This window comes from Choloepus didactylus, chromosome 9, assembly GCF_015220235.1.
Source record: "Choloepus didactylus isolate mChoDid1 chromosome 9, mChoDid1.pri, whole genome shotgun sequence".
Taxonomy (NCBI): domain Eukaryota; kingdom Metazoa; phylum Chordata; class Mammalia; order Pilosa; family Megalonychidae; genus Choloepus; species Choloepus didactylus.
This window is the reverse complement of record NC_051315.1, coordinates 40,048,595-40,539,660: the sequence shown is the minus strand read 5'-3', so window position 1 is coordinate 40,539,660 and position 491,066 is coordinate 40,048,595. Positions and strand designations below refer to the sequence as shown.

The following is a 491,066-nucleotide window of genomic DNA, read 5'->3' as shown; positions in this document are numbered from 1 at the left end:
ATTTCATTCAGCTTTATGAATCCCAAGATGCCTTGTGCATAGTAGATACTTAATGACTATTGAATTGACAAGTGATTTTCACCAAAAGCTTATGAAGATTTTCCCTAAGAAGCAGCTGGTCTGCACAAGACTTAGAAAGAAAAGTGCTGCTTTCCTCTGGAGGCTGCCTCAAAATCTTGTTGGCCTCACTATCTCTTAAAATTTCGGGTTTCTGGTCTGATTGAAAGCTCTTTCCTCTATGATGCAGTGCCTCAGAGAAGAAAACAGTGTCCATACCAGTTATCACCCCCCAAACCACCCAAAGTAACTCTCCAGTTCCTCAGACCCCTCAACTCACCTAGAAGGCAAAAGACCAAAACCTTTATCATAAGCCACTTACACAATGGGTACAAATCAGAGCTCAGTAATCAATCTTGGCACCACCTGTCTGTGATGCTGAAGATATTCTTCTCGTGCATTCCAGAGAGGATTTGAATTTCCAGAGTTTGTAAGCTTTGGAAGATGTTCATGGAGGAGTATGGATCTGACATCAATGGTGATAGAAGCCCCTTTTGCAAGGCTTCTCTTCCAGAGATATGTGGTGTCAGGGCTCCAATCATTGAGTTTTGAAGGCTACCTGATCTCTGGCATGACTGGTGCTAAATACATTCCAGCTTTGATTAAGAAAATTGGGAACAGGTGCCCCCAACTGACCAAACTGGAAGTACATTTTGCACACCTGAGGAAACATCCAATCACTAAACAGCTCCAGTCCATGAGGAGTCTGGAACGGCAGAACTGTGAAATTTCCAAGTCATGGCTTCTCAAGGAAAGCAACTTCTCGCTACTATAATTCTTGCAGCACCTTGTCCCGAACTGTGTCCCTGAGTTTGATGACAGACAGCTAAAGGCCTTGTCCAGGCTGAAGGCACTGTGTTCCCTGGAGCTGGTGGACCTTCCTCCAGTGTCTGATGAGGAGCTCATGATGGCCCTCTCTGAAGTTGAAGGCCTCTACAACCTAAAACTGGTGAACTGCTCCTTCTCAGCAGATGGGCTCCTGCAAGCAGTGGGCCAAGATCTTCAGAAGCTACACAAGCTCATTAACAGTGTGAAAGGGCTCACAACCAAAGGACTGTCTCAACCAGAAAGCATGGATTCACTGCAGCATTTGGAACTACATGGTCCTTCCACAAGTGAAGACTATCCCTCTACTATTCACATCCTTTCGGTTTGCCTAAGATGCCCAGACTCCAACCCCTCAACTTCCTTGACGTCTACACCCCAGACCAGGGGAACAAGGATACCAAGGCTCATCTGTGGGAGACGATGCTCCACTGGGTTCAATGAAAAGTCATCCACTGGCTACCCTTGGTTCCAGCCCAAAGTCATCCACTGACTGGTGGGAATCACGATTTCAACTCAGACCCATCTTCCCTATACATCCCATGCCATTTTATTTATTCTCTTTCCTACCAAATGGTTATCCCTCTCAGGTTCCTATTTCCAGAGGTATTTTGAGCACTGAGAGGACATAACTTACTGAAAACGGTGGTCAGGGCCCAGGCTTTTGGGACAGACAAATAGGAACGTCAAACACAGTTCCATCAGTTATATGTTTTGTGGTTTCTGTCAAGACATATGCACCCTAAGCAAGCTGGTTTCATAATAGGAAAAGTTAAGATCATAGCAATCTCATAGGTATTTTGAATACCTGTCAATAATATAAGTAAATGCTCCTGTCACCTACTACGTAAACAATAGTGTTGATATTCTTGGGTAGATGACCTCCTAGATTTTCCATAGTTTGTATCCATGTCCTTTTGGACAGGGAAGGGTAGATGGGTGTGACCGAGGTCAAGAGAATCCTCAGGTTTTCCATCTTGGAACAGGGACCTCTCTCAGAGGATTCAAGTGTGGGGTTGTATAATTAATTCTATGATTTGAAAAATTTTTATATTTGTCTTTTAATATTTAGCACTTTTCTACAAATATATATGTTTTTGAAGCCATAAACATGTTATCTTAAATTCATGTTCTCTATTTAAAATAACCTATTTTTTTTTTTCATATGCTAGATTCAGTATGATATTAATGGATGGTGGTGATTAGTTATCATCTCAAGACAATGCTGATGGCTGGTAAGAAACCATATTTTGTGGTCTTTTGGAGTGGGGGTGTTCTAGTTTGCTAATGCTGCCATTAAGCAAAATACCAGAAATGGATTGGCTTTTATAAAAGGGTGTTTATTTCGTTACACAGTTACAGTCTTAAGGCCATAAAGTGTCCATCAACAATGGGTACCTTCACTGGAGGAAGGCTTTTGGCATCTGGAAAACCTCTGTTAGCTGGGAAGGCACATGGCTGGTGTCTGCTTGTTTCTAGGTTGCATTTCAAAATGGCCTTCTCCAAAATGTCTGCATCAGCTTCCAACAGCCATCTTCAAAATGTCTGTCTCAGCTCCAGCTCGCAAAAATTCTGTTGGCTTCACATGAAGCACACAGGGGTCAAAGCCATCAGACAATAGGACTTTCCACAAATCCTTTCTGCTTAACTCCTTCTCCAATCTTGGCTTGTACTGAAATGGTGGCTGGGTTCCATGTTTGGTTACATCCTCACATTGGGCTGTAGCTTCTGGAGTTTCACCCCCTGGAAGTCCAGAGTTTTTCAGGCCATCAGTTTCTGGTTTCCTTGAAACCAAGAGTTCATTTCTCAGCTTATCTCTGTCCTCTCGCATTTTACTATAAGCTGCAAGTAAAAGCCAGGCTACTTCTGTATTTGCTTGGAGAGCTCCTCAGTTAAGTATTCCAGGTCATTGCTTTCAAATTCTGCCTTCCATCCAATACCAGGACTCAATTTTGCCAAATTCTCTGCCACTTTAAAACAAAGATTGCCTCCCTTCCAGTTTGCAACAACACATTCATCATTTCTGCTCAAGGCCTCAACAGAAGTATCTTTAGAGTCCATATTTCCACAGTCTCTTCAAAGCAATTTAGGCCTTTGCTATCAAGCTCCTCACAATTCTTCCAGAACAAATTGAAGGAAAAATTTCTTCAAAGACAGAACCATGGAGGTTGAGGTCTGGAGATAAGAGATCTCAGGCTGGGAGAGCGGAGTGGCCCACACACATGGAAAAGGTGATTTTGCCCCAGAGGTCGAGGGTGGGCCTTCCACCTCTATGTTCAGGAAAGGTGTTGCCACCTCAAGCCTCAAAGAGGGTGGAGCACATTCCCAGGGGACTGGGGAGAGCCTGGCTGCCACCACACTGTTCTGAAGGTGTTGAGCATGTGCCCCGAAGATGGAAGAGAATCCAGGTGCTCCCCCAATATTTGAGGAGGGTGGGGCCAAGAAGGTGGTCTCCCCAATGTGTGGATAAGTTGGAATACTCACCCAGCGTTTGGAGAGAAAAGGGCTGCCACAAAGGCCCTCAGGAAGGGTTAGACTCCTGCTCTCTCAAGCCCCAAGGATGCAACATCATTCTGTAAATGACTCTCAGACTTTGAAATCTAGTGGAGTTTGCCCTGTGGGTTTTAGGAACTGTTTTCGTCCTGTTAACCCTGTTTTCCTTTCAGTTTCTCCTTATGGCAATGGGAATGATTACCCTATGACTGTCCCTCCTTTGTATACTGGAAGCACATAACTTGTTCTAAGTTTACAGGTACACAGTCAAAGGGGAATTTTGCTTTTGGACAGACTACGCCTGTAATTGATTTTGATGGGATCTTGTACTTAACTATTGTTACTGAAATGATTTAAGTTTCCGTGATATTGTGATGGGATGAACGTATTTTGTATACGAAAAGATCATGTTTTTCTGGGGTCCAGGGGGTAGAATGTGCTGGTTTGTGTGTATTGTGTCCTCCAGAAAAAGCTGTGTTCTTTGATGCAACCTTGTGGGGGCAGACATTAGTGAGGATTAAGTTGGAACATTTGGATTTGGTTGTTTCCATGGAGATGTACCCCAACCAACTGTGGGTGATAACTCTGATTGGATAGTTTCCATGGAGGCATGGCCCTTCTCATTCAGCCTGGGCCTTGGTTAGTTTGCTGGAGCACCATATAAGCTCAGACAGAAGAAGCAAGCTTGCTACGGCCAAGAAGGACACTTTGAAGAATGCACAGGAGCTGAGAGAGGAACTGCAGTTTACAGAGACATTTTGGAGACAGCCTTTGAAAGCAGACTTTTGCTCTGGAGAAGCTGAGAGAGGGCAAATGCCCCAAGAGCAACTAAGAGTGACATTTTTGAGGAACTGCAGCTAAGAGAGGAACATCCTGGGAGAAAGCCATTTTGAAACCAGAACTTTGGAGCAGACACCAGCCACATGCCTTCCCAGCTAACAGAGGTTTTCTGGACACCATTGGCCATCGTCCAGTGAAAGTACCAATTGTTGATGACTTAACTTGGACACTTTATGGCCTTAAGACTAACTTTGTAAGTAAATAAACCCCCTTTTATAAAAGCCAACCCATTTCTGGTGTTTTGCATTCCAGCAGCATTCGCAAACTAGAACAGGGGGGAGATGATCTTGGAGTTCAAAGGCCTATGGCAGTGGTGTGATAGTAACCCAGATCTCTGAACAAAAAATTCCATATTTTAATTGTGCCCAGTAAACTGCATCATAGAATGCTTAGCCCATTTTTCAGTATAATATATATTTTGAAAAGCCTATGGAGCAAGTACACATACAAATACATCCTGTGTATGTTCTATTAAACAAACTGCCTCTAATCATGTAAAGATGGTAGAGAGTATGAATAAATTCAGTTTAAAATTCTGAATAAATGCTGTCTGCATTTCTAAAATTACACTGTATCAAAATGAATGGTGTGTTACTGATCTAAGAGAGAAAAACAGGATATATAGATACACACAGAGCAAACTAATACAAATGAGTAAGAAAAAACGTTCAGATCAGGCAAGACATTTCTGACCCAAAAATGTATTTTAATTTCTTTGTAACCTCTAGGTTTATACTCTGGGTCCAATTGACACACAAAATCAACCCACCTAGAAGGTTGCCCTCTGGGCAGAAAGGCTGAAATTCTTTTCCACAGTTGAGAAATCCGTTTTTCTTTTTATCACATTTATGGCTCCCTTTGGCCATATTTCATCAGTTACCAGTAACTTTTTCTTCCCCTAAGTCTTATCAAATCCAGTCTGTCTCATATTGAAAGGAAACAAGGACAAAGTGTACAAATCCATGAACCAATAGACCTTCTCTAACTTCTCTACCATCAAGATTTGTAATCTCTAATATTTGGTTATTATTTATAAACTATTATTAAGCACAAAATAAATAAAACATGGTGAAATCTAGCATGATTAACCTTAAGTCATCTCTGTAGGAATGTCTATCAAAATCTCAGAAGAATTTTTGATTTTGGAAGAACATGGAGAGGAAGGATAAAGAAGTCATATCTATTACATTGATTTAATTGTAGCACTCCCTCCCTCCTGACAAAATTAAAATCAGGCCACCATTTTAAAATACATATTTCATTTTCCTATCACTAATATATATGGTTTATTATAGTTGATTTTACAAAATATTATCCAAAAAGAAAGCATCTATTAAAACTGTCTATTCACCTTTTCCTACTTTGCTTTAAAATTCCATGGAAACTGAAATGTTACAATATTTATCTTCCATGTGCCAGGCATTTGCTGGCTATGCCAGCGATGGCTTGGTCAGGGATTCCCCCATAATAGTGTGGTTGTTTTCAAAGAAGCTTTTCCATCATTCATAAGAAATTCTCCCCCACAAGATCAGTCTTTTGGTGGATTGGAGCCGAGTTTTACTGGTATCTCCTCAGGTTTTAAGTGTAAGGAAGGGCTCTGTAGCTAAGTTCACTTAGCATCCTAGAAGGGCAATGGTGTAACTCTAAGATTCTCTTTGTGTATATAACTATGTATCAATGAAGTAAGCACCTTGTGATGATAGCCCTGAAAAAAATTGTGAAGTAGTAGTGGCTGCCTATTTACATTTACAACAGTCCTGTAAGATTCATACATACATACACTTTCCATGTTCCAGACACTGTTCTTGAATTAAAACAAAGTTTAGACATAGTTTATTAAATTTCTGCTTCATATAGACTTCTTCAAACAGTTAACTTACAGACAAAGATATATCTCAACATACCAGTTCCGCTTCTTCTCCTGAATCAGTTAGGAATGCTTTGGCACCAAGTGAAAGAGAACTCAACTTACCATGGAAAATTACATACATTTTTTTATCCAGCAAGAAGCTGGAGAAAGGTTACTGCTGGCATTGATTCAGAAATTTGATAATGTAAGGGCAGATATCTATGTGATAGCTTAGACTTTGGGTTTTTCCCACATGCTTGCAAAATACCTGCCAGAAGAAAAAGAACAGAAGCTCAGACCTTAAGTGAGCTTTTTCTAGTTTATTCAACAGGTGACAGAGTTATAACAGGTATTTTGATTCCCAAACCAGTACCCTACACTGACTTAAAAAAAAAAATAGTTCTCTGAAATCATTATCCTTTGGAGGTACAAGCATAATGAGACTCCTACTTTCAGTCAAAATGGAGTAATAGGGACCAGATTTACCCTTCCACCTGAAACTAATATAAAGCTGAACAAAATGCATGAACAATGACATGCAAGACATTAATGTCAGGCAGTGAAGAACAGTGATCCCTGAAAGGTGGGAAACAAATTGAATGAGTCCTACAATCACCCCTGCTTACTGCCTAGAGAAGGCCAAGGGCAAGGAGAGGGAAACACAAGGTAAGCCTCATCAACTCCCTTGGATTGAGGAGACAGAGCTGGAGTCCAGTGAATCCAAGGCAACTAGTGTACTCAGGACAGACTGCCAGAAAGAGAGGCCTTGCAAAGAGAGAGAAAGCCAGAGATCCATGCTGGTTCTCATTGCAGTATTCAGCTGCGTACTGATCAGTCCATGCATGTGAAGAAAAAACCCAAGACTGGGAGGAGAAACACACAAAAATATTGGCGAGAACAGTGCCTGGAACTCACAGAGGGTCAAGAATAGTGTCGTTTCCCAAAATCAGAATAGAAAACCTCAAAATTCAGGGGCCATTGGTTAAAGTACGAAGAAGAGGCTTGTTTCAGAAGTGGGAAAAAAAATTATCCTAGACTAAACATATCTCTGATCCTGCATAACAAAGCTTACAAGCAAGACCATTGCAGATCAAGTTGTTTCTAAACAACTCAAGAGTATCCCATAACAAAGCTCTATAAAATTTATAGGCATAAAAAAAAATCCAGCATCCAGCAAGGCAAGATTTATAGTGCTTGACATCTAACCAAAAATTACCAGGCAGGCAAAGAAGAGGAAAAACACAAACCATATTGAGGAGAAAATTTAATCAAACTGACTCAGAAATAAGAAAAATGATAGAATTAGTAGACCAGGACTTCAAAACATTCAATACAACTAGAGTCCATATGTTCAAGAAGCTAGAAGAAAGACTGAATGTATTAAGTACAGAAAGGAACACTGAAAAAGAACCCAAATCGAACTTCTAGAGATAAAAATCAAAATGTCTGAGATGAAAAATATATTGGGTAGGATTTATGGCAGACGAGATATTGCAAAAGAAGAGATTAGCAAACTTGAAAACAGCAAAAGAAACTATCCAAAATAAAACACAGGAACAAGACTGAAAAAAAAAAAAAAAAAAGAGAGCATCAATGAACAGTAGGATGAGTCCATGAAGCAAAATATATGTGTAATTAGAGTCCTTCAGGAAAGGAGAAACGAAATCACGGCTGAAATTTTTCCAAATCTGATGAAAAAATATAAGCCAACAGATCCAAGAAGCTCAAGGAACCCCAAACACAAGAAACATTCAGAAAATGTCACTAAAGCACATCATAATCACATTTCTTAAAACCACTAGAAGAGAAAATCTCAAAAGCAGCCATAGCAAAAAGACACATTATGTACAGAGGAAGAAAAATAAGAATGAAAGCAATTTTTTTTTCAGAAACAATGCAAGCTAAAGGCAGAGCAGAAAACAAGAGCGTTAATCTACTGAAAGAAAAACTGTCAACCTAGAATTCTTTAGCCAGAAAAATACTGTGAAAGAATGTAAGCAAAATAAAGACTTTTTCAGACACACAAAAACTGAAAGTCTTCATCATCAGCACGGTGGCCCTATGAGGAAGGTTAAAGGGAGTCCATCAAGCAGAAGGAGAATGCTAGCAGATTGAAACCTGGATCTACACAAAGAAATTTATAACAGCACAAATGGTATCTACACTAGTATATATAGAGACTCTTTTCTCATTACTTAAATCTCTTTAAGGCAAAAAGAATGTCTATATATTGTGGTTTATAACATATACAGAAGTAAGTCAATGACTACAATAGCACAAAGGCCAAGAAGCGAGAAATGCAAGTAACCTGCTGTATTGTTCTTACACTAAACATAAATTAGTACAATATGACTAGAAGGTAGATAGTGATAAGCTAAAGATAAATACTATAAATGCTAAAGCATCCACTAAAATTATATAATAGAGTTACTAATAAGCAAACAAAAGAGATGAAATAAATTCATTTACAACACTCAATCCAAAAGAAGACAGAAAATGTAGAAAACAGGAACAAAGAATAGATGGGACAAAGAGAAAACAAATAACACAATGGCAGGATTAAACTTCATAATATCAAAAAGCACATTAAAGGACCTAGCTAAACACCCCAATTAAGGGCAAAGATCGTCATATTAGATAAAAATAAGAACAACTATAGGCTACCTATAATAAACTCATTTTACAAATAAACACACAAATAAGTTAAAAAATAAAAGAATGGTAAAAGATATTCCATTTTAATGCCAATCAAAAGAAAGCTGAAGTGGTTATATCAAAGAAAGTAGATTGCAGAGCAAAGAGTATGACCAGGGATAAAGTGTGTCATGTCATAATAGTAAAGGGATCAAAAGAATAAAACACCCAATAACAGTGCTTCAAAATACATGAACGGCAAGGAGAAGTAGACAAATCCACAAGAATAGTCAGGGATTTCAATCACCCTCTCAATATTTTATAGAATCAGTAGACAGAAAATGAGTAAGGATTTAGAAAACTTCAACAATACTATCAAATACTTGATCTAATTGACCTTTATAGGATACCTCACTCAAGAACACTAGGAACATTTACCTCAATAGACTATATTCTGGGCTTTAAAATAACTCTCAATACAATGTGAAGGAGTCAATTATACAAAGTATGTTCTCTGACCACAGCAGAATTAAATTAGAAATAAAAAACAGGAAGATATATAAAAAAATCCTCACATATTTGGAAACTAAATACCATACTTCCCAAAGCCAAAGATCAATTTAAAAAAGTCAAAATAGAAATTATAATTATATTTGAATTACAATTGAATGAATTATAATTGAATAAATTATAATTGAATGAAAATGAAAACACAACATATTAACATCTTTAGGGTGGGAAGATTATGGGAAGATGGTGGAGTAGATAGCTCCAGGATTCAGTATTTCCACCAGAACAACTATTGAACAGGCAGAAACTGTCTGAAACAACTATTTTGAAATTCCAGACCAGTAGAACACTGTAGAGCCTCCAAGGAAGAGCAGTAGGAAGAGGCTGGTAAATTATTGCAAAGACCAGTAAATTGCTCTCTCAATGCTGTGGTTACCAGTGCCCATCTCACACTCTCGCTGCAGGCTGCCATGGGGTCCAGTTCCTGGCTAGCTCACTGGTGAAAGAAAAGAATGTAAGAATCCTCTTCCCAAGACCAGGAGTGGGCATGGTAGATTGGTGATCAGCTTTCCATTAGTGACTTCAGGTGGCTGGGGGCCTGGCTCTGAAGATGGCCATTGTTCCAGGCTGCCCTGAACAGGGGTGGCAGCAGAAGAGACATAAAGACAAGAGCTGCATCTGTTGGGAAGGTCAAGAGGATTCAGTTTTGGGGAGCCATGGAGGAGGCTCCTGGTGCCCTTCCTGGTCCCTTCCAAAGGGCACTTTGTAGCTGGTCTGTGCCCCTTTTGTTGGACCTCACCTTGTTTGGGCTGGGAAAGACTGACTTGGGAAATTCCTCTCTAACATGAACCCCTTCCCAGAATTTGCTCTCCAGGCTAAAGCAGCTTGAGAAAGCCAAAGAGCTTATAGAGGCTAACAGCCTGGAGCAAAGGATTGCCTGCTTTAAATATATCCGATAGGGAGATCTGTCTCCTGGAAAATAAAGGGTTTATTCAAACTACTATAAACAGGGGAACTAAAAAACAACTAATAAGCAACAGCCCAGGACAAGACACAAGCCCAGAAAAGACAGTGAGGACCCTGCACACTGCATTTGCCTTGGGCAGTCCTTCCTGATAGGAAAACTGAAGCTCAAGAAAGTCTCTATCCTATCAACAGCTGGACAAAAAATTGGAAAACAGACATCTCAGGGACTAAATCCCAGGGTTAACATTCTAAAACATTAAAATGTACAGTGTGCAAAGAGTACAAGACAAAGAAAGAAACAGGAAATGATGGTCTATCCAAAGGAAGACGATAAAAATACAGAAAACACCAATGAAGAAGACCACAATGTGGACATACCAAACAAAAAGTTTATAAAAGTGATCTTAAAAATGCTCAAGAAGGGGGCAGAGCAAGATGGCAGCACAGAGAGGTGTGGAATTTAGTCCTCTAGAGCAACTAGTAAATAACCAGAAACAACCAGTAAATAATCTGGAACAACTGCTGGGAGACCTCTGTGAATGGACACACATTGTACACCAGCCTGGAATGGGTGGAACACCTGAATGGCAGCACAGAATTTTAAGTAAAACTCCACAAACCCGGAGCTGGCGCCCCTCTACCCTTGGGCATGGCAGGCTGAGCGGAAACACTTCCATATAGTAAAAAGAAACAGGTTACAGGGAAAATAAATCAGCCAAGCTCCAAATGCAGTTTTAGTTAACAAATTTGGACTACTGAATATAAGCTACAAGCACAGATAACCTCAGACAAAGCAGGAAAGGAAACAGGTTTCTTCCAGCAAAGAGGAGGCAAGGCTGATGGAAAAATAATACATAAATAAATAAAAGCAGAGGCTTTTGGAGATGGCTGAGCTCAGAATACTAAGATGGCTGTGTCCCAAGAAAAGGGGCACAGAGAACTGGCTACCAACTCCGGTAGACTGGTTGTGCTGGTTTAAATGTATTATGTCCCCCAGAAAAAGCCATATTCTTTGATGCAATCTTGTGGGGCAGACATATTAGTGGGGATTAAGTTGGAATGTTTGGATTAGGTTGTTTGCATGGAAATGTGCCCCACCCAACTGTAGGTGATAACTCTGATGAGATATTTCCATGGAGGCGTGGCCCCACCCATTCAGGGTGGGCCTTGATCAGTGGAGCCATATAAATGGGCTGACAAACAGAAAGAACTCAGTGCAGCTGCAGCTGTGAGTGATGTTTTGAAGAGGAGCTACAGCCAAGAGGGACACTTTGAAGAAAGCACAGGAGCTGCAGACGAGAGACAGTTTGAAGATGGCCATTGAAAGCAGACTCTTGCTCTAGAGAAGCTGAGAGGACAAATATCCCAAGTGCAACTAAGACTGATATTTTTGAGGAACTGCAGCCTAGAGAGGAATGTCCTGGGAGAAAGCCATTTTGAAACAAGAACTTTGGAGCAGACGCCAGCCACGTGACTCCCCAGCTAACAGAGGTTTTCCGGACACCACTGGCCATCATCCAGTGAAGGTACCCGATTGCTGATGTGTTACCTTGGACACTTTATGGCCTTAAGACTGCAACTGTGTAACCAAATAAACTCCCTTTTATAAAAGCTAATCCATCTCTGGTGTTTTGCATTCTGGCAGCATTGGCAAACTAAAACAGATTTTGGTACCAGAGAAGGGGGTGCTTTTGCTGCTGAGTTTGCAAATACCAAACATGTTGGAGCAGCTTTTTAAATGGATAAGGGGAAGATTCTGGAAGAATTGTGAGGAGCTTGATAGAAAAGGCCTAAACTGCTTTGAAGAGACTGTTTGTGGAAATATGGACTCTAAAGATACTTCTGACGAGGCCTTCAACAGAAATGATGAATGTGTTGTTGAGAACTGGAAGAAAGGCGATCCTTGTTTTAAAGTGGCAGAGAATTTGGCAAAATTGAGTCCTGGTGTCAGACAGAAGGGAGAATTTGAAAGCGACAACCTGGAATACTTCGGTGAGGAGATCTCCAGACTATGTGTGGAGTATGTACCTTGGCTTCTCCTTGCAGCTTATAGTACAATGCAAACAGAGAGAGAGAAACTTAGAACTGAACTCTTGGGTTCAAAGAAACCAGAAGCTGATGGCTTGGAAAATTACGGGCTTCCAGGTGGTGGATCCCTAGAAGCTACAGCCCAATGTGAGGATGTAACCAAACATGGAATCCAACTGCCATTTCAGTATAAGCCAAGATTGGAGAAGAAGTTGAGCAGAAAGGATTTGTGGAAAGTCCTATTGTCTGACAGCTTTGACCCCTGTGTGCTTCATGCAAAGCTAACAGAATTTTTCTGCGATCTTGATAGACAGAGATGCTGCCGGTCTGGACTGGAGGAGACAGACAAGGAACAAATTGAAGGAAAAATTTCTTCAAAGGCAGAGCCATGAAGGTTGAGGTCTAGAGTCAAGAGGCCTTGGGCTGGGAGAGCAGAGTGGCCCACACACGTGGAAAGGGTGAGTTTGCCCCAGAGGTCGAGGGTGGGCATTCTGCCTCGATGCTCTGGAAGAGTTTTACCACCCTAGGACCCAAAGGGGGTGGAGCACATTCCCAGGGGAATGGGGAGAGCCTGGCAGTCACCCCACTGTTCTGAAGGGGTTGAGTGTGTGCCCCGGAGATGGAAGAGAATCTGGGTGCTGCCCTGATGTTTGAGGAGGGTGGGGCCAAGATGGTGGTCTCCCCAATGTGTATATATGTCGGAGAACTCACCTGAGCATTTGGAGAGGAAAGGGCTGTCGAAAAGGCCCTTAGGAAGGGTTAGACTCCCACTCTCTCAAGCCCCAAGGATGCAACGTCATTCTGTTAATGACTCTCAGACTTTGAAATCTAATGGAGTTTGTCCTGCAGGTTTTAGGAACTGTTTTAGTCCTGTGAACCCTGTTTTCCTTACTGTTTCTCCTTATGGCAATGGGAATGTTTATCCTATGAATGTCCCTCCTTTGTATACTGGAAGCACATAACTTGTTCTAAGTTCACAGATCCTCAGCTAAAGGAAAATTATACCTTAGGACTTACCATGCCTATAATTGATTTTGATAGAATCTTGTACTTAAGTATTGTTACCGAAATGATTTAAGTTTCCCTGATATTGTTGTGGGATGAATGTATTTTGTATATGGAAAGATAACGTCATTTTGGGGTCCAGGGGGTGGAATGTGCCAGTTTGAATATATTGTGTCCCCCAAATGCCATTATCTTTGATGTAATCTTGTGTGGGCAGATGTTATCAGTGTTGATTAGATTGTAATTCTTTGTGTCCCACCCATCTGTTGGTGATGACTCTGACTGGATAATTTCCATGGAGGTGTTGGCCCACCCATTCAGGGTTGGTCTAAATTAAATCACTGGAGCCATATAAATGAGATGACAACCAGAAGGAACTTGGCGCAGCTGTGAGTGACATTTTGAAGAGGAGCTACAGCCAAGAGGGATACTTTGAACAAAGCACAGGAGCTGCAGGTGAGAGACAGTTTGAAGACGGCCATTGAAGGCAGACGTTGAAGGCAGACTCCGGCCCAGAGAAGCTAAGAGAGGACAAATACCTCAAGTGCAATTAAGAGTGACATTTTTGAGGAGCTGAAGCCTAGAGAGGAACGTCCTGGGAGAAAGCCATTTTGAAACCAGAACTTTGGAGCAGATGCCAGCCATGTGCCTTCCCAGCTAACAGAGGGTTTCTGGATGCCATTGGCCATCATCCAGTGAAGGTACCCAATTGCTGATGTGTTACCTTGGACATTTTATGGCCTTAGACTGTAACTCTGTAACCAAATAAACTCCCTTTATAAAAGCCAATCCAATTCTGGTGTTTTGCATTCCGGCAGCATTAGCAAACTAGAACACTGGTGAAACCAAGAGGCTGGGGACTGGCTCTAAAAAAAGGGCTTTTGCTGCTTTTCCCTTTTTTTTTTCCCCCTCTTATGCTAAGTAGCCCATTAGAGAAAGCCTCAGGAATTTTCAATTGTCAGCTCTGACCCAGACAAGGGTGTAGTTAACAGAGTCAGAAAGACAAAGGAAGAATTCAAGTGGAGAAGATAACTCCCTAGGGGGTGTATCTTCCCTAAGAAAAGGGGGTGAAACCAGCTCAAGTGACTGCCCTCCCTCAGAGAATTCAGACCCCAGAGCCTGGAGGAAAAAAACAAACCAGAAACAAATTAAGCTTGTCTTCTGACACCTTCAGCCCCTGACCAGGACAGGGCCATTTGAGAATTAAAGGACCACACCTCTTAACACCAGTGGGGAGCTGTGGGCTGACAAGTGCCACCTGCTGGGCATGATAGGAAAAGCACAGAGTCTAGAGGCCTTATGGGAAAGTCTGTCAATCTTCTAGGACGCACCCTCAGAGAAACCTAATACTGAATACAGCCTCCTCCTGAGACCTGAGCCCCTCTGGTCTGGGAAAATCTAATTGGGGTAATCAAGGAAACCAGATGCCTAGACAACAGAAAATGAAAAATCACCTTAGGAAAATGAAGATATGGCCCAGTCAAAGGAAAAAACTTGCACTTCAACTGAGATATAGAAATTGAAACAACTAATTACTAATCAAACAAATCTCCTAAATCAAATCAATGAGGTGAGGGAAGATATGGCAAAAGAGATAAACTGTATTATGAAAACACTGGGCGAATATAAGGTAGAAAAGAAAAGTTTGAAAAAACAACTGGCAGAACTTATGGGAATAAAAGGCACAATACAAGAGATGAAGGACACAATGGAGATATAGAGCAGCAGATTTGAAGAGGCAAAAGAAAAGATTCATGAACTGGATAACAGGACATCTGAAATACTACACACAAAAGAACAGATGGGGAAAAGAATGGAGAAATATGAGCAATGTCTAAGGGAACTGAGTGACAACATGAAGTGCATGAATGTACGTGTCATGGGTGTCCCAGAAGGGAAAGAGAAGGGAAAAGGGGCAGAGGCAATAATAGAGGAAATAGTCAATGAAAATTTCCTGTCACTTATAAAAGACATAAAATTACAGATCCAAGAGGTGCAGCATACCCCGAACAAAATAGATCTGAATAGACTTATGCCAAGACACTTAATAAGCAGATTATCAAATGTCAAAGACAAAGAGAGAATTTTGGAACTAGCAAGAGAAAAGCGATCCATCACATACAAGGGAAGATCAATAAGACTTTGTGCAGATTTCTCAGTAGAAACCATGGTGGTGAAAAGGCAGTGATATATTTAAGACACTGAAAGGTATGATATATTTAAGATACTGAAAAAGATACTGAAAGAGAAAAACCACCAACCAGAATTTTATATCTGGCAAAACTGTCCTTCAAATATGAGGGAGAATTTAAAATATTCTCAAACAGACCCCATAAGAGAGTTCATGAACATGATACCTGCTCTGTGGGAAGTACTGGAGGGAGCACTACAGACAGATAGGAAAAGACAGGAGTGAGAGGTTTGGAGCACAACTTTGCGAGATGGTAGCATAATAATGTAAGTACACTGAACAAAGATGACTGTGAGTATGGTTGAACAAGGAAGGTTAGGGGCAATAGGACACCAGAAGGAAAGATAGAAGATAAAGACTGGGACTGTATAGCTTAGTGAAACCTAGAGTGGTCAATGATTATGATAAAATGTACAAATATGTTTTTATATGAGGGAGAACAAACGAATGTCATCTTTGCAAGGTGTTAAAAAGGGGGTGGTATTGGGGGAAAAATACAATCAATGCAAACTAGAGTCTATAATTAACAGTAACATTGCAATATGCTTTCTTTAATTGTAACTAAGGCAATACATCAAAGCTAAATGCCTATGAGAGGGGGATATAAGGCAGTGGTATGGGATCCTTGGCATTAGTGTTGTTGTCCTTTTATCCTTTGTATTATTCTTTTGTTTCAGTTCTTTTATTGAGTAATGAGTAAGTGTAAGTGCTAATTATGGTGATGAATGTACAACTATATGATGATACTGTAAATAATTGTACACTGTCTTGATTGTATGGTATTTGAATATATCCCTATAAAATTGCAGGGGAAAAAATAAACAGAGGGACACAAGTACTGGAGAGAATTTGGAGACAGAGATGTACGTATTCACTGCTGGAGGGGAACTAGAATGGTGTAGCCTATCTGAAGGATAGTGTGGTGGTCCCACAAGAAGCTAGGTATGTGGGTGTCACAAGGTCCTGCAACCTCATTATGGGGTATATACTTGGAAGACTGGAGAGCAGGGACACTAATGAACACTTACAAACTGGTATGCACGGTTTGTAATGAATGGAGGTAGCCTAAGAGTACATTGACTGATGAACAGAATGGTGAACTGTAGTGTATGCATACAATAGAATATTGAGCAGCTACAAGAAGGAATGAAGCTATGAGACATGCAACTACGTGAATGGATCTTGAGTACAGTGTTTTGAGTGAATCACTCCAGAAACAAGGGGACAAACATTATAATGCTTCACTAATATGGACTAACTATAATGTGTAAACTCTGAGAACGGAATCTTAGGGCACAGCTTATCAGAGGAATGCTTATTGTAATGGACCGTAGATTGTAAACTCTTACAGCAGTCACATCTATTCCTGAGTTGTAATGAATATCTCTAAATCCTGAGATTCTGAGTTCCTTGTATAATTGTTGGTCTCTGGGATCTTGGGTATCTGTGTGACACCCGAGACTCAGAGCTAGAGCTTGGCAGCTATGAATGTCAGTATTACCCCATATGGCAACTGTTGAAAGAGGTGAAAAAGAGTTCAGACTTCAATTGAGACATGAACGAAGTGGATTTGGTTAGGACTAAGGCAAATCAGGCCCCAAAAGTAAAGGACAATACTGACTGTAGCTGTGAAACTACAACTTTTTTGTGCAAGACCAAGGGAGGAGATGTTTATTTGGTGCAGGATTTATATTTTCTGCAGCACACTAGATAATTTAATCTGTACAATCAGTTTGTTTGAACACTATAGGTGCATGGAGCTGTGAATGGGAAGTGGGATTTGGTAAGTTTGTACAGGCTGGGGTATAAATCCTGATACATCCCAGAGTGATATGGGCAGAAAGTAAAAGTGTATTTGTGCCCCACCCCCCCCCAGGAGCTGGGGAGAAATGTGGAAATGGTGAAGATTCATGTGTCAACTTGGGCTGGTGATGGTGTCCAGCTGTTTGGTTAAGCAAGAATTGGCCTGATTGTTACTATGAGGACATTTCATGGACTTAAATCATCAGTAAGTTGATTGAATCTATGGCTGATTACATCTACAATAAACTGAGGACATTGCCTTCAACTATGAGAGACATATCATCCAATCAATTGAAATATTTAAAAGGAGAAGTGATGATTTCAGCAATTGGAAGAGAGAATTTCCATCTCTCCTTCAGCCAGTCAATTTTCCTGGGGAATTCATTGAAAATCTTCATCAGAGTTCCCAGATTGAATTTGGACTTGTGCATCCCCACAAGTTGAATGAGAAAATTTGTATAAAAATCTCATAATATTTACGAATATCTCCTGTTGGCTCTGTTTCCCTAATGGATAGAACATCTAGTCAGAAGATCAATAGGGAAATACAAGATTTGAATGACACTCTAAACTAACTAGACCTAACAGACATAAATAAAACACTTCACCCAATAACAGAATACACACATTTTTCAAGTGCACGTGGATCATTCTCCAGGATAGACAATATCTTATGTCACAAAACAAGTAGCAGTAAATTTTTAAATACTGGAATCATACACTGTATCTTCTCTGACCACAACAGAATGAAGCTAGAGATCAACAATGGGGAGAAATGGAAAATTCAAAAGTATGTGGAAATTTTAAACTGTACTCTTAAACAACCAGTGGGTTAAAGAGGAAATCACAAGTGAAGTTAGGAAACATCTTGAGGCAAATAAAAATGAAAATACAACATACTAAAACTTATGGGAGGCAATAAAGGCAGTACTGAGAGGCAAATTTATAGCTCTAAATGCTTACATTGAAAAAGAAGAAAGACTTCAAATCAGAGACCTAGTTTCAAAACTAGAAGAACTAGAAAAAGAAGACCAACTAAACCCAAAACCAGCAGGAGGAAGGAAATAACAAAGATTAGAGTGGAGATAAATGAAATAGAGAACAAAAACAATAGAGAGAATCAACAAAACACAAAGTTAATTCTTTGAAAAGATCAATGCAATTGACAAACATTTAGCTAGACTGACAGAATAAAAGATAGAGGACACAAATAACTAAAATCAGAAATGAAAAGGGGGACATTACTATGGACCCCACTAAACAAAAAGGAATATAAAGGATACCATAAACAACTATATGCCAACAAGTTAGGTAACCTAGATGAAATGTAAAAATTCTTAAGAACACTCAAACTACCTACAATGACTCAGCAGAGGAGGAAATAGACGATCACTACAAACCAATTACTACTAAAGGGATTGAATTAGTAATCAAAAACCTCCCAACAAAGCAAAGCCTAGGACCTGATGGCTTCTCAGGGGAATTTTACCAAACATTCCAAGAAGACTTAAACTCCACTTCTGCTAAAACTCTTCCAAAAATTGCAGAAGAGGGAAACTCCCTAATTCTTTCTATGAGGTCAACATCACCCTCATACCAAAGGCAGATAAAGATACCACAAGAAAAGAAAATTACAGATGAATATATCTTATGAATATAGATGCAAAAATCTTCAGCAAAATACTGGCAAACCGAATCCTACAACTCATTAAAAAAATAATTATACACTATGGTCTAGTGGGATTTATCCCTGGTATGCAATGTTGGTTCAACATAAGAAATTCAATTAATGTAATATACCACATTAACAGAATAAAGGAAAAAACCACTTGATCATCTCAATTTATGCAGAAAAGGCATTTGACAAAATCCAGCACCACTCCTTCACAAAAACACTTTGATCACTAGGAATAGAAGAAAAGTTCTTCAACATGATAAAAGGCATATATGAAAAGCACACAGCTAACATCCTACTTAATGTTGAAATGCTGACAGCTTTCCCCCTAAGATCTGGAAAGAGACAAGGATGGCCCATTGCCACCACTTTTATTCAACATTGTACTGAAAGTTCTTCCTAGAGCAATTAGGCAAGACAAGAAATAAAAAGCATACACATTGGAAAGGAAAAAGTAAAACTTTCCCTATTTGCAGATGGTATGATCCTGTAAATCCTGAAAAATCCAAACCAAGCTCCTAGCACCAATAAATGAATTCAGCAATATGGCAGGTACAAGATCAACACATGGATGAACCTTGAAGACATCATGTTGAGTGAAATAAGCCAGACACAAAAGGACAAATATTGTCTGATATCACTGATATGAAATAATTAGAATTAGCAAACTCATGGAATCAGAATCTAGAATATGAGTTACAAGAGGACAGGTTAGGGATAGGGAATGGGAAGTTGGGCTTAAAATGTACAGGGATCCTATCTGGAATGATGAAAATGTTTTGGTAATGGATGATGGTGATGGCAGCACAATGTTGTGAACATAATTAACAGCGCTGAAATATATGTCTGAATGTGGAGAAATTTTAGGTTTAGTCTTTAGTAACAGAATAAAAAATTTTTAAAAATCCATGGAACTGTACTACACAAACAGTGAAACTTAAAGTAAACCATTGATTATAGTGAATAGTACAATTATATAAACATGCTATCATGAATTGTAACAAATGTTCCACAACAATGCAAGGTGTTAATAATAGGGTGGTAGATGGGAATCTTGTATTTTATCCATGATTGTTCTGTAAATCCACAACTTCTCTAATAAAAATAAAATAAAAATCTCTGGGGTGCAATGAAAACTGTACTTAGAAGTTTATACCTACATCGGAAAAGAAGAAATGACTCAAATCAATGACCTCATTTTCTACATTAAGAAGCTAGAAAAAAAAGGAACAAGTGAAAAAAATTAAACAGAAGATAGGAAATAAAGATCATCTGATATGAATTAAATAGAAAATAGCAAAACAATGGAGAAATTGATGAAACCAAAAGCTAGTTCCTTGAGAAGATCAATAAAATTGATAAACTTCTAGCCAGACTGATCATGCAAAAGACAGAAAATGCTTAAATAACAAATATCAGAAATAATAGAATTGACAGCACTAGAATTTCTATAGATATCAGAAAGATAAATATGGAACATTTTATTCAACTTTATGCCAGTAAATTCAACAATGTGAAGGAAATGGACAAATTCCTTGAAAGATGCAAGGTACCAAAACTCATTCAAGAAGAAAGATACAGCTGGAATAAGATCTAAATCTGTATTAAAAAAAAATTAAAGAATTTGAATCTGTAGTTAAAATCTTCCCTCAAAGAAAACTATAGTCCAATACCCTCATGAACATAGTTGTCGAAAATCTTAACAAAACTTTAGCACACAGAATTCAACAACATATAACATGTAACAAGGATACTACACCATGACCAAGTAAGGTTTATCCCAGGAAGACAAGGTTCAAAACCCAATCAATGTAATTCACCTTATCAATACCTAAAAAATGAAAACTGTATAATCAGTTCAATAGATGCAAAACAAATATTTGACAACATTTAATATCCATTCCCAGTTCTCAACAGACTAGGAAAACGGAACTTTATCAACTTGATAAAATGCATCTTCAAAAAACCTACAGCCAATATCATACTTAATGGAAAGAACTAAATGCTTTCTCTGTGAGATAAGGAATAAGGCAAGAATATCCGCTCTCACCATTTTTATTCAACATTGTACTGGAGTGTCCAGCCAGTGTAACAGGGAAAGAAAAGAAAATACAAAGCAGACAGTTTGGACAGGAAGAACTAAAACTGTCTTTATTTGCATATGACATATTTGTCTATGTAAAAAATCCTATGAAATCTGCCAAGTAACTACAAGATCTTATATGTGAGTTTAGCAACGATGCAGGACATAAGATCAATATACAAATTTCTAATGTATTACTATTAGGAAAAATAAGTTTTTGCAAATTAAAATTTTAAAGATAATATCATCTTAATAGAATAAAAAATATGAAATACTTAGGGACAGCTCTGACAACAGATGTGCAAGATCTGTAAACAGAAACCTGCTGTATATTGTGCTTTGGAAGTATAAATGGGTTGGAAGACTCAATATTGTTGATGTCAGTTGTCCGCAAATTGATGCATAGATTTCATGCAATCCCAAACAAAATCTTAGTAGGCTTTTTCTTAGAAATTTACAAGCCAATTCTAAAATTGATATGGAAATGCAAAAGGCCTAGAATAGCCAAAACTTTGAAAAAGAAGAACAAATGGAAGAACTAACTCTACCTGATTTCAAGACTTATTATAAACCTACAATCATCAAAACAGTATAATATTGGCATCAAGATATGCAGATAGATCAGTGGAACAGAATGAGAAGCCCAGAAATAGGCTCAGCAAAATATGGAAAATGAGTTTTTGACAAAAGTGCAACAGCAATTCAGTGTAGACAGGACAGCCTTTAAAACAAATGATATTACAATAATTGGTATAGCCTGTACCACTTATAAAACGAACTCAAAATGGATCATAAACCTAAATGCAAAACCTAAAACTTCTGGAAGAAAATACAGAAAATCTTTTTTTACCTTGGGTTAAGCAAATACTTGTTAGATACGACTGCAAGAAAAAGATTGATAAATTGGACTTCATCAAATTTTAAAACTTCTGCTCTTCAAAAGGTATGGTTAGCAGAATGAAAAGATACTTCAGACTAAGAAAAAATATTAGCAAATTATATATCTGACAAAAAAGAAAAGACCTGTAGCCAGAATACATAAAGAATTCTTAAAACTCCGTGAGAAAAAAAACAGGCAAAAGATTTGAACAGACAATTCATCCAAAGAATTATACGCATGGCTAACAAACACATGAAGGAGGCTTAGCATTATACTTTGTTCTAGTTTGCTAATGATGCCTTATCACAAAAAAACAGAAATGGATTGGCTTTTATAAAGGGGGTTTATTTGGTTACAGTCTTAAGGCCATAAAGTGTCCAAGGTAAGGGGGTACCTTCACTGGTGGATGGCCAATGGTGTCCGGAAAACCTCTGTTAGCTGGGAAGACACGTAGTGTCTGGAGTCTGCTCCAAGTTCTGGTTTCAAAATGGCTTTCTCCCAGGATGCTCCTCTCTAGACTTCAGCTTCTCTCCATAATGTCACTCTCAGTTGCTCTTGGGGCGTTTGTCCTCTCTTAGCTTTTCCAGAGCAAAAGTCTGCTTTCAACAGCCCGCCTTTAAACGGTCTCTCATACACAGCTCCTCTCCTATCTCCTGTGCGTTCTTCAAAGTACTCTTGGCTGTAGCAAGCTCGCTCCTTCCGTCTGAGTGTATATAGTGCTCCTGTAAACTAATTAAGGCCCGTACTGAATGGGCAGGGCCACGCCTCCATGGAAATCATCCAATCAGAGTTATCACCTACAGTTGGGCAGGTCACATCTCCTTGGAAACACTCAAAGAATTACAATCTAATCAACACTAACATGTCTGCCCCCACAAGATTGCATCAAAGAATATGACTTTTTCTGGGGGACATAATACATTCAAACCGGCACATACTTCATGAGGGAAATGCAAATTAAAACAATCAGATACCACTACCCACCTATGAGAAAATTGAAGACACCAAGCGCTGGAGAGGATGTGGAGGAAACAGAATGCTCATATATGCTGGTGGGATTGGAAAATGACACAACCACTTTGGAAAACAATTTGGTGTTTCTTAAAATATCAAGTATATACATACCATTTGAACCAGCCATTCTATTCTTGAATATTTACCCAAAAAATAAGAAAGCATATGTCCATACAAAGACTTTTGTGAATGTTCCTAGCAACTGTATTGGTAACAATCAAAAAGTGTCCACTAACAGTTGAAGGAATAAGCAAATTGCAGTATATCCATATACTACATGCAATACTACTAAGCAATTAATATGGAATTAATATATGGAATACTACTCAGCAATAAAAAGGTATGAACTATTGATACATGCAACAATGTGGCTAAATCTCAAAATAATTATGCTGAATGAAAAAAGCCAGAGAAAAAGACTACATGCTGAAGGATTCCATTTATATAAAATTCTAAAAAAATGCTAACTAATCTATGACAGAAAGCAAATCAACGGTTATTTGGGAAGAGGGAAAGGGCAGGAGGCAGGAATTTGAGGAATCTTTTGGGCATGGTAGATATGTTCCCTAACAATTACAGTGATGATTGTATGGGTATATAACTATGTCTTTAGCTGCACTGTTACCATAGTGAGTCTATGTATCTAGTGGATGTGTTTATCCTGCTTAGAACTTAATTTGAAGACTCATGTTTCTCTTTAATTCTGGAAAATTTTCAGACATTATCTTTTAAAACATTGTCTCTCCCTCATTCTCTTCGTCTTCTCTTTCTGAAACTTCTATTATACATATATGGGTCTTTATTCTAATTCTGTCTATAGTCTCTTAACTATTCTTTCATATTTTTCCTATCTTTATCTCCCTCGGCTGCATTCTACCTGATATCCTTAGACCTTCTGGAACAGACGTTCGTTAGTCTTGTCTAATCTCCTTTTTCCCTTTTCATTGAGATTAAAATCTCACTTATGGTATTTTGGTAGAAGTTCCAGTTCTTTGTCAAGTCTGCCTGCTCCCATTCCATGGTGTTCTATTCTTTAATTATGGCTTATATTTCTTCTTTCTATAGTTCTTCTTTTTCATCATTTCAGGAGATTTTTGGAATAGAGAAAATGTAGACGTCTATTTTGTCCACCATATTGATAGACACTTACTACCTGCTTTTTTGTCTATTTGTCCTAATAGGCATTAGGAATTTTTTTTTTAGTTAAAATATCTTAACCAAATAATGCCACTTTTAAAATTTAAAAATATGGTGGATTATTCAACTTCTCCAAAATTTTTCCAGAGAATTATTAACTATTATTAATTAAATCAATTCCAGTTCTTACCTTGCCTCCTTCTCTGCGACACTACCTCCCTTAGGCCCCAAAGGTTACCAAGTCACTTAAGCATACCCTCCAAATTTGAAAAAATCCATCTGGACCATTTTTAATGATACAGAAATAGTAAAACAGAATCTTAATTTTATTTACGTAATTTATTTAGGTAAGCAATTTCACTTCTTGCTATTTACCCAGAGGACCTTAAAGCAGTAACACAAACAGATATTTGCACACTGATGTTCATAGTGGCATTGTTCATAATTGCCAAGAGATGGAAACAACCTAAATGTCCTGCGTCAGATGAGTGGATAAGCAAAATGCGGTACATATATACGGTGGAATACTATGCAGCAGTGAGAAGGAACAAGGTCATAAAGCCTATGAGAACATGGATGAAACTTGAGGACATAATGCTGAGTGAAATAAGTCAGACACAAAAGGAGAGACATTGTATGTTACCACTAATGTGAACTCTTATTGTAGAATATAGGGACCTAGAGATAGACAGCAGCTAGTGAAGGGGGAATGATAATCTAATAAAAACAGATAAGATATTGAGGGTAATCTTGATATGGGAATGCTCAGGAATGACTATGGTTCATTAATTTTCTTATGCATGGTAGGAGTATACTGGAAGCAATGATGTTATTTCAGGTTATTTGTTTTTCTTATTTCTTTGTTATGTTTTATTTGGAAATGTTTTTTTTATTTTTTTGATATGTAAAGTTAATAAGAAAGTTTGATATACATTTGTAAAAAAACATGTAATATGGCATATAAAGAATATATACTGAACACACTGAAGATCCTTTCAAAATTGCTGATATAATAAACAGGAACCCAAGTATATTAAAAATTACAAGTCAATGGTAAAGGAGGGGAAAACAGGTAAAAAAAAAAATGAGGCCTTTTGATAAGCTCTCAGATATTAGTCACCCCACTTGCTCCACCAATTGTTGTTTAAAGATAGCTGAATTTGTTGAAGACTGATTAATTATCTTCTGGAAGTAATCCAAGGTGTTCTGGGTGCAACTCTTTTGAAAAAAATAAAAATGACATCGCAAAATGCAAACAGCCCCGTCTGAAAAGTCAAGTTCAAGCAATGTCTAACCATCCTCTCCTCTTTGTCAAGTGCTCTCTCCTGCATTCTTGCACTGTATTGCCTCCTCCCAAATCCTTAACAGCCTACCTTAAAAATAATTGATGGGAGGATCTTAGCCTGTGACATCAACAACAAGGGCAACAACAAAGGAATGTGCTGCTGATCACAGCTGGTGTCTGCTTTTATTTCATGGGAGTCCTCTTAACTTCCTAACCCAATATTAATTGTCATCCAGAAGGGCAAGACTTCCTAAACTGGGCTGTGTGGGAAGCCCAGGATGCCCCATTCATCCCTACCCTCCCCTGCAGATAAACAGAGAACTCACTGGTTCCAAGGCTATCCATCTGGCACCTTTAAACAGCCTCCAAGTCTAAGAAAACAAACCTTTTGGAAAAAAAAAAAAAAAAAAGTTTTTTTTAAATAAGAAAGCCCAAAGGGGGCATTTTTGTTTCTGATTGCAACCACTTCAACCAGAATAAACAGCATGGGAGTTAAAAAAGAAGAGGAGTGGTGGAATGAATTAGCGGAATAAAATGCAATTAAACTGATAATATATTACAGGTATTACATATCTGTATTTACAATTTTATTTACTTTTCCTCATCACGGAAGTATATGTTGTCCTAAAATGTTCTTTGGGAAAGTTAATTTTTAGAAGAAAACCATAGATTTCTTTCTGATCACAAGAAGAAAAGAGGCTTCTCATCCGGTACGAATCAATCGGACTTTCCAAAATCTCGTCCTTTTTCCCCTCTTTGCAAAGGCAACACCATTCAATCAAAATTATGAGAATTTGCCTTCTTTTTTGCCTCCAGAGAGGGAACTTTCACAAACTCATGGTTATTCTGTATGGTGAATTTGAGTTTCTTGATTTGAGATTCCTTAACCTCTTCAAGTCTTGGTTTCTTCATCTACAAAACAGAAACAAATATTTATCCAACCAGTTATTTGCTAGGTTTATGGGAAATAACTAATGTAAACCACCTAGGATCATGCCTGATATATAGTAGATGTTCAGTACGAGATATTTTCCTCTTTATGTTCGTTTTTCAAGGTGGTAATGAATTTAATCTCAGGCTTATTATTGAAGGAGTAAAATTTTCTGCAGTATCTAATTTGTAAAGGAGAATATATAAAGACAAGATTCGTACTTCAGGTAACGGGATGATGTATTTACACAAAAGAGAACAAGCATTGATTTGCAGTTCAATGCAGGAAGCACTACTCACACCGCTTAGTATAATAGTAAGTCAGGAAGTAACCGCCACAGTTAAAGGAATCCAAAGGTATTTCCCAAACCTGCCTGATAATAAGGTCCACTTGCAGTACTTCTTAAACATACAGATTTCCAAATGCCTTCCCTGGAAATTCTAATTCAATAGGTCTGGGTGGGACCCAGGAATCTGTATGGCTAACAAAAACCCCAGGTGGTTCCTATTTCAAGCAAGTTTAGGAAACAATGACTGGGGATTGGGGAAATGACTCATCTGTAATTAAGCAATAATGCTTCTACTTAAGGAACAATGCCAAGTTATTTTAAAGCCATTGAATAATTATAGTATATACACTCTCTAAACATTGAATTAGTTATTTCAATCAGTGGAATTTTTCCTTTTAAAATATATTTACACAAATTTTCAAAATTAAAAAAATTGTTACCAGTTCTTCATATTTGCATTTGTTATGCTTTTTAGGTTTTGGAGGGGGAGAATAAAGCACCATTGGTTTCATTGTGTAGGTTGCCACAATTGATTACAGCTAGGAGGCAGATTTGTCAGGTGTCCAAATTTTGAGATGAAATTTTGGTTTTGCAGCCTCCTTCCAGCCCCCAAACTCACATTTCTATGCAAAAAAAAAGACTGAATAGATGCCAAATACTACATTATACATAGAAGAAATCAAATTGTCCAGAGCTACTAAGTGCTGCTTAGACCATTATGATTTTATGAAATTAATTTTAGTAACAAATGTTTATTGCATCGTATCATTCTAGCTGCAGTCATCTTCCATACACAATTAAGATCAAAGAAAAGTTCATTGGTACAAGGAGGGGGAGAGGGCTAGGCAGCTAATTAGTAGAACTAAAAGATCTCCCTCAAAAGATCAAGCCCTTTGCCTGCACTGTAATCACTTGTTACAAACACCTGCAGAGCTCACCCTCCTTCAAGAGAGCTGAACTCCGCAAACCTTAGCCAACTATACTCGAAAAGTGCTTACAACGGGAGCAGACAGACCTGTCTCAGGTCCAATTCTTATTGCCTGGTTGCATTGTTCTGTTGATTTTAGAGAGTGGGAGGTATTTGTTAAGATTCTAAAAGAAACAATTCGAAATACTGAATTTGAAATCTATTCCCCTTAAATCTCTATTGAATGACAATGATTAAAAATGGGAGTTCCTACACAAGGGGATCGTGAGGAATGCATAGCCCAGACTGAAGATTTCTCTGGTGATAACTATTTTTTTGTTTGTCCAGTACCCCTTCTTCTTAGAAGTACAGTCCCCCTTTTCTAGAAAGTGCCCTTCTTTCCTTTCCATCCTATTTTTAGCAAAGGAGCTGCCATATTTCCTTAGCTCTCTTGGCCACAGATGATCTGTTGAAGGATGCGATTCTAACTTAGGCTTGGCAATGATCCTTTCGCCTCTGATTTTTAGACTTTAGACTAAAAACATTAGGTTACATTTTCTCAAGTGGCTGAAACTATATGGTATAAACGCCAAATGTAGTTGATGGCAGTAGGCCCTGATATGCAGAAAGAGAAAGAGGCAGATGTAAAATGAGGCACAGAGATGGGAGATGGAGAGAAAGATCTCCCTGCGTTTCAGTCTCTAGACTGGGAAGGTGGAATTCGTTTTTATGCAAGAACAAAGCACTTGTTAAGTAGGGAAGTTTCTAAAACTAAGTCCAGTTTCCTTATCTGTAAACTAGAAGCAATAATAGTATTTACTTCAAATTATTTTTGTGAGGAATAATGGTGATAATTCATATAAATCACCAAATGGAAAGCACTCAATGAATGTCCATTTTTAGGCACTCTAAGGCATGGTGCTAAGAAACCACAAGCTGTGAGAGTGGGACCCAATATCAAAGGGCATAATGTGACAAATTTCTGGCACTGTTTACTGGCAAAATATCTCAAAATTAAAATGATACACAGCTGACTAAAATTTTAAGAAAAGTATCAGAAAAACCCCAACATGGTAAATAGAGGCCTATGATTGTTCAATCCCTTAAGAAACCCCCAGGTCAAGGTTCAAAATTAAAATAATAAATAATTTATCCTGAGTGCTAACAGAAGGTCAGGCAGGAAGCTAAGTGGTTAACATAGAATATTTTTAATACTCACAGGACCACATGAGTTTGATTCTATTCTTATTCTTATTTTATAGAAGAGGAAACTGCCGAGGGTTTGAGTGACTTGCCTACAAAGAGTTTTTAACACATCCCCAAGGGAAATCTGCCCCTCTGCTCCTGAAGGATGCAGGGTGAGAGATATACTCCCAGCAGGCAGAACTGAGGAACCCAGTCTAGGGGACCAAGGAATTCACTCCAAGACCAGGGGATTGCATTACTAAAGAGATTGTGGGGTTCTATGAACTCGCCTTCAAGTACTTGCCCAGCAAGGTACTGTTTTTCCTCTGAATGGGTGACTACTCTGTGATGCTTCTGGTTTCTCTCCTTACTGAGTGGGATTTAGCAATCTTCATCCATTAAATATAAGGTATATATGGGTGTGGTGGGGAGGGAGAGGTATTTAAAATTACCTTTTACCTCCCAGATGGTAGGGTCATGAAGCACCACACCCAGACCTAGCTGATGTGGAACTCGTGGACGAGTGGGCATTAGTGAGAAAGACTCACTAGGTGATCCAATCTCCAAACCCTACCTTACCACTTACCATCTTGGACCGCTCCTGGTACTAATTGTGTTGATTGGTCTCCCAGGAAGCAGATGTCAAGATTGAATTTGAAATGTAAGATAGTGATTGGGGGTAACATCTGTGAAAGGTAAAGGGCAGAGGGTTCAGGAATAGGGAGGTAGAACCTTTACAGTGAGATACAGGCCCGACAGTTTTGAAAGGAGAGAACAGTGGCTTTGGACATCATCTTCTAGGCCCTGGAAAGTTAGCTGGGCATGACCACGGGTGGTCATTGTTTGTAGAGGGGTGGGAGAGGTGAGGTGTTGACAGATATATGTGGGACACATATCCTTAAGAGGAGATACTCTGAGATAGTGATTATTACCAGAATAGTGTGTGTGTGCTAGGAAGCTGAGAGATGGGCTGTAGTAGATATTTATTGCTTTGCCCAGTATTTCTCTACTTCTTCTGGGAGCTGGCCTTCCTCCCTATTCCATCAATATACTATAATTCATGCAATATGTTCTTGCACAACCCAATACCACTGGACAGTTGGTTAGTTCAAGGATGGACATCCATCCCAAGGTGACCCAACTTTATATTAACCTTATATTACTGTTGCTCTGGCCATGGTCTTTGGGGTCCACAGTTGGGAACCTAACATGAGCTGAGCCGCTAAGTTCAGAGGAACTCAACTGAGGCAAGAGGAAACAGGCCACCACTTTTTCTACCCTAACAGCAATTTTGCTGCATATCATGGGGTCCTGCCAGGGTGTTAAATCCCATATCCAAGGAGAGTGCTTCAAATAAATAAACTCTTGCTTGTCTTGTCTTATATTCTAGTCCTGTTGATCAAGAACCTTCAAAATACAATCCCCAGAATCTACCCTGACTCTGGCAGTAGATGCCACTAATTCTCACAACTCCTTTGAGTGTAGTTTTCCCCTCCCTAGGCCCAGCACACCCCCAGCTTAGTTGTTCTGGGATTGAACTCTAGTTACAGGCCTCACAGTCAAGAAAGGAGAGGGACAGCCCCTGAGGGAGCACCTGTTGTCCTGTGGGAAAGAGGCCTCTGCAGTCCTTCCAACGTGAGGGACGGACGTGCTAACACTTAATAGGAAGGGGTGGGGCACCTCAGCAGGTGCTAATGTTCTCATCCTATTTTGGGAGATTTTCCATGACCAGGCCCTGATCTAGGTACAACAGACTACCTGGCTGAGAATTCCATCATCTTTGAAGGTCTGCAACCTACCTATCATATGCTGAGCTATGTTTGTTCTTCCACTGCAGGGCATAAAGACCTCTTTTTTGAGGTACCGAAGAGGCCTTCTGGATCTAACACTCATTTTGTAACTGTTCATTAACCCCTCTCAGTTTCTCATTATCCCACTATAGGGTACCAGTGCAACTTAGTAATAACCAGATAATTGTATTATCCTTGTATGCATTGTTGCTCCCGTACTTTTCAAAAGCCTGGATCATCACCAGGGCATTCCTCTCCACTAGGACATTTCCCTTAAAGTCACCAGTTTTAGCAATCGGGCTGCCACCTTGTGGCAGGGACTGTCACTCAGGATGGGATCCTCTTTGCTAATGAGATGGTAGGTGATCCAATCTCCAAACCCTACCTTACCACCTACCATGTTGGACCACTCCTGATACTAATTGTGTTGATTGGTATCCCAGGAAGTAGATGTCAAGATTGAATTTGAAATGTAAGTTAGTGATTGGGGGTAATGTCTGTGAAAGGTAAAGGGCAGAGGGTTCGGGAATAGAGAGGTAGAACCTTCACACTGAGATGCAGGCCTGACAGTTTTGAAAGGAGAGAAGGAAGGAAGGAAGATTGGGTAGGAATGGCCTCAGACTAAGAAGCAGCTCTGAAAAGTCTCAATCAGTCCAAGGAGAACGCTAGTGCCAAGATTGCCTGGGTGCTGATAGCCAGGCACTGGTACTTTCCTCAGTCATTGGCTAGGGCTGCCCAGGAAAAGGGTGGCCTAGGTTCAGACACCATGGCTGACCTGGAAGTTACTGAAGCTGGAGGCTGTCAGCTCACTGTACATCTTGCTGCTGATTGGAAAGCTCTTTCTTCAAGGGAGAGCTGAGTGACACAAATCCATAGCTTCCACAAGGCCCCTTGGGACTAAGGAGAGAGAAGGTTAGTATCTCAGGGGCAAAAGAGCAGAGGAGCCAAAATCAGGTTCTGGAGCCCAAAAGTCTAGGTTTGAATCCCACACCAGCCACGTGGCCATGAATAAGTCAACTTTCTGTGCTTCATTTTCCTTATTTGTGAAAGATTAAATGAGCTAATACATGTAAGTTTTCATTAACAGTGTGAAGCTTGAAAGCTGATGTGTGATACGTTTAGCATCTCCTACCTGACAGGATTGACCTCGCTCCTGCCCACCCCTACCCCTACCCTACATCCCTCCTGGTAACTCCTTGGAAGCTGCTGAGCTTTGGCTGCTATAACCTTGAACACTGCCTCCCCTGAATGCATCTTGTTTTGAAAAAAAGCATGCACACACAAGGTGTTTCCCCAAGACTTACAAACAAGCCACTTTTGTTCCCCAGCCATTTATAATCTATAGAGCAGTTGCCATGGGTGTGGACATACACGAGTGAGCTTCTTGCAGTCTTGCTGACTGCTGTGAGGTAGCTGCAGCTCTCTGTAAGTTAAGGTCCCCTAATAAATGCTTTTAGATTGATCACCATGGCATTTACTGCCTCTTTCTTCAGAATCTCCACTGGCCCCGTTGTAAGGTGGTTTGGGCCCATCCAAGCTGGGTCTGCCCCTATTTCTTCTTTTGGGGAGAGTCCTGCTGCTGGTTCAGCAGGATGCAACAGCTGGAGGTTCCCAGGTTTCCTGCCATATGAGCCAGAGAAGCAGAGAAAGAAGGCTGTAAGAGTTGGCACAGAAGAGGAGAAATGGCACATGCAGAGAACACTGAAAGCACTCCATTTCTGTGTCTCTTAAGGACGAGACGTACTCTTTTTCTTGATTCTGCTAGGCCTCCTAGTCCCCCAACATCCTTAAAAAAAGGTCTTCTCTTTTTGTTAAAGGTAATTTGAGTTGGGTTTTTGTGATTTGCAACAAAAGACTCCTGCCCAGTAGAGGATGTGACTATCTTAAAAAAAAAAAAAAAAAAGAAAGAAAATCTTTACCATAACTTGTATTTCCAAGCAAGTTATCTGTTTGAGAAGTTGCATTCTTATTTGAATGTTGTATTCATTACTTAGAATATTTTTGAAATTGCCTTCAGAACCTGCAACACATCTATCCCAATGTCCACCATCTGACAATGTTTTGCCCTTTGGAGGAAATCTAGTTTGATCTTTGGAAATAGCCGAATGTTATTTGAATCTGAACAATAAGGTTTACGATCTGACTGAATAAGGCTACTTTGCAACAAGATCAAGAACTTAATTGACTCAATAAAAGAGACTGTGTGAAAGTGGTTTTAGTTCAAAACCTGGTTGGAGGTGCAATTCAGAACCCCACATGCCTTCCCATAGGAAACAAAAAAAAACAGTTTCCAACAAAGGGAAAATTATGGAAGCAAATATGCACTTCTCAAGGTGATTATTTGAAGGAATAACACTCATTTAGGTAATTACACTCTTGTATGAATTGTTAATTTTTTAATTACAAAACATAACATCCACACAGCAACATTTTTAAACATATGTGCATTATAATGAGTAATTTTAAAGGAAATACCTCTGTGGTCATCATCCAAGTCAAGACATAGAACATTGGCCACCACCCTAGAAGACCCCCTTAAATCTTCCCAGTCATTATTCCATCTCTCTATCATGATTTTGTGATACTCATCTCCTTACTTTTCTGTATAATTTTACTATCTAGTTAAGTTTAGTTTGCCTATTTTTGAAATTTTTGTAAGTATAATCACACCTTAAATATTCGTTTGTGTCTTGCTTCTTCTACTCAACATTACATTGTCCTATGTAGCTGTAATTTGTATTCACTTTCATTGCTACATTGTTATTCGATGGCGGTAATATTCCACAATTTATCTGTTCTTCAGCTGAAGGACAGGTGGGTGGTTTCTAGTTAGGTGCTGTTATAACTATTGGTGCTGGAATCATTCTGTTACAATGTGCCCAGTGCCATGTTAACTGGAATCTTTTGGGTAGACTTACTGCTGGGAGCACACTGGTGGGTCACAGATCTATTTACACTCCCTCCCACAGTGTGTGGACATTCTCATTGCTCCCCATGCCTGCTGGCTCCTGGGATTGTCCAATGGATCAGACGTTGCCACTCTGATGGGTGTGTGATAGTATCTCCTGGTTTCAATTTACGTTTTCCTGATTGTAATGGGGTTGAACACCTTTAAAGTGGTGTAGGTTTTAAAGAAAATTATTCTACTACTTTTTAAGGACATACTTTAAAAATACAAGCCAAGGCAATCTAATTAGCTTTCTGGCTTTTTAAAGAATAGATGACCAAGAATATGGCTCATTGTAAGTAGGGATTGCTAAATTTGAGTTATTTTGATTACAAGTGTTCCTCCTATAATTTGAATACTCTGTGTCCTTAAAAATAAAATAAAATACGAGATAATTCACCTTTAGGCTCAGTTTTTAGAGTCACCTATGAGACTCCTAGACAGTTTTGAGAGCATTTAGAGTAGTGATTTCCAACCTGACTGATCAGAATCATCCAGACATATATTTTTAAAGTACAGATTCCTGGGTCCCAGTTCTGAATAAAAACATGAGAGTTCAGCTTATTTCAGAAGGTAGGAATTTCAGATGTGGACTTCAAGAGAGCAAGACTTCAATTATGTTCAAACCCATAATGCTGAAATATGCTTCAAGAAGTCTCTTCACCAAGAGCCCAATGTTCCCAATGCCTCTGGGGTTACTGGTCTGCATAGAATCATCTTGATCCATCAGCCTGCTTTGGTTACTTGCCAATTGTTGTCGGTGAGATGGCCACTATCATGCTGAAGGAGTTTAAAATCAGGCCAAGAAGCATATTTCCCTTCCACAGGTAGTTTTCCTTCTTCTTGCCCTCAGAATGTGGGTATGCTCCATGGTTCCATTTCAATGCTCCACTACCTTCTCTGCAGTACCCTCTTGCTTCTGCTTGCAGCCAAGTCCTGGAACTGCTTTCTGTCCCAATGGGAAGCATGTAAAGAGCTTTGGAATAGGATAGAATTACATAAAAATCAAGGTCTCCTTATTTCTAGTAATTTTGTTTTAACTTTTTATTTTGAAATCATTTCAAATTTACAGGACAGTTGCAAAAATAATACAAAACCCATACAGAGAACTCCAGATCCACCGCCACCTAGAGCCACCAACTGTAAACATTTTGCCACATATGCCATATCATTCTACCTTTCTGTCTATTGTCTATTATTTTCTACACTTAATACTTCTATGTACATTTCCCAAGAACAAGGATAATCACTTATGTAACCACTTTAAGTATGGTTTTCAAGCGCAAAAAATTTAACTTTGATATAAAGCTTACAGTCTGTATTCCAATTTTTTCATATGTTCCAATAATGTCCTTTTGCACCTTTCTTCCTCCATTATTTGATCCCCTCCAGGATCACATATTGCATTTAATTGCCATCTAGTCATTTTTTTATCTGTAATTCTTGACTGTCCTTGTTTTCTCTTGCCTTCTGCTTATTTTCAATCATTGCTTTGCCTTGACTTTTGGAAATAATATATGTTCTAACTGGGACTGTTTATTTGTCTAGCTCTAGTTACCCTTGATCACAGTCTCCCAAGAAACACTATGTTCATTCGCCCTTGAAGCCAGCATCTTCTGTTTTCCTGCCTCTGCCTTAGCCTCCTCCACTTGATCTATCATCCTGTAACCTTCATCTGCTGCTGCTTGTCATCCTGACATCAACTGCCTCATCACTTTCCTCAAGGCAGCAAATAGCGTCACTCTCCTCCCAGTTATCAAAGTTTACTCCTTGGAATTCCGCTTGACTCATCTCTCATTTTTTGTTCGCTTGACCTTTCTTTCTTGTTTTCACATATATTAGAACATCCTGCATTAGTCTAGATTACAGCTACAGCTTCCTGCTTTGAATGTCTTCTCACTCCAGAACATCCCAATAGAGAGGGACAGGAAACTTCAGCTCACATTGTAATCATGCCAATTGCCTTCTTAAGCTCCTGTTGGATCAAAGCTAAATTATTCAGCATTCATGGAACTGCAGTTTTACTGGTTTCCCACAACCTTATCCAACTCCTCCTCCCAGGTGGGGCAGTCTCCTGACCCTCCCTTAGCACGTTTCCAGGCTTCTGATCATTGCAGAGCTCACAAATGACTACTCCAAAAAAGTTTTTCCTTTTTCATCCAAAATGGATGAACCTTGAAAACATATGTTAAAGTGAGATAAAACACAAAAGGGGAAATATTGTATGATTCAACTTACATGAAATATCTGGAATAAGCAAATTCATAGAGACAGAAAGTGGATTAGACACTAACGGGGGCTGAGAGGGGAGACAGATAGAAAGTAATTGGTACCGAGTTTCTGTCTGGGGCGATGAAAAAGTTTTGGTAATGGATGGTGGTGATGGTATCACAACATTGTAAATGTAATTAATGCCACTGAATTGCACACTTAAAATAGAAAATCGTATTTTATATATTATATATATATATATATATGTCCATATAATATATATATTATATATATATCCATCCACAATAAAAATTTTTAAAAAGATTTCCTGATTAAACTTATTTCTAAGTACCACATCTTAAAAAGCAAACAAATACATGTTATTGCATTATCTTGAATATGCTCGTGTTATCCATATACTATTTATATATATTTTTTCATCTTCCCAACTTGCTTATAGGTTCTAGCTCTAGAATAAGTGCTTCACAGTGTTATTCTCAGTCCAGTTGCACTGCAATCATCTAGAGGGCCTCATGAAAATGTAGATTTTTGGCCTGATCCCCAGAATCAGAATTTCAATGAGAAGGCCTAGAAATATGCATTTTTAACATGCTACTCAGGTGATTCTTATGCCTACAGAGTTGCATAAGAATTTTAATTGCACTGGGAGAACAGATACAAGAATCATAGATTATTTTCTATAGCCCAGATACTCTCAGTTCTGTGCTTGGCACATGGAAGGTTATTACTAATTGATTGTTGAATTAAGGAATGAATACATTTAACTTTAGAAGGAATTCTAGTCACAGAATGACTAGAATGCTATGAAAGGATTTGCAGTTTTCACTAAACATGCCCATAATACCAACTTCAATTAGTATAATCCCGATACCCTCATGAGTTAAACTGCTTAAATTGCCTTTGGATTTTGCTTCTTCTGAAGATAATTTTAATTTACTTTGGTTGTGATGAAATATCATGTCAAATTTGTTCAAAACTCTAAAAGTGTTCTTAAATTCAGTCTAGCTTTTCCTCCTGGGTAGAAGCTAGAAAAGTTTCTTCCAATTATAACTGGAAAAAATGCCAAAATGATTTTATAAGCCAGGTAAATATTGTTATAGGCACTATTAAAAAGGTTTTAATGTCCTAATATATTACTAATTCAACAAATATTTACTGTACTTTAAACATTCTAGTTGTTATCACAAGAAGTACATACAAGGAACCAATGATTCCTTATTGCTCCCTGAGAATATTAATATTTTGATATTTTTACGCAATTAGATTTGGAGGCGCTTTTTGATCCCTAGACTCAGCCCAATTAAGAAGGGGTGATTCAAGGTACATACTTTGGGTTGTTGACTTTAAAAGGTGTCCAGTTCACAAAACTTCCATCAGCAAAACTCATTAACACCCAAATTTCCTCAAGTCGATGACTTTCTAAAGGATGCTGCTTTGATCTAAACTTTACTAATCTTACCTTGACTTTGAGCATATGAAAAGGGAAATAGGACAAAGGTGAAATAATTGTGAGTTTACAATACGTTATTATTTTAATCTTTACAATGACCTTGTGAGGTAGACAATGTTTCATCCCATATTATAGAAAAAGCAGTTAAGGTTACTAGATAGTTGAATAATTAGAGGGTCATTCAGCTAATAAATGGCAGGGCCACGACTCAAAATCATATTTGTTTGACTCCCCAGGCTCATGTGCTTTCTACTAAAACATCTTGCTTCCTGCTTTATTTTGCCTACTTCTTGAACATCTTTCAGTCTTCTTCCTGGGATATGGGCCTTGCCCTTGGCTGTATGTTGGTCTCCTTACTCAGAACTGGTTTCACCCAGAAGTTTCCTAATAATCAGATGCTCTATTGATTCTCTGCCACTTACCCATCCACCCTTCCACCCTCTACCTGCTTCCACTTCCTGGCCAGTCTTGCCCAGGCTTAGGTAACACAAGCCATTTGCACAACCAAAGCAATTATGTGTTCTCTGATGATTTCCCTGAGTCTTGTTATGGAAACGACATAGGTATCAGTTGGAAGCAGACTTGGCAGATTGTATTAGTTAGGGTTCTCTAAGGAAACAGAACCAACAGGAGATATCTGTAAATATAAGATTTTATAAAAGCTTCTCATGCAACTGTGGGGATGCCCAAGTCCAAATTCCATAGGGCAGGCAGCGAGCTGACAACTCCAATGAAGATCTTCAATGAACTCCCCAGGAGAGGCTGCCTAGCTGAAGAAGAAGTGAAGTTTCTCTCTCTTCTCCCTTAAAAGTCTTCAACTGATTGGATTAAACCCAGCTGATTGAATTCTCTCATTGTGAAAGACGCATCTTTCATTGACATAATCAGCCACAGATGCAATCAATTGACTGATGATTTAATAAACCAGCCTTCTGGTTTATTAACCTGCCACAAATGTCCTTGCAGTAATGGTTAGGCCAGTGCTTGCTTGACCAGACACCTGGGCACCATCACCTGGCCAAGTTGACACATGAACCTAACCATCAAACCAGCTAAATTCAAGCATATTTTATCATCTTTGTGTACTTCATAATGCTAAGCACTGTGCCACCTGTTCTGACCCAGTCTCTCTCTGCTTCTCTCTCTCGTGAGTCAAGTGTTCTAGTTTGCAAAATGGATAACCAGGGCTCAAGGTGAAACCTGTGATTGTGGTACTGCAGCCGTAGGTTAGAGTTGTGGGTGGGGAGAGTTCATTGCCCTTAATAACTGAGGCATAAAACCTGGTTTTTAACTATAAAATCTTTGTTTGAATGAAAACTTGTAAGGAAATATAAACAAATAAATCCAATGCCATCAGAGCTGCTTGCCTGAATCTAGGAAGAGGGATGGAGCAGCACCCCCAAACTCTTCCAGAACAGTTAAAATCCCTGGCCACTGCCCTCCCCCCTACGTGGGATCAGACACCCAGGGAAGTGAATCTCCCTGGCAACGTGGAATATGACTCCCGGGGAGGAATGTAGACCCGGCATCGTGGGATGGAGAACATCTTCTTGACCAAAAGGGGGATGTGAAAAGAAATGAAATAAGCTTCAGTGGCAGAGAGATTCCAAAACGAGCCGAGAGATCACTCTGGTGGGCACTCTTACGCACACTTTAGACAACCTTTTTTAGGTTCTAAAGAATTGGGGTAGCTGGTGGTGGATACCTGAAACTATTAAACTACAACCCAGAACCCATGAATCTCGAAGACAGTTGTATAAAAATGTAGCTTATGAGGGGTGACAGTGGGATTGGGAATGCCATAAGGACCAAACTCCACTTTGTCTAGTTTATGGATCGATGTGTAGAAAAGTAGGGGAAGCAAACAGACAAAGGTACCTAGTGTTCTTTTTTACTTCAATTGCTCTTTTTCACTCTAATTATTATTCTTGTTATTTTTGTGTGTGTGCTAATGAAGGTGTCAGGGATTGATTTAGGTGATGAATGTACAACTATGTAATGGTACTGTAAACAATCGAAAGTACAATTTGTTTTGTATGACTGCGTGGTATGTGAATATATCTCAATAAAATGATGATTTAAAAAAAAAAAAAAAAAAAAAAAAAAAAAAATCCCTGGCCAGTACTGACGGCCTGCCAGAGCTGACTTTTAGTAAATGCTGTTCTTGTGGCATAAGAAAGCTAAGACAGACATTATTGCTTTCCTCTGGCAGTTATAGAATGACAAGAAATAATGTTGGAGATAGACTTACGTATGATGGTTATATTAAGATGTTCATGTACATGAATTACTTTTGACTGAAGTCAGAACTTGAGCCAATATCCTTTAAAAGGAAAGAACTGTATTGCACTAATTAATTAGTTTATATCTACCCTTTTATTATAACAAAGCTTGACTGCTTGTCTAAACCAAAGTCTTTTAAGTTTATTACAGCAATCATGGTAATGTGTTGGAATTTCATGCGTGTGTATGTGCATGAAGAACACAAGTCATAACATTCTTTAATGGAGTCCTGCTCTTTGGTAGTATTTTTACTGAATGGCAGTTTTCAAAAAGGCACAGAATTTTCTCTTTCAATAAAGAAATCCAATCAGAACTGTAATCAATGTATACCTATTATCCCTTCTTAATTTGACATTACCCTAACTTTAATCTTTAACTCATATATTTTGACAATGTTCAAACCAACACATTACTAAAATTGTCTTCCTCCTCTTCAGGGCAGATAATGAACTGTTGCAAAAGCAAACTGTAACTAGATCGCTATATTTTCTATATGTCCCACTTCTGTTTCCCATTTTCTTAGTGTCTTCATTTCTTCATGTCTTAAAAAAAGTTCCAAATAGAATTAAAGCCATGTAAGAAATTTCCTCTTCGGTGGTATTTTCTAAATAGGATTTTTTTCTGGATATAAATATGCTTCCTTATGATGTTGCTGTAATCCCTATTGTATTTATTTCTAATAAAAGTATATTTTTAAAACAGAGTATATATGTGCTGCTGTCAGAGGAGTTCTTGCAGTACTAGAGTTCATTTTTCCCACAGGCACAATTGAATGCTTATTATGTCCCATACAGTCTCTGGGGGCTGAACTCTTATGCTTAGAAATCCACAAGGCAGCAGAAGAAATAAACCTGTAAATGAAATATTATGACAGCATACCTGCCATGATAGAGATATATATATAACACAATATATAAACCCTGAGGCAGGGCAGACTATGCTCCCCCAGGAAATGCTATTTTACTGAATTTTGAGGGCTGGTTAGCAAAGCCCTATCTCCTTGCTGGGATCTGGTTCCCAGGTGGTAGAAAGAGCTCACTTGAGTTCCAGTTCTAGAGGGAAGCTGAGATGCCAAACCTATCAGAGAGACAAGAACTTAGAATGGGGAAAAGGTGGTAGCTCCATATACTACAACACTACTTAGCCATCCAAAAAAAAATCCATGTCCTCTAACCATATACTCATTCAACAAATATTTACTGAGTTCCTATCATGTTTGCAGCAGTGTTCTATGTGCTGGGAATATAGCATTGAGTAGAACATATATAAATCCTCACCCTGGTGGAACTTATAACCAGGAGGGAAGTAATATTCAAAGACTTGAGAAAATGTCATGTGTAAAAAGCTACTTATAGATCACCCCAAAATTTAGTGGCTTAAACCATAACTATCTATTTAGCTTGGAATTCAGTGGGTTTGTACTCTGGGCTGGGCTTAGCTGGTGGTTCTTCTGCTGGTCTCAACTGGGTTCACTCATGTGCCTGTGTCAGCTGCCAATCAGCCATGCAGTTCTGCTTCTGGAGATTTGCTGAATGTTGAGTGATGTGACAGGGAAACCAGGCCATGTGTCGCTCATCATTCAGCAGCTAGCACAGGCTTGTTTACGTGGTGGCAGTACATTCCAAGAGCAGCAAGAGGGGACTGGCACAATCATAAGCATTTTTCAAATCTCTGCCTGTGACAAATTTCTACTGTCCCATTGGTCAAGTCCAGTTCAGTCGTGAGAGACGAACACCTAAGAGTGTGGCTACAGGGAGGATGAAAAAATTGGAGGCCCTTACTGCAACAATTTGCCACAAACTTACACAAAAAGCTTGAGGGTGACTGCCTGAGTAGTGAGATGATCATTTATAGCTTCTTCTCTATTTCTCATTTAACTTTCAAATTTCCTTTGATAATCATGTGGAACATTTATAATAAGAAAATGGAACAATAAATACAGGATGGACTGAGACCTGGTGGTTTGGCCTAGGGCAGAGAGGAGGAGTAAGGAGAAGGAACTCAGGGGCCTCTTATCAGGGCATGGAACACTGAGGGACTTGCAATGGGGCACAGCGCAAGTGCCCAGTGGTTAACACCAGAAGCCACATCCTTGTCCTAGAAGTACAGCATACTACACTAAGCCTGGCTGAACTGGGAAAGAGGGGCTTCAGCAACTTGCTTCTTGCCTCTGAGATACACTAGAGTATGATACCACCTGCCATATAAGACACTTGAAGATCAGTTTGGGATGCAGGAGCCAGCACAGACAGGAGGTATAAAGATGAAGGAAGACCCCTTATAGAAATCTGAACCTCCTAGTGGAATAGGATGAACTAGGGAAAGAGAGAAGGAATTCTAAGTCTCTTTGACAATCCTGGAATTAGATATTAGAATATTATAAGCTAGGAGAAACTTGAACATCACTTGATTCAAAGTCTTCATTACATCAAACAGAATCCCACAGAAGTGACAGCACTTGACACGATCCTGGAGATCTTGTGGCAGAGGCAGGTCTCCCGAGAGCAAGTCTGGGGCTCTTTCCCCTGGCCACGCCGCTGCTGTGAAGGCAGCTGCTCCATTCCTGAACCGTGGAATGTCCACTCTCTCTCTCTCTCTCTCTCTCTCTCTCTCTCTCTCTCTCTATCCATCTATCTCTCACTCCCTCCCTCCCTCCTTCTCTTTCTCTCTCTGACACACACACACACAGACACACACACAGACCTCGGGTACTAAGATGGTCCAAGTGTTACCATGGAAGATGATACCTTTTCTCTTGCTGTGCTCTTAAGCCAATACCTAGAGGTGATGAGCTAATACACTTAGGCAAGCAATTTTTAAAGACACGTATTTAATGAGCACTTGAAAAATAAGGGCTGATTTGCCAAGTCAACACTGGTCTCAGTCCTGGGATTTTGCCAGGGGGATAATTATCTGCTACACTGATGGAAACTTCTTGGCTTTGCTTGGCTTGAGCCTATTAGTATGCCCAAGGCTGTTACCTTGAAAGAGATATTGAGAATAAATGTTATTGTTTCTTGCAATGGATGTTTTATTATTTATCAGGTCCAATGACATTTCTTTTTATGATAGTCAGAACCAGATATTTTGTCATTAAAGGAATAAATACAATTACTTCACAAAAATGAACCTGGGATATTGCATCTATCTAAATATATTTAGATTAAGGGTGTGGATGCAACAATGAGATTGAAGGGAATGAAAAAAAGAGGGAGATGAAAGAGCCACTGTTCACATGTACTATGGGCTACAGTTCCAAGAACACGTTATGATTTGTTCCTATTGCCTCTGTGCCACATGAAAATAGGAACACGCAAGAATCAGAGACAACTCTCTACAAAATGAGAGGCTTTGCTATTTCTACCACATCTAGATGGGGGAATGAGTTAGTTATTTCTATGTGGGTTAAGGGTTGAATTCTGTCCCCCAGAAAGATATGTTGAAATCCTAATCCTTCAAAGTGTGACTTTATTTGGAAATAGGGTCATTGCGGATGTAATCAGTTAGGGTGGGCCCTTAATCCAATATGACTAATGCCCTGTAAGAAGGGGCGGGGAGAGGCAAGACATGCAGGGAGAAGGTCAAGTGAGATGGAGGCAGAGACTGCAGTGATGCAGCTACAAGCCATGGAACGGGAGGATGGCCAGTGGCCACCGGAAGCCAGGAAGAGCCATGGAAGGATTCCTTCCAAGAGCTGAGCTGTCAGAGAGAGCATGGCCCTGCCAACACCTTGATTTCCAATATCTTGCCCCAGAACTGTGGGAGAATAAATTTCTGTTGTTTTAAGCACCAAATTTGTTGTAATTTGTTACAGTACCCCCAGGAAATGAATACAATGTCAAGCCAAAAAATGATTTTAGCCTTAATTTGGTTTTTTAATGGACTGATAATAACTCAATGTCTTCACTCTATCTTGCTATTCTTCTTCTTCTTTTTTTTTGATTTTTTAAATTAAATTCAGTTTTATTATTGAATAAATAATAATTATTGAAAACATACCATACAATCATACATGGTGTACAATCAACTGTTCACAGTATGATCATATGGTTATACATTCATCACCACAATCTATTTCTGAACATTTTCCTTACATCAGAAAGAATCAGAATAAGAATAAAAAATAAAAGTAAAAAGAACACCCGAACCATCCCCCCCATCTCACCCTATTTGTCATTTAGTTTTTGTCCCTATTTTTCTACTCATCCATCCATACACTGGATAAAGGGAGTGTGATCCACAAGGTTTTCACAATCACACTGTCACCCCTTGTAATTTACATTGTCATACAATCATCTTCAGGAGTCCAGACTGCTGGGTTGGAGTTTGGTTGTTTCAGGTATTTACTTCTAGCTATTCCAATACCTTAAAAACCTAAGAGGTGTTATCTATATAGTGCATAAGAATGTCCACCAGAGTGACCTCTCTCTTGCTAGTCTTCTTGATCCCATCCCTTCCCTACCGTTCTCATTGAAGAGCTCATGCAGCTCTTGTTCCTGCCACTTTCCTGCTAACAGGAAAGTGTATCCTGTTATGGAAAGTTATGGGTTGACAAGATGCTAAAAAAAAATCTTCTCAACCATTAAGTTTTAAATCCAAGAGCCCTGAAATCTCCCTAAAATGTAGGCCTGCATGACTTACTGCAGCTCCTGGGATTGTTCTGAGTTGGCTTTGTCTCCATTGCTATTTACATTTTCCCACATAGGTGATGCTATGTGCACAATTCACCTACATATCTGGCAGCTAAAGGGTCTTTGATAAATGAGCCGTCTATTCCAAACACAGGACATTTGGTTGAAATAGGTTTGGCTCTCAACTCCTGGTTGCAGGGGTTTTCAAGGTTTCTAAATGACCCTCTGTTTTTTCATACAGTGTAGCCTTGAAAACAGATGATGCTAGTCTCTGGGTCTCTTGCACCTATGGGCCCCCGAGACATACCGAAAGCTCTAATAAATGGGTAGAATAAAAACCCACAAGCCCCTGCTTTTCCAGTCAGCTCTCCTGATGCCAATAGCACCATATAGTGAGGAGAGCACAGGTTTTGAGAGAGACAGACACACCAGGATTCAAATCCCAACTCCAACACTTCCTTTGGAATTGTGTCTATCTAGAGCTCTTCAGAAGCAAATGGCCAGAGAATTCAGGGGGAAAATAATCTACCCTTGGGGTATTTCTAAATCTATTCTATACCTGCATAATTTAAAAATAATGTGAATGATTTATTTAAACACATTTATTGAATGTCTACTCTGAGCCAGGTTTCTGGGGATATAGAGATAGGTAAATTAAGCCTCTTTCCTCAAGAAGCCCACATCATAAAAGGGGAGATACACATATAAACAGATTAGTTATAACAAGTTGTGCTAAGCACATCAGAAAAATAGCATGTAGGACTCAGTGGCAAGACAGAGGGGTAGTGATTATCTTGGGACAGAGATGTTCAGGGAAGGCCTCTGACGTCTCATTCAGTAGCACAGGCCTAGCAGATCTTTCAAGGATCCATAGGATTTATCTAAGTTATGTGGAATTGGAGAACATTTGGGCTGAAAGGTATCTTCAGAAACTGCACAAGGCTATCTTTCTATATTGGGCCAGATTGCATTTATAAACCATTCTTTGCAAACAGGGCAGTCTACATAATTTGTTTGAAAAGCAGGGAAACAAGTGCCGTTAAAGGTTGTAAAATATACAGCTTTTTCCTTTCTTCTGTGGTCTCTCTCTTTTCTTATCATGGTGTTTTTCATTTGCTATTTAATGTCATTCTGAGTAAAGAAAAATTAGAATTTTAAATTATTAGGATGACTTTCACCATTCATCTTTATATTGCACGTTTAACTCGGACGTGGAGGCACTGAAATTAATTAATGTCTTCATTTAAAGCTCATACATGCACATGCATTTTATTCTTAGCAGATCAGTGGAAATACTGCACAAAAAGAACTCAACTGTTTTTATTTCACTTCTTGATATGCACACAGTATACCAACACTCTCTACTTCGGCCTTACTGAGAAGTGAGGAAGAACAGAAAGGAAGAGGAACTATGGGTTTCCCTATCTATCCCTTTTCTTCTATGTCATCATTTTCAGTATAAGTGTTTGCCTAATACAGGGACATAATAAGAGTATGAAAGTATAGGGTTCCTTGGTTTCTGTGTTCCTAAGAACACGGTGCCTTCTTTCCACATTTGAGACAGGTTCTGGTCAGAACAGAAAGCATAGCCTCTCAGGGGCTGTCCATGACCCCACTTACTCTGTCATAGACAAAACATGCTTATCATGTGCTTGCTTTGAGTATCTCTATGGGTCAACCAGTATTCTGTGCTCCCCTGGTGAAGGCAATACGCAAACAAGGAGGCAAGAAACGGTGGAGGTTGGCATGCATATTGTGTGCTTCTCCTCTACTCATGAGCACCACTGTCCCTTTGGACTTCACTTACAAAGCAAACATTCAAAGACAAAATCATTAAGAGTTTCAAGATGGTGCCAGCAGAACATTAAATCAACAACAGGGCCCTGTGCAACTGCACAGGTCACACATCCAGGAAGCCAGTCATACCTGCAAATAAAGCCTAAGTCTGTATTCAGGCTCAACAGATATTACCATTCATGATTTTATGATTTGCCCCCAGGGCAGCTTCCAGATAAACTTCCCGTGATTAACCATCTTTATATATTCATGATCCTGGTTCACAATCATTCTTCAAAAATACCACATTATCATTACAATCATTATTTACACCATATTTTGCTCAACAACAAAAAAAAGGCAACTTAATCATCTTAGTCTTCACCCCTAGAGTCCAAGGAGGCAACATCAACAGGAAAAAGTGTATAAAGTACACAAGACAATACTACAATACTAAACAAAAACATTCATTAATAAATTACTTATGTGACCTGAGAGTGATACGTAAGTTTCCAATTGTGCAGTAAAAAGAACCATTATAACTGCATATCCAGAGACATAAAAGCCTATGTCTTGTCACCATTCATATACCTCTTTGCAGTACACAAGTGTGGTTGTTATTACATTTTGGGGGCCTAGAACATAAAATGCTTCACTATTCTTTTTTATTAATTATTTTTCACAGCATCCTTAGAAAAAGACCAGCCTCTTAACCCCTCTAATACTTTTAGAGGGCACAAAATTATACTAAGACCAAAAGAATCTTAAAGATCCAGGTGGTGTTTCCTAAACTTCAGTCCTTTGGTCAGCCTCATAGATTTGATGATAAACCTGTTATGCCTACTTTATCAATTTAGGGTTCTTCTTTAAACTTATTCATCTTTTTTTACTTAAATACATCCATTTTAAAAAGAAATCTGTCTATTACAAAATTATAAAAGCAATTGTAAAAATAAATGCAAAACTATTACAATTTTTTAAAAAACTGTGACCATGTATACTGAATGCCTCAAATTAATTCTCTGAAGTATGCCTCTCATAGATCAATGATTTGGCTCTGCATTTCCAGCAGTCTCTTAATACCACCGATAGATGGTGTTCACAAGCATGGCACATTCACAGCTATTTTGAAAGCTTTGCATAGGTCAGGCAGACCATGGGTTATGCCTGATTCCTACATCTACTACTTGTTACTTTACCTCTTTCCTCCCACTGGCCATAGACAAAGTCGCTTAGGGAAATCAGGGATCTGTTCAATTTTGTGTCCTGAAGGAGAGCCAAGAGTGCCCCCTTCAAGCCCAGCACTTTTTGTGGTTTACCATTTTACTTCTCCAGCACTCAAGCTGAGCTAATCAAATAAAAGGGTAACAGACATTAAAGAGAACAGGAGATTAAAACTTAGAATTTTCTTTCAGAAATGAGAACCAACATACAAAAACTGGTCAGGACGCTCCTGCCTGGGGCCGGGCCCGCAGCCCAGAGTAGTGCCGGGAACCCCAGTGTGACGGGGAGTCTTTCCTGCAGCACCGCCCACACACGCCACAGTGTCAGCCGTGGACAGTGGCCTTTAAAAGACCCACGGCTGATTGTCCTGGAGCTGGGAGGGCGGTGCTGTGTGGAAAGGGGGAATTTAACATGCCCCACTCAACCATCTTTGAAGCGGGCTGGGAACGCCCCTGCATGGCTCAGCGTCCAAGGGCTTCCCTAGAGGCCAGCATATGCTTGTGACATGGCGCAGCCCTCCCTCAGCAGAGGTCCTGGAAGAGCACAGCAGGGAAGGGGGAACCACTCGGAAATTCCAGGGAACCTACACCAATACCAAGGACTTGTGGGTCAGTGGCAGAGAACAGCCTTAAATCTCTGGGAACACCTGGGAGGTTTGATTATTAAAGCTGCCCTTCCTCCCTAACTGCTCAGACACACGCCCCTCATTGAGGGCAGACAGCACTGACAACACACCCAAATTAAGTGCACCAATTGGATCCCACAAGAGTCAGATCCCCACATACCACAAAGACAAAGTTGGAGACAACTGACTTGAAGGGAATAGGTGACTCACGGACGCCATATGCTGGTTAGATAGAGAAAGTGTACACCACCAAGCTGCAGTTCTGACATATTAGAGATAAAGTAAAGCAAATGCCAAGAGGCCAAAAACAACAGAAAATCTTAAAGCATATGATAAAACCGGACGATATGGAGAACCCAAACCCAAACACCCTAATCAAAAGATCAGAAGACATACAGTACTTGGCGCAATTAATCAAAGAACTACAGACAGGCAACAAGAGCATGGCACAGGATATAAAGGACATGAAGAAGAGCATGGCACGGGATATAAAAGACATAAAGAAGACCCTAGAAGAGCATAAAGAAGACATTGCAAGAGTAAATAAAAAATAGAAGATCTTATGGAAATTAAAGAAACTGTAGGCCAAATTAAAAAGACTCTGGATACTCATAATACAAGATTAGAGGAAATTTAACAACAACTCAGCCTCCTCGAGGACCACAGAACAGAAAATGAAAGAACAAAAGAAAAAATGGGGAAAAAATCGAAAAAATTGAAATGGATCTCAGGGATATGATAGATAAAATAAAACGTCCAAATTTAAGACTCATTGGTGTCCCAGAAGGGGAAGAGAAGGGTAAAGGTCTAGAAAGAGTATTCAAAGAAATTGTTGGGGAAAACTTCCCAAACCTTCTACACAATATAAACACACAAAGCATAAATGCCCAGTGAACTCCAAATAGAATAAATCCAAATAAACACACTCCGAGACATATTCTGATCAGACTCTCAAATACTGAAGAGAAGGAGCAAGTTCTGAAAGCAGGAAGACAAAAGCGATTCACCACGTACAAAGGAAACAACATAAAACTAAGTAGTGACTACTCAGCAGCCACCATGGAGGCGAGAAGGCAGTGGCATAACATATTTAAAATTCTGAGAGAGAAAAATTTCCAACCAAGAATACTTTATCCAGCAAAACTCGCCTTCAAATTTGAGGGGGAACTTAAATTTTTCACAGACAAACAAATGCTGAGAGATTTTGCTAATAAAAGACCTGCCCTACTTCAGATACTAAAGGGAGCCCTACCAACAGAGAAACAAAGAAAGGAGAGAGAGAGATAGAAAATTTTAACAGACATATATAGAATATTACATCCCAGGTCACCGGGACACACATTCTTCTCTAGTGATCACAGATCTTCTCCAGAATGGACCGTGTGCTGGGACATAAAACAAGCCTCAAAAAATTAAAAAAAAAAAATGAATTTGTTCAAAGCACATTCTCTGACCACAGTGGAATACAAATAGAAGTCAATAACCATCAGAGACTTGGAGAATTCACAAACACCTGGAGGATAAAAATGAGGGGGAGATAAAAACATTCCCGGATAATCAAAAGCTGAGGGACTTCATCACCAGTAATCAGTCCTATAAGAAATGCTAAAGGGTGTTGTGCAGGCTGAAAGGAAGGGACACTAAACAATTGACTGAAACCACATGAAGAAATAACAATTTCCAGTAAAGATCACATGGTAAATATAAATACCAATACTACTGTATTTTTGATTTATAACTCCACTATTTACTTCCTACAGGATCTAAAATACATAAACTGTAATGATAAATTGGTGGTTTTGGACTCAATGTAAAATATGTAATTTTTGACAAGAACTACATAAAGGTGGGGGAATGATGGAGTATAGGAACATAGTTTATGTGTCATATTGAACTTAAGTTGGTGTCAAAGAAAAACAAGATTGTTATATATTTAAGATGTTAAATTTAAGTCCCACGGTAAACACAAAGAAAGTTTCAGAGAATATAACCATAGAGATGAAAAGTAGAGTAGGGGTTCCAAGAAGTGGGGGAAGGGGCAATGGGGAGTTAAGAAATGAGAGTAGGGTTTCTTTTTGGGGTGAAGGGAAACTTCTAGAAATGGATGGTGGGAAGGTGATAGCATTGCAATATTCTAAATGTGATTAATCCCACTAATGGAACGCTAGGGATGGGTTGGAATGGGAAGATTTAGGCTGTATATGTGTTTCCACAAGTGAAAAAAAAAAAAAGTCTAAATAGATGACAATTAAATGCCAAGGATGATCCTGGATGGGATCTGAGGATGGGAGAGGAGGCTCAAAGGGACACAGATGGGACACACACACACAAAAAGGAAATATAGAATGTAAGCTTTGTATCAATGTTGAATTTCTTGAACTTCTTAGCTGCGCTTAATGAGATTGCATAAAAGAATGTTCTTGTCCATGGGAAAGGTATATGTAAATTATATTGTTTGTTCAAAGATATGTGCAGCTTGCTCTCATATGTTCAGAGGACAGAGCAATAGATGCTGGATGATAGATAGGGAGGGAGGGAGGGAGGGAGGGAAAGAAAGAAATGGTAGTGTGACAGGATGTTACACCACCTGTTAAAGGTGGTGGATCAGGGTATTGGGTGAGGGGGGTCGGGGTATGATGGAGTTCTGTGTATGGGGTTTGTACTGTTTTTGCAACTCTTCCTGTAAGATTGAATTTATTTCAAAATAAAATTTATTAAATTAAAAAAAAAGACAAAATTAAAACAAAAAAAAAAAAAAAAAGAGAAAGGGAGGGAAAGAGAAAGATACAGAAAATTTTAAGCCAATATGCATATTTACTTCTTGCGTTGAAATACAGTTGTATTATTAAGACCTAATAACGTTTAACTTGCATAATCTTTATAGTGAATTTGTAGTAAATTACTTTTTTTGTGGTTATAATATTTTAATCTATTCTTATTGCTTCATTTTGAAAATAGTAACTCAAGGACTATATATATTACTTGTTCTAGAAATGGGGATTTATATATTTTTATAAATACATTTGACGAGATTATTATATTACTTCACCTATTCCTATGTCTAGTTGTTAATCCCATGTAAAGATTGGAATCCCATGTAGGGATATGTAACAGTTCAAGTATCAATCTGGAATTACTCCGTCTTGCTGAAGAGGGTTTATGCCACAGTAGACAAATTAAAAGTCACAATTTACAAACAAACAAACAAACAAAAACTGGTCAGGGCCTTCTCAAATATCCACTCCCTATGGACGTCAAGGATGTAGGTCAGAGTTGCCCAAAGTCTAGGACACACATACAAGATGATTTGGGGGAGTAACCAGATTCAACTTTTAAAAGCACTCACAACCATAGTGAAGAAATCATTCCCTTTTTAATTCTATTTTAATCCTTCTGACTATGTCAGGGAGAAAAATCTCTTCAAGGCTTATGTTTTGTAAAAAATTTCTAACACTTGCTAATCTACTTTTTTAACAAAGCAAGAGCAGGTGTCACACTCAAAGCATTTATTGGGTATTTATCAAGCTAGTAGTTAAACTGAATTGATTTTCATTGCATAAATTTTTATGGTTGTTTTCTATTTATAACAGGGGATTCAAAAAGTTCTATTTGTGGTAGGGATATTAACTTACCATTTAAGTCAACTTATTTAAATTAAAAAGTGAAGTAAAAAGAAAACTCCCAAGTAAATACCTCTGGTGGTACACAGATATGTCAAAAATATGAAGGTTGTATGGGAGTGGCTGAAGTTTGGGAAACAACGGGCAAAGGTAAATGGAATTATTGATATTTATTAGACTCTTCTATGTGTTGAGTTCTCTCTCAGGCATTAGACATTTGTGATGAGATGGGAAAAACTGACAATTAAACCCAAACTAACCCATAGGTCTTTTTCCTTCTAGAGGAGGCATCATAATTCTCGTTGCGGGTGGGGGTGGGGTGGGGGAGGAAATAAACCTCCATGTTGTTCATTTTCACAAGCAGAGACTGATAGAAGAGAAGGAAAATGGAAAGAAGGGAATTTTAATCTCTGCTTCTAAAGAGAGGGACTGGAAATAAATCCATCATTCGTGGGCAGAGCATGTTAATGGGTCTTTGGATATGGAACTGTGGGGGAGGAGCCAACCGGGAAAGAAAGATTAATTGCTTTCCAGAACCAGGGTAGGAGCCCCAGAAAATGGACAGAGAAGGGAAAATGAGATGATTACAGCTTTCCATAACCCCCAAACTTTAGTATTGTTTATTTCATACAAATTCTTTGTGTTCTGCTTTTGTTTATCAGAGTTGAGAGTAGTTGGAGGAGGGAGAGGAAGGTTGGAGAGGGATTGAAGAATATCTGTCATCTTTTATTCAGTCAACAAATTTATTGATCACCTATTATGTGAAAGATGCGAGTGCCAGATATTGGGACAGTAGGGGACAAAGAGACACAGTCCTGACATCACAGAGCTTGCCGTTTAGTAGAGGAATAAGCATTTTAAAAATACTATACAAATGAATGTGTAATTACAAACTGTGATAAGTGTCACTTAAAAAAGTAGAAGAGAGAGTGTAGGAAGGCTTTAGCAGGTAATGCCTGCATGCCACTTCAAATCTACTTGGCCTCATTTCCTCCTCTAGTAATGGCTACAGTAACCAGTTCCAATGCAGGCTTTGGCTAGTTTCATGCAATTGCAACCTGCCTGCACCTCCATGAGGCCCTTGTTGCTGGTGTCCCATCTCCTGCCTCCAGAGTTTCTCTGACTTCACCATGTGGTGTGACTTTGAGAATCCACTCAATAGTCACACATGTGTAACCCAGAGTGACATATCATTCTTGGCAGTGGTCAACTCAGTAATATATTATTATATTGTCTCTCCCTCATTCTATGATTCACTTCCCCTCAGTGGTGTGCTAGAGCTGGCTTGTACAGGCTTGTGAAAGCTGATTAAGTTTCAGGAATTTTGCCATTTGGTTGTTAAACACAGGCATTATTTAAAATTAAATTATAGTGCAGGTGTCAATATTACCCAACGCAATTTACAGATTTAATGCAATTTCAGTCAAAATTCAACAGACTTCTTTGCATAAATGGAAAACCTAATCATTAAGTTTATACGGAAAGGCAAGGGACCCTGAATCCAAAACTGTCTAGGAAAAGAACAAGTTGGAGGACACACACTTCCAAATTTCAAAACTTATTACAAAGCTACAGTAATCAAAACAGTGTGTTACCAGCAAAAGGACAGACATATAGCCCAATGGAAGAGAATTGAGAGTTCAGAAATAAACCCTCACATCTATGGCCAACTGATTTTTGACAAGTGAGCCAAGTCCACTCAATGGGGAAAGAACAGCCTCTTTAACAAATACTGAGAACCTGGATATACACATTCAAAGAATGAAAGAGGACCCCTACTTCACAACATATAAAAAAATTAACTCAAAATGTCTCAACAACCAAAAAATAAGTGCTAAAACTATAAAACTCTTAGAGGAAAACATAGGGAAATATCTGCAGGACCTTGTATTAGGCAATGGAATCTTACACTTTGCACCAAAAGCACGAGCAACAAAAAATAGATAAATTGAACTTTATCAAAATTAAAAACTTTTGTGCATCAAAGGACATTATCAAGAAAGTGAAAAGACAACCTCTAGAATGGGAGCAAATATTTGGAAACCATATATCTGATCAGGGTTTAGTATCAAGAATATATATAGAGAGATAGATGGATAGATAGATAGATATCCCTACAACTCAACAACAAAAAGATAAACAACCCAATTTAAAAATGAGCAAAGAACTTGAATAGATATTTTTCCAAGGAAGATATACAAATGGTTAATAAGCACATGAAAAGAAGCTTAACATCATTAGCCATTAGGGAAGTGCACATCAAAACCATAATGAGATACCACCTTATACCCACTAGAATGACTACTATTTAAACAACAAAAAAAATCAAGTACTGGTGTGAATGTAGAGCAAAGGAACCCTCAGACATTGTTGGTGGGAATGTAAAATAGTGCAGCCATTGTGGAAAACAGTTTGGTGGTTCTCAAAAAGTTAAACATAGATCTACCATATGACTTGGCAATCCTACTCCTGGGTAGATACTAAATTGAAAGCAGGAACTCACAGATATTGTATACCAATGTTCATAACAACATTATCTATAATAACCAAAAGATGGAAGCAACCCAAGTGTCCATCAGTAGATGGATAAACAAATAGATAAGCAAAATGTGGTATATACATACAATGGAATATTACCCTGCTATAAAAAGGAATGAAGTTCTTGCATATGCTACAATATGGATGAACCTTGAAGACATCATATTGAGGGAAATAAGTCAGAAGCAATGGGACAGATATTGTCCGATTCTGATTACATGAAATAACTAAAATATACAAACTCACAGGGATAGAAAATAGAGTACAGTTTAGCAGGGTGGAGTGAAGGGGAATAGGGAGTTAATGCATAATGGGTACAGGGTTTCTTTTGGGGGTGATGGGGAAGTTCTTGTAATGACGGTGGTGCTGGTAGCACAACATTGTGAATGTGATTAATTCTACTGAATTGTATGCTTGGGAACTGCTGAGAGGGGAAATTTTATGTTCTATATATGTTCCCACAATTAAAAAATAAAAAGAGCAACTAAAGAGACAATGATAAGTAAATGTAATACATGATCCTGGACTGGATCTAATAATGGAGGAGAAAAGGCTCAAAAGGACATTATTGAGGTGTATGAAAAAATTTGGAATATAGACTGTACGTTTTATGTCAACGTTAAATTTCTTGAACTTGATAACTGTTCTTAAGCTGACTGCATAAGTAAATATCCTTGTTCTTAAGAAATATACATGGAAGTATTACATGTTCAAGGAGCTTGATGTATACAACCTACTCTCAAATGTTCAGAAAATAGACAGATAGATGGTAGGACAGATAGAATGATAAGGCAAATGTGGCAAAATGTTAAAAGTTGGTGGATCTGGGTATCTGAGGTAGGTATGTGGGAGTTCTCTGTAGAAGTCTTGTATTATTTTTGCAGCTTTCCTATAAGTTTGAAATTATTTCAAACTAAAAAGTTCAAGAAAAAATAAATTATGTAAACCTACAATTAAATTATTTTAAAAACAGAGGTAATACTCAAGATTTATAATTTCTATTTTATTCCCTTTTACTATTATCAGCAGTCTCGAGGTTATTTACATCTATAGTACCTATATACAATGTTGTGCTACAGTACATCTCTTCTCCACGGTGGAAGTATTAAATCACAGAAATTGGCAAACACTACAAATTAGAATTTGATTAATTGGCTTGCTGATTGTCCAGACTTAAGAAAATGGTAAAGAAAAATGTTAATAACACAGATTATATTTATAAGTTTGTCGTATCTGTAGCCGTCACATTGTGAACAGAACAAAACACTGTGCTCTAAACTATAATTCAATGAAGCAAAAAAAAGTCATTCACATATGGATGAATGAGGAAAGGTGACACACATCTTCCTAGTTTCATTTTCATCTTACCCATTAGTATAAATGAAAATATCAGTCAATATGCATAATGTAACTGTAATTGCTTGTCAATTGTAAGCATAGGTTGGCTACAGATACAAGACTTCAGCAAAAATCAATGAAAACATTCTTTGAAAATCAGTCACCTATATGGAATTTACCATAAAGAACATTGTATATTTGATTATAATTTGGAAACTGTGCTATATATATAATAGTCAAATTTTTAATAAACTGTGTGTGTGTGTGTGTGTGTGTGTGTGTGTATATGAATACATTTTTCTTGGAGAGTCCATTTAAACACTCATCAGCACAACACTATCTGAACCTCACTGCTGCTTCCTACCCATTTAAAAGCCTTTATATCAGATTCTGCTTCGAGAGTAACTTAAGATAAGAGAGTTGGAATTAGATGTGGCTATAGAAAGCTGACCCTTGGATGGGAATTTGAAACAAGCTCATTCACCAATCAGATGACAATTAGCACCCTATTGCTGGTAGGGTCTTGATAAAACTTGACATGTAGTAGCAGCACCATTACTACTTGTGGTAGACTGGGATGAAAGCCAGGTGAAAGATGAAGCATTGTGTTATGTGATGGCTGTAATATTGAGCAGTGTGAAGCTATGGTGATTTTGAAGATTGTGGAACTTGCAGATCTTGGTTATACCCATTTGTCTGAGCTTTAGTTCCGGCTCAGGGGCCCAAAGGTGAAGAAACTCCCAGAGAACAGCAGCCTCATCTGCTCTCGAGGTTGCGCTGTATAAAAAATAGTGTCATTTAGAAATATTTAAAACTCATACAACACTGATTTAAGAGCCAAGTCTATTTCAGTGAAATACCCTACAGGAGCCAATGGATAAATGGCCAAAAGGTTCTGAGATGCATTTCATGAGATTCCAAGAAGGTCCTGTGTGATCCAGCAACTCGTTCCCCACAACAGCAGTCAACTTGAAAAAGCATCCTTGTATGGCTCGCCCTTCTTCCCTCTTTCACTCCCATGTTCTCCTGCTCCTTAAAAAAGCCTTTGTCTCAGGTTCTGCTTTTGGGGAAACCTGAGCTACATAAGATAAGGGCCTTATTTAGATTGAGAAGGAGAGACATGTAAATTAAACCTAAGAGATCAGGTGAGGGAGGCTGAGGCAGTAAAGGAGTGGTCCAAGTCAGTGAACAGTTTGTGTGAAAGTCCTGAAGAAGGAGAGAGCTTGATTGATTCCAGGTTTGGAAAGAAGATGTTTCAGTTGGAGTAGAGAAAGCAAGTGGGGAGAATGACATGAGATAAAGCTGGAGAATGGGTAGGATCTCTATTTCCTTCTTACCAGAAGTTTCTTTGTCACTAGGAAACATTGTACCTCAGTCTACTAAATTTGCCCCATTTTTCTCCCTTATCCTAATGGCAATGTCTTCAAAATTAGGATTGTGGTGGGAGCAAAACATTGAAATTGAAGAGACTCTAGCTCATACTTTGGTTCTGCCATTTGACTTTGGGCAAATTACAAAGTCTCATCTTTAAAGGGATGTGGGGACAATAAATATGTATATAAATGCTTTATGTAAAATACATTATATTATTATTATCATCACAAGCTATGAAGTATAAGAGGTCATGGACATAGTTCACTTGTTACAGATAAATGAAGTAAGACATGAAAGCACTGTCAAGGCAAAAATCAATGAAAACATTCTTTGAAAATCAGTCACCTATATGGAATTTACCATAAAGAACATTGTATATTTGATTATAATTTGGAAACTGTGCTATATATATAATAGTCAAGGCAAAAAAACAAAAAAAGAAAGAAAGAGAGAGAGAATAAGGCAGTTCCATGAAACCTCACCTTTGCTCACAGCACAAACATGGAATTAATGATGAGCTTTGGAAACAGCCATTCTTGTAAAGCATCTTCTTGGCGCTGAAGGAACCCGACGACAAAGCTACACAAAGGGCCACGGCTTCAACTTCTTCATATTGATAAAACCAGAACAACAGGTGACTGAACAAGAACTCCCCACCCTGGGAATTAAAGTAACTACTTGTGGTCATTTTTCATTTTTAAAAAGCCTGCTTTTCTGGCTCATAGTTCAATAGTAAAAATTAAGTGTGGCCTGAAACGTGATGTCAACTAGTGCTACCATGAGAAAAGTCTGTTTCAGAAGATATTGTCATGTGCACTGGGTCATGTAATGCTGCAATACCAGTAAGAATAGGCCATTAAGTGTCCAAGATAAGGCATCAACAATAGGGTACCTTCATCAAAAGAAGGCCAATGGCGTCCAGGAAAACCTTGGTAAGCTGGGAAGACACGTGGCTGGCATCTGCTGATCCCAGGTTGTGTTCTAGCTCCTCTCACAGTTCCTGTGAGTTCTTCAAAATGTTGCTCTTGGGGTGTTTGTCCTCTCTTAGCTTCTCCCGAACAAAAGTCTGCTTTCGACAGCCATCTTCAAAATGTCTCTCTAAGCTGCAGCAAGCAGTGAGCTCCTTCTGTCCGAGCTTTTATAGGGCTCCAGCGAACTAATCAAGGCCCATGCTAACCAAAGGTGTCACTCACAGTTGGGTGGGCCACATCTCCATGGAAACAACCTAATCCTAATATCCCATGAGATTGGATTAAAAGAGCATGGCTTTTTCTGGGGGACATAATATATCCAAACTGGTACATGTACATATCATGAAATAATTACCTTAACCAAGATAATGCACATATTCTTCACCCTCAAAAGTTTCCTGGTTGCCATTTTACAATCGCTCCCTCCAGGCCCTCCTCAGCCTCATCGCTATCCCAGGTAACCCTTGATTTGCTTTCTGTCACTATAGATTAATTTGAATTTCCTAGCATTTTATATGAACAGAATCACACAGAATGCAACTTTTTTGTCTGGCTTCTTTCACTCAGCACAATTTATCAATGTTGTTTTATATATAAATAATTCATTCTGTTTATGGCTGAGTGGTATTCCACTGTATGAACATACCACAATTTGTTTATCCATCTACTTGTTGATGAACTTTTGGGAAGTTTCCAGTTTTTATTTATTAAAATAAAACTTCTATGAGCAATCATCTACAAATCTTTTTATGGGCATATGCTTTCATTTCAGGGGTGAATACCTAGGAGTAGAATGGCTTTTAATTTCTTTATTTAATTTTTAATTTGAAATACCTATAGACTGACAGGAAGTTGCAAAGATAATACAAAGAAGTCCCATGTACCCTTCATCCAGTTTTTCCCAAAGATCACATCTTATGTAACTATAGTGCAACATCAAAACAAGGAAATATTATATTGCCTTAAATATTTCCTTTGTCCACATCAGTGTCATAATTTTTGTTTCAAATGTCAAAAATAATTTAGAAAACTCAAGAGAAGGAAATTTTATTGTGTTTATCCATTTTTTGTTTAGCATATTCTCTCTTCCTTCCTAAGTTCCAAGAACCTTTCTTCTATCATTTCCTTTCAGATTAGAGAAGTTCTTTTAGCTATCTGTTAGGGTGGATTTGGCAGCAAATTCTCTTGGTTTTCCTTTATCTGAGAATGTCTTGATTTCCACTTCATTTCCAAAGGGTATTTTCACTGGATATAAGATTCTGTGGATATATCAGTGTTCATAGCAGAATTATATTATTCACAGTAGCCCCACAGTGGAACCAACCCAAATATTCATCAACAGATGAATGGGTAAACAAAATGTGGTATATACACACAATGGAATGTTATTTGGCCATAAAAAGGGAGTGAAGTTCTGACACATGCTACAGCATGGATAAACCTTGAAGACATCATCTGAGATAAATAATTTACACACAGAAGAACAGATACTGTATAATTGCACTTCCATGAAATAACTAGAATATGCAAATTCAGAGAGACAGAAAGTAGAATTCAGGTTACCAGGGCCCAAGAGGAGGGGGAATGTGAAGTTTATGTATAATGGGAGCAAGATTTCTGTTAGGATGATGGAAAAAAAAGTACTGGTAATGGATGGTGGTGATGGTAGCACAACATTGTGAATGTGATTAATCCTATTGAATTGCATGCTTGAGGATGCTTGAGATGGGAAATTCTGTGTTGTATAAATGTTTCCACAATTTAAAAAGAGAGAGAGAGATTTAAGAAACAACGACAATTAAACGCAATGCATGATCCTAGACTAGATCTAATAATGAAGGAGAAAATGCCCAAAATGACATTATTGGGATATATGAAAAAAATGGACTATAGACTGTAAGCTTTATATTGATATTAAATTTTTGAACTTAATAGCTGTACTCAGTAGGCACTATATGTGATAAGTTTGTTCTTAGGAAGTATAGGTGGAAGTAGTAAGTGTTCAAGGAGCATGATGTGTGCAACATACTCACAAATGTTTAGAAATCAGATAGATAGATAGATACATAGATACATAGATAGATAAATGATAAATAGATAGAATGACATAACAAATGTGGCCAAATGTTAAAAGCTTGTAAATCTGGGTATCTGGGTAGGGGGTATATTGGAGTTCTCTGTATTGGTTTTGTATTATTTTTGCAATTTTCCTTTAAGTTTGAAATTATTTCCAAATAAAAATTAAAAAAAAAAAGATTGGGGGTTCACACTTCTTTTCTTTCAGCACTTGAAAATGTTGTGCCACTTCCTTCTGGCTTCCATGGTTTCTGATGAGAAATGTGCTGTAATTTGAATTGTATTCCCCTATAAGTAATGTGTTATTTCTCTCTCATGGCTTTCAAGATTTAAAAATTTCTCTTTAGTTATCAGAAATTTGAGTGTAATGCATTTTGATATGGATTTTATGGGGTTTCTCTGTTCAGGGTTCCATTCTTCATGAGTGGACATCTTCTTGACATCTTGAGTTTATGTCTTTTGCCAAATTTGGGACGTTTTCAACCATTATCTTTGACTACTGTTTCAGTCCTATGTTCCTCCTCCTCTCCAGAACTGTGAGAGAATACATTGCTGTTGTTTCAGTCCGCACCATTTGTGGTAATTTGTTAAGGCAGCACAAGGAAACTAATATGGCACCCACTGGCTTTTCTAGCATTCAATCTGGGATACAGAAGGCAATAGGAAAATCCAGGAAACTCACTGCCACATCAGGTCCCAAGGTCCCTACCTGGTCCGCCTTCTTTTTACCTTTCCGAGTCTTTTTATGCATGTTTTATATATAATGTCCAGAATTTTAGTGGGAGGAAAAGGAAATAATATGTCACTCCATCTCTCCAGACTCAAATGCCTTTTTTTTTGGCATAGCTTTATAAGAAACTGCCAAAGTGGTGGATGCACCATTTTACATTACCACCAGTAGTAACTGAGAGTTCTCACTGCTGTAAAACCTCCTAACACTTGTTATCATCAACTTTTTAATTGTAGCCATTCTAAAAGAATGTAGTATTATCTCATTGTAGTTTTAATATGCATTTCCCTAATGAAAAACAATGTCGGGCATTTTTTCATGTGCTTATTTGCCATCTCTAAATGTTTTTTGGTATAGTATCTGTTCAGAAATGTTAGCCATTTTAGAAATTGGGTTGTTCTCTTATTATTGTTCTGAGAGTTTTATGATTTCTATGTGACTTGTAAATATTTTCTCCTAGTCTGGGGTTTGTCTTTTCATTCTCTTAACAGTGTTCTTAAAAGAACAGAAATTCTTAATTTTGATAAAATCCCATTATCATTTTTTTCTTTATGGATCATGCTTTTGGTATTGTATCTAAAAAATTTTTGCTTAACCCAAGATCACAAAAATTTTCTTTTATGTATTTGTCTGGAAGTTTTATACTCTTAGGTTTTACATTTAGGCCTAATATCTATTTTGAGTTAATTTTTGTATATGCTGTAAAGTAGATTAAAATTCATTGTTTTGCATAAGGATATCCAATTGTTCCAGTACTATTTGTTGAAGAGTATCCTTTCACCTTTGAATTGCTTTTGCATCTTTTTCAAAAATCGATTGATCATATACATATTTCAGTTTAATTCTATACTCTATGTTCCTTTGATCTATTCTAGTATCTTTAGTTTAATACCATACTGCCTTGATTACTAAAGCTTTACAATCACACTTGCAGTCAGGTACTGTGAGTCCTCCAAATTTGTTTCTCTTTTTTTCAAAGTTTTTTTTGGAGGATGGCATTCATATGTATTTTCATATGAATTTTAGAATCAATTTATCAATTTCTACAAAAAACCCTGGAGGGATTTTATTGAGATTGCTTTGAATCTATAGATCAAACTGAGGAGAATTAATATTAGCTATACTTAAGGTAATATTGTCGTCTGCTCATGAGCATGGTATGTCTCTTCAGTTTTTTATACCTTCTTTAATTTCTCTCAGCAATGTTTTATAGATTGCACATCTTTGTCATATTAATCCTTACATATTTTATATTTCGATGCAATTGTAAGTGTTCTAAGTTTCAATTTCTGATTTTTTGTTGCTGGTATATAGAAATATAGTTAATTTTATATATTGATCTCATATTTTGTGAACTAGTTTGTTTTAGTTTCTTTGCTGCTAAAACAAGTACCATATAATGAGCTGGCTTAAACAATGGGAATTTATTGGCTCTCAGTTTTGAGGCTAGGAGAAGTTCAAAATTGAGGCATCAGCAAGGCAATGCTTTCTCCCTGAAGACTGTAAAATTCTGGGGTTGGCTGCAAGGCACATGGTGGCACTGTCTCCTTTCTCTTCCAGGTTCCGTTGACTTCCAGCTTCTGGTTGCTCCCTGTGGCTTCTCACCTGTGTCCAATTTCCTTTGCTTAGAAAAATTTCAGCCAAATTGGATTAAGGACCACTCTTTATTCAGTCTGGAGATACCTTAACTCATAACATCTTCAAAGATCCTATTTACAGATAGGTTCATGTCCACAGGACCAGGGGTTAGGACCTGAACTTGCCTTCTCTGGGGGTCATGTTTCATTTCTCAAAATTGCTAAACTCACCTATTAGTTCTGATAGTTTCATGTAGAGTCCATCAGATTTTATACATAGATCATATTGCTTGTGAATAAAGACAAATATATTTTCCCATCTGGGTATATTTTGCTTCTTTTGCTTTCCTTGTTGCACTAGTTAGAAGAACCTTCAGTATATGATGAATAGAAGTTGTGAGATCAGACATTCTTGACTTACTCCTGATCTTAGGGGAAAGAACTTAGTCTTTCACCATTAAATATAATGTGTGCTGAAGGTTTGCCCTTTATCAGTTTGAGGAAATTCCTCTCTTCCTAGTTTGCTGAGAGGCTTTATCATGAAAGTGTGTTGGATTTTGTCAAATGCTTTTTATTCATCTATTGGGATAATATAATTTTTCTTTTTTGTTTGTTAATATGGTGAATAACATTGATTGATTTTTTTTGAATGCTAAACCAACCTTGTATTAATAACACTCTGATCAAATATTTATGATATCTCTATGGTAGAAAAGTGCTTATCACATTTTATTAAAAATATTCCAACCATGCTCTTCAGAACACGGGCTCTGTGGCATGTAATTGAATGTTATTCAAGAAGAACAGAAAAGGTTTTGTGGTCATATAAGTTTGGCACATGTTAGGCTAAACAGATTTCATTACTATAGGACTTGTCAAGGCTTTTAATATCCTTGAATTGCAAATCCATAAGAGAAGGCAGATGTTACATATGACTTTCCACACACTTACTTGACCTTGACTTATCTTTTTCTTAGATAATCTCTCAAGACCATGGAATCCACTTTGGGAAATGCAGTTTTAAATTAGGTGGGGTATATGCCATCTGATTCTCTGGTTATATTGTGAATTCATCAATGACTGCAATCATATTGCACCCAGGTTTGTATCTGTAACATTTAGCACCTGCCTGTGATTCTTTCACTTAATCATTCATTTTTCCAACAAATGTTATTTGAACTTCTTTGTATTCTGCATGCCATGTTTGGGGAGGAAGAGATCAAAGAAATGGTCCTTACCCTCAAGGAGCTCAAATTCAAAGAAAGCCCTCAATAAATGTTAGTTGAAGCAATGTACACCCAAAAGAACACCTAGTGGTTTGATTATCAAACATAACCATAACCTATACAGTGCTTTAAGCTATAGATCACTTTTGGGGAATAATAAAGAGACAATTCCTAAAAGAAACCTCATTTTTTGAGTCCCAATTTCCTGTGAGTTGCCATACTCCATTCTCCTTCTTCAGTATTTAACAGAGATATTGAAACATTCAGTCACAAGAGAATTATTGGGCAGTGCAATTTTTATGCATCATATATCTATATGAGGGAAATTTAATGAGGTGCTGTTTGGGGTATACTCTTCTATACTTCATGGTGTCACTGTAGTCAGTTTCCCAACTCACTTTCAAATAAGAGTTGTAACCTCTGCCTACTCATATTGACCCTTTGTTAATTGTTGGGAATGCCTGAGGAAGGTTTTTCTGACATCAACATTGGATATGTACTTTATCATAGTACTTGTCACAATTTCTTAGAGTTGTCTGTTTACCCTCTGCATTCCCAAATGGATATTGAGCTCTATGAGGATAAGACCATGTTGTGTTCGCTCTGTATTCCCAACTTAGTCATGTTGTGCCTGATGTGTAGTAGGTGTTTAATGAATATTTGTTGAACAAATCAGCCCTTTTGACCCAAACGTCAACTGCCTTTCCAGCCTCATCTCCTACCACTCCTTGCCTAATAGTTTTCTTTCCAGCAGCAAAGTGTATAAATAATATACATATGCTGCTTCTTTGCCTTGAAAACCATTCTCCTTCCATCTTCACCCCTCACCTCTTTTCTCGACTTACCTCTACTGAGACTTCAAGAACCAGTTAAGGATTCACCTCCATCAGGAAGCCCTTGGCAAAATGCTCTGCCCTTGTGCTCCCTCCACCATTCATCATATTGAACTGACATTATTTGTTTATTATTTCTCTTCAGCTAATTCATGGGTTTCTCCAAAACATAGTCCGTCTTCATGAATATATCCCCATCTATCACAGTCTGGCACTTAGTAAGTGGCCAATCTCGTTAACTGTACAGGAATCCTTATTGCTCATACCAAGTTCCTGAGAAAATTCAGAAAAATAAGCAACACAATAGCTCAGCATTCTCTGCACAAAATATTAATCTGTATTAAGTTGTGTTGTTGGTAGAATGCTTGGGCATTCCTGGGAGCCACACATAGCTGTTTCAATTTAAACTTAAATTAATTAAACTTGAATGAAATTTAAAATTCAGTTCCTCAATCACCCTAACCACATTTCAGGTGCTCAGGAGTCACATGTGCCTAGTGGATATTGTTTAGAGAGCTCAGAACAAACATTTCTATCAGTGCAGGAAGTTCTTTTGGACAGCACTGGTTTAGACCACAAGATCTGAGGGAAATGAAAACCACAACCCTTCAGTAATTGTTTAGGAAACAATCCAAGGTTGTTTTATAAACTTAAGACCCAGGGTTGCTTTTCAAAGGATGTCTTAGAAAGTCAGTTTCTGGCTTCATTTACAGCCCAGGTGCTGAAGCATGTTTTGGAAAATAAAAATCCTAAACACTGAACCACTGAACCAAGATGATTGTGGGGCAAATTAAATGTTCCCAGAGACCCAGAGACTTGGTTATCTAGGTTTATTCCACCAACTAAGTGTCATTAAAGATATCCATCCGTGTCTTTGTTTCTAAGTCTCAAATTTAAAAACGCATAAATTCACTTAAAAATTTTTCCCCCAAATTCTATGAACTTAACGTTGACACTCAATAAGTGTTGATTGAATGGAAAACGTTTTTTGGGGAACAACCTTGAGTTTTTTTATTTTTATTTTTATTTTTTATTATTTATTTATTTATTTATTTATTTTTAAATCATCATTTTATTGAGATATATTCACATACCACGCAGTCATACAAAACAAATCGTACTTTCGATTGTTCACAGTACCATTACATAGTTGTACATTCATCACCTAAATCAATCCCTGACACCTTCATTAGCACACACACAAAAATAACAAGAATAATAATTAGAGTGAAAAAGAGCAATTGAAATAAAAAAGAACACTGGGTACCTTTGTCTGTTTGTTTCTTCCCCTATTTTTCTACTCATCCATCCATAAACTAGACAGAGTGGAGTGTGGTCCTTATGGTTTTCCCAATCCCATTGTCACCCCTCATAAGCTACATTTTTATACAACTGTCTTCGAGATTCATGGGTTCTGGGTTGTAGTTTGATAGTTTCAGGTATCCACCACCAGCTACCCCAATTCTTTAGAACCTAAAAAGGGTTGTCTAAAGTGTGCGTAAGAGTGCCCACCAGAGTGACCTCTTGGCTCGTTTTGGAATCTCTCTGCCACTGAAGCTTATTTCATTTCCTTTCACATCCCCCTTTTGGTCAAGAAGATGTTCTCCGTCCCACGATGCCGGGTCTACATTCCTCCCCGGGAGTCATATTCCACGTTGCCAGGGAGATTCACTCCCCTGGGTGTCTGATCCCACGTAGGGGGGAGGGCAGTGATTTCACCTTTCAAGTTGGCTTAGCCAGAGAGAGAGGGCCACATCTGAGCAACAAAGAGGCATTCAGGAGGAGACTCTTAGGCACAAATATAGGGAGGCCTAGCCTCTCCTTTGCAGCAACCGTCTTCCCAAGGGCAAAACTCATGGTAGAGGGCTCAACCCATCAAACCACCAGTCCCCCACGTCCGTGGTCATGCCAGCAACCATGGAGGCGGGGTAGGCGAACACCCCTGCATTCTCCACAGGCTCCCCAAGGGGGCACTACATCTTTTTTTTTTTTTTTCCTTGTTTTTCTTTCTTTCTTTCTTTTTTTTTTTTAACTTTCCCTTCTTTTTTAAATCAACTGTATGAAAAAAAAAGTTAAAAAGAAAACAAACATACAATAAAAGAACATTTCAAAGAGACCATAACAAGGGAGTAAGAAAAAGACAACTAACCTAAGATAACTGCTTAACTTCCAACATGTTCCTACTTTACCCCAAGAAAGTTACATAATATAGCAACATTTCTGTGAACTTGCTCCTACTATATCCATCAGAAATTAACAGACCATAGTCATTCCTGGGCATCCCCAGAACGTTAAATAGCTTATCTGTTCTTCTTGGATTATTGTTCCCCCTTCCTTAATTGCTCTCTACTGCTAGTTCCCCTACATTCTACATTATAAACCATTTGTTTTACATTTTTCAAAGTTCACATTAGTGGTAGCATATAATATTTCTCTTTTTGTGCCTGGCTTATTTCGCTCAGCATTATGTCTTCAAGGTTCATCCATGTTGTCATATGTTTCACGAGATCGTTCCTTCTTACTGCCGCGTAGTATTCCATCGTGTGTATATACCACATTTTATTTATCCACTCATCTGTTGAAGGACATTTGGGTTGTTTCCATCTCTTGGCAATTGTGAATAATGCTGCTATGAACATTGGCGTGCAGATATCTGTTCGTGTCACTGCTTTCCAATCTTCTGGGTATATACCGAGAAGTGCAATCGCTGGATCGAATGGTAGCTCTATATCTAGTTTTCTAAGGAACTGCCAGACTGACTTCCAGAGTGGCTGAACCATTATACAGTCCCACCAACAATGAATAAGAGTTCCAATTTCTCCACATCCCCTCCAGCATTTGTAGTTTCCTGTTTGTTTAATGGCAGCCATGCTAACCGGTGTTAGATGGTATCTCATTGTGGTTTTAATTTGCATCTCTCTAATAGCTAGTGAAGCTGAACATTTTTTCATGTGTTTCTTGGCCATTTGTATTTCCTCTTCAGAGAACTGTCTTTTCATATCTTTTGCCCATTTTATAATTGGGCTGTCTGTACTATTGTCATTGAGTTGTAGGATTTCTTTGTATATGCAAGATATCAGTCTTTTGTCAGATACATGGTTTCCAAAAATTTTTTCCCATTGAGTTGGCTGCCTCTTTACCTTTTTGAGAAATTCCTTTGAGGTGCAGAAACTTCTAAGCTTGAGGAGTTCCCATTTATCTATTTTCTCTTTTGTTGCTTGTGCTTTGGGTGTAAAGTCTAGGAAGTGGCCGCCTAATACAAGGTCTTGAAGATGTTTTCCTACATTATCTTCTAGGAGTTTTATGGTACTTTCTTTTATATTGAGATCTTTGGTCCATTTTGAGTTAATTTTTGTGTAGGGGGTGAGGTAGGGGTCCTCTTTCATTCTTTTGGATATGGATATCCAACTCTCCCAGCCCCATTTGTTGAAAAGACCATTATGACTCAGTTCAGTGACTTTGGGGGCCTTATCAAAGATCAGTCGGCCATAGATCTGAGGGTCTATCTCCGAATTCTCAATTCGATTCCATTGATCTATATGTCTATCTTTGTGCCAGTACCATGCTGTTTTGGCAACTGTGGCTTTATAATAAGCTTCAAAGTCAGGGAGTGTAAGTCCTCCCACTTCGTTTTTCTTTTTTAGAGTGTCTTTAGCAATTCGAGGCATCTTCCCTTTCCAAATAAATTTGATAACTAGCTTTTCCAAGTCTGCAAAGTAGGTTGTTGGAATTTTGATTGGGGTTGCATTGAATCTGTAGATGAGTTTGGGTAGAATTGACATCTTAATGACATTTAGCCTTCCTATCCATGAACATGGAATATTTTTCCATCTTTTAAGGTCCCCTTCTATTTCTTTTAGTAGAGTTCTGTAGTTTTCTTTGTATAGGTCTTTTACATCTTTGGTTAAGTTTATTCCTAGGTACTTGATTTTTTTAGTTGCTATTGAAAATGGTATCTTTTTCTTGAGTGTCTCTTCAGTTTGTTCATTTCTAGCATATAGAAACATTACTGACTTATGTGCATTAATCTTGTATCCCGCTACTTTGCTAAATTTGTTTATTAGCTCTAGTAGCTGTATCGTCGATTTCTCAGGGTTTTCTAGATACAAGATCATATCATCTGCAAACAATGACAGTTTTACTTCTTCTTTTCCAATTTGGATGCCTTTTATTTCTTTGTCTTGCCGGATTGCCCTGGCTAGCACTTCCAGCACAATGTTGAATAACAGTGGTGACAGCGGGCATCCTTGTCTTGTTCCTGATCTTAGAGGGAAGGCTTTCAGTCTCTCACCATTGAGTACTATGCTGGCTGTGGGTTTTTCATATATGCTCTTTATCATGTTGAGGAAGTTTCCTTCAATTCCTACCTTTTGAAGTGTTTTTATCGAAAAGGGATGTTGGATTTTGTCAAATGCTTTTTCAGCATCTATTGAGATGATCAATTGATTTTTCCCTTTCGAGTTTTTAATGTGTTGTAGTACATTGATTGTTTTTCTTATGTTGAACCATCCTTGCATGCCTGGAATGAACCCCACTTGGTCATGGTGTATGATTTTTTTAATGTGTCTTTGGATTCGATTTGCAAGTATTTTGTTGAGGATTTTTGCATCTATATTCATTAGGGAGATTGGACGGTAGTTTTCCTTTTTTGTAGCATCTTTGCCTGGTTTTGGTATTAGATTGATGTTAGCTTCATAAAATGAGTTAGGTAGTGTTCCATTTTCTTCAATGTTTTGAAAGAGTTTGAGTAAGATTGGTGTCAGTTCTTTCTGGAAAGTTTGGTAGAATTCCCCTGTGAAGCCATCTGGCCCTGGGCATTTATTTGTGGGAAGATTTTTGATGACTGATTGGATCTCTTCAACCTTGAGTTTTATATCCAGATGTCCCTTGGAATTAAACAGAAGGATGTTTGACGTTTGATGACTCTTTGATTGTCTTTGGACATTCTTTCCTGCTCAACTAGTTTGTGAGACCAGAGCATTATTGAATTTGGCAAAGCAAAAACTGAAAGCGGAGTCAAACTCCTGGTCTACCTGGAAGCAGTGAGGGGAGGCCTGGGTCACAAGCTGTCCCTGCTATTTCAACGATCCAAATCAAATATTTTTATGAATACCTTTACATTCAAGGCACTGACTTAGGAGGTGAGGATCAAAGAAAATATGACCTGCACTCTGCTGTCAGAAAATAGAAAGTTTGAGACAGAACATAAGGATTTAAAAGGTTTAGTGGTTTAGAGTTTTCTCAGAGTGAATATACCGCGAACCTCCTTCCTGCTCAGCCTGCCTGTGTCTGTCTTTGAATGCTCCAGCTCCGTTGCTCTCATGTCCAGCTGGTTTTCAAGTTTCATCAAGTCTTTCTATGTTGACATCTGCACTCAAACTATCCTTTCCACGCTTAATGCCTCCAACCTAGTTCAAGTCCTCCAGCCCTCCGCTCACACCACTTGACAGAGACTCCTAACTGATCACTCTGCCTCCAAGTTCCTCTACTCCTGCATTCCCTGCCTACTGCCCATTGCTCTATTTTGCTATCAACCCTGCTCAAAAATCTTCAAGAGCTCCCTCTTTCTTAGGGAACAGAATGCATATTCATCAGCCTGATTTTTCAGGGTCTTATAAAACAGAATTATAACCTATTTTTCCTATTTTTCTCATGTTGTCTTTCTTGTATCTGATACTCCAGCCATGTTGGAATATTTACTGTTCTTTGGGCACGTACTATACCTTTGTGTTCAATATTCCCTGCCTGAGGACATGCTCTTCTCTTGCCCTCTCCCACCTCACGCTTGTTCCTTCCAAGCAAACTAGAAAGTCTACCTTCCATGATTTCTTCCATCCTGATGTTCTTCTCTCTGTTTAACCCTACGGAATTTTACTTATAATCATTTTATGGCACTTCTCACATTTGCCTTGTGCTCATCTTTTATTTTTCCCTGAAGATCTAAGTTTTCTTTTGTTTAGTAAAGAGTCATAATGATATGTAACATAATACAAATCATAAGTGCATAGCCTGGTGATTTTTTACAAATTGAACACACCTATTTAACAACTAAGAAGATCAAGAAATTGAAAATTACTAGCACCCCACAGCTTCCTTTAATTCTCCTCTTTGTTGTTACTTCCAAAAGTAACCATTATTCTGACTTTTATCACTATGGCTTACTTTTGCCTACTTTTATACTTTATATAAATTGAAGACGGTTTGGATTCTTTCATTTTCGGCTTCATTCACTCAATATTACATTTGTGAAAACCATCCACATTTCTGTGTGTAGCAATAGATTGTTAGTTTTCACTCTATATAGTATTTTATTATACGAATGTATCACAATTTACTTCTCCAGTTTTCTGCTGATGGATATTTGGTTTCTAATTTGGAGATATTTATGAATGATGCTGCTATGAACATTCTTGTATTTATGTTTTTGCATATATCTACCCATTTTTTGTTGACAATATACCTGACATGGAATTGATGAGTTATAGGTATTTGTTTGCTCATATGTAGTAGATATTGCCAAACAGTTTCCCCAAATGGTCGTACCAATTTATTCCAATAGCCCCATGGCCTCATTAAACCTTGGAATGATGTATTAAAAAAAAAAATAGCATTCTGTTGGATATGAAGAGGTAGCTCATTAAGATTTTAATTTAAATTACCATGATGCCTAATGACATGAAACACACTTTATTGGGCATATCCTCTTTTGTGAAGTGCCTACTCAAGTCTTTATTCGCCAAAATGATTTGTAGGAACTCTATATATTCTGGATACAAATTCTGTCAGATATATATATAAAAGAAAACTTTTCCCCAGTTTGTGACTTGACTTTTTTCCACCCTTTTTTCATCTTTTGACAGACATTCTTAATTTTAATGAAGTCCAATTATGTATATTTTTTTATTTCACTAATTATATTGGAAATTTGTTGAAGACAGATTCTGTGTCTTCATTATTCTTCATTGTATCTCTTAAAATTCTGACTACAGCCTTGTAAATGGTAAAAATTTGATATTTATTAAATTGAATTGCTAAGAGTGTGGTTTGGATGGTAAGTTATTAGAAGGGAGGAATTAATATGGGTTAACACATTCAAATAAATCATTAGTGGGAGTTAAGAATAAGCTGGACCACAATGGGGAAGGGCAGTCCAGGCCAAAAAAAAAAGTGGCTCTGTAATAATTACAATAGTAAACAAAGGGGGAAGTTAACTGGCTATTTTTCTTTAAAGTACTCTTTATTGCACTCCTTCTATGTGTCAGTAGCTTACATAAATGGTCTCACTTGATCCCAATAGCAATCCTGGACAGTAGGGACTATTATTTCCTCCATTTTGAAGATGAAGAAACTAAGGCATATAAAGGTCCAATAATTGGCCCTCCTAATGTTCTTGGGAGTAACTGTAGAATTACTGACTGCTTGAGACTAGTGATCTACTCTTTAGTATGCCTGCACAATTCTGTCCCCACTAATTGAATTATAATGCTTAATAAGTCTTTGTGTTTATTCCTAAACCTGTTTATGATGGTTGTATTGTTATTGTAATTAGTTAACTTAATTGAAGAGATGAAAATGCATGCAAAACTTATAAAAATCAAGTTGAATGCTTTTGACAAACCTCAGGAAAGGCAAATAATTATTGTGTGGATTAGAGGAGTCTAAAAGATTGGGAGAACAATCTTTAAACTCTAGAAGGATCCTGAAATCAAGATGTTTCTCAAGTATATTTCAGTCTCTGCTGCTTTTCTAAGAACTAAATGTAGAAATTATAGACTATTAATTACAGAGGTGGTTTATGAAAGAAAAAAACATAACTCCATTCAGCAGAATGACATTACAGGAAAAGGCCTTGGCAAACACCAAAAGATTGACAGAATAATATAAATTTATGTTTTAAGTTGAAACAAAATGTTTTTAGGTATATATTTATTTCTCTTTTTAATCAACTCTTCCTGATTAGCTGATCCACAACCAGTCCCAACTCAGCTATAGTTGAAAACTACCATTCATTTACATGAGGAGAAATAAAAATTATGTGACTGGCACATAATAAGAGTTAGCCAGTATTATTAGCTAGTATTATTATTCATTAAATATGATGTAAACTAGAACTAGTTATTGCTGGGACTGGAGTTTGACAAATAAGAGTCAAATGACAATTATTAACTACCCCAATAAGTTCAAACCAGATGCAGAGCTCAGATTCTTGCCAAAATAGGATGATGCTGATTGGTTCATTAACTTTTCCCTCATCCAATATCAAAGTGTAGTTGTGCTGGTTTGAATCTATTGCGTCCCCCACAAAAGCCATGTTCTTTAATGCATTCTTCTGGGGCAGACTTATTAGCATTTTGAGAAGAATGCATATCCTTCTGTTTTGCGGTACATCACAAACCTCTTTAATACCTATGAGTCAGAATACAATTGAATATTTCTTGATAATAATGGACATGTGAAATTTTAAAAGGTAATGTGGGACAAAAACAACACAAAGAGGGGGAACAGGGAGAGGTGGGAGCAGAGAATGTGTATGCTATTGAAGCTAGGTTGGTATTTTTTCAAATTAGTAGCTTATAGATGTAGTTTGTTTAATGAAAACCCCAGGGTAACCACAAAGAAAGTATGTAAAAGTATATACAGAAAAAAATGACAAAGGGATCAGTCAGATACATCACGAAAAATAAACTATACAGAAAAGGAGGTTGCAATAAAGGAAAAGAGAGAGAGATAAAAGGTTATGACATATAAAAACCAAAGGACAAAATGTTGGAAGTAAGTACTGCCTTTACAGTAATAACACTGAATGTTAATGGATTAAACTCCCTAATCAAAAGACTAAGATTAGAAAAGCATGATCAAACTATATGATGTTTACAAGAGACTCACTTTAGACAAAGCCACAAATAGATTTAAAATGAAAGAAAGAAAAAATATATTCTATGTAAATAGTAAGCAAAAAAACAGCTGGGGTAGTTATAACAATAGCGGACAAAATAGACATTAAGTCAGAAGTGTTACAAGAGACAAAGAAGGACACCATATATTAATAAAAGGGGCAATCCACTAGGAAGAAAAAACAATAATAACTATTTACAAACCTAACCAGGGTGCCCCAAAATACATGAGGCAAACACTAACAAAATTGAAGGGAAAATCACATACCTCTACAATAATAGTTGGAGACTTCAATACACCACTTTCAACAATATTTAGAATATTGAGACAGAAGATCAATAATGAAACAGAGAACTTAAATAATATGATACATGAACTAGACCTGACAGACGTATACAGAACACTGCACCCCAAAATAGAAGGATATACATTCTTCTCAAGTTCCCATGGATCATTCTCCAGGATAAGCCATGTGTTGAGTCACAAAACATGTTTCAATAAATTAAAAAAGATTGAAATTATACAAAGCACTTTCTCTGACCATAATGGAGTGAAGCTGGAAAGCAATAACACATGGAGAAGTGGAAAATTCACAAATATATGGAAGTTAAACAACACACTCTTAAACAACCAGTGGGTTAAAGAAGAAATTGCAGGAGGAATCAGTAAATAACTCAAGATGAATGAAATTGAGAACACAACATCTCAAAACCTATGGGATGTAATGAAGGCAGTGCTGAGAGGGAAATTTATAGCCCTAAACACCTCCATTAAAAAGGAAGAAAAAGCTAAAATCAAAGACCTAACTGCACAACTGGAGGAGCTAGAAAAAAGAACATAAAACTAATCCCAAAGTAAGCAGAAGGGAAAAAATAACAAAAATTAGAGCAGAAATAAATGAAAATGAAAATAAAAAACAATAGAGAGAATTAATAAAACCAAAAGTTGGTTCTTTGAGAGGATCAAAAATTGACAACCCCTTAGTTAGATGGACCAAAAAAAAAAAAAAAAAAAAAAGAGAGAGAGAATAAAATCAGAAATGAGAGGGGGGCCATTACTGCTGACCCCACAGAAATAAAAGGATCATAAGAGGATACTATGAATAATTGTATGCCAACTAATTAGACAACCTAGATGAAATGAACAAATTCCTAGAAACACACAACCAACCTATACTGACTCTAGAAGAAATAGAAGACCTCAGTAGACCAATTGCAAGTCAAGAGATTGAATCAGTCATCAAAAACCTCTCAGAAAGAAAAGTTCAGGATCAGATGGCTTCACAGGTGAATTCTACCAATCATTCAAGAAGAATTAATACTGCATAAACTCATTCAAAAAATTGAAGAGGAGGGAACACTACTTAACTCATTCTATGAAGCCAACATCATCCTAATACCAAACCAATATAAAGATACTACATGAAAAGAAAACTACAGACTAATCTCTCTAATGAATATAGATGAAAATTTTTCAACAAAATACTTCTAAATCAAATCCAACAGCACATTAAAAGACTTGTACTCTATAATCAAGTGGGTTTATCTGAGGTATGCAAGGGAGGTTCAACATAATACAATCCATTAACGTAATATGCCACATCAACAAACTGAAGAAAAACCACATAATCATCTCAATTGATGCAGAAAAGGCAATTGACAAAATCCAGCATCCTTTCTTTATAAAACCACATCGAAAGACAGAAATAGAAGGAAACTTCCTCAACATGATAAAAGGTATACATGAAAAAACCCACAGCTAGCATCATAGTCAATGGGGAAAGACAAGGATGTCCACTGTCTACACTGTTATTCAACATTGTGCTAGAAATTCTATTTAGAGCAATAGACAAGAAAAAGAAATAAAAGGCATGCAAATCAGAAAGGAAGAAGTAAAACTTTCACAATTTGTAGATGACATGACCCTGTATTTAGAAAGTCCCAAAAAATCTACAACAAAGCTACTAGAGTTAATAAACAAGTTCAGCACAGGGGCAGGATACAAGAACAACAGGCAGAAATGAGTAGTGTTTCTAAACGCTAGTAATGAGCAATCAAGAAAAAAATTCCATTTACAATAGTGTGCTGGTTTGAATGTATTATGTCCCCCAGAAAAAGCCATATTCTTTGATGCAGTCTTGTGGGCAGACATTTTGGTGCTGATTAGATTTGCATTGAAATGTGCCCCACACAACTGTAGGTGATAACTCTGATGAGATATTTCCATGGAGGCGTGGCCTCACCCATTTAGGGTGGGACTTGATCAGTGGAGCCATAGAAATGAACTGACGGGCAGAGGAAACTTAGTGCTGCTGTGAGCGACATTTTGAAGAGGAGCTACAGCCAACAGCAACACTTTGAAGAATGCACAGGAACTGAGAGAAGAGCTGCAGATGATGAGACAGTTTGAAGACAGCCATCGAAAGCAGACTTTTGCTCCGGAGGAGCTGAGAGAGGAAAAACGCCCCAAGCGCAACTAAGAGTGACATTTTTGAGGAACTGCGGCCTAGAGAGGAACGTCCTGGGAGAAAGCCATTTTGAAACCAGAACTTTGGAGCAGACGCCAGCCACATGTCTTCCCAGCTAACAGAGGTTTTCTGGACACCAAGGTACCCAATTGCTGATGTGTTACCTTGGACACTTTATGGCCTTAAGACTGTAACTGTGTAACCAAATAAACCCCCTTTATAAAAGCCAATCCATTTCTGGTGTTTTGTATTCCAGCAGCATTAGCAAACTAGAACAAATAGCAACTAAAATAATCAAATATCTAGGAATAAATTTAACCAAAAATAAAGGACCTGGACACAGAAAACTGGAAAACATTGCTAAAAGAAATCAAAGAAGGCCTAAAAATAAATGGAAGGACAATCCGTGATCATGGATTGGAGGACTAAATATCATTAAGATGCCATTCTACTCAAATTGATTTACTGAGCCTATGAAATCCCAATCAAAATCCCAATAACGAATTTTGCAGAAATGGAAAAGACAATCATCAAATTTACTTGGAAGGGTAAGGGGCACTGAACAGCCAAAAACATCTTGAAAAAGCAGAACAAAGTTGGAGGAGTCACACTTCCTGACCTTAAAGCATATTACAAAGCTACAGTGGTCAAAACAGCATTGCATTGGCATAAAGATAGATATTGACTAATGGAATTGAACTGAGAGTTCAGAAATAGACTCTCACATCTATGGTCAATTGACTTTTGACAAGGCTGCCAAGTCCACTCTGGTACTGAACAGTCTCTTCAACAAATGGTGCCAGGAGAACTGGATATCCATATACAAAAGCATGAAAGAGGATCCCCATCTCACACCTTATACAAAAATTAACTCAAAATGGATCAAAGACCTAAATGTAAGAGCCAGTATCATAAATAAAACTCATAGATGAAAATGTAGGAGTGTCTTCAAGATCTTGCGGTAGGCAATGATTTCTTAGACCCAAAGCATAAGCAATGAAAGAAAAAATAGATAAATGGTACCTCCTCAAAATTAAATATTTTTGTGCATCAAAGGATTTTGTCAAGGAAGTGAAAAGGCAGCCAACTCAATGGGAGAAAATATCTGGAAATCATATATCCAATAAGGGTTTAATATCCGGAATATATAAAGAAATAAAACTCAACAATAAAAAGACAAACAACACAATTTAAAAATGGGCAAAGGACTTGAATAGACATTTTTCGAAAGAGGAAATACAAATAACTAAAAATTACATGAAAAGATGCTCAACATCACTATTAGGGAAATACAAATGAAAACCACAATGAAATATCATTTCGCACTACTTGAATTGTCACTATTTAAAAAACCCAGAAAACTACACTGTTAAAAAAAAGCAGAAAACTGCAAGTGTTGGAAGGATGTGGAAAAATAGGAAAACTCATTCACTGCTGGTGGAAATGTAAAAAGGGTCAGCCACTGTGGAAGACAGTTTGGCAGAAGGAAAAGCTGGAGGATAAAACATGGGACTTGATATCAGCTAGGAGGAAAGCTAGAGGATACAATATGGGACTTTATATCATAGTCAACCTTGTGGATGAGGACTGTGGTTAATAGTACAAATATAAGAATGTTCTTTCATGAACTAGAACAAATGTACATCACTATTACAAGGTGTTAGCAATAGGGTGGTATGTGGGAAAAAATACACTGTTCTAGTTTGCTAATGCTGCAGAATGCAAAACACCAGAGATGGATTGGCTTTTATAAAAAGGGGGGTTATTTGGCTACACAGTTACAGTCTTAAGGCCATAAAGTGTCCAAGGTAACACAACAGTAATCGGGTACCTTCACTGGAGGATGGCCAATGGCATCCGGAAAACCTCTGTTAGCTGGGAAGGCATGTGGCTGGCGTCTGCTCCAAAGTTCTGGTTTCAAAATGGCTTTCTCCCAGGATGTTCCTCTCTAGCAAGCTTGCTCCTCTTCAAAACATCACTCACAGCTGCACTCAGTTCCATCTCTTTAAGTCAGCACATTTATATGGCTCCGCTGATCAAGGCCCACTGTGAATGGGTGGGGCCACGCCTCCATGGAAATATCCCATCAGTTATCATCTACAGTTGGGTGGGGCGCATCTCCATGCAAACAACCTAATCCAAATGTTCCAACTTAATCCCCACTATTATGTCTGCCCCACAAGATTGCATCAAAGAATATGGCTTTTTCTGGGGGACATAGTACATTCAAACAGGCACATATACCTAATGCAAACTATGGACCATAATTAGCAATATTTTAATATTATTTAATTTGTTGTAACAAAGGTACCACACCAATGCTGTGTCAATGATAAGGGGATATAAGAAATATGGGGTTTTCTTTTTGAAGTAATGAAAATGTTCTAAAATTGATTGTGGTGATGAATACACAACTCCATGAATATAGTGTGAGCCATAAATTGTATACTTTGGATAGATTGTATGGTGTGTGAATATATATCAACAAAACTGCTTTAAAAAAAAACAGGAAACTACAAGTGTTGGAGAGGATGTAGAGAAATAGGAACACTTATATACTGTTGGTGGGAATGTAAAATGGTGCAGCCGCTATGGAAGACAGTTTGGCAGTTCCTCAGGAAGCGAAGTATAGAACAGCCATATGACCTGACAATCCAGCTAGTAGGTATATATACATATATACCCAGAATAATTGAAAGCAGGGACTCAAACAGATATTTGCACACCAATGTTCAAAGCAGCATTATTCATAATTGCTAAAGGATGGAAGCAGCCCAAGTGTCCATCAACTGATGAATGGATAAACAAAATGTGATATATACATACGATGGAATATTATTCAGCCATAAAATGGAATGAAGTCCTGATGTATATGACAACATGGATCAACCTTGAGGACATTTGACTGCGTGAAATAAGTCAGACACAAAAGGACAAAGCACTGTATGATTTCAGTGATATGAACTAATTATAATAAGCAAACTTACAGAGTTGGAATCTAGAATACAGGTTACCAGGGGATAGATTTGGGGTAGAAAATGGGGTAGCTGATGCTTAATTTGTACAGAATTTCTATTTAGGATGATTGCAAAGGTTTGGAAATGGATGGTGGTAATGGTGGCACAACATTGTGAGTGTAATTAACAGTGCTAAATTATATATGTGAACGTTAATATGTGAATGTTAAAAGGGGAAATTTTACGTTGTATATATGTTACTAGAATAAAAATTTTAAAATAACACATAAAAAGAAAAGGAAGAAACAAAAGGCACAGAATATAAATATGAAAGACATTTTATTTCATAGCTTTCCAGGCTCTTGGGGAACACAGACAAGTAAAAAGCTAATAATAATATAATGTGACTAGTCTTACGATGCAGTAAACATAGGGCACAAATGGGAAGTCAGGAAAAAGACATGCCATTAATATCTGAGCCAAGTTTTGAAATTCCAGGACCACAGTTATTTACCCAGCTACAAAGTGACAGAGTGGGTTCTGTTCAGAGGGAGCAGCACATGCAAGACTCAAATGATAGAGTAAGAGACCCTCAGGTAGTTCAGCATCTTGGAGCACTAAGTGGGGAACATGAAAGAGTTGAAGCAGGAGTGATTATATAAAAGGTGTATGTGCTCTGTAATCCAGTGGATGCAATGAGGAGCCACTGATAAAACTTAAGCCAAGGAAAGACACTTCCATTCTTGACCTAGAAAGATCATTCCTGCCGTAAGGTAGAGGATTGGGACAAGGGAATTAGTTGAGACTTTTTCGGTAATCCAGGTGAGAAATGACAGAAATGGGGATGCAGAGAAGCAAACAAATTCCACAATCATTTAGGAAGTAGAGTCCATGAGGGTGGGTGACTCATTATATAACTAATGGAGAAAAAGAACTGAGTAACTTTTTCTTCTTTCTAAGAGATCAAAGATCTCATTGGGATGTCAAAGCCAATTTATTCTTAAAACAGGTTACTCTGTGTGAAATTGAAGCAAAACGTTGAGTGAGGTCCCCTGGGTTTTGAGCTATTCAGTTTATAGTCTACAGAACCAAGTTTGGACAGATTTTTTTTTATTTTAAAAATCTAAATTTATTTGTTAAAGCTATCCTTTTTATGATAGTTAAAAATAAATTTCTAGTGATCTTAGGTAGTCATAAACTGAAGCTTATTGGCTTTCCGTCTGTCAGTTCTTTAGAATGCTATGTGGTCAGAACTCCTCCCAGCTTCCGTAATACCTTCTTTATCTGATTAGTGTGATGCAGAAGGTAGCTCTGCTGTCTTTGTCAGCTTTAGCAGGATGAGGAAATTGGAATGAGCAGAGCCTTCCAACATGTGTTTAATGTGATGAAATCATGTTTGTCCTCAAAGCAGGGAACACTGTTGCCATGTTTATGGTTTGTTGTTTTTTTTTTGTTAAACTAAAAATTCATCCATATGTGCTCAGATTCCAAATGACAAAAGCCATTCATTTTAATGACTTCAAGTGAAATGGAGTCATTGTTTGAAGAAAAGATTATAGGATTATAGCTGTCAAGTCTTTTCCGCTGGGAACTGAGTAGCAGCTTGGTAGCAACTATGGCCCAGCACACGGCTGCCCGGGTCTCCCCGGCCCAGCCTCAAACCGAGGGTGGGGCTCACACAGAGTATACGGGCAGAAAAGACAGAGACAAAAGAAAAGAGAAATCTGTCATCTAAAAAAAGAAAAGAAAAGAAAGCTCCTAACATTCCAAGTTTAAAGAGCCAATGTAAGATGTGCAGCTGTGAGAAAAGCTGCTTCATGTCACACTTCTCTCGTCGCAGTTGCCAGATTTCTTTCGACTCAGCATCTTTGTCTGGCTTGTCTTTGCTAATTCCAGGCAAGATGCTGCACTGCACGACTGGGAGAGTGACCTCAATCCCATGCCAAATGGATGACTAAAATGAACCCAGAAAACCAAATCATTGTCTTTGGACTGAAAAACCCATTTTGTCCATTTGAGGCTTCTGGCTTCCTTTTGGAACCACTTTCCTGAAATGTCCAGATGTGGCCTTCAAAGTTTCTTTCTTTAGTGAGTTTGTTTTTCAGAAATATCTGCCATATATTCAAGTGTCTAATAGCGCCACTTTTTTTAAAAATTCAGTTTTATTGCGATAATAGCGGCACTTGTTATTGACTGCAGGATGGAGGAGGAATAGAAGTACAGTCTAGGAAAATAAGATAAAGAATACACTTAACTGCATCTCTTGTTGAGGAATTGAAGCTGCTTGTAAGTCCTTGCCTGATCTTTGGGAGGAGTGATTTGAAAGTTTCAGTATTGTGGTCATCATTTTTTCTGATGTGGAAAATAAATAGACTGGTTAAATAAGCGAGGCATGGAATTAAAAATATATTAGTGTCCATGGAGAGGTTTTTTTTTTTTTTTAAACCATCACTGACCATTTAATTTTTCCATGCAGTTCTCCCTTGAAGTCCAGCATTACTGCCTTTGCCTCATCCCACTATATTAGGCTAAGAATTGTGGTACTTAAGCCTCCTCCAACTGTTGGGAGAATATACAAGCCTGCTAAGATCCTGCAGTATCAGTTTGAACTATTTTGATTACACATAACAGAAACCCATCTCAAATTGGATAAGCAAAAACTTATAAGTCCAGGAGTATATCTGGCTTCAGACGTGGCTCGATCAAGATACTTAAACAATGATGTATGGAATCAGTCTCTCTCTCCAAGTCACAGATCTGCTTTTCCTTTAGTTGGCTTCATTTTCAGATAGGCCCGCCTTTTGTGGTGGCAAGACTCTCGGCAGCTCCAGGCTTAGCACTACTAGTGGAAAGAGATTCAATTTCTATATAATCCTTTTAGCAACTTCATGCAAGTCCTCATTGACTGGACCGGGATCATTTGCCCATTCTTGAACCAACCCTATAGCCAAGGGCTTGCAATATGGTTAACCTGTCCTCACAGCAGCCAAGGGTGGGTCTGGTCTCATGCAAACTATAAGGATGGTTTGAAAAGATGCATGATTGCTCAAAGGAAATTCAGATTACTGACACTAAAATTGCAACAGATACTGTAGCAGGTACTGTTGGCTGCTTATCCAAAATCCACTTTCCCCTTCTTCTCTAACTAAACCTTGATTATGTTTAGTTATCCACTCTCCTCCATATGGCTATGGGTGTCAGGAAAGGGAGAGGAAGTGGTCAGGCTCAAAATGTCAGAGTCTAAGCATGACGAGGGAGGTGCCCTGTTCACAAGACAACTGTGACACAGCATATCACTGCCAAGTGCAGTGAGGAGAGCATCCACGCAAGGAAGGGGATGGTGATGGCTTATGGGAGATTGATTAAATGCAGGGGGATGGATCAAATAAGTAATATCTTAATAATAAGAAGAACCAAGTTTCTCACTGTTGTAGAAGGGAGCTATAGATTCAGAAAGGGACAAATCTGTGGCTGGAATTGAAGGTATCACTGTGAAATCATAGTTTTCAACTTACATAAATACATATAGAAGTAAAGAGAGATGTAAATATGTGTGTATGTTTATACATACATATATTACCTACCTGTTCAAAGAGATGGCCTGTGAAAAGTAATATCTCATGGCAATGAGCACACCTGATGCTCAAATGTTAACTTCTAAATGCCATTCTCCACTAAAAGGAACTAGGGTTCCTTTTTTTTTTTTTTTTTTTTTTTTCCCTATCCATTTTTTTTATTCATTTTTATCGAGATATATTCACATACCATGCAGTCATACCAAGCGTACATTCAGCTGTTCACAGTACCATTATATAGTTGTGCATTCATCACCAAAATTAATTTTTGAACATTTTCATTACCACACACACAAAAGTAATAAGAATAAAAACTAAATTGAAAAAGAACAATTAAAGTAAAAAAGAACAATGGGTGCTTTTTTTTTTTTTTTTTGCCCCCATTTTTCTACTCATTCATCCATACACTGGACAAAGGGGAGTGTGGTCCATATGGCTTTCCCAATCACATTGTCACCCCCATAAGCTACATTTTTATACAATCGTCTTCAAGATTCATGGGTTCTGGGTTGCCCTATCCATTTTTTTTTTTTCATTTTTATTGAGATTGTTCAGATACCATACAATTATCCAAAGATCCAAAGTGTACAATCACTTGCCCCTGGGTACCCTCATACAGCTGTGTATCCATCACACTTAATTTTTGTTCAATTTTTAGAAACTTTTCATTACTCCAGACAAGAAATAAAGTGAAAGATGAAAAAAGAAAAAAAGAAAAGGAAACTCTAAACCTCCCCTATCCCTAACCAACCCCCCTCAATTGTTGACTCCTAGTATTGATATAGTACGTTTGTTACTGTTTATGAAAAAATGTTGAAATACTACTAACTGTAGTATATAGTTTGTAATAGGTATATAGTTCTTCCCTATATGCCCCTCTATTATTAACTTCTAATTGTATTGTCATACATTTGTTCTGGTTCATGAAGTGATTTCTAGTATTTGTACAGTTGATCATGGACATTGCCCACCATAGGATTCAGTTTTATACATTTCCATCTTTTGACCTCCAACTTTCCTTCTGGTGACATATATGACGCTGAGCTTCCCCTTTCTACCTCATTCACACACCATTCGGCGCTGTTAGTTATTCTCACATCTTGCTACCAACACCCCTGTTCATTTCCAAACATTTAAGTTCATCCTAATTGAACATTCTGCTCATACTAAGCAAGAGCATCTACATTTCTTCCACAAGGCAGGAGGGAGAGTCAAAGAAGGTAGAGAGGCAAAAGAAAGAGGAAACAAAAAAATGACAGCTAGGAAGCAGCAAAAGGAAAAATAACCTTAAATCAAAGTAGAATAAAGAATCAGACATATCACCAATGTCAAGTGTCTAACATGCCTCCCTTATCCCCCCCTCTTATCTGCATTCACCTTGGTATATCACCTTTGTTACATTAAAGGAAGCATAATACAATGATTCTATTAGTTACAGTCTCTAGTTTATGCTGATTGCATCCCTCCCCCAATGCCTCCCCATTTTTAACACCTTGCAAGGTTGACATTTGCTTGCTCTCCCTTGTAAAAGAACATATTTGTACATTTTATCACAATTGTTGAATACTCTAGATTTCACCAAGTTACACAGTCCCAGTCGTTATCTTTCCTCCTTTCTTGTGGTGTCTCACATGCTCCCCATCTTCCTCTCTCAACCGTATTCATAGTTACCTTTGTTCAGTGTACTTACATTGTTGTGCTACCATCTCCCAAAATTGTGTTCCAAACCACACACTCCTGTCTTCTATCATCCTGTAGTGCTCCCCTTAGTATTTCCTGTAGGACAGGTGTCTTGTTCAGAAAGTCTCTCATTGTCTGTTTGTCAGAAAATATTTTGAGCTCTCCCTCATATTTGAAGGACAGCTTTGCTGGATACAGGATTCTTGGTTGGTGGTTTTTCTCTTTCAGTATCTTAAATATATCACACCACTTCCTTCTTGCCTCCATGGTTTCTGCTGAGAGATCCGCACAAAGTCTTATTAAGCTTCCTTTGTATGTAATGGATTGCTTTTCTCTTGCTGCTTTCAGGATTCTCTCTTTGTCTTTGACATTTGATAATCTGATTATTAAGTGTCTTGGCATAGGCCTCTTCATATCTCTTCTGTTTGGAGTATGCTGCGCTTCTTGGATCCGTAATTTTATGTCTTTCATAAGACATGGGAAATTTTCATTAATTATTTCCTCTATTATTGCTTCTGCCCCCTTTCTCTTCTCTTCTCCTTCTGGGACACCAATGATACATACGTTATTGTACTTTGTTTCATCCTTGATTTCCCGGAGACGTTGCTCATATTTTTTCATTCTTTTCTCCATCTGCTCCTTTGCGTGTAGGCTTTCAGGTGTTTTGTTCTCCAGTTCCTGAGTGTTTTCTTCTGCCTCTTGAGATCTGCTGTTGTATGTTTCCATTGTGTCTTTCATCTCTTGTGTTGTGCCTTTCATTTCCATAGATTCTACTAGCAGGTTTTTTGAACTTTTGATTTCTGCTGTATACATGTCCAGTGCTTCCTTTACAGCCTCTATCTCTTTTGCAATATCTTCTCTAAACTTTTTGAATTGATTTAGCATTAGTTGTTTAAATTCCTGTATCTCAGTTGAAGTGTACGTTTGTTCCTTTGACTGGGCCGTAACTTTGTTTTTCTTAGTGTAGGTTGTAATTTTCTGTTGTCTAGGCATGGTTTCCTTGGTTATCCAGATCAGGTTTTCCCAGACCAGAACAGGCTCAGGTCCCAGAGGGAAGAAATCTAGGGTTCCTTTTGAGTGGCTGATTCCAGGGCATCATCTTGTTAGAAATCTCTGTGCCAAGAAAGCCAAGTGCAGGAAGAAGCAGATGCACAGGCTGAAGCACAAATGAAGAAAGATGATGCAGAGGTCCAAGTAACTGCTAGTGTGTGCACCCATGGAGGCTACTGGAGCAGGAATATGGAGTGTCAGAGTCCGGGGGTGCCGGTACAAGCTGCTGACTGCATTCTACAGTCTAGACCTTCTCTCTCAATGGCTCTAGAGCCTCCAATGCCCTCTAGTCTCTGAGAACACCTCTGAGAGGCCCATCTTGCTCATACCAAAACAGTCCCTTTCAGTCTTTTGCCCTGGACCTATGACATTCTGGACTAGTTCTGTTCTCAGTTGTGGCTGAATATAATACATGTATAATAAATAATCTCTTCAGCTGTCTTAGCTGAATAATAATAATTTAAAAAAAAAGGATGTGGGAACCTTGAAAGGAAACAGGAGCCAACTTTAAGGGGTTCCCAATGGCCAGCGTAGGACAAACTGAGCAACAAAACAAATAATCATAGTAATGAATTATAATCCATTGAATAAAATAAGAATTCAACAGTCTATATAAAGAAATGAATAAATAAATGAGAATAAAGAGAAAGTTTCCCCTTACAGTAGAATAGCAACTAATAAATATATAAGGAATGGTGAAAATAGAAAATCACCTTTGGACAAACACAATAGTAATAGGTGTTTCAAGTAACAATCATTAATGGATGCTAAAATTAAATGGCAAAAGTAAATAAACCATTTGCTTACACAGTCTGAAAGTATCTCTCCAAGGTAGCTGTTAATTACAAAGGGAAAAACCGTAACTTTGTGGCAAAGAAACCTGACAGAACAATATGAATCAAATGATTAAAGTTAAAATCACCAGCAACAGGAAAAAATCAATATCATGTGCTTTGATATGATGAACAAAGAAGGACACGACATCACTTCCATAGTATTTTGGCCCAAAATGCATAATTTCAATCTAAGCATCAGAAAACATCACACAAACCCAAATTAAGGGTTACACACAAAATAATTGGCCAGGACTCTTCAGAAACATCAAGGTCAAGAAAGTCAAAGAAAGACTGGAAACTGTTCCAGATTAAAGGATACTCAACCAAATCTTGGACAAGAAGAAGTTCATTAGTGGGACAATTGGTGAAATTTGTATAAGATTTATAGATTATTTTAGGTCTACTGAGTTAAATAAAATCTATTATTAAAATTAATTTCACCTGTTTCTTTTCCTTTTTTAATGTGGTTACCAGACAATTTTAAATGACATATGTGGCTCACATTATCCCACTACTCTGGGTTATTCACTCTGAACAGCCTCCTAGTTAACCTACTAACTGGAATTTCCTAGAATCAGCACTTGTGAATATACCTGGTGGCGAGGAGGTGCTTTACTTGGGCCTCACAGCCAGTGAATCCTCAGCCAGGTCAGCAGGGTGAATTCCTCAGAGGAATGAATCTTGCTTAGTGGTCCATGGAGTGACCTATCTTCTTTGCTATGGTCATTCTCATTGCCCTCATCTAGAAGTAACACGGAGCATTAGTGGGATTTGCCACCCTACAACTGCAGTCAGCTGACCAGGACTTTTGCTCAGTTAGTTGTCTGACCTTTTTGCCCCAGCCAGTACCACCACTGTAGAGTAAGGAGTCTTGGACAACTATTAAAACACTGTTACAGCTCAGCCTTAGGGGTGTGAGTTCCACAGAGATGGAGCAAGGGGGTGTTTGGAGCTGTTTTCCCCAGAAAAGGAAAGCACTGCCAGTACGTCAAACAACATATTAGCACTTACTGGGTTAACATTTATTTCCGTGCTGTAGTTGAACACACTCTTCATGATATGTCTGAAAGCCAAATCGTTGTGCTCTTCAGGGGAAGTAAAAGCTTTCTAGATTTTATCATTTTGACAGGTGAAGCACATCTGCTACAATAAAAAATTTTTTTAGGATGTTAGTCTCACCACACAGCTCTAGAAACACATCTCTCTTTTCTTTTACTTAATTTATGGGGGCTCTTATGCCAGTGTGCAGAACAAAAGTTTCCCATGACTTTTATGATATGCTATGAAATTCTTATATGAAGAGGTAGTTTTGGGAGGCAAAAAAATACTGGTCAAGCTGCTTAGTTGCCAAGACTTTCAGAAGGATGCCTTTATACTATATTCATATTACCTTTTATACCTAGGAATTAATGGAGCAACAAAAGTAAAAAAGTAAATTCTTGTATTGCTAACTAGGTCAAACTTAATGTGTTCATTCATACAGATCAAAGACAAGACATCTATTACAATGACTTCTGTCCAACACGGTATAAATAAGAAAACATATTTTAGAAGAATCTCAAAGTGACTGCATTCATCACAGATCTTAGTTAGCGTGAGCCTTTCTGTGATCAGCAGCAGAAATGTCAGCATGCCAGGGTGTTAGGAGCTAAACTAAGGTACAATCCTTCTTTCTTGAGTTTCTGAGTTGCTATAGGGATGGATGGACTCTGTATGGGGAAAGAGCTGATAAATTCACTGAAGCATAAAGAGACCAGCCAAATAAATTAAAAAGAAAAATGGGGATTTCGGTTTAGGGAAAATATTTGGAAATTCTTTTGATGTTTATATCATTACCCCTGGAGGGTTCCATTTTCATCATCACAAAGTGGTCATGAGTATTTGGCCTTATGGGCCTTTGAATCATGTTTGCAAGCATTTGATCACCTGGATTAAAGAAAAACAAATAACAATCAATTACAAACTGGAAAGTTTCTGATCATTAATATGATGTGTATCTTCAAATTTTTTTCTGTGTAATCTGAACATGATGGTTGAATTGAATGAACATATGTTCAGTTTTATCATTTGATCAAAGGCTTCTGCCTGTTTTAAAGTATTGCACCATGGGCTACCTATTATCCATCTTCTGAAGACTAGAAGAACTCTTCTGGAGAGAGGGAGAAAACCGTTTGTAGTTTACATTTGGAAATTTTCAGAAATCAAATTATACAGATTTCAAAGCTAATGATGACCAGTTAAAGGCATAGTCTCTGAACCCATTAGGTATTTACTTTTATACTTCCATCTAAATCCACACCATACATCCCTATTGGTCAAAAACTGGAGCAGAATTTCCCCAGGGAAATTTCTCCCATTTTGTCCTCAGGTGAAAATCTATCCTCTCATAATTTCACTGCTGCTAATAAGGGAAAGTTGCATGTGATGGAAATAGCAGCAGTTGAGAGTCTTTCCTCTGTTTATCCTAAACCCAGAGAGTCCTGCTCCTGTCCTTTCTGTCCTTGTTAATTTGGCACGGTGGGCACAGAATGCCCTAGAACCATGACTGCCAGACGTTCCTAGGAGGGGAGCAAGTCCGCAGCTGGGTTTGGCAGTAGAAACAGCTCTCGGCAGAACTAAGCCTCAGGATCAGGGCTCCCCTGGCAAAGTTAGGGGCTCCTGAGGCCATTGTCTATACACAATCTCATTGCGGCCAGAGAGCAAGGGGCAGACTGGTTTCTTTTGTGTGTGGTTTTCTATAGCAAAGATGTATATAATCTGAAAAAACCCAAGGGAAAATTTTGCCTAGTGGGTTTCTGGGAGGTATGCCAGACTGAAGTCCTTTCTTCCAGACTGGATTCAGTTCAGGCAGCAGCTCGCTGACCTTTCCCACCCTTTCCATCTGCACAGTTCTAAGGGGAGAACCTACTTTTGTTCTCGGTGCCCATTCAGCCCTCAGCGTCTCTGCTGAGCCTACTAATTAGTGTTCATTGCAGCCAGAGTGTAAGGTCTGGACACAGGAACACAACTGAGAAGATCACTGGTTTCAGGAGCTGGACTACTAAATGGGCCTCTGATAGAACATGGAGGAAGCATTTCAGAAGGTTATGTAATAGTTTGGAGGAATTAGAGCGTCATGTTTGAAAACTTGTGTTGATCAACTCCTCATTCGATTTGCCTCAAATCTTATTGGCTGCATTTGGAATAGCATAAGAAGGCCAGGCATTTTTGTTTATAAATTTTCAATTGATAAATTTACCTTAAAATACTCAGAAATACTTGCAGATATTTGAATTTCTATACTGAATTGATGTAAAAACTCTGAGAAGCTGGTAATCCATTTCATTTGTTCTCACCGTACCACCAGGATGTATGTAGGTAAGAATAGCTACGAATCAATCATCTTTTAAAGAGCGTGCCTTTAAGGCCCAGCAAAGTGAAATAATTTACTTAAGGTTAAGTGAGCAGTGGGATGACTAGTGCTAGAAGGCGAGTGGGCACCTCAAATCGGGGCCAGCAAGAGCAGGGCACACAAGTGTCAGTGCCAGCTTGCCCAGGTTCAAATCTCAGCAGCTGACCTCAGGCAAACTGTTTCATTTCTTTATGCCTCAGTGTCCCCTCTCTAAATTAGGGCTATTAGGAGTTTCTACCTTACAGGTTTGCTGTGAAGACTAGATGAGCTATTATTTGACAAAGGCCTAGAATAACACCTGACAATTCTATGTAACTGTTTATTAAATATAAAATGCAATGGTAGCACAACATTGTGATTGTAATTAACAGCACCAAATTATATATGTGAATGTGGTTAAAAAGGGGAAATTTTTAGATCATATAGATATATATATATATATTACTAGACTAAAAATTAAAAGAAAAAACATAGGACTATACAACACAATGAACCCTATTGTAAACGATGAACTATAGTTAAAAGCACAATTATAAAATGTTCTTTCATGAATTATAACAAATGTACTTCATTAATGCCAGGTATTAATAACAGGGTGGCTTATGGGAACTCTATATTTTACATATTTTATGCATGATATTTCTGTAATGCCACAACTTCTCTACCAAAAACAGTATTAATAAAATTTCTTTAATGCATTGGGGTGGTAAAGGCTTTATATTTTGCTCCTTATCTACTCACATGATCTTAAAAAAATGTTTCTCAGAAATTAATTTGCACAGCATTCTTGGGATGTTAGGTAACCACAAGGAGACCGAGGGTGGGGTCTGGCTGATTGTCAGACAGAGGCTGTGGTGGAGTTATTACTTGCAAAGCCCATTGCGAAGTTCCATATGCTCACCACCAGAACTTACTGCTCACCATAATTACAATAGGCTTTTCATCACCCGGTGTTAATGAGTATCTTATTGTGTCCTTTGATCAGTGTTTTTGCTTCTAAAGATGGATCAGTAATTTTGAAATTTTAATTCAAAAGGAAAATAAGCTCTTTGTCTATTCAGCACATATATTATGTAGATATGACAATTATAGGGCTATAAAAAAGCAAGCATACATGTTTAATGTGCAAATTACATGTGAGACATAGCTCAAAGGCAGCACACAGGGGTCCAAACCTCCAGTTTCAAGCCTCATAATAGAAAGCAATGAAATGTTTATGTTAGGAAGGCATGGTAAAACATTTACATATGCATATTCTGACATGATTGTGTACTTTTACATGCACACTCACACACATGTTCACATATCTACATGTAAAACATACAATACCTAGTCCTGCTTCATTGGTATGACACAATGACAAATCCTTCCTCAAATGAAACATAATAGAAAACAATTGTGGAATTGCTAGGTCATAGCTGAAGGGTATAATCAAGCTCTGGATCATATCCCTAAATTCCAAGTTGTGTTTATCCCTATCTTCCTACCTCATTTATGTAGATGTGTTTTGTTTGTTAATTACAATGGTATTTTGGAGACAGTATAAAAAAGGTTCATGAGTGGGTGGGGGTGGGCATATATGTGCCCAGTTCAGGAACCCTGGCATGCCAGTGCAGGCCGCCAACAGCCCCCCTTCCAGCAGAGGTGGAACGCTGGGAATTTGAAAGTGTCGTGTTCATCCTCCCCAGCATCTGTGAGGAGGAGGAAGAGAAGTTGTCCTAGTACCCAAAAAGGAGAAACACATATTTCCCTTTCTTTGCACTTCCCACGGAAAGGTAAGAGGAAAGCTTTCGGCCTCTCTCCACCTCCTCACTTACCCTACCCCATGAGAGAAACAATTTGTGTGATTGGCTGTTTTGAAGAAGGAACTGACATGCTTGGCTGGGTTTGGCTCACCCACTTGACAGTTCTCTGGAGGAGTCACCCACCGTGGCCACATGACTCCTGCATTCTGGTTTGCTCTCAATGATATGATCACCTTAGCAAGCAGGCTTCTGTAGAGGGGTGTCGACCTCTGGGAAGAGGTGGGGAGTGGAGGGGACTTGTTAGCAAACTCTTCTGGCCACAAAGCTAAAGCTACAACTGCAAATCCCCTGTATGAGTAGCAAACCTGACATTTTAATCTTCATCTGTTTATCTGTGCCTAATTCTTCCAAGGTTTGAATTCAGGGATCCAAGTTTGGACCCCTACAACACCCAACATTGCAGAATAATGATTAAGGTCATTAACAGTTGCACATTTGCAGTCTCCTTCACCCCCCAATAACTCTGTCACATAGCTACTCTGAACAAAGAACTCTTGGACTTAAGCAGTGAAAGGAATGTAGAACCAATAGAGAAATATCAGAAAACAGAAGGCCACTGATTTGTGGTGGGGAGTAAAAAATAATTTGGGGTGTATCTTTGAGTGATACCACTCAAATTCTCTTTGACCTGGAGGAAACTGATCAAAATACAATGATGGAAAAAACCATAATATTCCGAGGGAGCTAAACTATTCTTTTAGGGGCCTAACTGAAGAGCTGTGACACCGATGGAGATGGAACAACACCCCAGGTAAATCAGATGTCTATCAGCAGCTTTAAGAGAAACAATAAGGTTCACACCATTGCAACAGTGAGGTCAAACTCCCACAATAATGTCAAGGTCATAGTCTGAGATTAGGGAAGCAGAATCAGTTGCTAATAAAAGTTACCAGATGGTAGAAAGCACATTAATCGAAGCAGGAAAATTTGGAACATTCTTCTGGGAACCTGTCAAAGTATGGTAAAAAACTTGGAAACTATATCCTTGATAGTCTTTTTCTTGAAGTGGGTGGCATGAAGGAAAACACTGATAGATTTAGTTTGTGTGGTAGCTATTCTCCAAAGATAGCCTCCCAATGAACCCCACCTCCCAGTAATCATGTCCTTGGGCACTCCCTGTCATTGAACCCACTGGTTTACCAGAGAACCAATAGAACACAGTGAAAGCCATGTGCAGGCTTTCCAAGGCTAGGTCAGAAGAAGTCTTGCAGCTTCCTCTTTGGAATCTTGGAACGTTCACTCTGGGGAAAGACAGCTCCCATGTAAGAACTCTGACTACTCTGAGACTTCCTTGCTGTAAGGAGGCCCAAGTTAGTCACAGAGAGGAGCCATTTGGAGAGGTATGACCAAGCCGCACACCTGCTATTCAGGCCATCTCAGCTCAGGACCAGACCTGGGTAAAGAAACTCTCTTAGACATTCAGTTGAGTCCTCAGGTGACTTTAGGCCCAGTCAACATCTAACTGCAACTGCATGAAAGACCCCGAATGAGAATTACCCAGCTGAGCCCTATAAACCCATAGAATTCGGAAAGATAAAAACACATTGATTTTTAAGTAATTATTTTTAAAGATAAAAAAAATTATTTTGGGTAGTTTGTTATACTGCAGCAGTTAATCAGAACAGCATCTACATCAAGGGGTATGAAACTGTTCATAGTAATGCCACTTGATAACAGCACAGTCAGGAAAGATTTCAGATGGGAATGCAATCTTCAATTAGTCAATGTCTGGCCATGAACCTACAGATACATTGCACCAAAGTTTGATAGGCACTTAAGACTGAAAAACAAAGCAGTCCACTACCACAATAACAATTTATTAGGGAACTTACAGCCTGGGAAGCTAGTTCTAGCTAGCTGCAGGATGTTCAGAATAGCATTCTGCACCACCCAGAAGGTTATAGAGGCTTATACAGGGCAAAAACAAGGAAGGCACAAAGCCAAGTCAGGATTTGCAAGACTGTAATCATGTTTCTTTGAAGTTACTGATATGGAGCAGGAATGATTCTAGTACAGATAGCTATCAGGCTTAGGGATATGCACACTGTGCTTTAACATGCACTTACGAGGAGGGAGGCAGTTGTCTTATATAGGAATTGATGGCTTCCCTAGTTTATGGCCTCACACTCTTTCCACCAGAAAGAGCAACAAACAAGTGGTAAAACACCATTTGGTCAGAAACAGAACACCCTCATTATTGACAGCAAACAGAGCCATTTCTGGGAAAGTGAGTGACTTGTGGAAGGTATCTGCAGAGCATCCTTAAAGCTTTAAACTGTTTCTTTTTTAAAACAAAATCTTTAAATCCAATACATAAAATGAATTCTGCACAGTTGCACAAGGAAACTGAATAAAAAATCTTGCAAAAAAGTAGTAAGTCTGCAGCATAAGAAAAGAACACCATAGTGCAGACCACACTGGATTAAAAAGGAAGCAAAAGAGAGATCCAAGGTGTAAAATAAAGTTTAAGAGCTTAGGCTTTGGAATCACAGATCTGGGTTCGAATCTTATCACTATGATCTTGGATAGTAATTTAATCTCTCTGAGTTTATAATAGGGAATATTAGTAATAAAATATAGAAACATAACAAATAATAAATGAGATGATAAATGCAAAATGCTCATTACCATGCCTAGGACGGAGTAGATCCTTGATAATAGGTATCAATTGTATTATACTCCACTGATTTGAGTTGTTTTGTATATTTTTGCTTGGATAACATAAGAGTCTACTCATCACACTAAGGGTTTTTGCCAATTTCTTACTAAGAAACTGGAAGTTTACATCAGCTTCACAATATTTGCAGACTGTTCTATGAAATTATAAGTAAGGTATGTTAGTTAATGCTGCTGAAATAAGAAAATCCTGAAATCTCAGTAACTTAATATAACAGTCAATTCTCACTCATTTATGTCCAAAATGGGTGCTTCTCAGTGGTGGGTAAACTCTTCCCCGAGTGGTGATTCAGAGACCCAGACCTCGTCATTTTGTCATCTTCAACATGTGGCTTCCAAGGTCACCATATTCACCTAGGTCAAACTAGACAGGGAAAGAATATGGAACATTATTACATAGTGGAAGTTTCTAGAAACAAGGCCTAGAAGTGGCTTACACCACCTCCACTCACATTCTGTTGACTAGAAATTAGTCACATGTCCAAATCTAACTGTGGGGGAGTTGTTAGTCTAGCTAAATGCCCTGGTAATTTGACAGTCAGCAGTCTCTGCTATATAAAATGACAAATAAACAAAAAAATGTATAATACATTCTATGGCAAAATGTATATGCCTTTCTTTCCATAGTGGGTGTTCAGCCACTCTTGACTAATTCTGACCTTTTTCTTCCCAAGGGAAAGAACCCTCTAGATCAAGATGTAGATTTACAGTCCTTTCCTGCCTATCATTATCAATATTCTGGTGACGAGCTCAGAAAAAAACAATAGATGGTTTTTTAAACAAAGATTATTTCTGTTTGGGTGTCCTACACATTATACAAATATCCATGTTAAGAACTACCCAAGTTTTAATGGGAAAACATCTCCATTATATTTCTCTTATTGTTTTACTCATTAGTATGTTTCCTTAGTATCTAATTTATTGGAATTGGAACTCCATGAATAGTTCAGTAGACCGTTTATCCATCCATCCATTCATTCTCTACATCCAGAGACGTAAAAGACGTAAAAGGGGTATAGAAAGAGAGTAAAGACATGTTGCCTTGAAATCTGTTGAAGAGAGAAAAGCTGCCTAGCCCAGAATATCTGGAGGACAATTCTAAGAAAACCCAAAGTTGAACATCCTGGTATAAATATGACGACTATATTTTCCAGGTGCAAAAAATCAAAACACATGACCTGACAAAGGATTTTTTATTGATTTGTGGATTTGTTCATACGAAGTTTTTCAAAAGTGTATTTCGTTTGATATTTCACTGCCTTCAAGCCACAGCAACTTCCAGTTTGAAACTTGGTGTCTCTTGTCTGAAAACACTCAGGCAAACTTAGGGTTCCTCCAAATCCCTTTTCATCTCCTTGGGGATGCATCAACCTTAGAGGTGTATATAATAGCCAAGCATGGAAGAGGGGGTTTGCCTGTGTTTGTTGCCCTCCCTGGAGTTGTTACGTTTTCCTTTTCTGTTCACTGGCCTCAGTAGCTGAAGAGTCCTAGTGACCCTTTCCTCTTGGCTTCTGGCTCCAGCAAGGGGACTCTGATCCTTGCCTCAACTCTCCAAGTTGCTGGCTGCCCTCAGGCCCATCCACTTAGTTACTCTGTCATTCATACGGCACAGGGGGCATTGCTATGAAGTTTGTAAACTCCCAGGCTATGTCCTAGGAAGCCATGGAATGGTCCTTCTGCTCTGAGATTTGCCTCTTGCCCAGTTCATTCAGTGTTTCTCGTTCCTAGCCAACCATCCTGTTCCACAATCCAGGACTTTCCCCAGTGGGGTGGAACACTGGGCTCTTCCTCAAGGACCATCCGTGGCAAAACTTAGTCATACCCACACACTCTTTCTCCCAACTAGCTGGAAAAATATTCTTCCTGTTTTATTTTTGAAAAGATTGCTCTTACCATCATGGTACCTTCTTCCCTACTCTGTTTTGTTGTTGTTGTTGTTATATAAACTCTGCTCTGACTCTCTCAAGTCTTGGCCCTTGATATTCAAGAACATAGAATTAAAAACAACCCACAAAAACAACATTTTTTTCTGATTCTGTTTCATGCAAATCAAAAGTGTTTTGGCTTTCAGACCATTTGCTCTGTTACATATTTCTTACAAATTCTTCTTAAAAACTTTAAGCCAGGAGTTTCACTAATGGCTCTGGGTCACCTCTATCTGGAGGAGAGTGAATAGAGGACGTTCTTGGCGCTGTTTGAGTGTTGTCAGAAGGGCATGGGTAACAAAGATTTTAAATTTAATTTAACATCAAAATATTTCTCTGCTGCAGAAGTACCAAAGAATAATTCATTTAGATAGGTGACTTTTATCGAAAAGAATGAAATAACATGAAATTGAAACTCTCCTGGAAAATTCCAATTGTACAGATTCCACAGGTTGGATGATACATGTATAATTATTAAGGGAAATCACTATTTGAGAAAGACCACCAGAGGCCAGAGGAAGCTCTAAAGCTATGTAGCTGTGCAATGAACAGATGGGCCTTTGTGCTCTCTTTCAATTCCATAAAGTGATGTTTCTGCATATGGATCATCCCACTAATATCAAATCAATGGTTTCAAATTTAATGTTCAGAAGAATCATCCAGACAATTTGTTTTAAAAGTGCATCTTGTTTAAAAATGCAGACACCTGAGCTCTATCTCCAGATATTGATAAGTCTGCGGTAGGACCCACTAGGCATCTTTATCAGGCACCCAGGTAATCCTGATTCAGGTGGCCCTCAGACCACACCTCGAGAAACATTATCTCAGGGAAGGGAAGGGAAATGGCCTTGTTCCATACCCATGGCTCCCCTAACTCAGCTTCATCAATCATCACCCACACATGGGTGGCAATGGTTCTTTGGCTTGCTAGGGCTCACGTAGAGAACCTACCTGCTAGGGCAGGTGGGTGCCCACCCACAATCTCCCATGCAGAATCAGCATCTCAACACCACCAGTCACTCAAGGATTTGCTTGGCATTTTGGCCATCTGGACACAAACACACACAGCAAGTAGTGCTAGAACTGCCAACTAAATTGCTTATACAGGAGGGTGCTTTTGTTCAGCAATTGGCCAGCCTTTGTGCCATGACAATGAGTTACTATTTTTATAGATCTGATTTTTTTCTCTGTGGGAAAATATTGTATCTCAATTCTCTATTTAAAAATTAGCTATTATATTTGTAATACTCTTCTTGCTGTTAAAATATCCTGAAAATTACATGGGCTTCATTTGAATGGAAATTATGATAGGGGCATTATATTTTCTTTTATTAACAAAAAGCAGGACAGTGAATCCATTAGGGATTCATTATTAAGATTTGTTGTTGTTATTATCGTTGCTGAATTCTGCTAGCATTTTTTAAAGGGTCAAAATTCACTTGAACTATCTCATTTCTGAAAGTGTATAAAAACACATGAAACACAGATTTTTCTCCTCATTTCTAACACCAATAATTCCAAAAATATTCAAAGCACTTTTTATTCTATTCTCAAGGAACTACATTTAAAAACAACCATCCTGGAGGGACAGACAGTGAGTGCTCAAGTGCATTGTGCTGCCTCAGGTCAGTGGATTAATTGGAACCCGGAGAGCTCAGAGGTAAAATACCGGCCTGGAACACAATAGAAAATCTTACAGACCTTTTGTCAAAATACAATAGTGCCTATTTCCAAGTGCCATACTAGGAGAGGAATTATTTACTATCATGAGTTACAAGTAATGAGGTGAAACCAAATGGGAAAATGCAGGAAGTCCAGCTGATTTCCTAGCAGTGAGGCTTATTTAATAGTGAGGTATATTCTGCCAAGAAAAAAAAATCCGTATCAAATGAGGCATTGAAAACCAGCTTGGACAATTCACTAGATAATGTTCAGTGAAATCCTTAGCAAACAAAGGAGAAATGAATGGACTGACCAAACTTAATACACTTTCAGTGCTCCATCACAGCCACCCCATTTCAGTAATCTAGAACCTAATATTTCTAAATAAATCATTTTTTCCCTATACATATCAGCACAGGAAAATATTTAATCTAAAAACCTGCACAAATTAAGTAGAAAATTGCTACATACCATAGTAACAATGTACAGAGGTTCATAGTGAAGGTGGAGGAGATGGAAAGCATCTAAGTAATTAGGTTGAATAGGGAGCATATAACAAATCACTGGGTTTTGCCACTCTCATACCTCATTTCCCATCTCATTTCCCTCTGCCTTCTTCCCCCAGCTTTCCATAGCTTGGTCCACAAATTGCTTCAACCTTGTCTTAGTGGTTAGGCCAATTCAAATGCCCTGCCTTTATATGTCTTCTCCCACCCCTGATACGATGGCACTTAACTATCAAGCCCATTATCAGGCTGGGTCTCTAGAGATCCACTGACTACTGCTGCATCCATGGGTTCCCTTCCCAGAAACTGCTCACTCTTCCTTATGGTCGTAAGTGAACAACCATGATCATGCATGGCCTATGCCCAAGGCCCAAGTAAGGACAACTACCCTAGCTGGCACTCCCTGCTATCATCACCCATAGCCCCAAAGTCTCAGACTTGTGAGCTAAGGTGCTAAAAACTCCCAATGTCCCCCAAAGCCCTTCCTAAAACACAATGTAGTCCTTCTTTGCAAGAATACCACCTTACTACAAGAGTGAGGATCTTTCAGAGTACATTTACAAACATCTAGGTCCATTTTTGTCCAAATGGGTAAGATCTTAGTGATCCTTGGTTTCAGATATATCTGTTTCAATCCCTCAATCGAACTTTCTTTCTGATTTGGACCCTCTTCTGTCTTCCTATTCAACAAATTTGTCTTCTCTTTCTAATTTCATGTATGTACCTGCTCTAAGCTTACCTGGCCACAGAAGAAAAAGTGGCTCTACCAAGTCCTTAAGGCCCTATCAAGGCCTTGAATATATTTTGCCCAAGATCTTTTACACATTCTGATCCTACCTGGTCTCCAGTCTTACCAAATACTGCTCATTTCTAACTCTGGCTGATTCCTTTCTCTGATTCTCCTGATAATTCATTATCTCTTCTCATCTGGAGGCCCAGGGCCCACCTGTCTTTCAGTGGTAACCAATCCTTCTTGCTGTGTAGATTATGACTGCCAAAAATTGCATATGTAAGCATGGAAATTTCCAAACATGAAGTATGAGATATAAAATACGTCATGAAAACTGGAGAGTTAGACAGGGGAATAAGGCATTCCCCAAAAAAGCCAACTGAATTTAGATCTAAAATTACTGGTATGGACCTAACCTTAGTTTAAATGAATTTTTCTAACATGGAGGTGCTCAAGAAGAAGAACGCAAATGGTTGGTTACTAGAGTGGTGAAATTAAGCAGAATGCTAACATACAGGACACATGGGGAAGAGGGAAAATGAGTGCTTTCATATATGATTAATGGAAATGTAGAGCAGTACACATTTTGGGGAAAGTAATTTGGCAATATCTATTGAAATTTAAAAAGTGCATGCCTTTGACCCAACAATCCCACTTCAGCAAATATTTATCAAGTGCCTCATCTGCATTAGCCATAGGAAAACCATACTGAGAAAAAACAGACAGGTCTTGACCCTCATGGAGGAAGTACTCATGAAGAACACAAACAAATTAATCAAATCACCAAGGAGATTAATGTTACTATACTATACAACTGTGATCCATGTTATGAAGGAAAGGTGCAGGATGCATGTACACTGGGAAGCTGATCAAGTCTGCAGGGTCAGGAAAGACCTTCCCGAGGAAGTGAGAACAAAGAATGAGTAGGGTAAACTGGGTGAAAGGAGGGTGAGAGGAAGATGAGGGGAACATTCCAGGCAGAGAGGACAGCATGCACAAGCACTGTCTGAATCTGCCCATTTCTCACCGTACTCACCTCTACCACCCAAGCCCAAATACTTTTTCAAATCTGTATAATTCACTAAGATTCCATCCTTTTTTACATGATATTTATACTTTGGATGTAAATATAATTTATAGTCATAATGTAGGAAACACTATAGAAATACACACACAAAGAGTAATTGTATTAAAAAAAACCCACACACACAAAATATTAATTTCTGATAGTACATGAAAACTAAGAATTAACTTGAACAAGTGAATATGCTTCTTTTTTTGCTTAGGTCTCCTTATACGGTATCTCTCACAAGCTAAACTACTATTTCAAGTACAAAATCTCCATTCCCTCTTTTTTAAAAAATCAAAAGAAACAAACCAAAAAACCGAGATATTCGGTTAGGGAATTTCACCTTCCTAAATTGATTAAATCCGTGTTTAAGCAGGAAGATCAAAGTCGCATAGGATTATTCCTCAGAGACAGTGCTTTCCTCTGTTATTGCAAACTCCAGGTGGAGTGGCTCTCAAGCCTGGCCCAAAGAGCTCCACTGGACAGAATCCCAAGGACAGAATCCCAAGGAAACTTGCTTCAAGTTTTTATTATGTCTCCCTTGGCTAGCTTACAGCACTGCAACCTGTCCTCTCAGCTTTTTCCTGTCTGTTTTGGTCTGTCCTGTCCTCGCTATGAACACTGAGATCTTACTACTAAAAGAAATAAACAAGGGAAAGCATTCTGAATGTTGTATGCATTATAGAAATTTACAGTCTTTCCTGTTTATTATGGTCCCCATGTATTTCAGACCTTTCATTTCTCTTCTCTGCCCAGCCCCCTCCACTACCCTCTTATTTCCAAACTCTGGGAGTTGTTTCTAGGGTTCCCTGTTCTAAACCAATCAAATAAACAAATCTCATAAAACCCAATAATCATTAATTATCATGTTAATGTATCACTACTATTTTATATTTGCATTTTAAAAGGAACTTTCCTGAGATGAAATCTGATAAAAGCACCTTGGTAAGCCAAAAGGGAAATAATTTTTATTCAGAAAGGTGGGTCTCATTAATATTTTACTCACAGCAATGAGAAACTAAGGAAATAAACTATTATCTTTGTAAAAAGCACGTAACTATCCAATATGTTAATATAATATGCTGTGCATGCTAAAGAGAGCTTAGAGTGAATTTTATTCATATTTTACTTCTGGTTTAATGTTCCTGTTAGTTATTTATTTTTTAAAGAAAGTGAAGTTAGCTATATAGCTTTAAGTGCTATAAAATCTGAACTTAAGTTCAGATGCTGAAAAGCTGACAAAGAAAGCAGGTGGTCCTCCAAAGACCCATCAAAACCCTCTGTCTGCAGCCAGGCCTTGTTTCCTGGATCTAATAAATTTTCTTGTTTGATGTAAATGGCAACCTAAACCATGGATGCAATAGAAAAGCCAGACTGATTCTTTCTGGAAGAAAAACTTAGGACATCCTCTTACACTCATGTTATGTGTTCATTATAATTCAGGGTAGTCAGAAGACAGAATTCTGAGCTAGTAGGTAGAATATCTGAGTTCTAGTCCCAGGTTTATCACTAAAAAACCTGAAGACAAACTACTGGATATTTCTCAACACAGATTCTGTTTCAGTAGATCTGAGGTATGCCTGGGGTTCTGCATTTCTAACGAACACCCCTGCTGAGGCTGCTGGTTCTTAGAAAACACATAGAGCAACAAGGTCTAAAAGTGTCTATCTCCTGTATAGATAATGACAGCAGTTGTGCTTATTGCACAGTACAACTGTGTGAGTAAAACAACAGATGAGAAAATATTTGGAAGGTAAAGAACTATGTAAATGGATGTAATGGTTAGGCTCGTGTCAACTTGGCCAGGTAATGGCGCCCAGCTGTGGAGGCATTTCACAGATTAGTGCCACTCTTAAGGACTTGAAGGATGCATGGGTGGTGGTTTCCACCACATCCCCATTCAACTCTCCTATTTGGCCTGTGTAGAAAACAGATGGGTCTTGGAGGAAGACAGTGGATTATCATAAAACTAACCAGGTGGTCACTTCAATTGTAGCTGCTGACCCAGATGTAGTATCATTGCTTGAGCAAATCAGTATAACCCCTGGTACCTGGTATGCAGCTATTGAGCTGGCAAATGTTTTTTTTTCTCAATAACTGTTAGTAAGGACCACAAGAAACCATTTGCTTTCAGCTAGCAAGACCAGCAGTATACCTTCACTGTCCTACCTCAGGGGTATATCAACTCTCCAGCTCTATGTCATAATATTGTCAGCAGGGAACTTGATCATTTCTCCCTCCCACAAGACATCACACTGGTCCAGTATATTGATGATATCATGTTGATTGGACCTAGTGATCAAGAAGTAGCAACTACTCTAGACTAATTGGTAAGGCATTTGTGTGTCAAGAGGATGGGAGATAAATCCAACAAAAATACAGGGGCCTTCCACCTCAGTAAATTTCTAGGTGTCCAGTGGTGTGGGACATGTTGAGATATACCTTCTAAGGTGAAGGATAAGTTGTTGCATCTGTCCCCTCCCACAACCAAAAAAGAGGTACAACGCTAAGTTGACCTCCTTGGGTTTTGGAGGCAATATATTCTTCATCTGGATGTGCTACTCTGGCCCATTTAAGAAGTAACCAGAAAAGTTGCTAGTTTTGAGTGGGGACCAGAACAAGAGGGAATTAGCTGCTGATTTGTGCACCTTTTGTCCTACCCACCATGTGGCTGCTGTGCTGTGTCTGTGTATTTGTGTTTAAAAGTCTCTTTATTTCATACAGTGATTTCTATTGTACTGTGAATTCTTCCTTTTAGCCACAAAGTCCTCCTTAAAACTATGGAAAATCTAATTCAATTAGAGGTTTGGCTATTCTGAAGTTTATGTGTATACTTTTTTTTAAATGTAATTTTATCATGTATACATTTTGTATGAAAAAAAAAAAAAAGGAGGCTCTGTGACAGGCCCAGGCTGCTGTGCAAACAAGCTGCTCTGTCACTTGTGCCATTTGATCCAGCAGATCCAACGGTGCTGAAAGTATCAGTGGCAAGTAGAGATACCATCTGGAGCCTTTAGCAAGCCCCTATAGAATAATAATGCAGGCCCTTGGGATTTTGGAGCAAAGCCTTGCCATCTTCTGCAGATAACTATCTTTGAGAAACAGCGTTTGGCCTGCTACTAGGCCTTAGTATAGACAGAATGCTTAACCATGGGCTACCAAGTTACCATGAGACCTGAATGCCTATCATGAGCTGGGTGCATCTGACTCACCAAGCCAGAAAGCTGGGCATGCACAACAGCACTTCATCATAAAATGGAAGTGGTACATACAAGATAGGGCTCATGCAGGTCCTGAAGACACAAGTAAGTTATGTGAAGAAGGGGCCCAAATTCCCATGGCCCCCACTCCTAAAACATTGCCTTCTCTTTACCAGCTCATAGCTATGGCCTCTTGGGCAGTTCCTTACAACTGGTTGGCTGAGGAAGAGAAAACTTGGACCTGGTTGACAGATGGTTCTGCACGATATACAGGTACCACCCGAAAGTGGACAGCTCCAGCAATGCAGCCCTTCTTTGGGATGGCCCTGAAGGACAATGGTGAGGGGAAATCATCTCAGTGGGCAGAACTTCGAGCAGTGTACCTGGTTGTTAATTTTGCTTAGAAGGAGAACTGGCCAGAGGTTGGTCTGTATACTGATTCATAAGCTGTTGCTAATGGTTTGGCTAGATGGTCAGGGACTTGGAAGGAACATGATTGGAAAATTGGTGACAAAGAGGTCTAGGGAAGAGGTATGTAGACAGATCTTTCTGAGTAGGCAAACCAGATGAAAATATTTGTGTCCCATGTGAACGCTCACCAGAGGATGACTTGAACAGAGTAAGCTTTTAATAATCAAGTGGATAAGATGACCTGTTCTGTGGATACCAGTCAGCCATTTTTCCCAGTCACTCCTGTCATTGCCCAATGAGCTCATGAACAAGGTGGTCATAGTGATAGGGATGGAGATTATGCATGTACTCAGCAACATGGACTTCCACTCACCAAGGCTGACCTGGCCACAGCCACTGCTGAGTGCCCAATCTGCCAGCAGCAGAGATCCACACTCAGTCCCCAATATGGCACCATTCCCTGAAGTGAACTGGTGGCAGGTTGATTACATTGGACCACTTCTATCATGGAAGGGGCAACAATTTGTTCTAACTGGAATAGACACATACTCTGGATATGGGTTTGTCCTCCCTGTGTGCAATGCTTCTACCAAGACTACCTTCCATAGACTTACAGAATGTCTTATCCATTGTCATGGTATTCCACACAGCATTGCTTCTGATGAAGGAACCCACTTCACAGAAAATGAAGTGTGGGATTGGGCACATGCTTATGGAATTCTCTGGTCTTACCATGTTCCCCATCAACCTGAAGCAGCTGTATCGATAAAACAGTGAAATGGCCTTTTGAAAACTCAATTATGGTGGCAAAACCTTGCAGGGCTGGGGCAATGTCTTCCAGGAGGCTGTGTATGCTCTAAATCAGCATCCACTCTATGGTGCTGTTTCTCTCATAGCCAGGATTCATGGGTCCAGGGAATCAGGGGGTGGAAATGGGAATAGCACCACTCACTAGGAACATTGTTGATTCCTGTCCCTGCAACCTTAAGTTGTGCTGGTCTACAGGTATTAGTTCCAAAAGGAAGAGTGCTTCCACCAGGAGTCACAACAATGATTCCTCTGAACTGGAAGTTAAGACTGCCACCTGGACGCTTTGGGCTTCTCATGTATCTGAATCAACAAGCAAAGAAGGGTATTAACTTACTGGCTGGGGTGATTGATCCCTGCCTATCGAGGGGAAACAGGACTGCCACTGCACAATGTAGGTAAAGAGAGTTTTCCTGGAAAAAGGAGATCCCCTAGGGCATGTCTTAATACTACCAAGCCCTGTGATTAAAGTCAATGGAAAACTGCAACAACCCAATCCAGGCAGGACTACCAATGACCTAGAAACTTCAGGAATGAAGGTTTGGGTCACCCCACAAGGCAAAGAACCATGGCCAGCTGAAGTTCTTGCTGATGGTAAAGGGAACATGGAATGGGTAGTCGAAGAAAGAAGGTAGTGATAAACATGAATTACTACCACATAACCAGTTACAGAAATGAGGGCTGTAATGGTATGAATATTTTTTCCTTGTTTTGTTATGAGTATGATTGTATATGTACATAAAGCAAATATCTTTGTTTCTTTCCCTATCTTATCCCCTTATCATGTGACATAAGCTGTGTTGTTCATGTCATAGTATTTAAGTTACAGAATATCAAGTTTAACAGTGACTATTACCCAAGAACTTGTAATCTATCCTAGAGAGATTTAGTACACTTCCAATTGTATGCAGGACAGTTGAGTATTGTTAGGCAAAAAGTTTGTCTGTTGCTATTTTTTATTTGGAGATTAAGGATGGTTTCAGGTGATGTGCATAGGAAGGTGGACTGCGATGGTTAGGCTCATGTGTCACCTTGGCCAGGTAATGATGCCCAGTTGTCTGGTCAAGCAAGCACTGGCCTAACTGTTACTGCGAGGACATTTCATGTACTCAAATCATCAGTAAGTTGATTGCATTTATGGCTGATTACATATGTAATCAAGTAAGGGGAGTGTCTTAAACAATGAGAGACATAATCCAACCAGTTGCAGGCTTTAAAAGAAGAGGTGATGACTTCAGCAGTTAGAAGAAAGAAAAATATCCAGAGAACTTAGAGAGAAAAGCCCAGAGATGCTAAGAGAAGACCCAAAGAAGCTCAGAGAGGAGGCCACCAGATTAGAAATGGAGAGCAATGAAACCTGGGGGCGAAGAATCAGCAGACACCAGCCATGAGCCTTCTCATGTGACAGAGGAACCCTAGACGCCAGCAGCCTGTCTTCAGAATCCAAGTATCATCTGTTGATGCCTTAACTGAGACATTTTCATGGCCTTAGAACTGTAAATTTGTAAACTAATAAGTCCCCATTGTAAAAGCCAACCCATTTTAGGTACATTGAATTCTGACAGCTTTAGCAGACCAAAACAATGGGCAATATTATGACTTAAGATATACCTTGCCTGTAAACAAATGCAGTATGCAAATCCTTTCTTGCAAAATAGATTAATTAAGAAATAATTTACCTTTCCTAATGATACTTTGCTTTATAAGAGGTGTCAAGATGATATTTCTTCAAATTATTGAGATCCCCTATTGGATTTAGGGTGATTCCACATTAAAATATATATATTTAATTCATGGCTTCTTATTGAAGATTGAATCATGTCCCCCAGAGAAGGCATGTTCAGGTCCCAAACCCTGGTCTGTGGGTGTGAATCCATTTAAAAATAGGACCTTTAATGATGTTATTAGTTAAGCTGTGCCCAAACTAAAATGAGGGTGGGCCTTAATCCAATATGGCTAAAGTCCTTATAAGCAAAGGATATTGGACACAGAAAGAGAAGCCATAGGAGAAGCAAGAAGCTGGAAGTCAATGGAACCTGAGAGAGAAAGAAGATGCTGTCATGTGTACTGCCATGTGGAAAAGTCAAGGAATCCCAAAGAGGGTTGGCCAGCCAGAACATACTAAGCCAGGAGAAAGCAAGCCTTCTAGCTTCTGAAACTGTGAGCCAGTAAGCTCCTGTTGTTAAGCTAGCCCATTGTATGGTATTTGTTTGAGCTGCTGAGAAACTAAAACACTCCTCATGAGCACAAATATTGCATAGAGTCCTGAATGCCAGTAATTTAAAGTAAGCTTGTAGTGAGATATGCAGTCAGATTCTATTTCATACCGAAGCAATCATTCAATTTCTAACTGATGGAAGTCTTAACTGAACTCTATTCAAAGAACTAATTCGACTGTTTTTCCCCCACTGAGTGTGTAATGGCAGCTGTAGCACTTTGTATATGGAAAGGGGAGCACACATTTGGTATGGGCCTGAGAGAATTAACACTTCCCAAAGCAGTGACTGCACCATATTAGAAATAATGAAGTCTGTTATTTTAGCAAATAGAAAGATTTTAGTGACCCACAAAGGCAATATCTCTTTGTCAGTTTGCAACATTTATTTATATCATTTTTAAGCCTGTACTTAATCCATGCCAGAACTTATTTAGAGATAAGTTATTCAAATAAATGGTTCTAAATTGTTGGACCATGTGAAGCCAAATCTTTAGGTTAATGGGGAGAACAAGAAAAAGAGCACTGAGAGTGTGTGTGTGTGTGTAATGTGAGAACTATTTTTGCCAACTACTGTAGTTCTTTCTTACAAATTTACACTGAGCCAAGGAACACAAGAAAGGAAGCAGTAAACCAATCAGTAAAGATGGGTTAAGCAGAGAAACTGGAATAATCACACATGTGTTAGAAATAGAGGACCAGGAATGGGCATGAAGTATGTTTTCTTGAAGCTTTTAAAAAATTTTTGTCATAAGATATATCCAGCATAAAATTTTCCTTTTTAGTCACTTGTAAGCATACAGTTCACTGGTATTAATTACATTCACAGTGTTTTGGTACTATCACCACCATCCATTATGAAAACTTTTCTCTCACCTCAAACAGAATGGCATGAAGTACTTATTGAACTGTATCTAAAAGCTCTCAGTTTGAGTGACTTTGCAATTTGGCTGCTGGGCAGAAAAACAAAACAAAAAATAAGAGTTTAAAATCCCAGTTCCTATTAAATTATTATACAGTGAATAAAAGGCTCCCACACATTGCAATTTAAAGAAGAAAAGTATATACATTTTTAGCTGCCCTAATTGATCAGAATAGCAATCGCCTTGCACTTTTCATCCAACTCACCTTCCCAGTAAGTAATTGATCAATTGGAAACATTTTGTAAAACATTGTCTTTTCTCTCTCTGATGTTAATGGTTGCTTCTTTATATGACTGTATGTGGCACTGATTATGAAGACATTCGTTGGATTCTAGTTTTATGCTTGTACATTTATGGAAACACAGTAAGGATCAGGAGATTTTCTATATACTTTCTCATCTTATTCAGTAGTAAAACCAGAAACAAAGAAACTAGAGAAGTCAGAGATTAAATGACATCGTAGTGGCTTTGACTGAATCCTGTTCAAAAAGATGGTTAACTGCTCCAGAAGTATTCATAAGAGTCTTGGCCCTACACTGTATCTCTGAACAATATTTGACTTTATATTATAAACAGTTTGAGAATGAGTAACAGTAAGTGTAATTTAATTCTCAGTGACTAGCTAGCATAGTGCCTGGACCATAGTAGGTGTTTGAAAAATATTCATTGAGCAATAACACTAGCATTCCTCGCTATGAGTGTCTTTTTAGAAAGACATCTTACAGATGTTTGGAGTCCACCCTCCATCCCCCAAAAAAGCAGCATTAAAATTATAGAGTTTACAATGGGAAGAGGTATTAGATGACACATAGTCTAACTTGCTCATTTTACAGCTGAGAAAACTGAGGCCCACAGATGAGAATGGCCTTAATTAGATGCCACAGTCAGGAAGTCTCTTCAGTAGACCAAAATGTGAGGCTCCTGATTTCCAGTACTCTCTTCGCTACTCCTTACTGCTTCTGCCGTGACCCAAGATCCCTCGGAAGGGTGGAGTTTGGTGGAGGAAGAAAGAGTTGGCCAAACAACCGCTGGCTGTAATAAAGTTAGTTTACTAGTGTGGATCAGGACTCAAGCCATATTTGGGTGTGGAGGGAACACAGCTGTATTCAGAGAAGCAAAAACAAAGTGGGTGGTAAATAAACTATCAAAAGTATAAAATACAAATATCCCAACAGTAGATGAGATTGTATTCCCAGGTGGTAAATATCTAGAAATGTAACCCTTTTTCATAAGGGAGTTTATTTATTAAATGGAGAAAGATGGAGGCAGGTCCCATTTAAAGTCAATACATGCACACTCCATATAAATTTATTAAAATTATTTGTAATTTGATAGTATCTTTGGATAAAGATCCATTTCAGAGGAAATCTGGCTAACAGTAGTATTTACAGTCTGACATTTTGTAATAACACAATTGCCTTGAAGGTGAATTCTTTTTGATTCCTTACAAAGATATTACTTTAGAATTTCAGTTTTTAAAAATCCATCATAAGAGCTCGTTACCACAAAGGAGAGTCTAAACTTGCATGTAGCTGTGCCTAAGAGTCTCCCCCGAGTACCTCTTTGTTGCTCAGATGTGGCCCTCTCTCTCTCTAACTGAGCCATCTCGACAGGTGAACTCGCTGCCCTCCCCTCTACGTGTGACCCAACTCCCAGGGTTGTAAATCTCCCTGGCAATGCAGAATATGACTCCCGGAGACGAATGTGGACCCGGCATTGTGGGACGAGAGTATCTTCTTGACCAAAAGGGGGATGCAAAATGAGACGAAATAGTTTCAGTGGCTGAGAGATTTCAAATGGAGTCGAGAGGTCACTCTGGTGGACATTCTTATGCACTATATAGATAACACCTCTTAGGTTTTGATGTATTGGAATAGCTAGAAGTAAATACCTGAAACTATCAAACTCGAACCCAGTATTCAGGACTCCTGAAGATGACTGTATAACAATGTAGCTTACAAGGGGTGACAATGTGACTGTGAAAACCTTGTGGATCACACTCCCTTTATCTAGTGTATGGATGGATGAGTAGAAAAATGAGGACAAAAACTAAATGAAAAATAGGGTGAGATGGGGGGATGATTTGGGTGTTCTTTTTTACTTTTATTTTTTATTCTTATTCTGATTCTTTCTGATGTAAGGAAAATGTTAGAAATAGATTGTGGTGATGAATGCACAACTATATGATGGTACTGTGAACAGTCAGTTGTACACCATGGATGATTTTATGGTGTGTGAATGTATTTCAATAAAACTGAATTTAATTTAAAAAAAAATCCATCATGAGGCTTTTCCTTTAAGACAGTTCTATGGTAAGAGATTGAAGTTATTAAAAGAAATACTAGAGGATTTCTTCTTTTTTTCAAAGCTAAAAAAATGTGAACAAACGTTTAAATTTCCTGTGTTAGGCTGTGTGTGTGTGTGTGTGTGTGTGTGTGTGTGTGTTTTAGAGTTCAGTGCTGATGGAAATGTGCCAAGGACTGTAATACTAAGGACTGGATTACATCCAAGTGCCTTTGGTTTTAGAGAAGACAAGCACGAGCCAGAGAATGCTCTCAGTATTGTTGGGAGGTTATTTGAAGTGGAGGGAGGTCAGCCAAATTGATGCCCAGGAGCAGAAAGAAACAACGGTTCTCTGATAATTAGGATAGTCATCCCAGCAGGGGAGCCCCTCATCTTTGTGTCTCCCGGCTATGGCTTAATCTTGCAAGGACTTTAACTTTGAGGAATCATGGTATCTTTGTTAGCATGCTTCAAGCAGACCCAGCCTGCTTACTTAGCAAACTCTTTCCATAAACAGACATTGTAATAGGAGGTGAAATTCTAGGACTTGATCATTGTTCAAGGCATCTTGTAAACCAGATCACTGGTGCACTTCTCTCATCAGTTTGCTTATGTACACTTAATTCTTTTCTGTCCTTCCATTCTCTTTTGATATCTTTATTTCTCTTTTTATATACAATCGAGTCTATTTCCAAAAACCCTCTCTTCCTGTCTATTTTCACTATTAGAATACTTTTCCAGAGCTGGTCATTTAATTGTGCATATGGTATGGATTATCCTGGCACTTTCAGACCTTAAACATCAAAATTGAAGCTGATGCCAAGAGATGGAAACAACCCAAATGTCCTTCAACAGATGAGTGGATAAATAAAATGTGTTATATACACATGATGGAATACTATGCGGCTGTAAGAAGGAATGATATCGTGAAACATATGACAACATGGATGAACCTTGAAGACATAATGCTGAGCGAAATAAGCCAGGCACAAAAAGAGAAATATTATATGCTACCACTAATGTGAACTTTGAAAAATGTAAAACAAATGGTTTGTAATGTAGAATGTAGGGGAACTAGCGATAGAGAGCAATTAAGGAAGGGGGAACGATAATCCAATAAGAACAGATAAGCTATTGTGGGTAAATTTAACGTTCTGGGAATGCCCAGGAATGACTATGATCTGTTAATTTCTGATGGATATAGTAGGAACAAGTTCACAGAAATGTTGCTATATTAGGTTACTTTCTTAGGGTAGAGTAGGAACATGTTGGAAGTAAAGTAGTTATCTTAGGTTAGTTGTCTTTTTCTTACTCCCTTGTTATGGTCTGTTTGAAATGTTCTTTTATTGTATGTTTTTTTGAATTAAAAAAAATTTTTTTAATTTTTTTATACAGTTGATTTAAAAAAGAAAGAGTTAATTAAAAAAAAACAAACAAACAAAAAAACAAGGAAAAAAATACGCAGAGCCCCCTTGAGGAGCTGGTGGAGAATGCAGGGGTATTGGGCTGCCCCACCTCGATGGTTGCTAATGTGCTCACAGACATAGGGGACTGGTGGTTTGATGGGCTGAGCCCTCTACCACAGGTTTTACCCTTGGGAAGACGGTTGCTGCAAAGGAGAGGCTAGGCCTCCCTATAATTGTGCCTAAGAGCCTCCTCCTGAATGCCTCTTTGTTGCTCAGATGTGGCCCTCTTTCTCTAGCTAAGCCAACTTGGCAGGTGAAAGCACTGCCCTCCCCACTACATGGAATCTGACACCCAGGGGAGTGAATCTCCCTGGCAACATGGAATCTGACTCCCGGGGAGGAATCTAGACCCAGCATTGTGGGATGGAGAACATCTTCTTGACCAAAAGGGGGAAATGAAAGGAAATGAAATAAGCTTCAGTGGCAGAGAGATTCCAAAAGGAGCCGAGAGGTCACTCTGATGGGCACTCTTAAGCACAATATAGACAACCCTTCTTAGGTTCTAATGAATTGGGTTAGCTAGCAGTAAATACCTGAAACTATCAAACTACAACCCAGAACCCATGAATCTTGAAGATGATTGTATAAAAATGTAGCTTATGAGGGCTGACAATGGGATTGGGGAAGTCATAAGGACCACATTCCCCTTTGTCTAGTTTATGGATGGATGAGTAGAAAAATGGGGGAAGGAAAAAAAAAAAAAAACAAACAGACAGACAAAGGCACCCAGTGTTCTTTTTTACTTTAATTGCTCTTTTTCACTTTAATTATTACTCTTGTTATTTTTCTGTGTGTGGTAACGAAGGTGTCAGGGATTGATTTTGGTGATGAATGCACAACTATGTAATGGTACTGTGAACAATCGAATGTATGATTTGTTTTGTATGACTGCATGGTATGTGAATACATCTCAATAAAATGAATTAAAAAAAATCAAAGCTGAAGTCTCTCCCTTTGGAATTCTTTTACTTTCAAGCATTTTCCCTCACAGGGCACAGATATTTTTTTCTTTATTTCTATCACCTTTAGTGGTCTCAGTGACCTGACCTTCTTTATTGATCTGACACGCCAATATCCTCTTTTTCACCAAGAACAATTCAACAGTTTATTATTGAAGATTCTTGAATGTAAATACTTGCATTTTTGTGATTGAAGTATATTCCTAATTTAGTGGCTTTATTGAATTTTTTAAACATTTAGACTATAACTTCCTATTTCTGTAAGATTAGCTGCTTGAACAGATCCTGACTCATTCAGTGCTCAGCAGGCAGTCACCTGATTGCTTCGTCTTCTTCATTGACATCTTCTAGCAGTTACTACTGCCTGGACTTTGCTCATTACTGAATTTTCTTGGTACTGTAGCTGGGCCTGAAGTCTCTAGTGGGATAAGTTGCAACTTCTCTATTATCAATGCTTTTCTGACTCACAAAAAGCAACAAAATGTTGGGTGGAAAGATTTCATGACAGCAGAAACAAGTTAGTGGGGAATACTGGAACAGTAGCCTCTTACAGACAAGTTAAGGATACAATGAACAATAAGGTGACTAACACCACAGATTCGTCCTACTTACTTGGAGAGGCTGCTGGGTTCTGTACATGCTTCACATTTAGGCCTGGATGAATGGGGAGGCCCAAGTTCAGGGAAGCATTTGGGTTTTTTCAGCTAAAACCTTTAATTACAGGAGTTCCAATAAAAGATGACAAAAATACTTTCGGTTTGCAGAAACAATTTTTGACGAAGAGATCAAACTACTCTAATATGCATTATAGACAAGAACAGGTTAAGGCAGTGCCATCATCAAGAGGGCAGAATGAGTCACTCCAGGCTTTCATTCCCCCAAAAGCCTTAAGCAACAAACAAGAGTTGGCAAAATCATTTTTCTCAAAGCTCCAGAAAACAGTTAAAAGGTTGCAGTAGCAGAGCAAGTACGAATTTTTTTTAAAGGCAAGTTAAAAACAGTTGGATCTTGTGGCATCCCAACAGACCACTCCCCATTAGCCTAGCTGGCTTGGCGTAGAGCCGACCAGCACTCCCAGTGCAGGTCCCTGAGATATAAGGAGCAGATTAAACCTTGTGCACATTGATGCATATTAATCTGCACCAGTTGGCCTGGTGGTGGCAAACAGACTAAATCAGATACATGTTGCAGGCTTTCCATCTCAAAATATGCCCTGTGTGTAAGGCAGAACATAAAGCTCTCACACAGAAAGCAGTAAGAGAACTGTCAAATCAAAGAAGCCTGGGGCAAAGTTTACTTCCTGTGAGACATATAATACAGTGCCCAGGACCATGAGAAAATACTATTTTCTAGGAAAAAGAAGATATTTGGATCTGTATAAACAAGGGAATTCCTAGGGCCTGTGTGCCTGCCCAGGAAAAGATACATGTTCAGAAAAGCCCAGGGTGGACTCTACATCTTTGAGTCAGGCAATTCTCTAAACTTAATGTTATGACAGCTAAGCTCTGAAGGAGAACACTTGCACAGGCAAATCTGCAAAGACTGGAAAAGGTGTTTGTTGTTGTTTTTAATCTTTTTCTTTTTCTAAGCTCCTGGAATTCAGTGAAATACCTGTCAAGTATCAGCTGGATTACAGCTTTAAGGATAGACACCTGAGTGTCTAGATTTCAGAGATAACTTATTAAAATGTCAAAATGTCCATGTTTAAACAAAAAATTGTGAAACATACAAAGAAACAGGAAATGATGGCTTGAGCAAAGGAACGGTATAAAGAATTAGCAACTATTGATGAGGAAGACCAAAGCTTGGACATATCAGACAACGATGTTTTTAAAATGGTCCTAAATTTGCCCAAAGATCTAAAGGAAAACATAGACAAAGGATGAAACGAAATCAGGAAAATGATAGATGAGCACAAAGAGAATGACAATAAAGAGATAGAAATTATGAGATGGAATCAAACAGAACTGAAGACCACAGTAATAGAAATTAAAAATTCCATAGAAGGATTCAGCAGCAGATTGAAGCTGGCAGAAGAATCAGTGAACTTGAAGATAAGACAAATGAAATTATTCAGTCTGAGGAGCAGAAAGAAAAAAAGAATAAATAAAAGTGAACAGAGCTGAGTGACTGGTGGTACACCATCAAGAGTGCCAAAGTATGCATTGTGGAAGTCCCAGAAGGAGAAGAAAGAGAGAAAGGGGCAGAAAAGATAGTTGTAGAAATAATGGCTGAAGCCTTCTCAAATTTAATGAAATACAACCAAGAAACTCAACAAACTCCATACAGGATAAACCCCAATAGCCATATCATAATCAAACTCTTAAATGCCAAAGACGAAGGCAGATTTCTGAAAGCCACATGAGAAAAACAATATGTTATATACAAGGGAGCTGCAATAAGATTAAGTACTGATTTCTCACAGGAAACCATGGAGGCAAGAAGGCGGTGGTTCAAAGTATTTAAAGTGCTAAAAGAAAACAATTGCCAAAACCAAGAATTTTGTATTAGGTGAGACTGTCTTTCAAAAATGAGGGAGAGATTAAGACATTACCAGATAAACAAAAGCTGAGGGAATTCACCACTATTAGACTGGCCCTACAAGAAATATTAAAGCAAATTCTTCAGGTTGAAAGGGAAGGACACTAGACAATAGATCAAAGTTGTGTGAATAAATAAAGATCTCTGGTAAAGGTAAATACATGGGTAAATATAAATGTCAGTACTGCTGTATTTTTGTTTTGTAACCCCACTTGTAACTTTCTATAAGATCTAAACAGCAGTGATAAATCAATGTTTTTGGACTTACAATGTATCAATATGCAATCTGCAACAAGATATCTAAAGGTGGGGGACAGAAAGGTATAGGAACATAGTATATGTACTACTTGAGTTAAGATGGAATTAAATCAAATAAGATTGTTATAGATTTGTGAAATTTAAGCCCCATGGGAGTCATAAAGAAAATATTGGAAAAATATGCACAGAATGAAATGAGAAAGGATTCTAATGGGTTCACTATAAAAACAGACAAAGGGCATAAACAGATATTCTTCCAAATACAAATGGTGAGAATCCACATGACAAGATGTTTAACATCACTAGTCATTAGGGAAATGCAAATCAAAACCACAAGTAGATACCACTTCATGCCCACTAGCATGGTTACTATTTAAAAAAACAAACAGAAAATAACAAGTTCTTGCAAGGATGCAGAGAAAAGGGAACCTTAGTATATGGTTGGAGGGAATGTAAAGTGGTGCAGCAAATGTGGAAAACAGTTTTACATTTCTATCATATGACCCAGCAATCCCATTTCCAGGTATAGAGGCAAAAGAATTGAAATCAGGGACTCAGACACAAATTTGTACACCAATGTACACATCAGCATTATCCACAATAGCCAAAAGGTGAAGGAAACCCAAATATCCATCAGCAGATGAATGGATAAACAAAATGTGTTATATTCATACAATGAAATATTATTCAACCATAAAAAGGAATCAAGTTCTGGTACATGGTACTATGTAATTGAACCCTGAAGACATCAAGATGAGTGAAATAAGTCAGACAGAAAGGGACGGATAGTCTATGATTCCACTTGTTTGAAGCAGCAGGAGTGTGCAAATTCATAGAGACAGAAAGGAGAGTTCAGGTTACCAGGGGTAGGGGAGGAGGAGGATTGGGAAGTTAATGTATGAGATGTACAGGGCTTCTAGTTGGGTGATGTGAAAGTTCTGGTAATGGTTGGTGATAAGGATAGCATGATATTGTGTGTGATTAATACCACTGAGTTGTAAGCTTGGTAGTGATTGAGATGGGAAAGTTCATGTTGTACATGTGTTTTCACAATTTTAAAAAAGGACAAAGATTAAAGAGAAAATAACAACTAATGGGAATAGGTGATTCTGTACTAGATCTAATAATGGAGAAAATTCCCAAAAGGTCACTATTAGGAAATATGAAAAAATTGGAGTATTGATTGTAAGCTTTATATCAATGTAAAATTTCTTGACCTTTGATAACTGTACTTAAAGTGGTTACATAAGTGACTATCCTTGTTTTTAGGAAATATACATGGAAATATTAAGTGTTCAAAGAGCATGATGTATGAACATTCTCCAATGTTTAGAAAACAGATAAATATATAGAAAGATAGATAGATATTTAGATGATGATAGGTGGATAGATGGTAATAGGTAGGAAAGAAGGAAGGAAGGAAGGAAAGAAAGAAGGAAGGAAGGAAGGGACTGATTTGGCAAATATGGCAAAACATTAAAAGATGGTGGATCAGGGTGGAGGATTGTGGGAAGATGACAGAAAAGAAAAGTCCAGGAATTTGTCCCTTCACCAAAATAACTACTGAACTGGCAAGAACTGTCTGAATCAAATATTCTGAAACTCTGGTGTATAGTGGAACTTAGTGCAGAATTCATGAAGAGCTGGAGGAAGAGGCTGGTAAGTTGTGATAAATACCAGTGAATTTCACCCTCCATGCAGTGATTGCCACCCTGCATCCCTCAGCTATGTGGCAGGCAGCAGTGGGGACTGGAGCCCAGGCTCCTGGTGCAGCATGCTGCACCAGAGGTTGACTACAAGGATCTAGCCTTTCAGAATCCAGAGGGTGAGTGTGGTCGTATTGCTCATTTCTGTTTTTGATCAGCTCCTTCAGATTGCTGGAAAGTGTGCTCTGAGGGCTGTCATTGTTCCAACCCTTCCTCATGCAAAAATAGAACAGGATTGTTAAAGAATCAGCACCTATTTTTTTTTTTTCTCTTTTCTCTTTCCATTCCCCAGTTGGGAGCAAAAGATAATTTGGAAAAGTCACAAATTGATGGTTCTAAACAACAAAAACGACAACAACAACAACAACAACTAGCAATCCCAGAAGACTGAGAGAACTAGATTTCCAGAGCTATAACAATATAATATTCAGAATGTCCAGTTCTCAACAAAAAGTTGAAAAACAAAGAAACAGGGCAGTGTAGCCCATTCATAGGAAAAAAAAAGAATTTTCCAGAAACCATCCCTGAGGAAACTGATACATTGCAACTATTAGTCAAAGACTAATAGGATGGACCTTGAGGAAATCACACTGAGTGAAATAAGTCAGACACAAAAGGACAAATATTGTATGGTTTCTCTTAAATGAAATACTTAGAATAAGCAAATTCATAGAGACATAAAGCAGAATAATGGTCACCGGGGGGAAGGAGGGAGTAGATGGGGAGTTACTGTTAAATGAGTATGAGTTTTGGTTTGGGATGACGAAAATAGTCTGGAAATAGATAGTGGTAAAAGTTACATACTATTGCCAATGTACTTAATGTCAAAGCATTTTCCATTTAAAAGGTTAAAATGATTTTTATGTTATGTATATTTTACCACAATTAAAGTGAAAAAATTAATATAAAAAGCATTGGTGGACCTGGGTATCTGAAGGGGGGGGTATGTTGGAATTCTTTGTATGGGGGTGTATTATTTTTGCAACTATTTTGTAAGTTTGAAAATTTCTTAAAAGTAAAAAATAAATAAACCAAAAAAGAACAGGTTACAGGGTCAAGATGGCAGCATAAAGAGGTGTAGAATTTAGTTAGTTCTCTGGAACAACTGGTACATAGCCAAGAACAACTAGTAAATAGTATAGAACAACTGTTGGGGACATCCATGACTGGACACACATTGTACACCAGTCTGGAATGGGTGGAACAGCTGAGATCACAGCATAAGAACTGTAAGTAAAGCTCCTCAAACTGCAGAGCTGGTGCCCCTCTCCCACTGGCACAGCAGGCTGAGTTGGAACACTTTCCTGAGTTGGAACACTTCTTTTTTCCTTGAAAAAATAAGTACTCTAATAGGAGAAAGGGAAAGTAACTCAACCAAGCTCCAACTGTGGTTTTAATTAACAAATTTGGACTACTAAATACAAGATATGAGCACAGATAAACCTAGAGCAAGCAGAAAAGGAAGCCTGAGGTCTCTCCCAGAAGAGAGGAAGTGGGGCTGATGAAAATAATAATAATAATAAATAAATAAATAAATAAATAAATAAATAAATAAATAAATAAAAACAGAGACTTTTGGAGATGGCTGAAGTCAGAATGCTGGAAAATGGCTGTGTCCCAAGAAAAGGGGCACACAGAACTGGGCACCAACTCCAGTCGACCAGTGAATTGGGGGGCTGGGGACTGGCTCTGAAAAAAAGATTTCTTTCTTTTTCTTTTTTTCTATCATTCTAAGTAGCTCATTAGAGAAAGCCTCATGCATTTTCAATTGTCAGCACTGACCCAGGCAGGGTGGAGTTAAGAGAGTTAGAGAGACAAAGGAAGAAGTCAAGTGTAGGAGATATTTCCCTAAAGGGCGTATCTTCCCTAAGAAAAGGGGGTGGGTGGGTGGGGCCCAGCTCAAGTGGCTGCCCTCTCTCAGAGTATTCAGATCCCAGGGCTTGGCTTCTGACACCCTCGTTCCCTGGCCTGGACAGGGCCCCCTGAGAATTAAAGGCACCACACCTCTTTATACCAATGGGGAGCTGTGGGCTGACAAACACCACCTGCTGGGGATGATAGGAAAAGCACAGAGTCTAGAGGCCTTATAGGAAAGTCTGACAACCTGCTAGGTCTCATCCTCAGGGAAAGTTGATACTGATTACACCCTCTTCCTGAGGCCTGGTCTGGTCTGGTCAGGGAAAACCTGACTGGGGTAATCAAGGGAACCAGATGCCTAGACAACAAAAAATTACAGATCACACTAGGAAAAATGAAGATATGGCATAGTCAAAGAAACACACTTACACTTCAAATGAGATACAGGAGTTGAAATAACTAATGAAAGATGTTCAAACAAATCTTCTAAATCAAATCAATGAGCTGAAGGAAAATGTGGCAAAAGAGATGAAGAATATAAAGAAGGCACTTGGTGACCATAAAGAAGAATTTGTAAGCTTGAAAAACACAAACAGCAGACCTTATGGCAATGAAAGTCACAATAGAAGAGATGAAAAAAACAATGGAGACATACAATAGTAGATTTGAAGAGGCAGAAGAAAGGATTCATGAACTGGAGGACGGGACATCTGAAATCCTACACACAAAAGAACACATAGGGAAAAGAATGGGAAAATACGAGCAGCATCTTGGGGAACTGAATGACAACATGAAATGCATGAATGTACAAGTCATGGGTGTCCCAAAAGGAGAAGAGAAGGGAAAGAGGGCAGAAAGAATACTGGAGGAAATAATCACTGAAAATTTCCCATCTTGTGAAAGAAGCAAAATTTCAGATCCAAGAAGTACAGCATACCCCAAACAGAACAGATCTTAATAGAACTACTCCAAGACTCTTAATAATTAGATTATCAAATGTCAAAGACAAAGAGAATCCTGAAAGCAGCAAGAGAAAAGTGATCCACCACATACAAGGGAAGCTCAATAAGACTATGTGCAGATTTCTCAGTAGGAACCATGGAGGAAAGAGGGCAGTAGTATGATATATTTAAGATACTGAAAGATAAAAACTGCCAACCAAGAATTCTATATCCAACAAAATTGTCCTTCAAAAATGAGGTGAAGTTTAAAATATTTTCAGACAAACAGACACTGAGAGAGTATGTGAACAAGACAACTGCTCTATGACCAATACTAAAGGGAGCACTACAGGCAGATAGGAAAAGAAAGGAGAGAGAGATCTAGAGAAGAGTGGAGAAATTAAGACTATCAATAAGAGTAAAAAAAGAGAGAGAGAATATAAAAATAAAGTAAGATATGACATATAAAATTTAAAAGACAAAATGATAGACAGTACACATTACATAGAGTGAAATTAGCCAGAAACAAAAGGACAAATGCTGTATGGTCTCCTTAATATGAACTAACATTAATGAGTGAAACGTGAAAGTTAAAGTTGAGAACACAGGTTATCAGAATAGAAAAAGTGTAGAGATCAGGCATCTGATGTTGAAGGAGTACAGAATGTTTAAAAGGATTATATAGATCCAGAAATAGCACAATACTGTACGATGGTAGCACAATATTGTAAGTACTCATTACAATACTGTAAGTACTCATTACAATATCACACTCATCTGAACAAAGATGAGTGTGAGTATGGGTGAAAGAGGAAGGCTAGGGGCGTGTACGATACCAGAAAGAAAGACAAAGAATAAAGACTGGGACTGTATAACTTAGTGAAGCCTAGAGTGGTCAGTGACAGTGATTAAGTGTACTAACATAAGAATGTTTTTACATGAGGGAGAACAAATGAATGTCAACATTGCAAGGTATTGAAAACTGGAGGGCATAGGGGAAAAAACACAATCAATGCAAACTAGAGTCTATTGTTAACAGTAACATTGTGTGATGCTTCCATTAATTTTAACAAAGGCAATATACCAAAGCTAATGTCTATAAGCAAGTGGTATGGGTTTCTTAGTGTCATTGTTGTATGACTGTTTCATTGTATTTTATTTTTTTCTTCTATCTATTTATCCTTCATTTTTTTCCTCCTCTGCCTCTTTCATTACAGAAGAAATGGAAATGTCCTCATATAGATTGTGGTGGTAAATGCATAACTATGTGATTATACTGGGAATCATTGATGTAGGATGGATTATATGGTGTGTGAATAAAACTGTTTAAAAAAATAAACAGAGGGATATAAGTGCTGGAGACAATATGGAGAGAGGGATGTGCCTATTCACTGTTGGTAGGGAAGTATCTCATCTGGAGGGCAGCGTGGTGGTTCCACAGGAAGCTAAGTATAGGGTTGCCATATGTTATTGGTTGTATACTTGGAAGAACTGAAAAAAGGGACACGAGTGAACATTTGTACACTGGTATTTGTGGCAGCAGTATTCACAATCTGTAAAGGATGGAGGTGGCCTAAGGGTACATAGATTGATAAATGGAATGGTGAACTGTGATGTATACATACAATGGAATATTGAGCAGTGGCGAGAAGGAATGAAGTTGTGAGGTATGCAACTTGGTGAATGGAACTTGAGGACAGAAGGTTCAGTGAAACAAGCCAGAAATGAAAAGACAAACATTACAATGCCTCACTACTATGGACTAAGAATAATGTGCAAACTCTGAGAATTGAATCCGGGAGCATGTGTTATCAGGGGAAGGCTTATGCAAAGGTTCCCAGATTGTAAGCTCTTACAACAGTCACATTAATTCATGAGTTGTAACAGTTAGTTTTAAATTCTGAGATGCTGAGCTGTTTGTGCGTGACCTGGTCAGTCCCTGGAGCTTTAGGTGTTTGCATGGTGCCTGGGACTTGGAGCCACAGTTCAGCAGCTGTGGTGATGGCATTGCCTCATGCAGCAATGGTTAAGGAAGCTGAAAAGAAGATCAGATTTCGATTGGAGATATGAACAAAATGGACTTGGTTGTAGATCAGACTAAAGGGTAGAGGATGATATTAACCGGGTTTCAAAACTTTGGCTTCAGTGTGGGACCAAAGGAAGAGATGTTTATTTAGTGCAAAAAATCTATATTTTCTGTAACACACTAAATAATTTAACTTGTATGATCAGTTTATTAAAACACCATAATTACATGGAACCTTGGATAGGGAGTGAAATCTGGTTGGTGTGTACAGGATAGCATGAAGCCCCAATACATCCCAGAATAATTTGGGCAGAGAATAAAAAGTATTTGCAAAGCCCCCTTGTGGGACTGGGGGACAATGTGGAAATATTAAACTTCCCCAGGTGGGGAATTCCAGATATTCTTGCAAGCATTAGGGACTACCAGTTTAGTAGGCTGAGCCCTCAATCTTGGGGCTTGCCCTTATGAAAATTGTTAGTGCAAAGGAGAGGCTAGGCCTATTTATAATTGTGCCTGAGAGTCACCCCCAGAGAACCTCTTTTGTTGCTCAGATGTGGCCTCTCTCTCTAAGCCAACTCAGCAGGTAAACTCACTGCCCTCCTTCCAAATGGGACATGACTCCCAGGGGTGTAAATCTCCCTAGCAACATGGGAGGTGACTCCCAGGGATGAGCCTAGATCTGGCTTCGCAGGATTGAGAAAGCCTTCTGGACCAAAAGTGGGTGGAGAAATGAAACAAAATAAAGTGGCTGAGAGATTTCAAATTGAGTTGAGGCGTCAGTCTGGAGGTAACTCGTATACATTATATTGATATCCCTTTTTAGTTTTTAGTTTATTGAATAGCTAGAAGGAAATATCTGAAACTGTTGAACTGCGATCCAGTATCTCTGATTCTTGAAGATGCTGTATAATTATATAGTTTACAGAGTTTGACTGTGTGATTGTGAAAACCTTATGGTTCATATTCCCTTTACCCAGTTTTACTCATTTCTACAAATTAGTAAGAAAATGGGACAAAAGGTAAATGAATAATGGGGGGAAGGAGGGGTATGGGATGTTTTGGGTGTTCTTTTTTACTTTTATTTTTATTTTTATCTTTGTTTTTGTTTTTTGGAGTAATGAAAATGTTCAAAAATTGTGGTGATGAATGCACAACTATATGATGATACTGTGAACAATTATTGTACACTTTGGATGATTGTATGGTATGTGAATATATTTCAATAAAATTGCATTAAAAATTAAAATAAAAAAAAGAACAGTTTACAAAGAGGAAAACTGAAGCCTAGAGAAGTAAAGTGAGTTGACAAATCAAGTCAGTTGCCAAGATAAAATTCAGGTATATATTTATCAGAGAGTTGATGAATACTTAGGGAATATATGAAATATAAACACCCAATAAAATGTCCCATTTCCCAGATCATCTTGACCAATGATTGGGGTCTTAAACTATGCACATAAAATCAAACTGGCTACATAAAGATTCAGAACAAATCCATAAAATTAAGCCAATGTTTATTTTCTTCAATAGAGGAAAAAAGAATGAAACCTATTTCATAAATATTATAAAAGCTTTTAAAGCAAAAGAGTGTATTTATATTTCAAAAATAAATATATCATAGCAGTTGTCTAACCTTTAATATATCATTGTATGTAGAATATCACACAGCTTGTTGAAGCCAGGGGAATCCTCTGTGTTAGTGATACTTATTTAACTTTATTCTTCCAATTACAGTGCCAGCAAAGGTATACTGAAAATGACTACCTCACATGGAACTATTCAAAGAGGCTATTAGTAGAAAAGAACTGCAACTTGAGATAATGACATTTACACAGAAGAGAATTACACATTTATGCCATTATATAAATATATAATATAAGATAATCTTTCTTTAATTAACATAAATTGCAGACTGTTGGAGCAAATTACTAATTCAGTGTAAATGAGCTGGCTGTATAACTGGTTACTTGACACTCAGTTACTTTGCACACGTTGAATTCCATTTTATTTCTGGATAAGAGTAAAATGCATGAAATTTAATATTTTAAAATATTATTTGGTAAATAAATGGCTTCTTATTAATTTTAGTGAAAAGGTTAAATAGCCATAAATAAAAGCTAGAATCCTAAATAAGTGACACATTCAATATTTTGATTTTCTAAAATGGGGTCACATCTTCTGAAGTACATCTTTTTCATCAAAATTTCTCCTACTCAGATTTCCAGTTATTAAATGAACTCAAGATCCCTATCCTTGATCTGTGAACTATTAAGCAATGTTTTGCTCCTTTATAGTTTCTTCTTCTCAATATCAATAAAGCACTGTTCAAATATTAAGCTTTCCCAACAGCTTAGAGTCAGATGAGTTTTCAGAGTATTGCTTCTGCCAACACTCCTCCATTAACTGGGAAATTATTTACTATTTTATTAGTCTTTTAGTGATTACTATAGTTATTAGAATGTATTACTATAGTTATTAGAATGCACATTATGCATTCTAAATTAATCAAAATCTGATGTTTGCTGGTACTTTTACTGTCTTTCCAGAATATAGTAGAATCTTATAACACTTAAACAATATTTATCTCCCTCCTAACTAATACATTATTGTGTATTTTCTCTGTATTTTAAACCCCACAAGTCATTATTGTTTATGCAGTAAGTAGCCATTTAGAGTTACCAAATATTATAGTTTCATTGCTTTCACTCCTTCCCACATCTCCAATTGGGTTCCTTTTCTAGCTGCCTGAAGAATGCCATGCATTGTCTGTTGAATCTACTAATAAATAATTTGGACTTGTAAAAAAAGAGAATACCATGTAGCATTAACTTCCTTCTCCCAAGTTCTGGGATACTAGTAATCCTGAATAAAGTTAATCAAATTCTGGGGATTGAGATGATGTAAATCTATTGTAAATTGTATGAAAACTGATCTATTTCCCATTCACCGATACTACCAGGGCATAGCCCTTTGTGGTTCCAATCCAAACACAGAGAATGGTTTACCAGGACCATCCCTGTCCCCGTGCAGATCTTGGACTCCAGATTTTATCACCACAGCTCCATGGGTGTATCAAAAATATTGCTCATCCTCTGGGTCTCTCTTCCTGAACTGGTAAAAGGTTTAAGGGAAGTCATTATAAATGAGAAGCTCACTTTCTGGATTTTCAATTTCTCCCAGATATTGACCTAAAAGTCTTCATTTTCTTTGTTCTTTGATGTCTTCAGGCAAAATATTTGGATTTTGGTTTTATTTTGTTTGGTTTGGTTTAGTTTTGGCATTGGTCCAGCTTTTAGGTTGTTCTCATCAGGATAATTGGTTCAAATTATTTATTTTCTCATTATTTGAGGTAAAGGTTGTTCTAGTAGTTAGGCATTTTAGACACTCTCTTAATTTGCCAGAGCTGCTATGACAAATAGCATAAAACAGGTTGGCTTAAACAACAAGCATTTATTTTCTCATTGTTTGCGAGACTAGAAGTCCAAAATCAAGTTGTCAGCAAGACCATGCTTTCTGTAGCGTTCCAGTGCTAGAATGCCACAATCTTTGGGTTTCCTTGGCTTGCATCTCTGCCTCCTGTCACATGGCAATGTCCTTGGTCTTCTCCTGTGGCTTTCTCTGACTGACTGCATCCAAATTTCTTCTGCTTTTGAAGGACTCCATTAATACAGATTAAGGCTCACTCTGATTCAGTTGGGCCACACCTATGTTAGGATATTAGTTGATCCTTTGTACAAATGGGTCCACACCTTCATTGATAATACATCTTCAAAGGGTTCTGTTTACAAATGTGTTTGCACCCACAGGAACATAGATTAAGATTAAGAACATGTCTTTTGTTGGGGTACATACTTTAATCTGCCACAGATATAGTCATCTAAAGAGAAATGCAGAAGCTTTGGAGATTGCTTACCATCACCTCATAATCAAAATTGCACATTTCCCTAACGACTCATAATTACCTAAGAGTGCAAGTAGATTTAGCCAATATAGGATTATAGTGCTGCTCTAAAATGGACACATTAGAAATTAGAAAGTCAGTTCTGCTCATGATCACTGTGGAGTTGGCTATTATGCAGTACTGATTAAGTCTTGATTGATATCGTCAGGGCTAAAAGGGAATAAAACTGGTTTCCAGAGATGGATGGACTTTGCATAGGTGTTTGCATCATAAAATTAAAGCCTAGGTTGATTGTTGACTGGCTGTAGGGTTTCTCTGAAACCAGTAGCATACCATATAGTCTAAAGAGAAAATGAAAAAAGCAACTTTTATGGAAGAAGAAAAACAGCCACTAATCTAAAGATAGAACAAACAATGTTCTCTGGATATAAAAACACAGATTTACTTTAGAGGTAAAGAGGAAATGTTGTTCAGTAGGGGTAAGGAAACATTGGCATTGGTTACTAAGTTTATGGTATCTTCATCTCTAAACTGCCTTAAATAGGAAATATTCTCACTTACGTAAATGGTTTTAGGAGGAGTCTTGCTTTGGGATTTATAGAAAATGAAAAGAGTTTTTCAGATCCTTTCCTGAAGAATATGACTTTTAAAATTATAAAGGTGTCAGGGATTGATTTAGGTGATGAATGTACAACTATGTAATGGTACCGTGAACAATCGAATGTACGATTTGTTTTGTATGACTGCGTGGTATGTGAATATATCTCAATAAAATGAAGATTAAAAAAAAAAAAAGCCATTCCAACATGTTTGGTATTTGCAAACTCAGCAGCACGAGCGCCCTACTTCTGGTACCAAAATCTGTTCTAGTTTGCTAATGCTGCTGGAATATAAAACACCAGAGATGGATTGGCTTTTATAGAAGGGGGTTTATTTCGCTGCACAGTTACAGTCTTAAGGCCATAAAGTGTCCAAGGTAACACATCAGCAATCAGGTACCTTCACTGGAGGATGGCCAATGGTGTCTGGAAAACTTCTGTTAGCTGGGAAAGCACGTGGTTCACATCTGCTCCAAAGTTCTGGTTTCAAACTGGCTTACTCCCAGGACATTACTCTCTAGGCTGAAGTTCCTCAAAAATGTCACTCAATTGCACTTGGGGTATTTGTCCTCTCTTAGCTTCTCTAGAACAAGAGTCTGCTTTCAATGGCCATCTTCAAACTGTCTCTCATCTGCAGCTCCTGTGCTTTCTTCAAAGTGTCCCTCTTGGATGAATCGCCTCTTCAAAATGTCACTCTCAGCTGCACTGATTTCCTTGTTTGTCAGCTCATTTATATGGCATCACTGATTTAATTTAGACCCACCCTGAATGGGTGGGGTAACACCTCCATGGAAATTATCCAGAGTCATCACCCACAGCTGGGTGGGGCACATCTCCATGGGAACACTCAAAGAATTCCAATCTAATCAGCACTGATACCTCTGCCCACACAAGATTACATCAAAGATAATGGAGTTTGGGGGACATAATACATTCAAAGTGGCACAAATTCCTTTATCAGTTTCTAAATATGTGGTCAGATTCAAGCCTAACAAATTTTAGCATTTTGCTTTTTCAAGATCAAGCCCTAAAAAATTTGTTTTTATTCCCAACAGTTGCAAAGGGTTTGCTCTTTCACCTTGAAAAGAAAAATGAAGTGCTAAAAATGGTTTGTATTTTATAAATTGCATAAGTAATGTTTAGACAATGCTATAAAAATTAAAAATTTTCTAAACTCCTTTGGTTACTGATCTGCATAATATTACACAATAATATGGAAGCAAGTTATTTTTTTAAATGTTTTATGTCACAGAAACAGCAAAATTCCCTTGTTAGTTACATTGCTTTACTCTGAGGCTTCTCTGAAGGTGCTTGCTGTTCGCTTCAAGTCAAAGCTTCATCTTCAACAACAAAGAAAGACTAAAAAAGAAGCAAGGCAAGTATATAAACTATGTTCTACACATTATCTAATATAACCCCAGTAAAAATGTAAAGAAAAAAACTGTACCTCTGTTTTAATTGAAGTGCTTGCATATTTAAACCAGGCTTATAGTACTGTGCCTGCATGCTCTCTCCCCATTGGAGATATTGGTGAGACCCATTTCTGTGGTCCCTAGAACTATAAAGGTGTCTACCGCATAACGTGGATATGCTCTTTCTGCTTTCTTCTGGATTCTGACCATTTCTTTCTCTGTTTTGGGTTATAAAAGCCCAAACAACTCTTCTCACTCTGAAGTGTTCTTGGAAAGATTTATTTTTCCTCCAGTTCCTTATTGATGCATCTTCAATAAACTCACCATCTCGCCAAAGCAAAGAGACTTGTTTCTCTATTTGATATGGGATCAGGCAGGCCTCACTATTTAGAACCATGTTTCCTAGTGTTATCAAGATCATGCAATCTAAATATGATTGATACTTTGCACTTGAAGATTTCTGTTCAAAGTAAAAATTAAGACATCATAGATTTAGAGATATGTGCAATGTGTAAAATTTATATATGTGAAATGACATCCTTAGGCCTAACATTAACAGCAGTGTTTGTATTTTACTATAAAATAAACTCAAGTCTTTATTTGGAAAAAAAAATATATATATATGTAAGAGTTTTTAAAAACGGAATGAAATATAATTCTCCTGAATTGAAGGCTAAATATTTATTGTGAAAATGAAGATTCTGAATAATATATAGGTTTAGTACAATTAAAGTGATTTTTTAAAATGTTTAATTATACTACCATAAGTGAAAGAAGGATTCACTTAAAGAAATACTCAAGGTAATATATGACAAAGGAAGATAGAATTAATATATCACCATTGTACATCTCTCATGAGCTAACATATCTAGGCTTTGAGCATCAGTGGCTGCTCATATCACAAAAAGAGAAACAACTTGACACTGGTTTTCTCCTTATGGAAGTATACAACACTACTGGTGAAAAAGCCTAGCAAAAAAAAATTGAACCCAAATCTGATAAAGCCTCCAGCTCAAACTACTACTTTATAGGAAATACAAATGATACTGTTCAAGTTAGCAATCCCAAAGTAAGTATTTAGAGCTATAAATTTCCCTCTCAGCACTGCCTCTGCTGCATGCCATAAGTTTGGTATGCCGTATTTTATTTTTTGCCTTAAGATATTTCCTAATTTCATTTCTGATTTCCTTTTTAACCCACTGGTGGTTTAAGAATATGTTTTTTTACTTCCACATATTCTTTTTTAATTTTCCTTTTCTCATTCTGTTACAGATTTCTTGCTTCATTCTCTTCTCTCTAGACTGTGAACTCTGCAGAAAGAGGGTCTAATTTTTTTTTAAATTTAATTTTATTGAGATTGTTCACATACCATACAATTATCCAAATATCCAAAGTATACAATCAATTGCCCATGGTACCATCATACAGCTGTGCATCCATCACCACAATTTTTTTTCAATTTTTAGAACATTTTCATCACTCCAGAAAAGAGAGAAAGACAAAAAAAAGAAACTGAACTCCTCCCATACTCCTAAACACGCCCCTCCATCACTGACTCATAGTATTGGTATAGTACATTTGTTACTGTTGATGAAGGAATGCTAAAATACTGTTACCTATAGTACATAGTTTGCAATAGTTATATTTTCCCCCTATATACCTCTGTTATTACCTTCTAGTTATAGTGTCATACATTTGTTCTAGTTCATGAAAGAGATTTCTAATATTTGTACCGTTAATCACAGACTTGTCCACCACAAGATTCACTGTTTTATACATTCCCATCTTTTAACCTCCAACTTTCCTTCTGGTGACACACATGACTCTAAGCTTCCCCTTCCCACCACATTCACACACCATTCAGCACTCTTAGGTATTCTCACAGTAATGTGCTACTGTCTCCTCTGTCCATTTCCAAACACTTAAGCTCAACCTAGTGGAACATTCTGTTCATAATAAGCAACTGCTCTGCATTCTTTAGCCTCGTTCTATATCCTGTTAACTTATATTTCATGTTATGAGTTTACATATTATAGTTAGTTCATATCAGTGAGACCATGCAATATTTATCCTTATGTGTCTGCCTCAATATAGTGCCCTCAAGGTTTCATCATCAACCTGTTTTTTTTTAAGATGGTTTTGTTCACCCACTATACATTCTGTCCTAAGTAAACAATTGATGGTTCCCTGTATAGTCACATATTTATGAATTCACCACCATCACCACTATCTGTATAAGGACATCTCCTTTTCTTCTACAAAGAAGGAGGAAGAGTCAAAGAAGGTAGAGAGACAAAAGAAAAAGAAAGAAAAAAAAAAAAGAAACATGAGAGCTAAAAAGCAACAAAAGGAAAGACAGAATTAAACTAAAGTAGAATCAAAGAGTCAGACAACATCACCAGTGCCAAGAGTCCTGTATCCCTCCCTTATGTCCCCCTCTTATAGGCATTTAGCTTTGGTATATTGCCTTTGTTACATTAAAAGAAGCATAATACAATGTTTCTGTTAATTATAGTCTCTAGTTTGCATTGATTGCATTTTTCCCCAATACCACCCTATTTTTAACACCTTGCAAGGTTAACATTCATTTGTTCTACCTCATGTAAAAATGTATTTGTACAGTTTATCACAATGGTTGAGCACTTTAGGTTTCAGTCGGTTATACAGTCCCAGTCTTAATCTTTTCTATTTCCTTCTGGTGTCCCACATTCTCCTAACCTTCCTCTTTCAACCCTACTCACAGTCATCTTTGTTCAGTGTACTTACATTGCTTTGCTACCATCACCCAAAATTGTGTTCCAAACCTCTCACTCCTGTCTTTTCCTATCTGTCTGTAGTGCTCCCTTTAGTATTTCCTGTAGCACAGGTATCTTGTTCACAAACTCTCTTATTGTCTGTCTGTCTGTCTGTCAAAGAATATTTTAAACTCTCCCTCATATTTGAATGACAGTTTTGCCAGATACAGGAGTCTTGGTTGGTGGTTTTTCTCCTTCAGTATCTTAAATATATCACACCACTTCCTTCTTGCCTCCATGGTTTCTACTGAGAAATCCGCACATAGTCTTATCGAGCTTCCTTTGTATGTGATGGATCATTCTTCTCTTGCTGCTTTCAGGATTCTCTCTTTGTCTTTGACGTTTGATAATCTTCAACGTTTGATAATCTTTAACATTTGATAAGTTTCTTGGCATAGGTCTATTCAGATCTATTCTGTTTGGGATATGTTGCGCTTCTTGGATCTGTAATTTTATGTCTTTCATAAGATATGGGAAATTTTCATTGATTATTTCCTCTATTTTTGCTTCTGACCCTTTTCCCTTCTCTTCTCCTTCTGGGACACCCATGACATGTGCATTCATGCACTTCATGTTGTCATTTAATTCCCCGAGACGTTGCTCATATTTTTCCATTCTTTTCCCTATCTGTTCTTTTGTGTATAGGATTTCTGGTGTCTTGTTCTCCAGTTCCTGAGTGTTTTCTTCTGCCTCTTGAGATCTGCTGTCGTATGTCTCCATTATGTCTTTCATCTCTTGTGTTGTGCCTTTCATTTCCACAGATTCTACCAGTTGTTTTTTCAAACTTTCGCTTTTTACCTTATGTTCTCCCGGTGTTTTCTTTATAACTTTCATCTCTTTTGCTGTATCTTCCCTGAACTCAGTGATTTGGTTTTTATTTGATTTAGCATATTTCTTCGAAAGTCTTTAATAGATTGTTTCATTAAAGTGAAACAATATCTCAACTGTATCTTGATTGGGGTGTAAGTTTGTTCCTTTGACTGGGCCATATCTTCATTTTTCCTAGTGTAGATTGTTGTTTTCTGTTGTCTAGGCATCTGGTTTCCTTGGTTACCCAAATCAGATTTTCTCAGACCAGAACGGGTTCAGATCTCACAATGGGTTTATGTTCAATTTCAAGTCTCCCTGAGGGTGTTTTAGAGATTGACAGTCTTTCCTGTGAGGTCTCTAGCTGCTGTGCTTTTTCTAACCTGCCCAGCAGGTGGCGCCTGTCAGCCTGTCACTCCCAACTGGTGTAAGGAGGTGTGGCCTTTCAGTTTCTGTTTTGGCTGTTTTCCCCCAGGCTCTGGGGTCTGGTTCTGAAGGGAAGGTGGGTAGTAGAGCTGGATCCCACCTCCTTTCTCTTAAGGAAACGACATCCCCTAGGGAGTTATCATCTGCATTTGAATAGTTTCTTTTGTCTCTCTAACTCTGCTATCTCCACCCCTGTCTGGGTCAGAGCACTGCTAACTAAAGACTGCTGAGGCTTTCTCCACTGAGCCCCCCAGGTTGAGAGAGAGAAAAAGGGACAGAAAGCCCCCTTTCAGAACCAGTCTATGCCCCCCCCCCCAGTTTCACCCATCAGCCAAAGGTAACACCTGGTCTTCTGGGCTCCCCCTCCTGGGACAGAGGAGTCCTCTGGCTCTTTAAGGTCAATCATCACTAAAAGCCTCTGTCTGCTTGTTGGGGGTTTGTAGCTTGAATTCAGCAATCCATATTTATTAATTAAAACCCCAGGTGGAGCTGGACTGAGCTATATTATCTTGCTCAGAGAGTGCTACTTTCTACACTCAGCCTACTGTGGGAGGAGGGTCTCCCAGCACAGTTCTGCAGTTTTTGCTTACAGATTCTATGCTGAAGTCTCAGGCAGTCTTCCCAATCCAGGTTGGTGTACAATGTGTGGACAGTCATGGTTGTCCCCCATTCCAGATTATTTACTAGTTGTTCCTGGTTGTTCACGATTTGCTCCAGGGGACTAACTGGATTCCACTCCTCTCCATGCCACCATCTTCTTCCCTCTCCTGATATATTTTTGTACCTTTGTATGACTGATACCTGGGACCAGTATTTTTTCCTGATCAACAGGGATTGAAGCAATGATGAAATGACAAGTCAGCTTATGAAAGCCTAGCATTTAGTTTCCCCTGTAGGTTCAGTTTTATCCCAGACCATAGAATATTGGTAGCAAAAGGTAGTGGTTAGCAACAGCTAAGATCCTTTTAATTCAGGGAAAATAGGAGAAAGCTGAACAGGTTGCCTGAGTTCTTTTAGATGAAAAGGCAGAAGAATCTCTCAGTTAAAGCCACAAGAGCTATTTTCATGGGCCTGTTGTGGCTCCTGTGAGTTTTATTGTGTTAGTCCTTTAACTTTGCCTACCCAATTTTGCTATTGCTTTACTAGTGATCCAGAAGAGAGATTTTGAATCTTTGTAACACCCTTGTAGTACCACCAGCCAGAGTACCCAGGAGCATCCACAAAGATTACAATCACAAAATTGTGATTAATAAAGATCCTCCTTTTCATTAGAGCTTAAAACACTCTCATATTATAATTGGCTCTTGTAATATCTCTGTGCAGTTAAGAGGAGCAAATGACTTCAACACATTTGACAGCATTATATCATGGGTGAGTAGCTACAAACTGCTATGAGTGGTTAAGAAGTGGTGGGATGCACCACATTCTAGTTTCCTAGGGCTGTCATAATGAACTACCACAAACTAGATGACTTAAAATAACAGAAATTTATCATCTTTAAGTTCTGGGGGCTAGAATTTGAAAACCAAGGTGTCAGAAGGGCCATGCTCCCTCTGAAGTCTATAGGAAAGAATCTGTATTAGTTTTCCACCACTAAAACAAATACCATACAATGGGTTGGCTTAACAAGAGGAATTTATTTGGCTCACAGTTTCAGAAAGTAGAAGGCTTGCTTCCTCCTGGCGTTGGTATCTTCTGGCTGGCCAGCAGTCTTTGGGGTTCCTTGGTTTTTCTGTCACATGGCAATGCACATGGTGGCATCTTCTTTCTTTTGCCTATAGCTTAAAAAAATAAGGTGGGTCAAGTGCTCCAACTTATTCCTTGGAGCACTTGACCAACCTTATTATTATTATTATTATTTTTAAGAAAGGTATTGGTTATTACTGACCTTTACTTTTCCACAGACATTTTTGGATTGGCTTGTATTGTGAAAATCCACAAAAAATACCCTAGGATTTTGGTTGCAACTCCATTAAACCTACAGACCAATTTGGGGAGGAATAGCATCTTTATACTATTGAGACTTTCAACCATGAAAATGACATATATTCCCATTAATTTAGGGTTTTTTAGGTATATCTTTCAAAACAATATTAAACTTTTATCTTAAAGCTCTTGCAACTCTAGTACTAGATTAACTCCTAGGTACTTGATATCTATATTCTGTTACAGATATTTTCTTTCAAGAATTTCATTTTTGAACTATATTTTGATGGTTTAGAGAAATGCAATGTATTAAATATTGATGTTTCTAGAAATCTTGCTATATTGTAAAAAAATTAATTCTAATAATCAACCTGTAGATTATTTTGAATTTTTTGTGGACTATCATATTACCTGCAAAATAATGGACTTTCTTTTTCTACTTTTCAATCTCCATTCCTTTTCTTTCTGCTTTCTGCTCATCTAGAATGTCCAGCAAATGTTGAATAGAAATGGTTTTTGTAGACATCCTTGACTTTTTCTTGATTTCAAGAGTAAGCTTTCAATGCTTCACCAATAAAATTTGATGTTTTGTTGGCTATATAATTCTGGGTTGACAACATTTTTTTCTTTCAGCATTTTAAGACAGTTTTCCTCTGTCTTCTGGCCTGTGTTGTTTCTGATGAGAGGTCAGTGGTCATTTCAGAGTGTTCTCCTATACATACTGTGGTATTTTTCCCGGGCTGTTTTTTGAGAATTCCTATTAGCTTTGGTTTTCAGCAGTTTGACTATGATATGCCTAGGTGTTGTTATTTTTTTTAAATATTTATCCCTGCTTGGGATACACTAGGATTCTTGAATCTGTAAGGGTATATCTTTCATCAGAATTTAGGGATTTGGGGGGTGGTATTATCTCTTCAAATATATTTCTGCCTCATTATTTACTTGTGGGACTCTAATTACACCCATGCTAGGCTATGTGATAAAAATTCGACAGATCCCTGTGGTTCTGTTCTTTTACTTTTCAATCCTTTTCTCTCAGCTTTTTAGACAGAATAATTTCAATTCATCTATCTACAAGTTTTCTGACTATTTCCTCTGTCATCTCCCTTCTGCTATTAAGCCAATCCAGTGAAATTTTTATTTCAGATATTGAAATTTCCAGTTCTAGAATCTCCATTTTACTTTTTATAGATTCTATTTCTCTGCTAAATTCCTATCATCTCATTACAAACACATTTTCTTTTACCTGAGCACAGTTATAACAGCTGCCATAAAGGCTTCATCTGATTTTTTTTTGTTTTGTTTATTAGAGAGGTTGTGGGTTTACAGAACAATCATGGAAAAAAATACAGCACTCCCACATACCACACCACCACCATCACACTACAATGGTGTGGATCATTTGTTACATGTGATGATAGCACATGTTTACAACTGTACTATTAATTAAAGTCCATAGTTAAACTTAGGGCTCACTGTGTAGTGTAGTTCTATGGATTCTTTTTAAAAATTTTATTCTCTCACCATATATACAATCTAACATTTACCCCTTTAATCATATTCAGATATATATTTCAGTGCTATTAATTGCATAATCACCATAAATTACCAAAATATTTCTCTCATTCTAAATAGGAACCTTGTACACTTTAAGCCCAACTTCCCACTCCCTATCTCTATCCCATCCCCTGGTAACTTATATTCTAGATTCTGACTCTATAATTTTGCTTATTATTATTGTTTCAAATCAGTGAGATCATACAATATTTGTCCTTTTGTGTCTGGATTATTTCACTCAGCATAATGCCTTCCAGGTTCATTTCTGTTGTCGCATGTATCAGGGCTTAATGCCTTTGCATGGCTGAACAATATTCCACTGTATATATTTATCACATTTTATTTGTCCATTTACTCATTGATGACACTTGGGTTGTTTCCATATTTTGGTAACTGTGAATAATGCTTCTATGAACATGGGTGTGCAAATATATCTGTTCATGTACCCACTTTCAATTCTTTGGGGTATATACCTCATATGAGTTTGCTGAGTCATATGGTAGTTCTATCCTTAGCTTTCTGTGGAACCACCAAGCTGTCTTCCACAGTAGCTGCTCCACTTTACATTGCCACCAGAAGTGAATGAGTGTTCCCATTTCTCCACATCCTCTGCAACACTTGTTATTTTCCTTTTTTTAAATAGCAGCCATTCTAACGGGTGTGAAATGATATTTCATTGTAGTTTTGATTTGCATTCCCCTGTTGGCTAATGATCTTGACATCTTTTCATGTGCCTTCTAGCTATTTGTTTATCTTCTTTGAAGAGATGTTTATTCAAGTCTTTTGCTTATTTTTAAATTGGGTTGTTTGTCTTTTTGTTGTTTAGTTGAAGGTTTTCTTTATATATTATGGATATTAAACTTTATTGGATATGTAGTTTCCAAATATTTTCTCCCATTGTGTAGGCTGTCATTTTACTTTCATAATAAAGTCCTTTGAGGCACAAAATTTTTCAATTCTGTTGACATTCCATTCATTTAATTTTACTTTTGTTGCTTGTGCTTTGAGTGTAAAGTCTAAAAAACTATTGCCTACCACAAAGTCCAGAAGATGCTTCCCTATGTTTTCTTCTAGGAATTTGATTGTTCTGGCTTTTATATTTAGGTATTTGATCCATTCAGAGTTGATTTGTGTATGAGGTGTGAGGTAGGGGTCCTCCTTTTTTTTTTTGCAAATGGAATTCGAGTTTTCCCAGGACACTTGTTGTTGACAAGACTATTCTTCCCAATTAACTGGTCTTTGCTCCCCACTCCGCCTTGTCAAAAATCAGTTGGCCATAAATGTAAGAATTGATTTCTAAGATCTCAATTCAAGTCCATTGGTCTGTATGTCAGTACCATGCTGTTTTAATTACTGTGGCTTTGGCTTTGTAATAAGTTTTAAGATTGGGAAGTGTGAGTCCCCCAACTTCATTCTTCTTTTTCAACATGGCTTGAGCTTTTCAAGGCTCCTTACTCTTCCATATAAAGTTGATAATTGGCTTTCCCATTTCTGCAAAGGAGGTTGTTGGTTTTGCCAAAAGGTCATCTGGGTTTGGCTTTTGTCGATTGTATTTTCTTTTCAGAGTATGTTACATTTTCCTCATTCTTAGAATATCAATAAATTTTGAATTGCATACTGGACATTGTAAATGATATGTTGTGATGACTAGAGTCTTTTATGTTCCTCCAAAAAATATTCAGAATTTTGTTTTAATAGGCAATGCATTAGTTAAATTTAAACAGCTAACCCTGTCTCGGATGTGAAGGGTGGCAGCTCAAATCTCCATTCAGTTTAGGTGGATGGCTTGCAGTCTGCCCTATGTATGTGTGCTTTAGAGGTCAGCCTTGGGCAAGGTTTATGTATAGGAATTTGGGATTCCCTCCTAGGGCTCTCTCCTTTCTGGGAATTACAATCTCAACCTGGCAGCTCTTGTCATCCCAGGTTCTTACCTTGCCTGCTCAGGCCAGAATGATGGCTGACCTTTTAGCAGAGTTTTAGCTGCCTACACAATACTGCAACAGCAGCCTGAACTGGGAGTCAACCTGCACAAAAATAGGAAACTCACTTTATGTTGGTCACTTCTTCCAAGTTTTAACTTCTTTCCAAAATTTGCCAAGTTTTGTTCACTCTCCAGAGCTCTCCATAGTTGTTTTTTGTATTTTATTATCTATTAGAAGTTTACTACTTCAATACCAAGATAGAATTTTTTCCATATTTTTCATGTTTTATGAAGAAACGTTAGCTATACAGACACTTAAAAATCTAGGAACAAATGACTCAAGTAAAATATGCTCAAGTAAACCTCTACACATTTATTAATGAGAGGGTAAATATGCTTTTCCCCATTATTATGGTTATGCCCTAGCTGGGCTAAGCTACTCACAGTCTTTTTAGGGTCATTCCTAATGGCAAGAAAGACTGTGGACAAACTGGGAATGATTGTTTCATAAGCCTTCAGATGTTCCTCACACTATCATTTATTCTAATCACTGACTTTCAGCATGGAGAACTCACTCATCTTTGACAGTTCAGAACCCCTTGTTTTTTCATGGTTGCCACTAGTCATGACGGATTTATAATGTTGCAGCAACAATTTCTCAGCACAGACATCACTTTAATAGTTCTTTCTAGGTGGCAGAAATCATTTACCTCAGAGACACTTCAAAAGCATTCCTTACCAGTCGCTGCCCTCTCCCCATGTGGGATCTGACTCCTAGGGTGTAAATCTCCCTGGAAACGTGGAATGTGACTCCCAGGGATGACTCTGGACCTGACATCGTGGGATTGAGAACATCTTCTTGACCAAAAGGGGGATGCGAAATGAAACAAAATAAAGTTTCAGTGGCTGAGAGATTCCAAATGGAGCCAAGAGGTCACTCTGGCGGGCAATCTTATGCATTATATAGATAACCATTTTTAGGTTTTAATGCATTGGAATAGCTAGAGGTAAATACCTGAAACTATCAAACTGCAACCCAGTAGCCTTGACTTTTGAAGACGATTATATAGCAATGTAGCTTACAAGAGGTGACAGCGTGATTGTGAAAGCCTTATGGGTCGCACTCCCTTTATCCAGTGTATAGATGGATGAGTAGAATAATGGGGACAAAAAGCTCAATGAAAAATAGGGTGGGGGGTGTTTTGGGTGTTCTTCTTTACTTTTATTTTTTATTCTTACTTTCACTTTTCTGGTACAAGGAAAATGTTCAAAAAATCGATTGGGGTGATGAATGCACAACAATATGATGGTACTGTGAAAAATTGATTGTATATTTGGATGACTGTATGGTATGTGAATATATCTTAATAAAATTGAATAAAAAAATAAAGCATTCCTCAATGTATTTTTGTTTTGCAGGATGAACAGGCAAATTGCCTGAGGTTGTACACTTCACAGTGGTTAAAGTGTGATGGGATACCAAGGCCCCTAGGAGCACTAATAGCCTGTTCTAAGACTTCAAATGTAGGATGTGCAACATATATTTAAATACCAAACTGGTCAAAAACATTAGTTTTTCAGTGTTCCCATGTTTATGAACAATGTAATCTTTATTAAACTTGGCAAGCCTGAAAATGTTCCAAGATCCTCAAATTGTCCCATATTTTTGTAATGATAGTTATGGGTAAGAGATAATGTGCATGAGTGTGAGAGGCTTTGCATGACAAATGTTTTTCATCTTTTTTTTTATGGGCAGCCTCATGTCATGTTTTATTTTAAAACAGTGTTTCTTAAAATGTGGTCCAATGACTTCCCGCATTAAAATCTCCAGTGTTGTTAAAATGCAAATTTATAACCCCACCTCAACCCTACAGAATCAAAATCATGGATGGGTAGGGTAAGAGGAATAGGAACCTTAGTTTGCATTTTTGCCAAGCTCCCACAGCTGAATCTCATGCACACTAAAGAAAATGACCATAACAGATTCTCAGCAAGAATTTTTCAGTATAAAGATCACAGAAAAATGATTCAATACAATTCTGAGGAACTTTTTCTTTTTATAATACATTCGCTGTACGTCACCTAACTGCAAAGCAGCGTCCCAGGTGCTGAGGATGGGGGTGATACAAAAGTGAGTAAAGCATGGAGGCTCCAGTCTTCAAGGTGATTCCATTCTGCTAAGGCAGGAATAGAGTGCCAAGAATGGGTTGATGAGAAAATAAGCTCTACAAGTCCTAATTGGAATTTCTATTAGGAATGAATTCAAGTCCTGTCTCAGGGCTTAATGTTAATAAGTTTTTTTAGATATATAGATGTTTAAAAAGTTGCATCAGTGAGGGACCATATTATTGGTCTATCTCAAAGACAGTTATAATAACTGAGTCCCACAACAAGAATGGAATTCCAAAGGGTATTTTAAAATGGATGCACTCACTGTCTCAGGTCAGGTTTCTTAAAGCAGAGCCTGAGACAGGATTCATGTGTAAATGATTTACTGAGATTGTGCTTTACTGAGATGCCCATCTCCCTCTCCTAGGAAAGGACTGAAGGAAGTAGGAGAGGGCAAAGGAGGAAGCTGGGCAAAGGTGTAGTTTCAATCGAGGGCCAGCCACAGCCTTGCTGGACCCCACCGGGAGCACTAGAGCATGGCTCAACTGTGCGGCAGTTACCATGGTGTTCCTGTCCAGAGTCAAGGGAGCTGCACTGCATTATACTCTCACCCAGTGAATTACTGGCCACGGGCCACCACCAGCAGTCTCCCAGCCTTCTAATCATCTCCTATCAGCTGAGGGCAATCTTCCCCCAAAAAGGTACAGCTGTGAGACAGTAGCAGCCAATACTCCCAGCATCTGGGGATGGATGCGCTGCCCAGTAAAGAGATCACAAAGGGCTGTCACTCCCTCCCAGGGCCTGAAATTCTTCTTCTTTATGCTGTACTGACTCTCTTATACAGTCTCTGCCAACAGACTACCTGGGTTCAATCAGCTTCATCCCTTATTTGCAGTCTTATATTAACCTCCTTGTGCTTCAGTTTCCTTATCTTCAAATGTATTTTATAAAAGTTAACTATTAGAAGACTGTTGAGCATATTAATGAGATAATCCACACCAAGCGCTATGCACAGTATCTCAGAACTAGTAAGCACTCAGTACATTTTAGCAAATACTAGCTTTTATTTTCATTCCCTTGCAACTCATTAATACCTTCATTACCTTGAGTCTAGGGTTTTTCATTAGCTTCTTCCTGATTTCTCTGCCTCAGACCCTGCCCCCTCCTGCACCAAAACACACTGAACAGACATTCACCTTTTTCAAACTGTCCTACACACATAAATATGTATAGTACATTTCTCTTCCCCCAAAACTTCCTTTCAACATATCTCTCTGCTCAAAACTCCATTACTGAGCTTCTGGGAAGATGGCACAATAGGGAGTTGCAGGGCTCACTTCTCTTCCAAAAATAGCTAGTGGAGAGACAGAAACTGTCTGAAACAACTGTTCTGGGGCTGCAGACACCAGGAAGTACTGTACAGCATCAAGGGAAGAGAGGGACAAAGATACTGAGAAATTTCTGTGAAAAACTGTGGGTAACTCGCTTGACCATGGCTCCTAGTGCCCACTCCCCACCCTCAAGGCAAGCAGGTTTAGGTCAGCCCCATCCCTGTCTGGAAGGCTGCTGGACTGGGAGAGTTGCAGAAGCCCTCCTCCCCAAGAACAGAGTGGGATATGACCCAGTACTGATCCAGCTATTGGCCAGCAAATTTAGACTGCTGGGCCGCATTACATTAGCCCAACCTGGATGAATACTGCTGTGCCACTGTTTTGACCATTGTCAGAGGCAGAGCTACCAGAGTGCTAAAAATACGCTGCCTTCTTAGGGCTGCCAGGAATAGGTTGTTGAAGTGTACCAGGAAAGCACAGCCTTGGGGAACTGAAAAAAAGCTTTTTGGTATCTTTCCTGACCCTCTCCTCAGGGCCTTTTGATACTGGTCTGTGCTCCCAGCATGGGTTCCTGGCCTTGTTTTGGCTGGGAAATACTGATAAACCAAGTGTCAAAGAAGAGCCTTAACCCAAACCCAATCAAAAACAAAATCCTAGACCAGAGAGAGACACTAACCTTCAGAATAACCTCATCAAGATAATCAGATGCTCAGATATCATCAAAAAGTTACAAGCCATACAAGAGAGTTAGGACTCAGTCAAAGGAACAAAAAAGAGGAGACACAGAATTTGGAACAACTAATCAAAGATGTTCAAACAAATCTCTTAAAACAATTCAAGGAGATGAAGGAAAATATGGCTAAAGAGATAAAGGGTATTAAGAAGACACTGGATGAGTAAAAAGAAGAATTTGAAAGCATGAAAAGAAAAATAACAGAACTAATGGGAATGAAAGTTACAATAGATGAGATTAAAAATACTCTAGAGATATACAACAGCAGGTTTGAGCAAGCAGAAGAAAGATTCAGCAACCTAGAAGACAGGACATCTGAAATCAAACAGACAAAAGAACAGAGAGAAAAAAATGGAAAAATTAGTCAGGGTCTCAAGAAATTAAATGACAGGAAAACGTGAACAACTCTACATGTCATGGGTGTCCCAGAAGGAGAAAAGAAAGGAAAGAGGGCAGAAAGAATATTTGAGGAAATAATGGCCCAAAACTTCTGAACTCTTATGAAAGACAGGAAGATTCATATATGTATCCAAGAAGTGCAAAATACTACAAACAGAATAAATCTGAATAGACCTACTCAAAGACACATAACAGTCATACTGTCAACTGTCAAAGATAAAGAAAGAATTCTGACAGCAGCTAGAGAAAGCAATCCATCACATACAGTGGACACTCAATAAGACTAAGTGTGAATTTCTCATCAGAAATTATGGAGGTGAGAAGGCAGTAGTATGATATATTTAAGAAACTGAAAGAGAAAAACTGCCAGCCAAGAATTCTTTATGCAACAAAACTGTCCTTCAAAAACAAGGATAAGTTTAAAATATTCACAGATAAGAGCTGAGAGAGTTTGTTAACAGGAGACTTGCCCTGCATGAAATACTAAAGGGAGTTTTGCAGGCTGAAAAGAAAATCTAGCAGAGAGAGGCTTAGAGGAGAGTGTAGAAGTGAAGTAAAGATAACTAAAAGGGTAAAAAGAGAGACAAAAACAAGATATGACATATAAAAGCAAAGGATAAAATGGTTGAAGTAAGCTGCCTTTAGAGTAATAACATTGAATGTTAATGTATTAAACTCCCCAATCAAAAGACACAGATTGAAAGAATGGATTTAAAAAATGTGATCCATCTATATACTGTCTACAAGAGACTAACCTTCATCTGAAGGATACAAATAAGATGAAAGTGAAAGGCTAGAAAAAGATATTCCATGCAAACAGTAACTAAAAAAGAGCTGGGGTAGCAATACTAATGTCAGATAAAATAGACTTTAAATGCAAAAAATACGAAGAAGTACATTATATATTAATAAAAGGGGCACTCCACCAAGAAGAAATAACAATCATAAATATTTATGTACCTAACCAGGGCACCCCAAAATACATGAGGCAAACACTGGCAAAACTGATGGCAGAAATAGACACCTATACAATAATAGTTGTAGGCTTCAATATACCACTTTACCAACAGATAGAACATCTAGCCAGAGAACTGATAAGGAAACAGAGAACTTGAATACATAGCAGACATGTACAGAATATTATACCCCAAAACTGAAGGATATAAATTCTTCTCAAGTGCCCATGGATCATTCTCAAGGATAGACTACATGGTGAGTCACAAAACAAGTCTCAATAAATTTAAAATGATTGAAATTACACAAAGCACTTTCTCCTATCATAATGGAATGAAGCTGGAAAGCAATAACAGGCAGAGAACTAGAAAATTCACAAATTTATGGAGGTTGAAGAAAACAATCAGTGGGTCAAAGAAATAACTGCAAATGAAATCAGTAAATGTCTTGAGTTGAATGAAAATGAGAACACAAGGTGAAAAGGCAGCCTACTCAATGGGAGAAAATATTTGGAAATCACATATATGATAAAGGTTTAATATCCAGAATATATATAGAAATCCTACTACTCAACAATAAAAAGGCAAATAACCCAATTTAAAAATGGGCAAAAGACTTGAATAGACATTTTTTCCGAAGAGGAAATACAAATGGCTGAAAAGCCCATGATGAAAAATACATAAATAAATAAATAGCATATGAAAAGATGCTCAACATTACTGGCTATTAGAGAAATGTAAATCTAAACCACAATGAGATATTATTTCATACCTACCAGAATGGACACTATTAAAGAAACAGAAAACTACAAGTGTTGGAGAGGATGTGGACAAATAGAAAAACTTATTTACTGCTAGTGGGACACTGTGGAAGACAGTCTGGAAGTTCCTCAGGAAGCTAAGTGTAGAACTACCATATGATCCAGCAATTCTGCTACTAGCTATATACTCAGAACTGAAAGCAGGGATGCAAACACACATTTGCACACTGTTATTCATAGCAGCATTATTCACAATTGCCAAAAGACGGAAACAACTTAAGTGTCCATCAACAGACAAATGGATAAACAAAATGTGATATATACGTACGATGAAATATTATTCATCTATAAGAAGAAATGAAGTCTCAATGTGTGCGATAACATGGATGAACCTTGAAGACATCAAGTTAAGTGAAGTAAGCCAGACATAAAAGGACAAATATTGTATGATCTCACTAACATGAACTAAACACAATGCACAAACTCATAGAGTTAATATCTAGAATACAGGTTACCAGAAGATAGAATGACGGTAGAGAATGGGAAGCTGATGCTTAATTTGCGCAGAATTTTTAATGAAGTTGATTGTAAATATTTGGAGATGCACAGTGGTGATGGTAGTGCATCACTGTGAGTGTAATTAACAGTGCTGAATTGTGTGCGTGACTGTGGTTGAAAGGGAAAGGGTAGGGTTGTGTATGTGACTAGAAACAAAGCTAGAGGATGAAACATGGGACTGTATAACATAATGAACCCTGTTGTGGATGATGAAGGTGGTTAATAGTACAAATAAAAGAATGTTCTTCCATGAACTAGAACAAATGTATACCACTATTACAAGGTGTTAATAGGATGGTATATGGGGAAAAAATAACCTAATGCAAGCTATGGACTATACTTAACAGTAATATAATATTCTTTCATTAACTGTAACAAAGATACCACACACTTATTGCTAAGTGTCAATAATAGGGTTTTTTTAGGGGTATGGAATTTTTGGGGGAGCAGCAGAAGTATTCTAAAATGGATTGTGGTGATGAAAGCACTACTCTGATTGTGCTGAAATCCATTGGTTGTACACGTTGGATGGACTGTATAGTGTGTGAATAAAACTGCTTTAATTATAATTAAAAAAAAAAAAGCTCCATTACATCCATGGTAAAAATCCCAGTTCTTAGTCCGTGATTTGAGTTGTTTCACAGCTTGGTTCCCAATTGCCTTTCCAGTTTTACCTACTAGTATTCTTTCATACCAGTGGTACTCAATATTTTGGTCTCAGGACCCCTTTTCAGTCTTAAAAATTATTGACACCCTCCTAAGAACTTTTGTTTATGTGAGTTGCATCTATTGATATTTACCATATTAGAAATTAAAACTGAGAAATGTGGAAATACTTTTAATTTAAAATCACATAAGCACATTACATGTTATCATGAATGATGCAGTTTTAATGAAAAATAAAAAATATTTTCCATATTAAACAAATTTAGTGAAAAGAATAGCATTCTTTTGCATTTTTTTCAAATCTCTGATATCTAACTTAATAGAAGACAGATGCATTCTCATATCTGCTTCTGCATTTGATATATTGCAAATAGGTTGTTTTGGTTCACGTATATGAAGAAAATCTGGTCTCATGCAGATACATAATTAGAAAAGGGAGGAATATTTTAATAGCTTTTCAGAGAAATGTAGATATTCTTCTATGATAAATAGCATCACTTGGCAAGTGGTAGTTTTTTAAAGGTTGGTTACCATGAGAAATTGGAAACAATATCAATGGTCTTTTCATACTGTTTCATTAAATTCATTGGGCTATGTTTCAATCTGGTTGATTTCTGACTTGTGTAAGATTTTTACCTCACACACTCCCTAAAGGGTCTCATGCACCATAGGGCTCCCCAAACTGCACTTTGGGAACTATTGTTCTATACAAACTCTCTGCACTTCTCAGGCTAGTTTCCTTATTTTCCCAAAGTATACCAGATATATTCCTGACCCCATCCTTTTTAATTCTTTTAGTCCCCATATTTGTTTTACACAAATCATTTGAACTCTTCTCAGCCATCAAAACTGAGCTCAACGCTTCTCTCTACTTCGAAGTCTTTCCTGACTAATAATTTGGTATTTAATCACACATTGCTTTGTGACACCACTTGAATTATTGTCCTATGTTGCTGTTTAACTTTCCATTAGTATAAGCTATACCTCTCCAACTAGACTGTCAATTTCTCGAGATCAGCAACCTCATTTTATATTAAACATTTGTATCTTCCAGAATGTCTATCTCAAAACTCTGTGTGTGACCTGCAGTCATCAACCAGGGAAAAGCTTCTAGCAGCATCCTTCCTTTGTCATTTCTCACATTACCTTCCCAGCCTGCTCTTTATCTCCTTGACTCCTGATTTCCTGTCCCATTTCCTTTCTGTAGTCTTTCCTCTTGGATTGGATGCATGTCTACATTGCTCCTTTCACTGCCCTTGACTTCACTTCTCGGCTAGAGTCTGCCTTGTTTTTCAGATCACATTTGCTCCTGCACATCTTTTTGGATCTTGAGTTTCCTTTGGGTTGTGAAAAGGACAAAACTTTCACAAGGCTCTGTTTATTGTAGACCTTGTGCAGATGTGTGTGAAACTATGACTTCCAGTCTCTTCAGTTACATTGTTTCCAGTGATTTGAAATCTCTTATATATGATTTATGTCATCAAATCAACCCTTTAAAAAGCTTCTTCTGAGTTCTCTCCTCGTGTCTTAAGAACTTTAAGACAAATCCACGAAAAATATCTAAACACTGTTTTTGTTGTCTCGCATGTCATCTAAAAATATTTGCTAGAAGAGCTGGAAAGTCATCTCAGCTGCCTTTGATTTGGCTATATGAGTCCCATGTGAAAACTTATTATGAAACAAATATTAATGCCTCATAAATGTCATCATAACTAAAAACAGTGTCAACCACTAGAGTATTTTAGGAACCATACTTTCTTTAGTTCTGACTCATTATCACATCCTTATCTGTACTACAGTTAGACTACATGTAGTTAATAGATGTTAAAAGAAGAAAGATTTAGAGACGAGCTAAAAAAAGATCTATTTTTTGTTAGTATTTTTTTAAACCTTCAGATTCCTCCATGAACAAAGGTCATAAACATTTCATTTTCTAATGGTGGGAAGGACAGGGAACACGTGTGTTAAGTGTTCCTGTGGTGAAGTAATTCATTTGCTACACTTAGGTTTTCATTTTGCCATTTCTCTAATAAGTGATAGGCCTGGATTCTGCTAATGAGCTGATCAGTTTGGGAAGAAAACCTTGTTTTCATTTTGATCAAGTGGTGTATGGAAGATGTTAGCCTTATAACTAAAGATTGGTCCTAAAAGTAATTTGGTAGTGCATTATGACTCCTACACAGGATATTTATTTAATTTCACATGACATTTGTTTTCAGCATTTAAGGTGCAGTACATGAATGTCTTTGACAAAGACCCTGGGGATGCTTTGTAGAAGAACACTGTCTTTTCTTTTCTCCTAACAAACTCATTATGGATATATCATCTACAAATTGACTGCAATCTTTGAAATAATTTAACTTCGAGGACTCTACCAGCCTGAGTTAAAAGAAAATGTGTCTAAAATGTATTGTTCACTGTATAACTTTTAATTGCCAAGTTGTTCTCATTGTTTCAAATGCATCTCTTGCAAACTACAAAGGACTGTCCCCCATTTATAATACATTAAGATTTAGTTAAGCGTAATCTCACTTTTATCTATTCCCTTCATGGCTTTATATGCTGCTTATTTAAACAATGAAAATTATTATGCTAAATTTTACTAAATTTCTTTGATAAGCAAATGAAATAATCTGTTAGTGTTTTGGAAAACTAATGCCATCCCTGTGTTCTAGTTTGTCAATGCTGCAGAACGCAAAACACCAGAGATGGACTGGCCCTCATAAAAAGGGGGTCTATTTGGCCACACAGCCACAGTCCCAAGGCCACAAAGTGTCCAAGGCAACACACCAGCAACCAGGCACCTTCACTGGAGGATGGCCAATGGCGTCTGGAAAACCTCTGTTAGCTGGGAAGGCACGTGGCCAGCGCCTGCTCCAAAGTTCTGGCTCCAAAATGGCTCTCTCCCAGGATGTTCCTCTCCAGCAAGCTTGCTCCTCTTCAAAACATGACTCACAGCCGCACTGAGTTCCTTCTCTTTGAGTCAGCTCATTTATATGGCTCCACTGCTCAAGGCCCACCCTGAATGGGTGGGGCCATGCTTCCATAGGAATATCTCATCAGAGTCATCACCCACAGCTGGGTGGGGCACATTGCAAGCAAATCTAATCAGCACCAAACGTCTGCCCCACAAGATTACATCAAAGATAATGGCATTTGGGGGACACAATACATTCAAACTGGCACACCCTGTGTGCACTACAATTTATAAATTCTGATCACAGTCCTTCTTAGCACCTACCTTTCTTAAGCTAGAGTCTTAACTTAAAATTCATATTTCCCACCAATCTTTTTAGTTTGTTTTCAGATAGAAGGGCCCAATATTGTTTATCACTCTGACAATACCTTCTGGAATTTTTTGAGAGTCATTACAAACTTCTTGAGGTACTATGTAACTAGAACTATAAAAAATATTTACACAGTTTTAGAGTATGGTTTTATAAAAAAGTAAGTAGACATTTTCTTCATTGTTTCAATACGTTCTCTATTAAAACAACTTCTTTAAAGTGAAGAGGGCAATCCACTCTACATTTGCTTGCCAGGTAGTTCAACCATGTCAAATGCTATTCATGGCACTTCTACTTTAGTGATCAATCATATTTAAATGTATTTATTACTCAATTTATTGAATTAGGTAGGCAGTTCTACCTAGTATACTGATAAATATAAATAGTAAAACATCCAAAAGAAAACTCCTTTCAATTCTTGCCTCTCATCTTTTCCTATGGTGATTGCACTGGTATCTCTAGGAGGGAGACATAGAGAAAGCTTTAATGTGCCTGCCTTTATTATATGGACCCTCTGATAATTATAGTCTCCTCTTTCATTATTCTGTTTTAAAAATTGGGCCCCTGATCTTTATAAATTTCCCTATCTATTTCTATTTCTAATCCTCCAACTGCTTCAGCTACTAAGTGGTTAATGATCTTCATTGTTTAAGACATGCTTGTTCGTTCTGTCATTAATACATTTTCCCCGAATTTCTCTCCCAGAGTAAGTGTGGGTTTGGTCAACCTGGTAAGGGTAAATGAGTGGAAGATCTGAAACACAGACCTGACAGCAAAGCAAGAAAAAGCCAGATCAAGAGGTGAAGTGAAGTGAAAGTTTGCTGCTAAGTAAAGTGGCAATCCTAAGGGCCGCATCAGAGAAGAGGATGCTGGGAATGGGGCACAGGCTGGGAGTCAGCCACTGAGTAAGAACAGGCAGGTTCATAAGGGAAAGCAGGAGGGAAATGCCTAGAAAGATTCCCCTTGGGGTTGAGGATAGTCATGGGGCTTCCAATAGGAACTGTTCCAGAATGGAACTGTTCAGAACACCAAGACTGTTCAGATGCATTTGTCTAACCAACAGTTTTTTACACATCCAATGTGCCAGGCAAGTTCATACAAAGAATACTAAGGTACAGTATTCTGAGAGATGTTATTTCAGGAGATATTATTTGATATTATATTTAACTTTTTTCTGGTGCACACACAATTTAAAGCCTTTTAAAGATATTTTACTGCATTGTTTAATCTGAGTTTTATAACCTATCCTGCTAAAAAATGTGAAGATACTTGTGAATGGTGAATGATTGCAACAAATATGTTTCTTGTTGTTCACATAAATCTTTGAAGTTTGTGGATTGACAATTGCCCTTGACTAGGAAAGAACAGATAAATTTCTGCTAAAGAAAGTCATAATAAATTTGGTTAAAAGCAACCTAAGTGTGTGTCTAATAAGCTGAATTAGAAGGTATTACTGTGATTATGTTCAAGAAAGGGATCTTAGAATTTTTAAGTTGGGTTTCTAAATTTATTGTTTTATGCTCAGTATCCTCAGGAAATTATTGAAAAGCCAAAAATAAGAATATAATCTTACCTTAGTATAAAACAATATTACATCTCTACTTTGAATGTTTCACTTCAAGTAAGACCACATTGATTCTGGAAAATGTTCAAAAAAGGGAACTTAAATTGGACAGTTATTTTTAAAGTGAATATTCTTTATTTTGAAAGAAGATTGAAAGCAGAAAGATTGAAAAGATTGAAGGATATAGCTACGATGAGCATAAATATTGAATAAATTTTAAATCTTAAAATTAGGCTGCACCTTTTAAAGCTTCAAGAGATAAATTGCAGGATAAATAACAGTACATAGAACGCATAACCATGGTTATACATTCCTTTAATGTGAAGCTTTTAATCTCAAATGCATGTTTTAGCCTCTCTCTGTACCTCCAAAAGATCCATGCTATTCTGGTCATAGTAGGCATAATAAATATTCATTGAATGACCAGCACACATGAAATTAAACATACACACTCATATTTATATTAAAATTTAAAAGAGAATAGTTTATTAAATTCTTATGATGAATATTAAATGAATATTAACTTATAAAGGAACACCTTGGTTCATTGACATTCATTGCAAAGTGAGTTATCAAATACTTTTAATTTAACTTTTAATGTAGAATATATTTAAAAATGGGCATATAATTTGCTCATCACAATATTAGGCAGTGGACTTTGTAAGGAAAACAGAGAGGGCAATGTTTTTAATTTTGACCAAATTAGCTCCCTGAAAATTGTTCCACAAGCCAGTCCAGTTGATTCTGGGAGTGAAACAACGTCGCCACCTCCTGGGCCAAACATGGTAATGATGAAATGATGACAAAGGAAAAAGGAAGGAAAATAATATTTCTCAATTTTTAAATAAATTATGAAGTAAAAATTAAGCTAATACACATTACACCATTCTTGAATTCTATTGCCAGAAAAAAATAATTACTGAATAGAATCAATCAATTCTGCTAGGAGTCCTATGAAGCTAGGTCTTTGGAGCCATATGCTTTTTTTTTTTTTTTTTTTTTTTTTTTAATCATCATTTTATTGAGATATATTCACATACCACGCAGTCATACAAAACAAATTGTACTTTCGATTGTTTACAGTACCATTACATAGTTGTACATTCATCACCTAAATCAATCCCTGACACCTTCATTAGCACACACACAAAAATAACAAGAATAATAATTAGAGTGAAAAAGAGCAATTGAAGTAAAAAAGAACACTAGGTACCTTTGTCTGTTTGTTTGCTTCCCCTACTTTTCTACACATCCATCCATAAACTAGACAAAGTGGAGTTTGGTCCTTATGGCATTCCCAATCCCACTGTCACCCCTCATAAGCTACATATTTATACAACTGTCTTCGAGATTCATGGGTTCTGGGTTGTAGTTTAATAGTTTCAGGTATCCACCACCAGCTACCCCAATTCTTTAGAACCTAAAAAAGGTTGTCTAAAGTGTGCGTAAGAGTGCCCACCAGAGTGATCTCTCGGCTCGTTTTGGAATCTCTCTGCCACTGAAGCTTATTTCATTTCCTTTCACATCCCCCTTTTGGTCAAGAAGATGTTCTCCATCCCACGATGCCGGGTCTACATTCCTCCCCGGGAGTCATATTCCACGTTGCCAGGGAGATTCACTTCCCTGGGTGTCTGATCCCACGTAGGGGGGAGGGCAGTGATTTCACCTTTCAAGTTGGCTTAGCCAGAGAGAGAGGGCCACATCTGAGCAACAAAGAGGCATTCAGGAGGAGACTCTTAGGCACAAATACAGGGAGGCCTAGCCTCTCCTTTGCAGCAACCATCTTCCCAAGGGTAAAACTTATGGTAGAGGGCTCAACCCATCAAACCACCAGTCCCCTATGTCTGTGGTCATGTTAGCAACCATGGAGGTGGGGTAGGCGAATACCCCTGCATTCTCCACAGGCTCCTCAAGGGGGCACTACATCTTTTTTTTTTTTTTTTCCTTGTTTGTCTTTTTTCTTTTTTTTTTTTTTTTTAACTTTCCCTTCTTTTATCAAATCAACTGTATGAAAAAAAAAGTTAAAAAGAAAACAAACATACAATAAAAGAACACTTCAAAGAGACCATAGCAAGGGAGTAAGAAAAAGACAACTAACCTAAGATAACTGCTTAACTTCCAACATGTTCCTACTTTACCCCAAGAAAGTTACATAATATAGCAACATTTCAGTGAACTTGTTCCTACTACATCCATCAGAAATTAACAGACCATAGTCATTTCTGGGCATCCCCAGAACGTTAAATAGCTTATCTGTTCTTCTTGGATTATTGTTCCCCCTTCCTTAATTGCTCTCTACTGCTAGTTCCCCTACATTCTACATTATAAACCATTTGTTTTACATTTTTCAAAGTTCACATTAGTGGTAGCATATAATATTTCTCTTTTTGTGCCTGGCTTATTTCGCTCAGCATTATGTCTTCAAGGTTCATCCATGTTGTCATATGTTTCACGAGATCGTTCCTTCTTACTGCCGCGTGGTATTCCATCGTGTGTATATACCACATTTTATTTATCCACTCATCTGTTGAAGGACATTTGGGTTGTTTCCATCTCTTGGCAATTGTGAATAATGCTGCTATGAACATTGGCGTGCAGATATCTGTTCGTGTCACTGCTTTCCGATCTTCCGGGTATATACCGAGAAGTGCAATCGCTGGATCGAATGGTAGCTCTATATCTAGTTTTCTAAGGAACTGCCAGACTGACTTCCAGAGTGGCTGAACCATTATACAGTCCCACCAACAATGAATAAGAGTTCCAATTTCTCCACATCCCCTCCAGCATTTGTAGTTTCCTGTTTGTTTAATGGCAGCCATTCTAACCGGTGTTAGATGGTATCTCATTGTGGTCTTAATTTGCATCTCTCTAATAGCTAGTGAAGCTGAACATTTTTTCATGTGTTTCTTGGCCATTTGTATTTCCTCTTCAGAGAACTGTCTTTTCATATCTTTTGCCCATTTTATAATTGGGCTGTCTGTACTATTGTCATTGAGTTGTAGGATTTCTTTGTATATGCAAGATATCAGTCTTTTGTCAGATACATGGTTTCCAAAAATTTTTTCCCATTGAGTTGGCTGCCTCTTTACCTTTTTGAGAAATTCCTTTGAGGTGCAGAAACTTCTAAGCTTGAGGAGTTCCCATTTATCTATTTTCTCTTTTGTTGCTTGTGCTTTGGGTGTAAAGTCTAGGAAGTGGCCTCCTAATACAAGGTCTTGAAGATGTTTTCCTACATTATCTTCTAGGAGTTTTATGGTACTTTCTTTTATATTGAGATCTTTGGTCCATTTTGAGTTAATTTTTGTGTAGGGGGTGAGGTAGGGGTCCTCTTTCATTCTTTTGGATATGGATATCCAACTCTCCCAGCCCCATTTGTTGAAAAGACCATTATGGCTCAGTTCGGTGACTTTGGGGGCCTTATCAAAGATCAGTCGGCCATAGATCTGAGGGTCTATCTCTGAATTCTCAATTCGATTCCATTGATCTATATGTCTATCTTTGTGCCAGTACCATGCTGTTTTGGCAACTGTGGCTTTATAATAAGCTTCAAAGTCAGGGAGTGTAAGTCCTCCCACTTCGTTTTTCTTTTTTAGAGTGTCTTTAGCAATTCGAGGCATCTTCCCTTTCCAAATAAATTTGATAACTAGCTTTTCCAAGTCTGCAAAGTAGGTTGTTGGAATTTTGATTGGGATTGCATTGAATCTGTAGATGAGTTTGGGTAGAATTGACATCTTAATGACATTTAGCCTTCCTATCCATGAACATGGAATATTTTTCCATCTTTTAAGGTCCCCTTCTATTTCTTTTAGTAGAGTTATGTAGTTTTCTTTGTATAGGTCTTTTACATCTTTGGTTAAGTTTATTCCTAGGTACTTGATTTTTTTAGTTGCTATTGAAAATGGTATCTTTTTCTTGAGTGTCTCTTCAGTTTGTTCATTTCTAGCATATAGAAACATTACTGACTTATGTGCATTAACCTTGTATCCCGCTACTTTGCTAAATTTGTTTATTAGCTCTAGTAGGTGTATCGTTGATTTCTCAGGGTTTTCTAGATATAAGATCATATCATCTGCAAACAATGACAGTTTTACTTCTTCTTTTCCAATTTGGATGCCTTTTATTTCTTTGTCTTGCCGGATTGCCCTGGCTAGCACTTCCAGCACAATGTTGAATAACAGTGGTGACAGCGGGCATCCTTGTCTTGTTCCTGATCTTAGAGGGAAGGCTTTCAGTCTCTCACCATTGAGTACTATGCTGGCTGTGGGTTTTTCATATATGCTCTTTATCATGTTGAGGAAGTTTCCTTCAATTCCTACCTTTTGAAGTGTTTTTATCAAAAAGGGATGTTGGATTTTGTCAAATGCTTTTTCAGCATCTATTGAGATGATCAATTGATTTTTCCCTTTCGAGTTTTTAATGTGTTGTAATACATTGATTGTTTTTCTGATGTTGAACCATCCTTGCATGCCTGGAATGAACCCCACTTGGTCATGGTGTATGATTTTTTTAATGTGTCTTTGGATTCGATTTGCAAGTATTTTGTTGAGGATTTTTGCATCTATATTCATTAGGGAGATTGGCCGGTAGTTTTCCTTTTTTGTAGCATCTTTGCCTGGTTTTGGTATTAGATTGATGTTAGCTTCATAAAATGAGTTAGGTAGTGTTCCATTTTTTTCAATGTTTTGAAAGAGTTTGAGTAAGATTGGTGTCAGTTCTTTCTGGAAAGTTTGGTAGAATTCCCCTGTGAAGCCATCTGGCCCTGGGCATTTATTTGTGGGAAGATTTTTGATGACTGATTGGATCTCTTTGCTTGTGATGGGTTGGTTGAGGTCTTCTATTTCTTCTCTGGTCAGTCTAGGTTGTTCATATGTTTCCAGGAAATTGTCCATTTCTTCTACATTATCCAGTTTGTTGCCATACAGTTGTTCATAATATCCTCTTATAATTTTTTTAATTTCTTCAGGATCTGCAGTTATGTCACCTTTTTCATTCATTATTTTGTTTATATGGGTCTTCTCTCTTTTTGATTTTGTCAGTCTAGCTAGGGGCTTGTCAATCTTGTTGATCTTCTCAAAGAACCAACTTTTGGTGATATTTATCCTTTCTATTGTTTTTTTGTTCTCTATGTCATTTATTTCTGCGTTAATCCTTGTTATTTCTTTTCTTGTACTTGGTTTAGGATTGGTTTGCTGTTCATTTTCTAGCTTCTTCAGTTGATCCATTAGTTCTTTGATTTTGGCTCTTTCTTCCTTTTTAATATATGCGTTTAGTGCTATAAATTTCCCCCTTAGCACTGCTTTTGCTGCATCCCATAGGTTTTGGTATGTTGTGTTCTCATTTTCATTCGTCTCTATATATTTAGCAATTTCTCTTGCTATTTCTTCTTTAACCCACTGATTGTTTAGGAGTGTGTTGTTTAACCTCCAGGTATTTGTGAATTTTCTAAGTCTCTGATGGTTATTGATTTCTAATTGTATTCCATTGTGGTCAGAGAATGTGCTTTGAATAATTTCAATCTTTTTAAATTTATTGAGGCTTGTTTTATGTCCCAGCATATGATCTATTCTGGAGAAAGTTCCGTGAGCACTAGAAAAGTATGTGTATCCTGGTGATTTGGGATGTAATGTCCTGTAGATGTCTGTTAAATCTAATTCATTTATCAGATTGTTTAGGTTTTCAATTTCTTTATTGGTCTTCTGTCTGGTTGATCTATCTATAGGAGAGAGTGATGTGTTGAAGTCTCCCACAATTATTGTGGAAACATCAATTGCTTCCTTTAGTTTTGCCAATGTTTCTCTCATGTATTTTGTGGCACCTTGATTGGGTGCATAGACATTTACGATTGTTATTTCTTCTTGCTGAATTGCCCCTTTTATTAGTATGTAGTGGCCTTCTTTGTCTCTCAAAACATCCCTGCATTTGAAGTCTATTTTATCTGAGATTAATGTTGCTACACCTGCTTTCTTTTGGCTGTAGCTTGCATGAAATATTTTTTTCCATCCTTTCACTTTCAGTTTCTTTGTGTCCCTGTGTCTAAGATGAGTCTCTTGTATGCAACATATTGATGGTTCATTTTTTTTGATCCATTCTGCGAATCTATATCTTTTAATTGGGGAGTTTAATCCATTTACATTCAACGTTAAAACCGTGAAGGCATTTCTTGAATCGGCCATCTTATCCTTTGGATTATGTTTGCCATATTTTTCCCTCTCTCTATTAATATCCTTTATTGTACCCATACCGAATCTCTTTAGTACTGAACCTTTCTCCAAGTCTCTCTGTCCTGTCTTTGTTTCTCTGTCTGTAGGGCTCCCTTTAGTATCTCCAGTAGGGCAGGTCTCTTGTTAGTAAATTCTCTCAGCATTTCTTTGTCTGTGAAAAATTTAAGCTCTCCCTCAAATTTGAAGGAGAGCTTTGCTGGATAAAGTATTCTTGGCTGGAAATTCCTCTCACTCAGAATTTTAAATATATCGTGCCACTGCCTTCTCGCCTCCATGGTGGCTGCTGAGTAGTCACTACTTAGTCTTATGCTGTTTCCTTTGTATGTGGTGAATTGCTTTTCTCTTGCTGCTTTCAGAACTTGCTCCTTCTCTTCTATGCTTGACAGTGTGATCAGTATATGTCTCGGAGTGGGTTTTTTTGGATTTATTCTATTTGGAGTTCGCTGAGCATTTATGATTTGTGTATTTATGTTGTTTAGAAGATTTGGGAAGTTTTCCCCAACAATTTCTTTGAATACTCTTCCTAGACCTTTACCCTTTTCTTCCCCTTCTGGGACACCAATGAGTCTTATATTCGGACGTTTCATATTATCTATCATATCCCTGAGGTCCATTTCGAGTTTTTCAATTTTTTTCCCCATTCTTTCTTTTATGCTTTCATTTTCCATTCTGTCATCTTCCAGGTCACTGATTCGTTGTTCAACTTCCTCTAGTCTTGTACTATGAGTGTCCAGAATCTTTTTAATTTGGTCAACAGTTTCTTTAATTTCCATAAGATCATCCATTTTTTTATTTAGTCTTGCAATGTCTTCTTTATGCTCTTCTAGGGTCTTCTTGATTTCCTTCATATCCCGTACTATGGTCTCATTGTTCATCTTTAGTTCTTTGAGTAGCTGCTCTAGGTGTGTCTCTTCTGGTCTTTTGATTTGGGTGCTTGGGCTTGGGTTATCCATATCGTCTGGTTTTTTCATATGCTTTATAATTTTCTGTTGTTTTTGGCCTCGTGGCATTTGCTGAACTTGATAGGGTTCTTTTAGGGTTTGTAGACCAGTTGAAGTCCTTATCTCTAATTTATCAGATCTACAGCTTCGTGGAGTACACTTTCTCTAACTAACCAGCAGGTGGCGTCCACGAGCCACCTGTTCTCCACAAGCCAGATCTCCCCTGCTTAGCCTTTTTGGTGAGTGGGGGAGTGAGTCTTGTGGGGCCCAATTGGTGTACCAAGCTTGCGTGTGTAGTTGGTGTTGCCTGCCCTGTATGTGGGGCGTGTTTCTGGGCAGTCGGGGAGGGGGGGTGGCCCTAACAATCAAATCTCCCTGATGATCCTAGAGTTTTAAAGCTACTGCAATAGTCTAATCCTTCAGTTCAGTCCTGCCACAGTTTGTCTCTGCCACTGACCCACAAGTCTTTGGTATTGGCGTTTGGCTCCTGAGACTTGCAAGTGGGCCCCTCTTCCAGGCTGTGCACCCCGGGTCCTCTGTTGAGGGATGACTGTGCTATGTCACAGGTGAGTGCCGTCCCCCCAGGGCAGTTCTGGGCTGCTGGGCTGTGTTGGGAGGCTCCCAGTCTGCTCAAATGATGGCTGAATGGGGCTCTGTTAATTCACACTGCTCCCCCTTCCCAGCTCTGGGACATTCAGCTGAGGTTGCAGGGAAGGCTAATGTCCACGCCCAGTTTTGTGGTGTGTGCCTGTTATTTGAAGCACTTCCGTCACACTGGGTTGTCTGGGGCAGCTCTGGGCTATGGGGCTGGCGATGGGCAGGAGTGTTTCCTGTCCACCAGGATGGTGGCTGTGAGCGGACACCCCCCTTTTCTTGGGAAGTTGTGTTGTTTAGTGAATTTTCTCAGCCACTGGATTATTGCCTTTTGTCTCAGAGCTCTCTTAGTTCTGCTCTTGACTTGACGTGCCCAAATTTCAATTCTTTGAAGCTTTCTGTATTGAGCTTCTTAGAGTAATTGTTTTAGAAAAAGCAAAAAGGATTTAAAAAAAAAAAAAAAAAAAAAAACGGCCCTCCTCAGAGATCTAATGGGTTATTGAAATGCTAATAGACAAAGCAACCAGGGCCATTAAGGAAAGGTGCACAGGGCAGAGAGATCAGCCTTGCTTCGGGATTTGCATATGCGCCTCAAGGCCTGATCTCCGCCCTTCCCCTTTCTGTGTTCACCAGAACTCCAAAAATCCTCTGCTTTTATTTTGGAGTTTTTCGTGTTGTTTTTTTTCTATGCCTGTCTCCTCTCTGTTGGGCTGGCTGCTCTCAGAGTCTCTGGTGTCTGGTCTCAGTCTATCTATGGTTGGAGTTTGAATCAGTAGAATGAGTTTCCGATAAGAGCAGCCACTGCAATTCTCCCTTCTCCTTCCTGGAGCTGACAGCCCCTCCTCCCCCGGGACTGAGCCTGGCAGGGAGGGGCGCGGGTCCCCTGGCCGCAAAAACTTACAGATTTCGCTGATCTCAGCAGTTCCACGTTTTCATGAGTGTTGTATGAAGTATGCCCAAAGACAGATTGCTCTGTGGTGTCCAGTCCACGCAGTTCCTGGCTTTTTACCTACTTTCCTGGAGGAGTAACTAAAACATACAGCTCACCAGTCTGCCATCTTGCCCCGCCTCTGGAGCCATATGCTTTTAAGAAAAACTTCCTTTCAGTATTTTTCTTTAAGACACACATGCGTGTGTGACCACACACAATTTCCTGAATTTATATGCCTTCTTTTCTTCTCCAATCCATTAACATGACCAATATATCCTCATTTGTTTACCCTTTACGTTTCCATATTAATTACCTTTTCATATGCTAATTTTCATGATCACTTTTTCTCCCAGAATTGTCCATACAGAGTTTCCATTTTACTTTGCTAAGGATTCAATTTATCCAATTTTTGAGCTACAATTACTCAATTACATTCAGAAGCATTCCCATCCTAAAATGTGTTGGGCTTACTACCCTCAACTAGACAAATTAAATTATCATTTTAAATGCGCATATCAAAATACTATTGGTCCATACCAAGCCAACACTTGGGATTTCCTGTCTTTTTTCTATATATTTTGTTCTATTAATCTATTATTTTCATAAATTGCTCTCTCCCCACCTGAACATATTTCATTTGAGGTCAGTGATTATATCATATTTACACCCTCATTATCAACCCCTGCCCCCACCACTAGTATTTTGTACATAGTAGACATCCAATGTTTACTAAGTAAAATATGAAAAGTGTAATCTACCTGAAAAATGCATTTGTTCATTGTGCAGGAGTGCAGAAGCTAAAGTAATTCAAACGTAGAAAAGAAAACGCTAAGTATTTTATTGGATATTTGATTGGGCACTTCTTTGTTCCTTTCGGCCAACTTCTGGAGAATGATGCAAGGGATTGGAAGGTGAGAGCGGTGAATCGGAGAGGAAAAGTACAGGTAATCATCTAACTTAGGGTTATTCATGTTTACTGTATTGTGAGCAATAGGCTTTGGAAGGAACACAGAATAAAACACTGCACAGATACTGATACTGCTTTAGTGAGTTATAACCATCACAAAAGAAAGGCTAGAGAACTGTTAAGTGCTAAATAGTGCAATGCTGGCCATATGTTCAAAAGAAGGTTCAGGGAAGAGGAAGACACGTAGAATGGAACCAACTGAGGAAAGCTTCTGGGGAAGACAGATGTTGAATTGGATCTTAAATTTTCAGACGTGAAAAATGAAAAGAGTTAAAAATGAAGATAGGTCAAAGAAGAAAGCATGCATTTTTTGGAATGTGAATATCATAAGATAAAAAAGCTCAAATAATACAGACAGAAGACACTTCTATTTTTCCTTCAACTGATTTCTCCTTCCACACAATGTTGTCTAGAGTTGTACTGTCCAATATGGTAGCCACTAGGCACAGGTGACTATTTAATTTTAAATTAATTAAAATGAAATAAAGTTTAAAATTCAGTTCCTCATTTGCACTAAACACATTTCAAGTGCTCAACAGCCACCTGTGTATTGAACAGCAGAAATGTAGAACATATCAATCATCACAGAAAGTTCTATTGTAAGTGCCATAGTTACCACTATCAGACACTCACTATATGAAAAATAGTTTGCTAAGACTTTAACATTCACGATCCCATTTAATCTTCACGGCAACTTTATGAAGCAGGTGTACAGATAAGGCAACTGGATTTCTTAGAGGTTAAGTATTTGCCCAAAATCATAATTACTAATGGCTGGACTGTGATTTGAAATTTCATCCAATTCTAAAAACTGATGCTTTAAGCCTTGGAAAACAAGGTTGTTAGGAAGAGAAAAATGAGCAATTTACCAGAGATAATAACATTCCAGCTTCAACTTTTGGGGGCAGGCAAAATCCAATGTATTCTCAAGTAAGGGAATGAAACTGTAAAGGTGGTGTTTAAGGATAATTAAGTTGATTGTGTGTGCAGGCTAGGCTAGACCATAAGACGCCTTTAGGTAACTGGAAAAAGGCTCCCTTTCTTGGAGGGATGGAGGCCTACAGACCAGTGACCCGGTTAACAGCGTGAAGTTGACCCCAGCCTCTTCTTGGTCCCTATATGAGGTGACTTGTTCAAGGGGAAGAAATGGAAGGCATGGAGGAAACAAGAACCTAAGATTTAATGGAGGCAATGTCAAAGGGAAGGGGAAAAAAAGAGCAATAAGAAAGTCTGAAGAAAGAGGTTTAAAAATTAAATTTAAAAATTTGGAAAAATAGGAGCAGAGACAGAGCTTATTCCAAGGTTTCCAGTACCTCTGTTCAAAACACTGTGGTGCCTCTGACAGAAAAGAAATAATTAGAAAAAGAGAGCCAACACTGGGGCAAAAATGAAAGTCAATAAATTAAATTTGACATCTGATGTTAATATGTTCAGAGTACTTTGCTATGCTGTACACTCATTGGTTCCAAGAGGTTGTATTGCCCTCACTAAGTGGCCCTAATAAATATTAATTAAACGAATGATTTATTAAAATGATGGAAGGCACTTATGATCTAATAAAAGACACAAGCATAAAAATAACTAACATGCTCTAGCAGTTTTAGAAAGGAGAAAATTGCTTGGGTCAGGAAGGTTTGCAGTAACAAGAGAATGGATATAATTTGTTGTGGGGGAGGGAGAGAGCTTGAAGAGGGCATTCCAGTAGTGGAAACTCTATAAAACAGGATACCTTGAATATTAGGTTAAAGAAGTCTCTTCCAAATATCTGTGTACCTAAAAAATATTATCATTTTCTTTGTGAGACACAACATAAAAACAGTTGGAAATCGAAAGAATTGAAAACAAGGACTTGAACAGATATTTGCATACCAATGTTTTGCTTTCAAAATAATTGAAAGCAGGGATTCAGACAAATATTTGCACACCGATGTTCACAGTGGCATTATTCACAATAGCCCAAAGATGGAAGCAACCTAAGTGTTTGTCAACAAATGGATAAACAAAATGTGGTATAAACATACAATGCAGTATTATTCAATGCGAAAAAGAATAAAGTTCTGATACATATAACATGGATGGACCTTGAAGACATCTTGTTGAGTGAAATAAGTCAGACATAAAAGTATAAATATCGTATGATCTCTCTGATATTTCCCTGGTGTCTTAAGACTTGTTATATCTCATTATTTTTTCCTTCTTATGATGCACTGACTGGGTGAGAGTTAAACCTTTAAAATGGATGAACATGGGTATATTCAGGGCACTAAGAGGTAGGTGAACTGGAAGATTTCCTTCCATGCCACAGCCAGGATAGGGATGAGGATGAGAGGACAAATCTCAAGGGAGGGAAAAAGTAGGTGATGACAACTACTGAGAAGAAAGGAAAGCAGTTTGGAGTCTCTACGGCCTGCTGCAAGGGAGAAAGGAGAACTGGCTGTGTGGGCCCTGGCAAGAGACCCTGGGGTTGTTGAGTAGAAAGGATGGTGAGGGGTTACACCGACTTGGCCCCGTAGCTACTGACATAGGTGTAGACCTGTCTCGGTGCTTAATCCTGACTCAAACACTTCATGTCAAAGCAGAATAAGCTGGATACTATAATTATTACTTCTGCAGAGATTACCGTCCAATAGTTGTTCCTCAAGGTTTTGCTGGGTAGACAGCCATCCAGAATTAGGACTCCATTTCTCAGGCTTCCATGGAATTTGGTATAACAGCTGTGGCTAGTGCCTGTACATATCTCCTCATTCTTACCACTTCTGGGCATGCTGACCTGACCCCTACTGCCAATAACTGTGTGTCTTTGCCTACGGGCTTTCTCTGACTTCTAAAGCCACTTTGCTACATGAAAAGGAGGTAATGCCCCCAGAGAGCAGCGTTCTACCAATGACTCCTGGAATTGTGTATAAATACCCCAGCACCCTCATTCTTTGGGGCTAATAATTCTGAGGCATGTGTTTATACTGGCTCCCAGTGGGATTACCTTCCATTTGCCCACACTGGTCTTGATAATGCATACTTCATTAGCTTTTCTTTCCTTCTCTCACTTCCCCTGCTCCCCTACACTGGTGTTTCTTGCACTTTCCAAATAAACTCCTTGCACTCAAATCCTTGTCTCAGGGTCTGTTTCTGGGGACCCCAAACTAACTAATTGTTATCAGAAGTTGCCCTAAGAAGGAGATCCTTAGGATGGAATTTGGAGTTAGATCCCTTACCAACCAGATAGCAACAAGGAATCCATTACTGTAAACAAGGTTGTGATAACCCCTGGCATGCTCTAGCACACTCATTCAAAGTGTAGTCCCTGGACTAGAAGCTTCATTATCAACTAGGTAACTGTTAGAAATGCATGTTCTTGGGCTTCACCCAAGACCTACTCTATTAGTTAGGGTTTTCTAGGGAAACAGAACCAACAAGAGATATCTGTAAATATAAGATTTTATAAAAGTGTCTCACGCAACTGTGGGGATGATGCACGAGTCCAAATTCTGTAGAGCAAGCAGAGAACTGGCAACTCCGATGAAGGTGTTCAATGAACTGCTCAGGAAATGCTTCGCTGGTTAGCTGAAGCAGCAGCGAAGGTACTCTTTCTTTCTCCCTTAAAAGTCTTCAACTGACTGGGATTAAATCCAGCTGACTGAATTCTCTCATTAAAGAAGACATGCACTTTGTTGATATAATCAGTCACAGGTGCAGTCAATTGACTGATGATTTAATAAACCAGCTTTCTGGTTTATTAAACAGCCACAAATGTCCTTGCAGTAATGGTTAGGCCAGTGCTTGCTTGACCAGACACCATCACTTGGCCAAGTTGACACATGAACCTAACCATCACACCTACTAAATTAGGAATTCTGGTACGGCACCATCACTTGGCCAAGTTGACACATGAACCTAACCATCACACCTACCAAATTAGGAACTCTGGTACAGCCAGAAATATGTGTTTTAACAAGCCTTCCAGGTGATTCTGATGCAAGATAAAGCTTGAGAATAATTCTGGAGCATCACAATTACTAAGACTCTTAACCATGGTAAATTGGGGGTAGAAGGGCATTCACTGGCTTCTGTGTTACCTCTAGCATTTGAGAGAGATGAAGACAAGGTAGTTATAAGGACTGTAGTGTTGGGTTATTGGTGTTTATTACTATCAATGTGCTGAAGGAAGAAAATGATAAGCTCAGGTTAGCCAACTACCCACTTAGAGTATATCAATAAAGCTGCAAGTCTTCTATGGCAGTTTTAAAAAGACTTCTAGAAGCAGGCTTCCTTTAAGAAATGGTCAATTCTAAGGCTGGTGTACGGAAAATACAAGATGAGTATGGAGCAACTTGTAGAAGAAGTGTTCAAAAACAAAAGGATGGAGACATGTAATAGGGACATAAAAACCAACTGGAAGAGCTCCCAGTGGCCAAAACAGGAACAATTTGAGCAAAAACAAGCAAACAACAAATGTATTAGACTACAGCCCAAAGTATAAAATAAATGTATGTGATCCACAAAATAAGCAAATCAACAGAGACTGAAAGTAGATTAAAGGTTATCAGGGGCTGGAGGGAGGGGGGAACAGGGTATTATTGCTTAATAGGTACAGGTTTTCTATTTGGAGTCATGAAAGAGTTTTGGTAATGGATGGTGTTGATGGGAGCACAATACTGTGATTGTAATTAATTCCACTGAAATGTATACTTAAGAATGGTTAAGTTGGGAAATTTTGTGTTATATATGTTACTATAATTATATATATCTAAACATCTATATAATATTTCATACTGATATAATTTAACAAATAAATAAATGGAAGAAAAGAGAAATCTTCCTTACAGAAGAATTACAAATAACATATTTTGATATGCCCCTTTACAGGAGGTTGTGCTTAATTTCCTCCCACCCCTTTGCAGGGGGCTAGATTTAGTGACACATCATAGGAATAAGTAGGGAAAGGGAAAAATATTAGCTTTAAAATGGAGAAACGACAAACACTACATTAGCCCAGTGATGAAAGTTAGTATCACCAGATATCATGCGGATATCATGTACCCCTAATTTGATGTGATGAGGAGGGCATTTTACCTCTGTGGTACTCTTCCCCCAAACCCATAACCCTAGTCTAATCATGAGAAAAACATCACAGAAGCCAGCTTTGGGAACATTCTACATAATATCTGGCTAGTACTCCTCAAGACTGTTGAGGCCACGAAAAACAAGGCAAGTCTAAGGAAGTCTCAAAAGTCAGCACCTCCTCCTCAGAAGTTTGAGTCATAGCCCCACAGGATCCCCTCCTCAAAGATAAGAGACCCCAGCACCAGCCAAGAAGCACTCCTTTCTCAAGTTGAGTTTCAGTCCCTGATGCTCTAAGATTTCAAGTTTTTCCTTTGTTTCCTCAACCTGAGGGGTGGGAGCCATTTTCTGTAGTTGCCACCTCTAAATTCTCCTTTTACTCTTTCAGTGGTTAATTTGTACATGGTTAACAATTAAATTATCTGCTCAATTTAGTATGGTTTCTGTCTCCTGTCTGGACACTGACTGTATAGACCTTAATCATCTTGACATTCCAAAGAATATCTTTCTATATCAATGTGAACATATCTCAATAAAATTGTGAGAAAAAAAAAAAAGATAGTGAGGAGTCTCTGACAAACCTCAATGATACAGAGAAGAGCAAATACCTGTAAGGATCAGCTGAATTTACTAATGTGGACTGTTAGTGCCCATAGTGTGCTCTGAAAGACAGCAATGAGGGGAAATCCTCACACTTGGCATAGCTTTGAACAATACATTCATCCATCAGCTTGGTATGGGTATGGGGGGAAAGTGGTCCAAGGTAAGGAGATCACAAATTTGTTGAAGTATAAACCCAAAATGATAAAGAAAGCCTTAAAGAGACTGATTTTATCTGAAATTGGTAAGATTATTTTGTATTTTGTCATCAGGGAGACAGGGGCTCAAAAGAGGTGGTATTACAGAAAGATGAAAAGTTGCATTTCTTTGCACACCAGAATTTGTGAGTTGACGCCAACATATCTTTTAATTCTACAGTTACTTCATTAGGTGTAGTAACAATGAACAATATTCGTTTCTTTGCGTTTTTAACACAGGGTCTGGCTTCTAGTGACTATTCAAAAACCTGTTTGAACTCATCAAAAGTCTGAGTACATACATAGAAAGTTAAATACCCATAAATTCTTAGGTATTCTTGCCATTACAGAGAAAGAAGAGCTAAAAGAGTCTTTTTAAAATGGGAATGCTTTCCAAAAGCTAATCCTCAAACCTCTGCTTTCATCTCAGTACAAACTCTTGGACAGTATGTCCTCTCAGGGCTTTCATGTGCTACAGTAACCTCCTAAATTGTTCTGTCTGGGTGTGTGTCTTCATATCCAGCATGAACACTGATGCCAGATTAATAGTCTGGAAACCGTTTTATTATACTAGTCTGCTTCTCAAATCCTTAATGCCTTATATGTTAAAATAGAAATTTCTTTAGTTTGCTCTTTAAGGCTCTTCCCAAACTACTTCCTCCTACCTTTATCTAGCCTGGTTTTCCTTTCCAACATTAAGCCTTAGCTCTAGACAAACCTATCCAGAAAGTCTCCAAACATATCTTGTACATCCTAGCTTTAATGTCTTTTGAAAACCAGCCTTCACCTGCAAATGTTCCCTTCTCATTTGGACACCTATCTTTATAATATAAAATGCTGTCATCTTTCTGAATTATTATATGTGTAAGGGTTCTCTGTTCTATAATATAAACTCTATACTAATAGTTACAAAATGGTTTTATCTGACCCATTGTTTAAAATGTCGAAGCAGTTCTCAACACTTAAAAATCATTGAAGTATTACAAGTGCTAATATAATGGGCCCACATTTCAACAAATGGCTGAAGGTTACCAATAGTTGTCATTTTAGTTATATGTGCTGTTCAGTTCAATAGCAGAAAAGTGTTTACTGAGCACCTGTTGCCAGACACTTTTAAATGCTAAGGATATATCAGTAAACAAAACTGATAACAGAGTTTATATTTTAACCAGGAAAGACGGACAGTAAGTAAATTACAAATAAGTAAATAAAGAAAATGAAGCAGGGTTGAGAGGAAAGGGGAGTGTATGGCTGGGAAGGGTTCTTGTACTTTCACGTTCATTTTAAGTAACTGGCTAGCTCCCATAGGAATTTGAGTTTATGATCTCTACTATATATCAGGATCTTCATATGTTGTCATGTACGTATAACTGCTCCTATAAAACTGTCAGTAATTCTCGAAGGCAGTGATTGGGCTTCATTCGTCCCTGTATTCCAAGAGCCAAGCAATGTTTTCATGGGAAGAACACTATGAAAAACGAAACTGGGAGTTCCTACAGAGCCATAGTTACTTCCACCACTGTCCTGGGCGCTTACTGCCGCCGGGTCAAAGTGCAGAGGAGGGTACAACACCGTAAGCGCCCGGGAGCAGAGCCAGGCCCTCCCCAGACTATCAAAGCCACCTCTGCGTCGGCGGCTCCGTTTCCAGGGCAACAAGACTGTGACGGGAACGTAGCCACCAGGCCACGACCGCTAGGGACTAGTTCCGCCGCCCAGGAACGAAGTGAACTAGAGAAAGGGACGCAGCCGTCAAAGCCGATTGCACCGCGCGGAAAACCGGGGGGGTGGGGGTGAGGGTGACCGGGACCCTACCGATCCGCCACCAACTTGGTAGCTTCCGGGCCTCCGGCGTCGCCCAGTTCTAGGAGCGACAACTTCCGGCTCCGAAGGTCCCCGCTCCGTGGCTCGCCGGGGTCCTAACGAAGGAAAGGTGGCCAGAACGATCGCCTGACCCCTGAGGGAACCTGGGACCCCGTCTGCCGCCTTGTTCCGGCGGCCGGCGGCGACAGGGGCACTGGAGGATGTCCGCGGCCGGCGAGACCTCGACGCGGGAGGCGATCTCGCGGCGGACCGGGAGTTTGCGGGTCAGGCGGGAGCCGGGCAGGTGCGATGGCGGAAGTGCTGGGACGGTGGCCGGAGCCTAGTGGATAGGAAGCCGCGGCCAGGGGTCACCGACTCGAGAGCAGCTGCGGACTCTCAATCAGACCCCAACTACTAGGGCTCGGATACCGGCGAGATGCCTCTTTTCACCCCCAACCCTTTTGAGCAGGACGTGGGTAAGTGGCGCCGGGCCAACGTTTGTCCCAAGTAGAAAGTGGGAGGCGGGGACTTGAGGGATTAGGAAGTCTAGCAAAAGGAGGAAAGGGGCGCGCCCGTACTTTTCGGGGGGCAACCTGGGCGCGTCGCCAGCGGTTTAGAGAAAGCCTCCTACCTGTTTGAGGTCGGGGACCGGGAAGACGGCGGTTTTCTTCGCCAAGCGCAGGAATAGAGAAGAGCGTGGGGCTCGTTGGAGACTGGACTAATTAAGCGATTGAGGAGCTGGTGATAACGAACTTCTTGCTCTCCCTATCCTGGCTATTGAGCCCCCCACCCTCCTTTTAGGGAGATGATGCAGTAGTGGAGACCCTGCTGTTTAGGGCAGCCCAACATTAGAGACCTTGATTCGCCCCCATTAAACAGGGGAAATTCACTTGACGTTGCTTATATACACATACGTCCAATTCCTGATAGTGCGGCTTCAGGATTTATTTATTCAAGGTGTTACTCTTGATCCTCGGATGGCGCAGGTGCTACGGGACTTGTTTTTCTGTCTTAAAAGTATGAAAAGGAAAATGTCAACCCTAGAATCTCAAAACAGTTCAAAACAACAAGCATAAAGTATTGTTAAAGTTTTAAGAGCGTTTGCCTCTCAATGACGGTAGAATGAGAAAAAGAGGGAAGGGACGTAAGCACTTATTTTGAGCACTGGAACAACAGTAACATAAACTAAGAAAACATTTTTTTAGCAATAGTTTACAACCCTAGGTAGAGTTTTAGGCCTTGGTGGAATGAAAAAAGCATGGCTAAAAATTGCCTCAGACCCACAGATAGAGCACATCCTAACAGCAATCTCCCTGTTTCCATGGTTAAAATTTTTCTGATTATGAGGAGACTCTAGAAAATTCCCTCTTTTGGTATATTATGTGATCCCATAGATGTATTCAAGTCAAATATGTGAAAGTCAAATAAGATGAATGTTGTAAGCCTCTTGTATTCCTGGAGTGCTAAAATATAATTACATCTTGACCTTCAGGTAGTATTCAGATCCGCATTTCCCTTATTTCATTCAACTCTTTTCTTGATAATAGAACACAGGTGTCGCTCATAAATCTGGAATGCAGCCTTTTGAGGTTCTGCTTTTGGAACACCCAATAATTTCTTCCTTTGTTTCAGTTTTTTACCTTTGTGAGAGTTGTACATTTTAATAAGAACGATTTTCATTTTGTCCCAGTGAAATAAAACAGAGAGGGCAAAATAGAATAAGAAAAATGATCTTAAAACTTAAAAACTGTGGAATTGTTTCTTCAAGAGCAATCATTCCCAGAAGCCCATTGTTTTGTGATTGAAAACTTCTCTTGTCTAAGTAGGCTAAGTAGTAGGCTGAGTTTTGCTATCTAAATCTTCCACTCTGCGGCTCCTGAGGCTCCTGCATGGTTTAGTGGAGCATAGTTTAGTAACAGAGGCACTGTTGTTCAGACCAAAAACTCTGTTGTATGTAAATTATTTCATAGGCAGTGCCATCAGCTGAAACTCAGGTATGACTGAATGAAAGAGCACGTTTGATTGAGGTCCACCTGGAACTTGTAGACAAATTAATGGAATTAATAGCAAAAGTGAAATGAAATACTGAGTTCAGGTTAGCTTTAACATAATCTGTATCATAGCAGAATAATTCTGTTTTACATTTTTCAGATCTTAAAGCTCTTTTTAATTTGAAATAGTTAAGTAACAAAGCTAGTCATTATTTGACTTGAGATGTCTACAGGAGTGTTCCTTTACAGTCTTTGCTGTTGTCTTTTTCACCTACTCTGATTCTTGCTGTACATTTGTTCACTGTTCATTCACCAAACATGCACAAAGATTACTGTGTGTCAAGCTTTTTGTTAAGTTCTGGGGACACAAAATTGAATAAATAGACTAGGAGTTCCTGCCCTCAAGGAACTTAGTCTAATGGAGGACATGTATTAAAAAAAAGAAAAAAAGATAACTGTATTATGGGTAGTAAATATAGTGCCAGAAATACACTGAGATGCTTTATTTAAAAGTCCTCATTGAAGGGAAGACAAGGACTTTCAGGTAGGAGCTTTCTCTATAAAGATGTTTGCCACTATCCCTGTTCCCTCCTTTCCTAACAGCACTTCCCCGGCAGGAAGCAACCACCTCTTACTGTATATATGATAATGGTCATTTTATAATTAAAGGCTTTATAGGTGAAACTACACTCCTTTGGTAGATGTGGAGCCTCACCTGGAGGTTGACATCATTCAAGTGGGGAAGAGACCCTTTCCTTAGACCCCGATCGGAAGCTCCTCTCTCTGTTTGAGCTGATGAATGTCTAGGAAGGCATTCATAAGTTGATGATGGTATGTAATTTGTCAAATGGAAACCAGCTAAGGGTTAGGAAGAATGGAATTCTGGCAAGTTCCTATCTTTTCTTGGGGTTGGAATCTACAAACCCTGAAGGGTAAGCTAAGTAGGGTAGCATTAGAGCTCTTTAATACTGTATTTATTGATTTCTTCAAATCTGGATTCATTTTTTGTTTTGTTTAATAAAATTCCTTTGAAGCTGTGCTAAGGGGGAAAAGAAGAAAACATTCCTCCACTTCCACCCCCTACTGAGGCCTGAGTCTTAAAGGGGAAAGAGCCTGGTTGAGGGCAGTGGTTCTTGGAGAACTCCAAGGAGAATTCCAAGAAGAAAGTGAAACATGGGGGACAGAACCTCAGTAGGAATGTTTAGTGGTTGGTGTTAAAAGGGAAGATGTCATTTATTTTATATTCGGTACCAATTTTTCCAGTCTCACTGCATTGGTTGCTAAGTTGTGACTTGTCTGTTCTATTCCCTGACTCCGTTTTTGTTTGTATATTTATTCCCTTTACTCAAGCCTGGCAATCTTTCTTGCTAATTTTTGTTTCTGTGCCATTTACTGTCCATTGCTAAACTTTTGATCCTTTTTTCCAAAAACTTGATATCTCCTTCATTTTAGATAGGTTTACTTTTGTCCTAGAAAGTTGAGCTCAAATTCTACCTCTACAAAACTTCTAACTTAGTGACTTGAAGTGTGAACTTTTATCTTAAAAAGAAACTTTTCCCAGTGAAATTTGAATGTTTGTATTCCTGTGTCTTTGGCTTGTCTGTGTTAGAAGAACTTGACATGGAAGCAGTTGGGGCAGTACAGTGGCTTTCAAACTTTTTCAGTTATGGAATCCTTTTCTGAAATGAAATTTTATAGGAAAATAAAAATAGGTATTGATAGCATTTCAATAATACAAATTTGTACATTCAGACTTATACATTCAAATTTGTAATATTTGCTTATAAAGTTGGTTCTTGAACACAATTAGGTTGTTAGATCTTTGCAAAAAATTAAATCAAAGGTTATGGATGAGAGTGGTAGTCTTAACAGGCATTTTTTTCTAAACCTCATTTTGTTTGCATGCTACCAATAATCCTAATACCTTCAGAGTTACAAATTTTAATTAATATATTTTGTAATTTTTTAAAGTATGAAATATTTTTGAGCTGAAATTACAGGATATAACATAATTTCCTGCTCTGTCAAGTGCTAATATTTTGCCATACTTGATTTTTTTTTTTTTTTTAATTTAAGAAACCGTACAAGATATATTTGAAGTTGATTGGTATTTTAAACAGCTACCTGGTCCTCCTCTTTTCCCTCCTTTCTCAGAGTTAACCACTCTCCAAACAGATATAAATTCTATTTTATAATATATATACTATACATTCAAATATACTATGTGTATTACTTTACATATTTTAAACTTTATTTTAAAAGAGTCATTTTTATCTACCATTCTGCAGCTTTTGTCATTAAGCATTTTTTGAGAGTTATGTTGATATTTTACTCTAGTTCATTACTTTTAACTGCTATGTGTTATTCCACTTTGGGAATATGCCACATTTTATTTATCTGTTTTTCTATTGATGGGCATGAAGTTGTTTCCAATTTTTTGCAGTTGCAAACAGTGCTACAGTGAAAGTTCTTATTCACGTTTTCTTGTGCACGTGAACAATAGTTTCCCTAGAGATTGTATTTTGAAGGGGAGCTCTGTAGGAAAAGAGTAGGTACACTTTTTCCTCTGGAGGCAATAGTGCAAAATTGTCCTTCCAAGTGTTTGTTTGAGATTTTACTCCCACTAGTAATGTACAATATAGTCCCTGTTGCTTCGTGTCTTCACTTACACTGGGCATTGTCAGATTTCGTAATTTATGCCAATTTGATGTGTGGAAAACAGTTTATCATTTACATTTACATTTCCTGAATTGAGTGAAATTGAGCAAAGGTCTTTTCATATGTTTCTTGGTCTCATTCTGTTTTCCTTTTCCGTAACTTGTTCATTACTTTTGCTTATTATTCGGGTTGATTATTTTTCTTTTTATTGATTTAATAGTTTCATATATATTCTAAACTAATCTTTCATTGGTTATATGAATTGTAGGTATATATCCCAGTTTGTTGCTTCTTATTATTTGTTTCTGGTATCTTTTGTTGTAAAGAAATTTTAAGTTTTAATTCAGTGATATTTATTGTTCCCCTCTGATTTTATTTTTCTTCTTTATGAAAGTCTTCTCCTACCCAAGGTTATAAGAGTCTTGTTTTATATTTTTTTTTCTGAAGATTTATTAAAGTTATGATTTATAAAGTTAGGTCTTTAATAAACATGGACTAGATTTTTGTGTAAGGTCTGAGAAGGGATTTGATTTTGGATAATCAGTTGACAGTAGACAGTAATCAATTGTCTAATAACCATTTATTGAATTGTCTATTCTTTCCCCACTGTTTTGTCACACTCTCCTTCATACAGTGTATATCTGTATATGAGGCCTGTTTCTGTGCTTTCTGTTTGCCTACCCTGATCTCTTTATCTCTGCACCAATACCACAGTCTAATTTCAGTAGCCTTCACAGTGGTTGGGCAAATCCCCCAGTCTTGGTTTTCTTCTTTATGATTTTAACTATTTTTGACCTTTGTTCTTTCATGTGAATTTTTTGAATAGATTGGTTAAAAATCATTATCAAAAGAAATTTCTTTATCTTTTTGGGTCTTTTAGGAGTTAAGAGAAAAGAGAACATATTTTTGTTTCACATCAACTGATGAAATTTATAATTAAAAATATACATTTTTATTCCTTGATAACATGTAATTCAAAGATTAATTAGATTATGCTTTGGAAGTAAGATAAATAATAAATGAGGTAAGAGGGCAAGAGAATGATTTTCTGAAACTGAATTTGTAATGCAGTGCTAGAACAGTATAGTTAGGTGTTTGCGTTTCTAGCACTGCTTTTGAAAGATTCTCAAAAGTGTCCTGAATGTTAAGAATAAACCTTGTTTATAGGTATGTAGAGTAAAGTATCAAATTCTGGTTTCTGGACAACTGATAGTTCTATCCATCAGATATCCACCCAGATATCAAAATAAAATTTAGGGATATATCATTTCTTCATCTTCTGTTATTTTTTCCCCCTCCTTGGTTGCCTTATGTCCCCAGATCTGACCCTTTCCCCTCTCCCTCTCACCTCAGTTTCTTACTTGGCCTAAGCTATATGGTTACAAAAGAAAAATTTGTTTTTGCTTAATCTTTTTCCTATTGACAAATATTAGCCAATCAACATTTGTCTGACCCCCTTCATCTGAAGAATATTCTAGAAATCAGATCTTCTGGTATTACCCTAACCTTCTTTTCACTTATCTTTTCTTTCTTAGGACTGAGTTTCATATTAGCTTATTGTCATCTCCAGCTTTTTTTTTTTTTTTAAATAATAAATATAGCTCCCTTCTTTTAAATGACCCTTGACATTATGTTCTTAGTGGATTTTATAACTGCCTCTGCTTGAAGGACAAACACCTCTCTATTCCTTCCACACCCTATGGAACACTTACATTGCTTTATCATTGAGATCTGTTTATTGCAGCTATTACTGTTCCATTTGAGGACTACATGCTTTAGATTCCTCTAGTTAAGGATGTTTGAAAACAGAAGATCTGTGAAGTACTTACAGTTCTGACTGACTTTTAATGCAAGCTCAGGAACTGTATTTAATGGTTCTCTTATAAAAGCATGAAGAGAAATGATGAAGGATTTTAAAATATTATATACAATTTCCCCTATTCTTTAGTGTAATTTTAAAATGATAATAGCATATAGAATGAAAAAAATTGTTATTCAGTGAGATTATTATTGTGTTTGAAAGCCCACAAACTTTTCTTGGTCAATGAATATTGTCTTTGAAAGAACATGTATACTGATTTTCATTTGCAGCATTAAGAATTGTAGTGACTATCAGTTTTAGTTCATTTGAACTAAAAGGGACGTTTTATTATCTGGAGCAGCTTATATTGTTTTCATATGTTGTGAGATGAATTATTTTAACATTCTCTTCTAAAACCTTCACTTAGGTATTTAGGAAAGAAATCTAGCATGTGTAGTGTTTTACTTTTACACCACTTAAGGTGGAAAGTTGAAGGGACAGAACCTCCTTTTTTTCTTTTACGTATATTTTGGACATTATTTCTTTATTAGATTTAGTTCTTGAAATGAGTAAGTGTTTTTACTGTAGGGATTGAATGTAAGGTCACTTGGGACAGGTATCCTCTGAAAGTTATTGATATTCTGAAGTGGTCCACCTACTTATTTTTAGATCATATTACATCAAATTTCATGTCAGAAATTTATCAGTAATTTGTGGTGTATGTAGTTTAAAAAATTTTAGTTGTTATAGTCGGTTTTTAATTGGTTTTAATATGTACTTATCTAATGACTGTTTATGTTGGGCACCATTAGGGTACATTTATTTGTCAAATGGATATACTCTTTTTTTTTTTAAATTCAGTTTTATTGAGATATATTCACATACTATACAGTCATCCACGGTGTACAATCAACTGTTCACAGTACCATCTTATAGTTGTGCACTCATCACCCCTATCTATTTTTGAACACTTTCCTTACACCAGAAAGAATCAGAATCAGAATAAAAAATAAAAATAAAAGAAGAACACCCAAATCACCCCCATCCCACCCTATTTTTCATTTAGGTTTTGTCACCATTTTTGTACACATCCATCCATACACTGGATAAAGGGAGTGCGATCCACAAGGTTTTCACAGTCACACTGTTACCCCTTGTAAGCTACATTGTTATACAGTCGTCTTCAAGAGTCAAGGCTACTGGATTGGAGTTTGGTAGTTTCAGGTATTTACTTCTTGCTATTCCAATATATTAAAACCTAAATATGTTGTCTATATAGTGCGTAAGAATGCCCGTCAGAGTGACCTCTCAACTCCATTTGAAATCTCTTAGCCATTGAAGCCTTATTTCATTTCATTTCGCATCCGTCTTTTGGTCAAGATGTTCTCAATCCCACAGTGCCAGTGGATATACTGTTTTTGAAGTACCAGTTTAAGTCTTTTGTCTGTTTTTCTTCTTTTCATTTAATTTTCACAGCTCCTCTTTTAGGCATGGCAGCCATTTTAATCTCCATTTTACAAATGAGAACATGAATTCAGATTTGAGAGCTGGGTGAACGACTCCGAGTCCTTAGCCTAGAAAGTTTAAGAGCTGGATTTAAAGGCACGTCTTCAATGTTTAATTGGTGATTTGCTTAACCACTTGTGAGACATAAAGGTACTTCAGGTACATATAGATGATATGCATAATGATTTTCTCAGTCTGCAGAGGTTAAGTGATCACTTGTCTAGCCTAACTGCTTTTGATTTTCCATCTGTAAGTTTTTGACATATTAGTGGCTACTTGGGGGCCTTATTTTTCCTTTTTCCTAGCCACCAGTGTCTTGCATATAATGCTTCCTGATGTCTATTACAATAGAAATTTTACCCATTGGATTTATGTTTATACCCTGTTCCCTGTTGTAAGGGTATATATGGAGATGAGCATGTTCATTTTGTGGACTTTGGAGGGATCATGGTTCTCCCCTAATAGGATTACAGACGGCATCTTGGAAGTATCAACCAAGAAGAAAGTGAATTTGCAGGAATAAATGCCGGCCCTAAACTTTTTGCCTTCTTAATAGATGGTTTAAATTACAAAAGGCAATAAAAGGTGATTTTGATGTGTTTTTTAACTCCTTTCCTTCTGTCTTCCCTATGTGCCAATTCCCTCCAGCCCCCCAAAAATGTTGGTGGTGACATGTAAAATGAAAAAAATAGATTAGTGATCACTGTTCTATACTCCACCATTCTATAATTAGGTTTTTAGAGCAGACAAGTCCTTAAATGTATTGTATTATTAGAGGATTTAGTAAGTAAACATTGCATTTTGCCTGATCCTTTCCATATGAACAAGAGTTGAACTTGAATTTGTGTGGTTAATGTGTTCATACATAGGAAAACTAAAACTTGTTGGGAAGACTTAATTTAGCAGTTTTGAATAAAAATTGCACTCAAGAGGTAGCTTAATATAGTGGTTTAAATTTAGAGCATATACGTAGAGCCAAATTGCCCAGATTGAAATTCATGTTTTACTACTTAATAGCTGTATGACCTTGTGCTAGTTATTTTCTGTGTCTCAGAGTAAAATGCTGACCCTTACTTCATTGTATTGAGAAGTAAATGATTTAGCATATGTAAAATGCCTCAAGGCTATTACTTAATTTCTATTACTTCAAGGCTATTATTTAATCAAACTGTTATCTGTCTTTCAATAATTAAAGCTACACACAGTGTACACACAGTGTACTTTAAAGCAGGCTTTATATTACTGCTTTCCCCAGAGTAATCTGAAGATTTGCATCAGTAAAAATCTACCTATACAAATTGATACTTTAAATGAGAGGAGGATTAAATAAGAACATACACATTAAGCCATATACTGTAGAATGCTAAATATGGTATTGTCATTGGTGACAGAGAAGGAAGGGAAATATTTATAATCTATCAGGTTGAGTTATTGGGTACTTAAATACTTTAATCTATATATAACATATGTATTACATCTTTATATCTTGCATTTAACAATTATATTTAATTATTTTAATAGTGTAAACATGTATGATTTATTCACAAAGTAGAACACATTGGCTTTCCCATGTTTTTAAATAGCTATTCAATTTGTGATGAATTGGTCAAAAAAAAGAATATTTTTGTATCTTTAGTAGAAACTATCAGCTGTGGTGTTCTGTCAGATATCACAATGAATTCTACTTATTCACTTACTTTTCATATTCTGCTTTTGGAAAAAAAAAAACAACTTCTTTTGGCCAGTTTTCTCCTGTCTTTTACTACAATTCTAAGACATAAAAATAGTTATTTATTTTAGCTTATTAATAAATGAAAAGCAATTTCTCTTCTAAGATCTAAGCATTGCTTTAGTTATGTCCAAAAATATTGATATGTAGTATTGTAATTATAATAAATTTTTATGTTATCTCCTGTTATAGTCTTAATTATATCAGTGTCCTGATTATTAATTTCCATTAGATTGGTTATACTAATTTGTTCTAATAAAAATACATTGCATTCAAAGAATGTGCTGCATGTATTGTCCTAGATTGTTTCCAGTTTTTTTGCTCCTTGAACATTTGAAAAAAGATTTAAACTCTGCTTTAATGTATAGATGGTACTGGCTTTGCATAGTTCGAGTGCACAAATTGAGTTACCACATTTTGTTTGGTAACACTAATTTCCCAACAACACAGTTCAGATTTCAGTTACCATGGTATATTAAAGTTCTCTGCTAGCTTTTCAGTTTGCAGATCTGTATATATTAACGGATGCCTGTCATGATGGTTGACCAGTCACTTTTTCAAGTCTGTCAGGGATTGGTCACTGTGCATCTGTGATTGAGTTGTTACCTCCTTGTCTCCCAGTGATTAACCCACATGATATTTACAAAAATGGGTAGCTGAAAGAGGGAATTGGCCAAAAAAGAAGAAAGCATAGCAAAGAAATAAAAAGTGCTAACGCAGGAAGTGAAATTCAAATTGAGCATAAATGGAATTAGAGAAGACACAGCTGACTGTGCTGATGGGGATGCTGACATTGCTGCTTTTTGAGATTCTTAAATATGTATCCAGAGGAGCTTGGTGAAGGCAATAACTTATCCACATAAGTGAAGTAATTGTGACAAAAACGATGAAGATATTTCAGAGGAAGTGACACCAGCAAAACAACTTCACATTAAAAAAAACTTTTGGAAAATGGAAATGTTATCATATAGATTGTGGTGGTGAATGCGTAACTATGTGATTATACAGGGAGCCATTGATTGTTCACTTAGGATGGATTGTAGGGGGTGTGAATTAAACTGTTTAAAAAATAAACACAAAGGTACAAGTACTGAGAAGATGTGGAGAGAGATAAATACCCATTCACTGTTGGTAGGGAGGTAGAATGGTGCAGCCCCTCTGGATGGCAGTGTGATGGTCCCAAAGGAAGCTGAGGATAGGGTGTCATATGATCCTGCAACCCCGTTATTAGGTATATGCTTGGAAGAACTGATAGTAGAGACATGAATAGACATTTGCATTTTGGTGTTTATGGCAGCATTATTCACGATTTGCAAGGGATGGAGGTGGCCTAAGGGTACATTAACTGATGAACCGAAGGGCCCGAACTGTGATGTATGCATACAATGGAATATTGAGTGGCTGCAAGAAGAAATGAAGTTGTGAGGCATGCAACTAGGTGAATGAACCTTGAGGACATTATGTTGAGTGAAATAAGCCAGAAATGAAGGGACAAATATTGTATTTGTCTCATTAATATAAACTAACTATGATGAGCAAATGCTGAAAATTGAATTTGAGAGCACAGGTTACCAGGGGATAGAACATGGGCAGAGAGTGGGCAGTCGATTTAGGAATACAGAATGTTCAATAAGGTTCATTGTAAAGGTCCCTAGATTGTAAGCTTTTAACAGTAGTTCCATCTTTTCCTGAATTTTAACGGTTATTTCTAAATTCTGGGATGCTGAGCTCTTTGGACATAGCCTGGTAGCTCCGTAGGACTTTGGGTATCTGAGTGACACCTGAAACCCAGAGATACAGTTCTGTAGCTCTGATAGGTAGCATTATTCCATACAGCAACTATTAAAGAAGCTAAAAAAGAGAACAGACTTCAATTAGAGATATGAATGAAATGGTCTTGGTTAGGACTAAAGTAAATCATAAGACAGTGTAAAGGATGATATTGACTGTATTTTAAAACTTCAACTTCTGTGTGAGACCAAAGGAAGAGATACTTATTTGGTACAAAATTTACATTTTCTGTAGCACACTACCTAATTTATCCTGTATGGTTAGTTTACTTAAACAACATAATTACATGGAGCCTAGAATAAGGAATGAGATCCTGTTATTCTGAACAGGTTAATGTAATACTCTGATACTTTCTGGAGTATTTGGGGGCAGAAAATAAAAACGTATTTGCAAAGTCCCTTTGAGGGACTGGGGGAAAATGTGGAGGTATTAAACTTCCCCACCTGGGGAACTGTGGATATACTCTCAAGCATTAGGAACTCCCAATTTAATAAGCCAAGCCCTCGATCTTGGGGCTTGCTCTTATGAAACTTATTCCTGTAAAGGAGAAGCAAGCCTATCTAAGAGTATGCCTAAGAGTCACCCACAGAAAACCTCTTTTGTTGTTCAGATATGGCCTCTCTCTCTAAGCCAACTCTGCAAATAAACTCACTAACCTCCCCCCAACATGAGACATTGACTCCCAGGGCTATAAATCTCCCTGGCAATGTGGGACATGACTCCCAGGAATGAACTGGCTCTGGCATCATGGGATTGAGAATGCCTTCTTGACCAAAAGGGGGAAAAGAAATGGAACAAAATAAAGTTTCAGAGGCTAAAGAATTAAAATAGAGTTGAGAGATCATTCTAGAGGTTATTCTTATGCATTATATAGATATTTCTTTTTAGTAGCCTTGATTCTTGATGATAGTATAACTATATAGCTTTTATGGGGTGACCATTTGATTTTGAAAACATTGTGACTTATGCTCCCTTTATCCAGTGTATAGGCAGATGAGTAATAAAATAAAGACAGTAAATAAATAAGTAAATAATGGGAAGGGATAAGAGGTATGGGATGCTTTGGGTGTTCTTTTTTATTTTTATTTATTTTTTTCTTTTTTTTGGAGTAATGAAACAATGTTCTAAAGTTGATAGTGGTGAGGAATGCACAGTTACGTGGTGATACTGTGAGCTATTGATTGTACTCCTTGGATGGATTGTATGGTGTGTGAATATATCTCAGTAAAATTGCCTTAAAAAAAAAAAAAGAAACTCTTGGAGATATTTCATGACACTGAAAGCAAAAAGGAAAAAATATTGGAACCTGATCCAGTCTTAGAAAGTAGTATGAATATTTGCCAAGGCATAGAAAAGATTCTCATTCTGTATTGCAAGTTGTATGATGAGAAGGCAACTACTGTTCAAATTGCTCTTGATATGTTTTTAACAAAGGCATAAAACTCTTTAACTCTCGGTGTTTTTAAAGTTACATTTTACTACATAAAATTCATTTTACTTTTTTTTTTTTTTTTCCATTTTCTTATACACTTACAACTGACAGGTAAGACCTTAATGTTAAAGGTCACTGAATTAGGGTTTTCCAGAGAAACACACCTAAGTATATATATATGAAATAAGAATTACTTCACGCAGTCTTAGTGCCTGGCAAGTTTGAATTCCATAAGTTGGAAATTCCAATAAAGGTGATAAGGTGATTCTGAAGTCTGGCAAGTATGAACTCTGCAGAGAAGGCCATAAGATGGAACTCCAGTAAAGGTGAAGTTGAATTCAACAGAGGAAGCTGGTTGGCTGAAGTAGAGGCAGAAATTCTCCTCTCTGATATTTGAAATCCTTAGTTCTGATTTTTAAGACCTCCAACTGATTATATGAGGAGACTCCCCATGTAGCTGAGGTCAGTCTCCTTTTTGATTGTAGATGCAATCAGCCATAGATGTAATCAGCTCTTTACAGATACAGGTTCATCTGTGAAATACCCTCACAGTGACAGACCAGCCAAACAACTGGACACTATAACCTAGCCAAGTGACACATGAAATTGACCACCACAGTCGTGGAACAATTATTCTCATTGATTATTCAGATCACTTTGCATGGCTTCAACTTACATGGTAATTTCTATGGTCTCATACTGCGGTGCAAAGCGAAGACTGTAATACCATAAATTTAATTACTACCATCAAATTTCTAAAATGACCCCCCAAGGATGTCTCACTCTAATCCCTGGAGCCTGTGAATATGATAAGTGTCACTGTCATGATTATGTTATGTTGTTATATAGCACAGTGGAGATTAAAACAGGGTGATTTCTCTGGAGTAGCTGGGTGGGTCCAGAGTAATCACGTGAATACTTAAAAGCTTTCTTTGACTGGAAGCAGGAGGAAAAAATTGGAGAGATTGAAGGTATGCAACACACTGTTGCTGACTTAAAAATTGAGGGGGTCATGTGATAAGGAATGCAGGCAGACTATAGAAAGTATGGTAGAGTGGCTATCAGCTGATGCTGGCAAGGAAACATCATCAAGGAACTGAATTCTAACAGTCTGAATGAGTTGGATGTGTATTCTTTCCCCAAACCTCCAGATAAGAGTCTAGCCCAGCTGACACCTTAATTTCAAGCTTGTTCTACTCTGAAAATAAAACCTAGCTGAGGCTGCTTGGATTTTGAACTACAGAAATATGAATAAATAATAGGTGTTGTTTTAAACCTCTAATTCTGTAGCAATTTGTTATATGGCAATAGAAACACTAATATATTGAGATTCTATTTAGGTTTTTCGATCTTCCTTTCTTTCTGTTCTTAAAATCTGACCTGTCTTGGTGCATGGAACTTTGAATAGGGGGTGAGATCTGGTGGGTTTGTACAGGTTAGTGTGAAGTAGCTATACATCCCAGGATGATTTTGGCAGAGAATAAAAATATATATGCAGGGTCCCCCTGAGGAGCTGGGGAAAGTATGGAGGTATTGGATGTCCCCACCTGGGTTATTACTGATACTTTCACAAACATTGAGAACTGACAATTTGGTGTGCCGAGCCCTCAATCTTTGGGCTTGCTCTTATGAAGCTTGTTCCTGCAGGGGAGAGGCTAAGCCTACTTCTGGTTGTGCCTGAGAGTCTTCCCCCTAGTGCCTCTTTGTTGCTCAGATATGGTCCTCTTTTTCTAGCTAACCCAACTCAGCAGGTGAATTCACTGCCCTCCCCACTACGTGGAACCTGACTCCCAGGGGTGTGAGTCTCCCTGGCAGTGCAGGATATGACTCCTGGACCCAGCATCTTGGGATTGAGAAAATCTTTTTGACCAAAAAGGGGAAGCGAAGTGAAGCAAGATAAAGTTTCAGAAGCTGAGAGATTTCAAATGGAGTTGAAAGGTCACTCTGGTGGGCATTCTTATGCACTATATAGATAACCCTTTTTAGGTTTTGGTGTATTGGAATGGCTAGAAGGAAGTACCTGAAACTATCAAACTGCAGTCCGGTGGCTGTGATTGTTGGGGACGATTGTTGTAGCTTGCATGGGTGATGGTGTGGTTGTGGGGACCTTGTGCCTCACCCTCCCTTTGGCCAGTGTGTGGATGGATGAGTGGAAAAATGGGGACAAAAACTAAATGAAAAATATGGTGAGATGGGGGAGATGATTTAGGTGTTCTTTTTTGCTTTTGTTTTTTATTCTTATTTTTATTCTTTCTGGTGTAGGGAAAGTGTTCAGAGGTTGATTGGGGTGATGGATGCACAACTATATGATGGTGCTGTGAGCAGTTGATTGTGCACCATGGGTGATTGTGTGGTGTGTGAGTATGTCTCAATAAAACTGAATTAAAAGAAAAATCTGATCTGTCATCATCGTACTAAACCTATTTCTGCCATCTTCAATCTGTTTTTAAGCCAATTCAGTGAATTTTTCAGTTCTAGAAATTCCATTTTGTATACTTTCCATTTCTCTACTGAGTTCTCCGTCTGTTCATTTATGACCATCTTCTCCTTTAAGTTCTTGAAAAAAAAAACTGATTAAAGTACTTTTTGCTAATTCTTATATATGGGTCATGTTAACACCTGTTTTTATTGACTCCTTTTATCTTGATTGTGAGTCACTTTTCTTTGCATACTAGGAATTTTTTTAAAATTTTAAGCCAGACATTGTGAATTATTCTTTGTAGGGAGGCTAGATTGTGTTATCTTCCTTTAAAGGCTGTTGAGTTTAGTTTTGGGATGTAGTTATATTGTTGGAGGATCTTTTAGGTTTTGTCAGACTTGGTTTAGACTTCATGAAGACAGGTCTGTTGCAGTTTTGAACTAAATTCTGGGAGTGGGCCATTGCTCCTAAGGTAAGTCCTTTTTGAGGAATCAACTGAATGCATGACGTATTCATCAGGGTGTTTCCACTGACTGGTTGGGAACTCTAAAGATTGCCAACACTGCATGACCTTTCATCATAATAAATGACCTCCTTTCATCTACTCTGAGCCTCACCCTGTGGCTCTTTGACCGGGACCCGCAGTAAATCCCTATACTCAGAAATCTGGTTTCTGTCTCTCAGCTGCTCTACTTGGGCTAGTCTTCCTTGTGCTATGACAGGAAAGGACAGGCAGAAAGCTGGGGCCATCGCAGGGCTCACTTCATATTTCCCTTCCCTCAAAAATGTCAGACCTGCACTGCCTGTTACTCATTTCCTGAAAACAGTTGCCTCATATTTTGGCCTGTCGTATAGTTGTTTTCAGTAAGGGTAGCAAGTCTGGCACCAGATACTCTGTTGTGGTTGGAAGCAGAAGACCATTCATGAGTGTTTATTTCCAAACATTGGAGGAGGAGCTTTAAAAGACCTCTTTGAAATATTCTTGTTTTATATAGTTAAATTTTTAAAATTACTGATAGAGCATATTTTATTAAAAGTTTTATAGATATGCTTGGATTCTTTTTAAAGCTGTATTTTGAACATAATGGATTGTGCAGAGGGGGAGACTTTTGTTCCTTGTATTGATAGAATGATTCTTTATGATATTGTTAGAATCATAGCAAATGTATTTGAGGTTCTCTATGTATAGTAATCAACACCTGGTGATGAAATGTTATGACTTACACCCACCAAATCCTGGAAATTTAGCATTTATTCTCTAGGAGGGCTCTTTTAACACTCTCCCCTGTATGCATTTGACACAGGATAATGTGAGATAATGGCCCTGACACTGGGCAAAGTGACATGCTATAAAAGAATGTTTTCTTAATTATAATATTTAAAATTTTCCAGGAGTTTAAAATACTTCTAAGTCCATAATTTAACTGTTAGTTAGTTCACTTGAAAACTGAGATCCTTTTTGGCAGGCTGTTATAAAGTCTTCAGATTTTATACTTTTTTAAAAAGTGTAATTGTGAGTCCTGTATTTGTAAAGAGTAAAATATGCTGGATAGGGTATTCAAATCAGGATTTTTCCATTTTCCATGAAAAGTAAATCAAGTAAAAATATGCTGTTTAGATATTTTTGAAATTGTTGAAAAACTTTTGGGGATATTGAGTAGCCTTCACATTTAATTGTACATTGCATGGCCAAAATTTAAAAAAATATCATTAGAAATTGAGTTTAAGCAAGAAGAGCAGGTCATTAGATGGTCCAAAAACAGATCCAACTTTGTGTGTGTGTGTGAATTTGTACTCACAAAATTTAGTAATTGATAAAGCCAGCTTCTCACATCAGTGAGGAAATGTTGGAACCACTGACAAATAATTTGTGTAAATATTCTCCTGTATTCTCCTGCTTCACACCATGTGCCAAATGAAATTCCAGATAGACTAAAATTTTACATGTAAAAGAAAAATAATATACATACCAGAGAGAATAAGTATGAATATCTGAACTTCAGGTAGTTCTAAACATATACTAAGTAATACCATAAAAAGGAAGAATGGTAGATTCTGTCATAGCGGGGGGGAAAAAAAACCCACCAAAAACCCAAATACAAAACAACCACATCATAAGCAAAGAGAAAGGGTGAGCCTGAAGCTCTCAAGTCATATGTAGTATGTATGATTTGCTTTTCAAACTCAGGATGTAAAAGTAATGACCTATATTAAGAAGTACCTCGCCTCCCTCTTGAAGCATTCTGTTCCCCCACTTTCCTGGTCTTCCAGATGAGAATTACCAAAGATAGTGTTACTGTTCAGGAAATAAGCAGCAAACGAACCTTACAAGCTGACTACTGCTGTTGCCTTTTGTTGCCACGAGGTGTTGCTATTGAATTTTGATCTTGTGTAGTCCCTTGGACGTTTGTGTGCTCAGCAGTGCAGCTCCAGCTTATCCAGGCCTTTGCAAAGACTTCACTATGGCCACATTGGTTATCATAGTTAAAGCTCTTTTAGTTCATATATTCAAAAACTCTGCTATGATTTCCCTGGGGCCGGGGGGAACGGAGCGGAGAGCCAGAAGCCGAAAGAATCCCGGCAGCCAGCAGCTCGCTCCCGGGAGGGCTGGATAAACCCCTGTCTGGGGCCGTGCCCACAGCCCAGAGCCCCGCCAGTTGTCCTGGAGCTGGGAAGGAGGAACTGTGTGAGGAGGAGGGTGTGGAGATGCCCCATTTGGCCATTTTTGCATAAGGCTGAAAGCAAGCCGGCTCGGCCCAGCGGCCCGGGGCTTCCCTTGAGGGATGGCACGTGCTGATAACGTAGCGCGGCATTTTCTCAGCGGTGGTCCTGGAGGAGCACGCCTGGGCAGGGGGACCTGCTCGGAGATCCCAGAGACACTACACCAAGTCTGCTGGTTTGTGAGACATCGAGAGAGAGGGGCAGGGGCTGGGGCTGAAATGAAATGAAGTCTTGGTCTCTTGCGGCGGCCTTGAATCTCCAGGAACCGGGGGGATTTGAATATTGAAGCTGTCCTTCCTCCCTGACCACCCGTACAAGCACCCCGCATTCAAGGCGGACAGCTCCAGCAACACACCCAGGCTGAGTTCTCTGGCTGGACCCCACAAGAATCATTTCCCCACTCACAGCGGGGACAAGCGGAGAACTGACTTGAGAGGTGTAGGTGACTCACAGATGCCATCTGCTGGTTAGTTAGAGAAAGTGTATGTCACCAAACAGTGTTTCTGAAAAATTAGATAGGTTTCTTTTTACAAATTAAAAGAATCCTGTCAAGCAGAGCAAATGCCAAGAGGCCAAAAACAACAGAAAATCTCGGTGCATATGATAAAACCAGATGATATGGAGAATCCAACTCCAAACACACAAATCAAGTTATCTGAAGAAACAAAGTTCCTCGCAGAATTAATTAAAGAAACACAATCGAGGAACGAAAGCATGGCAAAGGATTTAAAGGACATCAAGAAGACCATGGCCCAGGATATAAGCGACATAAAGAAGACCCTAGAAGAGCATAAAGAAGACATAGCAAGGCTAAATAAAAAAATAGAAGATCTTATGGAAATAAAAGAAACTGTTGGCCAAATTAAAAAGACTCTGGATAATCACAATACAAGACTAGAGGAAGCTGAACAACATGTCAGTGTCCTAGAAGTCCACAGGACAGAAAATGAAAGGACAAAAGAAAGAATGGAAAAAAAAAAAAATCAAAATGGATCTCAGGGAAACGATAGATAAAACACAATATAAATACACAAAACATAAATGCCCAGCGAACTCCAAATAGAATAAATCCAAATAAACCCACTCTGAGACATATTCTGATCAGACTCTCAAATACTGAAGAGAAGGAGCAAGTTCTGAAAGCAGCAAGAGAAAAGCAATTCACCACATACAAAGGAAACAACATAAGACTAAGTTGTGACTACTCAGCGGCCACCATGGAGATGAGAGGCAGTGACATGACATATTTAAAATACTAAGAGAGAAAAATTTCCAACCAAGAATACTTTATCCAGCAAAACTCTCCTTCAGATTTGAGGGAGAGCTTAAAATTTTCAGACAAATCCTGAGAGACTTTGCCAATAAAAGACCTGTCCTACTTCAGATTCTAAAGGGAACCCTACCGACAGAGAAACAACAGAAAGAAGAAAGAGATATAGAGAATTTTAACAGAAATATATAGTACCTTATATCCCAAAGCACCAGGACACTCATTTTTCTCTAGCGATCACGGATCTTTCTCCAGAAGGGAACATAAGCTGGGACATAAAACAAGCCTCAAGAAATTAAAAAAAAAAAAAAAAAAATTGAATATACTCAGGGCACGTTCTTTGGCCACAATGGAAAACAAATAGAAGTCAATAATTTTTGAACTTTAACTCCAATATTTACTTCCTACATGATATAAATTACACAAACCCTAATGACAAATCAGTGGTTTTGAACTCAATGTAAAATATGTAATTTTAGACAACTATATAAAGGTAGGGGAATGGAGGAGTATAGGAACATAGTTTATGTGTCCTATTGAAGTGAAGGTGGTATCAAAGAAAAACAAGATTGATATGGATTTAAGAGGTTAATTTTAACTCCCACAGCAAACACAAAGAAACTATCGGAGAATGTAACCATAGAGATGAATTGTAGAGTTTGAGTTAAGAGAAATGGGGGAAGGAGTAATGGGGAGTTAAGAAATGAGGGTGGAGTTGCTGTTTGAGGTGAAGGGAAATTTCTAGTAATGGATGATGGGAAAGAGCATTACAGCATTCTAAAGACGATTAATCCCACTAATGGAAGGCTAGGGAGGGGGTGGAATGGGAAGATTTAGGCTGTATATAGGTTCCCACAACTAAAAAAAAAAAAAAAAAAAAAAAAAACCTAAATAGATGATTGAATGCCAAGGATGAACTTGGATGGAATTAGAGGATAGAGGACAGGTGGCTCCAAGGGACACAGTTGAGACATAAGGTAAAGGAAATATAGAATGTAAGCTTTGTATCATTGTTGAACCTGTTGTACTTCTTAGCTGCGCTTAATGGGATTGCATAAAAGAATGTTCTTGTTCATGGGAAGTGTATACGTGAATTATAGTGTATGTTCAAGGATGTGTGCAGCTAACTCTCATATGTTCAGAAGACAGAGCAATAGATGATGGATGATAGGGAGGGAGGGAGGGAAAGAAATAGCGATGTGACAACATGTTAAGGTTGGTGGATTGAGCTATCGGGGGAGGGGGTCAGGGTATGATGGAATTCTTTGTATGGGGTTAGTATTGTTTTTGCAACTGTTCCTATAACTTTGAATTTATTTCAAAATAAAATAAAATAAATTAAATTAAAAAAAAAAACAAAAAACTCTGCTGTTGTTCCCCACATAACAAACACTGAACCAGGGTGATAGGATCTGGGGCAGCAACTACCATCATTCCATTCAGTCATTCAAAAAATATTTATTGAGCACCTCCTTTGTGTCTCAAAACACTGTTCTGTGAACTGGAAATATAATAATGGTGAACAAAACAAAAATTCCTGCCATAATAGAGCTTACTTTCATTCTGGTGGTAGGGAGAAGAGGGAGAGGTGGCAGCAGAGACAGACAATAAAACAGATAAATAAAAAAAGTTCATGTTATGAAACAGCAGAAAGGCCTGACCTCTTTGAATTATTTTAATATTTATTCTACTTATGGCATCAATATGAACAATACCAAGTGAGTATAAGAAAGAAGACAGACTGAATACTTATGGTTGGGTTTAAAACCAGAGTTAGTTGGTAACTTTTCACTACCTTGTATATGGAATTTGTAGCCACTCTGTATGTATTGAAACATAGTAGTTATTAAAAATATTGACATAGATGTCTGTGAACATGGAGAGATGTTTTTATGATGTGACCAGGTTAGGAAATGATAATGTTTAGTATGATAACAAGAATAGTACGGAATACTTTTTCTCCACCCGTGAGGTTTCCTTCCTGAGAAGTGAGTTCCATTAGTGCCACCCTGGGTCTGCTTCTGTTCCATAAATGACTCCAACCCTGGTGTAATGACTTACCTGATTGGTAAATTTGGAAGTATAACTGCCCAGATTAAGCTCTTCTTCCATGTTGGAGCTGGCTACTAAGCTTTCCATAGCCATTGAGTGATTTCTCATCTATTTCTCCATGGAATAAGTTGTTCAGGGGCTTATCCCTGCAGGAAGAGGCCTGCCTCTAATGCTACCTGGGAATGAGTGGCTGAAGGTTACCCACTTTTGGGGTTCACTATTAGCAAGCCCCTTTGGCCAGTATACCTAAAGCTTCTAGTAGTAGCGATAGTGATATTTTACTATTTGCTTTGTTTCCCAACTTGTTTAGAGCTCAGGCAGGGAAGAGGCTATTTTTGGGGTGTACTCTTTGGAGACTTCGTACCTATAATCCTATTTAGTTTTACATATATTTTATTTTTTCATATACATGTAAAGAAAGTCCAGAAAGACATGCATCATGATTTTAAAAGAGGTTGATAGAATTAGGTATTTTTCTTTTAAAATTTTTTTTTCTTGCTGTACTTTGTAATTCATTGAAATGTATTAGGTATGCAATTAAGAAATTTTATAGCCTGTTGTGACTTGCCATGTAGAAGAATTAGTTTTCTTTTGTACAAGAAAATAAGCTATGCCCGAGTAAATACGTATCTACCCATATAGCTTTATGCCTGATTCTAGAACTTATGGTAGGCAAAGATAAATTACTTTTCTAAAATCTCTGACTTGTCATTTCATCACACTATAATATAGATTGTATTTATTAAATTGGGAGAAAAGACATAAAATGTTTCTAAAGTGTTAGTTTTTATATTTTCACTCCTCTGTACTAGCAGGAAAAAAAAGTGTATCTTGATTTTAAAATTTTTTAAAAGTTAATATAGTAGAGTGAAGGTACTACATACATAATTCAGTCATCATATTCTGATTATTTTTATTTTTAATTTTTATTTTGATTATGAAATATTTCAGATCACAAAAGATGTTGAGAATAAAATAAAGAGCTTCTGGGTACCCACAGTACAACTTAAGCAAAATATAAATACAGTTAAGACCCTGTATTCCCCTTTCTGATCTTCCTCACTTCCAGTTTGATGCTTATCATTCTGATTCATACGTTAGTACTTTTATTACATATGTGTTTACTCATAAGCAATATAGTGTATTTTTAAATATTTAAAATATTTTAAAATTTTAGGTGAAGGTCTCATATTGCTGGTGGAAATGTAAAAATGCTACAGCCCCTTTGGGGAACTGTTGGCCAGTTCCTCAAAAAGTTAAAAATAAAGTTACCATATAACCCAGCTAGAATTCTCCTAGGTATACACCCAAAAGAAATAAAGACATACCTCTACACAGAAACTTGTACACAGTGTTTATGGCAGCATTGCATTATTCATATTAGCCAAAAACTGGAAACAGCTGAAGTTACATAATGAATGGATGTAAATGAAATGTGGTACAGCAATACAGCTGTAAAATAAATGAAGTGCTGATACATGCTACAACATTGATGAACCTTGAAAACCTTATGCTAAGTGAAAGATGCCAGTCACAAAAGGCTACATATTGTATGATTCCATTTATATAAAATGTCCAGAATAGGCAAATCTGTTCAGACAGAAAGTAGAATAGTGGTTGCTGAGGACAAATGTGGAAAATGGGGGTTTCTTTTTGGGGTGATGAAAATGTTTTAAAATTAGTGGTGATAGTTGCACAACTCTGTGAGTATACTAAAAGCATTGAATTGTACACTTTAATACAGGTGAATTTTATGGAATGTGAATTTTATCTCAGTAAAGCTGTTAAAAAAAAGTTCATGTGATCATTATGTATTCTTTTGCTGTTAGCATTATAAGCCAAAATATATCATTGTATTGAAGTTTATCCATTTTTGTGCTTTTAATTCTGTATAACTCATTTTTACATTCCATTTCATGAATTTACTGTATTTTATTAATCCATTTTCCTGTTGAGAACGGGGAGAATGCTTTTTTTGCTTATTAAAAACAATGCTTCAATCAAGACAATACTCTTAGTTATGTTAAAGATAGTTGTCTTGAGATAAGTGACTCATATTTTGGTGCATGTTTGATGTTCAAAACAAGATGTTACAACAATAAACAGGTATAGACTAAAAAAAAAATGTTTCAATGAACAGTTTAATTCATGTTTCCTTATATGATGATACATTTTTTCCCAGGGCTTTCTTCTGATTTGAATCTGATAGGATTATTGATGATTTATAATTTATGTAGTATTTAACTATTTAGACAGTGTTTTATTGGTATACCTCAGAACATTTAAATAGACAATTTAAAATTAAAATTAGTAGAAGTACTCTATCTTCTGAACTTTTTCCATGGTTCTTACATATTTGGCAAGAGGAAGGGTAGGTCTTCTTACTCTTGTGCCTTTATGGGTATTTTAGTGTTATGTATGATGTGTCCTAATTTTTGCCTATGCTAATATCTTATAGAAAAGGCCACGAATGCGTACAACACTTCAGAAGATTGGGGTCTTATTATGGACATATGTGACAAGGTTGGAAGCACTCCTAATGGGTAAGAAGACCATTGTTGCCCATTGAGTATCTAGAAGCCTGATAACCTGTGTCTCCTCCTGATGCAGCATTGCAAAGAAAATGGGACTTTACTGTTTATTTTGGGAGGATAAAAGTAAAGAGAGTGTGGAGGCCTGAATTATGAGATAAACATTATCCTGAAAGAACAAGTAGAAAGGAATTCAACTGAAAACCTAAGATAGAGATATATTAACAAATAATTAAAGCTTTGACACAGTGAATAGACAAGTTATTTAGGGAATTCCCTCATGACTTAGACATGTATAGGAGCCATTTAATAGTGACGTGGATAAATATTATAATATAATGTAATAGGCAATATAATGATAACACCTTTCAATAATGAACAGATAAATATAATTACAATAGGTACTATAATAATGACAAAAGTAAACATAAAAAAGAGTTTCTCTTTTTGGGGGCACAGTATTGAAGCTGTGCTGATTATATGGTAAAAGTTTAGAAGAATGATAAAAACATTTGTTTTAACATATTACAGCTTTTCAAAGTGCATTCACCTATGTTTATACTCGAACCTTTCAAGACTATATATCTTGCTAATTTTTCTTCAAGATAAGAATTTTCTGTCTGAAACCAAGTCTGTCTTAAAGAAATTAAAAGATAGTTTATATGATAAATTCTCTTGTATTTCCTGAACCTTTGTGAAATAATTTGTCTCTTGATTTTGGAACATGCAAACTTTGTAACAAGCTAACTAGCTAGCTATTTACCTATCTATTTATCTATCTAATCTGTCTAATTTATCTATTCATTCATTCTCCAAGTCTCTAAGCAAAAGATTGTATAAAATCGTTTTATAGATTTATTCCTTTAACAAAGTGAAATTTCCAGGATTTTATTTTTAAAGTTGTTACCTTATATTTTTAGTGTTTGAATTGATATTCTGAATAAATACTTAACTTTCTCTACTTTTTTCTTAGAGCGAAAGATTGCTTAAAAGCCATAATGAAAAGAGTAAATCATAAGGTTCCTCACATTGCGCTACAGGCCTTAACTGTAAGTACAAGTCATGTTTATTCATTGACACAAATTTTAAATGTGTATTTCGGTAATTTAAGTAAGATAACTTTTCAACATTTGTATATTTTTATTTTAATTAATAGCTTCTTGGGGCTTGTGTGGCAAACTGTGGAAAGATATTTCATTTAGAAGTATGTTCCCGTGATTTTGCAACAGAAGTGCGTGCTGTCATAAAAAATAAGGTAAATTTTAAAAAGAGAAGAAATTTAAATCATTAAAATATATATACACATACTGTGTATCATTTAACTATATATAGCATTAATAAAGTTGCACTAGAAAAACAATTTTAGATAAATTTGAAATGGAATAAAATTCCTTTTCTGCAATTTGATGGTTTTTGTTTGTAGCACCAAAAACTGTTTTCCTCCCCAAAGCTATACCGTTGATAATAGCTAATATTTATTGAGGACTAGTAAGCAGACACTGCTTTAAGCATTTTACATGAACTGTCTTGTTTAATGGTCTTAACAACCAATGGAAGTTAGGTTCTCTTATCATTCCTATTTTACAGATGAAGGAACTGATGTTTGAAGAGAATTTAAGTAACTTGTCCAAGGTCATGCAGCTAAGTATGTGACATAGCCGAGATTCAGATTCAGGTTTCTCTGACTCCAGAGTCTAGACTCTAACCACCATTCTTTACTGACTCCTATTAGATAATGATGGCAAGCAAAGGGACCTTAATTTTAGAACAGGGTGGAGGGGAGCTTCATTACAGGATTACTATTATTCATTTCTTAGGGAAGAAATTCTAAAGCATCATTCCCATGCCTATTTGCATGTTAAGGTATAGTTGCTTCCTGCACAGTTACCATTTTGAACATTAATTTTTAAGTCTTACTTTAATGCATCAAATCTTTTTATTCATAGATATTTCTTCTATGTTTTCTTAATATTCTGTATATTATATTAAACTTTTCATATCAACTAGACTAAAATTCTGTAATTTTTGCCACTTAGGGCATGGAAATGATGCTTTAGAATTCACTTAGACTAGGAATTGACCCTCGATTTTTGTTGATGTTCATATATTTAAAGAGAATTTTGATGGTGATTATTTTTGTTAGTTAAATAATTTAAGTACTTATTTTAACCGCAGTTTTCTTTTTTCTTTGCTTTTTTTTTTACTGTAAAAGGCTCATCCTAAGGTATGTGAAAAACTGAAATCTTTAATGGTGGACTGGTCAGAAGAATTTCAGAAGGACCCTCAGTTTAGTCTAATATCTGCAACTATTAAATCTATGAAAGAAGAAGGAATTACTTTTCCTCCAGCAGGCTCTCAGGTAAGAGAGTCATTCACTCACAGTTAACCCTATACTTTTTTTTTTTTTTTTTTTTTTTTTTGGTATCTCATATTTTAGTTTCTTAGGCTATTAAGCAAATACCATGAACTGGGTTGTGATAAACAATGGGAATTTATTTGTTCATGGTTTTGAGGCTGGTAAAATGTCCAAATCAAGGCATCATCAAGACGATGCTTTCTTCCATCTGGGGCTGGCTACCCATGATGCTTGTTTATTCCGTCACATGGCAAGGCACATGCAGTGTCTTCTGGTCTCTTCCTTCTCTTCCAGGTTTCATTTCAACTTCTTGCTTCCATGGCTTTCTCTCTTTGTCTGAATTTCATTCTCTTATCAAGGACTCCCCTGATAGGATTAAGACTCATCCTCATTGAAGTAGATCACACCTTAACTGAAGTAGCCTTATCAAAAGGTCCTACTTACAATGGGTTCACATCCAGAGGAATGGATTAACTTTAAGAACATATTTTTCTGGGATGCATACAGCTTCAAACCACAATATCTCAAATATATAAAATAATTTGAATATGCAAATTCATGGGACCAGAAACTACAGTGTACTAGGGGTCAGGATGGGAGTAGAGAATAGTCAGTGCTTAATTGAAACAAAGCCTCTGTTTGAGGTGATGGAAAAGTTTTGGTAATGGGTAATGGTGATGGTAGCACAACTGTGAATGCAATTAACAATACTGATGTGTACCCTATACTATTTTGAAGATATTTATCTTAAGTCAGGCAAGATATGTCTTAATTATCATTTCCCACCTCCACTCCCATGTGCCTACTACAGTGCCTAACATTTAGTACACATTCTAATTGTTAATGCATTTCTTTTAAATATCAGAAGAACTGCAAGAAGTGCATCAGTCATACACTTTTTAATGCCTCTCCAAGCCTAAAGTCATGCAAAAGGCATAGATTTGTAAGATAGTCCCTGTGTTCAAAACATTTATAGTAAATTTGAAGGATAGCCATCTACATGTGAAAAATAAATTAAAATTATAAGTAGCAAATACGGGATAAGAGATAAAAGACTAGTTACTATCTATCTTAGAGTACCAAAGGGAGAGAGGGAACTTCCAAGTGGAATGGTAAAGGAGAACCACATAAAAGATTTTAAGATTTGAATGTATTTCAGTAGAAGGGAAGAGGTCATATCAGGGGAGGAATGATATGAGCAAATACACAAAATTGAGAAAACTCAAGACTTGTTTGTGGAAGAGTGAATATGCCTATAGTGAATGGTTCACATGTAAGATGAGTAGAACTGAAGGACTAGAAATTTGTAGGGTCTGTGGGAGACAGCTTTAGTAAGACAAAGGTGGAGACAGGGATAATGAGTCACAGAGTGAGCTGTTAATCTAGGTCTGTGGGAGACACAGTGTACCTTGGGTTTGACTGTCAGTGGTTCTTGCCCTCTATGCAAGACTTTGAGAGCCAATATTAGGACATGGACTAGGGAAAAGAGGCTAAGAGGAGTTTCGTATTCTATTTTGGACTATGAGATAAAGGAACAAAAGAAAATCCAGGCCTTACAGTTCAGTGTAGAGTTTGGGGACAGAAAACTTCATAAGTAATAAAGAGCAAGCATTTTCCTGCTCAGTCCTTTCTGCTTATCATTGTTAAAAATCTGTTAAAGAACTGGTTGATGGTTCACAGTCCTCGACGTCTCTGTCTTACATGATTAATAGAATAGGTACCATTAAATTTAAGCAGGACCTTCCTTAGTCTTCTGCAATGCCTGAAGAATCCCTACCATCCAACCACCACGAACAGAAAAAGAGGGCTTAAAATGTTTTCATAGAACTGTACTTGTGTCTCAGTCCTCCCTCCTCTTCTCTTCTGTGATTTTCATAACTTGCTAGCACTTCTTTGTAGCTATATCCCTGTAGCAGTATAGCCTTCCCTCACTGAAATCAGGAAGTGCAATCAGGAAAGATTCATATTTATTCATACTGCAAATATTTAAGTGCTTTCTGTATGACAAGTTCTGTGTCAGATACTTCAGTTTATGCAAAATGAGAGCCACTTCATGCCCTTTGTGAATTTATAATGTTATTTGAAAATTCTGATGTTTTATTTTAGTATTTGAAAACAACTATTCAAAATTATCATGAACTTTACTTTTAAATTAAAGTCATAAGTTTTATTAATACGTTTTATAATTAGCATGCACAAGTAATTATAGAGCCTGTGTTTTCTTTGAAAAGATAGTTGAGTTCATTTTAATCATACATTTACAGACTGTCTCAGCTGCTGCCAAGAATGGTTCATCATCAAACAAAAACAAAGAAGATGAAGACATAGCTAAAGGTAAATGACCAAGTGCATGTAATGTAGTGTTGCTTAGTATATTTTTGCCAGAACATTCTGTTGAAATAAAAATCTTAATAAAAATGGGGTATACTTTTAGTTCCATCTCAAATCTGAGAACTAGTAGGGTCTGAAAAGTAAGGAAAATAAATGACATGGTATAAGATGAATTTAATTCAGTATTCTTGCCAAATATATGTATTTAATATCCTACCTTTGGTGCAGTTACATTTCACCTTTTCTGTAATGCCAAAGTTTTGAGTCAAGCACAGAAATATGTTCATGGTTTGTCCTATATGGAAAGCTACCCATGTTATAATGTCACAATCTGTTTGCTATAAAAATAATAGCTGCTGTATATGACAGACTGTGATAAAAAGGAATAAGCAAAAATTTTATTTTAAAAATGTCATGGTTCTCTGCCCCTCCCCCTCAAGAAACTTAACTTAAGATTTTAATTGAACAAATAAAAGATCTACTTGATTTATTCCCATTAGCAGTTGTGTTATCATCTAGTATTTTTTAATAAACTTTTTATAAAGTCAAAATTAATTGTGGTGTCTTGGTTTTTTGCATTTTAATTTTTCAAATTAGCTATTGAATTATCATTGCAAGAGCAGAAACAGCAGCACACAGAAACAAAATCCTTATATCCGTCTGCAGAAATTCAGTTAAATAATAAAGTTGCAAGGAAAGTGAGAGCTTTATATGATTTTGAAGCCGTTGAGGACAACGAACTTACCTTTAAACATGGTGAAATTATTATTGTTTTGGATGACAGGTGAGTTTTAAATCTTTATTTCTAGAATATCTCAAGCTATTAAATGTAAGTCTAGAGTCCTTGATATTCAGTTCTTTGACTTTGGTATGGTTAAGTCTTAATAGAACCTTTTCATACCTTAATTTTTTTTTTTTTTTTTTTTGCTAAAATTAAAGTTAGTTAGACTAGGTAATGTGAGTTTCTTATTCTTCTTCTGTTAAATTTAGTTGAAAAGTATCCTTTAATACCTTGGATGAAAGATGTTGATGACCACAATTGGGAAATACGTACTAATCATCTGAATGCTTTTATCGTAGGATACCAAAATTACTGGCAGAAAAACTTTAGGAAGAAATAAAGCTTATATAACTGTTGGTCAAAGCAATCAAAAGCTGTGTTTGGCTCCTCCCCAATCCTTAATCTACTGGTGTACTCTCCCTCACAATTTCCATATCATTTAAAATTGTAATAGAGAATAGATCTATCCATATTGGACCTAATTCTGTTCCTTATTTTTGCTTTTAAAAGAAGTTGATGAGATTTAGCAAGCGTGAGACCTAACAGCTTGCAGCTATGAACAGAGGTTGCAAATGTATTCAGTATCCATTATAAATAAACCTAGTAAGGACATAAACTAGTGTAGCATATTTCTAAATGGGTAGATACACACAGTGGTTTTATTTTGCTGCAGTAAATATTTACTGAGAAAATGTTATAGGCTCTGTTTATAATAACAAAGATGAATGAGGACATGGTTCCATATTCATAAACCTAAATACAGTAAGGGAATTAAAATTACTGCAGATAATGTAAGGAAGGTGCAGTGTAGTGAATGCTGTAAAAGAGGTACTGTCAGGGTCCAGAGGAGAGCAGATTGACACCTGATGCCAACATCTGGGAAAGAAGGAGTTCTATTTGAGGTGAACCTTGATTGATTCTAACAGGTTGGGGAAAATTTTGTAAGCAACAGAATAGGAAAGGAAGTCTCTTAGGTAGAATTGTACAGTCAAGATAGTGTTCATTTAAAAAACAATAATTTTCTGAGATAATCATCTGGAGTGGAGCACATGATCCCTGAAAGGGAGTAAAAAATAATGATGAGGAGGTGGTATGGGGTTTGAATCCTGAGGGTCTGAAATATCAGTCTTCTGCCTGTAGTCATACTTTGCATATTTATAAAAACTTAGGTATACACTTGTAATGTGCTCATACAACTGTAAAATTAAAGACATATGAGAAATAAAAACAAAACTACAAAATGAGTAGTTTTTGCTCTAAGACTCAAATTTAGAGCATTAAATTTTTTTTCATTGAGGTATATTCATATACCATACAATCAGTCATCTGTGGTGTACAATCTACTGTTCACAGTACCATCATATAGTTATGCCTTCATCACCCCAATCTATTTTTGACCCTTTTCCTTACACCACAAAGAATCAGAATAAGAATAAGAAATAAAAGTACAAAAGAACACCAAATCATCCCCCCCTTCCCACCGTATTTTTCATTCAGTCTTTGTCCCCATTCTTCTACTCATCCATCCATACACTGGATAAAGAGAGTGTGATCCACAAGGTTTTCACAATCACACTGTCACCCCTTGTAAGCTATATTGTTTTACAGTAGTCTTCAAGAGTCAAGGCTAATGGGTTGGAGTTTGATAATCTCAGGTATTTGCTTCTAGCTATTCCAATATATTAAAACCTAAAAAGTGTTATCTATATAGTGCATAAGAATGCCTACCAGAGTGACCTCTTGACTCCATTTGAAATCTCTCAGCCACTGAAGCTTTATTTCGCTTTCATTTCACATCCCCCCTTTTGGTCAAGAAGATGTTCTCAATCCCATGATGCTGGGTCCAGATTCATCCCCGGGAGTCATATCCCACATTGCCAGGAGATTTACACCCCTGGGAGTCAGGTCCCACGTAGTGGGGGAGGGCAGCAAGATCACTCACTGAGGTGGCTTAGTTAGAGAGAGAGGACCACATCTGAGCAACAAAGAAGCACTCAGGGGGAGACTTTTAGGCACAATTATAAGCCTGTTAGGCTGTGCTCTAAGATTCAATTCTGAGTTTACACATTGTAGTTAGTCCTTATTGGTGAGGCATTCTAGTGTTTGCCTTGGTTTCTGGTGTACTTCACTCAAAATGCTGTCTACAGGATCCATTCACCTTGTGGCGTGTCTCACAGCTTCACTCCTTGTCGTAGTTGCTCAATATTCCATTGTACGCATACACCGCAGTTCACCATTCTGTTCCTCAGTCGGTGTACCTTTAGGCCACCTTCACTCATTGCAAGTCATGAATACTGCCTCCATAAACACCAGTGTGCAAATGTCCATTCATGTCTCTGCTCTCAGTTCTTCCAAATACATACCCCATAATGAAGTTGCAGGACCTTATGGCCCCCACATACTTAGCTGCTTGTGGAACCACCACATTGACTAGAGCATTAATTTTACATAATAGATTTTTTGACATAAATTGCTGCTCACAGGTTAAATATAGTACCAGTAAATGTGCAGCTACTTCAGCAGGTCTGTACTACCCTGTTCTGTGTGATAATTCAGTTCTCTGACTTTTTCCTGTGTAACTACTGTGAATCCTTCATATGCATATATCCCTTAATATCATTTGGTGTTTATGTGGCTCACATGCATTTTATATACACCTGTAATTAGCTGGCCTGCAGCAGGGAAAGGGTTATATTACATGCCACACTATAGTCTTTTTCCCTGATGTCTAATTAAAGCCCAAGTTCATTAGATAATTAAGACCCATAAGAGAACTTTTTTCTTTGCAACTACTAAGAGAATTCAACATGATTATGATGGAATATGTAGGTCTGTTGCTGTCATTTTGATGATAGGCCACCCAATCTTTTTAATTTATATTTTTTATTGTGTTTGCATATATTTAACATAGTATTTGCCATTTTAACTGTTTTTAATTGTACAGTTCATTGGCATTAGTTACATTTACAATGTTGTGCTACCATCACCACCAACCAATACCAAAAGTTTTTCATCACCTTAAATGGGAACTTTGTATCTGTTAAGCAATAGCTCCCTAATCTCCCTCCCCAGACTGGTGGCATCTAATCTATTCTGATTCTGTGAAGTTGCTTATTCTAGATAGTTCATTTAGGTGGAAACAAACAATATTTGTCCTTTTGCATCTGACTTGTTTCACTGTTCACTTAGAGCTAAGGCTCATACATGTTGTATCACGTATCAGAACTTGATTTCTTTTAATAGCTGAATAATATTCCATTGCCTGTATATACTGTGTTTTGTTTATTCATTCATCTGTCTGTAGACCCTTGAGATATTTTTAGATTTTGCCTATTGTGAATAATGCTCTTATGGAACATTTGAATCCCTGCTTTCAGTTCTTTTGGGTATATATCTAGGAGTGGAATTGCTGGAACATTTGGTAATTTTATGTTTAATTTTGTGAAGGACAACCAAACTGTTTTCTACAGTGACTGTCCCACTTTACATTTCCACAAGCAATTCAGGAGGATTCCTATATCTTCATCCTTGCCAACACTTATTTTTACAATAGACATCTTAGTAAGTGTGAAGTAGTATCTCATTGTGATTTTGATTTGTATTTCTCTAATGCCTAATGATGTTGAGCATCTTTTCATGTGCTTATTGGCTATTGGTATATCTTCTTTGGAAAAACACCTATGCAAGTCCTTTGCCCATTTTTAAATTGGGTTGTCTTTCTGTTGTTGAGTTGTAAGAGTTTTTTTTAATATAGTCTAGATACTTAAACTCTTGTCAGATAACATGATTTGCAATTATTTTTCATATTTTGTAGATTGCCTTTTTAGTTTCTTGTTAATGTCCTTTGTTGCACAGTTTTAATTTTGAAGAAGTCCAATTTATCTATTTTTTCTTTCATTGCTCATTTTTTTTTTTGTCATATCCAGGAATCCTTTGCCAAATACAAGATCTTGAAGATTTTCCCCTATGTTTTCTTTTAAGAGTTTTTTGGTTTTAGCGCTTTTATTTAGGTTGTTGATCCATTCTGAGTTCAATTCCATTGTTTGGCATGTGGATACCCAGTTTTCCCAGCATCATTTGTTAAAGAGATTAGTCTTTCCCCATTGAGAAAACTTGCCACCCTTGTGAAAAATCAATTGGCCATAGATTTGTGACTTTATTTTTGGACTTTCAATTCTGTTCTGTTGATCTATATATCTTGTCTTGTACCAGTACCACACTAGTTTGATTACTCTTGCTTTGTAATGAAATTGGGAAGTATGGGTCTAACTTTGTTCTTTTCAAGATGTTTTTGGCTATTTGGGACCCCTTACAATTCCATGTAAATGTAAGGATTGGCTTTTCCATTTCTGCAAAAAAAGCTGCTAGAATTTTGATAGGGATTGTGTTAAATCTGTAAATCACTTCCTCTAGTATTGATATCCTATCAGTGTTAAGTCTTCCAATCCACAGACACGGATGTCTTTCCATTTATTTAGGTCTTTAATTTCTTTCAGCAATGTTTTATAGTTTTTCCATCTACAAGTCCTTTACATCCTTGGTTAAATTCCTAGATATTTTATTATTTCAGATGGTATTGTAAATGGAGTTGCTTTCTTGATTACCTTTTTGGATTGTTCATTGCTAATTTTTGCATGTTGCTCTTATACCCCATTTCTTAACTCCAGTACCTTTCTTGTAGATTCTTTGGGATTTTCTATATGTAGGTTCATACCATCTGCAAAGAGAGATAATATTACTTCCTCCTTTCCAATATGGATGCTTTTTTTTTTTTTTTTTTTTTTTACTTTTCTTGCCTGATCGTTCTGACTAGAACTTCCACTATGATGTTGAATTGCAGTAGTCAAACTGGGCATTTCTTGTCTTATTCCCAACCTTAGATGAAAGTCTTTCAGTCTTTTGCCATTAAGTGTGATGTGAGCTGTGGATTTTTCTTATATGTTCTTTATCATGTTGAAGAAGTTCCCTTCTATTCCTAGTTTTCTGAGAATTTTTTTCAAGATACGGTGCTGGATTTTTTTAAACGCATTTTCTGCATCAGTTGAGATGATCATTTTCCCCCCTTTGTTCTGTTAATGTGTATCACATTAATTGATTTTCTTATATTGAACCACCCTTGCATTCCTGGGAAAAATCTCACTTGGTTATAGTGTATAATCCTTATAATGTGCTGTTGGATACAATTTGTCAGTATTTTATTGAGGAATTTTGCATCTATATTCATAAGGGTTATTAGTCTGGAGTAATACAGTCCTTATAGAATGAATGAATTATTGTACCCTCCTATTCAATTTTTTTTGGAAGAGTTTGAGCAGGATTGGTGTTTATTCTTCTTTAAGTATTTGGTAGAATTCACCAGTGAAGCCATTTGGTCTTGGACTTGTCTTTGTTGGGAGGTTTTTGATGACTGATTCAATCTCTTTACCTGTTATTATTCTGTTGAGATCTTCTATTTCTTCTTGAGTCTTCTTAGATAGTTTATTTGTTTCTAGGAATTTTTCATTTCCTCTAGATTATCTAATTTGTTGGTATACAATTGTTCTTAATCTCTTATCTTTTTAATTTCAGTTCTGATTTTAGTTATTTGTGTCTTTCTTTTTTCTTTGTCAGTTTAGCTAAAGGTTTGCCAATTTTAATGATCTTTTCAAAGAACCAATTTTTGGTTTCATTGATTCTTTGTATTGTTTTTCTATTTTGAACACCCTAATCTTATAGTTATTACAGACGTGTTTAACAACATGGTATGGGTAAAATATTGTCATTCTTCATGATTGTTTATCACTGGCAAGATTTTAACACAAATGCAAACTTCAGTATTAAATTTACACAGCAATATTAGTTTAAAACAAGGTCATCCAAATGATTGAGAAAATCTCTATATTCATTTTTAATTGCTGTGAAAATGAAAACACAATTGAAATCTTCACACATAGAACTTGAAATCCTTAAAACTACGTTATCCTTAGACCTCAGTTAAAGAAACCCTGAGATAATAGAAAAGGTGCACCTTTCTTATTAACAGAGTATACCAAAAGAGCCTTTCATTTTCTATTTTTAGTTTTATGTTACCATTCCTTGTTTGTTCTGTATGTACCATTCCAAATAATCAAGTGGAATTCTTGCAGTTCCATAAATACCACATTCTAATTAGACTTCTCTGGTATTATACATGTAGTTCTCTCTTCCTGGACAGCCCTGTCAAAGGAGGCAAAAGCACTTAGGAAATAAAAGGAACCTTACTTGCAAGGTGTTCTAGGCTTTAGAAAGCTTGGCTCCTCAAATTTAAAAATACAGCAGGTATTTAAAGGAATAAAACCCCACAAGATTACCATGGTTTTTAGGAGTACTATTTGTATGCTCATTATAGAAGTAGCAGTTTTTTCACATGATTATCATGTCTTGAGGGCATCACTTATCTGCAGCCATCATTAATGCAAAAGCAAGCAAATAAGTTGTTTTTGTTAGATCAGTAGCTTAAATAAAAGTCTCAACTTTTTATTTATTTTGAGACCTAAAACTAGACAAGCTTTTTGTTTATCTAATTGTGCGGTTTTTTTTAGTTGTTGTTGTTGTTGTTTCTTTGTGTTTAATTTTCTTATTTATCCATAGCAGCAGCAGGGCAAAATGTCATTTTTATTCCCACAGCCCTAATTTCCTTTTCCTCCTGTTTAATGCCTACTTAACCTCAGATTTTATATCCTCTGAGAAATCCTTCAAATCCTCTTCTGCCTTTAGTTCCTAGTAGAGTTAGGAGATCCCTCCTCTGTGCTGCTATTATAGCTCCCTGAACATATGTTATAGCATTTCTCAAACTATATTGTAATTACTTGTTTGCATATGCCTTTCCTACTAGATCAATTGCTAGAAGATAAAGCAAGGTAACATCCTCTTAGTTGGTCAGGGAATTTGATTAACACTGTATTATAAATTTCTTGAGGAAGAAATTGTATCTTAGTTATCATTATAACTTCAGCACTCAAATTACTTATCCTCTCCTTGGTAGGTTTTTAGTAAATGTTAGCTTAATAACTAATTTGTTAAAGATAAAGTTTATGTCCCTTATACTTACATAATTTTTCACTCAGTTGTGATGTATTCTCTTTTTTAAAATAAGAAGCTCTAAAAATAAAAGCTGCATTTAAAATTTTCCTTAATTGTCAAATAATTTGTGTAAAATGACAGTGCTGAATGACCTTACTTTAGGAGTTTAAAATTGAACAATATTTTCAGCCATTAACATTTCATAGAATCAACTGGTAGTCAATGAATGGAATATAGCAATAGCTGTGTTAGAGTTGGGAAGGAGTCATTCTTCTTTGACATGGTATTTGGTTGTTTTTACTGTTTTTATCTTTCATCAAGGAGTTTACAGTAGTAGTTGGAAAGGGAAATGATCTTAGTCTTATAGGACCACTAAGCCTACATATATGGTTGTTGATAAGTTCAAATAAAATCCTTAGATCCATTTCACAAGTTTGGGTTCTCTGATTTTATATAAAACTTGCTCTAACTTCAGCTTTTCTTTTTTAAAATGGAAAGTTCAACTTAAAAATACTTGTCAGTGCTGTAACACTCCTAGAAGAAAATTTCTTCAAGACCTAGTGATAAGAGGTAGCTTCTTAGACTGTTCACTCAAAGCACAAGCAATGAAAGAAAAAATAGATAAATGGAAACTCCTCAAGACTGAACACTTCTGTGCTTCAAAGGACTTTGTCAAAAAGGTGAAGAGGCAGCCATCTCAATGGAAGAGAATATTTGGTAACCATAGATAGATCTGAAAAGGGTTTGATATCCAGTAAATATAAAGAAATCCTACAACTCAACAATAAAAGGACAAACAACCCAGTTATTAAATGGGCAAAAGATATGAATAGACATTTTTTTCCAGAGAGGAAATACAAATGGCCAAAAAGCACATGAAAAGATGTTCATCTTCATTAGCTATTAGGAAAATGCAAATCAAAACTACAGTGAGATATCATCTCACACCTCTAAGAATGGTTGCTATTAAACAGGAAACTACAAATTTTGGAGAGGATGTGGAGAAATAGGAACATTTTTCACTGCTGGTGGGAATGTAAAATGACACAGCCGCTGTGGAAGACAGTTTGGTGATTCCTCAGAAAACTAAATATTGAGTTGCCCTATGACCAGCAATTCCATACTCAGTATATACCTAGGAGTTCTGAAAGCAGGGACACAAACAGACATTTGCACACTGATTGTTATAGCGGCATTATTCACAATTGCCAAAAGACGGAAACAATCCAAGTGTCTATCAACAGATGAGTGGATAAACAAAATGTGTTCTATACATAGGATGGAATATTATGCCACAGTAAGAACAAATGAGATCCTGAAGCATGCGACAACATAGATGAACCTTGAAGACATAATGCTAAGTGAAATAAGTCAGACACAAAAATTCATACTGTAAGATTTCACTAATATGAACTAACTAGAATAGGTAAACTCAGAGTCTTAAAACATAGAATATAGGATACCTAGAGATATACAGGAGCTAGAGTAGGGGGAGCGGTTACCTAATATGTACAGAATTGTTAACAAGGTTGAACTTAAATGTTTTGGAATGGACAGAGGTGATGGTAGCTCATTATTGGGATTATACGTAATAGTGCCATATTTAGGTGAATATTGTTGAAGGGGTTGTTGATAGTCATGTATGTCACCGATTAACACAACAAATGTAAATAAGCTCTTGCATGAACTACTAATGTGTGACACTTGTACGAAAGATTTAATAATAGAGTGGGGGAAAATTACCTATTGCAAGCTACAGACTACAGTTAACAATAATACTTTAAAATTCTTTCTTCAACAATAACAGGTGTACCACACCAATACTAGGGGTCAGTAATGGGGGGATTAAGGGATATGGGGTGGTTTGGGTTTTCTTTTTTTGTCTCTATCTGATATTTTTCTTACTGGAGCAATGAAAATGGTCTAAAATTGGGTGTGATGATGATGGCACAACTAAGTGATGATACTGTGAGACATTGAGTCTATACTTTTGAATATATCTCAATGAAATCTGCAGATTCAAAAAAAATGTGTATGTGAGAGAGAGAATTTCTCCTAATCCAAAGGAATCAATGGCCAAACTATTAAAACTGATTTAGAGTTCATCAGAGTTGTTGGATACAGCTCTACGTACAAAAATCAATGGTAGGCTTTGCTTTGAAAAACACAGCTCACTAAAAAATATAATAGAAAAACAAATGCCATTCCCAACAGTAACAAAGATTATAATGAATGATTGAGGAATAAATAACTCTGGGAGAGATATGTAAGGCCTTTACGGAGAAAATTGTAAATTCATTGAAAAATGTAAATGAATAAATAGAGATGTGTTCATGGTGAAGAAACCCCAATATTGTAAAGAGTTAATTTTTCCATATTTATTGCTAAATTCAGTGCATTTACAATTTAAATCCTAACAGGGCTTTTTCTGGAGAATTTGAAAAACAGGTTTTAATATTAATATGGAGATGTGAATGTGCACAATAGATATAAAAGAATAACCTAGAGAGGATACTTTCTCTGCCAAGCATCAAGGCATATTAGCAAGATGTAATAAACAAACATATAGGTCATTGCAACAAAATGTGATCCAAATGTGAACTCATGAAAAGATAGCAACTTGTTTTTTGAAAGATGGAATGTCATAAATCAATAGACAAAATGATGGAATATTCAGTACATTTCCTCGGATGACTGGCTCTTTATATGGTAAAAATAAAATAAAGTTTGATTCAGCTTCATACCATCCACAAATATTTAATTCCAGATGAGTTATGACAAACATGGGAGAGGGTTATAAAAGAAAATTTAAACCTATTAGAAAAGTATATAGGAGAATAGACTTATGAGTTCAAGGGTGGAGAAAGATTTCCTAAACAGAAACTAAGCCATAAAAGCGAAGATTGCTAAATTTGATTAAATGGGTGGAAAAAGCACCATAGAATAAAAGAAACCATGAAAATATGTTAAAAAAACAAGTGACAGCCTGGAAGAAGGTATTTGCATAATTTAAACAAGTAGTTGCTAGCTAGAATATGTAAAGCACTCCTAAAACTTCATGAAAAAAGACAGATGACTCAGTGGGAAAAAGAAAAATGGACAAAAGATAGGAAGAAGAGGCAATCTGAATGGCAGCAAGCGAACACAAGAGAATGCTTAGGGAAATGCAAATGTGTACAACAATGAAAAATGATTGATTTCTGTCTGATGTCAAGTGTTGGATTGGACAATTATTACATATGAGGGAAACTGACATTTTCTCACGCTGCTATGGGAGGGAACCACTTCAGCGAACATTTGATAATATCTAGTAAAATTGAAAATGCTTGCTTGTATCCTCTGGCCCAGCAAGTCCATATCCATGAATAAGCCTAGAGAAACTGTTTCTTATATTCTCTAGAATCTAGGATGATCATTACCCCAGTGTTTATAGTGGTGAAAGACTGGAAACAACCTAAATGTCCATTTTTACGAGGATGGACAAATAAAATATGGCATATTTGTGTGATGGAATTGACAGGATCTAAAAGCATAAATATATAAACTGAACAAGGTGTGTGAGAATTAACATCTATATATTTATCTGTATGTAGAGCTGGAGATATATATATATATAAAAGATACATATATATAAAAGAATAAAAAATGGGTTGGATGGAAGGCTTCACAGACTTGTGGTGGTGTGGTAGGGGTGGGACTTGGGATCATTGTTAATGGGGACTTTAGTGTTATCTTTAGTGTTTCATTTTTTTAAGAGCCTAGAATCAGTATCTTTTGTTTGTGCTTTTCTCTATCTTTTGTTAAATTTCAGAAGTGTGACTATTCAATATAGTTGGTTGTGAACTAGTATTTTCAAAGTTAGCTAAAATTAATTTTAATTTTCATTCCTCTTAACACTAGTGTACTAAAATATAAAGAAAAAAAATGACATTTCTGCTTTTTATTTTCAGTGATGCCAATTGGTGGAAAGGAGAAAATCACAGAGGAATAGGACTCTTCCCATCTAATTTTGTAACAACTAATTTAAATATAGAGTCTGAGGCAGGTAAGTTAAATCTTCGTTAAAATCATTTACACTTGAATTTTATGTTTCAGTTCTGAACATAAAGTATATTAGCATTTAACTCTTGTTTTAAATCATTTATTTATAAACAGTGCAAGTTAACCTACTTGTTATCAAATTAAGGGGTTTTTAACTTACCTGTGTCAATTCCAAGTATTAATTCCCTTATCAAATCTTAAGTCCTCTGAGTGTTAAGTTATGTAGTTAACTATCAGGCATAAAATCAACTTGTGACTGAATAAATATTTAAATCAATCGAATCATATAGTGCAAGAGGCAGTTTGTGTCTGTTCAGTACAAATAATATTGTTTTTATTCATCACAACCATGGTGTGTCAAGGTGTGGGTGTGGGAGAGCCTGGTTGGTGAGTGCTGGGTATTAGGAGATCTGCTAAATTTTAGACTTTTCCTCAACTTGATTTGATCTTTGGGAACTTGAGACAATAACAGAGTAATCAAAACCCTAATATTACTGATTCAGATCTTCTGAGCTTCGCTCAGCCCTGCAGGCACAGGTGGTACCCCTCAGCTGCTGTCAGCCGCCCTGAGAAAGCATTCCGTTTGTTATGCAGGCAGGGAACTGGGAGGGGCTGAGTGAGAAGGATCAGCTGATAATAATACTGATGACGACAGTGACTACAGTCACAGCTAACATTTTTGAGCACTCACTGTGTGTCAGGTGTTGGACTGAGTCCTTTGCTTGCACCAGCCAGTCTGTCCTTAGAAAGTACTTAAACTGACTCACAGAGGTGTATATCAGTGCTAATCCTCACCATTTCTAGAAGATCTTAGAAAGTATGCCCTACTCATTGTGTGTACCATCTTGGTATGTGGAACATTTAGTTAAAATGAAGTTGAAAGAGATGAATACTCTTTTGAGTACCAAGTGCTTTGCCACTGTTTATACCTTTTATTCCTCTAGTCTATATAGATATGTAGGAGATATGAAAATTGGAGACACAGTTTTTAATAACTTATAGACCATGTTTAGGGGATACTATATGCATTATTTCCCCTTGGCACAAGCTGGAGAGATTGAGCTGCAGTATTAAAAAATACGTATTCTGGGTTTTCAGTATATCCTCATGTTAGGCTGAGCTCTGCTCTTTAGTCCATATTCTATTAGAGTGATCTCCCCAAATACTTGAAATAAGTAGCTGCCATGAAAATCCTTTGCTTGTATAATTTTTTTTAAATTTTTTAATAGAGAAGTTGTAGGCTTAAACAGAAAAATGCAGAAAATAGAGTTGTTATGTAAAATTTTATTGTAATTTTATTTATACCAAGAATTTACTGTATTAGAATATAGTACTTTATAGCAATACTTCAGTAAACATGTACATGGTTTTCTGGGTATATATCCTTGTAAATTATTTTTCAACCTTTCTTTAAGAAAGATTTTTTTGTTTTGTGTTTTTTTTAACAATTATCAAAGTTAGGTTAACGTCAAGTCACTTTTTTTTGTTTACATAGGAAATACAGTTTTTTTAATAGCAAGCAAAGAATGTAGAGGAATTTATAAATTTATCTCTGAAATTAGCTAAGTAGATAATAATTTATTCCCTTGTATGGTTATTCACCCCAGTGGTAACACCCCATTTCTAGGGAAACCACGTAATGACGGCTTCCATTAATATTGCTCGCTTGGTCCTCTAGAATATAAATTCTGTGCAGTTAGGAATTCTTGTCTGTTTTATTCACTGGTGTATTCCTGGTGCCTGGAACAATGCCTGGCCCATAGTAAGTGCTAAATAAATATTTGTAGCATTAGTGAACGAACATATGAAATATGAATATTGACTCTAAATTTGTGGTGTTTATTTAAAGGGCTTCTTTTTTTTTTCTTACGGGTAATCATAACAAAATACTTATAAAGTAATGACTAAAATGCCAAACTAAATGCTAAGGAACTTAAAGTTTACTTTGTTTCCGTAGCAGCTGTGGACAAGTTGAATGTAATTGATGATGTTGTGGAGGAAATTAAGAAATCAGAGCCTGAACCTGTTTATATAGATGAGGTAAAGTCTTTCTTTTGTTTAATAGTTAAAACTGTCTAGATTTTTAAAGTGTACTTTATGTCCTTGAGAATGCTTGGAAAAAATAGCTTTTATATTCACTGAAGGTAAAATTTGAATTTTTAAAATGTCCTATTACTTTTAGGATAAAATGGATAGAGCCTTGCAGGTACTTCAGAGTATAGATCCAACAGATTCAAAACCGGACTCCCAGGACCTCTTGGAACTAGAAGGTACTTAGTGAATATTAGAGATTACTTTAATGTCATTTAATTATTTTTAGCTATTCATGATGTCTTGAGTTTCTTATGCCTTTTGTTTGCTTCTAGAATTAGAAATAAATCTCTGTTGGGAAACAGGTTAGTATAATCAAATAATAAAAGTTTTACTTGGAAGGTATTATTATAAACCTGCATATCCTTCTTATGAAGGAAATTTTTGTATTTCCTATAAGCCCACCAATGAAATTGACTGATGAAATTTGCAGTACAAAAAAGGACAGAATTAGAAATAACAGCACATTAAATTAATTGAGTCAAAATGTTAGAAAAATTTCTTCCTGTTTAATTCTCTTGTATCATGATTTTACAGGTTAAATTTATGCATGACCTATGTTAACTTTGTAGGCTAGTCATTTGAACATGCTGATATGTTTTAGTCCCAAGAAAATGTGAAACAATTAAAACAAATATTTTTAACCTTTTTTAGTCTTTTGGAGAGAAAAATCTGTTGTAAACATATAAATCATTTTATATCTTTTAGTAGAAGAAAATTGTTTATAAATATAGAATGTTGCGCTATTCATTGTATCTGTTTATATTTGGAAATACACCAAGTGTTTACTTTTGAAATAGGTTAAATATAATGAAAACTGTTCATATCTAATCTACATGTGGTTATATATTTTATATACTGTGACTCAGGTTCATTTTACTTAGATAATAGTTTTTTAGTTATTTTTAAGACTTTGGGTAATTCCAAATTTCATAGTCTATATACTCAGTTTATAAACTCCTTGGAATTCATGTTCCAAGGAACATGGTGCTATTTCAACTTTAATTTTTACTTCGCCTATGATCACATGATATTAATATTGGTACTGAATATTATTAAAATTAGGTTTTTGTAGTGCCTTCTCTAGCATAAACTTAATTGTGTACTGTGTATGTTGCATATTGGTGCTCTGTCATTAAAATTGTTGAAATTGGTTTAAATTGGAGTAAGTTTCTAATTTGTAAGTATTTTTGTATTTACAGATATCTGTCAGCAAATGGGTCCAATGATAGATGAAAAACTTGAAGAGATTGATAGGTGAGATTTTTCATGCAAGGAATAACAAGTGTAGTTTTCTTATGTTTACTTGTTTTTGGCAGAATTTTAAACTGGGGAAGTTTTTGTGGAACTGTACAATTTGTTGAAATGATTTCTGAGTTTCCCGAACTTACAAAATTGATAGCAAGGTGATAATTTTTATTTTGGTAGCATTTTTTTTTTCATGGCAATACAATATACCTACAGTCATGGACTCTTGCTCTTACAGTACCAATCTTCATTTTCTTACTTGGGCTAAAATTGAGATGATAATGAGTAATGAATAATAAAGTGACTAGAGCTCAGAATGGGAACTGGGACCTTAGGCAAGCACCGACTTTGTTATGCCCTGAGAAGGGGTATTTGTAAAAATTTCAAACAAAATTTCCTGGGTATTTGTGAAGCTAAATTAACTGTAACATACCTTCTCCTCTTGTTTCTCTTTCTATTATTTCTTTATATTGCCCTCTTAATTTCATCATCCCACCTAGTCTTAGTCTTCGTTAGAAATAGCAGCACTAAAGAATACCATGTCTGAGTTCTGACCTTTTAACTTAGTTCTGCCCCCTTTTTCTTATTCCTCAGATCTTTCTCTTTGAAGTTGGAGGGAGAATCCATAGTGAATGGAAAACAGTGGATAAGACCTTGGTGTTCTATCAAGTGTTTATTTATCTTTCTTTTTAATAAAAAGAAGCCCTTTTATTATTTTTATTTATTGTCATGAAATGTAGTGGAGAAAAGCAGAAGACATGGCATTATAATCTTATTGTTGATAAAAAAGAATATCTTCAAAAGAAAAGGTTAGAAGAACTAAAAATCAGAGTGCCCATTAGCTGGTATGAGTTCATTTTTTGAGTGAGAGCTCCACTGTTACCAATTCTCTTATCAGTTTCAGTGTCTAGATAGGCCATATGGCATTTACCTTGTTCTGTGGCCACTGACTTTAAATTCACCTTATAATCTGGAAAATGCTTGCTGTTCTTCAGGAAATTTTTATTGACTGTTTACCATGTTGAGCATTCAGAGATAAAGAAAACATAGTTTCTTCCCTTGAAGGGCTCATTATCAGTTTGTCACTCCTGTTATGAAAAATGCTACTGTCAGAAAATTAAATTTTACATTTCACTTCTATGTCATTTGTAAAGAATTAAATTTTATAGCATTGTTTTAGTTTGCTAAAGCTGATGAAATGCAGTATGCTGGAAATGGACTGGCTTTTAACGATGGGGATTTATTAGCTTACAAGTTTATAGTTCTAAGACTGAAAATCTCCAAATCAAGGCATCAGTGGGACAATACCTTTTTCCTGAAGAAAAGCTGTCAAGGCACATGGTGCCATCTGCTGGTCCTTTTCTCCCAGGTTTCACTGCTTTGAGCTTCTACATCTGGCTTTTTTTCCTGAACTTTTGTATCTTTTTCTCTCTGAGCTCCTCTGGCTTTTCTTTCCCAGCTTCTGTGACTTTTTTCCTCTCAGCTTGTCTCCGTGCTTCTCTGAATTTCATTTCTTAGCTTCTCGGTGCTTTTTTTGTGTGTGAGTCTTTTTCTCTCAGCTTCTTATAAAGGACTCCTAGTAAGAGGATTAGGACCCACCTGGGGCATGCCTCAACTGAAATAACCTAATCAAAAGGTCCCACTCACAATAGCTCTTCACCTGCAGGAATGGATTAAAAGAACATGATCTTTTCTGGGGTACATGCAGCTTCAAATCATCACAAGCATTTATCACACTAAGAAATTGTGTAGGATGAAAATACAAATTGACTCCAAAAAAGTCTATATAGATTTATTAGAAAGAGATCCATCATCTAGACTTTGTATTCCAGGCCTGTTTCCTCCTACTATTCAAAAATAATTTTCCGTCACCCTGATCACGTTGATCTTTTCGTTTTTCCCGAAAGTATCCTGCTCATTCTTTTTGCCTGACCTTTAGTCACACTGTCTTCTTTTTCTGCTTTTTTTACCCATCCTTCCTCAGGTGCCAGCTTTAATTCCAGCTTCTCCATAAAGCCTTCTTGTCTACCACAGCCCCAGTTGATCTGTTTCCTGCCTATTATGCTTTTATCATTTGCTTTTCTTCATGTTCTTAGACTTGTCTCCCTAATAGACTGCATACTCTTTGAGGGAGAGAACCACCTTCTGCTTAATTTTCTCTCTTCTAATATAGTGTTGGGCACTATTTGTTATTGCTTTGGGGTTTATGTCTCATATCACTGAAGGTGATTTTAACCACAGTGGTCATGTCTTTCCATTGCCCTCTAGTGTTTCAATATATAATGGGTTATGTGAACCAGATTCCTAAGTTAATTCTTAGTCACACATCTGTTAGCATGGACTTTAATTCCTGTGTGGTTTGTAGCTGGTATTTTTGAAAATAGAGTTTAATAGAGTTTGAAATGCTTTGTATAGTCACACATGCAAGAAACAAGAGAAGAAACAAGCACTTTTTTTTTTTTTTTTAGGTTTAGACATAAATTCTAATAGAGGAAGTGACAAGGTCATTTACTTGGTAGCCCTGTGTCTGTCTACCTCTGCCTCTTGTCCATTGAGTGTACATGAAAAGAGCCACCCTTAGTAAACAGTGCTTTAAGCCAAATAAAAAGTGGCCATTTAAATTTATAAACTTGTCATTTGCCAAGAGTTCTTTACCACAGTTGTACCAAGTCTGAAGAATTTGCTCTGGGCAGATTTGAAAATGCTTTTATATTGGGATTTGTTGTTATTACACAATAAGGTATCTGGTTTGACTCCTGTCTCAAAACCCAAGAGCGTTAGAGGCTAGTTCATATATATATACACACACACACACACATACACATACACACACACACACTATTTTCACTTGCATTTTCAAGGGTAATTACTTAAATAATTTCTTTTTCTTTCAGTTTACACTTTCATGGATATAAACAAATGAAAATGTGCATGATTTTTTGAGGGGTACATTTTTAATTTCAGTCAGATTGCACTTCACTGTAGACTCTGGGCCTTGCCCTCCTCCTTTCCTCTGCTGAGATCTATAATTAAGGCTTGGATTCTTACCTAAATTAAGAAATTATAATTGCGTTTTCAACAGAAACCTATAACATGAAACAAAATTTTCCTAGCACCAAAATTATTAATTGATTACATTTTATAAGGTGTGGAAAGAACTTTCCCTAATATTCTGAAGTCCTGTCAGCCTCGCTATTATGAGAATTAAATAATCCCTCCTCCCAGTTTCCCTTTGTGAATATTCTTTCAGTGTTTTTTAAAAAAAGAACCTTTGAAAATTGTATTAGAAAATGTGCTAAATTTAAAAATAATTTATGTTGCTGAATACATACTTACAAACTTGAATTTATTAAAGTGCTTTTCTTCTATATCAGGAAGCACTCTGAATTGTCTGATTTGAATGCAAAAGTCTTGGAAGCTCTGGAACTTTATAACAAATTAGTGAATGAAGCACCAGTGTATTCAGTCTATTCAAAGCTCCATCATCCGGCACATTACCCACCTACGTCAGCTGGGGTTCCAATGCAGGTGAGCATGTTTTTTGAGAACATTTTTCAAAATTCAAAAAGTCTTAAATTAAAAGAACATATTTTTAAAGGATAATATTAAAAGTTACAGGGTCTATGAATAAAAGTTATCTTGGATAGTTTCAAGAGATAACTGGCTAAATAATTAATGTTCACCAGAACAAATTAGATATTAGTATTTCATAAATACACTTTAGTTCCATTTTAACATGAGTGAAAAGATGTTAAATATATGAGAGGAGTTCTGGTTCTTCAAGGGCCTCTGTTGTAAGTATAAAGTGGTTTAGGACAGTGCCTGGCATATTGAAAATCCTCCAGGTTAAGATAGCGATGGATGCTCTTCCTGCTGCTCAACAAGCAAGATTCAGCATTTCTTTTAAAATTTCTGTCAAGATTTAACTTACATCATTATTTAAAAGCTTAGTTAATGAACTTCATTTGTTTTCAGAAGAGTGCTTTATATTTCCTTTTCTTAAATGTGTGACTTAAATTATTAAAAATTCATAAAAATAAATAAATAAATAAATAAAAATTCATGCAAACCTATGAGGTAACGTCAGACTCGGTAAGCCATCCACGAGCTGCTGTTCATCATCTTCCAGTCTTTGTGCCTTTTCTGTGCTTGCCACCTAAAGTGAATACTTAAATTTGTCACTGTCCTCATTCCAAGAAGCCTTTTCAAATTTCAGCAAATTAGCAAATGAATTCAGAATGAATTTGATGAGCAAAACTCATGTATATTTAAGGAAACTGGTATGGAAAGAAGTGTGTGAAGGAGACACCAAAAAAAAAAAAGGTAGAATGTGGGTGCATAATTTACATGCCTTGACACAACATAATTGTTAAGTAAAAAAAGAATAGTTACTATGGTAACTGTCACATCAGACAAGTTGCATTTATCAAATATGTTCTGCCCTGAACTTTTAAAAATGATGACAAGGTCATTACATATGAGGATAGAAACGATTTCTGGGTGCAAAGGACAGTTCAAGTTTATTCAATATTGCTTCTTTTTTGTTTGTTTGTTTTTAAACTTTGTGTTTGTGTGGTAAAATTTTATTATTTTTAATTGTACAATTCTGTGACATTAAGTACATTGACAAAGTTGTATAACCTTCACCACTATCTATTTCCGGAACATTTTCATCATTCCAAACAGAAGCTCATACCCGTTGAACAATAATTCCCTCTTTTCCCCACCTCTCAGTCCCCGGTAACCTCTAATTACTTTCTGTGTCTGTGAATTTGCTTATTCTAAGTATTTCATGTAAGAGAAGTTATACAATATTTGTCCTTTTGTGTCTGCCTTATTTCATCCAACATGATTATCTTCAAGGTTCATCCATGTTTTAGCATGTATCAGCACTTCATTTATTTTTATGGCTGAATAATAATATATATTTCACTATACTTTGTTTATCCATTTGTCTGTTATACTTGTTTTTAAAGACGTTATTTGCTGCTGCTTTGAAAATGGAACAAGATGGAAATATCTGTACCATTGTATGATAGAATTATATGTTACATTTGCTTCATTGTGTGTTTGGAAAGGGTTGTCATTCCTGCTTCAAGTTTTGTGTTTACTTGTATACTATTTGTAATCTTTATGTTTTGCTGAGCAGAACTTTTTTTAAGGTACCTTGTATTGATTTGTCACATAATTTATGTCTGTACTATTGACTCATAGAACATTTGAAATGTTCAAAAGGTCCTAATCTTAATTTGGAAAAAAAGTATGCTTATATTTGTATTAGATGCAGTTGAGGTAATACATCATTAGTTGTATCTGTGAAGGCAACTGAGGAACCCAAAATTGCAGAAACGGTCCCTTCACCATAGTCTCAACCTATTGTCAGTGGGTTATAACACGTCTGCTAAGGAGGCCACATGATTGCACTTAAAGAATTTATTTGGGATTTTTAGCATTCTCAATTTTCATGTAAATAGTGTTTGCTTTAAAATGTAATTTAAAATTGGAACCATGATGGTTACTATATGATATTTGTTAAACGTGCATTATTTTACGTGCTAGATATAGTAGGCAAATAGTAGACCCTTACGAGCTGTTATCCTGAAAATTAAGGAGGGCACATTGTAAATATTGAAAGAGATGGAGGCTTTTTTTTTTTTTTTCTTTTAAATGTTTCCTGGGAGTATATCTTCTCCTTTACCCACCACTGCTTCGTTACTTCTGTCTTGTCTGTTTTAAAGGCAGGAAATAAAGGAGATATTATCAGTGAGGGCCTACACTGTGCCCTGATCCCATTTTCTTTTTCTACTTTTTCTCCCAAGTTGTACTCCCAGAATGGAGATGCATGAGGCATCCTAGAATGGGAGTGAAGAGGGTCATCATTCTGCTGGTGACTTGAATTGATGGTGGGCTTCCCTTCACGGGGACGTGTAGTTTTCTGTGGCTCTACAGCAAGACATGTTACTGAGTAATTGGCAACCTGAAAAGATTCCAACCCTTTAATTAAAAATGTACTACCTCTCTTCCTCTCCCTTGTCTTCCCCCCACCTCTCACCACCACTCCCCCAAATAAAAGAACAACCAAGCAAATCATGAATTTCCATAGATTTGGCCCTATGATTTTGAAGTTTTCGACTTTTTGTATCAGGATGGATAGATTGGGGGAAGCAGATTGCTCCACAAAGAACTCTAACATTTTATTTCATTAAAGTCTCTTCAAGTTTTAAATATATTGTTAGGCAGTTGTTTTAGAGATCAGTGAGTCAACTTTTTCTCTTGGTTACTAGACATACCCAGTTCAGTCACATGGCGGAAACTATATGGGTCAAAGCATTCACCAAGTACCTGTTGCCCAAAGCTACAGCCTAGGACCAGATCAAATTGGTCCCTTGAGATCTCTGCCTCCAAATGTGAATTCCTCAGTAACAGCACAGCCTGCTCAGACTCCATATTTAAGGTAAGTTTTTGGAAGCTGTATTAATTTTATTATTGTATACATTAATTTTTCAAGTTTTCAGAATAACATTATATCAGCTCACTTCTTTGTAATAATAGTGCCACCTTTACTATAAAGATGAAGTTATAGAACTGCCCATTCTTAGACCAGTGAGAAGACTGCGGAATGGTGCTACTTTTAGCTATGCTGCTGTACCCAGCCAGGTGGTTGCCTGGACTCGTGCTTATAGTCTGAGTCCCTGGCACAAAATAAAGCTAACCCTGCTTTTATTGGGATTAGGCCCACGATATCGTTAGCGTTGTGCTGTAATCAGCCTAGTTAAGTAGTTCCATACATTTATCTGCATGCACTTTTAAAAATCAAAAAGCTGTTGTAATTTTGACCCTTAAAAGGTAGTATGTTTGAGCTATGGGCTATGTAGTCACCATTTTTATACTAATAGTTTTATTCTGAAAATCATGTTAAATCTTGCCTTCTATTTACTTTGCATAACCACATAAAATGTTCAGTCAATATAATCCTGTGTAGGTGATCTCTAAGGTCTTTTCCCACTCTTAAATTCCATAAGCATGAATTTTAGATACCTGAAAATTAAATAAACCTGTTCATCTTGGTGTTCAGTTAAATTAAAATGTAAAATTTTGTTATCCTGGGACAACCAGAGATTATGGAGGACTAAACTGGAGTAGTGTAGACATTCATCTTCCTGTATTGCAAGGAGCATAGTTGATATAATTTAAAATTATATATAGTTTCAATGAAATATATGGCATAGTAGTTACAGAAACAAGCAGAAGTCTTGCAATTTTGTGTGATTTTTTAGCTCAGTTAATTTTTTGTGTAGGATTAATCAGTAAACTACAGGTCAAGATTCCTGAGAGTAGTAGATTCAAGGTTCAGTGCAGATTACATTGTTCTCCCTGCCTTTATTATTTTTAAGTAGGGATTCAAGGTATAAAGTGACTACCAGGGGCAGCCTTGAACATGAAAAGTCCCTACCAAAGGAAAGCCTCTCAAGGGTGTGTGAGAAGAAGAGGTAGCCCCCTCTGTGCTCTGTTGAGAGAAGGGGGGAATGGAAAAATATGGACTGAGGTGCATCTCTGTTCTCATAGTAGCTGGCTAAGGGCATGATTGCCACGAATAGTTTGCACCTCTTTAGAAGATTTTTAAATGTGAGAGCTTTTGGAGAAAGAAAATTAAATAGACCTTATAATCTTGTATTTTTCTTCTTCCTGAGTACTCCTCTCCTCTTACCAAATATAAACAATTGCATTATATCAGTATTTCATTACTCATGATCAGAATAGTGGTGCTGCATGAACTTAAAAAGAAGATGGAAAAGGAATTTTTATTTTGTCATGACAATTTATCTCTGACCATAACCTAGAATAGTACAAAGTAAATGCAGTTTTCTTTTTAAAATTTTGTTTGTAGCACTGGACAAGACACTGTTTCCAACCCCACTTACATGAACCAGAACTCCAACCTTCAATCGGCTACTGGTACGGCTGCTTACACACAGCAGATGGGGATGTCTGTGGATATGTCATCTTACCAAAACACTACTACCAATTTGCCACAGGTGGCAGGCTTTCCGGTGGCAGTTCCAACTCATTCTGTTACACAGCAGGAAGCAAATTACCACCAGCAGCCTCTTCTTTAGAAACAAACCAAGCATTTTCTTGAAAGCATCCGTAAGTGTAATACTCAACCTTTGTGATTCTAATCTGAAAATATTTAAAAAAGAATTTTTTCCCTCTCAGTTCAAAAGAACTATGAATAAATAAAGCACACAAACTTCTCTTATTCTGCTAGGCCATAAAAGAGTTTTTCATTCCAATTCGTTTGAAGTCAAACTTTTGACCAGAGGCAGCTAAAAGATGCTTCCAATAGTTTTTGTCTTTCTATATAAATCTGGACACCCAGTGAGTAGCCTTGTGTCTCTAAATAATATGTGTTAGGAGTGTAAATTTTGCTTTAAGGAAACCACTTTCCCTCCTAAAACGTCATGATAATTGGAGAGCACTAAAACCTTTAAATATTTTTTGTCTGCATACTTTTCTCAGACTTTCCCACACACTATTATTTTAAAATGCAGGCATCTTTTTGTATAAGCATTTAGCTTGCCAACATATTTTCTTTCGGCTCCTTAAATTGCAGTTGTGTTTGCAGTACTGTCAGTTTTGCTCTCAGTGTTATGTTGAGTAATAATTAGCATATAATTGTCTACAGAAGCAAGAACAATTTGGAAGGAACAAAAATGTTTTCTGTTATTAACAGTGAAGACCATATGAATGCAGATGTGTGATAAAGCATTTAGCCAGTCCCCCAAACAGTCTTGCCAACAGTGAGCTAAGGAATGCCTCACAAAACATTTCCATTCCTTGGAGGAAAGCATCTCCTTTACTACAAGGGTCCCTGGTATTTAGAATTGCTAACTAATGACCTTTTCAAGTGACCATCCATTCTTAAAGAAGATATGGTCCATTTGTTTTCTGTCCTTCAGTGTGGTGGGCAGAGATGCTGCATTTCCTTTTTACAGATATGTGAATTTGAGCCATGAAATATTCTTAATAATTTGTGATGCGTACTAAACATGTATGACAGCTGTTTTTATTGGTGTGTTGACTGTTTTAAGAAGTGACTCAAGTGTCATTGCTATGCCAGGCTGTTAAGATATTTGACCATTCCTTTCAGAAGGAATTCTGAGCCTGTGGAACAATAGCAGGTAATGGGTTGATTGATAGGAGGCAGTAGATTGAGAAGCTAGTGGCAGTTTTTCTGAAACCTGCATTTTAAGTTAGTTTATAGTACTAATAAAGTTCATATACTCTAGGAGCTAGATAGTAAACCAGTAGGGTTTGTTTTCTCTCCTAAAAATTTGCACACTATTTCAATCTATCAACTTTTTACATAACACAAAATAGAAAAGACAATAAATATGCTTACATGACTTGGAAAAACCATGGACATTAGTTTAAATTTTTAGAAGTTACTTGCGTGGAAGCAAGATTTCTACATTTGATTTTTAAAGAGAGCACTTAATCTTTCTACTAAGAATCCATTTTAGGACAGTTGTCTAGAAATTTTGTCATTTATCTATTTATAGAAATTTGATTTAATAGTATGTTCCTTTTTCAAATAAATGGTATCCTAGAAGAAAATAGTCTATCTAGCACTTGGTTTACATTTAAAGGGAAAAATGAACAGTATTTGAAAGCCCAATTTCTGTCATTGTCTTATTTCAGATACAAATAATTGTGAAGAAGATTTTAACCTTTAATGCCTCAGGTTCTGTTTTTCATCCAGTATTTTCCTTCCATGCAAATTCAGTTATAGACTTATAAAAATATTCTAAAATGGCACCTTACTTTTTTGTAAACAAATCTTCTGTTCTTTAAAAAAACAAACAAAAAATTTCCAAAGCTGCACTTGATAATAATTTAATGTTTGCCTACATGGAAAATCTTACTTTTTCTCTTGAACTATATTTAATAAACAGTAATTTTAATGTTTGTATAAGTATGTCATGTGTAATTGTGATCTGAGTTGTAAATGCTTAATTCAGCCTAAGTCTTTGAACCAATATAAATACTATACACCCACTAAATTGAGATCAGTCAATTAAGTTCAACTAATGCAGTTTTAGAATAATATAACATGTGACATGTATATAAATAGTGTATATTGGCACTTATCTGTGAAATTTTATACATGCTGAATTTCTTCACCCTCTTAAATTAAAAGTAATTTTATTTTTGTGATATTGTAATGGATTTTGTGTTGCAGATTGTTGATAGTGTAAAATGTTATTAAATCGGTGTACTTGGATGATTTTTGGTGTTAAGAAATGCAGGGTGTGGTTTTTTTGTCTTTTCTTTCCATGTACTTATGAATTGTATTTATTTAAAGACCTGTTTATAATTAAATGTTTTCTGCCAAAGGAATTGTCTAACTTGAGATTTCTACATTGAGTTCATAGTTAGTGTTTTATATCAAAAATAAAAAATAACTTCTGCTTTTTTTGTATAAAATCTTGGTACACTAGAAAGAATTCCTGAAAATTTAAAATAGAATTAGTTTTATTAACATTGTATTGGTTTCCTAGCTGCTAAAACAAATACCATACCAATGGGCTGGCTTAACAACAGGAGCTTACTGGCTCACAGTTTCGGAAGCTAGAAGGCTTGCTTCCTCCTGGCTCAGTATATTCTGGCTGGCCAGCACTTTTTAGGGTTCCTTGGCTTTTCTGTCACATGGCAGTGCACGTTGCAGCATCTTCTCCTTTCTCTCTCAGGTTCCATTGACTTCCGGCTTCTGGCTGTTCCATGTGTCCAATTCCCTTTGCTTATAAGGACTTCAGCTATATTGGATTAAGGCCCACCCTCATTCAGTTTTGGCACAGCTTAACTGATAACATCTTCCCAGGTTCTGTTTACACATGGGTTCACACCCACAGGACCAAGGGTTGGGACCTGAACATGCTGTTTGTGGGAGACATGATTCAATCCCCAACAAATGTAGAAAAAAATTTCCCCTAGATGTGAAAATATATGAATTGGAACATACTCTTAAAGTTTGAGAAAGATACAATTTACCAATTTTGTCTTGTAACTTGGCAGTTTATTTATAAGATTACCTGAACATTAAGTAATTATAATATTTATGATTTAGAATTTGAAATTCTTTGCAGATACATTTTCATCTTACACTATTTGAAGTAGTTGATATTTGACCACATAACAAATTTTACTATATATTTTGAAGATATAAATTTTTACCTTCTAAATTTTTTTAGTTTACTTGACTGTAAATTTAAAGAAAACAAAACAAAACAAAAAACTCTAAAAACTAAGGCTTGGGGATTAAAAAAATATTAGTTTTCTTAGTAAAAATCATATCAAGGCTCCTGACTACTAGGAGAGGATTTATTGAATTGTCATTGAGAGGATGAGAAAGCTGAAGTTATTTTTATAAATAATAAATTATAAAAAATATAGCACCAACCTTTCATACTTTGTTTCTGTCAAAAGTTCATTTCTTTTTTACTTAAATCTGTTGTAGGCCATAAATAAAGGGAGGGCTCAATTTTAGGTATTTGATATTTTTCTTTGTTTGATTTAAGTTCTTTTGAAGAATAAAAAAATTTTTCTTATAAGTTTTCCCTAGAAGAATAATTATTTAATTTTACCAAACTAAATTTGAATTTGAGTTTTTGTTTGTCTGTTTTTTTGCCTTATGTGTCAAAAAGAAAAATTATGTTCCTTAAATGGTTAAATGTGTACAGAGAAACACTTGGAACTTTTATAAGATTGCTTAAAATTGGCATGGAGTTCTGAAAAAGATGTCTTAGGTCCATCAGCAGTCTTTTATTATCTTTGTTAAACTATAAATGATAAATGAATGAGACTCCCATTAGTCCTGTAGTCACATTTTATTGACTTTTTAATACCACATCCACATTTCACTAATTGATTTCTTTACACCAGAGATGTTCACAGTTAAGAAAAGCAAGCAGAGGAACAAAGAAACAAGAAAAATGGGATGAATGTTCCCCAAAAAAGGATACTGAAGAATGAAGATTTGGTTTTGTTCTTATATTGCATCCTTTAATTCCCTAATTTAAATAAAAACTTCCCAGTATCTTCACAGCAAGTCAGTGATCTTTACTGATTGAATCTTGGTCCAGGGAGTCAGCTAATTTTTGACTTCTGTAATCAATTCTGGGACTTAAGTCCTCCAACTGTGATGAATCAAAACCACAGCTATATTGCTGAAATGATTTAAGGCTTTTGTGATACTGTGATGGAATGAATGTATTTTGCATATGGAAAGAACATGTCTTTTGGGGGTTCAGAGGGTGGAGTGTGCTGGTTTGAATCTGTTATGTACCCCAGGAAATGCCATGTTCTTTTAATCCATTCATGTGGGTGCAGACCTGTTGTGAGTGGGACCTTTTGATTAGGTTGTTTCAATTGAGATGTGACCCACCCAATTCAAGGTGGGTCTTAATCCTTTACTGGAGTCTTTTATGAGAGGTTAAAGGACACGGAAAAAAAAAACCAGAGAGCTTAGAGAAACACCCGGAGAGGGAGCTCAGAGGGAGAAAAGCTCCGGTGATGCTAAGAGAGGACCCACAACTGCTCAGAGTTAAAGCCCCTGGAATCAGAAGCTGAAAGCAATGGAACCTAGGAGTGAAGGACCAGCGGATGCTGGCCATGTGCCTTCTTATGTGACAGATGTGTCCCAGATGCTGGCAGTCTTTCTTCAGAGTCCAGGTACCATCCTGTTGATACCTTAATTGGGACATTTTTATGGTCTAAGAACTGTAAATTGTAAGTTAATAAATCCCCATTGTAAAAGTCAACAAAACAAAACAAAAAACCACTGCTGTATAATTTGCAGTTCTAAGTGGCGACAGCCTTAACAGGAGGAATCTTATTAAGATATAGCTCTCGGTGTCCATGAACAAATAAATATGTTATATGTCAAGGCAGAGATGGCTCTTAGCTGTCACAGATTTTTTTTTCTTCCGTGCAACTTCAGACAAGTACTGTATTGTAAAAAATGTATTCTGTCTAAACGGAAAAATGGCATTTGGTACTTCAGACAAAAATAATCTTTATATGCTTCCTTCCTGGTAAGCCTAACCAGGGTTTATCACCTACATCTCATTGGTCAGAACTGTGTGGAAAGGCTACTCCTACCTGCAAATAATGCTGGGAAGCTGAGTATTTTGCTTTCCAGCCTCTATATAGAAAAGACAGGGAGAAGATGGTTGAAATGAATGTAGAGTGAGCTGTCCTATATCTGCCACAGATACAGGCCTGCCCAAATGTGTGTGCAACCTGGTGTTAACTGTTTTTGTGCCTGGAATATTAATTTGAAGTCAACTCGGTTTGTTGCATCCATGATCAAATAAGCTCTTTTTGAGATTCTCTAATACAAACATACCATCATTTTTAGTCAGTAAAGGCTAGAATTAGTGGGTTGGCATTTACCTGATTTGTAAAACTGGGGCTTTTTTTGTTTTTTTTTTGGCCCTTCTCAGGAGAGACAGAGAAGGACTTGGAGGTGGATATGAGGATATAAGCTTCAAACTACTGTCTTTTCTGACAATTTTGAAACAGATGAAAAAATTAGATTCATCAACATTCATTCAATGACATATTTATTATATCCTGGGGATGCTAAGAACTTGCATTATTATGAGTCCTGGGTTGTATTTGTTGCTTCACTATGCACTAACTAGTTGTATACATCAGATGTTACACTTCAGAATTTAAAACATGTTCATATACATTGTCATTGAATTCGTATAACACCTTGTTTTAGTCTGCTGGGCTGCCAAAATGCAGTGTTCCATAAAATGGTTTGGCTTTTAACAACGGGAATTTATTGGGTTACAGACTTACAGTTCTGAGGCTGTGGAATGTCCAAATCTAAGCGTTATCAAGATAATACCTTCTTCTGACAGGTTGCCTGCAATCCTGGACTCCTCTATCACATGGCAAGGCATATGGCGGTGTCAGCTAATGTCTCCCTTCTGTTCTGGGTTTTGATTCGTTGTTTCCAGCTTCTAGCTTCAGTGGCTTTCTCTGTTTCTGTAGCTTTCTGTTTCAGCTTCAGTGCCTTTCTCTCTCTGTGTCTGAATTTCATTCTCTTACAAAGGACTCCAGTAAGGATTAAGAACCACCTGGGGCACACCTCAACTGAAATAACCTAATCAGAAAGTCCCACCTACAGTAGCTTCAAACCCACACAAATGGATTAGCTTCAAAGTACTACACACCTGTTAGGTAGAGTGGTAGACTAAGAGATAATAACATTTACAAGATACACAGCAAATAAGTGACAATGCTGGGATTACAAATCGGGCTATAATGCTAACGCATGTGCTTTTCCTCACCATACCAATGTGACCTTTAAGTAGAAATAATTGATTACCAGGTGATATTCTGTAGCAGCTCCCTTTCCCACAAATCACTGTGAGATTTATGGGGTTCCCAAACACATGGTTATAAAATGCCTTCAGATGTGAGTATGCTAATATTGTAAGGAAGATCATAATAGTGGATGAAACTATTTAATTTGTACGTTGTTCAACAATTAGCTCTGTCAAACAGGTGGACTATTGAGATCCGAGATTTGTGTAAGCAAAATAGCTCTGAGAATCTGAAGAGGAAGGGTCAAACATGAGGGAAAACAGGCAGCTCGAAAAGCTGTGTTTTCTGAATAGAAGACAGCAAAATTCAAAGAATTGCACTGAGAAAAAAGACACAGGTGATAATTAATTGAGGCTTATTTGGTTTTGAGGAGAGTGGTTCTGATTTGAAGCCAAGAACCACAGCTGCTGAGAACAAATTCCAGCGTGAACCTGGGGTTCTGTTACATTTAGGATAAGGGCCAAACTCTAGAATGACATATTAGAGTCTCCGCTATCTCACTCACACCAGCCTCTCTTAACTTCTTCCACTCGCACACTCTGTACTCTAACTCACAAACCTCAAATTCCTCTGATGCCAGGTTTATTTTGCACCTCTGTTTGACTTAACTTTTTTCTTTTTAAATCATTTTTTATTGTGAACTATAACATATATACAGAAAAGTGATAAAATGCAAAATAGTTTAAAAGGTAGTTATAGAGCAAATTTCAAAGTATAGTATGGGTTACAGTTCCACAATTTCAGGTATTTCCTTCTGCTGTTCTAATACACTAGAAACTAAGAAGAAATATCTATATAATGATTCAGTAGTCGTAATCATTTGTTAAATCCTAACTTCTCTGTTACAACCCTCATTCTCAATTGATCATTTTCTCAGTCTTCAGGGATATTTGGGCAATGACCATTCTAACTTCTTCATGTTGAATAGGGATGTCAACATTATGGGGTAGGGGAATGCAACTGATTGATGTTCTGAGAAAGACTGGTACCTCTAAGTTTCAGGGCTTATCTGGCATAGGAACAATCTGGAGGTTTTAGGTTTCTGGAAAATAAGCTTAGTAAGTACAACTTTTATAGAGCCTTAGATAGAGCCCTGAGTTTTCTTGAGGGTTTTCAAGAATACTGTTGGTTGTGGCTTGAAATCTCTTAGCCACTGTAACCATATTTTGTTACATTTCTTTTCCCCCTTTTGGTCAAAAAGGCATTGCCAGTTCCATGATGCCAGGGCCAGGCTCATCCCTGGGAGTCATGTCCCACGTTGCCAGGGTGACTTACATCCCTGAAAGTCATGTCCCACGTAGGGGGGAGAGTAATGAGATTATTTGTGGAGTTTGGCTTAGAGAGAGAGAGGCCACATCTCAGCAGCAAAAGAGGTTCTCTGGGGGTGACTCTTAGGCATGTTTATAAGTAGGCTTAGCTTCACCATTACAGAAAAATAACACAGCCACACATAAAAGAAATCCCCAAACACCCCGTATCCCTTATCCCCTCTCCCCAGAATTATTTACCCCTAGTATTGGTGTGGTAAGTAAGGTATTGCTGTTAAATATAGTCCATAGCACGTAATAGGTAATTTTTCCCATATACCATTCTATTATTAAATCTTTGTACAAGTGGCATACATTTGAAGTAGTGCATGCAGGAACTTATTTATATTTGTAGTATTAATCAGTGAGATACATGACTTTAGACAATCCCTTTCAATCATATTCACCTTCAATAGGCACTATTACTTATAATCCTAACAACAAACTACTGTCACTTCTATCCATTCCCAAACATTTTAAGATCAACCTCTTTAACAAATCTGTACATATTAGGTAACTGCTCCCCCTTCTCTGGCTTTTCTCTATCTCTAGGTCCCCTATATTCTACATTTTAAGACTCTGAGTTTATATTTTCTACATGGTTCATATTAGTGAAATCGTATAATATCCTTTTGTGTCTGGCTTATTTCACTCAGCATTATGTCCTCAAGGTTCATCCGTGTTGTTGCATGCTTCAGGACCTCGTTCCTTCTTACTGCTACGTAATATTCCATCTTAGGTATATACCACATTTTGTTTATCCACTTGTGTTGATGGACACTTGGACTGTTTCCATCTTTTGGCAATTGTGAATAATGCTGCTATGAACATTGGTGTGCACGTCTGTTTGTGTCACTGCTTTCAGATCTCCTGGGTATATACCTAATAGTGGAATTCCCAGGTCGTAGGGCAATTTGGTATTTTGTTTTCTGAGGAATCACCAAACTGTCTTCCACAGTGGCTGTGTCATTTTACATTCCAACCAGCAGTGAAAAAGTGTTCCATTTTCTCCACACTCTCTCCAATATTTGTGGTTTCCTGTTTGTTGAATAGCGGATATACTTATAGGTATGAGATATCACATTGTGGTTTTGACTTACATTTCCCTAATAGCTAATTAACATGAACATTTTTTCATGTTCTTTTTAACCATTTGTGTTTCCTCTTTGGAAAAATGTTCCGGTTTGCTAATGCTGCCGTTATGCAAAATACCAGAAATGGATTGGCTTTTATAAAGGGGGTTTATTTGTTACAAAGTTACAGTCTAAAGGCCATGAAAATGTCGAAATTAAGGCATCAACACAAGTATACCCTCACCAAAGGAAGGCCAGTGGCATCCAGAAACCTCTGTTAGCTGGGAAGGCACATGGCTGGTGTCTGCTGATCCCAGGTTGTGTTCCAGCTCCATTCTCAGCTCCTGTGCATTCTTCAAAGTGTCGCTTTTGGCTGCAGCTCCTCTCCAAAATGTCACTCTCAGTTGCTCTAGCAAAATGTCACTCTTAGCTACTCTTTTTATAGGATGCCACTGAACTAATCAAGACACACCCTGAATGGGTGGGGCCACATTTCCATGGAAACAGTAAATCAAGGGGTCACACCCTAATCAAAGGTGTCACTTACAGTTGTGTGGGTCACATCTCCATGGAAACAATCAGAAGGTTCCAACCTAATCAAGAATAATACGTCTGCCCACACAAGATTGCATCAAAGAACATGGAGTTTTGGGGGACATAATACATCCAAACCAGCACAAATGTCTATTCATATCTTTTGCCCATTTTATACTTGGGTTGTTTGTCCTTTTGTTATTGAGTTGTAGGATTTATTTGTAAATACTGGATATCAAACCCGTATCAGATCTATGGTTACCAAATATTTTCTCCCATTGAGTTGGCTGCCTCTTCACCTTTTTCAGTCTTTTGAAGCACAGAAGTGTACAATCTTGAGGAGTTCCCATTTATTTTTTCTTTTGTTGCTTGTGCTTTGGATGTTAGGTCTAAGAAGCTACCTCCTATCACTAGGTCTTGAAGGTCTATATTCTAGGAGTTTTATTTTACTGGCTCTTATATTTAGGTCTTTAATCTACTTTGAGTTAATTTTTATATAGGTTGTGAGGTAGTGGTCCTTTTTCATTCCTTTGAATATGAATATCCAATTCTCCCAACTGTATTTATTGATCTGTCTTGGAGAACATTCCATGAACATTAGAGAAGAATGTACATCCTGGTGTTTTGGGGGGTGAAGATCTATATATGTCTGTTAGGGCTAATTCATTTATCACACTGTTTAGGTTCTCTATTTCCTTATTAATCCTCTGTCTGTCCTATCTATAGAAGAGAGTGGTGTATTGAAATCTCCCACTGTTATTATAGAAACATCTATTGCTCTCTTCAGTTTTGCCAGTGTTTACCTCATGTATTTTGGAGATTCTTGGTTGGATGCATAAACATTTATGATTGTTATCTCTTCTTGGTGAATTGTTCCTTTTACTAATATGTAGTGTCCTTCCTTGTCTCTTATGACATCTTTGCATTTAAAGTCTCTTTTTGTGATATTAGTATAGCTACCCCTGCTTTCTTTTGGTTACAGCTTGTGTGGAATGTCTTTTTCCATCCTTTCATTTCAATCTAATTGTATCCTTGGGTCTAAGATGAGTCTCTAGTTAACAGCATATAAATAGATCATATTTTTTAATCCATTCTGCTAATATGTATCTTTTAATTGGAGAGTTTAATCTGTTAACATTCAAAGTTATTACTGCAAAGGCAGTTCTTGAATCTACCATCTTATCCTTTGTTTTTTATTTGTCAGATCTATTTTTTTATCCTCTCTCTGTGTTTATCTTTTAAGTTACCCTTACTAATACTGTTCAATTCTGTGCCCTCCTTCAGAATTCTCTCTCTTGTCTTTTATGTTTTTCAGCTGAAAGAACTCTCTTTAGTATTTCTTGCAGGACAGGTCTCTTGTTAAAACATTCTCTCAGCATTTGTTTGTCTGTGAAAATTTTAAACTCTCCCTCACATTTGAAGAACAGCATTGCTGGGCTGGCAATTTTTCTCCTTCAGAATCTTAAATATGTCATACCATTACCTTCTCACCTCCATGGTGCTCACTGAATAGTCAAAACTTAGTCTTATGTGGCTTCCCTTGTATGTGGTAAATCACTTTTCTCTTGCTGCTTTCAGGACTTTTCTCCTTCTCTTCAGCAATTGACAGTCTGATTAGCATGTGTCTTGGAGTGGGTCTTTTTGGATTTATTCTCTTTGGAGTTCATTGGCCGCCTTTGATTTGCATATTTATGTCTTTTATAAGGGTTGGGGAGTTTTCCCCAATTATCTCCTCAAGTTACTCTTCTCTTCGTCTGGGACACCACTAATTCTTATATTTGTATGCTTCATGTTGTCCATCATTTCCCTCAGATCCAATTTAAAATTTTCCATCTTTTTCTCCATTTGTTCTGTTCTGTGTTCTAATTCAGTTGCCTTGTCTTCTAGTTCACTTATTCTTTCTTCTTCTTCTTTAAATCTGCTTTTGTGTGTCTCTAGTAAATTTTTAATTTGATCTACAGTATCTTTATTTCTGTAAAATTGGCTATTTTTCTATTTATTCTTTCAAATTCTTCTTTATGCTCTTCTGATGTCTTCTTCATATCCTTTATGTCTTTAGCCAACCCACTGAAGTTATTTAGGAGATTTGTATGAACGTCTTTGATTAGTTGTTCCAAATTTTGTGTCTCTTCTGGCCTTTTAATTTGGTCATTTGGGTTGGCCATATCTTCTTGCATCTTCATATGCTTAGTGGTTTTTTTTGTTGATTTCTAGGCATTTGATTATCTTGATAAGGTTATTTCGAAAGTTGATTTTCCTCACTCGTCTAAGATTTTGTAGTTGCTTGGATTTGCATTGAAGGTCAGAAAAGCAGTTCGCCAGAGTGCACTTTCCCTGTCTTCACAGCAGACGGTGCTCTTAGGCCACCTCTTCCCCACAACCTTACCTCTCCCCAAATGCAGCAGTGCACTGGGCTGAGCCCCAACCAGGCAGCAGTCCATTTAAAGCCATTCTTCATGTGTGCTGGAAGCTGCAGACTCTGGTGGTAGGGATGGGCACTGTGCACCTTGAGTGAGACCCCGCCTGTAGGCACGATATGTTTGGTGATTACCAGGATCCTGCATGGAAAGGCTTCTGGCTTTGGGAATGAGAGTTACCACTTCCCCAGCCAACAGCTGGCCAGGAGTGATCTGCTTTTTGCCATCCAGGAAGACCTGGGTTTGTATTAGGGCACTACTTTGCCAGTTAGGTTGTCTGTGTTGCTCAGCTAAAACAAGGCTGGATTTCTGTACAGCGGGAGTAGAGCAGCTCCAATGGGTCTTGGATAGGGTCTGGCAAGGCTCTGAAAAGCCCTGTAATTCCCCTGCACTTTTCAGCCTGCCCAGCAGATGGCACTGTTCAGTGATTTACTCATCCTCAGAAACTGTTTACCTCCTGGAGCCCTGGCAGCATCTGACTGGTGGGGCTGAAACTGCGGGATTCCTGTGTCCTCACTTAGCTGGCCAAAATCTGGCTCAATGTGGAACTGTGTCTCCCACTTTATTTGCAGCAGAGGATTCCTCCAGCTGCCCTAGTTGAGAAACTGGCCTCCCGCTGCTATTTCCTTCAAGGGAGGGAGATGGGCACAAGGACCCAGGGCTGGGAACACAGTCTCTGTACACATTTTCTCAGACTCTTTGTCCCTCACTGAATGGACCTTGAAATGTCCTTCTGTGTCCCCCAGGTCCCCAAACAGTTAATTTGGGTAGTCTCTGACTGGGTGCTTGTTGCTTTTAGGGAAGATTTGATGGTTCCCCCCCTATTCCTCCATTTTAGAAAATCCTCCTTGCTGCCCTTTTGTATTTCACCCTCTCCAGCAGTTGAAGTCCTGCCTCGGGTCCTTGTGGGCTTGGTTCTCTATGTCTGGATATAGATGGGCATCTGTCTCACTGCTGTGAGAGATTTCATACTCCATGTCCCCAGGAGAGGTGGGGGTGATCCCAACTGCCATCTCTGTGCACTTCCTGAGGTGTGTGGGACCAAATGAGGGGTGGGGGAGAGGACTGACTGCACCGGGACAGAAGTTTCCTACCTGATGTTTTTCTCTTTCTTTGATTCAGCATTTGTAGAATCCTTCTCCAGTCTATACCTTTCTCCAAAGTTGTGAAAAAGTGAGAATCATCCTTTTTTTTCCCCCTGCTGAATCTTATTTGAAGGAATCCACAACTTGGGACTAAGAAAGTTAGTATAAAATTTTTTGCTAATTCCATTGGAAGTCAGTTTATAGTCATCATAAAAATGCTGGTCACTTCTGATTCCTTCACCTTTTAGATTTGCCAGGAACTTTCAATTTAATCTCAGCAAAATATGCTTTGTTTTGATAGATGGAGTTCTGTCAAGTCACGTCACCAAACTGTAGGCAGTAGCTACAAAGCAGAAAACTACTATAGAATGATCTGTGTCCATTCCCACATCAGTTCATTTTAACTTTCCATTTGGTACAGGTTACTCACAGGCTTTCCCAAAACTTAAGTCAGACACACCGTAAGGGTAACTTACACCTAACTCCTGGGACTTGCGGCTGTCCTGACAGAATGGCTTGAGTTTTCTCCAGGACATCTCAAAAATGCTTTGGCTGTCGTTTGCCCTTTGAGCCACTCCCAAGAACCAGTCATCGTCCTTCACAGGCATATGACCTGCCCACTCCCCTTGTGGGTCTAGGGTGCAGCCAGACTTTTCTGCTGGAGGAAGGGGTGTCTGTTTGACTTATTTTTTTTAATTCAGTTTTATTGAGATCTATTCACATATCATACAGTCATCCGTGATGTACAATCAGCTATTCACAGTACCATCATATAGTTGTGCATTCATCACCCCAGTCTATTTTTTGAACATTTTCCTTGTCCAGAAAAATTAAAAATAAGAATAAAAAAATAAAAGTAAAAAAGAACACCCAAATCATCCCCCCCATCCCACCCTATTTTTCATTTAGGTTTTTGTCCCCATTTTTCTACTCATCCATCCATACACTGGATAAAGGGAGTGTGATCCACAAGTCTTTCACAATCACATTGTAATCCCTTGTAAACTACATTGTTATACAATAGTCTTCAAGATTCAAGGCAACTGGGTTGCAGTTTGATAGTTTCAGGTATTTACTTCTAGCTATTCCAATGCATTAAAACCTAAAAAGGGTTATCTATATAGTGCGTAAGAATGCCCACCAGAGTGACCTCTTGACTCCATTTGGAATCTCTCAGCCACTGAAACTTTATTTTGTTTCATTTCGCATCCCCCTTTTGGTCAAGAAGATGTTCTCAATCCCATGATGTCGGGTCCAGATTCATCCTCAGGAGTCCTATCCTGCTTTGCCAGGGAGATTTACACCCCTGGGAGTCAGATCCCATGTAGTGGGGAGGGTGTTTGACTTATGTTTATCTGCTGTAATGCTTACATCTAATAAATTATCCTGTGAAGGGTCTGCCAAGTTTCACTGATTCCAGCCCCCATACCATGCTGTGCTTCTGTAGCATCTTGTAACTTATAGTGATTGCCATGTTATATTGTAATGACCTAGTTATGGGTCTGTTTCTGTGACAGATGCTATAGGTTGTTTTAATATCCAATTCCACTCATCTGCTGCTGTGTGGAAATTGGTAAACAAGGTAATAGCACTTAGCTTCTCAGATTCCTTTGCAGCCAGGGACAGTCACATGATACCATCTGGCCAGTGAGATATAGGTTGAAGTCTCTGGAGAGGGCTTTCCAGGAAGAAAGAAAAAACTGAAAAAAAGAAAAAAAAGCTTCTGGTTCTTCCCCCTTCTTCTGGCTCACAAGGCAGATGCAGTGCCAGGAGTTGTAGTAACCATCTTGTGACCATGAGGAAGAAAGCTATTCAGGGAAATAAAAGATTCTGGGCTCCTTGATGACATCTTTGAGTGGCTGTGCCAGATCTAGTCTACCTACCTTTGGATTTCTTCCCGTGGGACAAAAATAAACCCCCTTCTGTTATAAATCCATTATTTGTCTGAACTACTGTTGTTGGGGTTTTACTATTTGTATCTGAAAGCGTCTTACTTCCACTAGGTTTGTAAAATCCTTCAGAACTTGGAGCTGTGCATTGTTGTATTTCCAGGGCCTAGCATAGGCAATAAAATATGGGATGAAGTGTGTAAATGGAGTTAGTAAATAGCTGCATAGTCCCTGAAAGTGCCTGGCATTCAGTAAAAATTCATTTTCTTTGACCTTTTCTTATTCTTGTGTTGTTTATCATTATCATTCCATTTTAATGTGTCTGAAATCAGGATGCATTTTACAGTGGATGAGCAAGGATTTGTAGGATTTTTTAAAGGTATTTAATCAATGATGCATCTTAAAATTCAAGTTGTCTTAGAATTGAAAGAATATGGTACTAACTATCAAGTAAACAAAATGGTCTAGATTCTGACTTAAGTATCAAGAAGGCCAATGGCTTTTTTTTTTTTTAATATCTTAGATGATGCCTCCAATGCTCTTCAATTAACGTTCATGGATGAGCACTTTGGTTTCCAGAACAGCATGCTTATTCCTCCGCTTTGAGCCCAGGGATTACCACAGAGGTGGAAGCACAGTGGACATCTCTTTCTGACTGCTGGCAGGAAACTACGTCACAGACCTTTGTATATGGGCTGGAGGAGGGGCGAGTGGTTATGAAAACACACTCAGCACATAAAGGATTTACCTAGAAGGTTGAAGTGTCACAGCCAGTTACTCAGGGCCAGGTGACATTAGCAAGAGACATTGCAAAAGGATATGTAGCTTAAAGAAAAGCAAATTCTATGTCATGGTCATGACAATACTGGATCTCTACACTTCTGCATCCCACACTTACTTGTTTATACTGGTTGTGAACCTCTATTTTAGATACATTCAAGTTCTCTTCCACTTTGAATCTCTGCAGGCCTCTGTTGTTCCCTGGGGACAAAAAGTAGGGAAACTAGAATTTGAAAATTATTTGGAATTTAATTTACATCATTCAGCTCCTTAATTTGAACTTATAAAAAAGTACTTCCTTTGAAGCTTATAGAAAGAATTAGCATAATTAATGTAATCGCCCAAAAGAACAGGGGTGATCAAGTTTTATAACTGAATGTCTGGTTTAAGAAGTCACCCCTTGTGTGGTGGATTATATTATTGTTTGCAGTTTTTTACTTTCCCCCTTTTTGTTAGAGGATTGTACATTTCTGCCCATGCATTTGATTTCTGAATTATTTTGTCCCTATTCAGTGACTCTGGTCTTGGTTATGCGTTGGCCAATGTTACATGCCCACATCTAAGCAGAAGCTTTAATGGACATCATGAATTTCCTGCAGCTCTGTGGCTCTCTTCAGAGCCAACTTGTCCGAGATCCCCATGGCTACTTCAGCTCTGGCCACAGAATAAGAAGACAAGGAAACAGAGCCACAGTCTGGACAGAACCACAGCCTACAGGGTGTAGTGTAAGTCACTGAGACTTTGGGGCTGTTTGTTTCCATAGAAAAGATCACAAATATGCCTGATAAATATAGAATAAAAATTTTAAACTAGTTGGTAGTTAGCATGTCTATATATTCCCCATTTAAAAGATATGTATATGTGATTGAACTTCACAATGATTATACTTAAAACTTAGATTTTCAATTTACTTCCATTATCATCTGAATCATTTGTACCCTTTAAAATTGTATCCACAGTGTAGCATTTTCATTGGATTTTATGGTATGTATATTTTTTAGAATTAAAAAAGACAACTTTTTTAATCCAATTTCTGAAAATGTAATATTCTGTTTAGTATCCTGAAGGCCCATGGCTTATGTACCTTTTGAATAGACTTCCAGTGTTTGGACCTTGATACAGATATATATTTTTTTGCAGGGGATAATAATTCTGGAGAAATTCTTTATAACAAGAGAAAACTAAGTCCTCTGAGACAAAAACTCAAAATTTACACTGGGGTTGTTTGACTGTAAATGTAAAAGGTTAATAATATAAACCCACGATATGCAATTAAGCCCATGTGCTCTTATTATGATTTTGTATGCTCCTAGTTTAAAAATACAATATTTTAAAAGATGCAAGGGCCCTAGGCAAAATGTTATGATTTCATTTTTAAATATGAAACACATAGTCATCTTATGATTGAGCTCTGTGTGTTCTCCAAGAACATGTCTGTTTGGGTTTGCTAATGCTGCCAGGATGCAAAATACCAGAAATGGATTGGCTTTTATAAGAGTGGGTTTATTTGGTTACACAGTTACAGTCTTAAGGCCATAAAGTGCCCAAGGTAAGGCATCAACAATTGGGTACCTTCACTGGAGGATGGCCAGTGGTGTCCGGAAAACCTCTGATAGCTGGGAAGGCACATGGCTGGCATCTGCTCCGGAGTTCTGGTTTCAAAATGGTTTTCTCCCAGGACATTCCTCTCTAGGCTGCCACTCCTCAAAAATGTCACTCTTCGTTGCTCTTGGGGCGTTTGTCCTCACTTAGCTTCTCAGGAGCAAAAGACTGCTTTCAAAGGCCATCTCCAAAATGTCTCTGTAAGCTGCAGCTCCTCTCTCAGCTCCTGGACATTTTCAAAGTGTCCCTTTTGGCTGTAGCAAGCTCGCTCCTTCTAAGCTTATATAGTGCTCTAGTAAACTAATCAAGGCCCATGCTGAATGGGCAGGGCCACACCTCCATGAAAATTATCTAATCAGAGTTATCACCTACAGTTGGGTGGGTCACATCTCCATGGAAACACTCAAAGAATTACAATCTAATCAACACTAATACATCCGTCCACACAAGATTGCATCAAAGATAATGGCATTTTGGGGGACATAACACATTCAAACTGGCACAATGTCTTTTATTTATTTATTTTTTAAATTCAACTTTGTTTATCAAAAAGTGAAAACAAATAAACAAAAAAAAACACATTAAAACACAAAACAAAGGAATAGGAAAAACAAATATACTGAAATAACTTCATTGCTTCCAATATGTATTTTTAACAGTACATTGGATAGGGCTTTGACTGTAGGAGACACTTAGCAAAATGTATTTATTAAGGAAAGGGATAAAGTTTATAAAGAGAACTTCTGTAGCTGACAAATTGATTCAGCAGCATTCGGTGTTTTAAGGAAAACGGCAGAGCACAATAGTACTGGTCACTTGCTCTAGAGCAGTTCCTTCACTTGAACTCAATTTCCTCATCAGCTAAGGGTGGGGTTTGCACCAGATGGTTACTAAATTCCCTTCCAGCTCTAAAATTTAGCATTAAAAAAAAAATAAACTTTTTATATTAGAATAGTTTGGATTTATGAAAAATTCTGAAGATAGTACAGAGAGTTGTCATATATCCTGTACCCCAGTTTCCCATCATTAACTTCTTAATGTTAGAGTATGGTACGTTTATCACAACTCATGAACCAATGTTGATACATTATTAGATAAAGTCCATACTTTATTTAGATTTCCTTAGTTTTTACCTAATGCCCTTTTATTGCTTCAGGATTCCATCCAGGATACCACATTACCTTTAGCATCCTGTGATAGTTTATCACTTTCCTTGTGTCTGTCCTTGACAATTTTGATGTGTACTGGACAGGTATTTTGAAGAGTGTCCCTCAATGGGGATTTGTCTCATGTTTTCCTCATTATTAGACTGGGACTATGGGTTTGGGAGAAGAAGATCACAGAGGTAAACTGCTGTTCTCTCACATGATATCAAGGGTACATATTGGCAATAGGACTTATCACTGTTCAGGTTGACTTTGATCACCAGGCTAAGGTAATGTTTGTCAGATTTCCTTACTGTAAAGTTACGCTTGTTTTTCTTTTTCCATTCTGTCCTCCTTGAAAGGAAGTCACAATGTGCAGCCCACACTTAAGGAATGGGAAGTTACACTTGATCTCATTAAGGATAGAGGATCTATATAAATTTCAGATTCTTCTGCATGGGAGCTTTGTCTCTTCTTCCCCCTTTATTTATGTATTTATTTGTCTAGTTTATTTATTTTTATTAGTATGGACTGATTGATATTTATTTTATATTTTGGGTTATAATCCAATACTATGTTTAGTGGTAGTGTGGGGATGTGTTGTCCAAATTGTTATAGGTTTGGCCACTGGGAGCTTTCAGTTGGTTCCTGTTTCCCTTTGACATATGCCCATCTTTTGGGGGTGGTTTACTGAGCAATTCTTTACTTTCTGGTACTCCAAGATGTTCCAGGCTCGTCTTGTATATTTTCTGCCTCAGTTCTTGAATCAGCCATTTCTCCGAGGAGCCCGTTTCTTTTATTGGAGAATGGTATTAGGAACCAAGATCTAGGTGCTAGGTGTGTTGCTTCTAGGCCCTCAACTGACAGAGCCAGAAAATACATGTGTGTATGCTAATCTGTGCATATGCACATAACTATAAATATTTATACATATGACCTCTGTATCTATATTAAGCTTCACATGAGTTTGAACTGATGCCTCTGACTCTAATTCATTACCACATGGATCATTCTACCTACCCCTTGCTGTTCTATAATCTCCCATACCAACGGTGATAAACCTGTCTCCTATTATCTGCCACTCATTTACTTAATTGTTTAATTCCAGTATATATGTATAGTGATCTCAGAAGTATTAACCCATACCCCTGCAGGAACCAACATTATCAACTACAGTATAGTGCTACTCCACATTTTTGTCTTTAGTCTTACAGACTGCACTCATTTCCAACGTTACATAGGCTGGCACCCTTTGTCTCCACACCCTTCAGTGAGGTTGCTTCATATATTGTAATACAATTGTATCTCTTATCACATTCTGCATTCCATCTTGGACTCTCCCAACCTCCTAAGTGAATTTTTTTCAAATATGCATAAATTAAGGCTCACTTTGTGCTGTAAAGTTCTGTAAGTTTTGACAAAAGCATAGTGTCATGAATCTACCATTGCATTATCATGCAGAATAATTTCACCACCCTAAAAATTTCCTCTGTGCTTCACCTAGTGGGCCCTCCACTTCCACTCCCTACCCCAAATCAATGACTTGTTTATAATCTTTATAGTTTTGCTTTTTCCAGAAAGTCCTATAAATGTAATCATACCGTATGTAACCCTTCAGACTGGCTTCTTACACTTAGTATGCATTTAAGATTCACTGATGTCTCTGCATGGCTTGAAAGCTTTTTGGTCACTGAATGGAATTGAACCACAGTTTATCCGTTCACCTATGGAGGGACACCTAGTTTGCTTCCAGTTTTGGTTATTATGAATATACTTGCTATAAACATTCATGTGCTGGTTTTTGTGTGGACACAAGTTTTCAAAGCAGATGCCTAAATACCTAGAAATGCAATTGCTGTATTGTATGTTAAAACCACATTTAGCTTTGCAAGAAACTGCCACACTGTCTTCTAAAGTGGCTAATACAATTTTGCATTCCCACCAGCAATGGATGAAAGTTGCTGTTGCTCCTCATCTCCACCAGCAATTGGTATTGTCAGATATTTTATTTTATTTTATGCTATGTTATGTTATGTCGTTATTTTATTCCTTCCAGTAGGTTTGTAGTGGTATCTTTTTGTTGTTGGTTCTTTTTTTTTAATTGTATTGTTGTAACATAGATTAAAAAATTCCCACTTTAACCATATTTATGGGTACAATTCAGTGGTCTTAATTACATTCACAATGTTGTACTATCATCACCACCATCCATTACCAAAACTTTTTCATCTCAACAAACAGAAGAAACCTATTAAGCAGTAACTTATTTCCCTCTTCCTGTTCCCTGGCCCTGGTAACCTCTAATCCATTTTTGCCTACATGAATTTGCTTATTCTAGATATTTCATGTAAGTGAAATCACACAATGTTAATGGTTTATTTCACTCAGGATAATGTTTTCAAGGTTCATCCATGATGTAGCATGTATCAGAATGTTATTCCTTTTTACAGCTGAATAATATTCCATTGTATATATACCACATTTTGTTTATTCATTCATCTGGTAATGGACACTTAAGTTGTTCCCACCTCTTGGTTATTGCAAATAATGGGGCAATGAATATTGGTATACAAGTGTCTGAGTCCCTACTTTCAGTTCTTTAGGGTATATACCTAGGAGTGGAACTTCTGGGTATTTTAGTTTCCTTATTGTTAAAGCAAGTACCATGCAATGACAGTGAACCCTAAGTTAAACCATGGACTATAGTTAATAGTACAGTTATAAAAATGTGCTTTCATCATTTGTAACAAATGTCCCACACCTATGCAAGGTGTTAATAATAGGGAGGTATATGAGAACCCTGTATTTTATACATGATTGTTCTGCAAACTCACAACTTCTCTAATAAAAAAAAAAATACTATGCAATGGGTTGACTTAAACAATGGGATCGAATGGCTCACAGTTTTGAGGCTAGGAGAAGTCCACAATCAAGACATCATCAGGATGATGCTTTTTTCCTGGAGATTGGCATTCTGGGGCTGGCTGCCATTGATCCTTGGTCTTGGCTTTTTTTGACACATGGCAATGCACATGGTGGCCTCTCCTGTCCTTTTCCTTTCCTTCTGGGTTTCTTTGACTTTCAGCATCTGCCTGTTTCCTCTGTGGCTTTTTTCTCTCTCTGTGACCTTCCCTATAAGGACTTCAGTAATGAGATTAAGACCCATCCTGGGCTACACTTTATCTGAAGTAACCTCATCAAAAGGTCCTATTTACAATGGATTAAGATTAAGAAAATGTTTTTCTGGGGTACACAGCTCCAAACCACCACACTGGTTCGTAGGTAATTCTATGTTTAATGTTTTGAGGAATTACTGAACTGTTTTCCATAGTGGCTGCACCATTTTATATTCCTACCAACAATGTACAAAGGTTCCTATTTCTCTGCATTCTTGCCAACAATATTTTCCATTTTTAAAATAATAATCCTAGTAGGTGTGACTTGAATTACTCATGACTAATGACATTGAACATATTTTCATATGCTTATATGCCACCTATACATTGTCCTTAGCAAAGTGTCTGTTATGATCTTTTGTCCATTTTTTAGTTGGTTGGTTGTTTTCATATTATTGAGTTGTATAAGTTATGTCTATATTTTGGATACAAGTCCTTTATCAGATATGTGTTTTGCAAATATTTTCTCCCACACTATGGCTTATATTTCATTCTCTTAACAGTGCCTTTTACAAAGTAGAAGTTTTTAATTTTAATAAATCCCAACATATCATTTTTTACTTTATTGGATCATGTTTTTGGTGGTGTTATATCTAAAAACCTCCTCACCAGACCCAAGGTCACATAAATTTCCTCCTATGTTTTCTTCTGGAAGTTTAATAGATTTGCATTTTACATTTAGGCCTATGCTCCATTTTGAGTTCATTTTTGTGTAAGTTCTGTAGATTTTTTTTTAAATAACAGCCTTATTGAAATACAATGCACAAACTATGTAATTCACCCTTTTAATGTATACAATTCAATAGTTTTTAAAAAATCAATTTTATTGAGATATATTCACATACCAGTTGTCCACAGTGTACAGTTGTTCACAGTAGCATCATATAGTTGTGCATTCATCACCATAATTTTTGAACATTTTATTACTCCAAAAAAAAAAATAAAAATAAAAGTAAAAAAGAACACCCAAAATATCCCACCCCCCATTCCCCTATTATTCATTTAATTTTTGTCCCCATTTTTCTACTCATCTGTCCATACACTGGATAAAGCCACAAAGTTTTCACAATCACATGGTCACACTGTGTAAGCTATATAGTTATACAATTCAAGAATCAAGCCTACTGGGTTGCTGTCAGTGGTGTTTAATGTATTCATAGAGTTGCACAACTTTTACCACAATTAATTTTAGAACATTTTCAGCCTACCAAAAAGAAACCTGTACCCTTTAGCTATCACCTCAACATTCTCCATCATCCCCACTAAGCAACCACTAATCTCATTTCTGTCTCTCTAGATTTGCCTATTCTGGATATTTCATATAAATGGAATCATACGTGCTCTTTTGTGAGTAGCTTCTTTAAACTTAGTCTAATGTTTTCAAGGCTCATCCATAGTGTATCACTATTACATAACTTTTATAGCCAAATAATATTCCATTTTATGGATATACCACATTATCCATTTGTCAGTTTTAGGACATTTGGGTTGTTTCCACCTTTTGGCTTTTATGAACAATGCTGCTGTGACCATTCTTGTACAAGAATTTTTGTGTAAAACTCAGGAGTGGAATTGCTGGGTCAAATGATAACTCTGTTTAACCTTTTAAGGAACTACCATACTTCTCCAAATCAGTTGTATCATTTTACATTTCCACCAGCAGGGTTCCCATTTTTCCACAACCATGTCAACAGTTGTTATTATCTCTTTTTGATTAAAGCCATCCTAGGGGGTGTAAACTGGTATCTCTTTGTGGTTTTTGCTTGCATTTCTTGGATTATTAATGATGTTGGGCATCTCTTCATGTGGTTATTGGCTATTTGTATATCTTCTTTGGAGAAATGTCTATTCAACTCCTTTGCACATTTTTAATTGGGTTATTTGTCTTGTTATTATCAAGTTGTCAGATTTCCTTATATATTGTAGGTATATGTCCCTAATCAGAGATATATGATTTGCAAATATTTTCTTCCATACTCTGGGTTGTCTTTTCATTTTCTTGATAGTGTTCTTTGATGCCCAAAAGTTTTTAATTTTGTTGAAGTCCAATATATCTATTTTTACTTTTGTTTCTTGTGCTTTGGTTGTTATATCTAAGAAAACATTGCTGAACCTGAGTATATTAGTTAGGGTTCTCTAGGGAAACAGAATCAACAAGAGATATCTATAAATATAAGATTTATAAAAGTGTCTCACGCAACTGTAGGTATGCACGAGTCCAAATTCCGTAGGACAGGCAGCAAACTGGCAACTCCAATGAACGTGTTCAATGAACTCCTCAGGCAGCCAACTGGCAACTTCGATGAACATGTTTGATGAACTCCTCAGGAAACCAATGGGCAACTTCGACGAACTCCTCAGGAAGCGCTTTCCTGGTCAGCTGAAGAAGTGAAGGTCCTCTGTCTTTCTCCCTTAAAAGTCTTCAACTGATTGGATTAAATCCAGCTGACTGCATTCTCTCATTGTGGAAGACATGCCATTCATTGAGTCATCAGTCACAGCTGCAGTCAATTGACTGATGATTTCACAAACCAGCCTTCTGGTTTATCAAGCAGCCACAAACATCCTCACAGCAATGGTTAGGCCAGTGCTTGCTTGACCACATACCTGGGTACATCACCTGGCCAAGCTGACACATGAACGTAAACATCACACTGAGGCTGGGAAGATTTTCTCCTGTATTCTTCTAAGAGTTTTATTGTTTTAGCTCTTACATTTAAGTCTTTGATTCATTTTATGTTAACTTTTGTATATGGTATGAGGTAAGGGTCCAACTTCATTCTTTGAGCTCTGGTGCTGTAAGTGGGGATAATGGTGCACTTCTCTCAGAGTGATACCCCTGCTTTAGGAGCTAAGTGGTCGGTGGGATGGGGCATTGTCTGAGGTCTCCTTGGTTTGCCTCTCTACTAGCCAGTAAATGGTGATCCAAGTCATAGTTTCAGTGGTACTGCATTCAAGGTGGAGCCTCCATCCCATGGGTGGGTCTAGGTAGAAGACGGGATCACCCACGTCATGGCTGCACTTGCATGAAACTTGCCTGGAACTTAGCCTTGTAAATAAGAAATGTTGACATCCTCCCTCTCCCGTGAAGATAGCCCTCTGCCTGGGAGCTGGGAGGAGAGGGAACCTTGTGTTCTTGGCTACACCAGCCTGGAGTGGAGTTTCCATCTTGCTGAGCTGGGAGAAGGGAGGGAGGGAGGGTGTGGGTCTTGGTACAAATACCATAATAGACTCACTTTTGTTACTGAGCTTTAGTAGATTTTCTTAAATGTTTCTTCATTTGCTGTGCGCCTTTAGAACTACTTTCAGATGTTTAATTTTTTTTTTTTTTTAAATAATGTTTACCAGTGTAGCCGGAGGACAGGTACATGGAACTCCTCAGGCTGTCATGTCACTGTAGATTCTTTTTTGGTAACTCATTCAAAGTCAGTGAGACTGTGGGCAGTTGGAAAACCAGTTAATTCACATCTGATGTCCACGTAATAATTCATTCTATATATATTAAGTAGCCACTATGAGAATGGCTCAGAACCAAGCATGGATTGGGTCAACAGTAAGTAAATGGGGGTGGATCTGCATTGTCAGACATACTGATACCCATGAACTTTATGGTGTATCTACTATGTATGTAAGGTATTGCACTAGAAGATAAAAGCTAAAAAATCTGGTTGAAAATTAGGATATTTTCACAAAAAGAGAAATAACAAACCAAGGCAGCTTGTGCTAAATGCCCAGAGAATAAGTGCTCCAGCTTTTCATGGGCATGAGAAACCATCAAGGACTGGAGTGATCAGGGAGGATTTCTATGGAGGAAGAGGGCTCTGAGCTGGGTTTAAAGGAAGGTAATTGAGCTGGTTGTGTGGACTGGAGGGAGGGCACATTCCAAGAGGGCATTCCAAGGCAGAGGGGCTGAGGTAAGATTGCACCTGGTATGCCTGGGCAGTAATGAGTAGACCTGCCTGCTTGCTGGAGGGTTGGTATAGAGAGATCAAGTTGGAGAAAGCACGCAATGACCGGAAGAGCTGGGAGGGCTTGGCTGCTAGTGCAGAGAGTTTGAACCTTATTTTGTGGGCTGCTGAGAGCAATGAGAGTGTTTTAGAGAAGAAAAGTGACTAGGGCACTGTAGGTGCCTGTAAGTTGTGTAGATGGAATGATGTGTGTGTGTGCATGTGTGTAGGGAGCCTGGAGGCAAGAGGACTAGTTACGAGACTCTTACAAAGAAATGAAGGTCTGGATTAAGTGAAGGGCATAAGAATGGAAAAGAAGAGTCTGGTGGATGGTAAGATGTAACCAGCCCCAACAAGGCCAGGCAATTTTTAAACCCCTCCTCTGGTGACACTGGCAAATGTTATTTTTTTAAAAACCATTTAAGTCTGGAAGTGGTCCTAAGGGCACCCAGTAAATGAAGAAACATTTATTCAAGAAAATCTACTAAAGATCAGTAAAAAAAGTGAGAGTCTACTATGGAATTTGAACCAAGACCCACACCCTCCCTACCCTCTCCAAGCTCTGTGGGATGGAAACTCCACTCTAGGCTGGTGCAGCCAAGAACACAAGGTTCCCTCTCCCCCTAGCTCCCAGGCAGAAGGCTATCTTCCAGGAGGTGCAGGACCTCAGCATTTCTCACCATTTGTCAATAAACTGGCAGTTTCCATCAAAAAATCCTAGAATGCAAGGTGAGATGGACTGAGTTAATGATTTGAGAAACTATGCATAGTTTAGTGATGATTTCTCATGCAGTAACTATACTTAATCATGGTCTCTTGATTTTTGAATCCACAAAGTCCTCTCCACAATCCCCTGTCTTTAATGTGATCTCAAATTAATCTTCTATATGCATTTGCAGGAGAAAACCAAGCAACCGCAAAGGTTGTATATGTTGGAAACAGCTGTCCGCGTAGAAATGGGAGGCACGTGGTCAACGCTTGCTTTTTAGCAGGTCTAACGTGACCTTCAAAACTCCTTAGGACACGCCGATCTCCTGCGGGGCTCCCTCTCCCGTCAGACTCGGGCTGGCTGGGTCTCCCACGGCTGTCTGGATGTGTGGGGCTCGCAGTTTTGAGGCTAGAGTTGCCAAACAATGCAAAAACAGGGACAAAAAGCAAATCGCGAAGCCTCATGCTTTACCACAATGGGCTGATGAATGAAGTCGCGGAAGAACGGTTCGGTTCTTGCCCTTTTAAAATTCCAGTGCAGCACACACACACACACACCCCGCTCAGCTCTTCCCACTCCCCGCCACACTGCACCAACCGCCCTCCCCAAGTCCTGATTCATGAACCATACCACCTTTGTCTCATTTTAAACTGTGCAGACTATTTTAATCCTTCCACCCCCATCCCAGATTTCCCCCCTCCCTTCATCCGCTGTAAAGCCTTGCTGTAAGGTGCTCACTAAGTGGGAGAGCGCTTCTCCCAATTGGCTCTGGTAGGCGAGATCTCGAGAAGCCCCCTCCCCGAGACCTCCGCCTGCGTGGGTCGCTGCCCTGGACCCGGCTGCGGGAGCGGGGGAAACGCCCCTGTCGCTGTAAGGTGCTGGGCTCTTCGAAGTGCGGGCCAGGCGCCCGGGCGCCGGCGCGGGTCCTGGAGCCAGAAGGGGAAGACCTGCTACCCTCCCCCTCCTCGCCGCACCCCAGCCTCCCGGGGCCAGCCCGCCCTCCGCCCACGGCTCACGGGCGGGCCATGCGGCGGTGAACCATGTCCTCCTACGCCAAGAACGGGACCGCGGACGGGCCGCACTCTCCCACCTCGCAGGTACCGCCTCCTCTTCCTCCCCCCACCCCCCGGCGGCCCAAGAGCGCCCCGCCTTCGTGCCGCGCGCTTGGGGCCCCCAGTCCCGGAGTCGGCGGCCGGCGCTCCCCTACCTCTCCTCCGCGTCCCGTTCTCCGCCGGTTCCTCCTCTTTCTCCTTCTCCTCGCCTTCCTCCTCCTTACCGTCGTCCACTTCTCTGCGCTCGGCCTCCCGGAGCCGCAGCCTCACAAGCCGATGCCGGGGACCCGGACCCCGCACCCTGAGAGTCTTTGTTAATGGATGTGGTGGGTGCTCGCGGGCTGATCGTGTCGGGCATCCTTTCAGTTGTCCAAGCTTAGCGTGGATGGGTGGGGGTGGGGACTGTATTTGGGGGTCGTGGAGGAGACTCGGTGCGCGCTCCGGGGGACCCTAGGACTCTAGCCGGGGGTGGTCTCCTCCGCTCTCCTCCTCACTGGCTTCTCTCTGGCACCGTGTGTCGAGTTCAGGTAGCCCGAGGCACCACGACCCGGAGGAGCAGGTTGAAAAGATCTGATGGCAGCACCACCTCGACCAGCTTCATCCTCAGACAGGTAGGAGGACCGACGTGGGGAGGAGCCGGGGAGAGCTGGGTAAGCAGGGGGCCGAGCGCGCGGCGCGGGGGTCCCGGAGCCCAGCGTGGCCCGCACGTGTGGGAGCGGCGGGTGCGGTGCGGCGCGCGTCTCCTCCGAACCCCGGCTGGCGCTCGGGCGGCGTCCCTCGCGAGCCCTCTGCTCCCGAAGTCTGTGGGTCCAGGCGCCTCCGCGCCGCCGCGGGAAGTGAGTTTGTATACGCCGGTGTCGGCGCGCGAGTCGGCAGGGACTTGGCTAAGGTCAGGGACCTTGAATTTAAGAGCTGGAAATCTTTCTGGTTGCACCTTAGATGCGTGGGGAAACATCTTTAAGTTTCGTAACTCATCGCTGAGTAACTCGAGTTTCGGGGGCTGGGGGACCTGGTTTGAGACGGACTGACGGGTTTCTTCTGTTTTGTTCTATTTTGCGTTTTCTCTCTCTCCGGGTCTTGGGAGAGATCTCCGAGTTCTGGTCAAGAGAAAGACACTTTGAGCGGAAAGTTTGGTCTTACTTGGGGACAGTGGTTCGCTTAATTTGGGAAAGACTACTGGATCTGGTTAAATAGAAATAAGCGAAGGCTCGTACTCAGCCCCCTCCATCCTCGGGTCTAGGTGCTATCACACTTGGTGTTTGTTTTCTTCTGCATGGTGCCTTGTTTGTGTTCAAGATTGCCTGTTATGCTGAATACTTAGGTGCCTTTCATCTCGACACAGGAAATTGGTCCTCAGTTTTCTTACTGTCCATGTGCTGTAAATGGAACCACCCCTAGCTGCTGGGTTCTAGAGAGAGAATGCAAAAGCGAGTCACCTTGACCCCTCTTTGGAACAGAAGCTTTGGAGGTGTGGGTGTTAGAGGTGAGCTGGCAGAACCTTGGTCATCGCACGAAGAAGCTTTTATCCCAGGTTTCTCTGTGGACTGCTGGAGTGACCTTGGGAAGTTCTTTTTCCTCGAGGTCACCCAGAGTATTGTGTAATGTATTTATAAGCTATGATGGCATCCGTGATGTGTTTCTTTAGTGATTATCATCAATGTAAACATTATCAACAACTTACGGGCGTTAGACACAAAATTGGACCCAGAGCTCTCCTAAAAGTCCCACAGAGCATATTTAGATAATATTTATTATGCAGAATTTTGTCTTCTGCAGAAACAGAAATTATTACTCCTTAATTCAGTGAGCATTAGCATTTGCATTATTAAAATAAATATATTTTGGGTTCATTCTCAAAGTGCATTCTATGCCCTTTGCAGTGCTTAGGTTATTTACCTATTTGATAAGGGAAAGGCATTGTTCATCTTTAAAAAGTAACTTGAGTTATGCAAATATTTGGAGTCCTTATTTTGTAGTTGGGGGTGTTTATTTTGTAGGTGTTAATTTTTGGTAGTGACTTTTTGGTTGCACATTCTTGGAAATACTAATTATACAGCAGTGCATTCTACGAGCCATTTGACTAAAGCTTTTGAGTTCCTCTGCCCCATCACATCACTAATACTTTAGTCTTTAAAACACAGATAAAACAATCAATATTCTTTCTAATATTCTTGTTGCCTAAATTTATGCCAATAAACGATTAAGTGAAATAATGTTCTTGCAAAGTGTGCTGCTATATACTGGTTTAAAAATTAAAAAAGTATTGCAGGCTAAATAATTCTGGCAGTGGTTGAAAACAATACAGATTTTTAGAACAAATATATTTCATAAGTCCTTCTGAAACTGGGATTCGTTGGCTTAATAAAATGGTCTAATTTAAACTCAGGAGTTAGTTTTAATTGTGTTATTTATACAATCGTCCTGATTTTCTGCACAAAAATGATAATTTTTGCAAGCACTTTACCTCTCAGTAAGTATTCTTACGATTAAATGTGATTTCATTTAAGTGACATAATACAAACTTCTATAATGGCTACTGTAAAAATAACTGAGGGATTCATATTTCTTTGACCAGAGTTGAAAAATGATTGCAAGTGGAATTTGACAGTATCTTATGAAATAAAACTGAACAGTTTTTATTCAAATGATGAAAATATTTTTTAAAGGACAACAGCTGTTCATGATAATAGAGCCTCATATTTGTAGAATGACTAGGGATAATTAATAATTGAATTCTTGATACTTTGGAGCAATGGAATTCCTTGGCGACATTTCACAGTCATTGCAATGCCTTCACACATGAAGAAGAGAGTGGGAACACCACTAGAAATAATGCTGCTCATTTCTCTGTCATTTATAAATTTATGGAGGAAAAGCCATAATTTAAAAAAATTGATGTGTCTTAGTTGGAGAAAACTGGGCTGGTGGTGGAGGACAGAGGGCAATCGGCAATCTCACCCAATAATTCAAAAGTTCTTTGAGCTGGTAAAAAATGTTAGTGTTTGTGTGAGCGTGCACACATATGTGCATGCACACACACATATGTGTGCACACATGTGAGCTGGCCTGAAAGGAAGGAGACTGAGAAAGAGCCTGCCTCCACTTTGAAGGGCTGCCCTCTCAGTCCCTCAGGCAAGCTTGACCTTATTTTCTGGTCTACTCGATTGCTGGCTGCCACAATTTAGGAGGGATATGGAGGTTTTGGAAAGAATCCAGGGAACAACTAAATGGTTTCTTTGAGGAAAGGTGAGAAGATTAAGTACTTTGCTGCTGAGAGGAGAGAAAGCTAGGGGTGACCCAATAATAATCTTCCAAGTGTACCCAGAGGCACACACTGGAAATGTGATGTGTGTTCTCAGTCTTCATTGAGGATGCAACTCAAGAACTGGCTAGAATCAGAAGAGGAATGATGTTTTACAGTAAGACTTTCCTAAGACTGTTGTTGTAATTGGAAATGTTTTCTGAGGGAGGCTGTAGAATTTTCTTCCAGATCACTTCTGATAGGTTATTTTTTTATGCAATTTTATTGAGATACAATCAATAATGTACAATCATAAGTATACAATCAGTTGTTTATAGTATCATCACCACAATCAAACTTTGAGCATTTTCATTACTCCAAAAAATAAAACAAAAATTAAAAAGGAACATCCAAAACATCCCATTCCCCTCCTCTCCCTAATGTTCATTTACTTTTTTAAATACAGTTTAATTGAGATATATTCACACACCCTACAGTCATCCACAGTGTACAATCAGTTATTCACAGCACCATCATACAGTTGTATGTTCATCACCAGAATCAATTTTTGAATCTTTTCCTTACTCCAAAATAAAAATAAAAGCAAAAAAAAAGAACACCTAAATCTTTCCATCCCCTCCTTCCCACCCTATTCTTCATCTAAACTTTGTCCCCATTTTCTCACTCATCTGAGGTTATTTTTGATAGGCTATTTTTGAATGGATTATTTATTCATGTTTTACATTTTGGAAACACTTATTAAGCATTTACTGTGTGCCCAGCACTGCTAGATGCTCTGTGGGAGGAATGAAAAGATGAATAAGACAGTCTCTGAACTCAAAGGATTTTGAGCTAGTCATGGAGACAGAGATGTATGCAAATAATACAGCGTAAACAAGATATGAGGGGCTGGGCAAGATGCAGATGTGGGCTGAGAATTGAAATACCCATGGGGATCACTGCACATGCAATTTGTGTCCTCTCCCCACCCGGGTTATTAGAGAAAACCTCATCACCGTGGGATTTGTTTGTTAACCTCTCCAAGTTAAGTCTGCTCTTATGAACACTGGAAAGTCTTAACATGGCCTAGCCTCTCTCTCTATCTGCTTTCCAACCTCATCTATTTTTTTTTCATTAAAAAAATTATTTCAAAATTTCCTAAAATCTGTATCCACCAAGCAACAACTCCTCCTTCCCCCTTCTCCCTCTCCCCTGGTAACCTCTAATCTACTTTCTGTTTCTATGAATTTGCAATTTGTAGATATTTCCTATAAGTGAAATCATTCAGTATTTGTCCTTATGTGCCCTGCTTATTTCACCCAATATGATGTCTTCAGGTTTTATCCATGTTGTAGCATATATTAAAACTTCATTCCTTTTTACAGCTCATTTTTGTTTCCTAGGCTGCTCAAGCAGATACCAGGAAATGGGTTGAGTTAAAAAATGGGAATTGATTCACTCACGGTTTGAGGCTGTGAAAAAGTTCAAATCAAGGATCATCAAGGCAATGCTTTCTTCCCGAAGACTGGTGTTCTGGGTCTGGCTGCCGGTGACCTTGGTCCTTAGCTCGTCACATGGCAAGGCACGTGGTGGTGTCTCCTGGTCTTTCCCTCCTCTATCGGTTCTGTTAATGTTCAGCTTCTGGCTGTTCCCTCTGGCTTTCTCTCTGTCTGAATTTCACTCAGTTTATAAAGAACTCCAGTACTAGGATTAAGTCCCATCCTGATTGAGGTGGGCTACACCTTAACTCAAGTAACCTCATCAAAATGTTCTACTTACAATGGGTTCACAGCCACAGGAATAGATTAAATTTAAGAACATGTTTTTCTGGGTACATAGCTTCAAACCACTACACAGATGAATAATATTCCACTGTGTGTATTTACCACGTTTTGCTTATTCATATTCATCTGTTGATTTTCTACCTTTTGGCTATTGTGAGTAATGTTGCTATAAGCCTTGGTGTACAAGTATCTGAGTCCCTGTTTTCATTTCTTTGGATTTATACCTAGGAGTGGAATTGCTTATCATAGATAGATAGATAGATAGATAGATAGATAGATAGATAGAGTGATTCTATATTTAACTTCTGCCATTCAGCTTTCCACAGTCACTGTACCATTTTACATTTCCACCAGCAATGTATGAGGTTTCAGATTTCTCTGTATCCTCTCCAACACTTATTTTCTGTGTTTTTGTTAATCGCCAACCTTGTGGGTGTGAAGTTATGAGGACAGCAAAGTCTTACACAGCCTGGCCTCTACCTGCTTTCCAGCCTCATCATGAGCCATGATCTCTTAGCTCTGGCCGTGTAACCTGAGCATACCACCCTCCCTCCTGCCATAGGCCCTTTGCTCGCCCCCTGCCTAATTTTCCTTCAGACTGAAGTTCAGTCTTCACTTCCTCAGGGAGGTCTTGTCTGCCTTCCCTGATGAAGTCAGTGTCCCAGTCGGGGCTCCTGGAGTGCCTTGTGCCAGTTCTCAATAGAATTGCCACTGTTATAATAGAACGTGAACTTAGAGTTCTCTGTTAATGACTGTCTTGCCAGCCAGATGATAAGTTCCATGAAGGCAGGGACATGTCCGTGTTAGGTCTCCTTGGTGTCCTCAGTGTTTAGCATACTGCCTAGGGCACACAGATGTTCAGTAAATATTTATTTGCGTGAATGAAGGAGTAGAGGGTTGGAGGACTTTACCCCAAGACAGTAGGCAGAATTAGCTTGATACATTTTAGACATGAAGTTCTGCTCCAATATACTTTAAAAATTTTTTTATTGTAAAATATAACACATACAGAAAGGTGTTAATTTACGATGTACAGCTCAACAAGCAGTTATACAGGTAATTTCAAAAATCGTTATGGGTTACAGTTCCACAGTTTCAGTTCTTTCCTTATGCAATATAGGGTACGTACAGAAAGGTGGAGACTTTCAAAGCACAATTCAACAAGTAGCTATAGAGCAAATTGCGAAGAATGTTACAGGCTACAGTTCGACCATGTCATTTACCTCCTTCCAGCTATTCCATCTCCCCAGCATCTAAGAATGTGTATATTTATATTAAGATTCAGTATCCAAAGATCTTCGTTAAATCTTATCTTGTTTGTTGCTACTCCTTACTCTCATTTAATCTCTTTCTCCATCTTTAGGGGTGTCGTGTCTAGGCAGTGAGCACCCTAACTTGTTCATACTGAAAGGAGGTGTCGACAGTATTGGGAAGGGGGCCGCATCTGATTGCTGTTCTTAAAGAGGCTGTTGCCTCTGGGTTTTAGGACTTGTCTGGAATAGGAACACTCTGGTGGATTTAAGTTTCTGAGAGATAAAACTTAGTGAGTGAATCTTTTATAGAATCTCAGGTAGGGACCTAGGTATGTGGGGACAACTTTTGATAAGGGCATGGCTTCCTGTGGCCACTCAGGATGTCTAGCTGGTCTGCTCCAATATTATACCTTTTATTTCAGTTATCTTTTGGCCCTTAACAAACTACTCCAAAATTTAGTGGCTTAAAATAACAACAGTTTATTATTTCTCATGATTTTGTGGGCCGACCAGACAGTTCTGATTCATGTGATGTTAGCTGGGCACAGGAATGGCTGGAAGGTCCAAAATAGCCTCATTCCTGTGCTTGGCAGTTGGTGCTGGCTGCTGGCTGAGAACTCAACTAGAGCTGTTGGCAGGGGGCTCGGGTTTTTGTTTTTTTTTTTTACTTTTTATTTTGAAATAATTTCAAAATTACAGAACAGTTGCAAAAATAATATGGAAACAATATATAGAACTCTAACATACCCCCACCAAAATACCCAGATTTACCAACTATTAGCATTTTGCCAAATTTGTTATATCATTTTATCTATTTATCTATCATCTGTCTAATCATTTCTAACACTTGAGAGTAGGCGGCATGCAACACACTCCTTTAACACTTAACACTTCCATATACATTTTCTGAGAACAAGGATACTTACTTATGTAAACACCCCATATACAGCTATCAAGTTCAAGAAATTTAACGTTGATGTAAAGCATACAGTCAATATTCCAATTTTTTTCAGTTGTCCAAATAACATCTGACATTTTCTCCTCCATTGTTAGGTATGGTACAGGATCATGTATTGCATTTAATTGTCTTTGTCTCTTTAGTCTCTCATTAAAAATCTTGAGGCAACATATACAACATAAAATTTCCCATTTCAACCACTTCCAAGCTTACAATTCAGTGGCATTAATCACATTCAAAATGTGCTATCATCACCACCATTTATTACCAAACTTTCCCTTCACTCCAAAGAGAAACCTGTACCATTTAAGCATTAACACTCCCCTCCCCCATCCCTGATAACCTGTAGTCTACTCTCCGTCTCTGTGAATTTGCATGTTCTAGTTATTTCATATAAGTAGAATCATAATGTCTGTCCTTTCATGTCTGGCTTATTTCACTCAACATGATGTCTTCAAGGTTCATCCATGTTGTAGCATGTATCAGAACTTCATTCCTTTTCATGGCTTAATAATATTCTATTGTCTGTATACCTTACATTTTGTTTATCCATTCATCTGATGATGACACTTGGGTTGCTTCCATTTTTGGCTATTGTTAATAATGTTACTATGAACATTGATGTACAAGAGTATCTGTTTGAGTCCCTGTTTTCAGTTCTTTTTGGGTATATACCTAGAAATGGGATTGCCAGGTCATGTGGTAGTTCTGTGTTTAATGTTTTGAGGAACTGCCAAACTTTTCCACAGTGGATGTACCATTTTACATTCTCACTAATAATGTAGGAGGGTCCCTATTTCTTTGCACTTGCCAGTGCTTATTTTGCATTTTTAAAATTAGCAGCCATTCTTTTGGGTGTGAAATGGTACCTCATTGTGGTTTTGATTTCCATTTCCCTGATGGCTAATGATGTTGAGCATCTTTTCATGTGCTTGTTGGCCATTTGTATATCTTCTTTGGAGAAATGCCTGAGTCCTTTGCCCAATTTTTACTTGGACTGGTTGTCTTTTGTTATTGAGTTGTAGGAGTTCTGTATATATTCTGAATATTAAACCTTTATCAGATATATGGTTTCCCAATATTTAGGGGGCTAAGCTTTTCTTCACATGGGCCTCTTAGCATGGTTGATTGAAATTCCTCATGGCATGGTGGCTGGGTTCCAAGAAGAACCATACCAAGAAGTAAAAGCAGAAGCTGCACATCTCCTTAAGTCTAGTCTTGAAAGTGTCATGGCATCACCTCCACTGCAATCTCTTGGTCAAAGCAGGTCACAGGGCCAGCCCAATTTGAAGGGGAGAGGAAATAGACTATCTTTTGATGGGGTACAGCAAGGCAAAGTCACATTGCAAAAGAGCATGTGGAATGGAAGATATTGTTGCACCTATGTTTGGAATCATCTACCTGAGATTAAGGAATCTTTTTTTTTTAGTATGTTAATCAGATGATCATTTTAATAACTCAGTGAGCCTACACTGTATTCGTAGATCTAAAACATATTCAGGTACTAAACTGATACTGTAATAAAACAAGTTGGGAAAAGATTCTTTGATATAATTTGAGCACTGACTATAGACACATTCTGTGATGGAATGGGAATTCATCAACAGAAGGTATATGCTTTGTGCATAGCTCTAAAAATAATCATATGGCTAGAATCATATATATATGCAAAATCTGTCCATATACCTCGAATCACAGAATTTTAGAACAGGAAGAGATAACAGAGAGAAAGTACTTCAGTCCCTTACTTCCAGGTGAATAAAACACATGCCCAAGGCCATAAGGCCTTTCCAAGGTCACATGGATAGATAATGGTGGAACTGAGACAAGGAACCCTGTCTCAGACTAGAGTTTTTCCACCACAACACGTTTTGTCCCCCCCAATAAGACAGACACACAAGCACACTGAGGTGTGGACACATGAAAGGACATATGGAATTCATTTCATTTAGACGCTGGAAATGTTCTTAATCTAAATGATTGTTGTTAAGAACAAAGCATCAAATGGAGAGTCTAGTGACGAATTTCTTCCAAAGTCCATCAAGCGTAGTTCATGGTTCATGTAGGATTATATTATTATATATATGTATATATATGTGTGTAAATTCCTTGCTAGTCTTTGTATCAGTCAGGGTCTTGCCAGGAAACAAAACTACTTACATTTTTATAAGCAAGGGACTTTAATGTAGAGAGATGGTTAAACAGGTGAAGAGAGAGCTGAGAAGCCAACACCGGAAGTTAGCAACAGCAGGAAGCCACTTCTTCCTCTAGGCTAGAAGGACAAGGTGGGGAAACTTACTGGATCCCAGGAGCCAGAATTACCTGGCAGGTAGTTGAACCACTGGGATCTGTTTGGTGGAAACAAGAGCCGCAGAGGGGTTGCAGCCTTTGCCAAAGAAGCCACTTGAGGTGGGGAGAATGGGGAGAAGTAGCCTGACTTCCCCCTTCTCCTGCTCTCCAGTCTCCTGCCAGTGTGCCATGTTGGCTGGACCCAGCCAGAAGCCAGCTGCTGTGGGAGCCTGGGAAACAGCCGGCAGGCCTTGGCCGCTCTGAGACAGAGAGCAGAGCAGTGGAAGGGGAGGATGGGTTGGAGGAAGCAAGCCCAGGACTGGCACAACCATTATTATATTTTAGCTGCACAGAAGACTGTAACGAGTCATTTTCATCAGCTAATTTGGAAGTTGTTACTCTATCTGTAAGTAGAACTCCTTTGCAAAATGGTGTAAGCCAGTTACAAGGAACTTTAAGGAAGAGTTCACACCTATTACCTTCCCGAGTTTTCTGTAGAGTGTTATCTTCCCAACTAGAGACCTGATAGAGCAAGAAAGAACTCGCTTCTTTTGGCAAAATGTGCTTAGTTCTTGCTCTTGTCTTGAGTAAATTGAATTTAATTTAGGTAGCTCCTGATTCAGAAATATAATTATTGGACATCCAACCAGTTAACCATTCATTTTTACTTATCTCTGAGTGTACTTTTGGCACACAGAGTTCTCTAAATTCCTTTAATTTGGGGAATAAAGAGAGAACTATTTATCCTTCAGCTTAGGATGGTAGGATTTTATTGAAACTTAGATAAATATTTTTGGAGTTTTTTCTTAATTTGGTAACATATCTAATACAGAAAAAGTCCCATTTTAACCAATTTTAAATGTGCACTTCTATGGTATTAATTACATTCACAGTGTTTTGCTACTATCACCACCATCCATTATCATGACTTTTTCATGACCCCAAACAGAAACTCTGTATCTATTAAGTAAAACTCCTTATGGCTCCCTTGCCTGGCCCCTGATAACTTCTAACTACTTTATATCTCTATGAATTTGCTTGTTTGAAAGTTAGGTAAATTTGATTAAATTCTAATCTTTCTAGAAAATTATAGGACACTGTGTGGAAACGTAAGCCGAACATGGCCTTGGCTTTGCTTTGGCTTGCTCGCCTTACTTGCTCCTCATGCTACCCCTGATAGTGTCAGAGGGCAGATACTTCTTCATTGAGGAAAACAGCAAGGCCAGAGCTGAAGAGAACGGAGACAGAACTCATGGTGTAAATTGTAGGAACTAAGTATCTCCACTCCTGGTGAGTCCACTGTCTAGTGTGTTTCGCTGGGCCAGGCAAATCTGGTTCTGACCCAACTTTCCTGACTGTGGTCGTGGCATGGCCCAAGCTCATCTTCTTCATCAGAGTTTGGCTCTTTCTTGGTCTCATTTCTGGAGCCCAGGCTTAGAACAAAGCATTAGTCCTGACCCAAGCTTGCGGGCTTGCAACTCACCCACATGCACTGCAGCCTCCAGGAAGTGCTCCCAGACGTGGAGGGAGTTGGGGTGCAGGCCACATTCTGCTCTGCGGCTCTCTGTGCTTGGCCTCTACATACTGCTGCAGCAACATTTTGGAGCAGAGTCCTTCCTAGAAGAGTGCCACTCCACTCTACTTGCTCTCCCTTCTCCAGAACTTCCTTCCCAACAGGAGTGTATGTGCCTACAGGGGGTTACAGGCCTCGGAAACATTGATCCCCCGAGCCCGTCCTTCAGGGCAGTGTGGCCTGGTGTAGGCAGAGCCCCTGGATGGCTTTGCTTCCATTTAATCCCATGTGGGCCATGGCACGAAAGAACTTGTGGAGCCCTGCCATAACCATCCCAGATCACACGCACTGTCTATAATCTCTCTCCAAATTAGAATACATCAAATGAGAAGGTTTCAAGAAGATCTGGGCTGTTCTCCCCAGCAAGCTCCTATAAAACCATGTTCTGATATAGGCAGTTGTTACCGTCCTGCCTTTACATAGTTACTTGTTCTTCATGAACCAGGAAAATCATGCGGTAGAATACAGTACCCTTCATTCTAGAAGAGTGTAAGTTATGAACCTGACTATATAAAAACATAATTGGAATTTTAGGTGGATTTAACCTTGTGAACTGGGGGCTAGGATGAGAGAGAGGAGCTGGAATTGGTGAAAAGGCAAAATTATAGATTCATCTTAGCATGGTTTCATTGCTTTCAAGTAACAATAATGATAAGCTGTGTGCTATGGCAACCTGCTGGCAGAAATAGATAAAGCCAATATATTATCAGCACTTAGTTTGAATATAAATAATGCTTTGGAATTTCTTGAAGATAGTTCTCATTTAATAACTAGAGTAAACATTCCCCTTTGTAAACTTTCCTGTTTTCTTGATCATATTCTTTCTTAACATACACATAAACATCTGAATCTGAATGAATGGCATTCAGCATTTGTACTTCATGTGCTGAAAGTGTTAAAAAGATAGGGGCTGTAAAACTTTTGCACAGCTACTGAATCTTTCTGATAATTTAACTGTAATCATTTGGATGGCAAACCATGTCTCTTATTTCTCATTTATGTTGTTTTTGTTGGTGGAGGAATCTTTCTCTTGGGTTGCTGTTTAATTGTTGTAGGAGTATTTTTTTTTTAACTTTTTAAATTCAATTTTATTGAGATACATTCACATACCACACAGTCATCCAAAGTGCACAATCAGTTGACCACAGCACCATCACACATAGCTGTGCATTCACCACCCAGTCCACCTCTCAAACATTTTCCCTGTGCCAGAAAAAGTGAAAACGAGAATAAAAAAATTGAAGTAAAAAAGAACACCCAAATCATCCCCCCCACCCCCACCCCACCCTCCATTCAGTTTCTTGTCCCCATTTTTCTACTCATCCATCCATACCCCGGACAAAGGGAGTATGATCCACAAGGCCTTCACAACCACACTGCCACCCCCTGTAAGCCACACTGCAACACAATCGTTTTCAAGAGTCAAGGCCACTGGGCTGCAGTCTGACAGCCCCAAGCACTTACCTCTAGCTACTCCAACGTACCAAAACCTAAAAAGGGTTATCCATATAGTGCACAAGAATGCCCACCACAGTGACCTCTTGGCTCCACCTGGAATCTCTCAGCCACTGAAACTTCATTTCGCATCCCCCTTCTGCCAAGAAGATGTTCTCAATCCCACGATGTCAGGTCCAGACTTATCCCCAGGAGCCATATCCCGTGTTGCCAGGGGGATTTACACTCCTGGGAGTCAGGTCCCAGGTAGGGGGGAGGGCAGTGAGTTCACCCGCCTAGTTGGCTTAGTTAGGGAGAGAGAGAGAGGGCCACATCTGAGCAACAAAGAGGTGGAATAATATTGGTTTTGAGAGCAAATATTTTGTAAATGTAAACTTCAAAAGAACCTGCAATTTTCTGGGTTGTCAGAATCACTAGAAATGTGATTCTTTTTTTGTCAGTGTGTCTGTATATGATGATAATGTTTTAAAACTCTTTGCGGAAAAAATTTGCTATTTCTTTTTTAATACATGGAAAGGCCAGGAGTAATGAAATGCGTAGTAACTTATGCAAATGAATTTATCATTCCTTCCACTCTGTTCTCAGATGGCCCAGTGCTATTGCTTGCAACTCAAATGCTGGTATTTGTGGGTGTGTTGAGCAGAGAAGGGGAAGGCATTCTTTCTTTCAGGAATTCGGGGGCTGTGTTCTGTTATCACCATAATCTAATTTTAGAACATTTCATCACCTCACAAAGAAATCCTGTACCCATTAGCAGTCATCCCCTATCCCTTACCCCATCCCCCAGCCTTAGGCAACCATTAATTTACTCTGTTCCTATCGATTTGCCTGTTCTGGACATTTCATATAAACAGAATTATGCAATATGTGGTCTTTGGTGATTGGCTTCAGATTTTTTCACCAAGAAATTCTCCATGCCAGCCACAGGGTTTCCAGTTGTAGCCCTTGATCTAAGTTTGCAGAAGCTGACCTGCATATGGAAATGTATTTGCCTTTCCTTAAGCCTGTGTCTGAGATAGTGTTTCAAGTTGAGTTGAGTGGGGTGGATCATATCTATACTTATTTTGGAGCTGCAGTCTCAGGTCAGAAAGCTGAATGTTGCTGGGCCAAAACAGTTTGACCTGCAAGGAAATCCAAACCCCTGACCTTGGCTTTCTTGTCAACAGATTTGAACTAAACCAAGTGGCTCCCAGCTGTCTATGGGGGTTGGGGGTCGGGGGTGGAGGGTGGTAGTGGGAGGGTGGGGGGGTGATGATGGGTGGGGGGTGGGGATGGTGGTTTATATAATGGAATGCGATCTATTGAATTAGAGGAAAGTGTCTGAGCAAAATAAGTGGTTGTTGCCATCATTCTCAATAATTTTTAATGATAGAAATGTTTCAGGTACTTACAATTCCAAATGCTTTTATTTTTATCTAGATATCAGTAATCACTCAGCTTTAGTAGTTATATTTCTTCTTTGAGAGAAACAATTAAGGAGAAGGCAGAGTGCTTGAGTCCCAAGCCCAGTGCAAAATTTATGGGAATTATTGGGTGTATAAAGCTGTACTCTTTATGTGGCAGGTGCTGCTCAATTATATTTGAGCACCTCCCTGGGGGACAAAAGTCAATTATCAACACACTAGTGTGGGAGAGAAATAGGTCAGCTGCAAACATTCTCTGCTGAATCTGAAAGCTTGAGGGGCGATTCGCTTCTGGGGTAATTTTTGTTCTTTTGGTCTCTGTGTGATGCACTCTGGTAGGGAAGGTTGATTTTTACCTGTAGTATTGGCTGTGATATTCATTTACTTTAACACAATGTAAATATTTCTTTTGACCACATAAAATGAAAATTAAACCAAACAATATCTTTTTAAAAATGATGTCAAATCTACATTGTAAGAGTAATGTGCACCATGGGTTTTATTATCATTATCACTGTTTCTGCATTAGTAGAACTGCTCAGGGTTTTCACTAACCCACCAAAACACAAATTTCATATTTTCAAGTATTTTATTTAACTAATGTTCATATATAAGAAGAGTAAAGAGTATTAATTTTAAAAAAGGTATAGGGACTTCGGTGTTTTTTTTTAAAAAATGGGTGTGACCCATTATTAAAAAGACAGTCCAGTCAGGCAAAAGTTAAATATATCCAATTTATAAGTACACTAAAAACATCCACCGTTATCCATGCCTCCCACCCCAGTTTGGTCTGCTTTAAAGCAATAGTAACAGCAACAAAAAACAGACTGTGGAGTGCTTCACCAAACTGGCTTCTGGAGTTGAAAAGAATCAGTAAGAGCTGTGGAAACCGACTGGGACCCTTGGTGGGGGTGAGAGGTTAGGTGTGGGAGGGCAGACAGGCCATGGTGGTTCCCTGCCTCAAAATATTTGTTTTACACTGCCTGATTGCTTTTCTTTTTCATTACTCTCTGAAATATTAAAAGTCTCAAGATGATTTGTGTTAATGAGCAGCCTATTTAAAAAATATAAATGTTCCCAGGATTCTTAAAAGGCTATATTCATTCATACATTATTATAACTTCATTTTATTGATTACAAATATGCTCATTTTTGCTATCTTAAAAAATCTCACAAGTGGGACAGTTATGAAAGGTGTAACATATACGCGATGGGAGTACTAGAAAGAGAAGAAAGACAAAGGAACAGAAGAAGTATTTAAAGTAATAATTCCAAGAGTATTGACAGACACCAAACCACGGATCCTGGAAATACAGAGAACACAAAGCAGGATAAATATTAAAAAAACCTATATCAAAGCATGTCATATTCAATCTGCAGAAAATCAAAGACAAAGAGAAATTATGGTAAGAACCCCGGGTAGGGGTGAGGGGTAACTAACATACAGAGGACAAGGATAATAATTATATAGGATGTCTCTTCAGAAAGCCTGCAAGAAAGAAGAGTGAAATGAAATATTTAAATGTTGAAAGAAAAAAAAAAAAAACCTAGAATTCTGTATCCAATGAAATTATCTTTAAAAAATGATGGAGAAATAAAGACTTTCTCAGACAAGCAAAAATTGTGGGAATTTGTCACTAGTAAACCTGCCCTGCAAGAAATATTAAAAGAATTAAAATAAGTTCCTCAAAGAGAAGGAAAATTATATAGGTTAGAAACTTGGGTCTGTATAAAGAAAGTAAGAGTGTTCAAATAGGAATAAGTGATGGTAAAATAAAATGATTTATTTTTCCTATTCTTATCTAAAAGATATTAGTTTGTTCAAAATAATAATCAACCATATATTGTGATAATAGCTTAGAAATTAGTGAAATGTATGACAGCAATGTTATAAGGGAGAGAGGGAGGAATTGAGAAAACTCTATTATGTTATAAGGTACCTGCACTACCTGTGAAGCATACAGCGTTATTTTAAAGTGATTAGATTAGTTGCAATTGTATATTGCAAACTCTAGGGCAACCACTAAAGGATTAAGAAAAAAAGAATAATTGTGATGTTAGGAGAGAAAACAGAATAATATCAAATGCTAAATTAAAACCAGAACAGTGGAAGACAAAAAAAAAAAAAAAAAAAAAAGAAAAGAAAAGAAACAAATGACAAGGACAATTAATAGAAAAAAGTTACAAATATGGTAGATATTAATCCAACTCTATCATAATCAATAAATGTAAATGACCTAAATACATCAGTGAAAAGAAAGAGACTATCAAAGTGGATAAAACAAGAAGACCCAACTATATGCTGTCTACAAGAAACACACTTTATATACAAAGACACAGATAGATTTAAAGTAAAGGGATGGAAAACCCATACAACTGTAGAACACAGAGTGAACCCTAACGTAAACAGTGGGCTAAAGTTAATAGCATAATTCTAATATTGTTTCATAAATTATGGCAAAGGTACCACACAAATGCAAAATGTTAATCATAAGGAAAACTGTGTACATGAGAGGGGATATATGGAAACTCTGTACTTTCTGCATGATGATTCTATAAACCTACAACTGCTCTAAATAAAAGAAGTTAATAAAAAAAAAGTAAAGGGATGGAGGGTCCACACCAATTGAGATGACAGAATAAGATGCTTCAGGGCTCTGTCCCCCCATAGACACTTTGAACAATCAGCAAGAGCTGGCAGAAACATCTTCAAAGCTCCAGAAAACAGTAAAAGGACTGTAATCACAGGGGAGCACCTAATGAAGAAAAAGGCTACTAAAAAGTGGTAGCTTGTGGCACTCTGGCTGGCCCCTTCCTCACTCCTTACCAGCTTGGTGAGGATCCCTGGTTCTGTTTCTGGAGGGAGCAGAGTAACCCTTGTGTACATACTAGACCCGTGAGTGTTTTCCTCAGTCTGTCTGGTGGTGGCCTGAGAAACTTGCTGTCCCAGGACTTGCCCTGCATGTAGAAGGCACCTCATGGAACTCTCCTGCAATACACTGTGGGAGAACAATCAAGCGGCTGCCTGGGGAGAGGGATCATGGCTATAGGACATACAGTGCAATGCCTGGAATCATGAGGAAATTGTTCTTAAGGAAGAGGGAAAATTCCTATCTGTGTAAGCAGGGGAATTCCCAGGGCACCTTGCGCATGTCCAAGACAAGACTCCTGTGCAGAAAGGATCAGGACAGCCTCCTGGAGCTGTTGTCTAACCTGATTGTTTGGCTAAGCCCTGGAGAGCACTCGCACAGGTCAATCTGCAAAGACTGGGAAAGGAATTTTCTTTTATTCTTCCTTTTTTTTTGTTAGATCTTGGTATTCAAGGAAAGCTCTGACATAATACTAGTTGGATACAAGCCTAAAGAACAGATGTCTCAGAGTCTGAATTCCAGTGATAACATATTAAAATATCAAAATGTCCAGGTTTCAGCAAAAGATTACAAAACATGCAAAGAAAGAAGACCTGATGGCCCAGGCAAAGGAGAAAATTAAAGCATTAGAAACCATCAATGAGGAGGACCAGACATGAGACATACCAGACAAAACATTAAAAAAAAAATGTTCCTAAATATACTCAAAGAGCTAAAGGAAAACATGGACAAAGAAGTAAAAGATATCAGGAAAATGAGAGATGAACACAAAGAGAATACCAATAGAGAGACAGAAATTAGGAAAAGGAGCCCAACCTTGCTAAAGCCCACAGTAACAGAAATTAAAAATTCCCTAGTGAGATTCAACAGCAGATTAGAGCTAGTAGAAGAAAGAATAAATGAACTTGAAGATAAGACAATTGAAATCATCCAGTCTGAGAAGCAGAAGGAAGAAAGAATGAAGAAAAGTGAACAGAGCATGAGGAATTTTTGGGATACCATCAAGTGTACCAATATACCGAATATAGGAGTCCCAGAAGGAGAAGAAAGAGAGAAAAGTGCAGGGAGAACATTAAAAGGAATAATGGCTGAAAACATTTTTCATTAAAAAAATTTTAGTGAAAAATATGAATATACACACCCAAGATGCTCAACCAACTCCAAACAGGGTAAACCCAAATAGAACCATGCCACGACAGTTTATAATCAAGCCGTCCATTGCCAAAGATGAAGAGAGAATTCTGAAAGCTGCAAGAGAGAAACAATGTGTCACATACAAGGGAGCTTCAATAAGATTGTGTCAATTTCTCGTCAGAAACAATGGAGGCAAGAGGGCAGTGAGATGACATATTTCAAGTACTGGAAGCAAAAAATTGCCAACCAAAATTTCTATGTCTGGCGAAACTTCTTTCAAAAATGAGGATGAGATTAAGACTTTCTCAGAGAAACAAATGCTGAGGGAGTTCACCACTAGATCAGCCCTACAAGAGATGCTAAAAAGAGTTCTTCAGAATGAAAGGAAAGGACAAGATACAATAGATTGAAGCCATTGAAGAAATAAAGATCTCCTCTGAGGGTAATGACATGGGTAAATATAAATGCCAGTACTATAGTATTTTTGGTTTGTAACTCCAATTTTTACTTCCTACAGGATCTAAAAGGCAAATACATAAATTGTAATGAGAAATCAGTGGTTTTGGATTCATAATGTATAAACATAATTTGTGAGAAGAACTCCATAAAGGTGGGGGGGCAGAAGGTATAGGAACATAGTTTGGGTATACTATTGAAGTTAAGTTGGTATCAAGGCAAACAATATTGTTACAGATTTAGGGTGTTAAATTTAAGCCCCCTGGTAACTACAAAGAAAATACTGGAAAATATGGAAGCTCATCGAAACAGAAATTAGAGTACAGGTTACCAGGGGCAGTGGGCAGGAGGAATGGGGAGTTAATGTGTACCAGGTATAGAATCTCTGTTTCGGGAGATAGAAAAGTTTTAGTAATGGAAGGTAGTGAGGGTACTATAATAAAGTAAAGGTGATTAATCCCACTGAACAGTTTGCTTGGGAGTGGTTGAAATGGGAAAGTTTATGTTGTATATATGTTCCTACAATTAAAAAAAAAAAAAAAAACAGCAGAAGAAAGAGTAAAGAGACAATGACAATGAAAGGCAACACATGATCCTGGATGGGATCTAACAAGGGAGGAGAAAAGGCTTAAAAGGAGATTACTAGTACATATGAAGGAATTAAAATATAGACTGTAAGCTTTATATCATTGTTAAATTTCTTAAACCTGATAACTGCACTTAACGTGAATTCATAACTGAGTATCTTTGTTCTTAGGAAATGCACATGGCACTATTAAGTATTCAGGGAGTATGATATATACAACCGACATTCAAGTGTTCAGAAAACGTATTGATAAACAGATAGACAGACAGATAGACAGATGGATAAAGAAATGGATGTATTGATTGATGAATGATTGATAGAATGATATGGAAATGTGGCAAAATGTTAAAATTTGCAGTTCTGGATATCTGGGGGAATGGGGCGATGTTGGAGTATGGGGTTTGTATTATTTTTGTAACAGTCCTGTAAGTTTGAAAGTATTTCAAAATAAAAATTTTAAAATTAAGAAATGAAGTTAAGGGTTGGAGAACTTATAAAACTAATCAAAAGCCAGAGTAGCCATATAAATTTCAGAACAAGCAGATTTCAGAGCAAGGAAAATTATCATGGAAAGAGAGAGGCATTACATAATGAAAAAACCCACAACAACAAAGCAGACGACTCCCAAACAAAAATCCCATCTTCTCTGGATCTCATTGCCCTTTCAAGCCAGTGTCCTTTCTTTTTTTCCCCATCACAAAAGTTGTCTCCTTTGCCTCTGCTACTTCCATTACAGCTCTACACTTACTCAAACTTGGACTCAACGCCTGCTTTCTTCCCTCCACTCCCTCAATCATGACATTGCTTCTCCTTGAAGTGGTGTCCCCCTTTCTGTCTGGTACTCTTTCTATCTGTCAAAACCCATCTTGAACCTTCTCCTCCATGAAGCTATCTAGCATGGCACCAGGTCTCATCCTAAGGCATTCCCCTGACATTCTGTTTTGACTGTTCTCGTGGCACTTCTTAAATTCTCCTCTGTGAAACTGAATGTTCCCATGTCCACAGCCTGTGGGTCTACATTAACATTATCATTAATGTATCATGAAGCAATATCAATGTTCATAATCCATGCTCTGCTTGTTCATCTTTCCCTCTAGCAGACATAGGCTCCCGACACCTTGCCTCCTTGCTCACTATTTCGGTGAGTTCAGGGCCTGCTCACGGTCTTCAGCCACACCCCTTGTTGATGTCTGCTTCTCACAAGCCTTTCGAATGAGGCATATCCTCCTGCATTTTCTGTTACCATCGTCTGTGATAATGCCACTTCCTTGTTTAAGATGCTGTTTCTCAGCGAAACCTGCGAGGTACCAAACATCACGATACTTCTCAGGCCGTATGAAGACCTGCCATATTCCAGACTTCCTCAACTCCGGGTCACAGTCTGTCCTTTGGCCTTAGAGGGGCACTTCGTGTGCCCTGTATCTTGCAGATTCCTTGTGAAGCCAGCTTCTTTAGTTTCTGCCTGCAGTTCTCTCTCTGTAGGATTACACTGGGGAACAGACATCATTCCTCCTTTGCCCTAGGATTGTACACAAAACTTGCTTTGAGCAGTGACTTTCCCATCTATGCCTGTCGACCTCTGCAATTTGACATAGACGCAGACAAACTTTGAATCTCCCTTTAGGCTCAAATGTGACAACCTTGTAATAATTTATGTTTTTTTCTTTACTTTCGTTTAATGCATTTGCAGCTTTTTGGAGGGGAGGATGGAGGAAGTAAGACAATCATGAGGCAGTTTGGGAGTTAGTGCAGGCTTGGGAAGGTAATGGAGGACGTTGGAACAAAACGTGGGCCCTGGGTACCTGGGCAGATTGACAGTGGCTTGTGGGTGATGATTTCAGCAAGGGAGGTGGATGAAGATCAAACTTAGTCTACTCCAAACATTGTTCTGGAACTGTATTTCTTAAGAATCTTTCAGTTGCAAACAAACAAAAACGCCATGCCAATTGCCTAAAGCAAAATATGGAATTTATTGGCTCATGCAAGTATGAAGTTCAGAGGTAGGTCTAGTTTCAGGTGTGGTTTGTTCTAGAAGTTCATGCCTTTGAGGAGAGGGGCTGCTGCTTCTCCCTTTCTCTGCAATTGTATCTCTGCTTGCTGACTTAGCCTCAGTCTGGTGTCTGTCATGATTGTAGAAATGGCTACAGTGGTACAGGGTCTCCCATTTATCTACTCCCCTATTCAGAGGAGGAGGTAGCCTCTCTTATGGCAGGTCCAGCAGAAAAAAAGAGAAGGCTTTTTTCATAGACTTGCCCTTCCCTCTCGCTCACCCCCAGCATGTTTCTTGAATCTTATTGGCCTGGGCTCATGATACCACATTTGTGGCCAGAGGGGCTGGCTTAAGCCCATAACTGGTCATTCTTCCTGATGCGATAGGGGTCAGCCCCACCTAGGCTGCCCAGCTGAGGATGGGGAGGACCCGTTCCATAAGGGAATTTGGGAGCTAGTGGTGGGTGGAGGGAGAAATGGATGCTGCAGAAGCAGTTAGCCAGGTGGTCACTCAAGAAAGGCGCCTCCCGTGGCCCCAGGCAAGATTGTGGGAAGGCCTTCTTTCTCTTGTTCTGCCTTCAACTTGTACCCATGCTTTATCCACACCACTGGTAAAATAGGATTCTTTAGACCAATATGGGGGCCTAACTCTCTGTTGTGAGTCTTTTTTTTTTTTTAAATGAGAAAATATGTATCAAGTTTTAAATAACTGACTAAACAATGAATAGTTCTGAGACACCATGCAAGTATTAATACAGGTAACTATCCTGTATTAATATTTCTCAGAGCCTCTGTTTTCCCATCTGCAAAAGAGGCTGAGAGCAGGGTGGACTTGGTGTCCTCTGAGGTCCCTTCAGGCTCTAGTATTACAGGACTCTATGCCTGTGTCTGCAGATATGTGTAAATGAATGGTGAACACATTCATTTTAGTAGAAAACACTAACCTAGTTTTTGCTGAAAGCCTATGTCACCACTTGGCTGCTGAGATATACTCATAAAACAGAGAATCATTAAATATCAAATATTGTTGAAAATTTTAGATGAGAAAATTCTTTCTAGAGTGTTGCAAAGAGATGATGTGGGGAAGTTTATAGGAGGAAAGATAATTTGGGTATGGAATTTATAACTCTGTCAAGCAGATGAATGCTGCATGAAAGGATGTGCAGAGAAGAGAGTGGGTTGTTAAGAATGAAGTATTTGTGAAATGTGGTGAGATGGGTCTCAGATATGCATCCTGGAAGCTATTAAGGGGAAGTCTGCTGCAGTATAGTTCCTGCTTTTATGATTATTTCAGCCACCAGGAAGAGCAAGTAGCTAATGGGGTTTTAAATCTATAATAAAGAATAACAAAAGTTGCCATATGGAAACTTTGCTGAAGGTGAGTGGAACCGCAAGATTGATTCTTGATTCTTGTCGTTTGAAAACAGCATTAGGAACTCTCAGTACTGTCTTTCCTGCTTAACTCTGGTTTCTCAGGGGCATGATATTTTTCATACATAGTTCAGCATGGCTTCTAAATTTTCAGTATAACAAGGTAAGAATTCATGTTTTTCAGTGACATTAATTATTTAATAAGTAGACTCTGGTGAATATTTTTACAATAACAGACCTCGTGTTTTCAAGTTGCCTGGGTCAGCTGGTGCATTTGACTACTTTACTTCTCATTGTTCTTCCAGTTAATGGCACATGATTCTTATCATTATATAAAAATATATTTAGATCTTGCCTCGTTCTGGAAATTACTTTAGTTAGCTTGTTTGATAGCACAAATGAGTGAAATGAATTAAAGAAATATAAGGATAGGATAGTGCATGGAGTATATGACATGTGTGCCAATGAAATCTTATTCCCTTGGTGGTGGGGGCCTCAAATTTGACTCTGAACTTTCTAGAAAATGCTTAAAGAGGAGGACAAGATCATTTACAAGATCTGCAGTATCCAAAGATAAAAGTAAACATGTTGTTCAGGATACTACAAATATTTCCCACCCAGAGACTAGAGAGAAATTTCTCTCATGTTCTCATAGAGTTGACATTTGTGTATGATAGTAAAATATATCCTGAAGTGACACCCTGTAATCCTAGGGTTGATTATTATAATGTCCTTCAATATATGGGTAATGTCCCTTATCATGCCGGAGCACATTTCAATAGAAGCAATTATATGGGAACTATTGCTATGTGGTCCACAAGTGTCTGTGAGTCTCAACCTTGGCTGCACATTAGAGTCTCCGGGGAAGTATGTAGCAATCCCCATGCCAAGGCTGTACCCCAGCTTTATTAAATCATGATATCTAGGGGTATCAGAATTTTTCAAAGCTCTCCATGTGATAGATGTGGTTCTCTGGGGGAAGATTTTAGAGTGGCTGTTTTCGACTGGGATATATTAGTTAGGATAGGTTATCTGACACCGCAGTAATAAATACTTCCCTCCCCCAACAACAAGAGCAGTAACAACAACAGCAAAAGGTTTATTTTGCACTCACACTACATGTGTCTCCTGGGTTAGCTGGGGGCTTGCTTGCTGTTGTTCTCACTCCAGTAGAGCAGCCACCATCTGGAACATTACTGGTTGCTGTAGAAGAAGGAATGAGAGCCATGCTGAATCCTATAGTGGCTCTTGAAGTTCAACCTGGGTATAGGCTAATCTGTAATACTGAAACCAACAGTTGCAATGTGAATATTGCCATGGCACAGACCAGAGGTCAGTTCAGGGTGGGTAGATGGCTCTATTCCAAGAGACTGGAGGTCTCTGGACCCAGGATGGACTCTGCTGTTCTCAACAGGTAGACTCCATCCTTGGGTCCATGGTGGCTGTTACAGTCTTCACCAGTTTTTAAGCAGCTCAATGAGAAAAGAGGAGGATAAGGAGCTTCATTTTTAAGGAAATGACACAGAAGTTAAATGTATTCTGCTCACAGCCTATTGACCTGAACTCTGTTCTAAGGCTACATCTAGCTTCAAAGAAGACTGAGATGTGGTCTCCAGCTTAGCAGCCATACAAAGGCTAAAAATAGGGGTTGCTCTATTTCTGAAAGGAAGAAGGAGAGAAAGGGATATTGGGGCCAGTTAGCAGACTCTTCCTCATGGCAGTAGTGGTTTTCAAAGTTTGAATGTTGCACAGAGACCCTTTCTTCAAATGCAGTTGCAACTGGGATTCCTGGAAAGCAACGCATTTGGAGATGTTTTGATTGAGGGGGAATATAAGGGGGTGTACCTGGACCACTCTCCAAGTGTGCTCCTTATGCAGCAGTCCTGGAGGTACCTTCAGGAGACTTGAGGGCTCCGTGGGGCACAGCATGAAAATCATTGATGTTGGCGAAATGATGTAGGTGATGGTTTGCATATGCTTTAGATCATCCTCCAAAGAGATTGTTCCTCACCGAAGAGCTTTGGAATGATACTGAATGATGAAATCGGATAATCTTTCTGGTCAGTTCTATCTCTGAAAGCTGTCTCAAATCTGTCCACTTCTCTCCATCTCTCCTGCCACTGCCCTGGTTCCTAATCGTCTCTCTTCTGGACTACTGAAAGAGTTTTCTTGCTTCCATTCAGTACCAGATCCATTCTCCACACAGCTGCTGTTGATAGCTCTTTAAAAAGAAATCAGATTATGTCACTCCTCTGCTTAAAAACTTTCAATGGATTTCTAGTGTGTTTAAAATAAAATCCATATTCCTTGTTGTGGCCAATAAGGTTCTGTAATAATCTAACTCCTGCCTAATTCTCTTATTTCATCTTCTTCAACTCTCTGACTCATTGTTCTCTCACATCTCACTTTCTTTATGTCCTTTGATTTAGCCAAGATTAATCCTGCCTCAGGGCCTTTGGACATACTGTTCTGTCCTCCCAGAATACTCTTTCCCCAGCTCTTTAGATGCCTGGCTCCCCCTCATTCTTCCCATTTCAGCCCAAACATCATCTTTTTAGAGAGACTTCCCCTGGCTGCTGTAAGGCTGCCCTTTACTTGCTCTCACATTGCATCACTATCAGAAATTATCTTATTTATGTAGTTCTTTTTAAGCTTATTCATTCCTGTTTTTTTTTACTGGAATGTAAATTCCAAAAAGGCAGAGAACTTGTATATTCTTGTCTTGGCTGCATTCCAGGTGAACAAAATAGGCATCTGGCATATAATAAGTGTTTAATAAATATTGATTGGTAAATAAATAGAATGAGAGTGATTCTGAGATTTGGTAGCTGGGAAAGAATCTGGGAAAGACCTAGTCTTTGCTGTCAGTTAAGTGAGGAATTGTGCTGAGGATAGAACTGATATTCTTCTTTAAGAATTGAGGGATCTAAGAACATGTTCTTGAAAAGAAGCTTGATCCAAGGACTGAGGATCTTCTCAGAGAGTAGTTTGGAGTTTACTTGGCAACTTGCAAATAGATGTTTGTGGACCCCTAGTTTCAGGTCCTAAGGCATAGTGGCAGTGATTTTGTCTCGGAAAAAAATTAAAAGCACCTTAGCCCCAACCATAGCATGTCTGGCTTTGAGCAATTTGCTTCTTGATCTACTTTCCAAAAAGATCTTATGACAAAATGCCTACCCCAGGCATTAAATTAGGTGATTTGGATGTCAGGGATATTAGCTATAAATTGGTCAAATGCTCCTGAGCAAATGCACACTCTTACTTGGATGCCCCAAGTAAATCCTTTGGGCACCCCATTCTGGATTAGCCTCAGGACAGTTTCTGTGCTGGTAGAAGGCATCTAAGACGTCTCTTGGTCAGCACAGACTTTGGCCTCAGGCTCTGAATCACTTTGTGGCTGAAGTTTTGGTCTGTTGCTGGAATTAGATGTCTGAGTTCCTGCAAATGAGATTGTTTCCGTCCCAGACTTCCTGGGGGAGGCAGCAGGACTTATTGGACTCTGAAATTTGAGTTAGAGTTAGGGAAAGGCTAAGATGGGTGTCTGTGTGCATGGCTGAGGGGTTATGTTAGTGGGTGTCAAGGGATGAGCTGGCAGTTTGACTAGCCCTGAGGGGAGGCTCTAGATCAATCAAGCGAGAGGTCACACATGGGAAAACGAGCAAGGACAGGTGTAAGCAAACACTGGCTCCTCTCTTGCATCTATCAGCCAGGGCTCCGCCTGGAATGCGGCCCCTCCCTCTGCTTTTTCTGGTGAACTCCTACTCGTTTTCTTCACAATTGCATAAATGTCACAGCCTCTGTGAGGTCTTCTCCAACACCCCCAGGCAGAATTAGTTTCTTCCTCCCCTAGTGCATTGTACATTTAGAGCACTTCTCACATTGTTTGGAAATGATATGTTTATAGGTCTGTCCCATTGATAATGAACCCCTCAAAGCCTGGGGCTGTATCTTAATTTTCTTCAGAGAGGCAGTGCAGCAGAGCTGTTGATAGAATCAGCTGTGGAATAAGGAGAAATCTAGTACAGTCCAAGCTCTATCACTTTCTATTCATGTGACCCTGGGTAAGTAAAAGTGTTCTGGAGTTCAGTTTCCTCACCTGTAAAATGGGGATAACAATACCTGCCTCATGGATGTGACAATTTGAAAAAAAAAATGAGATAGTTTGTGTATATGTTGGATGAAAATTATTTTATTTAAAACCAGAACCTACTGTAGCAATTCTGCTTTTTAAGCAGGGAAGTAGTCATAATTTGTATGTAAGTACTGCTGCCTTCCATTTTAAGAGACTGGTGGGGAAGGGAGAAACTAAAGGTTGAAATTTCAGAGGCTCTGCCAGTTTCTCTGTACTTCTAAAGGGGAATGTTCCATTGTGATGATGCTAATATTTGGTGATGTTGATAGGATAGAGGTGATGGTGGTGGTGGTGGAGTTGGTGGTGGTGGAGGTGGTTGTGGTGGAGGTGGTAGAGGTGGAGGAGGTGGAGGTGGTGTTGTTGGAGGTGGTAGTAGAGGTGGTGGTGGTGGAGGTGGTGGTGGAGGTGGTGCTGGTGGAGGTGGTGGTGATAATGGTGGTGGTGGTGGAGTTGGTGGAGGTGGAGTTGGTAGAGGTGGAGGTGGTGTTGTTGGAGGTGGTGGTGGTGCATGTAGTGGTGTTGGAGATGGTAGAAGTGGAGGTTGTGGTGGAGGAGGTGGAGGTAGTAGTGTTGGAGGTGGTAGTAGAGGTGGTGGTGGTGGTGGAGGTGGTGGTGGTAGTGGTGGTGGTGGTGTTAGAGGTGGTGGTGTTGGAGGTGGTGGTGGTGCATGTAGTGGTGTTGGAGATGGTAGAGGTGGAGGCTGTGGTGGTAGTGTTGGAGGTGGGGTGGTGGAGGTGTTTTTGATGTGGTGGTGCTGGTAGCAGTGACGGTGATGGTGGTGATGGCAGATGTTGCAGTGGTGATGACGGTGGTGATGATGGTAGTGGTAGTGTTGAGAGCTTTGAAGGTTTTGGGGACAAGTCAGTTTCTGGCATGTTCCATGGGCCTCTTACCTTTTTTGCTCAGCTTGCTGCTTGTGATTCATGGCCCCCAGCTCCATACTAGATTTTACTTCCATTGACTTTAACTTAGGATAGTTACCTTGAGGCACAGATGCTCTTTAACCGGGAATTTTGTTGTTTAGGAAAACTAATACAAATATCCAAGATATTTTTGAAAATCTTTTACTTTTAAGCCACTTTGCATACAAAAATTTCCCTAAAATTTAATATTCATTAAGGCACTTGTGTCACTTTGAATTTCTCAAGTTCTCTTGGAGCCATGAGATAAAAGCTCACTGACAGACACTCCCAGATTTCTGCCTCTATCCCATGCTCCTACCGCCTGAAAAGTTGTTCCTGTCTTGCCTGGTGTACTCCCACTCTTTCTTGAGCCCCACCTCCAAACTCATCTCTTCTGGAATCTTGCTCTGGCTGTCCTGGTAAAGGACTCATTCTGTCATCTTACATCTCCTTGTTCTCATCTCTACATTCCCCCTCTCAATTATTGTCATTTAATTGTAGATTGCACCTGAATGTAACTTCCAGAAGGGCAGGGATTTTGTCGCTTTTGATCACTGTGCACTTCCCAGTGCCTAGAACCGTGCTTAGTGGTTGCTCAGTAAGTCTTTATTGAATGAACATGAGTCATTGCCATTAGACAGGGAGTTCCCCGAGGGTGGGACGTGGTTTACGTTGATGTTTCTCTCGCCTTCATCTTGGCCAGGGTCTGGGTCTGGTGCCTGGTAGGTTTGCTAAAAGAATAAATTTCTAGATTAAGAACTGATATATCTAGAGAACGGAAGACAAAGGCTAAATATAATAAGGTACTAAAGTTGCCATTGCACTTCCATACCATAATTATTTTAAATGCATAATTTTTATTTTGTTTTTAGGTTACTTTAGGTCTTACTGCTATTTTTATAAAAACCTGTGATTAATGTCTGGAGCAATTTTAAAAACAAAACAAACCAAATTCCTGGACTAGTCTTTAATATAAAATCTTAAAATAAATTTTTTGCTGAAAAATGGTGTAAATCTCATTAGCCTAGAACATGCCGAAGTATGTTTCATAGTTTTAGTATCCTAATGTATAGATATTAGTAGTTCATTTTCATAAGAATTATTGCAAATTCTTGGTTAGTATCATAATAGTGATAGCCCCAATTTTTGCAGATGGCTGTTTGCTAAAATTTCTGTAGCTCTCCTGCCCCCCCCCCCCCACTGCACTGTGTTTGATGAAGTCTCTCTCATAGTAAGGTTTTTAAAATTCTACTTACAAAATTTTATATCCTCTTCAGCAGATGGGCTGACCGGCTTACAGTCTCCATGGTAACAAGGTTTCTGTATTTTCCCCCTTTTTAGAATAGCCAAAAGTCACAAAAGGGAACTTAGATATTAATAGCATAAGAAATTTCAGTGTGAACAGCAATTATTAAATATGCAGTTTTTGGCTACTTGTTTGTTGATCCAGAATCATTTGTGATATATAGCAACTGTGATTAAGCGTATATAAATATAATTTTAATTCTCATGCTGATTAGGATGTGGCAGTTGGTTTGCTAAAATAATTAACCATTGGACAACCAGTTCAAATTATCCTCTACCTCCCAACTTCCTTTTTGCTAGCCAAATCAGATTACATACTATTCCCCACTTAGGAGTCAAAAGCATAATAATAATACATGAAATTATTTTAACATGTGGAAGACAAAACCAAAGCTGTCTTGTTGCTGTGCAGTTTCTATGGACACCCATTTTTGTGTTGTGCAGTTAAGTATGGTGTTTGTGCTGAATATAGAAGAAGCATGGATGAATTCATGGGGCTGCAGCCGTGTTGACTTGATTGGGTTCTGGCATCACATAAAGAATTGCAACCCTAAACCCAGCTAGCGAATAAATGATTCTCTAAACTGGTGCACTAGCAAAGCATGAAGAGATATTTTTAAAAGAGGGGAACATTTGGTTTACAAAAATCCTGACTTTTCTAAGAAGTGCCTCTTCTTGATACAGTATGATTGGGCCTGGTACAGAGAACTTGATTCGTAACTTTGGGTCTACTTCTAAATGTTTATTTTTGTGAAACTAAGACATATCCTAGCTGATTTAGTTAAAACTATTGACATAGATTGCTATTTTATCAAAAAGATAGATCTAGAATAATGGAGAACTTTTTTCTCTCAAATAGCGGAAATTTATTAAGTATACATGGAATGCCTGGCCCTGTGATGGGCTCTTTTTAAATGTGTTGTAGGTGCTAAAAGCCTATTAATAGATCATTTGAGAATTTCATTTAAATATCTATTAAAAATAACTATTGAAACTCTTTCCTCATGTTTTCCACTGTCTTGTCTCTATATTTACTTTCTTTGCTGTCAGCTGATCAGGTTGAGCTGTAAAAGATCCAGCGTAGAGGGTATGTGTGAAAGTAGCATTTGATTCTACTGGAAAAAAAAAGTGTTGCTTATATGCTCATGATAGAGATTGAATGGGCGATTGTTTGGCGATGGGTATCTGCTGATGATGGTCTCTTCATCATCACTGCTACTTCTGCTGCAAGGCCAGTTCCCTTGGAGGCGCTGAGGTTGTGATCCATATTAAAGCATCTCCCCCTGCCCCCAAACTAACTCCCTCTCCTTGGGTCTGCTCCTCTGATTTCTGCTGACCTCTGGCTTCTTCTGACTGATTGCATCCAAATTTCCTTTGCTTGTAAGGATCCCAGTCATGTGGATTAAGGCCCATGCTGACTCAATTTGATTTCCTCTCAATAGGCTCTTTGAAGATCTCATTCACAAATGGGTTCATGCCCACCGGAATGTTAATTAAGACTTGAAAACATTTCTTGTGGGGGACTGGATTCAATCCCCATCAGCCAGGTTGCACATGGTGAACTGTTCATCTCAAAGATGCCAGTGACCCCCCTCAGAAGTTCATATCTTAGTGGAGGGAGTATTCTTCTCTGGGTCCTTCCAGGAAACATAGGTGGTGTGTTCTTTGTTCTCATATCCATCCCAAGAATCTCACCTCTCTGACCCTTCTGATTCCTTCCCCAGTTCTGGCATCTCCACTTCATTTACAGAAAGCCATATCCTGTCCAAGCTTCATGGACTCATTCCAGCAGAGTGTTAGGACCAGTTTCAGGTGTCCTTGCCAGGATTTTGAGCCCAGAGTCATGGGAGAATTCTCCCATGTCAATAAATTATTCTTTATCCAGCTTAATATTCAGCACCCCCAGTCTAAAACCCTCAAGATCCACTCCCAATAATCTTCCTCTGGTTCTTGCTGATCTATATTCCTTTGATGAATAAGCAATTTATTTCTGCAGCAGGACTTGCTATTTCCCTGCTCTGGCTAGGCTAAGGCCTGTCTAGTTATCTAGTGAGAGGCAATGAGAATAGGTGGCAGTGGATCTTAAAGACACAGGCTGCTCTGTTCTAGCAAAAAGGAGGGGGCTGTTGCTAATGACCTAGAGGATTTAGGGGAACTGAAGGTTCCAGATTCTTAAGCTCATCCATCTAAATGTCCCCATTCCAGGTCAATGAGTCCCCTCTTTTCCTGACAAGGCCCTGACTTTGACATAGGAGACATATTGAAACTGTGCATTCAGTCTCCTTTGCAGGTTTCTCAGCTTTGCAATTAGTTCCTGAGCCTAATTTTCTGCTCCATCTATCCTATCTATGTCTGACAGGAGATGAAGGTCAATTAAATGGAACAGAAGCGGCCTTTCACAGTATGCCTTGAGCTAATAGTTGATTAACCTGAGCATGTAATTTGAGTTTTACTTCCTCATGGCTTCCAAAGCAGCTGAGAAAATCCAGACAAGTACATGACTTTTATAACACCATTGACACCTCCCCTCCATATCATTTACATACCACAACTACCACTTAATTCGGTACTTCACATGCCATTTGCACCTCATCCCAGTCCACCACAGTTAAGAGTCTTCGTAAATATGATGATCTGTTGCATGCCAGATATTATCACCATCCTGTCCACCACCAGCAATGCACTGTTACATCCACCTGACAGTGAGTGATGCAGTTCCATAATCCAGAGGGTCTGCTTTCTGAGAAAACTTACTAGTTCTCTTAGGCTGGGTCTCCATGAAAGCTGAGCCTGAGGTAAATGCTTTTATGCAGGTGGTTTATTCAGGCAGTGATTTCAATAGGAGTAAATGAACTAGGAAGAGAAAAGGGAAGGAGGGAAAGCCAACACAAGCATCCATTATCAAATTGACCACTGCTGAGGGCCAAATGTGTTTGATACTGGGCCCTTTTGAGAAACCTTAAAAATGCATCTTAGCGTTGTCTGCTTAGGGGCTAAAGTGAAGAAACATTTATCCATTGGCTTCTGCCCCATTGTCAAGAGTGGCCCACAGGCATTAACTCCCCTGTGCTTCTGGGTTGCATATGCTTAAGCGTAGGGCTGACACCCAAGGGCTCTTAAGCCTTGATTGGCATTAGGAAGCTCCAGAACAGGAAGTGAGGAGTATGTGGAGGGGAAAGGAGAGGAAGAGGTGTGGAGCTGTCATGTATTCCTCTTGAATCAGGTTGAAGCCAGCGTGGACCTGACTGCTACTGAAAGGACTTACAGGTTGTGAAGTTGTTGAAGGGGTGTCTGATGTAGGCTTCATTCCACCTGATCCATTGATTAGATGGATTCATGTATTGTGATTATTAGATGTATTTATCTTTTCTGTTTATTTTCTATTTTTTCTAATATTTAATTTTTGTTATCAAGAATGATGTTGTTTATTGACTTCCTGGGGATGAGCCTGGACCTGGCATTGTGGGATTGAGAAAGCCTTCTTGACTAAAAAGGGGAAGAGAAATGAAACAAAGTTTCAGGGGCTGAGAGATTTCAAATGGAGTCAAGAGGTCATTCTGGAGGCTATTCTTATGCATTGTATAGATATCCCCTTTAGTTTTTAGTGTATTAAAAATAGCTAGAAGAAAATACCTGAAACTGTTGAACTGCAATCCAGTAAGGAGCCTTGATTCTTATATAGCTTATATGGTGTGACCATGTGATTGTGAAAACCTTGTGGCTCACACTCCCTTTATCCAGTGTATGGACAGGTGAGTAGAAAAATGGGGATAGAAAGTAAATGAATAATAGGGAGTGGGGGTGGGTGGGGATATTTTGGGTGTTCTTTTTACTTTTATTTTTATTCTTATTTTTATTTTTGGAGTATTGAAAATGTTAAAAAATCGACTGTGGTGATGAATGCACAACTATATGATGATACTGTGATAAGTCATTATACACCTTGGATGAATGTATGGTATGTGAATATGTTGCAATAAAATTGCATAAAAAAGAATGATGTTACTTAAAAATATTACCTCTTTCTAAAAAATAAATATTGTAGTATTAAAATGAGGATATATGGGACTGCCTGGAGGAAAGGGCAAGAGTGTAGAGGAGAATCAATTATGTAATTAAATAGCTGCTACCTGTTACTTTCCAAGAGAAGCTGATTTTGCACTGTGTGAAGTCTTTAAAGGCCTGTTCAGAGCAGCTCATTGCTAAAAACCCTTTCAGGCACTCTTCCTTTCACTCTTACTTAGGAGAACGATCCATGTGCCTTTAACAGGTCTTACCAAGCCTTCAAAATGGATGTTGTTACCAGCCATGGAGCTTGCCAGAAGTGAAATTCCATGGAAAACAATTACATAACCCCTCTTAAACTTGGAACTATGCTGGAGATTAGAGTTGGGGGCAGATATGCAAGTAAATAAAATTTACTACACAAGCAACAGCATACATTAAGTGCCTACTTTGTGCCAGGCACCTGGCATGGAAAGGCCAATAAGAATCATCCCTTGCTCTCAAGAGTGGTTCCTTCTGTTGTTCCCAAGGTTTCATCCGAGCACTGCTGTGTAGCAGCTGAGTGGAGACAGAGGGGTCAAGCTTCTTGATTTAATTTTGGGTGTCTAGTTTGCTGGTGAATTCCCTATGGGACTTACGTAGACAGATTTTCTTGAATTTTATGGTCTAACATCTTTACCTGATATATTTTGATACCAGTGTTGGTATAACTATAATAGCTGACTATTATGAAGTCTTTTTGCTTTTTCATGTGTACTTATTATTTAGAGAATATATGCATGCACTACTCTAAAATATAATATGAACATTATGATACATACAGAAAAATGAAATTTTGAAAGAATGAGAAAACAAATAGAAATATAAATTTGAGTCTTTCTTCCTGTATCCCAAGGATGTTCTTGCACACCACGTGGGGTGCCTCAAGCCCACTTTGGAGACCTTGAGTAAGCTGTCCTTGGCTACATCCATGTACTACCACAGATGTGAACCTTGAGAGATGTTTGGAGCCATGCCCTTGCCATTAAGACATAACAAGACCCAGACCAACCTCTGTGTGTAGTTATATATTGAAGACTGTCTTCAGAACATTTCAGAACTTTCACTAATTTCCAGTACTCTGTCAATCAGAGGAGCATTATTGCACTGTCTGCTGAGAACTGCGATGAATTTCGAATAGAGGTGACAGTCTATGTTTGCAGATATATTTTATTTAGCTTATCATTCAGAAAAAAAAAATTTTTTTTTTGAATTAGTGCCAAGATTTGATAGTTAGGAGGTTTTACACAAAAATCTGAATTTCCAACCTTTCTGGAAAAATTGTGAAATCTGGCAAGACTAGTTTTGCATTCTTACAGGGAGCTTGTCCCAAATTGGCAGCTGCCTCCTTTATCTGCTCTCTTGGTCCTCTCTGGTCCTCTCCCATTGTTTCAAACCCAGCATGCTTCACCCAGTTGTGCTGCCGTGTGCTGTGTGTCCTCTGTAGAATTGAAGCTGTTTCCTTTGATCTAAATTTTTGAGTGGTTAATGTCAATAAAGTTTCTTGAAATTTGGTAACGTGTAGAAAACTCACTCAAGCCTCGTTCTGTGAGGAGTATGTTTAGCTGGTATATTCATTCAGCCCCAGAGTGTTGATTACACACATTAGTTGGAGTCTGTTTGGTTCATTGTGGATTAATATTGTGTAGTGGTTACACAACAGCCTCTGCAGCCAGAACACCTGGGTTCAGGTTCTGGCTCTACCACTTCCTATCTGTGGGACCTGGGGTGTGTTATTTAACCATTCCCTGCCTCAGTTTTCTCATCTATAAAATGGAAATAATAATGAATGAATATGTGTAAAATAACAGGCTAATAACATTGTCTGGCACATAGTAAGCATTTAATGTGTGTTGGTTATTATATAGCATCTTTAATTTAACAGCTTCTTTAGTTAAGTATTGGATAATGATTACAAAAGGTTTGTAACTGAGAATAACTAGACTGTTGAGAATAACTAAACCTACCAAATGGAAGGCTCTATATGCTTTAATAAACAGTTAATATTTAGTTAATGACAAATGTGTGTGCAATAAACAGTAGCATTCTGGTGTCTAATAGCAAATCCATTCCCTTCTCACCAAGTCGTTAGTGAATTCCTTAGTGTGGAACAGCCAGGGGAAAGCTGTCTCTGTCTGGTCCTTCTGGATGCTTCTCAGCTCATCTGCTGATCCTCTTCTGGGTGGCTGACCTGCCCAGGCCCTAAAGCTGAGCTGAGTCCCAGGGGGCACTTCCTCAGCTGGCATGCTAATTAGAGGATATGCTAATTAGAAGGCACACTAATTAGAGGACATGCTAATTTCAGAGAAGTGTCAGCCTTTCTGTCTAAAATTGCTCACAGTTCACACCATCCGTCCTGTCTTCTGCTCTGTTTCCTTCTGATTTGTCACCTCACAGGTCTGTGTGAAGCCAGACTTGAAGGAAGCCCTTGCCTGCCTGGTATCCACTGCACTGTCCCTGTGAAGGTTCAGCCTGGCTGTGGTCGTGGGAGAGGTGAAGAGCTGCTCTGCTCTGGTGCAGAGAGCATTTCCAGGTTCTGTGCTCCTTGGAGAGCCTCCGTCACTGCCCAGAGATGAGGAGATGATGGATTCTGTGTCATTTCCTGTTGTCTTAGCTGCCAGCGGGATTTGCTATTTGAATTTCATGCCCACTCTGTGCATACCTCATTTGCGTGCCTCAGGGATGTGTATATTTGTCATAAGTGCTGTGTTACTGGGTATTTCTTTGTTGTGGTGATTTCAGACAAACTCCCCTATACAATTTACACGGTACATACGGGGATTGAATAAAAAATAAAATACTTAAAGTGGTCAGTGAAGTGTCTAAAGATGGTCAGTGTTGGTTTCAACTCAGCAGTGATGTCAAGAGCTCTCGCTGGGTGATGGGAACTTTGTGTGCTGTTTGCAGCATTTTGGCAGCCTGAATAGTTTTTTCTTAACTCTCTGCCTGGTTTTTCTTTCTGCCTCTGTTGATGCATTAGGAGTTCCATATATTGGCCTGTGCTTATTTGTAGGAGCAGTGAAAAGAATAGTTAATGAAAATTTTGGAAACTTTTTCAAATAAGGATGAATCTATTCAGTTATTGTCAGATATTTGCTGAAAAAGAATCAGAGTATCAGAAAATCCACAAATCATTATTAAGCATTATTTTGGCGATAATTCTTTATTCTGCTATTTGAGATGACCAACTGTATCTGGAGCTGCTCATGACATTTCTCTTTCCTGTTTTGAAAGTCAGAAGCCATAGCCTGTAGCCCTGGTTTTTTTATTTACTAGGTGTGTGTCTTGAGCAAATCATTAAATGTCTGTAAATTGGACTTAATAAGCTCTTTCTACTTCACAAAGTTCTGGGAGGCTCAACTAAGCCATCTTATTTAATGTTGCTTTTGAAAGTAAAATGTAATAGATTAAGTGAGGTGTTCTTACATCCCATAATTTTAGCCTAGTAAACATTCAATTGGTAGTTCATGTGTGCTAGGTGAAGATGATGCTAATTAACTCTTTTCTCTAGTTTAAATAGTGAAAAATATTTATTAAAAAGAAATACATGTTCATTACAAAACACCTGAGAAATATAGAAAAGTACAAAAAATATGAACCTCACCTGTAATCCTACTATGCAAAGATAACTGCTATTAAAATTTGGTGTATATCCTTTCTATTTATATGCATGCACAGTTATGAGCAAATGCATTCTTATACAAAATTAGGATTACATTGTATATATTGTTTTATTATTTATTCTTTTCATATAAGGCTACATTGTGGACATCTTTTCCATGATTTATTTAACCTGTTCTTATTGCTGGATATTTGGTTTCTCAGCTTCTCGCCTTAAAAAACAGTGCTGATTTTTAAATTTTCTTATGACAAATTTCTAGACGGAATTGCTCAGCACTTCCTTTCTAATATCTTTTCCCCATGAGTTGTAGAATATCTGGTTATGTGTATTTAATTAATACATTTTGAGCCTCACAGCATGCTTTATAGCATTGCATTTATCAGTGCGTTAATTTTTCTCGAATCTATCCAAGTTTAGTTATTTGAAGTATGTGTAGTCCTCATTATAGCATAGTTTTACTTGAAGCCCAGCAGAGTGGTTCTCTTGTGCATTATTAATATATTAACACTCAATTTGAAAATGTAAATCTTTTAGAGTACTGGTACATAATGAATAACCCTTCAGCAAACATTTACTGAGTCCTGATTCTTTAAACAACTTTGTACTGTGCTTGGAGAATATAAAGATAAATAAAAGTTATTTTTCTTGAAATAGTCTAGTGGGAGAGATAGACATGAAAACAAATGATTAGAAAACATGTGGTAAACTATATTATATTTATTGTATTGTGTTGGGTATTTGGAAAAGTGAATGTCCCTCCCCACTGCCAAGCCCTAGGCAGAGACCAGGGAGAACAGTGTTTGTCAATGTGCCTTGTTGGGACCTTGCAAGGCTCAGGTAATTTTAAAATTGCTGCTGAAATTCTGGATATATATAATGTTGCTTATCTATTTTTTCTGAGAGAGATGTCATGAAATAGAAGCGAGAGGAGAGGGAGAGAAAGGCTGAGTAACACGATGGAATGGCTAACATATTCTCATAAACTAAGATGCCCAGTATTCAATTTTGTGTTTCTAAATTTCTGTGATGTAAAGCCCCTCCCTAAACCCTGATAAAGTGCCATGTACACTTGGGGTTGCTGATTTATTCGTTAGGTTTTGTATTCATGGTTTATTGTTGCATAACAAGTTATTCTAAACCTTAGGGGTTTAAAACAACAGGCGTTTATTATCTTGCAGTTGTGATGGGTTGGAAATCTGCACGTGGCTTCGCTGGGTTCTCTGCTTCAGCAGCAGTCTCCAGGCTGCAGTCTTCCAGAGCTGGGTCTCATCTAAAGGCTCAACTGAGGAAGGATCTGCTTCTCAGCTCACATTGGCAGGAATCAGTTCCCGGCACGTTGTTGGGCCTCGGGCCTCGGTTCCTTGCTGGTGGTGGATGGAGGCTGCCCTCCGGTCCTTGCCACGTGGGCCTCTCAACATGGCAGCTGGCTCCGTCACAGCCAGTGAGGGTCTGTTGCCAAGACAGAAGTCACAGTCTTTTGTAACCTGATTACGGAAGTGACATCCCTTTGATGTTGCTTTATTCTGTTGGTTAGAAATAAGTTACAGTGAGGGGATTATATGAGACTGGGAATACCAGGAGATGGCGATCGATGGAGGCCATCTTAGAAGCTGCCTGTTACAGATTTCAATAGAAACCAGCATAAGGAGTTGAGGTCCGTGTTTGTGGAAGTGAGGAATAGCCACAAGACACAGGGCAGAGAACAAGAATCCAGTGGAGGCAGAAAGCTAGAGGTAAAAGTATCCACAAGAATCAAGCACCACTCTCCCAATCTGTAGGAATTTCAGAAATCTTGGATGGATGTTGGATTTTTCCATAGGATGTGGAATTGTGGTATGAGCCAATGGTAACTAGAGCATAAAGGGCAAGATGACTGCAGTTACCCCATCTAAGTTGTACTAAGAACAGAACTGTGAAGAAAATGCTGAAAGTATCACAAAGGTAGAAACTTTTAATTCCCTGATGATGATGGGAGGATTTCACCAGGGAGGCAACATTGTCTGGGTATTCACGCATGAGTAGGAGTCTGCTATGGGAGAAGAAGGAAAGTAAATTCCAAAGCAAAGGACGTTTCAGGGGCCCAGTGGTTTTGGTGAACTGAGAAAATTTGATGAGGCTTGAGTGTGGGAAACATGGGAAAGAACTGTACCAGATGACTGGAGAAGCAGTTGAGGACCTGGTTCTGAAAAATCTTGCATGTGTGGATAAGCCAATTATTATTACCAGATTTTTAAATAAGATCACTCTGGCTGCAGTGTGGTGGGTCATCAAAGCGGTGGTCGTGAGGAGAAACCATGGTAAGAGGTGCTCATTGTAATGCAGGTGAGTGATGATATGAGAGTATTAACCTTCAATTACCCCTCACTTGCTGTGCACCTTCACCACTCTTATCCCACTTTACCCAATTTCTATCTCCTTCCTCTTGTTGTCAGAGCTAGAGATTTCCAGAGGTTGGAGCACCTTTGAAGAAAGTTACTTGTCTTTGTAACAACTTCTTAATTGTCTTCTTATCTCAGAGTCCGGGGTGAAACCACTTTCTTTCCTAGCCTTCAAAGCTATTTTAAGGAGTAATTAATAATTTTGAAAGCCTCTAGAAGCTTAAAAGCCTTAGGTAGGCTTTTGAGTGTTCAGTAATAATCATAGTCATAATCAGAGAGCAGCAGGACTCAGTGGGGTATGAAAACCCATTCACGTCTCACGTTGCCCGTGGGCTGGGTGGTGTGCTGTGTCTGCGCAGCCCTGCACACATACGAACAGTGCCTGAGACTGAGAAACATAAGCTTAACCAGAGCTTGTTTTAAAAAGAAGTTGCTATAACCTTACCAAAAGTAGGATTCTATAAAAGATTCACTCACTAAGTTTTGTCTTTCAGTAACTTAAATCCACCAGAGTGTTCCTAAACCAGACAAGTCCTAAAACCCAGAAGCAACAGCCTCTTTAAGAACAACAACTAGATGCAACCCCCTTCCCCATACTGTCAACACCCCCTTTAATATGGACAAGTTAGGGGGCTCACTGCCTAGACACCCCTGAAGATGGGGAAAGAGATTAAGTGAGAGGAAGGGGTAGCAACAAACAAGACAAGATTTAACAAAGGTCTATGAATACTGAAACTTTATATAAACATGTATTTTTTTTAGATGCTGGGGTGTTGGAATAGCTGGAAGGAGGTAAATGACATGGTGGAACTGTACCCTGTAACATCCTTTGAAATTTGCTCTATAACTACTTGTTGAATTGTGCTTTGAAAGTCTTCACCTTTCTTTATATACTTCATATTTCATAGTAAAGAAAGAACTGAAACTGTGGAACTGTAACCCATAACACTTTTTAGAATTACCTCTATAATTGCTTGTTGAGCTGTATATCGAGAGTTGACACCTTTCTGTATGTATGTTATATTTTACAATAATGGAAGTAGCTGAAGTTGTGGAACTGTGACCCATGACACTCTGAAATACTCTCTACTTGTTAAATTGTACTTTGAAAGTTATCACGGTTATGTATATATGTTAAAGTTCACAAAAAAATGCATAAAAAAAGAAGTTGATCTTAAAGTATGACACCAGAAGCACAGGTAACCATAGAAAAGATAGATAAATTGGATTTCATCAAAATTAAAAAACTTTTTTGCTATTTTTAAAAGAAAAGATCAGGAAAAATCTTCAGGACCTGGTATTTGGCATTGGGTTCTTAGATATAACACCAGAAGCAAGAACAACAAAAGAAACATTAGATAAGTTGGGCGTCATCAAAATTAAAAACTTTTGTGCATTGAAGGACACCATCAAGAAAGTGAAAAGACAATCCAGTGAATGGGAGAAAGTATTTGCAAATCATATATGTGATGAGGCTTGTATTCAACTATATAAAGAGCTCTTACTCATTGTTCTGGTTTGCTAATGCTGCCGGAATGCAAAACACCAGAAATGGATTGGCTTTTATAAAAGGGGGTTTATTTGGTTACACAGTTATAGTCTTAAGGCCATGAAGTGTCCAAGGTAACACAACAACAATCGGGTATCTTCCCTGGAAGATGGGCAGTGGCATCTGGAAAACTTCTGTTAGCTGGGAAGGCACATCGCTGGCATCTGCTCTGGAGTTCTGGTTTCAAAATGGCTTCCTCCCAGGACATTCCTCTCTAGGCTTCAGCTTCTCTCCAAAATGTCACTCTCAGTTGCTCTTGGGGCATTTGTCCTCTCTTAGCTTCTCCAGAGCAAAAGTCTGCTTTCAATGGCCATCTTCAAACTGTCTCTCATCTGCAGCTCCTCTTCTCAGTTCCTGTGCATTCTTCAAGGTGTCCCTCTTGGCTGTAGCTCCTCTTCAGACTGTCACTCTCAGCTGCACTGAGTTCCTTCTGTTTGTCGGCTCATTTATATGGCTCCAATGATTTAATTTAGACCCACCCTGAATGGGTGGGTTAACACCTCCATAGAAATTATTCAATCAGAGTCATCACCCATAGTTGGGTGGGGTGCATCTCGACAGAAACACTCAAAGGATTCCAATCTAATCAGCACTAAAACATATGCCCCACAAGACTGCATCAAAGAATATGGCTTTTTCTGGGGGACATAATACATTCAAACTGGGACACACATCAATAATAAAAATACAACCCAATTTTAAAAATGGGCAAAGGATCTGAATAGACATTTGTCCAGAGAACATATACAAATAGCCAATAAGCATATGAAAAGATGCTCAACATCATTAGCCATAAGGGAAATGCAAATCAAAATGACAATTAGATACCACTTTATAACCGCTAGGATGACGGTAATCAAAAAAGAGACATGATAAGTGTTGGCAAGGATTTGGAGAAAAGGGAGCCCTCAGACAAAGCTGGTAGGAATGTAAAATGATGCGGCTGCTTTGGAAAACAGTTTGGTAGTCCCTCAAAAGGTCAAACATGGAGTTATCATTTGACCCAGAAATTCCACTTCTGGGTATATACACAGGAGAAATGAAACCGTATGTCCACACAGCAACTTTTGTAAGAATGTTCATAGCTGCATTATTGATAATAACCAAAAGTGGAAACAACCCAAATGTCCATCAACTGATGAATGGATAAACAAAATTTGGTATTTCCATACAAAGGAATTATTATCTAGCCATAAAAAGGGAGTCATGCACAACATGGATGAACCTTGAAAACATTATGCTAAGTGAAATAAGCAGACACAAAAAGCCATGTATTGTATTAAATGCCTAAAATAGGCAAATCTATAGAGACAGAAGGTAGGTTAGTAGTTGCCTAGTGCTGGTGGGAAGGGGAGGAATGGGGGATGACAACTAAGGGGTATGGGTTTCTTTTTGGAGTTATGAAAATGCTATAAAATTGACTAGTGATTTTTGCACATATCTGTGACTATACTAAAAAAACCTTGGATTGTACACTTTGAATGGGTGACTTTTATGGTATGTCAATTATATCTCAGTAAAGCTATTACAAACCAACCAACCAACCAACCACAAGATAGTAGAAAGCCAAAGGGAAAGCTAGAGTGGCTGGGTAGGGATGGGGAGCAGTCAAGAAAAACACTTTATTAAACTTCTTCAGCGGCACCTGTCTTTACATCATGCCATTCTGTCTGTGTGTGTGTGTGTGTGTGTGTGTGTGTGTGTTTAAAGTGGCTGTTCCTGCATTTTTATTTTCTTCCTCTACCAGACCTGGCCCCATTTGCTTGTTCAAAAAGCAGTGAGTGTTAGTGTAATGTTAATAGTCTGAACTATATTAACTTCCCATCTGGCTGCTACTCTCCAGGAAATCTCTTTTTATTTGATTGTGACTGATTAGAGGTTTTGTTTGTGTTCCATTTGTGCTGATTTGGCTCATTTAAAGTAAATCCAAAAGCCCTCCTTTAGAGACTATGTTCTCTTTATAAAAGGCAAGCGATAATATTTTTGATCAGCCAGTGTGGGATTAGGATTCAGGGGAAGGTGAGACTTGGAGCTGGGTGTGGGAGAGCCCTGAAACTTTCTTTCCTGGTCTCTACATGAAGAGCAGCAGGCTCAGCACAGCAAGTTCCTTTGGAAACTCACTTTGGAAAGGCTTTTTCCTGGCTCCACTGATAGCCATATTGCACCAAGGAATCCACAGCTTCACCAGACTTGCTGCGTTCTGGAGCAGCCAGCCTGGCCAAGACAGGTCCACACAGCACAGGAAGGCACATACTGAGAACATACTGAGGTTCTTCAGGCCAAATTAAGACATTTGGGCATCCCACCTCTGTGTGTTTTTCATACACAATTGCCTTGCCAACAAATTGACACATTTGGCCCTCCCTAGGAGTTTTCCCCTTGGGTTAGTGATGGTTGTTTGCAAGGCCAACCAGGTCATAACGCGAGTCCTGTGTAAGCAGTGAAACAGTTCCCTGGTCGTTCATTTTATAAAGCAGGGGCTTAGCGTGTTGCCTGGGCACCTGCGTACTCCTTGCTGTTACATGTGGTAGCTACGTCCCTCAGGACACAGCTTCACTTTCTTTCTATAGATTGGAATATTACAAAGAGAAAGAATCTAGGGCTGTAGCTGGTGACCTACTTGCTTCTTATGGTGAAGAAGGTCAGTGAGAGGGAGAGGGAGAGAGAGAAAGGAAAAGAGGGAGGAGGGAGAAAGAGGGAGTGAGAGAGCCGTGGAGAAAAAAAAAGTCATAAAGAATGAAAAGAAATTAACAGATCTGAGAAAAGAATAAGGAGAAAGAAGGTGTAATAAGGCTGTAAAATAGGAGAGAGAGAATCCCAGCAGAGGGGAATGTTATCACGGTATTAACAGTGGGACAAGTTATAATGGGTAAGGATGTAGTGAGCACTGAAAATATCTGCCTCTTAGTAGTTCTTCCTTCTTAATGTATTAGAAATTGCATTTGACTGTTGGTGACTTTTAGCTTCCCTGACTTTCCTTAGAAACCAGTCCATCTTTATTCCCCTTTCTCTCTGCCCCCTCTTGTTTGCACACCAGTCACTTGAGAATATTCCATTGTCTTCTTGGTTCCTCTGCCGCTGTCTCCTCTCTCCTTTCCTTTACCCATCCCAAGCACCTGGCCCCTAAAATAGCAGTCCTTCAGAACTAGAAGTAACCTCGGAGAAGATCTATAAGATTTTACTCTCAGCCGAGGAAAAAGAAATCCAGAAAAATCAAATGACTTACCCAAGGTCATCTATTCTGAGGGTTGCAAAGCTGGACTAGAATGCAGTGCTTCTCTTCCACTGGCGCAGGTCGGTGTCTCTACAGAGAGCTGTCGCCCTGACTGCGCGTCCTGGATGAATCTCTCTGGCAAAAATGAGGTGTGGGGGCTGGGGGGGAGAACGCTGGCTTATACAGTGCTAGCTTGTTGGCGCGTCTCCCGAAGCTGGCAGACAGGGGTGAATCGGATACTTCTTATTCTTCTTTTTGGGGATTGAAGTGGAGGCCCAGGGCTTTCTTCTTTGGCAGATTCTCACCCTTTTTAATCTGAGTCCTGCTTGGCCGCCTGCTCCTGGGCCCTCCTGGAACTAATAAATGTCTCTGGAAGGTGGGGAGTGGGCATGAGGAAGGAGGGCTCAGACTGAAGCTTCTGATGGTGGTAGGTGATGGGATTGAATCACCGTCTATCCAGGGGTTCTCACTGGAGGTGATTTTGGCCCACAGGGGACATTTGGCAACTTCTGGAGACATTTTATGTTGTCACATTGAGGGGATGCTACTGGCATCTGGTGGGGAGAGACCCGGGCGGCTGCTGACCATCCCACAATGCACAGGACACCCTTCACCACAAAGAATTATCCCTCCCCAATGTCAGTAGTGTCGAGGAGGTGGAGAAGCCTTGCTTTGCCCTGATCTCTTTCTCAACCGGAAGCTCAGTACCTGAGGACAGAAAGAGACCCTTTTTCCTAACTGGATGGTAGCACTTGGGGACAGTTTAATCCAGATACCTGGGGCTCGGGCAAGCTGCCTGAGGTGACAAGCTGACAAGATTTCTGGGTTAATTAATTTAATTTAAAAAGCCCAGGTTTGATGAAAAGCAGGCAGAATCCTCATCTTGTTTCCATGTCTACAGCCCAGCAGGCTTATTTTAACTACTCTCATCAGAGGACTCCATTGAGGGTGACATGTTTAATGACAGAAATCAGGAGCCTCTGAGATGTAGGCCTCCAGTGGTCACAGTGTGGCTCTGAATAGATGTAACTGTGAGAGTCGTGGGGAATTAAACGAGGAATGGAGTGACTGAGATTAGAGGGCGAGAGACAGATTTTTAAAGGGGCAAAGTGGATTATCTGGTTGCTGTAGTCGTGTTGAAACCAACCACAGCAGTAGAGAAGAAATTATGGAGAGAAGATAATTGTCTAAGTGATTGCTCTCTAAAATTGCTCCAGGCCAAAGAGGTTTGCTTTAACATTTTTATAATTGGCATGTTTTTTGTCTTGCTGAGCCACAGATTATGTTTGTGCCCCTAACATGTGATCTTTCTTCAGGAGGAAGTTGGTGGTGTCATTTCTGTCTGTGCTCATGCCTGAGAAAATGGATGTTCTGTGTTCTGGCATTTTCTAACCTCCCTTGAATGGACAAACCATATGATATAGAAATATGCTGTTATGTCATCAGAGTATCCAGAAAAAATAGTTGCCATTTCCTTCCTGATAACTCATTTCTTGTTTTATTAAAAAAAAAATCTAACAACTCAGGTTGATTTATCAGAACTTTTTCTCTCCTCCAACCTCTGTTCAAAAAAAAAAAATCCTTGCAACTGTTCAGTAACTATGATTTTTTTTTTCTTTCTCCTTTTCAGTGAATCTGCAAATGTTGAATGAACCCCTGCCATGTGTAAGCCACTCTATTTACAACTGTAGGCTCTATAGTCATGGATAAGGTGCCATCTTAACTCTCTTGGAACTACAGGACTGGTAATTCCCAGTGTGTGCTTGCAGACCAGGGTAGATGGAGGAATATGTGATGGGGAGAGAGGGGGAGTTACATCGATGTTTACTCAGGCTGGGTCCTCTTTCCCAATCCTTATTTTTTGGAGCCTAGTTCAGAGCTTCTTCTGCTTTGTGAAAATACTGAACAGAGGTTGGCAAATTATACCTCTGCATATCCATACATCTCTCTATATATTATGTGTTTGTCTAGTTCTAAGTGCTGGGAATAGCTACATAGTGGAAAAGTGGGTTTTCTGGCCTGAAATCCTGAGCCAGAACAGTATCACTTCATAGACTTGCATCACATCATCCTTTCTCTCCACCCAGCCCCACCCCTCCCTCTCCACTACCATCTCTTCACTATCATTTAATTCAATTCAACTTAGCAAACTTTTATTATTGAGAACTTTTTGAGTGCAGGGTACTCTGGGAATTTTGAAGAAGGATAAAACTGCCTTTGGGTTGTTCACAGCCTCTTATTAGAAACAAGACCTGTGACAACAGTGGGATGTGCCAGGTCTCATACGTGCTGTGGGGGCCAAGCTTTCCTGGGGGTGGTGGCTTAGTGTGATCTGCAGAGGTGAGGGCAGAGGTGTTCCAGTGGGAGAAAATGACCCGAGCAAAGCATATGGGATGGGAAGTGCTAGGAATGTTTCTTGTTTTAAAAAAAAAAAAACTTTTTTGTGCTAACATATATGCAACTCAGAATTTCCCATATTTATCACTTTTAAGTTTCCAGTTCAGTGGCATTAATTATATCTACAGTTTTGAGCTGCATCACCAATCCATTACCGAACTTTTTTCATTACCCAAAAGAAAATCTGTGCCCATTAAGCAATAACTCCCCCTACCCACCCCAGGCCCTGATAACCTCTAATTTACTTTCTGTCTCCATGAATTTGCATATTCTAGGTATTTATGTAAGTAGAATCATACAGTATTCATTCTTTTGTGTCTGGCTTATTTCGTTCACCATGATGTCTTCCAGGTTCATCTATGGTGCAGCATGTATCAGAACATCATTCCTTTTTATGACTGTATAATATTCTACTGTATGTTTATACCACATTTTGTTTATCCGTTCATCTGCTGATGGTCACTAGGGTTGCTTATACCTTTTGGCTATTGTGAATAATATTCTAATAATGGCTGCTAAGAATATTGGTGTGCAAGTATCTGTTTGAATTCCTATTTAGGGGATATACCTAGAAATGGAATTCCCAGATCACGTGGTAGTTCTATGCTTTACTTTCTGAGGAGCCACCAAATTGTTTTCCATAGCAGCTGTACCATTTTACATACCCATCAACAATGTACAAGGGTCCTATTTCTCTGTATCCTCACCAAAATTTATTTCCTATTTTTAAAATAATAGCCATCCTAGTGGGTGTGAAATGGTATCTCATTGAGGTTTTGATTTGCATTTTCCTAGTGACTAATGATGTTGAGCATCTTTTCATGTGCTCATTGGCTATTTGTGTATTTTCTTTGGAGAAATGTCTGTTCAAGTCCTTTGCCCATTTTTAAATTGGGCTGTTTTTTTTTTGTTGTTAAGTTATAGGAGTTCTTTATATAACCTTTATCAGAAATATAATTATTAAACTCTTTCAGATACATAATTTGCAACTGTTTTCTCCCATTCTGTAAGTTGTCTTTTCACTTTCTTGATAATGTCCTTTGATGTACAGAAGTTTTAAATTTTGATGAAGTACATGGAATGTTTCATTCTTAAGTAGATTTATTTGTATATGGTCTTTAAATGTTTTCTGTTTTTATGAGGTTCTTGATAAGTTGTCTATCTGAGGATAATAGTAATTTCTTTTCTAAACCTTGTATTATAGATTTTGTATAGAAAGTTTCTCTTTAGCAATCTTTCTTAAAGGGTTTCATGTTTGTTTGTTGTAATCTTAACATATGTTTTCCATAGTTCAAAGAGAGGAGTTTTGTTTTTAGTATATTTTACATCAGAAATTTATTTTGACTTTTCCAATTCAATTTCTTTAAATTAAATAAATTTGTTCGAGTCAAATGTTTATGAAACCTAAAATGGAGAAGACTTCTCAATTTAATAGTTTAATATTTGAAGAATGGATATGACTCTTTAATGGAAGGGTTCTATTGATATATTTGATGAAAGAAGTGAATTCTAGATATTTTCCCATGAATATGTAGAACACCCAAGCATGTGTATGTATACACACACACACACACATACACACTTTTAAGATTCTAAGTGTGAAGGTAAAAAAAAAAGTAGTACTTTCAACTAGAAGGAGCAAGCTAATATGTAAAATACTATTTTTCTTCCTCTTGATCATCTAATGCTTAACTGCTATCAGCAGATGGCCACACAATGTGAGCAGTAGATAGCACAGTACATTTATCTGGTAGTTAGGGTCAGTGGTACTCCCAGTCTAGCTCTTGTGATCGCCCCTGCCCTCGAAGAGTAAGTCTCCTGCTCTGTAGGATTCACCCAAGAAACTGCAGAGGCTTGAGCTGCCCAGGGCTTGTGTTAAGCAGGAGACTGAAGAAATAGAGAATTGGAGCTCAGAGAAATACAGCCCAATATCCACAAAACCTTGAACATATCAGAACAGAGCCTGGGGAGGGAGCAGATGGATGAAAGGAAGTGGAATTGGAAAACTTTCCTAGGGTTAGAGGGGAAGAGGAGCAGGCTGCAGCTTGGGACCTTGCTGAGATCCCCAGTTTAGAAAGGGATCCTAAAATGGTATTCTAGCTTTCTCCCCATCCTGGTAGGAAGTAGTTTAGGAGCATCTGGGAGCTTGTTCCTTACAAAGTCATCGAGCTGGCCCTGGGCATTGGGGAGATAGAGCATTGCTTCTGAAGCCAGAATTGGCCCACTCCAGCTCTGCATCTGGGGTGAGGTTTGGCTAGAAGAAGAGTGGTTGAATGATATGTAGTTTACATAGTTTACTCATTCATTCACTCATTCAACTAATATTTTTGAGAACCTACTATGTGCCAAACATTGTTCCAAGGGCTGAGGGTTTTGGAGTGCACAAGACAAAGGCCCTGAACTCATGGAGTTTGCATTCTAATAGAATTAATAGGAGAATTTATGCTAACACTTGGTCTTCTGACTTCCAGGGAAATATTACTTCTAATAATGCTGAACACTTGCAAAATAATCTCTTTTTGACAGTATTGAAGGAAAAAAGAAAAGCCAAAGATCTAATTTGAGTCTTTTTTCAGAAAATCAGAGAATTACTGAAGGAAGGGGGGTGTTTCCAGTAATGTAATCTCTAGTTCTGAGGGCCATTGATTGATTTACCTAGACTCTTCTTTCCTCCTACCAGTCTCTGTGCCCTAGCCTCCTATCAAAACCCAGACCTTTCATGCTGGTGATTTTAGTAAACTCTCTCATGACTGATAATAACATTCCCCCTTCCCCTGGCCAATTGCTTACTTTCTATGTTTCTTCCCACTGTCATAACAATTTATGTGTTTTTTTTACTGGATTTAATTGCTCACGTCAAATTTAAACAGAAATTTATAGTTCCCATTACAGATTGCCCTTTCCCTTATTCTGGAAATGTTTCCATTAAGTACTTAGTTTATGCAGCTAAAAAATGATGATGGCTTATAAATTCATGGTTTATTAAACAGCTTATTGAGCATAAGAACACAAACCTATCTGTGCACAAAGGATTCTGCAGTGAAAAATTCCAAAGGGGAAAAAACAATACTTTGGAACTAGCTACTGGGAAAAGGAAATATCACCTGCCTTCCTTATTGTCTTGGGATCATTAACTGAATGTCAGGAGTTTGTTGAGAGAAACTGGAAGGGCTTTATCTGAGCCTGAAATCCTTGTTGTGTTCCTTCTATGGAGTACACAGACTCTGCTCTGGCAAGATCAGGGGCTGCAATCTCTGCTGGGTTGCCGTGGGCTTTACTGAGATGACCAACATGGGTATTTGATCATAATGCAGTTTTGTTTATATGGACATTTTCTCACTAGGAAATTATCCTGAAAATACCAATTTGTTTCACAGAAACATCAGCTAGGGGTTAATTACCATCACTTGGCACTGGTAACATGAACATTCAAGCATAAACAAAAAGGCTGGATATTTAGGTAAGGTCTAAATTGTTCTCTAAGGTTGAAAAATTCTTTTTGAATTTAATTAGCTGAAGGAAATAGTGAAATATGAGGCCTCAGATGGGCATGGCATGGTGTGTTTTGTTTGGTTCAGTTCTTATCTGAGCCAGATTCAGTACAGGGATTTATAAATTTAAAGGTTCTACGTGCTATTGTATTAATTGTAAAATGTAAGAGTTAAATACCATGAGATTGGAGAATCTTAAACTTTCTGATACAGCAGATGTATAAAATGCCACTTTTTAACTAGTAAATGGGTTAGACCTCTTGGTACTTTTGATACTTAAAAAATCTCCCAGCTAATTTATTCATATAACTTATAAATGAGACGTTCCTGTTTAGCTGCAATAAAAACAGGGAGCCATATTTATCGGCAAGTATACTTTTTGTAGAAATAGAATGTGGAATTAGAATCCATATTCTTTTTGGAAATAAAGTATATTCATTGCCCTGATACAGTTAAGAAGCTTTAATCTTTGTCAATGAATTATGCTATAAGTGTTGCAAATTATCTTCCTTATTCAGCATTTTAAATTCTTTTGAAAAACTACAAGCTGTTTTACATATGTTCAGGTTCAGTGCCTACCTCATGCCTTTTACTATGTTTCTGAGGACGTATTTAGTTTTCTCAGAGCTCTGCTTTGCTTGTCCAGTGACGTAAAGGAATTTCTGCAGTTCTGTGAGCAGTGCCGGCCCCACCCTACTCCCTTGCCCTGCATGCTTGCCATGGGCAGAATTACCAATCGATATTTTCATTAAGAGATACAAAGAAGCATACAACAAGGCCCTTATCTTCAAAGAGCAAACAATCTAGTTGGAAAGATAGGAGAGAACTTATGTGAAAACAATCAAGAATATTCTAGGGCTTCATATGCTGTTTGGCAAGCGTATAGCGTAGGATAAAAGTAGGCTTTCAGCAAAAGGCAGGTCAGAGGAAGGTTTGAGTTCAGCGTTCGGGAATAATAAGATTTTTAAATAGGTAGAGAGATCGGAAAGCTTTGTTTCTTGATTTTTTTTAACACAAGGAAATGTTAACTTTTGGATCTAAACCATTAAAAATGCTGTTTACTCCCATGTAAACCAAACAACGAACCTCAATTCCGTGTTAATGTATTTCCTTTTCCTCTCTACCAGTCCAGAAGCTCTGGAACAAGGGTCTGGCAGGGAGTCATCTCTGGGAACAGAGAGGAAGTCTCATCACGTCCTCTTGGTGTGGGGACGTACAGACCTGGGAAGGGCATCTGAGTTTCTTTTCTGCCTTGGTTGGGAAGCAGCAGGCCTGGGCTCCTGTCCCTCTGCACCACTGCCCTGCAGTGTGACCTCAACCATGTCCCAGCACCTCTCAGGGCCCATCTGTAAGATACAGTGACAGATACAGTGGTGTGGCAACCTCTCACCCTCCTCCCGACCTCACCTTCTGCAAGTCTTTGGAAAGGATGGCACTTGCAGCCGGTCCTGCCTTTTATTGCCTGTCTCTTGTGGGGAGAGATTCAAGAAGAAATGGAAGCTTCAGTGTCTGCTGTTTGGTAGATGGTAAATGGCAGGGCTGAGGTAAGGACAGCCTGTCCTCTTACATCCCTTCGGCTGCTCCCTCATAATTCTTCTGCTTACATCTCTGAGCCAGACCCAGGGCCTGGGTGGACGCCTCCATCGTTGTAAGTGCTCATCATCTCCCCGAGCACACTCATTACCTGCAATCAGGCCACACTCCAGCTCCTGGCCTGCCATGAGCCAAAGCCCTGTTGTCTTTAGCCATCACTGGGTGGGGGATATGCTTTGAATTTGGCCCATCAGGCCAAAGGCAGGCAGCAGAGCTTGGAAAGGGGCTGAGGAGAGCGGTTTCGCTGTTCCCAGCAACTTGTGCATACTCTGGCATGAGAATTAGCAAACCCCAGCATTACAAGCTCACCAACCCCTTGCCTTACAAGGCCGTTTGTTCTGTGTTCCCATCACAGGCAAGCATCCCTGATTCCTTGAAGAATGGGAACTTTGCCAACAGCAATTTTTATGAAAGCAACTGGCACTCCCATCTCTCGCCCCCAAAGAAAACATGGTAGATCACAGTAGGTTCGTGACATGCATTTCTTTGGGGGCCCCTCTCATCCTCCCGTTTTCCCTGCCAGTGTGAACACTGAACAGGTTCCCTGGGCCCTGCATTGTCACGGTCTTTTTGGGGGTCGTTGCCTTTTGCATCCAGATGTCGAAGCCTGGCTTTATCTTCCCTGCAGGCTGGGGCTCTGCCAGCTCTCTGCCATAGCATTTGGCAGGCAGCACCAGGCCAAGGGGCAAGCAGCAGCTCCGCAGGCCTGCTGATGCCTTGGCTGGAGCGTGGCTGCCCTGGCTGACTTTCAACCAGCTGGGAGAAGAAATCTCTTTGGTACAACATCTCCTCCCTGCAGGTTCAGCTCTCTTTCGCAGCGTTTCTTTCTTTCTCTCTCTTTCTAGGAAGTGTCATCCTAATTGCTGAGCCCCCACCTGGGAGGAGCTAGGTAGTTTTGGTCAAGGCAGAAGAATAAGAAAAATGTAGATCCACTAGGAGTCACTTCACAATATTGAGTGGCTCATGGAATACTTCAAAATGTGTTAGCATGTATTTCTTGCCTCTCTCTTTGCCTTGAAATCCCTAAAACAAGAATTCAGATATGTAAGCATTTGCAGATCTAGGCCTCACATATATTCAAGAATGCACAACTCCTCTGTGATGTCAGCAGCATCTTTCTTTACCAGAGATGGAGGGTTGGCCCAAGCAGGATTGATTTTTCTTGGAATGACTCAGTTTGTAAATCAATGGGACACAGAATGCCACACAAACACCTTCTCGGATTCACGTTCAAAGGAGGGAGACTCGTATTATTAGGAATAGTAAGTGTGTTATTGCACATCCACCTTGGAGCACTCTTGTGAGGGGGTCAGGTGGACTATCATTATTTCTTCCTAAACTATGATTCTCAGTTGCAACTCACTGAGAAGGTGTCAAAACAGAAGCCCAGGGAAGAAGTCCCCAAGTAAGTACTTGGGAGCCTACAATTTGCCCCCAGGAATAAACTGTGGCAGGGTCAGCAGGTGTGCAGGATGGTCTCTGAGTGCCATCTTGTGGCTTAGTCCATCATAGGCGTTTTGAGATAGAAACACCCAAATAAGGTTTCTGCCCAGGTTCCTTGCCTTCTTGAGGCTGGAGTTCATGATAGCTACTTTCTAGCATCTAGGGCGGTTCCTGATTTGGAGGGATCTCATGTTGTGACAGAGGTTATGTGGTATATTAGAAGGCATAGGCCAAACCTTGTTGGATGTAATTTTTATTGGCCGTGGTCCAAAGGCTGTTGTGTCCGTAGGAAGATAAAATACTCTAAATGTGGCCTGAGCAGTTTCCAGTGCCCTGAGAATGTCCCTTTCCCTCTCTGGAAACTGCTTCTAGAGGTTGACATCCTCATTGAAATCTGTCCTTCATAGCACTTGATACTTTGATTTTCATTGATAGAATAGGGTTTAAAAATCTTCTGGAGAATTTATTACTGAAGTTTTAAACTCAGAAATGATTGAGGGAACAAGCTTCAGGGAAATTTCTGTTGATTAATCTGAGAGAAAGTAACACTTGCGGTTTGTTCAACAAGGATAGTCTTAATCCATATTTGGTGCATCTTAATATGGTGAATGCATTTTTGAGAGTCATCTTAAATCATTTTTGGAGAAAGGGAGGGAATACATATACAAAATAAAATGGTCCATTTAAGAAAGTTCCTGCTTTCCACAAGGCACTGGGCTATTGCTTGTAATATGGTGGAGGCAATGTGAGACAATTATCACTCATTGGAATGTCAGACTTTCCTACTCCTACTCATGATTTGGGATTTTGAAAGGCACTGGATTATAGAGTAGACTAGCCAATTTATGATTAGGTCTGGAAACTTTAGAAATTTGTTCAGTTGGCAACACGAGCCACAACACTGCCAACACTTTTGCCACTGCATTCTCAGGACTCCCAGCTACCACGTGGTTCCTTCGGTCAACACTTCTGCCTCAACCCTGCTGTTGAGCCCACCGAAGATGGAAAGTCAACCAGTTAGTCCCATTTGAGCAGCACCACACAGTGCTTATTAAAGAAGAAGGACGGGGCAATTCCTTTCCCCATAAATTCTTTTACTTACCTCAAAGGTTAGCTGTGTTTGGGAGGGTGCTGTTGTGGGGGGATGCTACAGCAGACAGCAGCAGCTCTATTTAAAATGGCATCCCCTGTTCTTTTAAAGCCAGACTGCAAACACCTAGAGGACAGACACACACACAAAAAAAGCCATATTCACCTAATACATATGCACAGCATTGAGTGAAAATTTGGCATTTATGTGATGCTTTTCATGACAAGAGGCTTTTTTTCTGTGGGGAAGCTGCTTGCTGTGCCCCCGTTTTGTGAGAACAGGGCTTAAAATTAAAAAAAGGAAGGCCAGAGTGGGCAGTGAGGTTAGCTTGCTCTTCTTGGGTGATCCAGTTGTCTTCTCTCTATAATAATGCTGCAATGTGGCCTCGCCCCTTCATTCGATCACGCTTCACTGCAGCCCTGTGTGACGGCCCTAATGGAGACTTTGAGAGCATTCGGTCCATTGCATTTTGCCATCTGAATCCTAATCTCCTCCCTTTCCCTGCAGATCTTTGCTGCCCAGCCTGCAAGTATTTTTAAGACATACTTTGCAAGACATAACATCTGTTGGAATTTTAATTTGAAATAAATTTAAATGTACTGACACTGTGCAATTTGATATTTAATAGCCCTGTTGAGAGAAAAGTAATGGAGAGAAGGTCACTCTGAGTCCATCTTTCTCTCAAGCCTGATGGGATTTATTTGGAGAAGCTTCCTGTTAGTAAGGGAGAAATGCTCATTTTTATTCTGCAGAAGGAGCTGCTGAACTTTTTCCCCCCAGGTGTTAGGAACAGGAATTAAAAATAGTATATGACCCAGACACACTGAGCAATAAAAAGTTCTTGCTTCTCTCATGTTGCTCCTTATTTGTGTTCTGTTAAGAAGGGAGGGAAATATCTGCTCCCTAAAAATTGAAGGAGAGAATAATTCTATTTAGGGGAAATTTGAATGATCAGAAGAATTAGAGTTCTTGTAAAGGGGCAAAAGCTTTAATTTTTCATTTTTTCTCTTTATTTTGTGGGGCTTTTGCCTTAAATCCTTCCTCTCCCCACTAGCTAAATGTTGTGTCAAATTATTTAGAACTTTCTAAGTAGGGGAGGGAAAAGTTCTTCCAAATTTGGCTCCGCCATCCTTTCAGAATATACTGTCTGTGCAGGAGAATTTATAAAAAGATGGGAGGTTTGGGTTCCTGCTACTTTTGGAAATGGTATTTACCCAGATCACACTGAATCTGCCTCTCACCCTAAATGGCAGAGAATGATAGGGTAGAATCTTCAAGTTGTAGAGAGGCAGCTGGAGACCATGTGGCGCACTCACGAGATGCGGACGGCATGTGCATCCGAGCAACTGCGGCTGCTGGGTGCAGCAGGAGAGGCCAAGGCAGCTCTTCTAGGACGCTGGTCGCATCTCTTCCGTACCCTCCCTGTTGTTTACAGAGTTTAATTTGCATTGGCAAGTAGAAATCTGGCCTTTTGCAAATTCAGTTGTAAGCATACCTCTTCATCTTCATTTTCCGTCATCCTCTGTGTGTTGTTTAACCAGCCACGCGTGCCTTCTTTCTGTCCCTCAAACCTCCAAGCCCATTCCTACCTTGGGGAATTTGCCCTGGCTGTTCCTGCAGCTTGGCGTTGCCGTTCTCCCTTTACCTGGCTGCCCCCCATCACTCAGGCCTTAATTGCAGTGTAACTAACCTCTGCAGGGATGCCTTGCTGCTCCAACCCAGTCAATCATTTTTTGATTTTCTATCTTTATAGCATTTTCAATTCCTGAAATTACCTTAGATGCCCAGTCATAGTACTGACTGTGTGGAGTCGCATCCCTTAGGTGTATCTCTGCTCCATAACATATGTACTGGGTGTCTTTTGGTTGCCCTTTTGGTTTAGTTTCTACCCTCTCCACCATGCTCTGTGCCCCAGAGGTTCATGCATAGAGCACAGCAACCGGCTCCCTTCAGCCAGGCTTCTGCTTGCAGTTGGTTGTGGCCAACGGGACAGGGACGGAGGGGAGCCCAGGGCAGGGTGTGGGTCATGGGATTTCTCCGTGCATGGGTGCTGTGTGTTGCTTGTATCCCTCTACCCAAGGCCACAGCTGCGGCCACGTGGCACTCTCCACGCAGCCACCCTCTCTGGGTTTGGTTCTGCCTCTTGTTGGTTTCCTTAAATCCTTCCTACACCTTTGTAGAAAGGGCCTTTATTAAACTCTCCTCAAATCACTCAGCTTGAGAAAGCCATCTGTGTCCTGCAAGAAATCAGACTAAAATAACTTAACTAGCTGTAAGAACTTGAGTAGTTAATTAGCTTCTTTGTGCCTCAGTTACTTCATCTGTGAATGGGCAAAATAAAAGAATCTACTTTATAGAGTTGTTATAGGGTGAAATGAGTTAATACACATAAAAAGCTTAGCAGGGTACCTGGCACATAGTAAACATTATATAAGCATTTATAGTTGTTTACATTGTTATTATTATTTGTTTGCTTACCCATGCATTGCTTCCTTCAACCCCACTAAAATGCATGTTTCATGGGGGTAGGGGCTCTGTTTTCTTGCTGTAATGTCTTGTTTTTTTTAATGTTTTTTTCCTGGTCCTTTATTTATTTATTGTAGTTCAGTTTTATTGAGATATATTTATGTGCCACACGTCATCCACAGTGTACATTCAATTGTTCACAGTACTGTAAAAATATGGAATGCTTCATGAATTTGTGTGTCATCCTTGTGCAGGGGCCATGCTAATCTTCTCTGTATCGTTCCAATTTTAGTATATGTGCTGCCAAAGCAAGCACCTGTTCTGTCTTCTTGCTGCATCACTAGATTCTAGAATAGCACTTGCTTTATAGAAGGCAGTATAAATGTGTAGATAGATAGATAGATAGATAGATAGATATTTTTAACTAAGGGACAGGTGATCAGAAAACTGTTCCATTACAAAATTCAATTCAACAAACATTGCATGTGTCAAATTTTATTATTGTAAAAAGTTCAAAATCAGTTATTAATTGTAAATCAATTTTAATTGAATCAATAATATTTAGAAAGTGAGATTAATTTTAAAACTCTTTAAATAAACATTGGTTTATCAACTTTATGGGTTTGAATTTGCTAATTTTCAGTTTAGTAAAAATGTTTCTTAAGTTACCAATGTTTTCTAAGGTCTTAATTGAATTTTTCCTTTAGGTAGGCACGCTCTGCCTGTCAGCTTGAAAAAATTAAACTAAAAGTATGTTTTTAGCTGGACAAGTTTCTCTTTATGGCTTAATATAAACCCATAAATCAGAAATACAACAAGTTACAAGGTTACTTCTAACAGTAAGAGCAAATTTCTTGGAGATGTAAGGTTTCCTAATGTTATTATATCTAGCTTATGACTATTATTTTTTTTACCCAAAATTGATCAGTTTGAAAGTAAAACTTAAAGCCTAATAAATGTATCATGCAGTATAGATTGTGCATGCATTTTCTTTCTTTAAAAAACCAGATTACAAATTTTCAGGGATCATTGGTTTTTATGTCTCTTGAATGTCTCTTGATATCATTTAGTGGGTGGCAGTTGGACTATTTAGTAGATGCATTGAACCAATCCTTAAAATGTTTCCTGGATCAAAGCCTTTTTTGTTATTTAGAAGGAGTAATAGGGCTTTATGTAGCTGCAATCGATCCAGCCGATAGCATTTATTGACCAGTGTAGATTGTACTAGGGATTGGTGAGAAAGAAGGAGGGACAAAAGTGGACCAAAGATAAAATATATGGGAGACATCACCCTTCCTTCAAACAGTTTACAGTCTTGGCATACACATGGAAAAGACTTGAGGCTTAGAGATTAAATTAGTACAAACAAATTAAGTCTCTGTTCAAAGGGAAACTGGGAAAAAAGTCCCTTATTCTTATTTATTTTTCCAGGGAGTTTAATGTTTCTAAAGATTATGCAACCTGTTTTAACAACATTTATTACCCATACAGTAGTCAGTGTCCTTATTCTACAAGGGAAATGAAACTATGGGACTGATTCCAGAGAAGAAAAATTTATGAATACCTAAAAGATGTCTAAGCTAAATAGTGGTTTATTTAACAAGACTGCAGCATGACAAATAGGGTGGCCCAGACCCTTAAACCTTGTTGTAAAGGGATTGAGAGAAACTGGAGTGTAGTAGCTGTGGATCAGACTTCTTGTTTTCAAACCCTTACATTGCCTATTACCTGTGTTACCTCGGTCAAGTTATGCTGCCTCAGTGTTCTCAGCTATAGAGGGGGTTAATAATGGCCCCATCTTGCATTAAATGAGTTAATACATATCAACCGGTGAGTGTTGGCTGTTATTATTTGACCCAATTACAAATGTTCCACCAGAAATATTAAGAAATCTCTTTTAAAGTGGAAAGAAAGTACATTGAGATTTTCTGTGGAAAGAGAAAATGCAGCAAGTGGAAAACACTACGATTTCTGAATTCCCTATTATAAAAAATTGTTTTATTAAAGCATCTTGGTGAAATATTGTTAAACCATAGCCTTTATTTGATGTCCTTAAGAAATTTGTAACTCATTATGGCATTCTTTTTTTTTTTTTTTGAAGTAAATTCAAAGTTATATGAACAGTTGCAAAAACAATACTAGCCCCATACACAGAATTCCATCATACCCTGACCCCCCTCCCCCGATAGCCCAATCCACCAACTTTAACATGCTGTCACATCGCTATTTCTTTCCCTCCCTATCTATCCTCCATCATCTATTGCTCTGTCTTCTGAACATATGAGAGTTAGCTGCACACATCCTTGAACATACACTATAATTCACATATACACTTCCCATGAACAAGAACATTCTTTTATGCAATTCCATTAAGCGCAGCTAAGAAGTACAAGAGATTCAACAATGATACAAAGCTTACATTCTATATTTTCTTTTCCTTATGTCTCAACTGTGTCCCTTTGAGCCACCTGTCCTCTATCCTCCAATCCCATCCAAGTTCATCCTTAGCATTCAATTGTCATCTAGTTAGACTGTCTTTTTTTTTTTCGGTTGTGGAAACATATATACAGCCTAAATCTTCCCATTCCACCCCCTGCCTAGCCTTCCGTTAGTGGGATTAATCACATTTAGAATGTTGTAATGCTCTTTCCCACCATCCACTACTAGAAATTTCCCTTCACCTCAGACAACAACCCTACACTCATTTCTTAACTCCCCATTGCCCCTTCCCCCATTTCTCTTAACCCAAACTCTATTTTTCATCTCTGTGGTTATATTCTCTGATAATTTCTTTGTGTTTACTGTGGGGCTTAAAATTAACCTCTTAAATCCATATCAATCTTGTTTTTCTTTGATACCACCTTCACTTCAATAAGAAACATAAACTATGTTCCTATACTCCTTCATTCCTCCACCTTTATATAGTTGTCTAAAATTACATATTTTACATTGAGTTCAAAACTACTGATTTGTCCTTAGAGTTTGTGTATTTTATACCATGTAGGAAGTAAATAGTGGAGTTACAGTTCAAAAATTATTGACTTCTATTTGTATTCCATTGTGGTTGGAGAATGTGCTTTGAGTATATTCAGTCTTTTTTTTTTTTTTTAATTTCTTGAGGCTTGTTTTATGTCCCAGCTTATGGATCCTTCTGGAGAAAGATCTGTGATCACTAGAGAAAAATGAGTGTCCTGGTATTTGGGATGTAAGGTACTATATATGTCTGTTAAAATTCTCTATATCTCTTTCTCCTTTCTTTGTTTCTCTGTTGGTAAGGCTCTCTTTAGTATCTGAAATAGGGCAGATCTTTTATTGGCAAAGTCTCTCAGCATTTGTTTGTCTGTGAAAAATTTAAGCTTTCCCTCAAATTTGAAGGAGAGTTTTGATAAAGTATTCTTGGCTGGAAATTTTTCTCTCTCAGGATTTTAAATATGTCATGCCACTGCCTTCTCGTCTGCTCCATGGTGTCTGCTGAGTAGTCACTACTTAGTTTTATGTTGTTTCCTTTGTATGTGGTGAATTGCTTTTCTCTTGCTGCTTTCAGAACTTGCTCCTTCTCTTCAGCATTTGAGAGTCTGATCAGAATATGTCTTGGAGTGGGTTTATTTGGATTTATTCTATTTGGAGTTCGCTGGGCATTTATGTTTTGTGTATTTATATTGTGTAGAAGGTTGGGGAAGTTTTCCCCAACAATTTCTTTGAATACTCTTTCTAGACCTTTACCCTTCTCTTCCCCTTCTGGGACACAAATGAATCTTAAGTTTGGACGTTTTATTGTATCTATCGTATCCCTGAGATCCATTTTGATTTTTTTGATTTTTTTCTCCATTCTTTCTTTTGTTCTTTCATTTTCTGTTCTGTGGGCTTCTGGGACACTGAGATGTTGTTCAGCTTGTATTGTGAATATCCAGAGTCTTTTTAATTTGGCCAACAGTTTCTTTTATTTCCATAAGATCTTCCGTTTTTTTATTTACTCTTGCAATGTCTTCTTTATGCTCTTCTAGGGTCTTCTTTATGTCACTTATATCCTGGGCCATGGTCTTCTTGATGTCCTTTAAATCCTTTGCCATGTTTTCATTCCTTGATTGTAGTTCTTTGATTAATTTTGCGAGGTACTGTGTATCTTCCGTATCTAGATTTGTGTGTTTGGAGTTGGATTCTCCGTATCTTCTGATTTTATCATATGCATTAAGATTTTCTGTTGTTTTTGGCCTCTTGGCATTTGTTTTGCTTGATAGGGTTCTTTCAAGTTGTTAGAAAAAAAAAGGGATATCAATCTAATTTTTCAGAAACACAGTTTGGTGATGTACACTCTCTCAAACTAACCAGCAGATGGCATCTGTGAGTCACCTATATCCCTCAAGTCAGTTCTCAACCTTGTTCCCGTGGTGTGTGGGGAAATGATTCTTGTGGGTTCAGTTGGAGAACTCAGTTTGGGTGTGTTGCTGGAGCAGTCCACCCTGAATGTGGGGCATGTGTACAGGTGGCCAGGGAGGAAGGGCAGTTTTAATGTTCAAATCCCCCAGGTTCCTGGAGATTCAAGGCTGCCGCAAGAGTCTAAGCCTTCATTTCAGTTCAGCCCCAGACCCTCTCTCTCGCTGATCCACAAACCACCGGACTTGGCGTAGCGTCCCTGGGTTCTCCGAGTGGGTCCCCCCTCCCAGCTGCAATCCTCCAGGAGCTCAGCCAAGGGAATGCCATGCTACATCACCAGTGCGCGCCATCCCTCAAGGGAAGCCCCGGGCCGCCGGGCTGTGTGGCGGCGCGCTCTCAGCTTGAAGCAAAAATGGCCAAATGGGGCGTCTCAGCCTCCTTCTCACACAGTTCCTCCTTCCCAGCTCCGGGACAACTGTCGGGGCTCTGGGCTGTGGGCACGGCCCCGGGCAGGAGTTTATCCAGCCCTCCGGGGGCTAGCTGCAAGCTGTAGGGTTTCTTTCTGCTTCCGGCTCTCCCCTCCATTCCCCCAGACCTAAGGGTATCTGCAGTGGGCTGTCTTCTCCCTCTTGCTGTGTTTTACTGAGTGGTTCCCACAATCACAGCTGCAGCTGCTCCTGGGTATTTCCCTTTTTTTTTTTTTTAGAAGAGCCAGCCGGTCTCCAAATGCTGAACCCTGGCTTCCCCAGACCACCGCACGGCTGTGGGTCTTCCAGCCAGCTCACTCACTCGGTTCAGAATGCCGACTCCTGGTTTCACCAAGTATACGGCCCCTCTGGAGCTAGGAGCCCTCATCCAGCTGGCACATTGCTGTAACTGGTATTCTGGGTCACTTTCTGGTTTTTAGCTAGTGTTTTTCACGCAGGCGTTTTTTCGCCCTGTCTCAGCCAGCCGCCATCTTAGTTTCTCTCCATTATGGCTTTCTTAAAAGCATGACCCACTGAGTTAGATGTGCTACTATCTTCAATATGGGCAAGTTAGTTGTTGATTTCTGTGCACTGTGAAATACAGAGAAAGAACCTTAAACTGGACGGGTACCTGGCTTCACCCCTTCCTGGCTATATGGCCTAACTCTGTCCTTTCCCTCTCTAGGCCAGTTCCTTATCTGTGGAGCGAGGACAGTGAGAAGAAGATTCCTTCCAGTCATGACAGTGTCTGAATCTATGCTTTGAAACTATCGGCAGGACGGTTTTTAACAGAAACTCTAAAAACTCAGACTTGGTCATGTGCCTGCGATTCCTTTTTCTTTCTCCCTTGTTTGCCTCATTTTTCCCTACCGTGAAGGATCCAGACACTTGAATAATCAGGGCTGTGATGTGCTCCGCTCTTGTCTGGTTATGCAGTGAACAAATTTGTTTTCTGCAAATTGAGCCTTAGTTAAAGCAAGCCACGGGGCTGCAAAGACCGTCATCATGCTGCTTACTTTTTAAAGAGGTGGATGCTGACAGAAAGGGCACATTTTTAGTAAAGGTAATAGCCACTTTTAAAACAGATGATTATTAAAGAGTTCGTCTCTATACTTTGCCTATTACCCAATTCTCTACCATTTACTCCAGGTCTCCCTTCAGGGTTTCCCAGAGCTTCTACTGACTCTCCCCTCATACCTGGAGGCTCTTAGGATACAGAAATCTGAAGAAATTTGAAGCTCGGGATTAAGAATGAGGCGCCCTGGGCTTGGTCTGCCAATCTTCCTCTGCCCCATCACAGGGCTGTGAGCAAGCCCCTGAATCCCTCTGAACCTGCCCTCCTCTCTCTGTTGTGTGCCCCGGAAGCCCACAGTGGGGTCTGCGGTACAGATGACACTGTGGAGGGTTGCCGGGGGCAGAGTAGGGGGAGTCTCCACTCGCCTATGCTCTCTCTCATCCTCAGGGTCCTGCTTTCTGGTAGGTTCTCTTACCAGTCAAACTCCATGTCCAGGCGACTACAATTTTAATCATTCACTTTCTTGGAGTTTTTTCCTGTCCTGACTTCATCATCATACCTTACAACATTACTTGCTTAGATGTAATCACACGTGAAGTGTCCTTTGTAGGTTTGCCTGGGACTGAGGGGTTTCCCAGGATGTGGAATTTTCTGTTCTAAAACTGAGACAGTTTCAGGCAAACCAGGATAGTTGGTCACCCTTGCTTTAGGTCTCTTCCCTGCAGAGAAGTTCTCGCTAAATTGTTATTTCTTCACCTATGAAATAATTTGTTAGCCCCGTGGCAATTCCTTTTGTCTGTCCCAAATATCCTTTCCCCTGGACTGCTACTCCAGCTTTCCAGTTAATTCCTTGTCCTCCACCCAAGATTGAAGCTGCACAGTGAATGAACCGTCCTCCCCAAGCTTCATTTTTGGGAGGGGAGTTAGTGCCAGAGATGCCTCTCAAAAAAGAAAAAAAAAAGAGGATTCTTGAATTTGGGCTTCCACACTCTCCACTCAGCACATGTCTCTCTGTAGTTCCCTTTTTTCTCATCATCATTATACATGCCTTTGCTTCCATTTGACCCACAGAGTCCATTTTTCTGGCTTAATCCATTTCTCCTGGCTGAATGTTCTTTTCCAAGCTCCTTGGATTTTTTTCTCCTTCCAAACTCCCTAGACGTGCCATTCTCCATGAAATTTTGAACAGACCCTTTATCTAGTTTTCCATCCCTAGCACTTGTATACAATAGAAATAGTTGGCGTTTTTATGTATTTATCTTTTTCTTGCTGATATCCACTTGTGTAGTTCCTTGTTGCTTATTAGATTTTAAGCTCTGAATGCAGGGACCCACTCTTCTTTTTCTTGCGATCCCTCCAGTGCTTACTCCATTCACTGCACCACGTGGTGACGCAGGAAATGATTTTGACCAACAGATTACTTCTTTGGTCTCACTCTTGGTCAACTGTCAAGGAGACCAAATGAAAGTAATGCTCTCTTCTGCTTCTTTCACAAAAAGACAAATATAAATGATATGTTATAGATCTTGCATCATTTGCTGAAATCACTACATCGTTATCTGTAAATCATATAGATTAAATAGCAAAGGTGCAGTTAAAGAGTGATTTGTCTGTAGGCTATAGTAGAATTGATTAGGTGGATAAGGGCAGTAATTAGGCTTGGACTGGTCTGTGTTAAAAAAAGGGAGGCAGCCTTGGGTGTGGGGAGACTGTGCGTTGACTCATGCGGGAAACACAAATCTGGGCCACAATGAAGCACTTGCTTATGTCCCACTTACATGCTTTGAGTAGTTTTAATTTTGAAATGCAACTTTTCCTAATTGTGCCCTTTGCCAGTCTGGAGGTTGTGGTAACACTGAAAAAGTCAATAACCTCCTGGTTTAATGTCTACCAACCAAACTCCTTGACTTCTCAGTCCTAACTTCTTTCTTTCAATTTGAAGAGGATCATTTGCTTTTCCCTCGTTGCCTTTAGTTCTCTGCTCAGATTTGTTTGTCCTGTGGTTGCCCTGTGGAGGGCGGGCTCAACCCCTTAACCAAAATGTGGTTCTGATGACGAGACTGGCAATGTCACACCTGCACTATGAAGGAATAAAAATATTTACTACTTTAAATTACTTTAAGTTGAGGCTTTCTGGGGAGAGCAGGGCAAGTACTCAAGCAGGTCTGAAAATGGCTTGAGAGAGCAGGCAGGGGTGATGGTTTTGGCTTTTATGGTACTCAGGGGCTGGGGCTGGGAGCCTGGCTTATGCGGCTTGACCTTCTGGCCAGAGCCTCAGGAGGGAGCCCCAGGAGGGAGCCCCAGGCTCTCTTTGCCCTGAAGTGGAGCAGGAAGGGAAGAAGGAGAGGCTGGGCTTGAGAGCTGTCAGCATAATGTCAGCCTCTTTAAAACGCTTTCTCAGGGAGGCTTTCTGTGACCACGATGTGCCACTATCTGATTTTCTGTTAAAGATTTATTTACCTGATTGTTGTTTCTCGCACTAGATTATAAGGACTTCGACTGATTTGTTTACCAAGCGATTCCCAGGGTTGAGAACCGTGCTGGACAGTGGGAGGCACTCAGTGGATATCTGCAGGAAGAAAGCCTCTGAGGGAACCGGCCACGTCTCTGACCCTCCTCCTCAGTGGCCTGCTTCTCTGTGCCTTCTCATCTGGGTCCCCGAGTCACTGTGCAGGGTCTCTTTTCTCTCCACTAGTTCATCTACATTGGCATCATTGTCCAAGTGGCATTTGTTCCTCAAGCGATTTGGGGAAGTCATTCATCTTGGAGATTAGTGATTAGCCTCAGTATTTTCTAATGGTTAAGAGTCTGTGTGTTGGGGTTGGATATGCATGGGTTTATATCTGGGCTGCTTAATAATTGTATAACTGGTAAGTTACTCAACTTTTCTGCATACCTTTTTTTTTTATATTATAGAAGTTGTAGGTTTACAGGAAAATCATGTATGAAGTCCAGGGGGATAGAAATGGATGTTCGCTTCTGAGAGTCCCAGGATGCTCTTCTGGGTGACCAGACAAAGAGGCCTGTGGTGGCCCGGGCCTGTGCCCTCCGGACACGCCCAGCTGCGTCAGCACCTGCAGCCAGTGCCCCTGGCATGTTTTCTCCTGGCTAGACTTGGAGATAAATGGGGCTGCACTTCGTGCTGTAAACTCAACTCTTCTTCACATGTACTGACAGTTGTCTGCAATGCCCTAGGTGTAACTATCATCAAAACAAATGTCAACAAAATGCACACAGGAAAGATTCGCTGTTAGATGGTATATGTCAAATGTGACTTCTGAAGACGATGCTGAACATTTTCTGAAATCTTATGAAAAGCCACAGGGGGGCACTATTACTTTAAAACGATATCCAATCATGCTGTTTCAAACTATGGCTTCTTTGAAGTTCAGTTTCCTCAAGTTTATTTTCCTGTTGTGTACTCAGCCAAATCTATTAAATGAGAAACTCTTGGTCGCTATAACAAAATATTTTCTTTACCGCAGAGAACCCTTGAAAGGTTCCAGACTCCTGGATTTTTAATTTATTCTGGCCTTTTGTACAATCATTCTTTCACTTTAACAGCTGTTTCCTTTGTACTTAAGGTGCAATGCATATTTTTCACATTTCTGTACTTTCATTTGCTTATAATACATGCCATTGGCTACCACCTAATCCATTTTTTCACTCACATCTAGAATAAGGTAGACTGAAGTAAACAATTAGGGAGAGATCGGAGAAAATGTCTCCATCTTTCCTGGTTCCTACCTACCATTCCCAGGCTCAGCGCTTTGATGTCTACACTGTTATACCTTTTATTGTACAAAGGAGAAAATTAAGTCTTTTGAACCATTTCCTCTATTTTCATTAAAAGCATCATATCAAATTTTTAAAAATTGAAGTAGAGGTTTTGGAAGTAGGATGAGATTGGGAAAAAGTAAAATTCAGAATTTGCTTTTTTGCAATTTTTAAATGAGAAATGCCTTCCATATTGCTAACGGTGATGCTAAGGGCATAGCATCCTTTAATTGTATGAAAATATGCTTGTGAGGAAAGCTACAATGATGCTTATCATAGTTGGAATGTTCAATTAATGAACAATGATAAGGACAAATATTTCTCACCTCTTTATTTCTCAATTCAAAGCTAAAATAACATGTAATCTTCTAATGCCATTTTTAGGACTATCCAATAAGGTGATTGCAATGTCCTGTATGTGAAGGCTTCATGGAAGCTGCTTGAATATAAAAGCAATAGATAACAGTGGTGAAAAGAGCCATCATAGGCTAAATAATTACAAAACCAGTGTCCAGAAATACTTGTTTTTAAGCACTTTGTGTTTTCTCAATTCACCTTGATTTGGTAAACAATTGGTTCGTAAACTAAACATGTTAGGGTGTTCCTGACATTTTCTGTCCCCCTTACTGATCCACTTATTGTGCTTCTTTGTCTCCAATGTCAGGTGTTTGCATGTGTGCCTACGGGGCACTGTTCTCTCTAACTTATCTGTTCTTTTAGAAGTTTTCTTTTTGGTTTTGTGATAACAGAAATGCTTTTAATTCTTTGGGTTGTACACCCAAACAGCCAACTACTTTGGTAGGGGAAAGTTATTCAAAAGCTAATCCCAGGAATTAGTATTAAATTCCAGCACAATACCCACTGCACCCTCTTCTGTTAGTGGCCGTTAACCAGAGCCCATTCTCTTCTCATACATTTTGTCCAAACATATTCCAGTTTCACTTTCCTTGGATCTCCCCAGCTTTTCCAAGTGCAGATGTTTAGCAGCGAGGCCATAGAATCAACATTCTCCTGCTTGAACCCTCGCTTTAAATGTTATCAAGAAATAGAAACTCAAGCAACCTCAAAACAGCCTTGAATTCCTCTCCCTGATCAGCTGGGTCCTAGTGTGAGTACAGCTGAGTCTTGTGCATGATCTTAGAGCTGAGTTGTGGCAACATCATAGGTGATGGAGGCAATGTAGATTCTGGTAGAAAATTATGCTTTCTGTGCTTCTTTGGCTTCATGTTATTTCATTAAGGAAAAAGCATACCAAGAGGCTAAGTGTATGAGATAAACATGTGACTTTGCAACAAATTAAATATTGAGGATCATTAAAATAAAGTTCATGCTTTCATCTTCACAAATAAAGAGATGGGGATCTAGGACATACTGGCATGTCTTTGGAAAGAAATATTGCACTTCTTGTCCAAACTAATAAAACCAGGAGATTTTAGAAAAATTGTAGCAATAAATATTTTTGATTACTCAAATGTTTTTATATTGCACTAAGACTGAAATAATTGCTTTTTACAAAACCCTTTTGACTTTGCTTTGGTATGATTTGAAGCATTGATTGTGTTCTTTGGAAAATAGTTATTGGCTTTCACATTTTTTTCACCACTTCTCTTTGACAGCCACAGACTGTGTCTGATTCATCTCTGCCCTTCACACGGAATATAATGAGTGGTGAAAAATAAACAAACTGGATGTATTTGCAGGAGTTAAAATAAGAGTAGCAGTTTGAATTCTGTATATTTGGATGAAGTTTTAGAGGTGTTAGGAGCAGAGAGATGCAAGTAATAAGCAGATTGTCAAATCGAGGAGCTGAGAGCTTTTTTGTTCCCCTTGAGTTTTCTGTAGTGGACTCGTGTAGTCATCAGGATTATGAAGGAATTTGTCTGTAAATGTGCTTTTTATGGAACTTTTGATACTGGATCAAAGTGACATGTTTGAAGATAAAGGGCTTATACTTCTTGAATGCACATAGCCTTAACTTTAAATAAATGTTCTAATAGAGAAAATCTTTTTGGAAAGAAGACAAAATGTGAAAAGCCAGTGTTCTCCAAGATAAAAGAATAAGCTGTATCCATTCTTAAGAGTAAGAGGTGAGAATTAATGAAAGAAAGAAAAGGAACATTGAGGTTATGTTCAGTTCTTGAGTTTTCTTCCTTTCATGTTTAAGAATGTGTCTCGTTCCATGGGCATTGTTCTTAATTCTGGGAAGCCTTTAAATCGAATAATATTTTTGTACTTGGAAAAGCATTGCTGATTTATACATGAAACTATGAGAATGGAAAATAGGCATTGCTTCAATATTTAGGAAGAGTGTCCAGTATTCACAGAAGTTTTGACAATATTCTTATAAGGAAAATGTATTCATTTAAAGAGATTTTGCTTTTGCCAGTAGCATGCTGACATTGCCAGGAGAATCAAATTTCAAGTGAGCATGGGTTAGTAGAACTGCTTTGATTATGTCAAACTTTGGCTTTCTGAAGGGCAACATTTTTTTTTAAACTTAGAGTTTAAGTACCCTTTAAGTGCCTGATCTGTAATTTTATTTGAAATCATTCTAATTTGGTGTATGCATTTTGCTGCCTTCTTAAATAGAAGATACATAACATAATTTGAAAAAAATTGTTTTAATGTCTCATTTATTTTGAACATCAGTTTTGAGGGCAAACCACAGATGCACATGAAGGGTTAAATATAAACATTTATATAAATCCCATTTTAGGTGCCCTAGTTTAGGCTTTTGCCTCCTTTCCATATTGTCTCAGACAAGGAAAAGCCTCTGTGATTTCCTTTCCTGGGCTTTCTTTTTAAGGTGTGTTCTTGATCCCTTAATCCCACCACCACGTGCCTCTTCTGTTAGTTATCACTGTTGGGTATTCTCTTCAGTCTCTCCGTGTCTTCTGGAAACTTCTCCTTTGGCTGTGGTTCTTAGGAACACCCTGTACTGAAATCAAAAAGAGAATAAAACACCACTAACTTTCTACAATTTCCACCTCCAGCTACTGCTAGATCTCTTGCCTTCCTTCACCATCAGACCTCAGAGTAGTCTTTTATTTACTGCCTTTTCCCCCTCATGTCCAGTTCACTTCTTAGACAAGAGCAATTGGCTTCTTGCCCCTATCACTCTAGACTGAAATGCTCTCTGAAACTGCCAAATTCTAAGACGTAGACACCAAAGTATCCTCTCTGGAGCATTTCATCTTTCTCAACATTTTCCGCACCCTTGGCTTCTGAGACATTCCTCTGTCTTGACTATATTCAAAACTCCCTGGTTGCTTTTTCTCAGTTTCCATAAGCTGGTGCCTCTTTAACTACTTGGCTTTTAATTGTTAGAGTTCTCTAGAGTTCTGTCCTTGATCACATTCTCATTCTACATTTTCTGTTGACACATGTATCCATTTACAAGCTGAAGACTCCCAGATCATCATTTTTGGACATTTTACTTTCCCCAAGGAGTCTTTGGGAGACTAAAGACAAAATGACCTTCTAATTAATCACAGTTTACTGGCTATTTGGAAGGGCCCTTCCCACAAGAGTCTTTGAGCAGGCTCCTGTTCAATAGACAGTAATGATAGCAAAATGTTGTCACTATACGTTAGACGTCCTAGTGGCTAAGATCTGTGTCACAGGGTGTTGCTAACATACTTCATTGGCTGAAGTTCATCTCTTTGTCTTGCTTCCCTTTTTATGTCATGGCCATATGTTTTTTTCTTCTTATACATTTAATCAACATTCTTACTTTCCCACCCTATTACTGGATGAAGTTTGTATAAATGACTTCTTAATAGTTTTTTCCAGCATTGGTGCTTGGTTATACCTATTGTATCGGCTTTGGTTTTCCGAGGTACAGTGTATGTAACATGGCTTAACTTTTTCTTTATTACTATACATAAGGGAGGGATTCCATTTTCACCTTGCCTTTGGAACCAAAAGGAAGATCTACCGGAGGCAATGAGAAATCATAATGTTTTCCCAAGGACAATTCCTTGGCCACTTGGTAGTCTCCATTCCTATTAACCTGTCAAGACCTATTCCTACTAGAGAATCCAAAATAAGAGAAACCCTAGGAGGTTAAGAAAATAAAGCCATCCATGGTCTTGATCCCACAAAAACCAAATGGGCATAGAAATGCCTGACAGCCTCTGGCAGTTAAACTAGAAATCACAGCCCTAGCATCTCATGGGGACTTTTTTGTATACTTCTCAATCCAGGAAAAATCTCCTTATTCCAAAAGTGTAGAGTCTATAATAAATCTATAATAAACAGGACCAGGACCTCTAAGCTATAGAGACTTTGACTCCAGGATAGACACCAGCCAGTGCCTCATGCTGCAGGGATAAAAGCCTTAAGTTGTAGACAAACAGAAGCACAGTGCTTTTCTCCTGACTTTTTCAGGCCTCTCTACCCTCAGCACTCACATTCTGAAATGTTAAGGATCCCTTAACAGCCTGCTCAGTTAAGGATCACTTTGATTCCTCTGACCAGCCACATCTACGCCGGCTTGGTCCATATTTCCACTGCAGGGTCCTCCTGCCTGATTCACAGCAGTTGTATGAGTAGTTTGACATTTTCAGGATAGTAAGTAGAAGAAAAGAAGGAGAAAACCAACTTTATTGAGGAGCATCTCTGTGCCAGGGCATTTGCATAAGTTTATATGCATGCACACGTATGTATGTATTTGGTGGTCATCTAACTATGTTCAATCCAGCCAGCTATGACCTAAAATAACTTCTATCATATTGAAGAAAAAGAGGAGTCTGGTTGAAAATGACCACCTGGGTAGGTGTCCTGAATAGCCTGCTTTCTAGTTAAAAATACTCCCAAGTGCAAGCACCAAAGCAATATTGGCCTTTGATCAATATAGAAGTTGGGCTATTAGGCCATTGTCAATGCAACATACTCTTTCTAGGCAGCAGAGAAAAATATTGTGGGGCTTGTACCTCCCTCAGGTTCCTAACCACCCACCAACACCTCTCCCCTTGCCTGTGTTCCACCCTGCCCACCTCACAACGATAGTTTAGCATCTTTCTAGCCAAGACAAAGAACGGTTACAAATCTGCTTTTAAGCACCCACATTTTTTGTGATTTCAACTATTTTAAATGTAAAGTTTCCTTGGATTTATGATATCCTTCCTTGCCTTCTGAAAAGAGTATGCAGAATATAATAAGTCATTAATTGCCCCTTCCATTCTTTTGGATGGCTCAATACCAGGAATATTATTTTTTTACCATGTTCTGAAAATAGTCCTTCCTCCAGGGTATGTGGAAGGCTCCGGTCTTGACACCAACACTCCTAGGCCACAGTGTTCCTTTGCATGTTTTTATTTTTAAACTGTTTTTTTCCTGCCTCCTACCTCCTTTGCTATCTGTCATCGCTGTTGCTGTCAGTGTTTTAGCCTGAGGACCCTATTCCCCTTGCATGGTTTGGCTTCTAATCTTCTGTGATCTTGAAAACCAAATAACTGTGTGTTTTTTTTGTTGTTGTTTTGTTTTTTAGAATTCTGGGTAAAATTAGAGGAAATAGGCTCTGATCAAAGGTTTGAGGAAAATTGTAAGCAGTAAAGTATAAGGTTTATTGCTTTATGACTTTGATTTTCTGCTTTTCCCTCCTCAGAGGTTTTTCGTTTCTTTATTTTTGTTTTTATTTAAGGCTATCTTCTGTTCTTAGCCTTCCTCTGGATAGATGAAGCTGCCTCTTTGTTTGCTGCTGTTCATTAGCTGGTTTTGAAGAAGTCAGTACTTTTCTTAAGTGTGGCCTGCAGAGCACCTGCGTCAGAATCACCAGGGTGCTTTTAAAATGCAAGTGCATGGTTTCACCCCCAACAGATTAAATCAGAATTTCTGGGTGTAGAAATTCAAATAGCCCCAGGTATTTGTATGCCCTGGAGCTTGAGAACTATTGGAATGGATGCTATTGGAATGGGTACTTTCTCTGAGGTAACATTGACTTGCACTTGTAGCTGCAAATATCCCATCTGCGCAGACAAGCAGGAAAGCCTAGTGGTTAAAAGAGCAGTCTCTGGAGTCAGACTGGCCAGGATTCAGATCCTGGTTCTCCCACTAACGACTGCATGGTAATGGCCAAGTTCTGTAAACTCTTTGTACCTCAGTTTCCCCATTTATAAAATGGAGATGCTAGTAGTACCTACCTCATAGGATTGTTACATTGATATAGGAACAGGATTTAAAACAGTAAGCATTTAATAAATGTTGGCTATTATTACTATCATATCTTTGTGTAGGGGAGATAGTATAACTTATGTGGTTTGTCCAAGGCACAATTATTGCTGCCAATCATAAATATCTTCCCCAACCACCCTCAAGCCTGAGCAGGCATACATATGGACCAGCGTGATGTATCATGACGTCCCTTCCATTAGCATAACTTGGTCACAGCTATATAGACAATTGCTCCTACCACTTTGAAAGCAAAATGTCTAAGTTTTAAGGACTATCATCACTGTCATGAGCCTTAATTTTTATACATGTGTTAGCCTCAAATTATGAGATTCATTAAAGGATTCAAACCAGAGCAGTGGCTTTTTTACTTTAAGTTGAGACAGTGAGCTAGGGTTCTTCTGTGTGCACCAAATTATGCAGTAATTATGATGGAATTCCATCCAGAAGTCTACTGGTTTCTATGGCAACCTGAATTCAAAATAGGATCTTAGAAGCCTCTAAAGAGTAGAAAAAGCAAGTTCCATGCCTTCTTTAGTTATGGAATATATAGTGCAAAAGATTTGCTAAATGGAACTTTTATCTTTTTACTTATCTTGCCATTAATAATTTTAAATTGTTGTAGTACTATATTCCTAAATTATTTCTGTATCTCTGAATGAGAATCTCAAGCCTCCCTAGGCACGCATTTTGCTATGAATAGCTAATGTTTCACTTTGTTGCTCATAACAGATGCACTATGTATTTTTGACTTTTCTGACTAATACTATAGTAATTAGTAAGAGAAGAGAGCAACTGTTACAGAATTCCCAGGTTAGCAAGTCAACCTATTTTTAGTTGCAACTTAAAGAAAAAGCTTTTTAGCAAATGCCAGATTTTTGTAAAAGACGTCTTTTAGAAAGTATCTGGTCCGAAACCAATCCAAAATTGGATATCATGATTATGAAGACAAAATCTTTTGCAGATGTTGACTCACTGATTTAGTATTTGCAAGTATATTGATGAGGATAGATGAGGATTGGCTGTGGTAACAAACACACTCCAAAGTCTCAGTGGCTTATGACAACAAAAGAGATCATTTCTCATCTGTGATTCCTGCCCAGTGCAGGTTTGTTGTAGTTTCTCTCCCTGCCGTCTTCACTCCGGGCTAACAGAGCATGCTCTTTCTGGAACATTCCCAGTCATTATGGCAGAGGGAAAAGAGAGCATGGTAAAGCAACCACTGACTTTTAAAACTTCTCTTCAGAAAGTGAGGCACATTTCTGCTCACGGTGCATTGTCCAGAGCACATTGTGTGTCCCTGCCTGAATCAACAAGTCGGAGAATACAATCCTCCTGCAAAGAGGGGGAGTGAGTTTGTGTGGACTGTAATGAAGTCTGCCCCTACAGGGAAAGGAGACAAAGACTCAAGTCTCTTAGCCCCAATTCTAGTGTTCTTTTCTCTTTGGAATCAGGAGATTGGGCCTCATGAGCTCTTTGTACAAGATAACAGCATATTCAGCCTTAGGTCAAGCCCCTTTTCTTCCACTTGTTTTTGTCCTTTCGATTAACACTACTTTGGATAATTAAATTAAACATTTTAATTTCTGATAGCAGAACACAGTGACTGCCTAAATGTTTTTATAATTGGTTCTCTGAGGCACAGGACTTCCAAAAAATGGAAATGGCCAAGAAGACATTTTTCTGATGGTAGTTTTTCCTTTTTGATTTGAAATTACAATTCTGTAGATTGCACCCAAATCATCAGTAAGCAGAAAGCTCCAGAAAGAGGCCTGTACTGGGCCAAGAAGAAAGTTTTGAGCCAAAGGGTGTTGCTCATTGGCATTCATGAGCTATACCTGAGTAACACTGAGTCACCACGGGAGCTGTGTGGATGACTAATTCTATTTGAATTTATGCCTGAACTGTTTCCTTTGAGTGATATTGCCCTAGGATACAGCTTAGGCAGTTCTGCCTTTGGCCTGCCTGCTTCTTTGGGTCTATCACTTGCAGTTGATGCTTCCGGATCTTAATCTACTCCAGTGGTCGTTGATGCTCGCCACATCCTGTTGTGTCCCAGGGTAGGGTCAGTATCCCATCCCGCCCCCACCCCTAGTAAGGAAAGGCCCGACTTGTTTATCCAGTGTGCTGACCTACAGAACAGGTGGGGAGACTAAGTGGACATGACCGGGAGACCTGGAAGCCTTCCCTAGCATGGAGCGGCCCTGGGAAATCTGCAAAAGTTGTGCTGTGAAGATCACTTTCTTCAGAAGGAAAGAACTAGCTTGTGCCATGATGAGTAACAGGAGGCTGAGCCTCCTTGCAGCAGAGTTACCAGGGCCCTGTGATTATAACCTGACCACTCCCTCATTCTTGCTGATTTCTGGGTAATAACCATTATGTGAAGAGATTCAAAGAGGGTTTCTGTATATGCTGGGGAGGGGTTCTCATTGCATGGTGCACACTTTTGTGAGGGGCCTGGTGCTGGATTCAGCCCCATCGTGGCCCCCTCTTCAGGGCTGCTCTGCTCTGTGAGTCCCTGTGAGTTCCAGCCCCTGTGAGTTCCAGCATGTGTTCCCGGACCCCACCAGAGCTCGGGAACTCATTCTTGGCAACTTAGTATTCTCTCTCCCTGACATTTCTGTAAACCTACTGTTTGATGACGTTTAGTATCCCTAATGATGTCTTTGGAATGTTGACAGCGAGTTCATTGTGTGGTGTGATTTAGACATATTTTGTAATTCGATCTCTTGAAAATTTGTAAACCTCATGTGGCCTGTGTGTGTTCTGTTTAAATGGGTGGTGTGGCAAAACTCTGTATTGGGTTAACTGAGTCTTGAATTCTAAAGTTAGAAGGGGTTCTGAAGTTCACTAGAATTCTAGCTCACCATTCATCTACATCACTTGTGGCCCATGACTTGTAGGCAAGAAATCTCACTACATCATGAGACAGTGACTCCTCTGGCATCATTTTTCTTCTAGTTCTGGCCGTCTTTTGGCCCTGGTTCTGCTCTCTTGTTATCACCCAGAACGTCTGTTCCTTTTTTTCTACATGGGAGCCCTTCAAATATGTGGAGGAACAGTCAGGTCTCCCTGTAATGTCTTCTCTCTGGGTCAAGTTTCATCCCTCATCAATTCTTAAATGGTTTTCCTTCCACCTCCCTACTGGTTGCTGTCCTTGGGGTGTGCTGCCCTCAGTTCTTGGCCCCACCTTTTACAGTGCCAGGCCTGGAACAAATATGGGACTCCAGCCGGGGCTGGGCCAGCACAGAGCAGAGCTGGGCCATCACTGTCAGTGCCTGGGCAGCATGGTCCTAAGGAGGGGGCACGAGCTTTGCCATCAGGTGCTTCTTGGCTCAGCGTCCTACTCTCTTACCTGCCAGCTATGTGGCCTGTGAGTCTCATCTCTCTTTCTCTAAAAAGTCTGAGTTTTCTTCATCTGTGAAATGGGGACAATAATTCCTCCATCCAGGGGGTGTCATGGGCAATAAAGGAGATGACATGCTTGAAATGTTTAACAGTAGTGCATGGCACATAATCTGTTATCCATAAATGTTTCCCCAGTGTTCTGGATATTATTCTGTTTTTAATTCAAGGTAGTATTACATCAGCTTTTTTTGGGAACCATGTCACTCCCATACCACACTGAACTTAAAATAATCTCAACTTCCAGAGTCTTTCCCATGTGCTGCTGTTAAACATGTCTCTCCTATCCTGTTGAAAATGTGTAACAAGTATCTCATGGCGATAACTGTAGCACCTGCCTTATAGGGTTGGTCTGTAGAGTGAATGAAATGAGATAATACACGTGAGTAAATGAGACGAGATAATACATGTAAAGCATATGGGACAGTGTCTAAAATATAGTAAAAAGAAGAAATGCTAGCTGTCATTTTTATTATTACTTGTAGTACAGATCTATTCTCATGACACTTACTTCCTCAAGGCCAATATTTTGATATAAACAAAAGATGACATTCAATGAAGAAGCTTATTTGAGAAACCGAAAGAGAAAGAAATTACTCTACTTAAAGAGGATGTGCTTAATGCACAACACCCAAATTGGTAGCCCCTCAGTAAAATTTAGCTCCCCATGGCCCTTGACTTTTCTTTGTGACTTGATATCAATGTTTTCCTCTAAAAACTGATATAACTTAATTTTTTTTTCCCTACCCCCAGAGGCCTACATTTTTAAAATAACTTTTTATTTTGAAATACTTTCAAACATACAGGACAGTTACAAAGATAATACAAACCCCATTCAGAGAACTTCAACACACTTCTAACCTCACCAGATACTAAGATCTACCAATTTTAATATTGTTGCACATTTGCCATATCATTCTATCTATTTGTTTTCTATTTCTCAATCTATGCTCTGAACTCTTAAATGTAAGTTGTGTACATCATGCTCCTTGAATACTTAATACTGCCATGCACATTTCCTAAGATCAAGGATATTTACTTATGTAATCACCTTAAGTGCAGTTATCAAGTTCAAGAAATCTAATCTTGCTATAAAGCTTACAGACTATATATCAATTTTCTCATATGTCCCAATAATGTCCCTTTGAGTCTTTTCTCCTCTCTTATTAGATCCCATCCAGGATCACATGTTGCTTTTAATTGTCATTGTCTCTTTAGTTGTTCACTCTTTTTTGTTGTTGTTGTGGGAACATATGTACAGCATCACTTTTCCCATTTCAACCACTTGCAAACATACCATTCCATAACATTGATTGCATTCACAGTTTTGATGTACTGTCACCACCTTCTGTTACTGAAACTTTCCCTTCTCTCCATTCCTGCTGCCTCTGCTCCTGGCAACCTATACTCTAATTTCCATCTCTATGAGCTTGCATGTTCTCTGATATTTTTTTTAGTAGTTATCATGGGGCTTAAGTTTAAAATCCCAAATCTATAACAATCTCATTTGCCTTGGTATCAGCTTAACTTCAGTAGTATATACAAACTATGTTCCTGTACTCTCCTTTATGTGGTTCTTGTCACAAATTGCATATTTATACATTATGAGTCCCAAACCACTGATTAGTCACTATATTTGTATGCTTTCACCTTTTTGATCCTGTGTGAAGTAAAAAGTGGAGTTATAAACCAAAAATACAATAGTACTGGCATTTGTATTTACCTGTGTCATCACACTCATTGGAGATCTTTATTTCTTCATGCTGCTTCAATCTATTGTGTGTTGTCTTTTCCTTTCAACCTGCAGAATCTTTTTAGCATCTCTTGTAGGAACAGTCCAGTGATGATGAACTCCCTTAGCTTTTGTTTATCTGGGAATGTCTTAAATCTCTCCCTAATTTTTGAGAGGCAGTTTTGCCAGATATAGGATTCTTGGTTGGCACATTTTTTTTTTGCTTCCAGCACTATAAATATGTCATCCCACTGCCTTCTTGCTTCCATGCTTTCCAATGAGAAATCAGCACTTAATCTCATTGAGATTCCCTTGTCACCCCTTGTAATCTACATTTTATACAATCGTCTTCAAGAGTCCATACTACTGTGTTGGAGTTTGGTAGTTTCAGGTGTTTACTTCTAGCTATTCCAGTACATTAAAACCTACAAGCTGTTATCTATGTAGTGCATAAGAATGTCCACCAGACTGACCTCTTGACTCCATTTGAAATCTCTCGGCCACTGAAGCTTTGTTTCGTTTCATTTCGCATCTCCCTTTTGGTCAAGATGATGTTCTCAATCCCATGATGCCGGGTCCAGATTCAACCCTGGGAGTCATATCCTGTGTTGCCAGGGAGATTTACACCCCTGGGAGTCAGGTCCCATGTAGGGGGGAGGGCATTGAGTTCACCTGCCAAAGTGGCTTAGTTAGAGAGAGAGAGAGGGCCACATCTGAGCAACAAAGAGGTACGGGGTGGGGGGGAGGGTTGGACTTTTAGGCACAATTATATGCAAATTTAGCCTCTCCTTTGCAGTAACAAGCTTCATAAGGGCAAGTCCCATGATAGAGGGCTCTGCACATCAAACCACCAGTCCTCAGTGTTTGTGGCAATATCAGCATCAGTCCAGGTGAGGAAGTCCAACACTTCCTGTCTTTTGCTAGGACTGACTGTCTTCTGCTAGGACTGCAGATATGTCAGTTTGATTACACAAGGTCCTGGAGATAGCAACCTCTTCCCCAGCAGGAAATGAATGATATAAGTGTTCCTTCCTACACATCTGCAGCAGAGTGTCACCTTGATGCACTTCCTCTTCTCTGCCCTCCTATTTTAAAATAAACTTTTAATTTTAGAATAATTTTAAATTTATAGAAGAATTACAAAGGATGTGCAGAGAGTTCCTATGTACTCTGCACCCAGTTTTCCCTATTACTAACATTTTATGTTTGGATAGCACATTTATCATAATTAATAAACCAATCTTGATACATTATTAACTAAAATTCACACTGTATTTATGTTTCCCTCATTTTTGCCTAATGTCCTTTTTCTGTCCCAGGATTCCATCCAGGATACCGCATGACATTTGGCCATCGTGTTTCCTTATCTTAAGCCCCTATTGGCTGTGAGTTTTCCCTGCCCTATTTTTCAACCTGCTTTGAGTTACTTATTCAAGAGTTGTTTTTTCTCATTTTTGATAAATGCCTGATGGTAGGTGTTAATAGGGCAGTTAATTTTTCTCATTAATCCTTCAGTCAGCAAACATTTGTAGAGCATATAGTAGATAAAGTACTGAATGTAAGGATCAAGTAAAGCAAATTGCCTCTCCCAATCCTAGTGATGCTCAAACCTTAAGTGCTTGTGGATTCCCTGGGAATCTTGCTAAAATGCTGATTCTGATTTAGTAGGTCTGGGGCTAGGCCTCAGATTCTGCATTTCTACCATGCTCCCAGGTGCTGCCTGTGCCATAGGGGATTAAACTTGTGCAAAGCTCCATATTAGGTGCCAGTGGGAGCCAGGGTGCTGGGGTGGTGGGTGAGAGAAGAGTTAGATAAATTGTCTATGGCAGTCTCTGCCATCAGGAAGTCTGTACTTCTGTTAGGAAAAAAAATGAGGACTGAACAAAAGAAGGGAGTAAAAGTAAAGTGGTAAATAATAGGTGGATGTGGTAGGTTGAGTTATATGCCCCAGAAGAAATATGTTCTTAATCTTAATCCATGACTGTGAGTGTGCACCCATTGTAAATACAACCTTCTGAAGATGTGATTTTCAATTAAGGTGTGGCCAACTGAATGAGGCTGGGGCATAATCTTATAACTAGAGGCCTTATATAGAGTGCGCCATGGGGAAGAGCCAGAAGCCTGGAGATAGCTGGAACCTGGAAGAGAAAGGAGAGGACATTGCCATGTGACCAGAAAGCCAAAGAACCCCCAAGGGTTGCCAGCCCTCCAGAACACTACTAACCCCAGGGAAAGCAAGCCTTCTGGCCTCTGAAACTGTGAACTGATAAGTTCCTGTTGTTTAAGCCAGAGCCAGTTTCTGGTAAATGTGATCGTAGCCTAGTGAAACTAAGACAGTGGTAGAGGGGTCAGGTGACAAGGAGAAAATGGTAACAATAAGGCCTCCTGTGGACCAAGCGTGATGTGCCAGGCACATGGTTCTTAACTCGTTTAACTTCCCAACAGCCCTGTGAAGTGGATGACAAAGCCAAGAAAAGGCAGAGGTTATTTAAGGCCTTAATAGTCAGAGAGAAGTCTCCAGGGTATTAGTGGAATTCAAGGTGGACCTTAGAGAAGAGATGGGATTTTGGGGGAAAGAAAATGGGAGGTGGGTTCTAAATAGGTGGTAGGAACTGGCTAAGGACAGATAGAGAGATGGGGAACTTACATAGTCAACTGACATGACTGAGGCTGGGATGAAGCGTTCATATGAATAAAACAAGGCTAGAAAGGAAGACTATGAAAGGCCTTGCCTTCCAGAATATGGGGTATAGACTTTATCTTTTAGTGTCTAAGCAAGAAGCGTTAAACTTAAGTGTTTTCAGAAGCCAGCTGGTAACGTAAATGAGAGAAGTGTTTAGGAAGGCAACAGGGAGTGCTATGGACTATGGCAAACTGAATAGAAAATGTTCCATCTAAGACATTCAAACCTCTAACATAAATGCTGAGCAGTGTGGACCTTTGTTGGGCTTCAAGGCAGGTGATGGATAAGACTGTACCTGTCAAGGTGAGTCCCTGTATCCCTGAGGATATGCAGAGTGGTGGCAAGTCTCATGCAAAGCCACATGATACACAGGGCACATCTTTCTGGCTGTATCAAGAGTATTAGAAGAGGGGGAGTCAAAACTAATGCAATTTCACAAAGCATTTAAAAATTCTGTTTTTATGTCAAGACAAAGGCAGAGGAGCTGTCTGATAGCTGTAACGATAGCTAAAATTACTGAATGCTCACTGAATGGCCAGCTGCCATTCTGAGCGCTGCACACATATTATCTATCTCCTATCCTAACAGCCCACGTGCTCTGCAACTTATTTGCAGGTGTTTACAGATGAGGAAATAGAGGCGCAGAGAGGGAAGTAACTTGCCCAAGGATACAGTGGTTACTGCAGTTGCACTTAAAATTAACCCTGAGTTTTCTAAAAGCTATGTTTCATTTCTTTTTTCATGGCACTATAGTCCAAGAGTAATTTAACTAGGGGCCACTAGATGTCACTAACTGGTGCTCCTTAAAAAAAGCAGACAAGGAACCCGTGACTTCACTATCAAGAAAACAGAAAAATCCTGCAACCACTGGTATGTATGGTTTTCCTACAGGAAAATGCTGACATAACCCTGTGGCCATGGTGCCTCTGTCCCCTTCCCTTGTACCCTTGGTCCAGCTGTCAGAACTCCACTCTGCTGGTGGATTCTGTAATTTCAGGAACAGAAAGAAGTCTGTGTCCCTTTAGAGATCAGTTCCCTTGGCATCACCTGCCCGCTCCACTGTAGGCAGGAGGGTCACCAACTGGCCAAGGGGGGTTGGTTGTTGGTGTGTGTGTGTGTGTGTATGTGTGTGTGTGTGTGTGTGTGTGAGAGAGAGAGAGAGAGAGAGAGAGAGAGGGAAGGAGAGAGGAGAGTGTGTGTTGTTAGGGTTTGTTTGTTTCCAGTTTTGAATATCCTGGGATGTGTTCTGGAAATAGGACTAGTAGTGCCTTAAACTAAAACCTTTCCTACATGGTGCTTACACAAGGGTAGAAGAGAGACAAAAATGCACCAGATTTAATTGCACTGAATTTGGTGAGGCAGGGATGGAGCTTGTGCACAGGGTGCCAGAGGATGAAAGGAGGCTCTGGAAAGGGGCTAGGGAGGGTCCTGAGCCTCTTAGGGAATTGGGTGGTAGAGGGAGAAGAGAGTGTGCTGGGGGCTCATTCAGAGTGAAATAAAATGGAGGAAAGAAGGGGAATGACCTCTTCCTTACAGAGACCGGAAGGAGCATAGAGCTGCAGGTTGATCTGGCGTCGGTGGTGGCAGCCGAGTCCTAGTTGTTCTGGATCCCCTGCGTTGGGGACGTGGTTGTCAAGGTGGGCGGCTGAGGAGCAGAGCTGGTAGGGCCTTGGGGGTTTCCCAGGGTGCTGGGAGGAGGGTGCACAGGGCAGGTTCCGAGTGGCTGAGGTTCTGTTGAAGCCCTGTTGAAGCGGGACACCGCGGGACTCTCTGCAAGGTTGTCTCTGGGCCCCATCCTTGCTTCTCTCTCCTCCCGCCTCCCTATGGCACCTCCCTGTGGTCCAGTTTGTCCAGAGCAGTCCCTGTGGGGATTGAAACCGTGCATCAACCCGGCTGCCTGGGGTTGAATCCTGATTGCTACCTCACTGCCAGTGACCTTTGCCAACTCAACCTCTTAATCTGTGAAGTGGAAATCGCAATGGTACCTAGCTCGTTGGGTTGTTGAGAAGATTAAGGGAGGTACGACCATGTCAGAGTGCTTAGAACAGGACCTGGTACACAGTAAACACTTAGAAGCCTTAGATGGTGTCACTCTTCAGTACATAGCTACAGGTGAGAGCTGGAGGCCATGAAGAGGCTGTGAAGAGGTGGTGGGAGGAACATGTCAGTGTGGCTCAGCACCCCCAAGCTTTCTCCACATTCTCTCCGCTGGGGCCCGACTCCAGTCTTGCCCCAGCTCAGTCCCCTTCACCGCAGCTGGAGGCTTCTGCTAGCTGGCAGGGGAGGTGGATGGAGTGCTGCCTCTGGGGGAGAATTCTGAGGTCGAGCTGACAGGATTCAGTGGCTGAGCGGAAGTAGGGGAGGTGAATGGGGGAACTGAGGATTCAAAACTTCAAGGTTTCCAGCTTAGATGACTAGGTTGGCAGTGTTGCCATTAGCTGAGGAAGGGATCAACAAATGAAACAGGTTTGGAAGGACTGGAAATGAGTTCAGTTTTAGGCATGTTGTTTGCAGTGTCTGAGAAGCATCTAGATGAAGGCATCCAGGAGTAACAACCACCACAACAGAAAACATTTATGGAATAACATGTTCCAGTCACTCTTCCATAGCCCCTCATCAGTTCTAATTCATGTTTTCTCACAACAACCCCGTGAAGGAGGTACCGTTGTTGTTCCCGTTTTACAGATGAGAAAACTCGGTGCAGAGTGGTTCCATCACTTGTGTGAGGCCACGCTGCCAGTGAAGGATGGAGCGGAGATTCAGACCTAGCAGTCTTGTTCCAGAGCTCCCACTTTTAGCGACTACTCTGCACAGAACCTGGATCTGTAGTTGCAGAGAGACGGTGGGTTTGGGTCTGTAGATGTGGTGAAGCCCCTGCAGTGATGATGGTATTGCTCAAAAAGAGATTGTAGAGTGAGGCGAGCGTGGCTGCAGGGAACTCATTTGTTGATGTAACTGGAACACTTGGACAGTTAATTAACTTTGTAAAGGTGTGACTGGGAGGAAAGGTCAATTAAAAGGGCAGTACTATTGTGAAAATTTCCAACTAAAGGTTGGGATTGATGACACAGTGACTTGATACAACACTTATGTCACCCGTTTCAGTCAACAAGGCTTGTGTAGCTTTCAAATTCCTTAAATTAACACTCTTGTGAGGTAAGTAGGTGGCAAGTATTATTATTCAGGATATATAAGAAGAAATGAACATGGGACTAGAATCCTAGCAGACACTCCCTGCCAAGTGTTTTATTTAACAAAGTACGCACTGAAAGAGGGTATAGATTGCAAAGTACTGGTTATATCCTGGAGTTAGGTTAGTAATTTTCAATTAACTTTTAGGGTGGCATAGCCTGGTACCTAAACAAAATGAAGTGGCTGCTAATGATGTATTTTGTACTCTACAAACTACCTTAATTATACAAGAAGAGGCTTAATGCAGTGGCTCTCAGCTCTGGCTGCAAGTCACAATCACCTGAGTTGCTTTTTAAAAACTATACACATCTATGCCCCACCCCTGCGAATTTCAGTTCAGTAAATCAGGGTGAGGGTAGAGGAACAGACTAGTGCATTTTTTTCTTTTTTTTTTTTTTCCTGATTGAACATATATTTTTATTAATAATTTTTTTGTTAGGGAAGTTGCAGGTTTACAGAAATATCATGCATAAAATATGTAAAATACAGACTCCCATATGCCACCCTATTATTAACAACTTACATTAGTGTGGTACAGTTATTATAATTCATGAAAGAACATTTTTGTAACTGTACTATTAACTACAGTCCATTGTTTACAGTAGGGTTCATTGTGTTGTATAGTCCTTTGCCTTTTCTTTTAATTTTTATTCTAGTAACATATATACAACCTAAAATTTCCCTTTGTAACCACATTCACATATATAATTTGTTGCTATTAATTACATTCACAATCACCACCATCCATTTCCAAACTCCACCCCATTAGAAATTCTGTACAATTTAAGCATTAACTCCCCATTCCATATCCCCAGCCCAGCCCCTGTTGCAATTTTTAATGCAATTTTATTGAGATATATTCACACACCATACCGTCCATCCAGAGTATACAATCAATGGCTCACAGTATCATTACGTAGTTATGTGTTCATCACCATAATCAGTGAACATTTTCATTACTCTAGGAAGCAAAAAAAGAAAAAACTCAAAACATCCTCTACCCTTTGTCTGCCCCTATCATTGATCCCTAGCATTGGTGTGGTATATTTGCTACTGTTGATGAAGGAAAGTTAAGCTATTACTGTTAACTACAGTCTATAGTTTGCACGAGGTGCTTTTTTCCCCTCATACACCACTCTGTTATTAAGTTCTTGTAATAGTTTTGTACATTTGCTCTAGTTCATGGAGGAAATTTTTTATATTTATAATGTTAATCACAGTCATTGCCCACCACAAGATTTATAGGATTATGCATTCCCATGTTTTAACCTCTGGCTGTCCTTCTGTTGACATACATGACTCTAAACTTCCCCTATCAACCACACTCAACAGAATTCAGCACTGTTAATTATATTTACAATAGCGTGCTACCATTAAAAATCCTAGTGCATTTTAAAAAAGCTCTGTAGTTGAGCATTTGTCAAGGTGATGGAATGGCATAAGTATTTGCTTCCTTTTTACTTCATAACCTCGATGAAATGATCCCCCTCTCCCCAGTAAGGTATAAGGAAAAAAATCCATGAGAGGGCTGGCAAATAGGAAAGAATACAATCAGATGACAAGAAATAATCAGGATTTTCTAGAGGATACCAGCGGATTGAATTGGATTGAAAGAGACCCCAAGTAGAAAACCAAAAATAGGAAGAAACTCCAAGGTGCCATCTAGTGGAGGTCAGGAGTATGATTAGTGTAGTTATCAGAGTAATTAATTAAGAGACACCCTGTTATGCCCTCCTTCTACAAGCTGAGCAGCTGGTGGCAGCGTTTGTCCCCAGGCTAAAGCTCCAAGAACAGATCTCTAAATAAAATTGAGGCTCTGCTTTAGGGCGAAGAGAGTTCGTAATATTGGCACCGAGGTGACAGAGAGCAGCCGACTTTGGACCTTCATGGTGTGAGATGCCTCCTCAAGGCTCACCAAACTCCAGTGCAATGCTTCTCCTACTTTGGTGGCAGAATTGGACACACACTTGCTTCCTGCCTGCCTCATACACCCAGCAGAAAGCCTAGCTGTCAGCCAGTCTGCCCGTTTATGTGATGATTCTCCCAGACTCTTCTGGACATTCTTCATTCAGGGGAGAGGCCAGCTGTAAACATGACCTTCTGGAATGTGTGCCAAATAAAATAACATTCTGATCATCAAGATTTGGCACGAGCAGTCAGTTATTAGTGTTATCCCTCATTGATCCTTCTAGATGGAAGTACTTAGTGCCCCCGTTTGCCTGCTTGAGATAAAGGTAACTAGCTCTCTCTCTCTTTTTTTTTTTACTGTCCCTATTTATTTTCACACCTATGATCTGAGCCTTATAACAATTCTGTGAGGTAAATGGTACTTTCATTCCCATTTTGCAAATGAGGCAGTTGAGGCACAGAGAAGTTAGGGGACTGTTCATGTTCACACAGATAATACCTGGCAGAAATAGGAAGCAAAACTAGATTTTTGAACCTTAGATTATGTTCTCTTTCCATTTTATCATGTAGTTTACTGTCTACTTGGTTTCAACTGTTTGATAAACATTCATTTCTAGAAGATAAAATGGACTTGGCATGTATAATGAAGGTAAAATTCATTATACATGCCAACATATTAGATTAATGAAACTGAAAATATTGAGAACATTTTCAAGTGATGGTTGCTAGGAAAGTGAAATGGCAGTGATGAAAAGCACAGTTTTATATATTCATTTAGGGATTTGATTGTAGGCATATTAGTTTCCTAGGGCTGTTGTTACAATTTACTACAAGCTTGGTAGCATGAAGCAACACAAATTTATTATCTTACAGTTCTGGAGTTCAGAAGTCCGAAAGCCAGGTGCTTCCTCCAAAGTCTCTAGGGGAGAATCCATGCTTGGCTTTTCCAGCTTCAGGTGGCTGTCAGCATTTCATGGCTTCCTGAGCTTGTGGCCTTTGCATCTGTCTTCACATTGCATTCTCTTCTGTGTGTGTCTTCCTCTCTGCTCCTCTTGTAAGGACACTTGTCTTAGATTTAGGGCCCACGTGGACAATCCAGGGTTTTGGTTTGCTAAAGCTCCCAGAATGCAATATACCAGAAATGGATTGACTTTTACAATGGGGGTTTATGAGGTTACAAATTTACAGTTCTAAGGCCATAAACATGTCTGAACTAAGACATCAACAAGAAGATACCTTTACTGAAGGACTGCCGATGGCATCCAGAACACCTCTGTCACCTGGGAAGGCATGTGGCTGCCGTCTGCTCGTCCTTTGCTCCCAAGTTGTTTTGCTTTCTGTTTCTGATTCTAGTGGCTTTCTCTTTAATTGTCCGTGGGTTCTCACTTAGCTTCTCCGGGGCAGACTCTGGGCTTCATCTCTTAGCTTAACATCTCCAAATGTCTTTCGGTCTGCCTCTCTAAGCATCTGGGTCTGTGTTGGCTCTGAGCTCTTTCTCTCTCTCCCTGAACTCTCTTAAGGACCCCAGTGATCTAATTAAGACCCACCTTGAATGGGTGGGGTTCACGTCTCCATGGAAATAATCTAATCAAAAGGTCCCATCCACAGTAGGTCTGCCCCCACAAGAGTAGATCAAAAGAACATAGTCTTTTATGGTGTACGTTAACTCAGATTCAAAACAGCACATCCAGGATGATCTCATCTAAAGATCCATAACTTAATTACATCTGCCAAGACCCTTTTTCCAAATAATGTCACATTTACAGGTTATAGGGATTTGGACATGGATATATCTTTTGGAGGGCCATTATGCAACACAATATGGAGTATAAATATTTTCTTTTTTTTTTCCATAGTGAAATAAAAAATCCCATTAAGCCTTGTACCCTGTAATATATAATTGTACAGCCATTGGAAGATTTTACTAGGACAAGGCCCATGTTAATTTTCTCTTAAATAGCAACAGATAGGAGCTGCTGGTTTGAAAACCAGAGTCTTGATTGAGGCCTTTCCTGTGCCTCGTTTGTGATGACTTTTCCTATGACTACCTTCTCTCCCTCCTTTTCATTAGCTTCATGGGAAAGATATTTGGATTTTCAGTCTTGGAAACAGCTATTCAAAAGAGAGGAAATGAAGCAAACAAAAATAAGAAAACTTTTCTGTGGTTTTTGTATTCTGTAGTCATGGAAAAGTAATGGCAGTTTTGCTCAGCTCTAGGTTGGAAAGAAAGGTAGGAACCTTGGCAAGGGAGTTGAGATAGGGCTGTTTATTTTTGAGTCACTCACATTTTTCAGTTTGCAGATGGAAAAAACTGAAACTCAGAAGGAGTATATAAGGTCACTTGGCAAGTTGTATGTTGACCCAGCACTGACACCCAGAGCTTCTGAATTCTCTATTCTGAGCCCCTGAATCACAGTGCATCTTGAGGGGTTCTTGCTCCATTAATCTTTGGTTGTTTGGGCTGTGCACGAGGGTCTTGACACTCATAGCCAAACCAGCACAGGGGAGAAGTTCAGCCTTGAATTTGACCCTCATACAATATATGAGTAAAAAGACAAATGCTGTGATTGTATTGTTCAGGCTCTCTCAAAGCTATCCAGTGGTGTCATGTCTGTAAAGCAAATGGATCTTTTTATTCCATACTGGTATCTATCATTGGCAGTGCCTTCCTTGGATCCAAGTAACTTGTCTGAAGGATGATGGTGGCTAGAGTCAGAATTTGTAGGGCTATGTGAGAAAAACAAAGACAACAGAACAGAAGACAGCCTTTCTTCTTATTAAAGACTTGCTCCTACCATTCATCTAAAAGCAAAATAACCCTTACAGACTTGAACCATATTGAACTTGATTGAAAGGTCAGCCTTCTTTTAATTTAGTAGAGTCGAAGCTATTTGGGGAGCTGGAATAAGTTTAAGAAAACCAGGCCAAGTAAAACTTGCTTCATTTCAGGAGCAGTTGATAGCTCATTAGAGTTATCCCCTAACGAGTACCTGTTAAGGTACTGATAGGTGTTCTAACATAAGATCTGAGTGCCAGGCAATATTGCCAAGATCCACAGACTTCTAAATGACAAACAGACTTTCATGAAGCATCTCTATTATTGCTTAGAATCATTTGTCTATAAATGTAGTGCCTTAGTTTTTTTTTTTCTGATGTTTATCAAATCCAATGTTTTAAGCTTTCTTTTGTGCTAAGCACTTGACTGAACAATTACAAGCAATGAGTCTCATGCTCAAAGAGTTTACATATGATGTTTTTTTCTTTTTCATTTGACCTCATGACTCCATTGGCTTTTGTGATGGTTTAGAGAGGTATATGTACCCCAGAAAAAGATGTTCTTAAACTTAATCCATTCCTGTTGGTGTGGACCCATTGTAAGTAGAACCTTTTGATGAGGTTACTTCAGTTAAGCTGTGGCCCAACTCAATCAGGATAGGTCTTGGTCCTATTATTGGAGTCCTTTATAAGCGGAATGCAATTCAGACATGGAGAGAAAGCCACAGGAAGCAAGAAGCTGAAGGTCAACAGAACCCAGAGGAGACAGAAGAGGCCAGGAAAAACTGCCATGTGCATTGCCATGTGACAGAGGAGTCCAGGACCAACAGCCTGCCCCAAAATGTCAGTCTTCGGGAAGAAAGCATTGCCTTGTTGATGCCTTGATTTGGATTTTTTCCTAGCCTCAAAACTGTAAGCTAATAAATTCCCATTTTTAAAGCCAACCCATCCCATTGCATGGTATTTGCTTGAGCAGCCAAGGAAAACTTAAACAGCCTTGTAGTTTGTTGTCATTGCCTGGGGGAGTTTTCAAGGTACATTTTTTACTTTTGTCATATGAAGGACCCAAGAACACACCTGGTGTGTGTCTAACAGGAAAGTCATATTGGTAATTTCTTTGGCGTTTGAGGCTTGCCATCCTGTTGGGGGAACTCAGTAATAGGCCATTGGTAATTTGGAGTATGTGTTATTGAGTATAAACTTATGAAAAACTTAAAAACCAGTGTCTCTGCAAATTTATCTAATTTCTGTTTGATCAGCATATGGGCCTCAAGTCTGTTTTTTCCTTGGGGACAAAAATCATTGCAGGAATTTGCAAGGTTAGTGGAAATCAGTGGACTGAAGTTATCTAACCCAAATGATGCATTTACTAGATATGGGCTGGGCAGGCAATAACACTGGCTTAAGGAGCCTGTGCAGCATTCTGTAGAAAAGGGACCCTCTTCCAGGTTACAGTTAATAAAATCTAAGCCTCAGTATGAGGAAGTCGGGCATATTAGACTGATTTTTCCAAAAGTATTTCTCTGGCTTTGTCCATCTCAATTTTAAAAGTGGTTCCCAGCCCATGTTCTTTGTTCAGAAAAGTAGCCTCTGGAACCACCCTACTTTTCTGATTGCTTATCTGGCATCAAATGTCATTTGTTTGCCTCCCCTGGCCTACAGATTTCTCACCGCTGTGTTGTTTCATATTTGCTGTGCCATTTTTGCCTTACAAGCCTTTTAGTCTGACTCAACTTTCGTTGACTACCACGAATATCATCCCTCCTGGGCCCCTACTCCTTTTTCCTATCCCTGAAAGTGGGTCTGGGCTTCCTAGGTTAAATAAAAATGGAACTTATAAATTGCTTTGTCTCAGAAAGTGTTTCAACATATAGTTAGTGATCAGAAATGTATTTCCTAACAAGAGGAAAGCTTGTGGGTAAAGCCTTGATGGTAAGAAAAAGATGTTACGGAAACATGGTTCGGTATCTCTGACCCTGACCTCATTTCAGGTGTTTTCTTGTCCTTTCTTTCCACACCTACCCAAAAAAGGTACCAGAGTTGAGAACCTCGTGAGAGCCACTGAATTTCAGCCCTGTCAGTGGGTGTGAGGAAAACCATAAATACTGTACTGAATTTGGAAGCCAGTGAAGGTGTCGTTTTGACAGTACTGAGGACTGAAGGTTTCTCTTTGCCTTGTTAGCAAAATCATTTGCAATTTCGAAAGTGGAATGTTTCCAGACCTTCTTCGGTGTTGTGGCTTGACCTTGACTTTGGAGAAGTAAAATGTCAGTCAATTATGTGAAATGCTGAACTTGCATTGGCTAAGTGCTTATAGCATCAACTTTTCCTAGGGGTGACAGAATGGGTCCCAGTTGGGATAAAGGAAGATGAGGGTGGGGGTGGCTAAGAATTTCATCCTTGACTGACACCGTGGATGGGGTCTGGTTGTTTCTTTCCTGGACATTAAATTTGCTTCCTAAGAGGCCAGTTTGCATTTATACGTGTCAGGAACTGCCATAATGACACAAGAAACAACCATGCTGTTTGCAGATAAAGCTAGAACTTGGTGTTGGTAAGTAAAAGCCCTCCAGAGTGGGTATCCACTTAGTGGTTCCTGCCAATGGTTATTTTATTTCTTTCTTCTCCATAGTTATGTGCTAAAAACCTCCCAAAGCTATACTTGCCCTTACATTTCATTTTTAATTACTGGAAAGATAAACTAACAATGTAGGCAGTGAGTGCACACCGTTGTTAATTAGATCCCTAGGAAATGGGATAAACTGAAGAGAAAAGTGCTTTTTAAAAAATAGTAGGAGCAGTTTGCCTCTCTGCATAGAGAATCTTGTGTCTACCCTTAGCTGTAGCTGACACTTTTGGGGCCCTGGGCCCACCTTGTACTTCAGCTGCAGATGTGGTGGACAGTTCCCATGCACTCAGCATGCTGCTTCCCAGCTCTCTTGACTCAGGGTTTTTCAGTCCCAGCTAAACTCTGTCCCCCAATACAGAGGAGTTAGTGCCCTCTCAGTCTGCAGAAGAGTTGATTAAATGCCCTAGCCTATTGTCCTTCAGAGTGGCAATCTGGAGGGGCTTTTTACTCTGTTGCTCAGAAGTCCTCAGTGGGATTGAGCCTCAGTTTCCTGCAACAGTAAGACAATAATGCATTCTTCATTGGCTTTCCCTTTTTCTCTGATTCACTCTCCCCTCTCCCTCATTCCTGCCTTCTGAGGTCACCTCCCAAAGTCCTTACTTTAGGCTCTGTTTGGGGGAAACCCAAATTAGGACAAGTGCCATCACAGAAATTCCAAGAAATCACTTTCTACCATCTCGTGTAAATACTTGTGGATAAAAATTCCATTTACAGATTTTTTTTATTTTAAATGTGGAAGCCAGAAAAATGGGAAGATGAAGGAAAGAAATTTTTGTTTTCTTACAATTGATTCAAAAAAGACACTCAGAAGCCCTGCACTCAGGTGGTTATGGCTTCAGAAAATTAAAGAAGCACATTCTTCACACCTCATATTCAATTATTAGCATGTCCTTTGGCACATTTTCAGAATTTAGCACCTAAACACCACCCCCAATTCAGAACCACGTATGTAGAATTGTTAACTCAAGACAATAAAAAGTTGTGTGGACAACTTCTCTGCCTTTTTACAGAGCAAGAGTTTAACCCAGATCTTCCAGTTGGCTTGTTAAGGGAGCAATATGAAAAGATATTCCACAGTAAGCTTAACAGAACAGTGCAGACCAGCTTCTGGGAAGGTGGGGCTCCATCTAATCTGGATATTTGGTCTTAAGTGTTATTGTTTAATAAGAACTAAGTTGGGTCTCCAAATGGAACTATTAGTCCTAAAGCTAAACTGGAGCTGAACTCTGAGCTAGAAGGTGATAATCTGCTTAACCACGGTGTTCAGGGTAATACCCAAACCCTCTTTCTAAACAGACTCAATAACTACTAGCTTGATTGGGGAGCAAGTTAGAAGTGATGTGAGTCTTACTAGGAGCAGACTCTTGTCAGATATTTTCTAATACAAGCAAAAGTCTTAAGATAAATAAAACTGAGACATTAACTTTTCATTGAAAGAAGTTTAGGACATGTTGTGTTCTATATGTGACCCGTTGCACATTTATTCCCACTGGATTATGTCATCATATATAGCTACATAATTCACCAACTCCCCATCAGAAGGCAACATATTAAAAATGACATTTTAAATAGTAGTAAGATTTTAAATGGGCTTATTTGTCATTTTCTTTAACTGATTTTTAAAATATCTCTTCAGAGCCCTTGTTATGTGGTTAGGTGGGTCTGCATACAGTAAGTAGTCTCTTTCAGATGTAGTTAACTGACCACTTGCTCATCCTCTTTGCTTGCTCTGTTGAAATTGTGACTTCTGGTCAGTGTCATGCCATTGATGTCTTAGGTATAATCAGAGAGTAAAAAGGATCACAGTGTGGTTCATGTAAACTCTTGTGTTGATGATATTAATCCCAGAATTTGCAGAACTAGTATGAAAAATATTATTGGGCACTTTCTGTATAACAGGCACTGCAGTAGGCATTAACTGTCAATGGTGCAACAAGATCCAGTCCCTGTTCCTCAAGGAGCTTACATTCTAGCCTGAGTGTGGAGGGCACAGGGTGGTAAGTGCCGTGATATGGTGAGCACCTGGATCCATGGGACATGTAATCCCCGACTGCAGAGACAGGTGGTTTCAGCAAGCCTTCTGAAGGAGGAGTTGCCAAGGCTGAAGTTTGAATGACTAATTGGAGTAAGTGCAGCAAAGGGAATGAGGAAAGGAAACATTTTTGAGGAAGAGAATTCAATGTGTTCATTAATGGAGGACAGCAAGTACAAGTATTTTAAGAACTACAATATGGTATGGTTGACGCATGTGTGAGGAAGTAATGGCAAGAGATGAGGCTGGAACTGGGGCCATTGGCCACATCAGGAAGTGGCTTATACTTTATCCATTAAAGAGTGTGAATTGTATTCTGAAGAAAAGGAGGTGCCATTAATGTTGTTTAAACAGAGAGCCATATATGCAGAGTATTTTGGTATTCAAATGGAAAGATATATGGGACTTGAGAGGAGGGTACAAAGACCAGTAAGGAAGCTATAGCCATGATACAGCAAACAGATTAGGAGAGCCTAATCTGTAGGGATTGAGAAGAGGGGAGGGTTTCAAAAGGTGTTCAAGGGAATAATAACAGAACATGAGATATACTGGAGAGGGGGAAAGGAAGAGTCAAGGATGGTCCCCAGATTTCCAAATTGGACAACTGGATGGATAGTGCTATTCTGTCTTATGGTACATGCACTTGATTTCAGAGGTGACGGAGATGAGTTTACTCTCATACTTGTTAAGTCTAATGTGTCTGAGCTATGGGACAGCTGAACAGAAATATCTGATAGGCAGTTAAATATGTGGTTGTGGAGCTCAGACCTACATTTGAACTGAACATATTTACTGATAAATCGTTAAGAGTATGGGGGGTGGTTGAAGCTAAGGGAGGTGAAACTCTGGGAAACCTAAAATTTCAGAGGTGAGCAGAGGGTAAAGAACCCACAGAAGAAATTGAGAAAGAATGTCCTGAGAGGTAGAAGAAAAACCAGGTAGAGCCATGCCACAGAAACCAAGGAAAAAGTTTCCAACTAAAGGGAAGTCCCCAGAGTCAGAGGTCACAAGATAAGGTTTTGTTAGGTTTAGCAACAAAGAGGTCATTGGTGACCTTGGAGAGAACAGTTTGAGTTAGAGATGGGGCAAAAGGTCAGATTATGAAGAGTGAATAGTATAGAAGAAATATAGACTGAGATTTAGATACACTCTCTGGATGTACGCCATGAAAGAAAGATAGAAATAGGTTGCTTGCTGGAAGAGGCAAAGCCAGGGACGCATACTTTAGAGTGAAGGAAATATTCAGCATGTTTGTGTATTAAAGTTTAGAGCCAGGAGAAATATCTACCTTAGAAGGAAGAGGGACAACTCTTCCACCAGAATGGAATGGGAAGAGGTCTAATGTGTAAGGTGGAACAGGAAATTGAGTGAATATTGATGTGTTGGCTTCCTGTGGATTAGCTTTGAGATAATTTGTTGTGGATTAAAGAATTGAGATGAAATAGGAGTCTTGAGGTGATTGGTAAAGATTTGTGAGGACTGGGGAGAAAATTGATGATGAATGCAGAAGGAGCACTGGGCAGGGTTGAGAGACCAGTAGAGGACAGGGTCATGACGCTGCATCTGCATAATTTTGAGACTTTTTTTTGTTAGACTATTTATCCACTCTGGTGAAGGGTAGAGAAGAAGGTTTTTAGGTTCCACCAGGATGTGGGTAAAGTGAGGATAGGAAAAGGTGACTTATTGGGATAAAAATGGAGACGTTAAGGGCTTGGAGAGTTCAGTGGACCCACACAGCAAGTGAAAGTGAATGATTGACAGAGAAATTTAGACAAATAAGTAGGGGAAGTTGTATCCTTGGTGGAGAACCTGATCTCTACTATTTTGGGAAAGTGGAATTTCCATGAGAAGTTAAGGAGTTTGATTACCAGAGAATGAGAGTTTCAGAGGACTGAGAGGCAATGGTTTTGCCAAGAGGGGAGCAGTGAGAGGAATAGAGAAGATGCAGAACATGGGGCTTCTATTTTGGGTGGTGACTAAGGATGACAGGAATGTTGAAGGTACAGGAGAATATGCTACCCATGATGAGGAACTCAGGTGAAAAGCTGCTTTAGTGCTGGCAGACGCTGAGGTCCCCGGAACTGTCATGGTCAAAGGGTGCTTGCAGTTGGCAACCTGGTTTGTGGGACTGATGACACCACAAACTGAGCACGTTGGACTAAGACCCCAGAAAGTGATGGAGGGTTGGTCAGACTGACCCGCATCACATGGTATTTACTCATGTCTCTTACAAAATGAAAACCATATGGTTTATTTTAAAACTTTTTTTAGAAAATGAAAACCAAAATTTCTTTTTTAGTCTCTGGAACATCAAAAGTGATATCAGTTAGTAGTACATTGATCTTGGGTTGAAGAATAGAGTCTGAATATTAATTTTGGATTCTCAGGCCCAACCATCAGTAACTCTAGCCAACCTAAACAAAGAGGCCTTGAAAGAATGAAATCTTATAGGTCTATTTTAGGATTCTAGATTTGTCCATCCTTTTGCTGTTGCTCACTTTGACTTTTTTTTGGAAAACAAATAAACCAGCAGTAACGTTAACCTATAGCCCATCAGTTGCAACAACTTCTCATTAAGATTTTAATTTACTTTTATTTCTAGATTTTTTTAACAGTGTATTCTCATCTTGAACTTCAAATTGTTTTTTTAAAAAGACAATTGAACTTCATTTGCTAGTAAATCATTTGATAATAAAAAGAGAATATAGGGGGAGGAAAGAAGATGGCAGCATAGAGAGGAGTGGAAGTTAGTCCTCCCTGGAACAGCTAATAAACAACCAGGAACAACTAGTAAATAATCGGGAATAACTGCTGGGAGACAAATGTGACTGTCCACACATCACACACCAACCTGCATTGGGAGGAATGCCTGAGATCACAGCATAAAATCTATAAGTAAAGATTGCAGACCCATGCCAGGAGCTCCTCCCCCATAGCAGCCCAAACTGCAAAGCCTCCCAGTGCCAGAGAGCAGCGCTCTCTGAATAAGCGAATATAAGTCAGTCCAGCTCCAACTGGGCTTTTGATTAACAAATGTGGACTGCTCAATACAAGCTAAGAATCCGCAACAAGCAGACATAGGCTTTTAGTGACAACTGACCTTAAATAGCTGGCGGACTTCTCTGTGCCAGGAGGGGAGCCCAGAGGACCAAGCGGGTGAAGCTGGGGGGACCGAGGACTGGCCCTGAAGGGGGATTTTCTGTCCCTTTTTTGTCTCTCTCAACCTGAGCAGCTCAGTGGAGAAAGCCACAGCCATTTTCAGTTCGCAGCTCTCTGACCCAGACAAGGGTGGAGATAGCAGAGTCAGAGAGACAAAGAGACTATTTAAATGCAAATGAAAACTCCCTAGGGGGTCTATCTTCCCTAAGAGGAAGCAGGTGGTGCCTCCCATACTGGCCTCCCATTCAGAAGCAGACCCGAGAGCCTGGGGGAAAACAGCCAAAACAGAAACTAAGGACTAAGGGGGCCACACCTCCTCACACCAGTCAGGAGCTACAGGCTGACAGGCGCCACCTGCTGGGCAGGTTAGGAAATGCACAGAGGCTTGAGGCCTCACGGGGTGTTTCAGTCTTCTAAGACACACCCTCAGGGAGATCTGATGCTGAATATTGCCCCCTTCTGAGATCCGAGCATGTTCTGGTCTGGGAATACCTGATTGGGTTAACCAAGGAAACCAGATGCCCACCTAGACAACAGAAAACTACAACTTACACTAAGAAAAACGAAGTTATGGCCCAGTCAAAGGAACAAACTTACACTTCAACTGAGATACAGGAATTGAAACAATGAATGCTAAATGAATTAAAAAAGTTTAGGGAAGACATGGCAAAAGAGATGAACTGTATAATGAAAACACTGGGCGAACATAAGGTAGAAATTGAAAGTTCGAAAAAACAACTGGCAGAATCTATGGAAATGAAAGGCACAACACAACACAAAAAAATGAAAGACACAATGGAGATATACAACAGCAGATCTCAGGAGCAGAAGAAAACACTCAGGAACTGGAGAACAAGACACCTGAAAGCCTACACACAAAAGAACAGATAGGGAAAAAATGGAAAAATATGAGCAACGTCTCAGGGAATTGAATGACAACATGAAATGCATGAATGTACATGTCATGGGTGTCCCAGAAGGAGAAGAGAAGAGAAAAGGGACAGAAGCAATAATAAAGGAAATAATCAGTGAAAATTTCCCATCTTTTATGAAGGACATAAAATTATAGATCCAAGAAGCACAGCGTACACCAAATAGAATAGATCTGAATAGGCCTGTGACAAGACACTTAATAATCAGATTATCAAATGTCAAAGATAAAGAGAGAATCCTGAAAGCAGCAAGAGAAAAGCTATCCATCACATACAAAGGAAGTTTGATAAGACTGTGTGTGAATTTCTCATTAGAAACCATGGAGGCAAGAAGGAAGTGGTGTGATATATTTAAGATACTAAAAGAGAAAAACTGCTAACCATGAATCCTATATCCAGCAAAACTGTCCTTCAAATATGAGGGAGAGTTTAAAATCTTTTCTGACAAACAGACAATGACAGAGTTTGTGAACAAGATACCTGCACTACAGGAAATACTAAAGGGAGCACTACAGACAGATAGGAAAAGACAGGAGTGAGAGGTTTGGAACACAATCTTGGGTGATGTTAGCACAGCAATGTAAGTACACTGAACAAAGATGATTGTGAGTATGGTTGAAAGAGGAAGGTTAGGAGCATGTGGGACACCAGAAGGAAAGAGGAAAGATAAAGACAGGGATGTATAACTCAGTGAAACTTAGAGTGCTCAGCAATTGTGATAAAAGGTACGAATATGTATTTACATGAGGGAGAACAAATGAATCTCAACCTTGCAAGGTGTTAAAAATAGGATGGTATTGGGGGAAAAATACAATCAATGCAAACTAGAGACTATAATTAACAGAAACATGTATTATGCTTCCTTCAATGTAACAAAGGCAATATACCAAAGCTAAATGCATATAAGAGGGGGACATAAGAGGGGGGGACTCCTGGCATTGGTGATGTTGTCTGACTCTTTATTCTACTTTAGTTTAATATTATCTTTCCTTTTGTTGCTTCCTAGCTGTCATGTTTTGTTTTGTTTTTCTTGTTTTTCTTTTTCTTTTGTGTCTCTGCCTTCTTTGACTCTTCCTCCTGTGTGGAAGAAATGGAGATGTCCTTATATAGATAGTGGTGATGGTGGTGAGTACATAAATACGTGACTATACAGGGAACCATCATTTGTTTACTTAGGATGGAATGTATGGTGTGTGAACAAAGCTGTCTGAAAAAAGTGGGTTGATGAAGAAACCTTGAGGGCACTATATTGAGTGAAATAAGACAGACACATAAGGACAAATAGTGCAAGGTCTCACTGATATGAACTAATTATAATATGTAAACTCATAGACATGAAATATAAGTTACCCGGATATAGAATGAGGCTAAAGAATGGGGAGCGGTTGCTTATTATGAGCAGAATGTTCAACTAGGTTGAACTTTAGTGTTTGAAAATGGACAGAGGTGATGATAGCACATTGTGAGAATAATTAACAGTGCTGAATGGTGTGTGACTATAGTGGAAGGGGGAAGTCCACAGTCACATATGCCACCAGAAGGAAAGTTAGAGGTTACAAGATGGGAATGTATAAAACTGAATCCTGTGGTGGGCAATGTCCATGATTAACTGTACAAATGTTAGAAATCTCTTTCATGAACTAGAACAAATGTATGACACTGTAACTAGAAGTTAATAATGGAGGGGCATATAGGGAGAAAAGTATACCGATTGCAAACTGCATACTACAGTTAGTAGTATTTTACATTCTTTCATCAACAGTAACAAATGTACTATACCAATACTATGAGTCAGTAATGGAGGGGGGGTGGTGGTCAGGTCAGGGGTATGGGAGGATTTAAGTTTCCTTTTTTTTTTGTCTTTATTTCTTTTCTGGAGTAATGAAAATATTCTAAAAATTGAAAAAAAAAATCAGTTATGGTGATGGATGCACAGCTGTATGATGGTACTGTGGGCAATTGATTGAACACTTTGGATCTTTGGATAATTGTATGGAATGTGAACAATCTCAATTAAAAAAAACAAAAAAAATTAAAAAACAGTATAAAAATGATTTCATAGAATCAAATTTCAAAAGGAGGGTACAATCTCTAATGAATATAAGTAAAGTGACTTTTCAGGCAAATTTATGCAGATGCATAAATCTTCAAGAATCAGCACCAGAAAACGACGTATAATGACTGAATTATTGTCATTGGAAATGAAAATATGCAAAACTGAAGACAAAATTAAATTGATGGGTTTCATCGAAAACTGTGATTCACTCTCCCTGTGCATAGTTCACAGCTTTTGTAATGGCACTAAATTTAGGAGAAAAAATAAGATGTAGAGGAGTGAAAGCGCTGGCACAATGATTTACAGTGACACACAGCTAAATGCCTAGGTGTGAACATGTGACATTGTGATTACACTTCTGGATACGTGTCCTGGTTTGCTAATTCCAGTCACCAAGTTTGGTGTACTTATTAATGTTCCTTTCTTTTAAACTTAGTTCAAAACATCAACAAAGTGTCTTCCTTTTGGATGTATAATTATTGCTTATTATGCTCAGTGGCTTCTGACATTCTGTGTCCTGAGGCCTTTTTTGAGGATGATGTCCATGGCAGGAAAAACCCAAAGGCTGGCAAAATGGCCCCAGGAGAGATGAACAGAATGAAACAGAGTGGTGTTCACATTGCTTCTCTGAACCCAACCAAGCATAGACATTGAATTCCCCCGCCCCACCCTAAGCTGCAGTAAACCATAAAAAATACTCATTGCCATCTAAAGATTTAATTTTTGATGTTCAAAAATCCCATCCATCATTGTCAGTTAATTTGTGTCAAGACCCTAAGGTGATTGGCAGGGTAATGCTGATATTTTGGGTAGGTTGTCTGCAGAACAGGTAAAAGAATTCGTTTGGACCCATATTTTACCTAATTTTGAAAATCTGTCCCTTACCTTTCTTGACGGAAAATTGGAGTGAGTTTTCCACTAATGGACTCAGCAAGGGCCTTAGTTTACTCATTCCATTCTGACCCAACAGTATGAGTATTGGCTGTCAGCATGTAACTCTCTTCTCTTCCTTCCAGAAGGGTCTCTCTACCATGGTAGAGGAAGACCACTTTCAACTTTCTGACAGAGAAGAAAAAAATTCTGAAACAGTTCTTGCAGAGCTTCTTGTGCTGATGATTTACAATAGTTTGATTTGTGACCCCAGTAGGGAGTTAGGCTGATGGTGGCATTCAGATTCAGGCAATGTGAGGAGAGTCTGATTGGGCCCAGGCTGTTCTTATGCTAGTATATTCCAGCCAAATGGGATTGCACCAGAGTTAATATGGAGATGACTTTTCTCTCCAACCTCAGGCCTTCTTTTTTTCCCCATATATTCTCCAATTATAGGTTTGGTTGCTTAGCTCTGAGAGTGAGATGAGGATATGTCCTCAGCCTGGGTTGTATCAGGTTGATTAGTATGCTAAGCCATGTGACACCAGCTTCAATAGCCATAGACTATTCCAGTATGGTACTTAATAGTGTGCAAGGGGAGCAATTGGCTGTTTAGAGATGGGGGTGGGAATGGGAGTGAATTGAAGGGATAGCTGGGATTTTGTATTTTGGCAGGCTTTACCATGAATCAGTAAATAGTGTGAACACTTATCCCTGGCTCACAGGATTCAGGCCGAGGCTCTCCTTGAGCTGGAAGAGGTGCCATTTTGGAAATTCCTATCTACTGTGCTTGGTATATAAATAAAGGATACAACAGTGTTTATGTTCTTTTCTTTTCATGTGAAACAAGATCATTATTAGAAATAAGACAAATAGCTATTGTGTCACTCTGTAAACCTGGATCTCACAGGGTGAATAAGTTGCTCTGTGGGTGTAAGGTTGGTACCCTAGATCTAAATGGTAGTTCAGGAAATAATGCCTAAAGAATTTCATGCAGTACTTTATTCACCCAATAGGTGTGATATTTAACTGTTATTGTCTTAGCTCAGTGGTCTTCTCATCCATTGCTTAGAATGATTGTAAGTTTTCAGAAAATATAGATGATGGAACTTTTTGAGTTCAAGTTTCTGGAATGTAAATGGATTTTTAAAAAGCTTCACAGGTAACTCTGTGCTTCAGCCAGAGTTGAGAGCCATTGCCTTAGAGGCCGTTTTCATAAGGCTTTCCCAAAAGAGACTGGACAAGAACACCACAGTCTATTATTTACATGTAGAAATTCCTCACTCAGGGACAGTAAACTAGCTATGGTTTTGAAAACCTGAAATGTTAAATATAGTCACATTTATATGTTAATTAGCAAAAAAATGCCAATTAATGCAGCCATGAGATGCCACTTCTTGCATATCAAATTTAAAATTTTAGACCCCTTCCCCTCCTCATTGTCAGTGATAGTGCTGAGAACTAGCACTTCATGTTGAGCTATTAGGTATGTAAATTGGTGGAATCTTTCTGTGAAACATTTAGCAATATGATCAAGAGGCTTAAAAACGTTCATACACTTGACACAATGTCTGAGACTCTAGCTCAAGAAATAATCTGAATTGCAGACTAAAGTAATTCCAGCATTATTTATATGAGCAAAACAATGGAAACTGTGTGATATATCCATATGATGCAATATTATGTAATCTAATGCATTATGTTTATGAGGAATTTTTAGTAATGTGGGGAAGAGTCCTGTGTTGTAATTATTAAGAGAATAGGACAGAATACAAAAGTTTTCATGTATCATGTTCAGATGTAAAACAAAATGTACATGGAGAAGGAAAAACAAAATATTAACAGTAATCATATTTCAGTAGTAAGATTACAGATTTTTATTATTTTCTTTGTATTTTTCTGAATTTCCCAAGCTTTTTACAAAATACTAGTTTTTTTTTTTTTTTTAAAGAAACTTTTTTTAATTTTATAATCAGAAAAAGAGATATACTCATTGGAAATGCTTTAACGAATAAACTTTAAAGGCCAAAATTTTGTGAAAGAATTGGCACTGGAAGATCTCATTATAAATTAAGGAGCCAATATGTGAAGGGAAGACTTGTGGGAAACTTTCAATAGGCCAGAGACATGCTTCAGTTGGTTTCAAGCAGAAGAAGCAACAGAAATCTGGATCAAACCATGTGTTTTGGTGGGAAAGTGTAATGAGTGGATAAAATAAGAGGAATAAAGTGAGAAAGATGTTTAAATAGAGATAGCAGTGGACAAGGAGATGGAGGATTAATACAATGAAAATATATTTTATTCTTCTCAGAGTTGTGTGATGTTAAGAAACTTGCCCATGACTTCTCACCCTTCAGATCTTTCTGATGTTTTATGTTCATCAAGTATATAGTTTAATGATGGCAAACACAACCAACAAACACTGAATCAAAACAACATGGTTTACTCTGATGGCTATGAAATTAGCTCAGTCATCCCTACTCCTACTGAACCTTTTGTTCTTCTCCCCAAACTTTTAGCAGCTGATCTGCTTGACTGAGGACAGGACAATAATTTACAGAGTTGCTGTGTTGATTAACATCTTAACTATTCTAGTAGATATCTTATTCAAAAGCAGACTGGTATTAACTGAGGCCCACAGGCCAGCTGCCTGACATTGTATTTTAGTTCCAGACTTGGATAGAAAGCTTTAGGGGTACTTGGTAGTTTTGGAAAAGTTCATAATTTCTCACTGTTAGTTAAATCAAAACATTTACTAATAGCATTTCTTTTCCTAATGCCTGCCCTGATAGTACCCTAAGAGTCATAACAGCATGTTTATGAATTTCCCCTCACTGTTTGAGGAATGGACAGTTAGTGCCTCTTTCATTCTAACACATACTCAAATCATGTTAAAACAGGTGTTCAAGTTCATATAACCCATAATTTAAATAGATGGTTAGAGAAGCCCAAGGAAATCAAGGAGCATTATGATTTGATAGTGTTCCCAGACTGACTAGTTGTTATTGTACTGTTTTTTAGCATTTTTTATTTATTTAGAGCTAATTTGATGGTGAAAGAGTAACTTAGATGGACTATTAAAAATAATTTTTTTTAAATTTTTATTAAATTCAGTTTTATTGAAATACATTCACACACCATACAATCATCCATGATATACAATCCACTGTCCACAGTATGATAACATAGTTATGCGTTCATCACCACAATCTATCTCTGAACATTTTCCTTACATCAGAAAGAACCAGAACAAGAATAAAAAATAAAAGTGAAAAAAGAACACCCAAATCATCCCCCCATCCCACCCCATTTGTCCTTTGGTTTTTATCCCCATGTTTCTACTCATCCATACACTAGATAAAGGGGGTGTGATCCACAAGGTCTTCACAATCACACTGTCACCCCTTGTAATCTACATTAAAAATAATTTGTTTTAAACTGTGGTTTTGAAAATTGTGATACTATTTTCTTTCCCAGTTTAAAAGAAAATGGATTTCTAAGGTACATAAGACTAGAGGGTTAGGTAGAATTTGTAACTTACCCCTCCCCCCCACCTACACACACACACCATGAAGTTCAGAAATGCAATGAGTTTGGGGTGTTGTAATGTACATGACACTTAAATGCAATTATAAATGCAATTTTATTGAGATATATTCACACACCACATAATCCATCCAAAGTATACAATCAGTGGCTCACAGTATCATCATATAGTTGTGCATTCATCACCCCTATCCATTTTAGAACATTTTCTTTACTCAAAAAAAAAAGATTTAAAATTTAAAAAATAAAAAATAAAAATAAAAATAAAAAAGAACACCCAAAACATCCCATACCCCTTATCTCCCCATTTTTTATTTATTTTTTGTTTTTATTTTATTACTCATCTGCCTATACACTGGATCCAGGAGTGTAAGTCACATGTTTTTCATAATCATAAAGTCACATGATAAAAGCTATCTAGTTATATAAATCTTCATCAAGAATCAAGTCTACTGGATTACAGTTCAATGGTTTCAGGTATTTCCTTCTAGCTAAAAAGGAATATCTGTATAATGCATTAAGAATAACTTCCAGAATGACCTCTCGACTATTTGAAATCTCTTAGCCACTGAAACTTTAATTTGTTTTGTTTCTCTTCTCCCTTTTGGTCAAGAAGACATTCTTAATCCCACAATGCCAGGTCTAGGCTCATCCCTGGGAGTCATGTCCCATGTTGCCAGGGAGACTCAGACCCCTAGAAGTCATGTCCCGTGTAGGGAGGAGGGCAGTGAGTTTACCTGCAGAGTTGGCTTGGAGAGAGAGGCCACATCTGAGCAACAAAAGAGCTTCTCTGGGGGTGACTCTTAGGCATAATTATAAGTAGGCTTAGCTTTGCCATTGGAGAGATAAGTTTCTTGAGGGGAAGCCTTTAGATTGAAGGCCTGGCTTATTAAATTGGGAGCCCCTATTGCTTAAGAGAATAGCAGGAATTCCCCAGGTGGGGAAGTTTAATAGTGCCACATTTCCCCCCAGTCCCTCAAATACTTTATTTTCTGCCCAAAATATTCTCCAGTCCATCTTTATTAAATATTTGAGAACTAGTTTTCTGTTATTAAGAAAAATGCATTGTCAAACACTTTGCAAAGTGTGTGAGTGTGTGTGTGTGACCAAAGTCTATCATTTGTTTATGCTTTGGGCTTATGAGTCATGCCTACAAACATAAGAGATTATTGATAATTTTTTATAGTCTCCTCTATTTTCTGTCAATACAACTGTACATTATTTTCATTATTTGTCTGCAAATTTATAATATTTTCTATGAAGATGATTGTTTTTTCCTTGCATGTTTGATGCAGGAATCACTTCCTAGAATTGGAATTTAGGACAAGTAATTCACTTTCTTTCCATTTATGCCTCTTGGGAAAAGGCTTTGGACTTAGTGCTCCAACTAATTTTTCATCCAGTACTGCAAAGGAAATGACCACACTTAGTGGAAACTAAAAGAAATTATGTTGAAAATCCAAATCTTTGTGATGAAGTCCTTATGGACTTTGCTAAAAGATGGTGACTGTTTTTCTCTTTGTAGTGATCTATTTGAATTGAAAACTCAAACATTAGAGTTTAAGATTTTCTTTGAATTCATTTGGGCTTTGAAAAAGCAGTTTAAAATTGGCAATTTATGTGTGTGTGTGTGTGTTCAGCTTACCAACATTTTGTTTTTGTCCCTAGTCTTTGGTTTCAGAAAATAAATAGGCTTATTATGGCTAAGCATTTACATAGCAATGTTTTGTTTTTAATGGGATTGTGGTGAGAATTTGATGTAACTGACCATCATCTTGTTTTTTTGTGAAAGAACTATTAGAAGAAATGGCACAATCTAATAAGGTGACTTTTTCTGAATCCACTTCCTATTTTCAGGCCTTATTTTTATGATTGCCTTGTTTCTGTTCTAATGATCCCTATATTTTAGTTACTTTTGCAACTGTTAATTAGTAAGGCTAAGCTGCTGCAACAAAGCAATCCCCAAATAAAGTTGCCAAATAAGATGGGCGTGCATTTCTCTTCCAAGTAATGGTGAATGGAAAGCAGTCTGGGATTGCAGAGTTGCCCTGCTTTATGAGGTCATTTACAGACTCAGGTTACTTCTATCCTATTACCTCCTCATCCCCAGGGTAAGGTGCTCATCTGTATAGAGGAAGTTGGTACACTAGTACCACATCTGAGGGAATGGAGAAAAGAGCATGTGGTGGACAAGCAGTATCCTTTTAAGGATGTGATGTGTAAGTTAGACACTTTATTTTCACTCACATTGTGTTGGTAAGAGCATGATCACATGGTCACATCTAGCTCCAAGGGAAGCTGGGAAATGGAGTTTCTCACTGGAGAGCCATATGCCTTGAGGATGGAATGGTTGTTTTTGTTTCGTTTTGTTTTGTTTTGCTAGAAGGAAGAATTGGAGAATAGATACTGGGGCCTTTAGTCATCTCTGCCACACAGAATAATAGAGAAGTTAAAGCCAGCAGTGTACATCAAAATCACAATCCCTGCCTTACTTCCAGCTGAGTTGTAGAAACGGAAAACTGTCAGCCTGAAGATTAAAACCAATCCATTGCCTGAGATAATCCTACCCAAATTTGACAGTATTTTATAAACTTCAGGTCCACTTTCAGGAGAGGTCTGGAATGAGTCTTGGTACTCTAAGCTCAGTATTTGTGAGTCAGCCATATTTTTTCCTACTTCCTGTTGAGGTTCTAGCATGCCTGGTGCCTAAGGGTAGATGGGCTGTGATAGAACTTGAGACATGATCCCCTCGATGCCATGTTGTATTGTGGAGGTCACTTATACCAGGTTATTCAGATTTTTTCAATGTAGTTGTTGAACTTCTACTATTTTCCAGTTATTATAATAGGCACTGGGTCAGAGAGGGGCATATTAACAAGATGAATAAGGCATAATTCCTGCTTTTGAGGGGTACGTAACCTGGCACACTTCTCCAAAGAGAAATAGGTATTTCTCCAAAAACACATTCTGAGTCCACAAAGTTCTGGTAACCCTAATATTACCATTCATTCATCCATCAATATCCTTTCTGTCAGAGATTCTGTTCAAGAAGAGCCCCTACACTGACCCAAGCCCTCCTTAGACTTGAGTCCCTGACACCCCTTTTCATTGTGTGGTTTGTTCTCTAACTCCACTGCAGCCCTAAAATTGGCCTCACAATTTCCTGGCTCATTCCTTTCTCTTGAGGGACTTCACTTAAGGTTTCACTGCACCTAGATTAGGCTGCATGGATGGTGATAGAAGCAGAGTCATCAGGGCTGAAAATGCGGGTTTTCTTTTCATGCTTGCCATTCAGTTCCTGCAACCAATACTTTTGGAGGATCTTTGATGGAATGAAGCATTTGGGAGTATAAAGCTGAGTAAGATGTGGTCCCTGCTTTTGAGTTGTTCATCTTCTAGTGGAGGAGGAGGTCTACAGGATGAATTCCACTATTCTGCAGTAAGGCCACTAGTAGAGGTACCTGAGAACAGAGTGCTCTGGTATATTGAAGAACGGGTGTCTAATGTCTGAGGAAGTTGGGGAAGGTCTTAGTGACATTTACATTGGACCTTAAGGAAGGAATGAGTTTATCAAATGGAAAAACTCAGGGATGGGGACAGAGTGGAGACAGCCTCCCAGACAGAGGAAACAGCATGTGCGAAGGTGTGAAAGATCATAGGATCTTCCTCCATCACCAAAAAGAAACATCTTTCCATCAACACATTGTAAATTCCGTTTCCTCTGAAATAAAGAATCTGTGAAAAGAATATCTCTATGTTGCATCTGGGTTATTTAATTTGGAAGACTCAGAATCTAAGCAGAGACTACTGTTTCCCAATCAGAGCATAAAGGCAATTTGGTGAGAACCCTCTAGAGATGCTCACATTCCAGGTTTTCTTAGCTCCAAAAAATACCCACATTTTACTTTGCCTGCTCTTCTGTTAGTCACTGTACTGTTTTTGTAGCCAGTGCAGAAGTGGGGCTATCAGGAATTTATTTTTGTGTTTATTGAAAACCATCTATGTACAAGGCTCTGTACTGGGAGGTAGAGATGCAGTGGTAAGTAAAAAGAGACGCGTTGCCTCTTCCCATAGAACTCACATTCTGGAGACAATAGTAACCCATCAATCAATCTCACTGATGATGGGGGAGGCGGTGGTGGAAGTGGGCTCTCCTAGGCAGAGAGCTCCAGATATACAGAATCCTGTGCTGGTTTGGGGTGTGGTGTGGCCAGGTAGGCCAGGCTGGCCACAGAAAAGACATTGAACGGGAGAAGGGGCTGAAGAGAAATGCTGGGGTCTTACTTGACCAAGGTAAGGATTTCTGTCTTTATCCTTCCCATTGAAAGGTTTTGAATAGGGGCCTACACAATCTGATTTTTGTTTAGAGGAGATATTGGGTTCTCACTAAGCCTTTATGGATGTTTATTGGATGATTGAACGTGTCCATAAGTAAACTGTTATCAAATCCAAGAGAAAAGCTCCCCCAGGAAGGAAAAACATTAATCTCACATATCTAAAAGCAAACTAGAAAATAAAATGTCATGAATTTTACACTTAAATAAAAACAACAACAAACTAACTAAAAAACTAAACTGTTTACTCTTTTTGGCAAGTTTGGAATCATGGAATCCAAGGAGTCCCATCCAAGGCGAGGTGGGTGATGGGGATGGTTTGCCTTAGAAAGAAATGATTTGCACAAAGTAAAATAGTAAGTTGGTGACTGATTCATTTCTTCCTACTCCAGGCGTGGGAGTGATCCTTCCTTTCCTCTTCCCTGCTTCCCACTCCACTGAAGCTTTGTGGATAAAGGAATCAAATTACGCTCCAGCTCTCATTAGAGCTTCTCAAAATGTGAGAGCTTTGCAGCCATGTCCTTGGTTAAATTTGTTTTAAGGCTCTCCAGTGCTGCCACCACACCATCCCTCAATCTGCTTCCAGAAGGATGCTTTCATGTCTTGTTGATCTTCTCAATAACAGACACTAAAGTACCACCAAGCACAAGAGAACACCAATACCTAGATGTCGGAACTGTTAAATTAGCATTGATAATAATATTAGCTAAATGATGGATAGGGAGGAGACAAGCTTGGACTAGTCTCCTGGGTTCATTTTGAAGAACAATGGAAAATAAAGTTGCGTAGCAATCATGAAAATCATGATTGTTTGAAATGCTTTTGCCAAGAGATTGGCTTTTTTTTTTTTTTTTTAATAGAACTTTCGGAAAATGAGAGATTTATAAGTACTATGTCAATCACAGAAGGGATCTGTCATTTTCTGGCAAGTTGAATAGGCCATGGGAATTTTTTTTTTACCTTACCCACACTCACTCTTTTATGAATTATGGAGAATGGCTCGGAGATAGGGGCGCTTGCTCTTAAGGTTCTAGTCCATAGCATTCTTCCTCTGAGTGTCTCTAGGCGTTTCTGTCCCTGCCTCTTTATCCTTGTCTTTCTTTCTCGTTCTCCTTCTTGCTCCTTGGTATTAACCAGTAGTTGCATGTGTTATGGGATTTTCACGGGAATATTGTTCTTGACAGTGGTTTGTGGTAGGAGGAGGCAGTCCAGGAGTGGCTAGTGGAGCAGATGGAGGTCAGGGAAGAGGCCAGGCACTTGGGGAAGGCCAGTACGTGAGTCCTGGGACTTTGAGGCACACAGGAAACCCCGAGTTTGGTGGGGTGGTGAACCTCAGGGGTGAGTATTAGGAGCCCCACCCCAGGCCTAGGTGCCAGGGCTTCAGGCCAGAAGCCAGGCTGAGAATGGTAAGAAGAACCACCACAGCAGCTGATGCTGTGGAGCCCTGAGTTTGTGCCAGCCGTGGTTCTGAGCTCTTTCCCATGTCAAGTCTTTTCATTTGCACAATAATGTTGGTATACTCCCCATTTCATAAATGAAGAAATGGAGGCACAGAGAGACAAAGGAGGTTGCCCAATGTTACCCAGCTGGAAAGTGGCGTAGCTGGGACGTGCAGACAGTCTGCCTCCAGAGTCCCTGCTCTTAAGTACCCTGCACTGGGGCGCACTATCTACAGAGAATGTGGCATGCCTGGGACCTGTAGAGCTGGGCAATGCAGGCAGCCCTCACTCTATACTACTTCCCTAAAACTTAAAAAGGCCAGTTCTTCCATCTTCCGTCTATGTGCCAGGCACTTTCTTTGTGTCTTTCATTTGTTTTCTCATTAAGTCGGAAACTCTTATTATCTCCATGTTACAGAAGAGGCCCAAAGACTCAAGTACATGCCTGGTTAGGTAGTGAGGTCTAAATTCAAATTTGGAGGCCCACAGCAGAGGACTGCTAAAAGGGGAATCTGGTGGTGGTTGTTTTTTGCTTTGTTTTGTTGTGTTTTCATTCCCATGTCTGCCCTATTGGTACCACTTGTCTGAGGCACATCAGGGAGGAAGCAGTGCCACACAGATTTCTAGAGGCAAAGGAATGGATTTGTTTTTGTAGAGCAATAGAAGTAGAAAATGATCTAGCGCATGGTGGCCACTTAGTAAAATTTAAACAAAAACAAAGAGGAAAATAGTGTCCCAGCTGAATTGGCAAAGAGCTCGGGCTTATGTTCTAACCCATAGGGCCAAGGAGAGGGCTGGTCCTTGCTGAAGACTACACTTGTTCCATTGTCTTTTCTATAACCTCGCAGAGCCCTGCTGTAGAACACATAACCATGCTGGCTTAGAAAATTAAATTCCACAGAAATCCAGGGCAGGGGAAATTAGGTAGCAAAACCCTTTTGCTTCTAAATCTACACCAGTTGTCTCGATCATTGCTATCTAAACCTCATAAATAATCAGCTCACTCTTGGTTTCTCTCTCCCTCTTCTCTTCCCTTTCCAAACAAATGGAAAAGAGAAATGCTTGTCCTTTGTATTCCATCTTCAATTACATGGGTTTGCTGCACCACAAAAGTCAACATGGAGTAAGAAAAAGGAACTCCATGTCCCTAAGTTTGTAACTAATAAAAACTAAGCAAAAATAATGTTCCCTTGAGCTACAGAATAGAGCTTTCCTGATTTTCTCCAATGAATTGGGCCCAGATGAGGCATTTGTCAAATTGCAAGAAAAACCACCTCACCGAGAATCATGTGGAATTTATAAACATAGAATCATACAGGGAATGCTTTTTGATGAGTTTTTCTGACTTTCACATTTGATTGTAATGAGAGATGACTTGAGAGGAAGTGGGTCAGAAACATATTCAGCAGAGCAGCTCAGAATTGAAGGCAGCCTTCTTGAGGCTGCGTAATTTTGGAGACTACTGAATGATGAGGGTAGATGGGTTGCTGAGAAAGGCAGACACAAGATGAGCCAAAAGATTTTTGAACTGGCTCTCACGTGGCCTTAGGTAGGAGAAATAGGCAGGGAAAGTGGTGGTTCTCCCTCTATCCTCTTAACCCATCACTTAGGGGTGCCAATCCCTACTGCCTCTGCCTTCTTGCTGCAGTGAAGTATGACACCCCTGACATTTGGCCCTTGTGACTTGGGCCTGCCGGAATTTCTGGGCCCTTTCATCCAAAGCCTGGGGTTGTGCGGTGATCTGAAACAGGGCCAGGAAGCAACTAGGGACCCCTCACTACTTCTCAGTGGTTCTCAGTTCAGAGAATCTTGAGACAGAGATGGCCAGTTCCAAGAACCTCTAGGAGCTCTGAGCAAATTTTCTGGGGGGACTCAGAGTGCCCTTTGTGAGGCCAGAACTGAGTCTCTCACTGAGACTCCTTTGGCACCCTGTAGGTCGAAACCTTTAGGTCACTTGTAGTTCACAAGTGTATCCCCCAACCCTGGGGGCAGACTCCCCAAGCTGTTATTTGATTTTCAGTTGACAACTTGTGAGTGACGACTTGACTTGTCATCAGGCCATTTTAGAATAGAAAGAGTGGGAAAGAATGGGGTTTCCCCCACCAAAGTGACCTGCTCTGTATTTCTCCAAATTCCCCCCAGGAACTGGCTCCCTGCCCCGCTCCTCTTATCTTGAAAACTCCACCAAGAAGGGAGTTGGGAAGGAATACTCAAGTATAGAGCATGATGGCCTTGAATAAAGCAATTTAAACTTTCTGGTTTTTAAAATGAGGGCCAGAGTGACCTCTGAGTCTGCCCCACCACTACCAGTTTGTGATTTGGAGTCCAGCATTTTTCTAACTTCCTGGGAAGCAGGCAGCCTGCTCCCCGTCTGTTCTCAGTCCTTGAAGGCCTGGGTGTAGGGTTGAAAGAGTAACCACAGGCTTGATCCAGTGCCTCCCTCCTAACACCCCATGCCGAGTCAGCCTTGTTTAGGACATGCGTTCATGTTTCACAGAAGGAACCTCTGCTCTTTAAAAACTCCCTTTAGACCCTCGCGTTAGCTATAGGGAGCACTCTGAGGCAGTGAAAAGCGGGAGAGGAATTGAGCCCATGGACAATTTTCTCTTTAGGGAGCAGTTTTTCTCATCTGTGGGAATTATGGAAACAGACTGCCTCTTTCTTTTCTCCCCTAATTTAGGTCCCCATTTTCAGATACTCAGTAAATATCTATACTGTCAATTGAAGTGGTAAAGAAATGGCCTGGAAATTTTAAAAAGGAAAAGATCCTCTTGGCTCAATTTTCTGGAGATTCTGACTAAAATATCTCATGGCTCTAGTTATAGGCTTAATTAAAATAACAGTGTCTGATACGTGAATTTGCTTACAAATCGTTTGACCAGTCCTTTTGCTTAATGGAGCAGGAAACTGAGGTTCAGCCTGGGAAGTGACTTGGTTCAGGACCCACCATCGTCAACAGGTAGAGTTGGCACCAGTTTCTTTCTGTGGAATGCCACCAATTGTGCCCATCCCCATCTGCTGATCTCTCTCTGTGAGAGCTGGCATCCTGTGGGGACCCTACAGTTTAGCTGCTCCAAAGGTCAGCTGAGTTCCTGGCCGTCTTTTATATTTGGAAGTGTCTGGGCATGGGTGCTGCTCCCAAGGTGTGCACCTGTGATCGAAAGAGATTGAGGCAGCAGCAGCAGACCTGGGAGCTGTCTGTGACTCAGGTTTGTTCCCTTAAGAATTACACTTTTCAGGTACTGGCTGGAAGGACGGGCCTCATTTCCTGGGTTCAGGGCCAGCCCATTGCTCCTGTGCTGCGTTCCCATGAACTGCAGCCAGTGCCTTCTGGCTGACAAAGCATGGTTGTCGTTGGTAAGTGTTTATGTGGCACTTTAGATGTGCAAACTTCTTTCTCGAACTTCTTTCTTACCTTGGTTTGGCAGGTGAAGAAGTGAATGCCCCTAGGGGTTGTGACTGATCTAGAGTCATCCAGCCAGTTCATGGCAAAGCCGACACTGGACTCGGGGCCTCTGAGTTTCTGGGTCATTGCTTACCCCCGGAAATCATGCAGCTTCTCCAGCCTGTGTTCTTTGCCCCTCACCAACTTCTTTTATCCAAATTTAGCTTCTTTTAGAATAACCCCAGCACTTGCTTTCCTGTTTCAAAGCTGCAGAAAGTACCTTAGTGAGTGACCTGAAGTGTTAAGCTCCACATCAGGCTACCCCAGTGTGTGGCCTGCCTTGGGACAGCCCAATCCTGGTGTGGTGGGAGGATGACGAGGAAACAGGACAAGATGCTGTCTTAGGAATAGTAAAGGTTTAGGCCTGATGAAGGGGATGAGGGACTTAAGTTAAAACCTTGGCTGTTGCTTAAAGAGATCAAGGAAATCAAACTAAAGAGACATGACAAATGTTTGTATCTAAATAAAGTTGAGTGATTTCTGGGTTCTTTCTCACACTTCAGAAGTTGGATCATGGAAGTATTTTCTTGCCAGTGAGGCAGAGTGACTTCAATGGGACTATTTAAAACTTTTACTGTAGAAATTCCCGCAAGAACGCTTACCATCTGTTTATCCCATCCGTTTTCCTTCACCTTTTTTTTTTTAAATTTTAAATGACTTACTGCCTTTTTGACTTAAACCGCATCTGTTAAGTACAGATGTTGGATGGAGATTAGCGTATGTTCTCCTGTCTTTATTTTATATTCTCTGAAAATAAAATCTCTCCTTGGCTTCCCCATTCCCCTCTGATTATGAATTTAATTAAGAAGATGAGCAGTTGTGTTTAGAGTATTCAATAGTCTGCCTTTCTCAACATTCCAAGTAGCCTTTTGGATCTTGAGTGTTTATTGCAGAACTAAGGATACAGGCGAAACAGGAAGCAGCCCTTAGCTGGGTAGGATGCTAAGTCTCCCTCACTCTCCGAGGGAAGGCTCTTCAGCTGACTGAAGCAGGGAGGCCGAGCCAATCAGACGCTGCCTCCCTCGCTCAGTCACCAGTCTGGGGCTGAGCAAGGGTTTTGCTTTTTATGCTCTGTATTGGGAAGGCAGAGAAAATGCCAGGTCTGGACTGCCTCTGGGGATAACCTCACCCTGTGTGATGTGAATGAATAGCATCTTGCCTGGTAAATCCGCAGGAGTTGATTAGGCAGGCGCAGCTCTTCCAAACAGGCCTTTTCTACCTTTTAGCTCTTGCTGTGGTTTCTCTAGCAATTTTGTTTTCGCCTTGAAAGAGGTGCTCGGGATTATCAGACCTCCATGTATGACAATTTGTACCTGCATGGAATTGAAGACTCGGAGGCTGTAAGTATTTTCATGGATAGCCGATTCCCTCTCCCCACCTCTTCCCCCTCCCACTCCTCCCCCCTCCTTCCTATTTCTTAGGCAACGCAGGGAACATGGAGCTGAAAGCCAGCATCATTCCGATGCTTGCCGGCTGCTGTGTAAATGTTCTGTGTAGAGTTTATAGTTACCTGAAACAATTCTTTATTACATAATTTCTTGCCAAGCGAAAAGGAAATGATGGTGACAGCAAAGGCATCTAAGAGTGTAGGCTGTTCAGATTTATCCGTTACCTGGTCCACATTTGGTCTCGCCAGGGGTAACTGCTCCTTGTAGACTGGTTTAAACTGTGCAGAAAGTGCCTATGTTTTCCAATAGCAGGACTCATAGAAAAGGCTCATTCATTATATAATGCACGCTGTTTATTGACTGGCATGAATGGAACTTCGTAAGCTGGAGCTGTCTTATGGCCAAACAAGTGGTGCAGATCTGCTTCTTTGTTAAGGAAATCAGGTGTGAGGGTTGTGGTAATGCAACACCCCAGTGCCCCATCGCACAGGCGGGGGTAGTGTGCCTCTACTCTACCCTGGAAGACTGAAGTAGCTCACGTGGGTTTTGGCTTAGGAAATTGGACTCCTTTCCCTCCATCGGTCAGGATCATGCAGTCTCTTAAAATCAGGATGAAAATGGTTTTCTGAAATCCCTGAAATCATTCCATCTGAATGCTAGCTCTGATTATAGGGTCAAGCCGATTCCTGGATCTTTGTACTTTTGCTGGTGGTAGTTCCTGATTTTTCATCAATTACTTAGAAACATTACAAGGTAAAATGATTGGGGACAGATAATGGGACGTGCCGTGGGAAGTCTGAATTTTATATGAGTGCTGTGCCGTACATGTAGCTACATTTGAAATGAGTGTGTTATATAAGGTTCTCCAGCTAAACCACCAAATAAACTGAGTATAACAAAAAACTATGGTATACGTCAATGCAGACGTGTGTATCAAATGATGTACTATCCATGCAAGATAGAAATCCTCAGTTCTGATAAAGCTGTCTGTGTGTTAGTCAGCTCTAACTCTAACTCTGTCTCTGCAAAGTCTCTCTGTGTGTTGTCCAACGTGCTTGTAAATTAATCAGACTGTCAGTTTATTTCAAGGGAATGTAGTCGGAAACATTGGTGGTTGAAATAGAGAAGGTTCCCACTTGCCAGTGGGGTGGGGTGGGGGGTATGGAAAATGCAAGTAGAGGAGTTCAGGAAACCAGCTTCTCTGGCTAGGTTCTTCAGGCCTGACTGTTTCTTATACCTCTTCTCTCCATGCTCAGTTATGAACGTGATGCCTTATTGAATTGTAAGTCTTATTTTCAGCCATTGATTTTAAACTTGGGCCATGTATTGCACGTAAGTGGATTGGAGTTATTTCAGAAATGCCTTTAGAAACCAGCTGCTGTTAATAGAGTTGTCTAGGAATGAATGTCTCCAGCTCCTTGTTCACCAGAACTGTATAAATTTCAGATGCACTAGTTCAAAGGGGAGCCATTGTAAATATGAAAACATACCCCCCCCAGCCCCCTTTTGGTCCACCCTAATACGAGACCCTAGTTGTTCTGTAGGTAGGGGAATGAGGAGTGCAGTGGCTTGACTCAGTGGTGGTAGTTGATAGTGGGTAGTGCTAGGTACTGCAGTGCCATTCTCCTGGTGACTCAGTGGTGGTCAGCAGCCTGAGATCCTCTGAGTTTTGTACGTCTGTGCAGGAGAGGAAGGTGGTAGACCCAGGAACGAAGAAAGGCACCTGGCCAATTCACAGTTGAAAGCATGGGAGGCTTTCAGGTGGGTGGGATCAAAACCTTGTCACCTAAATCAGAGGGGAAGGCAGAGATGTTTGGAGGGATGAACTGACTCTGAATGCTCATTTGAGTTTATTTGTTTTTATAAGGAAGAATAATGTGATGTGTTACCCAAGATGGTGTGAACAGAGCTTCAAGCCAATGGAGAAGACTAGGCCTAAATAGCTGACCCGGTGAAGTGAAAAATAAAGCCACACCTGGAGTCTCACATCCTCAGCAGTCATTCTCAGTGCCAATGCATTTATGGCTGTAAGTGTGGGGGTTTGCCCAGATTGAAGCGAAGCTCTCGGAACAGGTCTGGTGGATAGGCTTAGAGAGGCTTTTCTCAGATGGCCAGCTACAGCCCAAGAATATACAGGCACTAAAAGCTGAGTACAGCACTCCCTTTTGGGGGTTGGGGAGCCCTCCGCATATATCCTGCCCCTCTGTGCTGTTGAAAATATCTTTGTGGGGTGTGTGGGGTGATAAGTGATTCTATTCAATGTGTTCACGCAGGAAGCCTGGGATAAGATCATCTCGCCTAGGGACTGATATCTCATTCTGAATAAGAATAAAGCATTATTATCCACTGTGAGCAACTCATATCCCCCGCAGTACAATAGAGATTTTGGTACTGCGATGTGAGGTTTTTCTAAAGAGTCTTGTCTGAAGGTAGATGTTGTACTCCTGGTACCCTAGATGTTAGCTCATCGCCTCTGTGTTTCACATGTTGTGTGTATAAAGGCAGAGGAACAAGAAACGTGCTGGAACATACCTGACTTTGGGCATTTTAGATTCTTGAGTCCTGTGGAGACTTTTGGGACAAGTCTGTTAACTTCTGTTCTGGTTTCCAAGAGGGTAGCTAAGAATCAGGATCATTCAGAATGACAAGGAAGCGCTAGAGATCATGCAGTGCCCCACAGCAAGTCACTGTGTGGGAACAGGTGATTTCACAGAGGATGCTCTTCTGTGTTTCTTTGAAACACTTAATGGTATTTGCGCTCCTGGAGGAGTGCGCCCTAGGCCAGGTCCGTGACAGATGGCCATGCACACGGACTCCAGCTATGCTGTCTTCTGTGTAACGGCTGCCCCGTTCGACCCTCTGTGCCTACACTGTGTCTTAATAGAGGTCCCGGTGGCCAAGATGTTTTTCACCAACTGAGCCCTCAAGGTCTGTCCACTAGATATTTGTTCCTGATTCACAGTAGATTTAAATAGATCTGTTCCTTGGTATAGATGTATTTTATAAATGGAGTCATTGGGCATTTTTTGACATTGGTGGAATCATTCTAGGAATAGCTTTTAAAAAATTATTCAGCACATTTATTTCACAAACAATAGAAGGAAAAGTCTTATAGGAAAAAATGGAAGGAGCAGATAAGCGAAAAAAAAAAGTTACTTAAAGTCCACCACCCAGAGAGAGTCGCCTTTAACCTGTGCTGTACATCCTTTCAGGCTGTCAATGTAAATATGTGTAAATGTGTCATTCTTCCCTGCTACCGTGTGTCACGTTCTATTCTGTTAAGTGCTGTTCTCACTTGATAAAATGTTGAAAATGCTAGGTCTAGAACTAGCCTATGCAGAAGATGCTTACAAAATTTAAAGATCCTGTATGGACCTTCTGGAATTTTGAGCAACTTAATTGAAATAAAAATTCTTATGGTATTTTGTAAAGTGAAACCAGAGTTAGCTGAACATAGAATTACTAGTTGATTTCCCTCATCCAATTGGTTCCATTTCTAAATGCTTAAATTCTAAAGTGTTTAGAGGGAGAAACCTGATCTTTTTTAATGAAAGATATGGTCAGTTCAAAATTCAGGGCATTTTCTAGAGAGGAAAGTATATGCTTTAAGTGTTTCCAGTCACAGGAGTAGAATCATAATATATTTATTAATTCTGTAAGAAATCTCATCGATGTAAAGCAAAAGTGAAGGTAAAGTTTGCAAACTATAATGTGTATGTAACAATTGAATGTATGTATTATTATAAGGAGAACTATATGTTAATTATTTAAAGCGTCCATTTTTTATAAAGCTGTGTAACTCTGTATGTCTGTCTAAATGTCTGTGCACCCATGTGTGCAGACACACCCTGCACATTTGTACATTGATATGCATTCATACATAGATGTACTCCACGTCTTGCTAATTGATGGTTAATGCTAAGTGGGAGATTTCTACCATAAAGCTTTTGGAGAAGGAAAATTAACTGCTTTTGATGTGAAGAAAGACACCCGAGAGGACTGAAAAGCAACAGATCCACAAGAGAATAAAGGACTGTTACTTTTAGAGATACAATAAAGTTATTTAATATATGAGAATATGTCCTTGTGCTCACTAGGGGAGGAGGATAAACTTCAAACAGAAGGATTTGTGTGCTCAGGGACATTCAGAAAAACACTCTAGGGATTTGAAGGATTGGATTTCTTTTGGAAATGAGAAGGCCAGAGGAAATCTGCAAAAAACAAACGGACTTTATGGTTTGGTAGATCAGAGAATCCTCTTCTGGGGTCAGAAAGTGTTCCCGGTATGTTTACAGTGAATGAGGACTGTTCTGTAAAAGAGTCCAAGGACTGTGTTGACATCACTTGTCAGAGAGGAAAATCAAATGCTGCTTATGGTTGATGTGAGAAGTTTGAGAAAAGCAGATTGTTTCACTCAGCTGAGCTATTTTGGTATTTGTCCAGGGTCTGTTAAGTAAATGATAGACAGGGCCTCCTCTTTAATCAGTCAATTCTTAGCAGTGATAGTTTTCTAAAATATACATTGTAATGATTTCTAGATGTAGTTGTCATGGAGTTAAAGAGAGAAATTCCTTAAGTCTGATCAGAATACATACAGTTGCCGTTCTCAGGTCATCAGTCTTGCCACTTCCTTGTTGATTTTCTGTTTTCAAATGACGGGGAAGTATTAGGATCGACCTCTCCTTTCTCCAGATGCTTCTGTATCATCTCCTTTCCTGCTGGTGTTTTTCTTCCTGCTGGATTATGATGAGTCAATCCAGTATGTAAAAATATAGTCCTGAGACCCCATGTGTTCTCAGGGAATATCACATTATTCATTGGTGCAAAATGTTCTGTAGGAAGGTCAGTGATAGCTGTGAAAAACCATGCTTCTAGGGTGAAGGTAAGGAGATTTCATGTTGCCTTTCAATTGGAATTTAGTTTGGACCTTTTTTCTGTGGATGGTTCTCACCATTCTGTTCATCATCTCTCCTTTCATAGTCCTTACCTGCTTGCTAAACCAAGCCACCCAGGGAGCATGAAAAGATGTAACTGAGCTAGTTTTCATTTTTCACTCCCTTCTTTTCCCTCTCCCTCTAGTCCTTAACAATAATCATCAAAGAATAAACTCAGGTAGCCTTGTAGAAAGCTTTCTGGATAAAGGCTCTGTATTCTGTCCTAAATAAGGCCAATTTAAGTGACTTTAAGGTGCTTGCATCAGGCCGTGGGTACTGTGAAAACAGCAAGTATTAACTGTCATCCTGGCAAGGACACATTGAGTCCTGTGCATGATTTTCACTTATTGAGGACAAGGCACTGGACTACAGCCTAGCTATAGCTTAATGTGTTAACTGATAGGAGTTTACAGTTCATATAAAATAATGGCAGCAGATTGAGAGCTGCAGATTTTTATGCCTTGGACTTTGAACTTTTTAAGAATTTGAAGAGTGTATCTGAGAAAAACTGCAACCATTTTTTAGCATCTATAGACATAGCAAAAGCAATGTAGCCCAGATACATGACAATTTTTACTTTGAGCATATTTTTAAATTAGAGAAGTTGTAGGTTTGCAGAAAAATCATGAAGAAAGTACAGTACTGAGTTCCTGAATGCCACCCCTCACACACAGTTTTCCCTATTATCAACACTTTATAGTAGCGTGGTAGCTTTATTACAACCAATGAAACAATGTTATAATTATACTATTACCTGTAGTCCATAGTTTACGTGGGGGTTCACTGTTTGTGTTGTACAATTCTGTGGTTTTAAAAATTTTTATTCTGGTAACATATATACAACCTAAAATTTCCCCCCTTTAGCCATATTCAAATGTGCATTTCAGCACTATTAATTACATTCACAGTATTGTGCTACCATCACCACCATCCATTACCTAAACTTTCCATCACCCCAAACAGAACCCTGAACCAATTAAGCATTAACTTCCCATTCTGTATCCTCACCCTGGCCCCTGGTAACCTGTATTCTAGTTTCTGACTCTATGAATTTGCTTATTCTAATTCTGGCTTATTTCACTAAACACGTTCAACCATATTGTTGACTGTTTCAGAACTTCATTCCTTTTTACGGCAGAATAATATTCCATTGTATGTATAGAGTACATTTTTATTTATACATTCATTGGTTGATGGACACTTGAGTTGCTTCTATCTTTTGGCAATTGTAAATAGTGTCACTATGAGCATCAGTTTGTGCAAATATCTGCTTGAGTCTCTGCTTTCAGTTCTTTGGGGTATATACCTCAAAGTGGGATTGCTGGGTCATATGGTAATTATGTACTTGACTTTCTGAAGAACCAACAAACTATTTTCCACAGCAGCTGTATCGTTTTACATTCCCACCAACAATGAATGAGTGTTTCTATTTCTCCACATCCTCTTCAACATTTACTATTTTCCATATTTTTAATAATAGCCATTTTCGTGGATGTGAAATACGTGACAATTTTTGAGATCTAAATAGACTGTATTTGTTCTTGCTCTACATTTATATAATCTTTTTTTAACATAAACATATTGATTTTAAATAAATCTTTTCCTCTTCTCTTAAGTGGTGTCACAATATCAATACTTCTTAAGTCCTATTTTCCCCCCTTTTGCATTCATTTTCAGAAATACTGAAAAGTTTTACATTTAAAGCAGGATGTTTTGAACTTTTTAGCTGTTTCACTCAGAGGAATTAATCTCAGGGATACCTACTTACATGAATATTGACAACTGTCAATTATTTGGGGAGCTTGATTGTGTAATTTGTGAATAATTTAGTCCTCTTTTTTGCCTTATTTATTCCTGTTACTCCTGAATGTCAGCTGGAACATCATATAGGAAAAAGTTTCTGACCTTCAAAGTTATTACTCTGTTAGCAGCTTAGTTGAAAAGTTCAGTGAGTGATTGAAGTTTGTCGTTAGAAGTGCTTCTCAATCTTTATCAACCTCCCTGAATTTTTTTATCTTCTTAGCAGGTCTATCGGCCAAGAAAATGTCAAGTTTACTTTTTATCCTTTGTATTATGAAACAGGAATGTAACAATGTCATAATTAAAAGTAGAGACTCAGCACCAGATTACCAGGGATTGAGTCCTGGCTCCCCTTCCTAGTTGTGACACTGGATACATTTCTTAAACTTTCTGTGCCCTGGTTTCCTCATCCCTAAATTGCCAATAACAATGGAAACTACTTCACTGGGTTGTTTCGAAGATTGAATTAGTTAATATGTGCAAATCCCTTAAAACACAAGTAAGTGTTATCTGCTGTTATTATCAATGTATAATGAGTATACTTTTGGAAACTAAACATGCACCCATTCCCTGCAGTTTCTAATATTCCCACTGAGCCCTTTGGTGTGTTTTCAGAGCACGTGCATGGTTTTTGACAGTGATTTCCAAAACTATTATAGTGGTTGACATAAAAGAATGCACTGATTTCCAAAGGCCTTGTGATTAGTTTGTTGCAGTTTGTTTCGGAAAATGGGGGCAGCAAAGTGTAATTGAAAGAATGTTAGGAGTTGGAAGTCTTGGTGTTTGCTACCTGCTAGAGGTAGACTGGGACAAGTCATTTAATCACTCTGATCCTCTATTTTCCCTCCTACAAAATGAGGATTTTTCTTTCAGAATTTTCATATATATTTTTAAGTTTTACTGTGGTAATATATATAACATAAAACATGCCATTTTAACCATTTTTCAGTGGCACTTATAATGTTGTGCTACCATCACCAGCATCCATTACGAACACATTTTTGTCACCTCAAACAAACCCTGTACCCGTTAAGCAATAACTCCCCAATCCCCCATTTCCTAGTTATCTGTGTAAAATAAAGATGTTTGACTAAATAATTTCCAAGGTTTCTTCATATCCAAAATTCTCTTCCATTCAATTCCATTCAATTTTTTCAATTGGGATGCAAATGCCATCATATGTCATTTGCTTTTTGAAATGATTATTCACCATGGTGTTTTGTACATACTGAGCAACGTGTCAGTATTTGGGCCCTGAGTGTGGATGTTTGGCTTTTTCAGAATCTTTAAAGGAGGAAAGTATGTGCAGTGCACATACTTGAGAGGACTGGATGTTTGAAAAGGAAAATGTCTTACTTTGAACTCTAGAAGCCAATGAGGGTGATTTGTCTATTGCTCATTTGCTTGCCAGTACCCAATAATGTACTTTCAACCCACAGCGATTTGAGCTGGAAATGCTGAGTCTCACCTCTAAGAAAAAAAAAGGCAAAAGCTTTCTGAGAAGTTAGCTTCTCCTAACCATTAATGATGATTGAAAAAAGGTATTGTGCCTTAAAGGATCTCTGCTTTCCTTCTTGGCTAAGGTGGAAGAAACCAGTTGTCTTAGGTGTATGCTAGAAGAGTCTTGATATAAAAATATGTTAAATAATTATTTGTGATTGTAGTGATGCTTAACCATCAAGAATGTTTGTTGTTCAGTGTTTTCTTGCTTTACATTTTCTTCAGCTTATCATTGTTTTCTTTTGTAACATACTAAAACCAGTAATTAGTCAATTGGAAAATCTCAGGAAGATAATAAATCTCAAGAGACCGTCATTATTTTTTTTTAAAGCCATTACTTTTTGAAGAAGTAGCTGTGCCATATCTGTGATATGGTGAAAGACCTCAAAGGTGAAAGGCCACAAAGATGAAAGGAAAGAGGCAATCCTGACTCCAGAACAAACCCTTAAATATTCCCTTAAGTATTGTTAGAATGAAGTAAGAGTTGGATGCAAATATTTATTGTCAAGCTAGAAAAATGTGAAGATTGTGTTAAAATGGTTAGTGGGAAAACAAATTAGTTCCCCTGATTATCTCCAAGGAGTCATTATTGATAGCTAATATTGTCTAATTTCAAATGATGTCCCAGAGATTAAATCTGAGGTTCATTAGATTCAATGGCTCTATTGATCCAAGTGAATGAATTAAGAATTTATTTCCAAACTCTCCCACAGATTGTACTGTTAGTGCTTGGAATGAAGGAATGGAAATAAAGTGAACTTGATGAGATAGAGAAGCAAAGCTATAGTCTTCACCTGGGGAGCATTTCTTAGTTACCACTACTGCAGGGCTCTTTGCGAGGTGCTGGGATACCACATAGTAGAGGAAGGAATAAAACCATGTGGATCATGGAAGGCTAAGCAGATTTAAAAAAGACCCACTTGATGGTCAAATTTAATCATTAGTTAACTGAAAAACAAAAATTTGATTCATGAAACATGATGCATGTTCCTAGAGTGCCAGTGGTAGTTTTTTCCTATATTGTAGAAGTTTCTGAATTATCATATACTGTATTCTATTGATACTAAGGCAACCTTTTTCCCATTCTAAATATCTAAAATGGGGTTACATCTTAAAATCAATGGTGTTTCATTTTTTAATCAACAGCTTTTTCCCCATAGTGATACGTAATATAGTGATGAGTCTTAAAATCACTGGTATCTTAGATTCAGTAAAATGAGGTATTTGGAAAAAATATCTAAAAATATAAAATCTTATAGTGTAAAAAGTGAGTCTTTCTTTACACCCTCTCAACCTACTCCCTTCCCCATAGGTAAACATCCTTCACAATTTAATGGGTATCTGTTCAGACCTTTTTTCTATGCGTTGACAAACATGGATATTTAAAAAAAAAATACGTACTAACCCACATGTAATTTTTAAAAATATAAATAAGGGCATAATAAGATCCATCCCATGCCTTTCTCCTAGGTTCTGGCATCTGCCAGCAACCCTTGGATACCTTGGCTTGGGGCTATGTAACTCCACTCTCTGCCTCCATCTTCACCTGGCTTCTCCTCTGTGTGTCTTTGTGGCTTTCTTTCCTTTCTTTTTTAAGGACTTCAGTTATTGGATTTAGGCTACACCCTAAATCCAGGATGATCTCATATAGAGATCCTTAACTTAATTACATCTGCAAAGACCTAATTTCCAAATCAGGTCACATTTATAGGTACCAGGAGTTAGGACTTGTACATGTCTTTTAGATGCATCGCTATTCAGCCCACTGCAGTTTCCTGGGAGTGGAACTGCTGGATCAAATGATGAGTACGTTTTAAGATATCTAGAAATAGATACATATGTTATATGTGTATTGTAAAGCATTTTTATATTAAAATAAATATTTTTTGTTGGAAACAACAAAATTAATTAAAAAATTTTAATCTGAATTATGAGACTTCAAAGAGATTTCTTGATTGTAGGCAGCAGCTTCAGGCCATGGCCCCAGGTTCTAGAGGAAGGGTTAGTTTTCTCTCTGTTGTAATAATTTGGCTAAAAAACATACACAAAAACCAGCTAAGTTGCCTCTACTTCCACTGTTTCATGACTGAAAAAGCTGAGGCTAGGCAGGTTGGGAGTCTTGGTCAGGATGGCTGAGACAGCTGGAGGTAGAACTGAACTTAGAGCCTGCCTCAGGTCTCTTTCTAGAGCAATGTTCTTTTCACGACACCAAATTCCGAGCACTAAGCTTAAAAAAAACCCAAAGGTTAATAATATAAAAAGCTGGAATAAACCACCAAAAGGATGGTATAATTGTTATTATTTGTATGGTGCTTAAAAATTTGTATGGTGTTTACAAAGCAGTTGGGAGTTAGGAGGGTCTCCAAAACAGAGAACAGATTGTCTCTGACCCTAATAGAGTCAAGCTACTGGGAGATGAGATTAATTTCCCGTTTTCTTTTAAACTTTTGTTTGATGGTGCTTTATCATGTGGTTTGAAGTTCCCAGTCACAGATGGATTAAAATGGTAACAACTACAGCAAATGCTGCAGTCAGGTCTGAATGTCAGGCAGTGATGTGTGTTGGAGTTCTCTGTATGGATTTTATATTATTTTGCAACTGTCCTGTAACTTTGAAATTATTTCAAAATAAAAAGTTTAAAGAAAAAAATGATAATGCATCCACCAAACTTAAGTGAGCATAAAATCTCAATGCTAGAGAATGTCAGAAAAAGATTTTGTGTTTTAGGGAAATGTTAGGGTTCTCATAATTTATATGCAGATCTTGAAGACAGTTGCAAGTTAGTGCTACTTTTGGCCTTAACCGTTTACTCTCCTGTTTTGCTCTTTCTCATTTATGATTCAGCTCCATGAGCTTCCAATTCAAGAAAGCATTTGTATGAGGCTGTTTAAGTTTTTTTTCTGAGAGTAGTCCCTGTATCAGTCTGGGTCCCTATAAGAAACAGATAGCATACTCAAATTAGGGTAATTTGAGAAGACTTAATAAAATGAGTGAAAAGGTCTGGGTAGGGTATACGGAAACCACAAGGGATAGTACAGTTCCTTGGGGCTAGTAACTGCAGAACTGTTACCACTCTTAGGCCCAAAAGAACTAGGGAAAGGTACAGTTATAGGAACCAGGGCAGACTGAGTCCTGTCTAGAAGGTTACCTTGAGGCAAGGCACCCCACAGAGAGGAAACCAGGGTATGAACACCCCAGTTCCACCCTCCTCCCTCCCTCCAGTCTCTCTTTGGGCTCACCATTGACCAAACCCAACCAGAAGCCAGAGGATAGAGGAGTTTAAAGGTCTACCACACAGTGGAGAGCAGAGTGGGAAGGGTGAAGGGTGATCAGAGAGACAAATGGATGCTGGTTTCATCCTGCATTACTTATCAACCCTATCTTAGTTTATGTTTTGCGCCAGTGGATGGAAGCATGCAACTTGAAGGCCTTCCTAAAACGCACCTCTGAAGATGCTGTGAAGCTTTAGAGTGCTGCTGTTGGTCATTTTCCATTGGAGATGTGTGTTGGCTTTCATGTGTGAAAACAGTGCCGCTGCACATGGTGACCTGGGTTTTAATTCCAGTACTTTTTATTTATTTTATTTTATTTTTTATTCCCTAAACATGTATTTAAATTCAGTTTTATTGGGATATATTCACACACCATCATTCCATCCTAAGTATACAATTATTGGCTCCCTGTACTTTTTTATTTTTGTTAATACCTGAAAAATTTCAACAGGGTCTAACAATGAGAGAAAATGAAAGAGTTAAATGTTAGTTTTGTGAAGAAAGCTCGAGAAATTAAGCTATAAGGGTTTTCATGACAGCTTTCAAATTCTCAAAGGTCTCTGCAGCTAATGAGAAGATATAGAGAAGCATGTGTCAGACCAATTTGTGCTCAGATGTGCACCATGCTCATAGCCAGATAAACTAACCTTAGGATTCCCACCATGTAAAATGGAGGTGGGGGGATTAGTGGAAGTAGGGATTAGCATTGTGAGATTATACAGCTCTGATGATGGTCTCCTTATTGAAAGATATATTGACTCGGTAGGGGTGGGAATGCTGAGAGGAGTATTTCCTACACAGCGCTGGGAGCAGAACTTGTTTGGAGAGGTCTAGGAAATCCATGGAAAATACTAGCTCAGAGGCCAAGCCTTGCCATTTTTAATGAAGCTAAAAAGACCTGATTTGTCTCTATCAAAAAGTCAGTTTTGACAGGTTGCTGGTCACCCAGTGTGTAAAAGTTGTGAATAATCATCAAACTTATGGCATAGACATGTTTCTGTATGTGTATTATACTTCAATTAGAAGTTTTGAAAGTCTCTTTTGAGGAAACAAGTGAAACAGATAGACCCCTGGAAGCTGGAATTGGGATTGGAGTGGATATAATGAACACCCTTGTTTCCCATTGTTAGGGTTTGTAAAATATAGAAGGGGGTAGATCCATACACTGACCAGATGTCAGAGTCCTGAGATTAGAAAGAGCACTAACTCTTGGCTGGTTGACCCATTGGCCAAGGTCAGGATGCATGATTCCTCATTGGGAGTATGAGGCTATGCCCCTGTAAGGCCAGGATCAGAAGGCTATTGGTGATTTTCATCTTGGCCTTTTGCTTCCCTATCTTTCCTGGGACAGATCGCTAGAGTGGTGGCCCTGTGCCCATGTGTGGCCAATGCCTCACCTCTCTGAGTAACCGTGACTGCTAAGGTAAGGAGGATTCTGGGAAGTATATTTTCTCCTTCCTCTAGCATTGTCTGTAGAGTCAGAGCCAGGCTGTTCTCAGTGGAGAAGACTGTTCCTTATGCTTGCAGGAAGGACTGTGCCAGTGGCATCAGCAGAGCACCAATTCCGGTGATAAGGAATATAATGATGGTTGCCGTGAGTCTCAGCTGAGGTTTATTTTAATAAGGTTCAATTGCTTTTTCCTAGAAGGATATGTGTTTGATACATGGGTGTACACAGACACTCCATAGAGAAGTATTGTATATGTCTCTAAATATGGGTAAGAGGCTGTATTTAAGTTAACTTAGCATAAATATTGTATAAACAATGCTTGAGTGTGTTTATTTTCAAGAGTCACTTACTTATAAGATATATACCACTTTTAGAGATTGCTTTATTTTATCATTTTTATAGTTCTAATTATTAAATTATTTCTAGTGCTGAGGGTAGTGCTATAAGAAGGTTGAGGTAGTTCTTATAATTAAAGTACACTACTACCATTCATTGTTATAGATGTTTTCATCAGCTGTGGTATTTTGAATGCTGTGTATGTGTGCGTAGGTGTGTGTGCAGGCTTGCCCACTTGCTTACTGTTAAACCCCTTGGATCAAAGCTACTACATAAAGAACTATGCAAAATATTGTAATCATCAAGTTTTTATTAGGATGGAATAGTATGTTGATATATATGCAATATTGTCTTGCACTGGTTTTGAAAAATGCACTGTATAATGGTACATAAATATAGCTCAAAAATTTTGTTCATGCACATTCAAAACTTACTGTGGGTGAGTTTCCCAAAAATTTTAAGGAACGAAAAAAAGGAAGAAGAATGCAAATAAACCAGAAAAGAGGATTAAAACTGCATAACTTAGATTCTAAGACTGTTTTGATTCATTTCCCTTTAACTAAAATGTATTCCGGCTGTAAGATGTGCAACTAGTTGTTAGAGTTTTCATTTGAGTGTGCATTTACATAGAGAAGCTGGCTTCAAAATGCCAGCCACCAGCCAACAAAAATAACTGAAGATTTGGTGACTAGCTTAGTTAAGAAGATATCTTGGGGAGATTGGAGAGCACACATCATGTATCTTGCTCTGGAAACTGAGTCAACCAAAAATTTATCAATTGTGATCTGATTCTTAGAGTAGTTGAATTTTTAGTTCCTAATTTAGGGCTTGCACAGATGTTGTGAATACAAAGCCTCACCTCCTAGTATTTAATGGAAGACATATATTTTTGACGTTCCAGATTGCCTTCCTGAGGAAAACTTGAGGATATTTAGCAGGCTCTGGCTGTAAACGGTACCAATTCTTTGTAAAAAGTACCCATTAAGCATTCATGTTAAATGATTTCCAAGATTCCCTAGCCATGGACATTGATGTTAGACTCTAGAAGCACTTCCCAATTTACTGATCAGATGTAATGGTCTCCCTCCAGGTCCTTGAGTCTCCAAGGAATTATTGGATCTCTCTGCTACTCTGAGGACAGATCATGCACTGATAGGTACACTGATAGGTGGTCATCTATTTTGTACCTAGATATAAAGATACCTGGCCTCGAATCTCTGTTTTGTGGGTCACCTTGTATTAGGGTTCTGCAGAACATTGCAGAAAGTATTGCAGTAGGTGTTGGGAGCTATTGAAGGATTTTTTTAAACTGCAAAGTGGTATGATCAGATGTGCACTGGAGATAGATTATTCTTGTCAGGGCAGAAGGTGAGGATTTGAGGAAAAGGAGAATTCAGGCAGATAGCCCAATTAGAAAGCTATTCAAATAGTGCAAGTGGGAGATGAAGGCCTAACTAGGACAGTAGTAGTGGGGATAGAGAAGAGGAGGTGAACTGAGAAATAGTTCAGTGATAAATGCAGCAGGGTTAGTGACTTGTTAGCTTAGGAAGGGATGAACTCCTCCACTTGGGGCTTGTGAGACCCATTGACAGGATGATGAAGGTGTTGAGATTGGGAGACCATTTCTTCTGCTGCCTCTGGGTTCAGCCAGGAGAGTTCAGGTTAGAAGCAGGATCTGAGTTACGAAGGCCTGACTCCTCCAGCTGTTGATCCTGATTCCTGGCTAGGAAAGTTGCTGGCTTTATCCCACGATTGCACAATACTTTTGTTCTGGGGAGTCCAAAATCCCTAGTTACCAGGAACCTAGTGCAGAATAATTATGGTCCAGCTTCATCCTTTCTGGGCCCTGTACCATCTTTATATATCTAATATCTATCTATCTATCTATCTATATCTATTTTATATATATATATATTTGATTTGCCATATTTGGAAATCAAAGAGGAAACGTGCCATATTCCCCTGGACCTCTGACTTAGAAACTTCTCAGCAAAGAGATCTTCAAATTGATCTTTTAAAAATCTCATTCCTCAGTAATATAAACAAGCCTGCCAAAAACGGTATCTGGGATATATTGCTCAGATGTTAACTAAAAGGAACAACTATTTCTTTATCTTATTCTCTTAATATGTTCCTTTTTCTATTGAGAAGCAGAAGATGAAAATATTTTTCTGGAGTATTTCATGTGTCTTAATTTCACTAGGTGAATTTCTAGCCATTAATTTAGCATACCCATTGACTTATGTGCGGGAAAAAATGGCCTCTTATTCAAGTAAGTTTGGTAATCACCGTATTCTACATCCCTTTCTTGAGGACTCAATGCAGAGTAGCTCACTGAAGTCTCTTAGCGTTCTATAATGAATAAGCCAATTAAATTTTGTTTAACGGAAGATATCCCAAACTTATTTGAGCTCAGAGCCCATTTTTCCCTAAGGAATACCTATTAACTACCTGGAGAACTAGTATTATGCAGAATGCAACTGGGGAAATGCTGGTTGAGTTATTTACACTAAGCCTCATATTTGCTGCAAGCTATCTGAGTGCCTCCAATTGAGTGGATTTGTGGGCTGGAGAGGGGCTAGCATTATAAAGATAAATATATTTCTAGGGCCTCCCTCTAAGAGACTTTGATCCAGTTAGTTTAGGATGTGGATTAGGATTTGCAGTTTTGGCAAATCCGTGATTTTCATGGAGATACTTTGAGAAACCCTGGGTCAAATTAATCACCCTTACTGACCAGAGAGTTTGTGACCACGCACAGCACTTATAGTTTCCCCCTTTTGAGGTCACTGTGTACTTGTCCTACCTCCCTCTGTAGGTGTTCGCATTTGAAGGAGGAACATCCTTCCTATTTGTTTCCTTATCCTCATGTAGACTGCTTGCCTTATATACTTACCGCAAGACAGACACTCAATAAATGGTTACTGCAATGAATTGAATTCAATACTTCAATTTCTCCACAAATCAAGAGGGATCTGAGGGATAGTCAGAAATGACTGAACATGAAATATTTGTCAGGAATTCCCAAAGGACACATATGTATATGTCCATGACTAGCCACCCTTTTTTTTTTTTGAAAAATCAAAGTAAATTTCAAATTGAAGGTTAGCAGGTTTAGAAAATTAGAAGGCCTATAATTTTAAAAGAGCCAGAGTTTGATAAGAGAAATTTAGTCTCCTTCCCTTCCCTTTCCAACTGGGCTACATTTATGGTAAACAAATTGGTGACAATATAAGGAATTTAAAAAATATGTATCAGCCAAAAACTGCCAACAGCACAGAAGTATATACAATGAAAAGTATTTCTTCTTCTCACCCTGTGCTTCTAGGTCCTGCTTCCTAGAGTCCATCACTCTTAATGGTTTTATTTCTTTTTGTTTTAAATAACAGCTTCACTGAGATATAATTCACTTGCTGTTCAATTCATCTATTTAAATTGTACAGTTCAGTGGTTTTTCATATATTCAGTTGTGCAGCCATTGTCACAATCAATTTTAGAACATTTTAATCACCCCCAAAAGAAATCCCATCCCACTAGCAGTCACTCCTCATCTTCCTCCAACTCTCTTAACCCTAGGCAACCACTAATTCACTTTCTGTCTCTATGGATTTGCCTATTCTGGACATTTTGAATAAATGGAATCACACAATACTTGGTATTTTGTGACTGGGCTGCTTTCACTTACCATAATATTTTCAACGTTCATCCATGTTATGGCAATTTGACCATTTCATTTCCTTTTATTGCTGAATAATATTCTATTTTATGTGTATACCATGCTTTATTTATCCATTTGTCAGTTGATGGAAACAACATTTGAGTTGTTCCTACTTTTTGGCTATCATGAATAATGCTCTGAACATTTGTGTACAAGTTGTTGGTGGATCTTAACAGTTTCTTGACAAGTCTCATTAAAATGTAAGTCATTTTTAATAATTTGAGATATATACCAGAAATATATTGAAGGATCAAGGTGTTTTAGAATCCACTCCACTGACCTACATGGCCATGTCTCAGCTATTTCCAAATAATCCTGCACTACTCAGTGGGTCTTCCACAGTTGTGCTAGTAGGCAGTGCCTCCATCTCAAGTATAAGAATTGTAGATACCGTTACCTCTTTTTGGGAAGTTCCCCTGCACCCCAGTCATAGCCTTCACACTATGCAAGATCCAGCTCTTAATTCCACTTCCTCTATGAGGTTCTTCTCAGCCTTTCCAAACTCCTCTGAATTCACATTACAGCATCTACTCTGTTCACCTGGACGCTAACTGCCTGTGGCCTCTTACGCCTTCTGCACTCTTTCATATATGCCTGTCAGTGTCTTATCTCTGCAAATAGAAGACCCTGGAGGGCAAGGACCAAGTCCTCCATTCTTTTGTGCTTCCCTTTGTCCAACTCCAACTATGCAAGGGTAGAGAAATTAATAAGAAAGACTTTTAGCATGATGTCACACAATAAATTAATGTTGAATGAATGAATGAATAAATGCTATATGCAACATTGATGCCCTGTATGCATAGTAAAATGGGACTGGTTAGTACCAACCAGTGAGGAAATGAGAAAGAGTTGGCAATTAGACCAGGTGCAGCTAGGAAATTGTAAGGGACTCATTTAAAGAGATGTTGACTTTTCACAGAAAACTGTGCTGAATGCTGAAAGGCATTCTATTTAGGAATAATCCTATCTGAACATCATATATTCTCTTCATTTCGATTTACGTGTTCTCATTTGCAAGGACTAGTTCAGGGACATTGTCTTAAAATAGGATCCTTGCAACTTCCTCTTTTATTTCCAAGCTCAGATCATAATTTGGAAATGTATCATTATCAGATTCATTATGTCTCTGATGGTCATATCCAAAATCTCTGTGATTTCACAAACAAGGTCAGTTGTTTGAATGAGCCCCCACAAAGGAAGCTTCTCATGTTAATCTCTAAAGCCAAATGGAACTGCCCCCACACCACCACCCCCAAACCCCCCCAAATCACAGGATATCAGACAGGAAGGTATACTATTAAACAGAATGATATTTTAGGTTTTCTGGCACTTGGACAATGAAAATTCCAATCATTTCTGTGTAAAACCTACTCTTCAGATATTTCTCTGTGGATGAGAATATTAAACAAATAATCTCATTCTTTCTTTAGGAGCTAGTTATAAAAAATTCCATGGAAGTGATTCTTCCTAAATAAAATTACTCAATTTAATTTAGAGTAATTGAAGTTTTTCTAACAAAGTCTATTTTGAGCTACTGTATTCTTAGTTCATATTCTTAGTGTTGTAGAGGCAAGCTGTGCATTATAGTGTTGCTGTGGTCATTACTTGTTACTTCCAGGCCACACTGATACATCTGGTCACAGTTGCAAAAGGTGGAACAATGGCAGATCCTACAACAGGATTCTGTTCTAGGATCCCTAGGGTCATTCATGTAAAGACTGGAGTCATCTGGGTGACTTCCTCCAGTTTTCACTGTGCAAATAGGTTGACATATTTGTTCAACAAACAGATCAAATTTATGGTAAAGGTATCCGCTTTGCAAGTTGGTCCTAGATCTATTGGTGGCCTTTGGTAGAGAACCAGTAAGTCAGAATGCTACAAAGAAGTGTTTACAAATGCATTCTTCTTTTCTGAGCATCTAAATAAATAGTTAGCAAGCACCTATGGCATGTTCAACACTGTGCTAGGGTGTTAGTTCCTGTAAAGTAGAAAATGTTGCTCCCAGTAGGAAATCGTTTAGAGTTAAATCAGGCAGACCAGATCCATGCATGTGAAACAACTAGAAGGTAGCAAAGAATAAGGGGATAGGCTTTATTTTTGCAAAAAAACCTGGATTCATCATTGTGTTGCCCTTTACTAACTGTTGGATTTGGGCAAATTTATTTACCTCCCTGAGTCGGTGTCCTTATCAGTAAAATGAGAATAATAATATACTTCCCTTACATCATTATTGTAGTCATGAAATCAATTTAGATAACGTGTAAAGAGCTAAAGTTCCTGAAACATGGTAGATCAATGAGGTGTAGATATTATTCTTAATAATTGGAAGACAGCTTAAAGTGATGAAAATCAGGTTCAAGAGGTTTGTATAGAGACTAAACATAGGTACAAAAGGAATTGGAGTCACAAAAAGCCTTTGGAAGCATCAAGTTAGTCTGTAAAGTTTCATTAAAGTAATAATACTTAAGCCAGGCGAAGGTAACGTTATACTAGTTCCCATCTGTTGAGGACCAGGATTATTCTAAGTGCTTTGCAGGTGTTCTCTCACTTGATTTTCACAACAACCTTATGATGCAGATGTTTTAATTATCCACTTTCTAGGTCTAGGAAATGTTAAGTGTCACACCGCTAGGAAATGGATGGAGTCACAATTGGAATCCCGTGTCTGACTCCGGAGTCTGCACACTTAACTATTACAGTCTCTTCCTGAAACAGGAAACAAGGGGCTAGGATAACTAGAAAAGAAGGTAGGCCAGATAGAATGAAAAACAAAAATGTAGCAAGAGAAAGAATAAGCAAGATATTGGCAGACTAATAAGGCTGGAGTCCTGCAGGTGATCTGGGATGGCTGTGGGGTCCCCAAGTGTTTGGATGGGTCCCTTGGGCATACAGAGCCGCTGCCTCCCAAGTGGGAGCTTCTTTTGCACATTAGAGGAATTCGGTGGATAGGCTGCACCCACATTACTGCATCCACTCCCTTTTTGAGTCCCTACTGATAGTGATGAATGAGCCTTTTGAATTTGCTGTGTCAGGGCAGATCTTCAACTCAGCTGAGTCTTCCTTCATTTTCCTAAGCTTAGGGCAGAAATTGCATTCCCAGTATACCACCTACTATTCAGTTTCTTCTCTCTTCGATTGGCCCTGTCTGCTCTTTTCCAGCAGCCATTCACTCATTCATCTCTCCATCCAACTAGGTCTGGACACGTAAACACGGGGCTAGCGAAACAAGGAGCCCAACCAGAAACTGGTTTTCATTCTTTTCACATGTTCTCTGAAATGTATCCTTGATTCCTAGGAATATAAATGTTTCAGATGTTTTTGAATAACAAAGTGCCAGAATGTGAATCAGCTACATCATTAAATATGCTTTCAGTTCAGCTGACATTTTTTCATTCCGTAGCAACCCTTTACCCATGAAGGAAATCAGGGCATCGATTCGCTTCTTGCACAAACTCCCATCTCCCGGGGCAGCCATTTAAGGCCGGATTGCTGACTTCTGAGGTCCTTTTATTCTGAGCCTCTAGAGTTCTAAGGTAAATTTAGTTTTAAATATTTACATTTCCTTGGGGCTTTCTTCTTCAGAGCCTGGGGAATGGGAACCATTTTGCCTCCCTCCCGGGAGATCACCTGTCTGCAGGGGTAGGGGGTGGCAAGGGGAAGGAGAAAGGGGGGCCAGGGCAAGGGGGACCTTTAGAATGCTTTCCCAGCCTGTGCCTCACCTGGTCTTAGAACTTCCAAGAGCGGTCTGTGTTTTGCAGAAACAGTGACGCCAGGAATCGTATTTCTAGCCCCCTCTTTCAAATAATAGTTATTCTGCATTGAAGACTCTGCAGTGAACCCTGAACTGTTTTGGGGTTGATCCATGTTATTTGTGCGGCACATGGGCAGGACATGGCTGGTGTCCATTCTATTGGATTGCTTATTTCAGTGTTTATTCATTGGTTGGTATTTGTGCCACACCACTTATCAAATAATTTGAATATCCTCCTGCACTCTTCCGAATACTCAACATGGTGTTTATCATTTCATCCTCACAAGAGCAGATGAGGTCGGTGTTATTATTCCTAATTTACATGTAAGGAAACTGAGGCATAGAGAGAGTAAATGACTTCCCACGGTCACACAATTCATCTCTGCAGAATCGGCGTTCATTCCCAGAGCCTCCAGTCTTTCTTCACTTCACAGTGTGCCTAAGTGACGTCTCATTGCTTTGTTTACTAGACAAGGTCTCTCAGAATTCCTCCTCCTCGAAGACCAGAGGAGGGAGGTTTGATCAGCTTCCTTGTGCAAAGCCCTCCTGTTTCCTCATTAGTCTTTTCTGGGAGGAAGAGTGTCCAGCAGAAGCCCACACTGCAGCACGTCTCTCGGGCTACAGCCACCTAAGCCTGTGCATTGCCTCCCTCTGCCTCCACCTCATCTTGCTGCCCTGATTTACAATAGATCCCATTCTCTTAAAAAGTGAATAAACTGAGACCTTTTCTCTCCGATCTCCCTGATTCCATGGGCCCCTTAAAACTCCCAGCATCTTTAAGGGAAATTGGAAGAGGTGGTTGTCTGTGGCAGTGTGCCGACTCGGTGGGGCTTCCTTCCGTCACCTCCAGCTTGTACACTTCTGTCATCCGGAGATGGATTAGAGGGCGAAGAGGGCTGGAGAAGAGTGGAGTGAAATGGGGCCATTAGTTTTAAAAAACATTGCTTTGAATTGAGCTGAAATTCATATACTGTAAAATAAGCCATTCGAAAAAAGGGAACAATTCAGTGGCACTTAGTACATTTGCAATGTTGTGTGGCTACCACCTCTGTCTAGTTACAAAACATTTTCATTGCTCCAAAATAAAACCCTGTCCCCATTAAGCATTTGCTCCTCATTCCTCCCTCCCCCAACCCCAGCAACCACCAATCCATTTTCTGTCTCTGTGGATTTACCTATTCTGGATACTCCACTTAAAGGGAATCATACAACACTTGACCTTTGGTGTCTGGCTTTTTTCACTTAGCATAATGTTTTTGAGGTTCGTCCATGTTGTAGCTGAATAATATTCCATTGCTTGTATACACCAGTTTGTTCACCTGTTGAGAGAGAGGCTTTTGTGTTGCTTCCTCCTTTGGCTACTGCAAATGTGCTGCTATGAACATTCGTGTGTAACTCTGAGTACTTGTTTTCACTTCTTTTGGGTACATCCCTAGAGGTGAAATGGCTGGGTCATATGGTAATTCTCTGTTGAACTTTTTGAGGAACCACCAAATGATTTTCCATAGCAGTTGCAACATGAGCCATTAGTTTTAACGGAGAAGTTTAGGGAGATGTCACAAAGACAGGAGTGGACATTCGATTCTCTCTCTACAGAAAGTCTACACATTTTGGAACTAGACTAAAAATGTATATTAGGATGCCTTCTAGAGACCCATATAAAGCAATAAAAAAATAAGTCTGTATTTGTCTGGGAGCGGAGATTTTCTTACGTCTACCCCAGGGCATCTCCCACCAGGATTATCACAATAACTTCTTCACTGGTCTCCCCCCCTGTGGACTTGTCCTTTTCTAAAACTTCCCTTGGAGTGATTTGTATTCAGAATAATTTTTTAAAATGCAAATATGATCTTGCTATTCAACTATTGAAATCCTTAAATGGCTACTGTGGCCTTCAGAATCCATTGCAGATTCTTTTCCTGGCCCATCAGGACCTTTATACAATGGCCCTTACTTGGGTCTTTTGTCTCAGCTTCTCCCCCTCAGATATCCTCACACTTGGACCATGTCACCCACTTAGGTCGTCAGGTGGGCCAGGCTCCTTCATACCTTCTTGCCCTTGCACATGTTCCCTCGTTTGCCTTCGAGTCTAACATCACACTTCCTTCAAGCCTGGACTCAAGCACCAGATCCTGCCAGAAGTCCCCCATGGTCCCTCAGTCTCTCCACTGTGTTTTAATGATTGGTTTACTTCCCTGTGCCTTCTGCTAGGCTCTGTGAGGGCAGGGATCTTTACTCTGTTTAGCTCATCATGTTTAGTTTATCCTGTGTCCCAAACACCTGGAATGGTGCCCGGCACAAAGAAGGGGCTCTCAGAATACACGTCGACTGAGTGAGTGTTCGCCCTTTTAGTTGAGGATGGCATTTTTCATCTTGTATTCCTGCCTTCTGGCATGTAGTGGCATCAAATAAATGTTAATTGCATGAAAGAAAGGATGGAAGGGGACAGGAAAGGGCAAAGAAAGAGGGAGGAAGGGAGAAAGGAAATAAGAAAGAAAGAAGGAAAAGGAGAGAAAAAGACAAAAATAGGTTAAAAAAGAAAAGCAGAGGAAAGAATGAGCAGGAACTAGGTATCAATAACTTTTAGCTTCAAAAAATGCAATAATTTACTTTCCAAAGCTCAAAATTATTACATTAAAACATGCTCATATATATTAGAAGGGAGGAGGGCAGAAGACTGGAGGGATGAAGCGTTTCAGGTGTTGGAATGAATGCCTCCCTGATTCCACGTACACTCTGCACTGTGGCCAGGAGCAGGAGAACTAAAATTTTCCAAATCCCTGAGGGTACAGAGCACTGTAGCAAGAATAGCTCTTTCCATTGTTCCCATCATTTCCTAGTCTGATTTTAGGATGTGCAGGCTTACTGAAAGGAGGCAAGGCCAGGCCACATAAAGGGACATTCCAGATTGGCGTGAGAGTGGCTGTCTTCTGCCCTGGCTGAGCATCTGCCCTTTGCTTACGTAGCACATGTTATGTAATTTTGACCTTTTCAAGCTGCCAGGTGATGCTGCTACCTTCTGGCTCTGCAACTAAGCAGGAAATGCTCACTTAGGAAATTCTGGCATGGGGTTAGGAGAGCTTTTAAATTCAGGTCTCTACAGAGAAAATGACATCAGTTTCACTCCTAGTCCCTTGTTAAAGAATTTTAACGCAGTCGATCCAAATGCAATAAATGGCACTATCATCAATACCTACATTGATTGCTTTACATATATCCCAAACTGAAGGCCCAGAAAAGCCTCCAGTGCATCAAAGGCCCTCTAGAAGCCTGAGCTCCTCCATGAGCATCACGATGTCCTCATCAGGGCCTCCGACAGCCTCAGCCCAGTAACAGCCCCTCAGGATATACTTCTGCACTCTTTGGTTTGCCTTTTCTTCCCTTCTTAAAACTACTGCTGCCTGTTTCTGTAAACAGGGAACAGTAGGCCAACAGATTGACATTCTTATAATAGTGATTAAAATCTGCTCTCAGAGGTTCTCTCTACTGGACTCTGTGTTGGGGCAGGTGCCCACAGAAAGGGCTGGGCTGGCTCAGGGGAGGCGAGTAGAACTGGCAGTGTCCATGCCCAGGTAGGAACCTACCTGCCAGAGCCAGACCTCACAGCTTTTTTCAGATCAAAGAACCTTCTCCTTTATAAAGGGATCCCTGTTTCCAGAAGCATCTTCAGAAAGTGTACAGATGTCTTCAGGTAACTAGGGAACTGTTTCTAAAGTTATTCAGTCTGTGTGTGATCCAGAACCCACGGGGCAGGGATTCTCCAAGTGCAGTCACTGGCCAGCGTGCAGTAGAATCACCAGGAAGCTGGTTAGAATGCAGCTTCCGGAGCTCAGGACCCACCTGGGGCAGCAGGGAGCTGCATCTTTAATAAGCACCCAGGTCTTCTTTTGCATACTGAAGTCCTGGAACCATGGTCTTGCAGGTTTACAGAGCCTCAGATCTTGAAAGGCAAATCCTGGGCATCTATTTACACACCTGCAGAGCTGCTTCCCTGTTGTCTCACCTGGTGACCCCATGGTCCAGGATGACACGACCAACTGTGCAGCACCTGCTGCTACTGTAGAGAGCTCTTCTGGAGAGCTGATTCCATCTCTTCATTTCTCGTGACTGCTCTTCAAATTGGCCACATATAAAATATCTTTCATCAGGTGTCTCTCCTTGGGAGATTGGACTGAAGTCAAAGCTCAGGCTGTGAGCACATGTCACACCAGGATTCGTGGCACAGGGCACCAGGATTAACTCAGATTTTATTTTATAATGGATTCAGTATCGCCAAACTCCTTCAGAATCATAATCTGACTTCGGTAAGGATCTACTGAAGAGATCCTTGTGGCCCTGGGTAAGTATATGGTACCTAAGGATGGTTTCTGATACAATTGTAAGGGAGAAATAGCACATCTCTGGGACTGTTGTTTCCATCCTTTGCTGTCTCCTCTCCCTGATTGGCATGTTTCCCCTTCCACCTTCCCCGCTGCCAGATACCCAAGGCCCTTATGGTGCACTTGGATGGTCAGGACACATCCCAAAGTGCGAATAGTTTTCTGATTGCTGACTGCCTTCAAAACCTACCAGTCATGTGACTCATGTTCTCAGAAGATTTGCTAAGTTGATGACTTAATTGTAAATTATGAAAGAATGCTAATGGTTTACAGTGCTACTCCAACCACTCTGATAACATTTGCATCTCAGTACAATCTTAGTGGAATGAGTGATGTAGGAATTTGAGGACCTTTAGAGTGACCAACTGGCCTGGCCCTGTTTTCCTGGGACTGTCTCAAGAAACACCCTATTCCCAGGCAATTTGGGATGGTTGGTCACCAAAGCCTTGTTGGAGCTATTTTATTATAATAATAACAAAAATAAGAACAATGATAGTAATAATAACAGCCAACGTGTATAGAGTGCTTTGTGCTGGCTGCTACTTGAATTTTTTTTGCATATATTGGTTCATTTATTTCTCTCCATGACTCTATGGGGAATATACTACTATTATCCCCATTTTGCAGATGGAGGAACTAAGGTAAAGACACTTGCCCAAGTTTACATGGGAGAAGAAGCTTTCTGGAAGTCCTTAAGCTAACAGCCATGTGTCTGCATGTTACACCTCTATGTAAGACCACCCCATAAGAGGTAGGTCTGGGATAAAATTGTCTGAACCTGAGCATTTTCCATTATCCCATGTGGCTTTTCTTTTGATGAACTTTCAGTTTAATGGTAAAATTGAGAAATCATTTTAGCAAACGAATACAGTGGGGGCAAACAAATACAGAAAATTACTTGGTGCTCATAATCTGGTTTCCCTATTAGTAGGACTTCTAATAAATATTGATCTTGGTCCCAATGGGTGATTGAGACATGGGAAGAAGATATTGACCAATGACCAGGTTACTGACCATGATGCAGAAGCAAGATCTAAAATAAGCCCATGATCTGGAAGGCAGAACTTCTTACTTCAGGGCTTGATTCTGTCCCTTGTTTGCCTTGTAAGTAAAGGGTGGATCCTGCAATTTCTTAAATTGGTAATTCTGTCCAGTAACCTGATAAAATGGCTCCAATGGAGAATGTGGTATAGTCTGACTTGGGCCCATCTTCCTTATGTCTAAATCCCTCAAATCTGTAACTCAGACTGTAGAGGGGTGGGTTGTTGTTGGGTGTGCATAGGCATGTCCTTAGAGCTGCATGTTAGAAAGTGGTTAGAGTGGAGGAAAAAGGTCTATGTGGAGCAGAGATATTGTGGAGCTCCTCCACCATAAACTACTTCTTCCACTATTGGTCATTTTGGAACATGGACTTTGGACCCTAAGGACATCTGTGTTTGGCACAGGTGACCCTCCCTCCTCAATGTCTTCCCTTTATTGATTTTCATGACAGACATTGTCCAGGATCTACTGCTCCTCCGATTCCTCCTATATCGTCTTTGCCACCTTCTCTTCCATCTTGGGATCCCTAGTGACTGCTCTCTCCTAAAATTTATTTAGACCTTGATCTTTTTCTCTTTTCCTATTTTCCTCCTTGAGGAAGCTTCAACCATCATTTTGTTTCTAATAAATCTAAAATCTATCTCCATTCCTGATTTGTCATCCACTTTCTAGTAACACATCTCCAATTGCCTACCAGATATTTCCACTTGAATATCTTATCACTTTGGATCCAATACCCTTAATATGCCTGTAAGTGGAGAATGACCAAACCTGACAGCTTTTCTTGTATTGTGTATTATGTCATTTCCTCCTTATTCCCATGAACATTGACCCAGTCCAGGCCTCATGGCCTCACCGCTGGGTTATTGCCCTGGCCCCATCTCTGACTTCCGGGGCTCTAGTCCTTCTACTTCCTTTCCATCCACTATGCTTCTGCTAGAAATGTCTTCAAATATAACTTTCCTTGTGTCTCTTGTCTGTTTAATATTCTATAATAACTTCCTTTTCTCCTCTGGATCAGACCGGATTAACTTTTGACCTCTACTACATTGTCTTGTATTTCTTCATCTCTTTGAATCATAGAAGCTCAGCACTGAAAAGGACCTTGGAAAGTCTAATTCTGTATCTGATAATCAGCGTCCCACACAAGCAGTTTTAGCAAACCTCCAGTGACCGGCAACTTATGGAAGATCATTCCGTTTTTACACACTTTACTTGTTGGAAAGGTCTTTCTTGAATGCAGTGAAATTAGAGTTTCTATAATGGTCTCCCACTGGCCTTAACTCTGCCCTCTTTCATCTGATAACTTTTAAATATTTGCATGTGGCTGCCATGTGGTGTCTTCCCAAAATGATACATAACTGGTTTCCAGCCTCAAAAATCCCTTACCCTCCTGGTCATTCTCTTCTGGAGGCTCTCCTGGTCCATAGTGCTCCTTCTAACATAGGGCATGCAGAACTGAGCCCTATATTAGCTTTTTTATTTTGGGGGGAGGGAGGGTAGGATTAATATTAATTTTTCAGTCAACTAAAACCACAAGTCCTTTTAATTAATGTATGTACTGCTTTTAATACATACATTAATGATTTTTTCCCCCAGAAATAAGTGCATTTATCTATATTAGATTTCATCTTGTCCAATCTGGCCATTGTTTCAGACAGATGAGCTCTTTATGGATTTTCCGTCTGTCACCCAGTGTGTGAATGTTTCCTCCCAATCCCATGGTCAACCTCACATTTGATCATCAGTGCCATTTTTGTCTAGAGCCAAGTTACTGATAATGACATTTTAGGCAGGACACATTTAGAAACCACTAGCACAGGTACTAGAGAACACCATCCTGACTAGTATTTGAACATTGAAATCAAGGTGAAGTCTTTGCTTTTCAGCATCCATGCTATGCTCAGGGTCACTTTTGGGCCTTTTTGCATTCTTTTTTGCCTAAAAGCATCTTTATTTACTTTTTACTTAGATTCATGATAGTCTCCTTCAAAGCTAGAACAGTCCTACCTCCTCTAAGAAGTCAACACTCATCTCTCCATTAATTCTGGGCTCATTATTTTTTTGGTACACATAACAATTTAACACATAACCTTAGGAAGCCTTGCATTGTTTGCACATTGCTTGATATTACATGCATATGTAGAATGAAAGACACTCAGTAAATATTTGTCGGATGGATGAAGGTTAGTCTTATCTTCTTGATTAGAGCATAACTATAAGTTTCTTGAGGGGAGATGCTAGTCTTATTCTTTTTAACTCTCCCACAGTGCACGGCACAGAACTGGGAATACAGAAGATGCTCAGAGAGGCATTTGTTAATAATTGGTTTCCTCCATAAGCATGGTGTGACTAATCACTAATTACTCAGATCCTTTGAAATGGATTTATAAACATAGCCAATGTTTTATTTTTGGAAACTCAGTTGTGGACTGAAGGAAGCCTTATTCTGAAAATATTCGACTCTCCCATGCTATGATTTAAGAGACAAAGCGCTCTCTGGTTAAGCAATAGCAGTTAGAAAATACATTTCTACTTAGGACCTCCAAGGAAATGCATCAGATGAACCCAACCAGACTAGGAGTGATTTGGACAAGAGTGACTCTACTCCTGCTGCCTTCCTCATCCATTTTGATTGCCAAAAAGAAGAGGGCTACAGCTATAGTGGCAATAATTAAATACTACATTTATACATCTCTCATCCAATGACCTTGGAAATCACATGACCATTTCAAACATGATCATCTGGCAAAGGTGTTTTATCCTCACTTTAGTTAGTTGCGCATAAATGTTCACTTGTACTCTATAATACTTTATAGTTGACAAAAGGTTTTCACCTCAAGGATTCAGTGAATCTGGTGATAGAAGTACTATCTCTATTTTATAGATGAAGAAATCAAAGCTCAGATAGAGCAGATTATTGCTGGAAGCTCATCAGTTAGTAAATGCAGAACCTGAGACTTCAGTTCAAGCCTGTACCTCCCAAGTCCTTTGTTCTGCTCCTTGGGTGCCCCAGAGAAACTCTCATATTTGCCCAAGTCATATGCAGTCAGTGGGCAGAAGTCTGGTCTTCTGCTCTAGTATCCTGTTTGGGGAAACAGTTTTAGGGGGAGCTTTCCATTCCCTCAGTGCTTAACCCTTTCCTGCCTTTTCATCTTTGGTCACACCATTTCTCTCTTCTGGTATTACACATGTTTGGTCAGAATCCTACTCACATTCCGAGGCCCAACTCTAGTGGCTCTTCTTTGGGGAGATTCTAGAAGCCTCATGTCATGCATCTTGTTTTTCACATCTCACATTTGTAGAGTAGGGACTCCGAAAACAATTTGTTTATAAATGTCACATTAATCAGAAAGATATATGACACTGCCTAACATATAGATCAATGAAGAATCATTATTTGGGCAGTTTTTTTAGGTTTGATTTTTTTTTTCCCCTGGATCAAATTCAAAACTAATAAGCATGTAATTTAGGAGTAGAACAGATTATTTAATAAAAATTTGATATAATTCTGACATCCATACCTAAGAGACTACTTTTTACTTTAAGAAATGCGAAAGAATATTTTTCCTTGTTTCTTAATTCCTTACATTTCTATAGTATTTTTTTTGCTTTCCCAAAGAACTTTCATATCACATCAGGGTGAGTTTCACCAGCATCCAGGCCCTCCAGTTTAGTGTGGATGTGTATGTGCATATGTGTGTGGTGGGGGTTGCTTTAAAGTGCCCTGGATCATTGGAAAGAGGAGTATCCACATGGGGCAGTTTGAAAGGGGCTCAGCTAAGTGTTGGAGCATGGGTAGTGTCACTCTGATTGGCTAATTCCCAGGTGAGGTACCCGCAACTATGGATGGAAGCTCTTCACCTGCTTGAAAGAGGGAGAGCTCAGCCTAAGGGACATTGTCATTTGTCCAAGGACAGTTTCTGGGCCATTTCCATTTTTTTCAGGTAGATCTCCAGGCCTCTTGACTGAGGTCCCCTACCAGCCTTCTCCAAGGTTAGACCCTTTGCCACCCACCCCTCACCCCAGACCCTCAAAATCCAAGTGACCATCATTTGGTTTCTTGGCTATTTGGAATCTTCCTCTGCCCTACTCCTTGAATATCTTCTCTTTGATTCTCAAGGGCATTTTCTTCTCTCAACCATACCTACTGCTTTAAAATCAAGTGTTTTGACTTTCAAAGCTCTTATTTCTTTTGTAAGTCTCAAAAAAAAAAAAAATCAATTTGGGAAGTAAAAAGTTGAATGCAGACTTTTTTTTCTCACTGCATTCCTGCTTTGGATCCTAACCCTTATTTCCCTTGGGACAATAGAATGCGGCTGACTGAGGAGAAGAGCACAAAGATTTACATCTTGCAACATTATATATTAGCTTTTTAAAATTTGCATGGTATTAATCTTGGGAAGTAGGTAAGGAAAGTATTATATCTGTTTTGCAGGTAGGAAAATGAGATATGTGGACCTGAAAAAGGTCCCGAAGCTAGTATGGCAGAACGGAGACAGGATCCCTGCTCTCAATCCAACTCTCTTTTCACAGAAAACGCTGCCCATTTGAATCCTTGACTGCTTCCATTATATTTCCCACAGTATCAAGACACTGAGGCTGTGTTTGCACTGGTTACTGCCACTTCCCCCAGGTGCTCTAAATGCAAGACATTCCCAGAGTATTCATATTTGGGGAAGGGAAGAGTGGTGGTTCAATCCACTCATATACTTAAAATGTCTGTTTTGTTTGTTTGTTTTAATCTTTTCTCTCACTGACATTCTGACATCTAAGTAAAACTCTTAAATGATAAGGAAAGTCTTAAAGAAATCCAACCTAAAGTTAAAGTAAAAATGAATGGAATTTTAGGCACCGATTTTACTTTGTTCTCATACCCAAGTGGAATAGGCTCTATTCTGTGCTAGCCCCACCTCTGTACCAGAAACATTGCCACTCTGGAAAGTCCCAAAGACACAATGGAGGTTTTGAATAGGGAGGGTTTTATATAACCAGTTAGAGGCTAGTTAATGGCAGGTCCAGGATATCAAAATGCTCTTTTTCATATCCCTTCTAAAAAGCAAATACAAATATATAGCTAAAAAAGGAAGAAATACAGAGTTAAGCGTTGTTTGAATAGCTTCCCCAAACCTATCATATAGGCAGGTGCCTTGTATATATCCATATCTGCTGGACAGAATCAACAGGGGTGTCCAGGTGGCCATATTAGCATGTTTGCAAACTTTGAGAGAGAACCTTGGACAATGTTTTTACTTCCCTTGTAAGTCATATTTACTAAGTGTTGGGGATTGAGTCATGTCCCCCATAAAAGGCATGTTCAGTTCCCAACCCCTGACCGCATAGGTGTGAATCCATTTGTAAATAGGATCCTTCAAGATGTTATCAATTAAGGTGTACCCAAACTTAATGAGGGTGGGCCTTAATCCAATATGGCTGAATTCCTTATAAAGAAAGGAAATTGGACACAGGAAGAGAAGCCAAAGGAGAAGCAATAAATTGGAAGTCAATAGAACCCACAAAAGAAAGATGAGCATGCCACCATGTGCACTGTCATTTGATGGAAAAGCCAAAGAACCCCAAAGATGGCCGGCCAGCCAGAAGGTACTAACTGTGGGAAGAATCAAGCCTTTTAGCCTTTGAAACCGTGAGCCAATACATTCCTGTTGTTGAGCCAACTTGTTGTATGGTGTTTGTTTTAGCAGTCAAAAAACTAAAATATTGAGCATGTACTTGGATTTCTTTAAATCAAAGAAACAGGAACAGAAAAGACACAGGGGACATGACAGCTGTCTTCAGATATTTGAATGAATGTCCTGTGTAAAATTGCTCTGTGGGAATACAAGATACTGGATTAGGACCAATGGACTGTTATGGGAGACACAGTTTAAAAAACATAAGAATAAAATTTCAGAGCTTTCAGAAAAGTGAATGAGTTGCCTCAAAAGGCAGCAAGCTCCCCAGTACTGCAGGTGTTCATGCAGATGTTGAATGACCACTTGGTATTGATTGTATAGAAAAAATTAGCAATTGAACCAGATGTTCTGTGATGCCCTCCAACCTGAAATTGAGTGATTCCATGTATCAGTCAGAAGTCAGACTTCAGACTTTGACCATTAAGCAGTCATCAAATGAGGCACTCTGATATAATGTGCCATTGTTCCATTGCAAATCATGCAAGCATCACCTGTCCATTCTCTATACAAGTGAGACCAGAAACTACCTCTGGCAAAGTATCCACCAGACTATAGACACAGAGATGATGCATTGCTTCCTTAGAAGAACTTCAAGTTTGTTCTCTGATTTATGAGCTTGTACTATTTCAGAATATCCTGTTTATCTTCTCTGTAGTATGCAAAAGTATGCGACATACAGTCAGAAATCAACTGAGACAAGTTTCTTTCTTTTTGAAGGTCCCTGGCTTCTCAGATCCCTCGCTTTGCCCTCTTCTTTCATCTCAAGGCTCCTAATTAATTCTCAGGTATCTGGGAAATAATCTATCAGTTGTTAGCTGATAAAGGTTTAATGTAGTGCCCTCTCAGAGGTCTTCGTGTTTTCATAAGGAGTTCTGGATGATCAAGGCAAAACAAAACAAAATTCTAACACTGAAAGGAATAACTCACTAATGGCAAACTTGACTGTGGAACTGTGGAAAAGGGGTTATGGAGGTGGGGAGGGGCTGGAAGGAAGGAGAGCCTTCCAGGCATGGTTCAAATCATACCATATAGGTTGTCCTTCCAGGCATGGTTCAAATCATACCATATAGGTTGTTACCTAATCTAGCCATTTACAAGGCCTGCTGTGATAGGAATTCATTGAAATGTGTTAGTTGAGCAGGAAAACATAGGGTGTTTCCAAATAGGAAACAGTATGGCTGTGGAATGGAATTTATTTATTGCTAAATTGGGTTGAAAGGTAATTTCTGCCTTTGCCATGACTACCGTGCATCTCTTCCCCTAAGGCCTCCTCCCACTCCTACAAAGAAAACTATTGAATGAAATGTATAAAGATACCAGACGTACGCGCATGAAATGACCTCCATAAATCATCTGTAGCATCTTCAGATTTATGCATTGAGAACCCAGAAAACATTTATTATCTTGAAATATAGAATGGCTTTTCAAGGTTTTTAGTGGCACCTCTTCTGGTTCATATTAGACTAAATCATACTAGTCTGCAGGGAGAGAATCTGATTTATACCTGATGATGTAATAGGCATTTCCCTAATGAGAGGTGGGCGAGGCCCCAGGGCCTTCCCAGCCACGTCTTTATCACTGGGAGAGAAAGATGAAAGGAGGAGGAGACTTTCACTCTCCAGTGTCAGACCTGCAGGCTGCTTTTCCTCGCTGAAGAAGAGAGTTGATACACAAATGACCAAGGATTCTCATGTGACCAAGGCACATCCAAGGCACAGAGCATGATTCATAGAGCTGAAATTACACAACATGATTAATTTTCTCCAGTCACTTTCATAACACTATTCAGAGCCTCTTACTATGTATTTTTTAAAGGTGGAAGCATTTAAGCAAAGTTATTTGCCCAAAACTTCTTTGGAGGTCCGACTACTGTTTCATGCTTCTTTGGCCCTGGTCTTTGGCTAAGATTCCTCAAAGAAGTGGGCAAAAGTAGAACCCTGATGCCTGGATGCTCATTAGAGCCTAAACATGTGTTTTCGTTATAAGAAAGCCACAGTCCTCTGTGGAAGAAACAAAGTTGGCTGCTCCCCAGAATGCTTCAGTGAAAGATTACTGACTGCATGCTGTTGTACTTCCACTCCTTGGAAAGTTAACGTGGGCTTTCTGGCAGGCTGCAAAATCTGTTTCCATTTTTATTTCAAATAGCATAGAGAATTCACGAATTGCACTTTATTCCATAACTTCAATTTGTTACAAACCAGGCTGTTTAATTGACCAAATCTTGGGAATCTTGAAGTAAAGTTGATGAATTTTTTTTTGTTTTTTGTTTTGTGATTTATTTTGTATTTTAAAGCAGGCTTGAGAGTTCCTTCACATATTAGTAACTGAAAACCTGTTCAATACTAGTTCAGGAATTTGAGAAAAAGATAGATATGCTTACATGAAAAATTATAGTGAAAGGATGATCATCAAAATAGTAGATTTCCAGAAAGTAATCCAGATCTTCCTTTTCAAAACATTTCATTTTCTTTGAAGGAAAACTTTTCTGAAAAATTGATATTTCAGTTGGATAAAGGAACATGCCCTACCATGAAGAACTTCTAACAGCCTAACAAATACCCATTTTTCTAAATCTTAAAACAATATGTCCATAATGACATTATGTATGTTGATAATTTATAGGAAATGTTTTGAATGCAAAATAATTTGAGTTCTCTTGAGAGAGTTCAACATCTTCATTCATTCCAGTGGATTACATCCATGTATGAAATTGTCTATAGTGATGTACTATAACTATTGTTGATTGTTTCCAAAAGCTTATTAGAATTAATATAGCTTGCTTCACTATGTTCAGATAACCAAGTCTATTTCAACTGTTCTGATGTTAACATAAGAAAGTCTACACAAATCAAGAATCAAAGCACAAATCTCAGAAGTTCAGAGATGTTGCATTATACCATGTAAGAATTTCTGTTAATTCAGCCCATGCTAGCACTTTGATGCATTGTCTCACTTTCACTCCAGAAATCCATTATGGCCCATATTATAGTAGTTGCCTTGTTACAAATGAAGAAACTAAGGCTTGGAGAATTAGACACCTACTCAAGGACACAATCGGTAAGTGACAGAGCCAAGGCTTTAAACCAGGGTCTCTAATTCCAAAACCTCTCACTTAACTAACTCTTCAGGATAAGAATCTTACCTCCATCTGTACAAGAAACCCTTGTACAACGCTATGCAAATAAAATAATTATTTTGAAGTTCTAATGGTTCTAAGAGCTCTACTTCAGTTAATCAGCCAATCAAGAAATATTTATTTTTCATGAAACCATGATGTTCAAAAGTAAGCATCACTGGTACCTTTACTTTGAAAGCACAGAACACATATGTGTGTATTTTTGGCATATTCATAGTGGTTGTGTATGTATAAACATAGCATATATCAAGCAATAGTCAGTCAACAAATATTATTGAATTCCTACCATAACTTGGTACCATGGAAAGAGTAAATGTGGACTTTGTTGAAGTCTCAGATCTACCACTCTTTAGTCCTGGACTTTGACCCTGGTGGGAATAATAATACCTACCTTATATTAAATGACACAATGCCTTCTTAGCACCTAGCGTAGTAACCAGGGCATGGCTGGCTGAAAAATAGGCACTCTGCCATGCTTTGCTCACTTCACGCTTCCAAATCCCATGTGTCCAACTGAATTTGTATCTATGCGTAGACTTGGTCTCCCCTGAACTCAAACTTGCCTCCATTTCTGACCAAGTAGCTGCATTACCTTCCTTGGCCCATTTTTACATTCTCCAAATTTACAAAGTTTACATGACATAGGAAGAGAGCAGAATGCTTTTGGTTCCACATGGGAAGCATTGTTTTTCTGTGTGTCCCCTGTGAGCACACTGGTGGGGATAATGACCCCAAGTACTGATTGTTCAACCCACAAAGCAGCTGCTCCTTCCCTGAAGGGCAGAGACTCTTTTCATCTCTGCCTCTAACAGAGTTCATGTCATTCAGCTCTTCCCTCCTCCTCCTTCACCTTCTCACCCTGCTCAGTGCAGGAGCAGAAGAATCCACACACCTCAGGTGCTGTCCTCCAGCTCTGTAGCCTGAAGACTGCAGATTGCATATTCCAAATCAATTCCTGCTTTGTCAAGTCTGATCATTGTAGTTTCATGTATTGAGTTGCTACATGTTAGGAATAACTGTGATAGAAAAATCCATAAATTAAAAAAAAAATTTCCTCAATATGGTTGCTTTTATGGTGATCCCATAATTTTAAAAAAATCTCAAAATATATAGAATTTAATTTCAGGTGTCACTACAACTTAATTCAAGAGCCAAAATGTTGCAGGCCTCTCCTTTACTCACCACACTGTTAAGTTCTATGGGGGAAACCTGAATAGAAGCAGTAGCGGTTAGTAGTTGACAGAGGAGACTTGGTGTTACACAGCCTTAGCTTTGAGTCCACGCTTCTGACTGTGTGCTCCTGAGTATGTTATTTAGTCCTCTCAGGCCTCCATTTCCCTGTGTGTCAAAAGGGGAATGATAATGACATTAAAATTTAAGGGGGGTGGTGAGTTTATATAAAATAATGCATGTCAAGCACAGTGTTTATTATTTAGTAAGTTAATATTTAATATTTAATATTATTTAATAATATTAACTATTATTATAAAATAAGACATGGTCAAGGTGACTGTCTCATTGAAGAGACAAGATGCATCTCAAAATAGTCGGAGAACATAATACTGTTATTAACAAACTAAATTGTGTGAAATATTTAATAGGGCTAGCATGGATACAGTGAAATTTCCAGTTGACCTTCTAGTTGAAACATATCCTCTTATCTTTGTCTACAACCTCCAGCTCCAGTGAAGAAGTTACCTCACTCTTGGGTGCTTATCAAATGCCTTTAATGGGATATTTCAGATTTGGAGATCATGTTTCATCTATAACCTTTAGATCTGGCAGAAATTTGTCATCGTGGTGTAGATTCTTTCTTTGAGTTATGTACTTGTTCTGCAGCCCATTTGACTTTCTTTTTAAAGTCTAAAGTTTTTTTCTCCCCTTTACTTTAGAATTTTAACATTGCAAAAGTAATCTGTGCTTATTGCAACTACTCAGTGATACACATAAAAATGAAAGTTAATCACCTCTCCCTAGTTTTCTTCCATTTTTACCTTCTCCAATAATTGAAGTCAGTATTAACAGCCTACTATTTATCCTTCCATGTATGTCTTCATGCTCAATCATGTGCAAAGAGATCCTTGTCATTGTTTTGGTTGTTTAGTTTTTACAAAAAATGAGATTGTGCTGTATTCATTGCCTTGCTTGCTTCCAGGTCAATAGATAGAGACCTGTCTCCCTCTTTGGTAGTTGCATAATAAAGGGATGTACTACAATTTTTTCATCTGTTCACCCGCTGATGTAAATTTAGATTGCCATTTTTCTACTTTGAACTGTAGAAATTGTTGAGGAGGGATGGAAATCATCCCTTTGTCTTCGTCCTGTGCAACTTGCAAAATTGTTATTTTAAAAGAAAAAAAAAAAAACAAATGTCACTTCTTAAAAGATATAGAAATGTTTGAAAGACTTTCACAGAGTGATGAAAGAGAAGGCCGATCTATTTCCACTTTTGTGGGCCTCTGCCCTCATTCTGGAAAATGACAAAGAGAGTGCTGGGGCCCAGGGGGAGCAGGAAATGTGGTGTGAAAGCATCCCTGAGCCTCTTAGTTTAGTGATAACAGAGTTTCACTAATTTGGTGTTGCATCCTGGGGTTGTGTAATTAGTTTGTCCCCTGCATCTTCAGCAGGAGTTCTTAACTTTCTTGTGACATGAATACATTTAATGGTCTGGTAAAGTCTGTAGTCTCCTTCTCAAAATAATGCTTTTAAATGCTTAAAATAAACATAGGATTTGAAAAGAAACAAGTTATATTGAATATAGTTATCAAAATAGTTTTAAAATGTTGCAATATGGTAATATATGCTGTTCTTTATTAACACATCAAGTAATACATTTACAGTATAGGTAAGCTAAAGTTAAATTTTATAGACATATCACTGCAAAGATTCTCTCCAATCGTAGCTCTTGCATCTATCCATGTTACAAAAGTTTGCACCACCTTTTGAGAGTTAAGAATTCTCATTTGATCTGTCGAGTTTTGTAAATTTAAACAATGAAAACTGCTCACCTTTCCCATGTATTGATCAACAAGCAATTATAGATCTAGAGGGGATATTAGAAAGCAGCAAAGATGTCTAGGTTACCAGTGTGAGCTTAGGTACTCATCTGGGAACAGTTGCCCAAGAATTGGCCAGCCATGTTGTATGAGCACTCATAGAACAGAAGATCACAGTCATGTGAGATTTCGTGATGAGTCTAATAACTCCGATAAATTTGAAATAGTGATAAGCATGATGTTTTGAGTTATCTGTGATAACTATAATCTGGTATGAAAATATCCATGTTTTCTGTTAGTGACAAAGTAAGAGACACTGCTAAAAATTATGTTAATAATGGCAGAAAAGACTAGATTAGAGTAGAGAAAATAAAGATGGTTCTTTACCCCATATAAATTCAAAGACTTTCTGAATTCTATCCACAGATTCCTTGGTGACTCTAATTTAAGATGCTCTATTTTTTTTATATAGAAAAATTCCTTTTAAGAGTTATGTTCCTTGCCTTCTATTTCTCTTCTCCCTTTCTCTATTGAGCCCATTCCAATCAGGCTTTTGTCCCCATAATTTACTGAAACTGTTCTTATCCAGGTCATCAGTGACTTCCACATTGCTGTATCCAATGATCTTGCTTGACTAAGCTGCAGGACTTATCATTCTTTCTTCTTGATATACTTTTCTTCACTTGGCTTCAGGGATACACACTCTCTTGCTTTTCCTCCTGCCCCTCTGGCCTCTTGTTCTCAATTCTCTTTGCTGGTTTCTCATATCCTGATTTCCAAATGTTGGAGTGACTCAGGGCTCAATCTTTATACATCTTCACTTTCTATCTAGTTGCTTGCTCTTGTTCATTTTATCTGGTCTTGGGGCTTTAAATACCCATTGTATTCTAATATTCCCCCCAAAGTATAACTCCAGCTCCAACCTATCCCATAAATTGCAGTCTCCTACATCCAACTGCCTATTCAATATCTCCACTTGGTTGCCTAATAAACCAACAGATTTATTATCTCCAAATCTGAATTCCTGATCCTTCTTCCCAAACCTGCTTTTCTTGCTTTCTCATCCCAGTAAGTGGCAGCTCCAGTGTAACGGTTGCTTGTGACAAAAAAACCTTGGAGTCATGCTTGACTCTTCTTTCTCTCACACCACACATCCAATCATTCAGCAAATTTTGGCAGTTCTAGCTTCAAAGTATATCAAGAATGTTATACTTTTCTACCACCTTCACCTGCTGCCACCCTCACATGAGCCACAAAACTTTTTGCCTGGACCATTGCCAAAGCCTCCCCATCGTTTTCCTTGCTTGTTGTTTCTATCCTTAAAGTTGGAAGTTTACAAATATTTCAAGTAACCCACCCACTCTCCTCCTTTGAATTCAGAAGAAATATGCACAGTTACCTAACTATATTTAAATTTTTCCAGGTGTCAGGGCATTACCAAAGTATATGACTCCAAAATTATGGATGTTTTCCTATGAGTAGCTTGTTGAATGTATTCAGTAGCAATGTCATTAACTTTATAAGATTTTTAATGTAGCTATACAGATTTAATACCCATATAAAGACTGTTTAAGAGGCATGGTACCTCAACTTTAGCACTTTGTTTTAAAGGGATGCTCAAAAATTGTTAAAATGCTCAAATGAAATTGTGACCTAATGCTACAAAGATGAAGGAATTATGTTATTTATGTTATGTGAATGCTATGTACACAGAATGTGTTAGCTAACAGCTGTGTTCTTTTACTATTCATTCTTTGCTATGGAATCAGAAAATAATAGAAATGCCTCTAGTAGCTTAAAGTGCAGGTAACCTTTCTTGCCAATTAATTATACACTTTTGAATGGCTTTTGTGTGCCGGGTAATCAACAGGATTCTGAGGATACAAAGATGAATAAAATTTAGTGACTGTCCTCAGAGAGCTCACAGAAAAATGAGGGAAGCCCACAAGTAGAGGAATAGGTACAATACAGAGCGATATGCACCCTAACAGAGGTGGTAAGTAGTAGGCACAACAGAAGCACAAAGAATGACACGATCAGCTCTGGGGAAATGGATCAGGAAGTTCCATCCTGAGGCATTGTCTGAGATTCCTTGAAAAATGATATCGTCATGGTCGCCATATGTAAAATTTACGTCTCAACTCTGTTCTAGGAGTTGGAATTCCAAAGGGTGAAAAACAGGTACCATATATATAATGAACACCCAAAGTTGTAAAAACACCAATCTAAAGTACTCCAGAAAGTGGAATCTTTTCTGAAACCTTCTAAAGTATATATATTCCAGAAACTCTCATTATTCATTCTCAGATTAAGAAGCATCTTAAGGACCCCTTCCTTCTAAATAATTCACCTCTATCATGTTAACACTTTTCTCCACAATAATGTATGTGTGCATGGTGTATGCACATGTGTTTATGTGTATGTGTGTGTATATATATATATCAGAGCCATATTTAGAACCAGCCCCTCTGAATGGAGATGAGATGGAAACTCATGGAGAAATATTAGAAATTTCAGAATTATAACAGCCTGCCTGACTATGTTATCACATTGCTATCATATTACTTTACTAAGAATAGGGAAGATGGAACTAGGGAATGAACTGTCAATCTTCTTCATTTTACTTATGAGAAAACTGAGACCTGTTTGGGATTGAGAAACTTCCCTAGAATTACCCAGCTGATCTGCAAGAGGATTGGGAAGAGCCCAAGTTACCTGTGTCACTCCAGTGCACCTTCCTCCAATTTATGAATGTAATTCCATTGGCTGACACCCAGAAACAACTTTTCCCATCAGGATTCTATAGGCAAATCTGTGACTGTATTGCCAAGAATCAATACTTTGTCAATGAAGGACGGAATGACAGCTGGATGTCAGCCTTTGGCCTCAGACCAGCCCCCCCACCCCCTTCCACTGGAAAGACCACATGACTAGGTCTAGCAGTCCACAAGCAAGGGGCCGCACAGGGTGAGGGGCCTCATGCCGAGACTGGGGAGCAAAGCTCAGCAGCAGTTCAGAGTCAAGGTAGCATGAGCGAGATCTAGGACATAAATAGCAGAGCAAGATAGCTTGTGAAAGTCATTAGGACAGTCTTCCCTGAGGAACTGAGAAGACAAAGTGAGATGAGGGTCTAATGGCAAAGTAGTGACAGTGGGGTCCTCTGGAAGAGTAGGAGTTGGAGTCATGTTCAAAATGGAAGCAACCTTTTGCCAGGATTAGCAGACTCATAGCTTGGGGGCCAAACCTAAGCTGCAGCAGTGTTTTGTCTGGTTGAGCATAGTTATTAAAAAAAATAATAATAATTACTTTAAATACCTGTAGACAGGTCATGTGCTCTCCATTTCTCCACAGTCCTACTTATTGCCTCACACCCACGTAGACAGGTTCTTAATGAGCCCAGCTGGAGGGCTTGCTGCTTCTTAAGGGTTCCAATTATTGCACAACTGGGTAGGAAGCAAGCACGGTTCCTTAGCACCATTTGGCAATCCTCGCAGGTTCAAAAATATGAATGTGATAAATTCCAAACTGAAGTTATTTCACAGTAGGCAAAATCAACAAGCCTTGGGTATTGATGACACTTGGTGCTTTAGGAATCAACTCAATACTTTATTAAACTGATTTCAAAAGGTCTCGAAATATTGTAATGAAAATGGGATTTATGATTCCAACCGTTTGAATCTAAAAACTACAACTGTCTTGTAAAATATATTTTTTGAAATGTCCAATTGTTAGGAAAATCCAGACTCTACATGCCAGAGACTTAACATTGGAAATGTCATGAGTCTTATAAGCCCCTGCATCAAGCAGAGCAAATTTCATATAAACTCCTTGTGGTAGACAGTATAATGGCCCCCCAAAGAGGTCCATGCCCCAATCCTTGGAACCTGTGAATATGTTAAGAATTGAGCCCTTTCTTACCTGAAATCTCCAAGGTATATTTTAGTTTTTAGGTACATTCCAAAGAGGAATTAAGGTTGCTAATCAGCTGTCCTTGAGATGGGGCATTATCTCGGAGGGCCCAATGTAATCACAAGGCTCCTTAAAAGTACATGAGGGAGCAGAACAGAGAGAACCAGAGAGACTTCAGCATGGGAAGAACCAGGCTATGAAGTTAGGGGGATGGGGCTATGAGCCAAGGAATGCTGTGGCCTCTAGAAGCTGGAAAAGGCAAGGAGATGGGTTCTCCCTAGAGCCTCCAGAAGAAACACAGCCCAGCTGACACCTTGATTCTGTTAGGCAAGCGAGACCCATTTCCAACTTCTGACCTCAAGAATTTCAAGATAATAAATTTGTGTTTGTTTAAGCCATTAAGTTTGTGGTACTTTGTTATAGCAGCAATAAGAAACTAATATACTTCTAAATGAGGAAAGTGTGATGCAAGTATAAGTAGATCAGTGGGGCTCATCTGTTGTCACTCCTGTTGTTTTAAACCAAGATTTAGCTTCTAATATTTATATTTTGGCATTTGCAAGAATCACTTTTTGACGATGAAACTGTGGCTCGTTTCCAAAGGATAATGTTCGTGAAGCTCTTTCAGCTTCCTACACCAATCAGGTGTCAAGTTATAAAATGGCAAAAGCTAAGGATTTTTAAGGCCAGCCCTCAAAATCTGAAGACCCATCGTGACCTAGCCACTTAGCACTGTTTTACTTATGAATTGTGATCATGATCATAAGACATAGTTCCATGTTTAGTTGGGAATTCTTCTTTAATAAATAGAGAACCAAATTACAAATTATATTAGACTGATAGATGTCTAAGTTTACAAACCAAGACTCTAGAGTAGTAAAATAAAAGAGGAATATAAAAAGAAATCTTTCTACAGTTGTTCTATTAATTAGTATTTCACAAAGGAAAAACACATTCTGACACCTAGTTATTTCTGAACTGGTGTTACACTTAATGGGTTGCCATGATAGAATTACCGAACATATAGAAGGAGCTAACTATAAGGTATTTAATTTGGAAATCACAGTCAATGCAAAATGGCTTTGTAGCTGGATTCTTTTGGTGTTCATCATGGACAGAAAGAAAATGAGTTCTTTAGGAATTGACCCCTTCCTTACCTGAACTCTCCAAGGTGTATTCTAGTTTTTAGGTATATGAGGAAAAAATTCAGGTCTGAGTTGTTTTCTTCCAAACTTTTACTTAAGATGTACCTCTTTTATGGTGGATCTGATCTTAATGTTTTGTTTAGGCATTGCTAGATCCTGGTTCTTAAAAGTGTACATGGAAGACTGATGTATAGATAAAGGGAACACCAAGATGAGAGGGAAGAAAAAGGGGAAAGATGAGCAGGGCCAGGACATGTTGTCCCCATGCTTGTGTCATCCTGAGCATGAGTGTCCCCTTACATTTTGCTCCCATGGTACCTCACTTGCCTCACCCAGTCCCACTCTGGAGGTAAGGGCATGTCGGATGACGGCTGTCATGACAGATAAAGCCTGTCTCCAGCATAGAAGTCGGGTGTTGTCCTGCAACTCCTCATGCATTCCATACCATCCTTCTTTGGCAAACCCTGGACCATTAAAGAGAATCTACAGAAAGTCTGAATGATGTGGCCCCAGATAACCCAGAATTGAACACCATCCCTCCTTTGAGCCATACCTCCTGAGGCTACTTTTTTTTAAATGCAATTTTATTGAGATATATTCACATACCATACAGTCATCTGAAGTGTGCAATCAATTGTTCACAATATCATCATATAGTTGTGCATTAATCATCACAATTTTTGAACGTTTTCACTACTCCAAAAAAAATAAAAATAAAAATAAGAATAAAAATAAAGTAAAAAAGAACACCCAAAACATCTCATCCCCCTCCTACCCCCTATTATTCATTTATTTTTGGTCCCCATTTTTCTACTCATCCATCCATACACTGGATAAAGAGAGTGTGAACCACTAGGTTTTCACATTCACATGGTCACACTGTGTAAGCTACATAGTTATATGATCGTCTTCACGAATCAAGGCTACTGGGTTGCAGTTCAACAGATTCATGTATTTCCTTCTAGCTATTCTTATACATTAAAAAGTAAAAAGGATATCTTTATAATGCATAAGAATAACCCCTAGAATGACCTGTTAACTCCATTTGAAATCTCTCAGCCACTGAAACTTTTGTTTCATTTCTCTTCTCCCTTTTGGTCAAGATGGCTTTCTCAATCCTACAATGCTGGGTCCAGGCTCATCCCCAGGAGTCATGTCACACATTGCCAGGGAGATTTACAAGGAATCGTGATCCACGTAGTGGGGAGGACACTGAGTTTACCTGCAGAGTTGGCTTAAAAAGAGAGGCCACGTCTGAGCAACAAAAAAGGTTGTCTGGGGGTGACTTTTAGGCACAATTATAAATAGGCTTAGCCTCTCCTTTGCAGTAACAAGCTTCATAAGGGCAAGCCCCAAGATCAAGGACTTGGCCTACTAAACTGGTAGTGTCCAATGCTTGCAGGAATATCAGGAATTCCTCAGGTTGGGAAATTTATTATTTCCATATTTCCCCCAGTCCCTCAAGGGGGCTTTGCGAATACTTTTTAATCTCTGCCCAAATTATTCTGGGATGTATTGGCACTTCACACTAACCTGTACAAACCAACCAGATCTCACCCCCATTCAAGGTTCCATGTAATTATTGTGTTTGAATAAACTGACAATACTAATTAAATTATATAGTGTGCTCCAGAAAATATAGATTTTGCACCAAATAAACATCTCTTCCTTTGGTCTCACATAGAAGTTGAAGTTTTAAAACATAGTCAATATCATCCTTTACCCTTTAGTCTGATTTACCTTAGTCTCAACCAAGTCCATTTCATTCATGTCTCTAATTGAAGTCTGATCTCTTTTGCAGCTTTTTAAAACAGTTGCTGTATGGGATAATGGTGACATTCATAGCTGCTGAACTCTGGCTCTGAATCTCAGGTGTCACATAGACACCCAAAGTTCCAGGGCCCAACCAGGTTATATACAAACAGTTCATCATCTCAGAATTTAGAAATAACCATTACAATTCATGAATGGATGTGACTACTGTAAGAGCTTACAATCTAGGAACCTTTACAGTAAGGCTTCCCCTGATAACATATGCTCTCAGATTCAATTCTCAGAGTTTGCACGTTATAGGTAGTCCATATTAGTGAGACTTATAATGTTTGTCTTTCTGATTCTGGCTTATTTCACTCAATATACTCCTCTAGGTTCATTCACCTAGTTGTATACCTCACAACTTCATTTCTTCTTGCTGCCACTCAATGTGCCATTGTATGTATACATCACAGTTCACCATTCTGTTTATCACTCTATGTACCCTTAGGCCACCTCCATCCATTGAAAATCTTGAATGCTGCCACCATAAACACCAGTGTGCAAATGTCCATTCATGTCCCTGCTCTCAGTTCTTCCAAGTATATATCCAATAACTGTGTTGCAGGACCATATGGCAACCCCATTCTTGGCATCCTGTGGAACCACCACGCTGCATTCCAGATGGGCTGCATCATTCTACTTCCCCACCAACAGGGAATAGGTACTTACCTCTCTCCACATTTACTCCAGAACTTGTATTCCTCTGTTTATTTTTTTTAAACAGTTTTATTCACACTCCATACAATCCACCCTAAGTAAAAATCAATGAGTCCCTATATAATCACATAGTTATGAATTCCCCACCATAATCTATATGAGGATATTTCCATATCTTCCACAAGGAAAAAGGAAGAAGAGAAAAAATAAAGTATAAAAAAATAAAAAATAGAAGGAAAATAAAAATAAAATAAAAGACATTGAAAAGGTCAGACAACACCACCACCACCAAGAATCCCATACCACTCCCTTATATCCGTCTCTTACAGGCATTTAGCTTTGGTATATTGCCTTTGTTACAATTAATGGAAGCATCTTACAGTGTTACTGTTAATTACAGACTCTAGTTTGCATTGATTGTATTTTTTCCCCTATACCATCCAATTTTCAACACCTAGCAATGTTGACATTCATTTGTTCTCTCTTATGTAAAAACACTTATTTTTGTACATTTAATCACCATCATTGACCACTCTAGGTTTCACTAAGTTATACAGTCCCAGTCTTTATCTTCTATCTTTCCTTCTGGTGTCATACATGCCCTTTGCCTTCCACTTTCAACCATATTCACACTCATTTTTGTTCAGAGTACTTACAATATTGTGCTACCATCACACAGCATTGTGCTATCCATTTCTAGATTTATACAATCAATCCTGTTGAACTTTCTGTTCTTTTTCAGCATCAAATGAACAATCTCTAACCTCTTTCTATCTCCTGATAAACTGTGTTCTCATCTTTAACTCTCAAAGTTCACTCATAAATGTTAGTTCATATTAGTGAGACCATATGATATTTGTCCTTTTGTTTCTGGCTAATTTCATTCCACGTAATGTCTACTGTCTACCATTTTGTCTTACGGATTTTGTATGTCATATTTTATTTTATTTTCCTTTTCTTCTCTCTCTCTCTTCCCTTACTGATAGTCTTCATTTCTATACTCTTCTCCAAACCTCTCACTCCTATCTTTTCCTATCTACCTGTAGAGCTCCTTTTAGTATTTCCTGTAGTGCAGACAGCTTGTTCACAAACTCTCGGTGTCTGTTTGTTTGAAAATATTGTAAACTCTCCCTCATTTTTGAAGGACAGTTTTACTGGATATGGAATGCTTGGTTGGCAGTTTTTCTCTTACTGTATCTTAAATATATCATACCACTATCTTCTCGCCTCCATGATTTCTGCTGAGAAATCCACACAGTCTTATTGAGCTTCCCTTGTATGTGATGGATTGCTTTTCTCTTGCTGCTTTCAGAATTCTCTTTGTCTTTGACATTCGATATCTGATTATTAAGTGTCTTAGAGTAGGTCTATTTGGATCTATTCTGTTTGGGGTATGCTGCATTTCTTGGATCTGTAATTTTATGTCTTTCTTAAGAGATGGGAAATTTTCAGTGATTATTTCCTCTATTATTCTTTCTGTCCCCTTTCCCTTCTCTTCTCCTTCTGGGACACCCATGACATGCTTCATGTTGTCATTCAATTCCCTGATACCCTGCTCATATTTTTCCATGCTTTTCCCTATTTTGTCTTTTGTATGTAGAATTTCCGATGTCCTTTCCTCTAGTTCATGAATCATTTCTTCTGCCTCTTCAAATCTGCTGTTGTGTGTCTCCACTGTGTTTTTCATCTCTTCTGTTTTGCTTTTCATTCCCATAAGTTCTGCCATTTGTTTTTTTCAAGCTTATGAATTCTTCTTTATGGTCTTCCAGAGTCTTCTTTATATCCTTCATCTCTGCCACATTTTCCTTCAGCTTGTTGATTTGGTTTAGAAGATTTGTTTGAACATCTTTAATTAGTTCTTTCGACTCCTGTGTCTCACTTGAAGTGTAAGTTTGTTCCTTTGACTGGGCCATATCTTCATTTTTCCTTCTGTTAATCGTAATTTTTTGTTGTCTAGGCATCTGGTTTCCTTGATTACCCCAGTCAGATTTTCCCAGATCAGACCACCCAGGTCTCAGGATGAGGGTGTAATCAGTATCAGGTTTCCCTGAAGATGATCCCAGCAGATTGTCAGACTTTCCTGTGAGGCTTCTAGACTCTGTGTTTTTCCTGTGCTGCTCAGCAGGTGGTGCTTGTCAGCCTGCAGCTCCCCACTGGCATAAAGAGGTGTGGTGTCTTCAATTCTCAAGAGACCCTGTCCCTGACAGGGGCTGAGGTTGAATCAGAAGCCAAGCTTAAGCTGTTTTCTTTTTTTTTTTTTTTTTCCCTTTTCCCCAGGCCCTGAGGTCTGAATTCTCTGCTCAAGGGAAGTCACTTGAACTGGCCCTGTCCCCCCTTTTCTTAGGGAAGATAAGCCCTTTAGGGAATTATCTCCTTCACTTGACTTCTTCCTTTATCTCTCTAACTATCTTAACTCCACCCTTGCCTGCGTCAGTGCTGACAATTGAAACTGCCTGATGCTTTCTCTAATTAGCTACTTAAAATGAGAGAGGAAAAAAAAAAGGAAGAAATCCCTTTTCAGAGCCAGTCCCCAGCCCCCCAGTTTCATCAGTCAACTGGAGTTGATACCTGGTTCTAAGTGCCTTTTCTTGGGACACAGCCCTTTTACCAGTATTCTGAGCTCAGCTAATTCCAAAAGCCTCTGTTTTTATTTATTTATTTTTTCTATTCACCCCACCTCCTCTCTGCTGAGAGACCTCAGGATTCCTTTCTTGCTTTCTCTGGATTTATCTGTGCTTGTAGCTTGTATTCAGTAGTCCAAATTTGTTAATTAAAACTGTGATTGGTGCTTGGTTGAGCTACTTTCCCTTGCTCTCATCAGAAATCACTTTTTTTTTTCCCACAGGGAAGTGTTTCAGCTCAGCCTGCAGTGCTGGTGGGAGAGGGGCACCAAATCTGCAATTTTGGAAGCTTTACTTACAGCTCTGTGCTGCAATCTCAGCCATTCCACCCATTCCAGACTGTTGTATGATGTGTGTCCAGTCACGGATGTCCCCCAAACAGTTGTTCCAGACTATTTTCTAGTTATTCCTGGCTATTTACTAGCTGCTCTAGGGAACTACCTAAATTCCACACCACCCTATGCCACCATCCTGCTCCACCTTTGGTCAAGGATTTAGTTTTCATCCCTCAAGAGAGCTTGACCCTATGGTTGGCTCTGGGCTAAAACATAAAACATACTTTTCCGTGATTCATTTAGTCCTCCTATATGCCTTTTGATTGCAGGAAACTTTTCAGTTCACAATTATTTTAATCTGTTTTACACAAATAGAAACATTTAGATTTTCATAAAATCTGTGTGAAGTCGGAATGGCAAACTGTAGTGTAATTACCATGACATTTGCATCTCTGACATACTGCCATAGCCAATTCCACCTTTTGTGCAAGGGTATCACTTGCATGGAATATTAGTATGACAGTGCAGTTATAATATAGGTTTTATTGGAGAAAAATGTATAAGCAGAGACATGGCAGAGTGTGCACAACCTGGTGAACTCATCCCTTAGCCGAGGTGGAGAATGTTCTGTGTATTTGTAGGGACAGGGACCAGGGACTATCTCAGCGATTATGCAACAATGAAAGCTCTCTGGTCAGGGAAGTGGCCTTAGTAGAAATCAAAAGCCTCTGAGCCCAGTGGTTGGCATCAGCCTATTTTTCTGTTGAGCTGGGTCAGCTTTCTGCTAAGCTAGCAAAAGAGGGAAGGAAATGAGTCTCTGGGGCCATCCAGATTTGTCTCTTGCTAACCCCAGGTGTTTGCTTTTATAGTTATATTCCTTATACTCTGGAAGCTATCATGGATAGGGATTCCACTGAGATCTAGTCAAACAGGTTTTACTTAAGTTTCCCTAAAGTCTTCCAAGTTGGCAGCTGTCTTTTCATCCAATTATATTTTCATTCTTTCATAGCAGAGAGCTACATCTTACTTTGGATAATCAAAGGTTGTGTGATCAGAACTCCAGCTTTATAAATATTGGTTGACTTTGTACTCGTATCCCTATATGCTGTCTATTTAATGAAGCATTTGTTTACAAGGAAAGCTATAGTTGGTTGGCTGATAAATAGTTTTCCTGTTAATCAGAAAAACCCAAACATGTTTCTAACTGTATCCATTCTATTTTGGGGAAAAACAAAATGACAACAACTACAACAACAAAAAACCCTGCTCGTTAAGGATAACTGATAATTCTAAGCCAGAGTTTCTGAACCTCAGCACTATTGATATTTTGGACCAGATAATTCTTTGTTGTGGAGCCTGTACTGTGCATTGTAGGATTTTTGGCAGTATCCCTGGCCACTACTCACTAAATATCAGTAGCTCCCCCCCTTAGTTGTGACAACCAAAAATGTCTCTGTCTTGCCAAATGTCCCCTCTGGAGCAAAATCACCCCCATTTGTGAACTACTGTTCTAAGCCCATGGTTACAAAGCTTTCATTGCACCAGAACAGGTATTTGACATTCCCTCTGTGAGTCTGCAGTTAGGTTGCATCTGTTTCAATATTTTGGCTGTCTCTGTTAGATATAAGCATATCATCAAGTAATTTATAGTCATTAAATAAATATAGATATGCCTAAATCCTTCCTTTCAACAATTTACAATCAAGATAAGATTAAAGAAAGTTGACTATTTTAATATCCAAGCGATAGATTCCCATTTTGAATATTTTATTCTACAATAGGTCTTTTTTAATGGAAAGCTCTTAAAACAGGCATGAGTAATTTTATGCTTTAAGCATTTTTATTCTTCCAAGTATTCATATAAATATAAACTGATCCAGTTTATATATTTCTAGCTCTCTCACTTATTTCTAACTATTTGTTTTTCTCTATAACAAATAGGGAAGGATTATATCAGGAAATTATGTAAAAGGGGTCCCTAAGTCTCTTATTTTATGTTTAAAAAAGGATCAGAAAATATAATCATAAAAAGAGGCCTGAAAACGTTAAGAAAGTATCTGGGAATAAATTAGTCAAAGGTCAAAACTTATTTAGAGTTTTTTTTTTTCTTCTTAAATGTATACAGGTATCATTTTTTAAGCATAACACCTTTTTCCTTCCTGTTCTAAAAAATATACTTACCAAAATTCATAAATCCTTTATCTTGGTACTTTTACTTCTTCCTTATTTAAAGAAAATGGGGGTATCTAAAATACCAGCCTACACCCATTTAAGTAAACTCAGAACTCCAAGGGAACTTTAGACACTTAGGGTATGGGATTTTTTTTTAAATTCAATGTTATTGGGATATATTCACATACCATGTGGTCATACAAAGCATATAATCAATTGTTCACAGTACCATAATATAATTTTGTGTTCATCCCCCAAATTAATTTTTGAATATTTTCATTACCACACACACAAAAATAAAAGAATAAAAATTAAAGTGAAAAAGAACAATTAAAGTGTAAAAGAACACTGGGTGCCTTTTTTTTTTTCCCCCGTTTTTCTACTCATCCATCCATACACTGGACAAAGGGGAGTGTGATCAACATGGCTTTCCCAATCACATTGTCACCCCTCATAAGCTACATTGTTATACAATCACCTTCAAGATTCAAGGGTTCTGGGTTGTAGTTTGATAGTCTCAGGTATTTACTGCTAGCTATTCGAATCATTAGAACCTAAAAAGGGTTGTCTAAAGTGTGCGTAAGAGTGCCCACCAGAGTGACCTCTCGGCTCCTTTTGGAATCTCTCTGCCACTGAAGCTTATTTCATTTCCTTTCACATCTCCCTTTTGGTCAAGAAGATGTTCTCCATCCCACGATGCTGGGTCTACATTCCTCCCCGGGAGTCATATTCCGCGTTGCCAGGAAGATTCACTCCCCTGGGTGCCTGATCCCACGTAGGGGGGAGGGCAGTGATTTCACCTGCCAAGTTGGCTTAGCTAGAGAGAGAGGGCCACATCTGAGCAACAAAGAGGCATTTGGGAGGAGGCTCTGAGGCACAATTACAGGCAGGCCTTGCCTCTCCTTTTCAGGGACAGTCTTCCCAAGGGCAAGTCCTGTGGTAGAGGGCTCAGCCCATCAAACTGCCAGTTCCCACTGTCTGTGAGCACATTAGCTACCATCGAGGTGGGGAAGACCAACACTCCTGCATTCTCCCCCAGCTCCTCAGGGGGGCTCTGCATATTTTTTTCATTGTTTTTTTTTTTTTTAATTTACTATTAATTATATAAAAAATTTTTTTTTAAAGCATACAATAAAAAAAATTTCAAACAAACCAAAACAAAGGAATAAGAAAAAGACAACTAACCTAAAATAACTACTTTACTTCCAACATGTTCCTACTCTACCCCAAGAAAATGACCTAATTTAGCAACATTTCTGTGAACTTGTTCCTACCATACCCATCAGAAATTAACAAACCATTGTCATTTCTGGGCATTCCCAGAACGTTAAATCTACCTGCAATAGCTTATCTGTTCTTATTGGGTTATCGTTCCCCCTTCACTAATTGCTCTCTATCGCTAGGTCCTCTACATTCTACATTATAAACCATTTATTTTACATTTTTCAATGTTCACATTAGTGGTAGCATATAATATTTCTCTTTTTGTGCCTGGCTTATTTTGCTCAGTATTATGTCTTCAGGGTTCATCCATGTTGTCATATGTTTCACGACATCGTTGCTTCTTACTGCCAGGTAGTATTCCATCGTGTGTATATACCACATTTTATTTATCCACTCATCTGTTGAAGGACATTTGGGTTGTTTCCATCTCTTGGCAATTGTGAATAATGCTGCTATAAACACTGGCGTGCAGATATCTGTTCATCTCACTGCTTTCAGATCTTCTGGGTAGGGTATGGGATTTTATAATTTGCTTCAGAAACCTAGCTGTGTGCCTAATAACCTTTGCTGTGCTGGTCAGAAAGTATATTTTTATGTCTGACTTTCATCTCTCATGCTGCAGCAAGGCATGTTTTCTTTCACTCTGCCCTCACTACAAAATGACTGTTCCCTGGCCCTTAAACTGGAGCCATTCAAATTTGTAAAGAATGTTAACTTAAACTCTTCCCTTGGCTTTCTATATCCAGATTAGTTTATCCAAATTTCTTTGCCATGATTTTTTTTTAAAAACAGTTTTATTAACACACCATACAATCCATCCTAAGTGTATAATCAATGGCTCCTGGTATAATCACATATTTATGCATTCACCACTGCAATCTATTGAAGAACATTTCCATTTCTTCCAAAAAGAAAGAAGAAAAAAAAAAAATCCCGTACCCCTCCCTTATATCCCCCTCTTATTGACATTTAGCTTTAGTATACTGCCTTTGTTACAATTAATGAAAGAATATTACAATGTTACCCTAGTTTGCATTAATTGTATTTTTTCCACATTTTTCCACATTTTAAACCTTGTAATAGTGACATATATTTCTTCTAATTCATGTAAAAACCTTCTTATATTTGTATAGTTAGCCACCATCATTGTCCATTCTAGTTTTTGCCAAGTTATCAGTCCCAGTTTTTATCCTCTATGTTTCCTTCTGGTGCCATACATGCCTCTAGCCTTCCTCTTTCAACCATACTAACACTCAGCTTTGTTCCTTATACTTACAGTATTGTGTTACCATCACATAGTATGGTGCTATCCATTTCTGAACATTTACAATCAATCTTGTTAAACATTCTGTACTCCTTAAACACCAAATGCCCAATCTCGACCCTCGTTCTATCTCCTGATAACCTGTGTTCTCAAATTTAACTCTCAGAGTTTGCTCATTATAGTTAGTTCATATTAATGGGACCATACAGTATTTGTCCTTTTGTTTCTGGCTTATTTTGCTCAACATAATGTCCTCAGGATTCATCCATGTTGTTGCATGCATCATGACTTTATTCTATCTTACAGCTGCATAATATTCCATCGTATGTATATAGCAGTTTGTTTATCCACTTCTCAGTTGAAGGACATTTGAGCTGTTTCCATCTATTGGCAATCATGAATAATGCTGCCATAAATATCAGTGTGCAAATGTCTGTTCACATCCCTGCTTTCATTTCTTCCAAGTATATACCTAGTAATGGGATTGCTGGATCATATGGCAGTTCTATTCTTAGGTTCTTGAGGAACTGCCACACTGTGTTCCAGAGTGGCTGCACCATTCTGCATTCCCACCAACAGTGAATAAGTGTGCCTCTTTCTCCACATCCTCTCCAGCACTTGAAGTTTTCTGTTGTTTTTTCTTTTATAATGGCCATTCTGGTAGGTATGAGATGATATCTCATTGTGGTTTTGATTTACATTTCTCTAATAGCTAATGAAGTTGAGCATCTTTTCATGTGCTTTTGAGCCATTTGCATTTCTTCTTTGGAAAAGTGTCTATTCATGTCTATTGCCCATTTTAAAATTGGGTTGTTTATCTTTTTGTTGTTGAGTTGTAGAATCTCTTTATATATTCTGGATATTAAACCCTTTTTGGAAATCTGGTTTCCAAATTGTCTCCCATTGAGTATCTTTGCCATGATTTTCACAACTCTTCCATCATCTGCAACCCTATCTGTGTCTCCTTCAGCTTCTTTGCTGTCCTTTGCAGGGTAGATCCTGGGACCATGCAGGGCTAAGCATGCCAGGAGGGTGCTTTGGCCAGCCTACTGTCTGCACCCATTAAGGTATCCTGATTGGCCTTAAACTACTGTTCATACTAGAATAAAATCCTCTCTTCTTTATCATCAAGCAAAAAGTTTAGCTTCTCTTTGCCTTAAAAATAGTCCCTGCATGGGGTCTGCTTTCAAACTTTACAAAGCGCTCAAGTTTATCACTTCTCTCTGAATGTATAAAGCGCACTATCTTATAAGAAACACGGAAATTAGTGGTAAATGAGCCCCTTATTTTCTGTTTTTAGCCCCTTTGCTAAAATCTGGCCCTCTCCTGGTGCTTTGTTCCCTTTTCCACCGTGCCCTTCCTCTGCAGCCTCCCTGCCTGTTTTAGCAGTGGTGATGCCCATTCCATCCCCGCCTTCTCTTCCTGCAGCTCCTTTTTCTAACCCACCACACTGAGCTAGGTTTCAGGACAAATCCTCTGAAGAAGATTTGAGAACATTTGATCCACCTGTGAACCTGTTGAGACACCAATCCAGGTTGTTCTTTATTGCCGGTTGTCTTCTTTGTTAATCGCCTCTATACTACCTCAGTTTCCTTTATTTAGAAACTGTGCTGACCTAATTGGAATGTTCTTAGCCCACATGAATAACAGCTGTGCCCAGCTCTCCCTGGCTGAGACTGAGAGAGGAGGTTGCTGGCCCATCCATCACACCACATTGCTTGTGATGGAGCAAACGGGCAAGGGTGGCTGACATGTTTCCTCACTCTTGGAAGCAGTTTTTCTTGTTCTAAATCAAGTCAACATTTAATTTCTAAAAGCATATACTAAATGTAGCACGGTATCCTGAATTGAATCTTAGAATGGAAAAAGGACATTAGTGGGAAACTGGTGAGATCTGAAAGTCTGGAGTTCTCTTAATATTAATGTTTCAGCATTAGTTTCTTGGTTTTGATAAATGTTCAGTGGTTATGTAATATTTTGACATTAGGAAAAACTGGGTTAAGGTTATATGGGAACTTTCTGTACTACCTTTGCAACTTTTCTATAAATCTAAAATTATTCCAAAATAGTTTCTTTTAAAAAATAACATACATTTTTCTCTATTTAGGATTTTTCACCTCTATGTCTAAGACCTAACTCCCCCCCCCCCCCGCCAAATTTAAAATAAAATACAGACGTAGTATGCAAGAAAGAAATGTTCCTAATGGAAATGTCTTAATGTATATTGGTGCCCTTGCTTGTCCCATTTTTCTTACCTTCTACTTTATTTATCTAACAATTATCTACTCGTTTGTGTTTCCTCATTCAGTAAACATTTATAAAGCCACATGCTGGGCTTAAACCTGAGGAAAAACAAGAAGTGAATAAAACTTGGTTCCTGCCTTTAAGGAGCATACAATCTAGTAGGAGAGAGAATTATTAAATAATGTAAGTACAGTGATAACAAATGTACACAGCAATTTTCATGGGAACTAAACAGACCTATTGGCGGTTTTTGGAAAAGGAGCCCTGGAGGTGAGGTAAGTTCTTCTCTCAGCATGAGTAGGAGTTGAGATGAAAGTATTGAAGAGATATCAGGGTAGGAATCTATGTGATGCATTCAGGGAGCTAGGGAACTACCAGCTTTCAGCATAGCACTGAGGGAGGCTGGTAAGTAGGCAGGGAGTGGTGAGACAGGAAGCTGGAGAAATAAGCAGGAGCCTATCTTAAGGCCACCTAAATTAGGAGAGCCTTCCATTGCTGGAGAAGACTGTAGTTGTCATCCTCCTTGAAATAATAATCAGATGGAAACAGTAGGACCACAAAGGGAAAAAACCAGTGAATTTCATCCTCCCTTTATTCTCCATCAATTACATTAGCTTAAGCATTTCCTAAAATTCTAACTCTGAGGAAGCTGTTCCATGAAAAGAACTGGTGGCTTTATAGATAAAATGATTGCTCTTAGGCTCTTACTTTCTGCCCTAGTAGATGGAACTAGTGGTTTGTTTTTAGTGTTTAGATAGGCAGTAATCTAAACAATCATCATTAAATTACTCATCATTAAAAAAAAATACATAAAACAATTATTTTTTTGCCCCTGGAGAAACACACAGCTTTTGCTTTTATTCACAGGACAACCAGGATCTTCAATTACTTCCCACTTTTAAAAACTCATGTGATGAGACATGAGAAGTTCTTATTTATAGAGGCTAATGAGTTGCTTCTTTTAAAATAGTCTTACACTATTGATCACGTTTGAATTGGGGCTGAGAATAAAAATGCATCTGAGTAGTTCTTTGTTGATGTAGGATCTCTAAACCTTTTGGAGAAAAAAAGCCAATTTTTATATACTGTGTCTGTTGAGATTCCTGGAAGTGACTGAGTAGGTAGATGATAGGATGAATGGTGTGTGTGAGTGCATATGTGTGTGTAGAATGACAGAATGAAGTGGATGTAAAGCTAGAAGGAAACCAAGTAGGGTTTTGGCTAAACGCCCTTTTTACTTCAGGGGGTTCTTGCTATATCAGGGTTTACTCCCATTGAGTTGAATATGAACTTGATGTAAGAAGTTGTTTGAGTATTCTTTCTGTTTTGTGAATAGTATCATTAGGAAATTAGTTCACACAGTAAATGACATTTTCCCATTTCCAGTCAGTGGATGCTTCTTGTCGCCATCCCTCCTTGCCCTGGTCTTTGTACATATGTAACTTGACCCAAATTCTGAGTGTTTCTTCAGCTCTCCACCCCGCTTGGTAACCTCTCCCTTTCTGAGGCTTATGTCAGTGACATTTCCTTGGGTTGTGAAGAATAACCATGTGTTTGTTAAAGACCCTATCCTGAATATAAGGCAACCGATATTTGAAAGAATAAAGAAACTGAACTTGATTCCTAATCTATATTGCAAGGTATAAAAAACATACTTGTGGCCACTCTGTCATATCATTTTCTTTAGAGTCCTGAATTAAGGAGATAAGTCATCTAGCCAAGACCTGCAAACACTTGACTTTGACATTCAAGGCATCCATGTTTTCAACTTATGAACTGTTGTCCTCTGCTACAGAGTTGGATTTTTAGCTTGAAAACCAAGTGCACATACAGAAGATGTAGTTTAGGTGGAAATAATATGCAAGTAGCATTATCTGTAGCATATGAGAAAATGTAAATTGATAATACATCATATTAGCAAATGGAGTGACAATGGGCGACAAGCAATTGATGAGTACTCCAGTGTGGGGCAAGAAAGTAACTATTACAGGCATCCTAGGCATGGTGGCTGAATCTTTTGCTTTTCCCTTCTTTGGAGATGGGTTGAATATTTTAGGTTCATCTGCAGGTCTGTATTACATTTAATAGCACAATATCCTGGCACGTACTTGAACCTTGCTGAGAGGCTGACAGCCAAAATGAGCTGAAATGTGTTCTTACTTCATTGATTGCAGACGATGGAGGGAAATGATAGCATTCTAGTTTTTTTTTTTTCTTTTGAGAAGTCTGCATTACATTTCAGAATATTTCATTGCCAGATAATGTACTGATATCAAATACAGTTCCTCTCTTTCCATCTAGCTAAATCTAGCCAGAAACCAAAGAAATGTATTTACTTCAATTTTAGCTGTTTTACTACCTTTATGTTTAAGTATCTCAGTGTTCACTGATTTATAGAATATATCTAGATTTTTTCCCACCTAGTTAGAAGAAAACAGGAGGTGGAATGGCATGACATTTGTTATGACAGTAACCGATCAGACGACTGAAGTTAAGCATACTTGTAGCTTTTGTAAACTACTCAGTTGTTAGTCAATAATGGAACAGTTCATTTCTTGATTTTGATTGGCTGAGGAGTAAGAGTGGCTCCATTTCAGCAAATATTGAGGATTTGAATCTAGTAAAATTAATGACAGCTGGAGGAATTCCCAGCTGCACATGTAACTGGAAGTACTTAACTACCCAATTAATCATGAATGGATGGGTTCAGTGAGACATAAAATTCAATCTGCTTTTGCAGTGGTGGTATTGAAAAATTCAAGGCAAGCATTTTTCTCTGTTGAATGCAACTCTGAATGGCTAGTAAAATGTCACACATTCTTATTTTAAGAGTAATGCAAATGAATGTTTGACCCTTCTTCCCTGCCTCCCTCCCTACAAATATTTATTATACACCTACCATGTGCCCAACCCATGTTATTGTTATTGTTAGAAAGGTAAAACAGTTGCACATACAATTATAACACAGTGGATGGATGAAATGGATGGAGTTCACCAGATGGAAAAAGGGAAAATTGGCTTTTCAAATAGCCTGTACAAAAGCATAGAGGCATCAGAGACTTGTTTTCCCTTGTTCAACAAATATTTTCTGAGTGTGTATTATGTGCCACACCCTGTGAGCAAAGCATATTTGGAAAAGGTGAAAAGCATATTATGGCTGGAGTACCTCGGACGAGAAAGGTGAAAGATGACTCTGGAGATTGGCAGAGACCAACGTACTTTAAAACGTAATTTTAATCCTGTCATTTCCAGTTTTGTTCCTCTTTTCAAAGTAAATGAGCAGACATTTTCCAATTTTTGTTTTAGCTTGATGTTGATGAAATAAAGAGTAATGGGACAAAGATTTTGAGTTGATTTATTACATGTTTAAATCCAATTTTAGTAAATACACAAAGAAACGTACTCAATGAATCACAGTCTTGGAGTTCAAGGGCAGAATTAGGCTAACCCGTGGCACAATAAACTACTTAATTTCTGGAAACTGTCAAATCAGTAGCAGGAACCTGGACAGGTCAAAGAACAAAAGTGGAAATGAAAACCTGTCTGGAAAGTGAAATTTTTAACAATTATTTTAACCAGATAGCAGCTAACCAAAGGCCCAAAGGAATTCTCTGGGTAGCTTGCTGTATAGAAAATGAAGGAAAGCGTCACTCATGGCACATGATAGGATAAATGTTAGTGAAAATTATAGTGGATTTCTTTTTTAAAAAAAATTTTTACTCTCACTTCATTCCACAAAGTTTTTGAGGTAGCTAGAAGAATTTATAAGATTGGAAAAAAGTTAGTAATAAACACAATATCAAGATCAGAGAAAATATAAATTAGGATAAAAGATCTACACCAAGAGGACAGTTAGAACTTAGCTCTGAGCTTCCTGGTGGCTGAAGGAAACAAAATAATCAATTATAGGCTCCTCATTGCCAATAGAGAGCAAATATTCCAGGAGAGATGATGATTTAATTTTTTTTTGGCTTGGTACAGTGTGCTTTATTGATGGTACATGACAAGGTAGGGCTCTCTAAGCCCCTCCCTTCCTCAGGGGGTCTGGGATGGAAGCTGTGGAGGATGGGCATTGGGGGATCGAGTTGGAGCTAGGACTCCCCAGCAGCTGTCTGCCTGTCTCTTCCTGTTGTGCTGTTGCTGGGACTGGTGGTCCAGGGGGCTCTTACTCCTTGAAGGCCATTTAGACCATAAGGTCAACCACCCTGTTGCTGTAGCCAAATTCATTGTCATAACAGGAAATGAGCTTGACCAAAGTGGTCATTAAGTGCAGCAACAGCCCCTGCATCAAAAGTGGAAGAGTGGATGTCACTGTTAAAGTTGCAGAAGACAACCTGGTCCTCAGAGTAGCCAAGGATGCCCTTTAGGGGGCCCACTGATGCCTGCTTCACCACCTTCTTGATGTCATCGTATTTGGCCACTTTCTCCAGTCAGCAGGTCAGATCCATGATGTACACATTCTGGGTGGAGATGCAGAAGGCCAGGCCAGTGAGCTTCCCATTCAGCTCTGGGATGACCTTGCCCACTGCCTTGGCAGCACTGGTAGATGCAGGGCTGATGTTCTGGGCAGCGCCTTGGCCGTCACACCACATTATCCTGGAGGGGCCATCCACAGTCTTCTGGGTGGCAGTGATGGCATGCATGGTGGTCATGAGTCCCTCCACCATGACAGAGTTGTCATGGATGATCTTGGCCAGGGGGCCCAGCAGTTGGTGGTGCAGGAAGCATTGCTGACAATCTTCAGGGAGTTATACTTCTCATGGTTCACGCCCATCAAAAACATGGAGGCACTGGTTGAAGGGGAAGAGATGATGACTTTCTTGGCACCACCCTTCAAGTGAGCCCCAGCCTTCTCCAGTGTCATGAAGACACCAGTGGACTCCACAACATGTCCAGCACCAGCATCACCCCATTTGATGTTGGTGGGCTCTCGCTCCTGGAAAATAGGAATAGGATTCCCACTGATGACAAGCTTCCAGTTCTCAGTCTTGGCAATGCCTTCGAACTTACCATGGTGGAATCATTCTGGACCATGTAGACCATGTGGTTGAGGTCAATGAAGGGACGGTTGATGACAACAACCTGCACTTTGCCTGAGTTAACAGCAGCCCTAGTGACCAGGTGCCCAATACAGCCAAATCTGTTTATTCTGACCTTCACCATCAGGGATGTGGCTGGCACTACACAAGAAAATATGGTTGACTGCTGAATGGGAAGGAGCAGAGAGGTAGATTTAATTTTTATTACATAGAACTCAAGAGTCTCATATTTGTGAAAGGCCCTTCTTTGTTTATTCATCTGAGGTAGAGATTGATGGTATAGAATCAATCTTCTATATATATATATTTTTTAATCTTCTGTATTTTGAGGGGAGTTTCCACTGGGGGACTTTGCCAATGTGTTCATGTGAGTGCATCCCGTGTCCTTTATGCGCAAGACATTTTTGCTGCAGTTCTCACAAGAGCTTGAATTGGTGTTCCATTAAAAGAAAAGTGATGGCGTTATCCACCAAGAAGAATTTGCCAACTTTAGCTGCAGCCACATTATTCTCACGAGGACTACTACTCTTTGACAATAATGCATAACTATTTGCTTTCTGGTAAAGTTTATATGTTCTGCCAGCATGTGTTTAATTTTTCTTTCATATTCAGCTTCTTTATAGGATGTCATGTTAAATGGTGATATGTTCTATTGTGGTTCCAGTTTTGTAATAGAGTAATAGAATTTGCAGTAAAGCCAAGTTCCCTGGAATTTGTTCTGTAAAGCAATGATTGCTTAAAATAAGAAATGCCTGTTTGTCAAATTCTTATTCTCAAAATTAATATAAGCCCTAGCCTCCATCCAGCAGGGCATTTTGTTTGTCCATCATTGTCAATTTTTATTCTCCCTTTGATGATAAATAACATTCTGGAATAAGTACTGGACCACATTTCAATAGCAATTTTCAAAATTCAATCCACATTCCTTTTTAAATCTCTTGTGATCTTTTGTAATAAGAAGATTTTCTTTTTTTACTAATTTTAATTTCATGGGAGATAGTATTGCCTTGGACCTATATAGCTTAAATTGGTGAAAAACCTTTTCATAAAATATTGAAGTTAATAATGAGGAATTTACTAGACTTGTTAGATAAAGCACTCAATATTTTAAAACCTCCAACCTCTATTAGGTTTTATCTCTTATCAGCTCCAATTTTTGTTTCTCCCTGTCTCTGCTGAGCAGAAGAAAGATAAAATACTGGTGGTTTGTGGATGGATATTAACACAGTTTAAATACTGAAAAGTCTTCAAGTTGAAATGATTGAATTAAAAGATGCTTTTTGCCCTCCTTCTTCACCTTTAGTCAACATCTAATACCGTGCCTAGTATGTACCAAGCAGTCAGTAAATTGTATATATCCCCTATAGCCTATCTATCAACCATTTTGTAATATATTCTTTGAAGTATGTTTCTGATATAACGTTCCCTCTTTCCTATCTATCTCCCAATCACTCTGTCTGAATGCAGTTTTCATACTTCCAGACAAATCTTCTGAATGCACCCCTTTCCATCTGAAACCCTCTTGCTTAAGTATAGCATCAGCCATCTACTTGAAACCACATGGCTGCAAATACCTCCTTCTGGCTATCACAGTGTTTTCGTTTCCTAGGCTGCTTAAAGCAGATACCATGAAATGGTTCAGCTTGAACAATGGTAATTTATTAGTTTACAGTTTTGAAGCTGAGAAAATGTCCAAATCAGGGCATCATCAAGGTGATGTATTCTTCCTAAAGACTGACTGCTAGTGATCCTTGGCTCCTCTGCCCCATGGCAAGGCACATGGTAGCATCTGCTGGTCTCTCCCTTCTCTTCCAGGTTTTGTGGCTTTCAGCTTCTTGCTTCTGTGGTTTTTGCCCTCTGGCTCTGTATTTATTCTGCTTAAAAAGGATTAAGCCCCATGCTGAATGAGGTGGGCCACACCTTAACTGAAGTAGCCTCTTCAAAAGGTCTGTCTTGGCCAGGGGACACCCACAGGAATGGATTAGATTAAGGACATGTTTTTCTGGTGTAGATACAGCTTCAGATCACCACATACAGTTTGCTGTGATAGGCATTTATTCCACTCTACAATTTTATTTCCAACTACTGCTCAACATGAACTTCTGAACTTCTCATTACCCAACATATAAGATGAGGAACTACCTTCATGCTTTGATTCGTGCTATCTCCACCTTTTCTTGAAATGTCATGGCAACGTTTTTTTTTTTTTTTTTTTTTGACCCCTGCAAATCAAGATGCAGTTCAAGCCCTGCCTTCTCCACTCATCTTCCCTGGCTTGGCCTCCTCAGACTGGCCTCTCTCTTCTTGCAACTCCAAAGTCAGTAGCCCTAATTTCCTTTTTTAAATAACATAGTTCAGCACTCAATTGCTTTGTTTCGTGAATACCTATCTCATCTCCTCAACTTGATAGTAAAATATTTAAAGGCAAGGTACATGCCTTCTACTTCTTTAATATTCACCACAACTCCTACCCCAAAAGTGTCTGCAGGGTTATAGAAAATCATCATTCTGCAAACACTTTCTTTATTGTCTTGCCTTTTGGTTTTGCTGTCCTCCGTGTCTGGAATGTCCTGTCCTGACTTCTCTTCCTGTACAAATACGGCCTATTCCTGACAGCCTGCCTCGTTCCCCCTCACCTACTCCCTGAAGTCTTCTATTCCCCTAGACAAAATTAATCTGTTCCTCTCTTATTCGCTAATTGGATTCGTATTTTTGTTAGAGCACAGCTCATACTCTCCTTTGTAGTCTGTTTTTTTTTTGTATAATTGAATGCCCTGTTAATGAACCTCTGTTAGGCAAGGACCACATCTCTTTCATATTTGTGTCTCGTGTTGCACTTAGCACAGGAACTTTGCATGCTAATTTATCAACAAGCGTTTGTTGATTTGAATTGCATAGTAGAGAGTAGACAACAGACATGACCCAAGGCATCGAGTATGGCATATGGAGGGCCTCTTACCTGCTCTGTCTTCTTAGATCTGGGAGCAGATGTCAGTTAGGTTCGCTAATGTATAACATTCTACTAGTAATAGAATTATAATATATTTGGAACGTAAGACAACAAAATCCTTAGTAAGAATAACCAAAGCTTTGCTGTAGAGAACCAAACAGTTAAGCATAATATCACTACTTTGTATATCAAGTTACCAAGACTCTGTAAGGATGGTGGAGGGGTCCTTTGCCCCTGGGTCAACGGTAACACCCTCACCTGGGGAGGATAAGGTAAACATCTCTGAGTACTTCTCTTTCCAGGGTCCTGGTGCAGCATCATTCACTGGCCCAGTACTGTTGTGTTTTTCAGGCCGCCTCCACTGGAATGTTCCTTCCTTATCTGAGGGCTTTTTATTCAAGAGGCCAGAGCATTCTTAATCTTCGTGTCTTCACTTATCCTAAATTCAGTCTTCCTGAACTGAATTGCTTGAACTTGCCTCTCCTGTTCCCACCACTCAATGCACAGATCTGTGCAATGCCGGAATGACCAAAGCACCTCTTCCTCTGCTTCTTCCTGCCGAATGCTGGCTGCAGAGCTCACTGTTGTCCTCTCCTGCACTGAGGGTCTTTTTAAGCTTGGTTGTGTTCCCTGAAATATTGGTGGAGTTTTCAGGATAGGCTCAATGAGAAAACAGCTTTCCCACTGAATGGACTTCCTTCTCTTGTATTATGGTATGAACCTCCTACTTCTATTCCAGGACTTTGCCTTCACCTGTACATGGGTTTTGCTCTGTAGCCATCATTACTCTACCTAACAGTAAAGACTGTGGGACTGTGGAACTCAGATATTTATTGACTGATTTCAGATTCAGCCATTTGAATTGTATATGTAGATGGTTCATGAATTTTTTCCTTATCTATCAAGATGCAGAGTGAAAGTGATTACAAAAGATCTATTTTTAGTAAAATCACCACTGCTTTAAAATGGGAGAAGTGTTTCATCTTTTAAGCATGTATTTCAAGGAAGCAAAGAGCAAGAGAATGGAAAAACAAAATGACAAAAGGAAGCTAAATAAAAGTAGCAGCTGCCTTATCTTCCTAATTGAAATGACAGAAAAGAATATATACTCTGTGGCCAGGAAGCTCATAGCCACCTTTGGAAAGGAAGAGAGCATCATGCCTCTTTAAGTGACTCTTTGAAACCATTTAGGATTCTAGAAATTCTTGATGGATTGGCTCCTTTTGTGGAGGATGGCTCTGAGCCCCCAGAGTGTGGGTGGGTTAGCAGAGGATGTGACCGAGCAGTGACTGGTGACCATCCCTAGTCCTGGCCACCTAGCAGTGGGTGCTGGGATCATCAAGAGGAGGGGCAACCCCTATCAGTCCTGGCTAATGGGAACATAACTCGCCTGCCACGGTGCTCAGAGAGGAGAGTGGGTCAACAGTAGCATCCTCACATGCAAAGGACAGCAACCTTACTCCTGCTGCTCTCCGCTGAAAACAAAACCAACCATATTCTGGTTAAGGTTACTCCAAAAAAGTTGATCTACTCTGAGTAAACAGAGCTTTTGTAGGCAGAAAAAGTACAGAGAGAGGAATGAAGGTGACATAATTCTTAAATTTCATTTTAGCCAATAACTTTAATTGTCCCAAAGATTTTAGTAGTGCATTTAATTCCTAGTCATTGTGATTAATTTAAGCTTTACATCCCTATCCAACCTTTAGAGGGGAGTTAAAAACAGCAAGATGGCCTTACCCAAGAAACAACGGGTCTGGATAGATCCATAGACTGAAGTGTACTTGCTAACCTGTATTGTTTTCTCTGCTGAGTGCTTGCACTGTTTTGAGTGTGCAATCTTCAAAGCAGCTCCACGAGTTACATTAATATGCTCCTTTTCAGAAGGAAACTAAGTACAGGAGAAATAAGTATCTTGCCCAACAGCATACATCTAGGAAATGGCAGCGTTATGAACCCAACACAGGCTATTGAGCTTCAAAGCCTGGCCCTGAACTGCTTATTCTATTCCAGCTCTCATATGAGTAATTGTTCTTTGTATTTCCTAACGAAAGAGATGACTCGAATAAATTAAATCATAGTATCTCTCCTGGACTCATTTTAATCAATAATTTCATCTCTTAACTTTTTTTTTTCTGGTCCAGAAAAATTTCTAACATTAAAAAATGAGCAGATGCGAATTTCTTCCCTGGCCATTTTGGATATCATAATGAGGTACCAAGATAGGCTTCAAGGATGAGGAGAGAAAAATCTGCAAGTTTGATAATCACATCCTTTGTAATGGTTGATTGTACATGTTTTGATGTCACTTCAAATGACTGGTCCATCACCAAGTGCTTGGAGGCCTAATTCCTGGCACTGTGAAGACATCTTTGTGGAGGAATCCCATAGATCATCCCAGAGGTGCTCCTGCTTCCATCTAGAGCCTGAAATACAAGTCTTGGCTTCACCAGCTAATGGCTGGGACTTTGGGCAGGCGGCTTGACCTCTCTGTAAGACCTCAAAGAGCTTTGGAGAGAAATTGGGATGGTGGACTGGAAAGAACATAGCATGCTCAGTAATTGTTAGTTCAGTCTAAATAGAAAGAGGGGAGGCCCCAAAAGTGGAGCGGGGTGGGGGTGGGGGTGCTTCTTTTTTAAAGCCTCTCACCTCAATAATCTGCTCATCCTATAGGGCCTGTCAGCACATCTGCACCTCTGCTAGACATGGCTGTGAGGAAGGGGTTTGAATCCTGGCCCCACCCTTCACCAGCTGCATGACCTTGCCTATATTTCTTTTTTTTTTTTTTTTTTCCAGCAGTAGTTCTCTTTATTTTATTTTTTTTATTATTATTTTTTTTTAATCATCATTTTATTGAGATATATTCACATACCACGCAGTCATACAAAACAAATTGTACTTTCGATTGTTTACAGTACCATTACATAGTTGTACATTCATCACCTAAATCAATCCCTGACACCTTCATTAGCACACACACAAAAATAACAAGAATAATAATTAGAGTGAAAAAGAGCAATTGAAGTAAAAAAGAACACTAGGTACCTTTGTCTGTTTGTTTGCTTCCCCTACTTTTCTACACATCGATCCATAAACTAGACAAAGTGGAGTTTGGTCCTTATGGCATTCCCAATCCCACTGTCACCCCTCATAAGCTACATTTTTATACAACTGTCTTCGAGATTCATGGGTTCTGGGTTGTAGTTTAATAGTTTCAGGTATCCACCACCAGCTACCCCAATTCTTTAGAACCTAAAAAAGGTTGTCTAAAGTGTGCGTAAGAGTGCCCACCAGAGTGATCTCTCGGCTCGTTTTGGAATCTCTCTGCCACTGAAGCTTATTTCATTTCCTTTCACATCCCCCTTTTGGTCAAGAAGATGTTCTCCATCCCACGATGCCGGGTCTACATTCCTCCCCGGGAGTCATATTCCACGTTGCCAGGGAGATTCACTTCCCTGGGTGTCTGATCCCACGTAGGGGGGAGGGCAGTGATTTCACCTTTCAAGTTGGCTTAGCCAGAGAGAGAGGGCCACATCTGAGCAACAAAGAGGCATTCAGGAGGAGACTCTTAGGCACAAATACAGGGAGGCCTAGCCTCTCCTTTGCAGCAACCGTCTTCCCAAGGGTAAAACTTATGGTAGAGGGCTCAACCCATCAAACCACCAGTCCCCTATGTCTGTGGTCATGTTAGCAACCATGGAGGTGGGGTAGGCGAATACCCCTGCATTCTCCACCCTCTACCATAAGTTTCACCCTTGGGAAGACGGTTGCCTATATTTCTTGATGTCTCTAAGACTTGGTTATTCCAAGATGGATAATAAACTCCACCTCTTAAAGTTTTTATGGTGACTAAGTAAGATTACACCTGTAAAGTGCTGTTTTATTCAGATTAAAGCCTCATTTTCTAGTTCTTAGAATAAGTTGTCCTCTAACCTACGGGGCTCTTACACAGAGAGCACAGAATTAGCAGAGAGAGGGGTCAAAAAAGCAGACGTCATTGGGGAGCATCAAAACAGCACTGGCAAGGAAGGTCACTACCCCAGGAAAGGGCATATGTGAACGCTCCGAACCCAAAATGCAGAGGAGCCGGCATTTGTAGTCAGCAAGGTCCCAAAGAGCAATAGACGGAGGGTAATTCCGCAAACAAAGGAGCAGCCAGGAGTGAGCGTCGGGTTGGGTTAAGCTGCCAGAGAGCTCCTTCTTCGGTGGCGCCAACTAGGATCAGGCGGGGTGTCCCTACGGGCAGTCTCGGGCAGCGGCCGCCGGCTAGGCCGCATGCGCACAGGGACCCGCCACGCCTCTCGAGCTTTCCCAACCAGTCACTACCTTAAAATCCAAAGATAGCGTTTGTACCTAAGTTCTAACTACTGCGCCAAGTTGCATCATCTTTGTTTTTAATTTAAGACATACAGAAGGTAGTCTGGTGACCAAAGAGAAAACATCTTTTTTGGGGACCCGCAGGCCTTTCACAGGGAATAGTTTTTCCCAAAGACTACTATTAATAGAAGTGCTTAACACTGACTGTGGGACATAGTAAGTACTCAACAAATCATAGCTACTATTGTTGTTTTTGATATTATAATTTTTACTAGTATTTTATGTTGCCTGTCAAAATCATCCTTTGGGATTAAGGCAGGTAATTTATGCCACACATAGAAAAAAGTGTTTATATTTATTTATAGTGTATACACAAATATGTGTGTTTGTATATAGATAGGTGTAATGCTAGTGCCATGGCCCAAGAGAGCTTTTGTAGCAAAAGGAATAAAGCAAGCACGAGACACGTTCTGAGACATGAGCTTTTACTATGGGGCTTACCTACAGCGTGGGGAAGTCGAGCCACATTGCCCTGAAATCAGGAGCTTCTCTGAATGGATTCAGGAGCTGCTCTGAATGGCAGCGTGTTCAGAACACCAAGTGGAAATAGTCCACACTTTTGAGGGGCTGAATAAACTGGTTATAAGGGCTCGACATTCCAACGGGTATGAGAGCATAAGGCTGGGAGCAGGGAGGAGGGGAGGATTATAGAGATAACAGTATCTCAGGGAGTCTCAGGGAGGAGGTAGTTTTGGGTATAGGTTACAGTTAGCATCTGATATTACAAGGAGAATAGGTCAAACCTGTTGTAGGTCAAGCAGACTGCTGTGTGCAGTTTTCAAGGCACTTGGGGGCCAGGGGCTCCCACAGTTAGTTTTATATTTAAAAATTCTCAAGGTGAAAATCCAAACTCTACAGAAAAGTATCAAGTGAAATGTAAGTCTGCTTCTCTCCTCCAGTGTGTATGGGCACTTTATAGACTATTTTAACACAATTTAGAAACAGAATATTGGATATATTATGATTCAATCTGCAATATAACTTCACTTATCATTACTGAGAGGTCAATGCCATGCTTTTTAATGTCAACATTCTATTGTATTTTATGATAGAGCCATACTGTTGTTAAACATGTCTCCTATGGAAAAACATTTAGGTTCCTTCCGATTGTTTAGCTCTCATAATCAATACTGCAGTGAATATTCTTCTATATACATATACATATTCAGATACATATACATATACATAAATACACACACACATACAGGTAAATCTGTAGGATAAATTTCTTAAAGTAGAATTACTGGATTAAAGTTAATGTACATTTTCATTTGGGTTGATTTTTCCAAATTACCTCCAAAATTATTGTACCAATTTATGTTCTTTCTAGCAGTACATGAGTATCAGTTTCCCTACATCCTTACCAATAGTGGGTATCATCAAACATTTTGATCTTTGCTAATCTAAGAGGTGAAAAGTAATACCTTATTTTAATTTATATTTCTTTACTTAAGAGAGAGGCTGAACATCTTTTCATGTGATTAGTGTAAACTCTTGCTCCTTTTTCTGTTTTCTGACTGTTATTATTCCTTTCCCATTTCAGTGGGTGAAGAGATAGGTTGTTTATTTTTTTCTTATTAAATTTATTAGGGTTCTTTGAATACAAAGAATGTTAAATCCAGGTCATTTATGTGACTTTTTTTTTTTAACATTTGCATTTTGACTGAATTTTAATTTTTTTTCTAGACAAATCTTAAAATTTTTATATAATCAGATTTACCCATTGTTTCTTTTCATGGCTTTTGAACATTTATTTTGGCATGTTATTTTAAAACTTTAGCCATGGTTTCTGTTAGTCATTTTATATGTGTATGCCTTTAAATCTCTTCATCTGTAATTTATTTTTAAGGAATGAAATATTTACCTTTTTTTTTTTTCCAAATTGCCAGTTAAGTGTCCCAACACTATTTACTGAATAATCACTCAAAATTATTTCAAATCAATGTTTGAAATGTTTTTCTATACTATATATTAATTTCTCATATATAAGAGTCAATGTGTGGACTTCATTACTTTATTTCATCAATCTGTGCCAGTACCAAAAACATTTTTAATTTCTGTAATTTTATAATGTTTAATATATATTGAAAGGCTAATTCTCCTATATTCTTCTTTTTAAAAATAACCAGACCATTTTTTTTTTATTGAGGTGAAATTCACATAACATAAAACTAACCATTTTAAAGTGAGCAATTCACTGGCATTTAGTCTTTTCGCAATGCTGCGCAACTACTACCTCAATCTAGTTCCAAAACATTTTCATCACCCCAATATGGGTGACTTTTGAATATTAATGTTTCTAAATCAACCTTAATATAATTTTGTCAACTTTAAATTGTTTCTGTTTTTCACTGTTCTTTCCAACATATTTTCCAGCAAGACCTTGAGGCAGAAAGTTGGAGTCCCTTTGGGTGAAGTCTGGGCATTACTGGGCACTCCATTCAAGGTTTTCTGCCTCTTTCATTCAGGAAATAGTTTTGAGCCCCTGAGATGCAAAGCTTTGCACTGGGAGCTCTGAGGACAACAAATGCTGGTAAGACCCCAGCCTGAAATGAAGTAGATGCTTTGCTCTGGCTTCCATTGGACATGCAGCCATCTCTGGGGAAGCACTTCTGTTCCTGATGACAGATCTGGACTCTGTTAGACATAAACAGTAACGCCTTTAATGAGAAGCTTTAGTCAGTAAAATATAACTCCAAAGAATTTTTTTAATGGTAATTTCATCAAATAGTTCCTTAGGCTACAGAAATGACATGGAAGTAGTTCAAGCACTTTTACCTTTTTCTTCTAAACTGTTTTAGTTTCTTGGCTGATAAAAACAAATACCATGCAGTGGGTTGACTTAAAAAATGGTAATTTATTGGCTTACAGTTTTGAGGCTAGGAGAAGTCCACAATCAAGGCATTGTCAAAAGTGATGCTATCTCCCAGAAGATGTTGACGTTCTGGGGCTGGCTGCTGGCCGTCCTTGGTCTTTGGCTTTTCTGTCACATGGCAGTGCACATGGTGGCTTCTCCTGGCTTCTGGGTTCTGCTGACTTCCAGCTTCTGGCTGCTCCCTCCCTTCTCTCTCCCTGGCCTTCCCTATAAGGCCTTCAGTTGGGCTACACTTTAACTGAAAGTCCTATTTACTATGGGTTCACACCCACAGGAATGGATTAAGATAAGGAACATGTTTTTTTTGGTGTACATAATTTCAAGCCACCACATAAACCAAGTTATATATTCTTCATTTTCTATCCCTTTATATGCCAGAATGAAAAGTCTTTTTTTTTTTAAGATATAAATAATTGCCTGAAGCTAATTTGAAGGGGAACATATATACGGTCATCATCTCTTTAATACAATTCTCAAGAAAATAGCCCTTGAAAGAAAACAGTAGTGTGTTTTGTGGGCTTTGTAAACCACTCTTGGGGTAGGTAAGGAGGAAGCATTTCTCAGTAATCACTTCTCCAGAAGGGTCATAGAAGGCCACATTTGCAAAAAAACTTTTAGTTGACTCACCAAGAGGCAGCTCAGCAGCTACCAGCAGCACACTCGGGACTTCCTGAGCAAATGCTGTGGTTTCCTTTTGAACGTCTGTGCTGGAACTAGATCAGTGCAGCTTGAGCTGCCGCCCTTGATTGAAGACCTTGTGCTGTGACTTGTGCTCACAGTGCCAGCGCTGGTTTCAGTCAGGTGTAGCTGCCCAGTCACTCATCATATCCCCTGGATTGGCCAGGAGCTCTCACTGAGTTTGGACCAGACAGGGCTGGCTCGTCATGTGGCTGTTCAGCTGTACCATGATGTTTCTCTTGTTTCTATGGCCTGTAAATAATAATGCTTGAGGCTGGAGGCTGCCTTCTCTCAGCAGGTGATCAACTTTCCTTTTCTCAGAAGGGAAGTGAGCTCCACCATCTCACCATCCCTACCATTAAGGTAAGGATCTTATTGGATGCAAAAATGATCGTGACTTTTTCAACTTCTGTTACCCTCTGGCCTCACAGAAGGCTTTTGATTTGTTGCTAATTGTGCTTATTGATGTAGCACTTCTTACAGACATGTACAACATTAGGCACTAAAGCAATTTTTGCTAGATGATAATGGTATAAAGTAATCTTTATCTTTGTTCCACCTCCCACATATTAGGTTGAATAATATGAAATTGTAAAAATGGCAATTTCTTATGTTTCAACCCAATATAAAAGCAATCTGCCCTCTCTGCCACCACCATCACCATTGGTTTAACTTTGCATATCTGCTGTTAGCCTATATCTCAACTCGTTTCCCAGAAGTGCCATGATGGCCGTGGCTGTTACAGATTTCCTTCCATCTCCATCTGTGCTGTTTTGATACTTCTTTGCTTGAACTTTTGAGGTCAGCTACAGATTCTTCTGCAGTTATTGCATCTCCATTAATGTGTCCCCTCCTCAGACTGGCAGTCTAGAGAAAAACCTGTCTGAAGCCAGGGCAGTTGCAGGGATTGCCAAATTAGTCAACACAACATGAAGAGTAAGGCAGGGTTTTCTAACTGAGTATTAATTCCTTTTAAGTAAATTATAATGGTACCTCATTAATTGGGATTTCACTAATGAGATATTTCAGACAAAGCTGAACTTTTGCATTTAATTATAAAAAAATCTGTAAATAAGAATTGTGAACATAATCGGAGTTATCACTTAAGAGAAGACAAAAACTCTGAAGGGCACTGTTCAGTTTGCTAATGCTGCCAGAATGCAAAACACCAGAAATAGATTGGCTTTTGTAAAAGGGGGTTTATTTGGTTACACAGTTACAATCTTAAGGCCATAAAGTGTCCATCAACAAAGGGTACCTTCACTGGAGAAAGGCCAATGGCATCCAGAAAACCTCTTTTAGCTGGGAATGCACATGGCTGGCATCTACTTTCTCCCAGGTTGTGTTTCAAAATGGCATTGTCCAAAATGTCTGCAATAGCTTCCAACAGCCATCTTCAAAATGTCTCTGTAAGCTGCAGCTACTCTCTCAGCTCCTGTGCATTCTTCAAAGTGTCCCTCTTGGCTGTAGCAAGCATCTGGGCCTGTGTGGCTCTTTTTGAAGTACTCCAGTGATCCAATTACCACCCACCCTAAATGGGCAGGGTAACACCTCCATGGAAATTATCCAATCAAACGTTTCACTCACAGTTGATTGAGTCGCATCTCCATGGAAACACTCAATCAAAGGATTCCAATCTAATCAACACTAAATACATCTGCTCCCACAAGATTGCATCAAAGAACATGGCATTTTGGGGGACATAATACATTCAAACTGGCACAGGCACGTTAGGATCTCCTGCCATAATTAAAACACTGAATAAAAATTGTATCATTAAAGTAGAAGCTCAAAGAAATGCATGGACCAAAAGATTGATAGAGAGATGGTGTGAACTTACGTACAGCAAACCATGCACTCTGAAAAGCAGCCTGCAGTTCGTTTTCCATGATCTCAGGCTGACGTTTCTCCACCTTCACCCATCATTCCTAATTACTGAGATGTGGTATATGATCTGCAGTAACAAAATATTGCAGAATGTTGTTCTGTTTTGCTGAAATATTCAGCACTTTAACATAAGTTTTTGCATGAGGTTTTGTGAGAAAAGCAAACTATGATTGTAGCATGAGTGATGATGCTCTAATTGCCTGTCTGAGTCTCAGATGCTCATCTGTAAAATGCAGACCTACCTCATAGGGTTGTTGTGATAATATAAACTCCCTAAGTTAGTGACTCACGTATAGTAAGGGATGAGTGAACATTCCTTTCTTCTCTTTTCTTTCGTGGCCTTTTATGAACATGCTTCTTGCTACTCTTGACTGTTCTTGGAAGCCTAAAAATGAAGCTTAGTCAGATGATTGGCAGGGGTTGAACTTTTTAGGATTCTGTCCAGTAAGAGTGGGCTACAGTGGTTGTGAAGCAGAGCATTCCTTGTTCGTTCAACCAACACGTTTGAGGACCACCTTTTTAAAAAAAAAACCAGTCCGAGGCAGTTTAGGGGAAAAGCTGAGTAAGTTATCACATCTGAAGTATAATTTCAAGAGTTCCTTACTCTGTCAAGGTACCAGAAATTTACGCATTAGTCTTCTGGATTAAGGCACTTGAAACCACTATTAAAAAATCAACAAACAAAAAAATTCATGCTATGAGGCTGGGGTTGCTAACAATTAACACAACACCAAGTAAGCAAGAACTTGGTCAATTAACCAACCACTCAGGAAGTTTGTAAAATCATGGAACTAAAAGAGATTGAGTTTGATGGGAGAGAGAGAGTGTCTTCTTTCAACAAACATGAAGTCCTACTGTGGGCTGGGCACCACATGGGCCTTACACTTGGAGATCCAGTCTGGACCCTGCTAGGCTGGGTTCCCTAGCTTGGGACATGTTTGATGAAGGAGAAGAAAGAAGAGTGTCTGCAAGAGAGGGAGGGGCTGGCCTGCACAGATAGAGGTTGCCTGAAGGCAGCCTTGTGAGTGATCTATTCACCAATTTACACTGGGAAAGCTGGGAAAGTAGTCAAGAAAGGGCTTTTTTCCCTTTGCAAGGGGGAAAGTGCATCATTGTGTCCTTGCAATCCCAGTGGTGAGAAACAGGCTCAAGTCCACTGGGTGTCCTGTGTTACTGTGGACATTCCACCATCGCTTAGTTCACTTAATGCAACTATTAAAATACAAAATTTATACCAAGTTTAACATTTTCTTGTCTGATCTGGACGTGAAACTGGCATTTTGAGTGTCTACTATTGCACAGTCCAAAATGGTAGCCATGTGCCACATATGGCTATTTAAATCAATTAAAATGGAATACGATTAAACTTGTCTTAGATTAAATTAAAAATTCAGTGCTTCAGTCCTGCTAGCTACACATTTCAAGTGCTCAGTAGCCACATGTAGCTTGTGGTTACCTTATAGGACAGTTCCATTATTGCAAAAAGTTCCTTTGGACAGTGCTGAATTAGAATGTGCCAGCATTATGCTTGTACCTTATGTCTGTTATACATATATTATCTTATTAGTTTCCCAAAATAACCCTGAAGAAAGGTTTCATCCCCATTTCGTAGACGAGGAAAGAATCTCAGAAACATTCAACAGTTTGCTGCATCTCACACGTGGCCTAGTGTGGTTATCTGGTTATCAGGCCTAGTGTGGTTATCTGGTTATCGGTAGGCGTTCACTGAATGGCAGGTAAGCTAGTGAGAGAGCCACGACTGTTCAACTTTGAAGCCCAATAATTTCAACACTATCACAATTCTGTTCCAGTTCCAGTATTAATGCATTTTAAAATCAAACATGGAAACTCTCCCTTTTCCTTGTTACAATTTAATGATATATCTAAATACCAGAATGACTCTTAAGAAAAAGGAAAGTATATTTCATTTTTAAAAGGACGAGATAAATAAGTAGATACCTAGGTCTAGAGGTGGGAAAGGGAAGTGACAACAATTGGACACAAGGTTTCTTTTTGAGTTGCTGGAAATGTTCAAATATTAGATGATGAGTTCTGTAAATGTACTAAAAATCATTGGATTGTACACTTAAAACAGGTGAATTTTATAGGATGCACATTATACCTCAGTAAAGCTGTTTTTTTTTAAATTATATGTATATGTGTGTGTGTGTGTGTGTATTTATATATCCTGAAATTTTAGGGCAGCCAAAAATTTAATATTGAAAAGCTACCAAAAACCTTAATTAAGTCAAGGATTAATTGCTGGCATTTCCTGAATTCCCTGTGATGGTAAAGGAAATGATGTTCTATCACAAACCAAACATTTCAAAACCAGGAAGCTCTACAAAGCATGTATTATTATCCTTATTTTACAGGGGAGGAAATTGAGACTTAGAGAGTTAAAAAACTTGTGCAAGATCCAGTGCCAACAAGAACTGGAGAAAATGTCAAACCCCATACTGTCTGGCCCTGAAGCCCACGCCTCTCTCAATCACAACCCCCTCCCCTGGGAATGAGAGGAAGCCCTTCCATATTTGACTTGAGATCATTCCAACAGTGAATGGATTTTCCAGTGTTTCTGCTAGCATTTTGTATTTTGTGCTCAAGAAGAATCAAGGAAGTATGAGATGGAATCTGTTTTCAGTATTGAATACAAGGGGAAAAAATGAGTCTGGACCTTATTTTAATGGAAATTTATGTGTTCTTTCTTTGGATGTTCACTAGGATGCATTCTTTAGTGACTCTTCAAATTATCTGTGTGTCTGAATAATATATATGAAGAAACTTGCTGCCATTTTTTTTTTGTTTCCATTTTTTTCCAATTTCATTGGTTCATTGGAGACTCCAAAATGTGGCCTTCTATGGAGTCTGCTTAGGAACTTTGAAGGGATTAGCTCTGTCTAGCACACGGTTTACCAGCCCAGTTTTGGTTCACTGGAGTCATCAGGAAGATCGCTCCTCACCCATTTTAAAAAGGAAAGGAAGTGCTGGAAAATTTAAAGCTAGTAGAGCTGTAATGTTCAGCTTTGGCCAGGACTCTTCTTTCCATCATCAGTTCTGTCTTGTTGGCATCTAGCATTATTTCCTTCTTGCCATTTCCTGGCTCCTGATTATTGAATATTTAATGGCCGCACTCCCATCTTACCCCTCCTGCTGTGGCCCCCGCTCCCTTCCTGAAACCCTCCTCCGGTAGGGCCCAGGCCGTCTCCCCACACCCTACTGCAGCTCACTTGTTCTTCCTTCTGTGCCTTTGTAAATAACCCAGATCCTCTTTTTTTTAACCTTCCCTTCCTTTTCTTCTGGGACATGTCTATACTCTTTTTCAGCCAGTTGAATTAAAACAAAATAAAAATAAATAAAAACAAGAAGCCAATTCTATGTCAAACAGAACATGTCTATGGACCAAATTTGGGGTCTCAGTATTGGATCCCTCCCTTTCCCCAGGATCTCGAGAGACAAGGATTTTCCTATTTAAAGAAATGTAGATGACATTGAAAAAAAAAACACACAGAATAAATGATGTGATGATAGAACACTGTAATTATGAAAATGGATATCATAGTGCTATATTTTTCCCCCTTCTGTTATTCATAGAAACAGGGAAGTAAACAAAAGCTTCTGCTTCTAACATAGTTGGCAGTAGTAGAGCTTATTAAGTAATTTTAAAATTCTTACAATCTTGTTCACATTTCAAAATGAAGTTCATTTGCAGGAGTCCTTGAGTGCTTCTTTGCGGGCTCAGAGATGATTGAATGCCAGGGTTTGAAAAGTAATTAGGGTAGTTTCAGAAAACTAGCTGTTTGACTCGCTCATTCAGTGCACAGCCTGTCTTCTCATGAACTGTTGTCAGTAGCTTTCCCTGCCACATGCTTTCAAAACAAGACCCTTGCCCCCTCCTGACTACTCCGGCATAAGCACTTCGCTAGTCCAAACATCTTCGAGCCTCCCACCACACACACACTTCCAGCCAAGCACTCCCTATGACCAAGTGAAAACGGTTTTCTTATATAGTTTGGGACCATTGTTCCCGTTCACTCTTACTCTGGGTTTTCTGCAGGTATATCTAGAATTTGGACAACAGATGTGTACCATGAAAGCTCACTGTTTTAAAGGCTTTCAAGGAAGCTTTCTTTTTAAGCAAAGAATGCATTTGTAAAACAGTTGCTCTGCACTTACTCATTTTGTATGTCCAAGTTTTTCCCCAGCAATTTTGCAGATGAATGTAATTATAATTTGGTTAACAAATGCATTTCCTCTCTAAAGGGCACTTCAAAAGTGCTACACCAAGCACATGGATTTGAACACATCGCAGTTATCAAATGCATAGTATGTTTTCTATGCATGAAATACAGTAAAAAATGGATATATTTCAAGATGAGTTATTGTGCATATAAAGGGTGAGTTGAAACATTAGAATCTCTTAATTCTTTTTATCAATGTAGAAATGTCAGCACTAGGAAATGAGGGCGAGAATGACTATTTATTGTGTGCCTAGTATGAGCCAGTTTCTGGGCTCCAAGTTCTTATTCTTTTTTTTTTTAATTTTTAAAATTTTTATTTATTTATTTATTTTGGGGGCTAAGTTTTTAAACTTCAAGCACAGATCAGTGAAGGGTTTGAAACTGCTGGCACTAAGGCTAGACTGTCTGGGTGGGCTCCTAGCAGTCTCCCTGCTGAGAGGATTCAAAGAGATAAGGTGTGCAAAGCTTTTAGCTCCGTGCTGGTGAGATAGCAAGGACTCAATAAATACTAGCTGTTTGTTATATCTTATTTCATTAATTCTAGAAGTAGGCAGTGTCCCCATTTTACACATAAGGAGACTGAGTCTCAGAGTGGTCCAGTAACTTGCATAAAGTTTTTCAGTGAGTGTATTGCAGAGGCAGAATTCAGAACCAGGGCTGAAGCACATCAGAGCTCACCCAGAGGTTTTATCTGCACTCTGATACAACCTCTAACTGGGAGTTATTGTTCTAGGCTGCCAGAAACTAGCTATGCTGGGATTCCTCAATGATGGAAAAGAGCCCTCCAGGTAGAGTAGCATCCTCTACTGAGAGACGAAACTGCCTCTTAAGGGCAGCAAATTCACAAAAAATGTGTGCACGCACAAACCTTAACATTTCTAAGTTTAGAAGAGTTTTCAAGGGGCCAGTTTCAGCAGTCAACCATTCTTAGAGTTCTTTTTTACAGTGAGTAGCAGACTTTCAGCTATGTGGGTAGGTCTCTGCTTTTCCAAACCTGTGCATGATTTATGAAAGATGGCAAATACAGCAATTCTTTCGATACCTCTGATGTGTAAATGTCATCACCTACGCAAATATCAACTCCTGATGCCATCTTAAGTAAATAGCAAGAATGAGTTTCCTTTAGCAGCCAGAAGGCTAACTTATAGTTTTTAAGGGGTTTTTATTTTTTAACTGGCTGCTCTGGTTTTCATCTCTCCTTATGGCCCGAGTACCAAGTGGAGCTGGGTACCCATGTCCCTTGGCCACGTCAATCAGGCTGGATTTCAGTTTCATTCAAATAGTCTTCTAGGAGGAGATTTCACCTGAAAACATCCTTGTTTTCATCCGCAAGGCAGTTTTTCCTGCCCTGTGGCCACATTGATCAAGTATAGATTGCTGTAGGATAATGATTCAAGTTTAGTAGTTAAAGAGTCCAAAAATGTTGGAATTGAACTGGAAAAATCATTTTAATAATGCAGGATGCTGTTTTGCTATGTTGAAATCTTAGATAAAACAATCCAAGGTACAGGTAAGATTTAGCTCTTGTAATTGGCTTAGTCTCTTTTCTCTTTATACGCACACATAGACATACGTATACACTAGAGAGGATGGCATGAAATTTAAGTTCCACAAATTCATGTGGCTTAATATAACGATAGCAGAAAACAAGAAGAATTAAATATCACATAATTTTCATTGCAGTTTACTTCCTAGCACTTACTCTAGTCAAAATATTTCCTTTACAACATCACTACCTTCTGAATTACTCAGACACTTAACTATATTCTGCTGTCTAAATTTATATTTGCAATAAGGCACAGAGTGTATGCATCAAATTCCATGCAAATGAAAAGAATACATCCCAGGGTACTTGTATGAATGTGACAGTTTAAGAAGTTACACATCACTTCACTTAAACTTCCCTGTGTCTTCCTTTCCAGGGTTCGGCAGATTCCTACACAAGCAGGCCATCTGACTCTGATGTCTCTTTGGAAGAGGACAGGGAAGCGATTCGGCAGGAGAGAGAACAACAAGCAGCTATCCAGCTTGAGAGAGCAAAGGTGACTTTCTTTCCCCTCTTTTGTTCAAAAGTGGTGTATAGTTCAGCAAGTGTCAGCTGCTCTTTCCCAGCCTCAGATTTCTCTGGAATAATCATTTTATGGTCATCATGATAAGGTATCAGATTATAAAGCCCCAAGATCCATTCATCCCTAAGAGAGATTGGTAACATTCCTAGGTGTCATTTCCTGAGGCCCAACCCTTCACCCTTTTATGTTTGGTTTGGTGGTAAATTATTGGTCATCTTCCAACTTCACCTTCGTGGCCAATATCAAGCTTGTCATGGCCTGTGTTGGCCGACAGCCTCCCACAGTACCAGCTTACTCTGCCTATTTTGATGCCTCCTTCTCCATTACATCAGACTTTATTACAGGTCTCAGGTGGAGTTCTACAGATCTCCCAGTTTGTCTCTCTACTTTTCTCGCTTGGTTTCAGTCTCCCACTTCAAGTTTAGTGTGAAGTTCAGAACTTTCAGCAACTCTGAGAAATGCAGCAAAGACAAGAAACAAAAGCCGTTGCCAAAATGGACCTACAGAAATTCCACAGAGAGGGACAGTAGTCTTGCCCATGAGACAGCAAGGAAAATCTTAGCATATTTGAATGTTGAACGGGAAGGGATGTTAGAGATCTCCTTTTCTATGTCTTTAAGCTCTTTTTACTTTTGCACAGTTCCCTTTTGTTGAGTGAAGTTTTATACACAATAGCAAAATATAAAACAGGGATCATGGCCAGACTTTCCTCCTTGCCCTTGACAACAGACTCCTAAGGCACATTGATCCAATTTTCCTAATTTTTAGAAGAAAAACTGAAGCTCAAATGAAGAGACTTGAAATTCTTTCCTTTAGTATTTTTACAGTGAAGTATTTCAAAAAGAGCTGAGGAGAATGATGCAGGGAGCTGCGGTGTCTCTCTTTGCCTTGACACCCATACTGTATCTGTGCTTGGTTGGTGGAAGGGGTTCTTGCAGTGCTTCTGGAAGGACATCAGAGAGATTCTAACTCCGGTCCTGCCTCAACTGTTGCTCCTAAGCCTCGGCCCCAGCAATGATGAATAAACCAGAAACAAAGCAGCGCTGAACTGTAGAAACCACTGTGTCTCATTTGTGGCTAATTTTTGTTTTAAAGTTTTCTTGCAGAGTATGTTTTTTGTCCATTGTGGTCACCCAAATGTCGGCGGCAGCACCACTAGCTTAGGCTTGTGGTTTGCTCACCCCACAAGGCTGCTGCAGCCCAGCATGAGTTTTGCTGGGGAGGAATTTGTGTAAAAAGAGTTTCAGAACCAGCTTTCAGTAGCTAGGGAGAAGATGATGAGTGAAGAGTTTAGTCCTCACTGGCCTTTCTTGCCCTGGCAGGACAAGGTATTCTGTTGCATGGGATCCCACAGGTTTTCAGATGTGAGATATATTTTTTTTTTAATATTCATTTTATTGAGATATATTCACATACCACGCAGTCATACAAAACAAATCATGCATTCGACTGTTCACAGTACCATTACATAGTTGTACATTCATCACCAAAATCAATCCCCGACACCCTCATTACCACACACACAAAAATAACAAAAATAATAATTAAAGTAAAGAAGAGCAACTAAAGTAAAAAAGAACACTGGGCGCCCTTGTCTGTTTGTTTGTTTGTTTGTTTCCTTCCCCCACCTTTCTACTCATCCATCCACAAACTAGACAAAGGGGAGTGTGATCCCCATGGCCCCCCCAATCCCACTGTCACCCCTCATAAGCCACATTTTTATACAATTGTCTTCAAGATTCATGGGTTCTGGGTTGTAGTTTGATAGTTTCAGGTACCCACCACCAGCTACCGCAATTCTTTAGAACCTAAAAAGGGTTGTCTAAATTGTGCTTTAGAGTGCCCACCAGAGTGACCTCTCGGCTCCTTCTGGAATCTCTCTGCCACTGAAGCTTATTTCCTTTCCTTTCACATCCCCCTTTTGGTCAAGAAGATGTTCTCCGTCCCACGATGCCGGGTCTACATTCCTCCCCGGGAGTCATATTCCACGTTGCCAGGGAGATTCACTCCCCTGGACGTCTGATCCCACGTAGGGGGGAGGGCACTGATTTCACCTTTCAAGTTGGCTTAGCTAGAGAGGGCCACATCTGAGCAACAAAGAGGCATTTGGGAGGTGGCTCTTAGGCACAATTATAGGGAGGCCTAGCCTCTCCTTTGCAGCAACAGTCTTCCCAAGGGCAAGTCCTGTGGTAGAGGGCTCAATCCATCAAACCACCAGTCCCCTATGTCTGTGGACATGTTAGCAACCATTGAGGTAGGGCAGGCCAATACCCCTGCATTCAGATGTGAGATATTTTAAAAATACCTCTTCTTCCGCCACCTCCCCCTTTTTTTTTTTTTAATCCAGCACATATTTCTTGTCTCCCAAGGGAGGTCTGTTATCATATAAAATAACAAACATCACTTTCATGACTAAAGGACCCAGCAGACTGCTAACACTGTCTCCAACTCCACTTCCCCCAAACTTCTTTATTTGGGGTCTTGGAAAGTAACACAGGAAAGCAAAAATGGTTGGGCTGATTAAGACTGAATCATTTTTAGAATCATCTCTGCAGGTTTCTCCACGTTGCCTGGGAATGTAAAATTCATTTGAGATCCCTCTTTGTAAGGTGATTTCTCTCACTGCCTGGCACTGTCATCTTATTATTCATTTCAATATGAACGTTCCTCCTCTCTCTCTCCCTCCCTCCCCCCTATTCTGTGGTTTGTGCCCAGTCCAAGCCTGTAGCATTTGCCGTGAAGACGAACGTGAGCTACTGTGGGGCCCTGGATGAGGATGTGCCCGTCCCGAGCACGGCCATCTCCTTCGATGCCAAGGACTTCCTACACATTAAAGAGGTAAATGTAGGACACACCGCCTCTCTAAGCCTGTCACAAAGTCGAGGCCGGAAATCATCTCAGAACCAAACTAAACGGAGAAGAGACATGAGGAGCTGCCAGTTTGGTACCTCATTTAATTTGCTGGGCTGTCCAAATCTGTTCTCACCAAGATTTAGAAGGCTGAGATCACTGCTTGCAATATCACACACTCACAGCATTGAATCCCAGTCAACCTTTGAGATCATAGGATAGGTTTAGGACAGGCCTGTAGTCCTCTGGTCACCTTTTAGTCACCTTATGTGACTGCAGAACCACAAATCTATGCATCTATCTTAAGGAGACATGTTGGGCCCACCAAGAAGGGACCATTTATAAGGGATGTTGTAATTATAACCATCTGGGCAATATTCTTGAACCTTGATCTTGGAACCAGCATTAGAAAGTATAATATTTAAAAGGAAGTGTTAAAACCTTGAAAAGGACAGAGAATTTGGGGGATGGGGGGTGGATTTTTAAGGGCTTAACAATACAAGGAGGCCTCTGTTCTTGGAAGGTGGAATAGTGTCATCAAAAACTTCCATTTATTCACCCTAAGTATATTGAAGTCCTGCTTCATGTCAGACATTATGTTGAGATGAACAATAACTGTCCCTGCTGTCAGAGTGCTCAGAGTCTAGTGGGAGATACAAGTACACAGTTTGAGCACAAAGTGAATTTCTATTACGGAAAATCTAGGTGTCATGGGAGCCCCCCCAAAAAAGAGTGGGAGGGACCACCTGCTGGGAGAAAGGAAGATCAAGGGGGCCAGGAAAACTCTATAGCAGTGGTGAAGCTCAGCATGCAGAAAGGCTGAGGGGCCCTGTTAGGGAGGATCAGGGGAAAGGGCAACCACAAGCTATTCAGTACAGCTGGAGGCAGGTACATATGGAGTAGTAGTGGGGACATGGGGGCAGGGGTTGTGTTGGATAGGTCAGATCAAAAAGCAGCTCTTAGACCATGGTAAGAAGTTTGGACTTGATCACCAGGCAGTGGGCTGGAGAAGAATTTTAAGCATTTGGCATAGGTGAGGCCTACATTTGTTCATTTGTTTAGTCATTCACTCAAGATATATTTATTGAGCATTTAGTATGTGCTAGGCACTGGCAGATGTTGATTGGCAGCTATAAACAAAGCAGACGTGGTCCCTTCCCTCATAGACTTAATTTCTAGTGGGGGAGACAGATAATGAACAAATAAACAAATATGTAATTCCAAATTCTGAATGATTTGGTCAAAAATGAACCAGATGCTATTATTTTTTAAGTATGGGGACAGGGGTTACATTCTTTAAATAGGGGTGATCAGAGAAGGCTTTTCTGAGAATGTGACCTTTAAACATACACCTAAAAGATGAGAAGGAGGCAAATGAACAAGGGAGAACCCTTCTGGGGAGAAGAAATAGCATGTGCAAAGACCCTGAGGTAGTAAAAGAGCCTGGTGCAATCAGCTAACTAGAAGACAACCATATGGCTGGAATGCAACGAACCAGAGCCACGTAGAAGGAGAGGACAGATCAAGATGGATCTTAAGGCTTTGGTGAGACTTCAGATTTTGTTCTAAATGTAATGTGAAACCATTGAAGGCTTTAAAAGTAGGGGGGGTGGGATGATTTGATTGCTTATAAACGGCCCTTCTAATTGTTGTGGAGACTGTGGATTGGAGTGCGGTAAGTATGGAAGCAGGGAGACCAGTTAGGACCAGTCTAGGTGAGAGATGAGATTGAGCTAACATGGTGGTAGTGAAATGGAGAGAACAGACAAATTTTGCATATGTTGTAGAAACTCAATGCAGAGGTTTGGTGATGGACCAGGTGTGAGAACCAAGACTGAGGGTGAAATTAAGGATGATCAAGGAAATCAAGGTTTATGAACTAAGCAACTGGGAGGTAGATGACTCAGGCAGAGGGGGGACAGATGGGGAGGGAGATAGAGGAGTGTGAATTCCAAAGGAGATGTCAAATGGGAAGTTGGATGTGAATCTGGGGCTCAGAGGAAAGGATTGGGCCAAAGATATAAATCAGGGTCATTAGTTTATATGTGATATTTATAGCTGTGGTTATGAATGAAGTCACTTAGAGCAGAGGGGGAAGAGAAAGCAGCCAAGGATCAAACTCGGGGAATTCCATCCTGCAGAGGTGGGATACACAAGGAAGATCCACAAGATAAGGAAACCAAGAAGGGGAGGCCAGAGATAGAGAAGAAAACCCAGGAGAAAGCAGTACATGGACAGAGAAATGAGTGTGTCCAAAATGGGGAAGTAGTCGGCTGTGGGAAGTTCTGCTGACATGTCACCTAAGATGAGAAGTGAGAATGGGCATGGGGTTGGCAACATGGAGGTCATTGGGACCATTGTGAAATTGTGGAGATGGAAGCCAACTGAAGTGGGATGAGGAGAGAAATGGAGATACCAAGTGTGTTTAGCATGAGGAGATCTTGCTTTCAAACAAACCGAGGTGGGTATGAAGGCAAAGGAAGTTTCTTTGTTTTCTTTCCAAATGGGAGATAATCAGTGCTGATATTAACAAAGGGAGAGAGGGAGAGATGGACAGGAAAGGAGAGATAGGCAAAGAAGCGGAGTTTCTGAGTAGGCAAGAAGGGTGGGATCCAGACCCCGAGTGGAGGGACAGACTCTTGTTAGGGAGAGGAACATCTCTTCACTGTCACAAGTGCAGGCACAGCTAGCCCCACGCATGGATGGAGGGAAGCAGAGAAAACATCAACTCGCTGACTTCCACTTCTCGATGGTGCATCAGGTAAAGGTTAGCAGGTGAGTGGATTTGAGGAGAGGCAAATTCAGGGAACAATTAAAAGATGCAAAGTAGATTTGGGGGAGAGCAGAAGAGCCAGCTACTCCCACCTATCCAGTTGTATGATTTTTTCTGCAACTGCAGTGCTTATCTGCAAGGGGTTCATGAAAAGAAAAGTTCTGGCCAAGTCACAGGCAACTTCTCCAGCTATTTTCATATAGTACAGTCTTGTGGGAGATATGCCTCTCTTTGATTAACAGTGTTTAATCACATTCATTGTTGGACTAGTTATTTGCATGCAAGAACTGTGGGGTGACTTGTAATTGAGAACCATATGCTTCTTTGCCAAAGCATATTGTGTGATTTTTATTGGCCCAAATAACATGTCATTAGCCATCAGTTCTACATTGGTTTTAAGAATGATTCATCAATTCACAAGATGGGGTCCTAGCAGTATCATGCAGTCTCCTTAAAACATAAGCTTTTAGGCCAAATTACTGATACATTAGTGATGTAATTATATTTTAAAAGTATCTAAGGCTTGAGAGGATAGCAGAGCACAAATAGCAGCCACTAATTTTTTTGTAGATTAGTATCATTATTATTATTTTAAATATCAAGATTTTCTTTTCTGAAAAGCAAGGAAGGTTTCTTTCTGGGAGAAACACGCATTGGAAGAGGTAATTAGGAGTGACCAAGAAGAAAAATCTATAAACAAAAGTAACTCAAATGCCAAAAAGAGGTTATAATTTGCCACCTATTCTCAGTGATACTATATATGTGATATGTGGCTTTTGCAGTGTGCTACAGAGTAGGCCCAAGAGATAGCACTGTTTGTTTGCAAGACATAGGTTATTCCAATTCTCTAATCCCAGTGTCATAGTGGCTAGGATTCTGTGTTTCATGAAATGCCAACTTTTTTAAGGTGTCTATTTAAAGATGCACTTTTTCCTGCCACCTCCCCTTTCTTCCATAAATGGTTTACATTACTCTGACTTCTTGAATAGATTAGTGTACAATCTTTCTTTATATCTGATCTATCAATAATTTTATTGTTTCTTCCTCATCGACTAGAACTTGCTCCTTTAAAGACTTAAAAGGCTTTATCTAGCTCAGTACTCCATATTCTCAGACTCTAACTCCATATGAAATAATTTTCTGTAGTGTCCAAGAGCCACATTTTTCCAGAAGACATGACCTGAAACATGCACCCCAGCCTCTCCATGGTTAAGTTGATTCTGTCTTATCATCCCCATCAAAAATGGCCAAGCCATTTTCTTTTGGTTGTCAACACCCACTTTCCAAGAAGAAGCAGCATTTTAAGAGGTAAAAGAAGTGCTTATGTATTACCTACACACTTATTCACACAAATGTCTCAAATATTTGTGTTTGATTGCCTTCCTCCAGTCCATCAATATTCTTAATTTGCCCTCTTGGTTGCATTCTGATCTATGTACTCATTGATCAGTGACTTTCTCTTTAGTCTAGCATCTTGATGTATGGTATTGAGCCAGTAATCTTGGCCTCCATCATCTCATTGGTGATTACAGATGGTGCCTGAAGTTGGGAAGAGGGAAGAGAGGCCTGTCTTGAATGCCACCAGCTCATTTCTGCCAGAGAGCACCATCATTGGTCATTGGTTTCCATCCTCCTTACCCCCTCCTTCCCTCCCCTCCCCTCCCCAACTAATAACTTACTTCCTCCCTCCCTCCTATGTAGAGTAGAGCTACTTGTTTTCAGATCTTGAAATGTGAGGTAAGAAAATATCTTAGAAAGAAAAAGCACTAATCATTTTAGGGAAATCAAACTGAGGATTGAAACACCACCACTAAAGCGACCTTGCCAGAAAGCTGGTGCGTGCTCCTGGAACAGTGACACAGATGAACACATTTCTTTCATCAAGTTGTGGCCTCTCTTCTCATCCATCACCTAGAATGCCATCTATCATGCACCATTTTAAGTACTTTCTCAGTGATGAAAAAGCTTAAGCACAGAGAAAAGCTACAGCTATGCTGCTCACATAAGCCAGGTGGTGAGCTAATTAAGCTCTTGAATTTACGTAGCAGCTTTCTCTCAAATAGCTCAAAAAACTTCCTTTCATCTTGAGTCAGATTTTCTCTGTGCTTTAGCTCTTTTCTAGAACTAAGTTAAAACATTTCAGGAAGTTGTGTTAACCATTTCAGGAGGCCCTTTCAGGTCGCTTTGGTACCATTTGATAAACTAGTGTTCCAGTGGGCTAACTTAATTTCAGGAAGTAACTTAAGCCCTTGGAAACTATGACTCATGGTCTGTTTTGTCCCCACAACAGCGAAATTTACATTCCAAACCTATGCACCAAAGAGTCTAGAAAGGTCCCTTTGCCTTTTGTTAATTCCAAAATAAACAGGCCTGTTATTTCAAACCCATTATCCTGAAATACAAGATGGGAAGCTGGGAAAAACTAAGACCTAGATTGTTCAAGATTTTATATTAGGCTTGCTTAGCATGTCTTCAGCACAGTCTCATATTACACGCCATGCTTGCCTTGGGGGAAGGCCAAATCCCTAAACCACATCTTTTTCTTTTGAGTATGAGGCTTTGGGTTCAGTTACTCAAAATTTCATGCTGTGATGATGCAATGAAACCATCCATCCCTCCTTCACAAAATGTTAGTGTCGTATACATATAAGTTTCACTGCTTGCTAGTTTTCTCTAACCTAAGCAAAACACACTATATATAGTTGTTTCATTTAGGGTGAGTGGAGGTGAGGATATATATATATATATATAGGCTCAGAGAGAGAGAGTTATCTTGCCCAAACCTGATAAAGACAATAAAGGAAGTTTCTGGAATCATCTCTGGAGGAGGCTTTAAACAATAAGAGTGATATCTGTGATCTAGAAGTGACATAGCTGAAACTCCCCCTTGAGAGGCAGGTAACCAGACCTCAATTGCATTCTGCTCTAGAATTTAGCCAATCTGTAATAACAAATGCAATTTCGCTGACCCATCAAATAAGGCTACATTGATGGAATCTCACTCCACATTGGCTGAGGCCTTTGTGTGGACTTGTTTTCTGAGTTCACATGGTATGGAACTTTATCTACAATGGAAATTCTGGAATTCCTATTAGGCATCAGGTCATTTGGAGGTTATCTCCAAAATTCCACATATAAATATATAATGTCCCTAGACTTTGTAAGAGTAGGTTTTTCTTCAGGTACTAAGATGAACCTTGCTTTGAAAACCTATGTTTGAAAGATTATGACTCTCCCCCAGTGTGCGTATCCTATAGTGAGAGTATTCATGAACCTTTTACCTGAGAGCTTTTGGTAAGTAGCCTGCTATTGAGTATATCGCGTCTCACGTGTCTGTCTTGTCTTCCAGCATCCCGATTACATTGATGCATATTTATCCTTATAAAATCCATTCCTTAAGAATTGGCTAGGGCTTCTTGGCAGGGACCAAATCATCCAAAGTTCAGGATCTGACTTTCATGCAGGGGTTGGGAAACTATACAGGCCAAATCCAGCCTGCTGCCTGTTTTATAAAAAAAGAAGTTTTATTGAAATACATTCATGCTCACTTGTTTATGTATTGTCTTTGGCTGCTTTTGTACTACAATGGCAGATGTGAGTGGTGCAACGGAGAATGTATGACCCACAAAGTTAAAATATTTGTGATGTGGGCCTTTACAGAAAAAGTTTGCAGATCGCTGCTTTAGTCTGTGAATCCCACCCCCCCCCCCCATAGGTCCTGAAAATGTAAGAGGATGCAATGTAATATAGTATACTGACATAATGTAATTTAATATTATATAGTAAGATAACAGTAATATAATATGATACAACATATATAGTATTCTGGTCTCCTGTAATTAACTAATGGAATGTGAAGATAAGTGAATTGCTACTGATAGCAGTTTTATTTCTGCATTCTAGAAATATAACAATGATTGGTGGATAGGAAGGCTGGTGAAAGAGGGCTGTGAGATTGGCTTCATCCCAAGTCCACTTAGATTGGAGAACATACGGATTCAGCAAGAACAAAAACGAGGACGTTTTCATGGAGGGTAAGGTTTCCTTCCTTTCTATAAACTCTGTTTTTTTTTTTTTTGATAGGAACATTAGGTGATAATTTTCAAATTTGCTTGTCAGATTAAAAAATGTATGCTTTTGAACTACGTAGTTTCCAAAATTTATTCAAAAGGGTTTTAGATTTTTCACCATCCTCATTTGTATGCTGAAGCCTAACAACACTGGAATCAACATGAATTCCACAAGGGCACTGTTTTCTGTGTCTTCAGCAAACCCTCATCGGAACCAAAGCTTCCCTCCATGAGGATCATGTGAGGGTCCTTTCTCAGTATAGCAAGCTGAGTCCTGAACTGACCAGGTGTGATGGTCCCCTTGGTTAGCGTCTAGAGACTCTCAAAAAGGTACTGGATGTGATTGTGAGTCTTTATCACAATCACGGGGAGATTCTCAAAACAGAAAAAACAGGGAAAGTCTCAAAACAGACTGCCCTGTTTACAGTTATTGTGTGTTCCTCCACTTCCCTGTACTTCCTATCCCTCCCCTGACTTATTTCTCTCTGTTGCACTTATTACAATCAGAATATATTATATATTCTCCTATTTATCTTATTTGCTATTGATGTCTCCCACAAGAATGTAACTCTGTGAGGGAATGGATTTTGTTTTTGCTCCCGCTGCTGTATCCATAGCTTCTAGAACAGTGAGTACTCAATAAATATGTACTGAGTGAATTAATGAGCAAATTATTATCATTGCTGAAGTTACTTTATTATTATGCCTTACTATTATTCCTTATTAATTTTGAACAAAAAGCTTGCTTTGAGGCAGGAATATATTGAAGCCAAGGGTTCACAGACATATTCTTTTATCTTTATACCAATCCTGTGGGGTGTAGGTTCTACTTCTCTAGATAGGGAAACTAAGGCTCAAAGGTGTGAGGCATCATGCCAAGATCCCACCACTAGTAGGTGGCTAGGCCAGGACGAGAAATCAGATTATTCTGACCCTGGGGACCATGCTCTGCAGCACTGAGAGGGGGGGACACTGGAGAACTGGAGAAGTGGGAAGGGGGTTCCTGAGGGCCTCCGCAGACCCAGGGAAGCTTCCGAGCACCCAGGGGGACACAGGTACAGAGGATCTCTCATTCCAGGATAAATTATTTGTGACTGTTTCCTTACTGTCAGTTTTTAATTCTGACCCCCATATAATCACTTTTTTGAAGAAACGGTTTCCCCAGGTCTTACTGGTTGTTTTTAGCTGTGTTTGACACTTTTGTTTGTTAAGCAAACAGCTCACAGCACACTCCTGTCACTGATTCTTTTCCCTAATTTCTGTATTCAGTACTAGGAGAGATGCTTTTATAACGTATTTCCAAGTCCCAGTTAGTTCCTCACTTTCTCTAAGGAATGTGTCCAAAGAAAGCATTTGGACAGATTCTCCAAGTTCTCTGTAGCAGGATTTGATGTTTTCAATTATTTAGTGGGATTACAGCCAAAGAAAACATAGCCTGTCAAGAGCTATTTCCAAAGAATCTGTGGAGGATGTCTTAAATTCCTTTTGTACTACATCCTAGGAAATCAAGTGGAAATTCTTCTTCAAGTCTTGGAGAAATGGTATCGGGGACGTTTCGAGCAACACCTACATCAACAGGTGAGGGCTTTAGTTAAGCTCTTTGTAATAGAATGTGTTCTTTTCTTAATATTTTAACACAAATTTATTTTAAGTAAATTAAAGACGTGCTTTAAAGATTCTTATATTCAATATTTCACTGCTCATTTGCTTTCTATATTAATTTGATTTGATTTAATGATACTAATAGCCCTAAAAATTCAGCTCATCATAACATAATTTAGAAACTCTTATCCTCCCCCTCCCAAGGCAGTAACTATCCATTATGTAAAACAATTCAAAACAAGTTCATTATTCCACCCAAGAACCCAGCAGATTTGAAGATTGTGAGGACCTATTGAAAATCAGAAACAAAGAAAAGTTGTAGCCCCCAAGAACATGCTCTATTCCAGTTTCCAAGTGAAAATTTAAGTTGTGTTGGTACAATTGGAGCTGTGGCGATGGGGAGGGTTGAATTGGAGAATCAAGTAGGGCCCAAGTGTCCTCATTTCTATTTAGACAACAGACAACTGAGCCCTGGAATTAACGATAACGAAGGGACACTGCTGGTACAATAGGGAAGTCATGCATATTTTATAAATTCTGGAGGTAATTCAAGCAGGAATTTTTCTTCGACCACATTCCCTGACTCCCATAGGCTGATTTTGTCCTGACCCAGAACTGATGCTGGAGTTGGGTGTTCAGTATTATCAAATCAGAATGACAAGTCCAAAGATCCATTCTGGCCGCCCATATCTCCAGAAAATGAGATTGGTTCTGGAACAGTTCCAAGTATTTGGCTCCTTGTTTGTGTGGATCCTTCCAGATCTCTGAGGCTCTGAACCAAACAAGGCCTCAGGGATGCCCTCAAATGGCCGGGACCTGTTTGGATGCCACAAAACCGCTCTAATCAGATATTGAGTATATTTTACCTGATTGCCATCAGTTGGACATTTAGGTGATTCCACCTTTTCCCTATTATAAGCAGGAGAGCAATAAGTGACTATATATTTATTTGAAATTGAAAAGCAACATAGTAGGGAAAAAAATGTGTCAATATTCTAGAAAATGGGCAAAAATACTTAAAGACCACACAAAGGACTGCAAAATTACCTCATAGCTCCCCAAAATTACAAGTCCAAAAATAACCACTGGTTGGGGTGATAAAATAAATTTTGCTCAAATTATTATTCTAAGTTTCTTTTTACTAGATTACATTTGTCCAAATTGTTCTCAGTTACATTGTATGCTGTGTCTCTCTTGGGATTGACCCATAGTTAATGGCTGGCTCGGAACCTTCAGGGTTTTTATAAGCCCTTGTCCACCATCCTCACCAAACATGAAATCACGATAGAAGATCATGCATATAGAAAGGGAGTTGTCAGTTTTTCCATGTCTTCAAAACTGACATGTCCAGAATTAAATAGCAGTGTAGCACTCAACAGAATGGGTGATAGCGACATGACTAGGGGAGTTTCAGAGACAAATCGGTACATTCTTCCATCTTTTAAAATCATGTACTATCATTTACAGAGATTACATATTTTGATATGGCTCTCATTGTTGTCTTTTAGCAAAACAGAAGCAAAAAGTGGTAAGTTGTGTTTCCTTTTTAAATCTACTGTTAAGGTTCTCGTACACACATGCCTGCAATGCTCCATTTCAGTGGCCCAAATGCCTGTAAAATAAGGGATGAGCCACCTCGGTGGGGACTTGTCATCATCTCTTGGTTGACCTGAGAAGGATGCGTGTTGGGGCTGTGGAGTTGTGCTGATCCTCACCTGGTCACGCATGTTGAATCATCTTTTTCAGACGGAGCACATTCCTCCTTATGACGTCGTACCTTCAATGCGTCCAGTGGTGTTAGTGGGGCCGTCCCTGAAGGGTTATGAGGTACAAATATCAGTTTGTTTCTCTTCAGTTCTTGAGCAAGGACCCAGGATTCAGCCCCATTGAGCTTGCTCCCCACCAGGGTCTGTTCACATCGAGGTGCTGGTGAAAGCCAACCCTCACTCTGCGAAGGCCAGCGGTGCCATGAGGGCTTACATGGCCCCTCACTCCTTCCTCCCCCTCTTGCACGCTTCTCCTCTTTTAGATATTTAGAAACATTTCCCTTAAAACATTTACAGTGAAAAGTTCTGGTCAAAGATTTGCTCTACATAAACTCAAAGATAAGAACTTTGTATGTCTCAATTATTCCCAATATTAGAAATAATAGAGAATAAACAGCACAAGGAGACCTATCAGCAGTGTACCAGCAAACCTAGACCCTCTCAAAGCACCATCAAATTGCACCAAATATTTCCCTGCTTATTTATTTTCAAGGGCATACAGAAAAAATAAACACTGAGAGCATTAGTGAACTTCTTTGGAGATTAATTAAATGATACCGTGTAACAAGGAAAAGAATAGGGACTTAGATGTACTAGCTTCTGATGTTGTATTTTGACTTTGTGCTAGCACAGATGACAACAGGTGGGGTGCAACATGAGAATATGAAGGTGGGCCCCCTCCAGTGCACCATGTGCACTGAGCTAGGACAATGCCTGGTACCCAGTAGGTACTCAATACACAGTTGTTGAATGAATTAACAAATCCCTGTGATGCAGATATATGAATCCCATCTCTCTCCCTCGAGTTGGGAATATCAGAGAGATGAGCAGGAGAATGGGCTACCAAAAAAACCAGCCCTGGGCAGGAAGAATTTCCACCATCATAGATTAGCAGGGCAGCTGAGCCCAGGGCCGGCTTGGGGCCTCACCTGCCCCCACAGGAGGCACAAGACAGGTGTGCCAAGGGCCATGAGCAACTGTATACAAAGCCAGGTTATTGTCTCCTGGAGCCAGTTGTAGCCCCTAATAAGTGAAGAGGAAGGAGAGTTTACCTTGGGTCTAGGGAGCACAGCTGGTTCATTCCTCAGCACCCTGGAGGAAAACCAAAGGAAAAAAATCTGTAACTGCTAGTGGTTAATGAAAAATACCTTCCATGGTAATCTGCCTCCAAGGGAGGAGTGGCTGTGCAAAGGTCTCTCCTCAGTCATACTGCCCTCATCTTTCCCTTCCCTCACCTCTGACTTCTTTCTCTCTCTGCCTGTGTTTGCCTCATTCTTTTTTTCTCACCTTTGCAAAGGTAACAGACATGATGCAGAAAGCCCTCTTTGATTTCCTGAAGCACAGGTTTGATGGGAGGTGAGCCCTATAGATGTTTTTGTATCTTTATTTTCCTTTAACTGAACATGTCTGATAAATTGATTTGTGTATCTTTCTAGCAAGCAACTGCAGATGTTCTCTGATTAAGTTAACTCAGTATTCAGGGAAGAATAAAATGAAATAGCTCAGAAAATATGAAATATAGCATTGAATTCCTAAGGGGAAAAGGACATTGAGAAGGAAAGGAATCCATCTGACTTATTAAAATGCATGTTTTTGTCCTTAATGTATTTTCTTACTTCTTAATGAATTCATAACAAACTGGGTTTTATTAAACATATTAATTAAAATATATAATAGTTCTGATGAATATGGTGGTTGGAATTGTGGGTATCTGTGTTGTATATCATACAAAGGTATAAATACAAAGATATGAAATTTCCTCCAAAAGAAAAGTCCAAGAAACATGTTTATCAGAGCCTTCCAAAATGATCATTATGTAGGGAATAGTACTTATTTCAGATGTTTAGTTCCTGGATTGGTTTTATTAGAAATAATCTTGTTATTTTATTGGCCTATTTTGCATGCTTCTCACTATGCCTTATCATCATCAATATGGCTCCATTTTTAACCATCAAATACTTTTTCATGAAAAATGTGTGGAGAGAGTTTCTGCTTTGCAGAGAAATGGTAAAAAGTCCAGATTCACTCTATACTAAGTGCTAAGCTCTTTCCCAGTGCAGAATGAACACCATGTAAAAATAACCATGTCAAATACCTGAAGACATGTCAAAAATGGTGAAAACTTAGTGTTTACCAAGATGTATGAATAAATGCACCCAAGTTACCACCTTTTAAATAGGCTAATTAATTTTTTTAAATTTTAAATACCTTCAAATAGATTTTAATAAATGTTATTTTGAGGGGAAAAAAAAGGCATGATCATGCTTTAGGCACAAATTGTATCTATTTGCAAAAGAAAAGCTCTCTGGATAATTGTATTAAAAGTATGCCTTCATTTCTGAGACTATAAACAAAGAAAATAACCTGAGACTTTAGTTCCAATAATTAGGATTTTGGTTCAAGAAATCAGAATGTTTCAGTGCCCTTATATGAATTGCCAACCACATTAGTTTAGTCTTGGCTGCCTTAATAAATAAACCCCAAAGTGTATAATGGCTCAAACACAGTGGAAGTTGACTGTTGCCCAGCTCACAGTCCAGCGCAGGTGTTCCTTGGCTGGGCGGGTGGGTGAAGTGGGCAGGAAGTGTGTTCCACCTGCCATTTGGAACCCTCAGCCCTGAGGCTGATCGCTCCAGTCAGCTGGTGGGGGAAAGGCACGTGTCTGGACTGGAAGTGGCACACATCATCTCTCACGTTTCAGTGGCCACAACGTGGTCATGTGGCCATGTGTAACTGCAAAGGATGCTGGGAAACACAGTCTAGCCACATGCCCAGGAGGAAGAAGAAATGAATTTTGTTGAACAAATAACAGTCTGTGCCATATTCAGCTAGTGGAACCGAGAAAGGCATGTATTTATCCCATTTTTCTTCTTTTTTTTTTCAGGAGGATAGGCAAAGAATGTAGTTTCTTCTCCAAAGAAAACAAGTGAAAAGCACCAAATATTTAGCATATTAAAGTTGGAAGGGAAGTGAATAATTCTGATCTCCCTTCTCCAATACCACCAATTGTTTGTGTTTGAAAACGAGTGGCTACTGGGAATTCACTTCCTGGAAAAGCCTTATGAGGAAACCACTGAAATCTCACCTCTTATCATGCCAGTATTGGGCTTGGTCCTGCCCTCTGATGTAATATGATAAATCCTCAACCCACACGCAGCTCTCTGAGGACTGAAGGCAGATAGTATGTGCAGCTAAGTCTTCAGTGTTGTTGATTGCACATGCACAGTTCCTCCAGCTATGCTTGGGTCGCATGGTCTCCACCCTCTTCAGGACCCACTTAAGTTTGGCGTTAGCCCTTTTCACCTGTGGAGCCCTTATCTGAGGCACTTCTGAGCAGTGTCTCATTCCGAGGTCCCATACTAGCCCTAGATCTGAACATGATCCATCTCGTAACACAGCCTAAGTTTCTGCTCGATTTTTTGGCCCCCACATAGCATATTTATAAACAATATAAACAATAATATTAAATACTATTAAAGAAATTAATGGTAATTTAGCAAAGAGGAAGAGAATGACTTAATTACTGCCTTCAAGAAGGAAGAATCTGTTTTCCCTTAATGCTCAGGTGCAGAAAGAGGAAATGTATTTCATTTTATAGCAGCGATTTGTCTCCAATCAGGTAGCATTGTCTGCCTCAAGCACTAGCATACACCACTGAAGGTGGTTTTAATAGAAAAAGAATTAGTTCCAATGCCAAGTGTTTCCCGGGGTCTGATGACATGACAGCAGATCTGGAGACAGGAGGAGGAAACCAGCAGCAGCAAAAGTAATGGCTGGGGAAAGAGACTTAGTCCTGGAGAGCTGCAGAGACCGGATGTCCAGCAGAGTTGGGGGATAGATATTAAAGTTGGGGGTGAAAGAATGGGCTTTTTCTCTAATAATGAGGCCAATGCAGCAGAAAAAATAATAATGCATTCATTGGTTGAGTATATGTGGAGATCTCTTTAAGAAAGAGGAAATTTGTTGGTAGCATCACATCAGTTGTGACCTGTCTTCTGCATGAAGAATATCCTTACCTTTTGAGCTATGATGATCCGCTTCATTATGTTTTACCAATTAATAAAAGGAGAGAAAACAGCAAATAGTCTTTAACTGCAGTCAGCCAAGAGAACAGTTGCACAGAAGGCTTTAGCATAGTGATACAGCATAAACAATATGTTCTAATGGAACCTACTCAGTGTTTCATTAGCTATGAATGCAGTGGATTAGGCAAAATAGTCAGGAAAAGGTCTATTATTTTTCAGAAACAGCAAAGAAACGATCTGTTGGCTAAAAGGCTTTCTTCTTCAATACTGCTTTTTAGATCTTGGTTAGAAAATAATCTAACAAGCTGGATTAAATCCTACAGTGTGACTATTTTTTTTTTTTTGATAACTTAGAAATGATTTGAGTTTGTTTAGTGTTACTTGTTACACAGTTCTATTGCTGTAGCTGCTGTTGTAGGGCCTAATTGCTGTAAATGTAAGAAAATGAAAAGCATAATACTAAACAGTTCCCAGGGCCCCTGTACACCTGGATATTCACAGGTAGTGACAGTTCCTGTGCACAAACCATTAACGAAGAGAGCCTGATGCACTGCTGCAGTGGCCCCAGCCTCACAAGGACCCAGCGAAGCACAGTGAGCACGGAGCTTCTCTCTTCCTTTCACAGACATTTGTTGGGGATTATCCTTTCCCGTGAGGTTTGTTCAGTTAGTTGATTCTACTATTCATAGGCTGAACAGCAGGCGGTCAAACCAATTGTAATTTGTTCCCCAAAGTGAATCATTTCAAATTCCAATGTAGGTGTTGTTACTTTAGGTTTTTTGACATCTGGATCAGATCACCTTTATGGCAGTTATCAGACTCTTTGTAATGAACATGATCATGGCCAAAAGTCCTAAATGAAAACCATATGACTTATACAGATAGGATTTAAAGCTAAAGGAAGCTGCGAGCAAAGGAATATTTTTTAGAGGTTTGAGGAGGAATTTAAAAGAAAAGAGGCTGAGAATTCAACTTACAGGAGACTCAAGGAGGTAGTACTTATTAATAAAAGGAAATGAGAACAATTGATGTATCACAAAGCAGCCAAGCCACATAAGAATGAAAACAATTTATATTTTTGTAGTCAACAAAAGGAAAAAGAACACAGTGTCTTCTGTTTCATAGTCAATATCATTCTCATGTCACCTCCTCCTACTATTCTCCTTTCCAATGCAGGCTCATCAGTGGACACTCAAACATAAGAGATACTTAACTGAACACTTTAATGCCAAACTTGAATATTTAAATGAGTGGGTTTGGATTACAACATGTCTAACCTGATTTGCCTACCCTTGCAGTATATATAAATTTCATGGACTCTGAGACTGGGAGAGTTCATAGTAGACTGCTAACTTTTGAGGATAGGATATATGGAAACTGTCTCCTCCAAGTCCTTAAATCTCCAGTAATCATTTATCTTATATACATTATATATGTGCCTATCAACATAGTGCACTATGAGTAATTATTTAAGAAAGCACTTTTATGTATCACCTCTTTGCTCCTTACGACAATCCCGTGAGATAGTCGTGGCAAAGCTATCGTTGCCATTTTCTTGGTTAGGGAAACGAGGCTTAAAGAGATGGTGTGACTTGTCCAAGGTCACATCACCAGCAAGAGAAACAGTCCAGGAAGAATTTTTAGGTCTCCCCATGCCTTCCATCCCCGTTCTCTTGACATTGTTCTATTCTTTGGAACACTTTTCTATTATAATAGTTTTAAAACTATTATAATAACCTCACTGCATATTATATGTAGCAAGGATAGCGTATAGAAGGATCTTACAGCTGTTATATTACCACGTAGAAATACTAATTATTTTTAAATGAATATGTCATAAATGAAAATATTTTCCATAAAAATCACAGAGAACTAATACAAAAGCTGATGTTTGTCTGCAGTGGTTATGATGAGTTCTAAAGTACAATTAAGCAACAGTTGGGGTTCAGACTTACTGGATTTAGAGAATGATTTTTGCTAGTTTTCAGTGACATTTGCCAATCTGCGGGGGAAATTAACTCTTATTAGTCTTTTACTAACACTGTGTTCCAGAAGGTGTCCAGTGGAACTTTTTAGAGATGTGTTTCGATCAGGGATGCATCGAAGTAGGAGGGGAATGAGTATTGCAAGGAAGGAAGTAGAAAAGATATCACTTTAAGTAAAAATAAAATGCACCTAAGCTAGGCAGCATTCAGTGGTGAATGTAATTACATTGCTGGGAAGACTTTTACCAAAAAAAGAAGCTTCGGTCTGGTGTCCGATTTTGATAATAGTCAGCATCTTTGCACAGAAAAGAGAAACTCCTGCTTTGTCTTATTGAAGGGAATCTGGGCTGTGTGCCTGTCTTCTGAGCTCTGTTTCATGCATGTGTATTTTTATTAATAAATAACTTGTATTTTCAAGTTAACTTGTATTTTTATTAACAAATAAAACAAGAAAAAGGATCCTTTATTGTCCACATCTTTTTACCTGTTTGGGGAATATGCAAAGCAGGGTTTTTTTTCTGTATTTTTGTTTTGTTTTGTAAAGCTTTGGGTGTGCTTAAAATGGCTTTGTAAAAGTGCTTTTATAACCCAGAAAAAATGAATATGCAGTTCTTGACAATTACTCCTAACTTTAAGAACCAAGTGTTCTTGTATGGAACTAGAACTATTGGCTTTCACAAAAGCAAAATAGAATTTTTGGGCCCTCTGAAAATCATTATGGTAGAAAGCTGAATTCTGTTCCTAAAGGAACACACTTATCTCCAGTCATATATTTGAATTGCTCTGGAACTTGACTGTATGTTCCTATCCAGCAACTCCATTCTTAAAACAACAAACAAATAGAAGAAGAAAAAACAAACAGAAAAATAAACAAATAAACCCCTTTCAGTAAAGAAAAGGAGCTGTGTCCACAGGGATTGCCTGTGAAATGTCATGCCTCCAAGCTGTAGCAGCTAACTGGGTGATGGAGACTCAGGGTTCACCTGACCTCAACATGATTTAAATCCTGACCTTCTCTCCGGGTGTAGCCAAGACTGACTGTGCATCTATGCTTGATGATTTGACTCTTCTCTGGAGATTTGGGGTCACTGGAGAAGAAAACTGAAGCCGTTAAGAGGAGAATTATAGAGTCAGGTAACCCAGCCTGGTGCCCAGGGGCCTGAGTTTTAGACCTTCCTAGCCTATAAGGAACCACTTGGAGCTTCCTATCTGTGTCTCAGTTTCCTTCTGGGTAAAATGAAGAGGTTAAACGAGACCAGTGTTTTCAAATGTCTTTTAGCTGCAGAACATCCTTTTATAATGAAATCACATATAAAGCTCCAATGAGGGTGGGAAAGCCCACCAACTAGGCCTTCCTTTAGTGCTCTCAGAGGCCTCTGAGGTTTTTCCACAAAACTCTTGGTTTCTGCAGAAGACAATTTGCATATGCATCAAATAATTAATTAAGGCTTCAAAATTCTAAAATGTTTAAAAATTTAAAAAACTTCCTAACAACCAATAGCATTTACTTTGCTTTAAAATAACACAAGAACGTTTGCACATCCTGATGCTGGAGAGAAGTGATACCAAACCGTTTGTGAAAGGACCATTTTAAATTCTCCCCAAAGCTTCAGCTCACTAATGTAAAGTAAAGAATGTCCTTGTTCTGACAGCGTTGTCCCAACACAGTGTGAGAAGACATATTGCCCCGTAATTATTAATAACTTTACTCTCTTCCCTGCTCCAACCCCAAAGGAGTTTGAAAATGGAGGAGAATGGGTGCACTGAGTATGAAAGGGAAGGGGCGTTGCTCTCTCATCTCCTTTCTGGGAACTCTGCCAAGCTGTGAAGATAAGCATGGAGACAAGTCCAGGGTGGCAGTAACTGGCTTAGAGAGGAAAAATTTTGAAATGTTGCAGGTAGATAATAATTTGAAGTTGAGCAATCCCAGTTTAAAATAAAGAGCTAAGGTTTTAATCTTATAAATTCCAGGGTTGTCGTTTGATGTCATATGCAAATAGACCCCTGTCTCCATCCATTGGCAATGTCTTTGCTTTTTGTTCTTCTCTTGCATGACTGCAGCATGCTTTCTAACATCAAAATCTTGGCACAATCATTGCCCCCAACGATGTTATCTTTTGACTGCCCAGCAGAGTCATGAGAGTTACACAAACGCATATGCAAATACGCTGAAAAACCCTGTGCCTGCAGAAAAGGAGCCATGTTTTTCACCTTCTTGCAAATGAAACATTCCTTTGGGCCTGTGGAGAAATGCTGGCATGTTTAATGAATGAATGAATGAATGAATGAATTAACCAAGGCATGCAACTTAGCCACCAACTGGTTGATTGTCTTTGATGATCACAACAAAGAGGGTTTCCCTCTTTGACCATGAGTGTTGATATACCCGGGCAGGGCAATTGCAGTTTCTGAAGGTCTTGTTCAAGAGCAAATCAATTGTGAAGTGTGGGGAAATTGTGTTACTGCTTCATAGAAACAGCATGGTTATCATATGTTTTGATTTCCTCCTGGTACTGTGTGCATTATAGAGGGAATTTAACAAGACAATAGGAGAAGGGCTGGAGTAGGTTTTTGTTAAATAGCCAAACCTTCCTCTGTTCTGCTCTGCTTATATTTTCACATTAGCCAAAGCCTGTTTAAAATACTTGTGGCCAATGTTTATTATGCTGTGGTTCCACTGTAGTATGTACAGTGGTTATTAAATACTGTGGTTATAAATCACTCAGAGAGCCCCATAAAATTTTTTACCAGCTTGTTCTCTTCTGTGTTCTTATTCATAGGATATCAATAACAAGAGTGACAGCTGACATTTCTCTTGCTAAGAGGTCTGTTCTAAATAATCCCAGCAAGAGAGCAATAATTGAACGTTCGAACACCAGGTCCAGCTTAGGTAAGATGTTCAAATGTGCTACTTCTCTAAGGTCTGCTTTCAGATTGGGATGACACGTTGCCTTTATGAATGTCTTTTCCAATTTGTTCCCCATTCTGAGTGGGGGAAGCACTGAATAGCTGAAGAGATGCTAGCCATGGGAAAGAAGGAAGCAGAGACTGGCAGCAACCAGAGCCTGCTCTCTCTCAGCGCTAGTCAATTAGCTAATTAGTAGTCTGGAGGGAAGAATCCTCAGTGGGCTCAGTTGTGTTACCGCCTAACCATGCAAAACCACTCATCTCAGCTTTGCCCATGCTCCTCTGTGAGGCCACTGATTCCTGTCAGACCTGAGTCAGAGCTGACATGAAAGGACGGGAGATGTTTGGCCCTCTCATTTCTTTAGAAGGCTAGATAATGTTCTCAGCATTGTTTCTGCTGCCAGCTGGTAGGACCCAGAATAGTCACATCTTTAAACAGAAATAGGAATCCCCCACTAATAACAGGCAGGGAATTTAAACATATCTTCTTGGGACACCAGTCAGAAAGCATCATGAAATTCACCATGATGGCAAACCAGGTAAAGCTATATTAGCTCGATTGGAGACATATAGGATCAGGGCTGTGGAGGAGGGAATCACTATCCACAGAAGCAAATCCATGCTGCTGGTGAATCATAAAGTTCATCTTGAAAGTCTGTGGTCTTCATGTTTGCCAAGAGTGGTGCAGTCCTTTCATAACTTTCTGGAATTCTCTTTTGCATCCATATTCTGAGGGTGGTTTGTTTGAACTGTCGACTTCCTCATTTAAGAAAGATAGGGTTCATCTAATGCCACTATATTTAAATTACTGAAATGAATTCTATAGATGATGGGAAAAAAAGGTGTTTCCAAGATAGATTGCATGTTCAAACACCTGGTCAGGCATCTATTAAGTGCTGTGCCTTGACCCTGAGCCAAGGATTGTGCAGGTTGGAAAGACGATATGAAGTATCATATCTATATTCCTAGCACAGGATTTGTACATAGTCATTGCTCAATAATGTTTGTTCAGTGGTTGCTTTGTGAAGGAATACTAAACATACCAAATGGAATAATTGTCAGTGCCCTTAAGGGGACCGTCTCAGAGGTGAGTGTTCCCCTTTTGAGTCCTGCACCTAGCACCTTCCACGGGCAGAGTGACACCCTCTTTAGGCACAGTGTTTTGACCTTGAAGAGGTGACAATGGCAGTGTTGGTGGGTGATGGTGAATCAGTTTAGGTAACTGACTAAAGTCAAATATTAGGCATGATAAGGACGTCAAGTTGGGTTGAAGATTGCTCAAACAAGCACGTATTCTCTGTTCTGTCTTCCGCCTTCCTCCCACTCACTCCTCTCAATGCCTTTGACTCTGAACCACTCCTTCCTCTGATGAGTAATGGAGGCTTACTAGCACAAGGCCAGGCACTGGAATCCTTCAGCCGTCTGCATCAGCCAGGGGGTTCATGGGTATTCTCCAAAGTCATTCCTTACAGTCTAGTTGCCTGTCATCAGAGTCAGTGGTGGAGGTGGGGGAGGGGTAGTGTAAATATTGAGGAATCTTAATTCACTGGTTTTTTCTTTTACTCTGTAAAGTTATAAACCCACAACCACTGGAGTTAATGTAATCTATTAGAATAACTACTATGGGAGCTTCTTAATGTGCATTTGTCTGCTTCTTAATGCATATTTGTAGATTACTGCATCAAACGTTATTGAACACTTGCTATGTGCCATGCATTTCGCTAGACTTGGGAAATACAGACATAACTAAGACACAGTACCTTACCCATGGGCAAACAGAGAGGAGGGACAGATGGTTAAAATATTGTATGATTGTAGAATTATGAGTGAAAAGCTATGAGAAGATTAGGGGGTGAGAGGTATCTGAGATGACTTCACAGAAGTTGTATTGGAGCTGGTTCTTTAAGGCAGACAAGAATGTACAAAGGCATCGACATATAAAAAACGTTATGTGGTTGAGAAACAAGTAGTTCTCTGCATAGCCTGCTTAGAAAATGGGGTATGAGTGCAGTCTGAGAGCAGTAGGAGAAGAGACTGAAAAAGTCGACTGAGGCCAGTTTGTTAGGGCTCTCATATGCCTTGCTAAGGAGACTTCCAAAATAGATTCCATGAAATGTTAATTCTACAAGATATTAATAGTTGTTATATTCAAAATGTTTTCCATGGTCTAATAAATTCGGAAATGATGGGTTAAACAGTTGGCAGGTTTCTTTACTTCAAGACTTCTTAGAGCCTTTAAAATGCTAGGAATAAATGCACATTTGAAATTCTAAGAGAAGCTATTGTAACAGGTACTATTTCTCTTGCATAACACCCCCCACCCCACCCCCTTTTCCCATAGACTATCTTTTGGGATTAGTGTACTCATTTTGGGAAACACTGCTTAGGGCCCCAGGGAGCCTTTGAAGTATTTTAAGCATGGGAGAAATATGAGCAGATTTGGATATAAAAAGATTGCTAGTGACAGAGAAGTGCTGGGGAGAGGTGGCCCAGGTCACTCATGGTCAGTTTATAGAAGTGTTCATTGAGGTCTCTCTAATATCCTAGTCCATGACTGCTCAGAGCTCCATCTGTCTGGAATGGGGTTGTGATGAAAGCGTCACTGGTATCTTTCTGACAGTCAGCCTGGATGGCTAAGATTGTTTGGTTTGGTTGAAATTTTTCTTTAAGAAAATGAGCTGTGTAGATAAACATGCCTTTCTCATCCTCAGACAATTTATTTGTTGTATTTTATATACATATTATCCAAATATGGGGCCCAGCCCAGTATTTAGTGTGGTCCTCCACGGCCGCCTGGCTTGTTCTGCCTGAGTCCCTCCCTGCTTGGGTTTTGCATTGGTCAAGCAGTAGGTGTGCTTGTCCTCCGCTCCCACGAAAACCATCCCAACCTCACTGCTGATGCACAGTAAATAAGGCCCAGGTATTTCTGAGTTATTTATATGGAGACTCACAGGGCCTCCATGAGTTATAATCCACTTAGGAAATGCTTTCTTTGTAGCAGGCCAAACTACTTTGCATCTCTGCATTTTTGCTGCCTCAGAAAATATTGCAGTCAAGTTGGAAACTTAAAACAATCAAGATCTGTTCTAGTATGGGCCTGAACAGGAGCTCCCTTTAACCAGTGGCCATTTCGTGAAAACAGCATATGGAGAACATGTGAGGGAAAAAGGACAGATGGTTTATTATTACTAGCAAGTGTAGAATTTGGTTTCAGAAGAATTTTGTAAATAAAGTTTAATTGTCCAAATGCTTTAAAATTGATATCTTGAAAGCCGATTACCTTCAGAGCAATGCATAATCTTTCAGGTCATTGTTATTGGATTTTATGAAAAATAGTAAAGAGGTTGACTCTTTAAATAAATTCTTCTTACATAGATCATGCATTAAACAGTGGTTCCATGCAAAATAAAAGAATTTGATGCTATAGTACACAGCCAAGAAAGTAGGATTACATGATTGTCTTGGATATTCATAATCTTGAATATGCTGTCAATCTCTTTTGATTAAAGAAGGGAGAATTTTTTGGAGGGTGATATGAACTTGAATTAATATCAGATAAGAAAAGCAAATCCTTGGACTCTGAAACCAACCCTTTTCAAGGAGTGCTATCACCTTTTTCCTAGGTCGTATTCAAAATAATTAGGTAGCTTTGTATACTCTATGCCCTTTTGACCAGATTACAACATTGTTAGGTCACATCTTTGGCCAAAAAATAAAAATAAGTAAAAAACAAATAAAACAAAATCTGTACTGAAAATTTGTCCAGTACAGATTTTGGACATAGCCCAAAAGTTAGGTGATTTTTAAAATTAAAAAAAAAAAAAAACAACCACTGTGTTTTTTTTTTTTTTCAGAAAGCTATTTTGTTACAAAATCGCTGAATTGCCTCAGGCATTTGCAAATTATCAGATTTTTCATTTGACCAGAGTCACACATAAATTTGGGTCACTTGGCTATTACAGCTAGCCAAATAGATTTGCATCTAGATGCATTGCAGCATTTTAATATAATGGGTCCTAGTTGTTACTCTTGTTTTTGTTTTTAATGCTGGAGACAATTATACCTTAGAACAAGTTCATTGGTCCTAATACTTAAATATAACCAGACGTAGTAAAATGCTGATTGTTAGAGTAGACCCAGAACAATTAACCAGTGGTTAATTTAATCAAAAAGATAAGATATGTTCTTGGTAAAATGTACTCACAAAATATTAATATATGACTTGCTCATTGATGGAAATATTTCAGTGTAATTTGCTTTCTATGTGATGTTGCTCTGCACATGTATTTCATTTGTTTCCTAAGTGTGGTTTGAGCTTCTATAGCTGAAGTAAAAGTTCTTTAGAACAAAGCAGCAATCAGCAGCAACACAAAAGAATCACCATAGCTATACAAATCGCTACATATTTGGGTGAATGTAAGAAGCAAATCAAGAAAGCATCTCAATTTCTTCCACCAACTGTTTGGTTTTATGTAGAATCCAACCTCTCTTTCTCTAGCTTGAGAAAAGATCATGAATTAGATAGGACTATGAAAAATCTACATGTTTTGTTTTTGCAGTGTAGATGGTGTATCTAAAAGGAGTACTATTTTTTAATATAAGAACTAATTAATAAGAATAACTGACCTATTATTTTTCCTTTTAGCGGAAGTACAGAGTGAAATTGAAAGAATCTTTGAGTTGGCAAGATCTTTGCAATTGGTTGTTCTTGATGCAGACACCATCAATCACCCAGCACAACTTATAAAGACTTCCTTAGCACCAATTATTGTCCATGTAAAAGTCTCATCTCCAAAGGTAATTAGCTCATTTCTGTCTTAAGGAGGATTAGAAGTTCATTTATTTTAAAATACTCTTTGCTCTGTGCTTTTTCATTAGTGGTCAAGGAAAATGTCTTGTTGAAGACTCAGTTAATGAGCACATTTTTTATTTCCCACAGTCTGGACAGTTTCTAGGACTTTTGAGATGGCAAGTAAAGAATAGTCCATTCCTTCAAGAACAAACTAGGCAGTTATGCAAGTGTATGATAGAAACAGAAAATTCCAGAAAGGTGAGGGAAAATAGACACAGTCTTTTCGTAGACGTAGGTTCTACCTGGTAAGTTTCTTGGGAAGTATTGATTCTTGTATCATCTGAATTCTCTCCCCTCTTCATAGAGTATGTAGTTCAAGCAAGTTATCCCTATTTATCGTATGTAGAGAAAGTAAAATATCATTGTGTAAACTTCTCTTATGGAATGGTTACAGACACTAACATTTCTATTTAGATTGGGTTCTTTGAGGAATAACATGATTACATATAATGGGAAATTCGCCATCTATCTTAATGCCACTGGGGGAGATAAAAATAAAAATGAGACAGCCCCAAATTTGTCTCTTTTGATTTAGCTGTTCTTCTTCTTCTTTTTTTTTTCTTTTTTAAGTGATGTTGTAAAAGTTAATATGAAAGATAGCTTTGAGAGGTACTATCCTAATAATCAGTTTCTTTCCAGTGCCTTCTAAGAGTGCATTTTAGTGACTCAATGCCAATTCACCTCCCAACCAGAACTCTGGTATCCTCTCAGGGGTGGAGGCTCCCTGAAAGAGCTGTGCCCTTTCCCAGGCCTGATGTCCTCAGCCTGCCATCTCCAGACACTTGTTTTGCACAGGATGATTTTGGGAATCCTGAACAAACCAGGGCCTTTTGGAATCTTTAGAATGTATTGAAATTTCCCTGACCATCCGGAGGTCTCTTCCACCCAGAGCTGACTGGGAATCCAAGCCACCCCCACTGCAGTGCAGTGGATTTCACCCGTCCCCACTCCCTACCCCAGTCATCCTGGAATCTCCAACTGCAGGAACAAGGACTCTGTGTGCTAATGTATCGTAGAGCCTTCTAGACTAGCACTGTTTTTTGAAGAGGGCCCCTTTCAGCTAAAAAAATATAAGAGAGAGGGGAGTATTTGAGAAGGACAGTGGTGTCTCATAGGCATAGATATATCACTGGCTTATATGTAGTAATGTACCAATACAAACGTTTTGTCTAGATTTCTAATCATGAAATAGTCTGATTAAACCAGAGCACCTCAGTAATTATCAGAGACAAAAAGGACCAAATATGTAAATGACTCTGATATTTATCTGACATTGAGATAGTGAACCAAAATATTATTTCAATGAATTTAGACATAAATCACTTTGCACAAACCAGGTCTTCCTCTTCTATAGAGCTCTCTTTGAAATCTCTGAGTAAAATCTAGGGTAGAAATTATCCAACCAGGAGCTCATAATATCAAATATATCAAATCCACCATAACTGAAAACCAGTGTAAGTGGATGATGACATTACAGAGTTTATTATAATCTATCACATTGTTTTCTTCTTATAAATAGAATTAAACAGACTGTAGAAAAGGCCTAGGTTAAAAGTATGAGACAGGTACAAAGAATTAATAGAGTGGTATGTGGGGCAAAATTACCTATTGCCAGCTACGGACTGTCGCTAACAGTAATACCTTAAAATTGTGTCATCAACAGTAACTGATGTACCACACCAATACTAGGGGCCAATCATAGGGGGAGATAAGGGATGTGGGGTATTTGAGGTTCCCTTTTTTGTATGTCTATCTGATAATTTTCTATTTGGAGCAAGGAAAATGGTCTGAAACCAAGTGTGATGATTGCACAACTAAGTGATAATACTGTGAGATAATGATTGTATACTTTGGATGGAATATATAATAAGTGAATATATCTCAGTAAAATCTGCAAAAAAAATTCAATATAAAAAAAGGTCTAGGTTTATTGGGTTTTCTTTCAACTCTTTGACAGTACCTCAGATTCATGTCTTCTTCCATCAGGTTTTACAGCGATTGATTAAATCTAGAGGAAAATCCCAAAGTAAACACTTAAACGTTCAACTGGTGGCAGCTGATAAACTTGCACAATGTCCCCCAGTAAGTACAGCTTTTTTTTTTTTTTTGTCTTAATCATTCTTGATTAGTTAAGAAAGTATGTGGATTTGTTTTTTTTTCATATTGGCACTATTGTTTTTATTCTAGAATGATGGTGATGATGCTATGTTGTCATAAATCTAAAAGATTGATTGGAGCAAACTGCTGCTGTCATTTTTGGTTACACGTAGGTGTGCTGGAACTGGATGGTATCTGCAGAGTAATAAGAAATGACCTTAGTGTCCCTTGTCCCACTCTCCTTACTGAGACCCTAATTACCGCTCACTCAGCAAACTGCTTAATCCAGTCATGTGGACACCTTTAAGAAAAGAACAAAATAAAACATGTTGATTTGACTTTCCTTTAACTTTTCTGCCAGAAATGTCTGGCGGGCATAAAAGAGCATGCTGTTGAAGGTCGAGAATTTACTGGAGCTAGAGGAGCCCCGTGGCTATTGCAGATGATTGGGCAGGGTTGAGTAAGATGAAAAACCCACATTAGAGCACCTCTTCTAATGCCATTGCCAGGAAACAGCTGCTAGCTTGGCGGGCAGGTGCTTGCGGTGATCTGTACCTACCACTGCATGTCACTGGGTTGCCAGTGGCCAGTGTTTCTGCCTGCATGACTGACTCACCATCTCGGTGCCTGTGTTTCTCTAAAGGAAATAACTGTTGTTCTTACTGACTTAGTTCACTGGGTTTTTGATATGCTTGTGTACGGATCGTTTATGTTCCATGGAAGCATAAAACCCAATTCAGATGTTTAGAGAGGCAACACGGCATAGCTGTTGAAAGCATGGACTCTGGAGCCAGACTGCCTGGGTTCCACACTAACCTGCTGTATAATCTTGGGCTGGTACCTACCTCATGGTCTTGGTGTAAGGATTCAATGAGCGAATATGTAGCAAAGCTCTTAGAACAGTGCCAGGCACCTAATGCACACTAGGTGTTTCTGCTATAATTTTTGGAAGTACCTTAATCTATACCATGTCTGGTCTGTTAGGCTCTGCAATTTCTGCAAGGAACTGTGCCTGTCTGGTTCATTGCTGTATCTCTGGTCCCTATCCTAGTAGGCCCACGATTAATATTTGTTGAAGGAGTGAATGAATGGAAGAATGCCCAGGCAATAAGAGTAATAATGCATCCATTTAGTAGATGCTTACTATATGCCACGTACTGTGCTAGAGGCTTGCCGTAGATTGTCTCTAATCCTTACAGCTATCTAGTAAGGTGGGTAATATTATCCCCATTTGATAGTTGAGGCAATTGAAGACAGAAGTTAAGTGATTTCCCTGAGGTTACATAGCAAATTAGGTTTCAGATCTAGGCTCCAAAGGCAAGGTTTCTCCCCTCCCAACTGTATCTACCCATGTACACCTAGTTACTGATCCTGCATATCATATGGAAAATTTGTGCCTGGAATGCTAAGCTAAGAAATTTAAACTCACTTTCCTCACTAATAAAGTCCATTTACAGAATGGAATGTATGATTAAAGTACTGAGCATATAGAAAAGAATGTATTGCCCCTGACCCTATAATGCTTCACTTTGTTGCAGTTGAAGGAAACTAACATTTATTGATGAGCTCAAGAACTATGCTATTGTTCCCAATTTTTTAGGACAATTTTATAAGGATATAGTTATATCAGTTTGGATCTTCTGGTAAGCAGACATCTAAATGGAAATAGAAGTGTGAGTGATGTACCAGAGAAAATGCCTGGGAAAGACAAAAAGAAAAAGTGACAGGACTATGCAGGAGAGCCTTCAGACCCCTGCTGATCCAACCCCTGTGAAAGGAAAGGGGGAAGGAAGGAGGAGTGGGTAAGAGGAGCCTCAGACTGTGAGGCAGCTTTGTGAAAATCTCAGCCAGATTGATGGGGATCCCCAGAGCAAACATTGCCCGTTAGAGGAGTCTCACATTGGGCGGAAATGTCCAGGCTCATGGCCCTGCCATGCTCAGGCATTGATTGGGTGGGAGCAGCCCAGGAAACACTGGCCTCGACTTGAATGCCATGGTGCATTTTGTCGTGGATCCTGCAGCTGTGGCAGCTGGAGGCTGTCCGCTGATCCAGTCCTCACAGCACGTTCTCAGTCAAGGGGAAATCGGAGTGTGCTCCTCTGTGACTTCCACAGTAGGTAAAATTATCCCTATTTTATAGATGAGGAAGCTAAGTCGATGGTTAAGTAATTTGTTATAAAACTTAATGAGCCCTGTGATTCAACCCTAGGTCTGTATGATGCCTACAGACCTCTTTCCACTATGCCACACCCACTGCCTCTACACGGAGCTGTGTAGTGTGTGTGAATCCTTGCTCTTCAACTTTCCCATGCAAGAGAGATCCCACTTTCACTATACACCCCCACCCTAATCCGGGGACTAGCCATACCCTTAAGTGGTAAGGGTGGGGTTGGTGAGGAAGTTGGGGGATTGAAGGAGGGGAGCTCTGATTGAGACTACCATTGACCAATCCCACGTAGTTCTAAGGGTTGATTGTTCTTTTGCATCCAGACCGCATCTGGAGTGAGGAATCTTTGGCAAGGCTGGGAAACAGATGGTCCCTCCCCTCGTGGATGTTACCAAGAGAGCTCCCTGCCCTTCTCGGTCTGCAGATGGAGGGTTGGAGGGAGAAGGAGGCTTTTTTCCCCCCTCTTTCCCTCTTGTTGATGTTAATAGAAGTTCCTCTCTGCCTTTGTTGTACCTAAAAGCATCTCCATCTTTTGTTGTTTCCAGAGGCATTTAGCCAGCCAGTTGAGGTGTTTGGAAAATAAAGCCCAGGAGGGTCAATGGGTAGCTGGAAAATTCCTGCCACTAACTTCCCCTGAGACAAGGAAACACAGAACCTGCCAGCTGTTTAAATGACAGAAAATGAAAGGGAAAATACAAGAAGAAAAACACAAATTAATGTCTCAAAAATCATTTGCCCTGTCTTCATAAACAAGTGAAAGTGAGCGGTTCTGCAGTCTTAGGGCTGGGGTTAATATCAACGGGGGTTTCAGGGAGCAGGTCTAGATGGGTTTTAGAGCAGCTAAATCTCTCTAATTTTGTTTCTCAAAGAGGTTAGTCCACCTGCCAGGAGGAAGTCATTTCACAAGTCCAATCAAATGCAAATGCCCAAAAGAATAGGATAGACTCCTGGTAGTGAGCTTCTTGTCTCTAAAGGCATTCAAGTAGGGAAGGGGTGGGAGGATGGAAGGGGCTCCATGAACAGGGGTCAGAGATGTTGTAGAAGGAATTGACACTGGTAAAAGCTAAAGGGTATGTTATCTAAGTTTCCTTCTGAACTCTAAGATGCAGATTCTATGCAGATTTTGGAAGTGATCAGTATAGAGTTATTATTGAAACCATGAGGGTTGTTGAGCCCAAGGAAGAGGATAGTATAAAAATAAGCAGAAGAAACTTTATGCTAAGTGAAATAGCCAGACAGAAAAGGACAATACTGTATGATTCCACATATATGAAATATCTAGAATAGGCAAATTCATAGAGACAGAAAGTAGATTAGAGATTACCAAGGGCTGGGGGAGGGGAAAATGGGAAGTTATTGCTTAATGGGTACAAAGCTTCTGTCTGGGGTGATGAAAGAGTTTTGAAAACAGTGTGATGGTTGCACAACATTGTGAATATAATTAATGCTAGTGAATTTTACACTTAAAAATAGTTAAAATGGCAAATTTTATATTATTTATGTTACTACACTACAATAAAAATAAACAAGGAAAAAACATAAGCAGAAGATATATCAAGTCAGGTGACATCTTCATTGTTTCAAAACATCATTAACAAAAAAAAAGGACCTCATTAAGATCACAGACTTCCACAGAGCAAAACATAGGCATGTCTGAGGATGTGGTATCCATGTCTCTGTATGGTTAAACTAGACAAAACCCAAATATTTGTTCATTTCAATTCAGTGTGGCTCCCTACAATCAACCCTCCTGGCAAGATCTAAAGTACATTCAACAAACATTATTTAAGCATCCATTAGGCCCAGTACCTTGCCAGGTGCTAGGGATACAAAGGGATGGTCCTGCCTGCAAGGAGCTTGTAGTCTAAGAATGCTACACATGGCTAAGTCAGTTAATAATTTGACATTTTGAGCTGGATAGTTCTTTGTTGTTGGGGCTATCCGGTACCTTGCAGAATGTTTAGCACCATCCCTAGTCAATAACAATTCCCCAAGTTGTGACAACCAAAACTATTTCCAGACGCTGCCGAATGTCCCCTAGGACAAAATCTCTTCCAGTTGAGAACACTGTTCTAGATTAATGCACACGTAAGTTTTGGGTAGTAGTATTATGAGAGGTCTCAATAAGTAGTTCCCTGAGAATGAAGATCTATAAATGCATTTTAGGTGAATTAAACTTGTCTTCTCTTTCATTTGATCTCTATATGAAAATGAATTTATTAACAGTTACTTATTCCTAATAATTATTAGAAAAACACTTGTGTGCTATTACATTGAAGTATTTTAGCTGGCAAGAGGGTTGATAATTGAGTATTTGTGCATAAAGGACAACCTGTTATATCTAAAATAGGTAGAACCAAGAAAAGATTTGTGCATACTTAAATGCAAATGATACTAACTGAGGATTTGTGAGCTAACTGAAGACTTGAAACCCTGTCAAGAAACTCAAACAGCCACCATGCACTGGGAAGACAGCCTTGCCCTATCCTTCATTTTTTTATATAATTGGTCAGATAACCTGGAATTTTAAACAAGCAGCCTGGAAAAGAAAAACCACCTTGTATTTAATATTTTCTAAACTCTGTTTACATCATTAAACCCATTCATTTGATATTGTGTGAATAGCATTTGTAATGACAAGAAGGAATTATACACACTATTTTGGCTCAGGTGAAGAAATCTTTGGATTATGAAAACTAGGAGGAATCAAAAAAATGTTCCTCTGCATTTGTCCCTGCTTTACTCCAAGGCCATAATTATAATTGTCATCCAAAGATTTGTGATCACTGTATTTTAGTTCCTTTAGGAAAATTTGCAATTTAATTGGCCCCTGCATCTCCAGTCTGAAAAGTCAGCAGATTACACTGGCTGAGTCTCAACTGCTAAGAAATTAAAGGCAGCAGTATTTGGAAAGGGAAGTCAAATACAGCATTGAAAAAAAAGTTAACTCTCTGTTGGCAGACAGATGTATCCTAGATTCAGGGATGACTGGAGCAAAAAGGGACCTTAAAGAATACATGGTGTAGCATTTCCTGGATGTTCTTTACAGCAAGGGTTCTAGGCACTGTCGTCAGATCTTATGGGAAAAGAGTTCTGACACCAAAAATGTTTGAGAAAATTCTTCTGTAAATGAAGGCAGGTGGGTTCTATACTGCAGATCACGTAATATGCTAATATTCATTGTATGTCTCTAGTAGGAAAAATGGTGTGTGGTGCTTCCTGAAATTTTAACTACAGAATTGTTTTTCCACAGAGCATCCCGTGGGGCAGTGTTTAATGGAACACTCCTAGGGAAAAAATGACCCAGTCCAATCTCCTCACTTTACAAAGGAGGAAATTGAGACCAAGAGCAAGGCACTGGCTATCCAAGGTCATCTGCCTTAGCCAAAGTCAGCAGGAGATCCTTGTCTCCTAGTCTAGCAAGACTTTAGATAGAGAATGGCAACAGGCTGGTTCCTATATATTCTCCTAGAGAGGGAATCATGGGTTTCAGTTAGGGTTTTTTCTAGGACAGGGGTTGGCAAACTTTTGGTAAAGGGCTAGATAGTAAACATTTTAGGCCTTGTGGGTCACGGGGTCTCCTTCACAACCACTTAACTCTGCCTTTGTAGCAGGAAAGTAGCCATAGGCAATATGTAAACAAATGGGAGAGGCTGTGTTCCAATCCAAATTTGCTTACAGAAGCAGGAGGGAAGACCAAGCTAGCCTAGCCAGTGGGCCAAAGCTGCCAGCTCCTGTTATAGACAGTGTATGAGTTATGTATTACTGTGCAGTAAACTACCCCAAAACTTAGTGACTCCAAGCAACTCCCACACAGTGGTTTTCAGCTGGGAGCTGGCCTGGTCCAGAGGCTCTGAGAACCTGCGTTGCCTTAGCACGGGACACCCTCCCTCTCCCTCTGGTGATCTTGGGGCCTGTCCATGGGGTCTCTCCACCAGGGGATGCAGGTTTCTTATGGCAGCTTCGGCAGCATCAAGAGCAAGTGTTCCAGTCTCTTAAAGCCTGGGTGCGGATGCTGGCAGAGCATCACTGCCCTGCATTCTCTTCGTCAAAAGAGTCACGGAGGCTGCCCAGATTTAAGGAGAGGGGACGTCAGCCCTCCTTCTCGTTACAAGGAGTGTCAAAGAATTCATGGCCATTTTTAATATGACAAAAGGTTGAGCCACTGGGAAGATGGGCTACTGGATAGCTCCACTCTGGAAGAGGGAGGGCTTTCCTCTCACTGCCCAGTCTTGATTCACAGAGGAAAATGTGGGATGCAGACAAAAAAGGGGCCTATGGGAATAGGACCCCAGGCTCAAGCTCACACTTTTTTTTTTTTTAATACGACCAGCCTGAATTTGTTCTTGGAATATACCTCTGTACACTATATATTCAGATCTGATTTTGCTTCTACCAGAGATTGGTACCCTTTTCCTTTTCAGAGAAGTCGAAACGAGTACATTTAAAGGCGGCCAAGTTCAAATTGACTCTGGTACTATGGTAATGAGAGCTACATAATGCATGTGAGAAAAGCAGATAGACAGACAATTGAATATATAACTGAAATGTGATCCTTTAATCCTACTTAGTAACAAGCTGGCTAGTGTTACCAAAAGCTGACGCTGTGGCTCTTTGAACTGTACAGAGTTTTTTTGCTTGTAAAATGACATTGATCACTCATCTCCTCCTTGCGGTCTTGCAAACCTCTAACATTACAGTAACCATAGTAGTTCTCTGTATTTTCTGTTGCTGAATGGACTCAGATTTATCCTATTAAACCCAAGAACTCTGAAGTTAATGATAGTGCCCAGTAGTCTTGATCAAATTGCCATCCCACTGGTCATTTTCTACTGTCCTCTTCCAGCTATTTTATTTAAATTATTTAGAATCATGTGGATTCACCCCTCTATTTGAAGTGCTTTCCCCACTGGCCCATTTGTTATTACAGAACCCCTGGGTGTCCATAGTTTCAATTGATAACACTGCTTTGGAAGAAGGGAGTAACCGATTTCAGATGTTTGCTTCATGTAATGAGGTCACTTGGATTTGTTTCTCTCAGTGAATGTTGTTATAATCTTTGAAGAGTAAGAATGGACAGGATGGAGGGCTATAGGGAAGAAAACGTATTTGGGTTCATAATGAATGATTGTCGCAGATCATTAAGAGAGAGAAACTAGAAGGAATCAAAGTCATATTCTTTGTCTTCATGTTACCCCCACCAAATACGGCAAGAATTCTAATTGTTTTTCCTGTTTAGTTCATTAAAGTAGAATCTGTACTGGGGATTAACTGCTAGAGTCCCACAATGTCGGTAAGCTTTCCTTTATCCCATAAGAACAACTAGATCTTTCAAAAATCCTTTAACATAGAATCGAGTTTCCTTTCACTAGTTGACCAGTGAGTTAAGTACTAGGACTTCAAAAGCTTCAATAATATATAAAGTGCAGTTTTGATATGAAAGAAACATGTTGGTTATTTTGTAAGTAGCATCACATACTGTGCCATTCAGGAGTTCTACTGAACAGTGTTTGTTGGTCTTATTTTTTTTTAATGGTGATAATTTCTGAGTCTCTGTATTCCAATAGCAAAGTGACTGTATGTTTACCTATGTTATTTCTTTTTTTCCCCCTAGAAACAGGAACTAGAAAGATTCCCTGCATGAGGATTTATCTGTGCACAACAAATAAATGTAAAGCAATGTATATGTATACCATGGGAGATTATATATTTGCTAGCCCCTGGGTAGCTAATATTCAGTAATGCACCAACTTTAAAAAATTAAAATTAAACTGCAAAATTAATCTCTAAATTTTATAAACTTTTTATTAAAAGTATCAAATAGCAACTTCCTAGATAAAAATGTTAGAAAATGTATCTCATTAGATTTAATGAGATATTCTCCCCTCTATGCTAGAAAGTATGTATTTCATAGCTGTGAAGGGAAACTTGCCAACTCCCTCCTGCTATGTTCCCTCCCAGGAGAAATTATGGGAAATGAATGGAACTTGCTCCAATCCTTGATGTCGAAACTGAGAACACACTCTGCCCTCTCCATAAACTAGGGTGACCAACAATCCCCATTTGCCCAGGACTTTCCTACTTTTAGCACTGAAAATCCCACATCCCCAGAAATAATGAGTTCTGGGCTAACCCAGATGGTTGGTCACCCTATTTCAAGTGACTTACCTAGGAGAGTTTGTGACATCCTACTCTGTGAATGGAGAACCACACACATATTTAAATAATTATACTTTTTAAAAAGACATTAAAGCCAGTCTTCTTCATTTACATTTTATACAGCTTGAGTCTTTCCCTTCCTTTTCATCCCTGTCATTTTAGTTCCGTGGACCACGAATAAACTAGACACATGGTTCTCACTCTTGTTATTTATGATGCTTTTGTTTTTAATTTTCCTGAAAGAACTTACCCTGATTTTTTTATTTGACTCCTCTGTTCACTACTTACTTATTTTGGCAGCCACGCTAGCTCTGGCCCTCTCAGCTGAAGAAAATTCCCACCATAGAATGTCAGAGGCGTTCACTGTGGCTGTGCTCAGAGTTACCTATACTTCCTTATCTTTCACTGTAACCAAGGGCATCGTTGAGTGGGTAACTGTTCCCCCTGCCTCTTCCCACTGACAGTCCCATTATCTATACCTTCTTCTGCTGACAAGGTACCTCTGTGCAACTATTTCCCATCCTGGGGCCCTCACATATGCACAGAAAGGAACTGACTTGACTTGAACGCGTCGATTTTTGAAAATTTGGCATTGCTGGTTTGCATAATTCATTGGATTGCATCTCTTTGAATTTCTTGTATAAGTAATTTTTTTTCCATCTACTGACTTTCTAGCACTGTGATGTACTCAGCTGTGTTATTTCCTAAATAGTTGAAAGGAAAAATTGTCACAGAGAGGCTGTGAAAGTCTTCCTAGATGAATATGAGCCGCACATGTCAGCATTCATTCAGAAGTTGAAATTTGCTTTCTTCTGTGTTTTGAAAGCTTAGAAGTAGTTTCAATTCATCTTCAGTTATATAGCTAGCTGTCTTTTAGCAGTGTGAAAGCATAGTTTCCTGGAAATGTTTGAGGTTTGAGCAAACAGCTAGGTGCTGCTCTATACAAATTCTATCCATTGACAAAGAGAAGCACTTTATTAAAATGACTTATTAAATGTATGTTTGTGATGATTTGGGTTTGCTAAAGCTGCCGGAATGCAATATACCAGAAATGAGTTGGTTTTTACAATGAGGATTTATTAGTTTACAGATTTGCAGTTCTGAGGCCATGAAAATGTCCCAATTAAGGCATCACAGGGCGATACCTTCTCTGAAGACAGGCTGCTGGCATCTGGGGTTCCTCTGTCAGCTAGCAAGGCACGTAGCCGGTGTCTGCTGGTCCTTTGCTCCTGGGTCTCGTTGCTTTCAGCTTCTGGCTCCAGTGGCCTCCTCTCTCTGCTCCTCTGGGGGCTTTTCTCTAAGCTCTCTCCAAACTTCTCTGGGTGTTTCTCTGTGTCCTGTGGGTCCTTCCTTAACTTTTCCTGGGCTTTTCTCTCTCAGCTCTCTCTGGGTGTTTCTCTCTGAGGTCTCTGTCTTTTATCCTCTCACAAAGGACTTCAGTAAAAGGATTAAGATCCACCTTGAATGGGGTGGGTCACATCTCAAATTGAAACAACATAATCAAAAGGTCCCCCCCCACAATAGGTCTACACCCACAGGAATGGATTAAAAGAACATGGCATTTTCTGGGGGTACATAACATCTTCAAACCAGCACAGTGACCATAGCAATGATAATATAAGATATGGAAAGCCAAGTAGACATAAACCTCATTAAAATCACATTCTGCAGTGGGTGCTGCTTACTTGTTTTGTCCTCTCTGGGCTTTGCAGTCCAGGCTCTGATATCCAGGACGCGCCTAGTCCAGATTTCCTGGAGGGTTCTTTAACTTGGAACTTTATGAAAATAAGAATGTGACTTGTTGAGACCAACCGAACCAACATTACAGAATGAGAACTATATAATTGCATTATTAAGTTAACATAAGCAAAATTATATTAACAGAAGACTCCAAATCACATGAGGCCTGGGATTTGTGATCGACGTTAGCCTGAGCCAGCTGAGAGAGAGGCCCTTTGTTCCCATCCTGCCCATTTCCTCTTTCTTCTTCCTGTGCTGCCTGAGTGTGGACGCTCTTTGGGGGTGGGGCTGGTCTTGGCCCACTCAAGTCAGCACCGCAGTGCCAGTTTTATATCAGAGAACTATGGACAATTCTCAGGTTCTATATTTGTTACTTTTTTTAAATGCAATTTTATTGAGATATACTCACACACCATATAATCCATCAAAAGTATACAATCAGTGTCTCAGTGTCATCATATGGTTGTGCATTCATCGCCACAATCATGTTTGAGCCTTTTCGTTACTCCAAAATAAAGAAAAAATATATATATATATATTTATACAGAAAAAAAAAGAACGTCCAAACCATCTCATACCCCTTATCCCTCCTATTATTTATATATTTTTTGTCATTTTATTACTCATCTGCCCATACACTGGTTAAAGGGAATATCAGTTACCAGGTTTTCACTATCACGTGGTCACACAATAAAAGCTGTATAGTTAGGCAATTATCATCCAGATTCAAGTCTACTGGATTACCGTTCAACAGATTCAGGTATTTCCTTCTAGCTATTCTAATACACTAGAAACTAAAAAGGAATATCTGTATAATGAGTAAGAATAACCTCCAGATTGACCTCTCGATTCTATTTAAGATCTCTCAGTCACTGAAACTTTATTTTGTTTCATTTCTTTGCCCCCCTTTTGGTCAAGATGGCTTTCTCAATCCCACAGTGCCAGAAGCAGGCTCATCCCTGGGAGTCCTGTCCCTCATTGCCAGGGAGACTTACACCCTTGGGAGTTATGTCCCATGTAGAGGGGAGAGTAGCGAGTTTATTTGCAGAGTTGGCTGAGAGAAAGAGGCCACATCTGAGCAACAAAAGAGGTTCTCTGGAGGTTACTCTTAGATATAATTATAAGTAAGCTTAGCTTCACGTTTGGAAGAGTAAGTTTCATAAGGGCAAGCCCCAAGATCAAGGGCTTGACTTATTAAATTGGGATTCCTTAATGCTTGTGGGAGTATTAGGAATTTCCCAGGTAGGGAAGTTTAAAGGGGACTTTGCAAATACTTTTTAAATTTCTACCCAAAGTACTCTGGAGTGCATCAGGGTATCATATTAACCTGTGCAGAATAAAAAGATCTCATTCCCCATTCTAGGTTCCATGCAACCATGTTGTTTAAATAAACTGACTGTATGGCTTATATTAGAGAACATGCAACAGAGAATATAAATTTTGTACCAGATAAACTTCTCTTAATTAACAGTCAAAACAGGAATAGATGTGACTGCTGTAAGAGCTTACAATCTACAACCCTTTACAACAAACCCCGTTGAACATGCCATACTCTTGCATCATCGATTGCCCAGTCTCTGTCCACATTCTGCCTCCTGGTACCTGTGCTCTTGAATTCAATTCTCAGCATTTGCTCATTATAGTTAGCTTATATTCATGAGGACTTATAATATTTGTTCTTTCATTTCTGGCTTAATTCACTCAACATCATGTCCTCAAGGTTCATTCACCTAGTTGCATGCCTCATGACTTCATTCTTTCTTGCAGCCGTTCAATATTCCATTGAATGTATACACCACATTTTGCCCTTCCATTCATCCATCAATACTTTTGTTACTTTTGAAAGTTTACATTATTTGGGAGAAGTGGGGCAGGGAGATTTTGATTGCAAGAAACAGAAACCTCCTTGAGTAACTTTAGTGGGAAAGGAGCAATCTACAACCCTTTACAACAAACCCCGTTGAACATGCCATACTCTTGCATCATCGATTGCCCAGTCTCTGTCCACATTCTGCCTCCTGGTACCTGTGCTCTTGAATTCAATTCTCAGCATTTGCTCATTATAGTTAGCTTATATTCATGAGGACTTATAATATTTGTTCTTTCATTTCTGGCTTAATTCACTCAACATCATGTCCTCAAGGTTCATTCACCTAGTTGCATGCCTCATGACTTCATTCTTTCTTGCAGCCGTTCAATATTCCATTGAATGTATACACCACATTTTGCCCTTCCATTCATCCATCAATACTTTTGTTACTTTTGAAAGTTTACATTATTTGGGAGAAGTGGGGCAGGGAGATTTTGATTGCAAGAAACAGAAACCTCCTTGAGTAACTTTAGTGGGAAAGGAGGGGGATTTATTGTAAAATATATATTACCTGAAACTCTAGGAACTAGTTATTTTCCCTGTTTCTCACAGGCTACTTGGTCTCTTTCTTCCATTGTGTCTCTGCTTCTCTTTATCTGTTTTATTCTCTTCTCTATACCCATAGAATTCATTCAGTTGCTCGTAATTTCTTCTTGCTCTTAAGTTCAGCTTTCACATGTCTCTCCCAGCTTCCTTCAAAATCCTGAACTTTAAGCTGCAGCTCCAAACATTAACTGGCTCAGTCTCTTTATTGCTCTGAATTAGAGTCCCAGTGTGACACAGACTATTACGAATTTTCATACCTGTCCCTCCCATCAGACCATACAGTTCTAGAGAATAGGAATGAGTCCTGTTTCCTTTGCCACTTTATACCTACATGCCTGGCACAAAATAGGTGCTGATAAATATTTTAGGAATGAATAAGTATGCAGAAAAAACATCTAAAATTTACTAATAAATAGTCTTTTGTGTGGGTTGGGTGGGGTAGTTTTCTATGAGTTGAACTGGCTGAGTCTTCTCAAATGTGAGACAGGTTTAGACTGAAGTCACCTTACTCTTTCCTGGTTTATAAGCATTTCTCACTGCTCCAAGGGCCTTCAAACAATTTTCCAAATTAGAGTCAAAATTTTCAGTAAAGATTGATATGATGAAAATATTTGTACAGTAAATGTTGGGGGAGGGATGGTTTTCATGGTGACTTCTCCAAGGAGGCCTTGTCAAGTCCTCAACAGCATGAGGCAGCTGAGCCACCACCAACTCAGTCAACCAGTTGCCATTTAACTAAAATCCAACCAGCAACTTCAGCACTGATTGTGGGACCCTGTATTTGATTCATTTCTGGAAGGTTCTTACCTTGGTGAAATAAGCTTGTCAAAGCAGGCGGATGGGGATGTAGGTGGTGGGAGAGAGAAAGTGCAAGTCCAGCTGTTTAAAGTCTGGGTGTGCTGACACCTGCCTGTGGAAAGGCTTTTCTCTTCGTGTGGTGCCCTGGCTTCCTGACTGTCCCTCCAAGGAGTCTAAGCCCCAGGGATGTCCTGTCTGTGGTCCCAGACACCCTGCAGTGAAGCAGGGGCCACTGAGCTCCTTTGGGGTGAGAAGACAACTTCCTGCTGACAGACCAAATGCTGAACAAAGTCATCTCTGATAGAAACATGGATGCCACATACTTCTCCATGCCCCATTAAACACCTCCCCCGCCCATTGTTCTTTTCTAACTCTTTCACACAATGATCTTAGGGAGGCAGAACTCACCATAATGTGTTTTTCTAGTATTAATCCTAAACCTTCGCTCCATATTGTTTTATCCTGAGACATATAACATCGTTTTCACAAGTGTTCTGAAAATTATCTAATTAAATGTTATTCCCTTCAACATAGTTACCTTGGGAGGGGAAATGTGTATTCTAATGATATGGTTGTTGCCCAAAACATTTTTAGACCTCCTCCTTCAGTACCATTCACTTGCATCTCTCATATTCTGAAATATAAATCAGCTCTATAGGAATATATGGATAAAGTTATGAATATACATATATGTTCACCATGTTTTACTTAGAATGCTGTTACACTTATCTCATGTTTTTCTTACAAAATAATGAAAGACCCAAATATTTATTGAACACTTCCATTTTCACGTAAATGTTCAGATTTGCACATGGAAATTATGCAACTCTTCACTTGACTTTAGCTTTGGAAACTGCCAATATAGCCCCTAGAATTTGAGCTACAAGATATTGCAAATGCTATCTATTATCTGCATTAAGTGGAATTTTAGTTTCATTACCTAAAACTTAAAGTGAAAATAAAATGGACTTTCCTACCACCCACAGGAAATGTTTGATGTTATACTGGATGAAAATCAGCTTGAGGACGCATGTGAACACCTCGGGGAGTACCTTGAGGCGTACTGGCGAGCTACCCATACAGCCAGTAGCACGCCCATGACGCCTCTGCTGGGAAGGAATTTGGGCTCAACAGCACTCTCACCATATCCTACAGCAATTTCTGGATTACAGGTATTGTCATTGTGTCACTCGCCTTTTCACGAAGCTTACAGTTAAAATCCTGCAGAGAACTTCATTAGGATGGAGACTGGCATGACGTTAATCTGGAGAGGGAACTATTAAATGGGCATTATATAAAACACCTAAAATATCATCGAATCATGATCTGCCCTAAACAGAGAGTGACCCTTTCCTTAGAACCTTGCTCTCTGTTAAATTATAGTGGGTTTTACTTAGATAAGTTATGTCTCAACCCTGCCTTAGTACCTTAACTCAGTGAAACTGTCACTTAATTCTACATATCACTTGTTAAGAGTTTTATGTTGGTGAAAATGTCAGGCACCGTGGCTAGCTAAGTAAGGCATTTGAGGGCGGACAGGCCTGTCGACTTCCCTTAGTTAAATCCTGTCTTGCAGGCTCCTGGGCCTGTGTTCTACTTTGCACAATATAGAATGCAAACATGAGTAGAGCTGCTCTGCTCTGGATGGTGACAGTGCCCTCCGTGTGCCTGAGTTTTTTCTTGGGGGTATGCAGGAGCAGCCTGCACACTTGTAGGGGTCCACCATGGTTGGCAGCTCTGGCGAGTGTCCTTTAGAGAAGCTGGGCACCACCACAGGAGCAGGGCTCCCTCCTCCGCTGTTCCAGTGCTGTGTGCAGAATTAGATGTCAGGAGCCAGAGGCAGTGTGGTATAAAATGAATCTTGCCTTTCTACATTAACTATTATTTAGCATTTATCAAGCAGCTGCTGGAATGTGGCCAAACCCCCAGCTGACTGAGGAACATGTAGTCAATTGAGCCCTCTTGCATCATGACTAGTTTTAATTTTAATGGGTTATAATGATAGTCTTAATTGTACATCACGTAGAGTTAAGCTCTGAGATAAATGGCACCCTCCGAAATGCTTTTATAACTGTGTCACTCTGCTACAAAATTGTGTCTTTGTAAAGCAGAAAAACTGCCATAGAAGTGAACAGCTTTTGAGACTGGAAGTGAATGTAGAAAATGTACAATTATGATATACAGACTATATGTATGCACCAGGCCTATTTCTCGCATTGTTTCATTTCCTATAGGCTGATAAGAGCTTGGCAATTCATGGACTAGTATGAGTTGGCTCTGAAAGATGAGAAATAGATACAACGTGAAGCAATATGGTAGAAGGGAAATGTTGCATATCATTTATGAATACAACGCTCCTGACTCATCATCTCTAAGACATTCATCTGGAGTGGTTTTTCCACTTATATTAATGGGTTAATGCAGTGCCCTTTATCCTGAGGCCTATTTTCCCATCAGCACTTGCTTGTTAGACTACGTGGCTGGGGTAAGGGCACAGTCTGTAGCCATCAGATGAGTGTTCTTCTGGGGGGAGCTGAACATCCTGTATCTTGGGCCTTGTTTTCATCAGAATCCTGTTCATTAATTGAGGTGGCCTGTCTAAGCAGATCAACACAGCTCTGGCCCATGTTTTCCCAAAAAGTGAAGAAATTTTTTGAGTAACAATCTCTAAGCTATAAAATAAAAAGCTGAAGACACTAAGTTCCATTGTTAGTATTAGAGGAATTTTGTTTATATCTGAAGATTATTTTTGCAGGGTATTTTGGTTGAGGACAAAAAATGTATCGATGTATTAACTACCTGGCCCCCTATTTACTATATATTCCTTTGGAAAGAATATTGCCTGGAGTATATATTTATGTAGGTTACAGAAATAAATACATTCCTTTAAGGACAGCACAAATCATAATTTCATTAAAATATTTTAAAATAAAGGTATAAGGAACGTTTGGCTAGATCAATATGAAGTGTGTGACTCTGGAAGCAAAAAGACTTTAAATGCTCAACAGAAGAATAAAATAATAGGTGATATTCTGAACTTTATTTCTCTGTACTAAAATAATCTTCATGTTGCAATAATGGAATTATCAGGCCTTCCTAAATATATTAAATTCCATTTAATGGTTAACTTTCCATTCTGTATTTTTAATAGCAAGCATAGTCATGCAGCACTATGCTATGTAATTAAATTCATAAACTAGCACTGCTCAGGTACCATTGCATGTTGTGACCCAAATACATAAGAACAGATATTTTGAGCAGACTATGCATGCACTAAAATGCTTCATGAAGTCAGGTATTTCATGTCTTATTGTACAGAGCCTACTATAGCACGTACATTTACATGTTCAAGATGAATGAAGCTGGTGTTATGTAATCAGTGAACTCTCTGATATTTTTAGAGTCAGCGTGTGAGGCACAGCAACCACTCCACAGAGAACTCTCCAATTGAAAGACGAAGTCTAATGACCTCTGATGAAAATTATCACAATGAAAGGGCTCGGAAGAGTAGGAACCGCTTGTCTTCCAGTTCCCAGCACAGCCGAGATCATTACCCTCTTGTGGAAGAAGATTACCCTGACTCATACCAGGACACTTACAAACCTCATAGGAACCGAGGCTCACCGGGGGGATATAGCCATGACTCCCGACACAGGCTTTGAGTCTGCAGAAACAAGGACAGCAAAATATTCATCTGGTGACAATTTGCCATAGCACTGCTAGGATAAACCCATCATCTTAACTTGGCAGGTACAGCACAGTATTTACTGTGCTTATGGGCTGCTGTCATTTGATGCTAAGTAAGGGGCAAAAAAAAAAAAAAATGTACATTATGCCCTTATGTCTAGATTGATATTAGATGTCCAATCATACAGATATTTTTCAGTGCAACATTTACATGAAAACAGTACCTTTTGTTTTCTTCATTAGACTTAGACACATCAATTTGTAATTTAGGGTTCTTATTGAGGCACATATAAAATAATTTCCCATGCTGGAAATTCCAAATGACCAGTTCCAGTTGGAACCAATTTATAAACCAATTCCTGTTGGAATTTGGGTGAATCGACTAGAAAGTTTACTTGAGCATGTTGCAATCAATTGAAAAATTGGGGAGAAAAACTACTTAAAAAGAAAACCAAAATACCAATAGAAGCGAAAAAGAGCTTTGGTATTTAATTTGCTGGAAGATAAATTCACACTTAAAGTTGGAATGTATAAACATTTTAATATATGTTAATGTTGCCAGAATGGCTTTTGCAAACTTACCAAATGTATTGATAGGGCCAAAAAAAAACCAAAAAATCAAAAACAAAAAACTCAAATTATTGCAGCAATTATATAACTCTCAGATTTTTGTATTTTTTTCTTTTCTTTCCTGGCACAGTTGTTGTATTTGCTTTTTGTTTAGTCACTATTGTTAATTTGTTTGAAGTTGGCAATGAAATACAAAATTTCTTCAGCAGTGAGAGAGAATGGTAAAGAAAAGCCCAAGCATAGCTGGTTTTATGAAATGGAAAATGGGGTGCTGTTTCCCCTTTAATCAATCTGAGCACAACTATATACATCCAGGAATCTGAAATCAGATAGTAAGGATGTGGCACAGATCCTCCTGCGTGCAAGCGAAACATCTCCAGATGAGAATTCACCTGTCCCACTTACCATGAACATGGGTTCAGTGTTTGCCACCAGCGCAATTGAGTAACTTCTCCTTACTTCACTCCATTTCTGTCTTTGAATACCTGAACACCATAGCCTTTCACCAAATTCTTTATAATCACACTAAGATTTTTGTTTTACAGAGACAATTTTGATATTGAAAGATGTGTTGTTTATGCCAAGTAACTACTTGAACAAAGTTATAAGAAATTTGCAGGATTTAAAAGATTACAATAAAAAATAAACTCATAGATTCAGAATATACTTGTTGACTAAAATTACAGCAATTTTAATGCAGAGTTATAAAGGATTTGGAGATTGAGCTGCCTTATTTCTAATGAGCACTCTCCTTCACCTATTAGGTCTTCACAGTTTTTCTGATGGCTATGATTATTAAATTAGAGACTTTCTTAGTTATCAAGGAAGCCTTAGTTCACTATGATCCAAGAAATTATTGAAATTGACCCTTTTATACAATACACAAATGTCTTTAAGAAAAGACTCTTGTTTCTAAAAGTCCAACAATGCATGTATTTTCAAAAACCCCAATAGGATGGGGCCGGAAAATCCTTTTCTACTGGTTCATGTCATGCAGCCTATTTTTTGAAAACAAGAATAATTAATTTTATATTATTTCATTTTTCCCTAGGCCTTTCAATGTTTAGGCTTTCAAAGCATGCACCATTAAGTAAGTTGCCTGACCACAAACATAACTTCTATATTCCTGATCAGTTACGCGTATCTTGAAACACATTAATGCTCCCAAAACATTGTCTCTTTTTCATGTTCACTGTGTGTACCCCATCATGAACCTGTTTAAGCTGATAATGAGGATGCCTGGAATTATTAAATCATCTCAAATATTTCATACAATTAAGAAATATGAGCTCAGTAAATTTTTGAAGTTAATATGTGATACTAGTTTATGAGGTTCTTTTGTCATCTAGAAAAGCTTACAGAAATTTCAGTTAGGACATTTACAAGAGACGTATCCATTAGGCATTTTAATAAACATATAACCTGCCATTATTGAATACTTTGTTAGAGCACAGGAGAGCATTTTCCAGCAAACAAAACTATATTTATTACATGTATAGCACATATTTGCATGAGAAAGAAAACATTAGCCAAAACATTTTTTCTATATGCTTTACTGGTTTCTTGTTTGTGCGCATTCAAGTATTTAATTGCAAAGAGTGCACCAAGGTGTATAAATTTAGACTAGACAGCTGTTCAGTTTTTTCTGTAGTAGCATTAGCAATCTGGTCATTTAACTACTTTACGATATTTACATTTTATGGCAGGTAGCTGCAATGGCATTTACATATATTTCCTAGTCAACAATATTACCATCTTCTTTCAACTTTTAAAAGTCACTTGTTTTTAGAGGCCTTGTTTCTAAGTCTTTCATGTCATGCTGATAAAGAGAAAGGCCCATTCAATATCTGTGCATAAAGCCATTCTATCATTTACCATACCAGTTTTGCTTTGCATTCTTATTCAAAAGCTAACAGTCTTGGAAAGGGTATAATGTATATTTTCAGGATGGATATATTTTAAATTTTACTTTAATTTGGGATATTCTTTTACCTTCCTTTTCTAATAAGTTTATCTTCTCCAAATGAACAAGAATTTGCATCTTCCTTTTTTTGTAAGCCTTAAAGAGTTTATTGTGTAAGTGATACTAAAATACAGGTATATACCAAATGAGAGTTTTACTTTTGTCAAACACATCCAAGCACTTTTGGAAAGTATGTATTCCACAAATACTTCATTTTCAATTGATTTCATTTTTAAAAAGGCAAATGATAATAAGCAGGGGAAATAAGCATTTTAATGCTGTGAGGCTGTTCTAACTCATAGCATAAATCACATATGGGAATTCTGTAATTTTAGTCTGCTGACTTGTAACAATGTGGATTCATGTGACTATATGGAAATGTAGTCCTGGAAGACAAGGAATATAACTTGTCGAACCTGATGTTAGTTTTTACGGATGTAATGTGACTTCAATATTATAATAGAAAATGTTACTTTCTTCATTCCAATATATAAAGTAACACTTAGAAATGTTTGTAAATGACCAATGATTCTCTCTTAACTTTCTACAGTTCTTTTAGAAAGAAAATTGAAATTGTTAACAATTTAGACCATGGTCTTTCCTAGTAAGAGAGTCTTTATTATATGGCAGTATAAGTTATTGCAGTTTAGTCTTTAATGATATGAATTTTTAAAATATAAGACAAATTCTGAGAAAATTATGTTTCCTTTAAACAATTTGTAATTTACTTTAATTATTATTGTCATTTGCAAAAATGTATTTTTGGAATGTTAAGCTCTTTTCATACCTGCATACTTGAACTTGTCTTTTGGGGGCAGGGTGCTGAAAATTCATAATAGGAGGTGGGGACAGTGAAAGGAAGGGGGAGAGGAGAAATTATGCCAAGAGATGATTTGCAAATGTAAACTCTTTAAATGAACATATCGTAAAATATTGCTGAGACCCAGGGTGTCAGTTAAGAATGTTTCTAGGCAACCTTATCCTGCATACTAGTTACACAATTTTATTTTGGTATTTGCTGAAAAATAAAACGATGTATTGCCACTATAGAAATTGCCCTATATATGGATATTTGTACTACCTCTTCTCTAGAGAAAAGAATCTATCTTTAAAAGGAAAAACATTTGCCAATAAGTAAAATTTATTTCTATTACTACTGACCTTGCTGCAAAGCTAAATGCATAGTGTGAAAATGTACCTTCCCTTTAGATTTAAAACATTTCCAAAATGCTCTTCTTCCTTGTTAGTGAAGTTTTCTTTGAATTGGTTCACAGTTTATCATGAGACAAGGTTAATTTAATAAATAAGTCATCATTGGGAACAAAACAAACTGCAAGAGAATTGCCTTTTGTGTGCCACTTGTTAAACTATCTAGCTTTAAGTCTAAAAGAGAGTAGATCTAGAGACTTGATGTTTAAGTGCAGCTGGTTTGCAAATTCGACTTTTGATCCTTGACTTCTTTATAGACACCCAGAACATGACTTAGCCATGGGTAAGGAGATGTGTTCATCTTGGTCTCCCATGTAATTGGAAGAGACGTCATATAAATGTTCAAGTAAATGCAAATATACCCCTTATTCTTTTTATATTTCTGCCTTTGTCTTTCATGACAATGTTGCATGTTATTTTAAGTTTTATAAAACTCACCCTTGAATGATTTTGTTAATGAAAACTTTTAGGAAGTTATGTAATAAAATTTGTTTCAATAGTTCCTCATACCTATAAAATACTAATACTAAAACTGTTATTACTTATTAAAACTATGTCTGTAGGGCAGAGAACAGTCCTGAGTGATAATTATGATCAAACCAGTCAATGCAATAGTTGTTAGATAATAAGGATAACTTAAGCAGTCATCAAGTTAGTCAAAGTACCAAAATTGATTTATATGGGCAATTAGAGCTACAGCATTCAAAAATACTTTTTAAAGGTTTCTTCTTTGATTTAAACAGTCTTTCTCAAATGAAATATATCCTGTTAGAGCAACTATCAATATCTACTTGTGGATGATTTAATCCCAAATACTTCATGTAATTGAGGGGCATTATCAGAAGACTAGAAAATAACTTATCAAATAAACCTAACGGCTGTAACTCCCACCTGCCATGAAAAATGTGTAAGAGTGAATCAGCAATGTGTTTCAGGGAGTCTAGTAACATCTGAAACTTTCCTTTGTTTCTTTTGATGTATGTAAAATTGTTCACAGAAAAATGGTAGAAAGCATTACAATGAATTTGGAGTGGTTTGGGGAATGTGATGTACTTCCTCATTTGAAAATATAAGGAGTTAAAACGGGAACTATCTAAGAACCAGAAGTGGCTGGCCTCTAGCTTTTCAGTATTTTGTAAGTGTTCTTGGTTATGTTTTGAACACTTAAATTTCTCACGCAGGGGCCATCTTGCCCTAGTTGCATGCCACTTTCACATACTTTTAACAGAAGTCAGTGTGAGTTCTGTATGCTTAAGGGATGTATTAAAGATGTGGGATCATTAATGCTATATTGTTGCATACTATTTTTCATATGCCTTACTAATATTTTCTGGGACATTATTAAAATGAAAGCATTTTATTGCCAAAATAAATCTATCTATGTTGTTATTCTAATCTGCATTAGCAGTAGAAAAATAATGTAGCAAAAAACATATATTGTACAGTAAAAAATTATAAGATACATATATTTTGCCAATAATATAAAAATAGATTGAGGAGAAAGAAGCACATTTGTTATAGCACAAACTTTCAACAAAATCCACTGTTAAAATTGGGAATTGTATTTTTTAAAAGTATATAGATTTAGTTCTACATTTTATCAGATTTACTTCATCTACCATCTTTTTAACGTTCTGCTTAATACTCTTCCAGCAATTTATTTCATAGCCTTGCAATTTGTGGATGTAATTTATTTTATTCCCTTCCATAAAAAACTTATTAAATTTTATTTTGTGATATGACCCATACTATATTTGCTGTTCTTATTTCTTCTCCTTCAGTAACAACTACAAAAAGTAACAGCAGGTGAGCTCATAAGTAGAGCATCTCTGAATTTTGCACATTTTTGAAATTTTCTATATTTTCACAGCCTAAAGTCAGAACAATCAATAAAGGTGTCCCAACAATAAAATAGTATTTAGGGATTCTTTAATTTGTTTTGTGCAAAATACTATTTTGAAACATAATTTAAAACCATTAGCTGTTTTTTTGAAGGGTGGTGGGAGGGAATTAAAAATAGGAAACATACTAAAAGTAAAACATACTAAAAATAAATATGGCAAAGTAATGTAAAAAGGTTTTCCCTCTGTCCTGAGGGCTGTTTATATCCCAGGCTATTGCTACATCTTTAGCTACAAAGTGGAAAAAAAAAAAAATAATTGCCTTGGTCAAATGATTTTTTTCCGTTCTTTAGATTTTATTTATTTATTTTGATAATTTATCCCCTTCTATTTTTCTTAAATAAGTATGTGTAGCATTCTACAAGGCATGCTGGGTAAAATATACTATGCAAATGTGTACAGTGCTGCATGTTTTGTTCTCCCTCTGCTTTAGTGGCTTTAAAGGAAAAAGTTGTGTTGTTATTTTTGTGACAAAAAACATTTAACAAAGAAAACGCAGAGTGCATGCATGTAGTATCCTGATTTCTATGGATTTGTTTTATGGAATTTAAATGTGTACAAACCAACTGCATTAATTTTTTTTCTTTTATATAATAAATGAAAAAAAAAACACACACTCAAACCAGTGTTACCTCTCCTTTCTATTATTCTAGACGTATACTAAAGAAATAGTGGAAGTCAATAGGTACACTCCTATAACTCCTATAGAAAAAAACTCTAAACATTTACTCTGGAAACACAGATTCAATCAAATGACTGTTTCCTGAATACTGTGCTAGGTGAAATGAGTGATCAAAAAAGCTGTACTAAATTAGAAAAGAGTGCAAGTTAAATATGCATGCATGCACATACACCTACATGTGAAATAGAGTATAATGAATATAAAATGTGTATGAAACAGGATTTAATACGGTATAGAAAAAATACACTAGACAAACTTTATTAATCACCAGATACCCCTAATTATTACTTTAATGTAACAGTTATCAAAAGTTTCCAAATGTATCATGTACCAGATAGCATGTTCTTCCACAGATAGCATGTAGTTTATGGTTTGATAGTTCACGTGCTCAGGGGCAGTTGTCTATGCTGAGACTTGATTGTTATTTTACTTTTCTCTCATTGCAGCACCCCAGAAATTCAAAAGAAATGTTGCTATGTTGATTATTATCATTGCATTAGAATCATACAGTGATTTACTACAGCCAAGTAATTTCACAGATATTATCACATTTAATCCATCTAACCCACCTTGTAAAGGCAGGGCATGGATTATTAGACCTGACTGCAAAAAAGTAAACCAAAGTTCATTGTAACTTTCTCTCTAAAGTACTTTTATTAACATATATATATAGAATGCTTTTAAGCCAGGTAGTCACCTGAAGCATACAAAACAATGTCTGGAATACAATAAATATTGACTGTATGAATAGCTTATTCAATAGTTATTGTAGAGGCAATAGAAGGTAGTTATATAAGGTTGTCCCAACTATCAAGGTGTTTCAACCAATAACCTGAAACTCTCAACTGGAAGAATGACAGTAGCTCACTGATATCATCACATCAACTTGACCCTGAACCCACCTCTCGTCATCAGTACATTTCCACTAATAAAATGGATTGTAGAGGGAAATACCTCATTTGTTCTTTCTTACAACATGCAGATTAGCATAGTGATTAAGAGTGTGGGCTATGGAGTCAGACTTCTTGTGTTCAAAGCCTAGATCTACCATTAACTAGGTATGAGCTCTGGTTAAGGCAATCTCTTAACCTCCCAGTGCCTGGATCTGTTTCTGTAGAGTGATTTTTCTTCTGGTTATGGGTCATATTTTACTGTTGCTTTTTATGTCCACTGATTTTTTACTAGATGCAGGATATTATAAATTTTACATTGTTGATGCTTCGATCTTTTCGTATTCCTTTAAAGAATGTTTTGGCAGGCACCGGTGGATTAGTTTGATTCTTCCAAGATTTGTTTTTATGCTCTTTTAAGGCTGATCTAGAGCTCAGAGCTTATTTGTAGGTTAATTTAGGTCCTCTTCTAAGTCCTGGTTTCTCTGGGGTCCCTATTGAATGCCCCATATATTTAGTGAGTTCTCTCCACCTTGACTGGAGAGAACTCAAATAATTCCTAGTCTTTTGTAAGCTCTGGGAATTACTTGCCTTACAGCTCCAAGGTAATTATATTTTCCTCAGAAATTG

At 38.8% G+C, this 491,066-nt stretch overlaps 2 protein-coding genes, 1 long non-coding RNA gene and 1 other non-coding gene across 11 annotated transcripts; 2 read left to right on the top strand and 2 right to left on the bottom strand.

Moving 5' to 3' along the window:
• Window positions 1–25,935: 25,935 nt before the first annotated feature.
• Window positions 25,936–85,996, bottom strand: LOC119543950. Its single transcript, XR_005218710.1, has 3 exons — window positions 85,882–85,996; window positions 31,153–31,274; window positions 25,936–26,187 (listed from the first exon to the last, which is right to left on the bottom strand). It is a non-coding gene; the product is annotated as an uncharacterized LOC119543950 (long non-coding RNA).
• A 79,646-nt stretch (window positions 85,997–165,642) lies between these two features.
• Window positions 165,643–234,307, top strand: STAM2 (signal transducing adaptor molecule 2). 4 transcript variants are annotated; one of them, XM_037850523.1, is made up of 15 exons: window positions 165,643–166,135; window positions 189,488–189,572; window positions 190,534–190,609; window positions 190,717–190,815; window positions 191,773–191,919; window positions 194,181–194,250; window positions 194,845–195,031; window positions 206,020–206,114; window positions 208,068–208,150; window positions 208,293–208,380; window positions 209,404–209,458; window positions 212,824–212,977; window positions 215,734–215,903; window positions 217,338–217,597; window positions 232,678–234,307. In XM_037850523.1, the coding sequence occupies exons 1-14, from the start codon at window positions 166,096–166,098 to the stop codon at window positions 217,564–217,566; spliced, it is 1,578 nt and encodes a 525-aa protein (XP_037706451.1). In that variant the 5' UTR covers window positions 165,643–166,095; the 3' UTR covers window positions 217,567–217,597; window positions 232,678–234,307. The 4 variants fall into 4 exon arrangements, with proteins under 4 accessions (XP_037706451.1, XP_037706452.1, XP_037706453.1 ...); XM_037850524.1 differs by lacking the exon at window positions 232,678–234,307 and adding an exon at window positions 221,393–221,570; XM_037850525.1 differs by lacking the exon at window positions 232,678–234,307 and having other exon boundaries at window positions 165,644–166,135; window positions 208,071–208,150; window positions 217,338–219,850.
• A 9,949-nt stretch (window positions 234,308–244,256) lies between these two features.
• Window positions 244,257–489,185, top strand: CACNB4 (calcium voltage-gated channel auxiliary subunit beta 4). Of its 5 annotated transcripts, none has more exons than XM_037850526.1 (14): window positions 244,257–244,610; window positions 245,093–245,176; window positions 437,181–437,300; window positions 440,043–440,165; window positions 446,854–446,984; window positions 448,522–448,598; window positions 450,131–450,150; window positions 450,369–450,449; window positions 451,686–451,744; window positions 459,179–459,288; window positions 463,951–464,102; window positions 466,144–466,239; window positions 480,521–480,706; window positions 482,936–489,185. In XM_037850526.1, exons 1-14 carry the CDS (start codon window positions 244,554–244,556, stop codon window positions 483,194–483,196), a joined length of 1,557 nt encoding a protein of 518 aa, XP_037706454.1. In that variant the 5' UTR covers window positions 244,257–244,553; the 3' UTR covers window positions 483,197–489,185. The 5 variants fall into 5 exon arrangements, with proteins under 5 accessions (XP_037706454.1, XP_037706456.1, XP_037706457.1 ...); XM_037850528.1 differs by lacking the exon at window positions 244,257–244,610 and adding an exon at window positions 244,627–244,891; XM_037850529.1 differs by lacking the exons at window positions 244,257–244,610; window positions 245,093–245,176 and adding an exon at window positions 357,579–357,834.
• LOC119545052 lies at window positions 300,763–300,869 on the bottom strand. The gene has a single exon (XR_005219029.1). It is a non-coding gene; the product is annotated as a U6 spliceosomal RNA (small nuclear RNA).
• Window positions 489,186–491,066: the final 1,881 nt, after the last annotated feature.

Excerpts from the sequence above, each read along its gene's own strand:
- STAM2 (XM_037850523.1), top strand. The coding sequence starts at position 166,096 with ATGCCTCTTTTCACCCCCAACCCTTTTGAGCAGGACGTGG. Across the intron at positions 189,573-190,533 it reads GTTGGAAGCACTCCTAATGG|AGCGAAAGATTGCTTAAAAG; the intron begins GTAAGAAGACCA and ends CTTTTTTCTTAG. Across the intron at positions 191,920-194,180 it reads TTCCTCCAGCAGGCTCTCAG|ACTGTCTCAGCTGCTGCCAA; the intron begins GTAAGAGAGTCA and ends ATACATTTACAG.
- CACNB4 (XM_037850526.1), top strand. The coding sequence starts at position 244,554 with ATGTCCTCCTACGCCAAGAACGGGACCGCGGACGGGCCGCACTCTCCC. Across the intron at positions 448,599-450,130 it reads AGCAACACCTACATCAACAG|CAAAACAGAAGCAAAAAGTG; the intron begins GTGAGGGCTTTA and ends GTTGTCTTTTAG. Across the intron at positions 464,103-466,143 it reads TAAAAGTCTCATCTCCAAAG|GTTTTACAGCGATTGATTAA; the intron begins GTAATTAGCTCA and ends TTCTTCCATCAG.